This window comes from Megalopta genalis, chromosome 2 (assembly GCF_051020955.1).
Source record: "Megalopta genalis isolate 19385.01 chromosome 2, iyMegGena1_principal, whole genome shotgun sequence".
NCBI lineage: Eukaryota > Metazoa > Arthropoda > Insecta > Hymenoptera > Halictidae > Megalopta > Megalopta genalis.
In genome coordinates, this window is record NC_135014.1 from 9,565,616 (window position 1) to 10,062,247 (window position 496,632).

The following is a 496,632-nucleotide window of genomic DNA, read 5'->3' on the forward strand; positions in this document are numbered from 1 at the left end:
TGAGAAAATCGATTCGTCGACGCGTCGGGGACCACCGGGGAACCGCTTGTTTTTCTGGATCCAACGTCCTCGTCCTCGGCCGCGTCACCAGTGCGAGTTTTAATCTGGAACGTGGCGATCGTCTACGGGAAGCGCAGGCCTCATTGCACCACTGTGGAAACTAGAAACCAGCTGCAAAAACTAACCCAATATCTCTCTGTGTCCCGGTACCCTCTCTCGATCTCGCGATTCTGTTCCGTTCCGTTCCGTTCCGGTACTTGGAACCCACGCCTCGAGCATATCTAGTTCGATCTTACGCGATCCGCCGATCGAGGAAACCGGACAGGAAACGGCGACCCGAACTTCGCGCCCGGATCCGACGACGTCGCGATCTCTCGAGTCTTCGAGATTCGTCGACTTCGAACCCTTTCCAACGCGGACGCTTCTCGAACGATACAAATCGCGACGCTTCTCTTGACATTTTGATCAACATTTCGCTGCTTCAAGGTCCATTCCGACGAGATCGCGATCTCTCGAGTCTACGAGATTCCTCGACTTCGAACCCTTTCGAACCTGGACGCTTCTTGAACGACGACGAGCACAACTCGCGACGCTTCTCTTCACATATTTATCAACATTTCGCTTCTCCGAGGCTCCATTCTCCTTAAACCGATCGCATTTCCTCCGGTAAACCATAATTTCCTCGTTACAGTTTCGTCGAATAAAACGACCCTGTTACCGCGGGCTTTAATTTCAGTGGCACTGGAACGTGCCGCGTTCACGAAATTTTCGCATCGTCTTTCCAGCTTATTACCGAGCTCGCCTCTTTCGAAATCTAGCCGGAAGCTCTCGCGAGACCGGCGCGCGTCGAACGTATCCCAGGGGGTGTGGTATTTCGGCCGAAAGGAGGCCGGCTGGAGAAACTTTGGAAAGCCGCGCCGCCGCGAAGGGTTAAATCGAGGCTGGTGGAAGTTCGACGGAAGCGGCCGCGAAGTTGTTTAGACCGGTAAGCTTGTGGAAAGAAGCGAAAGAACGAAGACTCGTCGCGAGCGGGCCGAACAACCAGCGCCGGCTCTCTCTTTCCTTCTCCTTCTCCTCCTCCTGCTCTTCCCTGGCACTGCCGAGACGTCCGAATGGTACGTGAGTTCCAGAAACACACTGACGACTATTGGATTCCTCGTACCGATAGATGCAGTTTGTCGCAGAAGGCTCCCTCGTCCGCGATGCCGAACGTTTCCCGTTCCACGGAGATCGCCTGGAGCTCGCGCGGATCAACCGGAAATGGTCTCGCGCCGCGCCAAGCCGAGCCGAGCCGTGCCGAGACGCTGTCGGAAGCCGGCGCTCCGAGATCGAACCATCGAGATCCCCCTTCGCCGTTGTTCCTAACAAAGCAGAGTCGATTTGCTTCTCCTTCGGGGACTCGAAAGGGTGTCCTCGAGATCTCGAAATCCCTGCGACCGAACGAACCCTCGCGTCGAGGCGGTGGAAGGCGGACGAAGCAGCGGGATCTCGAAGAGAGAAAGATACGGTAATTGAATAAATCTCGCCAGGTTTCGAGGAATTAATCCTTTGCGCACCCTTCGCGGATCAACGTCGGCGTACAACACCTCGGTACTTGCGAGCGTATCTTTAGGCGCCACGAGAAATCCTCGTGAACGATTGATTCGAAAATCTGTTTTCCGATCCACGATACGTCGATCTAACCAGCATAGTATTTGTCGACAGTTTGTCGCAGGGGTTACTGCGACGGTTTATATAAAATAATTCGAGACAGTTTTTTTGGTTTTTATGTAACGAGAACTTTAATATAACTTGTAACAAAAAGGCGATGGGGGGGGGGTACAGTGTGTAAAAGGTAAAGGTAAGCGAGTGACGGATGAGACAGAAATACGAACACGTCGAGAGTCGGAGGAAAACTAGCTAACTAACGTCTCCCGGTCGAGAGGTCCTCGTATTTATTGGGGAGAGCGTATTGAAATCGGTAAGGGAAGGTCCTTGGGAAGGGCGAAGGCCTTTCCCGAAGATTTTCCGACCGGGGTGATCCGGATCCTAAGGTCCGAAGCTGTGTCCCAACGGTTTTATTGTTTTATGGCGGTGTGTACGCCTTGCGTCGGGAAAGCCCGAAAAAGGCATCTGCACACCCCGCTTTTGGAGGACGTGGCTTTTTATGTCCGGTCCGTCACAACAGTTTTTGAAAAGCAAGGCTCTGTGTTGTGACTCGCGGAATGCCGAACCGTGTTCGGAGTCGAAGCATGGATCGCACGGCGATAGGCGACGACGCGAGCCGCGCTGCTATGGGTCACGGAACGAGAATACGTGATGGCACGCGACGCGGCCTCTTTCAATCGTTTCGACGTTTCACCGACACCTGCTGATTCGCCTTTGTTCGCGTCCGCGCGCGCGGAAAACCGGAGCTGGAAATTCGTCCGCGAGCACCTCTCGCGCCAGAAGCTGCGGCGAGGGGGGAGGGGAGAGGAGATGCTCCGGGACGGAGCGTTCTCCGGTCGCGTTCTCCGAATCGTCGCGATGCGTCCCGCCGTTCCGGGGCTCGTGCTCGTCGGGGAAAGTGCTATGCAAATTACATCCTGCTCGGATCAGCCGAAATAATCATTCTTAGAACGTCGCCGCTTGTCGATCATGTCGTTGCGACCGAGACGCAGCCGCGAAACGAGCCATGCAATCACGTGGACTGGCATTAACCCTTCCGGTACGAGCGCGTTGTCCGCCGTGACACTCCCACTGTACGGGGTGCCGCGCCGAAAATGCGCACGTAACGCAGGGTCAGTCCACTTTTGTACGAAGATTTTCTTAACCCTTAAATGCATAGAGTCCCAAAAATGAATCAATAACTTTTTGCGCGGATACCCGACAACAGTTTTGATATCGATACATTTGGCTGAATGGCAGTGATTCCTTTGTCCATTGACTTATCAAAAATTAACTAAAATAATGACATTTGACTTCAATATTTGTATCTTTCTGACGTTATACCAATTGGCGCGCATTTTTGATAGCGGGTTCATTTACGTACTTTTGGAAGTGGATTATTTAGAAATATTTTGGTGTATTCGTTAAACAAACAATATTTTCTAAAGGTAAGGCTCTTATTTATTAATTTGCTAGTACTTTTGTCTATATTCCGTAACTATCATGTGTACGGAGGGCTTATTTCGTGTTGATGCAAAAATGGGACAACATGCACTAATGGTAATAATTACGACATGTATTTAGTACTATGCTTCCTTTATTGGTTTGTTGGTTTTGTTTTGGTGTGGTATGCATGTGGTTTATAATTTTGTTATAGATATGTCATACTAACTAAAGAATTTTTATGTCTATTTTGCATAGTGTACCAAAAATGAATCATTAATATTTTTCAATAAAAACCCTATAAGATATGACTTATAATTTTTTTTAATATTTTTCCCGATTTCCACTCATTTGAAAAATTATAACCCTATTTTTTAAATAAAATTCATTAATTCATGCATTTAAGGGTTAAGCGTTAAGTAATGACTGTGCTTAACCCCTTGGCCTACACGATATCTGCCAATTGCGCGAGCTATAGTAAACAAGAAAATCGGTCGCGCGCCGTGCCATTCAACTGTTCAGCCGTATACCTGAACTGGCGCAAAATGTGTACCTTTCAGTGCAACGAAAGGAACTGCGAAATAATAAACAATGTTTAGGTACAAATAGTAATTTTAAGACGTCTAGGGTGCAATCATAGTCAATTGATCAGTTGACAAAAATAATTTATTATTTCAAAGTAGATAATGAATCAATAGCAATTTATAAATGAATACTAACCACGAGTCTGACTCGTGGTTTTTGTTTATGGCACAAATTCTTTACCACGAGTCAGACTCGTGGTTTTCGCTTATGGCGCAAATTTTTCACCACGAGTCAGACTCGTCGTTATAGGCCAAAGGGTTAATCCGTTTCTCTAAATCTTTCTTTAAATGTTTCCTGAAAACATTCCGTAAAGGGCCTACAGAAATGTGGCTTACATGGATGCCAGATGTATTCGGCACTCGTCCATATTGATCATCAGATGGATGCCAGATATATCCGGCGCTCGGCCACACAGGTGACTAAATGGATGCCGGATATATCCGGCGCTCGTGCCGAAAGGGTTAACCCTCTATGGGCCCATGTAACTTTCAAGTCACAAGCTAATATATCCACATTTTACCAAATAGTTTTAGTCATTTTTCACAAGATGATGTATACGTCTTAATTATATAATGCCTCTGAAAAAACCAGTAACAATATTGATGACGGTTGGCTGCACCATCAACCTGAAATGTCAAAGTAAATACCTTGCAAGTTGTCTACAAATAGAAACCAAAGGGACCATCTTGTGCAATTGGGATTATTTGTGCTTTTGTCGGTGTTTACTAAATAAAAAAAAGCGTATATAATAGCTCTGGGTTCGTACATCAATAACAATTTATTTATTTGCTTTTCAATAATCATTTTGTTACTATTTGTATATGATACAGTTTTGTAACTTTCAGGTTACATTGGGATATTGTGGTAGATTCGAGTGTATTTAGGATAATAGTTGTGCTTTCTTCTATTTTCAAATTTATATATCAAATATCCCTAAAATATGGATACAAAATCGTATAAAAATAAAAGAGGAATTAGAATTAGACACATCAGCGGTAACAGATCCGAAGATTCTTTATTAGATTCTGAGTCCGATGAAGATCGTCCAGTAGCATTTACCAGACGACGCATAAATATTATTGATAGTGACGATGAATTTAGTACCGAATTATCATCGGATGAGGAAAACCCAAGACCACAAAAAACTATTTGGCAACTAGTTCCAAATGCAACGTACATCTGTGTTTAACCACAAATTCAAACTGTTTTATGGAATTTCACGCTTAAGCATTTATGCACAGAAGTGGAAACACTGTAAGCCGTTGTTACTTCAAAGTTACAAATCGAATTAATTATAATACAGTTGTTTAAACTGTTAAATATATTTTTTATTAGCATACATAGGTTTATAATAATAGATTTTCCGTTGCATAAATTTTTTTATATTTAAGAAAAAAATTCGCCCCATAGAGGGTTAATATTCGGACACCCTTCGACGCTGCGCGGACGCCGGGTCGTTTGTGACCCGGATGGAACGCGAGGTTTTCCATCGGCGGACAAAATCGTGCCGGTGCCGGATACGAGAAGAAAGTTCGGCCGGCGATTTAGTCGCCGAATGAAAGTATCGCCTCGAGTTCGGACACCGCGGTTTTGCATACAATCGATCGAGATTAGAAAGCAATTAAACGGTTCCCCGTGCCGTCGCGTCGCGTCGGCGCTTGTTTGCCGATCGCGCGTGTCCCGGCCGCTGCCCCGGCTCGCCCATGCGATTCCACGGATAAATTAACGTTTCCGCGAACAGCCGAGAGACAGCGCGTGGACGCGCTCGAAATCTCTGGGATTTATGCGGTCACCTGCTAGAAACGATCCCATGAACGTTTTGCATGCACCTATAAGCACGCCGACGAGCGTTGCTCGCGCAAACGAACCGTGTAATGCGCGGCTGGACTCGAGACGAAACGCGTCCGGTGTTTCGAACAGGTTTTAAGCATCGACGGATTCGTGACCGTCGAGAAACGCGACCCGATCTCGTCGTTTAATTAAATCGATTGAACTTTTCGTTCGTTCGTTCGATTTTATAGACGGCCGCGTCGGACGCGTTTAGAGTTGTCCCGTTTCGTATCGATCTTTATTCATCGTTCTAATAACCGGTTGTTCTAATTTTTAATGTTTCTGACTTTTTGTCAACAATCGTCGTAATTAACTTGTGGTCTCTTACAGATGGCGACGCGATGGCCTGGACTATCATCTGGACGTGTGTAACGCCGTCGACCGGAATTTCCATGCAATTAAATAGTTATTCACGATTTCCTGTGAATTCCATCGATTTCTTAATACTTACAATTTATATGACGATGTAAACATTTGGGTAAAGAATGAACAAATTGTTTCGCAATTGTGTATTGTTTATTTATAACCCCTCTCCTGTCAATCACACACGCGTAAAAATATCGCCTAGTATATCGTAATAAATAGATATTTAATAAAATAATGAAATTGGAAGGAAAAAGCGAACGGTGGCGCCATCTGTCGGTGGCGCGCGGAACCCTGATAACAAAATAGATCTTGGAAACCGATTGCCCGAACGTAATATTTCTCCTGTGAAAATATTCGCGATAACACTGCACGTCGTACTCGCATCATATGATCTCGTAATTTTTGCCAATTATGGTTTCACAACAAAATAATAATCACTCGGCGGCAGAATGCACGAACTACACAGATTTTGCGGACTTCGCATGCGAAGAATTTAATAAAAACTCATTGCTTAAAGGTTAACAAAGTACTTTTAGGTCATAAGCGACACGAAGGGGATTCTGTCCAATTCGTATCATGCAAAAACAGGCCGCACGGCTAATGCAATAAATAAATAAGATTTTCATAAATTAACTGCATTGGCGCACTCAGCGTTGGAATCAAAAAACTCGACACGGAAAGACGTCAGTATCTTCCATGGACCATAAAACTAATGTGCCACTAGTCTCAAAATACTTCAAAAGGTTCTGTGAGTCGAACGTATATCACACGTTTTCAAAATTAACTTTTGCAAAATGACCTATTCACGGTCACTGTTCATAACCACGTCGTTGTTGAATCGAGCAAACTAAAAAACATATTAAAAATATACGTGATCAGGAATAAGCACAAGCAAATACGAAAAAGTTAATAATTAATTAATCTGCGATGAATATTGTTTTAAAATATCGTGCGAGTGTGTGTTTACAGTAACCCCTAAAATTGTCACAGTGTACTACTGTGGCATAGAAATTTTTATTACGATACAACCCGTGGCGATATTGCGATGCCCAAGTGGTGCCATCTAGCGTTACGGATTTTCGAGCAAATTTCCCTATATCGCAATGAGCAAGACACGGACAGAGCTAGTGTGCGATAAGGACAGAGTGGCGCCACCAACTTTTTAGAAGCGCTTCGAATTCCCTGGTAAGAGGTAGGGACACATGAAGAGATGGAGGTATCCGACAAGGACAAACTTATGCGTTTTTCGGTACGAGAGAGAGACGCAGATAGAGCTCCTCGGCAGACCCGTGAAATCGACAAATAATTCGTTAATAACTCTCTTATCATTAACAATCGATGAATATTAACTACTGTGGAATATAGAACGAACATTCAGCTATTTTCCCATATGGTTTTTAATCGAATTATGTGCCTAATTAAATAGTTATTAACAATTATTCAGACCCGTGTCACGGAATAACCTCAAATAATTTGACAGTTACACAGTAAATAATTAATATCTACCTTCCGCGGCATAATTTATGAACTTTTAAGATTGAAGAATCTGGATCGAAGTCTTGGCTACTATTTTAGTACAGTTTTGTGCATATTTGATTTCTAATTAGTTAGTTATTAACGATTTTTAGAGGTATGACGCATCGGATACTCGAAAGTATCAGGAACCGTAACAAACAAAGTTAGTGGCACGTTTCAAGCTATTGCTGTCCTTGTCGCACCATCGTCACCTCTTTGTCTTACACATTGTAGGCATTGGGGAAATAGATATCCTGATGAAAAATTGTTAATAACTAATTATCGAGGAATAATTTATAAACATTTGCAATCGGAGAATGTAGCGCAGACTTTTAGCAACTTTCACGTATAGTTTATAGTCCGATTATTACACAACTTGGAAAGTTATTAACAATTTTCTACGACAAAGTCTAAAACATAACCTCGATAATTGCGACAGTTGGATATTGTATGATTAATATCTAACTTTCAAGGCGTAATTTGTTAACTTTTAAGATTAAAGAATGTAGATCGAAGTCTTCGCTTCAATCTGAGTACAATTTTGTGCATATTTAAATAATAATTAATTAGTTATTAACGATTTTTAGAGGAACTTCGCATCGGATAGCGAAAGTATCAGGAGCCGTAAGAAAGAAAGTTAGTGGCGCGTTTCATATATTGCTGTCCTTGTCGCACCACATCGTAACCTCTTTGTCTTACACATTGTAGGCATCGGGGAAATAGATATCCTGATGAAAAATTGTTAATAACTAATTATCGAGGAATAACTTATAAACATTTGCAATCGGAGAATGTAGCGCAGACTTTTAGCAACTTTCACGTATAGTTTACAGTTCGATTATTACATTGTTTGGAAGGTTATTAACAATTTACTACGACAATGTCTAAAATTTAACCTCAACAATTGCGACAGGTGCACAATGAATAATTAATATTCGTACATATTCAGACCACAATTTCTGCACTTTTATGATTGAAGAATATAGAATGATGTCTTAGCTACATTCCTGGGGCCGTCTTGTGCTTATCTGATTGTTAATTAAATAGTATTTCACAATTTCTCAACAAGATATCCATTTCCCTAATGCCTACAATGTGTAAGACAAAGAGGTGACGATGGTGCGACAAGAACAGCAATGGTTTGTAACGTGCCACTAACTTTGTTTGTTACGGCTCCGGATACTTTCGAATATCCGATGCGTCAAGCCTCTAAAAATCGTTAATAACTAAATAATTATTATTTAAATATGCACAAAATTGTACTCAAACTGTAGCCAAGTGTTCGATCTACATTCTTTAATCTTAAAAGTTAACAAATTACGCCTTGAAAGTTAGATATTAATCATACAATATCCAACTGTCGCAATTATCGAGGTTATGTTTTAGACTTTGTCGTAGAAAATTGTTAATAACTTTCCAAGTTGTGTAATAATCGGACTATAAACTATACGTGAAAGTTGCTAAAAGTCTGCGCTACATTCTCCGATTGCAAATGTTTATAAGTTATTCCTCGATAATTAGTTATTAACAATTTTTCATCAGGATATCTATTTCCCCAATGCCTACAATGTGTAAGACAAAGAGGTTACGATGTGGTGCGACAAGGACAGCAATATATGAAACGCGCCACTAACTTTCTTTCTTACGGCTCCTGATACTTTCGCTATCCGATGCGCAATTCCTCTAAAAATCGTTAATAACTAACTAATTATTATTTAAATATGCACAAAATTGTACTCAAATTGAAGCCAAGACTTCGATCTACATTCTTTAATCTTAAAAGTAAACAAATTACGCCTTAAAAGTTAGATATTAATCATACCATATGCAACTGTCGCAATTGTCGACATTATATTTTAAACTTTGTCCTGGAAAAATGTTAATAACTTTCCAAGTTGTGTAATAATCGGACTATAAACTATACGTGAAAGTTGCTAAAGGTCTGCACTACATTCTTCGATTGCAAATGTTTATAAATTATTCCTCGATAATTAGTTATTAACAATTTTTCATCAGGATATCTATTTCCCCAATGCCTACAATGTGTAAGACAAAGAGGTGACGATGGTGCGACAAGGACAGCAATAGCTTGAAACGTGCCACTAACTTTGTTTGTTACGGTTCCTGATACTTTCGAGTATCCGATGCGTCATACCTCTAAAAATCGTTAATAACTAACTAATTAGAAATCAAATATGCACAAAACTGTACTAAAATAGTAGCCAAGACTTCGATCTAGATTCTTCAATCTTAAAAGTTCATAAATTATGCCACGGAAAGTAGATATTAATTATTTACTGTGTAACTGTCAAATTATTTGAGGTTATTCCATGACACGGGTCTGAATAATTGTTAATAACTATTTAATTAGGCACATAATTCGATTAAAAACCATATGGGAAAATAGCTGAATGTTCGTTCTATATTCCACAGTAGTTAATATTCATCGATTGTTAATGATAAGAGAGTTATTAACGAATTATTTGTCGATTTCACGGGTCTGCCGAGGAGCTCTATCTGCGTCTCTCTCTCGTACCGAAAAACGCATAAGTTTGTCCTTGTCGGATACCTCCATCTCTTCATGTGTCCCTACCTCTTACCAGGGAATTCGAAGCGCTTCTAAAAAGTTGGTGGCGCCACTCTGTCCTTATCGCACACTAGCTCTGTCCGTGTCTTGCTCATTGCGATATAGGGAAATTTGCTCGAAAATCCGTAACGCTAGATGGCGCCACTTGTACATTAAAATCGCCACATAACACATAATAGATATTTCTGGTTTACACTGGTACACTTTGACGATTTTAAAGGTGAATTCTTACGCACACCGACATAATATAGTTTTAGACAGAATTCTTAACAAATTAATTAGTTATCAATTCTTCTTCCAGAGGTTTGTTTAGTTCCCTGATGACTGGAATGCAATTTTTAGTACGACCTTTTCACCACTGCGTGGCGATAGTATTTCAAATGCTTGTTGGTGTACTACTTTTTCAAAATCATAAATGGGGTATAAGTATGGAGTTTATGGTGTTTCATTGTTGCACGTGTTCTCTATGATCATTCTTTGACCGGAAACATAAATTTCGGATATGTAATTTCTGAGATATTAAAGTTTTTCTATTTTCGTGTTTTCATGATCCTCCACTAGATGTCGCCACCATTCATTTTTCTTAATTTGAATTGTTATTTTGTCAAATATCTCTCTATTTTGTGATTTTGTCAGATTTTTATGTGGTATAGGTGTAAGGAAGGGTATTAAATAATCTTTCGTAAAAAAGGCATATTTATTTAGTTTATTTTCTTGAACTATATTACATCGAGTTATATTAGTCATACTCTTGGCGATACAATTTTCCTCTCCTCGTCTTACGCGTTTTACTATCTCGCAAAAGAATAAATAATTTCCACGAATACGTAACTGCTTAAATCTACGCAGATTACATAAAAGACAATTGTAATATGCCTAATAAGTAACGTTTTATAATTGTTTAAACATATACTTTCAGTAGTGGAAAATGCCGACTTGACATTATTCTATCTGACTGTTTATTATACACGAATTAATTATATATATACATATATGCATATCAATTGATAAGACCGGCAGTCCAAAGAAATTTGCATATTGTCTCTGTATTTCCTGTGACGGTTGTGCTAGAAACGTATTATTCATGACGAAGTAACCAGTGTAAAAGGCGACTTGTCGGTTTGCGATGATAATTACCGAGCCGCCGATAGATATGCAAGCATTTTCGATGCAATTTTCAAGCAAACTTCAAGAAACCGGGGCCGAGATGTGCGCGCGCGCGTACATACGATAAACGCGGCCACTTTCACGTTATTTTTTGTGCGATTCATGAGCCGCCGCTCCTATTTGGCCACGTCAAAATTAACGTTCGTCGCCGTAACGTTCGGAGAGCGTCTACATAATTCCATTTCGGATAGTCTGGGCGCGGTGGTCAGGAAAAAGATGTGAAGAATGCACAAAAGCGACTGGCTACGTCAGTGCAACGAAGTCATCTGACAAGACAGATAGCAGTACTATTTTTACGACAGCTTTTAACCTGCGGCCGTGTCTAGCTCTCGAAAATGTCATTTGAAGGGAAATACAACGCCAAAAGTCCCGGTGAGCTCGCAACAATAAACCAAAATCAGTATTTGTTAGCCAGCAGAATCATATAATTCGGACGAACCGATTTTCTAGTATTCGGTTCTCTTCGTCTCTCTCTTTCGGTAGAATACCTTGTAGCCTAGCGTTATCTTTCGATACATGTCATTAAACGCGTCCTTGTCACTCGTTAAGAAATTGTCACCGTTTAATTCTAATCTGTTCGGTTCGCGACACGTTCATAACATCGAATCTATGCACGAACGTTTCCGCGGCCAAAAATGTTAATCGAACATCGTTCACCACTCGATTCTCATGCTATAATTCTCTGTTGCTAAATGCACGGTATAATGTTTTATTAATCACCTATTTGAATATTTAAATTCCAGCTGTGAAGAGACTAATGCGAGAAGCTCAAGAGCTGCACGAGGCAACGGAGGAGTATTGTGCTTCACCGTTGGAGGATAATTTGTTCGAATGGCATTTCACGGTGCAAGGACCACCGTCAACAGATTTCGAGGGTGGTGTCTACCATGGTAGAATCCTACTGCCACCAGAATACCCCATGAAACCACCGAATATTATATTATTAACAGTGGGAAATTTTAATTTCAACGAGATAATTTGTTCATCTGTAATGTCTTCACCGATGGTATTCGTTACTTTCAGCCTAACGGCCGCTTTGAAATCAACAAAAAGATATGTCTCAGTATCTCTGGACATCATCCGGAAACGTGGCAGCCCTCTTGGAGCATCAGAACGGCTCTATTGGCATTGATCGCTTTTATGCCAACACCAGGGAACGGGACAATCGGTTCTTTAGATTACAGTAACGAGGAGAGACAGAAACTCGCGAAAAAGTAATGTGTATTGTCGGAGGAGCATAAACAGCAGATTTACTATAGTATTTGCTGAGCATATTACTCTATTACAGGTCTTTGAATTGGCAATGCGAGACTTGCGGTAAGGTGGTCAATCTGCTGTCCAAAACTAAAGCTAAAACGCCTATTACGGAAGAAGAACGGACAATGTTAGATACAATTGCCTTGAAGGTGCACATACAGCAACATTGTATGAACTTTTGTAATGTTGAAGATTTTTTAAAGGACTGTGGGTTTTAGGCTGATGATTCGCCCTCGTCGGATTCGAGTTTCATGACCAACGCAGAGAGCACTCCGGAAAACGAGCTACGACAACGTAACGTCGAATCGTCTTCTACAGAAAATCAGGATCGACAGCAATCCGATGTCATAGTAAATCAACAAGTAGAGACAATGTCATCTTCTAACGATTTGTTTTGGAGCATTCTGATCGCTTCGCTAGTGTCTGCGATAATTCTCCTCGTTTTGCGGCGACTATTTCTTGTTTAAATTATTCGAAATGTAACAAACGTTATACTTGTAAGTATGTTAACGAGACGAAGTAAATTTTATATACATTTTATGGATAGCATTTTTAAACTTAGGAACATGTGACAGATTTATACATGCTAGAGATAATCTGGTTCCCATAAGAACACAGTATATGGCAGAGATACGACTACATCGATATATCCACCTTAGTACATATCTACTTTATTGCTACGAAAAATCTAAATCGAAAAATTACTTTGTTTTTGTTAGGCAATGAGATCGAAATTATCGATCGTTATTTATCTTCGAGATTCTTTTAGTATTTTGATAAATGTATATTTGGAATATTTATCGTTATAGTACTTAAAGCAGAGCTATTTTGCATTTACGCATATACATATACTTCAATTGTATATCGAAGCTTTTATAATACTCTTATATTTTGTTTCTAGAGAAAATGATTATGCTATGTTTGTAAAAAAGATTTGCCAAATATTTTTGATTGAATCGATTTTATAATGAAATTGAAATCTTTGCCAGAATATATAATTTAATCCTATGTTGCTATGATTTTTAGTTAGTTATACGCGTTTTCTTTTTCTCTTACTGTTTATATAAATGTAGATAATTTGTATGTTAGGCGAACTGTATATATAACTTCTACAAATTTAAGATAAGTTACACGAGCTATTATGTTGTATTTCACAAAACTGTGCACATGAAAAGTAAAAAAAATACACCAGTTGAAAAAATATATGTATTTGCAGTACAAATATAATACCAACAACTCTACCGTTTAAGTGTACCTCTTGTTTTCGTATAAATATTATTAATTTCTACTAAAAATTAATGACAATTTACCAAAGTAACGAAATAACGAAAATATAGCAGCAGAACTTGATTACTTAATATGGGACCATTAGTTGTACGTGCATAATTCTGTCTTTTTTAGGACTCATTTCCGGTTGTTATGCTCGTAGTTGATTAAAACTACAAAGATGTTTGGATATAAAGTAATTTTCTTCTTTTATCAGTTCTCGCGTGTACATAAAGACATAATAAAGTAATTAATTACTAAAGCATACAAATATAGTGGTTTATGACATCTATTGTTACACGTGTAATTTTGTTTCTAGCTATGAAATCAGCATATGCAAATTCCGAATATTCCATAATAAAGATAACGAATTTTATTATTACTATTCCACACGAAATCATTACGAAATAAGAGAATATTGTTACAATGGTAATATGTGTATTTAATGCACAAGCAAATGATGCATATAGTGTTACCCTTTTTTACACATTGCAAACTCACAGTGACAGTGAAATTGTTCGTACATAAAATATAAACAATATCATTTAGATTATTAATACTAGGCGCAGATAAAGATATTTTTAAAGCCAACAATGATAAATTTTGTTTACAATTTCAAGATCGACACGATAAATTTCAATAATCCTTATAATTTAATTACTTGTACAACGAGATGTAATCGTGTACTGAAATTAATTAAGAACAGTTAGCGAATCAAAGCGAAACGGTACACATAAATGCAACTCATACAGACAGTTTGGCATAAAGTAGTAGCCACGGGGAGACTTAATACTGAAAACACTTTTTGGTCCCTATTATCTTAGAGCACTTAAAATTTTGAAGAAGCAGAAACATCTATCTTGGCATGAATACTAACTACAGAAATACTACAATTAACTGAAACGTTTTGCAAATATTTTGTATGCAACTTATTTTAGGGAAAGATGCTAAAGGCGCATTTTCTCCATCCTCCTATTTTTTCTTCTAAAATAAATTTGTTAAATCACAATGCTATTTATAATACTCAATATCATCAACGTATCAACTCTAATATAAATATCGCGTTTATCGTTTTAACTTCGACACATGAAGAAACAGATTATAAGCGTTTCAATTATATATCTCCTTTTTCTGTCGTTTACACACAAACTCCTTTTTAATATTCTCGGCATTAAACAGTACGAAGTCGTTATCGCAGGGGTACATTGCATACATAATTATTAACAATTCAGATACTCAATATTAAGCCACACACATTTTGCAGAAATGATACTTCTGTGCGTTCATTATGCAGTTCAAGCAAAATGTTTCGTTCTTTCAAAGATGACAATAAATAAACTATGAGAGGCGAAATCTATCGAGTGCAAACATAGACATGGCACTGCTTCATTAATATACCGCATCACATAGTTAGTATTATTATTATTATTCCTCATTATTGTTAACGTTACTACGAACTGCGCTATTGTTGCATATATTTTGATTCGTTCGTAAATTAGTCGTAAGCTAAATATCTTAAATTTAATTATGCAATAATAACGGAGCATGCCCGCGAATATAATGCAATCAAGATTTAACGCTGCGTCTTCTGCAGTTATAAATTTTATATTTGTTTTCCTCTATTGTGTAAACAGGAATCTTAACTTTAATCCATATTAGATGAATTAAAATTCCTGATTGTAAGGCAGCCTACATTTCGGTTTTTTCTTTTAATTCATTCATCTCAATGATCGACAGTCTATCTAAGATTGTAACCTAATTAGTTTGTAATTTAACCACAGTAGAAACAGGTTTTGTACACGCAAACACGTATCAACATTAATATTTCATCAGCACCACCTTACTCCCTCCCTATATTCCAATCTTCCAGAGACTCGCGAAATTTCACTGTGACTAGACTATTTAAAAAGACTATAAGATATTCCTCGTTTTGTATAAAATATGGTTAATTTAAGATACGCTACGCTCCGAAATAAATCGTTTCCGGAATAAGCCGCTTTCAATTTCGACCGCGAAAAATATATTGCATTGATAGCACCTGATGCATTTCGATCTTTTTATATGCCTTTAATACCTTCCTTTATCCTATCTAAGCTAAATCGTGAATTACAGACTTCGTCAAATGTAAAGATTTATACCATTGCATACATGATATGCATTCTTTAATCGTTTGAAGCCTGAAGTTCTCCGATTTGTCTTTAGTACGATTTTTATAGGAAATTCGTTTGATAAAAAAGAATAAAGAAATCAAATTCTATAGATACGTGTGCTCCAAAAGATCAAAGTGATAGATTCTATGGTTACCATATGAAAACATTTGTATAAGAGAAAGATGAGATCAGTGACGCTCGCAGTGCAGAAAATTACAATTAATATGAAAGAATGTGAAAACATTTGACGGGAAGAAAGTTATTGTCCGGCGGAACTTGTACGAAATAAGAATAAAAAATATAAATTCAACCATTACACGGTAACAAAAAAGAAGAAATGAATACATAATATTCAAAATGTTCGAGCGTATAATATCTATGTACAAACGCAATAATATAAAAAACGTTTCCTTAGTTGAATCATTGGCATTGCATTTCTCGTTAATAATAAAATTCCATCTCAATTGTATCAACTTATACAAGTATGTATATGTTTCTTGAAACAATAGAAATATATTTTTATATTATTTCGGTACTGTGAAGCAGTAGAATCATCTTTTCAATCTCTAAAAATCTTTCGTATTTCGTTTTCTTTTCAATCTTAAATACCGTAATGTATCCTTTCTCTATAATACAAAAATACAAACAATCCTGTGTAATTATAATTACATTATTTATCACCTAGTGCTAGCCCATTCGCCCGTCTCTTTTAATGCTCTGTCTGTTAATCTTTCTATCTCAGTCAAAAGCTGCTCAGTCTCTATATCAACGCATACCATATCCGCTTCGATCGGATCCCATTCTAAACTATTTGGTGTAGACACTCTAGACCAAGGAGATGCCGTCAAGCTAGAGGGTTGACTATTGTGAACCGATGTTTGAGTTATGGAACCGTCGTTGCTTTCGACGTTCTCGTCCTCCATAACCGGTAGGGGCATACCTAAGGTAGTACTTTCATGTAGAAGTTCTTATTATTTGGTAGTGTTCTTTCCTTACAGAAATCGTTTTACCTTCGTGTTCCCATTCCAAGTCCAAAGACGAACCAGGAGTAGAAGAGACGCATGCTTGTTGTTTCATTAATATCCTTGCATCGAGAATTTGAAGCGGAGTATCAAGTCCAGAACTAAAAAGACAATTATCAAATAATTTGCAGCTTCTATTGCATATGTATATAGATTCTAATAAAAGTACCTTGTTGAAGCATTATTTCGTGAATGTAATCTGGCATACTTCTTACTCCCCTTGGCCCAACCCCCGTCTTCTAATAATTCCAATGTTACAGGGACTCCATGTTTTTTCTACGAATATATTATGCAGATAATTAAACAACTCTTAACAAATTAATATATAAAGTTCAAAGTTGCACCAGCTTAACTGTAGCAATGAAAAAACTCAATTAATACTAACAAAATAATTAACAGTTAAATACATGGACTTACAATGATGATAATATTACAGAAAAATGCTGATAGTCTAGTCCAATTACCTTGAATCGATTTAAGGAGAGAAACGATAACAGGCTATCCAGGAAGCATAACAATGAAGCGTACAATTAATACAATAAAAAAATGTGTCATTGCCCTACAGCTAAGCACAATTCCTTACGTTTTTGATCCTCTAGATTGATCCGCATCTCCTTTGTCATCTATAAACTATCGAAGAGGAATATTATATTAAAAAATAGAATTTTATTTAATAGGAAAATTGAAATTTTCTATCTTAACTATTTAAAATTGTTCATACCTCAACTTGTTCGTCTCCTTGGAAGGACATACTGGTGTGCCTTTGGTAAAACCTTAAATTGGAACAAGTTCTACGTCATACATATGTATAGAAGTAAACGTGAAATTTTTTAATAATTCGAAATGCAATACGGAAGCAGGTAAATATTGTTTTTCACGAAAAAAATTTTATTCAGTGATATAAAACATCCCGTATATCTAACCTGTACGATAAGGAGTCTGTAACTTCGGAGATGCAGCGGCCGAAACAGGCCCCCATGACCTGTTAACACACGGCGTATCGCCGTCATCTAACTGATATAGGCGTTCAGAGATCAGTATTTAATTCCACGTGGTAATTAAAGGATAATAGGAAAGAAGGGCGGGCCTCCGGACAGCGCTGAGCTGATATCAAACGCTCATCGCTTTCGTATTATCAGCGACTGTCAGTTGCACAGTGCATCGCGTGAATCGCGTGCACTCCTTGCTCGGTGCAGTTCATGCAGTTCAGTTTCTGCGCACACTTACGTCAAGGCACAAGTTCGCCAACGTTTGCGTCACGAAAAGAAAATCATATATACATATCGTATGTATGTATGTATACGTACATATGTATCTCTCGGTATGTACGAGAAAATATCATTTTCCTTTACTACGTTGCAATGTTGCAAATTCAATGCTATCTTCCTTTCTTTTAACTCATTAAAAAACAGTTTCCCATTTTGACGATGTTAATTATGTAGCCTAACTCTAAATCCTAGTGCCTAACATCCTCATGAGGGAACAGCTTTGTTCCCAGAAAACCAAGAAAACTTTCCAATGTTCATAATGGATATCTGCAAACATATTTTTGAACAAGGAAAAGCTTGTAGTTACAAATAATACATATATTTTACGAGAAAATAAAAAAAAAAAGTGAGATGTTAATAGTATATATACATATTTTGTGGAGATAATGAGCTACATATTTTATTAGAGGCCACGTTGGAGGCGTCATCAAATAATGTGATATAGAAAATTGCGATATTGACCTCCAATAGTGCTAGATATGTATGTAGTAGAAACTGGTTATCATTTGAGTAATTGGTCCTATCTGCTGATAAGAAAATGCGTCAACTAACAATTAAATAAATATTTCACCAAATTGTTGTCGAATTCATGCACTAGGCGCACCGCAGTTTACAATATATAACATTATACATACATACGTACACTGATTTAAGATTCGCGCACTCGAAAGTGTTGTCATTTCTCTTTAATTTTATGGTTCATGAGAAATAACTGATCACCATTTGGCAAATAGTGCTACAGAAGGATTGGCAAACGTTTCACGTTCTTGTCATGTTGGACTAACAGCTGGAAAACTGTGGCCTTTGTGGTTTGGTGAATTTTTCGAAACGTGACCGACAGAAATACATTCATGCGCGTGATTCGATAAGTTTGTTTAGGGGAACGAATTTCTGATAACCGGAAACGAATAAATTGTCTGTCAAAGTTATCACTGTCACAAACACTGTTTTATTTCGAAATATAAATGAAACGATACTCGCAAATCTTTTACAACCATAGGAAAAATCGTGCAATAACTGTTCTTTAAACAGAGCAACTTTGTTCTTCGTCGGACAACGAACATATTAGTAGAAAATTATCATCATGAATGCTGTAGTGACATTTACTTTAATATTTATTGTTTTACTTAATGCCAGATATGGATTGTTGATATCGCAACATCCAAAACTATTGGTGGTATCTTACGATGCTTTCAGGTAAGACTTTTTAAGCTCTTTATTCAATATTTTATAATAAACCCTTCTTTTTTGTTCATAGATATGACTACTTCAATAAGAATCTGACACCTTTCATGAAGAAATTGAAACATGAAAGCACCTATGCAGATTATATAATGAATATCTTTGTCACAAAAACTTTTCCCAATCATCACAGCATGGCCACAGGATTATATGCAGAAACACATGGTGTAGTAGACAGCGTGTTCTATGACCCTGTTTCTGGGAACACTACCAAATACTCTTACAATTTATATCATTATAACAACCGAGTGCTTCCTATATGGGTGTGTAAGAATAATCAAAATATTATCTTTATTTTCTGTATAAAATTATACTATGCTGTTTTTGTTAGACTGTTAACGAGAAGGCAGGAGCACAAAGGAGAAGTGGCACAATGATGTGGCCTGGTGGAATTTATGAATATCAAGGAATCTCACCCACATTTGCGCATGTATATTATTTAAAATTATTTTTTATATAATTTATCACTTTTGCTCAAACTATTTTATAATCTCCTATATCCATTCAGAATTTCAACGAGACTACACCTTGGGAAGAGAGAATAGACACTTTATTATCATGGTTCATTCATCCCAATCGTCCAATAAACTTTGGTATATTGTATATCGAAGAACCAGATTTCCATGGTCATATCTATGGGATAAATGGTCCTGTGTTTGACAACATTCTGAGGAAATTAGACAACATAACAAAGTATTTGCATCATAAAATAGAACAACATGGTTTGCATGATTTAAACGTTGTTCATTTAAGCGATCATGGTATGGCAGCTGTTAAGTTGGACAGGATAATAGATCTAACAAAGTATATAAACAGTTCTGACTATAAATTCGTGGGTACTTCGCCGGGTTTACACATTTTTCCTAATCCTGGTACGTTGATTACTTTTGTTGAACGTTACTTTAATTACTATTGGTAACGAAATAATTTTGTCTCTCAGGTAAAGCAGATGCTATTTATCAAGCATTGAAAGAAGCTGCAGAAAAAACAATGACGTTCAAGGTCTATAAGAGAGAAGAGATTCCTCAAAAGTACCATTACGGAAACAATACTCGTGTTGGTCCGATTTTTGTTATTGCAGAAGTGGGATATGCGTTCCAGAATCTACTTGAAACCATAGATTATTATAAGAAGACGTACAATATTACAGGTAATCATAAGTGGACGATACATGGCTTCGAATTATTAATACATATATTATTATATATGCAATGTTTATTTATAGTAAACAGTGAGTCAGAGTTTGGTTTGCATGGCTACGACAACGCGGCGCGAGAAATGCATCCATTCTTCTTCGCAAAAGGTCCTGCATTTATGCCTAAGTGCAAACTGAAACCTTTTAACAATATAGATCTATTCCCTCTATTTTGTAAGATACTCGATGTAGAGTGCCCTGCGGTAAATGGTACTTTATCACATATAACTAAGTGCCTTAAGAAGCATCAAGAGGATGTAACAGTAATTGCTTACAGAATGATAAGTGAGTAACGATCATAATAATTTTTGTTATTGGCTTGAGCGTTTGTACTCAATCTGTCATTATTAATTAAGCCATAGCTACTACTATCTCGATGACGTTGGTGGGAATCATAGCAGCGATAGTAATGTTTTATATAAAGAAACGTCGATTGGGTACAAGGAGTTACGGGTAAGTATGCCCTTGAAATTAATTAATGTCGCGTTTTCAATCAACGACGTAAAAAAAAGAAGACATTAATTACTCTCGATCAAAATAGTATTGATTTTTCGAAAACGATTTGTAAGAGACAGTACACTAATATAATATGGTGTTTTAATTTTTCAGGACATATTATCCAGTGGTTGGATAATATGTGAAATATAAGAGGCTGTAGATGAAATCTATATACATATTTCGTATTACACATATGATAGTTAAATCGAATGGATTAAAAAACGAATTTTAAAAAAGCTGATATACTATGAAATAGTATCACTACCAAAGAATAAATAAAGGCAATTTCGATTTTATTTCCAACAGATACAGTCTTATTTTTCCAAACTAAAAGATAGCAATATATTCAAGAATCGAGTCTTGTTTTTTAAATAAACAATAAATTATGTACTAACCCGCTAGTCGTAATAATCAAAGATAAACTTTCAAAACTCTTATAGAAGAGTGTACGATTTTGTGCTAATTTTCATTAGGAAGTTATTGATAGATATCTAAGTAAAATATACAGGCACGTTCTGAATCAATCAATTATACATTGAACTAAAAGTAATGTCTTTTAACTAGAACAAAATAAAGAAATTTCTCATTTATATGGCAAGAAATATTTTATAAAAGGGTCCTTTATAGCCTACACTTTTTCCTGTGGCATTTTTGAAACTTATTCCTCCCTAAGACTGTTAGTCAAAAAAAAAAGAAAATAACGAGACCTTTTGTTTTAGAAGAATACTGGAAGATTTGGAAGCACAGTGCCATTGGGATGAAAGTTACGATAATCAAAATCCTACTTGCAAGTAAATTTACAACAAATTTGTTCTCAAACTTTTACTTTCTGCTTGATATTATCTACGGGAGGGCTCGCTTTCTTTGCGCGCGGAAATCAAATTCTATTCTGGATTCCGAGGATTAATGATTTTTTTATTTTTCTTTACAGATTAAACCATTTCCGAGATTTATTCATTATTTCATGTCACACGAATAGTAGAGGGAGTGTTAAGTATAGAAAATCCCTTTTTCACTGTAGATGACGCATGCGTCATGCGTTTCACGGTCACACGTGACGCCTTTAAACACATATAAATGAGAAAGAGACAAAAGTAATTTCTGTGATAATGAAAGTACATAGTTAGCCTCAACGAACTTCTGAGTCCTGTGTACTTAGAACACACACACACACACACACACACACACACACACACACACACACACACACACACACACACACACAAAATCGTATTATATTGCACTATAGGATGCGCAAGTTTTTAACAATTTCCATCAATATACTTCCCACAAGCTATAATTTCGTTCCAGTATTATAATACTTGTTGATGAACTATGGATGTTCATGCATGTTCACACTTTTATCACCGAAACAAAATTATACAAACATCCACAGTTTATCTATCAGATATATCGAAAGTATTCTGTGTTAATATCAATTGAACCATTAAGATGATATCCTAGAATTAATACTCATGGTAAAATTTACAACATTGAAGGAATAAGAGGTCAATGTGCACAGTATTACTCGAAAATATAGATTGTAAAATAGTTCAGTATGTACATTGCCAGCGGAACACCTTATGGAATTCTAGACCAAGCAAATTTATCATTGAATCTGCAACAATTGTAAATTATTCGTATGTAAATATAATCAGATGTAAATAAATTGCTATTACAGCAAGTCCAACGAACGTTTCTTGAATTCTATTTTTATCATTTTTTAAATCATATAGGTATGTTAACGTTAAGATCCCAGACAATCGAACGGTTACTTGACGGTTAATTCAAAGAGGTCCGATGATTTAATCGAAGATTAAAAAGAATTGCGCGCATCGGATCGAGGTTGAGGTCGTGCACGTTTTCTTCGACGTCGAATTATGCAATCATTTAATAAGCTTTGCACCTGTTATCGCTCTGTCGTGTACAATTCCAATCTACCACATAGTTTATTTTAATCAACACGTGGACTCGGTATCACAATGGGACTCGCGAGCGAACAAACCGCTAATGAATCTAGCAAAGCAATCAATCATTGTTACAAAAGAAGAGCTATCATTTATTGTACGTTCTTACGGCGAACTTGCGATAATAATTCATCATTAGTGACAGCAACTGCAAACGCGGGTTTATGTAATTCCTCGAACCGACACACGACCGTTTGAAAACATATGAACAATTAGAAACAACCTAAACAAGCTAACAACTCGAAAGAAAATTTTCCTTTGAAGCATTTCCTAGTTTCTAATTTATTTTTTATTTAGCTCATTTAGAAGGTAATAGAGCGACCTTCGAGTGACCTTGATCAGTGTATTACCATTTTCCTTTGTTCAGGTGCTCTATTATGTCGGGTCCTCTTCTCGCTGTACCGTAACATCCTAAAATTCATTGGATTGCAAAATTAGCTTCGCGACAGTTTACACAATACCGAGTATTTAATAATTGACCCGACCTTGGACGAGATGATGGGAACTCCCAGACGTACGGGGGAAATACCGAAAAACTCATGAATCCGATTGCCCGGAATTGATAGAGAACTACGTGTACCCTAATTTTCATCGTTTCAATGTCGTGGTTAGCCGAGCAGAATACATACCTGTCGCGCGTTGATGTCTCCACGAATTTCGATGCGTGTACGCGCCATGTTTGCGCAAACGACGATCGATCGACGATCTTTATCAGCAAGATCATGCAAATCGTTTGCATTCGAACAACAACTTGTTCACGAGAAAAAATTCGTAATTACGAGAAAATCTACAAGATTCCAAGATTTGCGATTATTTAGACGCAACTCGCAGGAATTTTGTAGGACTGGCAGCAGCGAGAAACATCGATCAAATATTCTAGTATCTAATTCCGGAAACAATTAATGCAAATGCACATTTGACACATCTTGACAATTGCTTCTCGCATTTTTGCGAAAATATTTGCATATGCATGTGCTAATTGCAGACGCGATGGCTCGACAATTAATCCAATTTTGCGCTCTTATCGGCAGCTGGGGCCACATAAAGATCACTGCCCTAAATTCACGAGAAAAACAGAGATCGTTTGATAGCTGATGTTTATAATTACGTATCTATCCTCGTAATGCTGCCTGCTACTGATGCTGGGTAATTACAATTAGCGCGCGTGCGTCACACAAGTTACTCGCCAGAGTCTGTAATATTTTCTTAAAACTAAGTACCGTTGATGCGCAACTGTCAGTTGACCGCCGAACGCGACCGAAGAAGGTTCGTGAAAGTTAATTTGACAGTTCCCAGACAGTTTTACGCGTGCAGATCGGCGAGTCAACCGATCGATCGGGCTTCCGAATATCAGTGATCCATAGTAAGTGCGCGGTATCAGTAATTTTTCAGTGATGATTAATTGAATTAATATCGGCAAGTTCTGAGTCCTTGTGTGCCGTTGGCTTTCTGAACAACATTATTGAAATATTAAAAAGCGATCTCGTTGGAAGCAATTAATTATCTCGCGTCGGATCGATATAATTTTGGGATGCAACTGCGACGCGTTTCTTCGAAAACGACTGCTTGTTTTCACGGTTTCTTTCTGTTTTAGAACAGTGTGATCCAAGATGCTGTCTAGGTGTTTGGTGTTAATTGGCCTGCTGCATCCGTTGGTTCTCGTGGTCTCCGCTCAAGGTTTGCGTTTCAAATCGTCTGTTCGCCCTTCGAATGCCTAAGCACAGGCCGTCATACAACCTTCGCGCACCTTCCTACCGGAAAATGCAGGCCATTTCCCAGCGATTCGCTGAACTGTAACAGAAAAATCTGAGTTACTGGTTTGCCAATTCTTTTCGCGCCAACAGAATAGCCCGGGGAATCCATGATGGATAAATACTGTCAGCAATAGTCAATATTTCCTTACAGAGCCGGTCATTTGAGATGAGATAATAATACGTGATTTAACACCGTTACGCAACACGTCGACTGAAATATTGAGAAAGAGCATTATCGTTCGAGGAAAGTCTTCGACGAAAAAGGAAAGGTCGGACTCGGTTGAAAAGTGAAGTTGGCGAACTAGATTGCAGCTTTCGAGGTTTTAGTAACGCACTGTTGGATTATTTTTTGTTTTTAAAAAACCGGTCAGGGAAATTTTTACCGAGGCCCTTGTTCGTCTGGGTTTTTACTTGGAAGTAACTTTACCTTGAACTACTTTGGCATTCGAATAAGACCAAGGTTTGGATCTCCGTACCGAGAGATGGAACGTTCACGTTGATATGACTAATGTCAGAGGTCGATCGGAGTCAATGATTGCGTAGCACGCGTCGTGATAACACGCGTGATTCTTACGATTCGAGTTGGAAAAATTTGATTCAAGCGCTAAACTGTACTAGGGGAATTGATCGAGTTATCAATGACAAGATCATATATTGTTTTTTGTAGATTCTGCAGGATGGAAACGATGATGGCAAACATTGTAGTCGTGCAACAATTACAGCTCGTATATAATTCAAATTAATTATTGGCTATGCCTTTGCGTCATCATCCTATTTTTTCTCGTGCAGTCTCGGGATTACCTTCTCTGCTACATTGTAGTTTATTCGAATAATTTTAAAATACCGGACTTTTAGGTACCGTTTTAGTATATCTGCAATAAAAACTTGTATATCTAATAATTAACGCATGATCGATCGTATCGACTACTTATCTGAAATCGGATTCGCAACATAATCGTCAGCATCATTGCTCGCGCAATTACGTAATCCGTAAATATATTTCTCGTAACGAGCGTTTCTGGGAAACGAGTCGCTGCCTAGCATAAGTGGAATCTGGTTACCATTTCCGACCTGAAATAATGTCTATCGTTACGGTAAAATTATTCGCAACATTGAATATTCATTGATCATTATTTACAAAAAGTCGTAAAACTTCAGGAAGTTTCATTCTCAGGAAGTGATTCATCAGTTGATCATACAGTTAAATTTCTGCTAGTAATGACACGTAAATTTAAGTTAGAGGTCTCTTTTGGAAGGTTTAGGCGTGGGTCAGCAATGCAACACCCCGAATAACGAGCCAGGCCAGTGCATCGGTATCAGAAGTTGCCAGCCTCTGTTGAACTTGCTGCAGCAGCAAGGCGTCGCAGCCGGCGACTATCTGAGACAGTCGCTCTGCTTGAATGAAAATGGTAACCCGATCGTCTGTTGTCCCTACAATCCTAGAGACGGCAAAGTAGTTCCGGAGAACAATTATGGACCGTTGCTGCCGCCAAACTGCGGCTACAGCAACACCAGTCACACCAGAGTGGTCGGTGGCATCCCTGCACAGCTTGGTAAGCCTATTCTCTTTGAAACAATCAATCTATCAATCTCTGAAATTAGCTAGAACGTCTTTAAAATAAACAGCTAGTTAATAATAATAATAATTAATCTAGGTGCCTGGCCATGGATCGCAGCCTTAGGGTTTCGCAACTCTCGCAACCCTGCTCAGCCCTTATGGCGTTGCGGAGGATCCTTGATATCTTCCAGACACGTTCTGACTGCAGCCCACTGTGCAATCAGGTCGGAGCTCTACATGGTTCGTATCGGAGACTTAAATCTAGTGCGAGTGGACGACGGAGCGCAGCCGGTCGACGTCGAGATCGAGAGGAAGATCATACACCCTGGGTACAGCACCTCTGGATTCGTCAACGATATAGCTGTTCTCAGACTGGCGGCGGAAGTGCCGTTCTCCAGTGAGTTCTTTGTTGTTGTATCGATTTACCTTTGTTCCTGTTTAACACGTTCTATGGTTTCTCAGGACACGTGTACCCCATTTGCCTTCCGGTGGAGGAGCCCTTAAGGAGCAGCAATTTCCATCGAAAATATCCCTTCATTGCTGGATGGGGCGCAGTGTCGACCAGTCAGTATTGTTCGTTAACGCTTCAAGTAATCTGTAATAGCAAAGAATGGAGCTACAGATCTTTATGCTCTGGTAATGAAGTTAATTAAATTAATATGTTTCTGCGCTTTCACAGAGGGGCCGTCTTCGGAGGATCTTCTGGAGGTGCAGCTGCCGATAGTCAACAACGAAGACTGTCAACAGGCCTACTCTAAGTTCACGAATGCCGTCATCGACGACCGTGTGCTCTGTGCTGGATACATTCAGGGTGGGAAAGACGCCTGCCAGGTAGGGAAAATGTTTGTTAAATAAGATTGAATTTCATTGAGATCCACTTTAATGAGAAATGAATTTTTACCAGGGTGATAGCGGAGGACCACTAATGTTACCGAAAGTGTTCACCTTCTACCAAATTGGAGTCGTTTCTTACGGTTACAAATGCGCCGAGGCAGGATATCCTGGTGTCTACGCCAAGGTCACAGAGTTCCTCGACTTCATCATCTCGGCCCTACAATAATTTACAGATGATCAAAGTGAAGAGAACTGCATTATGTTCTTGCATTCTTCTCGTCGACTAAGTTAGCTGTAACATTATTGCGTTATTATTTCAAATTGACGACCAATGTGGATCAATTAATTCAAGTAGATTAATGATTAAATATTTGATACAGAACTACGAATTTCGTTGTTTTATTATTGCAACTTAAAAGAAGGCTTAAATAGAAGTCCTAATCGATAATCAACGACTAATATCATCGATCTTTTTAAATCAATCGTAATCCCTTCCGGTGAATTAGTCATATACATTGATAATAGCTGTATTCCAATCAGATTCAATTAACAAATCGCGCTGCATTTGTGTAATCGGTGTTCATGTGAATGAGACATGTACATTTGTTTGTGAACGTTATCGCTACTGATAACTGGCTACAGGAGATTTTTATTTTTCCGCGCGCTAGCGGGCATGTTAGTGCGCATGCTCCACGTCAGATTCAGTTAGAATGTCGCTGATACCGCTGCGCGTGTTACGTTGCCAAGGTTTAAATAAGTTGACTGTGCCGCTCAGATTGGTAGCTTCCGGTAGTATCGTTGGATCGCGATCCTGTTCAGTGTTCAAGAATTTCCTCAGAAGCATGTCGTACACGACGGTCGAACGGGGTGCTTTGAACAGCACCGACTACAGACTTTATTTTAGTGAGTAGACTATGACATAAGCTAACCTTCACCCGCGACGACCTCGTGCAAGCAGATTTCTTTGTTGGTCGTCTTCCTCTATTTCTGTTCTGCATTTATTCATCGAATTATCCGCATAATTATGCGTATTCACTCGATTGAAAGCGATCACCGTTTTGCTTTTGGACGCGTCATTTATTTTACATTTCTTTTTTTGCATAACAACTAGCCGTGTTCCCTCTCCATTTTACATACCGGGACCTTTTTCCCGCTGATTCTCTCTCGTTCTAACAGAAAGTATTCGAACGTTATAGATCTCTCTCTCTGTCTGCTTTCTGTTCTCACGTTTCACGTGGAATTAGCGTCGTGTAATGTCAGCTTGGCATTTCATTTCAGTGAAAGCTAAGTTCAGAATTTATCGATCCAAGTTTCGAACCGAATCGGTTAGATTCATGCTTGTAATTTGAAAGAATTACACCGTATGCTTTCAAAAAACTTGAATAGAAATTCGTTATAAAATCCTATTTTAATTAATTGTATGTAACTGATGATGAATATTTAATCGTTAGTTGCCATTAATTCTGTTTGATATTGTACAAATCTAGTTTCAGTGAAAATATTTGAAGGTTTTAGATGCGTCAAAAGAAAATGCCTCCTCGTACTCTATTTTCCATATATATTTACCTTTGATTTGAATATTCAGGTATTACATCTTGTTATCTCCTCTTATCTTCCATAAATTCAAATACTTTTTATCGTGAAAAATTATGGAAGAACATATGGTACAACAGCAATATTCAAAGGATTTGATTTGTTATAATTTTCTTATGTATTATAGAAAATGAATTGGGACCAATTTCACCTATGCATGATATTCCACTTTATGCTGATGAAGCCAATAAAGTAGTTAACGTAATAGTTGAGATACCAAGATGGACGAATGCAAAGATGGAGATCAATTTGAAGGAAACCTTGAATCCCATTAAACAGGACATTAAGAAAGGAAAATTAAGATACGTCGCCAATTGCTTCCCACATCATGGTTACATATGGAATTACGGTGCCTTACCACAGGTATAAAAACAATTGCTTTATAAGATAAGAATCTGCCTTATTCATCAGATCACTGATACAGTGTATATTGTTCTAACATTTTTGTTTATCACACAATGCTGTCCGAACAACCTATCTCATGATATTATTCAATATAAGAAACAATATCAGTTCCATTGTCGAAATTCATGGATTATCATGAGTAATTTCATATCCGGCTTATTGTGTAAAAAAATACTGATATGCTTATCCTGATTAAAATTCTGTGAATAATACCTTATCATATCCATTGTAAAGTTTTAATCTTAGTTCAAGGGCATTCTACTGTCTTCCTACACACATGAATTCCAAACAAAATTTACTATTGCAATTGGTACACAAGTTGAGAGATAATTTCATAACTAATTTGAATCTTTTTTCAACAGACATGGGAAAATCCAGAAGTGTTGGATGAAGCTACTGGTTATAAAGGAGACAATGATCCTATCGATGTCCTTGAGATCGGGTACAGGGTAAGCACACTATCTCCATAGTTTCTTTAGTTCTTTCTACATTTATGTTATATGTAACTAAAAATTTGTCTACTAGGTTGCCAAAAGGGGAGAAGTTTTGAAAGCGAAGGTTCTTGGTGCTGTTGCACTTATCGACGAAGGTGTGTATCAAAAACAAATGCTTCTCTGCATTACTAAAATTTATTGTAATATTGATTATTAATGGTTCCAGGCGAAACTGATTGGAAGATCATAGTTATCGATATTAACGATCCTTTGGCCGAACAGATGAATGGTAAGAGTTGTATTTAAAATGTATTCTGCCATAAAATGAGTTACGTAATTGCCTGCACGAACTGTTGAACCCAAAAAGAATGGGTCAATTATTAAATATGTCGCTGTCGTATGCAAATGTTATGGCATTACTCAATCAACTTCCGTGCACTGATAACAGCGTAATCACGTTTGTGACCTAGCAGATGACTCGTATAATTTCTAATTATCTTTGCGTAGATGAATATATTGTATATGCAAGCTATATTCTTGTAGATATATCGGACATTGAGAAACATTATCCTGGCCTGATGAAAGCAACAATCGAGTGGTTCAAAATTTACAAAATTCCGGACGGTAAACCAGAGAACCAGTTTGCATTTAACGGCGAAGCAAAGCCAAGGGACTTTGCGTTACACATAGTGGAAGAGGTGCATCAACACTGGCAGAATCTCATCAAACGGGAAACACCTGCAGGAGGAATCGCATGGTTGATAAATTTGCATTATTAAAAAAAGGTTCGCGTGTCTACACGTAGTTCTGAACAATGAATTTACTTTCAGTACAAATCTAACAGTCACGGACAGTTCGTTTAAAGTCAGTGTGGAAACTGCTGAAGAAATATTAGAAAAAGCTCCAGAACCACGAGAACCACAAACCGTGGAGCCGATTGGTGAGTTCAAACTCTAGTTACTTTAATTTTATTCTATATATGGTTTTATTTCGTTGCAGTTAATAAAAGTTACTTCATTCCGGAAATACGTAACAAATTATAATCTCGTTTTAAGATTTTAAACGATAACAGATGACTACTTTAGACTTTGTCTTTGCCGATGCTTTCGTATTAAACGTATGTAAAAACGTTAATATCTGATTTCAGTTGATAAATGGCATTACGTACATCTTAAGTGAGATTAGCAGAAGATATATCTCGCATCGATACATGTTTAGATGCCCGCGCATACTCGCATGTTGTGCTAGCACGTAACGGAATACCTCGTTTATTATTTTCACGAGGTGGTTCATTCTAAAGTTTTGATACACCCACGCTAGCTCTAATTAATATTTAAACTGCACTGCGTGCACTCTGAACACCGGAACAAGGGACGCTCAACTATACACGGTGGAACATGACAGCTTGGTTGTATGTTAGTTTATTATTTATTTGAATGTAGTACTATTAGATAAGTCTACATATACAAAGCTTCTATTTAGTTCTATTTAACAGTTTATTTTTGGGGGGTATAAGGAGAATTGTCATAGTTTGTAATACGCTTCTACCGTAAGCATCGAAGAGAGTGATATTATGGTACTACAGAATCTTTAGTTCTTAGAAGTTGTTACACTGCAAAATCATGTAATACAAATAAATCGTTTCGAGTGTAAAGAACGAAGATTCCTTTCTGGCCTTAAAATGTTCCTTTCCGAGTGTCACGAAATAAACGAAATTGTTTTCGTAGTTATTAGTAAGCCGTACCGGTATTATCTTCGATGAACGTCGACGAGATATGCTCGAAATTCTGGAACGTGTAAATTGAGGGAATAGTGAGCACGGGTTGCTAAAGGTTACTTTAACTCCAAAGAGGAGATCGTTTATAGTTCGTGATCCCGTCGAAGGTGCGTGTTTAGCTACCACATTCCGCAGGAAGCGGTCTCCGAGGAGACATTCGTGTCTGTTTGCTAGTGTGCTTAAACATACGGGCAACGAGGCGCATATATTGCGCTGTAGAACACACACATAACCGAGGAGACGAATCGGTCCTTCGGCGCAATAAATTACCAAGCGGGTCTGACTCGCGTGGGAAAAAGTTAAAAAATGAAAAAATCGCTATAAACGTCGCTGTAACATAATCCTTATTAAACAATCATGTAACCATCCAAAAGTGCTGTCTTCCAGGAAACGGTGACTTTTCGAGGTTGAATAATTTCCCGGTTAAATATTCAATTAATTCGATTGTTTTTCAATGAATCGTACCGAATAAAGATTACGAACCGGAGATTTCGCTTTATCAGGCCGTGGTTAACCAGTAGTTCCGCGGCGCAGCCATACAAACCCGGTGAGAGGTAATATTTAACAAATATGAGGTAGCTGGCGCGCGTTCTCTCCGCGTTTCTCCTCATCCTCCTTTGTCTTTCTCGCGATGCGATCTATTTTGTGGAGGAAATGTCTGCGCGACGCTGTCTTCCTGGTTTCTACTCCCCCGGGAAGTGTCCGTGCACTTCCACCGAGGAAAATAGCTGTGGGCTAAGATACAGTGTAGGAGACGCGCGGCAAGAAAATAGTAAGACAAATTGCCGCGACAACTTTCCACTCGAAATACAGGCAGGCCTGCTTTTATGTCTCTAAGTATCTTCAAAGGAAGAACGAAAGTTAAAGGAATGGTGGAAAGCCCCTAGCCCTGCTTGTGTCCCGCGCCACTAAAGTCTTCACTCGTAACTTTCAAAAGTATAGCACACGTCCCGTGTAATCGTTATCACTCTGATCCCGTAGCCACCAACTATAACATTAAATTGCCTTGGTGGCCCGATAATGGCGACGATCTCATTTGGTGGCTTCGAATTTAAATTCTCGGTCTTACCGTACTCGGTCCGTTATCCCTTTCAGGACATATGTCGTCATATTGGTCTCATCGTAGTCACGTGTCTGGCCCCAAAGATATAACTTGAATATTTCAATATTATATATTATATACTTTTAAGACTGTGCTCTCTACGATAATATTTTAAAAAGACTTTATTCGTATTTCATTTTTTGTTTATATTCGACGCGACACGACGTCACACGACTGCGCAGCTAGAACAAGAAAAAAAGGTGAGATTCCTTTTCATGTGACGTCATTTATCAGGTAGCCACTAATCCCGGATCGGGTCGCAGTTTCCCCTTACGGCGTAATATCTCGCAGAATTCCACGAATATTTTTTAGCTATCAAGAATCTGCTGTCGCGATCGAATACCCCGCGGGCCCTAGATTCGGTACGTGTCTTATCGCATCGATTCTCGGTAAATCGAAGACGTATCCGATCAAAGTCGTCTACAGTAATTGTACATCAACAATTCGATCATTGAATACGAATGACACCTCGTGGTAAAAATACGAAGCGATAGCGGTACGAGACAGCCTCCTCTAGCGTTCCAGTACGTAACTGGCTCAGGATCATTTGTCAGAGAGTCTCTAATCCGAGTCAGTCAAGAGTGAGGTATAAAAGAAGCAATGGGAAATGAATATGGAAAGAAAAGAAAAGAAAAGAGAAGCTTGCCAGGTCGGTCGGCTTTCTGTGCTGGTATCCGGTGCGAGACTGGATTCCTTCTCTTCTCCGGCGTGCCCTCCTGCCGAATTCCCCGCGCCCTTTCCTTCTCTCTCGGTCGTTCGGTGGCCGGCACCTTTCTCTCTCTTTCTCCCTCTCTCACACCTTCGTTGTCTCTCATTCTCTCTTGTCTCTTTCCTTCGTAAAGCGACTGGCAACACCGGGTAGGCGAACCGAGGCAGGTGGAGGTATTGACTGGCGCAGCGTAGCACGCGTTCGCGTTCGCGCTCGCGCTCGCCTCGGCTCGCCTCGCTACCGGAGAGAGTCGTCGAAGGTAGATGTAACCCGTGACGAAAGCAACAGACAGAGAGGGGTAGTCCAGTTTATGTACCTGGCCTAGCGTCCCTCCCCATCATTCGCCGGAATCCGACCAATGAGCGGCCAGTTGCCTGTGGTAGTGCGGCGTCGCCTAACTCCGCTCGCGCACTCACAACTGGTTCGACCGTCGAGCTGAACGTTTCCGCTCTTTCGAGGAGAAGCTGCGCCGGCTTAAGTTTACGTGCGCGCCTTCCGACGTGGTATCCGTCGCAGATATCGTCCTTTGTTCCGTTCGAGTTGATTAGACGTGGCCGGTGTTTGTCGTGCACGTGTCGTTGTTCCGCGTTTCACCCGCGTTCCTCTCCCGGTTTCAGTTTCGGTCTCGGTCTCGTCTCGGTCTCGTCTCGGTCTCGGTTCACGGTGCGTTCGTCGACGGCGCGTTCTCTGTCCCACTCGACAGACGAATAAGCCATGCGATTTTCGTGGGTGCTCGTGGCCACGGTGTTCCTCGTTCTCTTCACCGGGGCCAAGTGCAAGAGGAAGTTCGACGGGGATTTCGAGTTTGCCGAAGAGGTGAGTACTGTTCGCTATTATCACGATTCCCTATTTGCCGTTCGCATTCCCTGCGCAATCGTGCCCCCCGCGGGCTATGACAGAGAGCATTCGTTCCATCGAATCTCGCCGACGAATCTGCGACGATAGTTGATTTCGAAACGCACCGTGCACAATGGACGGTGAACAACTTGTCAGCAGGATCGCGAAAATCATTTCTACTCGAGCGTTCCTTTCGATACATTCAATTCGTGTTCGCAAGAGTGACGTTTTAACGGTTCGACGTTTTGCGTCGTGGTTGCCTGTTCCAGCAAGTTCGCGGTGATCTCGATTTCCATTTCTTACGCAATCGTGACGGTATTTAATCTCGTATTTGGTTCGTGGATCGCAATGCAGCATTCTAGACGAAGGTTGGCCACTTTTCAAACGAAGACGTGGGAAAAATCGAAATGCTTTCGATTCTCGAATCGTTTCTCGATGACAGATCGAGCGCGTGTCGAATCGGCCATAGCTGTCAGGTTGGCGGGTAAAGCAGGCGGAGCCGATAGTTTTTCAAACGGAATCCAATCGAAATTCAACCGGTTTTACAAGGGTATTCCGATAAAACTGAAAGGTTGAATGCCTCCGTCACAAACTTCCCCGATGAAAACGACACGGACCGTTTTCGATTTTATCGTTCGATCGTGTGTTTGAATGAGACCGTTATACGTAGTATCTCGACGTTCTCCGTGTTTTCCCTCGCTTTTCGAGGGCGGGGCAGCGTGCTGGTGACGAATGATTTAAATTGATTTGCGCAACACGATATGGGCCTTCTTCTGTAAAGTAAGTAAATATGTACGTACTCATCGAATGCATGCTTATGGCCGCGGTTGATTAGACAGCCAGAGAGAGAGAGAGAGAGAGAGAGAGAGAGAGAGAGAGAGAGAGAGAGAGAGAGAGAGAAAGAGAAAGAGAGAGAGAGAGCATGCAACACGGACACTTTTACTTTCACGTAACTGGATCGCAGCCGCGTCCGATGCAACTTATCGATGCGATTGTTTATTTTGTTACGATCGCGTGCTCGCTTTCTACGCGTTCGATACCTGCGCAATACCTGTTTAAACACCACGATCGGAAACGATCGCGTGCGTGTTTCATGCGTGCTCTATGTGTGACGCGCGCTGCGCTGCATCCTGCGGTGCGTCCTGCGGTGCACCATATGCTTCCGTGGCGAACGATTCAATGTCACGAAGTTATTCGAACCTCGGTCAATTATATGATTATCTTATGTTCGTTGACCCTCATTCCAAAACGTTCCCGTAAATCTTCGTCGCGTTGTATTACTAGACAAGCGGGTATTATGCATTTACGATATTACGATTTACGATACGGTATTATGCATTTTTCTGCTTTCTTTTGCATCTTGTCATTACGAACGAGTCTTGCTTCTGACAATATTCTTAGCTGTGCATAAATCAGAATTATCCAGAGAGAAAGATGTACGGAGTTCAAGATGCATTGCGAATCGTTGTCAAGACGAGTGTTGTAATGGACATCTAAATTAGAATTTTCTAAATATGAACGTTATTAATTTCTGTTGCAATAAATAGAAAATTCCTTGTCGTACTCTAGAGATTCATCAAGTACAAAGAAGTTTTAGTTAATGTAGTTGAAGTTAATGAAGTTAATGTAGCGTTTCTCGATGAAGATTCTTAGAAAAATGATAAGCGAGGCGTTCGCGATTCACGCGGCAGGGGAAGCACGTTGGTTCGACGGGTCTGCTCGGACCCTGGCGTCGGAGACGAGGGCCACTCGTGGCAAGAGGATTTAGCAGGTGTATTTCCGTTTCCTCGTCGTAGCGACGGCCGGTAAATCGGAACAAAAGAATGTGTTCGGGTCGTGTGTTCTCTTGGTAGTTAGCATTGTTTCCAAGATGCGGAAAGTCTTGGTCTTGATACACGGGTGGCACTCTAAATTCATGAAGCGGCGCTTTCAGCGGCAGCTGCCCCAATTTCGCGATTGCTGTAACGTCATAACTCCGCGCGTAGGTGCGCTACAGAACGGTGGCGGCCCGAGACTCTTGACCCTCTTATCTTTCTCCGTTTCGCGATTCTCCAGCCGCCATCTTTTCCTGTCTTTTCTCCTGTTATTTGTGCGGTACCTTATTTGTGTGAAAATATGTATACGCACGCGCGCGCGCGCGCGTTTCCCGGGCTGACCTTTTACGCCCTCCGGCAGTGGAGGGACCGCTGTTACCGTTGTTGCCGTTTTTGTTGGTTCAACCACTTACCAATAATGCTTCATTCGCTTTCACAATAATTGCGTTTTTCTTCTCTCTTTCACCCTTTCTATATTTCTCTTGCTCGTTCTTCACCGGCTCGAATTGCTCGATTCCGCAATTTTCCCATCGCGAGGAACGCGATTCTCGTTCGCGGGATTTCTGATGAAATTCCCATTCGCGCCGCGCCAGGCCGCACCCCCACCGAATAACTTTTCAAATCTTTATTCCCTGAAATTCTGTTCTCTGTTACACCCCCCTCCCCCCGGGGTAATTTGTTTCCGACGCACGTGTCCCTGTTGCGAGACACTCGGCTTTCGCCTTTCTTCCGCGCTTTCTTACCGTAGCCCGGTTGCCCTTTGACCGCGGTCCCGGCGAGAATCTGGCTCCGTAATTACCAGACCGCGAGTTCCACGGGCTCTCCGATTCCGCGAGAACTCGGTTACGATTCTCGTTGCTACCAGGGAAGACCATTTTCCATCTGCTCGCCGCATCTTTGCGAATTCTGTGTGAAGAACGGCACGCGCACACCCTGTGGATCGGTGCTTGAAAACGGGCCGAAAGTTGCAGCAGCGTTTTACACAGCCGGGATTTAAACGGGCGAATCCGTAATCGCTCCGGTTCCGCATCCGCGTCAGATCGAATATTCATGAACCCGGGGAGCTACTTAATATAGCTAATTAAATTAGCAATTCCTTTTTGCGCGACCGGTTTCGAAACGTTCCCGACTGGTCGGTCGGTCGTGAGCCGTGAGAGGAAAACTCGCGAGCCGTTCGCGGGCCGTTCGGCGCAGCTTATCGATCGTCGAACAATTTTAAACGTCGCTGGCACACGGCTAGAGAATGACAGCGCCTTGGAAACGTGTCTCGAAATCGATCGCGCGACCAGCAAGGCGGTCCGAAAACGGCAACTTTGTTCAACCGTGAACACACCTGCAGGTGGAATCCGCGCGCGCGACCACTGAGTTACGACATCATTTATTTAGGATTACCAAAGCGAATCGATCGGACGCGCGATCCGGTTACCATTATCTTACATCTGAACGTCCCCGGAGGGCGGCGGCCACCCTCTTCCGACGACAGAAAAGTCGCGAACCTCCGACGCGGTCCTCTCCGCAGTCTGCATACCGGGTGGCCCCGCGGAAACCGGTCCTCTCGAGCGTCTCGTGCAAATTATTCTTCTCTATCGGAGTCGAATTACTCCGCCGAGAACACCGTAAATATTTCTCTACATCGAGACGCATAATTAAGCCAGATCTAAAGTATTATCGTCGAGAAGCGTTTAGAACGCTTTACGTGAATTCTCATTGTTGTATGAACTGTTTTATAAAAATATAAAGATCGAAGGGTTTCATTGTACGGGGATCGGCAATCGGTAGAGAAAGGGGATGTATAGAAAAATCGGTGCAGGGCGATTAGTATGCGTAATCGCGAGTCGGTCCTTGTGTACAGGTGTTCCATTATCCGGGTAAGTTAGCGGGCGGCAGGAGTCGACCTTTACGAGCGTGCGGCGAAACGACGTTCATTACGGCGAGGTTATTGCGGATCGCGGTGCCACCGTCGTTTTGTAATTTCAATAATCGAGCCAGCAGCCTTGTGTGTCGCGAGCCACTCGGCTCGAATCGCGAGTTCGCGAGCGAGCGGCTTGCGGAATACGCGTGCCGTCTCTTTCCTTCGTTTTCCGTCCCTTTTCGTCTCCGCCCCGCCCCGCGCCGCGCCGCGCCGCTACGGAGAAAATCGATTATCCTCGACGACGTAATGGAAAAGAATTCCCTATCGATCGCCGCCGGCTAACACTCTCCTTCTGTCTCTGCATGCGCTCGGTTCGGTTCAGCTCGAAGCAACGTGACCCAGTGCCGCGAAAGTAAACGTATACCTACGCTCCGCAACCCGCTCGGTCCTTTCGCGAGAGCCATTGTTAATTTTCTTCGCCTAAATTGCTAGTCGCTCCATCGACCACGGCGATTCCACTTGTTCTCTCTTCTTCCGTCGACTCGTCCAACGGAGTTGATTAAATCGCCGTCGGACGGACCGGTCTCCGAACCGATCCTCTTACCCTCTCTTCTGTTCCATTTCCTTCCGTTTCGATCGGATCCCGGCTAATTAGACTTTTTACAACGCGTTATATTCTCGTCGTGAGAAATAGGCAAAGTCTTAGATCGGGAAGGGTCTGAATAAGATTTAGCTACGAATGGTTCCGATCCAGAGCGAATTCGGAGAAGCGGGATTCAGAGCGCAACAGTCGAAATCCTCGAAGAGCAATGAAACGGTAATAGAGTCTTCCCGCAGCACTTTCAGCTCGGCCATTTGCTTTCGCGTTGAACGTTGCAGAAAGAAAGAAAGAACGGGGAAGAAAGTTAATGGGTTCCCTGCTTAACGATCTCGCTAATTGATACGGCCCGCAAGTTTAGCACCCTTGGCGTCGATCTCCACGCCGCGTCGCGTCGCGTCGTGCAGCGCAGGTCCCGCGGCTGTATCGAGATCAAAGACAACCCATTTCCATAATTACGATTTACTGTTTCGCGAACTGCGGCTCCAGGCCGAGGAACAACAACCGGAAGCGATCCTCGGGAACCATCGATATTTTCCACCCTCGCGCTCTGTCGCGAATCAAACGTGTCGCGGGGGTACAGTGCCTCTAAAAAGTATCGGAACGTTATTTTATAGAATAAGCGATATTTAGCAGCGATATTGTTCGCGCTTGATTTTATTTCGGCATCGATGCGGACAACTTTTATCTCGCACGAAAGTCACTGCAGTCTGATTCGACTGAAACCAGCGCGAAGTCTGAATCGATGCAATCCCGTCGTTATTACAAAGCGATGCGTGCCAGTCGCGTTTAATGCACGGTGGTTGGTAGTGTTAATGGAGCATTGTGGCCAATTTACCGAGCATTGTGCAAGGGAGGATTCCTATTCGCCAGGCAGTCATTTCGTATACATTAACCGTCGGAACGGATTGCATAATTTTCTGCAATATTAAGACGTCGGTGGAATAATCGTAGGAACACATTTGTGAAAGCTAGAATAAAACCGCGTAGGAGAATGCGTAACACACGTATAACGTACTCATATTTATTAATTAATGTTGATTAAATTGAACGGGACTAACGTTGCATGCAAATTGGTTGCACGCGCGAGTCAAACAGGCGCATTTCGGCTTGAATAATGCGCCACGGGTCTAACACGTTATTCGGCACGTTAATTAGAAATACGGGGGGGGGGGTTGAAAATGGAAACCGTCGTCGGCGAATTTTCGAGTAATTTTTGCGAAACTACCGGCTGCTTTTGCGAGGCATTGTACACGGAACGCGGCTGTAGGACGCGCGGGGGTGGGTGGCCCACTCGAGATCACTCGATTATCTCCTTTGTCGCGACGCCCACTCGACTGAATATATCCTGCTTTATCCTTCGGCCTGCTCTCACCCGTTCGTAACCCTTCCCAACCCTTCCCAACCCTTGGCAACCCTTCTCCCGTTGTTCGGCATCGCGAAAGAATAAACCGTCGCGCCGCCAAAGCTCGAATATCGCGACGCGCGCGTGCCCGAACTCGAGAGAAAAACAGGGGGAGAGGGTGGGGGGAGAAAGGGAGAGAGAGAGAAAGAGCTGGCCATTGTTCGAAACGTCTTCTCAACAATTTTATAATCGGCGCGGATAAAGCACGGAATTGTATTCTCGCAGGCTTTCCTTTCTCGCGCCGCGCTGGTTACGATTACGGTTTCGTTTCGTTTCGCTTCCTCCTGGAATTCCGCGTTTCATTATCCCCCTCGGAATGGGCAAAGGCGGGGGTTGGAACTTCTTAACGCGTTCACGGCCCGGACATCCAACGGGTGCACGGCAGAACAATGGCTTCTTTAGGAGCTATAATAAGCAGTCTTCTCTTGGCCAATTTTACTCGCAACGCTTTATTATCTTTTCACCGGAGCCTCGCTCGATCCCGTTCGGGATACGTTTCCGTCGCGAGAATTCGATTCCGATATGATTCACCCCTTGATATGCAAATCGAACGCAAGCCGATGCGTTCCAAAAATAATAGTTGGTTCGGATGAACCCGACGGATAGGGAAGAAATATTTACGATTCCTGGATATCGGGAAATCGGCTGGGTATATTTTTTGTTTGAGAAATCTCTCTCGATCAACTTGGTACGGTGACGTTCTTTCCGTTCTTTCTACCGAATGCTCTTTCAACCGCACTGAATACAGTGGGAAATTTATACCTATACAAATAGCTCCTCATCACCCACGCGTGTCAAGATCTCGGCTAATTAAACGGAGAAGTTTTCCAGCGGCGTTGGGTCGCGCGGCGCGGCGCGGGGCGAAAGAAAGCGAGGGTGGCGATAAGTAGCCTTTCCTGCACGGGTTTGGTTTCCTCGATGGAAATAAGGATCGATGGAGCGCCGATGTATATTCATGACTCTTTTGCATCGCCTGTTTCCGCCGAAGAGTCGGTGGAACGCTTTTAATCGGCGATAAATTGTCCCATAATTAAAACGCGGAGAATAGAGCTAGTGTCGTCGCTTCCCGTAAACACCCACGCGTCGCTAAGATTAAATTCCCGATGGGAACGGTCCTCGCAGTAGCAACAGCGTCTTGATTAAAATAGTCGTAAAACAGAGGGGATGGAATTGACGATCGGGGTGGGGCAGAAGCTCCCTCGCGCCGAAAAATTCTTGGTTAACGTAAAAAGTTGAGGAGGTCGTCGTTCCCTGTTACATATTTCACCGGAGGGCGAAAGGTCGTAAGGGATCCACCGTAAAAAAGAAAAGAAAAAAAGAAACCGGTAACACTTTGGAGGCGGCGGTTCCGCGGTTGTTCGCGAAAGACGATTGTTTCCGTCGAACAATTACTAATCCCTGCGAGATGTAAAGTTCCGCGATCGTTGTTTCGACCTGCGGCGATAAAGCGTGGCAACCGGCGAACAGGAGTTATTCGAGGCTCTTAATTTCCGGGGGGCGGTCATTAAGAGGCGAGGCGCGCGGCTCGAACGCGCCTTTCATCATAATTTTCGAGGCATCGCATCGGCCGGTAAGCATAATCCCGGCAAGCATATTTATGGCGAGCCGCCCGCTCGCCCTTTGAAAACGCGAATTCGCCCTTTATAGGTCGCTACAAGGTGTTCATAAGCTCGAATTTATTGCGCGCAACAAACCATCTCTCTCTCTCTCTCTCTTGGTTTCTCGCTGCTCTTCGGGGAGCTTTTGTATCAGAATAGCTCTTAGCACGGAATAAAGTGGCGCGAGCACTGCGTCGAGCAAAATCTCTCGTTCCTGCTCGGCGAATTTCGTTTCTATACAATTCTTGCCGAGAACCCCTTTAATTGGCGATAGAGGAAACTTGGCGAAAGTCCCAGAGCATCCTCTTCGGACCGGCTGAATTTCAAAATTGGTCGTAGCACTCGAAAAGAGTGTCGTCTAGTCGCAATTAATTGTCGCATCCTGCTAAGGAGGATCCGCATTAAGACGAGAAGAAAGAAATCGGTAAAATGCTGAAATAGTCTAAAATAGCGGCTGAATTCTTCGGAACGTTTCACAGATATCACAATTTATCGGAAGAAGTACGATCGATCTTCGATTCGTCCAAGAATAGTGTTCCTTTTTTGCTAATCCAGTATTTGATAATTTATTTCTTCGATGCAGTTGAATGTACAGTATTATTAAAATTATTTATGCGCGTGCAATCGTGCCGACTAAGGTACATTGTTTTGACCATATTTTTCGCAGTTGGAATGCTCGGAAGTCTTTCATTCGAATAACTTCTGCAAAGTTCGTAACGCGAACAGGCTCGGAGCCCAGGAAGCTGCTGTCAACTTTATCGGACGTTTTTCCGTTTTCTCCAGAAAGCGCGTGACGTCGGGCGGTTGTTCTTCTATTTTCTGTTCGCGGAAGAATATTTTTAACTACTTTGTCGGTATAATCGTCGCGCCTGAAGCGAATCAGCTTTCCGCGGCGCTGCGGGCACTTTCACCCAATTCTCAAAGAAGATTTATAGGGCTGGCAACGCGAAGACAAAGAGAGATTGTTTCACGGTTCGCTAGGTCCGGGGGCACGCGGCGCAAGAACGTCGATTTAACTCGATTCGCTGATAAAACACTGCGGGAGAGAGAAAGAGGGAGAGAGATGAGGGAGAGAGACAAGAATTTTGCTCTAAAATCGCGGAGACACGGGTCTCGTTCTATTCCCTGGGGAATAATTCAGCCTCTTTATTTTTATATTTGCCTGAACCAGTCATCCGAAAGTATTGACACAGGGCTCCCCGATCTCCAGGGCTTTTTCCTTCCTCGTTCGTCGAAGAGACCAATCTTTTTCGAGTTAGTCGAACGCTCGGCAGTTTCGGACGTTTTATTTCTCCGCCGGTAGCTTCTTTTTTATCGCCGACAACTTGGAGGGTAGATTTCACCTTCCCTCGAACCAATTGCTTCGTTCTACGGGAACGGGGGCGAGGGCTCTCGTCGAAATCGGTTCGACCGCGATTAATCCTTTCCGGAATGCGAAATCATTTTCAGCCAGCTACGACGATCTCTGCTTGATTTATTTGACGAAATTGCTCGAGGATTAACTATCGGATTCGAAGCGATAGAATTAGGAAAGCGGGTCCTTTTTCGACTCGCAGCGAGAAGTATCTGGTGTCCCGTTTCTTGATCTTTCGAACGTAAGCAGCGGTCGCGGATCAACAATGGCAGCTTGCGAAAAAAGAAATGCAAATGTGTTGGTTCAGAAAAAAAGGAAAAGAAAATGCAGTCGCAGCTGGTTTTCGATCCACGGTCAAACGGATCCGGCTTTTCGCTGCACCGACGCATTCTCCGATGTCCCGTTCTTTGTGCTTGATTTGTTATTCCGGTCGACGAATCGATAGAACACGATGGGATCGAAGAAGTTCTCGGGCGTGGGAGTTTCCTCGAAAGAATTTGACGTTTCCCATGGCCGAGAAAGGAAACAGGTTGGCCGAGCTAACCCAGACCCGATCTCGAAGGATCGTTGGTTCGCGGGACAACGGCGTTGCGTTCTGGTTCTGGTTCTGGTTCTAGTTTCTGGTTCTGGTGCAATGCAGCGAGAGACAGGTGGAGCGAATCGCCTCGTAGATTGTAGATGCTAGGAACGCCGGGAATGCCGACCGACACCTTTGCCAACGCTTGCCAACTCTCCTCCGTGTCACATCCATTCACTTTGCGATCCGATCTCTCGTCTCCTATCGTTCTTCGCCTGACTCCAAATATTAACCGCTTCTCTCTCTCTCTCTCTCTCTCTCTCTCTCTCTCTCTCTCTCTTTTTTTCTCTCTGATGTATGTCGCGACGCCGATATTGTTTGTATAAGGCCGCAGATGAGATATCTCGCGACACGATGCCGCCTGAGCGATGGGTGCCACGGACGTGTCATCCCGCGAGGGAATGCCGTTCGAGCGGTGCCAGGAGGAGCAAACACGCTTTAATTCGAAAAAGTTTGCTTCCATTGACACAACATAGAAAAGCAAGCTAAATGGCCGTAGGCGGAGCAAAATCGGAAGCGCGTGTTTACTCGCCTGCGGGATAACGCGTCCGCGGCCATCGCACAGGCGGCGTTACGTCGCGAGATTTCTCGTCTGTGATCTTATTTACACGTGCAGTATCGGTGTCGCGACATAACACGTTCAACACGAGCGAAGCGGTTAAATCGCGAGCTTTTATTCTTCGGGACAAATCTCTCTCTGTACCTTCGAACCGATCGCGGGAACGCGGACGCGCGGATTAAGAGGAAATAAGGACGGCGCTTATTGGAACGTGTAGCATTTCAACGTGTAAGTATTTCAAGTTAGAATGATGTGGGTCACAGCAATTTTCTCGCATTTTCGCCGAAGAGATCCCCGAGATCCGTTCGAGTGGTTAGCTATCGCGAAACGATGAAAACGCATCAGGAATGTGTAGTTAATGAATCGAACGAACGGGCGCGGAAGTGGTGTAAAACGTTCGACGGGCAAAAATATGAGCGCCTCTCGCGGAAGTCGTCGCTCGTTAACGACGGAACAACTGTTATCGATGATTCTGGCCGCGCTTGTTCGTTTCATTAACTTTGTTTTTCCCGGCAGCGAAGCGCAATGAGTCACGATCGAACCGAAAGAGATTTCGCGCTTTTTTATGTAGGTCGCCGGATTTAATTCGTTCCGCGCGGTCGGCGAAAAAATACAGAAAGAGAGAGAGAGAGAGAGAGAGAGAGAGAGAGAGAGAGAGAGAGAGAGAGAGAGAGAGAGAGAGAGAAAGGGCGCGGGATGGCGGGGAGAGATTGTGGGAGGCTTTCGGACACAAGAGAGAAGGAAGAAATGCAGGGAAAAAATATTTCGAGCAATCTGCGCGAGCTATCACGGCCGGCGATTTGCATTTCTATCGCTGCATATTTATCGCGACGAGGATTTCCCAGGGTATTTTTTAAAATTAATTAGACCGGGTTACCCGAGACGCACGTACGTTCTCTCTCTCTCTCTTTCTCTCGCTCTCTCTGGTTCTCTCTGGCCTGGTATTTACATCGGACCACTTATCGTGACGCTTAAATCCTCCGCAGCGGCGCGGGCGCGGCGGTGCGCGAACCAACTCCCGGAATAAAATATTCAAGAAGGAGCTAGTCGTTTCCCTTTTTGCGAAAAATTCTAGGTATCCTGGAAAAAAGAAACCGACGGCTTGCGCCCCGGAAAAATGCAGCGAATTTCGAATGCATCCGAGAGACGTCGCCGTCGGTTGAAAAAAGCCCTGTGCTCTGGAATCGAACGCTTTGTTGCTCCCGATCAGTGTTCGAACGGGCTTTGAAATTCCATCGGTTTCGACGGACATTCGAAATCGGGAGAAGGATACGCTTCTTTTTTCGAAATGCCAGGCTATTAATAACCGCGTCTTTGTTTAAGTATGCGGTCAGGGCGTGGGCCGTTCGCCTAACGAGCGTGCAAAGTAGCCGCGCGACGATCGCCGATCGATAGATTCTCGGGATCGATACGTGGAAAAAACGTGTGGTCGGATCTATCTTGGCTCGGATTGCCGGATGATCCACGGATTCCTGAGTCACACGGCCGAGTCTACGCTCCTTTTATTCCGTTTTACTCGGTGGTCGCGCATTCCTCCGCTCCAGAATTCCAATTCGAAATTATAGAGAGGAATAATTAGCCCGACCGTGGCTGGCCGAGATCGTAGAGATCTTTTCCTCTCTCCCTCTTCTCGTTGATCAAAAAAGAATGTTGTAGCGTAAACGGGTTTCCAGACGGCTGTGCGGTGTCCCACTGCGAGTTAATTATCGCGGGTCAAAATTTGCCAGGACCGGTAGAACGATCACAGGGCTCTTCCGCGACCTGAAACCTATTTAGGGGGCTTCTAGCACTCGCGAATAATTCAGAAACGTTAGGCAGCGACGATGCCGTGTGCTGTGCCGTACCGTGCCGTCGAGAGCCGGTTACCGAATTTAGAAAGGCAGAGGCCGACCTTACTCAGCCAGTCTCGCGAAATTTACATCTTTTGTGCTCTCTCGCAGCTTCTCGCTCCTTCTCCCTTTTCGTCTTTTTTCCGCAGCGGCCTTTTCTTTCAGAAAGTCACTCGTAACGTCAGCTTTCTCGGTCGGACCTTCTCGCCTCGCCTCGCCTCGTCTCGCCGGTTCCCGCGGCGTTCCTACGTTTTATACAGATTGAATTTATGCGCCTTTGAATTCCGCACGCCTCCGCGGATACTTTCGGTCGAAAAGCCGCCTCTTTTCAGTCGTTTTTTATCCGCCGGATTTCCATCCTCGTACACGCTCCGCGAGGCCGCGAAGCCACGGACAGGAGGATACGCTCGATGGATGCGAAGCTCGTGGCTCGTGGATCCCTATCCTTGCACGATCCACAATATCGCAAATTCGTTTCTCGATCGCGGGATTCGCCGTTATTTTTGCCGGGATATGCCTCAAAGAGAGCGGCGTGCAATCGGCGAAGCTGGGCTCTGCGAGCACGTTGCGAACAAAGATGCGCCGCTCGAAATCTATCGATAGTTTCCTCGCACTTAAGTTCCCTCGAACGCAAACTTTCACGATACGGTCCATCCTTCTGCAACACGGTCGATTCGCATAATTCTTCAATTTTTGGCTATTCGATCGAATAATTTTACACGGCAAGGAAATGAAGCAATTGTTCAGGCATCGTGATTCTGCTGAAACGCGAATTGCAGGGATGTTCCCTGTTACTCGATAAGGTTAAAAGAATCGCGCTACTTGGAAACCACGTTAAATATAATGTTCCAGACTGTTGGAATTGTTCGACCGAATTTTTCCGCAAATATTCGTAAAGAGGAACGCTTCTGAAAAGGCTCCGCTCGGCGGACACGCTAATCCAGGATTCAGGGGCGAAATCTACTGTTTAACGAGCTACGGTAGGATTTATTTTTCGAGAAGGCAGAAGGGAAAACCGTCAGATCGCGGGGAAGGGTTGGAATGGTAGTTTCTTTGGGCTTAGGGAGTAGCCGGAGTTTCGCCGGCGATACATCGGCCCCCGGTGGTTCGAGAATTAACACCCGGCCTGGGCCGGGCCGGGTCGGGCCGGTTCGAAGAAATCCTCGAGATTAGGGAGCAGGTGAATCACTCCGGTCCGCAGTGAGTCCCGAAGCGAGCGTGTGTTCCCTCGTCCATCTTTCCGCGGCGCAGTTGCTCAGGACCTGACAACCTTTAAATTGCCGGAGGCCGTTTCCAGCGGCGAACTTCCCTGCGGTCCTTTGTCTTCGCGTTGATCCTGCCAAGCCTCACGGCCGATAGTTTTCCAATTTTCGAAAGACGTCCGCTGTCTCTTTCTCTCTTTCTCTGAATTTCTCTCGGCCTCGCTGCTCTCTTGGCTCCCCGTCGCGAGACGTCGATTTGTCACGAGCGCCGATGAACAAGATACGCCGCAACGATGCGCTTTATCCTGCTCGAGTGGCCGCGTCTTTTGTCCTCGCTTCCTGCTCCGACTTGCGGTGCGACGTCGCGAGTCGCGACCGCGGCGCGTGACGGCCGTCTCTCGCGAGGAAACCGGTTTCCCAGAACCCTCTGCGATCCTCGTTCCACGGGCTACCTATCGATTTCTCCTCGCCGGTTATGTCACGTCAGAAAATGTTCTCTCGGAACGAGACGCGGGCTCCGCGATTTATCGCGTAATTAGGCGAAAGACGCGCTCCGAGGATACGCTAATTACTCGGGAGATGCGGTCGCTCGAGGAATCGGGACCGATCGAAAGCGGATCGATCGTATTCTAGTGATCGCTAGGGTCCCGATATTCGCTCTTTTAAACTGTTATACAATTGGTTCCGTCTGTAACAGTTAATGTAAAGTTATATCGGTGAATTATATTGCTTTTCTCCAAAGCAATATTAGATCTTCGATCGGATCGGACGACAGTCGCCAATTTCTTGGGACTCTTTTTGGTTATTTCGGAGTTCCGCGGATCTTTAGGACCTTACTCGGGCCTTCGAAACTTCACGGGGCCTCCGAATTTCCCCCGAGACATCCGGGAAACATTCGAAATCGAACATTCATCGTCGGACACGAGCTATCCGAGGCAAAAGGATAATGGAGGGGTATCGTTTCCACCGGCACGCGAATTAGGGTTGATATTCTCGCAGCCAGCGTTTTTCTACGCGCACCCAGCCCACGATATCGTGACGAGACACGCCCGCAGAGTTTCACGAACTGCTCCACCCCCGTCGAACAAAAGGGGAACAAAAAGCAGTCGCAGCGTATACAGTTTCTCGTGGAAGATTCTTGATTCCCCGAGAGTTATGCGTCTCTCGAATGTTTTCCCTCGTTTCAGTAGAGTTTCCTTTAATGCTTTGGTTAACGTTCGACGAGGCTTCTTTTGAGAACGGAGTAAATTGTGGGTGGAGTTCCGTCCCCTTTGTGCGCGACGTCTCTTTTTGCTCATTGTGTCGAACGTCCTGCGTCATCGCTGCATTATTCCACGACCTTGTCCCGATAGGATAGGTTTGCTTCGCTCTTCTGGGAAGCTCCCGAGCGGTAAAGAATGGAGCTGTAATTATTTGTCGTTCGATCATCGATTTCGGAATCGCCGCGCGACATCTTCGCTTCGTTCGAATCGAATAAGAATGTTCTCCCGATAATCCGACGAAGAAATGCAAAAAAAAAGGAGCTGAACGGTGTGTTCGGACGTCTACGACTACAGGCACCGACATCGGAAGCGAATCGTTAAAGCGCCTATAGGCGTCGACGATAGTCCAGGATCGAATTGGAGCGCGTTCGGCGGAAAAATGGGGCGACTCGCTGGTCCCGACGCCTAAATTACGATCCGATATCCTTGAGGAGGTTCTCACCACGTGGGCGTTGGAGACAGGTGCGTGTAGAGGTGCGTGTACAGGGCCCTAGTCACGCGATCCGAGCACACAAGAAACCGCACACTTATCACGTTCTCACCGGCTGGCTGGCTGGCTGGCCGGGGGATCGTCGACGCGTCGGGCAGCTTACAATTTTATCACGGATTATATTCTCTAATGAGCAACGCGCGACCCTCGTCTGTGCCCCTTTTTACACGACGCGACCCGGTGTTCCCTCACGCGACGAAACAGCCCTTAAGAAGAAATCTGTGCGCCCCTTTCGACGAGTGTGTTTCGGAACGCGGACTTCGCCGCGGCAAATCCGGCGACGCGTCGCAAATGAACTTCCGGTGTGCGTCGATCTCGCTCGAACGTTGACGACGCGATCGCGTGTCTCCGACCGTTGAATCTTTCTCTCGTAAAAATGAATTTTACAATGATTTCCCCGAGCGTCTCCCCTTTCTTTTCGTATTAAGGATGGTAAACTTTGTGGCGGCTGACCGATTGCTTTATCGATACGTAAACTGCGTTCTCAGCCGCGAAGAAAGCCGCCGCCGTGGCGGCAGCAAGTTTCCTTGCGAAAAGTTTGCCTCCCGTGTCTCGGAACAGTTTTCGACGCAGCATCAGGTGCGCGAAAACTTTCGGGGGTAGCATCACCCTTTTAAAGTTGAGTTACCGCCGCGGCAACAAGAAACTACGTGTCCCTCGGTGCCAGCTGCTTTACACGCGCCCGGCCAACTTTCCCAGAAACTGTTTCGGTTTCAATATTCCCTGTCAAATTGATTCTTGCCGGAGAATCTCGCGCCACGGCGCCGGCTCATCGATTAACCGTGCGTCGCGATCCGAGCGATTCGAAAAGTCATTTCGTTTTAAAAATGACCGAGCGCGCGTCGATCGCAAGAGCTCGACAACCCGTTCGTCGACGAGCTTTTCCGCGAGATCGAATATTCCGGTGGCCGAAATGCTATCGCGAAGGCTCTTCGAAATGCTAAGCGTTCGAAGGCCGAGCGTTCAAGGTCTCGTTGGCTCGCAGCTGATTCTCGATGATCTCGACTCGGTCAGACGCACCGCGGGACCAGTTGATTCTGCGATGGTCAGCCAGATGTAGAGCTTACCCACGGACGGAGCTGCTTCTGCGGCTTCTGCTTCCGCTCCGCGAACTATACTAACCGAAGACAGCGGTGCAAGAGCCCCGTTCCCGAGTCCCGAGATCCGAGATTCGAGACCCGAGAGATTCACCGTCCCACGGACACGCAGATATTATTCCTTGGTTGGCGAACGTAGCGGGACGTGAACTGATTAAAGGCAAACTATGGTAACTCTCTGGGTACGCCTCTGGGCTAGGCTGCATGCTCCGCTGATATTTGGATCAGGATCAAGATTGTAATATCGCGGCTGCTTGACTCGTAGCCGGCGTATTACCGCAAACCACCCCGCGTTCCCATACACACGCCTCTACCTCCGCCTCCGTGCCGTCGCGTCGACTGAGAAATATTTCGTGTGTACGCAGGCAGATTTGCTCGGGGGACGACAGCGAAATTGCGTCGAATGGGGGATGAAATGCTAACTTGTAACGAGTATCGGGCGGATGCGATATGTCGCGGTAACAAATGACAGAGCACGCAGACGGCTGACGGCTGCCGGTCTCTCCGGTCTCTCCGGTCTCTCCGGTTGCTAACGATCACGCACGGCTATCGATTCGCTAATCATCAACGCCAAAACAATCTTCCGAGATCGTCAATCATCTCTTCTTTGAGCGTTCGCTTTCTTGAAGCTGGGGTCTAGTGAAATATAGCACTGAAAGCGCTGAAAGTACCCTAGGAGTCTTCGTCATCTGGCGAAATTCTTTACCAACGTCTTCTCTCTCGTGGAGTTAGAGTCCTCTAAAAATTGCTCTTCATGGAAGAAGCTCGTCACACAAATGGTCAGGATAGGTCGCGATCGGCAAGCTCTTCTGCAAATGACCGTTGATCTCTACGAAAGAGCATCTGCCGGACGGTTCTTGGAAAGGAGATCGTCTGTCGAGGTGAAAGACGAAGTCTGGGTGGATGCATGGCGTCCATAGCGAGCCCGGTTTCTAGGTCCCATGGCCCCGGGGCAAAAAGACTCGCCATGAAAGTTAGCTGACCGCGGCCGACGACTGGCCACGTCGCTCCGAGCCTCTCCGACCATCGCCTCGGATTCTCCTGGAAGGAAAGGAGTCTGCGGAAGATGCCGGGGGCGTTTTCATCGACCGTGGCCGAGCAGCGCGGAACCCACCCCCGTCCACCGCATTTGTATCTCCCTCCAATTTCCTCCTTTTTTCGCCTGGACCTCCATCTCGCGTCGCTGCTCTCCGCGCGCCGTTCATCCCGTTTCCTCTTTTCGCCCCCGCAGTGGCCACGCCGCCGAGAAAGAAGCGTCGAATAATGGCGACAGGGTGGCAGAGGGTGGCACGGAGAGCGAGAGAGAGAAAGAGAGAGAAAGGGAGAGGAAGAGAGAGGGTGGTGTTGGATAGTAAAATATTGGCCAGACCGGCGGGCGCCACCAACGACTTTTTCATCGGACGACTACCACGACGACTACCACCGAGGGGGATGTTCGTTCGATTCTCCTCTTCCCCGCCGTCTCGCGGACCGTTCCACCCCTTCGACCCGTTGTTCACCCCTTTTCCTGTTCCGAACCAGCCAGGCTTTTCTGCCGGGCTCTTCCGTGTCTGCCATTCCGGCGTCGACACGACGCGGCGGCGCTCCGCCGCGGTTTCCAAAGTTTCGGATCTTCCGGGGGATGCAGCCATACCCCGGCCACCCCTTCGCGTCTTTTACTCCACCCGGCCTCCGATCGAACGACCACGTTCTTCGGGGAGGGAAACTCTGTTTGCGTTTGCGGCAGATGCAGCCGCTCCGCGTAGTTTTCCTCGACGAATCCCCGATAATTAACGCTCGACGCTAAAAGTCACTCTGTGTTGATTCACAGAAAAATCTGCTCGGACTTTCTCGCCATTTTGATTACAAACGTGTTAAATAAAGAAAGGAAGAAATGTCGCATCGGATCGGAGGAGGATCGAATCGTTCGGGCACAGGTTTCGGCAACGAATCAAGGCGTCGTAAACGCAGCGAGTTTCACCGTAACGACATATGCATAAATTATGCAAATCGTGCAGTCCGAGCGAGCTGCGAGCTGCGAGATGGGAGCGACGAGAGGATCTCGCGCGAAGGACGCGCGCGGCTAATTTTATTCGTGAACCTAATGAGACGAGGCTGCGCGCTAAGAGTTGAGTCACGTGTAACTCAAAGCTACTCGTAACTCCAATTTAACTCATTAGCCGGCGACCGGAGGCGTGTACGATTACAGGTGCGGAGATTCTGTCAAAGTAACCGTGTGCCCGCGGAAATGGGCGTGTTAAGGGCCCGCCGTAAATAAACCGCGGACGACGTCGCGCCGACGAATGTTCTCCTGGAACACGATCCGCGCGACTTGCATTGTCTCTCTTCGAAAAGTTCGTTCGAAACTGTGGGACCAATTACTTCTCGAATGCTTGAATCCTCGCAAAAATCCATTCAGCTTTCGGGTCGGCATTGTTGCGAGCTTCCAACTGTCTGTCGAAGTCCAATTGTAGATTCACGATGCAGCTAAAACAGAAATTGGTTCGAAGCTTGTGCACTTGTTAGAAAGTCGAGGCACGGTCGCGCAAATCCAGGGCAAATGAATACGAGATCTCGGTGGACAATGCTTGGAAAATATTGCTGGAACTACTACTGCTCCGGTAAACTTTTACCATCGGCTTCAATTAGAAATCGCTGCGTGCTTCTAAATTAATTATACAGGCTTTCGTAGTGATTCGCGAGTGAAACAGAAATCGGTGGAACGCTTGTAACCGGTTAAATGCCGGAGTAAAATCAAAACGGCGCTTTGCGAACGTTGCAAAATCGCGTCCGTGTTACTTTTACGAAACTTTCGCCTGTGCTCGCCGAGCGCAATAATTCGCTGTCCGGAGCATTGCAGGATTTCGAATGTCCTCGACGGTTTCGGTAGTGGTAGAGAGCACGCAATAAGGCCGGTTAAATGGACACGTATCACGCAGGAGAGACGGGGCTAATGGCGTTCCAGTGCCACGAAATTGGCCGAGGAAGCGGAAGATGCTGCCATTAATTATATACGGAACACTGGTATGAAATATTGCTGGAACGCTTGGGAACCGGCTCTCTCGGCTACTCGACGATGCACTCGATATCCGCGGAATCGATAAAAATTACGAGCCCTCTTTCCCGAATATCCGTCACGCCCACGCTAAAGAGACAGTCGATAGCGAACTCCCCGTTCTGCGAGCGTGCATCGTGCCCGAGAGTTGTTTCAACGGATTACGAAATCGTCGAGTCCGAACGATCGCGATTTATCTTTCGGTATTTTTTTAACAGACCCGTGCAGCTTTTCGATAACAAAACAGTTTAGCGAAACTGTCCGGCGAATCCTTCTTCCGCTGTTTTTCCGAGAGCTTTTGGCAGTCGATAGTCGGTGGGTGGGGGCCCCTGGAGAACGATGCCCCGGAGTCTGCAGTCGTAACACTCGAGATGCAAGCTCTGGACCACCGGATGCATCCTGCAGAGACATCCTGTTTTTGTACAGATTTCCCGAGTCTTCCCGATTTTCGTGAGAAACGACAGAACGCTCCGACGATTCTTGCGAATATTTAATATAGAGCATTGATTTCGGCATCGGTTTTTTATTTCTATTTAATTCGGTCTAGCGTCTTTACTCGGTTTTGTCGGTCTTTATCGCAACTTTCGTTTGCAACTTCTAGCTTCGGCGAAGGGGAAAAATTAACGGGAAAATATATCGAAAGCAGGACAAAAGGGCGTTAATCATCGAGTGCCATTAATTCCATGGAGTTTTCGCGCTCCTCCCGTGACCGTCCACGGGACCACGTGGCGTACGAAGACGAATGCGACGAACGAACGGTCTATTAGTGGCTGCGGAGTGCATTAGCGGTGACGATACCGGTTCATGCACTCTCCCTTCGACTGCAATTTGGAATTGTTGTGGCCATTAACCACTCGGCCGAGCCTGAAACAGTGGGAGCTCCGGACGCGGTCGCCAAGTCGCGTTGCATCCGACTGCGCCAAGGCGTGACTGTCTCTGTTGCATAGCCGCGTTGCATTCTGATAAGAACGATGGAAAAACTGCGGCGACGTCGAGCTTTCTACTGAAAAATCGCCGGCTCGAAATTCGAGGCTGCAGGCGCTCGGAAGTCTTTCGTCTTCTCCGAGCGTTGTCTGTGGATTCGTTGCGTTTACGACCGCATAAGTGCAGTCGAATGCAAACTGCATAAGTGTGATAAATTATGATGATATCGTGCGTCAACTGTTCCATCGATTGGGATAAATTTGTTTATTTCGCACAAAGATCCGCTGTCCGGTAACGATTTCGATTTATTCGATTAGCCGCGTCGGAATTTCGGCACGTTTTCCCGCGTTTACGAAAGAACGTTTTTTTGCTGGAAAATCGGATTTAATTCCCGGTGTAACGAAGTTTTGCCAGTGTAACGAAGTCCCCACGAGGTTCGGCGAAGAGCGAGAAACGAAATTCATTAGAATGTTTCCGAATTGGACGCGGCCGAATGAAATTCTCGCGCGCGGGCGAGCGCAATTTAACCCGGGCAGCGTCAAAGGCTTTCGAAAAATATGAAAATTTCGCGAAACTTTCGAAATTTCCATAGGAACTCCTGGGACGGAGGCCGCGCGCAACTTCCCTCGCCGCGGGGATGAAACGGGCGATGGGCGCGCGAGGAAACGCGGCAAATGCGAATTTGAACCGTTCCGGGCTCGTTCCGCGGCCGCAAACTAGAATTACCGGGCGCATAATTTTCTGAAACTCGGGGATTAATTTACAGTAAATTCCGGGTTTTTACCCGCGGCTCGTCGGGTGCGCGGGTTCTCCGGAGTTCGAAAAAAATCCGCAACGAGATTGCCGTCTCGAAGTTGCTTGCATGTTAATCGCGCGCGCGCGCGCGATAGGACGCGGAATACACAATTATGATACGTCTGTCAAATCTTTGAAATAAAAGGGGGCGGGGGTGGGGTGCGAGCGGGAGCGCGGCTCGAGAGCGGGGGTCGGATTAAAATGCAATCGAAAATTCAACATCCGGCTGAACGACACGCGACGAAAAGCTTTGTAGGCGTCGAGTAGGCGACGAGGATCGTTTGTTGCGCAAAGCGGTCCGGCAATTACACATGTTAACGAATTCGGGGCCGGCGACCGGGAAACAGTGAATTTCGCGAATCCGGAACGACTCTGCGACTTAGAATTAGCATTTCAACCTCTGTGTTTTCCGCGGGTCGTACACTTTTTCGTTCCCGATTCGTTAACGCTCGGCAATTATTCCGTAGAAGTGTCTCTCTCGGTTAATATTCATCGCTGGCCGAGGGCTAATCAGGCTCGATTACTTATACAACCCCTGGCATTCGATCGAACGGCCCAAAGTTTGTTGCTGTAATCAGATTACAAGTTGTAACGGAAGCTAAAAATTTGCTGGCTTGGTTGTAAAAAACCGGGAGCCAGATCAAAATCGATTTCGTCGCTTCGTACAAATTACGAGAATTCATTTCGACGTTTCGTTAATAAATTTCTTCGATCGTTTCCTAGGAAAGACGCGTTTGCAATATCGAACAACGTTAAATTAGATAGAAATGTGACTGGCACGACTGGTAGGTTTGTAAAACCTGTAACGCGTTTTATGAAACCGGGTCATGTTACGACCTGCTGCATGGAGGACGGATGATTTTTCCCGCAGAATTAGAATATTTCGGGCGTTGAATGGTTCATCGAGTCGCGTAAACGCGAAATCGAATAGTTTTCGGTGGGGCAGGGATGCGTCGATCTGGAAGTAGAAAGTTCTGTTCATCGTACGCTCGGTTTCAGCCATAATAGCGGCAATTACGGGCAATCGGTAGGAATTTCACGGCGCGTAACCGGCCCGGTATCGGATTAATGGAAAACTGGTAGCTGTGGTGTATCGATAACTTCACAGTGGATTTGTCGAAAACACGGTTTCGAATTACCGGCCCGTTCGTCGCATCAGCGGAGCGGAAAAATTACACGCGTCGAATGAAAAGTGCTCTAATAAACGCGATTTATTGGACACCGGATGCCTCGCCGCGCGCACGCACGCGCTCGCTCGCACGCGTGAAACGCGCCGCGACGAAATAGAGATCGCGCGAGCTCGCGATTTTTCGCCCGCGCTCTATCGCACGCCTACGCGTGTTTCCACCCCGAGCAAACTGCACCTGGGAAAATAAGGTTTGGAAATACTGACGAATCGTCTGCCGGTGAATGATTAAATCCCATCGCTTTTCGGTTCATTACGTTTTCAAGCGGGCTCTCGCGCAGCACCGCGCTACGCCGCGACGCGACCCTGCCCGGCTTATTTAGCAACCCTCTCGCAGCTCTGCCGGAGGAACGAGGCAATTCCGTTGATATTTGTCGTGTTACTCGCCACCCTCTGGAATAGAAATGAACCATAAATTTGTAATAGGCGACAGAGAGCAACGGGGACAATCGACGCCGCCCGCGCTAGATTTTTATCGTCCCGCCGCACCGAATCAATTGCGGAGGTTCCATTAGCCGTTGCCGGACTGCGGATTTTATGCATTCGTAACAAAAATTTCGCGGACTCGGGAACAACGGAAACATTAGGCGGAAACCTTGTTAGTTTTCAATATGCTAATACGATTATCAATTGAAAACGTTTTCTGTTCTCGTTACGTGGAATTCCAGCTGTTTCTGTTTTACATACAAATCTGCAATTTAACCAAGATTCGAATTCGTTGCATATAGACCTGGGAATCTTTGTATGCAAATTACAAATTGGCGAATCGTAAGAAGCCAGTTAGTTCGTTCTTACGTTAACGATGTTAATAAGTCGAGAATAATGCATCGACATTCTTAGATATCTGCGACTTTTCTATCGTTCTATATTCCTTTTTCCAACTTTTCTTACAAAAGCAGACAATCCGCTGTCTAATTAGCGATTCCAGAAAGTCTTCTTCTTCTTCCGTCCGATCTTCGACAAATGTTCCGACATCCAAACTCTTCTCGTTTCGCGAAGCGACATCGTGCAACAATAAATCTCCTCGTTAACCTCTCGGAATAACCTGCAAAGTACGAATCTTATTCTGTTCCTTCAAGACCGAATAAAATGCTGTCATTTGAAGTCGGAATACAATCCTGTTGGTCGAAGACTCGATCAATTTCTGTTCCCTCGTCCAATAAATCTAGGCACGCAATTGATATACAGAGTGTCCCAAAAATGTCTCGTAATCCGGAAATGGAGGATTCCTTAGGTTATTTGAAGTAACTTTTTCTTTGGCGAAAATGCAAACCGCGGCTTCGTTTACGAGTTATTAATGAAAAATGCCGACCAATAAGAAGCGAGCTCTGCTGAGGCGAGGCGGCCGAGCCAACGAGCGCGCGAAGCCCAGCTCCGCCCATTGGCTCGGCCGTCACGTGTCAGCAGATCTCGCCTCTCATTGGTCACTGATTTTCGTTAATAACTCGTAAAGGAAGCCGCGGTTTGCATTTTCGCTAAGGAGAAAGTTGCTTCAAATGATCTCAGGAACCCTCCATTTCCTGATTAAGAGACATTTTTGAGACACCCTGTATATTGTCTTATTCTTCTAAGAGATCGTTAGAATTGGAAAGGTTGTAATTATTCTAACTCTTCTACACGTTCGAAAAGGCGAAAGGCGGGGGCGTAGGTATCGAAGGCACCTTGAGTGGAAAACATATCGGGACGCGAGAAAGGAGGCACGCCAAGTGCTCGATTACACGTTATTCCGCGACGCTCGTTCCTTCCGGGCAGCCGCATCTGCATAAACACGATGTCGTTCCCGAGGTTCGGCCAGAAATTCCGACTCGGTTATTTTGCCAGGGAGTGGCATGGGGCGAGTAACAGAGAGCAAGAGAGACAGAAGGAGAGAGAGGGAGAGAGAGAGAGCGAGAGAGCGAGGAGACGGAAGAGGAGGAGGTATCGATTTTACCTCTCGCGTTCCTCGCGAACAGCCGAGCGCCGTGAACGCAAAATACGGCCGGCACCTAGGAGAAATTAAAGCTCACCTTCCGACGCACTTTAAAAGGGCCTTCCACCCCCGCAGCTCGCCGCTATCATCCTGCGATTGCTAAATTGAGCTCTCCAGCGTGCAACGGTGGCGGCCCGCCGCGCCATTAACGCGCCTTTCAATCGCGAGTGCGCGAGCGAGCGAGCGAGCGAGCGAGCGAATTGACGTTACTCGTTAAAGACGTTGATGACGACGCGACTCTCTTTCTCTCTCACGCTGCAGTTCGGGAACGGGGATTAATTAGTCGGATATTAATCTCCGAACGCGCTGTTAATCCTCTCGCGGGACTCGCGCGTTCCCGTTGAAAATCTCGAACGGGAAACCGAAATTGCGAGCCAGCTCGCTTCCATGGCAACAGTTTCGGTCTTCGGCCCGACGTTGGCCCGGCTTCGTCTAGCCCGTCTCGACACATGCGACTGCGACGAGAATCCTAGCGCTGGGATGGTCTTGTAATAATTCTGCAGCAGATCCTGCAGGTCTTGAAAGAGTCGGCCGAAGGGTGCCGGCGTCGGACAAAGCGGAGTCGACGAAAAGACGCATCGCACTCGCAGGACACGTGATTCCTAAAGTTTGAATGAACGCGTCGCGACGCACGGCGTTGCCCGAAAAGTTTCTCGACGCCGTGGAGGGTCGGAAGAACCGGAAGTTGCCGGAGCTCGCCCGGACGCATTACAACGTCGTCGAAGTTTGGCGACGACGGGACAGAAAAACGGCCGGAAAGTTCGTGCATACATTCGGCCGCGGAGTCTCCTCGCCTAATTTTTACCCAATTACTTGAGTGTCTTCGTCGCGACGCGAGGCGACGCCTCGGCCAGCGTCGCGAAACCCCGTCGCGTCGCGTCGCGGCGTAGCCGACGGCGAACCGGAAGCCGTTCGCATAATTGTCCCCCTGGTTGGCTCATTAATTCTTCGCCTCTGTGCATCCACGAGCCTCGTTAAGCTCTCCTTCATTAGTCGGGGCGCGTTGATCCCCGCATGGCTCTCGGATCGATCGAGCTTTATAATTGCTGACGAGAGCAGGCGCGGGGGAGAGAAGGCCACCCTCGATCTTCCTCGTCGGCCTCTCTCCACCCCCGCAATTATTAATCGCGGGGGTTAAGGAAGGCCGTTTCGGCGCCCGCCAAATGATTAATTGCGGCCCGTGGACCCTCGATCCGTCGGCTCTGCCGAACGATGATATGGAACGAATTCTCTTGGCCCACGGAAAAGTCGGGGGTAAATTGTTCAGGCTGCAGCGAAAGCTATTCGACCATCGATCCGATAAAACCCCTCGAAACGTTTTCTTCTACTCATTTCTTCGCGATAGGCCGCGGACTTTTCCGCGAGGTGAAACGTGTCCACGTTAATTGCAATGCACGTCAACGTTTCTTTCTTTAATCGTTTGAGCGTTCTAAATCGCTCGGATCGCTTTCGGCGAGAAGGCGCCGGGTCAGAGGAAGAAAACGAGAAGAAAGGGTTTGCGTGAAAAATCGGTCCTCTCGCAAGGACGCTCGCAGCCGGAATTCAGCCGGGAAAGAGAGAAGTGGAATCCTGGGTGTCGTATAACACGCGAGAGAGAATTCTTCTGCCGTGTGCACGGCCGCGGATTATGTAGGCCAGAGCTGGTCGGTCTACTCCTTTTTCCCCCTTTCTTCTCCGCCTTTTTCTATTCTCCCTCTCTTCGCGCTCTTCGCTCTTTCTCTATACTTCTGCCGTGAAACGCGGTGAATCCGTGTCCATGCTCCCGGTACAACAATGGGGGATGCGGCACGTCCGCAAAAGTGCATCGCACCTATGCGCACAATGCGGCCGGCCTGTGTGTAAGCGCGACTCGACCCGACCCGACCCGACCCGACCCGACTTCGACCCAACGCCGGCCAGAGAGACCGTTTCGGCTCTCGCGGCGGCGATGCACAAAGCGGTCGCCGAATCCGGCTGACCCAAAGACGATCTCGTGTCCCGGTTTTTTCATTGAATTCACAAGCTGCGTCCAGTAATTAGGCGGACCTGTCCAATTTGCTTCTCCAGGTCTGCTTGCACGAGTATCTGGCCTTTGTCTGTTGCAACAGATACAGGCAATTTTTATTTCTCATAAAGATCCACGGTCTAGTCGTCAGGGTTCGCTTTAAGCCTGCTAAAGGACGCGTTAGGGTAACGCTATATCTAGATCCCGCCTTAGGATAGATCCAGGAAAGCTGTTGACTAATTAGCCACCTGCTGGCGAACGTACGCGTTAGCCACCGCAGCTGCAACGAACTCGGTCTTCACAGTGGCGAAGAAGATCGCTGCAGTTTATGCAGTTTATGCAGTTTATGCAGTTTATGCAGTTGACGCCAGTTTATGCAGTCGGTAGGATCCAGGACTCGCAACGATCCGAGATCCGAATACATCGCAGCGCAGCGCAGCGAAATCCTCGGGTCGGCGGGCCTGCGGCTCTTGGACCGCATTCGGACCGCATTTAGCGGGGGTGGGACCGCATGCGCTTGGCCCGAGGAAGAATCTCGAGACAGAGGAAGGCTTAACGACGTCGAGAGAACCGGTAACACGGGCCTGTGTTCCGCCGAGCGTACCGTTGGTAACGCGCAACAGGGGAATACCGTGTTTCAGAGGTGCAGGTGCTGGCTGCCGCGCTCCCGTTGCGGTTTTAGTTTACAATTGGCGGATCTGTAAACACATTAGCTCCCCCGGAGTCAGGGACCGCCTTAACACAACGAATTCCGGCTGTTTGTTCGACGGCTCGGCGGCCGTCGTTGCCGTGTGGCCGCGGCCGCGCGGCCTGGTGCAGCGCGTGCATCCGCGATTCTCGGCACGTTCCGCGTGCATTTGCTCCACGGCTGCATTCGCCGGCCCCCCCTCGGGCCCCCAATTATCGCGTCGGCTACGTGTGCTACGTTTCGTTCACCCTATTCTCCCCATTCTCCCCGCATTTTTCGCGATCGGAGCTAATTCTTCCGACGAGAAATCAAATTCTCGAGTTAGCAACCATTTCGACGGTTTTATTTAGGCGCGACCGTTCGGAAATGTTCCTCTACGAAGCTTATATTCGTACTAAAATCGTGGAAAGTTCGAATACACTAATAATAAGCGTTGAATTACCGTGAACGGATAATCGTGTTCGTTCGTAAGCAGCGAAGCTGGGCTAGACGCGGTTGACAATAATCTTTGGTTCGTGAATTAGCGTCGCGTAAACCAGAATCCCCGAATCTGTGCACAATGGAACCGCAATGGTCGAAACAACTGTGAAAGCTCGTTCTTTGTAGTCGAAATGGCTGCTTAATTACGTCCCGCGCGACCAACATAGTTGACCACAATCTCCGCGCGCGCATGTATAAAATTGTAGCAACGATTTTCAAAGCGCGTCTTGCAATCGTTTCACCTGGATTCTATAGCGTGATGTACGTACGAGCTGCTGCTATAGTAAACTCCGCTCTGTTTTCTTAATAGAACGGAAACTATTATCCACGTCGAAGAGTCGTCGCCGAAAGCCGAGTGTTTAGCAAAGTAACAAGTGGCTCGTTCGCGAGCAAAGAGGTTCTCGTTGATCTATGCGCGCTATTCGAAGAAGGTGCACGGATCGACGAGGCGCATCTTGTTGTCTTTGCACAACCACGACCTTGGAATCGCAATGAACCTCTTTCTTTTAATTCGCGTAGATGTTTCCCCCCGATACGAATTGGGTTACACGCGTTTCGGGAGTTCGTTATCTCGGCCGTTCGAGGCGTTCGAGCGTAATTAGTCGGCGCAGCGTCATCGGTCGACTGCGTAATTAGCACGTCGGGATTCTCCGCGAACCTCTTAACGAACCTCTCTGCCCTTCGACGATTTCTTTAACAAGTCCCGGAACGAGATTAGCCGGCGCGAAATAGTCAGCAGGGATTCCGAACTGTGCCAAACGAGTCCCTTTAATTTTCTGTTTCAGGTGAGTGCCCGACCGTCACCTTCCTCCCACCTAAATTGCTGCCCGGTGCCCGTGAGTTTCATACTTCGAATTTACTTCGCCTTTCAATTAATCTTCCGATCCATCTTCTCGTTCCCGAAACCACCGTTCTACTTTTCAATCCTCCGGTGTCGGATGTTTTTTATTTCGATTATGACAGTCGTCGCAAGATTCTTAGACTCTGGCAATTCTCAACGGTGCTTAATGCAAACATTTAATCGTTTCGACTGTTTTTGAAAAATTAGAATTTAGATAATATATTTATAATTCGAAGCGGACATCCATCATCCGAGGGGGTTAATTTGTTAGAACGTTCGTTTCGTCGAGACGATACGAAGGAAACGTCTGGGAAAATCGAGGAAAATTCCAGCGAATTCTTTTCCGAACAATGCCGCAATTGCGCGGAGACGATGACTGTGAATAAAGCAACGAAGGGATTGAAAAACGCAGCATCCCGGTGCACGGGGAGAGCACGGTTCTACATCGTTTCGACGACAAACAACGGTGTATAAATAGCGTAATGGAGGAGGCATCGGCTTCGGGGGTGGTTCCGTCGGGAATCACCGACGCGTATAAGCCGACGAGAACTTATTAAAAGTTTTATCGCGGGGGAGGCAGACTGCGGCGGAGAAGTTGCGGGCCTCGAACACGTGGGAAACATTTCGCGGGGAAATATGGCGGCGATCGAGTCTCTCATCCATTGCAAATCGCGTACGCCCCGGAAAATTTATCGATCGCCTCTCCCGTTTCCATTGAATCTTTTATTCGGGCCGCGAGGTCCGCTCCTCAAAACTGCGAAGCTATTTCGTTTCCAGAAACAAGATCTTCTTTCGTTCTTCTGTCTCTATTCGCGTCGATGCCATCTCCGCTTCTAAATAGTTGATAAGAATATATTTTTCAGTCGCAAGGTTCTCCTTTGTCCAACCCGTTTATTGCGCGGTCTGCCGGCAGACTTCTGGCAAATAAATGTTTTTAAAGACGCTTAATTTCGTAGCAAAACGTAGCTCGGCCGATTAATCAACGACGACCTTAACAAAAGGCTCAAGCGTTCCTCCACCCCGAAATTTTCCGGGAAAGTTTCCCCATGTTTGTCGCGAGTTCCAAACGGTCGGGGAAAAAGCTAAATCAAAACCGGCTCGTTAAACGTTCGGTAAACGTAGCCGAATTTCGCTAATCGCAGTCGCTGGTCACGTATCGGCGACCGGGGAACGGCTTGCCAGATGAATTCCGCGCGCGACGTTATGCGATATTGTGCAACGTTGTTCTGCAACGCGCGTATTCCGCTTTTCTCCGTGTTTATAGAAATATTCCTGTGTTCGTTCGTTAACCATTTTTGCCAAAGTTCGAATTCACCTCGATCGGATTGCCGGTAATAAACATTCCGTTGAAATCGCGTTACGAATTGGATAAGTCAATTTGCGATTATCGCCGACAAAGAACCGCGATTAATTACAATCGGCCGGACGTGACGGAGCCGCCGCGCCCCGCGTCGTTTGGACAGCGCAAAAATCTCCTCGCTGTTTTCCCGGGATAATTAGACCGCGCGTGTTCCTGCGAGCTCGCGGGCTCGTAAACGGATAGCTCGTCTGTTTGCTGTCGCCACAAAGCTTTCATTAAAATATTACCGCTGTTTTCGCGTTCCATCGAGAACCGGAGCGCCGCGTTCGTCGCGAAATGCACGATTGCCGAGAATATTTCACCCTTTCGGGGTATAAGTATCGATCTATCGATGGCGTCAAGGATACACGCGTCGATGATAAATTTAACAATGCTCCTCCGCGAAGCATCTTCGGTATCTCTCTTTCTCTCTCGAGAAAAGAGTTCACCCTTTCCCCGATGTTGGCAAAGATTTCGTCGTAACCCACACGAGTTGATCGCACGGCAGAGATCAAGAAGCGCTCCTAAATGCGACTCCTCGTCCCCGTTGCTTCAGAATCCGATTCGAGCATTGACAAGAACCGTTTGCCGGTCCGTTGGCACCCCATGTCGCTTTTCAATCGACTCGCGCAACCCTCTGCGATTCTCTTCAACCCCTATCCATCGACGAAATCGACGGTATCGCGGTCGTCGCGACGAGCATGTATCGTCGAGCGATTTGTTTCTCGGGATTCGGAGCCGAGACTGAGAAAACTCGCGTCGCGGGGGTGGAAAACATCCGAGACAAGAAGAGGGATGTGTCTTTTTTTCTTTTTTCAAGCGCTAGAAACGCGACGCTCGCGTTGGTCGTGTCGCGCTCGAGGAAATATTTATCGGGCAGGGATCCTCTCGAAGCAATAATAATCATCGTATTAATTGAGTCGACCAACAAACGACGCTCGTTTTGCGGCGGGAAAGGGACGGAATAATTAATTCGTTCTAACCGTGGGTGTGTTCGTTCATACTTTCGCGATCGAAAAACCCGTGTTACATTTAATTGGCAGATTTGTGTCGAAGGACTCGGGCGAAATGGAATTTCGAGGTAGAAAAACGGGCCGGATGGAACTGCCGAAGCTGCTTATCGGAATATTAATTAAACATAATGTATCGGCGGGACTCGATCCGTTAACAGGGGCCCCGGCTAATCGCTCCGTATAATCTCAACTTTCCAATTACACACGTATAGAACCCCGCGGATCCGGTCCCGGGCGTTATCAACGGGTTTCCCGCGATATTAACGGCGAATTTATATTTCCAGTTTCTAGATAAATTTCCGATGATTTACGGCGCCGCGCCGCCTCTCTTTTCGACGCGAGAGTGTACCCGTGTGCGTATCGCGTTGTTCCATGGTTCCGTTATAAATACGCGGCTCGATTTGATGATCGCGTTAATTAATTTGTCCATTTGCTCGTTTGTCTGCTTCGCGTCCCTTGGTTGCGCGATTAATCACGGTAATGTTTAACATAATTTGCTCGTTGTCGTCGGCGACGCGATATTCCCTTTCGCCGATCGTCGCTCTTCGAAACCATAAACGCCGCGGTCTGTTCTATGGGGGATGAATTAAACGGAAAACATCGCCGAAACAGAGGACATTAACTCGTTCTGTCGGTATCGAGTTCCGGAATTATTATTTCCTGCAAAATTTCTCTCTCTCTCTGTACAACTTTCTCTCGAAATCTCGGCAAATTGCATCGACTTGGCGCGGCGCGCGCTTCTCGTTCGGGTGCAATACTTTCGGTCGTCGCTGAAAGGGTTAAGCGACCGGAACATTCGCGAGACAACGGCGAATTTCACGGCCGCGATATTTTCGCTCGACGACGAGAAACGGACAACGGATTTATTCTCGCGTCGTAGCCGGACACACGATTAATTATCCGCTGTTGATTTTCTAGATTTTCTCGGGCAAACAGCGCGCCCGGGAAGTTCGCCGCTCGGATTACGCCGCGCCGCTCGCAAAACAGCTAGATTAACGAGACCGTATCAATCCGGTGTCGGAGAAATCGCCGGATCTCGCGACGCTCGATTTCAGTTAGTCTTCGCGAGCGTTGCCGACTTTTATCGAGTCGAGTTACGAGCCGGGAAACGACAGTCAAAGGCAATCCGGGAAGGATCGTTGCTCCGTCGTCGCTCTCGGAAATGTCAGCCCGTTTCAATCGGAGTCGCCGATCGGAACAATTCCGCGATTCTAACGCGTCGGGAGTAGTCTGGCTGTCGCGACAAGGAGATTGGACGCGAAACGGCAGAAATGAAAAAGATTTCGTTATTCTGCCGGCGCAGGCGCTCGTTAACTTCCATTGTTTCCGGCGACGCGGCGCGACTCGACGTGGGGGTGGCTGCCGGAGTTGCAGAGGGGACCTGCGAAATTCTCGCGAGCTCGCTAATTTCTTCGCAACGCGGTAGGAATATGTCTCGCCGCGGTCGATAGCCATTAAGAAAGAAACAGATTTAAAACGGAATCGTTTTATACATTGAAAATACAGTAATGTCTCCCTAACTGACGCTCAGATTGTGCAAAAAAATGGACAATTTGAGCGTCAGTTAGGGAGACGTCAATTTGAGCGTCAATTAGAGAGACATTACTGTAGTTGCGAAACTAGACTGCAGATTTCTGTGCGAAATAGAAATGTCCTAACTCGATTTTCACGAATAGAAATTAAATGAAAATGTCATAAATGTCTCTTCGTTTCTTCCAATTATAACATATGAAATTCACATTTATGAAGGAAAATGTCATTAGAGTTTGCAATTATGTCGATTCATTACTCGACAACACCGAGACAATCAGCCACGACGATTAAGCGCTGATCATATTATTTGCCAGCAAAGCAGTGCTTCGAGCGTCACCGATCTCTGTCCGAGTTTTTATCCGAATCGAGTCGCAGCGTTCGATCCGCGTAATTTCACGATCGGATCGATCGGATGTCGCAACTCCGTGCCGCGGCGTAGAATCATCGGCCGCCTCGAGCGATCGCACAGAGGCGGAGAAAAAATCCTTATTTATCGCGCGATTAACTTTTGCGCGCACAGAGACCTCTCTCTTTCTCTCTCGTCCGCGTTTTCACCGTGGGAAGTGATTGATGAACCGAGCGGTGACATTCTACTGCATTCTTCGCTTTATTGATCATCGCGACGCGTGTTTGTGTCGAGGCGCGGGTATCTGTCACCGGTGACGACAGAGTGATATCATTGAAGGATCGACGAGGCCCGCTAAAAAATCGATCAATTTCGGATTTTCGAAAGGTCCGAAGCGCCGCAGAAAGTCGCAGGGTGTTCGATCCGCGCGACGAAAGTCAAAAATTTGAAGCGCGACGAAAAATGTAAAAGCACTCTTTTCGAAAGTATTTCCCTGCCTTTTTGTTCCGCATCTAGAAAAGCGTGAAACTTTACATTGAAATGAGGTTCACTTCGTCGAAATAGTTCGAGAACTTCTTTAATTTCGCCGGAAAATCCCGTACAGGATCGGACAGTGGGTCGCTCGGTCGGAAACGGTTGCATCGGCTTCGATCGGGGTGCAACGGAACTCGCGTGCAACGGACGGTTCAAGGCTGGCGCAGCTCCGCAGAGCGTCAGAGCCGCGAAATCCTCTTTCGCGGCACGTCAGCCCTCATCTTTGTCCGAGGATTGTAACGCGTGACACAGAATGCCCGTTGGCAGAATTCGATTAAAGCCGACGGTAATGGCAACCATACGGGAGCCGGGTCCCGTGCGGCCCGTACGCCTAATCCCTTCTGTCAGCGGAGCAAGGAGGGAAGCCCCTGCAGGTATTTACTTACCTGGTTTGATGTAACCAATAACGTTGACTCTATGGATTCGTTTGGCCGCCGAGAGAGAGAGAGAGAGAGAGAGAGAGAGAGAGAGAGAGAGAGAGAGAGAGCGGGAGAGAGAAAACCTCGGACGTGCACTGTAATGCCGCTTAATTGAATTATTCGGCCGGCGAAAGCTGTCCTTGTTCCACTGCGACGCGCTGCCCGGACCGAGTCTTCGCTTTGCTCCCAGCAAATTGGACTTTGCCTGGGTCTCGTTGCCACGGCGACCAAGACGATCCGAATACAGTAATGTCTCCCTTACTGACGCTCAGATTGTGCACAAAAATGGACAATTTGAGAAGAGGAGGATTATTCGAGCCTTGCAGCTCGTTTTTATAGTCGTTGACAATCGATAGACATAAAAAACGAGCCACAAGGCTCGAACAATCGTATCTCCTTCTCTAAAATTGTCCATTCTTCTGGACAATCTGAGCATCAGTTAGAGAGACATTACTGTATTTCGATTTTATATAACAAAGTGCATTTTATGTATACGAAACTGAGTCTCGCGATTCATAGAACAGTCACGTTTATAATGATTTTCAAGAAATCTAAACTTTGATAATATAACAATGATCTTGAAACGTGTTACAACGATTTCAGCGGTGCCTCAGAGTCGCCACTCGAGTGCAAAGGGTTAATGTCTTAGACCCTAAACCCCGGTCGGTCTTGGCAGCCTGGCACTCGAAGCACCCTGTGCTCTTCGACGGATTCACCCGGACCGTTGACCGCTCGAAAATCCGAGTTCGATGTCGCAAATATCTAAGGAACGGCGAGGTCGGTTTCGGCGAGGTCGGATACGCGATAGTCTTGGAAAAATCAAAGGATGCCGAGTCACATGAATCGTCGCGGCGCGAGGCAGTGTCTCGCGGCGGAGACAAAACGCGTCTTGCTCGTCTTGTTCTCGGCGGATAAATTAATCAAGCTGCAGAAGTCGGGAACGAAGGGTTGCAGAAAAACGGGTGCGGGGTCGGAGGGGCGGGGAGCACGTTAGGCATGCATCAGCAGCGAGGTGTCGGCGGAACAACGAGGCGAGCCGGTCGCTCTCAAAAAATTGAAAAGAACCATTTGAACGCTCGCATCTTTGACGACTCTGGGCTCTCGACCTTGGAGCTCTGCCTACCCGGTTCTCGTGCTCCGCCGTTTACCGTTCCGCAGACAAGCGTCTCTATCCGACGACGACACGACTTTCCCTGCAACCCGCCCGGACAGTTTTCTGCATTCTTCTCGCGCCCTCGCAGCCGTTTTTCATCGCTGGCCGTGCCAACGTAGTCTGCCGTCTCGTTTCGCAGACGTCTTCCTGCGCCTTTCTGGCTGCCGGCCCGGCCCGGCCCGGCCCGACCCTTCGTTATCGATTCGCGGAAAAGCTTCTCCATCGTTTCATCTCGACCCTCCTTTCAGCCGTACCCCTTTCCATTTTCCTTTCCCTTTCTCTCCCTTTTCCTCGGCTGTCCGGCTTCTCTCCGTGTGTCTGCTGTGCAACCGGCCAGCAAAAATCTGTCGAGAAATTCCTCGTATACTCGAGATCCTTCGTTAAAGCCCGGCAGGATGCATAGACCTCCTTTTGCCGGCTGAAAGCAGCGGGCAAAATGCCGCGGAGAGAAGTACAGAGGCGCGAGTAATAGCCGCCCCTGTCGACTCAATGTCCAGTCTGCCTGCCAGACCGAACTCGATCCGATCGGTCATTAGGCCAGCGCTACTTCGGATCCCCCGGGATAATTGAATTAGTATCTAAACGAACGGAAGATCGGATTCGGTCCGGCCGACACGGTTCGAACGCAGCTTCCAGTCGAATCGACGAATCATCGCGAGGATCGATCTCGTCGCGAGTCTTTCTATCGGTGCAAGCGGTACAAGTCGAAAGTCTCGAACTCGAAGTGTCCGAGCATCGCCCGTGAGAAACAGAGAGGATTCTCGGGGGAGGACAGTCTGCTAGTTTTTCATTAACCTGACCGCGATTCAAAGGGCCGGGGTGAAGGCGTCGGGGGAGGGGGCTTCGGGGACGAAGACGGGATAGTCTTCTTTCAGCGAAGTTCACCGCGGTCTTTCGTGCGTGGAACAAAAGGCTTAGTGAAGAGTTTGATCGTCCGGCCATGGTGCCGGCCGGACAAAGGCCGCCTTTCAAACAGGTGGACGAATGAAAACGATACTTTCGAGAGCGAGGAAAGTGACTCGAGTCCCCGACGTGTACCGGGCCTTAGAAATTTTTCCCTTGGAATTCCGGATAATGGGATTGAAAGGGCGCCGGGACGCCATTCGGCTCGTTCGCGATGGAATCGCGGGAAAACTATTTAATATGCAGCCATTTGTCCGGCGGTGCTTCGATTCGGACGACGGACCGGCAGAAAACGTTATCGCTTCTAGCCAGACACGCAAAATCAGTCTTCTTAGAGCCAGACAAGTAGAATCGGTTGTCTAGAGCGAGGCAAGTAGAATCGGTTGTCTAGAGCCAGGCAAGTAGAATCGGTTGTCTAGAACCAGGCAAGTAGAATCGGTTGTCTAGAGCCAGGCAAGTAGAATCGGTTGTCTAGAGCGAGGCAAGTAGAATCGGTTGCCCAGAGCCAGGCAAGTAGAATCGGTTGTATAGAGCCAGACAAGTAGAATCGGTTGTCTAGTGCTAGGCAAGTAGAATCGATCCATCGTAGACGAAAGAAAGTATTCGAACCTGGATGAACAAGAAAAATCAGTCGCTCCTAGCCAGTCGAGTGAAACGATTCTACGAGAATCGGCCAAGTAAATTCAGCCGATCACGGCCGGACAAATAAAGTAATTGGATCTCGACGAACCAGTGAAACGAGTCGAGCATGGTCAGACCATCTCGAAATTGAAGAAGTCCAGTCGTACAGAGAGAACGAATGGAAGTACACGCAATGGTTTAGGTTTCGGGAATCGAGCGGCTGGTTGGTTTCCCCGAGTTAACTCTTACATTAATAGCCAGCCGCGTAATTATCGGTCCTTAATTATGCCGCGCAATTAGCGAGCAATCGAGGCGGTAACGTTTCATGGCCATTAAAACGGAATAGACAACAGAGAGAGAGAGAGAGAGAGAGAGAGAGAGAGAGAGAGAGAGAGAGAGAGAGAGAGAGCCCGGCCGCAACGCGTTCCCTGCGTTCGCTCCTCTGTCCCCTGTAAACGTCTCTTCATTATTATTTATTATCGGATCGGTACCAGCGAGCCCCGGGCCCCGCCGTCTCCCCGCAATTGCATATTAAAATTGGATTGCGCGCGCAGGCGAACAACAATGCCGGAAATTGGGTCATCTGGCCAGTTGGAAGGTTCGCGGGAGCATCCAATTCCGGCCGAAATTCACGTAGATACCTCTATTGTTATTGTTATTGTTGCTCAGTTTTAATATTGAAGCGCATTGTCCGCTTGTCGACGGTGTCGCGTTCGCAATTTTCCGCTGATTACCTATTGCAACGGCACTCGGGAATTTCAATCGTCCGATTCGAGGTGTACACATCGCTGTCCGGAGGATGATCGACGACACGTTACGAAAAATCTGTTTGCTCGTTGCGATTGCAAGATGCGTCCGCCCGCGAGTGCCGCCGTGATTTCCAAATTGTGTAACACACGGGGGCTGTTTAGCCCAGGCTGTCATAGATACGCCATAACGTTTCGAATGGCCGCAGTCGCGTAGCGCGTACCGCGCGCATCGCGACCCGCTAGTTAATCAGCGCATTAACGCGAAAGATAATCACGACTTGCGGCCGCTGCTCCGCAAACTGTTGCTAGAAACCAGCATGAATTTGCGCTCGTGGACCGGTCGTTCTGCGTCCTATCAGGGATTATAATTTACGCGGCCCATGTAAATTACCTTGTAATCGCGCGTGGAAACGACCAGTCACGCCGCGACATGCAAACGCGATTGCTATATATATACATTATGCGAGAAAAAGATACGCGGAATTTCTGAATTGAATGTAAGATGTGTATTTATTCGCGTCAATTCATTCCGTCGTCTTCGAGTCAGTTCTCTTCGAGTTCGGGCCTACGATTTTTCAATTTTTCAAAATGATTTCGCTATGCTTTCGTTATCTACGATATTCTAGCTTTTCCCAGCTTTAATTTAAGCCAAGTTGCGTTAAAATCGTCCGAGAGGTATATCCCTTAAAATCGACTTGAATTTGGTCTACCAAATCGAGCTATTTTTCATCGTGTCAAAGTCGGAATACTTTTTCTGATTTTTCGGAATGATCTCGCGATTACTTTTTAATCTCCGTTACCCCATCTTAAAATAGACACTTCCAGCTTTAATTTAAGCCAAGTTATATTAAAAATATCCTACCGAAACGCTTCTTACTTAATGCACCTAGAACAAGGAATTCGATGGGAACAGCAAGCGATATTAATTCGGCTGGCACGTTGCGTTACATCGTAACGGTGTACAGCTTAAGAGTCGTCTCTGGTTTCGCGATTTACGCTGATGATCGCGGAACGAATTAAAACCTCGCGACGCTGTAAGAAGCGGGCGTTTCGCGGCTCGGCGGATCCGCGGGCCGGTTCCGATGGAAATTTGAACGGTGCTCGGGAAGTTTCGGTGCCCGGTAATTAACCGTTTGCTCTTCGATTAGTGGATTTCCGTGGAACGGTTTGTACAGGCTGCGTCGGAAGTCGCGGCACGGCGGCGGCCCGCCTCGAAACGAATCGAACCGAAATAGGAAACGCATGCGCGGCGACGGACGCGCTCGTCCTTTTCCTACGGGAAAAATGGCGGAGAGCGATTCTCTCTTCTCGGAGAGCGACGCGATTACAATCGTTAACAACGTTTCAGCGTCCGGAGAGCATCGCACTCGGATTCCTGCGCGACCGAAGAGTGGCACCGAGCCCCGGGTCTCCGCGGTTTCCAGCAGAGTCTCCGTCGAAATAACGGCCGTTATTAATATCAGAGCGATTCCATCCACTCAGACAGCCGTTTGCTCGCTCGGCGAGCCACCCGGAGATCCTCCGGCGAATTTCGTATTCGTCTGGACGTGGAAAATTCATCTCGAATCGAAGAACCGGCGGCGTAACGGCGTCGCGGTTCGGAGACAGTCGCCGGATTAATTTCATTAGACCGCGTCGGTCGCGGTCTCGTAAAGCAGAACGATCCTCCGCAACGACGTTTCCAACCCTCTGGCCTCTTCGAGTCGAGAAAACTCGGGTCGCGTGATTTTTCCCTCTTCTCGAGTGCTCCCAGCGTGCTGGAAATCCGGTCTCGTCGCCGAGCTCGCTGGATTCTAATCCTAGCAGCCGCGGACGAGTCATTTTGAGCGAGACTATAGCTTTCGGGACACGGGAAACTGATTTACACGAAATTACGAGTGGGAATAACGCTCCCGGACGCGGCCCCAGCCCCGTGGCCCAAACAGATAACTCTGTTCAACGATCGAAATTAAATGCTGCCCGTTCCGAACTGCCTGCTAGCTATTAAATATCCTCCATGAACCGCGCGCGCTGATATTTGCTCGCCGGATAACAATGGGAACTGGTGTTTCGACGGTGCTGGCGAGCTGTAAGGTATCTGCATTGTTATCGTTCAAGATGTACGCGGTCTGGTTTGAATTTTTTGACGAGGAAAGGAAGATCCTAATTGGATGCAGTAAAATACAGAATATTCGTTGATAGATCGATCAAATAATTCGACGATGGCCGGGCAAGTAAAATTATTCGAGAATGGGCAGGCAAGTAGATTCGGTCGATTGTACACGGGCAAGTAAATTCGGTCGACAGTAATCGGACAAGTAAATTCGGTCGACAATAGACGGACAAGTAAATTCGGTCGACAATAGTCGGACAAGTAAATTTGGTCGACAATAGTCGGACAAGTAAATTTGGTCGACAATAGTCGGACAAGTAAATTCGGTCGACAGTAGTCGGACAAGTAAATTCGGTCTCTCTTAGTCGGACGAACGAAGTCGGCGCTAGCCAAACGAGTGAAGCGATTCGGCCACGGCCAGCCAAGTGAAGCGAGTCAACCATGGTCAGACAAGCGCGCCTGGTCGACCAGGATCGGACAAACGAAGTAATCCAGGCCTTGTCGGAGGAGCGAATGAAGCCGAGCATGGTCTTGCCACTAAAATAAAAGCATCCGCGTCGGATAGAAAGAACGTATAGATAATGGACCAACCAAGTGGAATACGAGCAAGCAAGATAAGACTGGTTTTCGCTTCCAGCAACCAGACTGTGGACAGTTTAAGGTCAGACGAGGTGGAACGGTGGTGCGAGGAAAGAGACGCGCAAGTGCGCAACGAGACGATTTTTGAAAAAGCGCATTGGACGATAAAGGTGGGGGTGGCGAATGGTAATCCTGAAATTCTGATCCGACAGAGTTTACGGTGCTGTATTTACGCGGACCTCGAGCAAACGGGAACCGCTAAGCCGTAAATCAAAGGCACGCTCGGAAGCTCGATCAACAAGCTTTCCAGTTCGAGACGATGAAGTTTCGGCCATTTTCCGTGGATTTTCCGTACCGCGCGGAATGCACCGTGGATTTTCCGTGGAGCCGCGCACGGTTTTGATTTCCACCGGTCGGAGTGGCCCCTCCCCAAGGAAGGGACCAAACGGGACAGCAAATATTTAGAGGGGTGTCCTCGACGCGGCCGTTTTGCGCGCGTTTGACGGCCCGTTTGGCCGTCCCTCGGCCATCCCGCTACCGATTCATGCCGGCCCGTAATTAACGGCGCCGCGGCGCCGGGGCTCGCCTTTTAATTTTCGGCCGGCCACTCGACAGAAATATTACCGCGGCTCGATGGACACGCCTGGCGAAGTCAGCCGGCTAGAACGGGGCGGCGGGGCCAGGGCCAATCAATCAGTGTCATCGGCAGAAAACGATCCTCCGCGAATATCGACTGCGATGCGACCGGATATCGACGCGTCGCGTCCCGTCACGAAGCTAAAGCCAAGGACGACGAAATCGAAGTTCCTTAGCCACTCGCCCTTCATTTCGAAGGATCATTATTTATTAATAGACCGATTTTACGGACTTATGCATAAGTGCATAGTGCAGAAAAAATGCATAAGTGCGATTCGAAACAGTGGGCGCGTAAAGAAATAATTGCAACTTGGAGGCATTGCCTGTTTAATTTTATAAAGTCTGACTCGTCGATGAACCACGCTGCGAAGCTCCAGGAAAATTCGAGAACGTGTAACAGGTTCCAAAATCCTTCTCTCTTCCCGCTTCGCGATGGAAAACGGGATCGAACGAATTAAATGAAGTATCGGAGGGAGAGTCGTTTCTCGCGAGCGCAAGAGAAGATTGAAAAGTCGAATGAAAGACAGTGGTCCGAGCAAGAAAGCGACCGGTCCGACGATGGCGGCGAAAGAAAAGTGTGCGGAGGGTGGAAGAGTGGAAAGAAGAGGAAATATCCGAAGCCCTGACACGGGAATTCTGATGAAACCGGGGCATGCCAATAGCACGGAAATCAGGAAGCTGATGGATCGCATTCGGGCCGGGCCCGAGTTCCTCGAGTTCTCGCCCGATCGCTCGAAACTGCGCTTTCGAGAGGCGAGAAAACCGAAGCCACCGATATTTCCCGTGGATTTACGAGGGATCGCAACACACCTTGCACACGTGCACGTTCCGGTTGCTTGGCCGATGCGTTCTACGGTGATTGCACCGCGGTGCAGCGCGGGGACACCGGTTCATTTTGCCAGAATCTCCGTCGCACTCGCGCTCGGCGAGCTATTTGCGAAGCTTGCCGGTTAATTGGCCCCCTGCGATTTTAATGCTAGACGTTGTTTCGGCTACATGCTTTAGGAGAACGTGTTTTAGAAATGTATATCGTACTTTGGTAGAACGTGTCGGGAAATACGCGAGTATTCGTTAGGGAACGAGAGCCTCGAGTGTTCGATTTGCGAGCTTTTTAGCCACTCGTGCTTTACGAATATGTATACTCGGACAATGCAATTTTGGGACGACGTGTTGGTAGATTGAACTAATCTTTGGCAATGTTCTGTTACATCGATCGGCATTCTTTCGTCGAATCTTCGGCGACTTCGACGCGAGAATCGGGAAACCGGTTTCGCGTTGAAACGCGCGACTAACAGCCGCGTTTAATGAATTATGCTTGAAACCACCGTGGCGATGTTCCAGCGCGTTTCGCAAAAGAGGGAGTCATCGCTGCAATTTCTTAATCGTTTTACGCGTCAAAGGCAAACGACGAAACGGTTCGCGTTACCGCAGCATAGCTGCAACGTGGAAAACATTGCGCCCGTGGGCGTGCAGGTCGGTTTGATTCAAAAGGAGGATATTTTGGACTTTGTGGAATTTTGATGAGGTCCACGGGCGACCGTGCGAAAGAGGGAAAAGCTCGTTTACCGGGCTAGATCGGATAACAAGGCCGACACGGGCCGGCAACACGGCTGCACAACAGATTATTTCTCGGCTGGAACAAGTTGGCCTTCCTTTCGCGCGGCCGCTCGGTCCGGCAGAGCCCGACCCGGCCCGGCCCGACGCGACGCGACACGACTCGGCCCGTGGCTGAATAAGTTTCGATGCAGTGGCCGGAGCCGATTGGCCGCGTCCAGCCGGGCTGATCCATTATCGGGAAAACTCTCCTTTCGGGCGCGGCCTGGTGAAAGGCCGCGATAAAACCCCTTTTTCCGGCCCGCGGGGAATAGGATCTCGCAGCTTTTGCGACTGCCAGGAAGCGGTGGCCCATCGGAGGCGAACAGCTGAATTCCATCGGAGAGGCCGCTGTCGGGATTCGATTTCGGCGTTGAAATCAGCTTTTATGGCCTGAAAGCACCTGCCTGGCCGACCTTAAAGCCGAGATACCAGATATTTTACTGTCTCTTCGCTCTTTCGGCCGCCGTCTTCTTTTTCTCTATTCTTCTCTCTTTCTCTTTCGCCCGAAATTCGGCGTCTCCGATAGTCGCACGATCTTCGAGAATTTTCGAAAGCATCGAGCAATTTCACGCTTGCCACCGTTTAATCGAGCTTTATCCGGGACGCGACTGAAAGAACAAGATCCAAACGGTCGATCTCTTCTTTGCTTAATTGCAAAGGCTGTCGCTTAATCGACTCGTAGTTGAAGTCAAGAGACGCTGGTCTCGATTACTGCTTTTTTTTTTTCTTGATCTACAGCCAAAGACCTCTTCTTCCTCTTCGTAGCAGAAACGATTTATCAAACGCTAGAAAATATATCGGAGTCTATCGCATTTCCCGATCTACATCGCGCGCCAAAAATCTCCTCTTCGTCGCAGCGGGAACAATTTGAGTGTGTTTGTGTGCGTATTCGTTAAAGGATTAACTGTACAGAGTCCCCCGGGAGGAGAGTTTTCATCTGTCGGTAAATAATTTGTTGATTACACGAGCGTAATCCGGCGAACGAATAATCAGAAACGACTAATTCCTTTGACTCCGAAGACCATTGTTGGGAGCGGCGAGGAGCGGCGTTGGGATCCCATCCGATTATGCGAAGATTAAAACAGAGTAAAGCACGTCGGCGAATCGACGCGCAACAGCGACAGCCGATTCGCGAACAGAAATGTTCAAAGACCGTTCTCTCGAGCGACCGGTGGCCATTTATCGAAAAAGGATATTCGAAAGAGGAACGGTTAGCGCGAGGATTTTTGCCAACGGATAATCCATCGGAGCGTTAAAACAGCGTTCGACCGGGGAAAGAGGACGAGCGAGTTCAGCGGGAACGGTCGAAACATCAGGGAGAAAGCGGTGTGTCGACTCGACTCGGCTCGGGCCGGGCCGGGTCGGGCCGGTCGTTATCGGTCGCGTTTAATTCTTGCAGCTTTCAGCGGGACGACTCGCCCGGAATTCTCGCATTGTGTCGTCGTTAGAGAAAAAGGAATAAACCGGCCGGTAGCCTGTAATCTACGGCGTCGATAATCAATTACAGCCCACTCGATGCTCCTCTTCGTTCGCGCTCCGACGACTCTTCGCTATTTATCCATTCGCGCGATTCGGAGAAGCACGATTTTTCAAATATTAAACGCTGCAGCATTCTCGTCGACTGTCGTAACTTCCAAAAATACCGCCCGCGAATCTTTGTCGGATTTATATCGGAATTTGACAGAAGGACGGTATTCTGAGATCGAGTTTAGTAGAATTTATTTCTGCTTCCGACACAAGAATAGTATTCGATGATCGCATTTGTCTTCTAGACTTTATTTCTAACTCGGACCCAAGGATAATACTCGAAGATCGGACGTAATAATAGGCGAGAATAAGAATAGTAGTCGATTCAACCGTCGCCTTTGCTGCCATCGAACAAAAACTGCATTCTGCGCATCCGTTGTCTTTCGCTTTGAACCAATCTTGTCTCGCGTTCGGTCTTCATCGTGTCCCAGGAGGAATTTACAAACCTGAGCGTTTGTTTAAAATTGTTCGCATTGCAACGAGGAGAATCGCAACGACTCTTTTAGGCGATTTTTTCGAGCTAACGTCGTCGCAAGAGCGGCTCGACGGTGAAGTTAGCGGGAACGGCGAGTGATTTCGACCGCGTAGAAACGAAAAATATAGATTTAGCGACGAACGACGTTGAGAACGGGAACGTGAACCACACGGGGCGCAGAGAGAACGGCAATCGGCCGGAAATTGCTGAAAGAACATCGAGCCGATTAGCAATTTATTGCTGCGGTCGGGCCGTCATCGCGACACGGAAGAAATATTATTAGCCCCGCCCGATTCGCGACCTCCAATATTCTCGGCCGTCTCGTCCGCCTACACACCGGGTGTCCTTAAACCAGCAATAACATTATCAATTTTCTTAATTTACTATAAATTTCCGACCGAACGCACTCGTCGATTTATCTCTGCTCGAAACAAATCGCGCGTCTCCGTATAGAAAACTCGCTGCTCTGTCATCCGACAGCCATAACTTTTAATCGAGCGATTACTTCCGACCGAGAAAATTCCTGTACACTCGCGAAACGACCATAAACGAGTCCGCAGAGTTCGCGGTCGTTGCGCGCAGGCGGTTTTCGCTGGGAAAATTCTCATATATCGATCGTTTGTATCGGCGACGATTCAGGGACACCCGGTGTATGTCGGCGGTTCGGAACGATCCGAAGGGCCAGGATATGGGATTGAAGGTTGGAGAACGGGTCGGCAGGACTGCGCATTGTGGGTGCGCCGCGTCGCGCCGCGGCCGGGCGCCCAACGAAGGGCCGTCGCCCGATGGAGCGATTGAAACGCTCCGGCCAGGAATTAACGAAACGACCGAACTGCGAACTGCGCGTACCTGCATTAACGAGATTAAAGCCACAAGTACCCCCCGGGCTGGCAGACGGCTGCATTTCACCGCTCCCGTTCTCGAGCACCGCAAGAAGGAGAGCTCCAGCCAGCCAGTCAGCCAGCCAGCCAGCCAGGCTGCGGGCAAAGCAAGCGAAAACGTGGCCGCCCTTAGGCGAGATCATTTACTCTCGCCGCACCGCTCAAAATTCTCTCCGACCCTTTCCCTTTCCACCGGCGTTTCGTAGACAGAGCTAGAAAAAGATTAACCGGCCCTTTGACCGGGCCCGACCGGAAAAAGCTAATTGGAAGGATAAATACGGCGCGGATATCCTCGAGAGTCGCGGTCTGGGTCTGCGGCAGTCTGCTCGCGAAATGGCGCGATAGTCCCCGGCATAAATAATCGGGGAAACTTTCGGGAACAGTTTGGCGAATTTTCTGTAAATACCACGAGAAAGAGAGTCGCCCTTTTAGCTTTGAAAATTTCGGGACAAGATGGAGGAGAGCCGGTCGGCGTGATCGAGTGCCAAACTTTCCGTGGAACAGAAGCCCGTCTTCTTTGCGACTCGGCAAGTTTGACGCGGTCTCAAAATTTCTGGCATCGTGTCTGGCTCGAAATTCACCGACCCTATTTGCGCAGCCGTCCCCCACCGTTCCTCTCCCGACGGCGGAACACGACCGAGCTTTCGAGGGATTCATTTAATATTCCATGGACCGAATCGTTTATGCCGGGTCTAATAATGATTGGCGTCTGTTTATAGAGGCTTCCTCGCAGACCCGCTAAAAGGGAAGTCGTGTAAATCGTTTCGATCGAGTTTTTACGCTGACGTTTCAGAGAGCGAGAGAGAGAGAGAGAGAGAGAGAGAGCGCTCGGACGTCGCCTTTTCCACGCAATTAGGTTGATTTCTCTCGGACGTTCGCCGACAATAACGAAAATTGGATGTTCGACGATGTCCGAGCTTCCGCCGCGCCGGCGAAGCGTGCTCGCGGAAGCTGATTGTCGCGATTCAAAAATGATTACAGAGCTTCTAGTTTCGGTGCCAGTCGTATCCGATGACGGATCGCTAGTCGATTATTCAGACATGGCTAGAAAAGCATCAGGAATCTCTCGGAAGCCTATCTCCGCGAACGAAATTCTGCGCCGGGTATAATACAGTCGCATAATTCGGCCGCAATTCGAGAGTCATTTTACCAATCGCAGTCACATTCCCTCGAACCCGATAATTCCCATCGAATATCTGTCGGATATCGGTAACGGTAGTTAACTGGCCTCGCTGTGTACACTGACGCGGCGCGGAGTGGTTCGAATCGAATTTAGTGATATTTCGGGTGAAGAGCGTTTTCGGCCGTAAAAGGCATCGGAATGAGCTACGATTGGTACACGCGGAAGATAAATGCTCGCGGAAAGACCAACGAAAATCGCGCGACTTTGTCTCCGATTCGGAAACGCGACGCGAGAAGGCGTTCATTTTCTGGCAAGACGTCCAGTCTTGGCCGCAATCGGCTCGATTATCGAGTCTTCCTCGGACAAGAGAGACCCGAAGAGATCGAGAGAATTCGGTGAAGGATGGCCTCGCTCGCGGCTAATCGTCTCCTCCTCCTCCTTTAGCTGCAGTTACCTCGAGCGTCTCGAGTATCGGCGCGGCGGACGGGAGAGGAAATCTTCCCCGACATTGTCCCCGAAGTCTGGCCTCGACCGGTCCGTCGTTCGGTAAATAACGGGACAGCCGGACGTCGTCGGCGCTGTTTGTCCACGTCCCTGCGACTTCGATCGACGTTTCTAAGCGGCATCGATCACCGAACGATCCTCCCTCGCCGAGGACCCTTACTTGTTTCGCCGCTACAGCTTCGAATCGCAGATTCGGAATCCGTTCGTCGTTCGTCGTTTCCTCGTTGCGAATCGTCCTTTCGTATTCAACATTATTTATTCCGCGTTCATTAATTTTCTAGTGACGAAGCTTCTTTTATAGCTTGTCTCGCTCAGAGCGACAAGATGTCAATTCTCAAACGAAAGCAGATTCGGCTTTTCTGTTATGAAAATCTAGGAATTAAAGTGAACGAAGACGAACAAAAATGGATGAACGATCGACGAAGCTACGAAAGAAATCGTGCGGCAAAGAGTTAATTAACCGCACCTCGTTTTGCGAAAGAACAGAAGGTTAAATAGCGGTACAGGTAATGTCTCCCTAATTGACGCTCGGATTGTCCACAAAAATGGACAATTTGGGAAGAGCAGATACGATTATTGGAGCCTTTTAGCTCGTTTTTTAATAATTGTTGATATTTCGTAATTATAAAAATGAATCGCAAGAGTCGAATAATCGTATCCCCTCTTCTCAAATTGTCCAGTTTTGTGGACAATCTGAGCGTTAATTAGGGAGACATTATTGTATCGCCTTTTCTACGAGTATTTTCGTATCTTAGAAACATCCTGAGTGCACGGTGCCGAATAAAAGTCGTGTCTCTCGGTTAGAAATTGTCGGTTGGCGTAATTGGGCTCGCATGTTTTTTTCCCAGCTGGAAACGTTGCGGGCGGGTCCCAGGAATCCTGGTGGCGAACTGGCAGAGGTAGGCGTAAAAAATGACAGAACACACGGCTCGGTGTCCCGGATATTCGCGTATGAAAAATCGGGAGCCGCGTGCGCGCGGCTTTTGCGATAATGAAAACAAATATTTGCCGTTCGCCGAGAGCCGGTGAAAAAAGCGCGGATTTCTCGCGCAGCCGTTGTCCGCATTTTTAGAATCCTTTCGCACCTAATCGCAGAACTGGTTCGGTCGGATCGGGTTCGCTGTCTCGTTAATTTTCTTTAATCGATTAATTTCGTTTTATCGTCGACGGTAATTAATGCTCGGTCGAGATCGACGGGTTTTACGATTGCCGAGCAAATAAAGTGTTCCTTGGGCAAACATACGTTCGATTGAAAATACGATGCAGTTATTGCGATGGAACTGCGCTCGATCGCAATTAAACGCGGCGGACACTGTCGCGTTAATTTAATAAAAATCGGAGGCAGAGAACATTCGCGCAGAGACCGGTTCGGTTCTTTCAAAAGCCCGAACGAGACTCGGCGCGATGAAACGGACAGCGTAAATGGGTTTGTCTGGCCGGAACTGCGGAGTTGCGGAATTGCGGGGTCAAAGGGCAGAGCGGAGAGCACGCAGGTTCCTCGACGAGACCGGTTTATCGCCGAATCGTCCGCGATTCCTCAAAGGGCGCGGCCTTCGATTGGAAAAACCGTTTGAAAGGGTCCGCCTCTAACGAGCTTCCTCCGAACGAACAGCTTCGACGATGCCGATCAAAGCCCTTCTCGGAGACAAATCTCGAGTCTTCGTCTCCGTGTCCTCCTCTACTGTCCATTCTCGCGAATTTAGTCGGCAACTGCTGAGAACGCAGAACCGTGCACCTTCGCGAGCGTATTTCTCAGCGAATACGCAAGTTATTTGAACGACTCGAAGTGCAAAATTACAGATGCATGTTGTCACCGCCTTGCATAACTTTTTGATAATTTTTGGTCAGCTGTTGAAGCAAGAGAAACACGCGATTCGTCCGAAGACCTCGTCGCTGGTACATTTCTGAGGTCGAATGGGAACTTGTAACTTCGAGACCGTTTTTCTCAGCGAATAGGTAAAATAATCGAGCGATTAAAATGGCGAACAACAGGTGCGTGCAACCGCTACTAGCTCGCGCAATTGTTTCAAAATTTTCGCTCGGTAATTAAGAGTAGATCGGTCGAAAGATCTCGACGCTGAGACTACTGCGAGGAACTCCGTCGTTTTGTCAGAAAGACCCCGCGTTTTTGGGTTCGTCGATGGCTTTTTAATCGAGTCTTTAGAGCTCGAGGTCTCTAATTGTTAGCCGCGGAATTATTGCGGAACGATTTCAGCTTGCCGACGCGGCGCGGCTAGGTTTTTCCGTGTCGCATGTTCGACGCTCGGGAACCCGGGCGGATTATAATGTCGCGCGGCACGGAGCGTCCGAATTGTTGGTAGCGCGAGTGACACGGCAATTTGTAGTTCGCGTCCAGGAGCGGGTAAGCGGATTTACCTTTATCAGAGAAAACCTCGGAGCGGCCGCGATGTTTCGCGTCTTTATTTGCCGCGTATTTCTCTCTGCGCCGAGGACGTTCCAAGGCGGAACCGTGGAACGGCTTAATTCCCCGCGAGACGCGGCAAATTTCGCATCAAATACGAACTCGCTTTTCGCGGAGAGATACCCTCTCGAATCCGGAAATTCGCGAAAATTCCGTCGACCCGACCGTCGAAGAAATACATAAAAACGCTGCCGCGCGATGGCCTCGCGGGACTTCCCGAAAAACCGCGCCGCCAAAAAGTCAACAGCTCCCTCTGAAATCCTGCTCGCGATCTCCGTCGATCTTGGAATCGATGTTCGCCGGCTCGTCGTTTTTTCCGCGGCCGGCTAATTTATTCGTTCGCGTGGAAGACCGATACGCGGCGGCGCGCCGATACGGATCGTCGAATTTCTATTTTCTTCCTTTATTCGAGGCGACCCGGGACCCGGACCGAGTTATTCGTGCGCGCGACACAATATGAAATATGAATGAAATACGAGGACCGGCCGATAAGGGTTTAAGCGCCCAGACCCAGTCGGCTAGATCTCTCGGGCACAGCCGGCTCCCAGGGTGGTGCGATCTCGCGAAAGACCGGTTCACGAGACCCTTTGCGAGACGCTCCGCAGCCGATAATAGGCGAAGGAAGTGCGGTACGCTCGCCGATAAGCTCGCCAACCGACGGAACACGCGATAAAAAGGGCCGAGAACCTGATCCCTAACCCAGGAAACCCGGAAATTCGTTCGAACGACCTCCGGTATCGGTGTTATTACCTGTCCATGCGATTTCGACCGGTCGACGAACCTTTGCACCGTTTTACGCGTTCTCTAGTGCGAAGGCGACGAATTCCGTGATCGAGGATTTTGATATTCGATCGTGAGCAGACGCCTTAGCGCGATCGGTAGATCGCGGATTTCTAGAGAAAAATAGAAATCTTTTACTCAATAACTTCACAGCGAGCCGAAAACAATGTACACAGTAATGTCTCCCTTACTGACGCTGAGATTGTGCACAATTGGGAAAGAGATACGATTCTTCGAGCCTTGTAGCTCGTTTTTATAGTCGTTGACAATCGATAGGCATAAAAAACGAGCCACAAGGCTCGAACAATCGTATCTCCTTCTCCAAAATTGTCCATTTTTGTGAACAATCTGAGCGTCAATTAGAGAGGCATTACTGTACAGTAATGTCTCCCTTACTGACGCTCCTCAGATTGTCCACTAAATTGGATAATTTGGGAAAATGAGATACGATTATTCGAGCCTTGCGGCTCGTTTTTATAATTGTGGACAATTTATAACTATAAAAATAAACCGCAAGGCTCGAATAATCGTATCTCCTCTTCAAAAATGATCCATTTTTGTGCGCAATCTCGGCGTCAATTAGAGAGACATTACTGTATATAGTTCTCCTTCAGAGTGTCCCAAGAGTTCTTAGCCGCAGGAAAATAATGAGAAGGCAATCGCAGCAGAGGCCGAAGGAACGAGAGATAGCATCCGAGGAAACGTCGTCCGCTAAGGAATCCGAGATCGCCGGCTGCGACGCTGCGAAAGAGGTCGACCGATTAGGGTCGTTCCTCGAGGAACAGGTTTCACAGTCCGATTATTCGGCTAATAGCGAAACGCGGCCATGGACAGCCGGTGAAACGCCTAGGGAGCAGAGGGAGCGCTGTTCAGCACTGTTCAGGATGGAAGTCTTTGGTAACGCGGATGGAGAACTCGTTATCATCCTCGTTCCCGTCGTCGGTTGCTTCTTATCTGGCCGGTGGAAGCTGGTCTGCCCGTTTGTTCCCGTGTAATAGGTAGTCTCGACCTCCTGCCTCGTAATACCTACTCGCTCGGCTGTCCCACTTGCGCCCTAACCTGTCCTCTCCTCTTCTCTCCTCTCTTCTCCTCTCTTCTACTCTCTCTCTCGGTTCGCCTAACCTCGCTCGCTGGCCCTCAGCCCCGGTTTCGTTTTTACCTGGAACGCGAAAGCCTGTACACACGCCGTTTCTGCGGGGCAAAAACCTATTCCCGTAATTCCGAAGGTCCGCTCTCGCTGGAGTCGTCGCGCGGCCTCGGTTTGCTCTTCTTCTTCGTTTCCAACTTGCCACTTTTGTGCCGCGATCGATTCCCGACGCTTGTCGTCTCTCTGCGAACCATCGAACCAATTCTCGATCGCCTAGCCTCTCTATACGTAGCATTTCGTGCCTTAGATCGCGATCCCAAGGATCTCGAATCCAACGAGATCCCTCGAGTTCTCTTGGTAATCGTCGGTCGCCAGTTTAGGCTTTGTTTCAGTCGAAGGATCGTTGTTAACAGCACTTCGGAGTAAACTAGATTCGAGGTTCCCTCGATCGAGGCTTCGTCCGCTTCAACAACCTCAACGATGCGGCCTCGACGTCCTAGTTTAAGGACTCGGGTATCTTGGAACTTGTCGGTTGATCCTACCGCAGTTCCTGCAGTCTTTGCAGCCTTAAATCGCATTTCGAAGGATCACCGGCGGATCTCTCCCGGGAGATCGCGGAATTCGGGACACGAGGCCAAGAAGCCGAAGATGATCGCGAGGTAGCTCGGAACGATCGGTCGCAAGTGCCGGCGTGTTATTCGGGCGTAAAGATTCTTGTTGACAGCGCTTGAAGTAGATCCTCTGCTTCAGCCTTCTCGCCGCCGCGACGGCCACGAGATTACGGATCCAAGAATCTTCGGAGTGGCGGACTCGGAGCGGACAAAGGGTCGCGAGCCAATTGATTCGGAACAATGCAGCTCCGATTTAAAACGATCGCCGCCGCGTCGAAACAATAATCGAACCGTTCCGACGAGAAGGATAATCTTCCTGGAGAGGGGTTCGCGAGCGCGCAAACGGTCTATAGCGAATTACACCGATGAAATCGTGATCTCGTCCCTGGGACGGGACCATTGTGTCAAGAACGCGGTCTCGAGAGGCGAACTTACCGATTCGTCGAATACGAGATTAACTCTTTCGGTATGAGCGCCGGATATACAGGGTGTTCAAAAATTATGAAACAGAAGATTTAGAAACGGATTAAGCACAATTATTACTTAAGAAAATCTTCGTGCAAAAGTGGACCGACCTACTGTGCTATGTGCGCATTTTCGGCGCGGCACCCCGTACAGTGGGAGTGTCACGGCTGACAGCGCGCTCGTACCGAAAGGGTTAAGCGATAGGTTGGTGTACGCGCCGCGCCGAGACGCGGCACGACGCCGTTTGAAATTTTAAGCGCCTCCGCGCCGGTTCTCCGCGAACGCATGCGTGCCGTGGATGAGTTTCGCGAGATCGATTTCGCCTCGGAGCCTGACGTTTTTCCGCGTTGGTCAGCGAAGAACGCGACAACGACGTCGACGGTAAGTCGATGCTATCGGCGGTCGAGTTTTCCATCGATCGCTGGCGAAGCTCAAGTAGGTCGTCGATGTTGACGAAATTCCGCGCCGATTCGATTATGCTCGAGCATCGCTGGATAGAATTCTCCGTCGCCCATCGTCTCGATATTCATCGATTCATGGATGAACGGAAGAGGAGTGAGAGAGTGAGAGAGTGAGAGAGAAAGAGAGAGAGAGAGAGAGAGAGAGAGAGAGAGCCGAGGATCAATGACGGTGGACAGATCGACGGGACGAGTCGGTCGGCGTTTCTCTGTTTTCCGTATTCCGTTTTCTGTTTTCCATGGCGCGTCGATGAATCGATCTGGGTCGTCTGGGTGGCCGTGCACGAGAATACAGTTTCGCGGTCTCGTGTCGGTGACCTGGGACTGTGCTGAGAGCAAACAGAGAGATAGATAGATAGAGAGAGAGAGGCTGGGGAGAGAAAGCTGGGACGCAGAGTGGAAGGAGGCATTTCCATTTGGCGGAGTGCAATCGACACGGAAAATCGCCGCGGCGAAGGTCCTCCATTTCCGGATCGGTTTAGTCCGCCGGCGACGGCTCGGCGACTATCGAAAATTGATTTGTCCGAGGAAAACACGGATTTTCGGGTGACCCGCGCCACCGCAGTCGATTCGCGAAATCGAAATTGACGGGCACCGTTCCCGGCCATTTTACGCGATACGTTTCGCCGTTTCTTTCGAGTCCCTCGCTGCTCCATTTATGCTGAAACCCTCTCTCTCTTTCGCTCTCTCTCTCTCTCTCTCTCTCTCTCTCTCTCTCTCTTTCTTTCCCATCTTTTTTTAAAATATCCCGGGACAGAGACCGTTTGATTCCTCCGCTCCGTAGCTCAGTTAATTGGAACCTGTTCGACGCGAGATTAACGTACGAAACCCCCTGGTTCTCAGTCGTGGAACGCGGAGGCGGCGTTTTAATAAATTATTAGCTAATTATCGGACCAATTAGCCTTTAATCCCTCGACGTCGTACGTACACGGTTCACGGTTGTTCGAGCCGGCTCGTTAGGCTTTCCCTCGTTTTTACCCTTGCCCGGGGAACAGATCGGTATCGGACGGGTGAACCGAACCGGCCTCTCTCTGTTCAAGAACCCGTATTATCCTCGCTCGAAGAACACGCGAAACTCTCCGCCTCGTTTCTGCCTCGCTTCTGACTAGAAAACCTTTCCCGCGCATCCTGCAACTTGACCGTTCCGCTAGTTTATACGTAACTCGCGCGAGTGCGTGCTCGCAGGCGTCCGTACGCGCAACAACGATCGCCCGTTTCCTTGTTCCAGTCGTCGAATGGCTCTGGGAGAACACTGTGCGGCAAACAATTACCCGTTTCCTTGTCCTGCTCGTTAAACGGCTTTGGAAAAACACTGGTCGCGTAAACACTGGTCGAGTATTTTTCTGCGCGAACCGATAAAACGCCGTCGCGATGATAGGTTCTGGCGAAACGAACTGATTAGGATCCGGTGCAATTAAACAGCGTTCGGATTAAAATATCTTGGTTAAATTTGGAATATCTATGTGGGACCAAATGGGAACATTTAGAGTTCAAATATCCTCGAATTAAAATATCTGGAACAGTATGGAAACTGTCCTGGATCGAATTCAAATATCTAGGGAAGAATTAAAACCGTTCTAATGAACGCGATTAAAACGTCGCGGGTTATGGATCGTCGCCGACCCGGTCGAAATCGCAGCGCAGTCTCGGTCTCCGGAAACGGATCGGATCGAAGCGAAATCGGATCGCGTGTTCTCGACCAGAGCGGTACGAGATAATTCGTCGCCGATTCGCGCCCAGTTTCGAGTTGGGTGCTGGGCGCTGGGCATTCTTTTTCCCGTTTATCGAACGCTCGCATATTTCCCGGAGTTATTGCGCCGCTAGTAAATACGGCGATAAGCTTATCGAAGTTTTCTCATCGAACGCGAGTTTCCGATCGAGCGTTATATCCGGCGTCCCGCGGACGGGTTCCGTTACGTATTTCACGATAAATATTTATTTATTGACCATTTCGACGGCGCTCGCGAACCTCTCTCTCTCTCTCTCTCTCTCTCGATAACAAAAACCTTTCACCGGCCACATGCACCCTTTATTTAGAAACGGTGTTTTCTGCCGACCTGTGCTCCGCTCCGAAACGGTCCCCGTTTCGCCGTTCCATTTCTGCCGATTCGCGATTTATCGCCGCGAACTTCTACGCCGGAAATTAGACGCGAAGAAAGTGTCCTCGTTACCGCTCTGATTTTTCTGCTTTTCCCAGCCGCGCCCTCTCTGCCACCCTCTTTTCTATCTCTTCTCTCACCTGGAAATTCGAAAAATCGGTTGGTTGACCGATAAACGTTCCGGGACACCCGGGTAAAACAAACAGCGGACTTTTCCGTCGAACAATGAATCGATTGTTCCGAGCAAACGCTTTTAACGATGTAATTCCGCCTATGACGCGCGCCGCGCAATTTCAAACCGTGCACAAAAGCACCGTCGAACGAGCACGAAAACTCGTCGACGTCGTTCGCTTCCCCCTTTTATCTTCGCGAATTTTATTTAAAAACTTCGCCGCGCCCTCGAACGTCCAGATTCGTGCGCCGAATCTCGTTCTTATCGATCGCGGATGAATTTCGAATGTTCCTTTTACGAATCTATCGATTGCAAATCGGATTTCTTACCGAGAGACCGGAGTCTCTGGTCGTCTGTCTTCGAGAATAAATTCATCCCTGTCGGCGATTCGGACACGGTTTGCGGTCGCGAACGCTCCGATGATTTTCCAAATGAGCGTTCGGAAGCTCTTCAGGTTCTCCCGTCGCCGTCGGAGAAACCACGGAACGTCGAAACGGCAGCTGTAACACGCTATCGGGAGACTATCGTCGTTTTCCGTCGGCGACGTCGACGCTGCACCTCCTCGGTGTTATTCGAGGCGAGCTGGAACCAGATACATACCGAACGTCGCGTATATCACGGCAAACCGATATTGCCTCGGAAACTCTCCGACTCGGAGCTCTAAGATCTTCGTCGGGAGCTTTTTAACGGACCGGCGAACCATCGGTGATCATTAGACTGCGGTAACTACCGCCGAAACTTCGTAGTCGAGGTCCGAACGTTAATATCTTGCACGCGATGGAACACCTGCTGCAGCTGCTGCCGCAGAATTGTCCAATGGGCTCTGCCTTGCGGAGCCAGGCTGACGTAGAATCCTCCTTTGCGAGGCCGACGATGATTTGTGTCGCAAGTTCAGAGGGCTGTCCACCGAGTTTTAGGCTCTCAGAGGGCCTTGCCAGCGCGAGTCCAGTCTCGAGAGTCCTGCTTCATCGGTACGACAGTCGATAAAAAGTTAAATGCTTGATAATCGTAGGTCCCTGGTGGCCTGAGACGCGAATCCAAGATCCCTCGAGTTCTCCACAGCGAATCAAAGAGTTCGAGAGTGCTCTATCGGAGTCCCCAGAGTCTTTACGCTGATAGATTACTTAATTGCGACAACATGCGAGGCCGACGATGATTTGTGTCGCAAGTTCAGAGGACTGTCCACCGAGTTCAAAGCTCTCAGAGGGCTTTGCCAGCTCGAGTCCAGTCCCCGGACTTCCGCTTCCTCGGTTCGACAGTCGATAAAAAGCTAAATGCTTGATAATCGAAGGTCCCTGGCGGCCTGAGACGCGAATCCAAGATCCCTCGAGTTCTCCACAGCGAATCCAAGAGTCCGAGAGTGCTGCATCGTCAGCCCCAAGGTCCACGGAATCTCCAGAGTCTTCACGCTGATAGATTACTTGTTCGCGACAACATTTTTTCTCCCGAAATCGGTTACAAATTCTAATCATATCATATCAATCAATTCGGATCATCTTCGCAGCGGCTTCACGAAAGAAACATCGATACGAAAATGTTCAGGATTAGAAGCAGAATTTTCCGCGCAGACCAAGCCCCATGGATTAATATCGCGAGGGAAGACGGTGTTGGTTATGGAGATCCGACGAGACGGCGACGCCCCGATGGAAAATGACGATACGAGAAAATCGAGATCGACTCGTCGATCGCGTTTTAACGTCCGCCGTTTAACCGGCGATATTTCCCAAGCGGAAAACCGTCGCGTCGCGTCGGCCCTCGGCTCACGTAGAAGATGAAGAGGCCTCGGTGAAATCGCATTTCGCGGCGGAGGGCTCGGAGGAAATTGAATCTCGGTCGTCTTCCTTCCCGGCGAAAACAAGGCCGGTTTTTTTCGGTCGGCATTGTTCGACGTCGAAGACTATGAGGACGGGGACGCGATTCCTCAAAGAAAACTCTGTCTACCGCGTCTTTAAACATCCGGCGCAGCCTCTCTTTATGACTTTCCCCTCTTCGGAGCGGTTTCTCCTCGAACGAGTGGACGGAGCCCTTTTATTCGTTCGCCGCGACGCGCCCTTCGAGCCGGGAATCATTTTCCCCGGCGATTTAAAAATGGCCCGAGACGGCAGAAATTGAAGGAAAACAGAGAGAAAGAGCGGGAAAAAAGAGAGAGAGAGGGAGAGAGGGAGAAGAGCTTGGAAACGAGAAGCGATCGATCCGGTCCTCGGCTTCCGAGACTTTCGTTTCAATCGAATTAATCGAATGATCGACGCCAACCGCTCGGTTTCTCGTAATTTCGGAATGATTCGTCGATGGAACACGAGCCAATAACTCGCTCCACGACTTGTTGATCTTTCGCGACGGTCGTCCGGCTGGATCGTTCTCGATCGAGGATCTCATTTCGTCCGGAAACGATGGGATCGTCCTCGATCCGGGATCTCATTTCGTCGAGAAACAGCGGGATCGTTGCCGAAACCTTATAACGTTCTTCAATTTAATCGGAAACCAGTATTTCTGGTATCGTCGATCGCGAATCTCGACTGAAAATTGTCGAGAAACGAAACCGCGAACTTGGATGACGCGTTGTAGCAAAAATTGTTTATTATACCGCCACGATCGCAAACGTTTAAAGGGGTATCTTCGATCTCGAGGACGCTTGCGAAACGGAACTTTTTGGTTGCTCCGACCTCGCGGCGCGACGAAGGAAGCCATTTTCCATTCTCGCTCGATATTTTATTTTATTACCGTGCTTCGGAATTCATTGGAATTTAATGGACCTTCGGTCCATTTTCCATCCGGCAGATCCGCGGCGTAGAACTCATTCGAATCGACTGTATTCCTATTTTATCTGCCATTCGGCGAATCCTTTCATTTTCTCCGTCGTTCGACCGATAATTCTTGCGCGCTTCATTGTCGCACGACGTACATATTACTTTCTAGTTTTATTGTTCCGGATTTTTGCTCGTCGGCTTTCATTGTATCTTCCACGGTTCGTCGTCTTAGCCTGGGCCGCGTTCCCGTTGCATTTTTCTCTCGGCCGTCGTTAATCCGGTTGGCCGAGTGAAAAACAGAAGGCAGACTGTATATATTGGGATCGCCGCCGACCGGAATGCACTTCCCTGATAACCGAGATTAGAAGGACGGATGCGCAGCGGCCGTGTGTCCGGATTACCGGCATATCCAACTTAAATAAATCTGGATTAAACGCGAACCGCTCGATGAAACATCGTCCGCGTTCGGGACCGCTTTCCGATCTTGTCCGTCCGATCGAAACGGTATTCGCAAGATCGAACGCACAGATTTCCTCGCGGAACGTCGAGGAGATCGAATCGAGACCGCGTTCATCGCGAGCTGAGAATGCGACGAACTTGCAATTACGGATTGTTCCGAATTCGGATAAAACGGGTGGGAATAATTGGAGCGCGATCGAGGGAAAAATGGCGGAACGCTGTACCGAAGGGAGAATAGAAAGAGAGAGAGAGGGGGGGAGAGAAAGAGAAAGCAGGCCGAATTAGAGCAAGCAGAGTAATAAAGAAATCGAGCTAGAAGCCGCGCAGCGCGTCGAGGGCACGGCAAAGGTAAAACGCGGATTACTCGACGAGTTAATTGCGTCGGAACGAGCTAATGTAGTGGATGTACATTATCCATAATTTACGCCCACCTCGAGCGTTGCGGAGCGTTGCGGAACGCGCTCGCTATCGCGAGGTTAACTGATGTAAATGCTTGGTTATAATTTTCGCCTCGCCACGCCTTGAAAGATCATGCTTATTTATAGGCTCGCGGCTCGCGGCGCGCCGCGGTTCTCCGTCTCTCGCTTTTCGGAGTTGCCGGATCGACGAAGAAATCGATCCTCTTGAAAAACTCTGCGCGCTGCAGTGAATCCGAAGTTCGAAGATATTTTTGGGAAGTTGGAGTAGAACTACGCGGAGCAGAATGCGTCGGACGCGTCGCGACAGAACGATCGATTAATTTACGGGTCCGTTGCGACACCGAAGATTCGCTTTTATGATAGGACGTCGCGGGTTCCTCGGACTCGTTCGAGCACAAAATTGTGGAATCGGGGCTCTCGAGGCGCCCCGGTGAATGCAGCGCGGGTCGGCTGATTGCCAATTAAGATCGAAGACGGTCGTTATTTAAGCGGGATCCTCGGGATCGAGCGTAACCGAAGAACGCCCGCATTTCGTCCTTAACGGCCCCTATGATAATAGTGTTTCCAGGTTTTCTTTCCGCGCCGAAGGAGAATCGAGGGCGACCGGGAAAGATTCGTTTTCGATAATGCTCGTCGAAGAAGTCGTTCCCTTCCGCTCTGTTCCGTTACGTTCCGTTCCGCTCGAACCAGTCACGAAACTTTACCCATCATCCATCACCGGGCAATTGCTATTCGGAATCCATTCCGCCATCGAATCATTCGATCGATGGACCCTCTAGAGTCCTAGAGTCTCGAAACTGATGGCACCGTGGATCACGGTCGCGGACTCAGCGAGCTCTAATCACTTCGAGGACTAACGATCCTAAGATCCTAACGATCCTGCCGACTCCGAGGACTCGGAAAACTAATGATTCGAATGATTCTAAAGGCTCCGTAGCCTCTGCAGACTGTTAGAAGTTCAAGGACTCTTTAGACTATCATAATGGATACTTTGGATTCTGATAAAGCACCAATGGCAGATTCTACAAGGTGTCCCAAAAATGTCCCGCAATCCGAAAGTGGCGGGTTCCTCGGGTCATTTGAAGCAACGTTTTCCTTTACAAAAATGTTCTCCGAGGCACCGTTAACGAGTTATTAAAGAAAAACAGTGACCAATGAGAGGCGAGCTCGGCTGGCGCGATGCGACCGAGCCAATGAGCGAAACTGGGCTTCGTGCGCTGGTTGGCTGGGCCGCCTCGTGTCAGCCGTACTCGATTCTTATTGGTCACTGTTTTTCGTTAATAACTCGTTAACGGTGCCTCGGAGAACATTTTTATAAAGGAAGAAGTTGCTTCGAATGATGCGAGAAACCCGCCATTTCCGGATTGCGACACATTTTTGGGACACCCTGTATAGATTTCGATTAATCGGGCTTGGAATCTCCGCTTTTTCGTGCATAATCGCGAATTCCCCGTGCCCCTATAGTCCAAGAACGGATCGTTTTGGCACAGCAACGAACCAACCAGTTATCCCCGCGGCGTAATCGGTCGGGTCAGGCAATTCCACGCTTCACGCGAGCTTTCGTAGCCGAAAACGAAGCCGGCACGCGGCGAACGGACTGGTAAGGACGTCACGCGAGCATCCGGCTCGACAATTCCTCGGTGGGTGATGGGTGTCGGGAGCGAGCGAGTCAACGAGCGAACGAGCAAACGCGCGGCGACGATTCCGCGCCGCGAGGCGCGTAATTTAGCGGCGCGCGATCAGAATGCACCTGGGCGACGCCGACGCCGACGCCGACGCCGACGCCAACACGTTATCGCGTGCCTCTTCTCGGCGACGAGGAACGTCGGCGATATTTTACGGCCGCCGCAGATCCTGCGCACACAGGCCGAGACCTCGGATACGCGATTTGATATACTGCGACGTCCTTAGACTCGCGCGATACGCTCGCGCGGGGTCCATTTTTGCTTCTTTACGACAAGCTTCTGAGACCAGCGATTCTCATCCGGAGGCTGCGGATCGAGAGTCCTTGGATTCTTGGTCACGATCGCCGAGGACGCCTGGATCCTCGATCGAAGACTTTGGGACCTTTGAATTTCGTGTACAGTAATGCCTCTCTAATTGACGCTCAGATTATCCACAAAAATGGACAATATAGGAAGAGGAGATACGATTATTCGAGTCTTGCGGCTCATTTTTATAGTTACGAAGTGTCAACAACTAGAAAAAACGAGCCAGAAGGCTCTAATAATCGTATTTTCTCTTCCTAAATTGTCCAATTTAGTGGACAATCCGAGCGTCAATTAGGGAGACATTACTGTATCGCGTAAATCATAGAATCGAGATTCGTATTTATTTTCTCTCGCCGTAACAAAGGCTTTATCCCGTCGACGAATAAGGTTAGTAATTATTGTAAGATCCGAACGTGACAGATTTTCGTATTGTTGTTTTAATACGAGAGAATGCCAGCCAGGGACGGACTCACGGAAGAACGAACAGGGCTCCAAGGGCCTCGGTTTTCCGCAGAGTCGCGACGCGACAGCCTGCGAAAGACATTAAGTCGTCGCGTTCGGGTCCGGGCAATCGGATAGAACTCCTGTCCACCCGATTGGAGGCGACTTAAGGCCTTGGCCAGGTTTCAAAATGATTTCCGTGGCCCCGGGGCTAGGGCGTTCGTCGGATCTGCAGCCGATTAATCGAAATCCAGGAGCGCGTCCGCTCCTTGGAATGCACGGCGGTCGATCGAACGTTCGCATATAGCCTCGATCGAAGTGCGATCTAGCGCGCGTTACGATACCTCGTTCCTTCGTGCCTTCTTTTATCGAAGTTTCAGCAGGCATCCCAATCTTTTCTCGGTCTCTCTTCGTTTCTTTCCATCGCGTCGACAATCGGTTATCGAGCAAATTTGAAACAAAGCGATCATGTCTTGACAGAGTTCGTAATGCAGATGCAGACGAGGTTGCATCGGTTACCGAACGAACCATTGTTCCAGCCGCCAGAGAATGCATGCTCGGTCGCGAAACGCGGCCACGAAAAATAGCGAATTAATTGTAGGAACTCGGAAGAAGGGTTGTAGCACCATGCCGCGGCAATTAGCGAATAGCCCGCTAATAGGAGCCGGACTAATTTGCCAGAAAGGGGGAATCGCGACGCCCGCGCCCACGCCCGTTCAGATCCGCCGGAAAATAAGAGCGAAATGCAGCCCGATTCTCTCTCTCTCTCTCTTTCTCCTTCCTAGTCGCTCTTTCGGTGAATAGAAGCACCGACATTGAGGGCGCAACCTTCGCGGCCTAAAATAGAGTTCAGGATTAACCGCGTAACCTTCAGCTGCTGATTGTACGCCACTTTCCATGATTAATGCCCCGTCCCGGGTTCCGAGTTCCGAGTTCCGAGTCCCGAGAGCGCCGCGTCGACGTCGAATAAAACCGTTTGTTCGCGCTCGCTCCGTCCGGGACCGATTGTCCCACTTTCGTTCTCGATCCCGGTGTGTTTCGGCAACCTCGGCGCAGTCCCTTGTTCCGCGTCTGCAGATTTTTCCGTTGCGCCAACACGCTTTTCTCCGAAAGCGCCGCAGAACTTGCTGCAATTCGTCCGCGACAGCTATCCGTCTCTGGCGCGAGTCCAAGTCTCCTAAAATCCTGAGACGCGAGTCCAATGGTCCTCTACTATGAACGTCGAGGTCCTGCAGGTCCTCCTCGACGAACGAAGAATCCGAGCGAATCGTCTGCCACGATTCCGCGGCTCTCAGAGCTATTACGAGTCTCTTAGTCCGAAAGTCGTCTATTAGAAATCTCAGAGCTCTAGAATCCTCTGTTGCAAATCTCGGCGCGCTCTGCGACGAATCTCAGGGTCCTAGAGACCTCTCCGATAGAACGAGAAGCCTTCGTCGTCGACTCCACGGATCCAAAAGTTCTTCATCGCGAGCCGAAACTTCCAACCTCGGAGCTCTAGAATCCTCTGTTGCAAATCTCGGCGCGCTCTACGACGAATCTCAGGGTCCTAGAGCCCTTTTCAATAGTACAAGAAACCTTGTACGGATCCAAAAGTTCTCCCTCGCGAGCAGAAACTTCCAAAAATGTCAGCGAAGAATCCTAGCGAATCGTCTGCCATGATTCCGCGGCTCCCAGAGTCATTACGAGCCTCTTAGTCCGAAAGTCGTCTATTAGAAATCTCGGAGCTCTAGAATCCTCTGTTACAAATCTCGGCGCGCTCTACGACGAATCTCAGGCTCCTAGAGCCTTCTCCGATAATACAAGAAACCTTCGCAACTCCACGGATCCAAAAGTTCTCCGTCGCGTGCCGAAACTTCCAAAAATGCCAGCGAAGAGAAAAGCTCGTAATATTTCATCGAACGTCAAACTTGCTATGCCGTTACAGATGAAAAATGTCTCCAGGAGGGTTCGTTCGTTCTTTCGGAACGATGGAAAACCCGGGGAAGTTGGTCGAGCCGTGAATTCGAGCGCGGAACTTGAACTCGGTAATCCGTTTAATCCGCGCGCGGCGGCCGTGTATTGTGTGCGGGTGGAAGGTCGGCCGATGCACTTTGCATACGGTGTACCGGAACAGCGTGCATAATGCATAGGGTCCGGGAAGGGTCCGCAGACCGGTCCGATCGGATTTCATTCGCGCCGATCGTTTCCTCCGGTGATCCGAGCACGGGGGAGATTAGGCGAGTTTTCCTCGAGCCGAGAACATGGAAGACCCTCCTCTCTCTCTCTCTCTCTCTCTCTCTCTCTCTCTCTCTCTCTCTCTGGTCTCTTCTCTGGGGAAAATATTTAGTCGTTAGGGCGAACGGGATCTTCGACGACCGGTTGTCGGAGCTTCGATTTTCCGGCGCCGGCGCCGATCCGGCGGCTAGGGCCGAGCCTGGAAAGCCCTTTTTCCAGCGGACAGAACATTCCCGATGGAAAATTGTAGACGGTCGATCGCGCGCATCGACGCAGAGCGCATCCTCGTAACAGGTAAACTCGCCCCGTCATCGCAGATTTTCCATGTCAGTGTTTTCCCGTGCCGGCGCGACGGGACGCGGTGCGGCGCGAATTCGGCGGACACGGTCGAATATTTTTGCGCGTACGCGGACGCGGGCAACCCGGTCGGATATGCATTTTGACGGACGCGCGTTTTCCCGGGAAAATGGATTGGCCGCGGACCGCACTCTCTCCTCGAATGCACTCGAGCCGGCAGCCCAACGCGAGTGATGGATCGTCGCGAATTATCCCGTCGCCCTTTTTCTTCTCCTTCGCCGCGACGCGACTCGAATCGCGCTCGGTCGATCGACGACCCGATGCAAATAACTGCAGCACTCGAATTGTCGTATGCGATTGCGTAACACGGCGAAACAAGAGCGTGGGATTTCCCCGACGGGATTAGAGCGAGCGTGGAAGGTGTCGGAGACACGAAAAGTTTGCTCGCGCGTTTATACGAGAGCTCGTATAAAACGTTTTGCCCTCGCAGTAGCGCGACCTCGTATTTCCACGACTGGTATCTCCGCGGCCGGTAAGCCGAGCACATTCGGAAAGATGTCTGCATGAATATGTCGGAGCGACGACGATGCTCGTCGCTGTCGAACAGGCGGAAACGAGCGCACGCCGTGCGAGCTGTAAAGACATAGAGCGGCCGCGATGGCCAACGATGCCCGCGACGAACGCGAGATATGCTCTATACTTTATACGACTGGACGACGACAACGATAGAACACGGACGACACGTCGTACGTGCGTGAAAACTGCACGTAGAACCGTCGCGCCGCCTTGGAACGTGTGCCGGCCACCCTCCGCTGTAAATAAGAACGAGCTAAAGTAAGACCGATCGGCTCTCTCGGCAACGAAATATAAAACGGCATTACGTCGTCTATGACCTACGTGATCCTCGAGGCGCCACCAGGCCTCGTATTAAATAGAAAAACCTCTTCCCTGCGGAATTTTAAAGATTCCTCTCGCTTTCCCGCTTGCCGCGGTGCTAGCCTCTTTCTCCAAGGTGGCAAACTCGTTCTTCTAGGTGGACTCTTTTCAGAGCTCGCGTTGTTGCAGCGTTAACGATAGCGCAGTCATTAGAATCAGGAGGTCTAGGATCTTCGAGGACATCGGCATCGCCCTCAAGGCCCTGAGCTTCGGGTCGAAGATTTCTCGAGCACCTTAGGCCAATTTCAAAGGTTCTAGATTCTCGTGGCCACGGATCCATGGATAACATTGTACAGTAATGTCTCCCTAACTGACGCTCAAATTGTGCACACAAATGGACAATTTGGGAAGAGAAAATACGATTATTAGAGCCTTCTAGCTCGTTTTTTATAGTTGTTGACACTTCGTAACTATAAAAATGAATCGCAAGACTCGAATAATCGTCTCTCTCCTCCCTAAATTGTCCATTTTTGTGGACAATCTGAGCGCCAATTAGAGAGATATTATTGTAATAGACTAATAGACAAGTAACAGATATCCGTGTCGCGTCAGGCAAGGGGGAAAGAAATAGCACACTTTTAGATTTAGTCGGTCAAGAGAGAAAGAGTCAGTGCACTTTTTGATTTAGTCGGTCAAGAGAGAAAGAGTTAGTACACTTAACAAGTACACTAAAGCCTCTCTAATTGACGCTCAGATTGTCCACAAAAATGGACAATTTGAGAAGAGGAGCTATAGAAACGAACCGCAAGGCTGGAACAATAGTATCTCCTCTTTCCAAATTGTCCACTTTTGTGGACAATCCGAGCGTCAATTAGGGAGACATTGACTGTAAATATACTGTTGATTGGATCGCCGTCGATGGAACCGTAATCGAACAACAGAGAATTTCGATATCTTAGACAATCGAGTCGGTATTCGGGAATCTGACGCGGCTCGAGTCAGCTCGATATTCCTAAGGCGGAATGTCTGTCGAGTTAATAAGATCATAATGCTCTCAGCGGGCCGGTGCATCAGCACTTTCCGTGGCCGACGTTTCGGTGCCTGGGGACGATCGTTCCGCCGGAGAACGGAAAAGGGAAGGAAAATAGGATGGGGAAAAGGAGAGGAAGGGAGCACGACGAGATGGAAAAGGGCGTCGGGAAAGACACACCGGGCACCGATCAGTGAATTCACGATCGCCTCGAATTCACGAGCTATCGCGCGGTCCTAGCGGAAGTTCGTGTTCCGAGGAGCAGGTGGGGTAATGCATTTTGTAGCGGTGCAGCAGAACGGCGACTGCCGTTCCTCCGCAATTCGGTCCTCGGAGATCGAGCAGAATGACCTCGGGCCGTGTGCCTTGTGCACCGTTCGCCGTTCGCCGTGGTGCCGTATCCGGTCAGCCGAGGTTGCCTTCGTCGGATCTTCGTTCGCGTTCTTCTATGGAATCGATCCGATGGAATCGCGTTACGTCGGTCATCGTGGACGTGACTCGCGACGCGGTCACGATAGCCAACTGTACAGGCTGATCCAGAGATAATGATCCTGGGACCGCGAGAGATCCCGGAATTGACTTCTATTCAGCCTCGAGCCTTCCTGCATTTTTCTTCTTGCCTCGCTTGCACGAACTCCAAACTCCTTTGAAAATGACCTCGGCCGCTTCGACCAACGATGGAAGAACTGATTCCAAAATCTGGATAAAATGTCACATTAAATGGTGCAGACGTTCTATGAGAACGCAGCGTCGCAGCCGCGAAAGACACCCAGTCTCGGTATTTGTCTCCCGAGCCGTTGTTCTTCCAGCATTTTTGTTTCCGCGATATTAATTTCATGCGCGTAGATCCGAAAGGCAATTTTTCGAACGATGGCAGGACCGTTTTTTCCTCGATTTTTCGTCGGTTGGTCGGCAACGGCGGCTGTTCCGAAGTAATATCTCTAGATACCCGGGGGTTCGGGTCGCGGTCGCGGCCGGTCGGAGCGAAGGAGGATCGAAAAAGGAGAAAGAAAAATTTCCGGTTGAATTTTGTACCGCGGCGGAGGCGAGGCGGGGCGAGGCGAGACGTTTGCGCCCTGATGGAGCAAGTTGCGACTCGGAACAAGTTCGAAACAAGTTGCTGCGGTGGCGTAAAGACGCTTAATTGCCCAAGTTCCGTGGCCCAGTTTCTTGGGGTGGCAGCGCCGCGAACGCCGGGGTTCACGACCATGGCAAAACAACCGATACCGCTTGCGGAAAAACTGCGGGAAAGCCCGCGGAGATTGACAGCGCGTGCGAGAACAACGAAATTGGCGAACCAGAAAAATGGTCTGCAGCCATTGTTCGAGCTCGAGTCGCATCGACGATCTCCACGGACCCAGAATCTTTTACCTTTTTAATGGTAATTTCGAACGAACTTGTCGCGTCACGTTAATCGAAATAATTACATGAATTATGAATGAGATTATTGTAGCTTTTTGAATAATTTTTTATAAAATTCTTGCCTGTTGGACTTCGATTTTGCAGGAACTATCAGAACACTGCCAATGCGTTAACCGTGTCTATTCGCGAAATTTATATTGTTAAAGTTTGAAATACATTGTTAAAATAGAATTTCTAGAAATGGAGGAAGGGTGAAAAATACACGTGTAAAATGGACGAAAGGAGAAGACCGGGAATCGAGGAGGGGATCGGAGAGAGGAACGAAGGGATGGATCGCGAAGACGAAAAAGAGTTGTCGGTGAGGGAGAAGCGACGTAACAGGGAGGGGGATAAGGGTGGCGAGACTAATCGAGGCCGATGTTGATGCATCGCGCGGGGAACGAGCGCTTACGGACGTTAATTGGTAAGGATCGTTGCTCCAGTTGGATGTTCCCCAATTGCAGGAGGTTCGTTGCGCCTCTGGAGGATCCCCGGTGTCGCAGGAAGTTGCTTGTTCCCGGGATCGCGTGGAACGTCTCGCGTATTAGAAACGTCTTGAGCCATTTTAATCCGGCGGAGGGTTCAATTTGCTCTTCTCTTGCGCGCGATTCGGGAAAACTCGATTTTAACGCGCTGGTACACCCTCGGCTGGCAATTAACGCGTCGCTCGACGGCCAAGTCGAATTACAAAAGGCGACACTGTTTCCCGGCACGCGGAATTCGGTGTCGACGTCGTTACCGTCGCGCTCGCTGCGAGAGAGAGAGAGAGAGAGAGAGAGAGGGAGAGAGGAGATCCTTCCGGAAAATCGTCGCGATCGCTCGCAGAGGCGAAAACAGCTGCGTAACAGAGCTGCTTCGTTGTTCCGATACCCGGCGCAGAAACAAGATAATTCGGCGCTTTTATTCGAGCTAGTTTGTGAATTATTCGACCGGTCGAAAACGGCCTTTCGAGTCCGCGAACCTACGCGAAATAACCCGTGCCGCGCCCAGGCTCGGTCTACAAACTGGGAGCCGCGTTCCTGGAAATGAATTTCCATGTTAAATAATGCACGCCCTTCCTGCTGCTCCTCGGCACGAAACGCGCTGCCATATCCGACTCTTTCTCGATGCATTAGTAACGGACAGTTGCTCTCGCGAGGACATCCACGGGTGCACGACATCGCGAGTTTACGATCCGGCGAGGTGATATCGAATTAATGCCGGATCGACCGAGTTTCGAGAGCGCGATTGATATTAGACGTTGTTGCGGAATAACGACGAGTATTTCGGCGAGCAGCATTCTAGCATTCTAGCTAGCAGAAGTTACACGATTGCTGCGATAAATCTTGTTTTCTCTGTTTCTATATCGCGATATACAGTAATGTCTCCCTAATTGACGCTCAGATTGTCCACAAAAATGGACAATTTGGGAAGAGGAGCCTTGCGAATTCGAGCCTTGCGACTCGTTTTTATAGTTACCGATTTTCAACAATTATAAAAACGAACTGCAAGGCTCGAATAATCGTATCTCTTCTTCACGAATTGTTCATTTCTGTGGACAATTTGAGCGTCAACTAGGAAGACATTACTGCAAATCGTTCTGATTTTGTACGACTTTTCTTGCACTCCATGGCGACGGTGATCCTGTTAAAAAGATGTAACGACACCGTCGAGATACGTCATTAACAACTCGTTAACGCCAGACTACCGCTTCTCCCAACGAATGCAAAGAACGTCGATCTCGCTGAAAGATTCGCGATCCACGGATAACAATGCAATTTTTGCTGCGAAATGATTACCGGAATGCTGCGCGCGTCGTAATCACGGCGGAGGATCGATCATAGAGAAATAAAATACGATCGCACGATTCGATCGGATCAGATCCGATCCGACGGATTCACAGATTTTCAGGCAGACCGAAAAAATAAGAATTACTGGCTTTCCCCCGAAACCGGCTGACGTACGAGCGAGCGAGCCAGCGACGCGTCTGTTCCCTGTGGCCGTGTCTGACTAATGGCGGGTTGTTTCCACTGTGCAGCCGGCTGCGGCCGACGCGTTTTTCATCGGTATGGAATCAGGCGTCCATCCAGACGGATGATCGGCCTGATCCGGGCAAAATCGATCGGAACGCGTGCAAAAATTCCACCGAAGCTCCCTCGCTCACCAAAGCGTCGCCGCATTTTTCTTTTGACTCGCGAACGTCTTCATCTCGAACTTTCTGCACTAGGCTGCGCCAGATCACAAGCTCCGGCGAGTGCATTCGATCTCGGTGCATCTCCGACTGCGGGACAACGGTCGGTATACTTTTTTTAACCCTTACAGTCCCAAACAGCGCGATCGCGCTATTCAGATCTTGTGTCGCGATCAAACTTTAGTGACGATGCAACCTCGAGCACGGTGTAACGTTTTAATGAACCGCGAGCTAATTTAAGTAACGCGCGAATTTCTACCGACTCCGGAGGCCCGAAACAGACCGACATCGATCGAATCGTGAACCCGGAAGACCGTTCAATGTTTCATTCGGACATAGATTTTTGCATTATTCGGTTCGCGACGAATGGTATTCGTGAAACGCGAGGCTCGCCAAAGGACCGACATATTTCCGAGGGGGCGAGACGCTTGCGCAGCGAATTCGACGCCGTTAAAACCGGCTAACTACTCGTTCCCCCGCAGGATGATAATTAGAGGCTGTCGCGAGCAGACTGCGATTCGCTGGGGCAATTTGAAAGCCCGCAAACGCCTTTCGGTGGAACGGGGCCGGTGCCGGTGCCCTCGTATCTTCGATTCGACGAAACTACACCGTCCCCCGCAGCCACCGCCGCCACCCCTCCCCCTGCCCCTAATTGCAAAACATCATTCCGTTCTAATTGTGTGTTCGTGGCGACCGGTATTTGCATTTCCAGAACAGGGGAGAGCCGGGAGTATCAAACGTTCTTCGCGTGTTCGAGGGTCTCTCGTCGCGTCGTTTGCGATGTTCGTGAGCGGGGCCCTTCTGCTGAAACGCGCTCGAACACGCTGAAACGGCGCTCGTAACGGCGCCGCAGCCTTCTTACGGCCCTGCGGGAACGAATGCGACCGAAGAATTTAACGAGAGATGCTATTAAATCGACGAGCACGAAATAATCTGCATCGTTGCGTAAATAGAATTCGAATACTTTTTTGGTACGGTAATGTCTCTCTAATTGACGCTCAGATTGTCCACAGAAATGGACAATGTGGGAAGAGGAGCCTTGCGAATTCGAGCCTTGCGGCTTGTTTTTATAGCAACAGATTGTCGATAATTGTAAAAAAGACTCGAACAATCGTGTCTCCTCTTCCCAAATTGTCCATTTTTGTGTACGATCTGAGCGTCAATTAGAGAGAGTTTACTGTAGTTCCGAACGTTTCATAGAACCGAATCACTTCGTAATCGCAATTTGCGTTCAACGAATTCCTTTTTTATAAACTAGCAATATATGTTCCGTCGCAAACGAAACAATTATCCTTTTCAGACGCAAAGAATATTTCCGATCAAACGGAGAAACGAATACCACGAATTTCTCGTTAGATAGAACAACGAAACTCTTTCGGTCGATCCGTATGAAAATGTTTCGCTCGCGGTGTCTACGAAAAAGGAAACCGTCGACGCGTCACAAAGCAACCGGTTAATTGCTCGTCGTCGATTTTTCGAGAGCGCGCAACTATTCGGCAGGTTTCGGCCGCGGAGGCGAAACGAACCGATTCTTTTCGGCTGACATCGGCTCCCCGGTAAAACGGATCCCCGAGGTCGCGGCTGCGAAAGGTGCCTGAATGGCAGGGTAATTGCAGAATTTAATTCTCCGCGAACTTGTGCCGTTCTCTACCGGTAGCTGCACCCTTCTCACCCCCGAAAAAAAACGAACGGAACGAAAAAACGCGACGGTTCCTCTGTGACCCAATTAACAACGACCTCGCCGCGCGCTCGCGAGACTCGCCGCGAACAAGGCCAGTTCTCTCCCAACGACGGAAATATTTCCGGCGACCGGCACACGGTTGCGTTTTTACCGTTCAAGGTCGTCCTCGGCACGAGATTCCCCGAACCGAGTCCACACGCCACCCCCGGAGCTTATCTCCATATTTCGGCAATTAAACCGTTGCCCTTTAGCGGCTGCGACAACAACGGTCGACCTACGTACTCACCTTTTTTTCGCAGAGCTTCTTTTCAATTTGCGTTTCCCGGTTTACTCGAAGGTTAGTCGATGCCGAAACTTCGTCGAGGTTTGTTGTGTCGAGAGGTATACATATCTATAGGTATATAAAATATTCTTTTAATATTAATATCAATTCTTTTCGTATTTTCTCGCGTAGAATCGCACCCTGTTCTACCGCGAATTTCGGCCCGCCCTAATTAACACGTACGCGTGACATCTCGTCGCGTAACATTCAGCAGCGGATCGTGAAATCGTCGTTCGTAATTGCGCGCGAAAGTGTTAATTAAATGGCGGAAAGCTCGCGTGTCCGTCGGCGGGATTAGCGGAAGATTGGACGGAACGGCGAGGGTAACGCGCGCGAATTTTGCGAAGAAGATTTTCGCGAAGTTTCGGGCAAAAGAATGGGCCGCTCGAATTCAGGGTTGCTCGCGGAAAGAGCAAAAGGCCCTTGGTGAAAGTTGAGGCCGAGGACGCGATCGCGGGGGCGGATGGGTGCTCGGCTCGCGTGATAGTTCACGTGCCAGTTCGCAACAATTCGAGGATAATATCGAAAATAGCAAAGGGGGAGGGACCGGCGAAAATCTGCCGCGCTGATATACCCGAGGAGATTGCGGGCCGACTTGCTGGTGCAAGCGTGTCGGTGCAGGTGCAGGTGCAGGTGCAGGCGCAGGGGCACGTGCACGGGACGGGAACCGTCGGCGAACCGTTGTCAGCGGATCGATCAGAAAGTTAGCAAGTTCCCTGATAAATGCCGGAGAACGATCCTATCGGGCTTGGCGAGTCAATTTCGCGAGTCCTCCATGGAAATTTTGGAATACTGCCACGCCTCCGCCCACACCGCTGATAAACCGTGGACATTTTATTTCGGCATCCTGGTCGCATGCTCGCCTCGCCCGTTAACACGATCGTTCTTCCGAAAAGCCATTTGCATCGCGACTCACCAATTTAACATCGTCACCTTATCGCCGCTTTTTTATAGCATTGTTTCAGCGCCGCCGCATAAAGCTGCCGTTTCGCGACTGTCGCGCCGATCAATTATTTTCCTTCGTTTTCGTCCGCGATGCGATCTTTCTCGCAAAATTGACGCTTTACGCGTCCATTTCGTTGGACGTTTCTTGCAACAATTTTCATAAAGTATAATTGATCGACGCGTCGGCTGCGCATATTTCCGGAATTAATCGCGACGATGACGTTTCTGTTGCAGGATGACACGCGCATGATGAAATCGGGGGACAAGAAGAGATGGATACACGATCCGAACAGTAAGTGGTCGATACGAAATTGTTTTTGTTTTTATCATCATTGTTGTCGTCGATCGGAATGTAAACCTGGAAATTTCAGATAACAGACGCGAATAATAATAATAATAATAATAAGCGACTGCGACCATAGATTTGTGGGGAAAAAACCCCGTAATGCTTGCTCGGACGTCGAGAGATCAAAAGAAAAAATCGTATACGGAGACAAGGGCAAATATTTCTGGTTCCCTTTTTATTATTCCGATCCGCGGCAGCGGAACAAAAATGTTTGCCGACAACGGCGGAGGAGGGGGAACGGTGAACGAGAGGAGGATAAAAAAAAAGGAAAATAGGAATCGCATGATGTCCAATTTCCAGGGTGGATTTAATATCCCGGCGAATTTCAGTATTCGACCGGGAAAAACCTGGCCGTAATTTAATAATCGCGGTATCAATTAATCGACGACGGTCTCCTGGCCCGTCGGAAAATATCGGTTTCGCTCGGACGGGCAATTACATGAAACAGAGAGCAGAGAATAGAGAAGAGAAGAGAAGAGGCCGCCGCCGGAGCGTGCCGGCGAGGGAGAAAAAAGCCAATGGGAAACAAAAAGGAGAATTATTCGCGGTTAGCCCGGCTCGTCCGGTCGCAAATTCCGCATCGCGACGACCACCGAGGAAAAAACGAGCAAAGGCGGAGGATTAAACTTACCTCGGCCGCGCGAGTCCGTTGGAACCTTTGCCCACGAAAATTATACGGTATTATGTTAATCGGTCGCCAAGAGGATACGCAGCTTTTCCACTTTCCTCCCGCCGCCACGGTTTGCATACACTAACCAAACTCCTTTCTCGTTAACTTTTCGCAGAGCTCTTCGCCGCGCCGCACGCGGCGAGAAAAACTCGCCGCAAAAATTGATTAATTAAGCCGCGCGGCGAATCTCGCGAAATGGAATAATCGCGCGGCCAAACGGGCTTCGCCGCGCCGAATTATCAAATCAAATTCAATCTTAACATTCTTCTAAACGTTAGTCGCTTTTAATCGCCCGGCAGATTTAGGAAAATTCCTCTTTCGACGATTGCGGCAAGTCGACGACGACGCAACAGCCTTCTCAAATTCTTGCGATCATATTTTGGCAAACTTCCGAGACTTAATTTTCGAGTCGCCGATTATCTTGGCAAATGTTCGTGTAAGATGAACTCGCTTTCGAAACTTCGGCACAGTCGGGTTTCAACCCGTTTCCCGAGAGGCGACGTTGTCGACGATTTCGCGAACGATGCCTTTGACCCGCGAACTTCGTCGAAATCCGCGCCGAATGCGATATTTATCGCGGGTCAGCGTTAAATTTCCCGGAAGAAGATCCGCGCAAACGTTGCGCGCGTCGTTAGGAAACGGAGAAAACCCGACGGCGGATCGGGAAGGCGGAGGGATGCTAGGGAGAGCGCGAGAGGAAAAAAGGGAAACCTTTCGCCGTGGGAAATCGATAAGGTCGACGCTCGCGAATTATGCTCGCTTCACGCCGTCGTCGCGTCGCCTCGCGTCGCGTCGTTTCATTGGGGAGAGCTTTTCCCGAGCCGGAACAACGGAAGTGCGCTTGGCTTTCACTCGGAGCCTACTCGATCGCTGCGGGCTTCTTTTCTGCTCTTTGGATCCGAAACTTTCGGATCCGGCGCACTTTCGAAGCTTTCGGACTCGCGGCGCGCCGAGTCCTCAGATTTCTCCGAGTGTTCGCAGCTTTCCGAGTCCTTCGCGAGCTCTTTTAGCCCCCCTTTCGACGTCCTTCGAGTTCTCCGAACTGTTTCGAGCCCTTGGTCCCCGCGAATGTCCCGAAATTCTGTGGATTTTTCGAATTCTTAAAGCTCTTCGGATCTCTGAATTTTGAGCTCTCATAGATTTCGTCGAACCTTGAAGCGCCCGATAGATTTCATTCGGTCCGATTTGGCTTCCGCGCAACCAAGGGACACCATAATTTGGCGAAAGCGTTCGGAATTTGTCCAACGAGGTGGCGGGTGTCCCGATCGGCGCGGCGGCGTTTAATTCAATCCCGGGGGCCGGCAGAAAATTTGAAAGTTTATGGACGCCGCGCCGGTGTTGCGCAGCGACAGGCGGCCGAGAAAATTAAGGTAGCTAATTACTCAGTCGGAAATATGTATCGAGCCCGGGATCGCGTTAGAACAGAAGCCGACGATTAATTAGCCAGGATCAACGGAATGAGGGGAATTTATTTATGGATCACGGTACTCGCGCGCTGGCTGCGCTCTCGGGGCCCCCTTGGGCCCTCCCATCCCCTCGGAATATTTATGGAATTGGCCGCGGCATGGTCGCGGACCAGCGTTCTCCGGGTTTCGAACGAGCGAGCAAGATCGCGAGCCGCGCATTGCCCGGAATTGCAACGAGAGGGCGCGATAAATACGCTTTTCATAGGTTTTCTCCGCGCAAATGACAAAGCCTGCTGCTATATTACCTTTTTACGGGATTTATGCCTTTTTTCGGTCGCCGATAAATCCACGGAACGTTCGATTTTGTCAGCCGTTTCGTTGCGCGATCTTCGCTTCGAAAAGATCGAAAATTTGCATAAAAATCCAGATGTTGGGAGATCGCGGCGCCGGTTCGGGCGACCGCGAAAGGGGTAATTGCAGGAATTGCCGGAGAAAAGTTTCAGGCTCGAAACTCGAACTCGATTAATCGCGCAAGGAGCGAGACGGGGTCGCGAGTCCCTCGTAAATTGCGCGCGGTTAGATCAGCTTCGGGGGCGGAAACGGCGCACAAAGGATTGATGGAATCGTGCGCACTCGTTTCGTTATTTCTACGATGACAATTGCATCGTTTTATCTTCCGCCGCGGCGCCGGCGCCGACGCGACGCGCCGTGTCCCTCCATTCTTTCTCTGTGTTTTCAGTCTCTCTCTCTCTCTCTCTCTCTCTCTCTCTATCTATCTCTTCCTCTTTTTCACTCTTCCTCCGTCTCTTTCGCGCTGGCTGCAACCCGCGCTGCTCTCGCCGGCTCTTGTTCCCCATAGCTGTATTCACGATCGCGCAAACAAGCAGCGTACAGACGCTATCGCGTGTTCAACGTGTTCCCGGTGAAGCATCAGCGGATTTTTAACTTTGTTCCAGTGAATTCTGCGAAAAAATTGGATCATCGCTGCGCCGTTGCGGCGTTCAAAGAAGCGAGAAAAATTGATAACACGGGGACCAAACTTTTTCGGGTCGTTTCGGTGAAATTCATGATGCATTCGATCGGGAATTGCGTACCTCGGACATGCGAAACGTTTAATCCGACGTGTTTCGCTCGAAAGAACAATTCTTCTCGCTCTGCACGTTGTTCTGTGCAGTTTGGTGCATCGTCTCTTATCTGCGGCGATAGGTGGTCAAGGAGCGTCCAACCAAGCTCTGCCTTCGAAGCATGTATAACAGAAATGCGAATGCTACTAGATAACGAAGATATGTGTAACAGTGATCCTGACAAAATATCTATGAATAGTTACGTCGATGTTGTATCGGGTTATTCGTGAAGTACAGTAATGTCTCTCTAATTGACGCTCAGATTGTCCACAGAAATGGACAATTTGGGAAGAGGAGATGCGATTATTCGAGCTTTGCGGTACGTTTTTATAGTCATGAATTGTCGACGATTATTAAAACGAGCTTCAAGGCTCGAATAATCGTGTCTCCTCTTCCCAAATTGTCCATTTTTCTGCACAATCTGAGCGCCAATAAGGGAGACATTACTGTAACATCGATGTTTCACGAGAGAACGGATTTTAATGTCTTAAAAAAACATCATTTACCGATTTATTTGTTCTATAACTGTACTGTACTGTACTATAACTATACTATATACTATAGTTACTGTTCTATAACAGTTCTATAACAAAAAAATGTCAAGAAAAAGAAGTTATAGAACAATAACTCGGTTCTTTACATTTTTCTGGTAGCTTTGAAATCTTATGCTGGTACAACTCTCGTTTCATATTGGCAAAACGTTTGTTCTAGCGCGTTTCTAACATTCTTCGGAGTCGAAATTACTTTCCGGACAATGCAATAGTTGGAATAGAGTCGCGTTTCGTAACAAGTAGATTCCGGTTATTCCGAAAGAAAGCGAGGAGGGTGCTGTTCGACGAGATTCGAGTAGACAGAGCGTGTGCCTTGGAATTTCGCAGACGTAGCGACGCAGGGTAATTACGTGACTGGAAGTTGAGCGACAGAGACAAGGGAGCGGAGCGTGTGCTCACGGTATCTCATCGGGCGCCTGCGACTGATGGAAACACGAAGAAATAATAAGACGGCGATAAATAGGGAAGAGAGTGTCGTATATCCCGGGCTGTCGGTGCCGGGAAGCTGCGCCAGGAACATTTCCGATTCAGAAGCGTGTCGTGTCCCGGTTCCGCGCGAAATAGGATATCTATCTCGCGACGTGAACCATCGGCGCGGCGCCTCGCCCCACCCCGCCTCTCTGCACCTCGCTCGAGAATGCATCCCACGAACCGCTCGAAAATTTTACTCCCGTTGCTGGCGCCGGCAAATCGATAAATCCGATTTTCCTTCCGTCCTCCAACGCTTTTTCTCTCTCTCCCTCTCTCTCTCTCTCTCTCTCTCTCTCTCTCTCTCTCTCTCTCTGCTGTTTCTGTCTCCCGGTTCCCTCGAACGCCACGGTCGCGGTACGTTTCACGAAAGAGTTGAATCGGTCGGTGTGTGCACGCTGGCCGCAATTACTTTGTCCCCTTTCAGCAGAAATAACCGCGGAAGCCTGTCCCGTGATTCGAGGCTGGTCATAATAATAGCCCCGTGGGTTAACCCCTTTGTGAGCCACGGGAACCGCCGTGCCGCGCCGCTCGGCGCATTCCACCCCGTCTGCGAGCCGCCGCCTGCAAGCTGCACGCTTCGCGAACTGCACGCCGATAAAAATGCACCGCGCACCGATCGCGACGTGGACGCGTGCTACGGATCGACGCTGTCGTTATTTCGCCAATCCGCCGATAATCGACGACTTCCGCGTGAAAAGTACGCTTTTCGATCGATATCCCGATTCTTCGGATGACGAAGCGTTGCGCTATCTTTTTTTCAAAAAAATGTACGACTTCTCTAGAAGAATCGTGATCGCTTTAATTCGAATGCGCGCAGATCGGGTCCATTGGAATGAGTACACATTAAAGAAATATTAGAGGAAGCTTGGTCCGACGCGCGAGGGACCAAATATTAATGCTCGCCTTGCCGCTTCCCAGCTGATCCTATTTTATCCGAGTCGGAATTCCCGCGGAGTAGACTTCCGCGAAGCTTCGCGGCGGCTGCGAGTTATATTCTTGTAAACCGCCGGGGGATTAGGTTCCCCGGAGTAGACTTCTGCGATCGTATTTTTCCGGAATAACTTACCGCCGGTTCCACTAACTCTTCCAGTTTTTCGAGTAATCTCCCGCTGTTTCCGCTTCCAATAAACCTGCGCCAGTTCCTCCCGACGCATCTTGCCTTCCAGCCTCGATTCCGGTTGCTTCGAAACAAGCCGCGGATATTTCTGCGATAAGAAGGCGCAGCGATTTCTGTCTCCGCGAATTTCATCGAGTTGATTCGTAGATTTTCTCCGATACTCGCGTCTTAAATTGCATCAATATTCTTTCCACGAATGCGTTAAATCTTCCGTAGGTCGGTTAGTATTACGATTTCCCGTACACTCTGTACAGTAATGTCTCCCTAATTGACGCTCGGATTGTGCAGAAAAATGCAGAAAAATTTGGGAAGGGGAGATACGATTATTAGAGCCTTCTAGCTCGATTTTTATAGTTGTCGACACTTTGTAACTATAAAAATGAATCGCAAGACTCGAATGATCGTATCTCCTCTGCCCAAATTGTCCATTTTTGTGGTCAATCTGGCCGTCAATTAGAGAGACATTACTGTAATCCGAGCGTCAATTAGGGAGACGTTACTGTATCTCCTCCCGAATAAATTAGGAAGAACGTATAACCTGCTCCTCGAACAACTCGGAAGTCGTGTACATTGCCGTGATAACGTTCGGCATGATCGATGCGGGATCGTAGAAGCCGAGGAACGCGTCGCAACGCGGCGCGGCGCGGCGTCGCTTGCATTATCCAGCATCTTCGGTATTAGCCTCGTCGATCATTCGATCCGATCCGTGAAACGCTCTCCGGCATGGCACCTGGGAATCCATCCCCGGTGTATCTCTATTTCGCGGGGGTCTAATACACGAGCGAGAGAAGTCTCTGCCGACCATTTCGGACCCATTGTGCGCCGCGCGCTGTAATTGTCAGTCGCGTAATATACGCTCGAATCGATATCCTATTGCCGCTTGGATGCCGCGTGAACCGAGGCCGAGGTCACCGTGTATAATCCACGCTAAGATAGACGGATAATTTACGAGGCTAATGGGCCCGGCCCGGCTCGGCCCCGCGCTCTCGAACCTGCTACGCCACTGAATTAATGCGCCGAGCTCGTTAATTCTTTAATCGATCAGCTTGTTCCACCTAGTAGGAGCCTCCTCCGATCAGAACCCTCTCTTCCTTCTACCTCCTAATCCTTCTAATGGGATTCCGTAACCTGTCCCCCAGACCTTTTACAGACGAACAGGCTCTCCTTTGAACCCACCCTTTTATCATTCCTCTTCGAATTCCTGCTGCCAAGTCAAATTTATTTGCTGCACTAGTTTTACCTCTTTTTTCTTTTCTTTTTAAGCGTACTCTTTTTTTAAGCGATGCTCCCTGCAACACTCTGTCGCTTCAGCTTAGCTTCCAGTCCAGAATTCCTGAATAAGTCGATTCCAGCGAAAGCACTGATTTTTCTTCGTTCGTTTTTGGACCCTCGAAACGTCAGTTTGTCGCTTCGGTTTAACTTCTGGTTAAATTCAGAGTTCCATGAAAAGTCAGGTGTTAGTTTAGAACGCTTTCCTAGATCGGCCCCGGTTCAGGATACCTTTCCAACAAACACCGATCACCGTTTCGTTCCGTTTCCGGCACAAATTGTCGCATCTTTGTCGCTTCGCTTTGAATCCTGATCCGCGTCAGCAGTCTTCCGCGAGTCGCTTTTTAGCCGGGAACATTTCTAAAACGACTGTATCCCATCGAACGAAATAATTCAGCTGGAAAGTCGACGCGCAATTAGATCAGACGCGCTAATCTCGGTCTTTTGAATTCGATTCCGAGAGTCTGAGAGCCATTTGGCCGATTAACGAGCCCGAAGAAACGAAACTTGCCCCCTTCGAGTTCGCTGGCCTGCGCGTTGGAAAGATTTCTCTCGCTCGGAGGAATCGCGCGTGCTTTACGAGATCCCGCGTTAACGGTGGCCCGGCAGTAATTTCATTCGATCTCGGGTCGCGAATTCGAAGGGAACCAGCGGGCCAAAGGGTTGTCCCGAATACTTGGTAAAGGCGAGGGACTTTGACGATCCCTCGCCGGACCGGCGAAACTTTGACGTTAGGGCTGCGCTCGCGAGCCGTGGGGTCGTTTATCATCGGATTTACGCCGTCGACGGCATCGAGCCGTCGCGACGGTTCGTCGACCCGGTGTTTTCCAAGAGCCCGGCATTCTCGATCCGGTATATCTCGCGGGAGAATAAATCTGCGAAACGGCTCGGAAAAGAGAGTCGCCGATCGCGTGCAGGACGAATCCGGCGCAATCCGAGAGGCCGAAACTGTATCGCAAACACCGGTCGGGTTTAGGTCCGAAATCGGTGGTCGAGGGATCCATTACGCGTCTAATTAAAAGTTGGACCGTTTGCGGCGCGGTTCGGAATTAAAGGCGGCCGTACACGAATTAAGGAGGGCCGCGGACGAGTTTCCGGCCAACGAAATTGAGACGCGGCCGACACCGTGCCGGAAACTCGTCCGCGACGGAAACCGTGGACGGGTTTCGCGCACAGAAACAGAGCGAAAATTTCTGCCGTTGTTTTCCCAACGAGAGAGAACCTGGTCGGACGTCGACGTAACCCGTCGTCCGACGCGTTGCAACAAACTGTTGGAGAAGCTACGAAATGAGGTTCGTCGTGGCGCGACTCCGTTTTCACGAAATTAGGACAGCTTTGAATATCGTAACTACGATATTCTAGAAATTGATAGCAAACACGTTTAGGAAATTGCATCGTTTTTGGCCTATCAAGGCGCAGTTCTGTCGCGCCTAATGCCAGAATTGCAATGCGAGTGGGTCGCATCGACGAGCAATATTGCAATTTGTCGAAAATCGGGAATTTAGCGTAGACTTTCCGGAGCCAGTGTATATGTATAATCCGACTTCAGGTCCGGGGGGGGGGGGGGGGGTCCTGGAATCATCGGATCCGATTCGATCGGACTCGATTCGATTCGATTCGAGGAAACTGTCGGCTCGCGTTATCATCCATCCTCCGGCCAGCCACGACTACGCAAAGTTTTACCGGGTACGAGTGATCCGTCCGAAAAGTTTAGACGATCCGTTTCCGGTCCGCTGGAAGATCAACACCGGACGTTCGAGATCGATTTCGAAAATGACACGGTCCTCGCGACGCTCTCCGTTCCTAAAGAGAAGGGAAAAATTGTTGGAACAAAGAGCAGTTCGAGCAGGCACAAATCGCGTCTGCATCGGAATTTTTGCAATTTTCTCGAGCAAAGTGCTCGCACAGAAGCTCTCTGGTGTCAACGAACCGCGCGGTCGATCGATCGCGAGAGATCGATCGCGTTTCGGATCGCGACGAGAGCACGGCGCAGCTTCGCGGCGCGGCGCGGCGTCTCGAATTCGTTTTGTTTGGCGCGAGAAGCCGGTGCGTTTGTGCAAACAATTTGACGCGAAGCTGTAGCGAGAGGTCGAGCGAGACCGTTCGATTTCTCGGCAAAGAAAATGGAATGTCGGCGGTGTTCCCGCCCGAGGCTGGCATCCTCGAGCCTCGCTTTGTGCTCGACGAGCTTGCTTTTTCTCTTTTCCACTCGCTCTCTCTCTCTCTCTCTCTCTCTTTCTCTTTGTCTCTCTCTCGCGCGCGCTCTTTTCCTCTCGTTCTCTGCCGAAGAGAGCGTTACTTCCGATTTCGAAGCAATAAGCTTGCAAGCTCCATTATGTCCCCGTTTCCCTCGGTGCACGCGGCTCGGCAAACATTTCGCGGCGCGCTACAATGCCGCCGCGCCGCGATTCTTCAACGCCACGGCGAACCTCTGCTCTACAAACTGAAATTAATGTCCTCTCACGTCCTCATCCGGCGACGAGCGATCGACCGTCGACGTTCGATCGGAAACTCGGCTCTCTTGGAAATCGAACGAGAGCCGAGAGCTGCGCCGAATATCTCGACACCTTTCCCCCAAAAATCCTGCGAAATATCGCGGAGAAGTAACAGAAATATTTAAAAAAAAACCGGTGTCATTTTTACGGAACTCATCGTCGGATTCATAGAACCTTTAATCCTTTTTCTATCGATTTTGAAATCCTATGCTCGCGACGTCCTATGCTCGTTGCCGAAAGAAGTTACCAATACAGTAATGTCTCCCTAATTGTACACAGAAAAGGACAATTTGGGAAGAAGAAATACAATTATTCGAGCCTTGCAATTCATTTTTATAGTTACGAAGTGCCAACAACCATAAAAAACGAGCTAGAAGGCTCTAATAATAATGGTATTTTCTCTTCTCAAGTTGTCCATTTTTGTGGACAATCCGAGTGTCAATTAGAGAGACATTACTGTACAGTAATGTCTCCCTACCTGACGCTGTTAGTTAGGCTTGTTGTGGCTCGTTTTTTCTGGTTATCGATTGTCAATAATTATAGGAACGAACCGCAAGGCTCGAATAATCGTATCTCTTCTTCCCAGATTGTCCATTTTTCAGCACAATTTGAGCGTCAGTAAGGGAGACATTGCTGTAATATCGCAACAGAGATTGTGTCGCATTTAACCCTTTGCTTCTCGAAAACCTAATCGAACAAGCCCAAGCGTGTTTGGATAATGGGGCAGTTGCTTCGTTCCAGCGATAGATTTCATTTCCCTCGAATAAATAGAGTTAGGCGCGGCCTATTTGCATGTTAAACGTATTCGAACAATATGGAATTCCGTGGGTGGTTCCGCGTACTTTCAATTTGGCCGATTATTCGGCACCGTGGCCCGTCGCCGCGAGACGGAATAATCGCGGGTCGTTTATGTTTCTCGAATAGACCGAATTTGCATGTCCATTATAGCGACGGGTGGGGGGGGGGGGGGGGGAGAAGGGCGAAGGGAAAGGCGAACGGGGGAGCCGATATTAAAACGAGAAGAATGGCTCGGGGGCCGTTTCTCTCGCGGGCAAATTAAACTATAGCGTTCGCGGTCACGATCGACGACGTGGAGAAATTCACCGGTTTCCTCGACGTCGTCCGTTCTTCTTCGTCGCGATCCAGGAGCGTGTCTCGACGTGTCCCGACGTCCTGGGACGTCCGTCTTATTCGATTCGAAGACCGCTCGCCGCGATATTATTACTAGACCACGAATCCCCGGGAAAAATTCTCTGCGAGAATTCGCCTGAGAATTCTTCGATTATTTTAATGTATCTTTCAACCCGCGTCCGATTCGATTAACGGAGCTGCTCTCATTTCAGGTGAACTGTGTCGTCCTCTGAACTGCAAGAAGAAGGAGCTGTGTCTGCTGGAAGACACGTTTACGGCTGTCTGCGTGTCGAAGAAGGAACTGCACAAATCCGGGTGAGATTTTACATTTTTCGTAGAGAACAATCGGTGTAGCATTAGATCGTTCGATCGTCCTTGAAACGCTAATAATTCCTGTTCCATCGCGCTTCAAGCTTTAGCAGTTTACTAAAAACAGAAGAAATTTTAGCAGCGCACAAATCGTTCGAAATTACAGTAAATTCGATCGTCGGTGCTCGATAGTCGCCATTCGACTGCAAAAAGTGTTAATCCCGCGACCAAAGTCAGAGATCGTCGATCTCCAAGCGTACTTTATCGACAGTAGTCTGCCTGGAATCCATCTTGGAACCGTGTGCGAGCGATGTCGAACGATCTCCGCGGGAAATTAACGCGAGCTCCCGACTCGCGCCTGGAAATATTCGTCCGGTGACAGCGGGAATTTGATAGAAGAATCACTTTGCTCGAGCCCTCTGGCAAGTTGAGCCCGCTAATTCAATGAATTTATAGAAAGAGAATCCAGCCTTTAGAAATCCGGGAGCATTTGGACCGAGCATGGATCCCTGGATCACGGGGCCATAGATTAAAACGGCGCGGCGGAACTATTGAATCCGAGAGAAAACACGAGGCTTTCGCAGACACTCGACACGCCGCGCCACGCCGGTTATCAGTTCCGCGATAATCCCGCAATCTTCCAGCGAATTGTAACTCGAATGAGAAATTTTTCTCTTTCTCGTTCTCTCTCGTCGATCGTAATTCCAGCCGCGAAACGCACGATAATCCCGCGCGCGCGCGCGCTACCTTTGCTCAGCTGATATCCAGGCCAGAATTTCTCGCGAAATTATCGTTCCGCCGAGATACGATGATCTCGATCGTGTTTTAATCCGGATCCGCGCGGCCACGCCCGTTTCCACTTGAAAGAATTTCGCCGGCACGCCGCGGCAGATCGCGACCGGAAACACCGGATCGCTGTAATCCCGCGAAACTCGAGCCCCGACGCCTCCTCTCGAGCCTTCCGCGGTTTCATTTTCCTTCTGGTGTAGAATTTCTCCCAGAGAAAATGTTGAACCACCTCGCGCAACCTTATACCCCGAGTCCTACCACTCTCCCGTTCGATGCCGGCCCATTAAATTTGATTTCGAGAAGGCTAAATAAGATACAGTAATGTCTCCCTAACTGACGTTCTAATGTCTCCCTAATTGACGCTCGGATTATGCACAAAAATGGACAATTTGGGAAAAGAAAATGCGATTATTCTAATAAGAGAGGGAGAGAGAGAGAGAGAGAGAGAGAGAAAACGGGAGAGCGAGAGAGAGAGAGAGAGAAAACGAGAGAGCGAGAAGGCTCTAGCCTTCTTCCCAAATTGTTCATTTCTGTGAACAATCCGAGCGTCAATTAGGAAGACATTACTGTACTAGTTTTCGGGCGGAGTCCTATACCTGTCATACATCTTGGGCGACTTTACACCCGCGTCTCTTGCCTCTTGGCCAGTTCAAGGCTATAACTTTAACGACGGTAAAGTAACTCGAAAGGTTTCTACACGATGCTAATCGCTTGGGAATAACTTTATATTCGCCGTTGCCGCCTTTCGATATCGTTGCAAGGCTGTGGAATTTCTCAGAGTCCGATTACTCGTTGATACGCGCTACTGCGGCGACATTGAATCGGCTCGTACTACTTGTTATCGGGTGACAACTTGCTCGGCGTTTTTCTATACCGTTCTAATCCCTCTCGGTCGACTTCTCGCATCGATACTTATTACTTTCTGGTTCGATAGCAAGGTTGCGGAATTTTTTTAGTCCGTCCCCTATACTTTCACTCGTACCACTGGCCAAGTCTACTTTGAAATCAATTGAAAGATTTTGCATCGCAAGTTGATCCTTCTCGGACAACTTCGCGTCAATTTTTATTACCTTCCGGTACGATTTGAAGGTTGTAGAATTTTTCTAATCTCGTAAAACGTCGACACTTGCCACCGAGTCGAATCATTTAATAGTTTCCGTAGGATGCGTTGCTACTTTCCGGTTCAATTCGGAAGCTTTACAAATTCTAAGAGGCTGATTACGCAACGTTCCGCTATTAAATCGTTTCGACCCACTTATTTCGCCGTTTCGCGAACGTTCCTCCAATGTCCGACCATACGCAGGTCCATTCTCCTTGCCAGAGACCCCGCTCTGCAAAGCCGCGGCAGCATCGCGTCGAGCCGGCAGTTTGAATTACAAAGCGAGACTTGGCAATTCGCAGATTACGTCCGACTACACTCGGGGCCATTCCACTTTGACAGGATTATGTCAGTTTGTACTACTTAAGAGACCCACAGCCGGCGAAATGTCTTGCGGAAACGGGGTTACGTCGAATTCATAACATAATTTGCGAAGGTCCGACCGCGCGCACACGGCCCTCCGATCGTTACCTCGAACGTTATGTCCCTCGCAACGGTCCGAGACGCTTGTAATCTCGATCTGCTCGTTGCACCCTCGTCTCTCTTTATCGGCGGAAAGCCGAAGCTTCCTCTCGAACGCCTCGAAGGCTGCGAGCTCGAAAACGAGCTCGATTCTCGAGCGCGAAAAAATTGAACCGAAGCTCGATTGCTTTCGGAAAAAAAGCAGAATTCTGGAAATAGTCCTATCTGTAAATAGGACTGTTGCACGCTGCGCAAACGAGACGCGTATCAGACGAGGCCAGCCGGTCGTATTCGTCGCTTCGGACGGTTCCGGACGAATGCTCGGTGTTTCGCGAACGAGATCGAGATACGACTGGTTCAATTGTCTCGCGAAATGTCGCCCAGTCTTCCCGTGAAAATGCCGGGACATTCTCCAGGCTCGTTCACCGACTCGCTTTTAACTTATTCCATTTCCGAGCAACGTGTGTCGGCGCGACGCGGCGTCTTGACACGAGAGATCTGGTGAAGTTTTGAAATTCGAGGTCTCCCGGGCTCCACGGGGACCATCGGAGCTTTCCCAGCTTCTCCGCTGCGGAATCGTCGTTGTCGAGCGGATCGAACATTTTCTCTGCGGAATTAATCCCGCGATTTTAGGAATCGAGCCGGAAGAATTGGCGTCCGAAAAATATTTCGCTTTCTATCGGGAAAAATTGCTCCGCGTGAACCGTTCGAATGCTTCCGTGGAAATGTCGGTGATCCGGCCGCGGAGAACTCGTCGCGACCGGTTCTCTACACTCGTCGATCTGATTTTTCCAGGGACATCGTGATCCCGAAGTCACGGATGACCCAGCAGAGCCGACGAATGCGGACCGAAACTTCGGTCGACTCCGAGGACGACGACGCTTTCTTCGATTCCGAGGACGACGACGAGGATCAGGACGAGTCCAAGTAAGTGTCCCTTTCATCCGGCGGGCTGCTCTCATCGGCTCGAATAATAATATTGACTCGAGAACGCCCCGTGGGAAATCGACGAATAGACGAACTCGCGATATTTGCTTTTTCGCTGATTTTCTCGTGCGATCCGCGTCCCGAGAACGAGCCTCGTTAGTTCGAGGAATATTTCTACGGAGTTAGCGCTTCTAGACCGGGATAAATATACTCCAGTTATCGCGTTCACGTGTTTTCCCGAATGCACCGAATCCGTGGCGCAGCGATTAAACTCGAAAGTAGACCGTCTCGAGTAGAAGCAGCCCGCGTAATCTCTGGCACCGTGTAATCGGCAAAGAACGCCTTGTGTCCCCGACGATATTAATCCGAACGAAGATCTCGGGGCGATAAAAACTAGCAGAATCTGGGACAAGTAGAACAGACTCTGTCTGCTCGGACAATGCGGTTTTCTACGAGCTCGCGTTAGACCGTGCAGCGGTGCGAATAAATACAATCTCGGCCGAGTAGAATCAGCAAACGGTGTTTCCTTTTCTCGAAAAGATGGACAACAATGGAATTTTCGAGGCATGTCGAGCTAGCAAAGAGCTCTCTTAATACGTACTTTTTGCACATATCGAATGCCGTTTCGAATGATCAATTATCGCGTATGGTTACGGAGATATATGTAGATCGCGTCGAAGTAGACGAATTCTCGTTCCACGCGATACCTTAACCCTTCGACAGAATTATTTGTTCGAGAATCAATTTGTACGAATTTGTATCGTCAAAACGATAGGGTCTAACGTCCCGTTTCGAGTTTTGCATTTTGGGGGAAGCGTGAACGAGTGCACGTACGAGTTCCGCGGCGAATTTTTTGGGCGAAGGAGACACCGCGCGTCGTCGACAGCCGTCGGTCGTCGACGGGCCCCGCAATTAGACTGTTTCACGTTCGACGGCGGCCCTTGCGACAACATTCAGAAGAATTTTCAAAGGACCACACGCTTGGGACGGAAGAGTGTGCAACGGGAGGGAAACAAGCGAAGGAGAAAGAGCAGAGCGGAGCGGAGCTGGGCGGATGGAAAACCCTCTTTGCTCTGCTCGCTCGTGCAAATTTAAGTAGGAAGAAATGTTTCGCCGGCAACGCTTCCCCTCTCGCTCCTCCTCTCGCTCGTCTTCCGTCTGAGCTGGTTTCCCCGTGGAATTTTCTCCAGCCGACGACCAGAAGCTCGACTCCCTGTGCCCTTGCCGGTGCGAGCAACTGCTGTTTGACGGAGCGCCGCGCTAAAGTAAACGCGCGGCCCCCTTCGGCCTAACCCGCTTTTCCCCGCGGAATCCTTCGAAATTCATTTTTTAGATCTCCGACTTATCGTCTCCGTGATCCGCGGCCGCGGATTTGTTCAGCCTCTGGCCGGTCGGCAGTCGCGCCGATAATATTCGGTTCCGGGACGAGTCGAAACGGCGGATCGAATCTCGACGGATCGCGTTTTGTCGCGCGATATTTCCAAGGGTTTTGTGATCGCGAGATCGCGACGCGAGGTATGCATCCGCGGAAACGTGACCCATAAAGCCGATCTTTTATTCGATCTCCCCCGGGGGGAGCAACCGTTCGACAGCCAGAGAACGGCGAAACCAATAATTCCAGGTTAATGTCTCGTGAAAAACAAAACATAGGTACTGGGATCCACTTTCCCCAGTGGCACCACCCAGGCTCTCTCTCTCTCTCTCTCTCTCTCTCTCTCTCTCTCTCTCTCTCTCTCTCTCTCTCTCTCTCTTCGATATTTCCCTGTTATTTCCGAGACGCTGTTCCCGCCGCTATACAGCTCACAAACGAGAAGTAATATGATAATCCGCCATTCCTCTTCCGATAAAGCGTCCCCAGCCGTTCGAACACGCGGAAACCATTCCGCCCGCGTTCTCTCCGGATTCGCCGCTCTGGACCTGGCAAAATATTTAAACCGATTTCTCTCGGCTCCGATCTCTCTCCCAAGCTGAAATCGACCGTGAAGACGCGCTGTGTGTTCCCACTTTTCGCGAGAAATGACGCCAACTTGTTCCGCGGGACGATCAGTTTTTGTCACGAAGATGTGAAAAATATATCGGATCGTTCTTTCGAGTATTTAAGATCCGACGCGTAATCTAGTCCCGTTGGTCGAACGACGAGATATTCTTCGGAGATATGAAATACTTTCGTTCGACCGCAGAGTTCAATTTCAGCAGTCTAATTCCGCCGCGCTCGTCGACGTTCTTCGGCATTTAGACCGCGTCTCCTCACTTCCTCTCGACAACCTCGTGCTCTCGAATGGGTTCCACCTCGCAATTTAATTACCGAACACTGCGAGTTCCATAAAAGGAACCTACGACGTCGCGGAGGACATCCTAACGTGCACACGGGATTACGGCCGCTGTCGGCGAGGAATCCAAACTTGTTTCGCATCGGCATTCGCCGGGAAAAAGCGTGCAGGAATTTACGATTCGGCGTGCGGAAACGACGCGCGACGGCTCGGAAACGGAAAACGAAATTTCGATGGTACCCGCGATAAAGAGAAAAATTTGTCCCGTTAACCTAAATTCCCGGGATTCGTAGCTTTGGACACCCCCGAGGGTGTCTTCGGTATGCTGGGAGAATCTCGCGAGATTCGCGAATCCTTCGTGAAACGCCGCGTTCGCTTTTTCCTGTTTAGCGGATCAACGGCCGGGAAGAAGTGCTCCGGGGGCCGATCTTACAATTTTATCGGGACATTATTTTCGCGGGAATTGGATTGTTCGACGAGCGGTCGTCGCGACGAGACGCGACGCGAGAGCTTTATTACACTGTCCCCGAAGTTTCAGGGGAGAGCTCGTGCTAGCTAGCAAGGCCCCCTTTCCCGGCGAAATCTCGTTACTTCGGCTCAAGATTGCCTTCAATAATTAAGATGACGCCGGGGCCGGGTCATCGATTAATTAATTACTTAGAGAAATGGAGTTTGAGGCGCGAGGATGCAATACGGTGGAACGGCTTCGTTTCTTATGCATAGATAACGAACTTCGCCGTTAATGAAACCTTTGTACCGACGAAATCCGGCCGCGTTCTCTTCCGCCAGCTAATTTCGAGCCGCGATCTTTTCGCGTAAAACTTCTCCGAGAGATTCTTATTTCGATGAAAATTCATCCGTCCCCGGCAAATTGCAAACAATTTTTATTTTACACGGACGGTTTCCGCGGACGATGCTGTCCGACCAGTTTCCAATAAACGGTGCAGTATGCCGCATATATGCGGCGCTCGGCGCGAAAGGGTTAAAGAACCAGAATAGAATTCACGCTTTTAACGGGTTGTCACTGGATAGTTCAATCGCGCGAGCGAGAATCGTTAAAATACGTCCGAAAGGCTTAATAGTCTTCGGTGCAACGTGTTCGAGAACGGAAAAATTGGCGAAACGTGCTGCAATTTATTTATGTAAACGAAAGAGAGCCGTCGTTTTCCGTGGCATCGGCGCGAGCGGGTCGTGACCGAGAGAGGATGGAGCACGAAAATATTTCAAGAAGGGAGACTGCTTGAAGAAATTGCGGTTCTCCGGGCGAGGAACCGAGGAACCGGGAAAAGAGTATCAGTCTGGCGGGGATCTCCAGTCGATAACCAGCGAGATAATGCGATGATGGACGAGCTCGCAGACTCCGATGAGCATTTTGTCGCCGCTTCGACTTTTTTGCCAGCGGAAAGTGGGAAACGCTCCTTTCTTTCCACTCGTTCCTCCTCTTTATTGCCGAGTAAGCTCCGCGCGCGCTCTCTATTTTTCCCGGTCCTCTCTCTCTCTCTCTCTCTCTCTCTCTCTCTCTCTCTTCCAGCTATGGTCGGTATTCTTAGCTCGTGTTTCCGGTGTTCGCGATCGAGCGCGTCGCTCCTCTTCATCGTCGCTGAATTGGCGGATCGTTGAAACAAACGGCATGTAAAATTGCACTCGGCATTCCGAAGAGCCGCGCCAACCGACGCGGTCCGACGCGACGCGACGCGGCGTCATTGATTTAAAAGGGGTCGCGAAACCGGTTATATCCGACGTCGTTTTCTCCCTTTTTACCTTTTTCCCCGTTTTACTCGGTCGTCCCTGGTGCTTCTCAGGACCGAAGAATCGATCGCGGTCTATCCCGGGGTCCTCTCGAAGTCGGCGCGACGCTTCGTTTCGGGGACTCGAACGCGTGCGCGCCGACTATCTCCGTTCGCTCGCGGACCGGACGAAGGCTTCCTGGAATTCTCGTGGCGTTAAATACATTTCTGAAGGCTCCTCGAAGCAAAGCAGAGAGAAGGAACGAGAAGAAGCGAGAAGAGGCGGTTCCGAAAAGCAGAGGCGGCGCGATAATTTGAGAGAGGGCCGCTTGTAAATTTGTCGGAAGGAGGCGGCCGGGCTTCTTTCGATACACTCGTTCCCTCGGGAACGGGCGCCGAGGCGGTGAAAAATTGCGGGAGACACTCCTCCGGTGTACGTGCACGGTTCGGAGCGGCATTACACGCCGCCGTAAATCTCGTCGGCTCGCGGAAATTAATTTCCAACTGTCCTAGGCTCGACCGCGGGAAAATTTAGGTCGGCCGAAGCGCCGAGCCAGCCGCCGCCGCCGCTTTTAAACAGGAATTTATTTAAAGAATAATCCGCTGAAACGAAGTGCTACAGCCGCTTGAGACACGGCATGTGCGCGACCGTGTGTCCCCGCTGAAACGGGAAACAAAAAGAAAAAAAAGAACAAGCCCGGGACACGCGGAATTTATCGCGGACCTGGAAACTTCCAGTTACGAACTGATACTCGGTTTTCAACGGAACATCGATTTCAAGCACACAGTTTTGGCTCGGCTTCTACCGCGCGCGTTTTCCGCGCGTTCCCTGATAAGCCGCTGCGTAGACTCGCTCCACCGAAACAATACCTGTCGGCCCGTATATCCTGCTTGCCCGAACATTTTATGCAGCACCCTTCCCTGAGTCTACTCTCGAAACACTTGGCACGCCGCGCCAAGCGGACCACGCGACGATGGCACGCTGCTACAGTAATGTCTCCCTTACTGACGCTCGGATTGTCTCCCTTACTGACGCTCAGATTGTCCACGAAAATGGACAATTTGGGAAGAAGAGATACGATTGTCCGAGCTTTTCGGTCTGTTTTTATAGTTACAAATTGTCAACAATTGTAAAACCGAGCCGCAAGGCTTGGATAATTACTGTACATATTTTGTTTCGTTCGCGGCAACCGGCGTTATCCTCGTCTCCGTCTACTCGCGCGTCGACTCGTACTACTCGCTGTCTCGCCCAATCGGCTCTTCCAACTTATACCGGCAAATTTTCCGATCTACTCTCCGTCCGATCTGATCAGGCACCGGGATATACTACTGCTCCCCTGCCCGACCCCACGCTAATATATACTACTTAGTCTCCCGTCCGGCTGTCCCCTGTCGGACCGCACACCAACGCGTACCACTTGTCTTTCTGTTCCCCAGCAGGCGATACATTACTCTTCTCTCGGCTGACTAGGTATACAGATTTACTACTCTTCCTCTCCTGTCGGATCGAACGTTGAAGTTCGCTTCTTTTTCTTTCTCCTTTTTTTCTTCTTGCTCTTCTTCTTCTTCTTCTCCTCCTGTTTCCGTCCCTCGAGATCCACCGCTGATCTGTTTGCAATCTGTCTGAAACATCAAGCTACTCTATTACACCTTCCCTGTCTAGCAAAACGTTCGGATGTGCCATTTGTTTCTCCTCTGTTTGATCAAGTATCGAGATCCGGTACCATTCTCCTTTTTATCTCGCTGAACATTCAGTTGCGCCACTTGTCGCTGTCCTGCCTGACAAAATATCGAGATCCGTCGCTTCGTTCTCTTTTGTCTGACCGTAGAGTGAGGTCTATTACTTGTTACTCTATTAGTCTATTACAGTAATGTCTCTCTAATTTTTTCGTTTTTATAGTTACGAATTAGAAGAGGCTCGAATAATCGTATCTCCTCTTCCAAAATTGTCCATTTTTCTGCACGATCCAAGCGTCAGTTAGGGAGACATTACTGTACTGCCCCTGTGCGCCGTAAAAAGAGATCTCCGAAAGACGGTGGAGAAGTCGATCGAACCAGGAAGCTGGTTCTTGACGCGGGATCGCGTTTCCAGACGGACAGGAACAGCCCGTTGCGCATCGAACAGTCGACGGTGCATTAACCGGCGCGGTTCGGCGCCGCGACGGGACGAGGACGGCCGCAAAATACGCTGGAAACCGCAGTCTATTGCAGCCGGAATTGTACGGGGGCGGCGCACATTCATTCTGCCGTTCGGTTAGGGGACAAGGTTCGGGTCCCGGGACCCGGACTGCGGCAGCCTAATTCTGCAAAGGCCGGCTCGGCAAGGAGGTCCGATATCGGATCGACTAATTCGCCCGTCGCATCGGCCGCGTTACCGCGACGCAAATACACGGGGAAATGAGGTGGAGGTTGATTCTGTCCGATGCCCCGCGTTGCTGGCCGAGCGATTCGTAATTTCCATGGAAATTGCACTTGCCGCGGCGTCGAGTAGACGGGGACTGCGCGACAACCCCCAGAGCTTCGTTCGTCTCCCTTCTACTTCGATTCCCCCATGGTCGTCCTCGTTTTTCGGTCGGGCGACCGATATCGATCCTTTCAAGGCGGAACGGGATCAAGATTCCGCTAATCCGAGCGCGGTCGAGTCGGGGATTAGGCTTGCGAGGCTGATGGAAGTCAATGGTCGATCGACGGGACGCGAACCCCGTAGTTCACGGTTGGGTGAACTCACGGCCAAGTGGTAGGAACCGGGCAAAGTAGCGGCGAGTGTCGGTGCCTCGTTGGGCGAGAGAGAAATTAATAGTAGTGGTAGTAGTAGATATCCGTGTTGCGTCAGGCAAGGGAGGAAGAAATAGCACACTTTTAGATTTAGTCGGTCAAGAGAGAAAGAATTAGTACGCTTGTGACAAGTACAGTAAAGTCTCTATAATTGTCCATTTCTGTGGACAATCTATGATAATCGAATAATCGTATCTCTTCTTCCCAAATTGTCCATTTTTGTGGACAATCCGAGCGTCAATTAGGGAGATATTACTGTAATTACAAATATTCAAGTCGACAAGACTCGACATCCGAGAGTTCAAGGGTTAACGAGTCAAAAGTGACCGCGAACTTTAAATTGTCTTTCAGACAGTGTCTCTCGCGGACGATTATTCTGCTCGGCGACGAGTCGAAACGCGCATCGACGAAAGAAGAAAGCTCGTTCTCTCGGTCGGAATAGAAGAATGCAACCGGCCCGCCGCCACGCCGGGGGGTTTGTTTTTCAGCGTCGATTTTCGCCGGTGAAAAGCGAGTTCCGTCGAGGGACGCCCGCCGACGATTTTCGGCGGGACAGAGCCGCGCGCGAGCGTGCAACACTCAAGAATGCGAGGGCTCGTAACAATTCCGCTCGAAATCAGGCTAACAGCGTTTAAACTTTACACGAGGCCCGGCCATTAACCACTCGACGCCGCGCCGCGCCTCGCCTCGCCTCGTCGCGGCGGTGGTGGTTCCCTCGCTTTTCTCCGGTAATCACGGCGCGCGAACAAAACATCGTTTCGCTGCTTTCTTCTGAAATACGGCTGACGAAATTGAGAGAGAGAGAGAGAGAGAGAGAGAGAGAGAGGCCGTGTGCGGCTGGCCAGACGGCCACGGCCCGGGAAAGAGGACAATTTTCCCCGGTCTCGGGTTTTTCCGAATCTCTGGAAACACGACCTCGTAACCGTAAACGAAGACTCCAGTGGACGGTGGTTAAAGGAGCTGCTCAAGTTTTTCGTGTCGTGGCGATCTTTTCCCCGCATCGTCCGCTAATGAAATTGTCCTACAGAACGCGCTTCTTCCTCCGGACGCGCCATTTTGTCGGCTCCGATCGCGAGGATTGCTCCTTTCCTCGTGCCGAGAAAGTCTCTAAAAAAAGCTGTTTAATTATTAAATTCACCCTGTTGCACAATGGAGCATTCGATCCGACAATGATCCGGCCAAGATGATTTGTATCGTATCGGTAAAATAAAAAGAAAGGCATTCGAATATTGATCTCGACGCGTTCTTCGGCTTTCGGCCAGATTTCGAAGGCCAATACAGTAATGTCTCTCTAATTGACGCATAGATTGTCCACTAAAATGGACAATTTAGGGAGAAGAGAGACGATTATTTCATCCTTGCGGTTCATTTTTATAGTCACGAATTGTCGACGACTATAAAAACTAGCTGCAAGGCTCGGACAATCGTATCTCCTCTTCCGAAATTGTCCATTTTTGTGCACACTCTGAGCGTCAGTTAGGGAGACATTGCCGTACAACTATAGCGAAGTTCTAAAACAGTTCAACGCTCCCAGAACCGGCTCGCAAACAAAGCTGGAAAAATTCGTTCGATAAAGACGTTGCTCGCGTGCAGCGTAACAAAGACATTTTTGTATCGCGAAGTACCGGCGTGCATTTCATTCGAAGCCCGTTTCCAATAAGACAAAGCATAGAAAGCCAGTCGGCAAAATTCCCCCGGCAAAGGACAATGCAGCTTTCCCTGCGGTCCGACCAAAGGCCGACCTGTTCCACTGTGCCGCGAGAAGCACGATTCGAGGCGTTCTCGGTCTGTATCGTTCGCGATCGGGGAGTTGGGGGAGGAGGGGGGGGCGAGAGGCAGTCGGGAATTTCTTATTCAACGATCGTATTAGAAATTCCTCGAACAAGGATCCTCGATTATCGAGAGTCCCGGCGCCGGATGCATTCTTGTTGTTTCGCCGAAGCTTTTGTGCCGGGAATTTCCAATTTTTCGGAAAACCAGAACCGCGGCGAGCGAAACGAGGATGCCACGCGGGGGCCAGGGGTGGATAGCGCTGAAGAGGGGGGAGTTATTACTCCGGTGGAAAATTAAAAGTCGAGTTCAATCCACTCCATATTCATCACGCGCGCGCGCGCGCTCGCTCGCTCGCTCGCTGGATATAGCGCGACGAAAAAGAAACACCGAACGACGGTGTAATTATGATTCGAACAAAATCAAGCGCGAAACACGGCGCAAGAACGAGCGACCGCGCAAAGGGAGAGAGAGGGAGAGAGTCAGGTTCACAGGGAAGAATTTAATTACTCTTTCACCGGAAAGAGAACGGAAGCTGGGGCCGGGTTTCCGGTGGTCAGCTCGCCGGCCCTTGCACCGGCAAATCAAGTTTCCTTGAAATTTTGCGTCTCGCGGGAACGAGATACTCTGTTTCTTGATACTTGAATGCTGCTCGCGTCGCCGTTACTTCCGTCGCGTGTTCGAAACGCGACTAATTAGAAAAATTACGCGGTGTCCCGGCTTTGTAGCCGTTATCTTCCGACAACGCGACGTTTTTACAGCGGAGACGCGACGTTTTTACAGATCGGAGGAATCTTCGCGTCTGCCCGGGAATCCGAGTTCGTTGGCTTCCTGCGTTCTCCGCGTCGGCAAAAATGATCCCGCATATACATTTTCAAAATTAGCTCGCTGCGTAATCAATTTCCGAGCCGGCGAAAACCGATTCGCGAATTTTTCACGCGACGAACACAAGCCGCACACGTTCGAAGCCTTCGCGTACGCGCCCGGGGACGTCCGAAGCGTCGTTTCGAATTTTTATGGCTGCGATTTACGGGGGAATCGATGGAATATAGAAACACTCGGCCCCCGAGAAATGGAGAATTTCGTCGGGATGGTCCGCGAATCGATAAAATTCCCCGTAAAATCCGAAAACCCCTGACCGAGGTTTCTCGGTCGCTCTTCAATTTCTCGAAGCTCTACGCTTCTCGGAACACAATGCGGGCCTCGTGAAAACGAAACCCGCGGTTTCCGGTCCGCGGGGACGTTCCTCCGGCGGCCCCCGATCGCGGCCGAATTAAATATGCCGGCGGAAACGGCGATGAAACGACGCGAGACGTTCTCCATTACTTTCCCGCCGGTTTTTACTCTTATTATTTTCCCCCGGTTCCGGGTAATTTCCCGCTTTAATATGCATTGGACGGTTATAAAATCGCAACGGCCGGTGGAGGGGCAACAATGGCGAGACTACATTGGTTATTTCGCTGGCATTCGTATTCCGCTTGGCCGGCACTAAACGCACCGGAAACACCGTTCCGCGGAGTTCGTTCGTCCGCAAAACGGCCACCTTTGTGTACCGTTTACGTTTATACCTTATCGAGGCGGCGCTCCGCCCACGCGGCCGAGCTCGTAAAAATTTATTTCGAACCGATACGAAACGGGTCCTTCCATTCGACTTCGAGCTTTTGTTCATCGATCGACCGTTGCTCGATAATTTTACGCCCAAAGGTCCGTTTATGCTCGTCGACGAGCCGATAGCTGTCTTATCATTATTTCCGATCGTACATTAACCCTTTCGCTACGGCAGCTCTATCCACGAGCAGCCTCGTGCGAGCCTCGTGCAAGCCTCGTGCAAGCCTCGTGCGAGCCTCGTGTTACAACATTTTTATCGACAACGATTTCTCGACGAGCTCGTTCAATCGACGTCCAGCTATCCGTCGCGTCGTCGCAGACGTCTGAATCGTCGGCAAACAGAAGAGAACGGCCAGAATCTTTTAATTGATCGCGGTCCCCGCCGGACGTCCTCTTATCAAACAAGGATAAATGTCCTCGTAAAACAGCCCTTGGAGCACGCGCCCGTGCACACGGAGAGGAATGGAGAGGAGAAGAGAAGCCGAGCTAATGCTATCGAACGGCGACCGTGTAACGGAGACTCGTATTTCTCCATAAGCAGGTGGGACGTGTGTTGTTTGTTGCCGTGGAGCGTGGGTCGATTGAAAACCGAAGTTTCCGCGAGTTACCGGAAATACGGGGGCGGCGGAGGAGGATGGAGGAAGAGGCTGGCCCGAAGGGGAGGACGAGCAAAGTGGCAGGGCGGCGGGGATTGCATTTCGCATTCATGGAATTCCATCGGGCCGCGCGCCCCCGTAAATCAAAAGTTCTACCGGTTCCACGTCGAACCGGCCGAATAAAAGAAGCAAGAGTCGAAAAATAGAGCCGTCCGATTCGAAAAAATCGGGGCCGCAACCCCGGATCGTGGGCGTCTCCGCAATTTCATTAGCGGCGCGGTCGATTGATTTCGTTGCCCGATCAGAATTATATCAGAATATTAAACAGCGAATACGTCGGAAGAATTTTTAACGTTGAACCTAACCGAACCTAAAACGACCGATTCCGAATTCTCCGTTTCAAAGTTGCCGGAATCGCAAAGACTTTCTCGTAGAAGATCCGAGCGCGCGTTCTAATAAAAATGGCGACACGACGTGTACATGCAGCGGTGCAAGCATTTCAACCCTTCGCGCTCGAAGCTATTTTATCTGTAAATGTAAAATAATATTTCTGACTTATAGCATTTTCATTTTACACGGCAAAATGTATTTTATGCATGAGTTTTGTAGCTCGCACAACAGTTTTTTAAATCTAAACTTTGTTAATATAAAAATTACCTTAGAACGTGACATAACGAGTGCAAAGGATTAATATTTTCAATTAGAGCACGGTAAATAAATGCGATCGCCGTTCGAGGGCAAATATTCGCGAAGACCGCGACGTCTCGAAAGGATCGAACCGCGAATCCGCGAACGAGGAAACTGGAAGTTCAGGAAAGGGGAAGACGCGTGGAAACTGCGATGGACCGTGAATTTCGAATCGAAAAGCGTTCTTTGAGAGGAAGCGGCTCGTGGGAAAGAGCGGGGAATTAGTCGAAACGAATACGGAACGTCGAAAGGGATCGTTTTAAGTAAAAGATAAAAGGGAAGGCCAATAAACGCGGCGGAATTGATAGGGGTTGCGGAGGAAGGTTCGACGGAGGTCCGCGAGGGTCGAAAACTTTCTTTTCTGTTTTCCTCTCTCTCCCTCTCTCTCTCTCTCTCTCTCTCTCTCTCTCTCTCTCTCTCTCTTTCTTTCTCTCTTCTTCTCCGAACGGGCGATAACACCTGGCCAAAGTTTGAAGCTTCTCACGGGCCACGGGCAGATGGGCCGATATAAAAAGAGCGAGATTAAAGGCGGATTGGCACGTACATTATCAACCACGCCCTCCCGTTTCTCGCGTTACACCCTCTGTCGCCCCCTTTCAACCCCTTTCAACCCGTTTCAGCCCCTTTCACAACCTCTTTCGCCTTGCTGCCGCGCTTCCACGGGGATGAAACTCGAGCCTCCGCGAAAATCTGCGAGGAAATCTCGCTGTTCGCGGCTGGTGAAACGCCTCTCTATATCCGCTCGATCCGTCGAGCTTCGTCGCGATCCATCGAGCTTCGTCGCGATCTCGAGCCGATTTATCGCAAGCCGGAACGCGTCTGCCCGATGTCGCGGAAGAGAAAACGCGGCCTCGAAACGCCGGGCGCGGGCGCGGCCAGCCAGCCTCTCCTCTCTGCGTCTTGATAAAGGAGTTTGAACTAGCTTAATTACCGCGTTACTCGGTTTAAACTAATTACACGTTCGCCGACGACCACAAATTCTCGAAGCGCAAGCTACCGACTCGACGCCGGCGCTGCGGCCGAATCGGGATTATACTGCGGAGAACGCTATGCAGGCTTCTTTATTAACGAGGACGCGCCTTCCCGACTGTTCGCATAATTAACCGTTTTCGTGCTAATGTTCTTTTTAAATCGTCCCGGAGCCTCCGAGCGAGTTACATGTCGCTCGCTGAATCTTAGATCATTTTCTTCTCGTTTTCGTGAAAGAAAAAGCGACTCTTACGAATTTTTCTCGGACCAAATCGCTGAAGTTTTTCATTAAACGACTATACCGGTTCGAAGGTGCACGCGTCGCGCTACGCGTAGCAATTTTTTCGACCGAGATAGTCTTAAAAAATGACAGAGTTATGGTTTTTCTCTTATAAGCTGTTTTATATCGAAGTCGCGGCGATCTCGCGAAGCTGGACCTTCGGAAACGAACGATTCGCGTGCATTCGGTTAGCATTAATCGGATGCAATGATGCCGATCGATGTTTACAATGATACGGTTCTTTTTTACCTAGCTTTTCCCGCGTTGCTCGCGTTTGACACCCCTGTCGACGAGCAATTTCACAGGTTCCCCGGTGCAATTCGTCCGAAACGAACCGGCCGGCTCGAATTATTAACTATCAATTATTCGGCCGGCGTGTCGATACCATCGGAGTCGATTGGCTACGTAATCTCGACGCTCGGAAATGAATTAATTCGCGCGCGGATTCGATTATTCTGTCGAGCAATTCCGACGGCCGATAAAACCCGGCGCCCCGACGTACATACGCGTCCGACGCGTTCGTCGGCCGAAATTGGCCCGATCGGCGCGTCCGATAAAACGAGAGGAACCCTAAGAACAAGATCCGGTTACATCAAGGTCTCTTAGAATTTCACGAAATTGCAATTAACGGGGCAGCTTGGCGGCCGCTTTACGGCGGCGCTTAAGTCGGCGAGACACGTCCTCCGGACCCCGCGCGGAACGCGCGTTGCGAACGTTGCCGCGACGGCCCCTTGCAATTCTCCGTTACGACGATGCAGTGCTTAACGGTTATGAAGCCGTGCGTTACGGGAATTCCGAAATTTTTCACCGGGAAACACCGGCGAATTTAGAAACCGGACGGGCTGCGCCTGTGTGTGCATGCATGCATGCGCGCGCTGTGTGCACGCGATAAAACAGTACGCCCGGAGTGGATAATGTAACGCGGCCCCGAGAATAATAAACTGGTCGGGCAAAAATGCTTCTCGCCGGCTCGAATAAATACGAGAGAGAGAGCGCGCGAGAGAGAGCGCGAACAGAGCGAGAGCGAGTAGAGAGAGAGAGAGAGAGCAGAGCGAGAGAGAGAGAGCAGAGCGAGAGAGAAAGAGAGAACGAGCAGAGAGAGAGAGAGAGAGAAAGAGAGAACGAGCAGAGAGAGAGAGAGAGCGAGCAGAGTGAGAGCGAGAAAGAGCGAGAGAAAGGGCGAGAGCGCGCGCAATCTCTCGCGATACGTTCCCGAAAATTCCGGGAATACACGAACCCCAGTGGAAAGGGTTAGCCAAAAGCACAACCGGCGTTCCATCGAGTCGCAACAATATCGCCGATTAGCAAAAAATCGCACCGCGTTCGGCGCGTAGTAAATGCGTGGTAAATACGTGTCGATCAATGGGCCACGATTTTGTATGCATTCGGGGATTTTACGACGTCGATATAAACAGCGTGCCGACGAGTAAAATAACAATAGGGCGCTCGGTCATACGCGATTATGGCAACGGTCTCTGTCTCGAAGGTATACCGTGTTTACCCCGGGGGTCGGCAGGGTGGGTGAAGAGACGCGGGGCGATATCAAAACACAGTGCAGGCTGGAACGGCTTCGTGTAACGACGCGTGTCTTCCCTTTTGTTCCAGATGTCAAGAATGTCCTGTGGTGAAGCCGACGTTCCTATGCGGAAGCGATAATCGCACGTACAGCTCGCCGTGCCGGCTCGACTACCACAATTGCATCCACCATACGTCGGTTCGCATCGCCTGCAAGGGATTCTGCCCCTGCAAAGGTAACCATCATCGAGTTTCTTCGTTTCGAAACAGTTTCATCGAGTTTCTCGATTCCACCTACAAGCTACCCTTCCGCCCCTTGCACCCTTATTAACCCCCTAAACTCGATACGTTTCCCGACATTCGATCTTCCTGTTACGGTTTAAAGGATCTGCCTTGAACGTCTTGTCTCTGTTCGAGCTCGGTTATCGCGTAAAGTGCGAAAGAACTAACTGCTAGAAATATTCATTGTTTTTTCTGTTTCGAAATATTCTGCTCTATGCTAAAGTATTTTTAACGTCGATTTCGTGTGCTTTGCTGGCGATTGAGCGCAGTTTGCTGCAGTTCTACTCGGTTCTGCTACTTGTTCCTTAACCCTTTGTCGTAGTTCGACGAGTCCGACTGTTCAAGATTAAATTTCTAGTAATATCTTATCGAGTATAGACGTTGTTCCGTGCGTTAAAATTGGAATAAAAGTCTTGTCATCGATATTTAAGCATTCGAGCAAATTTAGGCACGCGATGAGCATCGATTCTCTTTCCCTTCTAAGAAATTATTGCAATCGAAAGATCACGAATCGCAGTAACTGCGAAGAAAATGGCATCTCAAGAGCTTAGTACTCGAGTCTTAGATCGTGTTAAATTCGAAAAATTCTGCTGTAAAACACACTTATCTCGATCCGACGCGATAATAGCAGCTTCCAGTTAACCTTTTCGTCCGACACGCATTCGCTTGCTACTTCGAACGCGGTATTATCGAGACGAACCGTTTCGCGACAATGATTTCCCTCTTCGATCAGAATTCAATGTAATCGTTGGTAATTCGAAGGATCGGCAATCTCCCGGAAAGACCGTACCGGAACGAAATGCTCCCAGAAATTCAGGAAAGTCGAGAAACTATTTCCGAAAAACTATTTCTCATCCGATCCGAGCCGTCGTCTTTCTCCTCGTCCGATCGAACGACATGTTCCGCCACTTAACGGTTGAACTCCGGGTGAAAAATGGCGGAAGAGGTCTGCCATTGATCGAAATCGAAGATTCGTCCGCGTAATTAAAGGTCGACGTCGCGGAACGGTGGCGGAGAATATACGTATATAAAATATAGAAAGAAAGAGAGAGAGAGAGAGTAGATCGTTGTCCGACGAAAGCATAGGAAAAAAAGGTGTCGGACAAACGACGGGCGGAGAATCCCGGGACGTACGTTTGTTTCGGTGTCGATGGTTTTCACGTGAATCCGGGATACGAAGGAGACTAGCCCGGCCGGGGAGCCATTAATTCGGGTCTCAAAAGCTGTCGGTGATAAATCAAACCGGCTTCCCGGATAATAAATCAAGTTTGCCTGGCCTACATCCATGTTCTTCGCTCCTCCTCCCCCCGGCCTCCCCCCGAAGAAATGGCTCGAGCGAAAGCTTATCAATATGTTTCTTTCGTCGATGAAACGTATCGCGGGTACGGCTGTCGATAATTTATCGACTCTATCCGGCCAGCCTTCTTTCTTACTAATAGATCGTCTGTTTCATGCTACCGCGCCAGAGAAATTAATCCCGTAATATCGCCGGGGACGTTAGTCAAACTCAACGCGCGTCCGCGATTCTCGATGCATGGAATTCCTGCGACTAGTATGAACAAAGCTTGCTCTCGATCGGCCGAAGATACACCGCGGATCCTCGCGCATCAATGGCGTCTTCGAGGATCCATAAAAAGATCCGCGACCGACATTCGGCAATTGCGATCGCCGTGGCCGAGCAATAAATGTAGATTTCGCGTGGAAACTTCGTAACGACAAAGAAGTGCTAATCAACGTGGCTGCGCAAGAGGTCTTTTGCATAAGAAAGTCGAGCGGAAAGTCGAGCTTGCGTTTAGTCGGACGACCGCGTTGAGAGACCGCCTCGTTCCAGAAATTCGAAGGAAGTGTATTAAGTGGAAGAGCGTTTGGAGTATTTTGAAAGGAGATTCCCCCCTGGAAAAGCGAAAACGAAGCCAGCTAATTTTTCCGGCCGTCGTTAATTCTATCGGCGCATCCTCCGATTTACCGCGCGAAATTCATTAGTTAGTTTATTCATACGCGGCCACGTGTAGTCTGTTTAACAATGGTGTCCTGTTTGCGCCTCCCCGGGCCACGGGACAGAGAGCCGCGCACCATGAATATTCATAATTGCCTGTTGGAACAATAATGCCGGTGTTCGGGCGCCCAGAGTTCCGCGATCTCCTGCCGCGGCGGCGCCCGTTTTCGGCCCCGGACAAAACGATCGAAGCTCTTGGCAATCGTTGATCCTTGGAGCGGGGATTCTACACACGGCGTTCGAGAACTCGCGAAAAATAGCCTGACGAATTTTCGGGGCTAATAACCGCTCGAATTATCGGGAACCGCGTTTGAAGAATCGCGTTTGAACGGCGAATTCACCGTTTCGATTCAATTTTTTCGCCCCACCCTTTCGTTCCGATTGTCGGCGAACGAGGCGGAAACAAATCGAACAACAGGACGACGATCGGAAGGCAAGTCAAACACGCTGGAATCAGCCGTTGATTTTTCACCTGGCCAGTCGAAATTTCGAGCTCGTTAACCGTTCGGATAAACACTCGAAGGATTTCATCGCGTCGACTCGAAGAATCGGCAAATATTAATTCACGGACGGTTCGTTTGCTTGATTCGCGGTTAACGAGCTGTCTCGCCGCCTTGATCCTTGCAATCTTCTTTTTTTAACACGGGGTAACTTGGGTTCGAAAATAATAGCCATATTATTGCGGAAAATCGAAAAACCTCCGATACTTTGTCACGATGACGAATGCCTCGATTTTGAAGGGTGACTTTTAGATGATAGTAGGTTGCGTTTCCGTGAGACTTTTTTAATGGCGCATAGCTTAAATCAAAGGCGAAAGTGTCCGCTTCAAAAAGACGTCGCTTAGGTTTAGAAATAATCGCGGTATAATTTTGAGATATCGAAGAAACGCACGACCCTTCTTCCGAAGCAAAATGCCTGAACGTTAAAAAAGCAATTTTCAAGTAGATTTTACGTTGCGTTCCCGTGGGACTTTTTTAATGCCGAGTAGCTCGAATCGAAGGCGAAAGTGTCCGCTTCAAAACGACGTCCCTTAGGTTTAGAAAAATAATCGGGGTATCGTTCTGAAATATCGAAGAAACGCGACCCTTTTTCCGAAGCAAAATGCCTGGACGTTAAAGAAGCAATTTTCAAGCAGTAATCGAGTCGTATTTTATCAGACAAATCCCGGACAACCGATCCAAGACAACGTCTGAATTAAAATCGAATATAAATTTCATATTCACCGAATATAAATTGATTCGTGTTTCGGATGGTTGCAGGAGCGGATCTGCGAGCGCACAGCAAGAAGATGCAGATGCAACGGCAGAAATCGCTGGGCAAGATGACGCGGAACCGCGACATCACGCTGACGCCGCGGGACTTCAACTACGACAATCATCATTACCAGTACCTGAAGTACACTAAGCGCGCCAAGGTGAGCCTCTAACGTCTAATTGCACGCGCGCGCGTAGAAGCCGAAAACGTTGCGGAGCGTTTTCTCTCTCTCTCTCTCCGGCAACGCCGTTAACGGCCGACGGCGAACTTTAATCAATTTTTGGCGGTTCGCAGTCTAATAACCAGCGTCAGAAGTTTAATTAAAACAATGCCGGGGCGGCGGGGTGGCGCCGGGACGATGAAAAGTGGTCGTCGTGGTTATAACGGGACCCGGGGATCAAGTATCTCGTTCGAGAGGACGCGCAATAACGCGATAATGCAAATAAACAGCCATAATAATGATCGTTTCGGGATCGTTATCGCCCGGGATACTCCGCGGCCGGGAATATTAGTCAATTAGCCCGGCGAATTATGATCTATAATCGTCTCGGAGGGCGAGAACCTGGCCGGGCCCTGAAGGAGGAGGGCACGCCGGGTTCGGCGAGCCTGCGAACTGGATCCCCGTGTCGGATAAAACCGCGATAGACCGCAGAGAAACAGGATACAGGCTCGCCCCGCACCCCTCCGCACCACCCCCGCGCCGCGTCGGTCAGCAGTTCGCGAATTCTGCTGATTCTCGTCCCTGGGAAACGGGGCTTTCGCACGCTTTGGACACCCTTCTGCCCCACGCTACCCCCCCCCCCCCCCCTCACCGAACAGTATTTTCGGGATCGTTTCGATCAGACTGCAAACTTTGCGCCGCGTCGGATATAAATTTACGTATTTGCCTGTGCGTTTACGTCCGGCTGCAGCATCGATTTACAAGTGGTGCGGGCCGCCGATGGTCAGACGTGCGCCGCGTGCCGTTCCTCCGATTGATTTGTTTTCGCTCGGCGTTTAAACGCGATCACGAGAGGAGAAACGCATCGAAGTCGCATCGAAATCGCGGACTTTCGTATCGCGATATTGATAATACAGTAATGTCTCCCTTACTGACGCTCAGATTGTCCACTAAAATGGACAATTTGGGAAGAGGAGCCTTGCGAATTCGAGCCTCGCTACTCGTTTTTATAGTTATATTAATATAATATAATCTATATTAATGTAATAAACGCATCTCCTCTTCCCAAATTGTCCACTTTTGTGATCAATCTGGGCGTCAATTAGAGAGACATTACTGTATTACATGAACGAATGTGATAAGATTAACAGAGAATAAATAGATCTCTCTGTGCGAAGCAAATGCTGTTTATCGCCGTTGTGTAAAATTCTTTTAATCGTTTTAATTCAACGAACTCTGCTACCTCGATTCGGCTTCCAACTTCGTGAACTCACCGCGGTAGGATAATAAGTAACGGAGCGCGATTTCTCTAAATAAAACAGACGGATGATTGGACACGCCGGATACATTCAATTTATTCGACCACATTTTCCATCTCGATATGAGCAATCTCGTTACGTCCGAAACGGGATGCAAACTAACTAGTTGTCCGATAGTTGTATCGTCGAGTCGTGTAGAAATAAATTTACGGGGCCATAAGTATTCCAGGCACCGCGATACACGTCGGTGTCCAGAATTACCTGAGCCGGATCGATACGGTCGGACACGTCACATATTCGAAGCTCCTATTTAATAATGAAAGTGGAAGAAGCCAGATTTTGTCAGCCGGAGTCGCGTTGCGCGGTATCAATATTAAACGGTATAGATCAGTGTCATCCAGCGCCAAGAACTCCGTAAATCTCGCGCGTTTTATTAAGATAGGGTGGCTTAGGTTTAAAAAGGATCGCGAGATCATTTCGAAAGATCGAAAAATCTTGATCCCCGACGGGAAGAGAAATGCCGTCGTTTTAACGGGCAAACTTCGAGTCGCTTTCAAGTTGCATTCTCGTAGGACCTTTTTCATGTAACATAGCTTAAATTAAAGCTGGAAGAGTCTACTTTTAAAACTCGGTATAGTAGATTAAAAGACAATAGCGAGATCGCTTTGAAAAATTGGAAGAACGCAACCCTTAAGTCGAGGTTAAATGCCTCGCCTTTATCAGGATAATTCGAGTCGATGTCAAGTTGCATTCTCGTAGGACCTTCTTCATGCAGCTTAGCTTCAATTAAAGCCGGAAGAGTCCACTTTAAAACGAGGTATCGTAGATTAAAAAATAATAGCGAGGTCGCTTTGAAGAATTAGAGAAACGCAACCCTTAAGTCGAGGTTAAATGTCTCGCTTTTATTGGGATAATTCGAGTCGATTTCAAGTTGCATTCCCGTAGGATCTTTTTCGTATAACTTAGCTTAAATTAAAGCCGGAAGAGTCCACTTTAAGTCGAGGTACCGTAGATTAAAAAACAATAGCGAGGTCGCTTTGAAAAATTGGAAAAACGCACCCCTTAGTACGAAGAGAAATGCCACGAGTTTAAAAAGAAAGTTCAAGTCGATTATAAATTGCATTCCCGTGGAACATTTTTAAAATAACCCAGCTCGAATTAAACACGGAAGTGTTCGCTTCAAGAAATCCACGAATAACACGCGGATCGAATAGAATTTTTCTCGTTGGAGTCCTGGAGATTTTTCCATCGATTCTCCGCGACTCGCGAAATCGAGCAGAAATTGCGCTCGGGGCGCGGCCAGCGAAACATCGTTACCGACTTGTTGTTGATGGTATTAATTACGTTATTGACGGGGGAACGAGGGGCCGCATTAAAGCCGTGTCAAAATTTATAAATTGTTGATATTCAATCGTCATGCGCACTCGCTCGTTCGGCCGAGGCTCGGCGGTGAATATTTCAGCGTTGCCCGGTTTTAAACGACGCCATTGCTATTCGTATTAGGGGCTATGAATTATTTAAGTTGGAATCACGGATTCGCGAGATGAACAGCATACTGTCAGGCTAAATTGCAAAATAAATCTGAGCCGACGCGACGCGGCTTGCAGAGAGAGAGAGAGAGAGAGAGAGAGAGAGAGAGAGAGAGAGAGAGAGAGAAGGAGGTTGAATCGCTTTCCATTTAACCGTTCGCGGTTTCCACCCCTCGCCCCGCGCGTCCCCGAACCCCGAAACGGTCTCGTTATCGTATTTCATCCGACGAAATTCTGTAAATTCCGCTCGGCGTAAGATTTCATCGCCACCTGTACGCCGGAAGCCTCGCGACACGGGTTCCTCGTCGAAACAGAAAATATCTGCACGGTCCTCGCGATCTCTTCGCGTCCCGACGTTTGCACACCGTAGTCCAAAACCCTCGAATCCCTGACATTCAAAGCCGCAAATTTTCCAAGCACCCAATTTTCAAAGCTGGAGATTCTTGGAGCCCCAATTTCGAGATCTCCAAATTCTCGGAGTCCTCGAAGACTCAAAGTTCCCGTAGTTGCCAGAGCTCCTTCGAAACCCTCGGAACTCGGGACACGAAGCTCTCAGAACTCGCCACCTCTTCGAAACCGAAAACAATGATACGGCCCTGGATCCCATTAGCTCTCTCTCTCTCCCTCTCTCTCTCTCTCTCTCTCTCTCTCTCTCTCTCGGTCGACGTCGCTTAGCGAACGACGCTCTCTCTTTCCCTCTCTTTCCTTTCGCGAGCAAGAAACGAACATCGGAACAATATTATCTCGCGAAATGACTATCGCCGACCGCGTAACGATGCTCGAAAGTTCAAATTGAGATTTCGAGAGTTAATAGTTCGCGGAAAAGTTGCGTTAGCGGTTCACCGCCGCTCGAAACGGAGATTAATGTTATATTCGGTCGAGGCGGAGAGAGAGCAAAGAGCGCGGAGAGCGCGGCCACCTTTAAGCGACGTTTCAAGGAACCAGAATTAATTAGAAGTACAGACTGGCTCGGGTGGGTGGTGGCCCGGTTCGAACGGGGACCGGATTAGCCGAGGTAAAAAGAATCGGGGGGAAAGAAAAGCCGTCGTTTACTTCCGGTTAAGCCGGCGAACTATGCTCGCGATGGAACGACGCGCGCCGTCTTCTCTTCCTGTCCGGAAGTACGGCGGTGTCCTTAATATGCTCGGAATTATGGGAGTTACAGAAAATTGCGCTGTAAAGTCCGAAAGTTCGGGATCCTTAATGCCGCGCCGGATCCTTGCAATCTGGAATCTTAGATTCTGGGAAATGCCCCGTGGCCCCCGCTGAATTTTATGGTTTCCCGTTGTCGAGTCGCGCGCCACTGCGAACTGTACTAAAGTTCACGGTCGTAACTTACCGAATTCATCGGCGAATTTCCAGTGAAACTTTCAAGTGGCCGATTTTCGGCTTCTTTTTCTCTTCCTTTTTTTTTACTGTCTCCGCGTCGCGAACCATCTACGGCACCGTGCCGCTTCTGTACTTGCACTCTCGTAGACCAAAAGCTTGCGGGGATCCATCGTTTCTGGATCAGCCTGTAGATCCCTTCCGGACGTCTACTTCCACATTTTTAAAGCACCGAACGTTGGTCGAACGCCTGCTCTACTTTCAAGCATTTTAATTCATTAATCGATATGGTAGAATATTGCACAAAACATAATATATAATATTATATATATAATATATTATGTTATTATATTATATTATAATATTATATACATAATATATTATGTTATTATATTATATTATAATATTATATATTAGGTTTTGCAATATTCTACTATTAATTCATTAATCGATATAGTAGAATATTGCAAAACATAATATATAATATTATAATATATTATATATAATATTATATAGGATATAATAATATATACAATATAAAATATTGCAAAACTTGTAAATCGCTGCATCAAATACAAAATTCTTTCTTCCTTTAATAATTGCAATAAGCTGAACGTCGTATCCTATCAATATTCTCATAATCGTTTCTCTCCACTGTTCTAGATTTCTTCTCCTCGTTTCCTTCACAAATTCGTCACACATCGCTCGTCCAATCATCCACAGCACCCTCTGCTCCCAAACGTCTCAACTCTCCAGTCGATAAAATATTCTCAGAAAGACCACCGCTTCTGGATCGTCCTCCACGACTATTGGAAACATTGCGAACACTTATATCCACAATCCCAACAATTCAAAACAGTCGTAAATAATTCGGAACTGTGTTGTCGTAAAAGTAATTTCGGTTTTTCCAAATATACAGCTTACGAGAACCGAAGTTATACTTTCGCGACAACTCAATTTCTATCGAGTCGCTTTTCCAAGCGTCGTGATCGTTGGATCAACCTGTAGATCGCTGTAGGCACTCCGCGGCAATGGAACGATAGCGTTCGGAGTAGCTAAGTCGCCTGTTCGTCCCTGACACAACGACTCAGCCGAGATACCTGTGCAGTGCGGGCCCGCTATAGTCGGCGACCTTGTAATTTAAGGTTGAAGGTGGGCTGCGCCGCACAAGGAGAGAGAGAGAGAGAGAGAGAGAGCCGCTCGATAAAACACCGGCAGTGATAGAAGTCTCGCGTGTCGAAGAGGTTTCAAACCCCTCCGCTTCTTCTTGCCCTTCGTCCTCCGAGCCGAAGCTCCGCGGAACTTCGATCGGGCGCTCGTTAATTGGTTTCGTCCGCCAGGATCAGCGGAATCGTTTGTTCCCGCGAATAAACAGTGAAATAACAGAGTAAGCGGCATAATTGTGTACAGCAACGTGCGATAAGAAATTCATGTTCCGTGTCAAAGGCGGGAAAAACCGATGCAGAATTAGCGCGGCGTCAACGCCTCGATCATTCTGAAAATGATCTTCGACCTCTCAGTTTCGATTCGATGAGATACATCGGCTGGATTCGATGAAATCGTCGAGATCGTTGGCCATGAAAGCGTCGTTAACACGAGCACGGAGGCGCTCGGAGTGCGGTCGAACGTCCGTTGCATTAGGTTCGTTCGGGAGACGGGAGACCGAAGACAGGAACGCGTTGGAAATCGGACGTTTATTCGGCCGGGAATCGAGTAAACACACGGGGACCGGGGATCAGAGCCGGGAGAGGGTGACTCGATAATTTGTTTTTATTCAGCCCTCCGGCCGAGGACAAAAGGGGTACGGTATCAAGTTCGCGGATCGGGGCCGAGGGGAGACGCGTTTATTGTGCTTTGGGATTGAAATCGTGTTCCAGGGAGAGAGAGAGAGAGAGAGAGAGAGAGAGAGAGCGACCGAGATGTTTGGACGAGGGATGAAAGGGAGTCTCGGACGAGGGCGGGTCGTCCGAGGGCTGTCGGGACGACAATGCCGCAAACAGTCCGTAAACAATATCGCCGGGAAGGAAAAGCAAGTCGAATTCGCGAGAGAACCCGGGCATTCGAGATCGACGCGACGTCGGAGATCGATCGTGCGAGACACTCGGATTTTCCGGTGAATTGTTTTTCCTTCGGAACTGTTGCTGTTGTTCGATCGCGGAGCTTGTATCTTAGATATTTGCGACATCGAACTCGGATTTTCGAGCGGACAACGGTCCGGGTGAATCTGTCGAAGAGCACAGGGTGCTTCGAGTGCCAGGGTGTCAAGACCGACCGGGGTCTAGGGTCCAAGACATTAAGTGACGACTCTAAGGCACCGCTGAGATTGTTGTGTCACGTTCCAAGATCATTTTTATAGCATCAAAGCTTAGATTTTTGAAAATCATTATAAACGCGACTGTTCTATGAATCGCGAGACTCGGTTTCGTACACATAAAATGCACTTTGTTATATAAAATGGAAATACAGATTTAAATGCAAATGTGCAGAATGCAAATTGTGCAGAAAAATGAATAATTCGGGAAGAGAAAATACGATTATTAGAGCCTTCTAGCTCGCTTTTTATAGTTGTTGACACTTCGTAACTATAAAAATGAATCGCAAGACTCGAATAATCGTATCTCCTCTTCCCAAATTGTCCAGTTTTGTGGACAATCTGAGCGTCAATTAGGGAGACATTACTGTACCGTAAAGCAGAACAATTGTTTTAGATTCACAGTTGAAACGGCTTCGAGTGCAGCTCCTTGCACTTCGATTTCTCTTATACTATGTTGATAAGCTACGTTGATCGGTTGTTCGTCCTCAGTCCTTTCTCTGATAAAACCAGACAATTTCTTCTCCATGCATGGATTTTCTTCCGCGAAGAACCGAACCAAAAGTCCGACTCATTGTCACAGTTCAAGAGATCGACGGATCACGCTTTTAACGAATTCGCGTTGCAGGAATCGCGTGTGAACAATACATTTCGTTTCCTAGTCGAACAACAAAATTGGAGAGAAACGCTTCTGTATCGTCGATCGTTTGTCCGGGTCGTTCAAAAGCTACGATCGCGGATGCGCACCGGAATTCTCGGCGGTCCTCGTAAAGAAGGCTTGCTACGAGCAGTGGTCGAGCAGAGCGGAGCGGAGCGGAGCGTAGCGTAGCCAATGGAATATTCGATTTTAATAAATAAAACGGGTTGTTCGAAGAGATTTCGGTTGAAATTCGATTGCCCCCGGCTTCGATATTCACGGCTCGGGTTCGAGATACGTAGAAACGAGCGAGGAATTCGATGGACCAGCTTCGACGAGCCACAGTCGCGAAAGAAATCGCGGAGAACGCGGATTAAACGCGAGCTGCCCGGAATTCTTATCGGCGAAAGGAGCACCGGAAACGGTCAGGAGTATTTGTTCTATGGAGCTGCGAGAGCTTTAATCATGCAAAAGGTCGACTCTCCTCTCTCTCCTATCTCCTCGTCACGTCTCGTTTCGTCTCGACGGAGGAATCGTCAGCTTTTGCGCAGGCCTGTACAAACACGACGCGCTCACCCTTCGGAACTCGTTGACAAGGGAACGGCCCTCCCGTTCTCGCCTCGCTCGTCGGAATTGAAATATCGTCGATAAATCGCAGCCTCCTTCGGCCGTGCGTGTTACACGGCAAATTGTATTACTTTCACGGACCCGGGACCAACGCGTTTCAACGCGGCCGACGATCCTCCTCGTCGTTGAATTTTTACCGGAAAATTCCCTTCCCTCTCTGTTCCCTCCCCGTAATTGATAGAGCGAAGCTTTCAGAAACGAAGCTACTCTCTCTCTCTCCGAGCCTCTTCGAAAGCGCGTTCCCTCGGCTCCGAGGTTCCCTCGACGATGCTCCAGGGTTCTCGATACTCGAATTTTCGAACCTCCGATATGACGAAGCCCGGGACTCGTCGGAGCTTCGAATTCTCGAGGCCGCAAGCGTGCTCGCGGCTCGAAATTTTCGAAGGTCCGGAGTTCGAGCTTCGAGCTTCCTCGAACTTCTCGGACACCCAAAACCGGGGAGATTCAAAATTCTCATCGCTTTGAAGTTGCAAGCTTTCCCAGAGACCCCGAGAAACTCGAAACTCGGCACTCGAAACCGGTAGGAGCCGAATAATTCGCGAAGCTCCGTCGAAACTCTCGAAACGAAATTTTTTCTCGGAACTTTTTCGAACCGGATAAATCAACGGCGTCGATTGTCGCCGACGCGAAGTTTCGCCGGTTGACAACGATCTATAAAAATCGACACCGATCCGTCGATCGACGAGACCGCGAGCGCGCGGCCCGGCTAATTGGCAACAAAGCGGACAAACAATAGCCGTCGCGCGAGAACCGTCTGGGTGCTGCGGTTCGCGTCGAGTCGCGTCGCGGCCGTAAAATCGAGGGCTGAATAATCGAGCGTTCCCCTTTGATCGATGACAATCGGGTTCGATTCGATCGCGTGTGTCCCGTTGAATGGGCTTCTTTGTCACGACGGGATAATCATTCCGCGCGGCGAGCTTTTCCTGCGGAGAACGAACAGAGAGAGAGAGAGAGAGAGAGAGAGAGAGAAGGGCGCGGCTGCGCTGCTTCGAAAATTGATCAGCTCTCGCGGTAATTGCTCTCGCAGCGGCCACGGCCGCGATCGTTCAATTAGAAATCAAAACGGTCGCATCCGCGGTGCGCGGCGCACTGCACGTTGCACTCATCATCGCGCAGACATTAAATGTTGCTGCGTCGAGCAAAGTTTTCGAACAGTCGATCGACGATTCTCTCGGCCAGAACGGCGACGGGATTTCTCATTCGAGAGTGGAAAAAGACTGCGTTTTCGCCGTTGTCTTCGCGGTACAGTAATGTCTCCCTAATTGACGCTCAGATTGTCCACAAAAATGGACAATTTGGGAAGAGGGGATACGATTAGTCGAGTCTTGCGATTCATTTTTATAGTTACGAAGTGTCAACAACTATAAAAAAAACGAGCTGGAAGGCTCCAATAATCGTATTTTCGCTTCACAAATTGTCCATTTTTGTGCACAATCCGAGCGTCAATTAGGAAGACATTAGAGCGTCAGTTAGGGAGACAGTACTGTATCTTATTTATCCGGAATTCGTTACGGACGGGAAAGCGGTCTATAAAGAATAACACCTCGATTTTACAGGGATACTTTCGATAGATTTGAACGCATCGTTGAAAACAATCGCGAGATCGTAAAAGTCGAACTTTGCAGAAGAAATTGTCGCCCTCCCTTTAACGTCAGAAAAGCGTTTTGAAAACTGCCGGAATCGCGGCGAAACGCGCATCTCGGACAGAACTTACTCGAGAAAGGCGGCTAAATCAGTTTCGACGGCTGAACAAGTGGCTTCCATTTTATTTCGAAATTCCGGATACTTTGGCGCACAATGCGGAACACGTTGTTCGCGTGTTTTCTTTGCGCCCGTGGCTCTCGGGCAGAGACCCGGTTGTTACCGATGGCAATTCGCAGGAAGTTCCGCGTTTAAAATTCATTCGCGATATTCGCGAAAGCGCTGGCTCCCTCTCCTCCTCTCCTCTCGCCACCGGTACGCCTCCACGCGAAGAAAGTTAGGCCGTTGTTTGGCCGTTTTGTCGCGGAAATTCGAGCACCGGAGCTGTTCGCGAGGATCTTGAACGGAACAAAGGCGGGACTCGAGAAGCTGCCGGCTTTTCGGAATAACAAATCGTGGCCGGAAGCGAAAGATAGAGAGAGAGAGAGAGAGAGAGAGAGAGCGAGAGCCGAGGCGAAGCTTCTTCGCGAGCGATTCCGGTAAATAAATACCCGTTGGCTGCGACGAGGAACCGGTTAGTAGCTGCTCTCTCGCAGCTAGAGAATCGTTTTCGCGGGATCGATCGACGCGGGAAGAAGCGTCGTCGAGGGAGAAACGATTCACAGCTGGAGAAATCGGCGGAATTGCTTTTTCTAGCCGAAGGACGATCGTTAATCGACTGGCGGAAGCCGGCGGATCCAGGAGCCGGTGATCCGTGGAACGAGTTTTCAGGAGCGGAGGATAATTGGGTCCGGCGGGGGTACCGATAGAAATAAATTAGCGTGTCCCGGGCTTTCCGGGCCCGCGCACGATCGTTCGAACGACGCGGTCACGCGGTCGAGAAACGCGCTTCGCGATCAATCTCCTCTCTCTCGCTCTCTCTTTCTCTCTCTCTTGCTCTCTCTTACTTCTCGATCTCTCGCTCTCTCTCTTACTCTCTCGATCTCTCGCTCTCTCTTACTCTCTCGATCTCTCGCTCTCTCTTCTGCTCTCTCTCTCTCTCTCTCTTGCTCTCTCTTACTCTCTCTTACTCTCGCTCTCTCTTCTGCTCTCTCTCTCTTGCTCTCTCTTATTTTTTCGCTCTATCCCGCTCTCTCTCGCTCTCTTTCGCTCCCTCTTGCTCTCTCTCATTCTCTCCTGCTCTCACTCTTGTTCTCTCTCTCTTTCTCTCTCTCTCTCTCTCTTGCTCTCTCGCTTCCTCTCCCGCTCTCTTTCTCGCTCCCTCTTTCTCACTGCCACTTTCTCGCTGCCTCTTGCTCGCTCTCTCTCCTTCTCTCTCTCCTGCTCTCTCTTTCACTCTCTCTCTCTTGCTCTCTCTTTCACTCTCTCTCTCTTGCTCTCTCTTTCACTCTCTCTCTCTTGCTCTCTCTTACTCTTTCGCTCTCTCTCTTGCTTTCTCTCTTGCTCTCTCGCTCCCTCTCCCGCTTCTCTCTCGCTCTCTCTCTCTCTTGCTCTCTCTTTCACTCTCTCTCTTGCTCTCTCTTACGCTTTCGCTCTCTCTCTTGCTCTCTCTCTTGCTCTCTCGCTCCCTCTCCCGCTTCTCTCTCGCTCTCTCTTTTTCTCTCTCTCCTGCTCTCTCTTTCACTCTCTCTCTCTCTTGCTCTCTCTTTCACTCTCTCTCTCTCTCTTGCTCTCTCTTACGCTTTCGCTCTCTCTCTTGCTCTCTCTCTTGCTCTCTCGCTCCCTCTCCCGCTTCTCTCTCGCTCTCTCTTTTTCTCGTTCGATCGCTCTCTCTCTCTCTCTCTCTCTTCGAGCCGATGGAACGGTAAGCAACGCCCCGACAAATCTCCGACCGACTGTTAAATATTAACGATTCGAGAGCATATTCGGAACCGACGAGTTTACCGTATTCGCGTCACTGGGTAACCGGGACTGCTGTCGCGCGATTCCACGATCGATTTTGCAATCGCGCGCGCGAGAGACGGGACCACGGTTTTTAAGCGGAAGGACCCACGGGAGCGAACGGGGACGACGAAATGTGCCGCTTGCGACAGCCATGGGGAAATTGATTTTTCGCTCTATAATTTCGCGTCGTTTCGTTTCTCTGTGCACGGTCCGCGGCGTTTCTAATAGCTCTAACCCCCCTCCCCCCCTTACACCCCGAAAAACCTTAAAACGGTTCGAGCACAAATATATCGCCGCGACGTTCCTCGTCGTTCGGTCAAATATATTTTAATCGTTCCGTGTCATATTTTTTCATCGTTCACAGCGTTCACACCGGCCGCCCCGTTGTTCCCACTCGACGACAGAGTCGTTATTTAAAGTTATATTTTTATCATATATACATATTACGTATATAGTTATCGTCGCGAGATTTACGCGATTGTGGTATTCGTTTAAGAAATAGATGCCACATTTGTATGTCGACGCGTACAATGTAGCGGCATTGTGCAGCAACGGCGCAGCATGTTCCAGGCTGTAAACGTGCACGCTTTTTTCCAATGTTCGCATTAAAGTTCGCGCGAGTTTTCGAAATATTCGCCGCGTGGATCGCGATAATGAAAGGACGCCGGTTTAACAACGATATTCGACGCGCATCCCGGTATTATATTCGATCGGATTCCGATCCATATTGCGCAACCGTGTTTGTTTCGCGGGTACCTGGATACGCGTTTAATTACGCCGACGCCAATCGTCGATGCAGCGAGGGTGTCCCGTGGATCCCGACGATCATAAACAGGGTCGAAACACCATGAACGAAATGTCGCGACTCGGCGCTGCTCGCAGAGGATCCCTGCCAGCCTGAAGCCACCGTGAAGCGCAGTTACATCGTTGTAAAGCTGTGTCAAGCTCGTCGAGTGTCACAAAGGCGGAGGAATTTTTTACGAAAAGATCGTTTCTTCTATGATCCTTCTTCCACGACTTCAACATCCAGAGGTGAACATCCACGTCGGAATAACTTCAACAGCATAGCAACTTCGGATCATCGCAACGCAACTGATTTTAACCATCGTCGCTAATTACTTTTAAGTCTACGTGTATTAATCAAATGTAACATTTTATTAATAAATTGCCTGTGTTACCAGAATAAGTTCTCGATCTAATTCTTATTATTTCCCTTCCTTTCCCTTCCCTCACCTGACTCATCGTTGACTTATACTACTTGCAGAATCATTTCTGCCGCAATTTACACATTTTTATCTGCATTTTATTTTGTCCGACTTTCGATTGACTTGTACTACTGAATGTCGAGTATCAGGAGAACATAATCTCGAGGAGGTATCCTTATAAATTCCATTGTCTTGCCTGTTATTGATTTGCACTACTGAGATCTCGAAATTTTCCGAAATTTTTCGGAAAAAGTAGAACCAGTCAACGTCAGGCCAGACGTTCGAAAAGTATACCTCCTCGCATATCATGTGCTCCTGATACAATTTTCGAAATTTTTCCGAAAATTTTCGGAATTCGATGTCTGGCCTGACGTTGACTTGTACTACTTGCGGGACAAATTTCGAAAATTTTCGGGAAAATTTCGAATTTTGGTATCAGGAGCACATGATGTGCGAGGAGGTATTCTTTAAAATGTCTGACCTGACGTTGACTTGTACTACTTGCGGGACAAATTTCGAAAATTTTCGGGAAAATTTCGAATTTTGGTATCAGGAGCACATGATGTGCGAGGAGGTATTCTTTAAAATGTCTGGCATGACGTTGACTTGTACTACTTGCGGGACAAATTTCGAAAATTTTCGGGAAAATTTCGGATTTTGGTATCAGGAGCACATGATGTGCGAGGAGGTATTCTTTAAAATGTCTGGCATGACGTTGACTTGTACTACTTGCGGGACAAATTTCGAAAATTTTCGGGAAAATTTCGAATTTTGGTATCAGGAGCACATGATGTGCGAGGAGGTATTCTTTAAAATGTCTGGCCTGACGTTGACTCGAACTACTTCTTCCGAAAAATTCCCCATTTTCGAAATTTCAGTAGTACAAGTCAATCATAATTGCGAATAGTTTCGGAGACATTTTTGGACTTAGGAGGGGTGTATGGGTAAAATAAATAGACGGTGATGTCGGAATACATATATTTATTCATAATTAAGAATATACATTGATACAACATTTTACAATAATTATATTGCTTATTCTACGTGTATGTATCGTTCTTATGGTTTTAACTGACGAACGCAGCCGCTGTACTATTCTGCACCTTATCTGCTGTGATTTGCAGTGCCCCTCTGACTAACGATGGACCTGTATACTTGCAACCGGTGCTTGTCCGACTAATTACCGAGCTGTCCTACGCCGTTGCACTAACATACATATCCTTTCATGCGCTGTCCCGATATTGGAGACGATTGATCTTCACGTGCGAAGGGTTCTCGTGCGTGCCTATCACGTGCACTCGTGCGTGTCTGGAACAGTACCGAGGACGAGCTGTCTTGTCCTCAAGTACTCGCGATCGAACGGATAAACTATCGGAAGAACGAACTGACGAATAGACGAAGACGCGATCGAAGAAACGAACGAAGGAACGAATAAAGGAACGAATGAACGAACGAACGAATGAATGAACAAGCGAACGAATAAACAATCGAATGAACGAACGAATGAACGAGCGGACGAATGAACGATCGAATGAACGAGCGAACGAAGGAACGATCGAAGGAACGAATGAACAAACGAAAGAAGGAATGAATGAACGAATGAACGAACGAACGAACGAGCGCCGAAAGTGAAAAGCGCGACTGACGAAGCAAAACTACGCCGGGCCGAGAAAGAAGAATCCGGCAAAGGTTGAGGCTGGGGCGCGAGTGGAAAAAAAGGGATTTAAGAGCGACAAAGTGACGGATTCCGAATTTAAAAGGCATTCACCGACAAAAGCTTTTGTTCGATAACTCTTCCGGCGCTCGGCGCTGTCATTTGAATGGAGTAGTCGATTCAATGAACATTTCATCGCCCGTTTCGTTCCGGTGTGTCTCCCGTTCTCGATTATTCGACGGCATTCGTCGCTTTTGTCTCAGCGACCGGATCCATCGTGTTCTCTCCGCCGTCTCGCTCCCGCCCATTGTCCTTTTAAAAAAAACTACCCCGCCGTGCGTCGTCCCCCCTTGCCGTTTCTTCGCGCGGCCCTCCGCGCGTCTGCGAACTTCGTTCCGCGTTGATCTTCAGAGAAAACAAAACGACGGTGCAACGATTAAACCCCCGACGACGATGGACGTGTTCTCTCCGCGGCACGAGGTCCTCCGCGCGTCTCGTTAAAAGTTCTCTTCGTTCGGCGGCCGAGAAAGCGTCGAACAAACCCACCCTCGAGGACGTCTCGCCGATTTTTCCTGCCTCCTCCGGACATCTGTACTCGGCAAGCCGTACGACGCAATTAGCCGGCCAATCGATTATCGAACCATGGAACCCTCGTAGAAATCCTCGGGCAGCTCCTCCTCGTCGAGGATGGAGCACAACGCGAAAGACTAATTAAAATTCCGACGATTTCTACTCGAATCCCTGGAACCCTTGTTCGCGGCGCGACGTTCCTTCTCCCGCTCGTCGGTTTCTCCGATTCGGGTATCGGCCCGACGCTGGTTGCCTCGCCAAAAATCCCATCGTCGAGAGAAGCCCCGAGTAATTAAACGTCCGCGCGTGCGAACTCCGCGATCCCGTGCTCGATCGGTGGATCGCGAGGGAAAACCGGGGACGCGAACGCGGACACGGATTTGGAAACGAAGCGATAAGGATTACTCGCTGCATCAATTATTGCTCATAAGCCGGATTTCCATGAGAGAGAGAGAGAGAGAGAGAGAGCACGCGCGCGCAGGATCGAGGAAAATTATCGACCGACACACCGCTATCGTTCGCGGCAATTATCGGGCTAATTTTACATCGTCGGCCGCCGGGATTATTAAATGCGGATCCCTGTACGGTTTCGCTTAATCGTGCGCGCGAATCCGATGCCGACTAATTGAAATATTACACGAGAATATTGCCCTAAACCAATCCTCTGTAGCGGCAGAGGAAAAGAGAAGAGATCTCGACCAATCGCGGAGCAGACTTTTCCGAACGATCTTTATTCGACAACAGAGATCTTGATGGAAATCAATCGAATCTGCCCCGGAGAGTGGATCGAGCAAATCCTCTGGGTCATCGCTCTCGGATCGTGGGACGATGCCGAGCATCCCCCTCGGTCCGCAGATTATTTTCGAACGGCGAAAACAATAATAGCCGGCGAGTTACGATTCCGGTGATACGCGGCAGACGCTTCGCCGAGGAATCGGGAGTCGGCTCCTTTACGAGGACGTCGAAGAGCATCCCTCGTACGGTTCCCATTGGTCCACTAGAACTCCCAGCGTTCTCGATGGCTCGTATTTTCGAGGAGGCGAGACGAGACGAGGCGAGGCGTCCTCGCCATCGATCCGAAGGAGCACGTCGCCAGACGACGGGGAGCCGTAATATCGTTACGCTCCGATGCTGCGTCCCGCGTAGACGACGACGACGACGCGTCTCCGACCAGCCGTCGACCGAATCTGCAACATTTGCATCGTCAGTGCTCGATAAATACAAAATTCGTACCGAAGAATCGCGATCGTTTCGCGAAAACCCTTTCGTCGCCCTCTTTTTCCAGGGGACGAGAGAATAAATAAATAAATAAGCTAGCGAATGTTCGCGGCACTGCGGCACTCTCTATATATTTATTCTACAGAGAAATTGTTCCGAAATGCGATGAATTGTGTATTATTTTGTCGCGTTAACGCTAGATTTACGGAGCACGAAAAACAGCTGTTTTATATTTAACGCTTAGTCAATCGAATGGAAAGATCTTGCCGTTTTTAATTCAGTAGATTAATGACCGAATGGATGATGTGATTGAAGAAATAATTGAGAAGTAACTGATGCTATATATACGCTTGCTTCGCAATCTTTGCTCAATATCGAATGAAGTATTTTAATTTTATAAAAATCCTTCAGGTTTCTAGCGCGGTCGCGGAAGCGTTAATTTGTAAAAATAACAATACAAGACATTTTATTCCTATCTCTCGAGCAAGCGTTATTGTAATATTTGCCGCAAGCAACATATAAATTGAATAAATAACTCACAAATGTATCTATCGTATCGTAATACGAATGATTGTAAATTAAAAGATTAGTGACCCGTCGTTTCGACGGGTTCCGTAAATCCAGCGTTAAAGAAAGACTATAGTTGTCGCATTATAAGAAGATCCTGCTGTGCCCCGCGCAGAGATTATTAAAAAAAAGGTCTCCGAACGCGCCGTTACTTTGGAGATAATTGCTCCGGTCACAGGCGTCTTTAAATCACAAGCTTCTCGCGTGCAGAAATATCGGTCATATTTTCGACCAATTAATTATAGACGAAAGGCTGGTTCCATCCAATTAGGGTAGCCGTCGGTCGTTCACCGGAGTTCCTCTGGGTTTTTCCAGGCGCTGGCGGCCGAGAGCAAATACGACGACAAGCATCTGATGAGCAACGAAGTTATGGAGAAGACGCCGTCCCCGTTGAAGTCGACTTACAACTCCCAGTTGTCCCGGAACGCTGATTGTCCGCCGTCGTTCAAGCCGGCGATGGCGAACCGACTGTTGGACTGGTTCTCCGTCGTGATGTCCGACTCGAAGCACCGTCGTCCGCATCCTAAACCAAAAGGTCGGTGTCGGGGTTATTTGCATAACAAACTCTCGCTCTCCCGGAGAGAGCGAAACGATCGCTCCGCTCGGGCTTTCGACGCGAATCGCGACCGATACACCGGGGAAACGAAGAGAATAGGACGAAGAGATCGCGGTGTCCTTCCCCCTCGCGATCGTTTATTAGCGATTAGTGCTCGCGTTAACCCTTCGCACTCGAACCCATTTAATCTGTAAATCTAAACTAATTTTTCCGACTTCTATTATCTTCATTTTACACGGCGAAGTGTATTTTACGCGTACGAAATCAAGCGTTCCGATTCACGCAACAGCTACGCTTTCGGTAACGTTTCAAATCTAAGCTTTGATTAATATAAAAATTATCTTAGAACGTGATATAACAATTTAGCGGTGCCTCGGAATCACCGCTCGAGCGCAAAGGGTTAATTCTCGCATCGAAGAAAAAGTATGCGCGAACGGGTCTCGCCGAGGGCGAAGGGTTGAAGACAGCCCTGGCGCGGAGAGACAACCCTTGCGATACGAATTGGAAAGCCGGCGCGGTGTTCGCGGCGATTATAGCGGAGACGCCGTGCCGCCGTGAACCGAGGATCGCGGCCGAATATGTACAAGAGACTAATTGCTCCGCGCGAGACGGAACGGGTTCCTGGACGTTACAGTTTCGAACTGCCACACGTCGCCGCACGGCATTCGACTTCGGTACAATCGCTTTCGTACCAGTTCGGAATTGTCCCGTTGCGATGAATCGCTTCCCGTCGGGATCCGGCGCGCGATTACTTTGCCGTGTCTCCCGCGATATTGTTCTCCGGGCCTGTACCTTCCTCCCCGATCCTCTCCCTTCGACGTCTCTGTCCCTGTGATCTTGCGACCCTTCAGCCCCGAGTTACGGTAGTTGCGGGGCCGGTCGATCGGTCGAATTCGAACAACAGTTACGCGCGTCCCTCGTTTACATTTCACTCGAACCTCCGTCTGCCTCCGTCTCCAATTTCGATAATTCCGGTCGAAGCCTGTAAATCCCTTGGAAGACGGTCGCCTCCGCCGGTTTCAAAGGAACTGGAAAGCCGTCCGACGTTCTACGGAAACGGTAAACAATTATTTGTACTTTCGAAATATTTGTACAATTAAACAATTATTAAACAATTATTTGTACTTTGAAATCGCGATTCGATTCGCTACAATTCGATTCGATTCGGCGCAGTTCGTCGCGTAGATGTGGCCATTGTAATTCATATTTCGCGGACGACGTTTTCCAGGTCACCTCCCCATCGGCTGCCAGAGCGAGGTCAGGTGGATGTTCGGACATTTGGACAGCGACAACGACGGCCGGCTCTCCCTTTCCGAGTTGTACGGGCTGGAACACGATCAGAACGAGCCGTGTCTGAAGCCGTTCTTGGACGGCTGCGACACAGACGGGTGAGTGTCCGCGCCGCGTGTCTCTCCGAGAGGGAACAGAGAGAGAGAGAGAGAGAGAGAGAGAGAGAGAGAGAGAGAGAGAGAGAGAGAGAGAGAGAGAGAGAGAGAGAGAGAGAAAGGCTAAGAGGGAATGGACCAACCCCTTTCGTAGCTCGGCGAGATTCCGAGCACGTAGAGAGACGCGTCCCAGTCCTTCTAACCCGTTTTTTCGTGTTCCTGCCGGCGAACGAGTATTAAAATTCGCCTATCCTCTGTCTCGGCTCGCGCAGACAATGTGTAAGCTCGTTCGAATCCGAGGTCTTCCGGAATCCGCCAGATAAGAAGGTCGAAGACCCGTCGGTCTCTAGCGGCCGCTACCGTTTAAAATCCGTCGAGAGCTTCGGCCGTGGCACCCGGCTCGATTCTCGGACGGTCGCGACGTCGATAAGCGGCATTGGAAACGCTAAGAGGGCGTGACAACCCCTTCGATTCCGTTCACGTAGCGAGAGACACGTCCTGCTCGCGTTGTAATCCGCTTGTCGCATCGCGGATTCTTCCCCCTTTACGTAACCCCGTCCCACTGCTTGTAAATCATTAAACTCGCGGGACACGTGACCCGGAAAGGGAACGAGAAACCCTTTCAGTTTTTAATACCGTCGCCATCCCGCAACGGTGAGAGGGTTGTGGACGTCGTCGTCGTGTCGTGTCGTGTCGTGCCGCGCCGCGCCGGACGCTCGAGTGTAATAGGTCTCGAGCGTACGTGCCTCCCGACCAAGTAGCCGACTGATTGTTAGGGAGAGGATGATTGCACGGATACGTGTGAAAAGCAAGTCGAACGGATGCATTCGTTGTCGCGAATGAAACAGCTGAACGCGGAATAACGAAAAGATGCGAGTCGAGAAGTTGCCTGGAGAGACTCCGCGATCGCGTAAGCTTGTCTCAACTACCCCCTTCGTCCCCTCTCCCGAACGCATACGCGAGTCACTTTGCTACTTTACTATGCCGTTTATTTCTCGCTTTACGAGGTCTTCGTTGCCGTGTGGTGGTTTGCTCCGCCGAGATAGGCCAATGGCGACGCCCAATGGCATTGTCCCGTCGTTGTCCTTCGACGTGTGTCCGAATGCAACGCAGATTGCTCGAATTGATCCTTCGATATCGAGACTTGTACCCCTTTCAACCTATTAATTGTTTTACCGGTTAGATAGATGACGGGGTACGGATGTTGGATAGTCAATAAGAATGATACTTTCAGAGACATCTTCGTGAACGGACCCGAATGGTGCGGCTGCTTCTCAAAAGCTGAACGTCCCTGCGCCGCCGTGCGCAAGCGATCGTCACCGGACGTTGCACCCGCCTGCGATTCTCGAGGGTACTACCGAAGTACCCAGTGTCATCGTGGTCTTGGTCTCTGCTGGTGTGTCGACCCCCACGGCGTCGAGTTCGCCGGTACCAGAACACGTGGCAGCAAACCAGACTGCGGTAGGTTCGAACGTTGGTTGACGATAAAACCTTGGAAAGTTGCACGCGTCGCACTTTAACATCGTGCGTAGTTGAATGTCTGGCTAGTCCCTGAAACAAAGCATGGGAAAGGATTAGAGTCTGTTCTGAAACGTATCACAGCATTAGATGTATTCTGATGGATTCAATTGGAAAAAGAATCTTCAACTATTTAAGTAGTTATTAACGATTTTTCAAACATCAATTCTACGCAAGCAAATATAACCTCAATAAAATCGTTTATCGCAAACATTTTACGGCATAAGAGAAAGAAATAAAAACATGAAAAATCGTTAATAACTAACTAATCAATTACCACATCAATTGCCAAATTTCATAGAGAAATGGTAAGATTCTTTCTACCTCTCTTAAAGAGAGAAAGCTGCGTCCAATTGATTGCCCTTTCAACGAAGGAAGTGGCATCGTATTTACATTTCGACATCTGTTGTAATCCGCTCTCCCTCCAATGATCCTAGACAGTGATTGATATTGGTCGTTGTCCTTTCTCACCGCCGTCGACCAATAGAAAATAAACTATTTTTCTATTGGCTGAACACTGAAACATAGGCGGCGCCATCCGTGGCGGAGCGCTGAAACTACTAGCCGAGCATTGGTGGCGCCATCCGTGGCGGAATGCTGAAACTACTAGCCGAGCATTGGTGGCGCCATCCGTGGTGGAATGCTGAAATTACTAGCCGAGCATTGGTGGCGCCATCCGTGGCGGAGCGCTGAAACTACTCGCCGAGCACTGGTGGCGCCATCCGTGGCGGAATGCTGAAACTACTAGCCGAGCATTGGTGGCGCCATCCGTGGTGGAATGCTGAAATTACTAACCGAGCATTGGTGGCGCCATCCGTGCCGGAACGCTGAAACTACTAGCCGAGCACTTGTGGCGCCATCCGTGGAGGAACGCTGAAACTACTAGCCGAGTATTGGTGGCGCCATCCGTGGCGGAGCGCTGTAACTACTCGCCGAGCACTGGTGGTACCCTCTGTGGCGGAACGCTGAAACTGGTAGCCAAATATTTCGCTACCAGTTTCAGCAACTTACCGTGAATGGCGCCACCAGATATCGCTATTCTTGTCGCACAATCGGCTATCCTTGTCTTGCACATAGTATGACATGGAGAAAAAAATACGCCCGTGAAAAATCATAAATAACTTATTAACGCAAACTAAATTTTGATTCAAATTATTATCAGAAAATCTGTAAAGCTTCATACTATGTTTCTTCATTGCAAAAGTATACTGATTGATCTTATAATGGATGGTATTAGCTTATGATATTAATAGTATTTCCACCAACACAAACTGTGCCTTCTTAGAAAAATCATTAATAACTAACTAATTAGAACTCAAATATGTACATAACTACAGTAGATTTGTAGCTAAGACTTCAATCTACATTCTTTAATGATAAAAGTACATATATTATTATCTACCTTATTGGTGAAAAATATAATTAGTTATTCATGTCGTTCTGAAGGCTTCCCAGGTGGTTATGGCCACCTACATATCATCCAATTAATAGCAATTATTAATACGTATTAACCATTATTAATGTATCGTTAACATTTCAGATATGATAGTGAACAAGATAAGCAGCGGAGGTCTGAAGACCAACAGCGTGGATCTGGATGACGACGAGGACGGAGGTACAGATGTGACTCAGGATCTTGAAGGGTCTGCTGATCAACCGTTAGACTTCTAAACCTCCATAGGATCAGCCAACCGACACAGAGAATACAGCAGCAGCTAACCGGGAGCAGTACCTTGACGTGATATCGTACGGTCGGACGACGAGGTTCCCTTTTCCAACGGCGAGAGACGGGGGAAGCTCGTCCGGTCGTCCGGTCGTATCGATCATCGCCGTTGTGATTGGAGGTGTCTTCGGTGAATCAGGGCGGAGGAGGCTGTATGCGGCGAGCCTAAAAAATGCCAGTTCGTAGAGCAACGAAACAAAAAGAACGCTAATAAATGTAAAGGAAGAGCTCCGCTTCGATAAGAAGCCACGGCTATTACTTCTAATCTAAGAAGTCCTCTTCAGAAGCTATCAGGAGTTATGAAAAGATCAACGGTTGATCGTTCTTAACCCGCGATCGAGTTGAATCCTCGAGTGCTGATCTTGGCACAACTTCGATCCAACTGAAAACAGAGAATCAACAATTAAATCAACGCTAAAAATCTGGTCGATTTGGGATGACAAAGACACAAGTGCCAAACGGGTTAAGAAGGAAACTAAACAGTGCAATAAAATTACACAGACACACTCTATACACAGACACATGTATACAAAACAGTCGTGCAATAGCGAAGAACCCGTGCAATGTTTAATATTCTGACTGGATTGCATTTTACCTTTGATGGAAATTGGCGCAGAATGCAGTAAGAAAGATATGGAAATAACCTTTAGCCTGTGTGTGCCCCTCGAGGTACCTCCATGCACAACTCGTCTATAAATAATACAGTTATACACTATTTATGCATATAGAATGGTAGGAAAAGATAAAGCGAGCGAGAGAGAGAGAGAGAGAGACACTTACAAGGTGTTGAAGAAACGGTAAGATCGATCATTCTCCATTGGGTAGAATTCATGTCCACGCCACACCGATGCATAGAAGTTAATGATACCTGTAACGAGAGAAGATGCAACAGAGATAAAGTTTAACAAAGAAACAAAAAAAAAATAATGAGAGAAAGAGAGAGCGAGAGAGAGAGAAAGAAAGAGAATGCTCTATATAATTATGATTTCTAACCGCGTTAGATTAACGACATCTCGAATTGTAATGTCTAAGCATAATATATATATATATATATAAAAAATATATATATAAATATAAATATATAAATAAATAATACATTATACTGTCTATGACTAACGATAATACGGCGGAAGAAGAACAAGCTGGCTGAGAGAGAAAACCAGGCCGATCGTCAGCAATTCAACACGCACTTAGAAAGTTGCACGCTTGAAGACGTAGAGGTCAGATGTACTTGATTGCTATAATTCCGCTCACAAAAGTATAGATTCGACCCAATCCCGTTGGTGGACACCTTCGTTGATCTACAAGAAAATAAAGCATACAGGGTGTTGTAGAAAATGTTGCTGTTCATTCAGAGGGTTCAAAACTAATTCAACATTCAACATCCCTTATGAAATGATGACACTTGTTGGAGAGGTGAATAGAATTTTTTTGGGGGCACTTACCGACGGAGGATATTTTCTAAAACGTCCTGTATATAAGACCAGAGATTTCCGTCGCTTATTTATTTTCTTCTTCTTCTTCTTCTTCTTCTGCCTCGAGCTTTCATTCTTTTCTCTCGTAGCCATCTTGCGTTGCGAGTTCTAGTGTAAGATAATACTTGCATAAAAGGATGACCTATTTCATACTCGCTAACTACTAAGCAGCAGCTCAATCACGACGACGAGGGAGGGCGAGGAGAATTCTATGAACTCGTGATGCATTCCTTACATGAATAGAAAGAAAAGAAAAAAAAAAGAAAAAAAATATTTTAAGATACACGATACGTTCTTCATCCCTTTCAACAAACGTTTTGTCTTTCTCCTTCGACGATTGTCACACATGCAATTTTAAAAGTTAAAGAAGAAGAAGAGTAACCTCTATAAAGAGATCCCCTCTCGATCCCCCGAGGAAAAGAATCGAGGGAACGCGGGGGAACGCGTTTTTAATATTTGATAATGAGCACGTCGTGATTCGTCTGCGTTTACTTGTAATTATAAGCATTTTTACTTACGACTTTTACTTAACGAGTGTGTGGTACACCGTAGGTACTAGAGGTATAACATTGTAATCTGTAGAACAAACGAAAAAGAAATGAAAAATGATCGGTGTGACTATGTGAATATGCCCTAGCGCGATTAGGTGGCAATTTACGTAGAGGATTAGCCAGTGCAAATTATTACACGTAATCTGCATTATAGAGAACCGAAACGTGTCCAGATATGTTTCAGTTTCTAGTGTCTATTTCGAGCATTGACATGCGTTCTTTAACTATTATTACTTATTGTTATCAATTAGCGGCAATACTGTACTATGGATTTCGGTACTTATTCTTATATGCGATCGCTACATTTATTCTACTCTTCTGTGAGCAACTTAATCGACCGTATAACGAACTACGAGGAAGAAAGAACCGAAGAAACTGTCCAAGAAATAATAAAACCGCGTTTCAACGAGCACCAGAAAACACCGCGTCATTCTCAAACATCGGAACAACAAATAGGCTGCAGATGTTTACGCGAATTAACATTGTCTAAAGAGTAATTAACAGTAACTGTTACCTTGCTAATTTATCCTTACAGTTATTATTTGAAATTTGAACGCGAACCGATTAACCCCGTTGAGATCATTTTTATGCAGATGTGTTTGTTAATATTATCTAAAAATTCTACTTCATTTTATGGTGTTTTGTGGTAATCGTTACGTAAACCTCGGCAGTCTAGCGATAAATTAAGGATTCATAGAAATGTCTACTTGACGCCACAATGAATCGGCGAATATCACCATGCACTCGTTCGAGCGCAATTTCTATTTCCAGCCTGAATTTATTGCCGTACTGTCAACATTATAGATTAACCAAACATAACTCGGGAAACCGCAAACCATACGATAGTTTCACCGAGAACATCGTCTTGCATGTTGTATATACATAATTATATACAATGGGGAAAATCATCGTCTATGATCTTCGTAAACATGATGATTTTTGTAAGGTATGCACCTGGTCGAAGCGTAAAGAATTTTTACTTCATCCCGAAGCTACTATTGATATTTCACCAGTTTGGTATTGTACATGTGGCTGTAAGAATTCTTTATGAATAAAGATTGTTGTAGAAAACTGGTTTGCAGATGTCTCTTACTTTCAATCACACCAACTCGCCTCTATAAATTACATATTCCTTTTATTTCAAAATTATTACAAAAAATAGATGTTTTAATCGTATCTCAGAAGAAATGTGCATCCTCACTTAATATTTGAGCACTGTTCTCAAACTAAAAGAAAAACGAAGCAGAATTATAATTTATGTTAATCGGTAAGTGTGTTCAGTATTGGATAAATAATTTACCATGATCCTGAGTGTAATGTTTCGAATCCTTCATTGATTTTCTCGAATGGAAGAGTATGTGTAACAAATTCATCGAGCATGAGCGACTTCGACATGTAATCTTGTACCAATTTAGGTACACTTTCTTTGGATTTCCAACCACCGAAAGCAGTTCCTTTCCAAACTCGTCCTGTTACCAGTTGGAAAGGACGAGTGCTGATTTCCTGTCCTGCTGCAGCTACACCCACGATAACAGATGTTCCCCATCCCTTATGGCAGGACTCTAGAGCAGCTCTCTGCACACAAATTTATTATTTACTAACTGCTGTGTGTAATTAAGCAAGTTATTGAAATGATGAAATGACTTTCTACCATGGTGTTAACATTGCCAACACATTCAAAAGTATAATCTAATCCTCCATCTGTTAATTCTATCAGAACTTCCTGAATTGGTCTTTCATAATCCTTGGGATTGATGAATTCAGTGAATCCAAAGGTTTTAGCTGTATAATAGTTAAATTTTTTAATTTAGAACTTCTTTTTGAAAAGATATTACAAATAGATAAATTTCTCTTGTCTTACCAAGCTCGAATTTACTTGGATTCACGTCTATACCAATAATACGCTGTGCCCCAGCTTTTTTACAACCAAGTGCAACTGCCATCCCAACTGCACCTAATCCCCATATAGCACACGAACTTCCAGGTTCTACCTTAGCTGTGTTAAGGGCAGCACCATAACCAGTAGGTACTCCACAACCCAACAAGCAGATCTTCTCAAGTGGTGCATTAGGATCAACCTAAAACAAAAAGATTGCACTTTAATTAAGTATAAGTTAATATATTTTAAATGAACTCATAACTTGTAAACAAAAAATACCTTAGCAAGAGAAACATCAGCTACTACAGTGTATTCTGAGAAAGTGGAGCAACCCATGAAATGGGCAAGAGTCTGGTTCTTGCAAGTGAAACGAGAAGTTCCATCAGGCATCACACCCTTCCCTTGTGTGTTACGTATCTTGCTGCACAAATTAGTTTTTGGAGACTTGCAGAACTTACAATCGTTGCATTGAGGGATATACAATGGAACCACATGATCACCTTGAAATGTAATATGGGAAACCATTTAGTATGATGTAAACAATCTAAAAATGGTGCAAAATTTGTTTAATGAAATAGTTATACCTGGTTGGAATTCTGTCACTCCTTCACCAACACTCTCTACTATACCACTGCCTTCATGGCCAAGAATGCATGGGAAAATTCCTTCCGGATCCAATCCACCTAGAGTATAGGCATCCGTATGACACAGAGCCACAGCTACAATTTTGATTCTGACTTCATGAGCTTTTGGAGGAGCTACTTCTACCTCTTCTATCGAAAGAGGTTGTGCCTCTTTCCATGCTACTGCGGCTTTACACTTAATTACCTATCATTCACAAAGAACAAAATGCACTCTCATTTAGTCATGTAATCGAAGAATTTATTTATACGTTTACGAGAAGAATAAATACCTTTCCAACGGTGTCCGACATAATTGATTCAAATTACTGGTCAATAATTCGAAAGACTATGTGAAATCAATTGAATAACACAAGGAACTTTCTCGACTGTTCTCAACGTGCTCAGATTACGACCTCGATGGACCTCGACCTCAACACCGGCAGCCGGCAACGATAACGTAGTCGTGGTTGTGCGTGTGAATCGTAAGTAATTTGCATGCGCGCAGGGGCAGTGTTAGGCAAGTCCGTTAGCACGTGATACTAATATAATACTACCGACATCTAGTGTTTGCAACTCTTATGATAAACAACATTATGTTCACAAATGAATAAATAATTGACTCGAAATAAAATAAAGGTTTTTATTTAATATTCTAATTTAATTATTCTAATTTATAATATTCTGGAATTAATAATTAAAGCTAGATACCTATTTCATTTTTTTTTAAAGACCTATGGTCATCAAATGTTAAAGATATTAAATTCTAATATTACTGGTTATCATACATTTGGCCTGATATGACACTTTAAATAGATAAATCTTATTATATAATTCTCAAATAGCATAGCGTTCAATTGACTAATAATTTCATAACCATTTTGTTCTCATCTTTTTATTATTTCTAAATTTAGTATTCCAAAACAAAAGATTGATTACTTGAATGGTATTTTAATATCTAAATGCACTTGTTCTTGTACAAACTATTATATTTACCATACTATTTAGATAATTTAGAATTATTCATCTATGAATTTTCTTGCCTAATCTTAATAGAGGTAACGTCTTTACAAGAGTAATAAAATGTGCAATCATATAGCCAAGTAAAGCCCCCATTACACAGGGGATTGGCCAAGCTTGCCATGGACGGTCCCAATCTAATGGAATTACAATAGCACCTAACCAAGTGCCCAGAAAGGTTGCTTGTATGTTGGTCTTCATAGCATTCACCAAAACATTTTCCTTTTGAGACTGTACTCCTGTTATGATTTCTAATGCACCATCTACTCCTAAATGAAGACTAGCAGGAACAAATGTAAGAGTAGTCAGTGTAACTGTGAGCATAGTAGTTTCCTCATGATGCATGAATACGGGTGCACCAAACAGTATAATTATAATATAAAACACAACAGACAAAAGGAAAGCAACTAATAAAAATTTAAAGATTTCCCTCAAATGTCTAGACCAAGATCTCCTAGATTTTGAAGATGTCCTTAAGTCACTTTTACCTATTATAGCCGATTCATTGTGAAACATGGGAAAAAGAAGTTTCATAACTTCTGCAAACAGAAGTATCAATAATACTGGAATAAACTTGTACTTGCCCACATTGTACAAGTTATCGTTCAACTTGAGTAATATCAGAATGCCAGGGAAATAAATGCAAGTGAAAGAGCAATATGATAAGAGCAATCTCTGGGCTACTTTGTTTCCTATGCTCATGTTTATTACTCTTCTAACCTACAACAAATAGTAACTCTTATAATGGAGAAAATGTAAAGATAAAATTGATTCGTAGATTTGATAATTTCTTACTTGATATGATATTAAATGATTTTTGTCTTGGTGCTTGATATACTACTGTATTTGCATAGTATACCATAAAGTTTTATTATGTCATTTTGCTCTAAAACATACGAGACAAATCCCATGCATGTTATACTTTAAAACTTTGACAAAGACAAATATTTTTGTTCCACACTCTACTGTATATATATAGGTTAGGAAACGTGTTGTGGAAACTGTCAGATATCAAATCAACTGTTGCAAAACATGTGCTACCATAAAATATACTTTTAATATAAATGTGTTTCTATCTCTTTGTATCTCTAGGTCTAATTATAATTCCAATAAAATTTCATTATTGCATCTTAGTTGATCTTTAAATTTCGCTAACTTATCGATAGGTAATGTGATCCTTCCCATGCAATGTATGCATGTAGCTATGTTCTCAATAGTGCATACAGATGTCACTGTACTGTTGCATACATTGTACTGTACGTACATTCACTCAGATCCATTCACTCTGATATATTCACGCTGAAAGTTTGTTTTCGAGGGACGCTTGTGACGCTTGTGACATTTGGGACGTTTGGGACGCTTAGTTGGACGTCCATTTTGGTGTTATTCATAGTACAAAATTTATTTGTGATCACAGGACCCATCATTTCCTATAGTTTCTCTATTAATTACCATGGGAAGGAATAAACAAGCACAACGAACGAAAAACAATGCAAGAGTAAGTAAAACTTTGTCATAACAATATCGTAGGTTAAGTTTTGTTATCAGAAACATTTTCCTTGTTTTAAAATGATTTTCATATTATTTCTATAAACAATTAAATCGTGGTTAACAAATTGAAATAAGAAAACAAGAAGCAATGTGAAATAATATGCAATAATAATATATAATGCGATTTGTTGAAATAAAGATAACCTATATCACTTTGATTGAGTCTAATTAATAAGTATTTCAATAGGAAAAAAATATTGTATCGTTAATACATGTATTTGCGTTTTCAGCCATCAAATAGTAGCAGAAGTGCGGAATTTCTGGGTACTGCTGTGCCCAAATTTGTTGGTTTCTCAGCAGTGAACGATGGTGGTTATGTACCTATATTGCCGGGTTTATCCTTGTGTAGTAAAAATGAGATTGAAATGAATAATGTGGATAATAACTTTCAAATAGTATTAAAAAAAATGAATAAGAAAGATGCAACAACAAAGTGTAAGGTAAGATCATAGAGATATGTTACTATTCTAAACTAGGACACCCTATGCATTAATAATATTGTGTTTAATAGGCATTGCAGCAGTTTGCGATCCTGTGTAAAGAGTTTGAATTGTCAGTTGTGGAAGGAATGTTACCATTCTGGCCTAGATTGTATTGTGTTTTAGCTATAGATGTTGAACACAGAGTAAGAGAAGCTACACAGCTAGCTCATGCTGCAGTGGTAAAGCGCGTAGGCAGAAATATAGCCATGTATTTAAAACAATTGGCAGGAGCTTGGTTTACTTCACAATACGATACTTATGCTCCAGCTGCTTCAGCTGCTACCAATTCATTCAATGTAAGTATTATAATTCATTAGTAATAAGAGTTTTAAAATGATTGACTAATTAAAATTTTTTCTGCAGGACACATTTCCTCCAAAGAAAATTGTTGATGCTATTGTACACTGCCAACATGAAATTCTGCTATATATCTGTGATAATATTACTGTTCATACAGCACAGTCTTTATCCCTACAAAAGTATGTATTGTGTTTGTAAAAAATAGGAAACATTACTGGTAATAAGATTATTAATAATGCATTATGTTACCAGGAATCTTGCGATAGAGGAAATGGAAGCAAAGTATCAAAGGGTGCTTGTAGCTAGTTTACAGGGTTACAGTTCTTACTTGAGGAAGGTTCCCAAAGAAGAAATTGATAAGACGTTAGATATTCATTATAAAATTATAAGAAACAACAAATTCTGGAAGCTGATCAAGTACGACGCACTACCCGTAAAGACAGCATTCTTCAATGTGTTAACATCACTAATCGATAACGCTAATATACTGCTACAAGAAGAAAAGAAACGAACTGTAACTACAATTATGAACAACTTAGATGAAACAGAACCTTCACTTGTGTCTGCTGTTTGGGAATCCATGCTTGTTGCCATAAATAAAATAGAGGACTGGTATATGGTTATAAGCATAGAGAAGCTGGTTTTACCAAAATTGTGGCGAGTTCTACGAGGTGGAGGACAATATTCGGCCAGCATTGTGTACCCAAATCTGCTGCCACTTATGAGCCAGTTCCCCAAGTTCAATATCGACGTTCAGAACTTGTACTCGAACTTCTTCAATAATATGCGACAGGGACTTTCCGCAAAAAGCGTGCAAACGAGCCGATCAGAAATGTTTGCTGTGATAACATCGTTCATAGAATGTCTACGATATTCGATTCTGCTAAACGTTCAGAATAGAGCATTGTCTGTGATGCTTCTCAAAGAACAGCTGATCCCAGTGATAGGAACATGTTTGAAGGAGAACAGCCCGATGAAACAGATTCTTTTCTGCGAAATTGCACAGCTAGTGCGCTATTGGAGCAAGAACCGACAAAATGAGAATCTCAAATCCTACATCTACTTGATGGAACAATTTTGGTCTGAATTAAACTCGTTGTTCGACTTACTGATAGACATGTCTCAAAATTCGGAGACTTTTAATGTTCCAGACACAAACAATTCTCAGATCGAATTCTTAATTGCACTGAAAGAAGTGCCCACGCACAGTCGTAAGAATCTGAAAGTGAAATTTCCTGATCCAGAAGAGGGCATCAAATTAGAACTTCGAGCACCGACGATGGACGTTAATGCGGAGGATCCAGAATTATTAAAAGAACTGAATAATTTTGTCACGTATCTTTGTATCAAATACTTCGATAAAATCACGGAACAACGTACTCAGAAATACGTTACGTATTTAAACAAACTTATCACGTGTTTCGAGAATGAGAAATTATTCACAAGTTTGTCAGAATCATTGAAAACGCAAATCAACTTCCTCAGTTTCTACGATCAAGTTTTGAGGGTTTGGCTGTTGGAGCAATCGATAGAGACTGTGCACATTGTAGAATTAATATTCAATTTTGTTACTTATATGAACGACTCTGAGAAAGATGAAGTTTTGAAGTCGCTTACAGAGGTAAGACGTCTTGCTCCTCTCTTGACATGGAAAATTCTCATATTTAATCATTTTATATCTATTTCTAGTTTGAGGACATTGCAACTACAAGAAGCGTGATACATTGCGCTTTATCGAAGAAGCATAGGAATGATACAATAATACGGAAATGGTGTTCGCAATCGAAAATAACTGGTTTATTGATAGACATAGCGAAGGAGATTGCTGCAGGAAACTATTCTGATCTCGAGCAAAATAGGAATTTTATTTTACTGGCCTTCGAATCTTCCAATAATGACAGTAAGAATTTTAATATTTAATGATTTCTTTTTAATTGTTGATTATTTTTTCTGATATACAATTTTTCTGTGATACCTAGATTTGCTGATCGAAGAATGCCGAATCAACGAAGTTGTGTCCATTCTTTGTGACTCAATTAACAGTGTAGATGAAACCCGTTTAATAGATTTCGCGCAACTAATTTCTAGCATTGTTTCATTGATATGGACTCACGAGGAAGCAAAATTAGGAGCTGTACGAGTGTTAGAGACACTGTTCGAATTATGCACTCGGGACTATTTTACTGCTGATTCTACTTGCATCGATGAAATGAGGGATGTGTGGAAAGATGGTTTGATGGAAGCCATTCAAAAGCTCTCTGAACTGGAATTTATTCAGCTTACTAAGAAATTTGCAGCCATAATGTGGAGAAAGATATACAACTCGTAAAATAATTTCTTTCCTCTCTCTAAAATATCATTATCTTCTGATCTACACGTTTAAAATGTTTTGCAGGAATGAAGAACAAACTAATGAGATATTGTTAGACATTGCAATGGATTTCCTTGAAATTATTTTTAAAATTAATGATCAGCCTCACGTGGATAAGAGTTATATAGAAAAAATTATTTTAACATTCTTCTATGATTCTGACATATACACGTGGATGGCTGCAGTGTCGCAAATCGTTGTCTATGGAGAAGTAATTACTGGAAGTTTTATGAATGGACGGCTTGATGTTCAGAATATGTTAACTAGTGATATAGTAACAGACAACACCGAAGGGGTCTTGAAATGGGCATTGTTTACTACGAATTTTTGGAAAAATATATGCTTAATTAAAGAGGAATCACTAATACAAAATGTTAATTTGCCAGGAATTATAAATATATTAACGGATGTTATATATTCAATTTATTTAGGAGAAACATATACAAAACATTATAAATCTGTACGTATAAGAGTTTAATATGCTTTGTCAGTCTCCTAATTTTATCGAATGCTTTTAACGAATGCTCTTTTAATCGATTGATTTCAGACGAAATGTTATAGTAATGTTAACAAGATGTTAACTATAGTTGGAAGCAGCTTTAAGCAGTTGGAAGTATATATTAATGAAGACACCCGCAAGAAGATTCGGTCATTCTATTTGAGTGAAAAATCCGACAGAGTATTTGGAGCTCACCAGGTCATTATAATACTTGAAAATTTAGAAATGAGTTGTTGAAGATTTCACATAGCGAAATATTGTGTGTGATTATTATTATTCTTCATTTAGATTCCAGATAGATTGAAAACCAGTGAAGACACGGACACAGAAAAAGACGACGACATTAACAAAGTAGTGCTAGCTTCTTACAAAGTAAGAAATATGCTTCCTAATCAAGATGAAAATTCAAGCTACTCAAGCATTTTGGAAAAGATAATGTCCTACGAGAAAGACAATCCTGCTTTGTTGCTTTTCAATTGGTATTTGAATTTCTTACAAATTTTTCAATTAATTTTAATTTATTATATATGTTAATATATATATATATATATATATATATATATATACCGGGTGTTCCACAATTACTTTAACAGCCGAAAATGATGGGTAGCTGAGGTCATTTGAAGTAACTTTTTCCTTTGCGAAAATGCAATCCGCGGCTTTGTTTACGAGTTATTAACGAAAAACACTGGCCAATGAGAGGTGACGGTGTGAGAGAGAGAGAGAGAGAGAGAGAGAGAGAGAGAGTACGCAGCACGAGGCTTTGACAGATGGTCGGGACGGACTCGAGCCGCGTTCGAAGTATTGAACAAATCACGAAGCGAGAACTTTCCGGATTTTTTTTTTTACTACGTGACAGTGATATTTTGAAGAAAAACGCTGTTCACCTTTACTTTAGAATGTCTGAAGAATATTTACTAATTTTTCGGACCCGAAATAATAAGTAATTTAACCGTGACGGCCGTTTTAATTTTCTAGTGTGCATGACACCTCGTGGGTAACATATGAAATTTTTAAGCAAGGTGTAGAGTGAAGATTAACAAAGTACGTAAATGATATTTTACGTTAATGATATTTTTTTAAATAATTCCGTGTCCGAACACAGTTCAACGAATGATTCGCAAAGCTAATTTAATAAATAATAATCATGTTAAAGGACGTAAGGGATATGTTTGTTAGAGAAATATGAAGAATATTATCAATAACCTTGACATAACCTTGATATGACATTACATGACCTTGAGATAACTTTGAGATGTCCTTGACATGAACTTTACATGACCTTGACACGACCTTTAAATCATTCGTTGAACTGTATTCGGACACGGAATTATTTAAATTAAAATATCATTTACGTACTTTGTTAATCTTCACTCTACACCTTGCTTAAAAATTTCATATGTTACCCACGAGGTGTCATGCACACTAGAAAATTAAAACGGCCGTCACGGTTAAATTACTTATTATTTCGGGTCCGAAAAATTAGTAAATATTCTTCAGACATTCTAAAGTAAAGGTGAACAGCGTTTTTCTTCAAAATATCACTGTCACGTAGTAAAAAAAAAATCCGGAAAATTCTCGCTTCGTGATTTGTTCAATACTTCGAACGCGGCTCGAGTCCGTCCCGACCATCTGTCAAAGTCTCGTGCTGCGTACTCTCTCGCGGACTCTCTCTCTCTCTCGCACCGTCACCTCTCATTGGCCAGTGTTTTTCGTTAATAACTCGTAAACAAAGCCGCGGATTGCATTTTCGCAAAGGAAAAAGTTACTTCAAATGACCTCAGCTACCCGTCATTTTCGGCTGTTAAAATAATTGTGGAACACCCTGTATATTAATTTATGTATTCTTTTTTCAGCGACATTTCGAAAACCTCGTGGGAGTCGTTAGTGCTACCGTTGGAAGTTATTTCACTGTTGACAAAATTAGTAACAATAGTACCGTCCGAATTAACCAACGAACAATGGAACTTTATTTTAATATCATTAGCCCTGTGGCAACTTTCCATTGGCAAATCGAAGTCGCACATTAGTGATATTAAGGTTTTAATCAAATAATTCAAACTAGTAAAAAATTTCTGTACACAAATTTCTAATATACATAAATTGTCCTTCTTTTAGGTAGATGCGCTGACAGTCTATACTTGTCAGCTGTATCATGCTGTGCAAAATGCAATTAACAATCACGATCAAGTACCTTCAACGTTACTGGACGAGTGGAATAATGTACTCGCAGGCGATATCCAAAGTGCAATTGCTCAAACCTGGATGTCTTATGCAGGTAATATACAACTAATAAACGTTAGCAATACGAACTTTCTAATCGTAAAATTACCCACAGAATGGCATAATGAAAGAAAAACAGATTTGAGATGCGTCGTAGTGCTGGATCGCATAGGAAAAGCGGTAACTGCTTTGAATGGAAACGTACTGCTAAAAAATCAGGCAATCACGTCCCCAGCCATCGCTGTCGATTTAAAGAAAACAGTACAACTATGTCTGAAATTGTTACAGTCACCTATAACCAGTATTCAATTAGGTGCATACCATTTACTGAAACATACTGTCTCAGAATTGGTGGAACAGGACAAAGTTACTGTCGAGTTAGAAAATTTTGATGTAAATAACCTAAATATTAAGAAAATGGAGGAAGTGCTTAGGAATACGCAGAATATTGTCAATACCATCTTAATGGAGTTCAAGTAAGCATTGCCTGATAAGCTATTAAATTATCCTATTCCCTGATACTAATTTCTTCTATTTGCAGATTATGTGACACAGTCAGCTGTACTATACAACCTTATACAGACTCTTATACGTACACTGTGGGCTATTTACTGTTGTGGGCAATTATTTTGGACATGTGTGCTAATGCTCATGGGGATCTACTTTATCAGTACGCTGAAGCTCTCAAGTAAATACTATTTAACTATTCCTGAATTATTATTATTATTATTATTATTACATGGCTGGCTGACTTTATTAATTTTTATTCCTTTCAGAGATAATTATTTCCCTAGTTTGTTAAATAATATCTTCAGGCTAATGCCAGTGGAAGTGCTTCAGGACAACAAGAATAAAGGTGCAAAGCTAACTGAGATCTTTTCCTTGGAACCATCCCTTGAATTTGGAGGTAACTGTCAGATGATTCTTTCAATTCTAATTAAAAAGGTTTCTGTTACCGACTACAATATGGTTTCTTTACAGAAAGTTGGACAGAATGGAGACTGGATCACATAGTCTGTTGGTTATATAGAAATAGTTTGAGACATTTACCAGTGTTAGTGAGACAGTGGTGGAGCGCGTCCGACAGCAGAGTCAGCGCGGCTGTTGACAAGATTACGACTCACTATGTTAGCCCCATGCTGTGTCATGAACTTCTCAGCAACAAACCACAGAACATAGAGAACATACAAGTGAAGGTGCACCCGGTTTTCCGTGAAGTGATAGCGCTGTATCAAATGAGCGATACTAAATTGGAACTGAACATCACGCTGCCACCGAATCATCCTTTGGAACCGGTCACAGTGGAGCCTGGCCAACACGCGGGTGGCACTGCCAATTGGAGAAACTGTCACATGCAGCTAGCAATATTCCTCACGCATCAAGTATATACATACTTATTTATTAAAAGCTGTAAACGTATTAGTATTTCATTCTCTAACGCGGTATGCTTCTTTTTGTACATAGAATGGATCCGTGTGGGACGGTCTAGCGTTATGGAAGAAAAATTTGGACAAGAAGTTCGCCGGGGTCGAAGAATGCTACATATGCTTCAGTATTTTCCACTCAAGCTCCTACCAAATACCGAAATTATCCTGTCACACGTGCCGCAAGAAGTTTCACACTGCTTGTCTGGTAAGTATTTATATTTTCTTTTAAATTCAATTCACTCTGTAAAATTAACATCCAAAATTAACATTAATCTTTTTGTTACAGTACAAATGGTTTAGTACCAGTCAGAAGGCAACCTGTCCAATATGCAGGAACGTGTTTTAGTTAGCTTGAATTATTTAAAGAAGAAACTTTGTACATTTGTTGAAGTCGTTGTTAGATTGCGGATCCTTGAGCATCGATTAATTTAGAAAATAGAAAAATAAGTCGTTACCGATATTACTTATTTGATTCCGGTTATTATAAAATTATTTGCACAGAGATCCGCAGTCTAGCTACCAGACTTGTGTCTATAAGTAAAGAGAACCGGCAGTTGGTACTCCGTACGCAAATTTTGCATCGTGTAGATTATATATAATGTAAATTATGTGAAATATAATATATTAATAAACGGGTATTTACAACTTCCTTGCTGTACTTTACATCATTTTGTGTACGTTATTATAAATATCTAACATATTGAACATTTGACTAATCGGGTCGACGCTTTCAACATACCGACGTAAGAATTATTCGAAAAAATGATGTTATTGACGATCGCTATCTTTCTGGGCGTACACCGCATCAGTTTAAAGAGAAAGTAAACATTACAAAGAATAGATAAGATTAGGACAGCTTTTAATGTGGAGTTCGAACCAGATAAGCAACATTTCTGTCTGTAGAACAGGTACCACAGGTCGCAACATGCCAGGTGAGTTTTAAAACACGTCACCTATCCAATAATCGAGTAAATTAGAAACGCAGTACTGCCTCTTGACATTAACTTTGAAACTTGAGCAAACGTCTTCGAACACTATCAATTTTATTCAAACGGTCCAACTGGACATAACTAATCTGTTCTTTTATTACAATCGATATAATTGTTAAAATCCGGCATTGTTAATTACATTTCTGAGAATTAAGAAAGCTAGCGCGATGTCCGATTTCACAATCCGTATCTTGTGCCGGATATTAAGTAAACTATACTTTATTCGACAGTAATTCTCGAGCTTCATTGTAGGATAACAAGACTGCTAATGGATGTCTTCGATAGAATTTGATTAAAAATCAGTATCAACTCTGACCAAACTTTAGCAACTGAAAAGGCTATCATACCATAATTTGAAGCAGAAAGGAGGAAGAAAGAAATTTACGACTTTTTATACCGACATAGAATTTCGATGCTAGGGTCTCTGAACGAATCGGTCGATTTTTCCCAAGGTTACAGATGGATCCCCAGAACAAAATCGGACGGTGTGCCCGATAAAGCCGTTGTCGGAGGTCGTGACTGCGATGGAACTACAATCTACGTTGGCAGAGCCTATCACGAAGGTGACATGCTGCCAGCGAAAGTGATCCCCGAGAAGAACGTCGCTTATGTTTGTTACAACGGAGAGGAGCACGCCAAATACGACTACGAAGTAAGCATACCGAAAAATAACCAGACCTTTAAGATCTGTGAAAAAACAGTATCGAAGACAAGGATTTCGATGGGACATTAGCCAGCATTGTTTCGAATACCGCACAGATAGATTGTCATTAGAGTAGATTGCGAGCCTGTGCCTAAGGTCCTTCCTGTTGCGTTTTAATCCCCGATATCCAAGCCGTCTCTCGAGTCGATGGAAAGGGAAACCGATTAAGTTCAAGGCGGACTTGCGGGTAAACTGGCCGGTCCATTGATTTTTCGCAAATAATCGATGCTTGCCCGGTTGGCCAAGCTTGGTCTCGCGGATTTCGTGTCAAGGCAACGGATTTCCATCGCGAAACCGGAAGAACCGCATTAACCCTAGCGGATCCGTTCTCTCAGGCAATTTCTGAACGTCTCGGAGATCGATCGAATGGAAGCAAAGAGGAAGTGTCTAGACAAGAGAAGATCGCCCGAGCCAATTTCAATTGTCGGTTTATTAATAATTCTAAAGTTCCCCGAACGTTATCTCTGTATCGCGAGAGCCCCGCCGTTCTATCGATTCATCGGCGCGATTACCCGGTTGTTGATCAGACACGTCGATAAACGCCTAATCCACAAGCAAATACTGTACTCACTTCTCACGGATATGCTGTTATTTCAATCCGTCGATAGCGATGCGTCGAGATTACAATTTTTCACGAGACTGATTTTTCTGTAGTAAGAAATAAAAGCGGGGAACGTGTGGCATTAGCATGACGATTAGGTGCCGCGGAGAACAATTGTGTACGCACACCGGTGTTCATCCTGATTTATCGGCATCGAGGAATCTCTATTTCCGAGCTGCATAAATTGTCGATTCATTTGCATTCGACAATTTTTCTAACAGTTCTTGCGATGACTCGCGAATTCGTTATCCCCAACACGTTCGTGACGGTAATTGACTGTAAAAGCTGCCGCGTTATCCACGGTTCCCATCGATCGCTCAGAGTCGTCTTTCGGTTCCCACGGATTCTAGATCGCGGGAGGCGAAAAGATGATTACGCCGAATCGGAGACGACCGCGGTAACAGCCGCTGCGGTACCAAAATGGCCGACTTCCGCCTCACGCCCGTTTCGAATTCCTCGATCGCATTTGCAAGATATTCGCGCAGGATTCCGCGAAATTTTCGCGCGCGTGTTCCAATCAAGGATAATGAATGATTTCGTTCGTCTAGGTGTTGCTTCCTACAGAGTTCGGATGGGAATTCGCCAGCAATGGAGACGTGCCCGGTAACGCTGTACAGGCAGGCTATACCGACAGCGGAGAAACGCTATACGTCGGTCGCACTTTCCACAATGGATCGCAAACGATCGGCAAGGTGAGACTTCGATCAATTTTGAAAATTAACATACCGTTCTCGCAGTCAGCCGAAGTCCCACTCCGTCGGGCTGCTTCTGCCACCGCTTTTCATCGGAGGAACGATTTTCTTTGCAGATCCAACCGAGCCACAACTGTCTCTATATTCCCTTCGATGGTGAAGAGCTGTCCTTCCGAGACTACGAGGTCCTGGTCGTCGTCTAACTCCGAGGCACAGCAACTTTACGCATCGACGCACAAGCGAGAACGTTTTCGATACGCGGCACCCTTGAAGCTCGCACGAGCGCTTCACCGATACTGACACGAAATCGGAAACACGTTCGATGGAATCGCAAAACAAACCCGTTTCTTATCTTTGCCGATTAAGTGAAAACAATGTGGCTCGACGCGAAGGCTGAACGTGCCTGCCCGAAAAAGGTCGCGGGTCACGTCTTGATTTATTGTAGGCCATTTCAACGAATAAAGTATCATTGGAACAAAAAAAAAGAGAAGGTATCTGTCATTCAAAAGCCCCACGTAAATACCTGTGGAACGCAATATCCTACGACGTGTTTACTACTTCTCCTATTACCTACGACTACCGTTATTAACCGCCCCTTTATATTTTTCTTTTTTTTTTTGCGGTTCGTGAGAATCGGACAGTCACCACTTTTGTCGACGGTGCACGCAATTCTTACGAAACCGTTCGCGGGAAATTGCGATGTAGCCGGTCGATCGTTAAATAATGTTACCCGTGAACGAAAATCTACGATTAAATTGAATATCTAGTCGATCTGCCACGATTACGGGAGTTCGCGTTCGATCGTAATCTCGGCAGATGATTCGAAGAAGGAGATGGTTCCTCCTCGATTCTCGAGGTTTGCAATCGCGACAATTCCAGGGAGCGCGATGAAGAGCTAGGTTGTTCGGTGAAGAAGACCGGTACCAGGTCGAGAATTATACCAGCGTGTCGTGCTCGAACCGGTGTGTTCCGAGTCGGAGATCGAGCGGATGCTTGAGGGAAACATCAAAACAACGGGTCTACCGCGCGGCTCCGGGTCGAATATTTTATAGCGACACTCGAATTGCGAGCATTACTCACTTGACGACGTCATACGATCAACTCGAGAGTCAGGGCCGTAATCGACTGCCACGGATTCCACGGTAGCAGTCCATGGTATCCCCTGAACTCGTCCACTGTCTAGCCCATTTTCGAAAAATGCGGGAACGCGGTTCAAGGACGACGGGAGATTCGAGAACGTCGAAGGGTTCGACGATGTCGAACGGTTCAAGGACAGCGAAATCAGTCGAATGCGAACGAAAACGATGACTCTGAGCAGCGACGATTTTCGCGGAATGCCGGCTCGGCTGGATGATCCAGAGGGAATTCGAAAAAATCCTACGGCGATTGACGATGGTACGAGCCACGGTAATTGGCAATTCGTCGCAATTGGTCCAGCAAACGTTACCAGGCCAGAAAGGTCCGAGCAATCGTCGCTGCCACTTGATGGAATCTTTGATTCGTCGTTCTAGGTGGCCGAGAGTCTGCTCGAGCACACGGCCCTGCCTGAAATAGGCTCCCGGACCGTAGAAGACAAGACGACGGCCGTTGTGATTATTTTATCAACAAATTGCCACATTTAACGCGGCACCTCCGCCAGCCTCTAGCCTACCAGCCTGCCCGTTTCAACGGTGCTGCATGTTTACCCTCGGCACTCGGATCTTCCAGCGACCATTTTTCCGTCCAAATCCTGACCGGAAGTCCGAATCAGCTTCCTCGAAGAAGCAGTCAGCCGGTGCAACTGCTTCTTCGATCGATCCTGCTCTGCTTCTCGTAAAGAACGTCGCGCAGATCGGCCTTAGAATTCGATAGGAAATTCTCTGCCATCTTCGCAGCAAAGTTCTAACCGGAAGTTCGCGTCGAGTTTCTTGAAGAGGCTTCTGGCTATATGTCGCACTTGTTGCAACTGCTTCGTGCTTCGTTCTTCCACGAATGGTTCGTCTGTTCGGTTATCTTATTCGCTGGCGTGCGTCTTCAGCGACGCCGAGTCCTCGGCGATGGCGCGCAGGTTGACCTTGACCCGAAAAGCGTCGTCGAACAGAGCGGAATCGGAAGCTGCTCGCGCGTGGTTGGGCACGGTGACGAGGCGTCTCCCGATTCGGCGACGTTTGCGCCGATCTCGTCCGAGCTGGGTGGTTGTACCCGACGAGAGGGTACGAAGCACGTGGAGAGGGCCCCGAAAGAGGACCAGAGGGGACACGAGCCAGCAGCAAGCAGGGAGCAGGGAGCTGGATGACGGTGGAGGCAGGCAGAAGGCAGGAGGCAGGAGGCAGCAGGCCTGGAGGTGGCGAGGAAGAGGAAGGGAAGGAGGCAACACGCGTCTCGTAATGCACAATGGTGCATTAGCCAGGAGTAGACGGTCAGACGGTCTCTCCCGCGGACCGGCTGAAACGGAACCAAGCGGTTCCAGCACAGTAGACCAGATCCGAAAGGACCGAGCCGAACATCGTACAGCCGAAACAGTTCTAAGGGAACAAATCCCGACATCTCCGAGCGTTCTTCCGCATTGGTCCGCATGAGTCGTGGTTTGATGAGTCTCGAACAGGCTCGGGAACCAGCACGAGACCTCTCAGAGCTACCGAAGAGATCGTCCGAGCCACCGATGCCACAGTGACGGAGACGGGACCGCCTGCAACAGAAAATCTGCGTCAAAAATCGAAAGTTAGCGGTATCGGGGGTGCGAAGGAAGGTAGCGAAGGGAGTATGGCTGACGCGGCAGCAAACAACCAGGTAGTAGCAGCCACGAAGAAGAAGGAGGAATTGATCGTGGAACAATCGGTGGTATGGAAGTCGATGACGGTGCGGCAAAAGTGGGCCTACTTCACCAGCAGCATCACCGTGGAGCCGGTGATGGCCTGCTACGTGATCCCCTGCATGCTGGCGTCCCTGGCCACCCAGAATCTCAGCCTGGAGAAGGCCTGCAGAGTGAACCTTGCCTACTCGGACGAAGTCTGCAACGCCCTGGCCAACAGAAACACCACCGGCTACGAAGCCGAAGAGACGGCGGTCCAGCAGCTGGTCGCCGGCATGCAGACCTGGAAGATGGCCCTGACCAGCGGTCTGCCGACCATCCTGATCCTCTTCATGGGCGCCTGGAGCGACCGGACCGGCCTTCGGAAGCCGTGCATGCTGCTGCCGATCGTCGGCGAGTTCCTCAGCAGCGTCAGCATGCTGCTCTGCACGTACTTCTTCTACGAGGTACCCATGGAGGTCACCGCCATCTTCGAGGCTCTCTGGCCGGCTCTGACCGGCGGCTGGTTCACCATGTTCATGGGCGTCTTCAGCTACATCGCGGACATCACCACCGTCGAGTCCAGAACTCTGAGGATCGGCGCAGCGAACGTGTTCATCTCGCTCGGCATCCCGATCGGCATGGCTCTCAGCGGTATACTGTACATGAAGCTCGGGTTCTACGGTGTCTTCAGCATCTCCACCGTGTGCTACATGCTCAGCTTCATCTACGGCCTGGTGGTGATCAAGGAGCCGCCCAAACTTCACCTGAAACAGAAGAAGCCCGGTCAGAAGAAGATGTCCGTTTGCAAGTCGATCCTCAACTTCTTCGCGTTCAAACACATCGAGGAGACGTTCAAGGTCGCGTTCAAGAAGGGCAAGCACAACAGGCAGAAGAGGGTGCTTGTGCTCATGATGATCGTCATGGTCGTCATCGGTCCCGTGTACGGTGAGTCTGTGACCGCTTCTCGAGCCGGTGAACCTCGAGAAATCGATCGATCGAACGATTTTTGGTTGGAACGAACGCGTCAGCATTTGCCACCCGGGTGAGAATAAAATCGAACGAGCAAAGTGAGACGAGCAGAGAATCCTCGCCGCTTCGGCATTGTTTTTTCGCGCGTGTGATACACGTCGAATGGCGAGAGGTTCCGGCCGAAACTTTCTTCTAGAACAGCCGTCCGCTGTTAGATAAACGAGGAGAGCGCCGCGTCAGACTTTCAATGAACTTTGAGAAGCAAGTTCGTGTTTCACTCCCGGCCGAATGAAAGTGGGAAGAGTTTCACGTAACTCTTGTTGATCGTGCTGCTTCTATTGCGGTAACCGCGAGCATTTCACGAAGTAATTGCAGTAATTCGGCCGCGACCGACTGTCGAAGGGAAAGTGGTATAGGAAAACTGGTATACCGGTCTAACGAAAATAATATTGCATTAACCGCACGGAAGCCCGCGTTGCATCGTATCATAGCTCGCAAACTTCTCGTTAAAAGGAGACCGAACGAACGAATAATCGGCGCCGTTCGAAAATTCGCGATCCACGCGAAAACTCGCGATCGAGGGCCGGGGCTAGTTACAGCTTCGGTTTGTCCCCATTCCGACGAACCAGCGGCATGTTAATGCGAGATGACAATACCGCGACCGATTGCATCGTCAATTACGGATTATTAGCGCATCGTCGGTTGGTATTGCGGCGGGGAATTCAAGGCAACTTCGTCGTAATTTCATTAGGCCGATAATGCACCGGGAACATTATAATGTTCCGCTACGTGCCCGTTGGTTCATAAAGTCGTCCGATCCCGTGGAACCAGCGTAATCTTTCCGCGAGGCGACCCCACGGTGCATCGCGGTGCATCGCGGTGCACCCCGGCGCACCTCGGAGAACAGGAGAAAGTTTCGCATCTCGTGGCGCAACGAGATACGCGCGAGCTTTCCGAACATTCTCCGCACCCCGATTGCACCGTTTCGCGGCCGGGGCTAATTGATAATTCGACGAAGCGAGCCAGTTAATTCGTCAATACACGGCAGCCACGCGAGATAGGCATGTTAATACCAATCGTCGGAGACATTGTGTAATTGGACCGTGGAATTGCCGGACGCTAATTAAATCAAGCGTCACCATTAATTCGATCAAGCTGAGGACTCCCTTTCGACGGTGGTTCGCGCGTGGCCTGATGCCCCGCGCGCTTCTCAATCAGTGAAAGTTTCTCAGCCGAGTCTCCGGCTTCCTTTTTCCATTTCCGGAGTCTCGTCTGAAAATAGATCAACGGAAACGGCTTTCGACCCAGTTTCTTATCGCCGCGATCGAATCGCAATTAGGATCGCGACGGTGCGAGCGCGTGTCCGGCGAGCACACGCGGGATGGTTGCCCGACGATCCCGTTGCAACCCGTTCTCTCGCATCTTTTTCGTCGCGCACACCGTCGAAGAACGTTCTACGCCTCGATGGAATTCATCCTTCTCTCCGGGAACTAATCAATCTTACCGCCGAGTCCTTGATACAAACTTTCTGCTTTGCACAATTTTTTCGCAGAGCCCCTCGATTACACGTTTCGTCGAGCAGAGCGCGCGTTCGCACGTGTTGCGAGAGCGAATGGAAAGTATCGTCGATCGATCACTCCGGCGACGTCCCCGTCGCTCGTAGCTCGAGAAGCGAACGAGTCGGAACAGCTCCGTTGTTCGGGATCGTTTAAGGAATAAAAAGCACGGGCGCTTCTGTTCGCGGTAGTACCTACGCGCGAAGTCAACATACCTATTAGAACTATATTCTGCGCGTACGAATGCTAATACGGTCTGATGACTTAAGTACTCTGATGTAATTTCAGATCTTTGACCGTCGGAAATAAGCCTAGTCTTGGCCGAAGGGTCCGCGTTCGTATTGCCGCTTTCGTTCTCCCGCGCGAATCGCCGTGATCCCACGATCGATTCTATGAAATAGATCTCGCGAGTAGACCGACGGATCCATCCCCGGCGTCTCCTCTTCTCGGAGCTAGACTGGAAACACGGGGAATAGAACGAGCGAGCGAAGCTCGAAAGCTGATTGGATTCTGGTTTAATGAAACAAACTGGATCGCACGGGTCGGTAAATGCTCCTCGAGCGTCCGACGTTGACGTTGACGTTCGCGTTGACGTTGACAGACGTCTCAAATGAATCGCAAAGAAGCGAACGCGTGGGACGATTCAATCTAGAAATTCTTCACGGTTGTAGCCTCTAAGCAAGACGTGATCTAACCGTCCCGGACGTGTTTTTCGACTGCGGCCGGTTGCTTACCCGTCACGAAACCTGCCACGAATTATCGCATGGATCCGTGTTAAGGGCAGATTATTCTCAATTGAGTCAACTCGAAAATTAGGTTCTTCGTTTGAATTCTCTGAATCGGCACGGGGATTCTTGGTCATTACGAGCCGTGTGAACGCGAGCCGTCTGGAGCCACGGTTCCGGTTAAAACATGGCCATCGACGATCCATCGATCGCGATCTCTCTCCCGCGAACGATCTGCGGCATTTTCATTCGCAGACCGTCCCGCGAGGAAGCCTCCGGAAAATATGGTAAAAAAACGCGCGAAGAAACGGGAGCCGATCTAATTGGCTAGTAACAATTAGTCGACGCGCATCACCGTGCAACATCAAAAGCCAAGGCGTTATGCTAATTAATTATTACTCATTGCATCGCGTAGCATCGCATGGCATCGCGTTCGAGTCTGGATTTTCCTTTCCTGTCAGATTCAACGGCAGATTAATGCCGGCGGCGTTAGGATTACCAGATTTTTCCGCGGGGCCGAAACGATCGCAAAGAAAACAAGACAATGATGTGATAACGACCGAAACTCGACGGAAACGATTAAACGGAGACCGGTGATGAACGAACTTGTTGTGTAACACGCCGGCGCATTCTTATGTAATGCTAGGATAATAACGCGTCGAAAATGACTCGGGATCAAGTTGATCACGATGCGGAATTTCGTGGTCGATCGCTCGATCGCTCGCTCGCTCTTTTAGGATCCGTCGATCCATCCTAATAGATGCTTCTAGGTGAAACGCAGAGATCGAGGCCGTCGCGTGATTCGCGAGCAGCGTCTGTTCTCCGGTGGCCTTGGACTTTCGAGGAACGTTGAAACGCTGGACGAAAAAATTCTCCATGGCTAAGCGCGCGAGCGCGATCTTCCGCGTGTAATTTGCAATTGAACTTTTCGAATCAGCTACGCGCCGTTTCGCCGATAGCGCAGCAACATTGCAGATGCAACGTTGAACGTTCAGCTGCAATTCTGAAAAACGTTTTGACCATGATCTTTCATGCCGTACGAGCGGAACCGTCCCACCCACATAGGATTGTCCGGTGGTTTGCAAAACTACCGTCGATTCTCGCGTGTGCGAAAATGCTCGTCCTTTGCAACAATGGCCCGATGAACTGCGGCCCATCCGATTAACATTCGTGTTTCGGTGCGCGGATCGGCGTACACTGACGACATGCTCTCTTGATTCCAGGTGAAATGGTGGTGATGTATCTTTACATGAGGTACAGGTACCACTGGAACGAGGTGAAGTTCAGCATGTTCACCACGTTCGCGATGGTAACCAATCTGATCGGTGAGTGAACCAATTAAAAATCAATTGTCGTTAACGGTGCCGGCGAAACAAAAGCCGCAATTACAGTCGCGCAGAAATAATTACCCGTGCAATCGGCCGAACGTGTAATTCGTGCACCAACAAAGTAGCCGCGGCGGCGATTGTCATCGGGAACAGGCAGAGAAAATTGCTGACTGAAGACGCTTCCGCGACAGATTTCCCTGATGACATTTAATTTCTGCATCGTTCGCATTGTTTGCCGCGAAGGTTTTCTTTCTTTTACGCGGAACCGCGATATCTTCGTTTTGATTACGTCGAACACGTGAGGGAATTATACACGGTGGAGCGACGGAGCGTGCTCGCACGTGAGGTTGCATCCGCCATTTATCCGCCGCGATGCAGCGAGACGCATCTTCGTGCGTGGTGCAGCGTTGCACGCCAGCTGTACCCTTGTCCTCACTCTCCTTCTCTCTCGAGCTCCATCTCCTACAAACATAAAAATGTCATATTTCCATAAAAATGTCAAACTAAACACTGAAATCCGCGGTAGCCATTTTCAACGACACCAGCCTTCGAACACCAAAGTGCATCAAACTTGTATAATTTATTGTGCGGATGCATTTTAACATTTACGGCTCGAAACGCAAGAGTTACTGCCGATTTAAATGAGAAACACTTGCCGCAGGCACCGCGGTTTCGGTCGGCGTGTTCAGCCACATCCTGAAGATCGACGACGCGATCGTTGGGATCATGAGCTCGATGAGCAAGATCCTCGCTGGTTTCGTCTACGCGTTCGCCACCACCGACTGGATGATCTATTTAGGTAAAAGGGAGCTCTACTGTACGATCGTCGACAGGCTAATTGCGGATCGTTTTTTCTTTGAATTCCAGGGGCAATCGTGGAAATCGTGAACGGGACATCCTTCATCGCGATGAGATCGATAGTGTCGAAGCTGGTGTCCGCGAACGAGCTCGGTGAGTGATCCATGGATCGACGAAATAAGAAACCAATGTACGCTTCTACCGTTGCGCGCGCGTCCGGTGCAATTAGCGATGCATGCGAACGCGATTAGCGCGTACGGTGGCAAAAGTCAACGCGCGATCCGTAAACACGAGGACAGAAACACCTGCGTTGAGTTTGCGGATAGTTGGGCGACGCGTCAGAGATAGATCGATCGGCTAGAAGGAAAATTACACGGATGACAACGTTGTTCGATGCTTCCTGAGACTAACGTTTAACATTAAACCTAACGAACTCTGAAAGTAACTAACGTGTGTCGCTTTATAATGACGAAAAGACTGTATTTACTTCCGGCATTTTTATTTAAACGCGCGCTTGGATGAAGAGATCGATTCGTCTTTGTAATTTCAAAATTTTCCGACAACGTTTATAAAATGAATTTGGCAAAGTTAGGCGAACACGCGAGATCGGTGCAGCTTCCCGATGACGTTACAAGGAAGAATGTGTAACTCGCAAAGTTGTAAGTCGGGTTTTTGGGGAACGACGCCTTGGAAACACGATATCATTAACAAATGACTTTGTGCCGGTGTAACGTGGCAATTTGCCAGGAATTATGGGAATTGTACCCGTTCGAAAATGGCGCGGTAACCTTCGCAGTAATCGGACTGTTTGCTGGCGTTTCACCTTCGTCCCCGCTCGCCGTTACCACGGAACCGTGTAAATAGAATAATTTTATTTGATCTTATCCTCGAGCCAATTTCCCACGGACTTTTCTCTTAAGCGGCGGCGGCCTAACGAGGTTTTCCTGTCCTAAGTGGTTAAACAGTCGAACGGAGGCCTTAGAAATTCTACCAGCAATTTGTGAATGGTTCCGCAGGCAAAATGAACTCCTTGTTCGGTGTCTGCGAGTCGCTGATGCCGCTCGTCTACGGGCCAATGTACAGCTCCATTTACGGCGCAACCATGAAGAGTTTCCCGGGGACGTTCTTCATCGTCGGCGCCTGCATGACCATGCCCGCGGTCTTCGCCTTCTTGTGAGTCCCTTCTCGGCCGACGCAGCTTTTTTATTAATCCTTTCAGGACGAACGTCGACGTCTCCTTCCGGAAGTTGCAAATCTATAATTTAAATTAGCGTTAGTACTTTGAAAAATTCTTGTCCGCGAAGATTTGATTCTGAATAGGATTCGCGTTGTCTATTCGCGAGAAGAACCCCGGTTTCGGGTCGTGTTCTCCGACGAAACTGACCGAACGTTTTCGAACAGCTGGCTGTACACGGAGCACCGAGGGGATCGCCAGCTCCTGGAGCAGGAGAACAAGTCGAGCAACAAAGTGGACGGGCAGGAAGTCGAGGGCGATTCTAAACAGAACAAGTGGCAGATCTCCGGCGATAAGAAAACCGATGTTCCTACGATGAACGGGGTGACCAACGCGGCCTTCGAGGCCGACCGTTAGCCGAACTTAAGCTCGAGACGCGCAATTTGATCGGAAATTCATTCGGGAAAGTGTAATTCTCGAGTGGATGAGAGAAAGACAGAAAAACGGTGGGTCAATGAGAGGGAAGAGAGCGAGAGAGACAGAGAAAGAATGCGAGAGAGACAGCACACCCAGAAACTCTGTCGAGCGATCGCGAAACGAACAGGTTTAACGTACTATTTTTTTCCGGTTCTTAAGTTGCGTTGCGAACGAACTCTTTTTTTTTTCTTTATATTTTTCCTTATCTCGAAACTCAAATAAAGGATAACTACTTGGGCAACGGTGTTTTGCGAACGAGATTCGAAAGCGTCGGAACAGAAATCGTCGATCGATCGGTCGATCGTCCGCGAAATTGGATCACGTTTTATTCTTCTCTCCTTCTGTGTATTCCGTTCTGGAAAAGAATGCGACGACCTGACGAAGCTATCCTTTATTTCCAGTTCTAGTACAAGCAGTCTCCGGTACTTAAGCGAATTGTGACAATAGACGAAACACGAAACAGAGGTATTATCTGTTCGAGCGTATCAGTATTACGAACGCATACATCTCCCCCGCTTAGCTGCTAACTAATTCACGGACAGTTTCATCCTGCGCTCGATGTATTTCTTTCGGCGCCTTGGCTGCCAGGCATACGGGTGCCATGATCTTTTTAGAAATTCAAATTCCAAATCGGATTAGAGACCGTCGTCGACTCGAGAAACGGGAAAACTTCGAAATTGTTTCGCACGATTGCGTGGCAGTCAACGTGCAGAATGACGGAGAGATTTTCCATTTCCCAGGGGAGTCTCGCACGCGAGCCAGATATCGATTGTACATTTTTATTGAATAGTATTTATATTAAGAAGCCGCATCATTTCCGTACGTGTATTATAGCTTCTTGTGATATAGTACAATAGTTTTGTATTTAGGAGATAAATAGTGTTACGGAAATAAAAAGTTTTCATTGACCATTGCACGCGACGATCTATTACCGAAAGATTCATCGAACTCCGGGGATCTACCTCGCCGACAATCCCCTAGATCCCTGCCTTGCCGTCGTCCGTACGAAAAGTTTTCCAAACGGTTGCGTCATCGTTGCCACAGCTTGGCAACTCTCCCGAACGATTATCAATCTCTTGAAAGTGCTGCAACATGCACAAATTTAATTACCGCATGTACAAATGTTGCACAACGAATTTCGAAAGATATCCAAGGAGAATCATCGAGCGTAAACAGCCGGCGATAACGAGTCAGGAAGCTAAACAAGCTATATCTTATCTACATAAAAAAGAAAGACAAATTTTTCCTCCAAAGATAATCGGAATTTCTGTACTATCGATCCTCGTCCCCTTCTTGTTTACACGTGTAATTGAAAAACTGAAACATTCGATGGAAATGAGAGCTATATACGAAATAAAATGGTTGCGGCGATTTGAAAATTTGAAAAGCGCGTGGCACGCGCATCGATCGTTGCGTCGGTAAAATCGATGCGGGTTATCATCGAAGATCGATTATCCGACACGCCATATTATGCAGACCGCGGTAACGCGATCGTTTGCAGGTAAATAGGCATTAGAATTCACGAGTAGTAATTTGAAAATTTGAATGTCGCGTGGCGCGCGCATCGATCGCTGGTCGGTAAGATCGCTGCGGATTATCAGCGGAGGTCGAATCGCTGGCAAGGTGCACGATCAGTGTGCAATCGTGTTCCCGATGACTGTGCGTCACGTCACGTCACGCTGGCCAAGCCACAGTAACGCACCGCCGTCGAAGCGAGGTGGCATGATGTGAAGGAATTTGGATCGTGCGAACTTTGTACAAATAGTCATAGAGTTGACGCGCGGTTCGTCGTATGTGCCGCCTCGTATCGCCGATAAAGCCGAACACAGTTGAATCGCGATCGCTATCCCGAGCACCTACGAAAGAGTTCGCGGCTACCCTCGTGCGTTTTACCTCGTGTTCGACACGAGGTCGACGGAAATCGGGACACGGACGACGGGGTCAGGTTTTCTCCGAAAAAGTTACGTCGGCCGCAGAGAAACGACACTCTCCTTTTCGTTCTCTATCTCTCTCGCTCGTTCCCTATCTCTCTCTCTCTCTCTCTCTCTCTCCCTCTCCCTGTCGATCTTGCACGCGGAGACGGCGTTCTTTTATCTCCGTTGTTAGCGCACACGGACGGACAGAGGCATAAATAAGTGAAAACGTGAACGTCGAGCGAAACGACGCTCGGCCAGCAAAGGTGAGCGAGATTCGGGGAAACTAGACTGAATCCATTTTCTTGACAACGGTCCAATTGCAAGCTGTTGCCGTTGCCTTGAATTCTTCGACCAGATGAACACACGTCGTCCGAGAGACTTATGGCACGCCGATCTTTCAGGCTACAGTTCGTCGTAACGTATATGTGCTTGGATCTTTTTTTGGCGGCTTCGTGATTAGGGGCTGAAAGAACCCTCGCAAGTTCTGGATGAAGATTTTATATTCATTGCGTAACAAGAACAGAATTATTTTGATCGCCTAGTTGCAGCAAGATTTCCTTGGAGTAACTTCTTCTTGTAGTTCTTATTTTATTTTATTTTCATTGTAATATTGAATCGTTGCAACGTTTCAAAGTTGCTCGCGGGTCTTCCAACTCTTTCGAGGATTTTCACGCTTGCACAAGCAAGCATTAACGTTCGAGCTAGTTTTATACGCTTTTTGCAAATACTACTATCGGGTAACGTCGTGGAATTGCAGCATGTGGTTCTACTGGGCCGGAATTATGCACTCTTCTGTAAATATGTAACGATTTCCGAAGGAAAGTTATCGGTTACGATAAATACTCAGGCGATACCACACAAACTTATCGGGATCGCGTAGTATCGATATTGCAGCTGGTTTGCTAATAATATAGTTATCGATGACGATAAACTACAAGTTACTTTGAAAAAGCCGATCCGAATCGTTGGTTGTTCGTTCTCACGCAAATTTTGTTCGATAAAAAGCTGCCTTCCTTTCGCAAACGCTCGAGGTGGTCGCAAAGTCTTTATTATCGTTAAAAACCATACCGTTCTCGCTTTATCTACCCGGAGCGACAGGCATACAAATTATGAGTTCATAACAATGAATGCAAGACCGGTTTCCGCACAAAATAGCTTATTTTATGTTCACGGTAGAACGATGTTGAAAAGGTTCTGAGTATCGGTATAGGCTTCGTGGAACGGTCGAATGATTCGTCCCCAGGATTGCTGTCGTGCCGGTTGGTTGTTGCCGGCGAGAATCATTCGAGAACACTGTGCACGCGTTTTGAAAGTTTATCGGATCCAGGAAACAGCTGAGCGAGAGCTTTATCAGAACCAGCATGGATGATTAATTCGTCCCGTGTGGTATAATATCATCGCATTACATTATCGACGCTTGGTTGACCCTTGTACAGATGCTCGGAACGCATTGCGTTTATCCACGGCCACGTAATCGGTTCGTTCATCATTGTTTTTCAGTGAATATCCTCGTTTCGCGTGCATTTTAAACGCCCGGCGTGGTGGTAGCGTCATCAAACGTTTCGAATTACCAATTCCAATGATTGATAGTGACTTAATCACGTATCCACTCGATTGCGTAAACAATAACTGTGCGATGCATATCGACGACGCTATCATAATCGGATACCGCGGATGTCCGCGTTTCAATTCGCATTTTTATAATCCGGATTTCGTTTTTTTTTAAATGACCGATATACGAGACTTCAATAATTGACATCATTTTGCTGGCGCGCACGTTGCAGACGCGTAAACATCTGTAGTCTGTCCGCGACAATTCCCGCGATTTCTATGGAGCTCGTGCATGTCGCCTTTTATGTACACGGCTGACTTATCCAGTAAAACGATCTGATTCTGCGAAAAATTTGCGTTTCTTACCGACGTAAGTTTAAGAGAACAGTCTCGCAACTGTTCCTTATTAATAACGGTGAACTATCGCCTGATGCAAACCCTTGATTATTACTGCCGAAGGCAACAGAGCGTTCATTCGGCCATTTCTTTACGTCATAAAAAACGAATGAGAGGTCGTGGTAATCTTCGATGATCAATTTAACGTGTCAATAGAATCTGCCGACGGGCTCGACGGTCTCGATCGTTTGCTTGGGCGCAACCATTTGCCAAATTAGTAACAATTAAATCCGTCGCAGTGGTGTGACTATGACCAATCGGCTGTCTGAGGATCAACGAGCCTTGATTACCAATACTCTAGTTTACGTTGTCTTCTCTGTACATCAACTCCCGCGTTGGTAGCCAGTTGGCCGGTATCATCGCGCGAGAAAACAAGCACTAGACTACGCATAATCGTAATTAAAGGTCGGGGAACATATCCTTCAAATGTCGAATGACAAATAAAAACAGTAAATCGCTTTCATAATTGCTTTTGCCGAGGAAGATGAGCTAACACGCTTTCATCTTCCTCCAGGTGTATATTTCTGATTTGTCCGCACCGAGCTTCTTAAGATTCCAACATATTCGCTTTTAACCGAGGGCAAAACTAGTAACACAAAGACCAAATGTTGAGTCATCACAATGAGGAACAACAATGATGGAATGATTTAATACGACGATGACTAAGTATATCTAGTTTCTTTGCCGCGAAACCGTAAAATCCTTCGGCAACGGAAAAGTTGAATATTCATGATAACCAGATGGTCAACCAATATTTGAAAGTTTTCAAAACGAGTTTCCTGTTCTCTCTTTTTTGTCTTGTGGAACTGACTTTCATGATTCTTCTCTGTTGCAGCTTAAAGGGATGCCATCAAAATGGGCTTGGATCATTTTTAATCTCGTGATCTGCGCGACTGCGTCCTTTGAACATGACTCATGGAAGGCTTTCATACAGTTAACAGAATTCGATTACGAGGATACCTGTTTCTCTACCGCTGAAGCTGAATGGGCGTTTGTTAATTCTCCGTCTAACAAGACACTGTCCATATGGGTGAGTCTCAGATAACGTATTAACTTATTTACATTCGTAAATATTTATGTATTCGTTTTGTTTTACTGAATTTATGGCAAAATCAAATAGAAAATTGTATACGTTTGTAAACTTGAACTGTTCTTGTTTTGTAATTATTTTGTCGGTTTACAGGAAGAGAAACTGGTAGATTATGCTAATTTCAAACACATACAACAAATCGAGGTTGTTAATAGTCCCAGGGATAATAATATTAGCGATTCCTCCTCGCAATATAAATATGATGTTGCTGTAAACATAGGAGATGCTCTATTGAACAGTAGTGATTTTAGAACAGTAAGATGCATTTTGTTAAACCAAATGTTTAAAGCACACCGTCATAGAAAATTTGAAATGATCTTACTTTGCAGCTTGTTCACTTTGCTGGGATAGCAGAGTTTAAAAGATTATCTGCAGTGTGTAAGGTATCCTTGACCAACTACACACATAGAGGTACAGATATTAGATAACTAATACGAATGTATCAGCTAAGTATTAAAACTGTCGACATTTTCAGATGTAGAACGCGTGCTGCACTTCAGCAACAGTGCTGAAGAGAAGAAAAATGTCTGGATAGCATGGCACCATGAGTTATCTGGCTTAGCTAAAAATATTACAACTGTCCTCCCAATTGTTGAACAAGCTGCCAAAGAGAATGGTCAGTGTTTGAAAGAGAATAATTTAATTTTATATCTGCTCAACGACAATATAGCTAGCAGTATATTGTTTTAGGTGCCCCAGATTTTATACAATACTGGGAATCGTTGAGTGGATACAAAAACGGCTACGAGAATATTAAATACGAATGGAGCAAAATCACTAATCTTCATAAAAAGATACTACGACATGTATTGAACAATTTGTCTCATAAGTATAATTTCCATGCAAATGAGACAATCCCAGCCTATCTGCTTGGTGAGTTAATATTGCGGGACAATTGAATTAATAAAAGAAGAAGTTTCTTATAAACTTTACCTCATCGTTGTCTACTTAGGATCGTTGCAAGGAAACGACTGGACCCCGGTTGCAGTGGATGTGTCTCCTCATCCAGACCTAGTGCATAAAATAAAAAAGAATCTTTGGAAAAGAGTATGCAATGATTACTTTAATAATAGATGAACGTAGATTAAAACATTAATTAAACATCGTTTCAGAAACTTCTTGGTAAATCGTTGTACGAAATTGCATCTCATATGGGCGCACAATTATTAAATAATGTCCCACAATATGAATTTTGGAGAAACAGTAATTTTAACGGGCATTGTCCATCGAAACTAATTCATTTTTGCAAGGATAGTAACGTGAGGTGTGTACTGTAGGCTAATAATGAACTACACCTGCATATTTTGCATAATATTGAAACTAAATATCCTTATAGGGTATCTACTTGCTACCAACCTACATTGAGCAATTTTCTTTCGGCTCACAAGAATATAGGCAAGGTGTTATTCAATCAAATGTCTGCGGATAATGTTCCAGTACTTACTATAGCCAATAGATACTCCGGTAAGATTAGAATGTTCAAAAATATTATATTTGTTGTAATAATGGAAATTAACATCTATGCAACTTTGTAGTTTTAGAAGAAGGTGTAGCAGAACTGTTCGGTATCCTAGCAGCCAGTCCGGCTTGGCTAAACCACTCTCGCATTATAGATAATTCAGTCGACAATGATCAGCTTTTAATGGTATCTCTAATGATAACTGCATTGGACGTACTACCTCGACTAGCTTATTATATGTCGGCGGACATGTGGAGAATCAAGGTTATTGAAACCGGCATGAAGCCTGAGAATCTAACGTTATCATGGTGGCAGCACAGGTATCAATTTGCTAAGTATTAACGCGACATAGGAATACATTTTATTAGATATTGATTTTGAACGTTCGTTCAAGGCAAGAATACGAAGGTCTGAACAACAATGGTACGGAAATACCCACGTTCCTAAATGACGATTATATCACCAGCAATAAACCATATCTCTCGTAAGTAGCAGTAATGATTAAACATATAATTGTTCTGATTGATACTTCCACGTTATTGACGTAAGCGTTAATTTTGCAGTAAGATAACAGGAACAATTCTTGCCTTCCAATTCTATGAATATCTTATGGAATCCACGGAAGTCAGATACGACACCATCGTAGGAAGACAATCGAAAGCTGATATTATGTGAGTATCAACAAAAATTAATAACACTTTTGTCAATGACAGAAATTTTTCGATCGAAATAGGAAATTAACGATTATTTTTTTTCTCACTGACAGAAAAGTAATTCAAAGCGGAGGAAGCAACGAGTGGTCAGAAATAATCAAGAAATTCTTAGAAATAACAGAAATATCCGTTAATCCAATTCTATCGTTTTTCTCTCCTTTGGAAGATTTGATCGACGAGTTGGATGAGGATTTCAAGTATAAACCAATCACCGTTAAGGAGTCAGAGTTGCAAGAATTAGAAAAGAAGATAGTTGCAGAAGTTAATGCCCCTACAACGACCACTGTCACGCCAAGAACGGTAATCAGGAGAAAAGGAATAGTAACCCCAACGCCTTACAACAAAGAAAATAGTCTAAGGGCCAATGCGAATGCCGTATCTAACAACAACAAGAGCTTAGCGTTGAAAACATCCGTACACGCGACGGAGCAGAAGTCTGAGAACCATAATTTATCGGGATCAGAAGTGTCAACTAAAGTTCCTTTCGATGAGTCATTAGACAATAGTATAGACCCTGACCAAGACACGAAACCAAAGATGAATACTAGTAAAGCGGTGTGGGCGGTAGGAGCGGTGCTCCTGGCGACGATAGTGATTTGCGTAATAGCGATCTTCGGTCGGCAACGATGCCGCAAAACGCCGAAAAATAGACGATACGTTTAACCAGCAGGTCAGGCGGAAAAGCATATATTTATTGTTCTTTGTATTTAGATTGTAAGATCTCCTTTTTTAACCGAATAATTTATCGTCATTCAAAGAAAGACATTATATAACTGATTGGCAATATCGTGAGAGATCGTACATTCCTTAGGCTGCTCTTTGCGGAACGAAAACCGAGGCTACACACTCAATATACAGTTCTTTCGCCCAATGAGCAGCACGCACAACAGAGAGAATGTCCAAGAAAGGGAATCAGACCTCCGATGCAAGAAAAAGTATTAATCATTTGCGTTCTTTTTGAGTACGGAATAAAATTTATTTAATTTAAACCGCGATATGTAAATACATATACCTTAATCACTTGCCTTGCGACGTTGTTCTGTGCTTCCTGAAGTTTGAAAATTCAAATATTTGGCGCGCCGAAAGCAGTATTGCGCGCGCTCTGTCACGTGACCAGCCATGCCGCCATTATTGTGTCTCCATTGAATCTGCAACGAACGAAATAATATTGAAATTCTATTGTGAGGCAAGGGGTTGATATTGTTTTCAGAAAGAAAATTTTATATATATTATATACACACTGTTTTTTTTTTGTTGTATTTCATACCGAATTATGCACAAATAGATCACGAATTGTAGTATAAAAGTTGATCGTGTATGCCAAGTACAACAGTGTTCCTCTACAAGTATGCCAAACCGTAGTGAAAACAAAAAAAATGAAAATCGAATTGAACAAGATTTTCGAATATTTTCCGCCTTCTATTTTCTGTAGATCCTCTAGAGAATTATGCGTCAGAAAAGTCTTCGTAAATTCAAGTCTATAGTGAAGGAGTCTATCCTTAAAACGTGTACATAATCATTGAACAAATAGTAGAATAAAAAAATGACGAGAACGTATTTATTCGAACGTGTCAAAACTTCACAGATCGTACAACATTTTTCTACCATTCATACGAAACGTGCACGTCATTTGTAACGAATTGTATGGAAGATTTATATTTTTTATAAAAGTATATTTATTTTGTACCTAACGAGAGATAATAAAAACCTTGTTTCGGTACAAACATCGAACTCTCTATTATTGCTATTTCTTTAAAAATGCTCTGTACATAACTTAAAGTACAGAAAATTGAAATTATTAGTTTATTACATACCTTGGTCATTGTTTCTAAAGCCCTCGCAACAGTATAGAATTATTTCCATAGCGGTTCCCACTTTCAACAAGAAATTTCGGGTGTCCTGTGATAACACTGCTCAATATTGGAATACTTATTTAACAAATTTAACCAATTCAATAGTAAATATTTAACTTCTACGCTTCACCTTGACAGCGAAAGTACGGTTTAAACGACGCGTGGTGACTGACTGAACTCATATTTCACATTTGCTACCTGATTGGACCCGTTTTCAAAATGCTGAGCGCTGATTAGCTGAGCGTATAAGCAATCTCATTGGCTAATCACCCAAATCAAGAAGCGCTACTTATGAATCATCTCTATGCGCTCATTAAACTATGGATATATTATACATTGATTTTTTGAAGTAAATATTATTGTATATGGTTTTTTAAACACAGAAACTATTTAAAAAGCGTGTGCACTATTTTTCCATGGTATATATAATAATCTTTTTACTAGTACAAAAAGTTAAATAAAATAGTAGAAACTTAGTTCTTGAAGCAAACATTATTTTTAATCGTTTTTTAAATACATAAACTACTACATAAACGTATGCTGAGTTTTTTCACGTGAAACCTGAACGTTTAACTAAATTTAGAAATAAATAAAATAAAATACTCTACGCTTATTCTTTAATGAAAATATGATTATCAGGTGCTCTTTAGAGACAAAAGATGTTTAACAAACGCGGTCTAATTAAATTTTGTCTCTAAAAAGAAAAGAAAAGAACATTTTTGATAATTGAACTCTAGTTTCTACAGGGTGTATTGCAACGCATTTTCAGTGCACATTCATCGAACAACGATTAGTGTTTACACGGAACGTTCGTTGCTATCGTCCTCGTCATTAGTCAGAACTCCTAGGCACCCAGGTACGGGTCATGCGAGGAAGTATAACAACCTTTCCAGCGGGGGCTATCGAAGTCGGAGAAAATCAATATAATGCGAAGAGTAGGTTCGCAATCGTGGCACGATCGTTCGCCTTGAGGAGTAGAATCGTATCGCCAGCTAAGAATGCCGTTCCATTGTTCCACCGTTATCGTTTGTTAGCGGTTACTCATAGGCGCGTTCTGTCATTGGCAGAGGGACACGAGGAAGGGCCCGACAACAAAAAGAGATAACGGGGCAACGAATTCGTGGTAGAGCTCGGAAAGGAGGAAGGGAGCAAATTGTGGATCAGTTGTTCGATCATAGACGTCCGTGGAGGGTGTCGAGTCGAGACATGCGCGCGTGGTAGCGGTAACGCTAAGGGTTGCCCGGATCACCAACAGTTCCTTATCGTCGCGCCCTTCGCATGGATACCAGCTGTAACTACTGGCGGGGGTGTTCGTGCTTGAAACTTACCAGCGCCCTAAGGGAAACCGAGTCAGCTTAGACAAGGGCCGAAGGGGAATATCATCCCCTTTCGTCGTGCTGCGAGCCGCGTTCAGTGAAGAGCATGCGCGTCTAGCATACAGGGGTTGTGTGTTGCAGTCAGGGAGGGGCTGGCTTTCTCTTCGACGGAGTGACTCAGAATATGCATTCCTGAAAGTACATCTTTCGTGATTTTTATCCGTGTGACATGCGTATACCGCTGACCGATCGTTCTATCGTGTACCACGTCTGCGATATTCATCCCGCGATGTCATAATTGGTGGCAGTGTCGAGTGTGTTGCGTGGATCGACTGTCAGCTGTCCCTTCACCATGAACGTGAGTACTTGCTGCCTCCGACTATCGACTCGGTTTCTAGCTCGCGTGGGCGTTCCTCTCGTCCCAACATGACAAACTCTCTCTCTCTCCGACTGGAACCTGAAAAGAGGATTGCTGTTAGTATATTGCCCCCATAGTCGCAATCGTAGGACCTAATACGTCATTGACCTCCGTGCCGTGGATAAAATCGATGCGAAGGTTACTTATAATCCAGAAAGCTCTGCTGTACGATCGTTCCTTCGGTCTCGTTGGTCTCGATAAAACAGCGTAGTCCTTGGGTCTCCTTAGGAATAATCATCTTCGCTGACTGCGTTGGTCAATCATCTTCGCTGGTCTGCTATCTCCTGTAATAAATTTTAAAGATAAAAATCAGTCGATCGATCTTCGTGATTGATAATTAACACGCTATTCATCGGGCTATTGTCTCACGAAGTTTAGAAACCTATGATTCATAACTAACAGTGTCACATAGAACTAAGATTTTCTTTCGAGATTATCATTTGACAAAAAACGTAGATAACGCGGAGACTGTGCTCTCCGGGACAGTATCTTTTCGGTGACCCAGGGATTATGCCCTATAAGGGGTTAAACAAGACAATACCGATCGATTCCTCGGACCACGGCAAGCGGAAGATAAAGTGTACCAAGAAACGATTCCTATAGCTCTCCTCTCTCTATCTCTCTGTCTTTTCCAGACGTGATCTCTCGTTGGGATCGGGTGACCTTGTTCCCCCAAGCACTCTTCGGGTTTTGTTAGCCGAGAATCGCCTGCCGGTTGTTGTTCAGTGAGTTAATTACGATTCCGATGTCTTTATTCTCTCTTTCTCTCTCTCTCTCTCTCGGATTTTTTTATGCACCGTCCAAAAAGGAGAGAACGAAACAAAGCCATGTGGGACGCAGAAAGAAACATGCTACGGAATTGCAAACCCCACGTATCCGGACAAGCCTTATCTCGGTTACTGCGATTCCTTAACCTTTTGCGGTTCCGAGTAGTCCTTATCTTTGGTCCCAGAAACGTTGTCTCTAATTTGCTGGCAACTGACTGGAATAGAAAATAAATGACTAAAGTTGCTGTTGTATACAACCGAGATTAAATCAGTAAAATAAATTGCTACGAGTTAAAGAAACTTCAGGAAAGAGTTAAGGGAACGATTCCATGAAAGATCAGCCACGCGAAATTCGTAAATTGATCGGAGCAATCGCAATAACGGGTCGGAGAGCTCGATGACTCGGGTTCCAGTCGTTCCTTGCGTTCATTCCGTATCGAATTCCAAAATGATTGTGCCCTCGCCCGCACGGCACAGGAACGAGAAGTATTTTTCCTTTAACGATACTCGTCTTGGTCCTCGGCAAAGGGAAATGCACCGGAGAGTCTTTCGGGAGTACACTCCTTCGTTGCACTTGTGAAGGTTTAAAAATAGCGTCGCGTTTTATAACGCGTGAAACACGAAACAGCTCGAGAATGTGGATTTCTTCTCTAAGTACCTAAAACCGAAAAGAAAGAAAGTTATCGTCCGGTGACTATCGAAATCCATTGTGAAATACCGTCGCAATGTTCCCAATATATTTCGGTTCGGACAAGAAAATATTTTGGAACGTTGTACGGGTAGGCTAATTAATAAGTCGATAATATTTTTCAGGCCTTGGCGACAGATATTGTCTGCGGCAACGGAGACCACGTTGGTGAGTTCGGATGCGCATACGTTCCCGTGATTTATACTTCTCACGACCTATTTACAATGCAGATCAATCTTCAAACAGTCGAAGCAAGCTATTTTTCGTAGCGCTTTGTAGCTAGAACATTTTTATTTTCATGCTGCGCAACCTCTTCAACATGCTCCTCCGTTGCATTCGATTTTAATGGTATTCAAGCTTGTTTTTCACCCTGCGCACGAGTAGTCGATAGACTGCGGACATACGCTTGTGCATCTCACGTTGCAATTAAACGAACCCACCGAGATTCATTAAAGGAATCACCGAGATTCTCGGAATCGACGTTACATCGGCTTCAAGGCATCAAAGTTTAGCAACGCGAAAATCGTTCGATGTTGTCGAGGATCGTTGATTTTTCAACGATCCACATTGCCAATCCGCATTGTTCGGCTAACCGCATTGTGGTTCCCCGGAATATCCTTTGTCCGAAGTCATTTCGAGTACACTAGGCGCAAAGGGAACCTTATAATGCGATTGTGGCAAACGGGATTATTTCGGCGCGTCCCGCTTCTTCTTTCTATCTGTCCGCCACAACAGCGTCCATCAACCGAATCGATCTCGCATCGATTTCCCGTTCCGTTTTACCGATTTCCCGGCAATTACGCAATCATTAGCTAAAATAACCTTCCCGAGAACTTTGCGAATCCCGTAACCTTTCCGCGAGGGTTCACGGTGATCTCCCCGCGATGCCATGAAATCGAAATCGCTCGACGATACAAGACGTGTCGGCCCAAGCTTAACAACTCGTAAACTTGGGGTGCCTAACGATTAGCGGCTAATTATCGGAGCGAACGTTGCTCGATGCCTCGAAATATTTCAAACGTGATAGCACGAGAGGGACAGGCCTCGCCCCGATGCACAAATTGTGCAGCGCGTCAAATATTCGCCCAGCTCCGGCAGTATCCGCGGAGAGGCTAGCAGAGCCCGGGTCAAAATCAACCCGAGAGATTCGAGAAAGGGTCAGAGGGTGGAAAGGGCCCTCGATACGAAACACGAGCGCGTTATATGCGTTGAATGAGCGAGCGGAATAGAGCTGCTCTCTATTCCGGCCGAGGCGGAGCGGGTATTTATTAATAGAGATTAAACTCCGCGTCGTGTCGTGCCGTGTGCAAACGCTCTCCCGCGCGGGACGCGTGCTGTTAGGGCAGTCTGAGTCAGACTGCGGTCCAGAAAGCGATTCCGCCAAAATAAACGCGAAGGAAAAATTCAGTTGCGCGTGTGTCCGCTATCATCGGTCGAACGCGGTGTGCTCGTAATCATCGGAGCGGATTAACTCATCGGAAACCACTTTGCCACAGTGCATTCTAGCGATCGTGGTGTGTCAAGTGTGTGTTCCTGTACGAATGGCTCTCGATGGGATCGTCGCGATAAGTCGGTGGAATCGTTCGCTGAACCAACCGATTGGACAGTGACCAGTTTTCGTTCATGTTCGATGCAGCCAGTGCTGGACTGCGATTTTTCTTTGTGTTTTCGTGCGTTACTCTGTGTGTTCTCTGTAGACGTAAGGTCTCTCCTTTGTGAGGAACCGCTGCATACAGGTTCGCCCTCTCTCTTTCACCACCGATCGATCCAATTGCATCGCGTGTCCCCGACGCGCGGCAACGTATGCATCGAGGAAGAGGGGAGTGATGTTTGTCCCGTTTTTTGAATGCCACTCGATATACATTCGATCATAGGTCGACGTTCATTTACCGGCCAGGGGAAATTAATTCCGATTCAACGAGTCGTTACGCCTCGCACATCCTCTATCGCAGCGGCGGCCGCGTACTTACTCTAATGAGTGCCCCTGAAGTATTGTTTACCGCCGGCACGGCCGAAATAAATCGCACGAGCTTACCGATATACTCGTCGTTAACGATTCACCATCATCGGTCAATTGCATTCTTCCTTTTCGCACACGACTTTTCTTTCTAGGAAAGTGAAACTTTCGCGGAATATTTTATACAGTCTGTTGTTCTCATCCGCGATAAATATAGAGTTTCGCGAAATCATCCGCAGACCCGATTAACGCAATTATAGAACGTGTGACTCAACGTTCCGACAGTTTTTATCGTCTCCGCCCGTACTCGAACGTATTAATCGCTCGGTCGAATATCCCCCGTTATCTTAACGTTCGATTAACTCGAAACAATTGCCTCGCCACTTGTTGCAATTTAGGCGGTTGAACGCGTCTGCTGACGTAACAACTATTATTACTATTCGTCGTACAGCTCGACACCGAAAAACATGTTTCGACATTGTTTCCTAACAGATTGTAACCGACACTTCCTATCACTACTTCCGGGTAATATCTGAATCATTCTCGATAAAGCTCGTCTCGTTGATGTCGGTTTAACAATCTCCGATTTGCAGAGCGTTTGCAGATTATAACGTCCAAGTCCGAAATCTTCGATACAATTGCGCAAAATGTTCTTGTTATCTTGTTGCGAAACGGCAAACTCGTATCCAAGAGGGAAGATATTCTGCAGTCTTCCCCCTTTTAACCGCGTGTAAATTTTTCAAAGACCGTTAATAAATCATTGCCGACAGATAAAGTGTTAAGGATTTCGGGCTGAGTGGGTTCGACGAACTCGCTGCATCGAAGTCCTCGGGTTAAAGGGCTAAAAACATAGTTCTGTGGACCTAGAAAACACGGGACGGTCCTCCGGTCGGTAAAAAGCAACGAGATGGGTGCAGTCGCAACGGTGGGCCTCGCTATTGGAGGCGTAAGCCGTGTGCGAGCTGCACCGCTGCCTTCGTGCCTTGTCCGGTAAACAAAGGGATCTTTTGAAAGGTGTCATCGGCTGGCTCGCAGAGGAGTAAATCGACAGTGGTTCCGCCGGTGTGTTTCTATTCGTCAAAGGTGCAACGCATCTTTCATGTTGGAGAGCGTGCCGGGCAAAGACGACGTGTCGAGTGCAGCGGGAAACACTTGCGAGTCCGTGATGTAACTCTTTCGAGTGGTAAATGTACACCGCCGCGGCTGGAATAATGAAAAGTGAACAATCTCAAACGATGGACCAGCGAGATTCGTTGTCTTCGCGACCGGACGATTGGTAAACAGAGGCAACTCTGCCTTCTCGTCTTTTGTACTGTTACTCTTTGTTTTCTGTTCGCTGATTTTACAAACTGTGCGGTGATTGTTAATCGGACACGATAACAGTGAGAATAACTATTGATCGTTATCCAATCGTGAAAGCGTTACTATGTTGTAACACGACCGGATAACGAAATTATTAAACATTGACAAATGATGATAGTGCTGCTGCTGTGCATCATCATGAAAATAGCCGAATTTTCTGTAGGCCGGGTGAGCCCGCCATTGCAATCGCCGCCGAGACCGCCGATCTTTTATCGCAAACGGAAGGGACAGGAAACTAAATATCGGAGGAAGACCGGTCAAAGATGCAACTGTTTCCTGTACAATCGTAAGAGCATTGACATCATTATCGTAGCATGGCAAACTAATCTCTAACTTGGAACACAAGGTCGTAAGTCGGCTGATATCCGGTAGCATCTGTCCGATTAACGCTTTAAGATGAAAAAGCATATGATCCCAGGTTAATCTAATTTTTATTGGATCTTCTTCCAAGGGTTCTGCGTCTTATGTTTTCCAATGTCCTCGGGACAACATCAGTCGTGAGTCCTTGACTTGTTGCTGAAAATTAATGCACAAGTTATTACTAGCGCTCTATATATTGTTAAAGAACTGCCGCCAAGTATCCGAGAATATTCGCAAAACTTCTGTAGCATACTTCTCACCTGTGTGTGCAATCACTCCCACGCATCCACCACTACTGACATAGAAACGACAACATCGTCGACGTTCAAGTTCAGCTAAAAAGACATAACGAACGGAACAAGATTATTAAGTCCGCGTTTAATATCGTTGGAATGTTTAACAGCGTAAAAATCCACGATATACCTGTAACCGTTTAAGCCCGGCTGTGTCACTTCTACGTGTTCGCGATGCTCGCATTACATCACACTTATCCTCATCCAGTGGTGTTAATTTACCAGCAAGCATTGGCGTATCGCGAGCACGAGATCATCGATCAAATGTCTTAACGGAGAACAGTTTTGTTACGAAGCTCTCATGGAAAATTAGTTACTAGATAATTGGTCATCGAGACTATTTACAAAGAAAGGTATCTTTCTCGTTTCATTCCAAGTGGTGGAACACTTCAGGTTTCCTAGAGACAAACAAAGCTACTGTATTGAAGACCCCTTGTATAATCCCTCAGAGGCGTAGAAAGTAATTTACGACTACCTAAGAATGTGTCAGCCGTTTCCTTCTCGTTTAGGGACGAAAAGAGTCGGTTAACCCAAAGTTAAAAAACTTCTCTCCCACAGCCTTGCGTGAGAAATGGCGTCGCATCATACTATTTCCAGTAGCAAACTCTGTGGGAGTCTTCTACACCATTTCCAGAGGCTTTTGCCACGCTGCTGCTTCTTCTGCGCGCTCTCTCTCTCTCTCTCTCTCTCTCTCTCTCTCTCTCTCTCTATCTCTTTCTCTCAGTGTCACTGCTTTTAAATATTCGCACATTTGCTATCTGGCAAAGCGGGATGGCTATATGTGCGTCGTACAAAAGCATATATGTCTTGCTTTCAAAATGTAAGCTCGGACAAGCTCCCTGAAAAAAACGCAGATAAATAGAAACGTATGTTCCACGAAGACAACAGACACTGATTTCCGAATAAAGTCTGGCTAACTCACCTCACCAGAAAATCGCGAAACATAAACACGAGCCAACGAAACGAACCGTTTCCCCTGGCAAAAGTATTCCCGGATTATATTTCGCACGCGTAAAATTTTCGTCGGCTTGCGAATTTCGGCTCCTCAATTTCATTCCCCCGCCTTCCCTCGTAGCTCGTTCAACGCCTCGCTAAAATTAACTCGTGCCCTCGACACTGCCAGAGAACTAACCAACAAGAATCATTTTTCTACCAAGGTGAAAAAACCGAATTCGCTAACCTGTTGACTGCGAACTACGAGACAACTCATTCACTCTTTTATTTTCGTCTTTAAACGATTGAAAATCTCTTGCTTTCAACTGCTTCTGCATTTTATTTCATATTACTGCTATAAACATTTGGATAGAGAAACTTAAATATTCAAATTTAACTACTCGTATTCCAATATTCAAATTGAAACATTCGAATTCAAATTAAAGTTTCATACGCACTTTTATTGCCAATCAATCGATCGATTAACAGTTTGGAACCATCGAACATGCGGCAGCTTCCTCCAGCGTCGAATTGTCATTTGTAATGCGAGTCACGTTGACTTTCTTCGGAATTAAAATTAATCGAAGCTTGCAACAAGACGTTGAATAAACGATGTCAAAAGTCCTCTTTCTTTTAGTGTTTTATTCCGCGAAAATTTAAAATTCCTTGTGCAAACGACAGTCCCACCAAAATTTCTAATACATTACTAAAAAATTCAGATATGCCATAAACAAAATTTCGTAGCTTGTTTAGATACATTTTTTGATATTCACAGGTAGATTGAATACTGTCTTTGAATTTTAGCGACTAAATATCTTTTCAATGAATCGCATTGTAACCTTAATTCAAACATTGTATTCGATTTCCTTTTGCCCACCCTTTGCGCTTGATCGGTAATGCTCATGCGCCGCGCCAAGCAAACCGTGCGCTCCGTAGGCGCAGTTAAAATGAATTTCTAACATACTACATATACTATACTATGAGTAACGGGCGGGTTGTCGCCATATGGTCGTGGGCATCAGTGTTTTCGGTTAACATTTATCTGGTGTAAATATTTTCCGTAGAACCAGAGTCCAGCGACCGTGGCGATGCGGTGGAAACGAATTATTCGAGGTACGGTTGTTGGTTTACGTTGAAACTACGCTCTTTTCTCATCTTTTCTGGGTCACAACATCTACAAAAACCTACTACCTATCATCGTAGCAATTTATCACTCTTTCATCTACTAACTATAAATGATAGTACATGAGTTACAACACCGTTACCGCGACAATGCAAAGATGGTTAAATAATTACCTGACAGTGGGCGAGTAAAGTATTCTTACACCATGTTCTCGATAAGACCTAACCTACTGTACGTTTACGATTTATCGCGATAAACAGAGGCATTCAATCGAATCACAAGACGACAATGTTCTCTCTCGACTGATTTCATCGATCAATGGAAAATTTGAATCGATTATACTTTGCCTTGATCGCACATATCTGCAATGTTTTTGACATGACATATCGATTCGTTGGCCGATCATTGTGCGGTTAAAAGCTCTTATCGTGGTTATCGCATTATGCATGCTTCAAAACAACGCATGACTTATTTTAAGTTTCCTTAAGATGTAAGTTGTCGCTCAAAGAAAAGAGTTTCGAGACCGATTTCTGTGCATGCGCATTCGAAGACGTTGCCGATTGCCTAATCTAAAAGTACCATGCTCCAGTCGATCGATTAATTATTTATTACGTGACAGCTAACCTTAAAACACGCCCTCTTAAGAACACCACAATGACGCGCAGCCTTGATCATCCCCGATACGGAGCACGAACGCGCTCGCTCCAATACGTCCGCCATAACCTTAGCCTGACGTCATTGGCTGACAATTCTACTTTATCCTGAACGTTCGACGGGTGGACAGCGGATGAGGAAAATACTTACATCCTTATCAGTGCGTCGTCGGTGGTTTTATCGGGACTAATTCACCGATTCCCACTCTTCCAGCACCGTAGAAATGGTGTAGTTGACGGTTATCGTGAATCCGTGTTCGCTCTGTGCGCGTTACACATATAATGAATCAGTTGTTAGGTAGAGTGACCTCCTCCTCTCGATAATGCGACGATGCGTCTTAAAATTTGGCTGTGTTTGTTTACCCACGTGACCCATTTTACGCATAGACCAGGAGATGCGACTCAGTCTTATACCTGCGGAGACTTGTCACCGATCGTAAACAATGGGATTACGGCCGACCCAATCGCGTAATTGTTGACATTACAATGCTTTAGGAAATACGACGTTTGCAATGTACCAGAAAAGGCAAACATGCTTAAAGAATTTCAATACTTTGTGTATGTGACTTATGCCCTATTGTTGTGTTGTTGTTACTGCTGCAGCTGTATTTTTTAAATTTAACATCATTTGCTTTGTTGTCATTAATTTATGCAACATTATGTGTTACAGGTGTAGGCAAAGGGGCTGCAGTGATGGAAGATCCACAAACACCAGGCTCCGATTGCAATTCTAATCCTGCCACAGATTCTATACAACACGACTTGATTAGTTCTGAATTTGTACAGGATAATGTAGATTATCAGTGGTTTGTCGATTATGGGTATGTACAGAATGTTTGTATATCAATTGTTTTCAGTAGAGCTTTTGTAATTGCGTGTAAAATTTTAGCTTCAGAGATGGAGGGCTTCATATTCATCCTAGTGTATTGTCCTCGCTCTCTGCTTCGTACACTCGAGAGGATTTGGGTTACTACGATGACCTGGCCCGCAATCTGGATGCTAACTTGGCAGAAATCGATATGGAAAGTTTTCGTACTGCAGACATTCATACTTTGCTTACAGCTCTGCCTGTTATGTGCACCGATCCAGTTCAGCATTCGGAGGTAAATATAATGGAGATCATTGGGTCAGTAGCATAATGCTATCAATAGCAGAATCTATCATTCTCGATGTTATGTTGCAATTGAAGTTGCTCTACTGCTCAAATGGAGATAAATGGTTGTTTCACAAAATGTCTTGTCTATATAGAAAAGATCTTACATGATATTTATGTAAATCACAGTTAGTTTGTTCTAAACATATTGTGTATTCCAATTTCGTGGCAGTTTAACTATCAAAGGGAACGATATGCCAGTATATCTGGATCTGTTATGGAAAAGCTTGACATCGGTTCATCTATCAGCCCTCATACCAGCAGCCAGGTATGACAATGGCTGCAAACGTTCAGTTTCTTTTACCCTATGTTCACAATGAAGACTGAGATTTAAACTGACTTGAGTTATGCTTATTACAAGAGTAAAGTGCAAGTTTGGTTGCAGTTCCTCTGCATGGCCACTGAAAAAAAATGAGTATAAGCTGATTTGTTCATGAACGTAATAAACGAGGAAGATGTTAAAAGATTGTTCAACTAATAGAACGAGTTGCGCCATTTAACATACGATGCATGAAAATCAGCTCTGCTAGTTATGCAAAATGCATGATGAATCATTGATAGGCATGTAAAATATAATAACGATATGATTTGATTTTAAGGGAGAAGATTCAGCCTGTTCGACGACGGACACGATTTCCATTTGCAAATCGTCGTTGCTATTTTCCCCTCTGAAAGAGACACCCGTGCTACCACCGGGTGGTAGCTACAGCGTCGACTCTCTGGACTGCGAGGATATGTTGCTAACATGCCAAGTGAACAACAAAGACAACTACACTATCGCCTTTGAGGGTAGTATCACAATGTATTCAGATGGCTCTCAAGATTTTGAAAATCAAGGTAAACTATTCTCGAGTATACAGTAATAACAGATTAATCTAATCGCATTGGTTCGTTTTACAGAGAAGCAGGAAAATGACGAGACGCCAGAAAGATTTTACAATAGGAATTCCGACTTAAAGAACGTGTTAGATTTATCAATGGCATGTTCTGATTCAAAAATTTATACTACATGGAGCAACTTGAAACATTCTTCCATGAACAAAATCATGACTCGTCATCCCTCAGGCAATAATAATACAAATTCCGAATTTTTACAAGGCGTTGGAACTATTCTACCCGGTACGAATAAAAGGAGTCAAAGCTTACCGGATCTTACTCAAGCTACTCAACTACAGCACATTAATGTACCTCTCAATTTCTCTGTAAGTCTGGAAGAATAATCAAATTAAATTTGCATAATGAGATACAATTGTTTCAATTGAAATAATTCTTAACAGGTCAACTCCGCGGAATCAAATAATCATGCACAACAGTCACATAGCTCAGGGTCCGTAATGAGCCGATCAACTAACGAAGAATGCTCCGACAGCGGGGAACACGCTTCATCTGGGAAGAAGCTGCAGAACTTGAGCCTTGTCAAATTATTTATGAAACAGAAGAGTATGAGTGCAGACGGCATGAGCCTTACTTTCGACCAGTCGGACTCTGCCAGCGATAACGGATGGCCTACAAGCAATAGCGCTAGTGATAGTGGTACTAATACAAATACGCAAATACAACGGAAAAATCTAAACAATACCTCAAAATGCCAACTACCGGAAAGCGACTTCTCTATTAATTGGGTGAAAGGAGAGATCCACAACAATCAGGAAATAGAGAAGGAGAAAGATATTTCTAACGACATTCCAAAGCATTCGTGGATAATTGCTGGACAAAAGGACGATATGGTGTCGTCGGCATCTGTCGAAGAACTATCTGAAAATATGACGAAGTCAGATTTAACGCATGATAACGAGAACATCCAAAACAGTTTCGATGTAATTTCAAATGGATTCGACCAACAAAAGAAAACAGCATGGATCCGATCCTTGGAGAAGAAGTATTCGGTTTGTAAAACTACGGGCATTCAGGCGATAGCCGAGACGGAGGATAATGCGGTTCAGACGTCGTTATTGTTCCCAGAACCACCAGCGGAGAAAGAGAATCCGTCTGTGAGGGAGACAATTGTTAATAAGAAACCAGTATACGTTGTTTACCCAAATTACGCGTTACCTGATTTATCGTTTCTTAATATCAAAGACACCCGGATGGAAAACGTAGCTTTGAAGCCGCAGTGTTATGGGAAAAACAGGGTCAGTTGGAGACAGCATACGAGTAGATCCGGTAGACCGTTTTCGTGCAACGACATAGACGCCCTGCGTCAACGCGGGTTCTCGCATGTTAAAGACTGGGAGTCGTTGACATTCCTTCTGCCTATCGAGTACAAGAAGATTCTACACGATGTGCCCGAAGTGTCCAAGCACATCAATATCAATGAAGAGACGAAGAAGCCGCTGTTCTGTTTGTCACCGCCGATGCGTCACAAATCTCGACCCATCAGTGAAATTATACCAAATAATTCGTCGTCTACTAGCAGCACTGCAACTCAACCATCCTCTGGGTACCGGGGATCTTCTACGATTCTGACCGACTCCTCAACGAATCAGCAGATGTCGAACAACGCGGCAAACCCGTTGTATCTTTACCGTTACGATAGTATTAGTTCCGAGGCCAGTTTAGTGAGTAACGATAAGAAGGCGTACAAACAAGTCAGCAAATCTAAGACGATCTGCCCGTCTCTCCCAAAGAGATCCATTTCTTTACCGCATGGAGATCGCGAAGCTGACTTCTCTAATGGGAAAGTGCCACCGAGACCACCTTTACCTAGAAGTATTTTAAGAAAAAACAAGGTTCCTGCGAGCAAGAGGTACAGCATGTTCGAGATGGTGGATGTGGAAGAGATAGAGGATCAACAGCCTCCAGAGGCGAACAAGAGAATGTCCTTACAAGAACCATATTACATGAACAATGACTTACAGTTGTATCGTGGAAGAATCATCGACTCTGAGAAGGATGTCGACGAGATGGAAGAGAAATGCCACGAAAGGATGAATGATTTAAACAACGCTGGAGATATAGAGACTGAAGCTTCAGAGAATAGCGAGGACGACGTGAAACAGCTGGAGGAATACTTGAAACGCAGCGGATTCAGCTCGCAGAGCAGCGATGGAGACACCGAAGACCCTGATGTTAAATTAAGATCATATGTAAGAAAGTTCTTAGCTCTTCGAATGAACAAGGATGTTACCAAAACTACCGATATGCTAGAATCTCAGAAAAAGACTGTCAGCTTCGCTGTAAACCAAAGGAAGAAATACTTAGACAATAAGGTAGCTTATTAGGCTTAATGCTTTATCTTTAAAAACATTCAAAATTAACCTGATTTCTTTTCGTTCCAGACCAATAATTTAAATACGGTTCCAAACGAACAGACTAAAGATTGTACGCTTGCAGAAGAGAGGAGGGACACGAGTCCTGAAAATAGATCATTAGATTTAGACGACAAGAAAAGTAAATTATATGTTGACCATATTTACATTTACTGTTAGCGAAGTCATCAACTAATGTAGAGAATTTTTCAGAAATGATATTATCGGTGAACAAGGCGGTGGATTTATTGTTGAAATATTGGAATGGAGAGTCTATTCACAGTAGACAGAATTACGGTGATAAGAGCGAGTGTGCACAAATCTGTCTTAGTCACTTGTGCCCTGCTTTGTACGCCATCATGTCGGACGGACTGAAGCCACACTTAAATTCTACATTTGGACCAATAACGAATAGTGTTTGGCAGGTCGTCGAAGCATCTTCTCAGCAGGGACCAGTCACTAAAACGTTGAACGAACTAGTACAAAAAATTAACGGTGAGGACGTTATCACCGAGGGAATGTTAAAGTTTCATGCATTTGTATTTGGTTTATTAAAGTAAGTGAATGTGCTAGACGAGTACGATCACGACCACTAGATTAATTAACGTTTTCTCATGTCATCAGTTTAAGAGCTCTAGACGCGTGGTTCGCGTACCTGTGCACGAGGGAATCAATCTTGAGGAAGCATTACAACAATAATAGCTTATTCGTAAGCGCTTTGGCAAATGCAAACGCGCGCGAGGTCGTCGACACTCTTCTGCACCGTCTAAACCCCCTAGCTTTCTGCCCATTTCAGTTGGACCTTCTGTATCAGTATCGTCAGCTTCACAATAGCTTTGGCAATTTAAATAATCATAATATAAGCGTAAGTACCGCGGCCAAATATTTCTTTATTACTTATATATCTTTAGCTAAAGCTTCGAACAACACATTTGCAGGCCGTAAACTTTAGGAACGTGGACATCAGTTCGAAGGACCACCATTTTGATAAGACAGACGTTTGCACAGTAGTTTCTAGTCCTAGGAAAGTACGTCCGAAATCCTGCGTCGCCTACAACAATTACGACGACAAATCTGGCCAGCATAAGTCAGATATGGAAACAGTTAAGAAACGTTTAAGCAATCCCATAGGTACGAAAGCGTTCCGGGCTCTAGACAAGCTGACTTCCGAGGATTCCGAGGACTACACCGACAGTTTGGAGCATTCACCATTGAATAGAGCGTCGAGCAAACACAATCACCCTGTGACTCGCACGAAATCTCGTAGTCCAGAGAATAATAGGGACGACGAGGACAACATGATCGGAGAAGCAAAATTCAGAAAGATTCAGGAGAAGTGGGAGTCGATGGTCGGAAAGGAGGAGGGTAAGAGCCAGCCCGTCACAACGTCGCCATCGTCGCCAACACGAACACCGACTAGTTTGGGGAAATCGAAAATCCCGAGGCTACTGACCTCCCCAGTAAAGCAATCGAATACAGTGCTCGCTAAAAATACAAAGTCCCCGGTCTCGGGTATCCCGTCGTTGAAGAAACCTGTAATGTTGACGACGCCGAAAACTGCACCAAAAAAGCCTATAGAGTTAAGAAACAAAGAGACAACAAAACGTACCAGTAGGGTGGACGAGGAGCATGTGGGAACAGCGCGGACCCACTTGGCGCGTCCCAGTTCTCTACCATACAAATCTTACGGTTTAGCGTCTAAGGAGAAGAACATGGTGTCCCCGCAAAGACGGGCAGCGTCTACGTCTTTGCCAAGACCAACCAGCACTGCTGCTGCTGCTGCGAGAAATCCTCCAGCAAAGAAGGCTATCAAGTAAGTATAACATTGAATTTCTACGTAAAATTATGAACAAGGTTTATTTTATACCTATTTTCAGTTTCATGAAAGTCTGAATTGTTCATGATTTTAGTTGCAGTCGCTGCGAACCACACCCCTTTCAGTTTCCAGATTGGTTTCTTAATCTTTTCGTTTCTTTCTCTGTTTTCGTTTTGTAGATATGTTAAATAACAGCTTGCGCATCTCGATTCCAGAGAGGTGCGCACTATCACACACAGAAACTCGTCGGACGACAAAATACTCCTCGCGTTCGGAGAAGGCGAGAAGCTCAGAGTGCTTCTAGAGGTGGATAGCAAGTGGTTATTATGCGCGAAAGGCGATCGGAAAGGTCTGGTTCCGCGGAGGTGTGTGTACAATATTCAGACTTAGCCCCACACCTAATGTCTGTGCCGGGGTAACGTTTAGTGCGACAAAAGTTTCAAAGACTTAAACGCAACCGCGGAGATAATATATTCAATGAGGCGAAGAATAAGGAGAAGAAATCGTGTACAGTGTATCAAAGGAAAGGCATAGAATTGTTTCTAAAGATATCATATAGTAATTGTTATTACTAGACCGCGGACTTTCATGTCAGCTCAGTATACTTTCAATGTTTTATTTCTTTTTATCAGAACGATTTTATTTCTTCATCAGAACGAATACGTGTTTAGAATTTTATTTTCCTGTCCTGCACAGTTACATTGAAGAGGCTTATGTCTTCGTTCGACTGCATTTCAATGAATCAATAATAGACGCTGCAGACGCATAAATTTCCGCAGTCTAGTTATTACTCATAATTGTTTGAATCGCTTCGACTTTATATCGGAAACTGCGAATAGTATTATATCACTCACAGAAACATCATCAGAGTATGAAAGAGAAAATAGGTATCGCTAGTCATAGGCTTTCAAACCAGATTATATTTAATGAAATTGAACATACACCTATTTATAACCAGAAATGTACATATATACAGTAAAAATATATGATAATAATTACGGTTGATAAAGACGGTAATGACATGTAATAACTTACGATTATTATGAATGTAACTGTGATCATAGTGTATAGGCGAGTAAGGTTTATCAACTGCGATCGTGCGGAGTGTAAAACGTCGAATTTTTTATTTTTACCGTTGTGACTTATATTTTTAGTCGAGTATCGATTCCGTACGTCGCATTGTGTTGTTTAACGACCGTCTCTCATTTTTTAATTTTATCTGGTGTATAAATTATTATCGTCGCGCGCTTGTGGTTTGCTAAAATCACATTTTTTTACTTGCTTCATGTATTCTTTCGTATGCGGAATAGCATACACAGTATAATCAAATAAAGTCTACAATTGTAATTGTAAATCGTTTTTGTATACTTCCTCTGCATCATAGTATACTTCCTGTAAGGCATCCTGTTTCTTTAGAATATAACAGTATTACGAATACACGTAGTGTGCAAAATAAATCACGTTGCAACTATATTGCCTGAACTCAAACTGAATCTCGATTGTTTTCGATATTTTCATTATTTTTTATCTCCTATTTTTCTTTAATTCCAACAGGTTCTTTGCTGACCTGCTCTTCAAAAAAATTCACTAGTTCCTTTATTATGCTGTTATCATACCCGAAATTCGTCTAAACGATAAAGTAGATTATATTACGTTTTTGCAAGCACCGCTATTTTCTTTTCTCTTTTATACTACGTAAAAGCCTACGATCGCCGCATTGATGATTTTTTACTATGAGGAACTTTCTTTCTTTACTCGGCATACCCTCTATACGAGCTATGAGAAAAAGAATTACGGGCTAAAATTAATACATTTTATTCAATTGCTTCTCTTAAAGTAACGATCTCGTACACCTGCGCCATATAAAACTTGTCAGGCCATCGTTACAAAAATTTTGAAAACGGTTACATCCAATGTGCGTAGGAACATTCTATTGCTATGATTCATATTTAACTATTAAACGATAATCGAGAAAATTCTGTTAATTTCTTTCTTTAATGCTCTTATCCGCTAAATTACATCTTACTAAAGTTTATGTACAATCTCTTTTTATTCCTGTTAGACTGGATGCAGACAGATATGTCTCATCAGTCTGCATTATAATACGGTACAATTAATTAAAAGAGGGTCCACTGTTGAACAAATAGTCTCATGAAAACAGTTACCATCTAATGAACTGCTAAGATTAACAACAGTGTCAGAAAGTAGATGTTGATACCAAATTATGCGTTATGTTATGCTTGTTATGAAACTGATCGTAGCATTGGAAGTATTTCATCACTTTAATGCTAAATTACAAAAAAGACATTCACCGTTTTTACAAACACGATTTTAACAAATTGTTGATCCTCCTATTATATAAAACAAAGCCAATTAGTACAATTAATTGCGGCGGAAAAATCAGTATGATTATTTGAGATGACAGAAGATGATGAAGAGCGTATCGTAATTTCTATTTTTTAATCAAAATCTTTAATTATATCTGCACCGACGATACCGATAAGAATTTTCATATGCTAAAAGTCACAAGTTACAATATTGATTTACATTAATATACAGTATATTATAAGTGACTGGAATGCCATTATGGTACTGTCAATATTAAAACCTAACTTTCATATTATACTGATGGGATATGATTCCTTTAAGAGACAAGCAATGTGGCATGATACGTTGTACGCATTGTCTATGATTTGTATATCTACCTATTTACAAGGAGTTTCAAAATACAGAATACCTCACCATTGCACTCTATGTGAATTTTATGATAGTATTAGTCTATACACTACTGATCATAAAATTGAAAAGCTGCTTTTTTTGTCCTCGTTTTATTACAAACAAACGTTTTATTTGTATCATCAGCCTCCGTTTCGACAGACTGACATTTTTCGTCAAATGCATCGTTTCCCTAACTTTTTACACAAAGACTTTTCTTTTTCTTTTTTCTTGTTTGCAACAATTAGCAATGATGAGATTAGGCTATCCTTATTACATGATTTTTACAAATAAAATTCTCAACATATACATCATATATATTTATATATAGTAGGAAATTAAAAAAGAAGAGAGATTTATAATGGAATTTCTTTAAAGAATGCAGCTGCCTGCCTTTTCGATATGTAAAAGTCCAAAAATCTGTTTTAAATCTAGATAATAGAAGGAGTTAACCCATGGTCGATTCAAATGTACAGAATCATCGTATGGTCGACTGTCTCGTTAAGGTAACTGTGTTAAATAAACTCTGTGCTCTATGATATCCCCGATCGCTTAACATTATTACAATTACGCTGTACCGTACGGTTGAATATTATACATAAAGATCTGTATCCTCTATAAAATAAACATAATACTATACAATCACCCATGGGTTAATCAACCATTCGTAACATCGTGTACTTTAAGATTAATAGTTACACGTTACCGATCCCAACGTGTCTTACGCAACTAGAAACGAACATATAAAGACGAAGAAGCTCTATTGTGTGCATGTACTTGTTACCCTTTTGGCACTGTTAAAGCCCATCATGTCAAAGACACAACAATCACCATCCTCTACTTGCTCCGATTACGATCGAGAGTCGAAATGTAATTAGGCCTCGTTTACGTTAATACAACATTTAATCCGCACAATTATTATCACAGCTTGTAGTGCAATTACACCGTTCTGAATGACGTTCAACTAATTTAGAGTCGTGAAGTTATTTTATGAAGCGTTCGCATAGGAAAAAGAAACGGGAGGGAGCTCCTTATACATTTTTACTATGGCAGTCCTAATTGAAACAACTTGGAGCAAGTAGAAGATATATGTTTGAAAATTGACTCGGTAACACGATAATTTAAATAAACCTGGGTTATTTGAAACGTGCATCTTGAACGGCTATTGCTTTTCCTTCGTATCATTAAGATTCAACACAGAGTAAAGTGTTCTATCACATAGTTCCGAGTATTATTACCACAGGTTGACAATCGATTGAGATATTATTAAATACTTTGTAAACTTATCCAGTCTGGTTATGCAGTCTTTAATAGAAAAGAGTTGGAAGGACATTGAAAGTAAAGACAATGTATTATAAAATCTTGAATGTCCAAAAGGAGTATTGTCTGAATTGAAACCATTAGATTCGTCAACTCTTCAGCGAATATTCATTGGGATTTATATTATAAATAAATAAATGAAAGTGTGTTAGATCAAATGAACGTGAACGCGCGTTTCGAATCAAGAGCTTGGCGATTGTTTAGAGACGTTTATGTGAACTGTAGAACGTTGGTTCAAGCAAGATGCTCCGTTTCGTTAAATATTAATACATAAATAATATACAATAATTACGTATTCAAGGCCTTCCGTATCCAATGTATGTACACTGGATACAAGACTCGCTTCTCGTACGAACTAGAGAATTAGCATGTTCGAGAAAAACTGTGTACTTTCACAAATAAACTAGCATAATCGAAGCAAAATGTTAACAGGAAGACTGTTACTTCGCTCGATCAAATTTAATCCATGAACGTGAACGTGGCGTTAATTTTGATTATTTAATGCGTCTAACGTATGTATGTACAGGCTGATGCAATGACTATTACCACTTGAATGACTTAGAGGCAGTAAGAGTAGAAAAACAGACATAATTCAATAAAGATGTATCGTCCTCGGAAATTGTTTGAGCAAAGTATTCAATGAAGTTAAGTTCATGGAGAAAATCTTGTTCCGTGAAGTAAGCTAGTCGTCTTAAATATAGTATGTTACAAAAATGCAAAATAATCAGAGTTAGCTCATTTATTTCGTGCAAAGTCCTAATAAATTCCTCATGGCTTCCAATCAGTTAACTCGTCTGTTCCTACCAGGTACTTTGTATAAGGTTGTCAAGACATCTTTTTTATAACAATTCACATACGATACCACTCTACAGAATTATTGAAATTCACTTGGCTAGTGTTTCCATTTTTTTTTTCTTTGTTCATCTTGTTATCTCTGAACAATCATTGCATGGCTGCCTTACATCAATGAGGAATGTGATCGGCTCGTATTAAAAGAAGCTACTTTTAGATCCAAATGTACTAGTAACAAATAAAAATCGTGATAGCGATTCGATAGCTGCATAAGATTCATGTGTGTGAAACATATATATTTTAAAAGATTATGAAAGCTAGGAACCTTTGGCAATAAATTGTTTCTCACACCATTAATCCATAATTCACCTTATGATTCGATTCTCCGTTAATGAAGACAGCTATGAACATATAATAGCAACAAACTAAATACTTCGTACATAACACTGGTCACAAAACGTGATGTTAATGATTCTTATGATAGCATTCTAAATCTGAATGATATATGTTAAACGAAACAAGTTCTTAAATTTAATTTTACATATAAAATTCTTATCAAGAAAGGTAGAAGTCGATAGAAAAGCAGAGAAAAATGATCACAAAACCACACGCAAATATTTGAACATTCCTCATTGATGTGATACGTAAAAATATTTTATGATACAGAAAATGGTTGTGCAATGTAACTAAAGCTATAATACACATAGATCGACTACATACTAGATTCCTTAGTGGTGATAGTCTCGTTGGTATTATCAACTCTTATTAACGTCGACGAATTTAAAACAAGCGTCCTACTCAATGTAGCAACTCTTTCCATTACACAAGAAGCTGAAAGACGCGCTTCAGCATCGTGATCCCAACACTCTTCCATTGTATCACATATTGATTGAAGTCCCTAAGATAGTGTATTTATACACTTTGATTAATTTTGCCTTCAAACAATATAATGTATTGTATCATAGAATGTTATATGAAAGAATTTACTTACAGCATGTTTGCGCCACGTTTCTAAAATAAGTGGCCTTTCTTTCTTGTGCACAACACTTTCTTGCATGTCCTCTAACGTTGGATGAAGCCCCACTTCATCCTCGAATGGTAATCTATACTCTCCAATTGGTCCCTAATGAACAAACGAACAAATAATGTAACAAATTAATGGTATAAATATAATGAATAAAAGGAATTTGATAAACAAAAATTTACATCTTGTACGGTGCATCGAGAAGCTAATTCCCAGAGCACAAGACCGCAAGCATACATATCGATCCGTAAAAATGAGTCCCTCGTAAAATTAATTGCACCTTCCAATACTTCTGGTGCCATGTACCTCCTTGTTCCAACCTGCAGGCGATAATAACAAGTATATTAACAAAAATATTAAGATTCAACTATCAGATTCATTCACATACCTGTCCATGTGTATCGCCACAGGGCTTTCCAGGATGGAATATCAGTGCCAGGCCAAAATCTGCTATGCAGGCACTCATATTGGCTTTCAGCAAAACGTTCTTCGACTTAAAATCTCTATGAGCCACAGCAGGTTTATAACCGTTTGCTTTGTTGGCTGGTATCTCTTCGTGTAGGTGCATCAGACCTCTGGTACAAACAAAATCCTCGGGATAGCAGATATTCGTAAAGCATTCATGATATACATATATTCGATAATAAATACCTTGCCATAGATTCTGCTATTCTACACATTTCAGGCCACGTGACGACATTTGCTTTCAAATAGTCGCACAGCGAACCTTTCTCATGATAGGCAGTGATCAACCAGAATTCCGTTTGCAAATTGTCCCCCCTCTTCTCGACGCCTATAAAACGTAATATATCTTCGTGATCCATGTGCGCAAGCTTGAAGATCTCTTGCTCGGTTTGCCAAGACTGTTTGTCCTGTATAGGGAACACCTTGACAGCAACAATCTCGTTTTTCAATTGTGCCTTCCAGACTGCTCCGAAACGGCCGCGAGCTTTGATCTCCAGAAGTTGGATCGGCCGCAATCCTAAGTTGGGAGATGGCTGTGGCAGCGGAAGAGGTTCCAACGTCGGTACCTGTTAAATCAATTTTGTGTTAGTATTATATACTAATCGAAGTTGGTAGTACCACACCAAAACAAAACAATAACGTTTAGTAATTTGATATTATGTACATATGTCTTCCAAACCTCGTTGAAATATCCCAACTTCCTACGTCGGTAGCACCAATACAAAAATGGTAAAATAATAGCAAGAAGGAACATGGGTATGGATACTGATAAGACAAGTGTAATTATTTGTTGTTCTGTGTTTGGAACGGGTTCTGATTCTGAAACATAATCATATTTAACAATCAAGAATACACAGTACAATTTATTCTAGAAGAACTCTATTTATCTTATTACTAACAAACTATTATTTCAACACGGACGGATGCAATTGATTTCACTTATTCAAATAAGATCCGTCTTCTTTCACAATAAATTTGGATAAATAGAGTTCTATGATTCTCAAAGCAGATGCATACCATGAATAACATAAGGTTGGATAGGTTTGGAGGAGGATGTGGGGTGGGGATCCCATGTAAAATTCTGGTTACACATATTGCCATCGCAACAACAGAAAAATAACTCCTTTTTCCTCTCTGCACTGTTCTCGATACAGTGTGGCCTGTCATAGCAGTCATTACTATCCAGAAAACATCCCTGCAATATGTAATAGTATTAGTCCCAATTTCAGAGCAATTAAAAACAAAATAAACATTATTGTACCTTTAATTTAATTATAGATTTTTTCGTGACATTATCAATTTGCCACAATACATAACAATGATTTCTTTTTCCTGGGTCATGTGGACCACACTCCTCCCTTCCCGAACACTCCTGCTGGGACTCCGTGCATAGTGTTTCATTATAAAATTCACATACCGAAGAACCTTTGACATCATGCCCTAAAGTAGGTCCTAAAAATTATAATTCCTTATCAAGAATGTTGGAAAACAACAAGTGTATACATTTTAAACGGACTGTAGACGTTTATACAAATACAGATCTCTACAAATTAATTTATGAAAATTACAAATAAGAACAAATTTGTTCCCTCCGTTCAGGGTTCTATAATGTTCCAAAAAACCTGCAAGTGCAATTTACGAAGCAGTTTAAACAAATATTTTTCAAGTTTCTCTGCCCACTATATACATCTCGTCTCTTAAATAAACAAATAAATTCCAAAAGACATGTTACTATTATTCGAGCAATGCAAACAAGACGCGTTATTTCGATCGCAATGGTTCCCGTTTGATTACAAAACAAACTGTCACTTCGGCAGAAAATCGACTTTCGTCGTTGCGTTTGTAAACAGAGAGATACTTGAGTGATCGGTCCACGAAGTGGCAGAGATTCAACGATGGTTTGCAACATATTCGACGAGGAAACAGCATACCGCGATCACCGAGACAGGATTTCGCGTCGGAGCGTGTAATTTGCGTCGCGGATACGAACGTTCAACAGGGGAGATAATGGTGCATACGATTACCTAACAATCCTAGGATGAGATATGGCAGTATGGTCGCATATGCGGGCATCGTGAACAGCTCGCGAAAAGCATACCAGACGAATTATTTTTCAAAGTTTAGGCGCACAGTGCTCGCAGAGAAATGTGGCTAGAGCGCCGGACTTTGGTGCGCAAGGTCCGGGGTCCCCGTTTAGCCGTCACATCTGGCTTATTTTCTACGTGATCCGCACCATCGCGTGTTCCTGCTCTGCTTCTCTTCACGGCCCCGTGTTCCTCGAACACAGACCGCCCAGCCAGAAATCAACACCAGAACGCTAACAGAGGAAAAAATCGAATCGCGAACAGTCTATTAGCTATTAAGCAAATTGTAGTAATTCATCCACCGACACATCTCTCTTCCTCTCCCCCTCCCACGTATCTGCATGAACGCGGACACCATGGATTTATGACATTTCTCACTATTCGATCGTTACGATTACGATCACTTTGAAACAGCCACGAGTACGTAGACGAACGATCGATCGAGTACGTACACAAGCACGATAAGACGAGTCACGATCGGATTGATAAAAGTCTGCGAAATTCCGCGGATTCACGAATGTACGTGCCAGACGCACGGCAAGATGGATCATAAACTAATGGATCATGATAGAACGACCGCGAACATGCGTAACTGATAACGTCACGTTTGCACCTCGCGATGCTCGAAGGTGGCGTAAACTGTCGAATAACGTTGGATTTCTCTATCATGTATTCTGCTCATCTATTTATAGGAGCACTAAAATAAAAAAAGAACAAACAAAATTGTATATGTAGAGCTTTTCTAAGTGAATATTTAGTAATCTAGACATCCTTCTGGCGCGTTTAGTTTCGATCATGCCGTTAGGGGTGTTGCGAAACGATCTATTAAAATTATTAGAGATGCTAATCTATCTACTGTAAATCAGAATTCTTTTTTTAGTGACATGTAAGGACGTTTTTATTAACTGTGTCATGTTTACGGACTAAACGCCAGAGGATAGATCACGATTTCTATTCGAACAGTTCAAGGATGAATACGCACTGAAAACGAGTTTTTGAAGACTGCTAGAATTTCGTTTTTGGGGTGTCTGATGGCGTCTGAAGTCTGAACATTCATCTTATCGACTCTATTCTGCTTCGTAATTTGACCACTTGTAGATAGAGCGCGCGCAAGTAGTAGAACTGTGGCGGTTAATTTGAATCGAATTACTTCAAAGTTCTAACTCTAGAAATTGCAGCTGGTTTCATCGGTAAGGTTATATTAACATACCTTGCAGCATATGCTGCATTACTTGCATCTTTGAGTTATTTCTCATATATTGTAATCGCTGGCGGATCAAGAATTCGCAAAAAATTATCTTCCGTTTATGTATCTTAATTCGCCCTCTTGCGGGGACTGCCATTAACATTTGAACCACACATTTACCGATGCGGACACATGGACAGAAGATCCTATTACACAATGTACACATAGGTCAATACATATATGAATGGATTATGACAGTGTAAAGCCTACACCTTTGCACCATACCCTGAGCAGAGTGGCAGTGAAAAGCACTACATGAACTGAACAAATCGATCAGTTGTGATTGTGATTCCATTCCATGTTCAGCGGTGATTCTTCGTAATTTGTTGGTTAGTGGTTATCGCGAGATTCGTGCTGCATTTGAATTGCATTCGGGAGAGTGGTGTGGTTGGTGAATAGCGAACGGTACCGCGAGAGGCTATCTTCTTTTAACCACAGACAGCCAAAAAGTGACCACGACGTCGATGACTCTGTCGAGAGGAAAAAGGCCGTGGTAACACGTTCCTCCTCGCGTCCAGGTTTTGAGGTTAGTCGAGGGAAAGTGGTGGTATTCAGATAACATTGTTGCGGCCGGTCCGTTTCATTTGCGGGAAGTGTCACCACGGCTGTGAGATTCTGTTTCTCTTCGTTAGAGGTTTCTTTAAATGACAAGCAGTCATGGCAACGTGTGGGTCCGATAGAAAACCGAGAGTCGTAGTTTTAGGAGGTGAGTATGGTTTCATTCGTTGTACGATAGCATGACGGAAGCGATAAACAGAAATGTGAAGAAAAGTATTATTATCGTTGGAACAGGATGCGGTTTCATAGGGCGTAATCTTGTCGAGTATCTGTTGGATAATGATCTCGCTTCGTTCGTCCGTGTCGTGGACAAAGTGCCGCCGCAGACTGCTTGGCTCAATGCTAAACACCAGCTAATATTCGAGCATCCTTCGCTCGAGTTCAAGAGCGCCAACTTAATTAACGCAGGTAACAGAGAATGAAAGATGTCCCCGAATTGTCAAGCGGAATAGTTTCTCTTGAATAGAAAGATCCACGGTATTTTTATTTAATTCCGTAAGATCCCGGCGTCGTTGTCTGAACGCGTATTTATCATGTATTTTCGAATTGTTTACAGCGTCTTGTCAAAATGCATTCGCATCCGACGATCGGTTCGATTATGTGATTAATTGCGCTGGGGAGACAAAGAGCGGTCAGACGGATCCCGTCTACAAAGAGGGGATCTATAAGCTTAGCATGAACTGTGCTCAGCAAGCAGCCAAATTGCAAGTTGATCGATACATAGAGATATCTTCTGGTAATTTTAACGCTTCCGAGAAGGTATGCAATTTTTTAGTTTGAATCTGATTATTGAAACATAAAATGTATAAATCTACAGAAATGTTCTTTTTTTTTAGAATCCTCATAAGGAAGATGAAATTGGTGAGCCTTGGACGTATGTTGCAAAATACAAGTTGCAAGTAGAAAATGATTTAAAGAACATACCAAATTTAAAGTATACAGTACTTAGACCAGCTATTGTGTACGGTTGTGGAGACAAAACTGGTTTAGGTAATAGAATATCTAGTTTTTCTATTAAAATTATGATATTTTAAGCTTATGGTACATCTTTCTTTTTAGCACCACGTTTGGTAGTGGGGGCAGTTTACAAACATTTAGGAGAGATGATGAAATTACTTTGGGGACCAGATCTTCACATGAACACAGTTCATGTAAGAGATGTAGCTAGAGCTATCTGGCATATAGCAAACAGACCAGATACATTGGGTCAAACATACAATGTTGTTGATGAAGGTGATTCTACTCAGGGATCGATCAGCGCTATTGTTTCCGAGTTGTTTAACATCAATCATGATTATTGGGGTACTACATTGTCTACATTAGCCAAAGTAAGAATGAAACTCTACTGTTTCGAGTGTTAAAGATGTCTTGTTGTTAATACAATTAACCTTCGTTTCTTTTATTATGAATTCTAGACTGATATGAGCTCTGTAGTGGAGGAAGTGAATGACAAACATATGGGACCTTGGGCAGAAGCTTGCAATAAGGATGGCGTGGAAAATAGTCCACTGTCCCCATACATAGATCAAGAACTTCTCTACAACAAACATTTGTATCTACAGCCAGGAAAGCTGTTAAACACTGGGTTTACTTATATGTATCCCAAACTCACAAAGAATGCTTTGAAAGAGGTACACAATTGTAATTTCATAATTTCTGAAGATTTGGTTACATTAATTTATTTTTCTTTAGGTTCTTGAAGATTACGTGAACATGAAGATATTTCCACATTCATTGGTCTTATGAAATGTAGCAATGCAGACTGCCAAGATCAATTATTGAAACAGCTTACAATGACTTGTATAAAGAACTTTTTGGAGCGTTTCACCTTGTGCCTAGTAATCTATGCAAGTTACGTACTTTATTGTATGTTATACATTTTACTCATATTTTACCCGCTAACGAATACTGTTAGTCAAGTTTATATAGAGTATACAAGATGGAATACGAAGATTTCATATAATAAGCCTATCTGCAAATGTGATAAACTAGGAATTAATGTACTTAATTTTATCATAGTTTGAGCTATGAAATTTTTGCACGTTAAGGTTGCTAGTCAAGTTTTGACACGAATATAAAGAGTAACGTGAAGTTGAAAAAATGCTGAAGAGCGGACAAGATACTAGAGATATTTACATGCCTAAACTTAATGTATTATAGCATGTAGAAATTGTTTGGATAAATATTTTAGAGAATTATGTACATCGTAAAAAATGCTTTTTATATTGCATTTCTCCAAGACTGGCAAAATAATTATAATTGTTAAAAAAAAGAGGGAGAAACTAATGAGATTCATGTAGAAAGTTAGGAGGGAATTTTTTGTTTTTACATCCACTGCATTCCAATATAGATCTTCCATTGAGCTGTGACTCGAGACTTCAGAAATCTTTTTATTCCAAGCAAATAACGGTTTCGTAAGTTTAGAAATATTAGATACATTCGAATTATATAATGTATTAAATCAAGTACAAATAATATTACTTAAGCTAGAAAAATATTTCTAAAACGCCAAACGTACGAAAATTGAGTGGGTTTATTACACGAAAAGGTAAACCTAATTTTGCATCAGATTGTATAACAAAATAAATGCATAGGCTAACGGCACTAACTGCCAATTAAGATTAATAGTATTACTCTTTTGAAACAATTGTTATTAATCCTTTGATAATAAAGTTATTCATTTATGCAATTTAATCTTGCCTTTTCATTGTACCTCTTATCTAATTCCGAGAATTGTATTTATTAGGAATAGGAGATTATCTCTTGTCTTTTCTTTTTGTAAGACAAGTAACATCGATACACTATCTTAATTTTATTCAATCATTGGTTACAACAAGATACTGCGCTCAGAAGGGTCAACAATATCATTAAATATTTCGTGTATCGTTTTAATTCAAATACTTTAAACAATAAGATTATAATTTGATGTAGTTCATTATACATAATATATTAAAATATATACTTTTAATATTTTCTGCGGATAATATATATACAGTCGTAGAGTAAAAATATTTACAAAGTAGCTGCACCCTAAAAAACAGTATAATTGTCGCAGTACGCTAATTACGTAGGTGTCAGTAAAAAAAAAAACAGATAGAGAAAAAAAATGGTAAGGATTCGCGAAAAATAAATTAATAAAGTTTCCTTAATACATATTAATTACTACTACAATTAACGGTAGTAATACAAACATCAATTTTACCGTGTTTCTTCGTTTTCTTTTCTTTTTCATATATATCTCGTCGTATAAAATAAAATATTAATGTCTTGGCTATATCTATCCACTGTCACGCGACAAATATATTTTCTGAGGTAAATCGTGTAAATCTAAATTATAGTGTTGTGTAATAGGTACTGAGGTTAAGTTAAAATTAAGTAATATAATGTTCCCACCCCGTACAAGCGTGGTGGCAATTATGGAGGTATATTTACTTGACTAGAGTCGCCGTACGATCTATAATTAATACTTTATGTCCATGTACTATTGGGTCGTTTCATCTTGAAACGCTATTGCAAATGAAATGAAATAATGACTACGCTCTCCCTTTGCTATCTCTGGTAAAGCTGTGAAGAGATTTTGTATGCAAATATTAAAAAATTTGTATGCACAAATGAGAAATGCTAGACGGTACCTCTAACGCGCTTAATTGAAATATTGCTTAGTGTGATAGAATGTAGAAGTAGATATGCATCATGAGAACCTACTAATAAAATACTTTATTTCTTTTCTATAAAGACCTCACACATAACAAATGAATATTTTCTATAAAAAAGAAGAAAAAAATCTATTGTTGAAATAGCCTCAATTCCAAGTATGTATGTATTTCTCTTTTATACAAATCGTTCTACTCTAAACATGACATTTACAATACTTGTTCCTGCTATCTGCAGTTTACAGATAAGATGTTTATTGCTTTGTACTTCAATACTGCAATTATTAATTCGTTCATTTAGAAGTTAATTGAACACTTAGCACGGCGACTCTATTTTCTGCTTTTCCTTTTTTCGTCGTTTTCTACGAAGTCTACAACTTATCACATCCACACAGTTAGTTGAAAAACGTTTACAGTACCACGAACTGTTTCATTGATATACATAATTATTGGTTTCTTATAAATTCGATAAACGGTTTATCAAAATGGAAGATTTTTATGCAAAGTACAAAAGAATGAAAAAATTTCCGGTAAAAAAGTATTAATGGCAGTTGAAATGTTGCTGCACTTAAATATACCTAGTACATCATTATGTTACTAAGAATAAAATGATCAAAAGTGTTTATAAACCTATATTCATTCACTTCCCTTACAAAATCTATAAAATCAATCGTTAAAATTCGTATACAGTAAAAAAACCACGTCATTTTTTTTTTCTTTAATGAGATAGAGCATAATATTCGCCGCAAGCATTCGTCGCTATATTAATTATCTTTTTCTCCATCATCTATCAACGCTTTTGAACTATCATTTTCTTTTCTTTTCTTTTATCCATAAAAACAATAATACCTTTCTCCTTAGAATTATTAAAATTCCGTCAATATTATAAAATTGTACAAGCTTAATAATTAACATATACATACAGTGCGAAAGATATATCGAAATATTTGAAGAGAGTTCAATGCAAAAGGAAAACAAATTTATAAGCGATCGAAGTTAATTAATTGCCTACCGATTATATTATCAATTCTCGTGTCCTCCATTCAACTCTAAGAAGAGTAACAAATACTTTCAACAAATATAAAAGTATACCACTATATGTCAGTAACGTAAAATGTAACAGGTTCATGTTAAATACGATAACAAATGGAAAACAAATTGTTTAAATAAAAAAATCACAGAACAAGCAAATTCTGTCTGTGAAATGTATGCTTGCAACAAATCAGATTTGTTGTGTTTTAATGTAAAGAATAAATAGCTACTGCGTTGTATGAAATGAGATTCTGATAAAAAATGTGATCGTATAATATCTAACAAATGTTATTACACAATGTGCAAGTAAAATTATCTTCTATTTTTTCTTTTCTTTTTCTTTCTCTCTCTTTTCTAAATCAATCAGATCTTGTAACTATTTCACTCTCGAAGTCTTGTTATAGTCTATTAATATTGAGTTTGAATAAAACATAAGTAAATCATATTTTACACCTAGAAATGTATAGCTGCAGAGTGTGTTCTATATAAAAAATCTGTATTAATAGTAACATGTCTTTAACGTAAGGCAGAATTATTCTTTTTCTTTTGTAGAACTGATATCAAATTATAATATTTAACAAATTATTTCGTATAAAGATGTAGAAATCTGTACAATAAATATAATATGGTAAAAATCTCTAGCATGTGCAGATTGATTTAATTCTATATGTTCTATTTCAGGATACACCATTTCAAAAGTTGCTTGTAAAGTGTTGAACATGTTTGGAACAGCTATGCTCAGCACTTTCTAAACATCTAATAAAAAGGTCCATCTTGAAACGGAACACTATCTTTACATGATTTCTCATACTGTGCTTGTAGTGACTACGTTATTGCATGATTCAGTGTAATGTGATCATTTTGGGTACTACTGAACGTGTAAAATGTAATAAATAACAATTAATGGAGGTACAATAATAACATGACATATCTACGTCTCACTCTAAAAGATATAGCTTATTTCTATCAGGTACTGTGTTGGGTTTCATCTCTGTCATGGTAACATGCACCAGTCTGGAATATGTTTTGTAGTTTTGTTTCGTTCTTCCCTTTGTATGATGTAGTTAACTTTAAATGTCTTGTACAACGTAAGATTTGTCTTTGTCATACGTAAACTGACGACGTGAACAGGAAAAAATATTTAGAATATAACTGTGCTGATATTATCCAATTACTATGTACGCGTTTTAATATATCTTTTAAAACTACATGGTATTTACGACGAAGTTTTGTACATGGTGCTAAAAAATTTAGAATTTCTTTTTTTAAAAACTGTAATCGTATTTTTTCCTGCTCCTTCTATATGCTGCAGTAGTCTATAATACAGTGATTAGACGTATAATATAAACAAGACTTTGTTAAATTAATACCAACGTCTCGAGTGTCTCCTTTTTAAAAAAGTGTTTGATAACATTCGACTCTTTGATAGAATAAATATCCGCCAAAGTTTAATAAATGCTATACATTCGGCTTGATAGCACTGACATAAAAAAGCAAATCTAAGTTCTAGCTCTATTTTGAATAGATTAAGATCTGATTAGTTTTCTCTTTTTAATTGCTTAATTAAAAAACTTTTTCTTGACAATTTCCATGTGGCTAATGGAAAACTTAAGAGTGTGGAATGATCAATACTATTGCTCTTTTCAGAAGCAACACATATCATGAATTAATTTAGGCCATACCTGTACCTGAATATTATCAATAATTTTGTCCTCCCTAGCATAAAAGGAATGCATTATTTACCTATCTTTCGCTATCATTGAGAAACATGATACTCCTATCTTATAAACATATTCACAGATTAATAGTTAAATCTATTTACAGAAGCATCAAGAATCCTCTTCCCGTCCCACTATCTCATTCTTAATTTCATAGTCAACCCTTTCATGGGCATCTATCTACTCGCGTGTATGAGCAAGTTAGCTAATGAATATTAAGTATCATTCGCATGATTTATCCGTAGCACAGTACTTTTCAACAGAACACGAAATCTAAGAATCATTATTAGATTTCTTACCAAATCATTAATACAGGAATACTTCTCAGTGTTTTTCAATAGACGTAACTTGCTTGAAAATGTTATTTACAATAGTCTGTGTGTTCAGATTCGACGCACTTATTTGTACGACACTATTATTTACATTACTTACCAGAATGTTTCAGTATTTTCATTTACAAACTGTACCATACTCAATTCGTAAAGTGTAGTAACTTGCATTGCTTCCTACTACTTCGAGAATTTCATTCTTGTTACTTTTTAACCCACGCGTACACATGTGTGTTCGCATACACCTTGTGTACACGTTGATTCAAACCACGGGAAAAATTTTTTGTATCCTACCTGTTGCACAGTAACAGAGGAAGAAAATGTGAATACTGAATCGTATCGACCACAGCTTTCATCCGTTTGGTCCCAGCGCTGGAACAGATATACACATAGACTTCGACAAGGATGTATCTCCATCCGGGCATCCCGAGTTGTTGTTTAAACTGCTACTGCTACTGCCTAAAGTACAATTGACCATCGTGAGCTGTGTGCCCTCCAAATCTGGCTCCAGTTCGTGCTCTGACGTCTGTTTCACGAAGACAGCGCTGTCCTTTGTTTTGTACTGCAAACATACGAATACAACTGCATTTAATAAAACTGTTCTCTTGCCGATACTTTCTTGCCATTACTATCCGCACCTGTGAACTTTTAGTTACTTCGATATCCTTAGGATCGCCATTCACATCCCATGACGTTAGCAAAGGTTCCTTTGCGCAGGATTCCAGGATCCCATTAGACTTCCCACCCTGTAGCAACAAATGAATGAGTTGTTTATCCTTGGACAGAGAAATGTCATTGATTTCCACGTACCTTTGTATCCAAATGTGGGTTCGTTGCAACCGGAGACGATGGGCAAAGAACAGCAAGTTCGATTTCATTGGGTGTTACCCTAGTATTCATTTGTTGGCTCACCGATGTAGAGGACTCGTCCACGCAACATCTATTACCATTACGTACCAATGAACGTCCTTTCATTGCCTGCGTATTGTCTCTCAAAATACGAGCATTTTCCCATTTCCTCCGACAATACATGCTACACAAGCAGATCGTAATAAATCCGATGCTTATACTTGCACCAAGAATCACTCCTAAACACAATTTGTATCATATTATTATTGTTAATGTTGAGTAACATTAAATAAGAGTGCTGTATAGAATCTATCGCTTACCAAGGCTTTGATCTGGTTTTATGTTTTGCGGCGGTTTTTGTTCATCCGGTGGATTAGGTACCTTCGATGGACCGCCACTGGTGATGATATCGATAGGCACGGAAGGTTTACCATAACCGGCTTTTGTGGATGCCCGGACCATAACGAAATATCGTTTCCCCGGTGTCAACTCTAGTAAGATCGCCGATGTTTTGTTACCAGGTACCGTCATGTTTTTCCACGTAGTCTTCGAATCCATTAAATCCGTGGTGTACATAACAAAATAATTTTGTATTATGCCATTTATATTGCTTGTTTCTTTCCACGCGATTCGAACTTTTGTATTGTTCACCAAAAACCATTGTACCTCCTCTACTTTTCCAGGAACTAAAAGCATTGAATTATCAAACTTCTACCGATTTTCAAAATTAAATCTACACATCCTTACTTACTGTCTTCATTTGTATAACATTCAATAGCTTCACTATAGAAACTGCTTTGGCTAGGGTTGTTTCGAATGGCTCTTACTTTAAATTGATATAGCGTAAATGGTTTAAGTTTATCAACGCTCGCTTTCGTAAAGTTTCTAGAAATATAATAGTCATTTAACGATTAAATAGTATCAATGTAGACTGAAGCAGTATGAAGTTCTTATTATTCTACGTACAATATGATACATTTGGGACCATCGGAATTTGTAGTATGAATCGTCTGGTAGCATAGTTCGAAAGAATCGACTTTATGCGCGTCACTCAATGACCATGTTACATTTATGGAAGTAGGTGAAACAGGAATAGCTTCCAAGGCCATTGGAATATTATCTAAATTGAAGATTAATAGATTAATTGTGTCAATAACAATTCTGCTGTTCTCCATAATATGTACAACTTACTTGCATCTGGTGGGACAGTTTCTATCTTCTTTGTTAGGCAGCTGGTCGCTTCGTCAGAGCTTATCATACACAAACCCACTGTATATGAAACATTTACATCTAAACAGAAATATAAATAATTAAATTCTCGACAAAGTACAAGATAAAATTGTACCGTAACTGGTACTTACCAAGATTAGTAAATACATGTTCAGTAATATTTTGTGGTAAAAAAATACTTGTGATTTTCTGTCCATTTTGATTTTCACAATATATTTGCCAACGATCAAATTCTGATTTAATTTTATTATTTTCTTTAATATTAATTTTCCATTCCACCTAAAAACCGGAATTTTACGTAAGAACGAATGGTACAATGAATATCGAATAATTTGGAAAATCTGTACAAACCTTCACAATCGAAGAATTTATAAGCCATACTTGCATATCCACGACGTTTTTGATAACAATTGATTCTGCAAATGGCATAGTCACAGTCGTCCATTCTAACTGCGACTCGCTCATATTAGGCCAGCCTACAGTTGTTTTTGCTTGTACTCGTAGATCATATTGTGCACCAGGTATTAAATCTACCCAATATGAATAATTGAAATCAGTTCGTCATGCATTATTCAATCTGTATTTCTGAACAATTAAAGAAGTAAAATATATACCAGAAAGTACATAAGATTCAACGCTAGCAGGTAAAGAAAGAACACGAGATGATGGATGTTCGTGTCTTCTGCACTGTAATTTGTATTGTTCGATGATACCACGAGCCTCCTTTTTAGTGAGTGGTTCCCATGATACATTTAATTTTGTACTACTAATTATATTCACTTTTACTTTTGGTACACTTATAGGAACTGTGTAAAGAGACAAGACTTTTAATATTCTTTTCACCTGAGAAAATTGTGGAACAAAGAAAATTAACTTACCACTTGGAGCTGTAGAACACAAAATGGTGGCTGACTGGTCACTGGGACCATTATTGTTCCACACTCGTATGTAGAAAGAGTAATTAGTAAACGGTTCGAGAAGCTTCGTCACTTCCACCTCCGTAGAATTACCGGGTTCTGGCGGTGAAACTTCTTCCTTTCCTCCTTCTGTATTAAATACAATATATGGGAATTCATTATACAATATCTGGTTGCGATGAATATTCTTATTCCTTTGATTAATTCTTTGTGAATTCACTCACCTACGGGACTGTAATGGACGGTATAAGCTGTAATACTGGTGTATGGTAGAGACTTTGGTGGAGCCCAGGAAATAAAAATTTTAACTGGTGATACAGCTTTACATTTCAGAGAGGTAGGTGCAGCAGGACTATTACGAGACGTGTTCACTTGAAGCCGACCTGCGGCCCAAATTTCACCAGCTGAGTTCACAGCAACGCATTGATAAATACCAGAATCTGAAGGAACCGTTGCTGATATTGCTAACTCCGTTTTATTATGTTCTTTTATATATGTAGTCCTACGTCCTGTAAACAGTTTATATATTAGATCACAGGCCCGACTTAAAAAATTCTATACTTATGTACCGTTTTGTTGACGTAGTAATTACCGTTCATTGTAATATTTAGTGAGTCTTTTAACCAATATATTTTAGGCATAGGCAACCCCTGTGCTTGACACTCAAATCGTGCGGTTCTTCCATTTGGACATACTTGGCTTTTAGGCGTTTTCAAAAACGTTGGTGGTACCAAAATGTCCACTGTAATATTCTAAAAGAAGTTTTCGTACGATGTTATTATAGTTACAAAAATTGATGACTTTTGCAATAAGCTTCCACGACGAACCTGAATCTCCAAATTGTTTGTAACAATGGTTTTTGTAGAACATAGATAAATTCCTGCATCGGGCACACTCACGTTTACCAATGACAATATACTAATTCCAATACTAGAATTAAGCAAAATGCGAGGTTGTGCAACATTTTGAGTATCTGAAAAATTGTTATGGAATAGTCTTTAATTCGTAAAAGTATTTGAATGTAACGTGAATGTAAATAAGTTACCAGTATAGCGAGGAATAAATGTCCACGTCATAAGTGGAGATGGATATCCAGATGCAGCACATGCTAAACTAAGACTTGTTCCATTTAGCAACCAATGATTATACGAAACTTGCGGAAACAAGAATGGTAGCGTATGCGATCCATTACCCTCTAGCCGAGCGATAACGGTTAATTTTGCCTCTTTACTTTTTTTGGTTTTCTTTAGGAATTCATTATTTACTATGCATCTAGAAATATAAGTGCATGTTTTTCTTTATATTCTCTATTGTAATTTGCAACTTAATCTATAACTTATACATCTAAATATGCACATACCTATATGAACCAGCATCTGATAACTTCGTTGCTTTTATGTACAGAACACCTGGTGGTACCATAAAATACCTACTACTGAAAAACAAGTATATTAATATGTAACAAAAATTATAGAATTTAACGTTGGATATTCGTAAGTCTTTCTTACTTTGAGTTATTATGGTTGGGCAACAATTTTTCTCCATTATGCTGCCATGTGATATTAGGAGGAAAAGGAACACTATCTATTAAGCAAGACAGTCTTGCTACTTCACCTTCGTATACAGTTATATTTTCAGGTGATTCTTTAAATATATGGGCAAGTTCTGGAAAGTAGAAATATAATTATAATTATGAAATGTGTTGTTATACGATCCAATAATAAAACAGTTAACAAGGAATCTACCAGCTATTTGTATAAATGTAGGAGATGATCGTAAAAGTCCTAAATTAGTATGTGCTACACAACGGTACTCGTCTTTGATATAATCCCTAAAATTAACTGTGGTATTGTTTTTTTCTTTAAATTTCTGCACCATCTACAATAAGAATAATATCAATAATAATAATGAAAATTAAATCTCTTAGGTAAACACACTGATTAATTATTACTCCGAGAAACATACCTTGTGTAAGTGAAGAGAGCCATTTCGTAGAAGAGTACAGCGTGCAATACCACACGGCGGTGCTGATACCCCATTGTGTAGCCAAGATACATTCTGATTTGAACCAGCTATACAACTAAGTATAATCCCTTTTTTCCCTAATATCACATGACCACTGGGTTGAATTTCTAACGTTACACCAGAACCTTTGGTTGGACTAGTATTGAAGCTTTCTGGTTTTGAAATGTTTATGTTGTGTAAACCAGCTCCAATTTCTTTGACACCTGAAATCAAAAAATCACGATTTTGTACATGCGTTAAGCAATTAAACATCCATGTTCTTAATACGCCTGTACACAGATTAGGAAGTTACCAAGCTGATGTCTGACGTTTTCTTCTTTCGCAAATACAAACGTGAATTTAAATACACGTGTAATAGGAATGTACGGGTACCGGTAAAACAGAAATATACGGGTAATCGTGTATTAAAAAATTACAAGAATTTAAATCCGGATTAGTTTACCACACACGTACTTACATACGTATGATCTAGGGACCTCTACTTGAAATACGCATAAAACTGTAAAAGCGCATCGACCGATGGTTGCGCGAACAATCATTCACAATCATTCAAAATCATTCAATACAGACACATCGTGCGCGTTTAACGGTTTGCGTATCCGGCAAGAGATGAATTTTCAAATGAATCATCGGTGAAAGTATGTAATAGGAAAAAGTCACGAGAGAAACGTTAGCGCGTGGTCCAGCATGTATCAGTTTGGTTTGGCGAACATAAACAGATTAGATAGGAGGAGAGGAGGGAGACGCACCTGCGACACAAGCGGGCTTTAGCACTTCTGTAAACAAGATGCTCAGTAAAAGTACTCGCGCCGCCATATATTCACGCTCATTGGCACTGGTTTCACTGATAAATCTCAACCGAAACACGCCGTCGATTCGGTAGACTTTTCCGCGAAATTGGTCGCCGCATGTTTGACATCGGCTGCAAGAGTTTTCGGCCGTTCCGTTCGCCGAACTCTTACCCCCCTTCGATGTTCGTCTCGGCTTCTCACATCATCTCTATGCGAAACAGTATATCGTCACCGAGATCTCGAGGACGTCGACAATACCGAGAACTGCACGGCCGTCGCGAATGATACTCGATTAGCTTCGTTCGCATTAGCACGCGATTCGTTCGTTTCTTGCCATCTTTTACCACTGCTACCACCACGTTTTGTGACAGGGTATGGCCACTCGATAGAATGTTTTGTTAAAAGGAACGCGAACGCCCTCCACCGAGATGCCACGATACTAAATCTCAAGCTTATAAAACCTGTCATGCACGCCGCTAGATGGACACTACTGGGCCATAGACAAAGAGCATACTCATAGAAGTGAAACTCGCCAACTTTCCGATAACCAATTTTTCTCTGCCCATTTGTCAATCGAATATTGTTTCTTGATTTATTTCTTAAAACTGTAAATATTTCAGTTAAATGATTATCATGTAATGTAGATAAATAAATGTAACCTGAATTATTTCTATGTAACTTCCATGAAAACGCACAGAAATCAAACTCAAACGTATTTAAAATACACATTATTCCATCTATAGTAACAGAGCATTCGACGCTGTTAAAGACTGTCAGTGAACGTAAACAGTAAACACTGCGATAGAACAGAATGAAAAAGAACTTGGAGGTTATTTGATATTTATAATTGTTTATCGCAGATATTGTTATTAAATATCAGCAGAAAAATATACCATAATTAAGTCCGAAACTAGAAATAGGAGTAAACATGACGTCGTTTTTAACTGACGTGCTAATCACAGCAGGTGCGTTTATAAAGTAGCGTAACGCATACAACTTTGCACGATGTATAAAATTTCCCGCTGAAATATTTAAAGATAGTCTACTTTTCGCATTTCCATATTTAATATAACGTAATTTACGTACTTAAGTAGTTCAAATTTTAACGTATCGTTTTGTCAAGCAGGTAAATTAGAAACAATGAATTTGAATGAAAAGATAACCGAAATACAAAAAGAAGTAACGAAATTGAAGTACAGTGTCCAGGATTTTATGAACGACAATTACGTTGAATTTACATCGAAACTTACGAGGGATCAGCATTTAGTTTTGAAAGGGGAGACACTTCTTGAAGAATTTAACGAATTACAGAAAAGAATAGATGATCAGGTACAAGAATATAGTACGCACAAAATTCTTAAAGGTGAATTATTATAAATTAATATTAATATTTCTTTACTTAAGGTGAAAATAGAGCTCTCAGGATCTACAAAAGAACTGAAGACTCTCTCGCAGGCATTGAAGGAGTCGAACATGATGCTACAACTTTCTAATCAGCTGTTAACTTTGCATAAATGCATAAAGTCTATAAAGAATTATGAAGAGGAGAAATCTTATATCAACGCGGCCAAGAAGCTATGTGAAATGCAGACAATATTGTACAATTCTCAAAGCGATCTCCGTGATCTCGACATATTTACAGCAATCGAGGAAGAATATTTAAGTCTGTATACTTCTTTTCTACCTAACACATCCTCGTTGTTGCACGAACGGATCTGCTGGACGGGCATCGAAGACAAAGACTCAAATATTATCACGTTAAGCGTCAAAGATGAATTAAATGATATGCAGCAATTGATTCAAGGGCTGCATTGCATCGATAATCTCTCCAGCCACCTACATAAATTCGCGACCACCCTCATGGACCATGTAATCAACCCTATTATCAACGACGATTGTTCAGTCTACGTGACTAACACCAAAATATTCACAATTAAGATCTTGGACAAGAAAAAATCGCCTAGCTACAAAAGCGTGCTGTACAATCTAGAATTGTTGTTCAAATTTCTTTATCAACACTTCAATATAATCACGCACGACAAGGAAACGTTCCTGAATGAGATAAAGCCACACCTGCTGGACAGATTGTCGGCGTCTCTAACGACTAATTGCATCTCGCGAATTGTTCCTACGTCCAGCGCTGATTTAAAGAACTTTACACCTATTGTCCAGACAATATTCGATTTTCAAAACTTTTTAGTAGACATCGGTACGATTGCGACACTAATGTTCAGTACTAGACCGTTTCCGAATACGTAATTATTTATATTATTGCAGGCTTTCTGACGCCGGAAGAACTGTTTCTATCGGAATATACAAAGAATATCGATAAACTTTTCATCGAAAGAATTTGCCAGGATTTATTAGCAAAGGCACGGAACATTATGAAGAAAGATTTGCACGATTGTATCACGTATGAACCACAGGCAAGTTTTTTTAAATTGAAAATCAATTATTTGAATTATATAAATTATTAATAGACATTCAATATTACAGGAACCGCTGGAGTTTTCTGGAGAGGCGTATGATTATAATGATATGAAAATAGATTTAAAATTAAATGATAAAACGTTTCAACTTCCTAAATGTCAGATAAGGTATAAAAATAGTTAACGTAAACCGTGGTCAATGTACTCGTTAATATTTAAATTAATAAGTAATATTTGCCTCAGTAAAAGTGCAAAGGAGACACTAGATATTGCGAGAAGTATCCTAGACGAAGCATGTAACAGTTCAGATACCTGTGCACTTAGATTATTCTATACGTGCCGAAATGTTTTCGAAATGTACTCAGGATTAGTACCGGAACATCATAGAAAATTTTTGGAAACGATACCTCAACAAGTCGGTGAGAATTTAATTATTTTGTACATACTAATAAGTTTTTAATACTTTAATTAATCACTTGTATATCTTTTAATCAGCTGTATTCCATAATAATTGTATGTATCTCGCTCATAATCTTCTCACACTGGGACATGAATACAGGGACAAGCTACCAGAGTCTCTAAAAGATTACAATCTAGCTTTCGCTGATCAAATACTAATACTAAGGGACGTTGGATCAGCGTATTTCTTAGAACATATGAAATATCAACGAAATATTATCTTTGATATTCTCAAAGAATCGGGTTAGTGAAAATCAAATAGCAATTATCGATTGCTACAATAACGTCTAATGAAAATGTTTTTAACTAGGTTTGTCAGCGTTAGGTCAAACTGCGGAGCTGCAACCGAACACCGAACGTGCACTCAGACAGTGCATTCGACAATTGGAGTTACTGAAAACAGTTTGGCTAGACGTTTTACCTATAAACATATATTGTAGAGCTGTAGGTCAGTCTTTGTTCCTCAATGAAATTCGAACAAATGTTACGATGCATTCTTTCGATTATTTTGATTAATTATCATTTCAGGATGCATCACGAATTCTATGATTGAAGATCTTACAATTAGAGTTGTATCCGTTGAAGACATTCCTGCAGATGTTGCGACCGATTTGGGAACATTATTCAGTATGATAGTTAAACGTGCACCAATAATATTTCCGGTGTGTTTATGAATTATAAGAAAAATGAGCAAGTCCACTCAAAGTTTTTATTAAAAATTACAATGAGAATGTAATTATTAATATTTTGGCCTCGAAACAAATCCCACCAGCTGATCCTGTAAAATTAAACTGGAACAATATTATTCCTTTTTAATAACATTTTTAACAGAAGTTATTCTGTGTTTCAGGACCCTCAGAAAATTCATCAATACGTAAGGAAATGGGAAAAGTTTCTAGAACTAATCAAAGTGCTTGGTGCTTCATTGAAAGAAATTGAAATTAGATGGGGAGGCGGTAAAGGACCGCTAGCACGGGAATTTACAGCGTTTCAAGTGAAACAATTAATTAGAGCGTTATTCCAAAATACTGAACGCCGATCTAATTTGTTAGCTTCTATAAAATAATATTAAGTAATTTACGTTCTATTGTAAAAAATTAATTTTATGCATTTATTACTATAATGAACTGCAATTATTATGTTTTACAATGCAGTACTGAAAATACACTACTATCCCTTTTACTTACGATTTTTTTTTACCTTTCATTCGACTAATTTTAGATTGTAATACTCACGTAGCAATTCCATGCTATACCGAAGATTGCCAAATAATTATTTATAACGAGATACAAAAATTGTTATAAGTTTCTGATATACAATGATATAAATTTTGGATACCATCGTAGCGATTACGTTTTGTACTTATGCGAAAAAGACCGTCAGAACTTTGTCTATTCGTCGAAGAAAGAAACCAGTAAGTAGTGTAAACTTTAAGAAAGTAGACAAGCAGGCAGGCAGGGTGGCGGGCAGTAGTGAGAGCAAATCATTTAATAGATTTCCAATTCCACATCATTTACAGCAATGGCAAACATTATTACCATAATTTCAATTAGTTTTCATTTGAGAATCCACAGTGACAAATGCTCAAAATTTCCAAATGCAATACTATCTCTGCACATATATTTCAAGGCCATACTTTAGATCATATGCAGCGAATTAATTTTGCAGCTCTTTAATCCTGTTTTGACGTATAAAAATCCTTTAAGGCAAAGCTGCACAATTAAGTATTATATACGAGCATGTAGTGTGCATTTGGCTAAAATTGCGCAAATTCTCTTTGCTTTACCTCACCTTATTAAACGTTAAGTACATCTATGATAGATGATGTAAAAGTATCGACCATTATATTAGAACCCCCTTAAAGAATATGAAAATTCCAAAGAAAAAAGAAGAAACAGAAAGGGCTAAGTTACAGAAGAATCTTATTGCATACTTTCTTCTTACAAAAAAAAAAGAAAAAAAGAGAAACACAAAAGAAGTATAAAAAAATACATATAAAAAACTTATGAAAGATTACAGAATATATAATATTCCTTTTCAAATTGAAAGAATGCAAAACACTATAAAATAAGTTTAGTCTACGATCGTATGGCTTGCTGATTCAAATCCTTTTTCATAATTTGTTTCATCTTTCTTTCATTCATTGTATATAAAGTTCGTAATAACACGTCTCTATGATTAATGAGTAATGTTCTGAAAATGATTACAAACTGTGGAACTAAAATTATACTATATAAATGGTATTGCACAACTTAATTCTGCAATGGTAGTTCTTGTCTATATACAGGTCGCTGCGTAGATTGGATAGAAATGTAGTCATCAGGGCGGGTAGCTGATTGGCCCGCGGTTCAGATTGGCAATGCAGTGTAGATCTTTTATGTGCATTCACGAAGATGACGATGACTGTGAACATGGAAGTGCAAAACAGGATGTCACATTACTTTCGCCCTTATCTGGCGGTTAACTCTCATTGATTGAGAGCCTATTTATAATTGCATAATACATCTGTACATGCAATAAATTCGTTCAGCTAAATTGCTGACTCTAGTGTCATGCAACAAATGATTTTTTTTTTATTTGTCTGTATTTCGCACACTGATTACCATATATAGTGAATGTAAATATATGTATATATATAATCAAGTGAATGTAAAAAAATATATATATGTATATTATAACATATGTATAAATATATATATATATATGTTAAATTACTTTTACTATTAAGAAGATTCCATAATGTAATTATTTATTTTTGTATCTGCTTGCAATATCTATCTGCCAAACAATGTCAATGGAATAAATTACCTATTTCAAACTAAAACCTTTGCATTTTTGAAAAATATATTCAGGTGAGTTTTAAATACATTTCTGTCTGGTTTAATATCAACAAAAGAAACAGATTACTTGATGCCTGTTACCAATAATAGAAGCAAATTAATGGTTGCTTTTTTGTTTAGTTTTAGTCTTTGTTTGCCAAGTAAAACAGTTTCACTAAGCTTGTGTACGTATAGCATATAATGTAAAATCATTTTACAAGGACTGGTATCAGTAGTACCTGCCACGACCAGCCGGAGAACGACTTCGATACCTCGATGTGCCAGTGCCTTTGTTGGTATAATAATCAGCATTGGTTTCTCCGCTATTATAGACATCTTGTGCATATCCTTCTCGCGTGACATACCCACTGGCACGATTGGTCATATAATCTTCGCCGTAGTAGTCTCTACCTCTACTTCCACCACCCTTGCCTGCATAATAATTCCCGTAATCTGCATATGCATTATTGCCTCTGTAACTGAGTGCAGTGGAGACCGCAGACCCATAGCCCCTATTAGCGGCACCTCGATTTCCTCTGAATCCTCCCATACCACCCCTGCTTCCACCGCGACCTCTACCTCGTGAGATTTCGACTCTCAATTTGGCACCCATAATTTCTGTGCCATTCATACTGCTACACGCGAGTTCCGCCTCATTCATATTTAAAAATTCGATAAAGGCAAACCCTGGCGGATTGAACGCAACCCAAACTTTATTCAGCTTGCCATATTTCTCAAACTCTGTCTGGAGGTCCTCCTTTTTGATGCTCTCATTCAGGCCGCCGACATACACTCGTGTGTATCCTTCTGGTGTCATTTTTCCTTCCCTAAAAAATTGCACTCAAATATTATACAAATAAGGATGCACTTCGAGATAAATCGGAGACGCAAATAAACTGGGGACGACACGAAAGTTCGACGCAACGGTCCTATAGTTATTTTCACATGAACATGATTGGCAGAACAACGGCGCGATAAAATAATCACTTTTTTTTTGCTATGCTTCGCAAATTGAACAATAGACCTGGAAACGCAGGAAAATCAAGCACTTGCGCGCCAATGATTTCGAGAACAGTTACTGCTCGCAGAACGATTTACTTACTCGTATTTTACTTCTTGTTTAAAATATCCCGTTCCTAACTGAAGTATTTCAGAGATTTTCAAAGAAAAACGATATCCAGTGCACCGTCAGTGCGACAGAATCGATAGGTGAGGATCAACCGGGGTTCACACTGCACAGAACTACATCCGACGACTTGGCGTCTCCAACCCAGACGCCAAAAGCTCGTACGGTTTGCTCGAACTAAGTTTTTCGTGTTCGGAAAATATTACAAGCGAAAGACTTTTTTCTATTTGAAATATTGTTCAACTAATTATTCGATGACCACTAAGAAAGAAGAATAATAAAGAATATTGAAATGTAGAATTGAAGAGAAAATATTTAATTCCCGCCCGATATATCGGTCTCACCCTACAGATCCATTTTACTCGAGTAGACTATACTTGCGGTTTTGTTTATCTTCGGAAGTCAAATTTATCAAAACCAATATACATCTGATAAATTGAACAATGAACAAGCCAAATCGCTCGAAAATACTTTGTTATTTAGAACATTTTTTTTAGGAATAAATGCTACAGCTTAAAATGATAAAAATTTAAGTATTGCGTCAATTTGATCGCCGGTTCTAATCGATATGTTACTTATGAACAGATTGTATTACGTGTAAAAATTACTTTAGGTACACAACCTAACAAATATGATGAGTAACTTTTTCAGTTGCAAATTATTTTGAAACTATGATGACCACTGAATCCTCTTTATCGTACTATCATTCTACGTAATTGCATTAAGTTCGTGTACAGAATGATAGTGATTGTTTTTAAAACGACACACATAATTCTAACTGGCAACTGAAATCTATGTAGATATACATATGTACAAATATCGTAACAGATATATTTGAGTCTAGTAATTTCAATAATTTTTAATCCTATGGAATCCGTCGTACAATAAACCACTTTGTACCGTTAAATTGGACAGTTCACTGACCGCCGGAAAGTGACACACGACATAAGCGACACTTCAACGTGGTAGACAATGTAGTTTCGCGGAAGATGGCAGTTCAAACGAATGATGCTGACGACTGACACTGTCATTCGGACAATTGTTCTAATGACAGAAACGTTCTAGCAAAATTTGTAGGCTTAGCTTATTCTGTTGACACAACATGTAATTGCACAACAAATCGATATTACTCGACCTTGATAAATTTGAGGGTGTTCCATCAACTTTATCAATTTCGTTGACGCCTCTTCGTTTTATCGCACTAGAGTTTCCTTAGCATCTAATTAGAATGCAACGATACGATATTCTTATTCAAGAAATCGAGGGCATAGACGATTATTTGGGCCCAACTTTTCGGTATGTAAACCTATGAGAAAATTATGTATTTCTTGTCGGTATTTTGGTCAAAAGACGCGCCCCCGGAACAACCCCTTCACGCAGATGCGACCGTTTATCCTGCATATGCGCACTGGAGGGGTGGAAAACGGGGGTGGTTGTCCCTGTTGTAAAATAAAGACAAATCGAATTAGGGTTGTACCATGTCAAGGTTGTCAACTAACCAAGTTGACAATCTATTGTCAAATATGGTACCCAAACACGAGTACCTGCTGTATGAAATAGAATCTACAGATACTAACAGTATAGGGCTTGTTTTCAGGTACCATTGTCGTCAATAATCTCCACAGAGACAAAAAATTTAAAAGACAAAAAAGCAGGAACAATTTATTGTCTATTGTCTATAATTCTTCTCTTTTTAGGGCTATTTACGATGGCCACGAACATCAAAAGTTTATGGAAAAGCTTGATGAGCGTATCAAGGCTCATGACAAGGATATCGAACGAATGTGCAACCATCACTATCAAGGTTTCATTGATTCGATAAGAGAACTTCTGCAAGTTCGTTCTCAAGCGCAACAACTCAATGTTAGTGTTAGTTTCAGACATTCTAACATTTCAAAATAGCAACACTATATTTCTAATTGCTTTTTGTAGGCTGAGATATTGGAGCTTGACAAGCGCATCACTGCTACCTCCACCAAAGTGATAGAAAAGGGAGAAGAGCTTGTTAGAGCCCGTAAAGTAGAAAGTAACATGGCTGCAGCAGTAGACAGTCTTACCATGTGTCTTCCTGTTTTAGCTGCATATGCAAAGTTGCAGAAACAATTGAAAGATAAACGTTATTATCCAGCTCTAAAGACACTGGAGCAGTTGGAACACCATGATTTACCAAAAGTAACAAATTATAGATTTTCTTCACAAATTACTCAGCAAATACCACAGTGAGTAATGTCACAAGATAAAGCAACATTTGTTTTTACAGCAGAATGTAACTAACCAGTAATTTACACAGAAATGTGTAAGTGAGATTAAGCGACTGATAGATTGCACTGATTTTAGACTACGTGAGAATATAAAGGATGCTTCCATGTCTGATTTAAGAGACTTTTTAGAAAATATTAGAAAATACTCACCTAAAATTGGCGATGTTGCTATGAGACACGTAAGTATAGCATACAGGATTTGTTTATAAATAAATCCTCATGTATCTGATGGAACATACGATTTTCAAAACAGACGCAAGAACAATTAACTATCGAGGCCGAGATCATTGGTCGGAAGAAGAAGAGATCGCAGACTAGAACATCTGTGCCGAATGACGGTGAAGAAGAATTAAGTGCTCAGGACTTAATGGATTTTAGTCCGGTGTATCGTTGTATGCATATTTATACAGTACTACGCGAAGGAGAAACGTTTAAAGCGTATTACAGACAACAAAGAAAACAACAAGCTAGATTAGTTTTACAGTCTCCCATTAATATGGTAAATATCATTATTATCTTTCATTTGCAGAAGCAGTTTCCTCGTACGTATACTCAATTTTTATTTTACATTTCCAGCATGAGAGTATAACAGGCTATCAGACTTACCTACAAGGAATTGTGGGATTCTTTGTAGTGGAAGATCATATTTTGAATACAGGCAATGGTTTAGCAACGAGAGTTTACTTGGATGAACTGTGGTCCATGGCATTGTCCCAGATAGTCAATGCACTTCGTACTCATTCTGTAAGCAATAAATTATTATTAAAATTATCCACAAAAACTACTAAGTTATTAACTACAATACTATTTTAGGCTTACTGCACAGATGCAAGACTTATTCTGAGAATCAAAAATCTGATAATGCTGTTCAATACAACTTTAAGAGTAAGTGATGGCCTGTCGCATTATTAACTAATTACACTGGATAAAAATATTTATTATCTATCTTTTCCTCTTATATAGAATTATGGGTATTCTGTAGGACAACTCTGGGATTTGTTACAAGAAATTCGTGTACATTACAACGAGGTTTTGATGCAGCATTGGGTTCAAGTGTTCAGAGACATTTTAGATGAAGATAGTTTCTTACCAATTCAGGTACGTATTTGTGTGACATATTTTATGCATTATAAAAATTACATATATATTAAAACTTATAGGTCACAACACAAGAGGAATATGATAATATTCTGGATTTATTTCCCTATCACGACGAAGAATTAGAAAAAACGGAATTTCCGAAGAAGTTCCCATTCTCGGATATGGTACCAAAAGTTTACCAGCAAGTGAAGGAATTCATCTATGCCTGTCTCAAGTTTTCGGAGGACTTAAATTTCACACAGACCGAGATAGATGAAATGATCTGCAAATCAACCAACTTGTTATTAACGAGAACATTTAGTGGTTGTCTATCTTCTTTATTTCAGAAGCCATCGTTGGCTCTCTTACAAGTAGTTCAGATTATTATAAACACAGGGTACCTTGAGAAATCTACAAAGTATTTGGAAGAGTTTGTAACTAATATCACGGGGTAAAAATTAAACTATCATTAAAGTATGAATAATATCTCTAAAATTAAATTATTACTAATTAACATACAAACAATTGCAGAACACCGCATGAAGGACAGCTAAGCTGCATGGGTGTCGAATCAGCTATGTTTAGAGTAGCAAGAGACGATGCTGAGAAACAAATTTGCAACAAATTAACGAATAAGCTAGACGAATTTTTGGAATTAGAAAATTATGACTGGAATCTAGCAGAACCTCAAGGACATGCATCCGGTTTTATCACTGATCTCATAGCATTCTTGCAAAGTACTTTCACCTGTTTCACCAATTTACCTGTATGTGTTTCACGTGAGGTAGCACAATAATAAAATTTCAAGCAATTGTAAATAATAAATATTTATCTTTTTTAGGAAGAAGTTGCTCAAGTTGCTTGCAAAGCTGCTTGTTCTCACATAGCGAAGGCTATACTAGCCATTCTAGTTAGCGAGGACGTAAAACAAATATCTATGGGTGCTCTTCAACAAGTCAATTTAGATACAATACAGTGTGAACGTACGTGTTCGTTTTATTTTCTTCATTAAGATGTACAATATCTGGTTACAGAATATTCGTAGCTGTACCGAGCCGACTGGCATGTAACTTAAAAAGATACGAAAACTTTTAGAATTCGCCGCTTCGGAACCCGTGGTCGGCTTGCCTGAAGGAACCTTGCTTCAAAATTTCGCACAATTAAGACAATTACTAGATTTATTCATGAGTTTGGACTGGCCTACTTATTTCCACGACTACGGCCACGAATCGAGTAAATATCACCTGGTAACTCCGAACATGGCTGTACTGTTGTTAGAGAAGTATGTAACCATATCATAACCGTGATATCATATATCGTTTGGTGCAACATTTCACCAGTATCTACATATCAAAATATACGTTTGCAGATTAAAAGAGTCTGATAAGAAAACAGTATTCGCTGTACTGAAAAAGAGCGAAAGAGATAAGAAAAAATTATTAGAAACCGTATTAAAACAGCTACGCCAATTAGCGCAGACCACTCAGCAGTAAACGAAACCGAAGTCAATATGTATATACCTCAAGAAAGATTGTAAATACATAATTTTTAATATATACGTCTCCAAGCATAATTCTTCGAAACTTACTGTTATTATGATAAAATGACTATAAAAGATTTCTTATCGATCAGTCCACGTTTTAGTTTCAAGATATTGTGTGTCACGATTGTTAACAATTCAATGTGACGACGTAACACACAGATGCATAATAGATTGCGTTCATGTTGGATGTAACATTTCGATGTTCAAATGCAATTACCTATACATTTCTGTTCATTAAATCTTGCGTGATATCGAATTCTAGGCACTTGAATATAATACATCGCTCAAGTTCCCATACACTTATCATTTTAATCGTTCCCTCCTAAATTGGCATTGTTATATTACATGTAAATGAGTTATACATCGTAAAATAACTGTACAGTAGATAAAGTATGACGTACAAAGTCCCAATTCCTAAGTCTTACAGATGCAATTATTTTTAGAATTAAATATTAAAAAAAAAGAGAGAAAAATACATCAATATAACTCCACCATTCTAATATTATCAGATTTCGCACATCGATTTAATGGTATTGAATGTTCGTTGCCAAAATATAAAGTAAATACATATGTAGACAGATAATTATATTATGAATAATAAAATAGATTAAATACAAATCAACAATAATTCCTGTAAAGTAATAGCAAGAGCTTAGTATTTGATTCAAGAATCAATTCGATAAGTATCTTTTAATAGAGATAAAACAAATTAATAATATGCATATATAGACCAATTTATGATGCGTGTGGCACAATTTCATTGATGACATACAATGATCAGAATTAATCATCAATATTGTCGGGGTCCACATCATCATGTAGCATGGAATACTTGTTGGAAGCTACGAAATTCTGTAATAAACAAAGTTATGTATAATCATTACCATAAATATTTGTTCATATATATTTTTCGACTTACTGGAGCTTGATCATCTTTTGTCTTTGACATTCTGCTGACATCATCTTTTTCTCTGTCTTTTCGGTCTCTACAAGTGCACATTAAAAAGAATTACATACTGATTTTTTAAAATAAAAATGTCCCATATAAGAATGAGAAAAAAAAACGAATTACCTATCTGAACCACGAGTATCGTTTGATCTTTGGGGTCCCTTCGGTGGGGGTCCACTGCGAAAGGGAAGTGAACCTCTAGAGTCCGCATATTGATCTAAATAAAAAGAAACTCACATTAAGAACTATATCAATAAATTTGTTTGGAAATGATCTTAATATAAATTACCAGAATGAGCGGGCTGACTTTGTGGTGCCGGTCTTTCACTTCGTCGACCTCTGTCGTCATCATTTCGCCAAGTTAGTCGACCACCTCTATCCTTTTCTCTATCTTCACGACCTTCCTAGAAAAGTTCATAAAAATTTGGTCAAATATGGAAATGGCGGTATAAGTTGCGAAATCCTGTACATATTGGACCCTTACTCCGTTACGCCTGCCCCAAGTGCTATCTTTACTACGTTTCTCTGGATCACTGAAATATAAAAGATTAACACCAATTTTATTTCCATATTTCGATAGTATCACTAGTTAGCTAATTCAATTTACCCTTCATCCCTGAATTTCGGTTCTGAATACAATTTAGCCAGACGTTCTTCTATCTCTCTGTCCCTGGCTGTAGTATCCACTGGTTTTGCTGCACCGAATATATTGGTTGACGGAGTAGATGCAGGAGCAGGAGCAGGAGCAGGAGCAGGAGCAGGAGCAGGAGCAGGAGCAGAAGCTGGAGCAGGAGTAGAAGTAGGTGTAGCTGCAGGAGAATGTGTAGAAGCCTGAGTGGTAGCCGGAGCAGGAGTAGATGAAGAACCCTCTCTTATAGGTTGATCTTCTTTTGCAGCACCAGCTTCTACAGGTTTTGTACGGGGTTGTAATTGCAGTTTCGGCCTACTTCTTGAATCAGCTAAAACAGAAATATTTCTGTAGCGAAAAGTTTTGGAAGATATAGAATAACATCCATCAAATTCTGTGACTCGAACGATATAAATATTAATTACGTTTACTGTCCATAGGCGGTGGTAATTTTGTTTGCTTACGCTGACCATCTCGATCATATTCGGCATCGCCATAATTACGACGGGATCCAAAACCGCCCCTTCTGTCTCCATCTCTATCTCTGTCTTTGTCATCGTCTCTGAAACCACCTCTGTCACGCATTGGCGGTCTTCCTCTATCGTTGTTTTCACGCCACCCACCGGGTTTGTTATCATAATCGGAGCCTAGATGATGTAGATTTTATTAGTCTTTTTATAACTTGTAATTGCGATTATGCATTAAAGATTGATTGTAATACCGTCACGATCATCTCTTCTGTCTCTGTCCCTGTTATCGTACCGGCTTCTATACGAATCTCCATCAGCGGGTACACTGTCTCTTGGACCGCTCCTCCAATCTCCAGACGTACGCTCGGGATCATCATAAGTATCTCTACGATTATCTCTACCCATACGTCCGCCGCGACGATCATCGTTAGAGCTATTTAAAACATCGATCCGTACTCTTCTTGTTTTCATAGACTGTGAACGATACAAAATATATACTATACATATTCAATAATACTGTTTTGTCGCATTTCAAAACACTAGACTTACGGTATTGGGTAAATTAAGAGCATCAATTAAACTCTGACGATCTTCAAATTCAATATATCCATATCCTTTGAGTTTAGTTGAATCTTTTGGTAGACGTATATTAGCGATCTAGAAAACAAAAATAATATAAATTGTTCTGACAAATGAAATATCTTGTGAATAAATAAAGAAGATAATCTGACCTTCATATCCGAAAAAAATTCTGCTAGATATGCTTCATCCACTTCATAAGGAAGATTAGAAAGTGATGCTACATAAGGAGGATTGGTTGGGACATCGTCATCAAGACCTCTTGGATCTCTTGCTGCTCTTGGAGCAGTGGGTAGGACTACAGGTTCTTTGCTGCTTCTCGATGTATATCCTTCTATCACAAAGGAATAGTTTTAAGGACAACTTACTGATTTATAATTTATTAAACAATTCTAAATGAATTATCTTTGATTTCTAAAGTATTATTAAGTTACTACCTTAGATATCGGTTGAAGAGAAATTTTTTATATTTCTATTCATGTTTTAGAATATACTGCTGATGAATATTCATAATTCTATGCTTGATGACCATTCGTAAAATTTTCTTTTTTTTTTCAAATTATTTTTATATACATACTATACAATAACCATGTACAATTATCATTTAAAATGATTGCAAAGGTAACAAAATAAAACGATAATAGTCGATGTATTTGTGAATTTGTTTTACCATGTTCCTCTTCTGTATCATCTGCCCAATTGGTCAATGGTTTTATTGGCACAGTGGGTGTTGTACCCCCATCAGCCAAAAATGCCATTAAATCTAGGGTTTTGCACTTCTTCTTCTTTCCTTTTTTGCCTGAAACGAAAAAAGGCGGGCGTCAGCCGACATTATTCAAAGAGATCTTTAATACATAGTACTCCAATATTGAAAGCATGCTGGATTTGGCAAGAAGTTTGGTTATGTCGTAATAAAATGGTAAAAGCATATCAACACCATCGATTTCATTGCTCGTAATATGAATCAATCAGTGAAACGCGTAGCACTGTTCTGTATTTTTTGAGAAAAATTTACCTGTAGACATGATTGCTGCTCGAATTTAACTGAATGTAAATCAAATCCGCGTTTCGATAGAGCACAGGACCAACCTCAGGATCCATAAGGCATGAAACACGTTTTAGAAGGACGCATGTCGGCCAACATTGGACGTTGCGATATTCGATGGGACAGTAAAACGTGCTGCATACATGTGTACATTTATTTTTCGAAAACTTTACACCAAAAAAAAAAGAAACGATAGAAATAAATTTGTATACGGTTTTCGAAGTTGTCGATTAAAAATAATTTTTTATTCATGCTGTTGCGCATTGAATATCTGAAACAATCAATCGATATTTTCGAACGATCATACATACATTGTATCATTAATGGCAAACTATTTTGGAAGCAAACTTGGTAGTACCGTAAAACGATATTATATATAACTTATTCAACGACACCAAAATTTTGACCCTATGAAAATATCGGTAGTTACGGAAATAAAATGATCGAAACATAATGTACATATGGGGGAGCTTTGTCTTTGGTTTCGATACATACTGACGATGACCATCTATAGAAAGTTTCGGAACACACGATTCAGATTCAGGATTCAGTTCAAGACGGTCAGTAGCGCCGACTGTTACACGCTCTGTGCTGTGCAGAAGCAACTGCAAAGAAGGTTCGTAGTCACGTGATTGTAACATAGTGTGCTGAAGACATGGCGGACAAAGACGAGAATGAGAAGACCATTGCTGAAGACATCGTTGTCACCAAGTATAAAATGGCCGGCGGGATCGTGAATCGTAAGGAAATGACTTAATGCTGTGCAATGAACCGCAGAATCCAAAAGTGGTACCGTCCCGTAAAACCACGAGCCCCGTAATGTTCTATTTTCCGGTTGGCCATATGGAATGTGGCGCGCTAATGCCGGGCCCGCTTACCATGTGGGATAGACCAGCATTGACCATTACATTTTGATAACTTGGCGATAACCAACGTTATATTTCCATATTTCCGTGAATGCTTGATCGAATAGAAAATTATTCACGATTTTCCACTCGATTCAAGAACTTGTCTGTTTAATCCTTTCTCAATTAGAACTTTCCGTTTTTACTTGTGGACCATGATTTGCTTGTCCCACCGCCGTCTTTCCATTTTCGTACAAATTATGGAACATTCTTTTCATTGTTTTTACGTTACCAAATTTATACTTTGTTCATTCTAATTTTGATTGTAGAAGTACCACTGATGTATTGCTCGCATGTTGACTAACATTTACTTATATTTATCTTTTTTTAATTATGCACAAAACAATTATCTATAAAATGTTGCTTCTTACTATATGTAATAAGTAATTATTGTTTCTTGTAGGAGTACTAAGGGAAGTTTTAGATAAATGTGTTGTTGGAGCATCTGTGAGAGAGATATGCGAGTATGGAGACAAATTGTTACTAGAAGAAACTAGCAGGGTTTTTAAAAAGGAGAAAGAACTGAAGAAAGGAATTGCTTTTCCTACGTGCATATCGGTTAATAATTGTATTTGTCACTTCTCACCAATTGCAAATGAACCAGATCTTATTCTTAAAGATGAGGACATGGTAAAAGTGTAAGTTCACCATTTGAGAATTTGTTGTTGTAGCCTTATAAGAAAATAATACACCACATTTATTATTATATTTTTTTCAAAATTTTAGAGATCTTGGAGCACATATCGATGGCTTCATAGCAGTTGTTGCACATACTATTGTTATAGGTTCATCGTCAGAAAAAAAAGTTACTGGTAGAAGGGCAGATGTAGTATTAGCTGCACATTATGCGTCTCAAGCTGCATTAAGGCTTTTGAAGCCAGGTACAGAGGTAAGGCTCAAGTTTGATACGAAATAAATATTGCATCGATAGCTGTAACAATTATTTATGTAATTATTGTTCTTTTAGACTTATACAATAACAGGCACAGTAGAAAAAATTTGCGAGGCATACAAATGTAAACCTATAGAAGGGATGTTGAGCCATCAATTGAAACAGTTCAAAATTGATGGTGAGAAAACTATTATTCAAAATCCCAATGATGCACAGAAGAAGGAACACGAGAAATATACCCTTGAAACTCACGAGGTGCTTAATACTATCAAATGCTTTACTGTAGCGAGGAATATATCCATATGACGAGATTGTATGTGTATATTTTTATCAGGTATATGCTATGGATGTCGTGGTGAGTAGCGGCGAAGGTGTAGGCAGAGAACAAGATACGCGTGTGACGATATTTAAGAAAACAGAGGAAACATATCTGCTGAAATTGAAAGCATCACGCATGTTTTACAGTGAACTCACTCATAAACACGGCTTGATGCCATTTAATTTACGTACTTTTGAAGATGAGAAGAAAGCAAAAATGGCGGTGGTGGAATGCGTGAGTCATAGGCTGATCGAACCATTCCATGTATGTATCAATTACAACAAAGTTTCTTTTTCTCATTATATTGTGGACTTAATATACATATATGTATATTTTTCTTTAATTAGGTACTATATGAGAAGCCAAATGAATTTGCTGCGCAATTCAAATTCACGGTACTACTAATGCCAAACGGGCCACATAAGATAACAGGACTTCCCTTCGACCTCGATAATTATCAGTCCGATTGCGTTGTCGAAGATCCAGAATTGAAGGTATAGATCAAATATTTGATTTGCTTAAATTACCGAGCAACTTCTCTTTTATTAATCGATTTTCCTATAGACTCTTTTATACACATCTGCAAACCCGAAATCGGCAAAGAAGAAGAAAAAGAAGGCTGAGAAGTCTGTAGGTGAAGTGGCAATGGAAGTCGACGCCAAGGCCTAACACAACCATTTTAGCGTTCATCATAACGTTTTGACATCGTGCACTTTATGTTACTTTTCGTTTATTGGCTTCAGAGCAGAAACTGGACACTATTCGACGTCATGGACCCTTTGTACCTGTTCCATCATAGGAACGCAACACTTAAAAATTGTGTACCTTCACATTGTTCTGCCTGTATAACGCCAGAAAAATCATTGTTACTCGTGTAATACACACATATTTTTATCATTTGATGAAAGTGTCGAGATTTCTGCCCTGTAAGAATTCGACCTTACAAACACATTATGCCGCCACTTATTGACACTTACGTTTTTATAGCGAAATATCTTTTAATGGACCATGGTATTATATACTGAACGACGATTATTCATAAGACATTTTGCAGCTGACCTGTATTACATTTCGAATATATGGAACTTGTTTCGCAGAATAATGGTCGATTTTGTGACTGTATTGTGCGAGCTAGATCAACCGAGCCAGAAAGAGGAATCGCACGTGCATTCATATTGTTTCTTTTTTAGAAGAAACAACAATAAAGTACGATTTTTATTTCGTAAATATTCTTGCATTATAACGAAAGTATATTAGATTAAACGATGTCCGTTTGAAATTTTAATTAAACTAATAGAATTTACTAATTTCTTCAGAATCACTACTAATCACAGTTATTGAATGCACTGCCAATGATCGTCACGATTCACTTTGACACCGTTATTGGTTTTGCAGTAGTTAATTTTTGGATCTCGTGTCTAGTAAATGAGAATCACCATTAAAGAAAGAGGAAAGAAAAAAAAATAACATCTAATGTTAAATTGTACAATTGGAATGGAAATGTTCATATTCGAATTCCGTATAAACAATGAAATACCAATGGACTCACGGATTATTTCGTTGCAAAGCTATATCCCAACCGTCAGAAAACATTTTAATCTATTGAATTCCACACTTACAGCGAAAGTTCTGGAAATTTAATAATTACAGGTACACCTCGTGTTATTCACGTTCGAGCGAAACAAAAAGTAAAACGAAAAAATGATTCGAAGAACAAAATATTCTTTGAGGATGCTCGTCTTGCCGTGATGAAAGGCGAAAATTATAAAATATTATAACAATGTAATGATAGTTTTGTATGAGGAGGATAGATAATGTATCTGTTATAGATATTTTTTCTACTCAAGTTGTGCATATGTCGAATGTTACCGAGTGTGCTTGTAAAACAAAAGATGTCTTAGGCCATCGTGCACTGTCCTTCATTTGCCCTGATTCGAATACCTTCTTTTCTTTACATTTCACACATTAGTTAACGTAGACATATTTATTGAATACTGGAAAAGTTTTTAAGATAACACTTGCAATCACCAGTGAGAGTTAACAATTAAATACTTTTATTGCACGGAGGTCAATGATTGAAATCTCTACGATGCAAAAGAGGACTGTGCACAAAGTTCATACTGAACATAAAACTGAAAATGGTGATATGAAATTGTTATTAAAAAAATTTAATAACAAGCTGATAACTATAGATTTTGACAAGTGCATATTTCTTTTTTTCTCATTCAAGATAGTGGCATATTAATGCATAATCTGTAAGATACTGTCTACTTCTGAAGTTACACAACTCTTAGATTATAAATTGCTATCGAACATGATAGAATTTTATGGATTATGACTTACTAAGTTTTCTATACTATAAGAACTCTGATGAAAGTAAGAACTAAACATCAGAAATATAGAAACGTATTCGCAGTCGTGTCTTTATTGTTAATGTAACAGCTGTGTCGTATAAATTAACATAGTTTTAATATTCGCTTCTGTTACATCTAAGGATAGGCAAAGAAAATTAGTGCTACTACAAGAGAACATAGCAATACCAATTTATTACTGAAATTTAGAGTGAACTAATATTAAAATGATGTTACCGTGTGATACTTATTTTATAGATTCGTTGAAAACGATACTACATCGAAGATGTTCTGATTTTGCCGATAAAATTTTTGTCTTCCTAACATTTCTAAAACCGATTAAAGGTTGATATAAATACTGTAAATACACGATGACGATTGTAGCCATAAAATCGTGAACCAAATGAAGAAGTTTTATGATTAGAGCTTAAGATATCTATATCTTAGACTATACAAATTTTAATTTTAACACAACTGCATTAGGGGTGGTGATATCGGCAACATTGATCTCATTACCGTTTTTCAATCCAAGATCGACTAATGTTTTCATTAAGTTTTCACGTGTTTTCTCTTCGATGCTTGGAACAGTTTGCATATACAAAGTTTTATTTTTACCATCAATGTTGGCAGTAAGACCCGGATTTTTCATTTGCAAGTCGGGTCTTTCGCAAAGAAGCTCTATCAGGTCACTTAGTTTGAATTTAGAATTAGGAATCTCGATTTCTTTTGGAATCTGGCTACATGCTACGCAATCTTCTTTTTTTTCTGCCTCGTAAGTGTATGTATATATTCCATCTAAATCGTTCAGCACCTTTCAAAGAAAATGATTTATTAACTAGATTAAAAAATCCATGTTTGGTAAATATTACAGTCGCATAATTACCATGTAATTATTCAACGAGGCACTGCAACTACTAGCAAGCTTGAATGCTTCTGTAGCACAAGTTGCAGCAATTACAGCATTTGTTGATGCTACAGCAGGTATAATATTTTTAACTACACCCTGAACCAGTCTGTACGTTAAACCCTGTATACCGAATTGCGTTGCTCTCTCAATAGACTTTTCATAGATCCAGTTAATATGCTGAGGATCATCGCCGTCTATTGGACAATTAAATGGATTTTCCTTTGGCCACTGAACTACTTTTACATACTCTATACAATGTTCTGGTAAACGTGGAGTGTTTGCTATTGTACATAATGGATACGTGACCTATATTTGGAGGTAATTGCAATTAAAATAAATATAGCTATCATACAGATTACGGTCTATAGGTAAAAAACAAGTAGACTGTTCACCTGAGGGGGATATAGATCTAAAGTGCATTCGACGCAAGCAGTTAGTCCAGGCAAAATCACCCTCACATTTCCTTTAAAACCCTCTGTGCCACCATCGATCATTGGTATGATACTAGACTTATCTAACTCTCCATTTTCATAGATCAAAAGGGAGAGAAGCATACCATTGATCCATCTCCTCGCAACAATCGAATCTAAGCCGCAAACTATTATATGGAATTGTCTGTAAAACTCCTCGTCTTTGTCCTGTATTTTGCAACAGTGTGGTACAACATTGCTGCCCGGAATTCGAGCGTTCACAAATCGTGCGGCTACTTCCGCTTTCGACAAGCCAATATCTTTGTGACGAAACAGAAACTGTCTGCAATTTTAATGAATTCAATTACTATACTCTGAAAAATCTGTGTTCGTCCGTTTAGGTAGTTTATCATACCGGTTCAAGTTAGACAATTCAATCGTGTCCATATCGATTATGTGAATGTGTCTGAACCCCATCAAGGCTAAATCTTTTAGCAATTCGCATCCTAAACCGCCAGCACCGATAACCAAGATCTTGCAATTTTCTAATAAAAATTGCAAGGTCTCCGACGACGGCTCAAAATCCGGCCTACAAAAAGGACCGGATCTTTCTAATACTTTTCGCAAATTGCTCCATCGCCTGTGTGTATGGTCGGATCCCATCATTGAAACAAATGTAATCTCGCACGACCAAGATCACTGTGGAAATTCTAATAAATAAATAAACTTCAACAGAACATGTTCTACACTCTACCTCTAATGTAAATATAACCTATTCATTCAATGCGCGAAAGTTAGAGCACTGCATAGGCAACCCGTAATACAGCAACGACATCGAACTGCCGTCTGGCGGCACAAAGCTGCAACAAGATAGTGCAACGTCGGTACAAACAAGTGTAAAGCAGCAGTAGGTAGGTTTGCGATTATTTGTCTATCATCTCACAGCTGTTTCGATTCCCCAAAAGGAACTTCAATCAACGCGCGATTCGCTTCACCATTCTATTTACGAAAATATTCTGACAAAATTCATCGTTCGATCATTTATTTATTCTCTTTCTGGTATTCAATACGAATCGTTTAACGCTGCGAAACGGAGCATTTTAAATGGAGAGTTTTCCATGAAATCAGTTCGTCAAATTCTTTTTCTCGGTCCAGTGAGCAACGATCGCGTACCGTTTCTCGAGCAGACCGCCTCCCATCACGGCGTGTCAACGCCTCGTCTGCGTTCAAATCGATATGTAAATCGGTGTTGCACGGACATAAGCGGTGAGTGTCGACTGCCAGTGTTCCCATCGGATTAAAACAATTGAGTAGTTATGACAGGAATACGTCGTTTTCGTACATTGACCGCGAACTTTTCAAGCCGTTCTCGTGACACCGTTCGTGACGCTTCCTGCGAAACGGGAATTCATCCTTCGGAAATTCGCTGATGGACAATCGTGTCACGCGTTATTTCGCGGCGCGGGCACACACACACACACACAATACAGGGTGTTCGCAAATATTTGTAGAAAAAGTCACGAATCTCTAGGTCCATTCAAACTCAAACTTTGCAACCTTTCATTCAATTGTCCATTGGGGTTCAATAGTAAAACGCCGCGTAGCGTAGCGTTCATTGATCCGCAAGGACTACAACACTGTTTGTAAACATTATTGTTTGCATACAAAGTGTGTTAGTGCTAGCCTACTCTGACAGACGTCTATGTGCATACTGTAGCTTCTAAAAATTCGGAGTGCAATTTTTTGAATTGACAAATTCCATAGTAAATGAAGAAAATTAGTCCTCACGCTGGATATTTCTATTGTTGCCGAAGCCGACACCGAACCTTTCGAATATTTTCGATAACACTCTATATCCACCGATATGGATATTTAAACATTTTTCAAACTCCATTAGGTGTATATCTTATAGCTGCGTATTCGTATCGTATCGCTATGGCGTATTATACTTGTGTACGTGTCCGTTTACATGTATATGCATCGATGCAGCGCTTGATACGCCAGTGCAATACGACACGATGCGAAACAATTGTGGATACGCAGTTTATGATTCATAGGTTTGCCGGTATCGCGCTTACAAAATAGCATTCCCGTACTTTCGGGTTGTATAATTTTGGAGCACCCTGTATGCGCTCATCCCCCTTCACGGGCAACCGGGGAGGAGGACGAGCGATACAAGCCAGACAGCTGGCGAACGAAAATGTCGCGCTTTCTGCTTACAACGAGCGAATAAGTTGTTACTCGGCGGCTGGTTGCCGGCGTTGTGTGCCGCGTCGCGGTTCAACGCGGACGTAGAGCGGGTTTGCAGGCATCAGGGGGGATCCACGGCATGGTGGAATGGAAGCGCGGGACGCTCGTTCGATTCGAAGCGACTTTACACTCTTTATAGCAGAATATCGCCACACTGGCTCTCGGGGCCGACGTGCTCTTCGTGTGTTTACGTGTTGCGCGCACGACGAGCAATCGATACGCGGCGCGACGCCGTGTCCATGTGCCGGGTTCAGTGAGTAGATTACGAAATCGGGTGGGCAGAGCGGTGGCACGTTCGCACGTGGCCCTTTTGTCCACGATTTTCCGAATCGCGAGCAACCCGTTCTTCTCTGACCAGTGTAGGATACGTGATCGACGAGGTTTCACGATCGCCGAACAACTGCTAAACCGTTTTTAACAACTGAAACGAACGCCGAGTCGTACAGACGAACACAACAGGCTCTGGGCTGAGCTGGTGACGTGGGAACGAACGCGCGTGCACAGTAATTATTGGAGTATCAAAGAGATCCTATGGGATATAATATCGCAAACTGGGAAATGATACGCTCGAGGGAGGAATTTGCGGAGAAACTAGGCCTGGACGCCACGGATGACACTCATTCCCTGTTGAACAATATGGTAGACGTCAGAGCGTGCTACAAGCCCAGCGGAAAAGTAAGATTTCATCCTCTCTGATCGTTGCATCTTCCGTCTGGTTCTTCGAGTGATCGCTTCTATTTATTTACTTTTCCTCAGCAAGTTTTTGATCCTTGGTTTGCCAATTCACCCCAGTCAGCGGAGATGGACACTTGATTTGCTTGTTGTGTTTTCATGATCGATACCGCCTTTGACGATGAGACGATGTTTTCGACTTGCCTCTTGCGTGGTTCCTTTTCACTGCCTTTTTTTTTAGCTTAAAGAATGCATTGTTGTTACGTGTGCTTATTATCGATCCGATCGATTGTGTAGCGTACCGGTTGCTTGTAACCGTTACAGTGTGTCGTTAGCCTTTGTTTTCGAATCAGGCTGCATTAGAGCGTTCCACTTTGCGAGCGTTCGGCTTGATTTAAGGAAATTGGTATTGATTGACGACCGCGATGGGGGAGGGCAGCCAGTTCCACTTTTTCTTTTTATCCGTTTCTCCAAGGAAGTATTCGTTAAGTTTATAATCATCGGTTAATCGAGGGACCGGAAAGTCCTTCAGCAGAACCATCCAAGTACCTCGAGTGCACTTCCGGAATTTCCATTCCTCCCTCCCGCGAATGTAAATATTTGAAACGCAAATTAAGCAACGAGAACACGAGTTTACACAAAACCTGCCTCAGACGGCAATCGTTAACTTCTTCGAGATATTTTCAGCAGAAAAGAAACGAACCCCTCTCACGCGGTAATACGTAGACTGTCAACGTGATCCAGTGGCGACCACAAGCTACTATAAAACATTTTAAGAGAAAGAGAGAACCGATAATTCAAGAATCATAAAATTTAAATGCAGTTTCAAATACAAAGTCGAAGTTGTCTTTAAGCATGCGGCCGTCACTGTAGATATCTTCTCGGGATCCGTCCGCGGGCACAGAGAACCGCGCGCGAATTACGCGTCATTCGCACAAGAAGATCAGGCGCGCGCGTTTCTATAAAAGCGTCACGCTCGCGTGTTAAACACGCAGCGAGGAGCGTGCACCACGTGACGCGCGGCTGGCGGTGTATACTCGTCTACATAGAGCTGGATAGCGGCTAACTGGCAGTGCTTGCTCGACGACTTTCGCGATCTAACGCGCGCGTCTGAGACTGGCCGATCGTAAACGTAAGCGCGCGGTACTTTGCGCTGGCTGTTCGCGCCGGCCCTTCTTCTTTTCTCTGAATGAAACGCCGCGTTGCGTGACCACGTTCTTCGGCGTTCGTTGGTGCTGAATATCGCGCGGACGGAGCACAACAGTGCTCGCCGTTGTTGTTCGGCTCTCGTTCTTCGGCGCTATCGCGTGTACACGTTTCGCCGGGGAACCTTATTGTGCGGCTACGGGGGAACCCGTGCTTCCCACGGAAGTCGTTCGAGAACTTCTTAACACGGGTCTTGTTCCGCCTGCGAGCCCAACGAACGTGGAAGACGTTCCACGGTGCCGTTCGCCGTCCCATGGACAAACAGGTACACTTTGTTTTGATATGCGCGTACAGTGCCTTGGAAAAGTATCCGTTTCTCTCGCGTACAGTCCGACAACCGACCGGGGCAACCAAGTCCCGATTAATGAGACTCAACGAGGTTAATAATGCGCAAACAGAAAAGAAACACGGAGACCTTTTCCGGCCCGCTGTACACGCTCTCGGGTAGCCGTTTCTGCGGTAAACGCGATTAGCGCGAGTACGAGGGCGGTTATTAACGCTCCGAGAAACGGTCGAAAGAATCGTCGAAGCGAACAATCATCATAATAATCCGGACGAGACAAAGAGAGAGCTTAACTCGAAATCATCCGATAACGGGAACGACCCGCTGGAACGCCTAATATCGATCCTCTTATCTGATAGCGATCTTGATCGAGCACAATACTGGGAACATCTGGTTTCTCATGGACGTTTCTGCTAAAATACAGAGGATAGAAACGTTAGGCCATGTTACACCACGCAAGGAGAGCTGAATAATTGATAGTTGAAGAGAATAGAAAGAACCGCCTAGCTAATGACCACTGGTTCCTTCCTGCTCGTCTACGGGACGTAGAGTCGGTCTTGCGACGAATACCTGAGCTCATCGTTCCCCTCTTCCTGGTCCACGGACGACATTGATTTCGAGACGTGACGTAAGCGTACGCGTAACTCGGTGTAGAAATAAAAAAGGATTGCCGTACAACCGAAGAATTTCCGGACACGTGGGTGGAGTATCTTTGCCTCCGCCCGAAGAGCGTTGGCTGATCCTTACGAGATACAGCTGTTGAGAACGATACATAGCGTGGCAGTTAAGTGGATCCTACTTTGCAAAGAGAACTGGCCATGAGCTTACCTGCTGAACGCGGGAGCTTCCTGTCGAGTCGAATTTAAAAATTGGTAGCATCTTCTCGGCGGCTTGAAACCTGCAAAAATGACACTAGATTAGAAAAGAAGGGTGTCATTACAGTGCCAGGGGATTCGCCGGTGGTCCTTGGGAAAATCCTAGCTCTTCCAGGTCTTCCGACGTCTCTGTCAGAGTTGCCTCCTCCCGAACCACCTTGTCTCGAAGACGGTGATAGCGGTAATAAAATTGCGAGTTGTCGTCACGCGTCGAAACGATGTTCGCGGCCAATCGAGGCGTTTCGCGGGTCGATCAAAGGGGGAAGGGAAGAGCCGCGAGCCGATAGGTAACCGGTGGTCGCGGATCGATGCACTTGTAATTCGGCCTCGATCCGGCGAGCAGTCGCCTAAATAAATCGGTCGGTCAACCTCGTATTCCCTCTTCTGTTTCGATTTCTTCCAGTAAAGAAGGAAGCGATACCGGAGCTAGAATCGAAATTCTCCTAATCGTTCGCATGCATGGGTCCTGGCTTGTACGAATTGCGACGCGCACAATCGCACACGCATACACACCTGTACGTACCTGTTCTGCACTGGCGACCAACGTATCACAGCGCACGTGTACCCGGCCGGCCGAGTCCGATTGGTATCAGACATGACCAATGATAAACAGGTGAGTGGTTTCGGTGTTCGGGTGACTTTTCGACCAGTCGGGCGAGTGTTCTCTACAGTCCGTTGGCTATCGTTCTTGTTGCCAGTCGCTACTGGTATTTCCACTTAGGATTTTATCGGTGCCGACGTTTCGGGTACGCGGAGAACAGTACCGATCGCTGGAAAACGTGGTCAGGATCTCCGCATCGCTATCCTACAAAAGTGCATTGATTCGAGTCATTCCGTTGAAAAAGCAAATTGCCAGACTTAACATATACATTACCGGATCGTTAGAGCCTGACGAATCATTGGAGTCGCGCGATTCCTAATGACACGGTCGAGTAGAAACTCACCGTGTTCATGCCACGATTGTTAACGTCGATGGCGGATCATTGAAATTCTACCTGTCGAGGACAGTCGCCCGATCGATCCCATATAAAATTGATACGATTCCCCGCAAGTCCGAGTGAAACGGACCCTGCCTTTCGTCTCGAGGTATGTCGAGGAGAAATGGCAAGAATAGTTTCAATATTAATTACCGAAGACTTTCCGCACGAAGCACGACGTTATATATCTGCGTTTACCGTATCGTTAGAACGACTTGTTTCGTTTGCATGGTTCGACAAGTTTTCTTTTGTATATAGAAAAAGCTATTATATTTGTCTCCGACCAGGGACCGTGTTCCGACGATTAACGAGGCGAGCAGGTTCTTCTATGATCGACCACCGTGCCGCGATAATGAATAACTTTCTGCAGTTCGAACTCCAACGGTTCATGTAGCATTTCAAGAGACTGCTAAACCGAAAGTTCTGTGCTACACACATACAGACACACATACATATCCGTGACCCTAATTGCAGGCCGCGTGGCACGCGATGATTATTACGTCGGGTTACTCGCGGAACGCGATCGATTCGATGGTATTGTCCGATCGACAGGAATGCAACGAAAGAATAACAAAAACGATCTCTCGAATTACAATCGGATCGGATCGGATCGGATCGAACGCTGAAAATTGCTGTAACAGATCTCGAGGAATCGGGATCACCGAATCTGGGACTCGGCTTATCGGATCGGTGTTACCGAGCCCGCAGTCTCTGCAAGCGCTAGGACTAATCGGATCTAATCTGGCACGGATTCGCGATCGTCCGATAGCCGCTTTCGATTTTTTCCTTCTCGAAATTGTCCGAGCCGCGTGGGTAGCGTTCTCGTGCAATTATGTATTACATCTAGAAATTACAAACAATTCTTGCTCGTCGATCACGCTCGTTTTTGATCGCGATCGCCTCCGGCGCGCTGGCAGCACACAGCCTTCCCCGACCGCCAGACGGCCGCACTTTTCGCGAGAAAAAGTCGCATAATTTGATCTGTCTCGCCGCGCATAGCTGCACTCGGCTCGGCTCCTATGCACCACGCGCGACCAACGCCGAAAGATTTCACATCGGCGCCGATTACCGCTCGTTTTCCGCGCGCGTTCCCTGCCAATGGCCGCTCGGACGTACAACACTAGGATCGTTGACCAGGATTCTTCTCGTACCGCGGACGATGGCCGAACGGTAATAATAACAATTGATAAACCGCGGCGGGATCGAAGGATCGCGCGCGCTTTCGGCAGCTCCGTTCCAGAGAACTTTCTTCTTCACGGTTTCTGAGCCCGGTGAGAGTCCCAGAAACGCATAAATACTTTCCGTTCGTGTTGTTGGCCCGTCTCTAGTTAGGAACATCAACGAAATAAGTCGATTAACACTCATTTTATACACCCGGTGAAGCAACGATCTCTGATCATCTCACCTCGTTAGTGGTCGCTTCGCTGAGACGTGGAGCAATCGCCGATGCGTGTCTTCGGGCTGAAAAATATCGGAACGGTTCAACGATGGATCAAAGCGAATAGGAGGAACGGCTAAAGAACGTTTGCATGTTTCTAGTCCTGGTTCCGCGGTGTCCGCAGCAGCAAGTTCCGGCACGTCTACGGCGTGCCAGCGAAGCGGGAGAAATGCTACGACAACGTGAAGATCACGAAGAACGCCCACGACTCGCAGTTCTGCGCCGTGAACCCGAAGTTCTTGGCCGTGGTGACCGAAGTCGCGGGCGGAGGAGCGTTCCTGGTCTTGCCTCTGGATCGCGTGAGTAATCTAGATTCTAGATGGATCGATTCGACATTCGTTACAGTGTGCGCGATCGTCGAAGCGAACACCGCGTTTACAAAGTAAACGTACCTCTCTTATCGAACGTCGTCGGTGTTATCGTAACACCCCGGGGTATCGAATTGTACATCGACGCAAATAGCTCGTAATCGCGGATGTTGTTACAAGCCGTCCTGCAATTTTTAGTCCGGCTTCTAACGTCATAGCACGCGTCCATCTTTCAGACCGGGAGGCTAGACTTCAACGCCAGCAGGGTCACCGGGCACACAGGGCCAGTCCTCGACATTAAGTGGAACCCTTTCAACGACAACGTCATCGCCTCCTGCTCCGACGACTGCACTGTAGGATCAGCTTTTTTCTTTTTGAAACTGCTGGAACCAATTGGACTGGGTGCTTATTCGAAACCATCGTCCAAGTGTTTCCAAACAGCGTGTCACTTCCTGATCGTTCCAGAGTCGTTTCTGATGGCTTTTCCCGGGTTCTAGATCAAGCTCTGGCATATCCCCGACGGTGGCCTGTCCCGAAACCTGACCGATTGGCTGGTGGAGCTCCAAGGGCACAAACGCCGGGTCGCCTACATAGAATGGCACCCGGTAGCCGAGAACGTGCTCTTCAGCGCCGGCTTCGATCACCTGGTGATCGTTTGGGACATAAACCGGGGTGAGGCGGTCAGTGTGATCGACAGACATCCGGATGTGATCTATAGCATATCGTTGAACCGTGACGGCAGCTTGCTGGCGACCACATGCAAAGACAAAAAGTTGAGGGTGTTCGAGCCGAGATCCGGCATCGTAGTCTCGGTAGGTGTCTACTTAATTGCTTCATAGACCGCGGAGGCTTTGATAAAACCGCTCTCGATTACCGCTTGGGCAGGAAGGAGTCTGTCACGCTGGGACCAAAGCTAGCAAGGTGGTGTTCCTCGGTGGTTCGGGGAGGCTTCTGACTACAGGCTTCAGCAGACACTCGGACAGGCAGTACGCTATCTGGAGCCAGCACGATCTGACCGTTCCGCTGGTCTGCGAGACCATCGATTCCTCTAGCGGGGTCGTCTTTCCGTACTACGATAACGACACCAACATGGTGTACCTAGCGGGAAAGGTAGGCTCGAGCCTCTTCTATAGATCCCTTGCGATCGTAATCTCAAAGCGTTCTACGATTTCGTTCTGACCTAGGGTGACGGCAACATCAGGTACTACGAGGTAGTGAACGAAGCTCCCTGGATGCACTACCTCAGCCAGTTCATCTCCGGCAACCCTCAGAGAGGGCTGGGTGTGATGCCAAAAAGAGGGGTGAGCACCTCGATCTGCGAGGTGTTCAGGTTCTACAAGCTGCACGCGACTCGCGGGCTCTGCGAACCGATCGCGATGATAGTCCCGCGAAAGGTGATATATTATCCCGTTGACCTATCAATTAGCAATTCCGACCGGCTGATCGTCGACTTTCACTTTCGCAGAGCGACCAATTCCAGGAGGACCTGTACCCGGACACGGTGGGCACCTGTCCTGCTCTATCGGCCAGGGACTGGATCAGCGGCATGAACAGCCCGCCGATTCTGATATCGCTGAAAACCGGTAGGGTCAAGTTTTACTCGTTTGATTTCGTCAACGATTTTCGTTTCAATCGCACAAGACTAATTACCTTACTCATATATTAACCAGGGGGTAGTATCACCACGCACAAGCCGCGGATTTACAAGCCACCCCAGCAGCCGCCCGCGACGGACCTGAACAACAAGAAAAAGTTCGCCTTCTTATCCACCGAGACTGTGCCGGACTACAGGCCGATAGAGTTCCACGAGATCTCGGAGAAGAGCCAGAAGACCTCCAGCAACCAGAGCACCAAGTTCCAGCAGCTGCAGCAGAAGTTTGGCACCACGGTGCTGCAGGTAGTTTGTTGGCTAACGCTAACTAAAGCCTGTTTAGAATATCTCTAACTGTGGTTCTGGCTCGTAGAAGAACATCATCGCTCCTCCTGCGGACAACAAGGTCCTGGAGACCGTGGACATTCCGAACAACGAGGCCGAGCTGAGACTGGCGTTCGCTCGTCAAACCGACGAACTGAGACTGGTGCGACGGCAGCTAGCCAACAGCCAGTTACGGGTCAAGGAGCTGGAGGATCAAATACGCAAACTTCAGCGCCAATAAACTTCCCCTGCAAGTCCCCTGGCCGCGTGTCCGCTCTCCGAACCTCTCACTTTCACTTTCGAAAGTAGATCTCCTTAGCTAGGATCGCCTCTCTGTAATGGAACCCCGCTGGTCGAGCGGACACGAGGCCTAAAGGATCCTGCGGACCTAACGAGACAGCGAACGTAGTAGACAGCGATTAGTCTGTAGCGATTAGCGGAGTATCGTCTTACGAACGTTGGTCCGTACTGGGATCCTTTGATCCTCGCTTCAAGAAAATATCTGCCCTGTAGCTTTGTTGCTAGTTGCACGAGAGACACCCAACGGTACTTATGAGCGATACCGGATATATTTATGCGAATTCACGCGGCTCGTTGCTCGAGTTTAGACAGTTTTCCGGTGACATTCTCGTCTTCAGCCTCATTCCTATCTATGTACGGTCTTGCTACAACCACTTTTGTGAGCGCAACGATCGAGCAACAATAATTTAGTCAATTTCCGTCTCTGAACACGTTCGACGTAGAGATGCTGGAACACAGATGAGATGATTGTGATTCAAAACGCTATTGCCTTCGCTATACAGACGAGCTTTTTGTCTCTGTGTGTTGGCTTGATACTTCTCTGTTCGTTCTTTTTGCTGGCACCCGATTCTACACGCCTCGATGCTATTCTAACCGGTCCTCTCTACGCGTAGATCGTTAGTTACCGTGCTCCTCGTTCCGCCGAATCCTCGAACGCGTGTTCCCTGCTTCGTCCTCCTATGCCCGACGCAAAATCGTGAGCTTTAAGAGAATGATCAATCTGATATATGGACGCAAAACCTCGAGGAAGTATTAGTTGTTCAGTACACGGAGAATTGTACCTGTCTTGTGCGGTATGCACGTTTATCGTACGAGAGGTTTGACCTGTACAGGACCTTTGGAAAACGTAGCTGCAAACTGTAGACTGCAACGACAGCGCGGACACATTGCATGCATCCTGAGATAGAATAGAAAATACCGTTTCGAAATTCCTAGCATTGATTTTCTGGACTAACGAATTCCTGACAAAAGGAAAGGAGAGCGTTATAAATACTGATTTATTCGAATGGATCATGGTAGGGAGCGATACTTACTTTGACGGAAACATTAACTTTAATGTTTAGGATCCTAAACTTTAGGATGCATTCAACCGGTCGGTACAGCTTGCGACTGTGTTTTCTTGAAGCGCTGCACAGCATCCCCCTTATGTAGAGTGATAGATAAATGCAGAACGTCTAGAAGTCGCGGGAAGGATTATTTAAACGAAAATGCAATAAACATCATTCGGGAAGAGAGAGAGAGAGAGAGAAATGTGAAAGCACAAGATACGATTAAACGATCGGCAACGTACAATATAAGATGCCCCGCGCAAACTTATCTGCAACCTCGATGCAATAACTCTCGATGCATTTATGCAATATCTAATATTAACTGATTCTTCTAACGATCGCTTTTAAGTTTGTCGATCGGTTGGCGAAAAGATTTTATTTATTACACAAGATTTACTTTTACACGAGTCGACGATGATCAACTTTTACCTGCGATAGTCGATATCGCGGTGACACCGGTCCTTGTGGACAACCACGGAGGAACAGAGTACCGCGCATTACTATCGCCAGTGGCTGTACATTAATTTATCTATTATTTAATTTAATTACTAATTCTTTTTACGTGTAAGATAGAGAATTTCGTTGGAGAGCCAATGATCGAGCGTGTTTATCACTGCCACGCACACTGCCATGATCCAAGTGGCAATACAATTAGTCTTTTTCATTTAGGGAACGCATGGCAGTGACGATATTTATTGTACGTACGCTATAATTAATTTCGTACTATAGATTAGCGAGTGCAATACATGCACAGTGTAAATACGCACTGTGATCGATGAAAAAGAAAATAAGGAGGTATTTTATTTTCCATTTCGGAGGCTAAGAAACAACAATTGGTCGTTTGCTTTAAGAAACTGTGAAACATTTTTATCACTTTCATTTTGTAATTTCCTTTGAACATATGCTCGAGGAAGACCCGTGAATTTTTATGTAAACAAATGTTCTAATTTAACGAAGATCGAGAAGCATGAAAAAAAAGAAAGGTCAAGGCTCGTCTTTTCAACGTTTTTAAATACGAGATAATGTATATAAAAGTTCACGAATCTTCGTTAAGAGAAAAGTGCTACACCAAGAAGTAACACCGATACATGTGTGTGAGTGTGTGTCAAATTAAACTTTATCTAGGACCAACAAACGTAAGATTGTTAGTCACAAGAAAATTCTATTACCGCTTGATAGTGATCAAATTAAGTAATGGTTTATACACTGTTTATATATACATATATATATGTATTTTTCATACGACATATATAATTGTAATTTCAACCGATATAAATATATATATATATATAAAATTCGAGCAGAATTCCTCACCAATTAATATTGTATACGTGTAACGCGTGCTTCGAGTTAGTCGTTCTCGGATAGAAAAGAAACAGAAAGGAATAATTACATTCATTTAATTTGTCAATGTGTATTCATTTTCGTTTCTATTACCGCTTACAGTATATGATGGAAGTGTGTTTGAACGTTCGAATTTCAAAAATGCACATGATTCTATCATGACTGCCGCGCTTCAGCGAAACGAACATTTGGTTTGGTCTGCCAACACGTGTGCGTAGTATGTACGTCTTGTCGAAGAGAGAGTGCTAGCTAACCCTATGTACCGTTCGCTGTATAATATAACGATATACATACATATAATACACCAAAGAACGTCAACGTGCGAGTACCTTGCGAATTCGTCGTGAAAAGAAATTTGTTACTAGCAGTTAATCGACTATCACATTATATTTATATGCAGAGGAAACGAAATCGACGAGTTAAGACTAACGGGGATATCTTGTTCGTGAATAAAGAACAATGCATTCATTTCGAGTTTCGTTGTTTTATGGTCCACACGAAAAAAAGATACAATTGTTTTCAGTTTTTAATCTACACTCGCACACCACTCGTGTTTCCGTGTTTAACACGTTGACTGTCGTTAAAATTTTATTTTTCCGTTACCATTCAAATACGCAAGAATCAACGGAGCAGTTAATATAATAAATCTTAATGCTAATAATCTTATTGCTTCGATTTGATCGAGTTTCTGTGGTCACTGAGCGAGCGATCAACGTGTTAAAAAAAAGAAAACCGAGTATTGATATGTCATAATCTGTGTACAGTGACACGTACTTTGTACAAAATGATACACAAAAGTGAACGATATAAGTCTCTGTTCGTCGTATGTATATATATAAAATATGAAAAATGAAAAAATACAAGTAAAAAATAGATCTATAAAAGTTCTCGAAAATTAACGGTTCTACACGACACGTAACTTATACTAATTCGGCTTTGAGAACACACACGCTCGTGTTTTAACCTATACATTAATTAAGCACTGTTAAATTGTTGAAGCTCTTAACAAATAAGTTCTCTTAGTTGATCTTACAATTAGTATTTACCTTCTTTCGGAAAAATACAATTTCTAACTTGTTGCTTCAAGTAAGGCACAATGGCGACGGATTTCATGTGCAAGAGAAAATATTCGTTTATCGTATCGATACAGTATGGACGGATTAGAATTATATTAAAATTAAATTTCTAGCTAACCTTCAGTCGCGTCAGGGTAATAATGGTCTCGTCTGATTAATTCGAGGAAGAGATTGTGATACGAAAATATCACGAAGTCGGTAGAACATACTGCACGCTTTTTTGTCAACGACTGAACGTTACCTGAGAAATTTCGCGGGAATATTCAATTGGTCCCATAGACATTTTGCACCCCAAGTGTCTACCTCTGACGGAGTAATTTGCAAGTCACTAGCACACCTATCGGTAACAACCACGCTGCAGTCGGTCCCAAAGAGGTCGCTGAGTTGCAGCCGTCTCCGGTGCAAGTAAAAATGCAGGTACGATACGTCAACTTGTCTCCTTGTCGATTCACGTAATCGCAATAGTTTCCCAGGTCCTTAGCCGAACAGAACCGTTTCGTACCTATTCCACCTATCGTAACAGACACAGGAAATATTGTTTCTTTTTCTGACAATTGGTATTTGATTATTGTCGAAGAACAAACGTGTACGTAAGTTGCGAAAGCCGAAAGAAGCGTGTGCAAAAAAGAAATAACGTGCAATAATTCGACCGTCCTCTACAACAACCATGGAGTATGAAATAAAACGATAGATTCGATTAACAAACTATTTACGAGAGAACAAGCAACTATTAGAACCGAATTGCCAGATAAGGTTACTCTCAATTTACTTCGTTTCAAAAAAGAATGAGATGCGTTACAGTAAAAAAACAGAAACGACATCGAGAAATGTCAAAACTACGCAATAAACACCTCCGTATCGTCCGATCGACTTGATGCAATATCGTGCATCATAAACGTGACTGCAGTTTGCTGGTGTCAAAGTACCAGAAACCAATTTGTCGTCTCCGCAGATCAGTTCTTCCGCCGACGTGCACTGATAGCAATCCAGACTTGTCGCTTAATTAATTCGGAAAAAAGTTACTGCAGATTAGTATGCGCTGAAGAAAAAGAAAAAGAGGAAACAGTAACAAAATGTTGACAACTCGCTGGCGCTCGTATCGTATACGTGAGTGGTAAAGAAATTTGAACGTTAGTTCCCAGTTTTCCCGCCAAAATCACCATAGCGAAATGTGTACATATAGATAGTAGTAGCTCTACGCAGGCACGATTTAAAGTGTGTTAGGCACGTTGTAATTAAATTAAATTGAGATGATCTATCGAGCATGCTTTGATGAACGCATGAATCAGAACTATCGTAAAATCTAGGGTTAGTCTTCGTTCTCAAGTGTTAGATTCCCCCATGCCCGTAACAAGTAATTTGATCTGCCGATATTGTTTTACCCTCGAATCGGCCAGTGTGTTTCACACAGTACTGCGCCCCGAAAACACCATCGCATGGCACTGGTTCGATATCGATGTCGCTCGAAAGAAATTCGTTGCATTGGAATGGATGCGTGTTGTTCGTACTGATGCACTGATAACATCGTAAACTGTCGGCTGAACGAAAACAACGCGTCAAAACACAGAATCTCAAATTCATTTCTTCTACATTATCGCACCAACACTACGATTAGTCATCGAAAGAAAAACGCTTGAAATATACGTCACGACGTACGTTCTACTGGAAATGGAACGATCGAAGTTTACCAGGCGCTAAATGTAAATACTACGCGTGAACATGTCATGACAAGCACGATAACATCCGACGTAATTGCAAATGCCGAAACAATTTATTACCCTCGAGGAGGGTTATCTTTGCATTTTCCATTACTCATTTGTCCATATTACTAAGATCTTCTCCAACGGTATAATTTTTAAATCTCGTAACGCAATATTTTCCACGCGTTCAAATAATTATAATAATAATATTCGGCACACGTTCGAATATAAAGTAAAGAATTACAAATGCCCCGCCCAAGGAACGCCACGATATTCATGTCGTTTAGCTACGTGCGTTAACCTTACCACTTTCGACGAAAAGCAGGAATGCCGCGAAAACTGCGAAGCTCCAGACATCACTTTTGGCGCCCATTTGGAAAGATTTTGTTCGACTGGGCTCACCGGCGAGAGATTTTATATTACGGATAGAACGCGAACGTTTGAATATAATACCTAACAATACTAAGCGATCACAACACTGCACGAAGCTAACCTAGTCAGCAATTGCAACGGAAACGAAAGTAACGCCACGGCGACGCGAGTATGACTGACCGCGGCGGGAGAAGGGGATATGGAATGGAAATACACGAGCAGCAGTCGTGTTTCTCCGACCGCGAACGGAAACGCCCGAAGAGTGATTCAAAATGATAGATAGTCGATGCGCGCCATTAGTCCACATTAGTCTGTCCGATAACAATCTTGTGTTTCCGACGTAGAAGTTCGCCTCCGGATAGTAATCAACATCTCCTGAGGTCAGCTATTATATATTATCATTTATTCATCTCCATTTTACATAAACAATATAGCAGCGTGTACGTACGCATATCCTATGCGTACACAATAGAGAACAATGTATACTGCGATTCAAAATGAATAAAAAAATATACATAAATACATCAATCGCGTAACACAAATTCAATAAATCTTTTCAAAATGGAAAAACCAACAAAAACAAAAAATTTATCTCACTCTTTTCAACATTGCACTAGATTTCTCAATACAGTCGCGTCGGGCATGCTAATCGAATAGTTTTAATGGCAATTTTCACGCACAGCGTAAATTATTTCGCTTAATATAATCATCTAAAAAGAAATCATAAAATCGCTACGTATGTAGTACATTATATGCTTACGAGTTAGTTTCGTTTAGAATTTAGTTTGGACACTCGTTGCTAATTAAGTTCTCTATCACTATGGTGCCTTTGCTCGTATCATTCGACTTGGAAGACCTTAATTTCTTTTGCTCTACACTCCGACAGTACTTTTTAATGGGTTTCGAAGTTTCCTTCGCGTTTTGTTTGTCACGTAAACAGAACGATTTCGACGGCGGCTTCGTAGCATCCGGTGCATTGCTGGACGATTCGCCGACCTCCGGTCGGGCTTTGCACATTCTTGCAGAAACGACTTTTAATCTCTTTGCACCGTGCTTTATCATTGCCGTTTCCTCGGAAGACAGGGCCATTTTCGACAGCTTGTTTGTTGCCGTATGCTTTTTACTCGAACATTCCCTTCCCAGAGAATCGTTGACAGAGCCAAAATTCGAATTCTTTAATCGACCCTCGGCGCTCTTTAAAAACGGCTTTATCATGCCCTCTGATCTAATCGTAGGGATTTTAGAGTTATTCTCGACGTTATTCACGCATTGATTTTTCAGCGGTCTACGAGTTACAGTTTGCCGACATTTCTTGTTGCTTTTTATTCGTTTAACTGCACTGTAAAACGATGTGGTGCGTCGAATGATACATGGCTTTTTCGCTAGGTTTGGCTCGCTCTTCATGGAACTCTTTGTCCCTACCGAAGAATCGTTTGCCTGACACTCGATTCCCTTTAAATTGTAAGAATCTTGGGATATAATACCATTATCATCCTGTGAATAAAATTGGGGTTTAGCTTTTTGTTAACAGAAATAATATTTATCAAGAACGAAATCAAATGCAATGCAATGATCGTTGCAGAATTTCGTGTGTATATATCATTTGTGAGAGAGAGATTAATTTTCTTTTTCTATTCATTTATAGATACATAATTTGGCTTGCTCTGTAAATCATTTATGGAAACGATGTTTAATACTGTTAGAAACATATAAATGGTATTACACGTATTGCGACAATGGGACCAAGGATCAAGGGGGAATAAAATAAAAATAGGGGAAATAAATTATCGCTAAAAATACTGTACATTTATTAAAACAACGGGACGTGTATGTGTGTTCGTATTTGTGTGCACTTGTACAAGTGTATGTTATAACAAGATACATTGCAAAGATTCTATACATGAATTTGTACATAATATTATTTTTCAATTAACAACGTTTACATATATATATATATATCTATATATATCTATATATAGAATGAACAACATGATAATACTCTTATTACTCCGTGGCTATGATTTTTAAAGAATTATTTATGCATTCATTGTTCTTATTCTAATAATGATTCTATGTAATGGTAGAACACACATTCGTACTTTGTTTGCAATGGACACATATGATATATTTCTCTTAAACAGTCCGTAAATATATATATATAAAACATTTCATTTCGTTATTTTGTATGAAAGATCTATAAAATCCACAATTATTGTCATTCGTTTGATTAACGACGAATTAAAGAGAAAATTCAATGAAACTCTGATTTGAAAATCTGCATATCATTTGTGAAAACACTCCACCATCCAGAGATTTATGGTTCAATCGTCTAAACCGCTATTTTTTGCTTTTCGCTAAAGAAATAGACATCATTAATTACACATGTGTGTATTTCTCATTGTCACTCGCAACCATGAAATAATTTGTGCATGTGACACTAGTTTAAGTGCACTTATAGTCAATAAAATTATAGTGCGTTAAAATCGATTACTAACAATTAAAAAACGGAAGAGTACAGTTTCCATTAAAATTGTAAGCATTAGCACAGAGTATTTAATACTCGATTAGTCCTAGTGCAAAAATATATAAAATTTCACAGTCTTCGTAGTTACATAATAATATTGCATTGTAAAAGAAATTATGCAATAAAAACATTGCATATGCTTGATATAGTTTTGTTAATGTATAATAAATATAGCTCAGCTTTGCATTTGTTTACACAGTTTCTAATTAAAATTAAATTATTTAACAGCTCTACCAAAAACGAGTAGACAAACAGTTTTTTCACAAACCTTTATGTAAAAATATATTAAATATTATTTTCATGCATACAATTATTAGAGATGGAAGACCCATTAGCTCGATGTATTAAAAATTTTACAAGATCCACGATAATTGTATGTTTAAAAACAATGTATACTGGATCAGTTGTCAAATCGAACACGAATTCATTTACGGCAGTGTTATAAAATAATAATATATCTTCTCTCTAATAACAAATATATAATTTAGTATGTATAATTTAAAATAAAATAATATACAATTTACATGTATACGAAATCTCTCTCCCACATGTTTTGATTAAGAGAATGAAGTGCAACTACTCAGGCACTAATGTGTCTTGATAATTAATATACAAAAGCATACCAATTTAGTGGTATTATAAGTTACGAGAGTACACACTGTCTGATATCAACAGTTGAAATTTCACTCTCATTATTGACATTGAAATTTACCTTATGCAGAGGCTTGCCGAATGGCGTCGACACATTGTTCACGTACGCTAATTTTAAATAAGATCTTACGCCCCTTAAAGAACGATACTGACTATTTGGCAGTCGACTATTAGGATTATTACTTGTAAGGTCGAGAATCGAAGGACCCAATGCTGCTCCGACCTGCGAGCATATATATTTAAGTATCAATATACATTTGATTACCTAAACCATTATCTTTGCAATCAAATCAAATATTTTACCGCTTCGAAAACTGCTGGTGTATACTTTGGCGGAACAAAAATTGGAGGCACATTTTTGTTAACCCCATCGCGAACTCTTGTAGGTACTGTGTTCACTAAACGACCAGAATTATAGTTGCACTCAAGAGTATAGCTACGTATGAGACCAGTTAATTTATATACAGCCACCCGCCCAGACCCTTCCCTCGACATTCCATCCCTTTTGTCTCTGTAGAAATGAAACATTATTATTAGAAGAATTAAAAGTTCAAATTGTCTCTTCTTCGATTCCACTTACATAATGTACATATTTCTTTCTGTAAAATTGCACGATGTGAAATGGAAGTTTGGATTGTTTAGCGACATTAATTTTGGCAAAAGCATACACGATATCGTGTCCTCCGAATTGTCAAAATAGTTCCCATACATAAATACTCCTTTCTTCGAAGCATGACCATGAAGATCAATGTATAAATATAATCCGGAATCCTCTTTCGGTAATTGTCCTACGCCAACGGCGGAATACGTTGTTTTATCTGATTTAAGTTCTACAGAATCACTGTCGTCTGTACTATTGCATAGGCTTTCTCCCCTACCTTCACATAATTTTGCATAAATAAGTTATAGAATTTTGATACCACGTTCAATAATACTATTTGAAAATTCATACCCTGTGGCATGTCATCCAAGCTGTGTGCTCTAGACAATGTGCGTTCCTGAAAAATGTCCGGTTTGTCTTTATGACGTTTTTCGTCTAATGTCATTAGTGTTACCTAGCATTAAGATTATTTGTTAGTGTAGATTATTCCTTCACCATATCGGAAACAAGTGTGAATTAATATATGTTAGTATCTACATATATAGAAGTACAGTCACAGAATAACATATTTTTTTCTTAATCATAATTACCTGCTGTAACAATCTAGTTGTTGTATCACGTACTATACTTGCAATTCCACAAGTAGAGTCAATAATATTCTCTCCATTTTCGAAACTTACGCTCGAAATATCGTCTTCCTTTGGCAATTGGTATGTGTAATGGTAATACCTGAAATACGTATTTTGTTTGAAAGTTTCTACAAAAAATGGTTTTATGTAATTTAGAATATTGCCTTTGCTACCTTATTAAATTTCTCGCGGCATATATTGTTGGATGATCTTTTACAGAAGGATTCAAATAAACTCTGTTAAGATTAACTCCTCTGGTGTCCATTCGATAATGACCTCTTGCAACTCCGTCAGGATTGAGCATCGGTATTAATTTGAACACATACAAGCGGCGGAGATTGATTGCCATTTGGTCATCGCGATTCAAAAGAAAATTAAGAAACCCATTAAAGACGAAGCTAGATGGTGTTTCTCCTGGATGGACCCTTGCACTAACAAAAATCACCTAAAAAACGCGTCTTCGTTTAAAAATACACAGCAATTTTAATGATTATTTTTGTACCAAAAGATTTTACTTTTTTATTCCAAAATTTGAAAGGTCTCTCCTCGTGTTTCTCTGGAAACATGTTAATCAGTCTATCTTCTCTCTCTGTTGATATGTAATGAAATGAGCTAATCGTAATAACATCTAGCCTTCGTCCTTCCAGCGATTTTATTGCACATTCCCTGTGGTAGTAAACGTCGTCCGCACATGTTACATTTCTCTTTGCTATTCTAGCTTCGACCCTTCTCAAATAATTTTGGAGATCGGTGTAAGAGAAAGGATAGGTGAATGCCAAGTATGTAATGGCTTTCATGTTTTCGGGAGTACAATAAACAAAGGACAATGTAAAATCACTGCCTTTCTGATCCACCTGTAATATTTAAGGTTTATACATTATCTGTATGCTAAGAGGCGATGGATATTAAATTAAATTAAAATTTACAGTGTACGTGGGTCTGTCACGAATCCGTTCCCAATGCAGATGACCAGGTAGAACTTTAAAAACTGGACACATTCCTTGGCTGAACATTTTCACTTGCTTGTTTAGGTTGACTATGTTAAATTTCACATATGCTCCTGAGGTACAGGCTTTGAAGCCAAAGTAAAACCATGTCCTATTGCTATTTTGAAATTGTGTCCCATGGCAATCGTGTTTCGTCCATATGTTGAATTCATAATCGACAGAATCGTCAGAGGTTGAACTTTTGCATGATTTGTTTTCAGCTTCGTTACCATCTAGGGACACGGTAAATATACAGAAGGAACACGCACACATATACGTATGCACAATGAAAAATGTAGGTCAGGGGAAAAATATGAGATTACCCTTTTCAGATTGTTCTGGCACTTTGACCAATTCGACTCTATCTAAATTTGATGAGTCGAAGTTATTGTAAAAGACAAAGCCTCCACAAGTGACAGGATCAGCTGTATTTTCCATGATGTGTCAAAGGTTATAAGGTCGTCTGGAAAATACTGGTATGAAATGCTTTCACGCGTGCCGGAAGAACATGATATTTTTGAAAGTAGGAAAATTCGTATTGTTCATATTCTCACTTTCTCCGATATCAAGCTCAATTTTCTTCGTTCGTAGCGTTACTCTCATATTAAAAAGGTCATGGTTTTGACAGTTATCTTGAAATCGAGATGATTTCTAGTTAGCCTGCGGGTTCACGCTACGGAACGAACAAATGCACCTCGGAATTGGCAAATGTGACTTTCCACGGTCAATCTCACTCAAATAATACACGATAAATTCAATCCTCCAAATATTTCCACTAGCACCATTGTTACCGCTAATGCAAACATGTTTGCGAATTCATCGTAACTATCGGACCGATCGACGACGATTATGACAGAACAACGAGTGTCACCATTTGTCAACTGTTTGAAAGTTTTTTCAGTGTTTAGTGGAATCGTATATTAATAGAATGTTTAAACAGGGCGTCGTTTTTTACATGTTGATCGAGAACTACATACCACGAAACGTTAAACTTTCCAAACAGTTACATTTTCGTACGAGATTCAACATCAACTATTTTGACGCACGTTATATAACTTATTTACACAGCTACTTGTTTTACATTTTTCGAAATGTTATTTATGTATACCTGAATCGCATGCAAAAATTACCGGGTGTTTTTTAAGTAACACAGACACCCACTAATTTATATGTATATTGGACCGATTATTTTATCTCACGCCAGACTGCAACACTTTAATACGGTGTGATACTATTTGAAATCAAACTGTGCCATTGCGCCAATATATAGGCACGTCTACTAGAACAAATTATTAGCGTAAGCATAATTTGGCACAATACACCGATTATTACGTGCTCTCCCAAGACCATTGAAATTGGCGCGAACAGAAATGTCCAATGAAACGACGTCATTGACCATCCCATAAACAAATACGAATGATGTTTCATATTTAAAGAATTCGTTCAATACGTTCAATAATTCTGCCATATTTTATGCTGCGAGGCAAAACGCCACAACATTATTCTATGAAAATTGGAAAAAATATTAAACGTTGTACCCAGTCTAACCTAAATTATCGACACGAAGCAACGCGACAGCTGGCGCCCTCTGCCTCGACCGCAGACAGTGTGGGTAAGAATTAAGTCAACAAGAGTCGATACGAAAAATTTCGGTGCGGTTTGAAATACGCGGTAGTTTGTTTAATTGTTACAGATTTATAGGGGTTAGATTTCTGAAAAATACGCTAATGAAAACAAGAGTATCGATGGTCGACGAACATCGTGTAATGTCAAATTGATATCATGGGAGGCACTACGCGAGTCGTAAGCCCACAACGTATCAACATTTATCCGCGATATGCGTCGTTCTTAATGCACATTTAATCGAGAGAACGTATTGTATTCGTTGCATAGTGTATTCTGTGTACATCGAACAAGCAGACTCGTTGACATTCGTTCCGTTGTCAAAAGATACAATCTCCTTGCTTATGCTGCACGTCGTCGTGCAGGTGATGCGGCCTACTGTCAATGGCACGGCTCGATCGTCGCATACGCATTCACATCGGTATCCGGTAAATGTGACCGTACCCACACTCATGTGAATACTGCTATCATAAGAACCACGGCTACGGTGTTGTGCGGCTCAGACAGGCTCAGATTGTGCTTTGCTGTGGGCCAGACACCGTCACGAAGTCGAACCGGTGACATTCAGACTGCCTTTCGCCTCTCGCGTATTCTACTACGTACCAACTGTACTTACGTGGCGGGTATTCAACATTAAGACAACATGTGCGGTAAGTCAAAAATTTTACTTGCAAACCGCGCGAACGTTCCGCGAGATTTTCTCGTCGAATCGATCGATTTATTCCGGGATAAAATTTCGAGAGAAAATGCTCGAGTTTTCGATCTCGAGGAAATCTCGATTCTGACAGCTCGATCGAGCGCATATATCATCGATACGGTGACAGGCTGCCAGCATGATTGTTTTTTCGTCGTCTCTTTCTAACACGTTCGTTAGTCGCGTGGTCGTGCAAACGTCGTTGACAGCTGGACGAGTATTTATAACACTCTGACGTTAATTCTGTCGCCAATTATGAGTCGTTAACGTGGCGAAAGTGAATAGGATTCGTTGCTGTTCGTACAAAGCCAGTTTGATTGTTCGGATGCTACGCCGCTAGATTCAGAGTTGCTATTGCTGTTACAAGGTATGCTAATTTATTCGAGAGAACATCTTTCTTTTTATATTATACGGTCACACAATTTTGAGCCGTGCGATCGAATTGTTTTGCGATGTTAAAATAATATATTGTTATTTAATCCGATGCAGACGAATACATATATGTATATATATATATATATTGAATTACGTTCTATGTTTTTTCCCGCCTAACGGAAAAATCGATTTAGATCGAACTGCGTTGCGCGCCTTTTCGAATTTTCTGTTTCTAACGAAATTACGCAGAGGGCGGTAACTTCCCGCTGCAAATCCAGTTCCCTTGACGCAGTTATTGTTTTCGATCGGAGATTCAATAATTTGAACGTTTGAAATGTTAACTGGCTGAAGAATACCTAAGAATATGGACTGAAAGATAAGACCCACGTTTCATTAACATCGGTTTACCAGGTTAGTTAAAAAATGTCATGATAAGACGCAACCGGTAGAACGATAACATGTTAATCTATCGGCTTTACGTTGTAGGTTACGGATGTTCCATCAATTAGCGCGTATGCTAGAGCACTTGCCGATAACAAAAGAATAGTGTAATTCTCCAACAATGCACGCTTCTATATCTGATAAGAAATAGAACTTTCGATAACGTTGATCAGAACGTCAGTTTCCTTTTTCCGGCGTTCAACGTCAATTTATTCTTTTACTCTTCGACGTTCGGTCAATTTGCGAAAATGCAAGCCACATCGAGCACAATTGTACGTAGTTAATTATATAGATAGAAGGGGTAGAAGGGGATAGAAGGAGTCGGGTGATGAGTTTTACGACTTGACGTCGCGTCCCTGGAATTTATGCGACGTACCCAAAATTTGGGATGGATCGAAATTCTAAGAAACATGACGAAAACATCGATTGCCGTGATTACGAAAGCATTTTGCGTCACTCGTTCACGGTGTAATACGTTGTTTTTGATCGGTTGCGGCGAAAGTTAGGCTCCGGCGCGCGGCCGGTTCGATTCGAAGAAAGGGAATTCGACGTGGCTCGTAACACTCTCCCCCTCTGCTAAGCATCGGTCAAGACCGTGTAATTGGAAATTACCGGTTACGCGGTTTCGTGCAAAATGCTGAATTCTACCCAGCGAGGAATCCAGTCGAATGGTGCCATCCGTGGCCGAACTTTCGTCGCCGCGAGAGTTCGACAACGTTTCCGCAAATAATCGTGTAAACATGCCAAAACGGGACGAGACAAAATACAATCGCTCATGTAAAAGCTCTCGTGTGATTATCAGCGCGAACATTTCCATTTACCGGATAAATATTTGCAGCAGATCATGCACAGTTGTGCAATCACTAGCCCGATAATTTCACCTGTTTCGTTACATTCTACGTCATCGGTATTTTTCGAATTACAATCTCTCGCGTTAATTCCCGCAAAAAATTACGCGTCGGTGATACCGGCGATCGATCGACCGCATAATCCTCCTAGGTCAAGAATCGTAGGTATCAGCATGATCGATCGCGTCTTATCGCGCGCGTTAAAAGACTCTCGTGAACTTTTCGCGAATCGATTTAATTAACAAGCACGCGGATCGCCGACCGCGTGTGTTCTCTGGTTTTGTTAATTAGGTCACGCGTATCCGTTGACGTATAACGAGCATTTCGTGCCCGGCGATTCCAGGCACGAAGACGTTTTCCGGACACGCGCACCCATTTCCATTTTCCGAACTGGGCTGGGTCGACGACCTTTATGTTTACGTTTCACGACTACAGAAACGCACGGTAGCGTTCACACCGGAATTAATATGTAAGAAAAGCTACTAAATTTATTAATTTACTCTCGTCGTCTAGAAGTATCGTCGAACCGAACAATTCATTAATTTCCTATCGCCGTGTCTTCACAGTTATTTCATTGTTTATTTCCAAATTGTAGAAATTACAAAGACCCCTTTTTTTTACAGAAACGGTTGCACAAATTCCTTTATAGAAGATATAGAAAATGAAAAGCCTAAATAAACACAGTCCTCCTCCCATGGTTACAAGGCAGCGCGCAGGACGAGCTCGAAAGCGTTAAAAGATTATACCGTACATCCGCATTGTGCACATTGGAACCGAACGAATTCACGGGACAACCGAATAGAATGTTATCGAGTGGCGAAGGAATCCTTTCACCGTGGCCCCTAATCTTCGATAGGATTCCATCGGTCTTTTAGCTCGCTGGAATCCGTGTAAACAAAAATAAGCGGGTTGCAACGGTCGGGGGGGGGAGGTCCGGTCGTCTCGATTTCGTGGATAAGGTAAAGGTGAACTGGTGCGCCGCCGGGGAAAGGATTCGTCCTGCGAGTCGAGGATAAAACACGGGGCCCGGTGCGTGCGTGTGCAGCGCACGGGGCCACGTCTAAATGTCACGTGTAACCGGTGTAACTGTCCCGTGGTCTGGCTGCACCCTGTCGGGTTCGCCACGAGGAAACTTTCACTCGTCGGCGGTCGCGGCGGTCCCGGCGCGCCGGTCCCAGCGGTCCCGGCATGGCTCGTTGCCGACACGCGTCGCGTCTCTCGATCCTCCGGCCCGATTAGAATGCCCATTGTAAGCCGGTTGCCATGCGCGTCGATTAGAAAACAAGCGCCGAAACAAGATAAACCGAGCGAACAAAGCTGAACTTTGCAGAACGCGCGTTGCCGCGGCCGGTTGAGTCAGCCGCTTGCAACACGCTGCAGCCAGGCCGCAGTTCATTACATCGCTAGCCAGCTCCTACGCTCCCGTAATTCGACGGTATGCGCCTATGCCGTTCCGAAATCGCGTTGCCCGCCGCTCTTCCATCTAGGAAATGCGTTTCGTTACTTTCCGACGGCTCCTTTCACTCTTCGTTTGCTCTCCTCGTTTTGCTCCTGTTCCGGAATCCCAACAGCCGGTGACAATTCGCGCAAGAATTCGCTGACCCCAAGGCCACGGCTGGCGGCAACCCGTTCGAACAAGAAATCCTTGCGTCGAGGATCCTCCTCCGCGAGTTTTCGGCTCGCCTCTCTCACCGGCGAACCCCCCGCGATCGTTGCGTCGATTGTTTATTAGCCTTCGGACACGGGAAAAAATAGCATAATCTTCGATATTACAGATTAAGCTGACCTCGATCGTCCGACAATTACAAAAGAAAGCCGGGGAATACGCGGAATCAGCGGTCGTACGAATAAAAATCAAGATAGACTGCGCAACAACGTTTCAACACCGTATCTCTTCACATCCGCGATAGATCGTCCAGATTATCGCGTCTTATTATCGGCACTCGATCAATGGTAACACAAGTTCCGGGCAACGTTCAATTACAATTAGCGCGTTCCTTCCGCGAAAAATCGCTATCATTTGCCAGCCGTAATCGTATTTAATCGATTTACAAGATATGTAGACCACGAGCGCGTTCATTAATTGATCCCGAGTTCTACGTTTTTCAAAGGATATCTGCGTAGGGCACTCCGTTCAGCGATTACGAGAGACCTTGCGATAGACCTGGCTGTCGGGATAAACGATATCTGAAATTGTCTCTACGCGGCTGACGTCATTAATATGTCCGAGATCTTCGTACCCTCTCCTCGGTCGCGATTTCTATGAATCCCAGGACGCCCCTCGCGAACGTCGCGCGATCCATCACTGTGGCATCCGTCAGCGATTCGATCGACGACACCTGGGATCCACGGCCCTCAGGTCGGAGTCGAATTGTAAACGTTCGCGATCGTTTCTCCGCGACTCATCGTCGAGTGGCTCTCTCTCGTCTCGACGGCTTTCCGATCAGCTGGCTTCGAGTTCGTTCCATTTGCGATGGGCGGTAGGTTACACCTTCGGACTTTTCCTCCGTAACCCCTTCGGACTCGGAAGATCTGGCCATAACGATCCTAGGCTCGCCCGAACGCGTAACGTACTCGCCTGTTTCGATTCGTAAGATCTCTCGCTCATCGCCCTCGTTGAGGGGGCGATTCCTCGATTTTTCGACTTTAAAGTCATTCTCGTCTCCCTGGGCACCCTCTTTAGGTACTTCGGAGAATTTTTAGACTTTTTAGACCGGGGTTTATTCAACGTTTTCAACGGATGAGTCCGTTGAACGTCGCAGTCCGATAACCCGGTGTCCACAGATCAAAGTACTTTAGAGATCCTCTCTTCGCCTTCTCAGAACGAACTGCCTTCGATTCGTAAGATCTCTCGCTCATCGCCCTCGTTGAGGGGGCGATTCCTCGATTTTTCGACTTTAAAGTCATCCTCATCTCCCTGGGCACCCTCTTTAGGTACTTCGGGGAGTTTTTAGACTTTTTAGACCAGGGTTTATTCAACGGATGAGTTCGTTGAACGTCGCAGTCCAATAACCCAGTGTCCACAGATCAGAGTACTTTAGAGATCCTCTCTTCGCCTTCTCAGAACGAACTGCAAGGTCTATCAGACGTGTTCGCGGTGAACAGACGTTCGATTCATCGGTCGAGTAACCCCCAAACCACCCCGCACTCGACCAGAGTGCTTCAGAGACCTCGGAAATGGTTTCCGGCTTTGCGAGGACTTCCTCGCAGTCCAAGAAGATCCTGTCCCAATCAATGTTCCCGAAGTTAGGTGTATCGTCGACAGGGCGTCGAAGACGGTTCCACCTGAAAATCGCGTGCGGCGCGCAGAATATCGGCGGGGTCGCGATCGTGCGACCGTGCGATGACCTCCCCGGGCTTTCTAAGCCGAGGACGTCGCCTCGAATCCGATCCTCTTGGATTCCATCGGCTAAACACTATCCGCGACAGGGTATCCGATCGACTGCGTCCGAAACCTGTTGCGCCGGGAATAATAACGTAACGATACACGCCGGGTTCCAGTCGCTTATGGTAGCCGTGCCGCGGAAAATTGATACGCTATTGACGGCTAAAACACCGGGGTGTACGGGCTGGAGAGAAAAGGGGCCCGGCTTTTGCAGCCTACGCGTTCTAACGACCGTTTCGTCCGATTCAGCGCTTTCCCTTTCACTCGTGAGCCTGCGTCGCGGATCCCAGACGACACGCCGGATCCTGTTCGCTCACCGGCGAAGACAGTCTCTATTTTTGCATTTTTTCCGCTGGATCTCGTGTCGATGATTCTTCGCCGGTGTCAACGAATTCTTGGAGGACGGTAGACCTAGAACGAACCGATCGATAATTAGACTGTAAATAGCGGCTGATAGATTTGAGTAACACAGGTAGCTAAACTAGGCCAAAGAATGATTGCACAATCGTAGTAAAGCACATGGATTGCATAGAAGAATTGCGGTATGCATCCGGTGCATAGTGGGTGTCGGTCAGGGTGAGAAAAAGTGGCCCCGGTATGTCGATAAATCGAAAGCTTCCGGGTTTTATATCGTTGACCTTCAACGTCGAGAAGGAAAAGTCCCGTCGTATAGGAGAAACGTCGAAGGTCTCTACGCGTTTTCTATCCGTTTTCTATTGACCGATTAATGGATCGTCGAAACCATTAGCCGGTGGTAGACGACCCTTCGAAATGAACGAGCTTCGCGAGACTGATGCGTTCTCTCTGTTCCGCAGGAATTTTCGCATATCTGAACTATCTGACACCGAAGACTAGAAAGGAGATCTTGGAGCTGTTGGTCGGCGGCCTGAAGAGGCTCGAGTATCGAGGATATGATTCAGCAGGTGAGAATTACTTGGAGGCGTTTCGTTTTCCCATCGGAGAACATCTTCGGCGAAGATTACTCTCGCGGGAAGCCTGATAGAAAGCAGAGCGAGATTTCTTCAAGACACGTTTTGTTGCAGGAGTCGCCCTTGATATCGCCGATGGCAAGGATATCGCGATTATCAAGAAGCAGGGAAAAGTCAAGGCGCTCGAGGAGGAAATCTTTAGCCGTAAGCGACACACACCTTGAACTTTCCAGCTCGAACACTGTCGCCGGCCATGGATGATTAATGAATTTTCCCCGGCAGGTTTTAACATCGATTTCGAGTCGAAGACGAACAGCCACGTGGGAATCGCGCACACGCGTTGGGCGACCCATGGTGTTCCATCGGAGGTGAACTCGCATCCTCAGAGGTCCGATAGCGAGCACTCGTTCGTCGTCGTTCACAATGGTAAAACTTGTTGCCTTCGTGGCTTATTATTGTCCCCGTTTTACATACCGGCTAAAGAGATTAGAATAGAGAATAGAATCTAGCCGGAATCTCTTTCCTTCTTGTTACATGAACACATAAAATTGAAATGAAATTTCACTCAGGTATCGTGACCAATTACAAGGAGCTGAAGACGCTGCTCCAACAGAGGGGCTACGTCTTTGAAAGCGACACCGACACGGAAGTCATTGCGAAACTCATTCACCATCTCTGGGTACAGCATCCGGCTTACTCGTTCCGCGAACTCGTCGAGCAAGTTGTACAGCAATTGGTGAGCGAACAACAATGGCACAGGGCCGAGGGAGACGAATATCCGACGTTGGAACAGCTGTGAGACACGGTCGTCGCTGTTCCAGACTTTCAAACAACCGGAACGTCGTTTGTCTAGAACTTCGCAATGTCTAGATGCATTTGAACGCTTCATCTACTGTTCGACGCGTTCTCTATAGAACTAACATGCTAAAGGATTTCAAAAGTAATTAATGTAGATACTTCTGATCAATTGTTCGATGACCGGAACAGTCTAGTATAGTAGCTGAAGCGTTAAGAATATTGGATACTGGTTCAAAGCTTTCTAATCAATCATTGAATAGCCGGAGAAACATAATCTGGCAGTTAAATTGTTAAAAAATGTAGGAACTGTTTCAAGATGTAACTAGGCACTGCGGTCCGAGGGTTAAGATGTGTTTGTGAGAACAAATCGAGGTATTGCATAGAATGCAACGATTTTTAACGAGACGATTGCATTTACAGGAAGGTGCGTCCGCCCTCTGTTTCAAGAGCAAGCACTTCCCAGGCGAGTGCGTGGCCACGAGGAGAGGCTCGCCTTTGTTGGTCGGCATCAAAACAAAAACGAGACTGGCCACCGATCACGTGCCAATCCTTTACGGTAAAGGTAAGTCGGTCAACTCGTGCGCCGTTCGATACGGTATCGTTAGAGCCTGCCTAGCATATCGAGGAGAAAGGTATAAATTAGTCAGACTTTCGGAGAGATCACAAGGCTATTTCTGGTGACTCGGGTAGCCGCCGAGGACTGTCGTTCGGCTGCGACACGAAAAAAAGACGCTTCCCAACATGTTCTCTAAGAAGCCCGATCATTGTTGTTCTACCCACGCTCTCTGTCTCCTTGCGAGGAGGTTGGTATCGCAGTTCGGTGGAAATCTGTGGACCCGAAGTTCTCATGTGGTTTTTTTCGTGTGCCAATCGTGTAGGAACTAATTTTATCCATTATTAATAGCACGCATCTGTCCCGATTCGGATCTCTACTGGCTCACTTGTGAAGTAACCTATGGTTGTGAATGTTTCCAGGAACACTCAAATGGTATCATTTCATCGCTACCATACTTTTGTATCCGTTCGACGACCCTGGAAAGATCGAAGCTATCAATAATTCGTATTTTCTTCTCGTTAAATTTCCATTTTACACTGTAACGATCGAACCAAATTGATCAATTTTGTTGCATTATATTGAAAATTGTCAATCGTGCACAGTTTAGATTCAAGAATTCGGAGGTGCTCGATCTTTCCAGGGGTCAGTGTCTACTAGACGATCGAAGAGACATAACTATGTAACAGAGATCTGTGTTTATTAATTACGACTAATGAACGAATGCTAACGGAGTATTTTGTTCACGCTGGGTGTATCTTCTAAAGATATGTATGTACATTTTCACTGGAATCATATTTAGAATGGGTGACCTCTGCATCATCTATCGTGCGAGACAGTGACGTCTGGTTTAGTTTAAGTTATACATTCGTTGTTTGTTCTCTGGATATGCATGCGAACTTTCTTGGTGATTTAGTTTCAAGTCGATACTATATGATGTTTCTTTTGCATGAACACCTTCCGGTTATGTTCTCCAACTTTTCGTCTCGACAGATGAACATCCACTCGTAGACAAAGGTATATACACTACTCTACACTACTCTACACTTATTTCTACCTACGGCGTTCGACCTTCGTCGTTTTCAAACGATAAGATTAGCCGCTTATCGAGCGCGCATCCTGAATTCGTCGCGTTCCGAAGGTCCAGCGTTCGGAGGAATGCATGCAGAATCAAATTGCTTGATACTTCCGATAAAGTGTCTTAAAACGATCGATGTGCTATGTTTCTTAAACAAACAGAATCGTCCAAACGAGCGTCCTACTTTTTATGTTTCATCCCCTCTTTTCGAAATTACTGTCTCTCTCTCTCTCTCTCTCTCTCTCTCTCTGTCTGTCTATCTATCATTGTCCGTCTTGTCTTTGTGTAACAAAGTAACAAAGTAACATTGGCTTTTCTTCGTCCACCTGAATCGTTCAAATTATTATTCAATCGTCAAAGTGATCGCTTTGGAACACAACTTGATTGTTCATACATATATATATTTGTTTATCGAAACGTACACACCACAAACACATTCATCGGTATTTATCGAAAGAAAAATCCATCGAGTATTCGTCTCGGCAAATTGCTTATGCGTTCGTAGCTTTTGTCAAATAGTATGCGGCGGCAGGAACAGCAACAAACACATACATCGTATCTGCCGCCGAGTATGTCTCGTTCCGTTACTTGTTGTTTGTTAATCATTTTGTTTTCTTTTTCATCTCTCCCCCTCCCCCCACATCGAAAATTTGAGCAGAAGGCGAAGCGCCGACAAAAGGTAATGCTTTACGTTCATGTACGCTTCCGACTGCTTTGGGTTCCGCTAGCTTTTCGCCGCTCTTTCTCTCCACGTCTTTGTCTCCGTCTCTCTCTCTCCGCACAATCGTTTCCTTCGTGTGGTCTCGATGGACCTCGAGGAGTTGGTGTTGGTGTTGGTGTCGGTGTCCATGGCCGTACGTATCTGTAACGCGTTTATCTTTCAGTAAGGAGAAAGGAAATTAACGCAAATTCTTCTTGGGGACCACGGCTTTCTCTGATCACTATATAGCTTTTGAACAGGTGCACCCACCGAGGATCGCTTTCGTTTAAGGACCACGAGGTCGTTCGACCATCCCAATTGCCACACGCCTTAACGACATCGCATCACGGTCGTTGAACTGTTAACCGATAGTAGTCTGCCGATTGTTAACACCTTTTCCAACGTCCGAAAGAGGTGGACAAACTATACACACAGTTTGAGCTGTCGATCTTAATGCAACTACGGATCTTTTGTGCTACTGATGAAACTTTATTGCATAGAGGATTTGCAGCCTAGCGAGCCAGTTAGGATGAATAACGGGAAACAGATTAACAGGACCTATGGAACGCTTTGTTATTACAATGATAATTCGGTGTGGGGCTTGCAAAACTAGGGAAACGGCACGATGCGCGATCACGTAGAGGTTTCTCGTTGCATCGTTGTCCTAGCTGACCAACGTCGTGCTGTTTCGGTGCACTGGCCATGCCTTTGTCCAAGAAGCCTATATATTTGTATATTAATTCGTATACGAGATAAATGTTGCCGACGAATCCTCTGTGTCGTCGTCTCTTCTTTCCCGCAAATTAAGATTTCTCAGGCTGACATTGGTCAGTTTGCTTATCGTTTCTCCAGAAATTTCGGGACAGGAGCGATAGGAGGACACACTGAATTCGCGAATTTGTAATATACATGAAATGTCCATTCTCACGACGGTCAGCCAAAGGGGATAGTGAACGTTTCTTTGTCGGTAGATCATCGTCCTCATGGCCGGAATCCGGAACTTCCGGTGATTCCTCGCAGCGAGAGCACCTCCGAGTTTCAACCACTGGAAGACAAAGAGGTCGAGTACTTCTTCGCGTCCGACGCCAGCTCCGTGATCGAGCACACGAACCGTGTGATATTCCTGGAGGTAAATCGTCGCTAACAAACCGAGGAGAATCCTCTAAGACCTTCGGCGGCGATAAATTTTTCAATGAGATCGGTGGACAAATGTTCTCTGGTCACCCACCCCCTAAGTCGCAGAGTTTGTCCACGCTTCCATTGCAAAAGTTTCTTCCCCGGCTTGAGACGGTTTGGAAGTTTGACCACCGATTCTATTGAAAACTTTTTGGCCGGCCGCAACTTTGCCACCCCTAACTTACAGCCTCTTGGAGAGTAACTCGGAGAAGTTGGATGCATTTCTATCGGGAAGTTTCCAGCTCCTCCTGTAGCTTTGGGAAATCTGTTCACGTTTCTGTTTAACGTCTCGTCTTTCTCTCGACAATTTGCCCGCCATTGAATGGAGCCACGATTTTAATCATGCTCGTTTCAACCGGCTCTGTCTTCTCAGGACGACGATGTAGCGGCGGTGAAAGAGGGTGCGCTCAGCATCCACCGTCTACGGCGTTGCATGGACGATCCCCATGCGAGAGAGATCACCACGCTGAAGTTCGAGATCCAGCAGATCATGAAGGGCAACTACGAGTACTTCATGCAGAAAGAAATCTTCGAGCAATCGGAATCGGTGGTGAACACGATGAGAGGTCGCCTGAACTTCAGGGACAACTCGGTCACGCTGGGAGGTATCAAGGTACAGTGAAATGCAATATTTGATTGGTATATTGGAATTAGCGGGAAAGGAAAAATTGCTAAATGATCTTCACTTTTAGGACTACATTCCTGAGATCAAAAGGTGTAGACGTCTGATGCTCATCGGCTGTGGAACTAGCTACCATTCCGCAGTTGCTACCAGACAGCTACTGGAGGAGCTGACAGAGTTACCAGTCATGGTGGAGTTGGCTTCCGATTTCCTAGACAGAAACACTCCTGTGTTCAGGGACGATGTTTGCTTTTTCATCTCTCAGTCAGGTAGAGTTTATATAATATACATATAATATATACATATACAAGTTTATATATGTTACTAGTGTGAATAAGTGTAATAGGTATTTTATTCTGAATGTTTTCTTGGCGCAGGTGAAACAGCAGACACCCTGATGGCTTTGCGGTACTGCAAAGGACGCGGGGCGTTGATCGTCGGGATTACCAACACCGTAGGCAGCAGCATCTGTCGCGAATCCCATTGCGGTGTTCACATAAACGCTGGCCCAGAGATTGGTGTAGCCAGCACGAAGGCATACACCTCTCAGTTCATCTCGCTCGTGATGTTTGCTTTGGTAATGAGCGAGGACAGGATCTCGCTCGGCGCTAGACGTCAGGAGGTATGGTTTAATTAATCAATCGTTATATTAATCAATTCAAACGTATGTATTTGCATCGATAGATCATCGAAGGACTGAAGAACCTGGACAAGCAGATTAACGAAGTTTTGGAGCTGGACGACAAAGTGAAAGAGCTGGCTCAATCTCTATTCCAACACAAGTCTCTGTTAATTATGGGAAGAGGATACAACTTTGCCACTTGCATGGAAGGTGCTCTGGTGAGTCTTCGTAGTCTATAATTCCTAATTCCCACTCGGTCGACCAACGTATTAACAAGATCCAATTATTTGCAGAAAGTGAAAGAGTTGACGTACATGCACAGCGAAGGAATCATGGCGGGTGAGCTGAAACACGGGCCCCTTGCACTGGTCGACGACTCCATGCCGGTCATCATGATCGTTATGAGGGACCCGGTTTACGTGGTCAGTAAGATTACAAAGAAAAAACAGATTATCGGTCGAATAGTAGCCTAATCTCTCACGATTTCTTGCAGAAATGTATGAACGCGCTGCAGCAGGTGACGGCTCGGGACGGTAAGCCGATTGTTATTTGCGAGAAGGGTGATAAAGAAACGAAAACGTTCGCGGACAGAGTCCTAGAGATACCCAAGACAGTCGACTGTCTGCAGGGAATTCTCACGGTGATTCCAATGCAATTATTGTCTTTCCACATCGCGGTGCTGCGCGGTTGCAACGTCGACTGTCCTAGGAATTTGGCGAAATCGGTAACCGTTGAATAAATCCCTATCATCTCGGACAATCTATCCGGAAAATTCCACGTTGTTATCGAATACTAGGATCAAAGATCCATCATACAGACAGACTGTCTCTTTGTCTTGTCCCAAGAGACAAAGAACAATATAACATCGAGTACGGTGTTTCCGCGATAGTCTAAAATACTGTGTAACTCGTGATCAAAGATTGATCCGCTTTCTAAGTACTTAACGATCATAGATTGTCGTTCGTATTAGGATTACGATCTAACAGGTGCGGATATTCCTTATGCTCGCGCGCGTATGATGCGACTTTTAGAATCGACGCGTGTTTGGACCAGCCTTTACATCTAAATAGTTAGCGACGATGGTGGACGAGATGCATTTTTCGTTCAAGAAAGTTTCAAGGGAAACTGTTACAGTGCATTTACGGCTGTTGGTATTCATATCAGGTCGATGGAAACGTTGCATTTTCAGTTCAGTTGTGATCATTATTCCACTTCTTTAACGAAGCTCCCACGAAGACTGGTACGTTTGTTCTCGTATATTGTAATCTGGAAGATTTTGCATCGTGTATCCTACTAGAGAGACTTGTGTGCATGCAGGTATGCTAAAGGTTGCGAGTGGGTATCATAAATTTTCATTCGAATCGGAAAATTGAATCGAACGGAGATTATAACGATCAACAGTATCGATTATCTATCGATACGTATGGCCGCCATTATCCTGTGTTCGCGGGGAAGAATGGCGGTCGCGGAGTGCATTAGGGTAGTCGTATTTTGTACAGTATTTAAGAGAAACCGGTGAAATTTGATACGTCCCCTTTCGTGTGCCTCGTAAGGTACGTATTGTTACAGACAGAAATGTAATCGTGTTTTAGTTTAAGCTCATTATATAAACAAAAACTTTACCTACAGAAACGGGTTTTCGAATTCTACGACCTAACCCTATTACGATAAATCTGATCGTTACTCTCCTCCTTCTCTTTTCCATCCAATTTATTCGAGGAGTTATCAACAAGTAGAAATTTATAGAAACTAATAAGTTATTCGGAGCTAGACATTTAATCCGAGGAAATTCAGCAAGGTCGTTTCGAATATTTCCGTTTTCGCGAGCAGCCAATGGACGCGCGGGAAAAGCGTGACGCGTCGTGTCGCGTCGCGGTACCGAAAAATTGATATTCCTAGAACACCGTTCGTCTAATAATTTCTCAAGATCTATGCCCGTTGTATCGTTCTAATTGGACGTGCGCCAAAAAGCCGATCGAAGCAATATACCGGGGGCCTTCGTCGGGTGGTTCGGTTGGCGTATGCGCCAGTAGTAAATCTCGTGTTTATGTCGGACATGCGGAATCGAGTCAGTGCGCGTTATCCCTTCTGACCAGGGACGGTACGCAGCTCCTTTCAGTGCGTTTCAGTGATCGTAACCGCGAGACCGCGCAGGCTTCTATCGTTCCGTAGTTTCGGCATTCACGATTTCGCAGCGGTTCAGCCACGAAACGACAATTTCCTCGTGTTACCCGGAGACCTGCGAAAATACGATCCGACTCGAGAGAGTGACATCTTCGAGAGACGAGAGCTAGTCGAGAGATCAGGCTCGGTGCGAACCGGAGGAAACGAAAATCGTACAACGAACGGTGAATTGTGATCGCGTAGATCCAGCGGATTCTCAGAACCGTCGAGAATTCGTTCGTGAAATTTAAATGGTACCTCCACCCCCTTGGGTTATTTCGCCTAGGTTGGCTACATTAGGACCATCGACGACATCGGTCGGTGGGTGGTACCACTGGTAACATTCGCGTAACCAGGGTACCGTAGACAGGGTTATTAGAAGAGGCCGAATTTCCGTCGTATCGAAATACCGATCTCTCGAAAAATCTATGGTCCCGTCACGCCCTCTGCGTCTCGGGACTCGGACAGTGACGCGGGCGCAACGTCTTTCGTCCGAGCCGTTCGAATCGGTCGTGAAACGCGTCGGGCGACCCTGGTAGCAGGATACAATTTCGATCGAGTATCCAGTAAAGCGAAGACCAAGCACTCGAACGGAAGTTGCGCGTCGTATATGGTAATTGATTCCGCGAGTCTTTCCGTTACCTAAACAGCTCCGATATTCGACGACGACGACTCGGTGGATCGAACACCTTTTCGAGCGTTCGCGATATTCGAATGTATCGGGTGACGTCGTAACGGTCGCGATTAACACCGAGCTACAGTAAATCGATCGGTAAATGCCAGGCGTGTTTCACGTGTTTCGGTTTCATCGGTCACGTGTCCCGTTTCCGCGTACATAACCGTTCCGGCGTATCCGTCGCCTCGAAACGGGTTCTTCTTAACCGACGCGATTCAACCCGTCCGCGACAGTCGGTAAAGGGACCGCGAAGAAACTGTGGCGTCGCGGCGCGGTGCGCCGGGTCCTCCTCTATACGTCTGGTTTGTGCAGGTATATATGGTTAGTGGTTGTGTCGCCATTGCCGGCGGTGTGCAGTGAGGGAAGCACATCGTGTACCGAGCAGTACCGAGAGCGAGCGCGTACACCGCCTGCGCCATTGCTCGGGAGCTACCGAATCCAGCGGGGGGCAGCACTACGCGAGTCAGTCGACGGTCTGCCGGCGAGCAGTGCGGACGCGTCGTGGAAAAGAGAAGCGGTCTGCGAAACACGGATAGAGAAAGCGAGAGAGAGAGAGAACGGGGCCAGAGGGGGAGAGAAAGAGAGCGAGAGAGATAGAGACAGAGACGGTTTGTCGTCGTCGGTTGCCCGCAAATATTTGCTGGCACGGCCGCGATTTCGCCCCACCGTCGGTGGCCAACGTTAAACGCGTCTCCCGCGGACACAGAAAGCGATCTCGTCTCCCCTCTCGCCCGTGGTGTCCGGCCCGGCCCGGCCCGATCCGACGAACGAACGAACGAACACCCTCCCCATCCCTCGGCCGCGCGGACCGAGCGTTACCCGCTGTTCTAGCAGCGCCGCGGCGGTTCCCCTCTATTGATCGAATTCGACCAGCGAAGTTTCCCCTAGCGTGTGCGGTAGTGGCGGCCGGCAGTGGCTCTCGCGCTTACGTTCCTCGGTTGGTGCGGTAAATAATCGCGATACCTCGGCATGGCTACTCCGACCGCTTGCACGCGGTTCAGTGACAACTACGACCTGAAGGAGGAGCTGGGCAAGTAAGTGGCAGACCATTCTTTACTGCGTGCATGTTTGTATATCGAGGCGAACCGACAGGGAAAACGGCGGCTCCTCTCCGTGCTGTCCCCGAGAGCGTGACAAAGATAGAGAGAGAGAGAGAGAGAGAGAGAGAGAGAGAGAGAAAGAGCGAGGGGGACGACACGGAGAGTACACCGAGGCGTCAATCGGTTAATGTTGCACCGCGAGTGTGTCGCGTCGTGTGTTACATCGTTCGACGATATATCTCTTTCCGTTTCTGTTGGCTCTGCCGTACGCGTATTGCCACCGCGCTCCGTTCCCGTCTTGCTTTTTCGTTCGGCCGCCTGTCCCTGTATCGCGTTCGCCTCGCTATTCGCGGCTGTTGTTGTTTTTCGTACTCGTGCCACCGCTTGCACGAGTCGCGCAATGTCATCGCATTGTATCGCGCGGATTCTCGGCGTTCGCGACGACGGGTCGCGGGCACCACCGTTCGAACGGTTCCCGTTCGATGGCTAGCAGACGACGCGGTGTCGCGTCGGCCATGATTATTCCCTGCGTACTTACACGGGGGCCTCTGTTCTCCGGCCGTGCCGTGTGCCCCACTCCCACGGTTTATCGGGTCGCTTTTACATCCGCGTTTACACGGCCGTGATCTTGCACCGCGAGTTTATCGGGCAGGCCGGTTTACCTCGCGTAGACACCGCCGAAATTCACCGTACGCGAATCTTAGTGGAAACGGTCTCTCGTACGAATATTCGAACCGGGTGGCGGAAGAGGGGTTAGCCGAGGTTGTTCCGGTCTCCGAGATCCGTCGCTGGCAAAGTCGCCGCGATGCTGGCAGCCTCGGAGAGGCGGCGGTTTGTTGATACCCGGTTCGCGAAGATTGTTTTCGTTCGCCGCCGGGAGATAACGCGTGTCTAGTGGAAAATCGGGTCTGTCGGCCATGAGCGGATTTAGGTTAACCGACACGGTGTGTGCCACTAGGGGAATCCGCCGGTGCGACGCGACACGTCGAGAGGGTCGGTCCAGCCCCGGATTCTTGACCCGTCCGCGGGCTGACATTGAGCACCCGCCGGTGTGACACCCTTATCTCTCTCTTTCTCTCGGTACCCGCTGCATTTAACCGAGGCCGTCGTCTCCCTCTCGGAAACCACGGGAGACACCCCGTTGCATTTCGTCTATATTTAAGCGGCACGGCCTGTCTGCTCGTGGCTCAGCCTCTATATATAAAGCGTCAGGGCCTGTGGAGGCTTTCGGCAGCACCGCGTTTCAACGAGCCTCGAAAATCGAGGCATCCGCATCGTACGCGGATCTGTCACCGAATCAATACGATGTCGTCGCGCCGCTTTTTACCTTCCGCCCCCACCGACCTTCCTGTTCGAGCGTTTCCTCTCCGCGGTCTCTTTCGAGCGTTTCCGCTCCGGGGCCAACGGCGTATTTCCCGATTCGATCGTCTCTCCTCTCTCGGCCAATCTTTTTCTTCTCGCGGACCTCGCATTCCTCTCCGCTCGCCGGCAGGTGGTTGAAAGGCTCGAGAGACACCTTGTCCCTAAAAGTCACTAGATTCCCGCGCTCCCCTCGCGCCTCGGAATCCATCGATTCCAACGTCCTCGCTTTCTTTCCTCGGAATTTGCAACTTTTCGAATTCGTACTCTGACGTTCCAAAAAACGCTTCGCGGACTCGCGGTCGTTTCGACAACGTTGAAACTCGTCGAACGGAGCGCGCTCGATCGAACACGGTTAACCGTGTTCCGCAATCGCTTCTCTCGCTAGCTACCTTCCACGGCGAAATGTTTGATCGAATGCGGCTTAGCCGACTTACGGAATACACATGCTCGCAGGTGCAACCGCGCGAATACCAATTAACGTTCACCGAATGCGACCGCGCTCGAGCCAGCGGGCTCTGTCTTCAGGTAAAACGTTTATTATCGTCGCGGAACGAGCGCGATGGACAGGAGTAGGTCGCCGGGACACGCGGCGGGTTTCCTATTTGGGTTTCGAGGCTCCTCGCGAGGTTCGTCGCCGGCACAGGTATCGGTCTCGTGTCATCCGTGACCCCGAGTGACCTCGACTCCGGAACCGGCGAAGTTGTTAGGCCGCGGCACGCCGGCGAACAAGGAACATTTCTGACCACACCCCCGCGTCTTTTTGGCCGAGTTTCCACCACGGTCGATAAACAGCCAGCCGTCGTGCACACACACACATACACACACACACACACACACACACATACGTACACCACATGCGTTTACACGCGGCGTCACCTGTCCGTTCCGCCGCGATCGCGTCGCGTTTTCAATCCGACCCCCCCCCCCTCCCCCGGGTGCCCTCGAAATTCTCCCTCGGGTACGACCCAGTTTTTTCGACCGGGTCTGACCATGAACGGACGTTTCCACTTCTCCCGTGGCCGCCGTTGTTCTCTCTCCGCCGCTTTTCGGTCGATCGCGCCCCTCTACAGATTCGGCAACCGCCGTATAATTTGTCGTTGCGTTTTTAATCGGTTTCGAACCGACCACCAGCACCCTCCTTCCCGTCGAATACAGAGGGTGGCGGCCTATTTCATATCGCGCGGCCATCGAGAGCGTGTGCTGAGCAGAAAGTTGTCACGGTTGGTCGCGCCTAATTGATTTCGAACCGCGAGTTCGTCGGAACGCGTCCTGTACGAATAACGTGTTCAGGGTTGATTCCGCAAATAGAGAACGGCAACGCTAAAGCGAGGGTAATCGTCTCTCTCTCTGGGCGGCGCGCGCGAACGCGGGCTCGAAACCGGGGGAATCTAATTCGAGCCACGGACTCGCAATTAGGTTCGGCTGATTTAGAATATTGTCCGCGCTGGTAAACACGACCGAGCTCTCTCTCTCCTCTCTCGTTCCGATTGTTTTCGCGAGCCGCGAGAACGCTATCGCCGCTTTCAATGCCGAATTATTTGCGCCTGCTTCGTTATTTGCTCTCGAACACCCTTTCGCCTGGAAATTTGTACGATGGGTGAGGCACGAACCAACGGAGGGAGGGAGGAAGGGAGGGTCCGATAGGGCGATAAGGCGCGGAAACGGTCGCACGGTATTTTCGCGAGTTATTCGAACGGTTCGCATCCGCGCGCGTGCTGTGCTCTCTTCGTCTGCCATAATCAAAACACCTCGCCCGCCCCCGCGTTGAATTATTCAGCCGGGTCGGCCGAACGGAAGCCTTTCCTTTCCTATCGATTTCGCGCCGACCGTGAAGATACGACGAAGAAAAGCGACCCATCAACGGAACTATCCGCTCGAGCGTCGTCGACGACTCGCGGCTTTTCCGGATCGAGCGATTAGGCTGTAGATCCTTCGGGAATCCGGATCCCTCTCTTGCAACCAGCGCGATCGATAGAACGCGGTGTTCTTGGTTTATGGCGATTTATTAGCCGCCGATTTCTTGCTTCTCTTTTAACGACGATCTATCGCGCTGTGTGTTTTGTCGCGGATGCGCAAGTGTTTCCGCTGCGGCACGCCGCGAAATACAGTAATGTCTCTCTAATTGACGCTCAGATTGTCCACAGAAATGGACAACAGTATAATTATACTTATTCACCGTCCGCGCGAAAAGTTTCAGAACACATTAATTAATTGTTTTGCGCGAGATTAAAGCGTGCTTGATCTGAGAGCTGTTACAACCACCGAGTTCTTTGGTCAACGATTATTGTTTCTTGTGTGTCTTTATTTATAGTTTTATTCCTTGACTTTGGTAGCACGCAGATCAGATTTCGTTTCGTTGCGCTCAGATTGCGCAGAAAAATGGACACTTTGAGATTACTCGAGCCTTGGTGCTCGTTCTTATAATTACCGATTGTCAACAGCTATAAAAACGATCCGCAATGCAATCCTCTTCCCAAGTTGTTCATTTTTCTGCGCAATTCGTGCGCGAATTAGGGAGACACTCCTGCAACGCGGTGTTTCGAGCGGCTCCGTAAAAAAGCGAAAGCGTAGATCGACGAGAAACAGCGTTCGAATGGTCGCACGATCCAAAAGAATCGGCGAGAGAAGGTGTTCGCCGTAAAGAGAGTAGATCGAAACATACAGGGTGTCTCAAAAATGTCTCGCAATCCGGAAATAGCGGGTTTCTTAGATCATTTGAAGCGACTGAAGCAATTTGAAGAAGTTGCTTCAAATGACCCGAGGAACCCGCCACTTTCCGATTGCGAGACATTTTTGGGACACTCTGTATATTCGCACAAGTTAGAGCGTGCCGTTTGCATCGATCATAGAATCAGCGTTCCGCGGTTCTCGGATTACGGTTATCCGTCAGCAAACAAGTCCGCTCGTCGCGTCGCGTCGGTTCGACACCGATACTTCGTCGACTGATTACAATTAACGCCCCCTCTCCTCTCGCGTTCGCGCGAACGCGCGCGCACGAACCATTCCGCGAGGATTCCGCGCCTTTCAATCCGGATCACTCGCGGAGAATTCATCAATCATCCGCCGTTGCAGCCTCGTTTCCCGTCCCGATGTCTCCGCTCCCGTTTGAAATAACCGCGGGGGCGTCACCGGGTAGAAAGAACGGGCGAAACGCAGTTTATTCGGGCCAACGATGGGAGAAACCAGAGACAGAGACAATCGGGTCATTCCTCGAGCACCGATGGTGTGCGGATCATTCCGGTGGCGATCCGGGCCCCGCGATTCTACTCTCTTCCCCCCTCGCGATTTTTTTTCCTTTCGCCGATCTTTCTCTTCGCCGATTCGGCATCCCGTTCTATACTCCCGCGTTGACCATTCTACTTTGGATTATTGTTTCCCCGAAGTCTCGTTGCTGAATCCGCAACGTTTAAACCAGCGACTTCCGCCGAAATGGAAATAACCGATCTTCCTATTCCATTTCCGAGGTAAAAAGAAGCACGGATTTAGAACCGCGATGCAGTGATATCGGTAGACCACGAATCTTTATGCGAAATAAGTGTTGCCCTCGTTAATTTCATGCTTGTTAAGGATGCTGGAACTCTGCGTAGACTTTTATTTCCTTCTTTGGTCATTCTCATGATTTGACGTCGATAGAAGAATATTTTCAAATCGTTTAATCATTTATTCTATTTTTAATTCGATCTAGTCCAGTTTCTAGTTTCGGCTCTACTAGTAACGGTTTTGAATCTCTGGTTTAAATATCGGAAATATTTTTAGTGAAACTCCAAAACAACGACGTCGAAATATTACTGGTTCGATTCCGCTCTTCCTCGTGACATTTTCCCCGTCGACCCGATTCTACTCGCAGGTCTGCCTATCGCAGGCGGTTCTACCGCAGATTATTGTTTCCTTGAATCATCCTCACCGCATCCGCTCTTTTCGAACGATGGGAAAAACCGTTTTCCGCGAGATTCCCGGACGAAAAATCAGCCGTTCCAGCGTGAATTCCGAACGGCACACGAGAATCCCGGAGAGCAATTTTGTCAGCGATCGACGCGGCGGCCGATCTATATCCGTACGCCGATCCAATTCGATCGGCGATTCGCGGCGGTGCTTACGGTCGAACCGATTCGTATGTTAGTTTTGGCAACGACCCGCGCTGACATTAAGACCGTAGGTAAATATTGGCTCTATCGGAAGCCACGAGGGAAATGCCAATTCCCGGTACGAAGTAGCGCGTTCGACACATTTCCGAAATCAATTTTCTCGAAACCGGCGGAGCATGCCGGCGAATTTTTGTCCAATTTATTCCGCCGCTTCGCCTCATCTCGTCTCGTATTGTTCGCGACGTTTTGGTTCGCGGTGCTTTGATTCGCGATGCGAAGGTTCGCGACGCTTCGATTCGCGGTGCTTCGGTTCGCGGTGCTTCGGTTCGCGAAGCTTCGATTCGCGATGCTTCGATTCGCGGTGCTTCGGTTCGCGACGCTTCGAATCGCGGTGCTTCGGTTCGTGAAGCTTCGATTCGCGATGCTTCGATTCGCGATGTTCGATTCGCGATGCTTCGGTTCGCGATACATCGATTCGCGGTGCTTCGGTTCGCGAAGCTTCGGTTCGCGGTGCTTCGGTCCGCATTCCTCCTCGTATTCCTTCGCGAATAAATTGGAAAGCATTTTGCAATCGTCCTAGCGCATCGATCGAATAAATTCTCGTTTCCACGCAATCGGCGGCGAAATTCGCCGAATTCTATTCGATCTTCGGTGGCTGTATTCGACCATAAATAATATCCGTCGGCCGTGTGTGCATGCTGTCGCATGGCAATTTGAAAGGAGGACGGTGACGGTCGTCGAATCGTTGTCCGAGAAGCTTCCTGGTAGAAATAAAAAAACGCGCGCAGGAGTTTTACCGGAAAGGTGTGTCGCGCGATTGAAAATCGGCGCGGCGTGAAGCAGCGGCGCCCGATGGCCCGATAGAGTCCGTCGTTAATTACGGCATGTTCCAGCGAAATTTTACGAGGCGTGTAAACGCCGCGGCTCAACGAGGCAAAAATTACGCGCCACGTCCTCATTCGGTATCCTGATTACGACGCGTCCGCGATCGACCGTGTTTGCCCGTACCTCCAATTATTCGCGACTACTTAAGCCCTTCGTTCCGCGACTTCCGCTCGCCGCGGCCGCGTCGTTCTTTTCCAATTTGTTTGTTGTGATTTTTGCGACCGTTCTCCCTGCGTCGCGACAAAGCGCTTCATGGCGATCCGAAGCTCTTAGGAAGGCTTTCGCTCTTTCTTTTAGAAAAAGGCGAAACGATGGATGCGTTCTAAAAATTCGCCGACGATATATTTTACGATTATTTTTATACCGTGTCTCTCAACGGAGTACGATGAATTCAACGCGATAGACAGAATAAATAGAACTACGCACACTGATAGAGAACGCGTTAATCGTTGGAATTTATAATAGAAGCGAAGCGATGAATGTAATAGCAAAATTTGCTAGTTCGTCGACGACGCTTGAACTATGATCCTCGAACCGCTGTTTTCTGCTCCTTTTCTGGTCGCTATGGATCGCGAAGGAGCTAGGGCGTCGTTAGACGGACGCTATCAGCGTCGCATTATGAATTCCGCTTGTTCTTTATCCGCGGCTCGGTGCGGAGCGGCGCGGCGCGGCGTTTCCTCGCGCGCCGCGTTTCGTCCGCGGATAGCGTCGAAATTGCCTCGTAAAGCCGGGGAGCCCGGCGAGCGGCAACGGCTGCTAAAAATGTCGTCTTTAAAGATCGTAAAAACTAAGGACGCCTCGTAATTCCCGCGACCGTTCCCCGGAGAGCCGTGGCCGTGGGGTCGCCGTCGAGACGGAACCGGATTATCTCGGCTTCCACGGGAAAAGTCGGGGGCTTTGTGCTCGAATTCGCGGCCCGAATTCTTGGCCAACCGGTGCGCCGTCCTTCTGTATTGTCATCGCGCGTCGCTGCGAGCACGATTGGAATTGTTTCGGAGGGTCCCGGCTCTCGGCGGAGCTCGCCCAAGCACCCTAAACTCGAGAATCGATCGATGGGAATCGCGGGCGAACCGCCCCGAGGATTTCCGACGGGCTTTCGTCAAATTCGATACCGAAGAAATGGAGATTTTCTGGGAAATGTTGGGCGACGCCGACGAATTTTAGGCTACCATCTGGAAATTCTTCACAACTTTTTTTCTTCAGCTTGAAAATGGACAATCTTGGAAGAGGAAATACAATTAATTCTCGCGGCTTTTATAATTATAGTCGACAATTATAGAAACGAGGCGCGAGGCTCGAACGATTCGCGCACAAGCCGAAGGAAAATTAGGGTGAATTTAGCGTACATCTCTTTTAATTTCCAAAGCTCTCGGCGCCTCGGTCTTGGTCAACGACTCCGGACCAATAAACAAGCGACCGAATTAGTATTCATGGATCGGCGCCGGCTCAATCTTCCTTGGCTTCGGCTTCCACGTTCTTTATGGTCGCACGCGCGATTGGGGACCGGCGCGGCGCATCGCGCAGCGCCGCACCGCGCGGATAAATCGATATCAAGGAGGAGTTATCGAGTCGGAGTTTACGGTGTTTTTATTGCCGGTGCCGTATCCCGAACTTCCGAGATAAAACGCGCCTCTCTTTCTCTATTCCGCTTTCCCCACCCTTCTTCTATCTTCCTCTTTCTCTCTCTTTCTATCTCTATCTCACAGTCGATCGATCCTCGCTTTCCCGAAGCGGTACCGCTCTTTCCCCCCGTTACGGCCCCCTGGCGAGTTTCCGCGACAAATTTACAAGCCTGCGAAACACCGACCTCGCTCTGCGGTAATTTTTAGCTTGAATTTTTCTACCGTGCTGCAGTCTGCACGCTCGATTCGGCTGGTCGAAATTTAGGGTACCTGCGAATTCACTTTTTCCGACGGAATGTCGTAATGTCTAATAATCGTTATCATTCTTTGTAAGATATAATATTATTCTTTATAAGATATAATATTGTTCTTTATAAGATATAATATTATTCTTTATAAGATATAATATTGTTCTTTATAAGATATAATATTATTCTTTGTAATATACATACGGTATACAGTAATGTCTCTCTAATTGACGCTCAGATTGTCCACAAAAATGGACAATTTGGGAAGAGGAGATACGATTATTCCAGCCTTCTTTATTAATTCTTATAACAACTATACGAACGAGCTGCAGGGCTCGAACAATCGCATCTCCTCTTCCCAAATTGTCCATTTTTGTGCACAATCTGAGCGTCAGTAAGGGAGACATAACTGTAATCGGAGAACAATAATCAGAGAAGCAAGTCGAACTTAATTTTTGAAATGTAGAATATGTGCGAAGAAAATTGAAGAGCCCAGCCAGCAATGATTCGCAATGTTTCACATGAGCATGTACATTCAAAATACAGTAATGTCTCTCCAATTGACGCTCAGATTGTCCACAAAAATGGACAATTTGGGAAGAGGAGATACGATTATTCGAGCCTTACGGTTCGTTTTTATAGTAGGTTCGATAAGCCGGCAGATACAAAATCGATCGCGGGGGAACGCGATTTTTCCCTTTGACCTTCGAGTGGCCGAATATTAGGATGTTTCGGGCTCGGGAAAATTCAATGCCGGATTCGTTCGTAATATCTGAACCAGGGAATTCTGGCGGGGTGGCGCGGGGGTGTAGGCCGACGGCGAGGAAGCAAGGGCTCGATTCGACCGGTCGCCCATTTAATGAGATTTCACGGACCGGTCGTTGACCGCGCCGCGCCGAGCCGAGCCGCGCCGCGCCGAGCCGTTCGCACGATTAATTAACGCGCTCGTTAATGCCTCCTAATTATTATGCGTCGCGGCGCATACTTAGCCCCCGCCGTCGCAGCCGATCGGATTCCCGGCGCCCCCCGACCTCAGTCCACCCTTGGCTCGCTCAGCCAAATAATGGAAAGCGAAAACCACCCCGGCTCGGCGGGGAACGCAGCTGTGAAGCGCGAATCGTCTCCGAATGATCGGCGAAAGCGTTCTCCGGGACACCGGCTAGCCCCTATGAATCAGCCTGTAATCCGCAAACATTGACTCTGCGACCGCAAATATCGGCGAGCCTGCGAAGCAAATGTCTCGTTTGCCTCGCCTTTCGAGGCCCACGGAAACCGAGCCTAATCCGAATCCGTTCGCCCGTTTCGAGAAACCTGCCATCGCCCGCAGCACTCTGAACGATAGGTTCGAATTATAATCGATTATAATCGACTTCGTGGATTAGAAAAATAACGTAAATTTAGGTATCTTGTAGAAGTAACGTCTAAACGCTATAATTTCGGGAGACGAATTTTAATTCTGAATATTTTATATCCTAGACATCGAATTTCTATCGTTTCTGCATACTTGTATCGATGTATGAGGAATAATGCCCTAAATTTTCTTAATACAGTAATGTCTCTCTAACTGACGCTCGTAATGTCTCTCTAATTGACGCCCAGATTGTCCACTAAAATGGATAATTTGGGAAGAGGAGATACGATTATTCGAGCCTTGCGGCTCGTTTTTATAATTGTGGACAATGTATAACTATAATAATCGTATCTCCTCTTCCCAAATTGTCCATTTTTTGGTGAATCCGGGCGTCAATTACAGAGACATTACTGTAATTCGTTCCAAAGCGTTGTGAAACAACGTTGGTCGGCTCACGAAGCGCGATGCCGCATCGCTCGACGTCGAGAAGACAAAGAGCCCGAGAGCTTCCGGTGACAGGTATCTCGCGGAAAATAGCGGTTCTTCGGGCAGGATGCGACAGGAGCGTGCGGGAAGAATTCCCGGAGGATAGCCGGGGACTCGGGTCTCGTTACAGAAATTTCTGTTAGCGGATCCATAGGGCTAATGTGGCTGGTCTAGGGTTCGGCATGTCCCGGCTCGGCTCGGATCCACTCGGTCTAAGAGGGTAACTCACGTGTCCTGCGGGTTCCTCCCTGGAGATATTCCCGAGGCGGCTGCCGATCGATAACTCGGCACTCTCTCTCTCTCTCTCTCTCTCTCTCTCTCTCTCGCTCCCTTCCTACCCCTTTCTCTCCATTTCTCCGGCCTCTGCCGTCGCGAACACGCTCGCCGCCAATGCTAGAAAGTGTCCCGGAGAGGACCCCGGCTCTTTGTCGGCGGCCTGACCCCTTTGAATCGGACCTAACGATCCGTCGGGACGTCGGAAACTTGAACTTTCATCCCCTAATTTCGATTCGCGTTCCTGCCGCGCCGTCGACCACGGATATTTTCGAGAGCGATCGATCGCGCGGGCTGCTATTAACCCTTCGCGCTCGAGTCGGCACTCCCGGGGCACTCCGTCGAGATCATTTTTACATCGCCGGATCCGTTTACATTGAACGCGGAACACCGAGAGCACCCGAAACGATCGTTCCGCGGGAACTTGTTCAGACGTCTCGATACCCTTTCACATTTTCGACCGGAGTCGGGCGTTATTCGAATCGTTTCGTCCGAGCTAATTAGCCGAATGAGTTCCTTCGAAGTCGAATATTTCGTTGCAACAACGATTATTCAATGTTCAGGAATATATTATCAGGAATATTAATAAGTGGTAATATATTCGAAGCAAACAGAATTTTTCCAGGACGTTTCGCTAATTAGCCCTTTGCAGTCGAAGCTATTTTAATTCAGAAATCCAAAAGATGCTTTCTGATCTGCAGTATTTTTATTTTACACGATTCAGTGCAGTTTATGCATCTGAAATTGTGCCTATTCGCGGCAAGTACAATAATTGAAATTTTAATTTAATTACTGAATGAAAGATGGTATAACAATTTTTAGTGGCGCCTCAGACTCGCCGCTCGACTGGAAAGGATTAAATGTCTTTAATGTCACGGGAATTTTAGGGTTCGATTTTCGGCACTCGGTCGTCCACATCTCGTTGGATCTCGTGCTCCGTTAAATTGTATCTACGTCTTCGATCTTTCTAGCCCCCTCCCCTCTCCCTTGGTAGAACAGCAAGGAGGAGGAATTGTTTCCGTCTATTTTTGCTAGCCGCGTCCCCGAAGGGGTTGATTCCGTCGCTTACGCGGTCGGTTCGATCAAACAGTTTTTCACTGGCGGCGCATGCGAGCTGCCACCGTGGAATTGTCGCGTGTTCTCTTGGATACGCGTCGTTAAAACGTCGCCGGGGATCGTGAAGATAAGCTAGCCCCGATTCGCATTCCACGCGTACGCGTTCCAGTTACCTTCTCCACGTGGTTCTCGCCGGCGCGGCCCGCCCGCGGCTCGCCCGCGGCCCGACCGCGGTCGCGGCGCTATCGATCTCGCGTTCTCCAAACGACCCGAGCCGCGTATCCCCCGACCCTCTGTCTCCGGTTTTTCCTTGAAATCTCTTCCCGGTTCCCTGCTGCAGAGCCGCGCGGTTCCCAGCGTCGAGCCACGAAGATTTACCGCCGCACGTACACGGTCTCGGCTCGGCTTGGCTCGGCTCGGCTCGGCTCGGCTCGCCTCGCCTCGCCTCGGCTCGACTCGGCGGTTCGGCTCGATCCGCGATAAATCAATCCTGATAATGGGATTTTCAGGGAGGTGCACGCAACTCCCTCGGGTACGCGATAAGGGTTTGCATGTTTATTAAACGACTCGTTGTTCGGGCTATGCAAAATATGCGTAGCCCCTAGTTTATTATACTTTTACACGGGTCGATAGCGGGGCCGAGCGGCCAGGAACGTTTCTTCGGCTAACTGGGCCGCGAAACGGTTCTCGTTTTAGCGCTGTTTCCGAATTTATGCTGTCGAGATAGGTTCTTTTGTAATGTCTGCTTGTTATCGGGTTCTCTTGAGGGTTAAATTGCGTCTCTGCGATCGATTGATTCGGCTGGACTTCTATTAACGCTAGAATCACCGAGAATCAAACGCGATTAATTCATTCGTAAAAATGCCAGGGATTCATTTAAACTGCGTTCGATTTATATTATAATTATATGCACAGCAAATTCTCCGCAATTTTTCTCAGCTTGCAAAACGAAGACGGACAATTTGGGTAGGGGAGATTAGATTGTTCGAGCTTCGGGGCTCGCATTTTTATGCGATTTTTTGCCGATTGTCACCTTGATCTCTTCTTCTCAAATTCTCCATTTCCGTTCACAAGCTGAAGCAAAAATTACGGAGAATTTACTGCACTTCGATCAAGAGGCGCACCTACAAATTTCTTCTTTGTATATTTTTAAAATATGAGGAACTGTAGAAGAAAAAAAATGTCGGAAATCTGTCATCGTTTAAAGCGAACATCTTACAATGAAATCCGAAGAATTTCTCAGCGATCATCGAGATCTCTCTCGGTCGTTTTCAGATCGCCTCGACCGAAAAGATCTCCGTAGCGTAGGGTGTTTGAACCGGTGAGCTATAGTGTCGCGAACATCGAAGAAGAGGAAAGAGGAGGACGCGGTCCGCTCGAAGACCGGAGGCTCGAAATAAGACGGTGCATGATATTCGATCTGTAGGTGGCTGTTCGGGTTCGGGGTTAAGGATCGCGTCCGGTTTCATGCGTTTTCACGATCGTTGGACAAATTCGGCGGCCACGTGCTCGGCTGTTAAAGGGGTGTTGCGTGAGCAGCCGGTCCTCTCTCTCTCTCTCTCGCTCTCTCTCTCGCTCTCTCGCTCTCTCGTTCTCTCGGTCTCCTTCGCTCTCTTCTCCATTTCTCTCGGGCCGCGTCCGCCTCTTTCTCTTGTTTGCCTGGCTCTTCCGCCCTTCTCGCGGCAGCTCTCCTAATAATAGCAAGCGGCACAGGACGAAAATAGGCCTGCAGAACTATGCAACACGCGGTTCAGGAATTTCATCGTCTGCTGACCTCGCACGGCCGTTTCCCTCTTCCTAATGAGACGGCCGCGGCGGCGTGGAGCGCGGGAAAACTGCTCGCACGCGGCCTCTCGCCGCGTCTGCCGCACTCGATCTCTATAAATAAGGATCGAGAACCGGCGGGACCGACGTTTCCGACCGATTTAGACGCTGGTCGATCCGCGATCTCCGGCCGATCGGGGTGGCACGCTCCTAGAACTCTCCTAGATCTCCCTGTCTCTCTCTTTCTCTGTTTTCTTCGCTCTTTCTTCAGCGGTTAAGAGCTCCTATTTCAACTCGTTAACCCTCAACCCTCCGCTGTCAAAATGACCCTCTTTATCGAAGAAGCAATGGTAACAATTAATTCAACACACTTGGAAATAAAATATCGAGTTCTAATAAAGCAAACGAAGTTCCAAAGTCTTCAAATTATATTCTCAAATTTTTGGGTCTCGATAAATACGATCGATTAACCTCTTCACACACCATTTTCTTCGCAGTTACTGCGATTAGAAACTTCTCGATTGCAAGAATTTCTTAGAAGGGAAGGAAAATTGATGCTTATCGTGTGCCTAAATTGACTCGAATGCTTAAATATCGATGACAAGAGATTAGAATTCTATTCCAATTTTAAACTCGTCAAAGTACGGCAAGGCGTTAAATTAAACTTAGGCGCGTTCTTTTGATAGAAAATGAAACGGAAACGCGATGAATCCAGGATATATTAAGGATCAACCCTTTGCACTCGAAGCCATTTGAACTGTAAATTAAAACTGATTTCTCTGATTTATAGTATTTCCATTTTATATTAAATCGAGTCTCGTGGTACAACAGTCACGGCAATTTACGGCAATAAACAATTCAGCAATTTCTTAAATCTAAACTTCGTTAATATAAAAATCATCTTGGAACGTGCTATAACAATTTCAGTGGTGCCTGAGAGTCACCACTCGAATGCAAAGGGTTAAATTAGTAGGATATACGTGACTCCAGAGGCGAGGACCGTTTTCATCGCCGCAGGCGTAGGATAATCGCCTAGAAAGTCCATGTTTCAGCGGCTCTTATTTACCAAAGCCTCTCGCCGGCATAACTCATATCCGAAGAGATTATCGCGAGCGATCGGGAGCTAGTGCGGGGGTGAATAGAGCGCTCGCGCGCGCGCAAGGGAGCAAGAGAAAGAGGGTGGAGGCCTCGAGAATTCCGAGTGTCTTCCCTGCCGGTAAATCCCGAGGCCTTAAAAGTTGCCTGCTCCATCGTTTGCCAGTCTCCGCCTCCGAGGAAGCGTCCTGGAAGTCTTCTAATCCTAACGGGGTCTCTCGCTCGGCTCTGGCCACGGGGGATGAAGAGGGGTGTCGGAGGGCTAGGAGAGGGTGCGGGCAGGGGTCTCGAAGTTTAATCGATAGCCCGCCGCAATTTCTCGGGGGCCGGAATTAAAATTGCATGCGCATGATACATACGTCCCGGGGGAGGCAGGCGCCTTGAATAATTGAACGGGACAACTCGGTACAATTGCACGTGAAATCGGGAATTAGGTTGCCGGATCGGGAACAGGGAGCAGCCTCGTTCCGCGAACGTTATTCCCGCGGAACAATCCGTCGACGAGGGGAACGTCGCCGAAACCTTCGCGTCTCAAACCTTCGCCGTAACTCTTCATTCGCTGTTTTTTCGCCGATCTTTTCTCGCAGCCATGACTATGAATCTATTTTACGTCATCGTGCGTTCGCTTATTCGAGACATTTCGGCTACTTCGAGTCCAAGGTTGAGGCGCGATGATCGTTCCTTTAACACGTTCAGCGCCGAGTGAATCCCGCGAAGTCGAAGCAATTTAATTAATTAAACTGAAACTAGTAAGTTAAAATTTAACATGGCGGATGATATCAGAACTCTTTAGGATCCGAAACGTCCTAGTTAAGGTTAATTTGTTCGAATATATTTTAGTGAAAATGTATTTTCGATGAAAAATCAGCATCACCCAAGTGCGACCGACGGGGTGCTGAAGGTGCTAAGCGTTTCTTTTTCTTCGAGCCGCGATGGTCGTTCCTTTAACATGTTCAGCGCCGACTGAATCCCGCGAAGTCGAAGCAATTTAATTAATTAAAACTAGAAAGTTAAAATTTATCATGGCGGCCGATGTTAAAACTCTTTCGGACCCGAAACATCCTAGTCAAAAACATCAAAGTCTGCTCGAATATATTTCAATGAAAATGTATTTTCACGATGAAAAATCAGCGTCACCCAAGTGCGACCGACGGGGCGCTCAAGGTGTCAAGCGTTTCCTTCGCCGTTGTTCGACCTCTCGCGATCCAAAAGCATCAGAATTTCTCGTAAAAATCTCGAAAAAATTCGATCTAGCGATCGAGCGAATGCGTTGCATAGTGTTCGAGTCCGCTCGAAACGCGAGAACGATCCGCGAAACGACAGAAAAATCGCCGAATCGACCGATTTTTCCGGAACTAATCAACGAGAGTGCGAATCTGCCGGAAGATCCGCGGACCGTATAAGAGGACACCGGAGGGGAAACTGGATTAGAATGATAGTTAATTGAACGGAGGAGAGAGGAGGAGGGCGGGTGACCAGTATCGGCGGTGGGCGTCGAACAGTTCTCGATAACAACGGGACGTGTCCGAGCTCTATCGGAGGTTCCCCAGTGATCGATTACGCGGAATCAAAGGTAACAGGTTTCCTCTTGGTCCCGGGAATTAATGAAAATTTCAGAGCCCGAGAGTTCTGTTTCAATCAGTCGATCCTCTCCGGCATTCCCGTTCTTCCCGTGTCCGCGAAAGAGGACAAACTCGATCAGAAGGTATAGATATCCAGGATTATTCCCGGATAGTTCGCTCGATCGGCGATCGCCGCGTCGAGATCGCGAGAGGTCGCGATATCCGGCGCGTGCATTCTGATCCGGAGAAACGCGAAACGAACGGGGAATCGCCGACCCCGGTGGCTTCTCTTCACCACACTGATATTATTTTTGGGCGTTCGGATCGAAGGCAGACTTATTTCGAGCGACGCGGCACGACGGCTCGCGTTTATATCGAAGCCGCTTCTTTTTAATCTTTCGATCGGGACGTTCGCGACCGACGCGCGTCGCAATCGGAACCCGTTTACGAGCGTCCCAGCTCTATATTAGGGTCGTCTCAGGGCTCGAGATGTAAACCGATGGCTCACCGGTACACACTTTTTTCCCGACGTTTCGCTTGTTTTAATCGCCTACCGATTGATCGATCGCCGGGAACGATCGCGGATGTTTGGGTATTTCGGAACTCTGAGACTTCGGGGCCTCAGAAATTTGGGTATCTAGAAATCTAAAAATCTGGAAATCTAGCAACCTAGAAATCCTGGGACTCTAAAATCCGAGGGTCCTACGCATCTAGGAATCCAGGAATCTAGAGAGAGAGAAATCTGGAAATCTAGAAACCTAGAAATCCTAGAACTATAAATTCCGAGGGTCCTATGAATCTGGGAATCTAGAAATCCTAAGACTCTAAAATCTGAGGGCCCTACGAATCTACGAATTAAAAAATCTAGAAAGATTTTACCTCCGAGAATCGCGTTCGAAGCTCCCAGAACTCAACGCCTCCGCTCGCACATTTTTTCCACGGAGAACGAAAAATCCGCGTTACCGAATTTGCGCAGCCTTTCTGCGGAGAGAGATGGCCGCGTTAGGGTTGTTTACATATGAGAGGAACTTGGCTGAGACGGCGTTTGACTAATTCGACCGCGGGCAGATCGAGCGAAACGGGAACCTCGGCCGAGGAGCGGGAAGATCGCACGAAAATAATCCCAATGGGCAGTTCGATTTTACAGTTTCTGGTGTCGGCGCTAGCCAGCAAGCTAGCTAGCTAGCTAGCTCGCTCGCTCGCTCGCTCGCTCGCCTGTAGGGACAGTTTCTAATTCAACAGCCCGGCCCGCGTATGTTTAGACGGGCTATAAATAATCGACGGCGCCAGAATTTCGCTACAACGCGGAGAAATGTCACAGTCGCTCGGCGTGCCGCGTGGTTCGGATATCAAGGTGCAGGCTTCTTCTACAGATCGATCTTCTTCGAGAGATCCAACGATTTCGTTCGTCTCGGCTGGATTAACGTCGGCGCGATTCGTCGGTGGTTTTTCGATCTGGATTCCGATCGCCAGTGCGGAGATCTCGAAATTATGCGGAGGATCGGAAACAACTGTCGATTCTTTACGAAGGAGCCAATCTCGAATCGGCCGGCTGGATTTCGGAGAAATTTTTGTAGAATCGATAATTAGGCAGAACACGAAGAGGAGAGAATGTATTCTCTCGATAGATTGTGAATCTGTGACGAATGTTCGCGACGAATCGAATCCAGTAATTTATAATTATTTGCAATAATATTCACATTATCTTCGAAAACCGAGTAACTTGGGAAGAGGAGATACGATTATTCGAGCCTCGCGGTTCGTTCTTATAGTTACGAATTCTTATAACAACTATAAGAAGGAGCTGCACAACGCTTTTCGTGGACAATCTGAGCGTCAATTAGAGAGACATTACTGTATAAGGAAAAGGAAGGGAAAGGAAGGAAAAATAAGTGATAAATAAAGAAATATAGGGATATGTAAGAAAAAGAAAAGGAAAGGAAGGGAAAGGAAGGAAATGTAAGGTGCAAATAAAGAAATAAAGTCGTTTCGATGGTCGAAAAGTTGCGTACGAGAAGTGCGAAAAAATGAGTACGATGCACCAAAGGATCAATTGCTGAAACGCGGAACCGGTTCTAGCGATTCGCTGAAACGCAGCGAACGCTGCTCGGTAGACAGACGAGGAGGAGGCTGATGAGGAGATCTAGGATGTTCGATTGGTTTCGATCCCGCAGCGTATCGCGGAATTTCCGTCGGCAAACAGAAGCCGGAGACCTTGCCCCGCGATCGATCCGACCCGCTGACACAATGAGACCGTGGTGCCGGATTGCACACAGGCACTCCCGTGTTCCCAGTTAACTTTCCTTGTTGCCGAAGTGCAGCGAAATCTCGTTAGTCCCGGAATAATTAAAGCGCGAAACGTCCGGGGTTTGGTCTCTCTCTCTCGCGCGCGCGCTCGGATTAACCGGGTTTTATTGTTCGCGTAAAAACGTCTTCGAGGATCGTCGGCCGACGCAATCAGCTTGTTGGATTCGCGAGAGACGAACGGGTTATCGCCGGAGCGAATTCGAACAAAGACTGGCGAGAATGTTTCGAGGGAACGTTAACTGCCACGCCGCTGGATCTTATCGTCACGGAACGGAGCGGAGAGAGAAGCGGCGGTCTCGTCGACGACGTTGCTAGCTTCGCTCCTGGAAACTGCGACTCGTAATCCTGCCTCGGGATCGCATCTCCGGTGCTTCGTGAAAGAACTCGGGCAAACGTTTCGCAGCCGATGCGCCGTTGTAATTGTTAGAACGACGATTATTAACGGAACGGGCTCGTTAACGCCGGAACTACCGGCCGCTGAAAGCGACTCGGGATAAGCAGACATTTTTGGTAACTGGACTTTTGCGGATCTTTCTGCAAATTCGCGTTTCGCCCCGTAATTTCGCGGGCATTAGTATCGACGCCAATGCGATAGATTTCTTATTTTATGCGATGCTTGTTTCTTGTTTTATTCCGCGCGAACTTACAAGAGTCCCTTTTATGGGAGACGATCGGGCATCTTCGCGCGGAATAAATATTCACCGAGAACCGGAGACATTTGTCATAAATGCATGAAAACCGGTGTCTCGAAATGATCGAATAGAGAGAGAGAGAGAGAGAGAGAGAGAGAGAGAGAGAGAGAGAGAGAGAGAGAGAGAGAGTGCTCTTTGGCGGAGAAAGTTTTATAATAGAAACTTTGAAAGGTCTAAACGAATTCGATTTTCGAACTTACGTGAGGCAACGCACACCGGTCAATCGGTCGGTCGGTATTACTTAGGTTTAGCCATCGAAGAAAAGTTTTCCTCGTCGACTGAAAGATTGCTCGCTGCGAGATGTCTATCCGCGGTCTATCGATAACTCTTTTCTTACGAGCTATGTACACCCGGTCGGATTATTCGATTAGACATACGGTGGAACAGTTACTTGGTTGCGGTGCCAGAGTAAATCTTCATTGATTTAGAAAATCGATGCGAGTAGATCGAGATTGCGAAACCTGAAAAAATAATTTCATTTATATTAAGTCGATTTAATATAATTAAGCCCAATTTGATTAAATTTCGTTTAATTTAAATTGAGTTAATTTGATTTAATTTAAATTGAGTTAATTCGATTAAAAACGAGTTAATTCGATTCAATTTAAATTGCGTTAATTTGATTTGAGATTAAGTTAATTCAATTTAATTGACACTCAGTTAATTCGATTTAATTTAATTTAATTTAATGTATTTCGACATACGGGCAAGCGCCGATTTTTACAATAACAGCTATCAACGTATGCAATAATCGCGGTATATCCACTAATTGCCGGGAGAAGCATCTCGCAATCTCAACAACGGTTTGTCCCGTTAATGGCAAAGGTCCCGAAACCGCAGTTCGCCAGACATTTCCGACAAATAAATTGGTTCCGGACAGAGCGCGATCGTCGCCGGAGGAGACTATCCGTTCCGCGGGGTGGCTGCCGCTTTCATCTCTCCCCGAGCGACGTCACTGACATTTAGCCAAATGTCAGACTGGATTTGGTTCGATACGCGAACGCACGGCGCCCTGACACCTAGGCGACTTTTGCCTCGGGCGTGTCGTACGCGAAGCGGAATCGCATTTATTTCCATAAACGAAGCGGCGACGTTCGCTCTCCTAGTGGAAGAAACAGCTCGGTGACCTCCTCGGGGTCACGGGGAGGAAGAGAGCCGATGCTCTTTCGCTTAGGGTCGTTGTTTCCGGTTTCTTTGACGGCCGAGCCACCCCTCGGTCTTCGATTAAAGAGGCTGCTCTCGACCTTCTCGGCTCCCAGCGAACGGCAGCCAGCGCGTTTCGCGATCGCTTCGATCGATTTAACTCAATTATTTACTAATAACCTAATTATGCCGCACAAGGGACCGCCGTCGATACGAGGGCTTCCGACCGAGCCCTTTATCCGACGGCTTTCCGTGAAATTAGACCGGAACCGCGCGGATGTCTACGCGCGTGCTGGCATTCGACTCCGGATACCGTTTCGACTGATCGACTGTTCGATGCCGCGAGTCTCGAGGGCCGATGATGTCGCGTGTTTTCGGTCGCCGCTATTTTCGAGATAAATTCGACGATTTTACGAAATCGAAGCAATATGTATGCTGCGATCACGAAACGACGCGAATTTGCAAATATAACTTGAATGCTGCGAGTAATTGTATATTGTAAAGAATTCCGAAATTGACAATTTACAAAATTGCGAACTTCTTTTTATTAAGGAAGTATATTGCAGAGAATTCCTCGGCTGCGAAGGAATACTTCCAGGCTACAACACTTCGGAATTATCGGAATTACCGGTGGAATTATCGGTGTTTATCGGTCTTCATTATCTAATTATCTATCTAATTATCTATCTTTTTTGCTCGTATTTCCGTTGACCAGTTGCGGCCGATTTCGTCGGACGAAACGAGTCCTCTCGCGACGTCAGGCGCGCTTTCTCAAAAGAAATACAGTAATGTCTCCCTAATTGACACACAGATTGTCTACAGAAATGGACAATTTAGGGAGAAGAGATACGATTATTCGAGTCTTGCGGTTTATTGTTATAGTTATAAATTGTTCATAATTATAAAAACGAGCCGCAAGGCTCGAATAATCTCCTCTTCCCAAATTGTCCATTTTAGTGGACAATCTCTGCGTCAGTAAGGGAGACATTTCTGTATCGCGCAGGAAATGTCTCGGAATAAGCAACGTGAACGGAACGCGGCAATTTTCTCCGGTTTGTCGCGAACGAAAACAGCGTCCCGATTCCTCCTTATTTATCAGATAGCCACGTTCCTCTTTATTTATCAGACAGCAGTAGAACCTGTTCCGCGTCGTTTAGAAATCGCGAAAAATTCGTTCTCTCGGCGCACAAGTGCAGCAGATTTTCAAAGCGGTTCCGCGGACGTGATCTTCGAACATTTTCGGGCCCTCCCCGTCCCCGCAGAGGGTCGATTCTTGCGATTCGTCCTTCGATCACTGATAACAAGCGGCCCGCCTTATACTACGTCATCCGGTTTCCTGTCGCGTCGCGTTCCGACACGTTTCGACGCAGTTTCGTCTCGTCCGTCGATGGGTTTGCAACGACAAGCGTCGGAACGTCTCGCAATGGTTCGGAATTGTTTCACGTCCGATCGACGTCGTTCTCACTCCTTCCTCGTCCTAATTCGCCTCCTATCTTTCATCTGAAGCAACGCGAACTTTCCTCAATTCGTCGATCAAGATCGCCGTTTGCTTGCTTCGAAAGCAGGTACTCTTTGTTCTATTTTTTCAAGCAGAACTCTTAGACGCCGATATTCAATCAAGTTCTTTTCGCGATTCGTTATGGAACACGTTGGCCTCCGTTGCGAGTTTCTAGGCGAAAGGAACGCGTCTTAATTCTCTCCGGTCTTAATTTTTCGCCTATTGTTCTTTCCCTTCTCGGCCGTGAAAAGCGTCGTTCGCTCGCTACGCAGCTCGAATTCTTGGAACAGAAGGCGCGCACCTGTTCCGAATTCCTCGACCGCTTATCGGCGTTGTTTCCTCGCCCCGGCGCGAAACCCGTTATCGTCGCCGACGAAAACAGCTGTGTCGTTGTGTGCAAGATGTCGGCCGATCTCTTTTCTCCCCCGCCGGCTTTTTATTGTCGCGGCAGATTGGCGAACGCGCGAGGAGGCGGACACGCGTTGCGTGCTCTCGTGAGTCAGAACTCGCGAGCGCGAGGGGAATAGGGGTGCGATTAGATAAGAACGAAAGCGACGGTGCAATTCTACAGCGCGGCGCGGGCTTTCTAATCGAGATGAATGATTGAAGGGGTGGCCGGGCTTTTTCTTGGCAGGGCTCGGTAACGATCCCGCGATAGCCGTGTCACCGGCGACACACGCGCCGACTTGGACAGTTGTTCCCGAAGTATGCTACGCTGTTGACAGAACACCTGCATAATTGACGCGGATCGCGAGCGGCCGAAGTTTCCGCCGCGTCGAAATCGCTATAAGATAATCATTCGAGCGTCGCGAGTTTACCCGAGTCCGCGCGGACGCGTCAAACTTGACCGTTTATTTATTATTGCGCGGGGTCGTTGCTCTCGCACGCAGCCGCGCCGGTCGCGATGCGACCGCTGTTAATTATTAATACAGGGGCGTCGATGACGAATCACGCGTACCCTTGCGCTGACTAAACAATGATTACCCTGACTAAATCCACGATTACATCTTATGGACGTTTATGCCGCTTTGAATCGATTACTCCGATCGATTTCTTATCTTTTCTTGTTTCTTGTTTTTCATCCCCCGAGTTATCGTTGCGACTTGCAAGTTCTCTCTATACTTCGGTTTCCCTATTTGCGTTTTTAATACTTTAACTGCCACGCTGAAAACTTGAAAATCTAAGTTAAGTTTCAGAGTTTTTTTCAATCGATTTGAAATTGAGAGAATATTTAAGTTGGACGACGTTAACCCTTTGCACTCGAGTGGTGACTCTGAGGCACCACTAAAATTGTTAGTTCACTTTCCAAGATAATTTTTATATTAACAAAGTTTAATTTTAAAACATCGTAATTCATAAAATGCACTTTGTCATATAAAATGGAAATACCATAAGTCAGAAAAATTATTTTAGATTTACGGTTAAAATGGCTTCGAGTGCAAAGGGTTAATTATTTTCTCAGCACTCTTACTTTTCGCGGTTACCAACGAACTTAGCAAGATATATAATACATTGGCATATAAATTAATTTACGAACCTGATTAAATAATACTGTCGTAATACTGTCATGGGTGACGCGGCGGTCAAAGACTTAAACACTAATTGGGAGTACGCTTCGACTTAAAGAGACGAAAATTCGATCTGATTTTCTTCAATATTCCACGACACGAAACGTCTGAACTTTATTAATTTTTCCGAACATATTTTCGTAGATATTTCTTGCGTTGATCTTAGTGCAACACCCATTTATTTGATCTGATTTCCGAAAATTGACTAATTTGGCGACGATTTAGACACACTGGGTCAAAACGACCCGGTAACCGCAGACTAGGGGGTTGAGGAAGAAAACAAACTACAATTTCCCTTCAGTCGCAATCGAGGTGCGATTTCACACAATTTCTATTTCGCACAAAGCTCTAGCGATTTAACGAGGGCCGAATTGACAAGTGATTTAATAGACCCGTCGTTTCGTGGTTTCGTCATCTTCTTCTACCAGCGATATCAACCCTTTATTCCCGGAAACGATGTTCCAATCGTCCCTGAAAATATTCACTGGCTCGGATATTCTGGAAAGCCGATTGTTTACCGAAACGGCCTTCGAGTTTGAATCGCAGACCGGTTCCTTTTGTTTGCTCCGGTGGTCCTCGAGGGTGGCAATTTTCCGCGAATGCGTCCACCCTCGCCGCTCGCACCCTCCCACGGCAACGGAAGGAGCAGTTCCAGCCCTCTCTCGCAAGGACCAACGCGTTATTCGGCGATCGATCGTCCCAAGACACAGGGAACCCGTGTCCAGAGGGAAAAATCCATCGGCCGGCCTTTGTCCGAGTGATTAAGGGACCTCGGCCGGGCGGGACAAAGGGGGTGAATTTCGGGCAGAGCATTTCATCTGGCACGCGCGCGGGGCGCTCTCTGTCAGGGTTCGAAAGGCATTGTCGGGGAAGGCCGGAATGCCGGTGATATTCTTGGAAACTGGGACGGGGAAACTTTATTCCTGCCAGAGCGAGAAACTGGCTTCTCTCCCCTGTACCCTCTCCCTGTGTGTTCCGTTCCCCGTTCGACGTGCCTTATTCATCGGCGTGTTGTACACGTCGATCTCTCGAGCGGGTTCGAGAGTTTCGCAGACGCCGGATCGCGTCGCGCCACGCCGCGAGACGTCGATAAGTCGGCCTGATTCGCCGCTCCGTTTCCACTCCGCTTCGTTCCGCTTACACTCCGCTCCACTCCGCTCCGCTTCGCGGCCGCAGCCGTTTGCCCGACTTAATTGTCACCGCGTTCCAGTTGCTCCCAGCGAGCGACTCGCTCGACGACAACTCGACTTTATCGCGACATCGCCTATTATTTCGAGCATTTTTACACCCCCTGTTCCTTGCCACCGCGAGCAGCGGAACAAATAATAATGATAAACCATGACAATAAACTTGACTGTCCACGAAATCGAGCCGAGAGTGCAGCAAATGTGCAGCAAATGGACACGATTATTCGAGCCGTAAAAATAATCCGCGAAGACTCGAGTGATCGTATCTCCTCCTTCGGATCGTCAATTTCCGTTTACAAGCTGAGGAACAATTTCAGAGAATTCGCCGTGATCGCGGAAGCTCTGGCTAAACGGAAAAAAAATGGAGAACGGAGGAAAATGGTGGACGAGCCGCGTCTGCGAAGGGTCGTCGACGATTAGCACCCTCGAGGCGCATTCGGCTACGGACAATTGCCCGCGAATTGCGTTCCCGAAGAGCGCACGAGTGGACAAAGAATCGCGTACGAATACCTGAAGGGTGCTCGGGTAAACAGAGGGTGGTCTGAGGGGGCGGTTGAGTATAGAAAGGTGATTGTCTATGAACGAAGAAAGCTGAAAAGGGTGTGTAACTACCGAAAGAACTGTCCGCGGCGCAGCGAGCGTCCTCGAAAGATCGCCGAGGTGCGCGAAACGTTCGAGTAGATAAAGAACACGTTGGACGGCGAGGTGCAAAGAATTCGTCGGAGCGAATTAACGGAAGAAAAAGGAAGCGGCGGCGGAGAAACAGGGGGGATGCCCTTTTGACCCGCGTCGCCGAGGCTGGATTACAAACGGTCGTGGAAGACAAAGGAGGGAGGCGCCTTTCCCTTTTCGGCCAGCTTCTTAGGAGCTGGATCCGCGTTTTTTTTCAGGGCCATCCAGCGAATGCGACGCAATGCCAGCGGCTAATTAGTCACGTGTCAGCGAGACATCGTCTCCGCTCTGACTAAGGGTATGCGAACCTTGACAACGGGGAACAGCTACTCAACGCGTGACACGGTTAGTTATGGCTCCTTGGCACGACGACGAGATAAGTCATGCTCGGGGCCTTCCTGAAAGCCGCGCACTGCGGCCGGATCGAAGCGTTTTCCGCAGAAATCGAAATATTTCCGAGGCAATTCGCGGAAATTTCGCTTTGCATTCGCAACGCGGAAAATCAACCCTTTGGGCGCACTCGACGCATCCGAATCGTCGTAGGAATCGAAATAATATTTAATTGCGCGATAGAATAAGTAATAATAAATAAAAAATAAAATTTAACTCGTTTCCTTAATCGCGCGTTGCTGTTTCGTGCCTCGCACGCCACCGAATTTCTGAATTATTGCATAGAATCTGCAGTTTTCACGGGTGACATGCTACAGAGTAGACAAAAGAATCGAATGCGATCCATTCGTAATTCTTTTTTAAGATTAAATTAAACCACCCAAAGTGGTTGATAGTCGTCCTAGCCGTTTTCAACGAGCGTACCGATCGCAATTGCATTTTTAATCGATTAATTATCCCGAAGAATAGTTTCCTCGCGGTTCCATTTGCACCCTCTGCAAAGATTGTATAATGCAAGCAAATCTCTCCCCCTCTAAATCCATAAATCTACACGACTCGTCACAGCTCTTGTAGTTCCTCGATATAAATATTAATTGCAACGCGTGTCTTCGTGTCGCAATCGTGGCGGTAATCCGAGGGCGCATCGTCCCGATTTCGGGCGCAAAAGGGGTTAATTGCACCGCGTTCTCCGCGATCGTTCCGGAACGATCGCGTACCGGCCGGCTGCCTTGGAATAATCCTCGGGTTTTTTTCGTTTTGGCAGCTCGCCGACGGCTTCCGTCAGCAATATTCCCCGTGCGATCGTTCCGGCCAAGGTGAGCGATTTTTCGGGGATTTTTACGAGCGCCGGAGCAGGTGTCGTGATCTCGAAATCCCCGAATAAGGGTTGTACGCTAAAACCCAGCGACATAACCTTCCGTTCGAGTTAATACGCTTTACGAGGGGATCGCGTGCCGGGCCAGGTGTAAGCAACCCGGTCTTGTCCGGGTCTGCGCGAAGGGTGCGCGGGGGTGGTTCGGTCGCTCGGTTCGGTTCCTCCTCATCGATTCGGGCCGCGAGGCTGCAGGGGTCGACCGGTTAGATATAACACGGATTCACCAATAATAGGAGGTAACTGGGTAACGCTGGCCAAACCGGCGCGGTATTACTGTACACAGCGTCTAAATTATGCCTTAGCTCGGCTATTTAAGCACGGAACGATGGGACCGTCTCTCTGCAAGCCTCGAACCACCCGCGCCACCTCCGTCGCCTCTTCGTTCGTCCTTCGATAATCGTGAACGAAACCCTCGTCGTGACGAACTCGCCTTTCGACAGGACGCAGGAGACCTCCCTTAGCCGCGACGAACTCTCCTTTCGACAGAGCGCAGGAAACCACCCTTAGTCGCGACGAACTCGCTCTTCGACTGGGCGCAGGAGACTTCCCTTAGTCGCGACGAATTCGCCTCTCGACAGGGCGCAGGAGACCACTCTTAGTCGTGACGAACTCGCCCTTCGACTGGGCGCAGGAGACCACCCTTAGTCGCGACGAACTCGCCTTTCGACAGGGCGCAGGAGACCACCCTCGCTTCGCGAGAAATAATCGCGGCTCAAGTCGCAGCAAATATATTTATTCGTTTATTTATCTACGGATGCAAAATCCTTTGGTATAAAATACTCGATTGCCGGGTCTGGTTCAAGGTAAACAAGAATTTCATCAACGAATACGATCGGCCAGGGACACGCCGCTGCGACAAACATTCTGTCGGCACTCGGTTCGCTCTCGAGGCAGCATCCTTCTCGATTTTATTATGCAACGGATCCGCTCGAATTATTATTTACTCTGACTGTATTTCCTTCGTTCGACATTTAGGGACATCGATTGTTTTCGTCACCGGGGACAGGTACAGTAATGTCTCCCTTAGTCTCCACAAAAATGGACAATCCGAGCGTCAGTAAGGGAGACATTTTTGTGGACAATCTCGGCGTCAATTAGAGAGACGTTACTGTATTCCGCGGGGGTGTTTTTTCGGGGGTTACGTTTTGACGAGGTTACGAGGGAGCGGACGCGTGGAGCGTGACGCTCACGAGAGTGACGGAACGAGACCCGTCGAACATTATTTTAGAGACGTCGCGAAGAGCTTGCCCTTCGATTCCATGCATTTTTAAAACCGGCCCCCTTCCCCGGCCCGCGAATCGCATCGAATCGAGGCGCGGCGTCGCCTAGCGAGATTGGAAACGCTCGGAAGCGTTGACTTTTCCGATCGATTCGCCGCGCGGCGCGGCACGGAACGGAGCGGAGCGGAGCGTAGCCGCGCCGCGCCGGCTGAACTTTAATCCTTCCGAGTGCTTTCGGATGAAACATCTCGTGACGTTTAATTACGGGACGTCGACGCGACTCATTTCCGGCCGGTGGTTCTCTCTTGGACTCGTCGATGATTCGACGAGCCCTGGACGAGCACCTGCTCGGCATCGTCGCGGACGACGTCGAACGACTATCGCATTTCCCGTCGAGGGACCGACGATAACGCTCCCGAGGAAACATAAATTCTGGTAAAGCGGCGAGCTTTTACGTAAGATAGGGTTACGCGAGCATAGACGAAGAGCACGGAGAAAGAGAGAGAACGAGGGAGAGAGAGAGAGGGTTAACAGGGGAAGGCGGGAGATCGGATAGAGCTCGTCGAGAAATTTCATTCAAGATTAATTGATTCAATTTGCCCGGCCGTTTCGTGTGCCCGCTGAAATATTCAAGGGCCGAGAGACTACATCTCGTGCCGCGATCACAGGCAAAAAATTCCTTTCATCGAACGAGGTTCGAGGCTCGAACGAGGCTTTGCGAGCTCCTCGAGATTGACCGCGCGCGCGCGCGCGCGTCTCTTCTCGTCTCGGCTGGTCTCCGCTCGTCTCGTCGCGAGGGGTGAACGTTCCAGAAAACAGCATCCGTCTTAGCATTCTTCCGAGATTATACGGCTGGCTGGCGAACGTCGATGTCCAGCCAGCAGGATCAGCGCTGTGCGACGAGACCGTTTCCACCACTACGAGCCGCGAGGAACGCGGAGAACCAAAGTATCGACCCGGCTAAAGCCATCCCCGCCCGGCCAGACCGGCCAACCCTCGCCCTGACACCACCCTCCCACCACGGCCTACTCGCCTTTCCCGTATTCTCCGTCTCCGTCTCCGTCATCCTTCATCCTTCCCCGTCTCCGCGCGCCCTCGGGTTCGTTCCGCACCCCCTCGCGATCCGAGTTCCCTCGTTTCCTCGTTTTATGGGCCGATAGAACCGCGGGGGCAGCGGATCCGCCGTGTTTCCTCCGCGTTTCATATACGCGCTTCCTTTCCACGGGGATCCGAAACCCGAGGGAAACTAGTCTACGCGGAAGCCGGATCCCATGGGGAGGCTTCCGAGTCATTAGGCCGCCGGAACGCCTTATGGCGTTCTGTTTTCTATGGCAACCCTTCGGAACACTGTTTCTCGCGATCTACTAGGAAGAGGCTGGAAGAGATCGTATTAGAAAGCGTCTGCGGAACATCGTCCACGCTGTTAACCCTTTGCAGTCGAGTGGCGACTCTGGGGTGCCACTAAAAATTGTTAAACTATTTTTCAAAATACAGTAATATCTCCCGACTTCGAGCCTTGCGGCTCGTTTTTATAATTGTGGACAATTTATAACTATAACAATAAACCGCAAGGCTCGAATAACCGTATCTCTTTTTCCCAAATTGTTCATTTTTATGCGCAACCTGGGCGTCAATTAGGGAGACATTACTGTATAAGCAACCGTATATAATAAAATCGGTAAAATAAAGACGGTATTCGAATAGCGCGAACGATACGAAAAACAGTTAAAAGACTGCAGGAAAATGAAGAAAAGAACAGTTAAGAAGGGGAAGAAATAAGCGAAGAAGAAACACGTGGAAGACGATGCACCAGTTTCCAACGGTGGAGATCATAATTAAGAAAACGCCGGTAGAACACACACATGCGACGGGAACACCGCTTTTGGCAATTCCGGGCCCGCGGATCTTCCCCGGGCCCCGCCCACGCGAGCACAACTTCCCCACGGACACAATGACTTTCCGTTCCACGGGTTCTCGCGAGTACCATTAAAACTTTTCTTCGGCTCGTCCGCGTTCGGCCTTTCTCGCGCGAGCACTTCGCGAAGGCTGTATCGATAAACCTCCGAGGGTTGTTTGCCGCGCGAATTCCACATAAATCGCGAGGCGGGGCGAACGAGCCCCGAAAGAGCCGCACCTGGCCGACCATCGACATTAAACCGAATTTCCGGGTGTTCGCCGAAACGGCCGCGATATCGCGCGTTGTGTAACGGTCTGTCGGGGAACGTTGGAACCTGCCGGCTCCAGGGAAATCATGCTGCGAGCGCCGCGGATAGCCGCGGATGGCGAACCGCGAGCCATCTTCTTATCCGTGCCGGGTCCGCTAATTACGAAGACGAGGCAACGATTCTCTGCGATCGTCGGTCCATTCGATCGACGGAAAGCGCCATCCGGCGCAAGGAACGCGAAGGAAGGGAAGGGTTGTGAAACGAAGTTTAGAGCAAGAGGGTGACTCGTGGCGCAATTGAGTCGTCGGAGGGTGTCGCCGATCACTGGGTCGCGGGTCACTCGTTCCACGCTGACCCCTCGGCATTTTCAGCCGGCCGTTCTTGGCCACAAAGCTCTCCGCGGACCCCTCGCCCCTTCGCTTTCTTTACCTTTCGCTGCGTCCGCGCTTCAAAGCTTTCTTTTTCTGTTTCGCCTTTTCCTGAGGACAGTCCTCTATCTCTCTCTCTCTCTCTCTCTCTCTGTTTCTTGCTCTCTCTTGATCTCTCTTACTTTCTCTTACTTTCTCTCTCTGGCTCTCGCTCGCGTGTATCCTTGTGTCGCGCTATTCCGTGTCAACTGTCTGCCGGTGCAGTATGTAGAACAATGGAGCGGCGAGCCGAGACTCGCTGCAATAGTTCTGCCGACGTTTCGCATTCATCCGCGGCCGCGATGCAAAAAGAAGAGCTGCCGCGTGGTGCAGCAACAAAAAAATGTACGGAGTGACGCACCGAGCGAGTGCAAGAGAGTGCAAAAGAGTTAGAGAGAGGCAGAGAGAGAGAGAGAGAGAGAGAGAGAGAGAGAGAGAGAGAAAGAGACAGAGAGATGGAAAGAGAGAGAGAGAGAGAGAGAGAGAGAGAGAGAGAGAGAGACGGAAAGGACAGAGGGACGGCGGTGGAAGAAATAAAAACGAGGGAGAGGAGGAATGAATCGCTGGTATGCGAGCTTTGACGGGCCGGGGCCCGAGACAGCCCGAGTGCATCGCTACATTAACGATTCCATTCGCCGAGTCGACGACCCACATCCTCCTGAAAAAACTGTTACCATTTTTCCTACCATTTCTCTCGTCTAATGGCCAATCGATGCCCTCTCCCGCGTTCCAATTGCGCGAACGTTATAAGTTGCGAGATTCCATATCGCTACTTCTTGATACCCTAATTCGATCGATCACGATACGAAAACGCTGTGCATCGACAGTGACCCTGAAACAGTTAATGTTTCATCAATGTCGAAATCCAAAAGATGTTTTCTGATCCGCAGTATTTCCGTTTTACATGATTCAGTGCAGTTTACGCATCTGAAATTGTGCCTATTGGCAAGTTCAATAATTGCAATTTTAACAGTTTTTTTAAATAAAACAAATCTGATATTGTTACAATTATTCCATTGAAAAATGGTAGAACAATTTTTAGTGGCACCTCAGACTCGCCGTTCGAGTGCAAAGGATTAATCATGGAAGGCGCGTTTTCTCTTTACGAACACGTCCGCGCTAATTGACACGATCAAACAACAATTATAGAACAGATAAACTATTCGGCAGATTGATTTTCGCGTTGAATCAATGTCGTAGAAATACGACAAAAATGTACTCGATCGACGGAAAAAAGACCCCGCGTTGCGACAGCGCTCGCAAGCAGCGCACCGAAAGGAAGCAACGAGAATAGAAAAAGGATTCTCTCTCGGTTCGCATAAAAATCCGCAGTCTATCGATTGCATTCTCGAAACGGTTGACTCGTTGCCGGTAATCCTACGGCGAGCGGTGTTTACCCGAACGGTGAACTCGGTCGCAAGTGCCTCGAGTAGAACGAGAACCCCTCGCCGCGACCCGTTCGCAATCAGTATAGAACGCCGGCACGGTGATTCGATTTCGCGCGGCGTCTCGAAGGTGTATCGAAGTGCGATCCCGTTAATTGGCGGCGATAATGGTTTGCGGATAATTCTCGAGAGATCCGGTCGAGACCGCGTCCGCCGTGGATCACCGATTATTCGGAGGGCGGTGATCGCCGCCGCGTTTACCACCCGTGAATTCCCCGGAACAATGGGCCTCCGATAAGGGCGGCGCACTCGAGAACCGTGTCGCGCAATCTGCGCGCCCGCGCGCGGCCCGACACAACCCGACACGGCTTACAAGCGCGACGAAACACCGATTTTCTCGGTTCGATCTCTCGGTCGATCGTCGATGTTTTATACCGCAGCTTCGTTGCATGATCATTCATGTCTTTGTTACTTTACCGGGTCTTTTGTGACCCGATGCGTTCAAGTCGTCAGTTAACACCGATCCGTCTCGCTATAAAACCGTGGGCTAGGATTCTGCGGGGAAATGCACGCGCAATCGATCTTTGCTCGCGGTGTCGGTCTTTCGCCGGTCTTCGCGGGGACTGTTCGATCTCCGAGCTGAAAAGCTCCGGATAATTACCGGTTAGAGCGTCGGTCGCGAATTGATACCCCCTGGGCTACCATTCGACCGTTTCTCCGAGCCCTGAAGTCTCGTCTCTCGCCTCGACTCTCGGTCCCTGGCGTCGTTTACACCGGAGAACGCGGGTATCCCGTGAAACGCTCGCGAAGAGGCGTGGCTTGCCGCGAGTAGGCGTGGCTTGGTTGCCCTCGGAGGAGCTAGCGGCGTGCCCCTGGCCTAGCGCGACCCGACCCAGGCTTGCAGAGCGTTCCCCGACGGAAATATTCGCTCCGCGAGGAGAGCAATCTGCCGAAAGATCGCGCGGTGGGGCGCGGGCGCGGAGCGGGCGCGCGGAGCATCCCGTTTCCTTTTCGAAGCTTCTGCTCTGTCCACGCGTACACCACGCGTCGTAAAGTCGCTGGATGCTCTGGTAGACGGTCGGCGGGGAGCTGTGGGGCGGAGCGGCGCGATTCGATGGAAGCAAACAAATTGAGATCTAACAGAGAACCGTCAACTTTGTAAATAAACGGGGTCTCTTACGAGCGCAGCTTCCCAGCTTCCGTCGTATATTCAGCCGGCTCCGTGGATCCAAGGATCTCCGGGTTCATAAAACAGAAATATACCGGCGCGATACGTAACGCCTATCCGGCAGCAGCTAGCTTTTAGCTAGATGCTAGCGAGACGCTAGCGAGATGCTCGCTAACCGGCTTGCTCGCCATTCCAGTTCGCCGGCGAGCCGCGTGGGGAATCGATCAGCGATAAAACGGGTCGTACTGGGACGCGTTTATAGCCGGAGAGAGAGAGAGAGAGAGAGAGAGAGAGAGAGAGAGAGAGAGAGAGAAAGAGAGAGAGACGGTGCACTTACGGTCGCAGGATCCGTGCATGGGAACGTGCACCAAAGCCGACCGCCGTGTATTTAAAGGTATCGACATTGCGCTTGTCGCCGACGCGGCTGCAAAAGACGCAACGGCGTCGTCGCCCCTAGCTGCCAGCAGTGAGAGAGATACACGCGCGTTGCCTCGCCTCGCCTCGCCTCGCCTCGCCTCGCCTCGCCTCGGCTCCGCTCCGCTCCGCTCTGCTCCGCTCTTTGAAGAAGGCGGCGCATCCCGTCGCTCTCTTGCACGCCCTAGTTGCGCGTCGTCGAGCGAGTGGCTCGATTCAAGGCCGACACTGTCGCTCGACCACCGTTTCTGCGTCGGTGGGCTTCTCCGCACACCTTTCCAACCCCCCGCAGCCCCACGCGCTCCACTTCTCTTTTTATATCTTCGTTATAGATCCCCTTGAATTGTCCGTGGTTGGCCTCGTCGAGCCGCACCGCGCCGCACCGCATCGCGTCGCATCGCTTTGCAAGCATCCCCATTAGAACCCCGGCGAAAATAGTCGGATTCGTACTCTTCCAGTTCGTAGGGTTGTTCGAACTCCTTTGGGGCGCATCCGCGATCGCCATAACACACCGTGGCTTTGATTTTATTGTCGTGGTTAACTTTCGATTTATCGAGTAAGACGCGCGCAGTCATTTGTTATTTTATTCGAAGATGAACGAAGTAAAAGAGTAGAACAATTTCATACATCGTATTCGGTAACGTTTATTATGGATAAAGTTTATTATATCTGGGAACAAACCGAAGCCGCGGGAAAATTAGAGCAACGAGGCGATAGTGCAACTTCGGGCCAAGAGCGGGCTCCGAGTCCTCTTCTGCGCGATAACTCGCGAATCGTGATTCGCGTTCGATGGATTCTAACTTCAAATGCGCCGCGTTGAATCTTGATTCGCGAATCGCCGCGTGGAAGAACGATGGAACTGCACGCGCGAAGGAGGCCCGTGGGCAACTTCGGGCCGAGAGCGGGCTTCGAGTCCTCTTCCGCGCGACGATTCGCGAATTGCCGCGTGGGGAAGACCGATGGGACCGCACGCGCGAGTCGCAGATGACCTTCTGAAGGATGCCCGAAGGTCCGCGGACCTCGGAGATCCTCGCCCGGACGACAATTACCGATCGAATCGAGCAGAAAGAATCGCGCGATCGAGCTGTTCCGGTGAATCGCGGGTTAGGTCGCCGTGCAATCTCCGGTAATGATTGGTCTCCATGGAGACCGGGTAAGCGGCCGCCTCGCCCTTTTTGATCGCGCGGGTAGCTCGGTTCGTAGACAGATGGGACAGCAGGAGCGTAACGCAGGTGCGGGTGCAGGCGCAGGTTGAGAGGGAGAGAGAGAGAGAGCAGGGGCTGCCCTCCGGGCTGCGGCGACGCCGATGACGCCGACGACGCCCGCAGGATGAAACATTAAAGCCGCGTTTGCGCCGATGCGGTCTGCCTTGAACTACTTTCGGGAAGGATACAGGCGTCGGGCCTCCGCAACACGTCGTCCGCGAGGCTTGACCTTTCGTCCTACCGCGTTTCCGTCAGCCTTCGAGCTCCGCGGCTCGTTTTTTACCCTCGAGCCGGATCACGGACGAGAGCCGCTCTCGAACACAGCCGGCTGGAAGCGGAACTACGAGTCCCTTGGCTTCGATCTTCTTCGGAGAAGAAGAAGAATACTCGTCTTCGGCTCGGCTCGCGGCGTCTTTGAATTCCGTCTTCGAAATCGTTCCTCGGTTTTGAAATCGTCCGACGACGCGTCGTCGTCCTGCGACCCGCTCGAACGAGGACCCGAGAACTTCCGACTAGCCAATCCCGCCCTCGACGACGCAATCGCATCATCGACGCCCCGTTGACGAACTTTCGACTTTGCCTCGGCCCGCCTCGTCGCGCGCCGCTGGATTTACACCCGGCGCGGACCGACGCCGTGCTAATCGAGAAAGTTTGCCCCTCGAACAGCTCTCGAGTCGCGGCACCGTTTAAGAGACCAAACATATAGTATCGCCAAGTTTACAGGTACCCTGGTCGGCTCGATTAATCCGGCGGACGCCGTTCGTAGTTGCTGCAACCACCGAAAACGAACTTCCCCTTTTGGTACGACCGTACCGAACTGTCGATCCCATCTTTTCGCGTAATTTAAGTGACTTGTTGCTCAGTCAAATTGTACGTATTTTGTTTTCGTAGAAGTGAAATTAACGATTAAGTCGATTAATTCGGTGTATAGTAAAGTCTCTCGAATTTTCTATCGGATTGCAAACGAAGATGGACGACTTGTGATGGGGAGGATAAATTAGAAATGAATGTGTTCATAATCAATAATTTACGATCTCAATATTTATTACAATTATAATCTTCTTTTCTCAAATTGTCCATTTTCGTTTGCAAGCTCAAGGAAAATTACAGAGAATTTATTGTACTTTGATGCGATGTACAGTAATGTCTCCCTAATTGACGCTCAGATGGTGCACGAAACTGGACAATTTGGGGAGAGGAGACGTCACAAGCTGAGCGTCAATTAGAGAGACATTACTATATCGAGTTCTAATGAAGGAAACGATGCCCCAGATCGTTCAAACGACAACATCCTCGAATTTTCGAGGTCCCGAAAGCATGCCAGTTTTTGAACTACATCAGTCGAGGGTTAACCCTTTGCACTCGAAGCCATTTTAATCGCAAATCTAAATTAACTTTTCTAACTCATAGTATTTCCATTTTATACGATAAAGTCCATTTCATGCGTATGAAATTGAGTCTTACGGCTCATACGACACTTAGACTTTTAACAATCTTTTATATCTAAGCTTAGAGTCGCCACTCGAGTGCAAAGGGTTAATAATCGACCGAAATTGTTCACCGTTTTTTCGTCGTTCTGACGCGCGTCTGTTTTCTGTTTCAGAGGTGCCTTCTCGGTGGTGCGACGATGCGTTCAAAAGAGCACCGGCCACGAGTTCGCGGCGAAAATCATAAATACCAAAAAGCTCACGGCCAGAGGTAAGCGTTTGTTTATTCCCTTTACACCGGAGACCGTAATTCGCGATATACTCGAGACTCCGGTAACGGGCGAGGACATCGATGCGACTGCAGCGAGATCCGCCCCGCTGCATATTTCATCGACGGAGACTCGCGACACCGTGCACCAGCGTCAGAATTGCTCTTCGATTCTCTTTGAAACATTCAGGATCGAGAAAAGGGACCGATCTCCCGTGTTTTCTTTGCAAATTGTTCTGATTATGAAGGCGCTTCGACGGGAAACAATTGGACGAATTTCTGAATTCGTGCGTTACGATTACAGTAATGTCTCTCTAATTGACGCGCGGATTGTCCCCAGGAATGGACAAATTGGAAAGAGGAGATACGATTAATTCGAGTCTTGCGCCTCGTTTTTATAATTACCGATTCTCAACAACTGTAAAAACGAGGCGCGAGGCTCGAATAATCGTGTCTCCTTTTCCCAAATTGTCCATTTTTGTGGACAATCTAAGCGTCAGTTAGGGAGACATTACTGTACGTCTATTTTGTCGCTGTTGTTAATAAGTCGAAGCGTGCCGTAAAAAGAGTCGATCGCGCTAAATCTCGTCGAATGGAACGAAGCAGCGTCGACCTAGGAAATCGAGGAGCATAGAAGTTGACGAGCCGTTTCCTCTGTTCCTCGAGGCACTCGCTAATTATTTCTGTCCCGCGAGGCATTGTATTCGCGCTTTTCCCGCGATTCGACGCGGAAATCGGGAAAAGAGAGCCGGACCTCTTCTCGAGAGCCGAAGACTCGCCGCGCCGACTAAAAACAACGAGCGACGCCGTTGTAAGCCTGCCAACAAACATTCCATCCCGACCGACACGGCAAGCACGGTCGCCAAATCGCGGCAGGACACCACGGTGGTTCCTGTTTTATTATTCATTGTTAAACAGCAGAAGACGGTTCCGGATGGCGCTCGCGAATTTCGAGAAAACTCGCGACCGAACGTCCTACGCCGTTGTCCGCCACGCGAAACGATCCTCCACTGGCGTAGCGAACGCCGGTCGGCCTCCGATCGATCAATATTCATGAGACCGCGGTAGCGTAACGTTCGCGAAATCTCGTGTACACGTTAATTAACCGATATCACCCGCGGTATCGATGATCGATCCTGTTTCTCATCGCCCGTGGCGGAAGCGGAGCTGGCCAACATTTTACGCGGTTCGCGGATAAGAGATAAAGACTAACGAATCAAAATTTAGCCGGATGAGAATTTATTCGTATCGAATTCTATTCGACAGCGTCGGATAAATGTTTAATGTAAAAATTTATGTAGATCGTTTGTCCGAATCAAATTTTAGACGAATGAGAATTCGTTCGAAGAAGAATTTGTTTGAATAAGAGTTCGTTCGAATAAGCATTGGTTCGAATAAAAATTCGTTCGAATAGAATTCGTTCGAATAAGAATTCGTTCGAATAAGAATTCGTTCGAATAAGCATTCATTCGAATAAGAATTCATTCGAATAAGGATTCATTAGAATAAGGATCATTAGAATAAGAATTCGTTCGAATAAAAATTCATTCGAATAAGAATTCGTTTGAATAAGTATTCGTTCGAATAAAAATTCGTTCGAATAAGAATTCGTTCGAATAAGAATTCATTGGAATAAGAATTCATTCGAATAAGAATTCATTCGAATAAGAATTCATTCGAATAAAAATTCGTTCGAATGCGACGCACGATCATCTCGACGAATCCATCGATCTCGTCGGTCGTCTTTGTCTTCTCTAGGATTCGGCGATCGATAAATTTAGTATCGGCCCGGGGTCCGTCACCCGAGCAGCTGTACCGCCAGTTTTATTATCGCTATCAATCGATTCGTTGGCCGCTGTCCTAATGCCTCCACTGACTCATCTGAGATTACTGGGATGCTGGGGAGCGCTCGCTATACAGAGGCGACGAGGATGATTCAGCTGGAATATTAAGATACAAGCAGAGATCGCCCTCTGGGGCACTGTCCTGCAGAAGCCACGCCCCGCCGGGACAATCTCCATAGAACAGGCTAGATAAATTTGTAGAAAATTTAGAAGTACTTAATTTAGCTTATTTGTCGTGGGTGGGCACTTTGTTACGGACAGAGTAATAATAGCGAGTAGGCAAGTACGAGTGTATAATAATAGTAAGGAGAAGAATGAGGTTATAATTGGAGCACTAATGACAGTGAAACTAGAATTAAGGGTAATGATAGTAGTGATAGAATGGTAGGATAGTGACAAAGCTAATTAACAGTACAAACAAAATTCTACAATAATACAAAAAAAAAAGAAATTGTCCAACAGTAAAAATTTGACAAAGGGCCGAAGCCAGTTCAATCCGTGATTCCGCCGTCATTCGCCGCAATTTCTTGACCCAAAGTTCGAGTCACGTCCTCTAAAGCGGACCCAAGACGGTCTTCCAATTTCATGGTCGGCGATTTCTCTAAAACAGATCGGTCTAAAAATGGCGAACGTGCCTCTGTAACGGGAAAACAGGTGCGCTAACAGTGACCGACGAGGGCGGAGAAGCCAAGGTGTCGCTCGCCTAGACGGTTTCCAGCAACAAGTCGACAGGCTGGCTGGGAAGCTGTCGGAAGCTTACCCCGACTGTGTCGTCTTCGATCGGGATCGAGCCGGGGAATCCGAGCGTCGAGAGGAATTTTCGAGGGTCGCGCGCAGAATGCGGGGGCAAGAATCCACTCGGGGTAGAAAAAGAATGGGTGCTGATCGTTTCTCTTCTTGCGGCTTGAGAGCCTGTCCCTTCTCGGCGATCTTTCTCTTCTAATCGGAACGATCAACAAGGGGCAGCCGGTTTCTTCCAGGGAGCAGTTTTCCTCCAGGCTGATGTCTGCTCGCGATCTTTTTCTTAACAGCAACGTATCTTCGTATTTTTCATATCGATCTCCGATGTCGAAGTCAAGGTTTCGACCAGCACGTTTCGACAGTTTTCCGTCTCCTCGTCGATAGAAAATTATTTGTTTTATACATGATTATAATGATTTATTCTGTAGTATACGCGTTCAATTACTAAATCAGTTGAAATTGTATCTGATTTTTTCTTTCGCAATTTCGGAAGTTGTAAACATTTCTCTGCGAGACATTTTTAGATAAACTTTATTATAGTAGAAACTGTACATATACGAATATTTTATATATTCAATTTAGTCGAGTTCGGTTGTTGTAGCGTTAAAAATCGTCGTAACATTGCTTTTTAATCGATCCCTTTTAGTTAACCCTTTAACCGCAGCAATTTAATCAACTGTCTTAACGCGTCCTACGAATTGAATTAAGAAGAATACAAAGAGAGGAAGAAAAATTGAAAACGTATAAGAATTCCTGTGAATGTCGTGTTAAATCCTCGGGAAGACGCGGCGATTGCATTTTACAAGAAGCAGAAAAAGAAAAGACAAATTTCGCGAAATATTTGAAACCCGAATCGTGTTCCAAAAAAATTGGCTTACGGAAGGGAGAAGGCTCGAATCCTAAACACTTGCAGAAGAAAACGCGAGCAGCCGGACCGGAGGTCCAGCTCGGAAGAAAGGAGCAACGGTCGCCGTGACTTCCGGCCCGGAATAATTAATCGAGCACTCGGCAGTTTCGCCGGCCATTTGAAATTCTGATTCGCGGCGGATATCAAAGGGGCTGCTGTGGGGGAGTGGCCCATCGATCCTTCACCCTCCGTTTGTCGGCGTCTTCGACCAATTTCACCGGAAATTCCGATACCGCGGGTCGAGCACCGATTTTTCGGGACCTTCGACCTCGCTAAGCATAGCAGCCTTATTCCGAATGATTTTAGTATGATCACTGCTCGTTCCAGCGATCGTTCATCCTTCCATTTTTTTCTTCTGTTCGCGTTAATATGTATTTTCTTATATCCATCGCGGTACACTGAATCAGCGTTGGGCATCGAGCGATTAAAATTTGTTATTTAAGAGTCGTCTATTGAATTAATCGATCGATGATTGCAATCGTCGATCGTCGATTAAAGGCATTAATCGCCGAAAAGTCGTCTATTGAATTAATCGATCGATGATTGCAATGGTTGATCGTCGATTAAAGGTATTAAATCGTCGAAAAGTCGTCCGGTGAATTAAGCGATCGTTGATCGTAATCGTCAGTCGTTGATTAAAATCGTCGAAAAATCGACGATGGAATTAATCGACGGAATTAATTGTTCGATTGGAAGAGACAGGCAAAAATTCTCGGTTTTCGAATTAATAATGCCATCAGCATCAACTTTACCGTATTCATCCCTTTTCCGTTACACCGTTCGATCTTCACCGACGTCTCATTTCTGCCTCTCGAAATCCTTTTCTCTCGGGCACACGACAGTCCGCGAATTATTACCGACCCGGTTCTCGCGCGACGCTGATCAGATTTTCCGAGAACCGCCTCGATAGGTCAAAGTTTCCCTCTGCGAGATGCGTTCTTTGACATTTCAGTCGCCCCGATCCACGCGTGGGCGTCGAGTTGGCCATCGAAGTTGACCGACGTCTCGCGTTCGGGAGACAATTTCTCGTACTAATTCGCCCTGGCGAGTCGACAATCGATCCCCGAAGCTTTCTCCCTTGTCCGTTATCTTCCGTTATCTGTTCAATCGATGTTCCGTTGTCGAGCTTTAGCAATGAAAGCAGATCGCCCTAATTTAACCCTGATAAAACGAGACAATTTTCATTTCTCGAGCGTTCTCCGTTTACAGTAAATTCTCCCTAATTGTCTTTCAGTTTGTGCACGAAAATGAACAATTTGGGAAGAGGAGATACGATTATTCAAGCCTTGCAGTTTGTTTTTATAGTTACGAATTGTCAACAATTATAAAAATGAGCCACAAGGCTGTCCATTTTTATGGACAATCTGAGCGTCAGTAAGGGAGACATTTTTGTGGACAATCTCGGCGTCAATTAAAGAGACATTACTGTAATCCGAGTGTCAATCACTCTGAATTACGACCACGCGAGAAATAAAAATCGTCTCGCTCCCTCAGGAAAAATAACAAAATTATTAGAAGCGCGAATCGATACGGGTTGCAAGAGAGAAATCGCGGCGCGCAGGGGGTTGAAGCATTCGCTGGAATATCCGTGGCATTAGCGGCAGGTTCCCGGGAATTGCCACGGTCTCGCAGGGGATTCAGGAAGCTGGAAGTCGGCAGGAAATGGCGTCGAGGACGGGTCTCGGCCACGGGGAATCGCGCATTTCGTCCCGCGTCTCTCGCGTCTCGCATCACCTGCGTGCGTCCCGGTCGGGCTGATTCAAGGTGAGCCCGAGGATGCACCACCGATCGGCTCTTCCCTGCGCTTTATTCGTTGCAGAAGCGTAGAGTCGAACGGCGGCCGTGGCGGTAGGTCAAGAGGTTACTGGAGCAAGGTCGCGGCCGGTGGAAGAGGGTGCAGCCGTGGCATCCCACGGCCCGCGAAACACGCCGAGAGAAAGAGAGGCGGCTGCGGACAGCCGGGGAGAGGGAGGGAGACGAAGAGAGAGAGAGAGAGAGAGAGAGAGACGAAGGCTCATCTTGCCTGCTTACTGCAACCTTTTTTCTTGCTCTTCAACCCTCGTTACCTTTCGCCTCTGCAGAGAAACTGGAACCGATGCCAAAGATAGAACCAGTGGCTGCCACGCCAGCCGGTCCTAGACAAGTCGCCGCGAGCGGAGTCGAGCGGAACCGAGCGAATCCGAGCCGTGGATTAATTCCCTTAACGGCGAAACAATCGCTTCGGCATCGCTGAATCTTTCAGCGGCACCCCGGTCGTCTCGCTGACCGAATTCCCTTCTCTTTCGGAACTTTATGAGGTACTTAATTATTTTAGCTCGGCCGACGGAACTACTACTTCTTCTTCTTGTTCTTCTTCTTCGAACTTCTCCTTGTTAAAGAATCAGAGTAGACCGTAGAACCGCTCTTGCGTTTTAGTTGCCTTCGCGATCTTACTTCACGATGAACCGTGAAATTTTCATTCTACTCGGAAGCGCGCAGTCGCGGAAAAATCGACGGCTGTCGAGCGATCGAATTACAGTAAAGTCTCTCTAATTGACGCTCGGATTGTGCATAAAAGTAGACAATTTGGGAAGAGGAGACACGATTATTCGAGCCCTGCGTACTCGTTTTTATAATTGTTGAGAATCAGTAATTACAACAACGAGGCGCAAGACTCGAATTAATCGTATCTCCTCTTTCCAATTTGTCCATTTCTGGAGACAATCTGTGCGTCAATTAGAGAGACATTACTGTTTTATTCGATGCTCGATTCTTTAAAAACCCTTCGCCAGGAAAGAATTAAATCGCGGATGTTCTGATTTAGCCACGATCGCGTGGAATCCGTGATCTGCCGATCTACGGATCGGTCAAAGACAAGTAGATCGCCGTCTCGAATTCGTTTCGTCTAGAAACGAGCGCCGAAAACAGACGTTTTCGTCCGGTTTTGGAGAAGAGAGCGGAGTCTTCCCGGGGGTGTAATCGAGCCGCGTCTCCGGATCGATGATCGGCGATCGCGTTTTCCCGTCCTTGGTCCCCAGGCTACCCCCTCCGCGGCCGGATAAAAATACGATCTTCCTTGTTCGCACGCGTGCATCGTTGACGGACGTTGCCGGCTTTGTGAGCCGAGCTGTGCCGCGATGTGTCCTTTCGCATTTGCAAGGCCGTTGCTTACTTTGCGTCCGACGGAGCACGAATGTCACGAAACTCTCGGCGAATATTCTCCGTCAATCTTTCTCGCTCTCTCTCTCTCTCTCTCTCTCTCTCTCTCTCTCTCTCTCTCTCTTTCTCTCGATCTCGTTCTTGTTTGCTGCACCTTGATCGTTCTTCGTCCCTAGTCGCCGTTGCGAACGCAACCGAGAGGGTTGAGAACGATAGGACGACGCGAAGGCCGTTCGATCTGCAGCCCTTGATCTCTCGGGCGTGAGAAGAATGTCGCGGACTCTCGTGCACCCTGCGTTCTCCGATGCTATCGGTCGAGGGGACGAGCCTCTTCGCCTCTTCGTCCTCTGCGCCCTCTTCTTCTCCCTTCTTCGCCCTTGTCTTTCTATCTCGACGAGTCCACGTGGCGAGAAAATGCCGGTCGAGTGGCTGCACCGTGGACTTCTGGAGAGCTTAAAGAGTTTCGATAGACCCTTTGCATATTCCGTACGCGATTCAGACAATTGCAAATTCCTTTTCAGGTCCTCCTGCATTTCGTTTCCTCCGAATGTGTAAAAATTGGTCTGCTAATCGACGGATGCCATTCGATGCTTCATTTAACTCGCGTCGCGATCGCTGGACTGCGGATATGATGCTTTTATCACGGAAATTAGTGCTACGATTTTAAACGGTGCAAAAGAAAGACCAAAAGACACTGAAAGAATCGACGACTGATGTTGGAAGTCCTGGTCTCTTCTAGTTGAAACGACTTCGAGTGCAAAGAGGTTAACGTTAGCAAATTACAATAAGAAATGTTCTAGCGAGGAACGTTCTTCTCTCGGGAGCCTCGCGAGGCTAATGAAAATTAGCGCGAAGCTAATGAAAATTAGGGGGAAGCACCGGAGCCTAGCAATATCTAGCAACATCTAGCAATATCCAGCAATATCTCGAATAAAACGAGATTACGTCGATCGGTCCCGGCGCTGGATAGGTGCTCGAGCAGCCGGTGTTTCCTCGCATATAATTAAATCTCGTTGTATCTCGACGATCTTGGCCCTGTCCCCCGCCCTGCCCCCCGCCCTGCTCGGCCCTGCCCCCGCCGCATTAAACAACCAGAATTAACGAGCACCTACGACGAGACGAGGGTCCGCGAAGAACACTGGAACCCGACGAGGAGAAGCAAATTGGAGGACGGACCACTCGACGAAAGGGGGAAAAAAGAAAGAGGAAAGACGCGCGCGGCGCGAGGAAGAAGAGGGTTCGAGAGAGGGAAAACTGGGTTACTCGATTCGAATCGCGCGGTCCTTATCGGCGAAAAATGGCGGACAACTCGGAATGCGCGTACCGTATCGCGGCGAGAACTTTCTTCCGTAATTTCACTTAATGGACGCTGGTTCCTCGCCGCATTTCGATCGATTGTCCCCGTCGAACTTACTCTTGTCGACCGAAACGAGATGCGATTCGAGCCGAAACGAGGCGGTACGTAGACTTTGAGAGACGTTTCCCCTCGAAGTTCGTGCTACGCGACGCTACGGAGGACTATTTATTTATTAGGAACTCTCATGGTCAACTAGCGTAATTTTGTTGTTGTTAAAACGCATGTGCTTGACGGTTGTTGCTATGGGGGACCTCGTCGTGGCGCATTACAGTGATGTCTCCCTAACTGACGCTTAGATTGTCCACAAAAGTGGACAATTTGGAAAAAGGAGACACGATTATTCGAGCCTTGCGCCTCGTTTTTATAATTGTTGAGAATCGGTAATTATAAAAACGAGGCTTTCAAAATCCTCGAAATTGGCAAAATCTCCTCTTTCCAATTTGTCCATTTCTGGGGACAATCTGTGCGTCAATTAGAGAGACATTACTGCACTCGCTTCTGTCACGAATGCACAAAATCCGCGGTCTGTTTATAAGTTCCATTTTTTTAGCATTTTCCTGCCTTTCTCGATTTGTGCATCGATGCATCGAATCGACCAGAAATTTACCTCGCTACATTGTAATTTCTGCGGACGCGAATTTAGCAGCGCCGTAACACCGACACGTAAATCCGCGCGCGTTTCGTAAAATCGCGACGGATATTGGTCCGATCGGGGAAAGAATTTTCCGCGAAATGAACGATCGTTAGGGGAAGGTCCCCGGACGAGGGACGGATCATCGATTGGCGATACTCGAAGGAGCATCGGCTTGTTCCTACAGAAAGCTCCTGTACAGAAAGGAAACAGGAAATCGTCCTCGAAACGACTCGGCCATCGACAAATCCAATTTTATCGCGGTCCTTGGTGGATTACCCACGGGGAAACTGGTCGGGGGGAGCTCGTTGGGAAATTCGATTTCGCGGTAATGATTATACCCGGCATTGGCTGTCGTTACCGCGGAACTTTCGCGATAAAGCTCGCCCGCACGCGCGCGCGCGAGAGAGAGCAACCCCCGGAACGTTCTCGATGCGACACGCCGCGCCGTTGCTAGATCGCGGCCATCCTGCTCGATATCAAACGGATTTCCGATTTACCTGCTGATGAGCAAACTTTCGTCTCCCTTCGGCCGGCAAAAATTTAAAGGCGAGCGCGTGCCGAACAGCCTCTGCTCTGCGATCGACTGAAAAATTCTTCGCGCTCCGGCCTCTTATCTTCCGGTTTCTATCGAACTTTCTATCGCACACTCGCTATCGTTTCGTTTCGACGATCTCTTGGTCGACGGATTAATCGACGAAAGCGTAGCGTACACGACGAGTGGACTTTTTATCATTATAGAAAATAAAAATAGCACGTATCGATCGCAAGACGGAGTCGCATACGCGCGCGTTTCATTTCCGAATGGCTTCTGGATAAATTGGAAATAATAGAACAATGCTTTTAACCAGTTTCGTTGTTTTGCGCTCGGTAAAATGCGCAGTCTAATAATAAATGAAACTGTATAAAACGGAAGGTTGGTAAGATTCTGCTCGTGTTCGAAGGGCTCACGATTAATCCGTCGATTAACGAACGATAAATTGAACACGCGGTGCCTAATTAGCCGAATCGCTGGAAGGACGAAACTGTTTGCGTTCGCGGTAAAAATAGGCCGAAGAAGGCCAGAAGAGAAAACGTGTAATTGGAAAAGAAAGTTTTTATAACGAGGCGGAGATCGGTCGCGGTGTAAGTAGCTATTAAAAGGGCTGCGTTCTCCATGCAGAGCATGGAAAACACTCTATAAATATTCTACGAAGCCTTGGTCGATACCGCGAATTATTCCCGCTGTTAGAAAAGACAAAGTCGCGGCGCCCATCGACTGCATTCGCAACGATCGCGATCTGCGAACCGTTGCGATTACCGCTGATCCTGCGATATCTATTTCTGTTTCAGACTTTCAGAAACTCGAACGTGAGGCGCGGATATGCAGGAAGCTGCAACACCAGAATATCGGTGAGTGTGATCCTAATTAACGAGCGCGAACGACATTGTCGAGAGAGAGAGAGAGAGAGAGAGAGAGAGAGAGAGAGAGAGAGAAAGAAAGAGATTGTCCTCTCTCTCTCTCTCTCTCTCTCTCTCTCTCTTTAGATGTTTCCACGACCGTCTGACAAATGGCACACGTGTTGCGTCCTGCGTCTTGCGTCGCGTCGCATCGCGTCGCGTCGGGCCAGTGCATACGGTCGATTTTACACGGACACGCAGGCGCCTGCGTTTCTTGGCCCAGCGGATTTCTTTCTTCCCCGAAGAATCGGCCGATACCTTCTTGCGAAACGTCCACCGTAAGTGACGCGTTTCCGGACTCGCGGCGCAAATGGTCCCCGGTAATTCGTTGCTAAAAATCGGAGCATAGTAAATTCTCCTTAATTCTCCCTAATTGATAGTAAATTCTCCCTAATATTTTTTGTAGGCAAAAGTGGACAATTTGGGAAAAGGAGATTCGATTATATGCCGATTGTCGACGAATAATCGAAGCCTCCTCTTCCCAAATGATCCATTTTTGTCTCCCAGTTGAGGGTTAACCCTTTGCACTCGAGTGGTGACTCTGAGCCACCACTAAAATTGTTGCATCACGTTCCAAGATAATTTTTCTATTAACAAAGTTTATATTTAAAAGATGGTCAAAAGCGTAACTGTTGCACGAGTCATTGCAACACTAAATTTCATATGCACAAAATGCACTTCGTCGTATAAAATGGAAATACTATAAGTCAGAAAAATTGCTTTAGATTTACAGTTAAAATGCAAAGTTAAAATTCGAATGCAAAAGGTTAATTTTCGGGAGAATTTGCTCTGTAATACGTGACCGCTAATTTTACAAAATAACATAGAAAATAACTGCGTTCGGTGGCCCCGCGTTATTACTTTTCGCCGAGTTTATTTCGGTCGCCTGTACTACGAGTTTGGAAACAGAGGCCTATCGCGCGGTTCCGGTTCAATTGTTCCGTCTTAATAGTTCGAGACGGTGCCCGAGAGCCGAGAAAATACTTGGAAATCGGAGCGAACAAGGGCGAGAAAAGGGGTAGGCAAGCAGGCAGGCCCGACTGTCGAAGCTGGACAAGTGTAAAAGCGAATTCGCCGGTCGCCTCCCTATTTCCATTCGCGCGTTTATTCACTTTCCTTGCTTTATTGGATTCCAATATCGCCCACTGGTTATTTCCTCGCTTATAATTTCCATCGTTAGCGCGGTGCGGTGCGGCGCGGCGCGGCGCGGCGCAGTGACGTCGGGTCGATAGAGAGAGCTTCCACGTGCCCTTTGCCACGCTCCGCGGAATATGTTCCCACCATCACCAGAAAACCACCCTTTTGACGCTACCTGTGCCTGCCTGTTTGCCTCGGTCCAAGCCAATTTCGTAGCCAGCGAAGGGAACGAGCCCTGCGAACCCGGTTCCGCGCCGAATTCTCGATCTTTCAAAGCAAACTGGTCTTCTCGGTCTTCAAAGAGCCGGCCCGGAAACTGCTGTGCTCTATGCTTCTCTTCTAGGTTTCCGTTCTATCGAGGTCGAAGCGACCGATTTCTTGTTTTTTAATTCCGCAAAATTTAGATTTAAAAAATTTCATGGAAAATGCTCGAATTAATTACGTTATTCGAGCAAGAGTTATGGTAAAGACTCTGCGAGACTTAAATAAAATATATTGCTGCTTAGGTGTTCAAATTATAAAGACATGTTTAGGGGACTTCGTATATTATATAAATGCATTAATAGTGACAATAATGTATTGTAATAGGAGCATAATAGTAATAATAATAATAATAATAATAACAATAATCATAATAATAATAATGATAATGATAATGATAATAATACTAATAATATTACTACTACTACTACTACTACTACTGCTAATAATAATAATAATAATACTGATAATATTACTACTATTACCACTCTGCTACTACTACTACTACTAATAATAATAGTAATACTGGTAATAATATTATTACTACTACTAATAATAATACTAATAATATTACTACCACTACTACTACTAATAATAATAATACTGATAATAATATTACTAATAGTAATAGTAATAACGACTTGAGTAGACGGAGAAGCAGTCTGCAGAGGAATCGGGTTTCCTTTGGTCGGGTCAGCCCTGGGCTCGCCACGGTTCGTTCCAACGGGAAATTAGCATAGGTCGGAGTCGCCGTATATTCTCGGTTTACTTGTTCACGCCGCGCCGCATCGCGTCGCGCCGCGGAAACTATACCCAGAGACCGGCTGCGAAGTTGGTCCCGGGGCCGAACCGCGAAACTTTCCGCGCGACACACGTCGGCCCAGCCTCGTTTACGACTACTATAAATCTGACATATGCACGCCGCCGTCTCTCCCGCTTGCCAACGATATTTTTGCGAGGCTCTTGAAACTGCCTGCCTGAAAAATACGACGGCTGCGTATTGTCCTTAGATGGGGGCGCGTTCGCTACCCCGTTACGCTACGTTACGTTACGTTACGTGACGTTTACCTTACCTTACCTTATGTCGCGTTACGTTACGTTAGCTTGTGTGTAGCGTTACGTTTGTTTCGCGTTCTATTCCGTCTAGGTCTAACTGTGCTGCGGAATTCTCGCTGCGAAAAGAAATATCTCTGCGAAAGTACCTACTTACTCTCCCTTTCTCTCTCTCTCTCTCTCGCTCTCTCTCCCTCTCTCTCTCTCTCTCTCTCTCTCTCTCTCTTTCTCTGCAGTTTGGCGAGCGAGGCTGATAAAAAGTGAAGCGTTCCGCTCAACAAATAAAACTGCGTCTGCGAATTATGTCCCGGACGCGCTGAGCACATTTTACAACCGGTTTCTTTCCCCGTTTCTCGCCGGTTTTCCGACTGTTGCGACGATTTTTCACCGGCGCTCCTCGCAGCCTTCGTGCAAAATATTTTTCCAAGTAATCTCGAGCTTATCGAGAATAAAATACGAGTCGACCCTCGCCGCGTGCTCGTCAAATCGTCGCCCTTCGTTCTCACGAAACTCGCGACGATCGTCGAAGCGTCAGCCGACGACGTTTAACCGCGACGCTCGTGTTCCTTAATTTCTCAAAGGCGCAGCGCGGCCACTTTGCCGGCCCGGCCACCATGAACAACCTATTAAATCACCGTTCGGATGATTCCAATTAATCCGAGGCTACCGGGACCAGGATTCCTCCCTGGGGACCGGTCGATCCGGGATCTACGGGGTGGCTCGCGTGCGCAAAGGTATCCTCGGTGAATCAGTCGTGCACGCGAGCTGTCCTGGAAACAGCGAAACCGTTCGATAATTATTGCTACCGTTGGATCGCTTTATCCGTCCTCGTCGGGAGACTTTTATGCACGGAAAGAACCTCGATCGTTTCGTGTTCCGACCGTTTCGCAGGATTAGGAAATGCGAAGCCGGTTTCTCGGACGATTTCTGCCGGGTTTCGATCTGGAATAAATGATCGAATTTATTAGAATAGGGGTGAAAGAAAGGGCCATATTTATTCGAAATTATTTTTCACTTTATTTATGCTAGATTATTTAATAATAGATAATTTATTGCTAGTGAAACAGGGGGCTATATTTATTCGAAATTATCTTTTATTTTATTTATGCTAGATTAGTTATTACTAGATTATTTATCGCTAGTGAAACAGGGGCCATATTTATTCGAAATTATTTATTTTATTTGTGCTAGATTAGTTGTTACTAGATTATTTATTGCTAGAACTATCGGACCCCAAATATACGTATACCAACGTATACGTATTGTTTTACGAAAATGACAAAATTGGCTCGATTTAATCTTGTACAAAGAGGGTGGTACAAAAAATGTCTGAGAAAAGGATTTTCATAGTGCAGGGAATTGTAAAGCGAAAAATGAGAAACCAGTTATTTCGATCGGTTCGATAGTTCTAGCGTCGGACGGTCGAAATACCATTTAGACACTCTTTGGATAGAAATAACGTCGGCTATAAAATAGCTTAGCCGTTCGGCGCGCGCGTCGAGCGTGGTCGTAAAACGCGTCCGACGGTCCGCGGGGGTCGGGCGCGGAGATCTAGAAAATCTTTCGATGGTGGATTCCGCAGGAATCAGGAAAAACGCGTACGCGGAACAAACGGAACGAAATTCGGCGGAACCGCACGTGCGCTTTGATTAGCGGAACTGCAACCTTGAACCGATGGCGGGCGGTGTTCGTTTGCAATACTGCGCCGAAACCTGCGCTGGCCGCGAGCCAATCGCCGACGTCGCCAGGGCTAGAGAAATTTCTCGGCCGTGCCAAGTAAGGCTAGACGGAATTTTTCTCTTTTGCCTCGGCTTTCGTCTCTCTTCTCCTTTTTCTTTTCTTTTTTTTTCGTCGAATCCGCGAATCTCCTCCGGAGAAACGTCGATCGTGCATTGATTCCGGCGAGATAACAGGTGCACGCCTCGCTCTCCTCGTCCTCGAAATAGAATCGATCAGCGCGCGCCGGATAGAGTCTGAAGAGACTCGAGTTTCGCAGACCTTTCAATCGCTCGCGAGCCGGATCCTCCCTCTCGATAACAAATTCGTCGCGAATAAACGAACGAACCCGGTCGCGGCCGCGGTAATCGCGTCGCGGAAGCTCGCCGATGTTCCGGAGGCGATGCGGCTTTAACCCTTTGCGGAGAGGAGTCGACAAAAGTCGCCTTTCGTTTCATTTGTTCGCGCGAACGCGACTTTCCAGAAATAATTTCGAATATCAAAAGTATTTGAAATCACGCAATCGCGCTAAAGTGACAAAACACTTGGACAGAATCGTCGTAAGATTCGAAATAAATGTGCGAAAATAGATGAGAGATCCGCGTAAGCGTAATTAAATACTTCAATCTCTTAATTCCCCTTTTGGAAACAATTTACTGCACTTAGAATCCGCGGGGATGGAAAAACGGTGGGGAAAATCGGGGGGCGAGGATAGATCCGGCGGCACGGCAATTAATGTTTTTATTAATTGATCGAATGGAACGGAAATCGGTGGACGAGCATTCGGCGAAACGCGTCCGTGAAAGGACACGCTCGGCCGAGTATCCGCCGTCCAGGCTGGTCCAGGTCTTTTATTCGTTTGTGAACGAATTTCATTGAACCGACGACCTGTCACGAATCCTTTCTCGCGGCCAGCGCCGAGCCAATCGAAACTGTCACGCTGTCCGCCATCCTCTCGCTCTTTTTCGCTCTCTTTCGCTCTCTCGCGCTCTCTTTCGCTCTCTCGCGCTCTCTTCCTCTTTTCTTCGTCATCTTCTTCCTCTCTCGTTTCTGTTTAGAGGCTATTAATTTGGCTTCTCGGCGTCTCTTGTCCCGTAGAAACATCTGGCGAGCCTCCTCGACGCAATCGACGGCCGCGATTTGCGATTCCGCTTTGTCCGATGACAAATGTCGCGCGCGGTGTCCGCACCGTTGGGTGCTCTTTCGCGTTTTCACTCGCGCTCGGGTGCCATTCCTTCGCTCCGCCTCTTTAGATGCTCGCGATCGCCCAACGACGAGTTAACAAAGTGTATCTTGCGACCTGAATCGAAAAAAAAACGCCTTATCATCACCCTTATATGCTAACATAAAAAACAGCTGCTTCAAGCGCTCCGTAAATCTAGCGTCGATCGACGATCCGTCAAAAATTTCCGACTTCGTTGCGTCCGCCTCTGTGGATGGTACGCCAATGGTACGCCAATGGTCCCGAAGATCGCGCGAGCAAAGAGGCGGACTAAAACCGAGCTGCCGACGGTTGCCGTTTTTCCGCGAAGCTCTGCCGGTCGGTTAAACATCGATCGAAGCGTTCGCGAGAGGAGAGGCCGTTCGCGGTGATCGCGTCCGCATAAAGAGCGTCGAATCGCCGGCGATCCATCGATCCTTTTATCGCGGCTCGTTCGTCTCCCGGCGATGCTCGTCGCCTCGTCTAGCGTCTTGGAATCTGGCGAGGGTCGAGAGCGTGCCGGAAAGACGGTAGATCAATACTCGGGCATCCAGTTTCCGCGTTCCTCCGTCGCATCGGTGGCCCAGGATCCCTTTCGCGGCTCGTATTTTCATTCCGTGATCAGCCTCGCCCCCCTCTCTCTCTCTCTCTCTCTCTCTATCTATCTATCTATCTATCTACCTATCTCTCGCGCTGAAAGAGCGAGAAACGCTCGCCCTGTCAAAATAGAACGAGGATCGATGCATAGGCGCCTTCTTCCCTCTTCTCGTTCCCGCAAACTTGCCGTGAGATTGATCGACGTCGATCGTTTCGCTTTCCTCCGAGAGAATCATCTGTTCCCGACAAGGCCGGAGGAATCGATTGACGGATGACGAAGGGTTCGGCGAACTCTGGACACCCGGTGACCCGGCTACAGGAATTTCTCCCGCATTGTCCTTCTGCTTGAGCATGAGAACGTACAATTTAGGGAGAGGTGACGCGATTGTTCAAGTCTCGCATTTTTATTGTTGTTCAGCGCAAGCTGTTAGGCTTTGCAAGTTGTCCACTTTCGTCTCCAAGCTGAGGAACTGAGAGAAATAACCGCGTTCTCTCTGTCTCGCAGTTTCTTCTCTGTTATCGGAATCAGAGGCGCCTCGTATCGCCGACTTTCGGCCGAGGACTCGCGAACGGCGCTGCAGGAATTAGACGGCTGATATCCGACGACAAAAGCCAGCCCCGGCTTGCCGAACCGTCGCTGCTCGGCCGACTCCATAATTCATAAGGGTGGAGAGACGGGGCCGGGGTTTCTTTTATTCATCGCGGAGTCCTATCGCGTCGACTGGACGTGACCGATGAGTTACCGTGTCCTCCTGCCATCCGCGACCCGTTTCCATCATGCCGTGCACCGGCTTACGCTCGTACCAGTCAACAAGTGATACCTATCGATCCTTCTCGACCGTTTCTCACTGCTAACCCCCTTTCCGCGGCCTCCTAGGCCTCTCCGCCGCACCCTTTGCCCTCGAGCCGCGCTCCGCGGAACTCGGAAGTCTCTTCTTCCAGGAGATACTCTTCCTGGAAAATCTGCTCTCAAACGTCTCCCAGCGGCCGATCTTCGCGGCGTTCGATCTTCGCAACGTCTGATTTATAACCTTGACCCTTCTCGGATCGGCGAAGGGTGTCGAGGAGCCGGCACCCTCCGCGAAAGGGCGAAAGTATCCGGCAGGCAGTGCTTCGAGTGCCGAACAGTCGATGCGGTTCGAAGTTCGCCGAATCGACGGCGTTCGATAATCGCGGGGGTTCGATAAACGTGACTCGACGGTGCCGGCTTCCGGAAACCGAGAGAGCAAGAGAGAGAGAGAGAGAGAGAGAGAGAGAGAGAGAGGCGAGAGTAACCGGCGTAAGTATCGATCCAGGAAGCCACACCTCGACGCAGCGCGACTCGGTGACCCCGCAGTCACGCGTTTTCGCGATTATGCTCGCGTTCCTCGTGGCCCGGGTTCTCTCAGACGGGCCCCGCGTCGATGATCGCGTTCGTCTCTACCTAGAAACGATCGAGAATTGTTAGCAAAACGTTTGCGCGAGGAACAACGGAACCCTTCGGACCGGGATCGAGGCTGCGAGGAAGATTCTCTTCGTCGTCCAGAACAGCTTCGCTGGAACGACGAGGCTCGCCTCTTCGCGCAGATTCGGCCCGCGGCCCCACTTGACATTAATTAAGGCCGGATCGTTGAATTGTATCGCGGTAGATGTCTCTTCGTTGACCTTAATGAACGATCGAGAAGAAGTGTCGCCGCGATCGAAAAGCTTCCGTCCACGCGGACGTCTTCGCGAAATATTCTCGATACGTTCTTCCAAGAGCCTCAAGCACCCTCTAGAGCACACCATAGCACACCATAGCAAATGGTCGGTTGTAACAGCTTGCCGTGCTTCGGCGAGTGCGACTCGTGATAGGGATTCCCAGTAATTACCTGCCGGACAAAGGGTTAAGCGTTCGAGCAAGGTAAATACACACAGTAAATATAAATAGAGTAAATTCTCCGTAATTTTTCTTCAGCTTGTAAATAAAACTGGACAATTTAGAAAGGGGAGAGGCGATTATTCGAGCCTCGCGACTCATTTTTATAGTCACCGATGCTCAACAATTATAAAAACGAATCGCAAGGCTCGAATAATCGCGCCTCCTCTTCCAAAATTGTCCACTTTCGTTTGCAAGCTGAAGAAAAATTATGAAAAATTTACCGTGCTCCTTTTCTCCCAAGAAACGATTAGAAGAAACTGCAATCACGGTATCCGCGGCGAAAATGGTGCGGCAGGGGGGGGAGGGGGTTGACGGAAGCCTCGAACGTCTCGCGTTCTTTGGCCCCTTTTTCGGCGCTGGTTGGTTAATTGAAAAATGAATGACGCACGTACGGACGCGGCGCGAGGTAAAAAAGTGGAGTTAACAAAGGAGCGGTCCTTCGGATGGGTAATTGGTCCCCGCACAGCTCGGAGCACATTCGGACAAAAATCCGCGCCCCTAATGGCGTCGTTCGTATGCGCCGCGCCGGCCACGGCCACGGCTCGAGCGCAATTTGTTCAACGACCGTGAAGATCGTTTGCAGGATACCGCGACAATTTTCCATCCCCGTCTTCGTTCCGCGACATTCTACCCTGTCGCGTTCGCGTATCCGCCACTTTGCTCCCTACGGAGCAAACACTCGGCCCGCGCGCGATGAAAAACGGCCGGTCGTTAGGGGACGGTCGTTCGCCTCGATGCCGCGTTACGCGAACATCGTCCACGTTTCCGTTTGCGGAAACCGCGGCTCTTGAGCGAGCGAGCCTCCGAAAACTGGGCCTCCGTAGTCTGTGCCTCCGAGAACTGGGCATCCGTAGACTGGTCCTCCGAAAACTGGGCCTGCGAAAATTGGTCCTCCGCGACGCTTTCATTCGAACGCGATCGAATCGGGCCGCGTCGATCGGCCGCGAATCCTTTGCAAGATCTTCGACGGTCGACGCGATTATTCGCGAAAATTGCGAAGCGAATTGCGAACGTAAAAGAAAACTGCGGCATACTTTGACCCTTCCGAGCAGGCTGTAACGTTACAAATGGCAAGAATTACGGCGAATGCGAAAATAGAAGCCGGGACGCGCTCCGGACCGCTAAAGGTTCAATTAGACGCGCGGCTGTAATTATAAGAGAGTGGGATTCATTGACTCTTACCACTTGACGCGATCACCGCCGCGCGAGCATTAATTGGCCGCGGAAATGAATCGCTGGTGTGCGAACTAATAAATAGAACAGAATCACGGTGATACCTCGATCATGCTCGCGCCGAGATAGAGCGCTGATTTTTTCAATAAATATCGTTGCAGCTGGATCGTTATAGATCAAGCTATTTTTTTACGCGAACTCGTTACTTTGTCTTTTCATGACTTTGCATTGTATTCGTGCGACACAAATGCCATTTGTATGATCTTCTAATAGCATTTGCATCATAAATGCACGAAAAATCCGCTGTCTATCAAGAAGCGACACAATTTAAACGAGATAAAGAGATTAGTTTCGCGCTCGAAAAGCGCGGCTTGCGCGATGCTCTCGACTAACAGTTTCCCGTTGCTTTCTGTTCCAGTGAGATTACACGACAGCATACAGGAGGAAAACTGCCATTACCTCGTGTTTGACCTGTAAGTAGAGCCGACGCGTAACATTAATCATCGCTAGGATCGAAAGTTCGTAATCGAGTCGAACCGGGCTCTCCGCGGGTCGGTCCGCCCGGCCCCACAGGTCCCCGCAGGCCCGATGCGAGTCATTCAGGGGAGTCAGTGGCGGTCGGGAGCCAACTTTAATCTAATTCCTATCGGAATTGGCCCGCCAACCTGCCTCCTTCCGATCGGAGAATCCCGGTGGTTAAAATTCGCGTTGGCTCGAATGATCGAAGCCCCGGGCTACGTCGGGCCCGCCGGCCCTCCCGAAAGCCCGAAAAACCACCGCGAGCGAGTCTCCAGTCTCCTTTTGTCCGCTCCCCGGAGATTAACTTGCTATTGCAAGCTCGCTACCAATTTTCGCGATTTTATTCGGCCGGAGCGACCGGCGATTTCCGGATCCTTTGTTTATCAAACGCGCTTTATCTCCGCGTTTATCTCCGCTGTCCCGAACAAACTGTCCACGAACCCGCGTTAATTTATCAATGACAGACTTTCGATCCTAACAGCTGACCCTTGCTCGTTGACCCTTGACCGCAAAGATGGCGGTTGATCCGAGCGCAAGGATCGGGTCTGGCCATTCGCGCGTCGTTCCACTGAATTCAGAAGAACGCCCGGCCATTTTGTCGCACTTTTCTGAATGCCGTGGAACGAGTTCTGTTTTTTTTCTCGATCGATGTGTCCACAACGTGGACAGAGATACATCACCTGGTCCGGTTTTGCAGAGTTACCGGCGGAGAACTGTTCGAGGATATCGTCGCGCGGGAGTTCTACAGCGAAGCGGACGCCTCGCATTGTATCCAACAAATCCTGGAGAGCGTACACCACTGCCACCACAACGGAGTCGTGCACAGGGACCTGAAAGTACGTAAAAAGGGACGAAAAGGGCAACGAATTGTGCCGTGTTTAGGCCGATCGTGTCGGCCGAAAGGAATAGCTCTCGGCGCCGCGACGCCTCGCGTCGAGCCGTTCGAACGGGTCGATGATCGTTTCCAGATGTTTTGGCCGATTGATGACGTACAGGTCGCTTCAACGACGATCGAACCTTCGTTCTAGGTGTAGAGATCGCGATCGGGGCAATCCGGGGTCGGAGATCGTCATCGATCGCCATTAATCTTCGATCATCGTAATTAACGCGTTCGCTGCCAGAGATAGAGTTATTGTATTTATTCGCGCATTAAATATGTCGTATCTTCTGATCAAATGTGAGAGAAATGCCGTCAAAAAGAAGCTGTAAATTCTCTAAATATCGTGCTATGCGTTGCAAATTTTAAATAATTTTATTCGCAAGATTCATTATATTACACTGGACGCTGCCACCGGGCTTGTTAATTTCTATAATTACTTGCTTCGATCGTCGTAACCGGCTCGCGGATTTTGCGCACCTATTGCAGGAATTAGTACATCAAATTTCAAACGTCAGAGAAATTAAAACAATTAATATCGAATATTATTTGCAACTTATTGAAATAATTGAAGCTGAAGCTATTGATAAAGCTAATCTTTATTTTGCCAGCGAGCTTTAAAATTGAATCGAGCACAGTTCGCATAAACGACGACACCTGTATTTCGAATGTTCGCGTAATAGCAACAACATTGTTCGAACGAAAAAAATGTGGAACACGGTGGATTTAGCGTCGAGAGATCGTCCGCTTTGAAGCGTCCGGTACTCCCTTCCGTGGAATTCAAATTGCTGGAAATTCAGTTGAGAGAGTCGTCAAGAAAACGCGGGTGGCAGTCGAAACGAGGGGAAAATTAATCCGTCTTTCGACGAAGGAAAAATAAGAGAGAGAGAGAGAGAGAGAGAGAGTGCGCGAAGGGGTGAAGAGAGGAGAAAGAGCAAAAGGGGCGCAGGAAAAGTGGCGTTTCATGAAAAACTGAAAAAGTCGCGCAGATGTTGGGCCAACGATGTGTGTCAAGCATCTCGCGTGTACAAAGCGGTCCAAAAACCGTGCTCGGCTTTTCATTTAGCGAAACCTTTGGAAAATGAAGCAAAGGGGAGAGACGCCGACGCGTATATTTCCCTTTTGGAGGAGTTGCGACACGATTTTCGGAGCACCCTGTACTCGCGCGGCGCCGCGAATTGATCCGCGGCAGGCTCGCGTAAATCCGTGGACGTAAGGCGAGCCGCATATTTCCCGCTTCCAGATATCGTGCTTTACAGTTTCAAGCGTCGATATCTGCTCAGTAAATCGCGGCGCGACGTCCCTAAGCTCGTATTTTCCATCGGAAACTTCTTCTCCGCCCGAATACGATTTGCGCCCTTATTCCGACGCATTGTCGACTCCGCCGAAAGACAGCCCTTCGTTTTCGATCGCGCGCGCTTTCTCGACGAAACGCGCGTTCCAGTTTAATTCCTTAAGCGACTAAACGGTGGCTTAATAATCGCGTTGCTCGATAATAGAGTACATTCAAGACCAAATCGTGTCCGAATCAAATGTTCGGTACCAATTAACCTATTTACCATTTTTCCGTTAAACAAAAGAACTGTTTAGTGAACCACTTAATAATAGAAAAATATGATTTACAATTCTCGCATAGATTCTCGAATATGCAAAATATTTGATACATTGGCAATAATTTGGCAATAATTATCGATGTGTTATTAATGTATCGATAGAATATCATATCGAGTAGGCAAGCGAACATTAGCCAATCGAACGACACGCGTAAACGCGACGCGATCCGTGCGGAAGCGAAGCCGACATATAGATCGCCGACGAGTCCCCATTTCCTGTTTCAGCCCGAGAATCTGCTGCTGGCGAGTAAGGCGAAAGGCGCGGCTGTGAAATTAGCGGACTTCGGTTTGGCGATCGAGGTGCAGGGCGACGCACAGGCATGGTTCGGTAAGTGGACGTTCGTAAACTACAGGCGTCGGACGCGTTTGCACGTTATCGCGATGGAAATTTGACCGGCGGCGAATTTTCCGTCGGTCCGGCCACCCCCGCGCAATTTTTCCGCATCGTTTAACGCGTCGCGACGTCGGCACCCTTTATGGCTCGGTCTCGTTCTCCCGTCTCCCTACCGTCGCGGAACGCTCCCTTCCTCTCCCGAAGTCCTGAGTGATTTTTTTCACGTCGCCGAATCCGCGACCCCGAATATGGCGAATTCATGGCGATTCGCTGGCGAGTCCGCGGCTAAAGAACGCCGCGAGTCGCAACTTGCAGAAAAATGTCTAATTAATGCATTGATTCGACACTTTGAACGCGTTCTATGGACCGAAGGGAATTTAAGGCGATTCGAAAGATTTAGGATCGCAAGCATTAGCGATCCTAGGTTCGAGCGATCACGTCTCGGAGTTGAAAGGTCGCGAGCTGCGGCGTTCTTCCGCGAGCCGCGGAAGCGTTCGGTGACCTCTCGCGGTGCCGCGGAAATGTTCGGTGACCTCTCGCGGCGCCACCACGGGGTCAACTCGACCGCGGGGATCGATAGGATAGCGTAGATCGTCGCGCTAAGAGTGCGGCTCACGTAAGAATGAACCTGTGAAATGATCTATGGGAAAGGTTTCGCCGGGACGCCCGGTTACCTCAGCCCGGAAGTGCTCAAGAAAGAGCCCTACGGCAAGCCGGTGGACATTTGGGCATGCGGTGTCATCCTCTACATCCTCCTGGTCGGTTATCCGCCGTTCTGGGACGAGGACCAGCACCGGTTGTACGCGCAGATCAAGGCTGGATCCTACGACGTAAGGCACCCATCCATCCCTCCACAGCAAAAAAAAAAAACATTGTTCGACGCGCCCGTCGTTCCCTCTTCCTCGCGAACCCTGTCCCCTGTTTCTCGAAAGCGGAACGGCGGTGCTTCCGTCGTTCTTTCTCGCGAGAAACAGAGCGCGCGGTTCACACGCTGCTCTCTGATCGTCTCTCGTTGGTGTTGAAACCGATAGTATCCCAGTCCAGAATGGGACACCGTCACGCCGGAAGCCAAGAACCTGATCAATCAGATGCTGACGGTGAACCCGAGCAAAAGGATCACCGCCAGCGAGGCACTCAAGCACCCATGGATCTGCGTAAGTCGACCCTCAAGTCAACCTATTATCATTATTATGATTATTATTGTTTGTTGTACACGGCTGAGAGAATGCATTAGCCTCGACAGAAGCGCATTCGCCTTAAAATTCGGTTAAATCGGGACTTCACGGATCAGCTGCAAGCAAATATCGCTGCGATGTCGCCGTTGATAACGCCGAATACAATTTTTATTGCAGTCAAATTTAGTAAAAGCGATCGATATTAACCCTTTGCACTCTGAGGCACTGCTAAAATTGGTTATATCACGTTCCAAGGTAATTCTTACATTAACAAAGTTCAGATTTAAGGAAATTGTTAAAAGTGTAACCGTTGTGTAAGTCGCGAGACTCAATTTCGCGTGCATAAAATGCACTTTGTATAAAATGAAAATACTGTAAGTCAGAAAAATTATTTCAGATTTACAATTAAAATAGCTTCGAGTGCAAAGGGTTGATACCTAATTCTTGTACACCATTTTTACTCGTCTTCGCAATGTTTCTTTGCACTTTGTTCAGAGATACGAGCTTCTATCTATCTAAGAGTTCGACTACGCGTTGATTCATCGATCGAAAGATCCCGTTAAAAATCCTGATAAAAATGCGCGGTCCGAAAGGAGTAGGAGCGCCGTTTTTTTTGTCGGGTTCTCGGTGACGACAGGTTGTTTTCTCGTGTTGCAGCAACGGGAGCGTGTCGCCTCGGTCGTCCACAGGCAAGAGACCGTGGAATGTTTGAAGAAATTCAACGCAAGGCGCAAATTAAAGGTGAGTGGCTGCCGAAAAGCTGTTCTAATTAAACGATCCGCCGATCGGGCTCCGCCGGGGCTCGTAATTAGTGGACGGTCACGGGGCCGAGGGTTCCTCGATTAATGAATTTCAAGGGGAAGAGACCCAGCCGCGTCACGGTTCCGCGACTCCGGCAGAAACTACCCGGCGAAACTATAACGATTACACGCGCGAGTTTCGACGCTCGAGATGTTGCGACGCTTCGGGGCTTGTTAATTAAGAATTATTTCGATGCGGAGCGTCGTCGAAATTCTTGGCCGGGACGTTCTTCTCGTTGCGGACGCGGAAATCGTAATGTCGTCGCACTTGATGTTAAACGCTTGTTTAATAGCACGGTTTATTGTAAAATCTCTGTTTGTTATCACTTCCTCCGTAACAATGGCGTCGATCGTCTTTTTCCGAAGGCGTCGCTCCGAGACCGACGGAAAACGCGAGAATAAGTTGCGATAGTTCCACGTCGACTTCGAATCACTGGACGTCCGATCTAACAATCTTCGTTGACCTCTCTGCTGAAGGGTTGAGCGTCCATCGCGACGCAACAATGGATCGTTTGCCGAAGATTCGAGCGGATCCATGGATCGCGCGCCGAAGCCTCCGGCATTGAGCGATGGCCGTCGGTTCGTTTGCGTATCATTTCGATGATGTTTGGCCTTGTTAATCAATCGCGAAGCACAACGGAGCTCGTCCGGTGCAATAACGAAACCAGGAAGAGTCCAGCCGGCCGATTAACTGCCGAATAAACGGAATCGATTCCGCGTCGCTGCGCCCGTCCCCGTGGCGCCCCTCGGTGCCCCTCGGCGCCCATCGCACTCCCCTCATGGTCGCACCGGGATCGACAAACTCTAGAAACTCGCAGTTTACAGTGCACAAAATGTTCCGACACTCTTCCGCCGTCACTCGATTACAGCCAGAAGAGTTAAATGAAATTTCCGGCGCCGCTGGGACCGTCGATCGACCCGACAAAATGGCGGACGGACAAAAGCGAATTCGATTTCGAGTTTCGGGAACGGGTTGCCCGGGCTCGCCGAGCGATCTCGAAAACTCTCATCTCGATGAGAGAATTCTTCCTTTCGATTTATACAGATTTTTTTTGTTTAATTGTCGAGCAGTGACCATCGGCGTTCCATGTAAACAATAGCTATAACTGCGTTGCTGCGTAAGAACGGAAAGACGGAATTTATTTCCACGAATTTATTATCGCAACGAATGCTCCTATCAACAAACCGAGCGAATCAGTTTTTTACGAGAATGTTTTTCTAAGCAAAGTTGACGCTAAGATCGTCGCATATTAAATTTCATAATATTCTGTCATCATTTTATACGCGGTCGACAGATCGCGAGACACGATCAAAAGGGTTCCACGGTCTCAATAATTCGAAAATAAAAGACAGGAAACCGGTGGTTCGACCAGCAACGGTTCAGCGTTAAAAACAATGGTCGCCGATCTCTCCGTCGGCGGCAGAGGAGCCTCTTTCATCGCGAATTCGTGGATCCCCGCTCGCCCGTCTGCTCCCGATCTCCTCGACGCCTGTTGCAATTGTGTGTGCACGAGCTCGAATTGCCGTCGGAATCGCGCGACACTCGATCCAGTGAGTGCAACAGTCGAGGTTGCGAGTGCCGGGAAGTCGCGGGAGTGGCTCGCGGTGTCTGAACGAGTTCGTTTGCCGGTGTCCGCTCGCGTCGAAGATCGCGTCGATTCCGCGCGATCCCGTGCTCTCCAGTGATTACCCAGGCGAGATCACGAAACAGCGGTCGGTTCGTCGAATCGCGACGGATCGCCGGAGAATAAACGAAGAAAAGATCGCAGCGCGGAACAGAGCAGTTTCCATGTTCCGCGAGGGCGCGGAGAGAGTTTCGAGTGCCTCGAAGTGCCGAAGCGGCGGCGACGGCGACGAGCCGTAATGCGATTCATTGGCTTCTGAACGAAGAACGAAACGGGCTGCTGGGTCTATTCGTTCCCTCGAGTGTCGTCGAGCTTAAGTCGCGAGGCGGAGGATTACAGTCGCGCGGCGCGACGCGATTCGGCTCCGGACGGGTTTCATTTTCGAGCCCGAGGAATTTCGATGCGGCCGCCCGCCCGCCTGTCCGCCGCCTCCTCGTTCCGCTAATTAAATATCGAATTTTAAAGCGCAATTCATTAGCCGGCTTCCGCGAGGGAGATCAACAACGGCTTATCGGCCGCCGTCCGTCGGAACGGTCCGCTTCGCCGCCGAGCCTATCGCGCCCTAAATCATTTATTTTAGACCTCCCGGCCGTTCGATCGCAACGTATGCTGAAATCGAGCGATTTATTCGATTATTTTCTATCAAAGAGGATTTCTTTTCGTACCGAAAAGAGATACAGGGAGCTGGTCGGAAGAACCTAGATCGGATTTGTAATTAAATTGGCTTCGATTGACCCTCGGTTTCCGGTGACCCGGTCCACGTCGTAGCGAAAGAGATAGGATTTTTTCGGGTCGATTGCGTCATTCGATTCGGTCGTTAGACGCGTAATATTATTCACGGGCGCGTGATGTCGGTCGCCCCATTAATAATAGAGCTGACAATAGGCACGGTCATTTAGGGGACGAAGCCGATAAGGCGACGCTATCGGCTACCTGCAGAGCCTCGTCCGTCTTCTACGTGGCAGTGATTAAGCGAGCCTTGTAATAGGCATTCGCATAAATAACAGTCGCGTCCTCGTCTTCCCCTCCCTCGATCGGGTAAACAGAGTTTTTCGCGTTTTCGTGCGAGATCGATGTCGTCCGCAGTCGAACGCGGTCGGCCGTACGGTACGCTCTCGGAACACGCGATCGTTCCATTAGGAACGAATGTGATTAGTATTTGCGGTTAATGCCGGCTTCTTCGACGCCGTGCGGGGACCGGCACGCGCGCTGCTCGATGCGTTTCCTCTTAATTAATTCGCGCTGGGAATTGCGCTTCGATCGCGCGGCGCTCGTTCCTCGCCGCTCCGCGCGGCACGCTCGCTCGTTTTTGCGCGGCTAAATACTTCGAAAAATCGGCGATGCTGTGCGGGATTTTTTATCTCGAGTCCGAATTAACGGAGATCGGGGCCTCGGCTCGCAATTTTGATTTATGACGAACGGACGCAGTCGCTCGATCGAAACGCTCCGCCGCGAGAAGGTGCGCGTCGCGACGGTGAGACTCGTCGTCGTTAAAGTGAACAGTGCGAAGCAACTGCGACGGAAACTCGGCCGACGGAAGCAGCGGCGACGACGCCGACGACATGAAGGGCTTGAAGAGTAGATTCTCGTTGCGCAGGCAACACCAGCAACCAGTCGTTCCAGAGGTATTTCCAGTCTCTCTCTCGTCGCGTCCCATTAATAATCAACGAATCATTGAGCAATTCTTGGCGTCGCGTCGCGTCGCGTCGCGCTCGCTATCCTCCGACCATTAACGAGAATAAATAAATAAACGGACCGGAAACCGGAAAGAAATATCGACGACTCGAACAATCCGTGGCTGGCCTTCTCTCGCGATTTTTCTTAGGAAATATTATGCAATCGGAGCTCTTCCGATGCTCTTGAATCGTTTTGGATTCTCTTGATTCCTCTTGAATCGTTCCGAATTGTTCCGACTCGTCTTCACTTATTCCGAATCGCCTGAAATCTGTTTGACTCGTCTTGAATCGTTAAGGATTGTCCTGACTCGCCTTCACTGGTCTTGAACCATCTTGAATAGCCTTGAATCGCTTTGAATCGTCTTGAATTATCTTGAATCGCCTTGAATCGTCTTGAATTATCTTGAATTGTCTTGAACTGTCTTGAATCGCCTTGAATCGCTTTGACTCGTCCCGACTCGTCTTCATTTATTCTTGAATCGTTAAGAATCGTCCTGACTCGTCTTCGCTCGTCTTGATTCTATTTTATATGCTTTATTTCATCGTACGCGATGTATAAAGAGATGGACCGCTGGTATAATCCGTAAGAAAATCGATCAAGTTCACGCGATGATAACCTGCATAAAATCGAGAACGGTATAATCGCTGAAAGGTTTCGACAGACCGATCGATCGATCGAGAATCGCGGTCTCGGACGGACGTTGCACCAGTTTTGAGTCGTCCTGTAGGAATCGAGCGAGCAGCGGAACCCCGCAGCGGGCCGCAATGCATCAAATGCAACGGGAACAAGAAGCAGCCTGCGTTCAGAAACCCGAGTAGAGGCCGTAAATATCAATCAAGAAACACGAGACGCGAATGCGACGCGACGCGGCGGTCGGGTGACGAGAACAGCGGAAAATAAAAAAATAATAATAATAGCAGCGGACGGTTTCGCGAAAACCGAACGAGAAAGCGAGAAAGCTGTAGAGAGAGAGCGAGTAGGAGGGAGACGGAAGAGGGAAATTGAGAGAGAAAGAAGTGGGGTAACTCGAGCTTTGTTATTCATTCGAGTCGACGAATGGCGCAATAACGCCGCGTAACAGGTTAAGTATCGCGGCTCTAATTAACTCGACTTTCGATCGCGGCTGATGAAAACTCCGGCCAGCAGAAGGCCGAGAACAGACGCAGGCAAAGGGGTGGGGGGGATGGAAGCTATCAAACTAGTTTAATTGCAATTTTATTTAGTCCGGTACACGTTCTGGAACGGGTTAATTTCCCGCGGCGACGGAGATCCAAAGACGTCGCGCGACGCGATGCGATCTTCAACGTCATTTTTACGGAGCCGATCGCCTGACAACCCCTCTTCCGAAATTCTATTCGTTCGTTGCATATTTATTCGTGAATTTCAGAACATAATTCCGCAGGTCTCGCGTATCCAGAAACTATCGTCTTTGTCAACAATTCGCAAACGACGTACGGAATTCGCGCGAGAAAGAATCGCCGAGTTCAGCTCTATTCGAAAGCGATCTGTCAAAGAAAAGGAAAGAAAAGGGAAGAAAAGAAACGATCGCCGCGTGGTTGCGAGAAACGTCGTAAATTACCGAATAAATTATAGCGTACGCTAGGAAACGGAGAGAAACGGCGTTTATCCAGCCTCGATGAAAGGATCGACGGGGCAGGGCCGCGTGAAAGAACTTTGCGAAACAGGGGTAAAAGAGGCGAAAACACTTTCGGTCTTTTCGAGGAGAGGGTTCGAATGAATAAAACATCGGTTTCCTTCGTTCCCGAGACCGTGGGATGCAAAGGATGCGGCTCGGACGCGATAACGTCGCGTGCCCCGCGCGCGAGATCCCAATGGAGGACACTCGTCATGCAAATTAACCGAGTCGATCTATCGATCGTTTCTTTGGCCGGACTCACGCGTCCGCTTCTGAAAAGCTCCGACGATTCTGGACGATTCTTAACGATTCGAGGCGATTCGAGGCGAGCCGAAGCGATTTCTGGTGATTCAAGGCGATTCAAGGCGATTCAAGGCGAATCAAGACGAGTCAAGGCGAGTCAGGACGATTCTTAACGATTCAAGAATAAGTGAAGACAAGTCGGGACGATTCAAAGTTACGTCAAGGCGATTCAAGGATATCAAACAGAATCGAATGAAATATAAATTAAAATTAAACTCGTATGAAGTACAATAATTTTAATTTTAATATTCTCGAGTGCCGGGTATTAACGAATCTTCCGAAGCCAAAAAACTCAGCTGCCTTCGACAGCGAGATTTCCGAGGAGACGTACGAGTTACGTTGTCGTTTCGTCCTCGATTCCACCGATTTCGTCGCGAATTAAACAGAGTCGCGGCGACAATTAAGATCGAGAAGCTGCGATTTTAATCGCATTCAATTTTAGACGATTTCTTCCGGTAACCAAGACGAACGAGAGGGGGAAGATCGGACGAGTCCCGTAGGTGGCGGGGTTCCCTCGGCGAGACAAACCGTCGTAACATTAATATCAATGGAGTCCGGTTGGATCGGGACAAACGGAACACCGTGTAGATTGATACGAATGAGTTTTTCGCGCCGGTTAAATTGGTAACGAAGACGAATGGAACACGTTGTGTACAGCCTGTTCTCTGTTGTTTGTCCGCAGGTCGCTATTCTGACGACCATGTTGGCGACGAGGAACTTTTCCAGTAAGTATGATGCACAGGGTAAGTACCTCCGGCCCTCTTCAGCGCTTCATGGACCACGACAGACAGTACTTTTATCATATATCTCCCATTAAATTTTACGCCCCCGCCGCCAACCCTTGTCTCTCTCTCTCTCTCTCTCTTTCTTTCTGTCGTTCTATTTCTGTATCTTCTTTCTCCTTCGCCCGACGTTTCTCTCTCTCTCTCTCTTACTCTCACTCTCTCTCTGTCTCTTTATACATTCCTGAATTCATATAACCCATAAAACCCAGCCCACGTTGTTCGTCCGTCTTGCACAGACACGCATACATACGTAAACATCCCTCATTTTCCCCTCCCTGTCTCTTTCTCTCTGTTTCTCAGTCTCTTTCTCTCTGTCTCTCTGTTTCTCTCTCTCTCTCTCTCTCTTTCTTTCTCCATTTCGCTCTGTATATACGTATATACATGAATAGGTGTGTGTAGATACATATATACCGAGGATAGTTGTTCATCAGCCCTTTCGTTCTTTTGAAGAGGTGCTTCAAGACGTGGCCGCGCACGCAGCTTTGCTCCCCTTATTAAGACGTTAGCAGCGTCCTCCGGCGCAGAGGGTGGCTCTACTCGGCTCGGCTCCGCTCGGCTCGGCTCGGAGAGGGTGGCTCGCGTGCACCCATCACCCTGCCGGCACGGGCACACCCGGAGAAGGATTAAGTAGAACGAAGATAGGCGTTCGCCAGCCGAGTAAACGAATTTCCCTCCGAGTTCCGCGGGATCCGGTTAACGGGCCGCCTCGAGGGCGACCCGGCGAAATTCATTTTCCGAGTCCTCTTCTTCTTCTTCTTCTTCTTCGCGGGCTTCTACCCTCGGCCTCGACAAATTCCGCGGGACCACGGCAACGCGCCGAAATCTCTTCGAAACGCAACGATTGGACGCGACGCAATCGCGTTCGTAATTGGCATGAGTTCTCGAGGAAGGGTTGGAGTCGCGGGACAAATTATCGGCTGGTTTTAAAAGCGATGCTATAGAGAGCGAACGGAATTTGGCTAAAGAAAGCGGTATTTTAATTTAAAAAAGAACAAATTGTCGAAGTAGCAATGAATTTGGCTTCGAGGACATTGAATCGGATTTCGAGTCGGGAATCAATTAGATTCTAACGGTGCGGATCCTAGTCTCTAATTAGGACAAAATTTAGCTACAATTACGCAGAATTGGACGTGAAAAAATGTAACTATAACGGCGCGAATTCAGATTTTTAATTAGGAAAGAATTCATGTATTGAGCGCGAAATCAGATTTTCAATTAGGAAAGAATTGGGCAACGAAGTTCGAGACGACGGTCTACAAAAAGAACAAAATAGAACGATGGAGAAAGAGCGTGGCCACGTGACGAAGCACCGAGATCATTCCTGCTCGTGCACCGAACGATTTAGACTACCCGTTGATCCCACAGATCCATTCGATCGCGGAGCAGCGAGGTGAAATTTTCCCTGAGATTCGGCCTCGGTCGTGACTCGAATGAAAAGCGTCCTCTCGATTTTCCTGTTTGGAGAAATCCTCCCGAATTTCGGCCTCGCTGGCTCCGAGCGTCATTCTAGTCGTTCTCACACGCATATACTACATATCTACATAATATGTATACATATATATGTGTGTAGCACGCGTGTATATACATATCGTGTACTATCGTATGCATATACATGTCTATACATATATATATACCTATATATATACATATATATTATATATACCCGGTGTACCTCATAGTCGATGCACTTGGCTCGCACACCTCATATCCTGCAAGGACTGTGCTACGTTACCCAGAAACTCTGTTCAGTTGTCTTCTCTCTTCTCTGTGTCCCTGAATGATTCTACTCTTGGAATTTCTTTGGATCCTCTGAATGCGCCTGCTGCGTCACGATTTATATAGATTCACGTACCTATATTCTACAGGGCGTCCCAAAAATGTCTCGCAATCTGGAAATGGCGGGTTTCTCGAATCATTTGAAGCAACTTCTTCCTTTACAAAAATGTTCTCCGAGGCACCGTTAACGAGTTACTAACGAAAAAACAGTGACCAATAAGAATCGAGTACGGCTGACGCAAGGCGGCCCAGCCAACCAGCGCACGAAGCTCAGTTCCGCCCATTGGCTCGGTCGCCTCGCGCCAGTCGAGCTCGCCTCTCATTGGTCACTGTTTTTCGTTAATAAGTCGTTAACGGTGCCTCGGAGAATATTTTTGTAAAGGAAAAAGTTGCTTCAAATGACCTGAGGAACCCGCCATGTTCGGATTGCGAGACATTTTTGGGACACCCTGTATTATATATACATATGTAATCTCCATTATCGACACCAATGTATTCTGGGTAACGCGAATCGTCATCGCAGTGGACTCAAGCAGTTCTCTCAATCTCCTCATTTCATGCTCATCGGTCGACGAGCAACCGAGCATCACATGCGTCGGCTCATGCTTCGTGTCATGCTTCGTCGCTTTTCTCCGGGCATATACATCGCGTTCGCCAGAAAATAGACAAAAGGGAATTCGATTCATTCGATCCAAGCGCCGATCTCTCGGCCGTTTCGTTTCGTTTTTCCGAATTTCGGGCGATCCGAGAGCATCGATCTCTCGATTCTTGGGGCTGGGAATTACACTCCACGGCAAGATTGCAGCGTCGGCTATTTTTTACCTTAGAAATCTTCGATCTTTGAACAGTCTTGAAAGCTGTCGCGGGATCGCAATCCTTTAAAAAATTGAATCTCGAAGTTCCTGCGTCACGAATCGGAGGGGATGTTCGTGGTACCAAAAGAGCGCGAAGTTCAACGTTCTCTGTAGAGTTGCGAAAATTTTTCTCGATCGTGCTGTTGATGTCGTTGCAAAGCTCGGACCTTCCTCTTTAATTTGAGAGTAGAATGAAGTCGCTACGATTTTTTCTCGCGAAATTATGGCACTTTAACGTAGCCCCTACATTTTTACGACGACGTCGGCGAATATTCAGGCAGCATCGAGTTACAGCCGATCAATGATTACCGATGCTTTAATCTTGCTGTCGAGTGTATCAGAATTGTGGTCGACGAGGATCATAATAAATCTCGACTCGTTTTAAAGCTCGAAGCCTCCACCTTCGCAGTTCGTCGATGCTTTCGCAAACTCATAGCAAACGGAGAACCGAAGACTCGCTCGAAAACGTGACGATTTGAAACGCCTCCGACCCCGCTGAAAAACATGTTCGACGAATAAATCGCCCACGGGTTTGAAGATCGAAGCTTCCTCTTTACAACGACACCTCAAAACTTGGCGCACTACTTCTTCCAATCGTTTCACGAAACAGAAACGAGGAGCAAGTTCGCTCGCGTAACGCAGCGATACAGCATCGTTCGAAGTTTAATAAAGCGGCTGAAAAAAAATCGTACATCAAAGTTTGAGGAGTTGTTGCAAAGGGGAGACTTCGCTGTTGAAATCTGTATCAGACTCGGTCATGAAAAAAAATTGTCCAGCGTATCTGCAGACGTTCGAATCCGCAACGTTCTCCAGAAAGAGCGCGGTTTTCCATCTTCTGTTTTCCATCTGTTACACGATGCGAAAACACGTTACAGGAGAAATGAACGATGCTCAGCGCAAGTAGAAGCTCCGAGCTTTGAAACGAGCCCCGGGGATTGATCATCGAACGACGCGCTTTCGCGAAACGACGACAGTTCGATCACGAGAATTCGCGAGAAATCAGAAATAAAGCGTGACGCTTTTCGCATCGACCGCATCTTGTCTTGAGCACCGAAAACGCAACTGTTTCGGTCCACTAGCGAGAAAATTGCCCAAGAACCGTCTTGGCTGTGCTACCTGTGCGTTCGACATTCGGTTTCGCTGGAACACGAGGACGCATCGGTGTCCCAGACTTCCGTTTTCCCGCGGTGTTCCTGTCGCGATCTCGTCGCGTTTGCGATCCGAAATCATTACCATCGTTTGCTCATTCGTCATTTGCTTAATTTGTTTAATTCGCGAGAACCGTCGCGGCCATTTTAAAACGAATTTTATAACTTGTAATCTCGCGATCGCACTCGTTTAAATCTTTTTACCGGGGACACGCAACGTTCGCGCGAGATCGCATACGAATATCGAGGAGAGCGGTTCACGTCCTCTGTGTTTGTCGTGTTGTTCTCTGTGTACGTTTGTATATAGATACACACAGACGCACACACACACACAAACACACACGGAGGAGACACGCGCACGCAGCAGCAGACAGACACGGAAATATGCATACGTACACACAAGCAAAAACCCACTTGTTAGTTCACACAGCGTCCGTCCTGCCCCCCCCCCCTGTCACCCCTGTACCATAGATGCTCGAACGAAACAGTATTATAATGTATTCTGTGTATCCGTATGCAGCTGCCGCGCTCTCCTGCACTTGCCGCACTTGTGCGTGTACCTGTTATACATACGTCCTCGGCAAAGTGTACGAGCACTGCGGAAGCAGCGTGTAACCCTTTAGAACGCTCTAGCCCCGTACGTTTGGTCGTGTAGAGAAGCATCTTGCATCCGTAGAACGGAGTCGGGGCTTCGTTTCGATCGACCGACCGATTTTATTCGCTTTTTTTTCGCAATTTTATTCGGTTCTCGCGGAAGTCGTTTCGTTTTGCCGAATAGACAGCTTGCGAACGAACCGGAATCGCGCTTTCGCGATAACCCGATAGATCGCTTGGAAGAACATCGATTTCTAGAGAACGATCACATTTTTCTAGACGATCGGGAAGAAACTAGCGAATGCTAACTTCCGTGATAACTGATAGTATAACTTCTGTGAACTGCGCGCGCGAAAGGCGAACGAAACGTGGAAAAAACACAGTTCTCGCGATCGTACGACTCGTTTTTTAACCGACTTGAATCCGATCGAGGAAGCCCGACTCCGCGTTTGAAACACCATAAACCCGGTACACACGGCAAACCGACACTGTCAACCAACCCATCGTCACCCCGATTAGGCGACTTGACTGCGATTTATATATCTCTATATATGTATTTATTTACGTTCGTCACCGTTAAGTTTGCCAGCCGCTTAATTTTACGACGACGCCTCTCGATCGACTGGATCGCCGTTCACGAATCGATCGTCTCGATCGTGATGGATCGATCCGCTTGATCGAGGTGTGTCAAATATGCGCGCGATACATAGTTATATAATGCATTCGTGCTCGAGACACGATCAAGGTAGGAGCCGACAATTACTGTACAGTAATGTCTCTCTAATTGACGCCCAGATTGAGCACAAAAATGAACAATTTGGAAAGAAGCGATACGATTATTCGGACCTTGTGGTTTATTGTTATAGTTATAAATTGTCCATAATTATAAAAATGAGCCGCAAGGCTCGAATAATCGTATCTCCTGTTCCCAAATTATCCATTTTAGTGGACAATCTGAGCGTCAGTAAGGGAGACATTACTGTATACCGAGGAAATCGATTTCTATCGAGAAGAACGCTTTATATCGAGGGAAACGATAAACATCGAGGGTATCGATTCGCATCGCCGGTTAACGTTGTTCGACCGAGACGGAAGAATCGCTCGAATTTTCGCGGGAACTTTGCATAAACAGCGACAGTTAGGCGAGATAACGATCGAACGGGGACAGGAGTTTTCGTGCCGGAGGATCCATCGGTTTCCGAACACGGGATACCGATCTCTCTCTCTCTCTCTCTCGCTCTCGCGAAAGTTCCGAAAGAAACGTAATTTCCTGGAGGAAATACAGCGAGTCGGCCGATGCTCGCGTGCGACTCGCTATCGCTCCCATCAAATAGTTTCGTTGCCGTGTAACAATTTCCGTGCGAAATCCGCTGTGCAAACACGAGCGGCCTTTCGTCGGCAATTTGTTTCACTTACGGGCTCGAAAACAGCCATCGATCCTCGTTCGCATCGAGTCTCCACGCGCGTTCCCGAAATTTTTCACTCTCGAGCGCGCCGTTTTTATGCCAGTTCCTGCGGAAGAACGTCGTCTTCTAAGTGAAACGAAGTAGCATAGTTCGCGCGACGAGACTAATCGCGAGACGAATCACGAAACGACGATCCAAGCAGTCGGAGAGAGCGTTAAGTTGACCAACGGTTGCAGTCATTGGCGCTGATTAGGCGAATATGCCTGCGTCGTTCTCCGTTCACTGATTCGTTTCGTTGGACGCACCGCGGCCGAGCTTAGACCGGTGATCTCCATTTCACGTGTATATAAAATACACTAATTGCACGCGTGCATCGAAATACGCGGATCCTAATTGCACGCGTGCACTGAAAGTCAAGGGTGCGCGACGCTCGCTGAACGTGCACTGAAATACTTTCACGTGTATTATATTATATGCACGTCTCGTTATATTTCTACCTTATTTTTCAATTGAACGTCCGAACGCGTGAATTCGATCTATTATTATTTATAGAATTATCTGCTATTATTATCGTCACTATTAAAACAAAAGCATTTACAGAAAATGTCACAATTAGTCTTCGTAGATCGAAGCAATCGATCAACATATTACACGTTATCAACGAAGATCATGATGTTTCGTATCTCAACCCAGTAAATTCTGGGTAATTCTGGTAATATCTGCGTACAATGCTTCGGCGAGTTGATTAAAAAATAAGATACAGATGTACCGAGACGTTGCCACTCGTGAAAGCGTATATTTCGTTGCACTCGCGAAAGCGTGCATTTCGTTGCACTCGCGATTTTCTACGCGTCCGTACACGTAAATCGCGATGGATTTCGATACCTTCGTGCCTGAGCTTTGAAGAGTAGCATATTAAGGCACGCATATGTCAACTGACCCCAATTTAACTGTACACGTGTAGTTCGAGTCAGGAACTTAGGACACTTACTCTCGCGCGGAGACGCGGCTCGACGTCGAATCGGGCGATCGCTGATCGCCGATCGATCGACAGGCGATCATTTTCCGAAGAGACCGTGTCTCCCAGTGGATGATAGCTCGCTAGTGGATGCAGACTCGAAGCAGAGAGTCTGCTTTTTAACGGGGAAGCGGGGAAACGGGGAAATGGGAACAGGGGATGGAGAAAATGGCCCATGTGGACGGAGACAAGAAGGGCCCGACGAGAACTGCAAAAGCATTTTCGCGAAAAACAGAAGTCGGCCGATTCATAACTCGCTCTCGAGCTTCTCGCACGCCCCGCCGCTTATCAGAATCACTTATCAGATCGTTCCCCGGTCATCTATGTTAATCGTACCAATTATCCCGCTGATCCAGGCTCATCTCTCCACGACTCGAGCGCGACCATCGCCGCTAATCTTTCGTTCATTAGCCGGATCGTTGTTGCTTCTCACGATTTTCAGACTCCCACGAATATCAACGCTCAAGCTCCCGATAGATCTCGACATCTCCCTTCAGACGCCGAACTCTCGCACGTCATCGACGATCCAGCGATCGCTGCTCGATCGTTATCGCGGCACCGAGACAGGCTCGTCGTTCTCTCGCCTCGAAAGCTCGATCAACCGACGATCGCGAAACTGTCGATCGCGACTGCTCTTCCGTTCGGTCCGCTTTCCGCGACTGGAATTGTTCCAATTTTTCCAATTTTTTCAATCTCTCTATCGCGCAACACCGCGATCCAGCGGATCCGCCTCGATCGTTGCGCGAGCAACGAGCCCCATAAATCTCGGACCGTTCTCGGTAATTTATTCTTCGAGCCTGGATCTCGTAGACGCATCGCGCGTACGGACGAATCGAATCGAATCGAATCGAATAGATCGCGTCGATCAATTTTTGAGGAGCTGTGTCAGGTGGGAGAGAGGGGAGTCGCCGTTGGATCGGAATAAAGCAAGCCGGATACCCCGCGAATCCCGGAGAACGGATTCGGTTTTTCCAGCCGAGAGAACGCGAGCCAACGATCAATCGTTCTCTCTATCCGTCTGTCTCTACTGTCTCTCTCTCTTCTCTGTTTCTCTCTCTATCTATCTATCACATACGAACATACGTCGACGAGCCAAGAAATCAAATCTCTCTGTCTATGTGTCAAGTGTACAGGGTGTCCCGCGTTTCTCCACTCGCAACTGGGCGGCGCGTTCTTTTCAAGCAAGAATAAGTCAACGTGAAAGTCCATAAAGCTTCATTGAAATTAAATTGATTACGCGGAGATCAACGTCGCCTGCGAAGAAATTAGACGAAGCTTGCGAAATTAGACAAAATTGACGATAAATTCGTCGACGGAGTCGACGTGAAATTTTGCACGAACAAAGGCGCCAATTTTTCTCCTATATTTTTTTTCGAAATCTTATCGCTCCGCGAAACATGCTATACAAGTTTAGGTCATCGCTCGAAGATTAGCAAAGCGTTTATAAATTTTTTGCGATACAAAATGTTCGTGGTATGCGATATTTTTGATATTTTTGATATTTTTGACATTTATCGTACTCGCGACATATTTCCTGGGCGAAATATGTCACGGAGAACTGCGGGACACACGGTATATATCGAAAACGATCTACATTTTCACCGAGAAGATCTATATGATCCTCCAATAACGACTGATATGATATCGATTCTGACGAAAAGGTACGCAACTTGTACGCGAAGTGGGTCGGAGGTGCAACGAAAACACCCTCCATAACATCTCCGAATTCTTTCTCTTTCTCTCTATCTCTCTGTCTCTCTCTCTCTCTCTCTCTCTCTCTCTCTATCGGATCCTGAACGATATCGGGAATCCATCCGACCGATAAACGATAAGCCACACGACGACACACACGATACACGATCCCGGACAATCTTCTATCCCGGACCGGTTCGTTCCACGGCGGTTTCCCGTTAATTCACGGTATTAGACGAACCAGATTCTCTCTGTTGCGGCCACGAGCTCCTACGGAGGTCGCCTCTGCTTTCGGTCACAGGACGTTCCGACGTTTCTTTCTTCGCTGTTCGATCGTTCGAAAGAGAGCGGTCGCCTCTCCGTCGAATAAGAACCAACGCGAAGCATCTTCTTCCTTTTCTAGAATCTCGTTGATTCGGGCTCTCTTCTCCGTCGGAATTCTCCGACATACAAATTCGTTTTAACGCTTTGACTGCCCCGCCAATGGGGATGCTAAACGTTTCTTCAAATTACAGTGTTTCACCCGACCCCTTGCGACGCGATTTCTTTCGCAACTACGTCGACTAATCCTCCTTTCGTCGTTAACAATCTTCTCCTAATGGAACGAGACAATTTTCGTTCCTTGCGCGCCTTCGTTTATTCTTATTCCTAGACTTTGACGGAAGAAGAATCGAATTATACGGTAATGTCTCCCTAATTGACGCTCAGGTTGTACCACGAAGATGGACAATTTGGGAAGAGGCGATACGATTAGCCTTGCAGCTCGTTTTTATAGTCGTCGACAATTTTGTAATTATAAAACTAAACCGCAAGCCTCGAATAATTGTCCAATAATTGTCGAAAAATTGTCCATTTTCGTGGACAATCTGAGCGTCGATTAGGGAGACATTACTGTATATCGTTTCGGGAAACACGAATAATATTCATATTTAGTTGATCACGTATGAAATTGTTTCTCTCGGGTCGTTGCAACTGTAAGGGGTTGTTAGGTTTCGAGCAACAGTGGTTTGAACACTGAGCTGGCTCCGACTGTCTTAACGCGACACAGAAGATGACCTAATACCATGACACAGGAAGTGCGAGAACGGAAAGACATTCGTCGGCGAGACACGTTCGCGTAATCGTCGTTTCGACGGTAGTCGAAAATGATCGGATCGATACTATAATTAAGGCAATGCTAATCAAGGTAGGGAAACCGCCGCGACAGAATGGTCCGGACGGACAGTTGGCATGCCTTCGCTTTTCCGCCTCGCTTTTTTCTCCGACTCAGTCTATCCTTCTCGCCGGCATTTATCGAGCAGGCGACCGGTCACGCTGCAAGCAAGCAAAAAGAATGCAAGCAAACACACTTGGGCCTAGAACGGGTAGAACGCGGGCCTCGGCGGGCCTCGCAGCATGCTATGAATGGCCGTGTTTTCAAGAGCTGGTCGAACCCGAGAATTCCTGAACGAGATAGAGACGCATCTGCTTGACCAGAGAGTGTCCGGCATAGCGATCGCGAGCACAGAGACACACGCAGAGACATGCACACAGAGTCTCGAGTTTTCGTTTGGAGCAATGCGAGAGCAGCCTGGCCTAAACCGTCGCGATTCTCTCGAACTTTCCTCTCGAATCTCGAGAACCAGAGAGAGAACAATCACACATGATTGCATACACACGCACGCAAGCTCGCACGCACGCACGCACGACGAACGAGAGCGCACCAAAGACACGCACACTTTCTTTCTGAAAACCACCCGCGCAAGCTGTCCCCGAAGATGTTGCAAAAAAACGGCTGATTCCTGAGACGATTCGAAGTGATTTGCCCCTTTACGAAAATGTTCTGCGCGGCTTCGACAGCGAGTACAGTAATGTATCTCTAATTGACGCTCAGTTTGTCCACAAAAATGGACAATTTAGGGAGAGGAGGTACGATTATTCGAGACTTGCGGTTCGTTTTTATAGTTACGAATTGTCAACGACTATAAAAATGAGCTCGCAGGGCTTGAATAATCCTGTCTCCTCTTCCTAAATTGTACATTATTGTGGACAATCTGGGAAGAATTCTTAGCGTCAGTTAGGGAGTCATTACTGTAGATCGCGGATCTTTACGCGAAATGAACGTTTTCTTCGTCGATTGCGAGGAAAATTCATTCTTGAATCATTTTGTCGAGCTGAAAATAATGCATTCTTTTAAATATAATATATTCTTGAATACTTTTTCGATCTTCCGGCTGCTTTCTTGTTTTTATTGTTTTTCTTGTTCAACAAGTCGCGGGGAATATTTTTGCCAAGGGAAAATCGACTCGACGCCGATCTTCGGGATCGCCACTGGAAACAGAAGAGATCGGTCTCAACGTTTTCGAAACAGCCTGCATATATCGGACACACATTCGCACACCGCTGAAGCATGCAGTTTAACAGTGTTTCTCTTTTGCGATTCGTTCACGACGCTTCTGGCACGGATACACGCCAAGCCGAGCTCTCGAGAAGGAGCCATCAGAAAGGTAAACACACCGAGGACCATTTTTCTCCTGGCACCAACGTACAATCTCGTCTTGAGAGCATCGGCGGAACACGCTCGCGGGTTTATTCACTGATTGATTGATTGACTGATTAATCACGATTGTCTCGCATGCTGAACACATGCACTAGAGTGCTCTCCCACTTAGAACCTATGGAATCCATGTCCTCGATCCACTCTGTCTTCTGTCTTTTGTCTTACGTCTTCTGTCTTCTGTCTTAAGTCTTAAGTCTTCTGTCTTCTGTCTTCTGTCTTAAGTCTCCTGTCTTTTGTCTTACGACTTCTGTCTTCTGTCTTTTGTCTTGAGACTTCTGTCTTCTGTCTTGAGACTTCTGTCTTTTGTCTTTTGTCTTGAGACTTCTGTCTTCTGTCTTCTGTCTTTTGTCATAAGTCTTCTGTCTTTTGTCTTAAGTCTTCTGTCTTTTGTCTTACGTCTTCTGTCTTAAGTCTTCTGTCTTAAGTCTTCTGTCTTAAGTCTTCTGTCTTAAGTCTTCTGTCTTAAGTCTTTAGTCTTCTGTCTTTTGTCTTAAGTCTTCTGTCTTTTGTCTTAAGTATTTTGTCTTAAGTCTTCTGTCTTTTGTGTTTTGTCTTTTGTCTTACCTTCTGTCTTCTGTCTTACCTTCTGTCTTCTGTCTTTTGTCTTACGTCTTCTGTCTTCTGCCTTCTGCCTTCTGTCTTATGTCTTCTGTCTTATGTCTTCTGCCTTCTGTCTTCTGTCTTCTGTCTTCTGTCTTCTGTCTTCCGTTTCTGTCTCCTGTCTTCTGCCTACACTTTCTTCTGTGTTATTCCGATTTTTGTTACTTCGTCTCTCTCTTTCTCTCCAACTTCTCTACCTATCTGTCTCTCTTCTCCGTTTTTGTCACACGTCAAGACACGTGTCCTCGAGCTCCTCCTCGATCTACACCCTGTCTCTTGATCTTCAGTCTCGCCGGGAAGATGCGCGGATCTTCCCGAGCCTCCTCCAGAAGACTATAGCGACTATAGTCGGCGACGTGGTACGACCGGGTCGACGCAGCGGGAACCTCGTCGACGGTAACGGTGATTAAACAGGCGTCGCGTCGCCTAATTGGAGCGAACCTCGCGCTCGTTTAATCGCCGCGCTAACGATCCGTTCCCCGCCCTGCCAAATACAGTAAACGAGCATGACTTTCACTCGACGTTTTCGGAGAATCGTTGCGTCGATCCCGGTCGATCCGTAGATCCGTAGATCCGTAGATCCGTAGATCCGTAGATCCGTAGATCCGTAGATCCGCGACCAACTGGAAGCTCAAGGTCTCCGACAAGCCCCGATAGACGTTTCCACAGCGATCTTTAAACCTCGGTCGGTTAGATTGCATTTCTAGTTATAGTCTTGTCGTAGAAGCTGTCATAGTGCACTGCGGTCTGCAGTTCCAGAAGATCTTCGCATCCTGTTTATAAAGGATCTTCGATGCCGCGTAGAAGCGAATAGCGAAGTTTGAGAACCGATCGGGGATTAATTAGCTGGCAGATCTTGGGTGATCCAAACTCTCGATCGAGATGCGTCTCGCTGCTCCGGCGGTGCCTTCGAGCCGCCGAATTTCGAGCAGTGTCTGTCTACTTCTTCTACTTCTACTTTATCTTCTTCTTCTTGTACTTCTTCGTCTTGTTCTTCTTGTTGTTGAAGCTTCTGTCTCCTTGTGACTCGCACGAGCGCTTCTCTAGCACGAACTCTCTCGTACCCTGTGTCTCGTCCGAAATCCCAGTCGATGACCTCGAACGAGAGATTCTCCGGAATCCTCGGCAGTTCCTGAAACTTACCGGAGCCTCGTTCAAGATCACGACACACCGTCAAGAATCCCTCGGGATCCTCGAACGCATCTCGATCGGCGCGTCTCGATCGCGAGACGATCCCTGGCTCTCGAGTATGGGTCGATCGACCAAGCTCTCTTCTCTCGACGTCCCTCGATCCCACATCCCCTGTCGTTCGTCGTCTTTTTGTGTGCTCTAATCCAGCTGCGAGCTCTGTCGCGTGCAATCTCCGTCCCAATATAACCTTAATATAACCCGTTATCATCCCGATCCCTCGTTTTGTCTCGTGATCCAACCACAAAATAACCTTGACAAACAGCAAGCCCCGTTTCTCCCACTTCTCTCTCTCTCTTTCTCTCTCTGTCTCTCTCCGTTTGTCTGTCTGAGAATTACACAATTTTGCGTATGCCGCCCCATAATTGTCTGCGCCGATCTCACTGAAAAACGCTCTGCGTGCTCCAGGTCGGAGCACGAAGAAGGGCGACGGCTCTCAGGTGAAGGAATCGACCGACAGCAGCACAACGATCGAGGACGATGACGTTAAAGGTAGGACACCCAAACCTCCTCACTCTCTCTATCTATCTCTCTCTCTGTCTTTCTCTCTCTCACTCTCTCTCTCTTTCTCTCTCTCTCTCTCTCTCTCTCTCTCTCTCTCTGCCTCTATCTGTCTCTTAGATGATTCTAGCATCCTTTCCCCTTAGGGGAACGATCCCCGGATCCCGGGGATTTCCGCGAAACGACGCGCACGATTTTTCTTTATTACTACTTTTTTTAATCGACGACCAACTCAACCACCCAAGAATCACGAACTTTTAGGCTCTGGCTGCACCGAGAAGGTGCGTTTTATGCGGATCGGATCTTGCCGGTCGTTCTCGGAACCCGAGATCATCGCGTTCCACGTGGATCGTCCTCTGCGGATTTTTCTCTGTAATTTAACCCTTTCGCGATCATCGATCGTTTCGAGGCATCGTGACGAATGGAAGAATTTCAATTTCGTAGCAGTTGCTTCGAATTCGATTCGATTGAATTGAATCTAATGAAAATTCAATTTAAATTCAATTTAAATTCAATCGATATTAAATTGATATTAAATTAAAATCACGCATTTTACAATAGCGATGTAACAGTGCACCGATCGGTCGTTCCCGTAGATCGTAACGAATATTGTCCCGAAAAATCCGCAGTCGACGCGACACTCTGCTTCTCGAAAGAAGACCGCTCCGACTTCGATAGGACCTAGTCTTTGCAGCAAAGTGGTTCTAGTCTTCGCAGCAAGTCAACCCTCGAGCCGATATTCAAATCTCCGAGGCTTCGATTATATTTCTTTTGCATCACATTTCTATCGTGTTACATTCATATTGATCGCGAAAGTAACTTCGCTTTTCCATAAATGAATAGCTTACGAAGATTTGCCTGTGCAACAACTCGACGCGGTACGACATTTTTATGTATACACGGTGACCGATGCGACGTCGACGTACGCGTGCACGTGGAAAACCGGCTGGAAGGGTTAAGGCCGAAACGAAGAGCTACAGCGAAGTTATTTCGAGCGGTGTTCGTTGGAGAAGCAGAGCCTGGAAGACGAAGTCGTGTCCGAGAAGAGTAAGAAGACCTTTTAGGTCCGGCCGCGGCCTAATGGCCGCTGCAATGGCCGCTCCAATGGCCGCCATAAGCGAGAACAGCAGTTTCTCGCGTGCTTGCGCCCTAGTCCCCACTTTCGGCCTGATCGGAGCCCACAAACGGCCATGTTTTCGGTCCCCGCAGACCGAAGGCGCGACTATGTCGCGGGCAGAGCACTGCGCACGCATATCGGCCTATTATTAGAGAGATAGAACACCCGGCTCACACGCAAATCGATCGTCGGACGATAGCTCCGAGCAGCTAAGTATCTACCCGATTGCTTTTTGCCCTTTCCTTGCGAACCCTTAGCCTCGCGAGCCCTTAGCCTCGCGAGCCCTTAGCCTCGCGTGTTCACGCGGTCCTATTATCCTCTGACCCAATCCCGATCCCGAAACCGTCGCGTCGGTCCCCGGAACTGCGCAGGCTGCTCTCTCGGATCACCGGAGATCCCTCGAAAGATCACCACCGGCGAAGATCTCTCTCTCTCTCTCTCTCTCTCTCTCTCTCTCTCTCTCTCTCTCTCTCTCTCTCTCTCGGAAGAAGGATCGCGAGGGCAGCCCGGCGAAACTGTTTGACGGAGGTTCGTTGACGGAGACGTTGAGACGGCGGACGGCTTTTCCGCGCGTGGACACGCGGCTAAAAATACGGGGACCGTGTGTGTTTGCTCTCGCGCGCGCGCCACGATCTTCCTCCGTGTTTTTATGGCGGACAGGTGCGATGAAACGAACTGCCGAGGACCAATCGATAGCGACATAAACATCCAGCCGGTTGTGACGCGGTAATTCCCGTCGCTTTGTGAGACCCGTCAGGCGAACCGAGCCACGGTTCTTTTTTCAGAGTAAAAAAACCCACCCTCCGCAGCTTCGGATACTAATCGAATCATCCGTCGCGCGACGCGGCCTCGGTAATCGCGGCCGCGTCTCGAACGGTCCCGAACACGTTTCAGCTGCCTCGGAAACGCGGGGGCAGAGGAAACTCGTGCAAAATTGCCGATCGTGCAGCCGGCTTTCTGAGAGGAACGCCGCTGACTCGAAAAGGCCTATGTTTTTTTTATTCATTCGATGAAACGAAGTTGAGAATTTAATGCACTAGGAAGCGAGATACAGTAATGTCTCCCTTACTGACGCTCAGATTGTCCACTAAAATGGATAATTTGGGAAGAGGAAATACGATTATTTGAGCCTTGTTGCTCGGTTTTTATGGTTATCGGTTGTCAACAACTATAAAAACGAGTCGCGAGATTCTAATAATCGTATCTCCTCTTCCCAAATCGTCCATTTCTGTATACAACCTGAGCGTCAGTAAGGGAGACATTACTGTACAACCTGAGCGTCAGTAAGGGAGACATTACTGTATCGAGTCCCGGCGAAGAAAATTATGTTCTAGACTTGTATTTTGACTTGTATTCTGAAATTTTTCGGTCTCAACAGCCAGCTTGCTTCTACAACGAGCTCGAACGAACCTCCGTGACAAAGTTCCCGTTTCTCAGTTCCCGTTTTTCAGTCCGCAACGTAGAGCTTCGCTCACCGAATTCGCTAAAAAACCTCCTGTGGGCCTCTGTAGTCGTTGGATGGTGTACCTTCGTTCACTCTGTCTGTCTCTCTTTCGCTCTATCTGTCTCTCTTTCTCTATGTCTCTAATCTTTCTCTCTCTCTCTTTCTCTGCCTGAACGGATAAATCCATCGGTGAATCTTACAATCGGGGACCAGCGTTGGGCACCACGAACGATAACCGAAACAAAGACTGCCTCGCGAGAGGCTCTCGTCACTGTCACAGTACCACGATTCGCGAAGACACGGTGCAAATATAGAAAACGATCCGTCGATGCGACGACACTGTATATATATATTTTGTGTACCACCCGCTATATCGTTCACCGAACGGAAATAGTCTACGACGAAACACAGAGACAGACACACACGCAGCAAAGCACGCGCGCGAATCCAGTCCCAGCTGATTGTACAGTAATGTCTCTTCAATTGACGCTCGGATTGTCCAGAAAAATGGACAATTTTGGAAGAGGAGATACGATTGTTCGAGCCTTGTGGCTCTTTTGTTATGGTTATCGATTCTTAAAAACTATAAAAACGAACTGCATGGCCCGAATAATCGTATCTCCTCTTCCCAAATTGTCCATTTTTGTGGACAGTCTGAGCGTCAGTAAGGGAGACATTACTGTACTCTGTGTTAGAAAGAACTTCGTAGAGCAGCTGCGCTAATCAACGAGACCAAAGCAAAATCGCTGATTTCTGTCCAGCAACGATGCTCACAAATCCATAACACGTAGCCCGTCGTGTCTTAGGAACGCACGCGTCGATCGTGGCACCAATTAACGCATATACGAGAACTCGTTCCGGGTCACACTGTCGCCGGCAATTGGTCCCTTTCGGGCCCGGTTGCGGTCCCCGGTGTCGGGGTCTTCTCGAATCCTCGGAGAATTCGTTGTTTCGTTTTATTCGATTGCTGATCAGTCGTACATAAAACGAAAATTAAAGTTCGAATCGTGCAAACAAAAGAATTTAATGATATCGAGTTCTACGATTAATTTAGCAAAGCCTCGGAGAGATCGTGCGAAGAATACCGTTGATTCGAGTGGGCCAGCGGCCAGGCCCCGACATCACGGGGCCCCGTACAACTCACACAATCATACTCCAGTAAGCCACATCCCCTTCAAAGCCACACTCCATCGAGAGCGATTAGGATCGTGCGGTTCGTCTTCTGGGCGTCTGGGTGCTCGCGACCATTGTTTCTCCGGATTCGCGGACGAGATAATAGCGTAGATTCGCGGACGAGATAACGATCGGGCGATTTCGCGAGGGTGAAAGGTCGCTGCATGGGGGAACGTGGGAGCAAGTAGTACGAGCTCGAATTGGTCAGGCACGCAGGCCTCAGGACAGCGGGCGGCGACCACCACCGTCTCTCTCTATCTCTCTCTATCTATCTCTTTGTTTCTCTATCGTCTCGCACGCATCTACGTTCGCTGTCTTCGTAGCAGCACTATATAGAGTCTACTACAGTAATGTCTCTCTAATTGACGCTCAGATTGTGCAGAAAAATGGACAATCTGGGATGAGGAGATACGATTATTCGAGCCTTGCGGTTCGATTTTATAGTAACCGATCGTCAACAACTGTGAAAACGAGACGCAAGGCTCGAACAATCGTACCTTTTTTTCTTAAATTGTTCATTTTTCTACACAATCTGAGCGTCAATTAGGGAGACATTACCGTATAGAGTCGGCGCTGTGGAGAGAAGAAGGAATCTTTAAATTAGCTTTAATTCGATCTCGTCTGCCAAGCGTAGACCTTTAACCCCTCGGCGTATAGCTAAGCTTGCGACAATTGGAACATTCCTGGGAATAAAAACAAGTATTATAGTTATTTCGAGATTTTGATTTCGAAGTGCAATTAAAGAAAAATCGGTCTACCATCGCTCGCGACGCTGCGCGTCAAGGGATTAATTAGGTCAGGGACGTGTACACGGTGGTCCGGAAGAAGCTGGGAACTGTTTTCTCGGAATCTATACAGTGTTATCGAGCAAATCGAGTCTACGGTTCGCAAGGAGACAGCTCTCTATGCCGCCGCGGCCTTAGTGTACGTTTCCCAATGAAAACAGGCGAGAGACGTGTGTCCGTTGAACAAACGAACGAACGAGAGCTCGGTCAAGGGTCGAATCGCGCGAATTCATCGGGAAAGTATTAGGACCGGCTTCGATTGGATCAGGGAGGGTAAGGTTCAACGAGGCCGCAGACCGTGGAGAGTAACTACAGAGAGTGATCGCGAGAGCAACGTAATCGATCGCGGGAACACGTTCGAGATAAGACAGATCCCCCCTCCCCCCTCAGAGGGATCCGTGCGGATTCTTTTTCGATAGGTTTACCACTTTCGCAGGCTCGATCGACTTTGCAACGATCCCGCGGCAAATTGCGAATCGTCGTAGACGCTGCGCTTCACTCGCAGGAAAAACGATCGAGTCGCGCGACGAATCAGGATCGAGATCGATCGATTGTTGCCAGACGATTCGCCTAGCTTTCGCTTTTCTTCTTACAGAGCGATCATCGCTGATCATCGCTGATCATCGCTGCGATCTTTCCTCCTTTCTTCTTTGTATCGATCTTCGGCCTGCCAGCCGAATCCGTCGATCGACGGATCAAAGATCAATCGATCGAAGATCGATGCGCCGTTGTCGCGTTCGCTTGCGATTGGAAGCGTTCCTGGCGCGCGGCTGGCAGGCCCGATCGCTTCGAGATCCTTGTGTCCTCGATCTCTTCTTCTTCTAATAATAATAATTATTATTTATTTATTTATTTGCACGTACGTGTAGAAAAATCGTCACAGAAGAATCGATGAAAAGAACGAGCTTTCGCATAGCAATCGCGCGATTACGAATAAAGAGAACAAGATCTTTCGTCTTGCGTCTTCGATATCTCGTTTATTTTCTTTTTTTCGGTGAGATCTCTGGATCCATAGATCGGAGGACGCAAGGACACTCGCGTTTCTTTCACTCGCGTCTCGCGTTTCTCATCTGTTTGCGCTCTAGCGAACCGATATAGAACGCGTTTATAGATTAGCTTACGAGCGATCGCCGCGCATCGGCGAGCAAGAAGCTGTTGTCTCCATGTTTTCTATTGATTGTTCTTAGAACCCTTTCAGTTGATGTCTCTCGGTTAAACTCGCCCTCCGTCGCGACACGGTCGTTCACTGTGCACCAGACACTCGTTACGAAGATATGTTCCCTAGCACGCTGCTCGTGCCTTGGAAATGTTAGCCAAAGTTTCTCCTTGTACGTCTCTCACTCTCTCTCTCTCTCTCACACATACATATACTATCACGCTCTCTCTCACTGTCTCACTCTCTCACTCTCTGTTTCTTTCTGTTTTCCGTTCCCATTTACGCATCGACTGCGCTGTCTAGCCACACGGGAACGAAGCCAGTATTCCCTCTCAGTCCCTTAGGTCTGTACACCAGTGCGCACCGAGCCACACACACACACACACACACACACACACACACACACACACACACACACACACACACGAGCACTCTCTCTATATCTCTCACCAATTTCACCGGCACCAACCACGTCGATCTGCCGTCACATACCGGTGTTATGGATTTATGAACACCACCCTTCATCTTTTCTTCCTTTTTTTTCTTGCTCTGTCACCCTCTCTCACTCTCTCTCTCTCTTTCTCTCTCTCATTCTCTCTGTATCTCTTTCTCTCTCGTTGTTTGGAAGCTTCTGCTAGAAACCCTCGAACACTCCGCTTCGCATCGCGCGGCTCCCTCGTCGAGCTGACGTGTCCCGCTTGCAGCTAGAGCCCGAAACCGCATGCCGCCTGCATCGGTCCCCGCTCGCTTCTGCATGCCGGTGCATCGACGATTCCCTCGAATTCCGAGTCGAGCGTTCAACATCGCGGAAATACTCGGGACGCGGTTTCCCGGACTGCCGGACTTTCCCGCTGTCGGTTCTTCCGTTTTCCACGATTGCGAGAAAATCCATGTTCCGTCTGCGAACCATCGAATTAGCCGCGTTTTTTAGAGGCTTTCAGACCTGTCGAAGGACCCCACAAACTTCGGTAAACGCGCAGCTTTCGAAAGCCTCGGTAGACTTTTGCAGCGACCTTCGCAGCTTCGCAGACCCGCGGCAACGATTTCCAAAGCTCGGTGGACGTTTCTGAAAGCTTTCGAAGCTTGAGAGACGCGAAGCAAGATATTCCGAATTTAGTAGATCTCCGTGAACGTCTACGGAGCTTGGAGAACCTTAGAATCATCTCCGATGCTAAACGAACGCGAAGGGATCTAGATCTTGGCAAGACTCTTCGAGAGGATCTTTAAGAGGATCGATCTGCTTCGTGGATCAATCGGAGAACCGACAGCGCGAGAAATCCCGGATGAAACCGAACAGGACGCGTTCCTTGACGTAACCCGAGCACCAATCCCCAGTCCTGCATCCTCTGTTTGTCCGGGAAACTTGGACGCAGCCTCGAAGACGCTGGCAGAACGCCCGATCGAACGTCCGCCGTTGAAACTGCACCCTCCAGCACTCGGTGCCTTGGCCTGTTACCCCGATCGTTCCCCCTTTCGCCCCCCCTTTCGTTCCTTCTTTCGTTCCTTCTTTCGTCCCTTTCTTTCTGTTCTCCTTGGTTCTTTTTTTCTTTTTTAATTGGAACCGGCTGATATCAGGGTGATTATCGCAGCCTCGGCTCTCTCTCTCTTTCGCTCTTTTTCTATCTCTCTCTGTTTCTTTCTCTTTCTTTCTTCCTTTCGGAGCGATCGATACGGCCCACCGGCAGCAATAATATCGTCTCTTTGTTGCGCAAAACAAGCCGGAATAATTGCTCGGCTGGAATCCTTTATCCGGGACAACGGAGCGAGAAACGAAACGGTTGCGCGTCGGTGGCCGAGATAAAGGAAAACGGGAGCAGAGCGGACGCGGCCGATATATCATTAATTTTTCGAAGAGTTTTCTCTTCTTTGTTTTAATGAAGCAGCCGATGGGAGCAGCCGGCGGACCGTGTAACGCGCGAAAATCATCTTCGCGGAAGCGATTTTCCGCGGCCAGGCGTATCGATCGTCCGGAAACCGGAAGCCGAGGCGTCGCTCTCTCGTCCTACCGAGAGGAGTCTTCTATTGTTTAACTTGTTCGCCTTCTTCTTCTTCTTCTTCCTCTCTCTCTATCTTTCTTTCTCTCTCTTATTTCCCGCGCCCCGAACGATCAATGTCCACTCTCCCGTTGCCCTTCCCTCCCGTTCTTCACCCCGCGTTTCTCTTATTTTCCTTTATTACTTCTTCCTCCGCGAAGGGGAAGAAAATCGACGGACCACTTTGGAACTTTAATTTTAGATACGTCGGGAGACTAGGCTACAAAGAAAGCCGCGCTTGCTCCCCCCCCCCCCTATCTGTCTGTCTCTCTATCTATCCATCTATCTACTTGTCCGTCTGTACATATATGTACAGGCTGGTGGTCGTTAATCGGCGGAAGACGGGACACTCCGCGCGCGAAAATAATTCGAGTGGAGGAACAACTAGTTTCTGCGTTTGAATTCACTTTGCGTTCTCGAGGCGAATTGAGCGCTGTCGGACAGGGTTAAAAGCGACGCGTCCGACCATGGCTTACCGATTCTACTTCGCGGCGTTACTGTACGAGCGAACTTGACGCGTCCGACCATGGCTTACCGATTCTACTTCGCGGCGTTTCTGTACGAGCGAACTTGACGCGTCCGACCATGGCTTACCGATTCTACTTCGCGGCGTTTCTGTACGAGCCGCGCGAACTTGATGCGTCCGACCATGGCTTACCGATTCTACTTCGCGGCGTTACTGTACGAGCCGCGCCATCATGACGCGTCCGACCATGGCTTACCGATTCTACTTCGCGGCGTTACTGTACGAGCCGCGCCACCATGACGCGTCCGACCATGGCTAACCGATTCTACTTCGCGACGTTACTGTACGAGCCGCGCCACCTTGACGCATCCGATCATGGCTTGCCGATCCTACTTCGCGGCGTTACGCCGCGCGAACTTGTCGCATCCTTCGACACGTTTCTCTCGAGAACGCAAGCGAGAACGAAAAAGTTGCAAGTCCTTCTTCGACTTGTTTAAGCGCGCGAAATGTCTCTTGCTCCGAATATACCAGCAGTTACCGACCACCCTGCATAAACGTGTATATCTATATCTATATATATACATTCTGCCGTTTACGTTAGAGATTAACGAAACACGTTGCGGTTAACGTTGACGCAGCCAGAGTGTCGTCTCTGTGGATTAGCTGGAACTCCGTTGGCGATTTCGAGAACGAGAGGATTGAATTGACCGGGATTCAACTTAATACATTAGTCGGTGTGTTCCCGTGCTTTCGGTGTCCGCTTCGGTGTTAACCGAATACTATTGCCGCTGCGAATTTATCTTGGTTCGCGCAGTCACCACTCTCTCTCTCTCTCTCTCTCTCTCTCTCTCTCTCTCTCTCTCTCTCTTTCTGTCTTTCTCTGTCTTTCTTCTATCTCTCTTCTCTCTGTATTTCTCACGCTCCGTCTTTGTCGATTTTGTGATTGTCCCATCGCCGGTGGCTGCTTTCTCGAAGAAAGTTGCGACGCCTATGTGTGGGCGGAGTCCAGCTACTTTACATTGAAATGAAACGCGCGATCTACGAACGCGTCGCGCGGCACGTTCGCGAGATAGCTTTTAACGTTTCTATCGCGGATCGATGGAAACGAAACGTGCGCGCACATTGCTGCTGCTCGTTGTTTAAAAATCCCGCGTTGCAAACGATCGCGTTATCGGCAGACCGGTGGATCTTTGCGCGAAATAAATCTCAATAAATTGTCGCGACAGACGAGTCTAATCAAAATTTCTTTCCTTCTAGAATAATTTCGGCAAGTTGAAAATAATTGTCTTCGAATGGTTTCAGTAATTCCAAATTTCTAGCAATCGAGAAATAACAGCTGCAAAATTGACCCTTTGCACTCGAAGCTATTTCAACCGTAAAGCTAACATAATTTTTCCGACTTATAGTATTTCCATTTTATGCATATGAAATTGAGTCTTGCGATGACTTCTACAACAGTTACACTGTTAACAATTTCTCAAGTGTAAACTTTGTTAATTTAAAAATTATCTCGGAATATGCTGTAACAATTTTAGCGGTGCCTCAGAGTCGCCACTCGAGTGCAAAGGGTTAATACATCTTTATCGACGGTAGCATATAATAATTACCATTGTAGTATATACATAATTAGTGTAACAATGCAAACGAGCGTCCCGCAGGTGGTTTTCGGAAATAGAAGTCCTGTAAAATATTCACCAGCATCCGGAATGTCGCAAGAGCCTTGCAGCAATCTGCACGCACGCTCGGCGAAGCCAATCGAATCTAACCTAAAAATAAGAAACCGAACACTGTCGCATATCCGTATACGTGATGTGTATGTGTGTATGTTGTACAGAGGATAAGAAGGGCGGCGTCGACCGGAGCAGCACGGTCATTGCCAAAGAACCCGAAGGTAAACTAGCACATATCGGGGGCGGAGGAACGCGTTGCACACCGCGCGCGCGTTTCGACGCCTCCTCTTCCATGTGTGATATATACATATGTAAAACCACCATATACTATATACATATATATATCTATATATCTGTATCCCCCCGTCTATACGTGTACACTTTACGCGTACCTCTACATGTGTGTTTACGTGTAAACGTCCTCCGATCGGGCTTCTCCCATTCGGCGACGCGCGACCGGAAGTCCTCCGGCTCGATTTTCGCTCTCGATTACACCATCGAGGCGAGATCACGAAGCGTCTTTCACGCGGCCACGGAATCGCAGAAGCGAGTTTTCCAAGCGGGGACGGGTTCGATCGATGGGAAATCGCGCGCACACGAATGGGAGAAGTCGGCTCCGCGAGGGGCTCAGTGACGAGCTTTTTCGAGCCGAGCTTTTGCACCCTGTCTGTTTCAGCTTCCGCTAACTCGTACCTAGGATTTACCGTCTCTCTCCAGCCTCCTCTCGATCCGCGCTAACCAATCGGTCCGCGATCAACGGGATCCGATCCAGAATCCCCAAGGATCGATCAGCCTCGCGCGAATCCCTGCCGAAACAACTACCCCCGTGCATCGATGTTTTAACGCTGTAACCTATGCCGAGGCTGTGCGAACCACCAGAAATTGCAAAGTTGCTGCTCGTGAAAACGCGTCGGAAATCCCGCGTAGAACTGCGATGCCGTTTACTGTGCGCTCATTCTTTTAGCTTGGTTATTTTTTAACGAGGACGTTCGATGTCTCTTATTCGATAAATAATTATATAAAGAGAATTATTATTATTATTTATTTATTTTCTGGCTACTGGACGCTTTGAAATTATGCTGATGGCATGTGCATAATCCGGAACAATGTGAACGTTAAAAAAAACAGATTTAGTAGAATTTAGTAGAATTGTTCTTGTGTCCCATGAATATAAAATCTTGTTAGCTCTTGCTCCACGAATATAAAATGTGAATTATGCCCTAAAGCAAAGGAGGCACAGTAACCGGTCCTACCAGCCTATATTCCCCCTAATAACACCCCAACGAGTTCGAATGGCTCGGTAAATTCGGTATTAATAAGAATCTTCGGGGAAAGCGAAGGAGCTCGCGCGATATTTCGCGAAGAAGATATCGCGACGAGCCTACCCGCGTTTCGAGAAGAGACGAATTAAGGGTAGGGGCGATCAGGTGAGCAGTTGGCATAACGAGTATTCCCGTTCGAGCGTAGCGATGGCGGCGCGCGTGGACGCTGGCTGTCAACGGAAATACCTGGCCGTTTGGCACCGCTTGGAAATAGATTGGCAGCAGTTCGCGACGAGCGGCCCGCTCGACAAACGGTCGCTTGATCTTCGATTTTTCCTTCCCGTTTTTTCTTCCCCTCTGACTTTCCGTCTTTCCGTTGCCCGGGAAGGCGGAGGGGTCGCGGAAGTTCTTTCTTCTCCCGCCCGACTTCCTTTTTGTCACCCTTCGTCACCCGGCGGCGCGGCGAAGGGCGCGAGCGGGCACTCGCGGTAGTGATAAACGCGATCCAGAGAAGATCTAGTGGTCATAGTTCTCGAAATGTCGGCCGCTGCCAGTCTGCCCGGCTCCTCGAAGCAGCCTGATCATCACGGTGAGCCTCCGTGCGACGGGAACTCGAATTTGCCTCGAGTCGGCGATCAAACGGTGATCGAGGAGTGAAAATGTTGCTAGATCGTGTGGATTTCGAGCCGGTCGCGAGTGCTGTCCGCCTCCGGGAGCTTCCGCTCCAAGGAGCAACTCTGTTCGAAGCAAGAGACATTCTAGACCTTCTCGATTCTGTACGTAGACTGCCCCGCGTGGGCGTGGCCTCGGCGCTCCCACGTTTCGCGGAGCTTCGGCATCCCGTTTGCGTCAAGGGAGATTGGTGCGATTCAAAGAAAAAGGCTCTCCGCTTTTCTAATTCGTCGAAAAGGTCGTCCGGTTTAGTCTTCTGTGCGTAAATTACGTCAACAGAGACGATTTCGATTCGGACGAAGGGGGATCTCGACCTTTTTCATTCGAACAGTTGTTCTTTGTTCGTAGGTTGATCCGCGTAGGCGTGGCTTTGCTGCGCCCACGTTTTTCGGAACCGCGACATCCTCTGTCCCTCGAATAAGGGGAAATCGAAGCTTAGGAATAAGATTCTCGGTTCGATAAGAAGCTAGCTTCGAAGGTGTTTGCTTTCTGTCTCCGAATAGCCTTGCGTAGGCGTAGCCTTGCTGCTCTGGCAGCAGAAAAGCGAGACCCTCTAGGGCCACCTAGTTCTCCGTTGCACAAGAAGACAATTTTGTCAAACTGTTCATACTTAATTAAAGTTTTAGAACGAAGAAGCCGCACCGACGGTGTTCCATAACACTGCGAATCGCTTTATATTTGCTTTCCAAACGATATAAAATCATACGAACTTGTCTCCAGGTGACGTAAATATTTTATATAAAAATGTCGAAGCATTTTCTTCCATTTCGCTTCAGTTATTATCGATGTACAGATGTCCGTATCTGTCTCGAGTGTCCGACTTCCGCGACTCGCTTCCACTCGCGCTTGACCGCGAGTGGGCGTGGCCTCGCCGCTCCGGAGCCGGAACAGCTGGTTCCAGGGCCACCGGCGATCCCGTCGGAGAACCGAGAACGGGAACATTGTTTGGTTTGCCGACCACGAGTGCAGCTCCCGCCTGTTTAAACACGGCCGTGAGCGAGCGCGCGCGACCATGAATCGCTCGACAATTTATGTCTGTAGCCGAGCTCTCACGGCCTCTGTCGTGTGAATGGAGAGCCGGCCGGCTGAACGTGCTAACGTTACGAATTCATTAGTTCATCCGATTATAGTCCTCTCGCGTGTGCTTACTGGCGTAACGCGCTTACCTTGGCGCGGACGAAAATGAACGGTGAGTCGGTCGTTCGTCGTTTCTCTCGGCCAGAAATATCTTCCTCGATGTAATCTCGGCTCGCTGTCGGCTAAATTCCCGAAAGATTGCTCTAAGAAAAGACGCTTCTCGCTCCTCCTCGATCTCGTCGGTTCGCCGGATCGCCGGGCGCGATTCGTTCAAGACGGCTAGCAAGTTCGACGAGAAATCGTGTTGGAAGTCACGATCTTCGATCGGAAGAAAACATCGCCGTCGGTCGGGTGTCAGGATCGCGGGCCAGCGAATTGCGATCTATTTCCGGAGCTTAATCGTGTCTATGTCGGCGGCGGCGGCGGCCGCTGTGAAAACCTATCGCGGGTAACTATTCTCGTTCGACGTAGGAGAGAGGTCGGCCAAACGCGAGCGTTTCCGCTTCGGTTCTCGATTCTCGACGACGTCATCGCGAGCTCTCGAGGCGGACCCGCGCGTCAAGTTTCCTCGTTTGCTCTCGGCTCGTGCCGCGCACGCCGACAGATCGGCCCGAACGGGGCCAGCTTTAACGCGCGTGTACAAAGTGTGATCGGTTCGTTCGATCAATCGAGACACGGTTTCGTTCTACGAACCGAGCGTGACTCGAGTCGATGCACCCGGGTCCGGTGCTGGTAAACGATCCTCGTGGCAGGAGGACGAACAACGAGCGTCCGTGATCGTCGAGGTCGACTCGGGATGCCTTTCGCCGATCGACAACCCGAGGTTCTGGATCGAGGTACGGTAGCGCACACTCCACGCTTTAAACCAGCTTTAAACGTGTGTGGCCGACGTGTGTGTATGTGTTGCTTTATTCATCGGATTTATTCTGCAGCGAATTTATTCCGAACTTTTCGATTACTTGAACCGAGAAGTTTATCCAATCGTTTTCTGCGAGACAGTTCTAATTAATCTAAAATGAAAAATCGCGAGACATTCGTCTAATTGTGCTTGAGTGTGCACTACCGAACCCTCGCGAAGCCTTTCGCGGGCCACTTGCGACCCGGTCTTCCAAAATGCAATCCCGAGCGTCGATCTTTCCGAGAGTCGCACGAGTCGAGGCACATTCCCCTTTGAAGCTTCAGGATTGCTCTTAACCCACCCCGATTGTCTAACGATCAAGATAGCAGACTCCGGTTGGACTCGCATCCTCCGATCGGCTAGCGATTGTATCATCTCCGATCTAAAACCGCCCCTTCCTTCGTAACAGTTTCAAGACCCGAAACCCGCATCGTAACCGTTTTCAATGAGAAGGAACTAACACGGCATAGACCCGATCAGGACACGGTCTAGGTGATCATCGTCTCTCTCCAGTGTTAACAAGCTCTGATTTAAAGCCCGAACTAACCACGTTCTCGTTGCTAATCCCTCTCGGTGTCTAAATTTAACCAATGGCATTGTTAATCTCGAGATGGGCCCAACTTACGACTCGGTCTAGTTTCGTCAGCGAGAGTGTTCTGTGGACTCTGTTGCGTTTGGAGAGAGCCCCCCCATTCGCTGACTCTTCTAATCGGTGACTATTCGAAATCTTCGGGAAAGGCCCCGCCTCGCAGGGCACACCCCCGAACAGCCCCGGCGGCGTGTCCGCGTTCGCCAGAGTGGTCGGCGCGGCGAGCCAAACCAACAACCCGAACAAGCAACCCCAAAACCAGGTTCAGGGAAGCCCCCTTGGATTAGCCGCGGTCCTCCTACAGGGAGCGCAAGGTAATTCGGCCCTGCCGATCAGGATCAGCCTCGGGGAGGGAGACCCGCGCTCGAAACTCGCGCAGCGAGTCCTCTCTCCGCCGAGAGACGGTCGGTTCCTCCTTCAGCTCCGCCCACCGGCCACGCCGCGAGCCTTCGGCTCCGCCTGCCGGCCACGCCCGAGCCTTCCGATTCGACGGGGCCGCTGGCGGGAGAGACCGTGGGCGGGCTCGAGGGCGGCGCCGAACGCGACGCCGAAGGATGAACCGGTCGTCTCCGCACGGGAGACCTACTCTTGTCACTTCCGCCTACGCCAGCGTCGCCAACAATGTTCGCAAGTTCTCTTGTCCCCACCAATGCGTTGACGAAGGGCGCGATAGGGCCTCTAGGAAAAGGCGAGTCGCGATAACGCCTAGCGCAGGCTGTAGGGAAACGAAGGGACGATCTACGAAGTCTGTCCTCTCGGCGAGAGTGTTCTCGCGAAATCCGCTCGCGAAGGGCGACGAAGGAAGCTCCGATAAACGAACGCGCGACGATTGAGAATCGACGACGACGACGACGATTACGATTACGACGACGACGACGACGATTAACGTCCAGCGATATCGCGTGGACCGGTTTTGTATTGTTCGCATTTGTGAAACGTCCAGTTTCACGAGACCGCGGGCCTAGAAGACTAATGCAGCGTGCGAGTTGCGTTAGATAGACGATGATCGACTATCGTTTCGCTCTCGAACCGTAGAAACGAGGCCGAAGAGCGAGTCGGTGGCCGGAAACCGGTGAGTCTGACTGTTTACTTAGAGTCGAAGCATGACTTGGATTTACTTTTGTTTCCTCCTCTGTACGAAAACTCTACACCCCGTTCACGACCGAGACACTCGCTTCTCGAACGATCTCTGTCTCACGCTTCTCGATATACTATGCCGAATTCACCCTGTCTTGCTTTTTGGACACCCTGTCGTCACTCTCCGAATCACCCTCACGCCATTATTTCGATCGCTATCACCCGTCGACTGTGTCCGCTGCCAATTTTCATTCTTGCACATGGACGACACTTTCTCTCTTTCTCTGTCTTTCTTTCTTTCACCGAAAAATTGACGCGTTTCCTAGTACTGTCTGTGATCTGGATTAACATCGATCTATAGCTCTGTCACACGCTCTATCTTATCTTGGACGGCCTTTTTGTCTCTCTCTATCTCTATCTCTATCTCTGTTTCTCTCTTTCTCCCTCTCTTTCTCTATCTATCTCTATCTATCTCTGTCGAGCGGCCAGGGAACGCCTCTGCATTTTACCGATTCGCTTTAAATGCTCTTTCTATTTTGATTCTCTCTCTCTCTCTTTCTTTTCGAGCTTCCGAACCGCCGCACTGTCGATCGAACAGCATCTCCGCGGAGCTTCTCGACGATTTATTAACACTTTCGCGACGGGAGAAAACTCGATAGAAATTTTGGAACTTTAAACGTGCTACAAATACTCGTGGAACACGTATTTCCTTAACACCGAGTACACGGAATTCCTGAAAGTATCAAAAATGTACCGGTACAATTTATTCGACGGACTTCCCGTCAATTTATTCAATAAGTCAACTACCCGTCAGTTTTTTACATCTTCAACATCTTTAAAATTGAAATATTTCCCGTTTTCCGTCACGAGATCGTTAATCTCGATCTCGGCGATCGTCGAGAGCTACGCCAATGACGGCTCCTGCGGTAGAGGGCCGTCGATGCGCGCGAGGCGAGAGTGTTGCGGCTCGCAGTGGCTCGAGGGGAGTCACGCCGGTCGGGAATAGAAACCCAGAAGAGAGCACGGGGACGAAGCTGTTCTCGGTGGCTGACGGTAGCTCGTGTTTTGGTTTGCTTGGTTGCATGACTAGCTGGCATCGCAGGGAGCGGTAGCAGCAGCGGTAGCAGCAGCAACAGCCAGAACAGCCAGACAGGCGCCTCGCCGTCATCCCCCGCAGCTGTCTTCATCGGAAACAACCACGCGACGACGCCCACGGCATCGTCGCGACGCTACGACTCCGCGAGCAACGGTCTGTAATCTACGCCTCTCTCCGAATCTCTCTCTGCTGTCATGGAGGAATCGGGAATTTTCTCTTCGCGAATCCAACCTCTTGAGCCACCCACGAAATTCGAGGGTGCGGGCCCTAAAATCGTCTGTCGTTTTTTTTCGGTGACGCTAATTTTTAATCTTGAAATTCATTTTCATTCGGAATTACGAATAACCAGCTGAATTTTACTAGGATTTTTGGAACACTAAAGAGTTCGGCTAATACGGTAATATCTCCCTAACTGACGCTAAGAATTCTTCCCAGATTGTCCACAAAAATGGACAATTTGGAAAGAGGAGACAGGATTATTCGAGCCCTGCGAGCTCGTTTTTATAGTTGTGGACAATTTATAACTATAAAAATAAACCGCAAGGCTCGAATAATCGTATCTTCTCTCCCTAAATTGTCTATCTTCGTGGACAAACTGAGCGTCAATTAGAGAGATATTACTGTATTCACTTCGATATTCTACTGTATTCTATTCGAAATTCTACGGAATTTTTCGGCAATTAATTTGTCGAGTGATCTACTGCGTACCGTGATTCCCTGGAAAATATTTAAATTTGACGAATTTTCACGATTGATTCGATCACGACCGGCTAAGGAGTCGCCTAAGGGGTTGATCTTCTCAAATCGATTTCTGCTTCGACAAGATGCCACGCATCGAGACCATTATGGTTCTCGAAACGTTCTCGAAGAATCCGATTTTTCTGACCGCCACAGTAGAGAGAATTCGTCGATCTCTATCGATCCCTGCCCACGCGAGATTCGGCTTGCGGACAGGGTGCACACGATTTCTGCACATACTTTTTGAGTTCCTTGGAGCTTCGGTGTCAAGGCAATAATTATACCATTGCGGTCGCAAAGGATGTAGTTTCTTTAACGAAAAAAAGCGTCGTTCCTTGAACGAGCGGCGCGCGAAAGCTTCCAGAACAATTTCCAGAAGCGAGGAACGATTTTCGGTGTCGAAACTTTAGCGAATTACCGGAAATCGACGCCGCGTGTGCACCCGTCCGCCCGCGGCCATTTTGAAATCTCGGTGGCGCTCTGTTTGACCAGTCCTGTGTGTTTCTGCATGTTCCGGTTGTGCACGCATCGCTGGCATGACGCATCGATTACCGAACAATTGCATGCGACCGCAAACGAAACCGAATATCGAACCCGAACCGAACCGAACGAGACCCGTTCAGAACCGGAAGTTCGACGAGTCGGGACGGCTGGACACGTGCAGCATGGCCAGGCCGAGGGTGGTCACACGGAAGACGGTAAGAAGAAGAGCACCGCCGGCACCGGTAAGGTCGCAGGGAACGGGAAAATTAAGGGCACGAAGGACGAGGACGTGTGCCCGAAGCATAAACGGTGTTGCTTGTCCTGAGAGACGCGACCTCGAACTCCGATCGATAGATCTCCGCTGCGATATCACTTTTTCTCTTGTCCAAGTAGCTTCGACGCATTTCCGTCGAAACAATGCACTTTCTCGCATGCACACATTCCAGAATCGTAGGAATCTAAGCCAACTATTTATTATTTCGAGGAAAACTTTCGGATCCGCGTTGCGCGATACGAAGTATTTGGTCCTCGAAAACTGGGCGAACGTCGATCGAAAAGATCTTTTGGAAGGGTTGTCCGAGATACTGTTTCTCTCTTGATTAGTTTCCTGATTAATTATTGTTAATTAATTATTAATTACGTCGCCGAGAAATCGTGTCAGCTTCGTTCTTTACAGAGGTCTTTTAGCGATATTAATTTCTCAACCCTTTACACTCGAAACCGTTTTAACTGTAAATTGAAAATAATTTGCCTGACTCGCAGTATTTCCATTGTATACTGCATTTTATACGGCATTTTATGCATACGAAATCGAGTCTCGTGATTCATACAACAGTTACGCTTTTAATAATGTTCAAAATCTAAACTTCGACGATATCAAAATGCTCTTAGAACGTGACATAACAATTTTAGTGCCTCGGAGTCACCACTCGAGTGCAAAGGGTTAATATACAATTTATATCGAATTTCATTGCATCAATTAAAAAATCAGCCCGGTTTTCAGCACGATTGCGAGACCAATGGCGACAGTGACACGGCAGACGACTCGGAAACGGATGATTTCGATCGATTATTAATCTCTTAAATCCATAGCTTCGACAGAAAATTCTAAAAGAACATTCGCTAATTAATTCGTACATTTCGGCCAAACGATTTAGAGCAAACTACTGCACGTCGCGCGACGTCGAGACCGAACCGTTCGTTCAGCACCAATCCGCAACAGAGAATTGATCTAGATTTAGAGGATTTCGAGGTCGTTGAAGCGCCACGAAGAGGCCCGTCCGCGCATCTCTCTCTTTCAGGGACGGTCGGCGCACGCCTGCTCAGAGGGTGTCCCGTTTGTTTTGGACACCCGGTATTTTTGGTGCACCTGGTATTTTTCTTTGTCTCTTGGTAGACGGTGCGTCGCCGCGACCGCCTCGCCGAACGATCTTCCGCCATCATTCTTCTCGGATCGGCAGCCTCTTTCGAGAGGCTTCTCGATCGTCTTTCGATCGTCTTTCGATCTCTTGGATCGCGATCGAAGCTCGGCGACACTCGTTCTGCGAGACGGCTCGCGGCGCGGCTCCCCGCAGCAGAGGTAGTCACGGTTTTAATTTCGGCGGACGGTGAACCGTAAGTAGTAAGTATCGATCACGTGCCAGACAATGAATCCAGGAACACAGGAAAACACAGGCGCCGGGTCTTCCGTGGCGGTTCCAGGACTCTCTCGCCAACTCGCACGAAACCTACCGCGCACCGTTTCTCTCCGCGGACGATTTTCCCGCGTCCGTTTCACGCTTTCTTTTCTTTTCGTTTCTTTTCTCTCTCGGTGTTAGAGACACGTGGGCGCCACAGACGCGTGCGTGGGCCGCACGCACAAACGATTTCGTCGCGCGGAACGCGCACACCTTGCCGTTTCTCCCGCATTTCCGTATGCCGCAGAGATCCGCCGCGCTCGTCGACCGTCGCGCGCGCCGTCACCGTTTCCTCGAGCCGCGGTAAATCTTTCGATCGCGTTCTCGTAGAAGCGACGACAACGATTCGGCGACGGGGTAGTAGTAGCTTCTCCAATTTAACCGGAAACGGAGCCAGCGAGACGGTCGACGAGCCCGCGTGCGCCGCGTAGGATGATCGAATTAGGCGCTGGTCCACGCAGAACGCTACAGATCCACGTGTATAACAACCCATTGTTGTGTAGGCGCAAACTGTGAACGTATTTACCAATAAAACTTGTGAAATCCAATACCGTTGTGTTGTGTGAACCACAGAGGGGCGTCGAAAGAATTCTCCGGACAGGCTTCGTAGCTAAACGAGATCGGAGATCAGAGATCGGATCGCTAAATCTCAGATCAGAGAGATCGGATCACTAAATCCGAGCGCCTTTCCGAGCCGCGAGATGCTCTCGAAATCGTCGCGACGCGCGATTCCGCCTAGCCGATTCGCGATCGGATCCGGTACGCCTCGCACGCGCCATCTTGGAACGATCTCTCGTGGCAGCTGCGGACCGACTTGGAAGAAGAGCAAGGATAATTAACGAGAAAACGATGAGGACGAGATGGAACCGGAGGAGACGGTCGATCCTCTTGCGATATATTCGCGGGGATTAAGCTCCGCGCGGCGCTTCCGCTCGCGACAGTTTTCCCTCGTTAACGCGTGTCCTTTCGGTTCATCCCCTCGCCCCCCCCCCCCCCTGAGTCGTCGCATATCCAATAGAGCACTCCCGTTTGTCTTCGTCGTTAGAACCGATTCCGTTTAGAGCCAATAGGAAAGAGTGCCTGCTACTCTCGATTGCGTCGCGGCTGTGTTCCCCGGAATCGCGCCGGCGAGGGAAAACTCGAGCGGAATTTTCGAAATTGCAATCCTTCGAGCGACAATCTCGCCCCCCGGGGAGGGAGAGCGCCGCTTCGATTTCTCGGAGAGGATAGCGGTGAAATAACAATAATATCGGGCTTAATAACATTGGTTAATAATAATAATATTGATTTCCGAACCGCGGATCTTAATCCCACGCTACAGAGACAGCTTCAGTCACGCAGAATGATCCTCCCGGCTTCGCAGAAACGTTCATTGAATATCGAGAACGGTATCTATACATATATATGTGTATGTATTTATATATATGTATATATATTATATATATTGCTTGTAGAAATAAGAATCGTGTGTCCTATCAAGACCTGCAGCCAGCTCTCGACCAACTCCCAGTGCTCAGGTAACGAAAAAATAACCAAACACCTCAGAAAAAAATCGTCTGAACAACCGGAGACTCTACTCCGAGCCGAGAAAACGACGGATCACCGCGATCCGGATGAACTCTTCCTCGTGAATCAGCTCGGTGAATCTCCGCGATCCCGTTCGCGAGTCGACGAGAAAAAAAAGAAAAAGAAATAAAAGATCGATAGGACTGCAAGAGCATTGCACGATGGTGGTGGTGGTCGCAGAAGTATTATAGTTTGCGAGAAAACGAACCCTCGCGCCTCGCGGATCTCTTTCTCATTTTATTTTGTCGTTCGCGCGACTCTCGAATTCCGCGGGTAGGAGCACGACCTTCCTTTCATTTTTTTATCGTTCTTCTTCTCGACCGTGAATCGATCCGACGAACGGCGGAGCTTTTGCGTTTAATTAGGCTAATCGACGGATCCGGAGAACGTTTCACAGCTGCGTCGCGACGAATCTTTTGGGGGAAGAAAATAGCGGGCGAAGCGTCGGAGTCGTTTCGGCCGTTCTTCGACGAGAGCCCTGAAGAAGGAGCGACACGAAACGTCTTTTGGTGGCACTCGGACGGCCATTTTGTTGTCCGGCCAGAGGGAACCTCGAGTTCCTCAGGCTCGTCGATGCCTGGCCCGCAGTCCGAATTAATCGGACGACCGGAAAAATCGGCGAGATCGAGGCCGAGAAAAGCCGACGGACTCGCGGCGAGCATCGGCGAGCGTATTCGGTTCTCGCGATCGCTTCCGATCGCTTCCGGTTCGCCGGAACTGCGTCGGCGGCCATTTTGCACTCGCCCCGATCCCGGATGTGCCCCCCTGGGTCTCTCCCACTCTCTGCCGGGGATCGGCGCAGGTCCGGCGAACCCGGAAGGAGAAACCATTGCGTGGGAAAAAGAATCTTGGAACGATCGCGGCGAGGTCTCTCGCCGAGAAGCGTCTCGGTTCATGAACGAGCCGCGATCGTTCGAGGATCCAGGCATTGGAGTCTGCGCTTGTTCGCCGAGAATATGTATTTTGATTAGACGTTCTCACGAGTTTTTCATCCTCGAAGAAACTAAAGAAGCTTTCGAAAATTTTCTTTTCGAGACTCCAATGGCCAGGTTTTTGTTTCTTTTTTTGGGTATAATCTTTGGCGTAGGACGTAGAAGTTGATAAAGATTCGTGTATGTAACTGTTGTGCCGTACTCTACGATGTGTCGGCATGAGCCCGGATCAAATCTGTTCGTCGATCGGGCCCGCCGATCCCCCGTGTACCGACTGATCGATAATCTGTTGACGATTGCAGCACGCCGTCAGGAGATCATCAAGATGACCGAGCAGCTGATCGAGAGCATCAACACCGGCGACTTCGAGGCGTACACGTAAGTCCCGTATAACTAAATCGACGCCGAACCTGCTGCACTCGATTTAGAGACTCTCTCTCTCTCTCTCTCTCTCTCTCTCTCTGTGCTTTCAACAATTTTTTAATAAAATAAATTAGTTATATGCCAGTCGTATCGAGACCGGCACAGCAGCGGGTTCGGCGTTACAAAGGTCGTCGATTTAATCGAACCGTCGGATCCTAGCTTCCGTAGGAGCTAGAAAGCACTTTCTTTCTCTTCGAGAGATGCGAAGAAGCCCTTCTAACCGTTGTAAATCGCTTTCAGGAAAATCTGTGATCCACACCTGACCGCGTTCGAGCCGGAGGCTCTAGGTAATTTAGTCGAGGGAATGGATTTCCACAAATTTTACTTTGATAATGGTAATTATGACTCGTTTGCATTCACCGCTATCTCGTCGACACCGCGTCGGCAAGCCGCTGTGCACCGTTTCTCTGCGTGAAAAAAAAAAGAAAAAGGATCCCCTTTCGTTTCTCGTTCTCCCTTCGTGTCTCCGCAGCCGCCATCTTGTCGCGCGGTCGTTGAAGTCTCCGGGCCGATCGGCGCGCGCCCGCTGCGGACTCGCACTCAGCTTCTTATTGCACCTTTTGCCTTCGTTTCTTTCACTCTGTACAAAGCGTGCATCCCCTCTCCCACCCCCTCCGAGAGATCTGGACCCGAGAACATTGTGTACAGTTACCTGCACGATCTGCTCGCAGAAGTCTTTTACATCCGACCGATCTTTCCTACGGAGTACAGTAATGTCTCCCTAACTGACGCTCAGATTGTGCAGAAAAATGGCCTTCGGCCTTCTAGCTCGTTTTTTATAGTTGTTGGCACTTCGTAACTATAAAAACGAATCGCAAGGCTCGAACAATCGTATCCCCTCTTCCCAAATTGTCCAGTTTTGTGGACAATCTTAGCGTCAGTTAGGGAGACATTACTGTAATCTGAGCGTCAATTAGGGAGACGTTACTGTATAGTATTATACAAAACGGTCGCGCATGGTACATCTTGCTCGTTCAGTAAAAACGAAACAGCATCTTCTCGCTGTCTTCTTAGTTAGTCGAAATCCGAGAGCCTGCTCCACGTTATCTTTCTTTCGCTACCCGTTTACTTCTCTCCGAGTTTTCAAGCTGTAAATTTTCCGGTTCTCTATGTCGGTGCACCGGTGCAACGGCAGACCCTCGAATAACGAGTACTTCCTGTTTCAAATCACCAAGCAGTCCTGGGGAAGAACTGCAAGGCCGTGAACACGACGATCCTGAATCCCCACGTGCACCTGCTGGGCGAGGACGCCGCGTGCATCGCGTACGTCAGGCTGACTCAATACATGGACAAGTAAGAGCGGCGACGATTCTCGAGGATCATTCAAAACTATCTTGTTTTTATATTATTTATATTTATATATATTTATTATTTATTATTTATATATATTCACGGTGCAACCGTTAGTGAAACGTCTCGACGTCTTTCAGACAAGGTGTCGCACACACTCAACAGAGCGAGGAGAGCCGCGTGTGGCACAAGAGGGACAACAAATGGCAGAACGTGCATTTCCATCGGAGCGCGGTGACCGGACCGTCGCCGTTCTCCTTCAGCCACAAGTAAATCGGCGAGCAGCCGCGCGGGGGAGGAAGAGTAGAAGCGGATGTTGAGGTCGGAGAGGATGGAAGCAGAAGCAGAGGAAGAGAAGAGTTAGCGGATGAAAAAGGAAACGAGGGAAGGAAGAGGAAGAAGAGAAGAAGAAGAAGAGCCGACGTGTCGGTGGACGCTCGTCGCCTCGACGCGTGGACCGAACGAGCCGTGCGAGAACCTGAAAAGCCACAACACGATTCTACACGAGGAACTCTCTTTCTCACACACGAACATACCGCAGAAACAGATACACGCGAGAAACGCAGTAGATGCGCGACGAACGAACCTCGTACCGGTTTCTCCGTAGATCGATAAATATATATACAGTGAACGCGCGGGTTTGCGCGTAGATTTATTGGATTCGTCGATCGACAAGACTCCTACGCACGCTTCGGCGTCGAAGGGAAATTGCCGAAACGATCGTTCGACGCCGGAAATCCTCCGCGAACATTCGACAAGCTTAGAAGCCAATCTCTCGCCGTCGATCGCAGAAACCGTGGCTGTAATTATCGCGTCGAGAAGAGACACGCTGGTTAGAAGGATCCTGGATGATCAAAGAACTCGAGAGAGAGAGAGAGAAAGATAACGGCTGCGTCGATAACACGAGGAAGGGGTAAAGGACAGCCATGGAACAGAGGTACAAGAGCAGAGAAAAGGTGCGATCGATCGACAGAGAAAACAGGGCCATAAACGACAAGCCATACCAAAAAAAGGGATTAGAAACGGTCGCTGCGGTCGGATAATAAGAAACAAGCTCGGGGAGCAAGAGTGGTGGCATGTCGTAGGGGTGAGGACCGGCAAACCGAGCGGGAAGGTGTTCCAGTCGAGTCGGTGCTGGGTACCGACGCGGAAGTAGGACCGGGATAGTCCGTGGCAGAGGTTCGCGATCGACGAGATTGCGCCGGCATGTCGGCATCCACGTATAATTTAGTTCGTACGATAGTCGCTGTACAGAACAATCTTCCATGTAACACTTTTCTTCGAATTTTCGTTCTCGTCTCTCGTTACGACGGTACCAAGTTATTCATGTATTATCGAGCACGCGCGACATACACACACGTACACACACGTACACACGTACAGACGCAGAGACACATAGGTACACGCGTCTAGCGACTCGAAGACCGTTAGTGCATTGTCGCGGGCATTGTTGGTGAATTGTGCGCGGACGGTGGAGTTCTGTTGGAGTTCGTCGTTGACAGCTGCTGTGTGCAGACTTCTTCGCGGTATATAATTTATTGGAAGTCTCCGGATCTTTGAAAACCTTGGTCGTGCTTGGAATCGTTTTAATCGTGCATGATATTACTAAATTTCTATTGTCTAGATCAAGTTAGTCGGATATATCGCGTTTTTCAGTCGTATAAAAATTGCTTGATTCAATTAGAACATACAGATTCGACGCTTAAAATTGAGGCAAAGCAGTCCATTAAATTCGTTGAATCATTTTTACAATCTGCTTGCAAGGTAGAGCGAAGAACCTCAACGCGATGTCACGGCATTAGAAGCGTAATTCAAATCCTATTTAAGCAACCTTGTCGATCGGTAGCCATTTTAGCATTGATCACAAGGTTCGCCAAAGCCCCGCACGATCTTCTAGCCGCGAAAGGGTTGAAAGTAGAGGTCGAGATTTCCGCATACAAAGACACGATCCACAGACAAACACATATACACACCACACACACACACACAAAGATAGAAAACGCGCGATCGTCCGAGAGATGGAAGAGCGATCTTTAAACGTTGTTACCTCATTGTGAGACGGTCTCGCGGCTGCAGTGACGCGCGGCAGAAGCCATAAAGCTAAAGAAACGTAGAACGCAGTCGACAGGCAGACGCAAAAAGAGAGAGAGAGAAACCCGAGGTTGATAATTAGAAGGTAGAGGTGTTCGCGAAGCAACGAACAGATAGAACGAAGAAGAAGCGAGACGTCGAGGAGGGGAAAGAAAAGATGTCTAAAGGGAAAATACAAGAGAGAGAGAGAGAGAGGAGAGAGGAGAGAATAGAGAGCGTGGTTCTAAATACTAATGCCTGTCTTCGGAGGAAGATATCAACGATCCACGAAGAATCGTGGAACAAAGTCGTGACTTCCCCCCATTCGCGTTGACACTCGACGTTGACGCGCGTACGCCGCGCGCGTATACATGTATAGATACATCTATATATATATACACACACATCGATCCGCTTCCGGTCGTTGGTCAGGACCGACGAGGGACGAAACTCGCGAGAAAGAGAGAAAAATCGTCGAATCTCTCGGCCTTTGGACCGGCGGAATCCGGCTGGTGATCGAACAGTTTTTTTGTCGAATTTACCTTCATTAAACACGAGAATAATGAATCTTTCTACACGTTCGTACATCCTCTATTACTAAATAATATTTACTTACCGGGAGTTACACGTTTGCGATTTGAACGGAGACCGCGCACGGCACGGGCTAATGTTTCTCGGTCGTAGGATGCAAAAGGGAGGCACGATTCGGAAAAAGCACCGGAAAGAAGTCTCCGTATAAAGAAGTCTCCGTAAACGAGACCAGTCGAAGGAACATTTTTGCCATCTTGTTATATAAATATTTATATTTATATATATATATATATATACACCACACGAAGAAAATATATATATATAGATATACGTATACGTTATGAACAATGTATAAGAAGGGTGCGCGCGCGTCTGCGGCCGCGACGAAAGGGTGCACGCGCGTGTCTCGCGCGTTCTGTCACGCTGGTGCATTCTAGTCCACATTTCGGGTCGGATCCCAGTCCCCGGTTCCCCAGGGATCCCTCTTTGTTCCTGCTTCCGGCACAGAGCAGTCGCTCAATTGCAGCGGAATATACACTGAATTTTAGAAATTAACAAAACCGTGTAATGTGCTCGATAATTGGAGAACATTTAAGTATCGCCGGGCACGAAAATATTGAAAAATTGGAGAGAAACTCGAAGAGAGAACCGAGGATCGGAAACAGGATGAAGGGAGACAGGGAATCGGGGTTGAGAAGATTTCCGGTTTTTCGTAGGCGTGAACGAGGCTCTCCGCTTCCAGGAACGCGCGTTGTACGTACGCGCGCGCGCGCTCGCTCGCTAGCGCATCGCGACCTACCGCGTATGTATATTGATACGGATACAGAGAGAAAAAGAGACAGAGAGAGCGAGAGAGAGAGTGCAAACGTGAGCAAGAATGAGTGAGTGAGTGACGGAGAGACTGAGAGAGAGAAAGAGAGAGAGAGAAAGGGGGAGAGCGAAGGAGCGAGAAAAGGGAAAAGAAAGAAAACGATTTAATATATTGCAGATACTATATTATAAATATAAATATAAACATAAAGAATTAAAGATTAAGGGAAAAAACAGTTATTTCTACTACTCTAATTCGTCGCTTCTACGTGTGATTGTTGTATAAAAAACAAAAAAAACGATTACTGATTTATTATCATTGTTATTACACGATTATCATTACACGTTACGACTACTACTATTACTATATTATTATTATTAATTATTATAAAACGAGAAAATACAAACGGAGAAAAGAGGAGAGAACGAAGGGAGAGAAACGAAGACGAGAGAACCCGAAGTGATAGCAGAGTACGCCGTAGATCAAATATGTCGGGTTTGTTGAGAGTGCGTAAAGCACGGGAAAGTGTTCACACCGCGAGAGCGAATTGTTTCGAAGCGGAAAAAAAAACGGGAGATGTACGCGCGGATTTGTTGCCGAGACAAAAACGAGAAAGTAAGGCGTAGAGAGAGAGAGAGAGAGAGAGAGAGAGAGAGAGAGAGAGAAAGCGTGAGAATGTGCGAGAGTGTGAGAGAGAATGCGGAAGAGAAAGAAGGAGATAGGGAAAAGGCGCTAGAAAAAAATTGTAATCGCGCGTTGTGTAAGGGCTACACGAAAATTGTACGACCTTTCTTTTTCCTACGATAGAAGAAAAAAAAGATTATTCTTAATCGAGTGTGCGAACGTATGCGACAAAGGAAGAACAACGGACAACCAAGGTGACCGATGATCCATGTCAACGCAGGGAAAAGGACGACAAAAGGAAAATACTACGACGATAGAACGCGATGAACGGTCGTCGATTGCACACGCGTTCCTGAGCACGCTCGTGCTCGTGCGTCGTGCTCGTGCGTGCACGCAGGAAACGGTGTACCATTTTAGAATACCCTAATAATCGATTATCGCGAGATTAAACCAGGAGTGACAGACGGTTAGGGGGATTCTCGCGGAAGCACTCGTTCGCTCGCGTTATTATTATACGTACGTGTTGTTTCTTATCGAATGAAAGGCGCAGGTCGACCGGAACCGAGAGAATGCTCGTCGGAAAGAGAGGAAAAGATGTAGAGAGAGAGAGAGAGAGAGTGAGAGAGAGAGCAACAGAGAAAGAGGGAATTCGAAATGATTTTTATACGCGGAGGGAACGTGTCTCACTAGCCCGCATCTGATGTTGCTGAAAGTCGTTGTATTACTAATAGATTACGGGAGAAACCCCGTTCTCCAGTTGTGTCTCTTCGAGCATAATCGTAAGCTTACGCGTACCGTTATTGTATAGTAGCGTTAATTGTTCTACAGTCTCCGAGGTTTTCTCACATTCCGTACAAGTCTACCGGGATTTACTATAGTTGTCGGCTCGGCTCGGCTCGTCGGTTCGGCGAACAAGGCCGACCCTCCCCGTCCCCAGAGATCGTTAATCATCCGTTTTACAATTGCCGTTTTACAATTGGAGGCTGTGTTCCATCGTGTTCAGTCGGGACCAGCCGAAAATATATATATATATATATATATATATATATTCCTGTTCTCCGTCTCCGCGGTTCACGAACCGTCGATCCGAGGCGATTCGATAGAAAGCAAGATTTTAGCACGAACACCGACCGTGGTGCAGTTCCGACGATGCACCGAACGCAGTTTCCGTTTGCACCAGATCACGAGATCGCGTTCCCACCGGCTACTTTCAGCAAGATCTCTGCTCCAGTACGAAGTCGCGAAACCCGCGAGCTGGATACATACGCGATCTGTGTAGGGCTTCGAGAGGAAATGAGAGAGAAAGGAAGAGAGAAAGAGAGAGAGAGAGAGAGAAAACAATGGAAAAGAAACCAAAAAAAATACGGGGTAGGAGGAGTAACGAAGTATTTTTATCGTTCGCTTTTATTCTTCGATATACTCGATCGTTCCCAGTGGTTCTCAAGCTATTGTTAGATAGAAGAAAAACGAGATCATACTAATTTCTACGAGCTATTATCGTTCGACATACAATTCTTTGGGTGCCGCGCGCGAGTTTCTATACTTTCCCCGCTGACGGTCCGCGACTCTCTTCTTCACTTAAAAAAAAAAACACTTCTTCGAACGCGTCTCGTCGTAATTGTATATAAGCGCGAGGATCGAGACGATCTATAGAGTTCGTTTCGATCGTCGCGTTGCGAGTAGCGAGTCATACAATCAGCGGAACGAAACCCGGAGGAGGTCGGAGGCGCGCACGCTGCTACAACTCGCCCGAGATCCCTGTTCAAGGTTGTAAATCGTCAGCCTCTCTCGCTTCCAACTTTTCGTGCTCGAAGCAAATCTTCCGGAGAAATTTATCCGTCGCCGCTTAGCATTCTTCTCCCCCTGTATTCCCAGCGATCTCTGTCGACCTACCATCCGTCGTCGCTTCGATCTCTCCGTGAGCCGACAAAATGGCCGCTCCCTCGATCGCGAAGAGGAAGCGTGCGTGCGCGCCGCCGCCGCTTCGCATACCGAATTACCGAGTTCAATCGACAGCCTAGAGACTAAATAGCGAGTACCGTTTAACAAAGAAAAAAAAACTACCTAGCGCGAATCGTTCAGGGTGAAACAAGAGAATCGTCTTCTTTCGCGGACGTTGCTCGTCGCGCTCGAATTACTCGCTGACTTTACAAAACCACGTGTATACAGAGAGATCTTATACTATGTATATCGTGTAGGTATTATACGTACATATGTAATACCGTCGACGAGCTGGCGTACGCACGGTTTATCGATTATCGAGCCCCGGAGAGACGATCATGCTCGTCTCTCTCTCGGTGTCGCGATCCAGATAATTTAGCAGAGTCTCGATATCGAAAAAAAAGCGGCTTCCTTCGCGAGGATCGGCGACACCGCGACCCCCGCGTACAAGAATAATCAAGTTCCTCCGCCGAGAGTTTCCTGGAGCCGCGGCGCGGCGATCGTGATCTGGAGCCGCGTACACGAAGTTTCGATCGCTCGGAGATCCTCGAGAGTACCGATCTGCGAGATAAATACACCGAGACTTCGACAACCTAATTAAACAGTTCTAATCGGCGTCGCCGTCCGAGGAGTGATCGCGCCCCGGTTTCCGAACCAACGTCGAACCGCGTCGATCCGCGACACACGCGTAGAGGATTCTGTGGACATTTCTTTCTTCCATTTAGCGTTTCGTTAGCTTAAGGACTAAACCTAAGATATCTTCGTTAAACGTAATTCAAGCTTTCGCCCTTCATCCGACTGATCGGACCGCGTTCGGCCCGCGACCATTCCTCGACGGTCCTTTCGTTGATCCGTCGGAGAACCTAGAGAGTAGAGGCGAGCTGAATTCTCGTGTGATTTTTTGTTCGTCTCGCGTAGATTCACTGGCACCCCTTGCACTGTACCAACGAGTCGGATCCGCGACGTCGAGTGGATACGCGACGATTCGAAAATATTGTAATCGCTTCTTCCGACTTGTGCTGAAATTATCGAAGGTAGAACGAGAAGTCATCGTCGTCTCATCCAATTACTCTTCTCTTCCAATTACTGAAACGATTTATTTTCACAAAGATCTCCGGTCTGTCTTCTGAATCCGAACAAAATTGTCTCGAAAAAAACCGAATTTGTCTCGGTAAGATTTCTCTCTCGAATGCAGAGTTTTCTGAACAATGTTTCGAACAACGCGATGCATAAAAATTGCAGACGGGAAAGAGCGAACGTCTTTGAACGAGGGTATGCGAGAAAGAAAGCAGTCGCGACCGATTAGGAACATTATTGGTAGCGCAAGGGGTGAACTCGGAGGCTTAACCATTCTGTAATTGTTTCGGAGCTTTTGTTCCGTGAAGCAACATCGAGAGGACAGTGGATCGAATTTCCAGCGAACTTCCGATTGTCCTTTGATCAGGGAGATGATCGTTCCCCGATCGGTACTCTCGATCCCGCCCTCTTTTAGCTTGGAGAATCAGAGACCAGAGAAAGAGAGAGAGAGAGAGAGAGAGAGAGAGAGAGGTCCTCTTTCGACTTCTAAAAACCGACCGCGGAGAAACTAGGGAGAGGGAGAGGGTGAGAGAGAGAGAGAGAGAGAGAGAGAAGAAAAGCTAAACCTTCGTGTAAAAGCTAAACCCCTCTCGATCTCGTCTCCACGCGACTTCGAGCCCGCGTCGATGAATTTTTTATCGTTCCGTACCTTTTTGCGAACTCCACTTGTACTAACGCATAGTTGATAATTAATTGTATCTAAGCGCGCGCGTCCGTTCGGCGGGCGCGCGCGCCTCCGCGCGTAATCAGTATCTTTGAGGTACAGCTCGGTTAATTTTGCACGATGCCCCAGGGGGGGACCGTCGATCGACGATCCATGGATCGGCGGCTCTCCATCGACCCTCACTCGACGATCAAGCGTGCGCGGGAGCGCGCGCGCGCTCGCGACGAAACAAAAAAAGCCGCGAGAGAAGAGAAGAGAAGTCGGGAAAATACCATTGTTCAACCGGATTAAACGAGCGTCGATAACTCTTTACACATATCCCTCTTCGAGACCCGAGACACGAAGCATTAGAGAAACGCCGAAGTGATTAGCAACCCCCGTCGCCTCCCCCTTCCCCCCCAACCACCACCGATCGTTCTCGGGACAATTGTTTTAAACGAACGAGCGCGCGCGCGCGACTGTCGAGACGGTCGACCGTCGTCGAAACGAAAAAGAAAACAGAAAAACCTAGAAAAAAAACACGCGCGCGAAGAGAGACAAACGCGGTGTTTGTAACCAAAAAAAAAGTATCCTTTCGAGCTTAATGACAAAAGGAGGAGAAAAGTAATTAACAGAGCAGAGTAAGAGAAAGAGAGGAAGCAAGAGAGAGAGAGAAGAGAGGAACGAGTACCGCAGAAAGAAGAGAAAACCAGAGACTAAAGTTTTTCGCGTCCCCTAAAGGTAGCAAGAGAGATAGAGGGAGAGAAAGGTAGATAGAGCGAGAGTGTGGACGAGAGAGAGAGAAAGAGCGTGTGTGAAAGAGAGAGAGAGAGAGAGAAATGAGATTTGATCAGCGGACGTGCGATCCAACTGTGCCTCGAAACAATCTGAGCGACGTCCCCTCCGAGATCTAAATATTGTAATAGATTGTAAACGTTCACTAACTATTCTTATTGATATTATTGTCATGATTATTACTGTCATCATTATTGATTGTCATTGTTATTGTTACTATGATTACCGTCACCGCGCGTTTAGAGGATTATTAATATTATCCGCGTGGTATTCGCGACCACGATTCGTGTTTTTACTTCTTGAGCGTTGCGATGCTAGCTAATTATGGTCGGCCACCGAGACGGTAGAGAAAGAGAACGATGGTGCAATTCGTGGACACCCGCTGTATTGTTACGGAAAAAGAGAGAGAGAGAGAGATAACGATCTTATAGACAACGATCGCTAGAAAATATATACGCTTATCTCGGCCGAGGAGATGCTCTCTCGCTTGCACGGATCGCGAACCAATCTACGAAACATCGCGATCCAATTCGAGTTGTTGTTTCTCGACGATCTAGAACTAGATTCTAACTCCTCGATAATCTAAATTCATCGTCGTCCATCCTATAAACACCCAAACGAGATCTTTCGGTAACTTGCTTCGTTTTACAACAAAAATTTCGTTCTGTAAGGGCGTTAAAAAAGTACTCAATTCAATATTATCGATCATAAAATAAGACGTCTATGAGAGCATAAGAGTTCGAAGTTACCGGAAAAATGTCAAACAGTTTCATTTACTCTGGACATTAAAAAATCGTCTTTCATTTTCTCGCGAAAGAACGAAACAACTTTCCGAACGATCCAATAGATCCCTTCTCTGTCCTTCCTCCGTTTATGCCGGTCGTGAAGAATCGTGTTAGCGATCCTCAAGAAACGAGCTCGATCGTTTGCGTCGGCAACGCAATTGTTGCCGGGCCTGGTTCTCCGAAATGTTCGCGCGCGTGATCGACGACCTTCGACGCCGGATCTAGACGCTGGATCTCGACGATGGACACTCGAGCGGGTCTCGGAATTCCCTGAACTCTCGACGGGGCAACGCTCGCCTCGATAACAGAACTCGTCGTCGTCGTCGTCGTCAATGTCGTCGGGACTCCTCTTGCCGAGCAGAGCGAGTGTCGCGCGCGTGTTCGCGATAACGATAGGGAATCGTTACGAGACGTCCTCGATCCTCCATCTTCGAAGTTCGATCCGGCGAGCAGCGTCCGCGACCTTGGACGATATCTAGTCGTTTATCGATCGCGATCAAGATCGCTGCTGCACGAACTTCTCGGTCGACGCGATCGAACGATACGCGTGGATCCGCGATCCACGCGGCCCTTAACGCGTCGAGCGACGAGAATCGATCCCGAGAACTTGCATGAAACCAAAGCAATTCGATCGATGATAAATCGAAGGTTGATCGCCGGTCAAAGTGCGGCGATCTCTCGCATTTTTTGAAGATCATTCGTTTAATTGTATCGAGTCTTTTATCTAATAATTTAATGGTAATTTTTATCGATACTTAGCAAGATATTCTGAACGGATAAACCTCAAATTCCGTGGTCCTCTCGATTGTACGCTTTTCGCATAAATTCCGTTGTTAATATTCGTTAATAAAAAGAAGCTTAAAAATCGGCGTCATCGACGAGACGCTCGACGCGTTAACGTAGCGTAGCTCTCATCGGCCCCGATTTCCGATGTCCGGTTTTTTCAGCGGGTGTCGAGGTCCGAAACGACGGGGATCTCCGCCCGAGATCCTGGATCCCTCGATCCGGGGATCCATCGCCGTCGATTTTGCCGATTCTGTAGAGACCGTGAAAGGGAGCGCGTGCGTGTTTGCCTGAGAGAAAGACCGTGTGCGAAAGAGAGAGAGTGAGAGAGAGCATGCGCGAGAGAGAGAGAGAGAATGCGCGAGCTTGCGAGAGACGAGAGAGAGAGATCGAGTGAGAGAAAGTGTGCGATTATTAAAAGAATAAACAAAAAAAAAATCTCTCATCGGTACATTTAATATAACGCTAATTCATTATTACAGACATTATTGGATTTACGGTAAACGGATAAGCGATTGATTACAATTTTGTCCTAATGTTCAGAGAAATAAAACAAGGAAATACACACGTCTCCGTTCTCACACTTCCGGCGACCATTTTTCCTACGAGTCAGCGTCGTTCGTCGTTCCAATTTCGATGATTTCGGGTGAAATGAAAATCAGGCTTTGGAAAATCTCTCTGGCTGGAATTCTCTTTATTTTGCAATTTTCATCGTGTCTACATTTTTAATTATACTTACTCGATTGCGTTCTCCCTTCCTGCTCCGTGGCGGAAGACGTTCGCGATTCACCTGCACCCCCATTCTTCGTCGATCCGTCGATCCTTGGTCACGATCTCTTGTAAAACGCGAGAACGGAGGTCGTCGCTTCGGCGACCGGAAGTCTCGACGATCTCCGCGAGGATCACTTTCTTCACGGCTGCAAATATAATATCACGAAAGATCGTCGAGAGTCGCGTCCTCCGGTAGCCGAAGCGTCGACCGAGAAAAAAAAAGAGGACAGCACCTTCGAATACGGTTCGTTGATTATTGTCGCGGTTGCAATTACAATGAGTTCCTTTATTGGCGGGCCGCGGATCTTTATGGAACTTTATGTTACACGTGTAAGAGAAAAAAAAACCGTCGTTCCACGTATATAAATAGGGAGAAACCTAACTAGGGAGCTTGCGAGAGGAATTCGAAGTTGCATAAGAGATCCGTGGCCCAGTTGTTAATTACTACGAGCGTTGATACTTTGTTATTAAATTCGATTCTGTTGTCGAACGAACCACTTTCGTTTTATTTGTCGTTTCCGTAGTGCGATTACAACCCACGTCCCTCCCAGTGTCTGATCTTCTCTCTCTTTGGAGAACAGCGAGCACATACTTACCCGGACGATGGACGCGGTTCCACGGTGGCTTTCGAGCGTGTTCGCTCCACGGTTTTTTCAAAATTTGTTTCGCAGATTCGATCGAGAGTAATGTATGTAGTCCGCTGGGCGGATTAGGGCGACTCGCGACTAGTAAATGTATCTACAAGTACAGATCGTTTTAGCTTATTTCTTCTTTGAGAAGAATCGATCAGGCGTAGTGTTATAACAACGGTAATCTTACAAAAGTAACAACCCAACAAATTTGCACAAACTCCCACAGACTAGCGTCGAAGACAGCGCGCGCGGCGCACGCTCTCCCCGCTCCGCGTCGTTCGAGACGGATTTACAAAGAGGAGAGACGGCGCGCACGCCTGCTCCGCGTGCTCGGCACACGTACAATTTTTACACTCGCAAAACAGCTCTCTCGCTATAAACATTCTATGTCGTCTCGAGACCGATCGCGAAGGGTCGAGGACGAACGACACGCGACGCTTCGATTCGGCTATCTAGTCGTTTTCGTGGTGGATGTCCCGAGCGGTCACCCGGTATATAAGAGATCATACAAAATTACGAATATCCTACGCTCGCGTTTTTCTATTTTTCTTTCTTTTTTTTTTTAATCACCGTCGACGTGTCGGCGCACTTCTCGATCGGCCGATCGACGCATCCTTGAACGTATACCGTTATCTAACAACTGTTATCTATATCCGTTCCTCGGTACTATCGTTAGAACAGCGTTATTGCTAGCGCAACCTATATCCTAGGGGATGTGTCCAGCCGTAAATCGCCGCGCGGCGCGTACTTGGACGACGATTCGCTGTGTCGATCGCAGTTATTCGAGCCGGTTGCACATCGCTCGATCGCTCGATCGCCTCGTGGAGAATCGTTCTCGATCCGCGCGTGTTGTCCGGCTATCGAACAATAGCTTACAATAGTTTTTTCTTTCGGTGTTCGACGATCCGCGACGCGCAACCAGCCGGTACCGCGGAACGCCGCTCTGTCGTCGGTTATATTCGTCAGGAACTATAGCACGAGGGCGTAATAACATAGGACATAGAGGATCGGTAACAACGCAGAGAACTTCAGTACAGTAATGTCTCCCTAACTGACGCTCAGATTGTGTACAGAAAAATGGACAATTTGGGAAAAGCAGATTATTCGAACCTTGCGCCTCGTTTATTATAGTTGCTGAGAATCGGTGATTATAAAAACGAGGCGCAAGACTTAACATTAATCGTATCTTCACTTCACAAATTGCCCCTTTTTCTGGACAATCTGAGCGCGTCAATTAGAGAGACATTACTGTATTTTCCTTAAAATAAAGAATAGAGAAAACATTAAGAGACTATTGTTGAAGGCAATTGCACGCACAACTCGAAATAAAAATGATCAGTCCAAACTCGATTCGGTGGTGTCTACAGCGACAAATCGAAGAAAAAAAACAGTACGGAGATACATTGCGACGCGTTTGCTCCCACGCGGCCGGATCAAAAAGGCGAGTGTCACGCGGAGATAAGACGGGAGGGAGGTTGATACAGCTTGTTTCTCTCAAGGTACAAAAAGCACCTAATCTCTCTACACACCCGGCCGTTCAATATGTATTTAGAACGTGTTACCAACCGGCGATCACTCGAGACGATTACTTAATTATTTCCGTGTTTCTATTATTATTATCTAAAAGACTTTTTTAAAGCACAGCCTATGAACAGATCATCCGGCAGGTAACACTGTTTCTCTCGAAATTCTTTGGACGACGGAACAACATTGTACTTTATCGTACTTTTCATCGAGCTATCGACTATTAGATTACAAAAATTGATTGATCGAGGAACGTATCAACTCTCGCCCCCGGTCACGTAAAACGGACAGAGAGAGAGAGAGAGAGAGAGAGAGAGAGAGAGAGAGAGATAAAGAGATAAAGAGAGAGAAAGAGAGAGAAGTTAAAGCAAGAGGAAGGGAAATAAACGAACGGCTTATCTATCGCCGATAAATGGTACAGAGATACGGAAGCTTATCGTGATTAAATATACCTACGGGATAATCGAGAATTACGATTGCGTCGGTGAATCATAAATATACGTTGAACTCTCTGTTTCCCTTCTATATATATTTTTTTTGTTTCCGTTTTTTCCTGGATCCATATTCCCTGCGAACTCGACTAATCGGTGTTGGGCGATCGACGTGATATGTCGTCCGATCGGAACAGTCCTCCCACGCTAAAACCGGCGGCAGTTCCTTTGAAAATCGTTTAGCGACTTCATAATGCGGTGGAGTCGTATCCGCTTCGTCCCCTGATCCGACCGCGTCCTACAAAACAACCGCAAACATGTAATATCCTTGTTTGAAGTGTGCAACAAAAAACAACGAGTCTAATTTTAATTAGTCAAGCATGCTACTCTCTGTGTTCTCGATTCGTTTCGTTTCTTTTCTTTTCTTTTCTTTATCGTCCAACCGTGTCGATTCTCAATCTCGGCGTCTCTCGGCTGGTGAATCCGTTCTTCGTTTTCGTTAATAAACACTGCCAATTGTCGCGACTCCACGGAGAGTCGGTCTTCGAGAGCAGTTCGCAGCGATTATTTTAACACTTTGACTGCAGCGTGTTCGACTTTGGATTTTTGAAAAATAAATTGCACGCTAAAATCTGTTTATATCAGCCTGGTTTCAAGAATATACAACTTAACTGTTCAAGTTTCGTTGGACTTAAATTTAATCTTGCAAAACTTGTCGGTTTATTGGCCTGCCAGTCAAAGTGTTAAGCGCGTCGCATTTGTTATTCAATGGGGAATGAGAGGCGCGATTAAGGAGAGAGAGAGAGAGACAGCAAAAGGTGATGAAGAACGTCGAGCGACGCTGTGTTTATTAATGGCTTGTGAACAAACACTTAGTTAGCTCTCGAAGACTATAATCCCCGCGCCAGCTACCGTAGCGATGGAATCTTTACACGCGGAAGAACAAAAGTTACTCTCGTTCGCGGTGTTATATAAATAGACGAGGAAAATAAAAAAAAATCCAGCAAGATAGGCGCGAATCGAATCGGTCGTGTTAATTAATAATATCTTTGGAGACAATGGTGGTGGTGCGTGCGAACGCGAGAGCTCTCGAAGCTGTGTGTGCGCGCACGGCAAACAGGTTTTAATCGGAGCGAAAAAGAAAAATGACTGTGTTATCGGTTGCGTTTGTGAAAGACTTCAATAACGAGAGATCTTGTTAGATAAATCTTGCTGATCCGGAGGGGATCTATGCGAACGTACAATTTTCGTTGGAACATTGTCACGTGCTATGTATGGTATTCGTTAAAAAAGAAAAAAACCGGTCGAGTTCGTATCTTTCTATTCTTTTTTTTTCTTTTTTATTTGCGTCTGTCTGTGGCCACCGGAAAACACGCATTTTCCGTTTGGTGTATTAAAGACGTTTCGCTTGAAGTTTTCATTAAAAACTTTATTATCATCGGTACAACAGTTCTTGTTTTGTTTTTCGTTTGTTTCTCCTTTTGTAATCATTAAAAATACCGACGTGACATTACATGCGCACTGCTTAATTAATCAATAATATCCTCTCTTTCTCTCCTCGAATATACAAATGCGAAAAATTTGTCGTTTATTCTCGGTCTATCGACGTATCAAAATTACAAAAAGTTTTCTTCTACTTTTTTGTTTTTGTTCTTTCGTTATTTCACTGTATGGCTAGCGCGTATAATGTAATCCTTCTACGTTTCAATACTTGGCCTCTGTGTGGCTTAGGAATGACAAAAAAAAACGAACAGCCGCGAGACTTTATTTTTGTACGTTGCATGCACCGCGCTCGTTTCTCACAGACATTGTTTTTTCCAGCGATTCGACGATGAAACCGGGCGCGGCGATCTTTCTTTCGAACGTGTTAAATGTTCTCTTTTCTCTTTTTCTATTATTCGTCGGGTCGCGCGAATGAACGTGTGTACAAGCTTGTATAAAAATGCTTCGCCTATAATAATTCTCGAAAATAAAATAAAATAAAATAAAATAAAAAAAAGCGAAAAGTCAAGGAAAAGAAAAATGAAGTTTTATAAAAAAAAGAACAGAGAAATACAGGATGAACGATGTTCTCTCGGGATGAATAGAAAAAGAAAATGATGTCGCGAAAGTTAGACGAAGACAAAGAACACTGTGTACACCGTTTTCGTGCAGGCGTGTGTGTGGATGTGTAAGCGCGCGCGTGTGTGTGTGTGTGGGTGGTGTGCTTGAATACCTGCGCGTCACAGGAAAAGCCGCCAAACTCTTCGGTACATTAATTTTTCTTAACTATGTGTCGCCGATCATACTACTACCGTAGTCACAACTATCGATTAGAAGTCTTGGGGAGTATTATAAATTTTCACTACCTCTGCGTATGTGATTGAGACACGCCAGCAATCTGATCATAAAACTAGCAGGTACGGTCATAGTGTCTCTGGTTTGTTCCAGCATGATCGCGTTCCTCTTTTTCAGCTGTAAAAGGTGGCCAGAACGATTGTACATGCATAATATATAACAATGGGAGCAATAAAAGAGAATTATTGTTTGACCCCTTTTTGGGGGGTCGATCGTTTCCCCTAGGGGACTTACATCTTCAGCAAATTTCTCGTCGAAGCCGGACTCCTCGTTTGTGGGAGCCCACAGTTTGACGTCGTGGTCTGTACCAGCGGTGACCAATAAGGGTAGATAGGGATGGGGCTGCAGACAATTGACGACATGATGGTCGGCCTCCAGTAGCATGCACAGTTTGGCGGTCGCTTTTTCCCAGACGAACACGTGGCCGCAGTCGCTACCCGACATGACGAAATCGTTTCCCCAGAAGTTCGCTTCTTTAATCATGGTCCTAAAGAAACTAGAGTCAACCGGGGGAAAGGCCAACTGATCAGATAATATATGGCGGCTCCCGTGTACAAACGGCCCAGTCCGCTCGAAGGTTTTTTCGGAACTTAACTAGTCAATGGCTTGGCTTCCGATTCATTCTCAAAAAGAGGTGGAAAAATAAGACAACGGCATGGCACGGCACGGCACGGCACGGCACGGCACATTCAAGCCGAATGCTCGGCGATTCGACGATCTGTGATTTTAGTGATTATACGAGAACAGAACAGCAAGGTAGTTCCAAAACCGGGGGGAGAGTGCTGAACTAGCCGAACGGTTTTGGTTCCACCGGGCGGAGCAAAAGAAATCAGCCCACTAATCGCCTACGAAAGTCCTCGCTCATCCCAGCAACACCCTTGTGTTAATCTTTTAGTCACAAAATCGAATGCGATGGTACACGTTGAGCCGTTTCATCGATTGGAAACTTGTCGCGCGTTAACAAAAGAAATCACCAACAATATCGTTATAGTCCTAGGCGAAAGGACGGGGGGAGTAGTATACCTTGCGTTGCGGTGGCCCATATACTTCTGTTTCACGAAATCAGAGTCGTAGGACTCGCTGTAATCCTCGGACTCCTTGCTCGACTGAGCCTCGTCCGAGCCTTCGTCGGTTCCACCGTCGATTCCGACGTCGGTCCCCACGTCCGTCACCGTATCCGTCACCGCGTCGGCCCCTCGATTGGTCCCTTCGTCCATGCCCTCGTCGGTCCCCTCGTCGTCCATTTCGTCCACCAATCTATTCGTTTCCCGAGTACTCTGCACGGTAGCGGTCTCGCCACCTTCCGCTTCTTCGCTTTGTCTCTCCTCGCTGTTCTCCGCCGCGTTGTCGTTGCTGTTTTGAGTATTCTCTTGATTCAAGACCACACCCTCCAAACCGTCCTCGCCCCCGCCGCATAACGCGGCTCTAGTCACCGGGTCGTTCAACATTCGGCTCAGAACATCGGTCATTCTCTGCATCAACGACGTGTGAAGCACCGGTCTGGCTTGGGCTATTTCTGGAAGATGCGAAGGCGGGTTAATGCGCTGTTGACAGAGTAACCGGACATCGTCAACGATCACGGTTCAGTGGCAAACGTACGTCTCCTACTGCGGCGAGCTCCCTCGCGTTCGGGTCTCGAATCCGGCCCGGTGTCGGACCAATCTCCTCTGAGTCTCAATCTGCGAACCGGCAACGGTGACCGCAGCTTCTTCACCTCTTTCTTTTCCACCGGAACGTCTTTCTTCAACTGAATGTTGCCTTGGTCCTGAATAGAGTCATTTCATAAGTTGTAAAAGACTGTGAAGTCGAGCGGATCTTTCGGTACCTTTATGTTGAACAAATAAATATGGTCGCTGCAGTAGCTGGCGAGAATGTCTTGCCCGTCGGGACTGTAAGTCAACGATGTCATCCTGTGAGAACTTCCTTCGAATTCGGGAACGGTAAACGTGCATATGGCATCCATCGCGCTCGCTTCTGTCAGTCCTAGGAGAATATCGATTGCATTCCGAATGAGTTTTTTAGCTATAGAAGCAATGAAGGGAACGCGCAAGTATTTACCGGTGGCCGGAGTTCCTAGCGTTCTTCTGTCATATATTCGTACTGTTCCGTCCGAACAACCGATTGCTACTTGATGTGGCATGGTGAGGTTTATAGACAGGGTTGTTATAGCTCTCTCGCAAGAAATAAGCACATCCTGCAAAGTTATACGTAAGAGATCCGTTACTGATTACAATCGTTTTTGCGATTCCTGCGGTTTCTATCCTATTACCTCTTTACATTTTTGCGTATTGCATTTGTCCTTTATTCTGAGATCAAAGAATCTCACTGTTCCGTCCTCGCCGCAACTTAGAAAACTATGCGGTTCACCGGGTATCGTGACTACTTCGTAGGTAGTGCCGCTGTGACAATTGAATCGATTGGAAAATGTTTCTACTTTTCTCATTAAATCTGAAAGTGTTGCAAGAATGATGTTACTATTATTACAAATTCTAAAGGTCGCGGGGTCGCATTTCAAAGGTCGCGAAGCTTCACCTGTGTACAAAATAATGCCGTCGCCGCTACAGGAAACTATCCGGTGGTCTCCGCTATTTGGAAGAAACTTCGCGCTAAATATGTTTGCTCTGTGGCTGGTTTTATACTTTGACAACACCTGTAATAGAAAAACAATGGCATGAGGAATAATAGTTGACGTATGGGCGTTTTTACAATATTACTTATTTTTCTTTTTTTCTGTTTCGTTGCAATGACATTGACTAACATAGAGCTCTTAATCCTGCTTAATTACCGATACAGCTCTAGATTGATGGTTCTAGATGACAAAATTAGCACCGCACGCACTACACGCAGAGGTTTTTGTTCATTTGGCAGAGCTTCTACATTTCTATCTATGTCAATGTTAGACCTTGGCTAGAATTAACTATCTATGATATTTCCTTGAAAAGGTTTATTGCCAATGCAACTTCCTTGAACATGCTTCCTTTTGCTAGAATTTGTTGCCATACAATTGCATTTAATATTCAGCATTGTATATACGGTGCCAAAAATAAATTCACGGATGAGATATAGCTTATTACTCGTGAAACAACTTTAATCTATAGAGTATACTTATCATAGCAGTATTAATACCTTTGTACTCAGTGCACGTAACTATAGAGCATATGTATATATATATTTTCAGTGAAATAGGAGTAAGTATAGTATGTTTAAACAATATATTGTACAGCATGCACACGTTTAGATTTAAACACGTTTTGCAGATAGCGAAATATATAAATAATCTTGGCACAAAATTTTACAAAACACGCAAATATACCACAAATTAATGCACAGGACAAAATAATAAATTCTTCCATGATAAATTGCGTCAGCAAAAGTTGCTTCACCTATAATTCCAACCGTGGAGCACACGAGTTAATAATAAACGCTTCTGACTGAAGCAAGCTAAGATTACAATCGTGTAGGAGCACGACGATGCTTGTTTTCTTTGTATTCGTCGAGGACTCACCTCGTAGGTATAAGGGTTCGTAAGTACAAGATGTTGATCGTCGCTACCAGACAATATTAGATCACCGGTAGCATTCCAACAGACAGAATTGATGCAACCATTGTGCACTTTCAGTCTCTTTAACAGAGTCATACGCTGCATCATTTGAAGGCTCGCTGGAACATATCGGATGGGACATGAATAAACAAACGTTTTGTGCGTAGGAAAGAATGATTTCTATTCGATTAAATTTCGAAAGCGTCGTGGAGCGGTTTGTCTGGCTTCGCTAGTGCGTCGTTTAATTGGATGATTGCGTCGATTTGAGTGAGGTCACAAAGATTGTTCTGTCGTAGTCGCCGTTCAGCATGGTAACGTTATCAAATTTTCCGCTGAAAAACATATGGCTGGAAATACCTTTGCTGCTGCCGTAAAGATTCATCCTGGTGCAGTCATTGTATGGCTGATAGTAGATGTCACGGAAAATATTCGGACGTGACTTCTTCATGATTCTGGCTGGCTCGTTACGGTCGGGGTTCGGTATCAATTTGCGGAACGCATCGATCACGGATTAACGTCAAATTATATCCAGAACGAGAACACAGGCCGAGGAGAGTGGCGTGAACACGCTAGTCTTTCTCCCGATCAACGAGAAAACAGAACGTCGTGTATCGACCGAATCAGAAACAACGTAGCCTGCTGTTACGCAGCAAAAATCCACGAGGATCGTTCCGAAACGACATGGCACCTTTGTACTAAAAATAAACCACAGAGCTTCGAAAATTTGTGCAATCAGATGAGCCGAGTGATCACTTCTGACCAGAACAGCTGAGCGAATGTATACACACACAGCGCTGAAAAGAAAGTGCGCGAGAGTTCGACCATTCCTCTTTGTACTATAATCGATGCCGACGGTAGCGTAACGAGTGTCTAGAGAGCCCCACTCCCGTGAAACGTCATATGTAATATCGGAGGATAATTTGCGAGAGACTGTGATTTCGTAATGCTATCCAGTGTAATATAAGAAACCACGAATGATCATTCATTAAAACCATTTTATCCTCTATTCCCGCTCAAATATTGTCGATCTGCGTGAGTGCTTAATCTACGCTTATCGATTTATCAATTCCATAATTAAGAAACAGCTATAGAGAAACATAGCTGAAATCAGAAGTCGTGTCATTGTCATTAAGCACTAATTCAGGAAACATAGATATAAGAAAATTAGTTTTTTTATGTATCCTGCATACAAATTCCTTTATCGTTGAGAAAATACTGTTCAGATTTGTTCATTATTGTGTGAAGAAACATCAAATGATCCCGTCCGTATTTATCATAAGATAATACATGTAAATTTCGGAGAAAAACCATTCGTTCTCTACATTCATATAAGCGCCATTAAACGTAGCGGTAAAACGCTCAAACTGATAGCCAAATATTTGGCTACTAGTTTCAGTATTTCGCCACTACTAGTTATCGACGAGTAGTTTCAATGTTTCGCCACGGATGGCGCCATCAGTTCTCGGTATGTAGTTCCAGCGTTTCACCACAGATGGCACTACAAGTTCTTGGCGACTAGTTTCAGCGTTTCACCACGGATGGCACTACAACTTCTTGGCGACTAGTTCCAGCGTTTCGCCACGGATGGAGCCACATATTCTCGGCGAGAAGTTTCACCGATCGGCCACGGATGGCGCCACAAGTTTACGGCGAGTAGTTTCCGCATTCTACCACGGATGGCGCCATTAGTTCTCGGCAAATAGTTTCAGCGTCTCGCCACGAATGTAGCCACATATTCTCGGCTTGAAGTTTCACCGTTCTGCCACGGATGACGCCACTAGAGAATGGCTCGTCTACGGACCAAGTGCCGCATTTTATCCAGTGTTTGCATGCGAGCATTTTATTGTGAGAAGGGGAACAACAACAAATAGTAACTTCGTTCCAACTCTGTTTCGTTATTATAAAATGGTTGTAAAATAGAAAAAGAACTGTAATGCGTGAAAATAAGAATACTATTAAACACAAACGAAACGTCTTTTCACTTTAGTTAGTTCCCTCTCACTGATCCTTCCTCCTTTGCTCTCTGTTTCCCCCGTTCTTCCACAATCAGCCTCTCTCTACTTCCCTCATTTTCTCCCCTCATCTCTTTTCTTTTCTTCATCTATCTTCTGTTCTCTTTTCTTCCTCATCTCTGTCATCCTCATTTAATTTATTCTTTCATTTCATCGAACTTTCTTTAACACTTCTCCTCTCGCTCTTTCATCTCACCTTTTTTCTCCTTATTCATCTCGCTTCTTTCTCATCCCTTTTCATCCCATTCCCCTACACTTTCACTCTCTCTCTTTCTCTCTCTCTCTCTCCCTCTCTGGCTCTCTCATTATCTCTCACCACTCTTTCGCATTCTCTCTCTCTCTCTCTCTCTCTCTCTCTCTCTCTCACTATCAGTCTATCTCTCTCTCTTCCCTCTCTCGCCCTTCTTTAAAATCGCTCCATCGTTCACGTACTCCTTTCTCTTGCTCTCTCCTTTTGACAGCTTCGACTACCTTTCCATTGACTTAAACTACTTGCTAATTGTATCAGGAGTACATACGAGAGGTATTCTCGAATTTCTTTGCCTGGCTTGTGATTGACTTGTACTAGTGAAATTTCGAGTATCAGCAGCACAATTTCTCGAGGAGGTATCTTAAAATTCTTTTTCTGGCTTGTTATTGACTTGTACCACTAAAATTGGGAAAATTTTCGAGTTTTCGAAATTTTTGCCCTGCCTGTTATAGACTTGTATTACTGAAATCTCGAAAATTTGGAATTTTTCCGAAACTTTTCGGAAAAAGTAGTACAAGTCAACGTCAGGCCAGACATCGAATTTCGAAAATTTCCGGAAAAAATTTAAAAATTGTATCAGGAGAATATGATATGCGAGGAGGTATAATTTTCGATCGTCTGGCCTGACGTTGACATGTACTACTAAAATTGGGAAAATTTTCGAGTTTTCGAAATTTTTGCCCTGCCTGTTATAGACTTGTATTACTGAAATCTCGAAAATTTGGAATTTTTCCGAAACTTTTCGGAAAAAGTAGTACAAGTCAACGTCAGGCCAGAAATAGAATATCGAAAATTTCCGGAAAAAATTTAAAAATTGTATCAGGAGAATATGACATGCGAGGAGGTATAATTTTCGATCGTCTGGCCTGACGTTGACATGTACTACTAAAATTGGGAAAATTTTCGAGTTTTCGAAATTTTTGCCCTGCCTGTTATAGACTTGTATTACTGAAATCTCGAAAATTTGGAATTTTTCCGAAACTTTTCGGAAAAAGTAGTACATGTCAACGTCAGGCCAGACGATCGAAAATTATACCTCCTCGCATATCATATTCTCCTGATACAATTTTTAAATTTTTTCCAGAAATTTTCGAAATTCGATATCTGGCCTGACGTTGACTTGTACTACTTTTTCCGAAAAGTTTCGGAAAAATTCCAAATTTTCGAGATTTCAGTAATACAAGTCTATAACAGGCAGGGCAAAAATTTCGAAAACTCGAAAATTTTCCCAATTTTAGTAGTACATGTCAACGTCAGGCCAGACGATCGAAAATTATACCTCCTCGCATATCATATTCTCCTGATACAATTTTTAAATTTTTTCCGGAAATTTTCGAAATTCGATGTCTGGCCTGACGTTGACTTGTACTACTTTTTCCGAAAAGTTTCGGAAAAATTCCAAATTTTCGAGATTTCAGTAATACAAGTCTATAACAGGCAGGGCAAAAATTTCGAAAACTCGAAAATTTTCCCAATTTTAGTGGTACAAGTCAATAACAAGCCAGAAAAAGAATTTTAAGATACCTCCTCGAGAAATTGTGCTGCTGATACTCGAAATTTCACTAGTACAAGTCAATCACAAGCCAGGCAAAGAAATTCGAGAATACCTCTCGTATGTACTCCTGATACAATTAGCAAGTAGTTTAAGTCAATGGAAAGGTAGTCGAAGCTGTCAAAAGGAGAGAGCAAGAGAAAGGAGTACGTGAACGATGGAGCGATTTTAAAGAAGGGCGAGAGAGGGAAGAGAGAGAGATAGACTGATAGTGAGAGAGAGAGAGAGAGAGAGAGAGAAAGTATGAGAGAGATAGTGAGGAAATGTGAGAGAGATAGTGGAAGAGAGAGAGAGATAGTGAGAGAAAGAGAGAGAGAGAGAGTGAGAGAGAAAGTATGAGAGAGATAGTGAGGAAATGTGAGAGAGATAGTGGAAGAGAGAGAGAGATAGTGAGAGAAAGAGAGAGAGAGAGAGAAAGAGAGAAAGTGTGTGTGAGAGAGTGTAAGAAAGAGAGAGAGAGAGAGAGAGAGAGAAAGTGTGAGAGAGATAGTGAGAGAGTACAAGGAGAAAAAACACAAACGTGTGAACACATGTTACAGTGGTACAGGGAGGAGAAAGGAATGGTGGAAAGAATTTGAGAAAAGATTAATAATATATTAAATGACTATGATAGAGGAGAGGAATAGAGTGAGAGGGGTGAGGAACAAAATAAAACTACCTGAAATGAAAAGACGTTTGGATTGAGTTTTATAGTACTTTTATTTTCAAACATTACAGTTCTTTTTCTATTTTACAACCATTTTATAATAACGAAATAGAGTCGGAACGAAGTTACTATTCGTTGTTGTTCCCCTTCTCACAATAAAATGCTCGCATGCAAACACTGGGTAAAATGCGGCACTTGGTCCGTAGACGAGCCATGCTCTAGTGGCGTCATCCGTGGCAGTACAGTGAAACTTCTCGCCGAGAATATGTGGCTCCATCCGTGGCGAGACGCTGAAACTAGTCGCCATGAACTTGTAGTGCCATCCGTGGTGAAACGCTGAAACTACTCACCGAGGATATGTGGCTCCATCCGTGGCGAGACGCTGAAACTAGTTGCCAAGAACTTGTAGTGCCATCCGTGGTGAAACGCTGAAACTACTCACCGAGAATATGTGGCTCCATCCGTGGCGAGACGCTGAAACTAGTTGCCAAGAACTTGTAGTGCCATCCGTGGTGAAACGCTGAAACTAATGGCAGAAAGCGGAAACTATTCACCAGGAACTTGTGGCGCCATCTGTGGCAGAAAGCTGAAACTACTCGCCGAGAACTTGTGGCGCCATCCGTGGCGAAATATTGAAACTGGTGGTCAAATATTTCGCTACTAGTTTCAGTGTTTCGACACGGATGGCAGCACTAGTTCTCGACGAGTAGTTTCAGTGTTTCGTCACGGATGGCGACACTAGTTATCGACGAGTAGTTTCAGTGTTTTTTCATGGATGGCGCTGCAAGTCTTCTATCGCTATCCTTGTCGCACAGTCAGCTATTCTTATCTTACACATTGTACAGGATAGAGAAAGAAATATGGCCACGAAAAATCGTTGGAAGTTAAAATTTACTTTGCGAGCGGTTTTGTTAATTGTAACAGGGTCAACAAGACATTCTAATTCCTAAAAATGGGTGTGTCAAGTTATTTGATTTATGAAACCTGATAGTGCATGTGTATCTTGAATTATTACATGTAATATTCTGGTAATGAAATGCGCTAGAGTTTCTAAACGACGAGTTCGATGATAGGAGGGGCAGGACGTAAACACTGTGCGATGTGAAAGAAAGTAAGATTTAATAGAATTTCGAATTATTTTGCGTACTAAATTTTTGTTACTTTCCGTACGATTATTGACGAGACCAATTATTGTAAAAAATAATGGAAACCTCTCAGCCGTTGTATCTTAACCTCTTCAGCGAAGATAAGGTTCATGTTTTAAAGGAGGTAAGTACAAGATGGTTTTTAATGTCGCGAGTGTATTATTTTTAGTGACAAATAACAAATGATGGCTGACGAATGTAATACAGTTGTTGCATGCATGCGTGGATGAAATATGTGGTAGATCAGGCCCATCCTATCACCGATTTGCAAGTAGCATAGATTGGAGCAGAGAAGAGTACGATGAGACTTACAAATTAATATCGACTCTGTTACACAATCCTGCTTGTCTGTATCTATCGGAAGAGAAGGTATAATTCTACGTTTTTATAAATGTAAAAGTATTTTATTAAATGTTTTTCGTTCTTATTTAGATGCCTCAAGAATACCATGAACTACCCGAGCACATTCAGCAAAGCATACTAACTTGTTTGAGAGTGAGAAGGGAGCAGCTAACGGATGCTTTATTAAAGGAATATTCCAAAGAAAAATATGAAACATTGATAGATTTTGATTGGAAATTAAAGGTAATAATAACAATTCAGTTAGTCTCTAATACAACGCTTCCACAGAAAATATCATCGTTGTTAATTGTTTGCAGCTCATAATGGGATCCAGTAAGTTGGCTTCTTTGAGGGAACCTCTTCTTCAGCTGGATCTTATAGTTGAAAATAAGGGAGGACGACGTGTTTTGGGATTGGAATTGAATAAAGATGAACTGGAGACTTTCATAAGCACCATAGAGTCGACAGTGAAATGATTCTACTGTACAGAAGAAACAAAATATTGTTAAATAAGTTAATAAAGGGTTTTCAAGACAAAAATGAATATATCCAATCGTTTTACACTTGTTTCACAGTTTATTATAGGTTATAGATAAATGTAGAATAGTTTAATTACTATTATAACTGCTCATCGAAGATACTGAAGACTGTTATTCTCTGTCTGAGGCGTCTTCGACTCAAAAGTCTCATTTATAATTTTGTAGTACTTTTTCATTTCTTTCCGGAGCGCAAAATAAATAAACGAGGAAGCTTGCGTCGGCGACGCCTCAGGATTTCAACGATCGATAGTTTTTGCGAGTGTACAGATAATCAGTCGGGTGTTTCAAGGATTATTTTTTCTTTTTTCATCTTCTTTTTTCTCTCTTCGTTTAAATAAAAAAAGTTCGCTCTCGTCGCCAAAACTTGTCTCGAAAAAACGATGTAATTTCGTTGTAAAGATCATTTTACGGACAATATATTTAATGAAAATGGTTTACTATACAACTTTTAATTTTACCTCTTTCTCCTTACTCATTAATAATAATAATATATATCGTTTAAAAATCAATGCCGGTCGCGGCCACATTGAAAACGCTCGCTCCATCTTTTATCCTTTTTCGTTTCTTTTCTCCTTTTTTTAACACTTACAAGTTATTCTGAGATTTTGGAGCATTTACATGTAATGCGCATCTTCGTTTTGTTCTTTTCTGTGTTTTTAACTTTACGATCTACACTACGGTTCTTAATAAAAAAGAAAGCTTCTCGTAGGTAATTATCATTTATACTCGATGGGCGCGTGTGATCCGTACGCGAACGAATCCGTTGTTTTCTTTTTTTTCTCTCTTTCTTTCCCCCTCGGCTGGTAAAATTGTGCAATGTTTTGTAAATCGTAGTTAGGCGATACCTTTTTTTTTTGTTGTAGTTAATGATTATTATAAAATTACGAATAGGCTTCCTCGTAAGTAGTTTCTCATATGGAGAAGTAGCATTTCGAACGAACGCCGAATTTACACAAACGCTTCCTCTATGTCTAGATTATATATCACTTACATTCTTGTCTCGGCTTACTGTGTATGCTTTCCTCGTGTGTAATTTTTGTGTTTCCTTTTTTTTCCTTTTTCAATTATTATTATTATTATTATTAATTATTAATTAATATTATTCATACCATTCTTTTTTGCTTTCTTATCTCGCGTGTATGATTGTTGTGTGTCTGTGTATCTCTCGCTCTCGCTTTCTCTCGCTCTCTCTCTCTCTCTCTCTCTCTCTCTCTCTCTTTCGCTCTCTTCTACCTGTGAAAATCGTCTTGGAATTATACCTTGTGTACGTGTTTACCTCTCGTTCTCTCTCGTGTGTCTCGTGTACTAAGAGTCATACCTAGAAAGTGTGTGTGTGCAGTTCCTCGTTACAACGTAAAAACCTCTTTCGATTGTACAATTACCCAAAGAAAAAGAAAAGAAAAGAACCAAGGACCGCGAATGAAATACGAGCAAAATAATCGTCGACCGTCCTTGAGAATCGCGATCCGAGTGTTTCATTACTCGTGCGCTTCGACATATTCTTTAATTCATCTGTTTGCCTCTCCCCTCGTCCCTCGCTATCCGATCCTGCCCCTCTCTCTTCAACGACCACACATCATGGCGAAGATAACGTACCAAATTCTCCATTCCCTCCTCTCTCTCTCTCTTTCTCTCTCTCGTGCGCGCGCGCGTTATACGACGACTCTCTCCCACACGCATGCTTAGCAACTTCGATTTCCGATCTTTAATTACACTTCTCTCGTTAGCACTCTCTTCCCAACCAGTCTTACTTCCTCCCCCCTCTCTCTTTCATTCACACACATACGATAGCAAGCGTTATCGCAACAGGAGGACGCGATCCGACGAGTACTTCTTCCTCGAACAATGTTCTTCTCGTGTTTCCTTCGGCTTGTTCTTCATGATGGTTGCACGTGATTCGACTTAGCTTAGTTAACAATGGCAGATTTGTTGTTTCGATTCGCCTCGAGCGCAGAGACCGACCCCATGGAAAATACACGGGGGACCGTCGCTGCGATCGCTCGCGAAAATTTATTGTTCCCTCGGAGGATAAGTCGCGTTGGAAAAATTGTATAATTAGTAAAAAATCACTCGGCTAGGGACCAAATTGCCCGCACCACCGGCGAAAGACAACACTCGGTGTTCTCGGAAGCGACCGTTCCATTCGTTTCGTCCTACGTGAAACCTCGTACTCTCTCTCTCTCTCTCTCTCTCTCTCTCTCTCTCTCTCTCTCTCTCTCTCTCTCTCTCTCCTTTCTCTCTCTCTCTCTCTCCTCGACGATATACACGACCGTAGCCATTCGTGGACATTCCTCGTTCGCCCAGCCGTCGAACTGCAGTCTAATAATTATTATTAATAGGCCTACTATAAACTGTCTACAATGCTCTCGCGATGTCGCGGCAACATCGTCGTCCGTTCCGTTTCATTCTCTATGTTTTTTCGATTACGTTTGCTGTTTTTCCGTGTTTCGTTTTCCCATTGATCGTTATGTCCCTCTTTTTTACTTATTCTGTGTGCTGTGACTCCCTCCTCTTTTTCTCCTCACTTTCCGTGTTATTTTTGCGTTAACTTTTTGCGTCGTTTTGCTTTTTCCATCATTTATTTATTTTTTTTTTGTTGTTGCTGCTCGTAACGAAAGAACGTTCATTTCAGTTTTGCTTTTTCTTTTTTTTTTTATCTGTTTAGTTTGCAGGAATGGTCCAAATATACATATCTATATAATATACTTTTTTGGTTTTAACGAGAGAAAAGAACTTTCTTCTTCCCAAAAATTACAATTCGGTTAGGCGGGGCGTTTATTCGTTCACGTTGTTCTCGTAGGGCGCGTCCGCGATTATTTCCTGCGAACAAAGCCGAGTTTAGAATCCAAAAATCATGTTCAACTTGAGAAGATTAAGGATTAAGAAGAAGACAACTTACGGTCGTGGTGCACTCAATTGTTGCTGCCGCGATAGCCTTAGCACTTATTTCGATCTCCTCAACGGCCTGCGAACATAGAAGCAAACAGGGTCTCTCGTTAATGTCAACGTCACGATCCACACGATCCACGGAACCAGCGATCGAAGCTACGATCAGATGGCCCCTCGCTCTATTTCTCTCGTCGGACATTAACAGAGAATCTCTAATGGCCTCGGAAATTTACTTGGCGATCATCATGTTAAACTACCGTACATTTTTTTACTTTGCTAATCCTCTGTTCTAAATTCTCTGTTCACACTGAATGAGCGAATTGTAACGTTTCTGGACAGAATAATTGAATCGTTACTTCTTTATTTCAAACCAATGAAATGGCACTCTACAATTCTTGATCTACTGTGCAGTATAGCATTAGTATACTGTGCTATACTAATCACTAATAGTGACTCGGTGCTGCAAATGTTTCCACTATTCTGTTAAGGCGCTTCTACCAGGTGTTGGCAGTGCTCAGAGGATTAACACCGATCAAGGAGGATAATTACTTTGGCCACAGAGGCAACGTCTTCGGTGATGGCTGGCGCGGATGGCGGAGGAGCAGGAGTCTCGATCGGGACGGCTACAGGCGTGACCTTCTCTTCCGAGCTCTCTGTCGTACTGTCCTGGATCAGCTTATTTTCGACCGGGGCCTCGGACTCGGGAGTGGTCTGAAAAACACAGGTCTGCTCATTAAAAAAAGGCGCGTATCGAGCAACGTGGAACGCGACGATCGCGGCAAGTCCAATCCCAGCATGCTACAAGGACAAAAGACGTAAAGGTCGATTCCGTCGGGCTACTCGAAAATGCGGGGTCGACACCCTGTGCCCCCCCCCCCCCTGGTCTGTTCACAATTTCGCTGCGAGGGTGGACACCGGTTCGAGGCACGATACGCCCACCGTTTTGATCCTTGTGTAGGTAAACTGTTATTCATTCGAATACCATTGTGGTACAGGATTGTATCTTTGGAGCCTTTCAGCTGGCCGATAAGAATGTAAAATTTCTTTTGCTGGTTTCTGACGAGCTATTGTAATTGTGACTTCTATAATTTTTGAAAGGGCTGTTAACACTAAACTTAAGAAGAGCTCTAAAAGTGACTACGATTGTGATACAGAATTGTATTTTTGGAGCATTTCAGTTGACCGATAAGAATGTAAAATTTCTTTTGCTGGTTCTTGTCGGGCTATTGTAATTGTGGCTTCTATAATTTTTGAAAGGATTGTTAACACCAAACCTAAAAAAGAGTTCTAATGCGTGTGTTGATTCATAACGATAGAACCGAATGTATTAATCCCTTGCAATTTTATTTACATCGTACGATTGGATCGACTGTTTCGCATGAAAGAGTCTTTTTATAATTTGAGTAATTTTAACGATAGGTCTACCGTTGAAGGAAAGTTTAACTCCATCGAGCTCTGGTGTACAGATCAGCTCAAGTATACAGATGAGCCCGGCAGATAGGTCACAGATTGTCTACACAAGGGTCGATAAGGGCGGCACGGCGCACGACGAGTGAATGCTTGCAGAAAAATCGAACAGTAAATTAACGAGAAACCGGACGGAATCGTTCCTCATGCTTCGGTCAGCCCAAAGAATCGGAGAAACCCTCTGCTCGCGTACACCCCGCGTGTAAGAAAACTCTGCATGCGCAATACAAGATGCTGACGACACAAGGGATGCAAATTACGGAAAGAGCATGATAATTTATCGACGACTAAATGCGCGCCGAATGGAGCGTGCCGACGTGAACCGGCCAAACGTTTCCCCGTTTATTCATGGTCGTCGATACAATTGGAAAACGAGTATACAAATTTTGATACGAGAACGTTCTTACAACCATGAGCATCGGTGGACAATTTTGGATCGCGTCGGAGCGCTGCACTCTGCGCGTACAAAGTTATTTCACTAAAATAAATGCCGTATTATTCGGATTAATATCGGTAAATCGTGAACGTGTCTAATACACGGGCACGTTTACAGAGAGAAGCGTTTTTATTATTACGTCTATCAATGAGATTCACGCTAAGAGAGATTATTATTCGTTTCTAAGGTTTCGAGCGGGTTCTAAACAAGGATACTTCGGTGTTATTAGTGACAGACAGCGGTTTTCCGGCGGTTAGAGAGAACGTGAGAGAGAATCTTCTCTATATACGGAAAAACTGGTCTCCTCTAGATATTCTCGACTAGTGCAAAAACAACACACAGCGATACACAATTATATCCGCTCCGTGGTATTTTTGATATACATGTCAATGTGAGTCGAGCTCTACTATATTATTATATATCATCAACAATCAAATTCAAAAAATAAAACAGAAACTGGTACGCTCTACTTTCCAGCGCCTCGATTCGAATAACAAGTCGTGGTTAATCATGATCGTCAAGAAAACCAAGAGGCAAACAACACAGGTGATATATGGCAGTAATGGTTCGATACTTGGTGGTGGTCGATGGGAACGGATAAAGGATAAAGAGAGAGATCTTTGTTAAATGAATGATACACGTGTGCTTACGTACGCGGGTGTGTAATGTGTGTGCGTGTGTGCATGTGTGTGTGAGTAAAGAGGTTTCAATTGTTAATCACGGTTTACAGAAGGAGACGCATTCGACGAGAGACCCATTGGACGACGGTGGGATGTGTTGCGAAGAACTATAGGGGGAGAGACGATGATACCCTTTCAGGTTTTAGGAGGATGACATGTACACGGTATTTCGATACACGTTTTCGGTATATCAAAAAGACATATATACGTATGTATACATATATATGTATGTTCTCCCTTCGGTCGTGCATGGAACTGGCCAGAGTAGCAACGTGCTAGTGTACTGATTGACTCTCATGGATGAAATTCGTGCAAAAACCCCACAGACGTCGATGTCAGTCTCAGTGTCTCGTTCTCGGGGCCGAGAACGGTTCGTTCTTTTGCGATTCTCTGGATCATTGCGCGACGATCTTTTTCTGTTTCGGCGAAGGAGGACACACAGAGTTGTATCCGGGGGTGTTGGTTGTAGTCGGACCAGGATTCAGATAGACAGAGAGAAAGAGGGGTTGCTGTTGTTGTTGTTGTTGGGGGGCGGGTTGTAGGACCGGGAGAGCCGACACTCTCTCCAGAGGCGAGATATGCCAGAGAGAGACACGGTGGTGGTGTTGGTATTACATATCTGTGCGGACCGTAACGACGAGATACTTGGAACGAGGCGCCACCAAAGATTGACCGATTGCTTTTTTTTTTGCTTTGCTTTTCGACTCGGCCGCCTGAATTCATGCCAGGAGGTTGTGTTACATGTTAGTCACCTGATGGGTCTCCTGGACAGTGGTTGACGACGTGGTGTTGTTCGACAACTGACACGAGATCGAGCTCTCTTCCTGGTTCTCAGTCTCCGCCGGAGACTTGGCTACTGTCTTCCTTAACTGACTGTCCTCGTACCCGTACTCGTGTACGATAGTACAGGCCGAACGGTCGTTCTCGTCGCTGTGATGTTGGTCTCGGTCTTGGTCGCGGTATTGGTCTTGGTCTTGGTTGTGGTCTTGGTAGTCTGAGTGTGTTTGCGAGGAGTCTATCGTGGACGTTGTCACCACGGTCGCGCCGGTCACGGTGGACTGGGGACTGGGACTTCTGGGCGGTGTCAGAAGTAGCGTCTCTGTCGGGTTTCTCAGGCTGGGCGTGTCGTCCGCGTCGGGAACCGGAAACTCGCTCTTCGTCTCGGGTACGATACTATAACTATTCGTCGCTAGCGGGCAAGAGAGCTCTTCCGGTGGTAAGGGATACTCGAACGAGTCTGTGTTGGGTACGGTGTCCTGGGGCGCCGGGGGAAGCTCGTTCGACTCGATCGAAACGGGCTCAAGCCTGCTGATCTCCGTTCGTGATTCATCCTTGACGATCTCTTCGTTTTCTTCCTGATTCTTGCTGTCCGAGACTCGCGATTTCGAGGGAGAGACTGGGAGAACGTTCTCCTCTCGTTCCTTCGGCGACGAGGGTCTTTTCTCCGCGTCCTGAGACCGCTCCGCGGTCCATGGTTCAAGATCAACGATGGGGCAAGGCACTACGGTGGCGTCGATATCGAGATTCTCTGGAACACAGGCCTCGGGGGAGCCTGGCGCGGGTAGAGGAGGCAAGGAATCCTCTTCTGGAACTAGGTTGACCTGCTCCGGAACGGTCACGACGACCTCGTCGACTACGAAAGCTGTAGGCGTTATCTCAGGCACGACCTGCATCCCTTCCGTTCTAGGAGGCTCGACCTGCATCCCTTCCATTCCAGGAGGCTCGACCTGCATCCCTTCCATTCCAGGAGGCTCGACTTGCATTTCTTCCATTCTAGGAGGCTCGACCTGCGTCTCTTCAATTTTAGAAGGCTCGACCTGCATCGCTTCCATCCTAGGAGGCTCTACCTGCATCTCTTTCATCCTAGGAGGCTCTACTTGCATCCGTTCAATTCTAGGAGGCTCTACTTGCATCCCTTCAATTCTAGGAGGCTCTACCTGCATCGCATCCATTCTAGGAGGGTCTACTTGCATCCCTTCAATTCTAGGAGGCTCTACCTGCATCGCATCCATTCTAGGAGGCTCTACTTGCATCCCTTCAATTATAGGAGGCTCTACCTGCATCGCATCCATTCTAGGAGGCTTGACTTGCATCTCTTTCATCCTAGGAGGCTCTACTTGCATCGCTTCTATGCTAAGAGGCTCGTCCTGCATCCCTTCAATACTAGGAGGCTTGACCTGCATCCCTTCAATTCTAGGAGGCTCTACCTGCATGCCTTCCATCCTAGGAGGCTCTACCTGCATCGCTTCCATGCTAGGAGGCTCGACCTCCGGTTCAACCACCTTCGTCGTCGGTTCCAGCTTCTCTTCCACGTCGGGAATCACTTCGACGGACTGCGTGTCCACTTCTGGGACTTTGGCAACGGTGTCCATGGTCTCCTCCTCCTCCTCCTCCTCTTCCTCCGGGATGACTACCGCAGGCTTAGCCTCGACCAGCGTCTCCTCGGACAGAGGCATCGGTCCCTCTTCCGTATTTACCACAGAATCGCGGATCAAGAGCGACGGTTCCTTAGCTAACACCTCCTTCTCCTTCTTTATCGCGATCTCTTCTTCAACGACTTTCGGAGCCTCCTCTTTGGGCACTTCTTGTTCGCTGGACGCGGCGCTACCAATATCGCGAACTGTTTTCGACTCTACCGACTGCTCGACGACTTCCTTCGGTTCTTCCTGCGGTCCCTCGGAGGCTAGTTCCATCACGCACACGAGACTCTCTTCTCGATCCTCCGGTTTCTCTGGAAGCGGAGGCGGCGCCTCTGCCACCGCAACCGGCGCATCCTCTTTCGGTTCGCTCGGACTCTCTTGTTCGATCGGCGGAGGAGCTCTGGTCTTCACCTCCGGCGACTCCGGCTGTTCGACCGCGGTCACCGGCTTAGTCGCGACGACGTTGACGTCTGCGTCGACGTCAACGACGGTATCTACCACCGGCAGAGCCTCTAGCTGCGGGGGAGGAGTCGGGGCCTGTTCTGTTCGGGATTCGTCTGGGGGTGAAACGTGTGGTCTCTGGGGGACATCGCGAGATTCCGATGGTGTCGGGGGTGGTTCGTCTGTGACCGGGTCTGTGACGGGGTCTGCGACAGGGTCTGCAACGGGGTCTGCGACGGGATCTGTGACGGGATCGGTGAGGGGATCGGTGACGGGATCTGAGAGCGGATCTTCGTCGGCAGCAGCCTCGGCAGGCAATTTCAAGGCCACCGCGAGCAGGCTCGCGGTAGCCGCGGCCTGCTGAGCCTGCTGCAACGGCGACGGATCTATGGGCGTCGGTGGCGGACTGGACGGAGGCAGGGAAGGAATATCCTCACTGGTTTTCCTCTCAATGATAGACGACGGCGTAGCGACTGTCTGGACTCGGAAAACGGAGACTTCTACCGGGTCCGGTACGAACTGACCACCGGCTGGACTGACCTCGACTACTTTTTTCTCGGCCTCGAGTTTTTCGACCTCCTCTTTCTTTTCCTCGACAGGGACGGGAGTGGGGGCAGAGGGAGTGGGTTCCTCTTGCTTTTCGTCGGCTGGGCTACTAGCCGCCGTTGCTGTTGTCGCTGCTGCGGACGGCGAGGACGCCTCCTCCTTCGACTCGGTGGACGCCACCGCGGACGCCGCCGACGCCGGCGCCGCCTCGGTCTCCACCGATGGACTACTTACTGCCGACTTCTCCTCCACCGGGCTGCCCGCTGTTGCCGAGCCGTTCTCCGCCTCTTCCCCACCCTGAAAACGGTATTCGAACGTTAATAAGTTGTCTCCAGGCGTTGTAAAAACTTCGGATTGGATTTTCAACCCTTTCGAGCTAAGAGTCTCCTCCCCTTTGCAACGACCCCTGAACTTGCAATAAGCATTCTAATCGCTCTGCTCAGGCTTCTTCGATCGATTTAAAATATGAAACTGCTGCAAAGAATCCTGAGCCGAGTCTTTTCGAGGGGTTGTTGCAAAGGGGATGCTCCAGTTTTTGAATTTAAGGCGGATTCGTTGCGGAATAAGATTGTACAGGATTTTATTGCGAAGAAAACACAGTGTGATATTGAAAAATGTTAACCCTTTGCACTCGAAGTCATTTGAACCGTAAATCTAAGTTAATTTTTCTGACTTATGGTGTTTCCATTTTATATGACAAAATGCATTTTATGCACACGAAATTTATAGTCTTGCAACTCGTACGACAATTAGACTATTAACAATTTTTTTACGTCTGGACATCTATAATATAAAAGTTATCTTGGAACGTGATGTAATCATTTTAATGGTGCCTCAGAGTCACCGCTCGAGTGCGAAGGGTTAATAAAGAGTTTTAAGGACGAAATAAATATATTCAATCGTTTTACACAGTTCATTATTATAAACGGAAAGCACGAATCTCTGAATCTACGATAGCTTCGTTAATGAATGAAATTGTCGATACTATTACCGCAAGGGTTGCCCTAATATCGACGAACCACCCTCAGGGGGCTCGAAACGTTCGATCGCGCGAAGACTTAAAAATTCGAAAATTCCGAATTCGCTTGGAATTTTCCCGACGAAAGCTCGCGGCAAGTTCATTAGAGATTCGAGACAAGTCCCAGACTAGTTTCCGGGCCCGCCGTTGTAACCTGGTGCCGGCGGTCCGTTCGAGCGCGACACGATTTTTTTGTTCGTCACGAAGGGTGAGAGCAAGTTGACAGTTGTCGCCGGGGCTTTCTGGTCGAGCCGAGGGTAGAGTAGCAGAGGAGTGCGATTCAGAATAGAAGAAGGAGGGTGAAAACGGTGCAGCCTAGCGACACGTAGACAAGAGGGGCGGCTCTGCTCGCTGGAGGGTGGATATGCCCCTGGCACAGGCGTACACGTGGAAATGGGACGGGGGTACAAAAACGAGAGAGAGAGAGAAAGAGAGAGAGAGAGAGAGAGAGAGAGAGAGAGAAAGAGAGATACCCCATGGGGTGCTGTGGACCGTCGACGTCGCCCTTTCAGGGGTGGCCAATCGTGTCACTGTGTCAGCGATCGCTTTCCCCGTGTTAAAACTCCCGATTGATTTTCATTCGACGATTGATAATCAGCGGAGAGACGAGCGGAGTGCGAAGCGGAGACGAACGAGAATCGAAAGGGGTGCAAGTTGTTCGTGCAAATCGAACCCACCCCCGAGGTTTCCCAACTCGGTTGGGCGTGCGAAGAGACCGAAGGGACACCGAGATCAATTCTTGAAACCGAAGAGGGAAACGGAAACCGGACGCGCGGAACACGGTCGCGTGCTTTATCGTCCCCAGACCGTCGCATATCGATCGCCGAGCTAAGTGAAACAACCCTTCCTCCGTTTTCCTAAGGGGTAAGCTTAAAGAATTACGGCCGCTCAAGGGGCCGAACCAGGACCTGCGACGAAACCTGCGGATCCTCTCGTTTCCGAGATTTTCGGATCGTTTAACGAACTTGTGCGAACATCGACGTTCGTGCCACCCCTACTCCCCTAATTTCTGCTTTCGCTCTTGCTTGCGACGAGAGTGCAAAGGATTAACCCTTTGCAGTCGAACCTATTTTAATTCGAAATGCGAAACATATTTTCTGATCTACAGTATTTCGATTTTACATGATTTAATACGATTTATTCGTATGAAATTGAGCATATCGACAAGTACATTATTTGTAATTTTAATAGTTTTTTAAAATATAAACGAATCCGACACTCTTACAATTATTTAGAAAAGTAGTACAGCAATTTTTAGTGGCGCCTCACAGTCGCCATTCGAAGAATCTACAAGTTCAAACGTTTCGCGTGCGAGCACAGGAGATCGCACAGGGTGATCGCATCGTGCATCGAAGATCAGGAAAAGATCTATCCGTGGACGGTCGTAATTCATCGGCGTAGGTTGACAGTAGCGTAGCGTTACAAATTTGGCGAAAGTTGGCGCGGCGAAACCGGGGGCCAAAAGGGCAACGGGCTGGCTGGCCGGTGGCCAGACGGTGGCCAGACGAGGAGGAGGATCAGTGTCTCGGGCCATTGTCCGGCTCTGTTCGAGGTCGGTGGAAGAAAGAAAGTTGCCGCGACGTAGTAATAAACTTCCGATTAGTCGGGGCTTTTAACCGCGAGGCGAGACGAGGCGAGACGAGTCGAGACGAGGCAAGGCGAGGAAATCGATCGCGGGCTCCGTTGCCAGTCGACCAGCTCCGACTGGGTTACCAAGGGAGCTCTCGGTTCCTCCTCTCGCGTCCTCCTCGCGAAAGAGAGGAAGAAAGAGACATGCACCGCGTGTTCTCGTTTCAAGGCTCGGCGCCGAGTATATTTAAACGAGAATCGCGGATTTCGCCGCTTGATGGTTGGCCGATCGACGCGAGAAACTTCGCCGGTTTCGGAGAGATCGCGAGAAACGACCCCGACCTTTTTTCTTCGTCGGTTCTTGGTCGGTTCGCGAAGGATACTCGCGCGACGCGTCGCACCTAACAGGCGGATCAATGGGTGCCCCATTGTCGGCCCACGTCCGGCTGGACGGCTAGACGAGTCCTCGAGGGAGACCACGCGATCGCCCACGCCAAGGTGCGCGACACGTGGGCTCCGTTCCGATTATCGATCTTCGAGAAATTCCTGTTAAAACGTGCAAATGTCTCTACTCTTATTTTCCACTTTCGCATATCGATATCCTCTCGAGAGTCGCAAAAACGTTGCCGCGCGCACCCAGCGAAGACGCGCGCGCGCGTATTTTTCTCAACACTGTCGGTGTAACACGTTTCCCGGACACCGTAGGAGGGTTGAAATGCGAAAGAAGCGAGGTATTACGAGACGCGTAGGCAGCTCGGATCGAAACCGAGCGACGACGACCAGTTTCTTATCCGGCGATCGAGCACAGTTTTTCGCCGAGCAACGAGTTCGCCCATCGCAGTCATCCGTGAGCGAATTATCCTCCGCGTGGCAGCTGGCGGCCGGCCGCGTCGGAGCTGATACAGGAATCAATTTTCTGTTCCGAGAGAGAGAGAGAGAGAGAGAGAGAGAGAGAGAGAGACCGGCGAAAAAAGCCGGCGCGTGCAACAACTGTCGTCCGGTGAACACGCGCGGAAATTCGAAGGGGGTCGATAACGATCGGGAACGGTTCGGGAATGGTTCCGAGGCGGTCTCGAGACTGTCAGCCCGCGCGTTTCCGGCGTATCGGTTTACTAATTGCATCTGCCTATTCATCGCGGATCATTCGGGAAGAAAATGCTTTTCGTCTCATTCGTTGTTCCCCGAGCCGAGTCGCCGACAGTTTCTCGCCACTCTGTCTCGTTGCCGCGCGCGTTCTCTTTTATTTCCTAGGTCGCCGTGCTGTTTGCCCAGCTTCCCCGGAATCGAATTACGACAGCTGCATTTATTCGGTTCACCGGAGCGTGCACGGCGACGGCAATATCGGTCTCCGACGCGTAAACGGAGCGAGAAGTCGCGTTCTAATGCGCCGATAGAGCTTACGAGACTCCGCGAATCGGATCTGCTAACCCTTTATCGTCCAACCAGAGTCGCTTCCGCAGACGCGCGACGACTTCATCGTCGACGAGCTTCGTCAATTCACTCGACGCTACTTCGAAGCACGGTTCCACCCCCTTTTCCAATAGTTTGGGGGTTCCCATTGCTTCGCATTCGAGCCTCGTTGCGTTCGAATGCATCAATCTTCGATACAACGTTGATCGATACCTTGCAAATCGAACGTAATTAACGTACTTTAATCGATCAGCTTCCTGTCTAGATGGAAAAACACCGATTCGTTCGAATCTACCGGCAAGGGTTTGCTTCAAAGTGCTGTAATTTTGCGAAAAAAAATCGTAGCCGCGTTCCCTCTTTTTTAAATCGAAGGGTGAAGATCGAGCAACGTTCCACTGCAAGCGGGATCCTCGGAAAAAAATTTGCGAGGTCTGTGCGTTACGTCGAACTTGGCAATATTCAATATGACGGACATGGTGACAGAGTGTCTGAAAATCCAGAAAATCCTGAAACACTGTCTTAAAGTAGAGATCTCAGGCTTTGATGTAAAAAAAATTTCATCGATCTGCGACGATTTTTTGCGAAGTTATCATCGGTCGAATTCGTGCGGACAACCGCGCTCTCGAGCGTAATGGACGCGACACAAGGCACGGCTGAACTCGTTGGTTGTTAATCGACGCGGAACCCCGCGCACGCCGGCCCTGGCCAATGGAAATTAATACCAGCGTAAATTGGTCGCGCCGCCGGCCACGGGAAATTTAATCGTTCCGGCACCGGGAATCGAATCGGATTCGCGGCAGTTCCGCGGCCCGTCCCGTCCCCCGCCGACGATTTTCCCCGCTTTCGACGATCGAGATCTCTATCGCGATTATTAACGATCCCGAAAACCGCGGCGGAGCTCGCGAGGAAATCGTCGAGTCGCGGCCGCGCCGAAACCATCGATCACTCGCGTGCTGCATTAATCTGCCGCGCGGGATAAACGCCGATTTACCGGCCTCCGTCTCCGACACGTTCTCCACGCGACGCGGTTTCGTCAGATATTTTCTCGAGCCAGACGAGAGGAGCCCGACGTCAAGGGTTTTCGCAGGTGCGCGATCATTCTTCCGTGAACGCCGCGCCGATACAAAGAACGCGGTTGTCCAGCCAGTTAACAACCTTTCTGCTCGAGGAACTTTCGACGCTGACTGTATCCCACCGTGTAGCAAAATTAAAAAGAGACTATACAAATAGTTAAGCATTTGGCTCACAATTAATTGTGATTTTTTTGACATTTTTCTTTGTTATTGTCACGGCTACGCTTTTCTTAATTTAATTGCTGATGATATTGGGCAAACTTTGTTTTGTTAATATTAATTTTTGTTGACATATATGCCAATTAATAGTTCCATTTTCATTCTTGATTTGTAATGCATATTTAATGGAATTTAGTAATTTGATTGCCATTTATATAGGGTAACGTCTTGCCTGCTACAGTAATGTCTCTCTAATTGACGCTCAGATTGTCCACTAAAATGGATAATGTGGGAAGAGGAGATACGATTATTCGAGCCTTGCAGCTCATTTTTATAATCGTCGACAATTCGTGACTATAAAAACAAACCGCAAAGCTCAAATAATCGAGCTTAAAGATAAAAAATATCTCCTCTTCCCAAATTGTCCATTTTTGTGCACAATCTGAGCGTCAATTAGAGAGACATTACTGTACTTGGCTCGCTGCGTTCGTATTTTATACAGAAGGTGTTCTTCTAAATGTAATAATTGCATCTCGCTTTATTTCCATAAAAATCGTACGAATCGTGGCCGACATTATCGTAAAATGTATCGTTGCACGTAGCGAACGAAACGGAACGAGACGATACGACGTTCGAGACCGGCGTCGATTCGCCTGCTATTTTCATCCCGCGGCTCGCTCGTAGTCGCGCGACTATTTTTGCGCGCCGTGCCGCTCGGAGCCGAGTGTCGGTTTACCTTTGTTTCCGCTCTGGAACGCGTTTTCGATCCGCCGAACAATGAACGGTTACGCAAAACTATCTCTCTTTCTCTCTACGCGTGTTTTTTGACGCAACGAATGCTCTCTCGGCGCAACAAATTTCCTAAATACGAGGAAACGGTAGCGGCTGCTCGATAACCGTTCGAGTTCGGGGCTCTGGCCGCGCGGGCCGCCGGAGTGGGAGCTGTGGGCGTGCCGGCGTCTGACCAATCGGAGACGCGGACGCGTCGGGGGCGTGTGACTCGACCCTCGCGCGTCAAGGGCCGAGATTCGTACCACTGGAGATCCAGGCTCCTCGGCTTCCGGTGGGTCCGCAGCTACGCCGAGAAGCGGCACGTAAGACAGAACTCTCCTGGCACCGCGTGCAAAAGCGCCGGCCACACGGTAGACACCGTTGCCGACGCTTCGGCCCGCCCTCGACATGGACTCCATCTTCTCAATGGCTCTCGATGAAGCACCGTTCGGCGAACGTCCTTGAAAGAACACTTTGTAATCACGGTCGCGATAAAAGTCCCGGCGTCGGTTCAGCAACCGGGATCAAGCGGGGTTATCGCCGAAATTCCGTCGCGGCTCATTTCTTTGCACTCCGTTCACGCTCGGCACACGTTTTATTCTCGGCTGATATGCTCGTCAATGACGAATCTTTCGCGCGATAACGGTGCACGAAAATAGAAAACTAGAAAGTGCGCGTTTATCGTGGTCGACGGGGCATTTTAAAACTGCTTTGCATGCTAAACAGCCGTGCGCGACATTCAGCTCGGTCGAGCATAATTCAACGAATACGAGTTTTGGAAGCTAGACAAAAATTCGCGGGTCGCACGTGTATGTGTGCGACGTCGCGACAATTTTCCAAAGGTTTCCAAGTGTTATATTAATGTCTCCCTAATTGACGCGCGGATTGTGCATAAAAGTGGACAATTTGGGAAGAGTAGATACGATTGTTCGAGAGCCTTGCGGTTCGTTTTAAAGTTACCGATCGTCAACAATTATGAAAACGAGCCGCAAGGCTCGAACATCGTATTTCCTCTTCCCGAATTGTCCATTTTTCTGCACTATTTGGATGACAATTAGGGAGACATTACTGTATCTACCGACGGTGATTTTATAATTTTCGAAAGTCTATATTTTAGAGTTCTATCGGAGTAATTTGGACAACGTTGTTCTTTCTTTCGGTCAACAAATTTTTAGGAAAGCTACAACGAAGAAGACCGAAGTCGCCGATGGAAAGAAGATGGCAGCGAATAATAGCCGGAGTGCAAAGGTGCAACGTAGACTCTAACGAATTGTTAACATTCGAAGTCCTACACGGTGGAGTAAAAAATCGGAATCGAGTTCTCTGGGTCTCTTTTATAGGGACTCTGACGTCAGCTTTCAGGGCACAGTGAAATCGAAATCGACCAACCGGGGGCTAGAAAAAATGCTCCTCGTGCACAGGATGATTTACTCGCAGTTATAATTTATTATTATAATTTACTATTATAATTTACTCGCAATGGAAAGACTTTAACGCGCCGATGAAACAAATCAAACGATATTAAAATGAATTAAAATGATCTCGTACTGCATTATTCTCTATTATTTCCGCCATATTTTCACAGCGATCAATATTCCTAATCTCTTGCCTTCTCTTCCGTCGCGTCTTTTTATTGCATCAGCTTTCTTCATTCTTTCCGATACGCAACTTGTGCGAAATATTGTCGTATCATCGGAACACAGGGATTTTTCTCTCGCTGATCGAACAAAGCTCGTTATTATTAACGATTACCGATTATCATCATCGTTATTGTTATTATTAAATGGTTCGCGCGTTTCGAGCAATCGCTCCATTCCTTTGTCGCGTCGTCGCAAAAGGCAGGCAATTGCGAACCACCCTGTACATGAGGAGACTGGAAGGAGCCCTGCAAAGCCGAAGCTATTCGTCGGGCGACTATTAATAGAGCGAGTGCGTCGCGGCTGACACCACGCGAAAAACCCGACCGCGACTGGTATATCCGCGAGAGAGAAAACGAACTGGGTCACCGATGGCCCGGCAAGTCTATCGCGCACCTAAAAGGACGAGGCGCCTTTCGAAACGTTCTTGGAGGCTGAAAAATTCACGGCGGTCGAAATCGTTGCACTGGCCGCAGGCTTTCTTATCGGAGATGCACCGAGGATGCACCGTTTCCGATTTCCCGCAGATATCCCGGTTGCGACCGACTTTCTTCGCTCTCTCGTTCTTCTTTATCATCTCCTCTCTCTCTCTTTCTCTCTCTCTCTCCTGGTACCTTTATCGCGCACGCACTGGCTCGCACGATCACTGACGCGTCGAGTGAACACAGAGAATGATCCGCACGGGCTCAGTTCGCCGTTGGCGAACTACTCGGGCCAGACTGCGAGTTCACGGTGGTTTATATAGAGTCGCACGAGAGAGGAGAGGATCGTCCCACGTCCCGCCGAGAGAGAGAGAGCGAGAGAGAGCGAGAGAGGAGAAGAGAGAGGAGAGGAGCGAGCAGAGCCGGCAGCAGGGACACGTGGACAGGCTCGCGGAGGGAAGAGGGAAGCTTCTAGTCGCGGCGAGGAGCCTCCAGCAGGAATAGGAGAAGAAAACGCGTCGCGAGCGAGCGGAATTCCTGCGCGGCTTCCCCTCGCTTTCCTCGTTTTATCATCCTGTTTCTGTTCGTCGCTGGTCCCGCCGGCGGAAATTTCGCGGAACCAGAGAGTCGAGCCGAGTCGAGTCTAGTTTTCGAAAACGGGCGCACAGCACCCAATGTACTCGAGACACCCACGCCGGACACGGCGGAACCCAACCGGGAAGAGAGCGAGAGAGACGAGCGGAGAGACGAGCGAAGGGCGGCGTGGAGGGAAGAGTGGAAAGCGGGAGAAGAAAGAAGCTGAGCGGATTACAGGCTGCAGGCTTTGCGCTTTCGAGGGGTCCCTGGCGCGTCCGCGCTCGTTCCCGGTCGCGTTTCATCTTCGAGACGCGAGAGGAGAGATAGCCGGCGTCTCGCGGGTGAACGTTCTCTCGGAACGAGAGACAACGCGTGTGTGCGCGCCGTCGGGCATGTATTCGAATTCGATCCCCGACGAGAGAGCTGAGCGAGAGAGGAGAATAATAGAGGAGACGAGAGACGGGAGACGAGAGGCGAGAAGAAACGAGCGCGCGGGCGCGGTTCACGCGCCGCGGCCGCCGGAAAAATCCACGCCGCAAAACCACCGTGCGTTTCTATTCTTAGACGATCGAAAGAGAAAGGCGCTACCCGCCAGAAGGAAAAAGGGTGGCCGCGGCGCGGCGACAAGGAACATAACTATTAACAAAGCTTAGAAGGGACACCGCCGAGACACCCCGAGAGGAGCGTAAGAGACGGGATGATCCCGGGGGAAGAAGACAACGAAAACATTTTTGAGCCCGTTCCAAACTTTGAACGCTGCGCACGCTTGACCTTTACGCCGAGAGTTAGTCACGGAGTGAGTCAAGTGGGAATTCGAGCCGGCCTCGCTCGAATTACACACCATCGGAACTAACAATCGAACTGTACTTACCGGTGCAAACTGGTCAACCTACTTGCTCTATTAAAGAATGATTTTGTCACTTGGATAGTCGGGAGTCTTTGTCTACGCAACGCGATTCGAAGCAGATTTCACGGAGTGGAGCATTTCTATCGTCAAACTCGATGAACACTATGCCGTCTGGTGGCACCGCGTTGGTGCCATGCAAAAACTATCGGGCAAGCGCCGGTGGCACCATGTTGGTGCCATATAAATAATTAAATATATACAGTAATATCTTTCTAATTGACGCTCAGGTTGTCCACAAAAATTGTCAATTTAGGGAAAGGAGATACGATTATTCGATTCTGCAAGGCTCGAAAAATCGTATCTCCTCTTCCCAAATTGTCCATTTTAGTGGACAATCTGAGCGTCAGTAAGGGAGACATTACTGTATAGCGTTTTTGCCAGTAGCTAGCAACTTAGCCCATTGCCCTCCGCAATTAAAAAAATCCCGCCCCAAAAATCAACTGTAATATAACTTTTTTGCCTTATAGTATGTCCATTTGACGTGACATATGCATTTCATGCATATGAAATTGAGTCTTATGACTCTCATACAGCAGTTAGACTTTTAACAACTTTTTATATCTAAGCTTTGATAGTACAAAAATTATCTTGGAACGTGATGTAACAGTTTTTTTTTCAATGGTGCCTCAGAGTCACCATTCGAGCGCAAAGGGTTAAAATTTGTAAATTGATGTCACTAGTTTTACCCTGAAGTTTACGATGATTTCAAACAAAATAGCGGAAATTCTTAATACTTTCATGGAGCACGTGTATTTTATTTATTTAGAAGTTGCAATTTCCAAAAGAATAGAATTTAAAAGTGTCCCAAAAATGGGACAATGGCGGCTAATGGGTTAATATCCCATCGAGTAGCCCATCAAGTTGGATACTTATTAACTCGAATGCTCTATCAACTTGAGTGTCCCGCCTAAACAAACGATTCCGTTTATTAATTCGAGTCAGGATTTTCGCAAAGGGCCCAAACGGGTGGTCCGAAGCCGGTCGCGTTCAACTTGCGAGGCGAGTGCCGAGTTCTGTGACCGATCGCCGGTGGCAGCATCGACCACGAGGCTGTATCTTGGAATTATTCTTGGACCTGGCGAGTCAGAGGACGTGTTACCAACCGAGAGAGAGACCATCGTCGCGCGTACCGGATGTGGATACAGATGGAGACGGGTTCCACCGTGTAGGCCGGAAACGGAGCTCTCGTTACGACCGACGTATTAATTGGCGTTAACTATGGAAAGTATGCGTGCCGCTAATCTCTTTCTCTCTCTCTCTCTCTCTCTAATCTCTCTCCCTTTCTCTCTAATACTCTCACAACCGGCTTCGAATTCACCGGGGAGTGTTCGGCTGAATTCGAGCTCGGGTCGAAGAATGATCGATCGTCGAACGCGGATGAATTAGAAGGGGTGGCGGCTTGTAAATCCGGCGGCGAGGGTGGCGCGACAAATATGCCGTTATCGGTTCGTAAATCACGGTTATCGTCGATCGACGTGGGTCGCAACGACGTTCAAACTGATTTCGGAATTTGCCGTGGTGCGACGAGAGAGATCCGGGGGGGGGGGATATGCAGGCGCGCGAGAAATATTCAGAAGCCTCGTAAACGAAAGGGCGACGAGAACGGTCGTAAAGAGAACTCGCCGTGGAAAGAAGAGGCAGGCAACGAACGGTGCAGAGCTTTGCAGTTTCGCAGGTTTGCGGTTTGCAACCGGCGAAAGAAGGTCCCGGATCGGCGGATCGTAAAATTGATTATTTTTAAAGCGGTCTGGAGGACCTCCGGTTCGGGGGGGGGGGGAAGCCCCGTTGTTTCGTGCAACAGGAACGAGCCGGTGTAGACGGCGCGGCGGCGAGGGCGAGGGCGCAGGGCGACGTCGACGACACGCTCTGAGGAGCACGCAACGCACTCTCGTATATTCACCCTCTTGTCCGCTCTCTTCACCCTTTCAAGAGGGTCGCGAAACGCAAGGAGGGTGGTGCGTGGCCATGGAGAGAGAGAGAGAGAGAGAGAGAGAGAGAGAGAGAGAGAGAGAGAGAGCGAGATAGAGAGACAGAGAAAGAGAGACAGAGGCGATTGTATCGATTTTATCATTCGCGTACGCGGATTCAAACGCACGAAAGCCGAACGCAGGAAGGTTCATGGGGAACGGTCAGCGATAATGATCGCTCGGACGCGGTGCACCAGGCTAAAAAAGGTCGAAAAAGTCGCGGATTCGTATCGATTCGAAGCCACGTTGAAACGTAGGTTTTCTCATACAGTGTCCCAAAAATGTCTCGCAATCCGAAACTAGGGGATTCCTGAGGTGATTTGAAGCATCTTTTTTCTTAGTGAAAATGCAATCCAAGACTTCGTTTACGAGTTATTAATGAAAAACAGTGACCAATCAGAGGCGAGATCATTTGGCGCGAGACGACCAAGCCAATGAGCGGAACTGGGCTCCTTGCACTCGTTGGCTGGGCCGCTGCGCGCTAGCCGAGCTCGCCTCTCATTGGTCAGTGTTTTTCGTTAATAACTCGTAAACGAAGCCTCGGATTGCATTTTCGCTAAGGAAAAAGTTACTTCAAATAACCTCGGGAACCTCCCATTTCCGGATTGCGAGACATTTTCGGGAAACCTTGTATAATGGGAATCCGCTGAATAACTACTCGCGACTTCGCGTTCAAATAACCGCACAGTTCAGGTAAGTAGGATGTTGGCGTTGATTTCGATTTCGCGCGAGAAGGAATCTCAGACTCTTGAACGACGAGTCGTCTCTCGTCGTTCGCCTCCCCCACCCCGGCAAGCTGCATAATTGAAGAGAACCGTGGCCGCGATATGCCGGCGAATCTCTCGACGGCGCCGTAACTACGGTAAACTACTCGGCCCACTCCCTCACCCCCGATAAATATTGAAACATCCACTCGTCCTAGCCCGTCCTTAGGGCCGAGGGCGTTGCCTCGTCGGCTGACGGGGCTCGATCGGCCTCCCGTTAGAGGCTAGACCGCCTCTTAACCCAATTGCCGCGGAATATGTTAGCCCGAGTCCCCGACTTCATCGCTGCAAATCGCGGAAGCGATACTTCCGCCCGCCATTTTGTCGCAAACCCGCGGTGACGGTTCGCCGCGAAGGATGAGACAGTTCCGACGTTTTCGACGCGGCGAGAGTTTCGAGGTCTAACAGTAATAATCGATGTCTAAAAGTCTACAGTAATGTCTCCCTAATTGTCACCCAAATTGTGCGGAAAAATGGATAATTTGGGGAGAGGAGATACTATTGTTCGAGAGCCTTGCGGTTCGTTCTTATAGTTGCTGACAATCGGTAACTATAAACTGCAAGGCTCGAACAATCGTATCTACTCTTCCCAAATTGTCCACTTTTATGGACAATCTGTGCGTCAATTAGAGAGACATTACTGTACTCGTCACGACAAGTATACTCGTCGCGCGTAAAAAGTAGCGATCCTTGGGGGCTTCCTAAATTGTAATTTTAGTGAAAACAAAACCATATTGTTACGGCTACTTGTCCAAATCACGTCGCTGTAATGTGAAGCTGCCCTGTTGTGAACGACTCCTTAGAAAATAATGGAAAATAGGGGTTGCCACAGAATAGTTGTACGAACAGACAGTCGAGCCTCGATTAGGGAGACTTTACTCTACTAAATTTCCCAAAGATTTTCCAATTATCGAATTCGCAAATAGCTGTACTCGAAAATAAGCACTCGTTGCGTTTTCTCGTCGACGGACTGTTTCGAACGAAAAAAATCTGAGAATCGCGGCCGAAGTGTAATGCTTCGCGGTAATTCCGATCGACCGGAAGGGTAGACGAGGAGAGCGACGGGCCCACCGGGAATTGGAATTCGGCGGGAATGGAATCGCTTCGCCGATACCGCCGAATAATAAATATGCTCGGTCTGTTTCGGGGCACGTAAGAATTCCATTTGCCAGCGAAGGATTCACGAACGTCGAGATCGGTTCACGGAAATCCTCCCTCTCGCTCTCTCTTTCTCTGCCCCGCAGCACCGTCGTTCCGGAATGCGAACACGTTTGGAATATTTCGCGTATCGGCGAGAGGATTTCCGGTTACAAATTGTGCTCGGCGATCCGCGTGCTGCCCCCGGAATCGCGCCACTCGGCCCGGCGAGGGGAGTGCGGGGGTCCCGCGCGAATCGAAAGGTGCATCGGAAACCATGGCGAATGCTATCGAGTACGAAGAATAATGGCCACACCGAGGCATTCGTTCGAACAGATTTCCCCCTCGTCGACCAGCGAATGCGTTCTCGGTGCCGCCGACTTCGACAAGTGTGACGAAAGAAGCACTCAAATTTCAAGTTAAATTGTCGCAGATCAATTTGGTGTATACTGAAAATACTTGATACAATTATATCATATATTTGACCACGTTATAAAATATCTTGTCGAAGCAAATAATCGACGGGGGATAAGCAAAACGAGCGAAAGTTAATTCCCCGGTGAAAGGGTTAACTGTCTACTGCAGTCTAAAAATTCCCGCGACGTTATTTTTAAATAAATTACAATAAAAATGAATTTCAAACTAGTTGATAAACTTGCTAGTTGATAAAGTCGAAGGTTGTTCTCACAGAGATTTGGTTCGCGCGACTGTCGAGAGCTCTGTCGCAAACGGTGCTTTTCCGAGTCGAACGGAGCGAATGAATTCCGTTCTGTCGGACGACGGAAACACGGTGGAAATTAGAGCCGGACTTGGTCGACGGAGTGTGGAAAAAGGGGGCAACGGACACCGGCGGGGTGAGAGAGATAATGGACGGAAAAACTCGTTATCGAGCGTCTTGTCGTGTTTGGTCGGCGCGGCGTGGCGCGGCGTCCCACCGGTTAGGCCGCGCGCCGGACAGGAAATTCCACCTGGGAAATCACGCGATGCGTCGGCCGCAGCTTCGTCCGATGATTCTCAATTAACGGCCGGAGCCTTTGCAACGAGACTAAACGGCGCCGCCGTCGCGGCGTCACGCGACGACTCGGATCGCTGGGTTTCCCCTTTTGCCGCGCGCAAGCTTTCAGCCGTGAGAGAGAGAGAGAGAAAGAGCTTGCAGCTCGGAAATTTCTTTGACCCTAGCCCTTCATTTAGCGGGAGAATCGATGGGGAACGAGGTTTTCGAAGGGACGCGTGAGCTGCCGATTGAAAAGAGTTCGACACAATTCGAACGGTCCCGCGTTCCTATTTCTGTCGATTTTATTGCGATCCCTGGAAACCCTTCCGCCTCCTCCTCCTTCTCCGCCCGCGCGCTTACACGACTTCCGCTTTTCCCGGATCAACCGGAACGCTGCTATCAATAAAACGGTAGCCAACGCGGCCGGGCTTGCTTTTATCGTTCTCGAATCCCTCGTCCCTCGCAGACGTCTCGAGCCGCGGGAAAAGCCGACTGGCGGACCTTTCTTGATCCGCTTTTCGCATTCCCCGAGATTCTCGGTGTCTCCCCAGGAAAACCGAGCCCCGTTCGACAACCGTTTCCCATGAAATTTAACTGCCAATTCCTGCAGAAACTATCTGTCGTTTGCTCGATACAGCCCAGGGAAAGGTTAACTTCGAGCTACCAGAGTTCGATCAAGAAAATCGGGAAGGTACGATATGGCGATGTTCGTCCTAACTGACGCTCAGATTGGGAAGAGAAGATACGATTATAAAAACGAGGTGCTAGGCTCAAATAACAGTACCTCCGCTTTCCCAAATTTTCTATTTTTGTTTCCAAGCCGAGCGTCAATTAGGGAGCTATTTTGCTTGGACTTTTGCGGTAGAAATGGGAAAGCTTTGGCAGGACCGCTGAAAATTCAGCCAGAACGTCGAGCACGGCGAATATTTCTAACCAGAAAAATTACCACGTGTTCTCGAAAGATCGCGGTTCCAAACGCGAGCACGTTTTTCCAACGGAACCTCGCGGTTTCTGAGAAAAAAAATTCCCAAAGATCGCAATCTTCGAAACTGCTGTCTCGGCAGAATTGTTCGAGTCGCGTGATCTTTCTCCGAAGAGAATGCTCTAGGGCCGAGTGACACGATCCCATGGGGAATCGGAAACGACGAGGCGGAGTTCCTTGATCTTGTTCGCGAGTCGCGCGAGTCTTTCGCGCAGTGGCAGGCCTGGTGAATGCGAAAAGCCCTGGTAGCCCCGTCGGTCGGCATGGCAACAGCTCCGCGCGTCCCGGCGTCGGGACGCTCGATACTAGACGACGACGACGACGACGCCCAAATCCAAATGGGGCGGGGAGAGAGCAGAGAGGAAAGAGAGAGAAAGCGAGGGAGAGAAAGAGAGAGAGAGAGAGAGAGAGAGAGAGAGAAAATCCGCGTCGGATACCGCGCGCGGAAACTCGAGGCTCGCACACGCTCGGATCGGATCTGATCGCGATCGATCGATCGATCGCGCCGACTTATCTGATAGACCGATACATCCTGGCCGGGCCGAGGTTGAAGCCCTTCGATCTCCTCTCGAGAGTCGTTCGCTCTGTTCGAGCCCGCCTCTGTTCGAGGGTTCGATTGGTTCTCGAACGGCCGTTCGAATGTTTCCGTGCGGATATCGTAATATCTCGCGCCTAGAAATATTCCACCGAGTACCTAGGAGTGTCTCGAAGCACTTACGAGTGTCTCGAGATGCCTCGAGATACTAGCGAGTAGCACGAGATACGAGATACTTCGGCGTCACCTTGCGACCATGGTGATCCCAGTAATTGCAGGTCATCCGAAGGACTTGTAAACACCTGGAAGCATCTCGAAGTACCTAAAGTTGTCTATGGATGATTGCTGATGCGTGCGAGTTGTGGCAGGTATTTCAAATTGCCGGAAGGAGTACCAGAGTGTAGCAGACAATTGAAAGTGTACCAGGGAGTACCAAAGAATACCAACGAGTACTAGAGAGTACCAAAGTATACCAGAGAATATCAGAGTGTACCAAAGAGTACTAAAGAGTACTAAAGAGTACCAAAGAGTACTAAAGAGATCCAGAGAGTACCAAAGAGTACCAAAGAGTACTAAAGAGTTTCAGAGAGTTTCAAAGAGTTCTAGAGAGTTCCAAAGAGTACCAAAGAGTACCAAAGAGTACCAGAGAGTTGCCACAAGTGGTCCAGAGTATAAGTATTCCGGAGCATGCGCGACAGCAAGATGGAGTTGTCCTCGGTGTAAAAAAAACGCCGAGATATCGCGGTTCACTGATAATTCCGCGCGCGGAAATTTCGATAAATGCGTGACAGTCGCGAGCGTCGCGGTTTATATTTAGCCTCGTCATTTTTATCTGCGATTCGTGTTTTCAATACACGCTTATCCGAAGTGTGTCAGCTCCGATACCGGAATTTATAAATACAAAAAAGGGACAATGAAGACGAAGTCGAAGACGAAGACGCGGACAGAGAAAGAGGAAGACGAAGCCGAAGACGAAGACGAAGTAGGAGGAAGACGAAGGCGAGGACGAAAACGTATTCGCCGGTCGTATTTTTAATACAATGGCATCCCGATGACGTCAAGTGATAAATAGGCAGAGAGATCCGCGGCCCCGAGGTCTTTCAACCGGCACACTTTGTGTTTCGACCGGTGTGCGCCGACATCGAGAGCCTCGGCCGAACCGAAGAGGAAACAACACCTCGGGAGCACGAGAGGCGACACACGCTCGCGTGACATTTCCAGGCATTTCCCACGGAAAAGTCCGAAGGGACAGCGACCTCCAGAGGTGGCCCGGGGGGTCCAGAAGTCGGCGAACCGATTGCGACGGGATCGATGACAGAGGCTGCTCCGAGTAATCCGTTTTAATCCGGACAGGCTCCCGGACACGTCCGAGAGTGGCGGCGAGCGCTCAACAGTTCTGGCCGGCGGCCAACAGCAGTTTCGCCCGACGGTTGATTAGCTTGTAATTGCGTATTGTTTTCACCGGGAAACGGAGCAAGACGGCCGCCGTGAAAGAAGAACGGCCACGAGGATCTTTTCTCTTCCAGCGCGCGCGGAGAAGACAGACACGTCGATCCAATTTATGCGTCAAATAGACCGTTCCCGATCGAACGAAATAGCCTCGGTGGCACCGGGTTGACATAGGCTGACGGTAAACAAGATAAAGGGTTCGCCCGAGGCCGTTTTCGCCGTCTTCATTTCTGTCTCCAGACAACGGAAACGTCTGCCGAGCGCGCACGTGACCCGATATTTCATCGAGCGGGAAAGCTAGTCGATAATCGCGAGACCAGCCGACCAGATATTGGAACAGATTGCCCTCCGGGGCGTTTACGAGAGTCGCGGAACCACGCCTACTCGGCTCCGTAATTCGGAAGACGTCTCCTCGGAGCTAAGATCGCTCCGTAGCACCTTCGGGAGCCACAAGACCGCGCCTAGTCGAATCCAAGATCGAAAAAACTGTGCTCAAGAGCAACGATTGCCCGCCGGGGCGTTTACGTGAGTCGCGAAGCCACGCCCACTCGGGTCTACGATACGGGCGATTCGAGGCAGAACAATCGAGAACCGGCTGCACTCCGAAAACCGACGCTCGAGAGAGATTTAGCATAAGCGGCTCGCGATTCGAGGATGAAAGGGGGAAGGAGAGATCGAGAGGATCGCGCTAGTTGCGGGAAAACCGCTTCGACGGCGTCCTTTATCCGGCCGCGGGTCTCTCGAGGCGGCTCTAACTGAATTTAAATCGAAGACGACAGACGCCGCGGCGAGCTAGCCTCGAAGGCTTTTCAGGCGATTGTTGAGAGGCCCTTCGGCTCGTTAACTTTCCATCTTTCGCGACTCGTTAGGAGAGAGACCCTCGAGACTCGCGGTCCGACACGTGCACGCTCACGCACGCCTCTATCGATTGTTTTCCCGCGTTTCCGACTCGTTTCCGAGACGCCGCGTCGAAAAGCTGCTGCGGGGCCATCCGTTGCTCCCGTTCCCACGATCTCTGTCTCTATTTCCTCGAGGATAAAGAGCCGGCGAGTAATCCGTCTGAGAAGATTTAGAAGAAGATTTAGAAGAATTAGCAAATGCCCCCTGGCGCAGCTCCAGAGGAGACCGGAGCCGCGAGGCCACGCCTATCGAGCGCGGCCACGCCTCCCACGCGAAACCAGACGAAAACGAGCACGGTTCCGTGCTCGCCGCTTCGGTGAAGCTCGAAGCGACCGTCGACTTTTTCGTCCGAAAACCGAGAGTCAGAACATATCGATCCGAGGGACGTCGAGAGAGTCTTTATATTCGACGGTCGTCGAACCTCGAGCATCGAGCGACGCGCGCAACGATCCTCGTGGTGCTTTTTATTCGCGTTCCACCTGTCGCGTTCTCCGTTCCTGGCGAGGACGGACACTTGTCTGCTAGGGAACGAGGAGCATTCTCTCGCTCCATCTCGACGTTCGAGCCAATAGAGAGAACCTAGACGAAAGACGGACAAAGGGAAAAGGGGGCGAAGAGTGGCACGCGGTCCGAGCGCGGCAGCTTTCATCGCGGACCGAATATCAAAGTGGCTTTTCCGAGAACTTCCGAAGCAACGCGGAAATTCGATTCTCATCTGTCCCACAAACCTGCCGGATAATCTGGCATGAGCGAACCTCGATCCAGCTGCTGTTCCGTTTCGTTTCCCAATTAAACGTAGCAATAAAAATGGCGAAATTAGGTTCTAGCGTCGAAGAGACGGAAAGACGCGTATCTGCCTCGCGATTCGATTCTCAATCGCGATCGATTCGTGTGTCTCGGATCGATCGGAGGTTCTAGGGGAACGAGCACGCAATCGCTCAGAAAGATAGAGTCGCGGGATGAATTTCATCGGGGCCATTAGGAATGAAATCGAAGCCAGTAGAAACTACCGAGGCGCCTTCCGCGACGAATCAAACCGGTTTGCCAACCGGCTGGTCGTCCGGTCCGATCTCTTGCCACTGTTGCGACGTATTCTGCACATGCACGGGTACCGTTGCATGTGCAACCCCGCCGACTGCGACATATTTTAAGAGCCCGCCGAGAGAGAACCCGCCGTATCTCGTCACGTGTCACATAAATTTGTAGCATCGCGGCGCGCCTCGAACAAATCGTCCCGTCTTCTTCCGCCGATACTCGTCCCGAACCTGTTCCGGTCTATTTGCTAGCGTATCCCGGACAATCGGTACTCTACCTCGTCGTTGTCGCTCGCACGAGTTCCGAATGTCCCACTGTCCTAAAGCGGTTCGAGCTTTCGAACGATCCAGTTCAAAGGTTGTTCGCCTGCCACTTTCCTTATCATTTATGGTCATAGCGAAGGCCTGGCTTTTAAGCTTGAGCTAATGGAGGAACGATGATTACCCAGACCAAGGATCTTTATACAAAATAAAAATCGCCTGAGTCGATTATAAGAAACCCAAGCTCGACGAAAGCGTGTTCTCCTCTCTCAACCCTTTGCACTCGAGTAGTGACTCTGAGACACCGCTAAAATTGTTACGCCACGTTCCAAGATGATTTTTATAATATCAAAGCTTAGGTATAAAGAATTATTAAAAGTCTAACCGTTGTACGAGTCACAAGACTCGATTTCGTACGCATAAAATGCACTTTGTCGCTAAGCGAAAAAAGTTAATTTAAATTTTCCAGTTAATACGGCTTCGAGTGCAAAGGGTTAACGATCTTATTTTACAGTTAGAGTGATTTTTGTCCGAAACGCATCGAGTTCATGTCGTCTAGCGACGGCAGAGAATTTTCCTGTTGCTCGAAAAGTTCGACGGGGTAACGGACGAGCGCCGTGCCAAAAAGGAAGGAGACCACGCGGCTCGTGGCCGTGAAAACGGAACAAAGGAACTAGTGAAAGTCTTTCTCGCTCGTTGACTTCGACTCTCTCGCCGGCGGCACCCTTAACGCTCCACCCCCGCGGCTGCATTTGTTTCTCATTTAGGCGAGGGGTCGTGTCACGCGACGGCAACCTTCGATCTGCGCGGCTGGCCACCCTCGTCAATTAATAACAGCCTTGCCCCGCGAGACGCTCACTGCATGAATTAATTCCTCGAGATTAGCATTCTGTAGATCAACGAGATCTACGACGGCTTCCTATTCGATCGAATTTCGTCTTCTCGGCGGAGCAAGATGGAATCGCTAGAATTAGTCTGCGATCTCTGAAGCGCGAAACGAAGCGAGTCTCGCGGAGAGCACGAGGGGACAAAGGACTCGCGACCACACCCCATCCCACTAGCTACTCGCGCGAGGGTGGGTGCTTGGAAACAATGTGACGCGTTCGCGTAGGTGCGAAACCGGGAATACAAGAAGAGAGACACTCTCGCCATCCCTCTCTTTCTCTCTCTCTCTCTCTCTCTCCCTCTCTCTCTCTCTCGAGCCGCGATCCTTCTCTCGATTGTCCTCCGCGTCTCGTTCCGCGACAAAGACTCTTCTGCCTCGTCGATGGGGGAATCTCTCTCTCTCTCTCTCTCTCTCTCTCTCTCTCTCTCTCTCTCTCTCTCTCGATTCCACGCTAACGGGGTGAATTCGCGCGAAAAAGTAACCCTTAGTACGCGCGGTTACGGCTCTCGAGGACTCCGCGCGAGCCGGGAGGGTAGATATGGTTTAAGTAGAAACGGTCGGCCGTGGGCAGACACGTGTCTCCGATAAGATTGACACGATATGTCACTGAATTAAAGAACTGTTACTTTAGAAACTATTTACTCGAATCGCTGATTCCACGCCATTCAACCTAAGTACAGTAATGTCTCTCTAATTGACGGTCAGGTTGTCCACAGAAATTATTCGAGCCTTGCGACTCGTTTTTATAATCACCGATTTTCAACAATTACAAAAACGAGCCGCAAGTATTATTATTATGTTCGAGCCTCGAATAATCGTATCTCCTCTTCCCAAATTGTCCATTCTTGAGCACAATCCAGTAGCTGTTATCCGAGCTAGCAGAAGAATTAAAATAATTTAAGGCCACCAGCATAACATTTGCAACCAGTGAACATTATCAAAGATTAAAAAGACAGAGATTCTCAAATGTTTGCTGTTTATTGCAACAAATGCGGACAATTTCGAATAAAAATCCGGAGTCTAACCCTGAATTATGCTTTCGTTTCTGCTGCTGTAAAAGTGGCTATCTACTCGCATATATAAATAAGTAAATAAATAAATAAATACAGATATATATTAAAAATTCTGCTCAATCGACGCTCTTTTTAGCGATAACAACGGCGACGATCGCAAGCGACCGAGGACTCTAACGGAGCGAACTTCGCGCGGAGAAGTTTCGCGACCGACAGTTGGGCACCTTAAACGAAATTCTTGTCGCGAAATACCAATACGGTCGGGCATGTTCGATGCGAATAACGCGGCGGCGTTATAGGTAAGCGTATCCGGGAAGTTTGGGCCATTGAACCTGGTTCGCCAGTCGGCACAATGAGCGCGCGCGCGCGGGCAGAAGCGACGACCGGTAGTATATATCGACTGTTGCCGATTTCTCGACCAGATACGTCTCATTTCCCGTAGGAAATCGAGTCGATGCTCGCGCGACCGGTGGGAACGCCAACGCGGCCTTCTAATTGCCCTCTTCCTCCCTCGTTTACCGAGCCCACCGAAATCGTCCGAAGATACCGCCGCGAACTTCTACCTTCGATCGAGCATCCATAGAACTGCAATAGCCCCGTCTTCCGCTCTGGATGGTCGTTGGGACGAAGAATTTTGTATCTGGCCCGACTCGACCCGACATTGGGATATCACTTTTTATTCGTTTTATATTATTTACTCGTTTTATATTATACAAATTTCATTTCTCCACGAAAATTGAATAGTTTATTATAATACAGGGTATCCCAAAAGTGTCTCGCAATCCGGAAATGGCATGTTCCTCGGATCATTTGAAGCAACTTCTTCCTTTAGAAAAATTTTCTCCGAGGCACCGTTAACGAGTTATTAACGAAAAACAGTGACCAATAAGAATCGAGTACGGCTGTCGCGAGGCGGCCCAGCCAACCAGCGCACGAAACCCAGTTCCGCTCATTGGCTCGGTCGCCTCGTGCCAGCTGACCTCGCCTCTCATTGTTCACTATTTTTCGTTAATAACTCGTTAACGGCGCCTCGGAGAAAATTTTTGTAAAGGAAGAAGCTGCTTCAAATGACCTGAGGAAACATTCTTGGGACACCCTGTATATACAATGATATATCATAATTAGACTGACATAGAATCAGCAAATTATGTAATAATATAATAATGTATGTATGTATTATATGTATGTAATACATATAATAATGTATATATGTATTATATGTATGTAATACATATAATAATGTATATATGTATTATATGTATGTAATACATATAATAATGAATGTAATAATATGATAATAATAATAATGATGATGATGATGATGATATTAATGATAAATTTAACTGAACCTTGAAATAAATTTTCGTCAAGGGATAGACCTAATTCTCGAATTTCGGCGGCGGACCGACCAGGCCCGATTCAGCGCGGAGACTGTGTTCGCAAAGCGACGCGATTCCAAGATGAATCGTTCGACCCGGTCCGCTCCGACCCGAGGTTTTCGGGATCCCTCGAGTCCGGTGGTAACGGAACCCGAAGCCGAGAGAGGGAGAAAGGCTGGTTCTAAAGAGGCGGGGAGCAATAAGTCATTCCTCCTGACGTCCTGCCGGTGTCATAACACCTTGGCATAACAGAGAATCGCATCGCGGTGTTACGATGCTCGTGCACTCTCTCTCTCTCTCTCTCTCTCTCTCTCTCTCTCTCTCTCTCTCTCTCTTTCTCTCGTCTCGCGCCTCCGTGCTCTCGAGCTCTTTAATGACTCGGAATGCCGGCTGCTCGAAGGGAGAGAGTGAAAGTCGCGAATCGAGCAGCCTCGAGGACGCGTTATGATAGCGATAGCGAACGCGTTCGCCGCGTGCCGTGTGCCGCCCGGGAAAATTTCAAGAGACGACCCCTTTCGTCTCGCGAACCACACCGCTGGCTTGCAGAACTGGGTGCGGAACGGGGGGGAAGGAGACGACGAGACGACGCGTCGCAGCCCCGAAGCGACCACGAAGGGAGAAAGAGGGTGGTCGAAGGGGATAATTCAGCGACTCGGAGCCGGTTTTCCATGGCAGCCTATCACGAAACTCGCGAGCTACGAGGAACCAGAAGGATGAGTCACTGCCAGCCTGCCTCTGCCAGCTTGTTCGGCCTTCCCACTCTTCGAGGCGAGGCGAGGCGAGGCGAGGCTGCGAGCTTGCTGAAAAAGAAAGGGAGTCTGCGGCTGGCAGAACGCGACGGTAAGAGGCGAGGAAGAAGAAGAAGATGAACAAGGTGGTAAAGAAACGAGAGGATTAGTCGAGCCTGCGGATCGCCTACACGCGGCTAGGCTCCGAGGAGTCTCGCGAAGGAACGGCCGAGATTATGCTACTTATTCTGCGATCGCGACGTTGCCGAAACCCTGCCATCTCGTTCCCTGATCTCTCTACCGAGTACAAGGCGAATGGAGACTGTTAAGCGATTTCTAGCTCTTCGGATGTGAAACTTTCTTTATGCTTGCTGGACCATTATCCGTTCTCTTATATATTGGTTCTCTGGACTACACAGGCTGCGTTCGTTCGTTCGTCTGAATTTAATTTAATTTATTTATATATATTTTGGTAAACTCTTATTTTTACTGTACACAATAGAAGAGCGTATCATATTTGGTCTGACAGGGAATCAGCGAAATCAGCGATCAATCGCTTATAATGCTCGCTGCACGTTTAGCGTTCATTCGAGAGCAAATTTAATTGTTCTGTTATCGAGATCTCGGAACGAAAGTACGAACGAAGACACGCAGGAAACAAGAATAATATCGTTCCATCGGGGCAATGATTAAGTAGGATGAAGTACTAATTAACCCAGCTATGAAAGAAATAATTGCGCTATAACAACGAATTAAGATGTAAGATTTCATAAATAATCTGCTGAAAACATTGGTTCTTCCGCTACCAAGGTATAGAAATACGAGAAAACGATTAAAAACAAGTGATGGTCAACGGAGTTCCGAAATAAATCGCGGTTAAAGCGCGGCGAAGAAATCGATCGGAGATCTCGAAGATCCGCGCGCGTATCGATCGCAAGCGGCCAGGAAAACTCGGTCTCCCGAGTCGTTCGAATCGACTTTTGTCGCGGTCGGATCCGTTCCGGTGTTCGCTTATCATTTTTCTCGAATAAATCTCTGATAATCAGCGGAGGCCGCGGAGGATTTATTGGACGTCTCGAGGCCAATTAAACACCGGCGCGCGGCTCTCGGCTTCTCGATCCGTGACGGTTATCGCGCGGCCAGTTCTCGATTATATACCGCTATAGGCCGATTGCTTCGGATCGAGTCGAGCACAAATCACCGGCTGCCTTCCTCGTCCTCTCCGACTTCCATTATTCGTCGAGACTCCGGTGCCAGCCTGTTCCGCCGTTCCGTGCCGTTCTCCTCGGTGAGAGGGAGAGACACTGCTATGATCTACGATCGTTCGAGAGATCATACTTCCTTCGACAGTCGCCGCATGTGCTCGCGAATCGCGGAGATTTTGAAAAATTTGATAGATATATTTTCGAAAATTCGAAGGAGATTTTAGAAAATTCGGAGGACATTTATAATATTCGGAGGAGATTTTACAATATTCAGAAAAGATTTTATAATATTCGGAGAAGATTTTAAAATTTTAAAGAGATTTTACAAACATCGGAAGAGATTTTATAAATATCGGAAGAGGTTTTACGAACATCGGACAAGATTTAAGAATGGCCGGTTCGTATCGATGTACCGGATGTCAGAGTACGTAGTTGGATAGGTCGGAGCGAAGTAAAATTCCAGCAGCAGAGTCCGTAGAGTGCAAGGGTGAATCGACCGAGAGAAGTTTTATGGGTTCCTCGCGGGTCACGCGATGCATGAACGAGACGCGGAGAGCTTGGAGCAACAGTTGGATCATTTCTGCGTGTTCGAAACGCGACTCGCGATTCAATTGTACACGCGCGATCCACGTGCTGTCCCTCGAGATAATCCAGGCGCGTTTTCTTGACCCTGGCTTGGCCGATTAGCGGCGACTGCGGAACAGCTGAGCAACGACTGAGCAAACGGCTGAGTAAACGACTGAGCAAACGACTGAGCAGACGACTGAGCAAATGACTGAGCAAATGACTGAGCAAATGACTGAGCAAATGACTGAGCAACGGCTGAGCAACAGTTGAGCAATAGCTAAGCAACGGCTGAGCAACAGTTGAGCAATAGCTAAGCAACGGCTGAGCAACAGTTGAGCAATAGCTAAGCAACGGCTATCAAAGGCTGAGCAACAATTGCGAAATGACTGAGCAACGGCTCAGCTACGGCTCAGCTACGGCTCAGCAACGGCTCGGAAAAGGTTGAGCAACGACTGCGAAACAAATAAGAAGAAACGACTGTGAATCGACGGAGCAACGACTGCAGAACGACCGAGAGGATCGCGAGGATAGAGATCTAGATCATCCGCCGCAGCGCCAGGGGAATCCGCTGGCAAAAGAAGGCAGGCGACGGGCAATTAACGGGATATGTGTTCGATTTTCTCGAGGTACGAGGTACGACACGCGTCCGCGGTCACCCCGATAAGGTAAGAGGGTACTCCTGACTCACCTCTGCGAGAATTTCCTCCTTGGTGACGTCTCCATTCTTGGGTGCTTCGTCGCGAGCCGGCTTATTCTTGTCCTTCTTGCTGAAGCTGATCGACCTGAAGGACCACTTTTTCTTCATCTATGAACGAGGAAACGGTATCGATAATGATCGGTAAGGAACTCTCTCGTTACGAGCGACTACTCGCGTCAGGTCTTATTCTCCTACACTTCTATAAAGGTCTCTCTTACGAGCACAGTAGGACACGGTTTAATCCTTTGTACTCGGATGTCGTCGGCAATGCGACGCTGTATACGTGGATAGAAGGAAAAACGCCGCGAGCAGGATTTACGTGTTTATCGAAAAGAACATCGTAGAAGGAGATTCTATAGACAGGAAAAAATTATGCAATTCGATACGCTGCTGATACGAAGCCTTAGATATCGAATTAAATCATTATATATTTTCTATTCTGTAATTTAAAAGACATGTTTGCCCGTTAAATTAATAAATAATAATATTTTTATTTTTATTGTACTCGAGTCGCGGCTATACGAAATCTTGTTTTTTGTAACAAAGGGTTGTCATCCGTATATATGAATAAGATTAATGAAATTAATAGCGATGAATAATGAATAATGATTAGTGATTGGTTCTTAAAGCGTTGCGGCGTTCTTCCTTGCAACCACAGATACATTCATCTCAAAGTAGCATTTCTTTTCAATTATTATTTTCTTTCACATATAAATGTACGAATATATATTAAAAATATATAATGAATATATTATGAATCTCGCTATCAATATTACAAAAATTAATATCAAAAACCTTCTACTTACTTATCTCAATAAAATTTCACAGCGCTACAATGGCTTCGATTTTAACCGAACTGTCTCTAATAGCAAGATCACGATTTTTACCTAAATTCGTCGGAGAAATCTTCCGACTGTCAAAGGATAAATTAGCGTTAAGTCACGTGCGGTCTAAATCGATGGATCTCCGCTGATTTTTCCGCACCGTGCGTCGACGTCTATGTCGTTATAAAAATGTTCATGCGTTCAAGACGGAATAATACGGGTGTTTCGTCTCTCTTACCTTGTCCTTCTTTTTGGGCTCCTTGCTGTCTGGAGAGGTTGCAGCGTTTGGACTGGCGGGGGTGGTAGCATCTGTGGGTGTCGTGGCCTCCGCCGATTCCGCGGGCGACTCTCCGGCAGACTCTTGCTTGGTCTCCTCGGCTTTTACCTCCTCTTGCTGAAACAAGCAGGCGACACCGTTTCAATTCCCATTCGAAGGACAATAATTATCGATGCAAGAAATAATAGCAAATTAATAAGAATGAATTAAAAATTCAAGAAAATATTCAGAGAGATTATTTATAGATTGGAGCTTCAGGGTGGCGGTCCTTTAAATTTCAACGTCCATAGGAATTCACGACATCCTTGGGAATTCCTAAAGACTTTGAGAGAACAGTGCTTGTTACTTTTATCCCGGATACCGTGGAACGATGCCTGTTTTACGATCTCAGGATCTTCAGGATCGTCCACTACGGTCCGAATACTCTGAGGAATCGCTACCCTACCCAGTCTCTGCGCGACCTTCGAATTGTCATAGCGATTTACAACCCCTCATGACCCTTGCATTACGGTACCCGATTGCAGTGACCTCGTGTCTCAACCATATAATTGTCTGTCCACTATACTGTCATATTATATCAAATAAATATTATTATTATTATTATATTATTATTATATTATTATTATTATTATGTCCACCATACTGTCACATTATATCAAATAAATATTATTATTATCATTACTACTATTATTAATGGCTTTAATAGGTACCGGTCATCGCGCTGCACCGTCATAGTATTTTCGGATGGTCGACAGATAGAAAAATTCGAGAGCTCCGTCGCGTCACGACGTAGAAGGGACGTCAAACCGTGAAACGCAATTGGGATTCCAGTCGACGACGTGTTTCCCTCGACTCGTTGGCCGTCGGTTCGCGTCGCGTTGCGTCGTAAACCGCGGATCGACGGTTGGGAAACTTCTTCTCCGAACGAGGCGTTTGTTTCTTTTTATTGTTCTTTTATTGTGCGAGACTACGCTCCGGCCGGCCTTCTCTCGGTTTCTGTTATTCAGCGAAATGAGCGTCCGCGAGCGTACGCGAAGCGCGACCGTCGTGGAAGCGGCGTTTTTAACCGGACAGTCGAGATAAAGAAAAAGAAATAAAGAAATAGAAAGAGAGAGCAGCAGGACAATTTTCCGGGTGAAAACGCTCGCGGCTCTCCTCCTCGCCCGCGGAAGAAGGGCCACCGTCTCGTTTCGCACGGCTCGAAAGAATCGCGAATTCGACGGGGAAAAATGGCCGGAGAGAACCGCTCGATGACGATGATAACACCGAGACGGGACATTATGCGAACGGGACACAACACCGATGACGAGCACGTACGAGAGGAAACCGCGAGGCTCTTGGATTACAGAGGACGAACAGTGGTTCTCCGAACGATTGTTACACGTCGTGCGAGTCGCCGCGACACACTCTACCCCTCCCCACTGCAAAAAAAGAGCATCGTCGTCTTCGTCGTCGTTAACAATCTGCGCCGAAACCTCTGTCGATCATCTTCCGTCGCATCCTCGCTAGACTGCGAATTACTGCGCAAAATCCGGCGTGTTTACGATCAAAATTAACGAATCGAATTACAGCGAGGAAAAAGAATTTAACGCTAGATTTTTACGGTGCTCTAAACGCAGCTGTTTTATATTAACCCTTTGCGGACGAGTGTCGGCAAATATAGCCGCCCAAGTCTTTTTACCGCTTTTTTTTTTATATTAATTTATTAACACTATGTCATTCGGTGGCACCACGCTGGCACCATGCAAGAACTATCTGTTGTATGCCGGTGGTACCACTTTGGTGCCATTTTAAAAATCTGACAACATTTGAACTATATTTCTTGGGTGTTAACCCTTTGCACTCGAAGCCATATAAACTGTAAATTTTAATTAACCTTCCCGACTTATGGTATTACCATTTGAATGACAAAGTGCATTTTATGCATATGAAATTGAGTCTTGCGACTCATACAACAGTCAGACTTTTAACAATACTTTATACGTAAGCTTTGTTATTATAAAAATTATCTTGGAACGTGGTGTAACAATTTTCGTGGTGTCTCGGTGTCACCACTCGAGTGCAAAGGGTTAAAAGGCAGCAAATTAACTATAGCATTGTGCTTATTTAACTAAGAATTAAGAATAAAAATTCTTGGATGATATATCTTAATTTTAGGAATTTGTATTACCGCCATCTTCGAAATTTTGTTTAAAATCTAAAATTTCCGAACTATTATGCCGGCGTCAAACAAAAGAATCATATCTAAGATCTGCGGACGGCGTAGTGTTAATTATTATAATATAAATTTATTAATTTAACCGTAGGTTCAGAACGAACTTCAGATTGACGAGTCGGTCTTTCTGCGTCACTACCAGAGAAACCAGCAACAAAGTTTTCCACATATTTATGATCTTATAATAATATAATTATATTTTATAACATTTTTATTTTATATCCAATACCTGTCGTCCACCAGCGACGTAATACCCGTCGAGCGGCTTCGTCCGCAAGGGGTTAATTTATAACGATAACAATAACACATTCAATCCGATTTTACTTCGCGTGTTTTCCGGAAAGTATGGAAATTTCGTAGGTCTCTGGCATCGCCGACGCGTCCTCCTCGATTGCCTGTTCAATACTGACTGACTGGTGTGTGCGTGTTTTCGGTCGGCCATTAGTCCTCGTCGAAGCACGTTCGGGTTTTTTTCGCACCCCGAGCTCGAGGCCCGCCCCGACCGTTTGACACCCGATACAGTCTGCCGTGTATTTACGTTAGAGCAACGACGCAACAAATGGAGAAACTAATGTAGATGTAATGTAAATGGTAATATTAACCCTTTGCAGTCGAAGCTATTTGAATTCGAACTCCAAAACATGATTTCTGATCTACGGTATTTTCTATTTTATATAATTTATCGCAATTTATGCGTATGAAATTGAGCCTATTGGCAAATACAACGCAATTTTAATAGTTTTTTTTTAAAGTATAAACGAGTCCGATGTTCTTGGAATGATTTTGAAAAATAGTATAGCAATTTCTAGTGACGCCTCAGAAACGCCGTTCGAGTGCAAAGGGTTAACAGTAATAATAATAACAGCAATAATAACAGTAATAATTATAATAATAATAATGACCGGTACAGTGTGGATTAATTCGATGGATCGCGTACTCGCTATTATTTCGTGTATTGCGCAACAAAGGGTCCATACCGTTAAAGAATTAGTGGTATATGTTATTAATTATTCATTATTATTATTGTTATTATTATCTCGATGCCCGACTTCGTAATTCTTTTCCTGTAAACTTTCTTCTCTATCGAACAGCTGTCTTTCTATGTTATCTACCAATGAGCGTTCCGCTCGAAGCAATACATTGAAATGACATAATAAGCGACACAGAAAAACAATAATTACATGGCACGGGACTAATAAAATGACCCCTCGGCAGCTGCGAACCTCGCAACATCAGGTGATCTCTCCGGGCAAATGCGATTCCATGCAGTTGGTCGAAGAATCGACGAGCCGGATCGCGCTCGAGATTCGCCGATTTTCCGGGGCCGCGTAATCGATAAAGAAGCATGGACGAATGGAACGGGGTTACAGCTGCGACACGCTGCTTTCTTTTTCGTCTGGACACGCGAGGGTGTCGAGTCGCCGAGAACGCGCATTATATTATGTAAATATCCGGTTATTTTCGTTCTGGCCGGCCGGCCAGACAAGACGTCCGCTCGTCCGTTCGTCTTGGATATCGCGGTATCGCGGCCGATACCGGCTAGAAAGAGAGAACGAGAGCGAGAGAACAAAAGAGAGAGAGAGACAGACAGACAGACAGAGAGAGAGAGAGAAAGGGAGAGACGGCGCAAGAGCGAGAGAGTCATGGCGAAACGAAGAGAACAGGATTGTTCGGACTCGCGACAGCTTCGGGGAACCGAGGCGGCTGTCCAGTCGGGTTACTTGTCCTTCTTAGTTTCGAATCAATCGGTTAGAGCAGCCGGACCCGTCTCCGGGTCACTCGTGACCCGTGGCAGAGAGCAACAGCTGCCGCGAACGCGGCTCAATCGCTGCGCCGTTTTTCGTGATGTTCGACGTCGATTCTCCATCTGCATCGCATCGTTGTTCATATATTATTTTTCTAATATATTCAACAACGTTCGTCGCATGATTTCCAAAGGATCTTTCTCCTTCGATCGTTGCAAAATTTTCGCAATAATTTTTCAACATTTTTCTGCACCGACCGCAGAACGCAGAAAGAACCGGCCATCGACCACAGAGACGACAGCTCGCGGAAGATCGATTTCAGCTTCGTTTTATCCGGCATCCTCGATTAACCCGTGATCGATAGGTCGCAGCTGTTCCCGCGATCCTCCTCCTCCTCCTAGCTTCGGTCTCTCGATCACGCTATGCAATAGCGCGCGGATTTTTCTATTTTATAGAACTCCAGAGGCTGCAGAAGAACCGGCGGCACTCGGCCGCGTAAATATTCATGGGAGCTGGTTTTCTCTGGCTCGCCAAACGAATAAAACCGAGCCCCCACCCCCCCGTACGATGATACAGCGTCGATCGACAATGATTTATCTCGAGTTTGATATGCGCCGGCAGACCCCGCTGCAAAAATCTCTCTCTGTTCGCCTATCGGACGATATCGGAATACCAAGAAATTCGCGGCTCTCGAGGACACGTTGCTCGAAGGACGAACTTACGAGCGTGCGAGCAAGCGAGATATCCTCGTTCGCAGGTGCAGCTGCGATTCCGCCGCGAATTCTCCAGGCTTGAATCAGCCGGACAGCTGCGAAGCGTGCTCGAATTCGGACCTGCGCGCAGTCGTTTTGACGAGCTATGATTTTCCATTCGCCTCGGTTGAATCCGTTTTCGGAATTAAATTATATTCATTCAATATATTACAATAAAAATGATTACCAAAAAGCTAGTTAAAAATTAGTGTCACTCATACACGTGACTCGCGCGGCGCTGGAAGTATTAACCCTTTGCACTCGAAGCCATTTTAACCCTTTGCACTCGAGCGGTGACTCCGAGGCACCGCTAACATTTGTTATATCGCGTTCTAAGATAATTTTCACATTAACAAATATTATTACATCACGTTCCAAGATAACCTTTATATTATCAAAGCTTAGATATAAAAAGAAATTGTCGAAAGTCTAACTGTCGTACGAGTTGCAAGACTATAAATTTCGCATGCATAAAATGCACTTTGTCGTATAAAATGAAGATACCGTAAGTCAGAAAAATTATTTTAGATTTGTAGTTAAAGTAGCTTCGAGAGTGTAAAGGGTTATATTATATATATATAATATAACCTCGACAGGAAAATTGCATCGATTTTCAAGCTTGATAAGAAAGGCTTGTCTGGAAAGATGACTGTCGTTCGGACATTCTCTAAGATTTTGCTATGAAAAAATTCGTACAGAATGCACAATGTGTGCACTTTCGAATCAGGTACTCGTTTAAGAAAAATGTGCAGCAGTTTTTTCAGGAAAAAATTCGAGACGCGACCAACATCGCGAATTTTCAAAGGCGTCGAAGTGAGACGATTGGCAATTGGACTTTCTTGGAGATTTTTCTGTGAAGAAATTCCTGCAGGTTACACAATATAGGTTACACTATGAAACGAGCTGTACTAGTTTAAGAAAAGGATTCGTCGATCTTTCCAGAAAAAAATTCCAAATGACACGTAAATTCGAAGTTCTGATCTCGAAGCGTTGGCATGCCGAAGAAGACAAGGCGCGTTTTCGCTGGATTTTCGAGCGAGGCAAAACCGTCGAAACGGGCCGGGAGTGCCGGGACAAGGACGCGGTTTCGTGCGGATAATCGCGGCGGAGCGTTCCGTGATCGATTCCGTTCCCGCGAGCGGATAGCCTTCGTTTCCTCCGCGTCCGAGACCGGCCAGCCTTTCGAGAACCGTGCCATTAACAGCATTTCTGCTCGCTTTCGTTTCGTCGAGAGATATCGCGCCAGAGAGAGAGAGAGAGAGAGAGAGAGAGAGAGAGAGAGAGAGAGAGAGAGAGAGAGAGAGAGAGAGAGAGCGTCTCGAAGCAAAATCGATCACAGGGCGGAAAGAGACTCTTCAGCTCGGGAAAGCTTCGGCGCTGGAATTCGGGCGGCAGCCAGCTTTAATTAGCGGAGGCAAACAGACGACTCGTGCCTCGTATTAATTAATAAACCGACTCGATCGCGTCCCTCCCATTCGTCGCGCGCGCGCGATGATTCACGCGGAAACAACTCGTCTTTTCTTTATCCGTCTCTCTCCCTCTCTCCATCGCTGCTCCTCGATAAAAAGAGAGACAGAGTGAAAGAGAAAGGGAGAGGGAGAGAGGGAGAGAAGAACACTTACGCCGCGGAGACGTGTTTAACACTTTGACCAGCGACGTAGGTCGTTCGCCTGCAGGATCCTTTGTCTACGCTTGGAAGCCGTTTTTATTGCGATCTAAAGACCCGACGACGGTCTCCTACGACGCGATAATGTTTGCAAAGAGAACGCTCGATTGTCCTACGTGATCAGGATTTCATTGTGCCGGAGCGGAGCAGTCGATTACTTCTCTGTAAATTAACTCGAAATTATCTTAATGACGCGTTCGATCGGTAAACAATACACGCGTTAGCAAACAATTGTGCTCGTTGTTTCTCGCAGCGATGAAAACGCGACTTACACCGGCGTCGTTCTAACTCAATCATTTGACTAATGTTCCTCGTTATTATCGCGGACAATTTCCATGCGACGATCGAAGGGTGCTCACGATCGAAAGTTGATGACGATCCAAGAGTGTCGAGGATCGAAGGGTGCTGAGGATCGAAGGGCGCTGAGGATCGAAGGGTGCTGAATCAAGGAATGTCCGAGGAGGCTTCGATTCTGCGACGAGCATCGGTGCCGATGAAAAGGACAGACTCTCTTTCTTTTTTCTGCCGAAGAGATACGGTTTATCGTCGAGGCGTTCGTTCACTCACGATTGTTGACAATAAGCTTGGACAGCAAAGTCCACGTGGCAGAAGGCTGCAGTGACATCTCATCGGAAACGCGGAAACCGCGCGTAGATCAACTCTTTTCGACTGTCAATCAGAGCGAATTTATTAACATAAAACGACAAAATCAACGTCGATCCGATCATTTTCCTACAAATTTAACCATTGTCCACAGGAAAAAGGGAACCGTCCGGACACTTTCGACCGATAGAAACCGCATTGTCCAAGAAAAAAATGAAGCGTCCGGACGGTTTTGAGCGGTCGCGTGTACATCTCCGTCTCGCGATTAGGCGAGCTCGAATGATCGCGTGTGCGCTGCAGGTCCGAAACAAGAGAACAAGAGAGCTGTCTATCGGCGGGTTCCTCCTCGGAATTCAGGTCACTCGGCTAGATGCATCTCCGCGATGGCCCGATTATTCGCAGGATCGCGCTCGTAAAAAGAAAAAGCTCGCGGAAAAGCCGTGGAAAAAAAGAAAACGGACGACGTTTACGACTTCGGGATAGCGTTTTAATTGAAGCAGGCCCGACCTCGCACGCGATGCACTCTCTCGAGCTCGCGCGCGCGTGCATCGGCATCGTTAAATCGCACGGTCAAGGCTACGAAGGTGAGGCCCCGCTCTCTCCATCTGCACCTGGCTAAATTCTCGATTATCCCGCGAGAACCCGCGAACGGATCCTCTGCAATTTTCCTGCGCCGAGAAATCAACCTGCTCGAAAGAGCTTCCTTAATTGTACGCTGTGGAGAACGATCGCTTTCCTGTGGCAACGAAAAATCATCCTTTGGGAAATAAGCGTTCTTTGGAAAATCGACCTTTTTCTTGACTTTTTTCTGCGGTTATAGCACAGGTAGAGGCGAGGTAAGAGGAAGTAATAAAGTGATATCAGCACAAGCACAAAGATAAGATTGCTGAAGTACTGACAAATCACCGAGGAAGTGCAATCGTGAAGGAAGGCTTTGAAAAGTCATCCATCGAAGTGCAATTTCGATGGAAGGCTTTGGAAAATCATCTATTGTGGTATAATCTCGAAAGAAGGCTTTGAAAAATCATCCATTGTGGTATAATCTCGAAAAAAGGCTTTGAAAAATCATCCTTCGAAGTGCAATCTCGAAGGAAGGCTTTGAAAAATCATCCTTCGAGGTGCAATCTCGAAGGAAGGCTTTGAAAAATCATCCTTCGAAGTGCAATCGCAAAAGAAAACTTTGAAAAATCATCTTTCGAAGTACAATCTCGAAAGAAGGTATTGAAAAATCACCCTTCCAGGTACAATCTCGAAAGAAGACTTTGAAAAACCATGCTTTGAAATGCAATCTCGAAGGAGGGCATTGAAAAATCATCCATCGAATTGCGATCGCGAAAGAAAGGCTTTGAAAGATAATCCTGAGAAGGACAATGTCGAAGCGAGCCGCTGAAAAATCGATTCTCCTTTGGTCGATGAATAGCAGAGAGCGCACATTCCTGATGATATTGGCGAAGGCATCGAGGGCAGGTGTTCGGTCGAGGAGCGAGAAGACCCGCAAGTGGCTTGCGCGCACCTGCTGCCTCGAGATTTTGCAAGATCGCAGACGCGGGATCTCTCTCTGCCTCTTTCTCTCTCTCTCTCTCTCTCTCTCTCTCTCTCTCTCTCTTCGATCTCTTCGATCCCCGGAGCCGGACAAATGAAATCGTCTGGGACAGTTAGGTATGAGGAAAGCGCAAGAACAGACGCGATTACAGTTAGCCGCCGCGGTAGAGCGACCGGCACACGCGTTCTCTTACCTGTGCAAACTCGCGGCGAACGGTACACTAGATTTTTCTCTACCGGAAAAAGAAAGCGCTGCCGAATCTTTCAGGTTCTACAGGGTGACTAAAAAATGTCTCACAATCCGGAAATGGTGGATTCCTTAGGTTATTTCAGGTAACTTTCTCCTTAGCGAAAATGCAATCCACGGCTTCGTTTACGAGTTATTAACGAAAAACGGTGACCAATGAAAGACGAGCGCGGCCGGCGCTCCGCCATCGCGGCCAATGCCGCGTCGCGCTGACTACCTAACGAAGCGGCAGTGCTCGCGTGGGCGGAGCGCCGGCCGTGCCTCTCATTGATCACTAAATTTCGTAAACGAAGCCGCGGTTTGCATTTTCGCTAAGAAGAAAGTTGCTTCAAATGACCCGAGGAACACTCCTCACCCGTTTCCGGGTTGCGAGACATTTTCGAGATACCCTGTACAGCCATTTCGTATTCTCCGAACAGTGGAAACTCTTTGCAATTTCCTGGTTCAATGAAACTTCGGACCGAATGGTTAAATAAAAAGAATTCTAACTATCGAATCGTTCAATCGATTCGATTTTAACAATGAAAATAATTCGAGCAGCGATTGCAGGAACCTCTAGATCCACGACGGAAAGATCGTCGACTCGATCGATCCGTTAAAAGCGGCTTAAAAGTCTCGCGTTCGCGGTTTCGGGGAAGATCTTAATCGCGTTGCCGGCAAAGTGGTACGACTCGCGTAATGCTCGCGTAAAAATACCTTTTTTCCAGGAAACAAAGTGCGCGCCGCCTTCGCCGCTCTAGAAACGCGAGCGGCGATCGATAGTCCGCGGGCGATAAGCGGTGTAGATCTTGCGGGCGGGTTCGCGATAGCTTGTCTCGATCGAAAGGAGACCCCGGCCACCGTGGAAAAAGTCTGCGCTCTTTCTTCGTTTCTCTGTTTCTCTTTCTGGTCGATTCCATGAAACGGAAACGAAAGGGAAGAGGACCTCCTCCTCCTCTCCGAGCACCGGTGATCCTTCTCTTGGTCTCTCCAGTCCGCTGTTTTCTCTCCCTCGCGTGCTACCGTGTCGGCGTATCTGGTGCATGACAGCTGCCGGGGTTGCTCAATCGAGGAAATATCAAGTTTCGTCTAGCTCGCAGCATTTCCACGATAATACGCTGACACGATTACGCGACTCGTCGAGAGCGACAGTTCGAACTTTCGATCCTCGAGACCGGCTGCTACCGTTCCAGACGCCACGCGAGAGGCTCGGCTGCCGTGATCTTTGATCGATAGAGATTTTCGGCCGGGAGATTTCGACGCTGGGATTACGTTAAATTGACGTATTTGTTTTATTTTATTTTTTGAAGTCAATTTTTGGTTGTTGCAATTTCTTATAGTCTAAATAAGAGAGATTTTGAACTTAAAGAGATCTCTAAACAGCAGAGATGATGAATCGAGAGAGAAATTTAAATCCAGAGAGAAATTGAACCGAAAGATATCTTCAACCAAGAGAATTTGAACCAGGAGAGATGGAGAACCAACAAAGACCTTAAAGAGAGAGTTTTTGATCCGAGAGAGATTTTGAATTTTAACCGATAGAGATCTTGAACCGAGAAAAGTTTTGAACCTAGAACAACTTTGAACCATGATGGTTCCAGATCATGATCTCCGGAACCATCCGCTTCTTCTCCCTCTCTCTCTCTCTCTCTCTCTCTCTCTCTCTCTCTCTCTCTCTGCCCCGTTCCTCTTCGCCAGTTCAATTTTTCTACCGGTTGAGTCGAGGCAGCTCGAACACGTAGCATATCTCCTAGGTCAGGCTCAGAATAGTACGCGCACGTGCACTATTGTGCAACGCTGGGAACAGGCCTCGTGCCTCTTCTGCACTCCTTGCACCATTATGCCAGTTCCACAGGCCAATGGAAAAATCGATATCTTGGAACTACATACTTGGGAATTACTACATAGTACCACGCCAAGCCCTCTCACTCTCTCTCTCTCTCTCTCTCTCTCCCTCTCTCTCTCTCTCCCTCTCTCTCTCTCACTCTCTCATTCTCTCTTATCTCCATTAAGGCATTAGTTGTTGGGAACACTAATATGTTACGTAAACGATCATGTCAATGTTTTAGCTTTGTGCTAGAAAAGCTGTGCTCGAGTTTAACGAACTGCATATTTCATTCAATGCTTCTCGTTCGTGCTTGCTGTAAATCGCGAGCGAATCTTTTGTTTGTGTGAACCGCATTTGTACGAAGTGCACTTTCATGAATTGTAATTTTTGTGTATTTATACGAATCGCATCTATGTAACTGCATTTATATGATTTTTGCATTCGTGTGAACTATGTGTGCATTAAATGCATTGTTATGAATCGCATTGTTATGAATTGCAATTTATATGAACAGCATTGTTACGAATTGCATTGTTATGAATTGCATTTATATGAACTGCGTCTATACGTGTGCTAAACAGAATCCGCTCAAATAAAAGTAAACTTCTACTAAAACTATAATTCTCTAAAACTATAATTTAGAATCGCTTATAATCGTCTTCATCAACTTTTTTTCTCCAAATATAGTGGCCATTATTTTATCCAAAAACCTTAACGGAAGCATGGAAAAAATTTCATTAATTTTCAGACACCAGCTAGTAAAACAACAATGCTATGAATTCAAATGGACCCACAACCCTTTAGCGTTAAATGAACGCAAAATCATAGCCGATGCAGCGAGAGAAGCTACTAGATGATGCAACTCTTTTCCCGCGAATTCGCATAGACGCATAAGTTCTCCGTTACAGCAATGTCTCCCTTACTGACGCTCAGATTGTCCACTAAAATGGACAATTTGGGGAGAGGAGACACGATTATTCGAGCCGTGCAGCTCATTTTTATAATCGTCGACAATACGTGACTATAAAAACAAACCGCAAAGCTCGAATAACAGCATCTCTTCTTCCCGAATTGTCCATTTCTGTGAACAATCCAAGCGTCGATTAGAGAGACATTACTGTAATTTGTAATTGACCGATAGAACGGTACAGACGGATACGAGGATGTCTTTGGTGTCTCACCTTCTCCTTTTCCGTGGCCTCGTCCTTATCCTTCTCCTTATCCTCGGCGACGTCCGTGTGCGGCGCTATGCCGTTGGTGGTGGGCTTCGTGTCGGTCTCCTCGATCCTCTCCAGCTTGCCGTCGCCAGGTGCTGCGGCGTCCCCGACACTCCCATCGGCCGGTATCCCCTCCTTCTTCGGCGTCGTCGTTATGTCCACGGACCTTCTGCTTTGTCTACCTCCCATCTTGCTCCGTTTGCCTCTCTATCCTTCCTCGGTCTCTCACCTGTCCCTCTCTCGTTCCCGCGCTTTCCGGATGCTGCGTCGATCAGGTGTGCTCGCGCGCCCAACAAAACTGACCTGCAATCACACCGTTCGCCGCCGATCAGACAGATTATCCCACCTATATGCGACTAGTCTACGGATTATCCATTTACGATAGCAATGGAATGAAGTACAAGTATACACGATCTGACTGGCATACGCGCAATGCAGGGTGACCCAAAAATGTCTCGCAATCCGGAAACGGGAGAGGAGTGTTCCTCGGGTCATTTGAAGCAACTTTCTCCCTAGCGAAAATGCAATCCACGGCTTCGTTTACGAGTTATCAAGGAAAAACAGTGGCCAATGAGGGGCGAGTGCGGCCGGCGCTCCGCCCACGCGGCCAATGCCGCGTCGCGCTGACTACCTGACGCAGCGGCAGAGCTCGCGAGGCGGAGCGCCGGCCGTGCCTCTCATTGATCACTGTTTTTCATTAATATTTCGTAAACCAAGCCGCGGATTGCATTTTCGCTAAGGAAAAAGTTGCTTCAAATCACCTCAGGAACCCCCATTTTCGAGACACCCTTTATATTAACCGCTTCGCAACCACGGACGTGCGATGGGATATCTCGCGTCATAATACCGCTTGTGCGGTGCCGCACCAACGGTATCGCGTCGCGAAATGACGCGTTCGAGAGAGCGAAACGATTAAAAGTCAAATCGAGTCAACTGTTTCATATATTACAATTACTTTTAGGATAAGTATAAAAGAGGCAGAAATAAATCTGAATGTACATATCAAAGAAATGTAAGCCAGAAATCATCGCGAAGCGATCGACTACTAGGATGGTCTCGCGGACACTTGTCGACCACCGATAAGATTGTAATATCGCAAACAACACTGGAAGTCGGCGTTGCAGTTTGCAGTTTGCACCTATAATGAATGACGTTTTCGTTGATTCGCACGCAGGTACGTTCTCGAGGTCGCGCAGTAAACGCCGGATCTAACTTCGAACTGGAACACACCGTCGTTTCCGACGCCGACTCTCTTGCCGTGACCGAAATGGGCGCATGGGGATCGATTCGAACGAACCGGCATCGTTCGCGTCGACACCGTGGAGACCGTTCGCAATCGGTGATAACAGGGAGCGATTTTTATGAAGCGTCATCGACTTCCGAGCGTTCGTTTCAACCGAATCAGCGACTTTCGTTTGCGAACGTCGCGAAATGGATATGTAGAAAATAGCGTTTCCTTTTAGTATAATTTATCGATTACTTCCACATTTATTTTCTCAAGTGTTGACAGTCGAAGTTGACCAGTTTTTAAGCAACATTTTCTCTTTCCAAGCAGTACAATATATTCTTGTAAAATTACGTTTTTCACATTATTATCCCAATACTCGAATAAAGAATCATTCGAGTAAATAGACGGAATAATCGACGACGAACAGCGAATAATCGTTGTTCGAATAAAATATTCCGCTAAGAAGAACCATTTGCATAACAATCCTAGATAAATATTGATGCGAAACGGAGGGAACAATGCCGAACTCTGGGAGAAACGATAAATAGAAGCAAGGTCCGTTTCGCGGTGCATCGTCAACAACGCGTTAAACGTCGGCTGGAACGGAGTTAGCATAATCTACGACTGTTTGGTCGCGCGTCAGAAATTTTCCTATACGGTCGCGTGCTCGTTCCGAGCGGAAGTCGCGGTTGCCCGTTGCTCGGAGTTGCGTCACACCAGGAGAGAAATCGGTCTTCGAAGAGAAGACAAACGGGCGGAGGACAAAAATCAGATAAAGGGAAGCCTTCACGGGGCATGGGCTTCTCCAATTATCGCCGAGAAAATGGTCCGCAAACCGTTTAGCGGACGTGAACCGATGGCTAACGGTTCCGAGGTCGGTCCCCGATGCTTCTCTCTCACGAACAGAGGAAGCGGGGTCCGTTGTTCGAGCGGCCTGCGAAAACCGGTGCCTAGGCGACCGCCTCGTATTCTCGAGAGTTTCCGCAATTTTCGAACGACAAAATTGACGGAGGTAGGGCAAACGTTGCGAAATCGAATGCAGAAAATTGCATAAGGACAGCTTCTCTATTCTCTGCGGGAAAAAATCGCAAACGCTGCGGTGAAGATGGATTCGTTCGGATTCGAAAATCCAAGGAGACTTTGACGCTTCGTATCTTCAATCATTCTTGCAATTTCTTGACAAAAAAAATTGTTGTATCAAGGACAAATATTGCGCGATCGAACGCAAAAATGGACACTGGGAGAGCCGCCTTTCGCTTCGCCGGAAAAAACACAAACGTTGCGGTTTAGGTGGTGGCAGGTCCTTCCTGATTTGCAAAAGGAAGTTGACAACGATACTATATATATATATCTTCTACAACGTTACGAATTTCGGGACGGAAAAATTGGAGGAAGGAGGTCGAACGTTGTGTAATCGAATGAAAAATACTGCATCGGGATAAATTTCTTCGTTTCCGCAGAAAAAAATAGCAAAGATCGCGGTGCAGGCGATGGCAGATTTTGTGATCCCGAAAAAGGGAAGTAAAACTCGATGCTACGCAACATTCAAAATTTCCATGATATTCCTATAAGAAAATTCTGTGATAGAGAACAAAGATTACGTAACAGAATGCAAAAGACTCGAAGAGAATATCTATTCCCGTTTCCGTGGAAGAAAATATCAAAGATCGCAACGCGGCCGGCAATTTCCGATCGCAACACGTTTGTTAATTAATCCGCGGCCAGGGGGTGCGACAGAGAAACCGCGGCTTCCGACAGCTAGCCCCCTCCTCCCCGGTTTCCCGAAAGAGAAGTTCGCGCTGCTCGGACCGTGTGTATCACTGTCGCCGAATAATAGCGTTCGTCTCTGTCAGCCTATTCACGGTGCATTGCACTTTCGCGTCGGCGGCGCGCAACAGCTTCGCAACGCCGCGCCGGCGTTAATGCGTTCGACGCGACGCGCGGCGGTCTGCGTGTCGCTTGTGTACCGGGTGTGCTCGTGTAACAGGGTGCTCGGTTCGAAGACCCCCGCCGCGAATCGATACCGGCGGAGATTCATTTGATTTGGTAAAGAGCCGTCAGACACGAGGGCCAGACAATTTCCCATTTTCCGCGGGAGGTTTCCGTCGACGAGCGGCCCGGACGACACCGGAACGTACTTTCCACTTCGGCGTCCATTATCCGTATCGGAACGGTACAATGGAAACGTCTCCGCCGTCGCCGCCATTATTCTTACGCGAGGTAATATAACGGGACGCGGCGGCGGTGCACTCGGAAACCACCCCGGTCCTGCCCGGCGCCCCCGCCACCCTTGCGAACCGAATTTCCCGAGCAAATTGGACCGCGGCCCGCACAAAGGATCGTCCGCGGAGGGCGCGCACGCCGCTCAAATTGTTCCGCTTCGTTTCCAACCCCACGAATTTCTCGAATTAAGACGAGCCATTATCGAGATCGTGGTCAATTTGCCCGGAACCCTGGACAGCCTTCGCGTCGCCGTTCATTATGGTCGTTAAATACAGATGCAGAAAATCAGAATCTCGCTGCCGCGTTTATGTTGCCGCGGAGAATTATCCTCCTCGATGCTTCGAGAGCACCGAATTTCATTTTAGAGAAATCTGATTACCCTTCGTCCTCGAAGATGGACACAAAACGAGGAAGGAACACAAAACGCCCTGAAATAATAATTCTACCGCAAAGAGACGAAAGCAGATAACACGACTAAAATTCTACCGAGCGAATTGAATCGTTTTGAAACGTTGAAAGTACTATAGTTCAGTGAACAACGTGTACCTGAATCGATATCTGCTAAAATATCCGATCAAAAATTATTTTATTATCATTATTTCTTCATTTTTCCTGTCACCCCAATTGCAATGCGAGCAAAAATGTGTCGACATGTATTTGTCCGTGATCAAAGCTCGCTGCGCTTGCAACCGCGTTCACATTTTTTGGGGGGCCATCGGAGAAAACTGTTTTCCCCTCGCAACGGGGGGAAAGGAAGCGTATAATTAGAGTACGGGCCGTATATTAGACAGCGGAAAGGGCCTCGGCAAATATTTTTGTTATTCCATATTCCCCGAGAGGGTGCGCGACGGGACGGTGCTACCGTAAAAAAAATAGATGCGTGTTCGACACGCCGCGCTAAGTGGCGAGGAGGGCCCGGACGCACGTGTCGAACCACCTCGCGAGGCTCGTGGGAAGCGTGGAAGCGCGTCAACCCGCGGAGAAAGTAGCCCTTTCCTGTCGTAACTCACTGGCACCTACGATTTATCTCGTGGTTCCTATATTTAGCCGATCGACGAGACGAACGCGAGCTTCTCCGGACGAAACGCTCTGCTCTCTCCGTTCCTTCGGGAGCCGCGGAACCACGCCCGCTCGGCTCAGGCCACGCCTACCGAGGCCGAAGCACTTCGGAATTCGATCTTTTTCGCTTCGATCTTGGTTTTAGGATTCATTCCGGAGATGTTATGACTGTGGAACAATAAAAGTGCGCTGCTTCGCAGGAGCGACAAGATCGCGTTTATTTAGGTTTGTCAACATTTCAATAGGAATGCATTATTATTTTATGTTAAAATCTGAATTAGAGATTCTAGATTATTAAAATTCTTTTTTAAGAATATATAAAAAAAAGAAAATATAAAAGAAAAGAACGCTGTACAATAGATTCGAATAAAAGCGTTTAACGAGTCTGAACAAATGCGATTCTGTCATTCATGAAAAATACTGTTATTCGTTAATAACTTGTTAATGGTGCCTCGGAGAAAATTTTTGTAAAGGAAAAAGTTGCTTCAAATGACCTAAGGACCCCTTCACTTTCGGATTGCGAGACATTTTTGGGACACTCTGTATTATATATACCGATTTTTCATTCTTTCAATCATACGATCGTTTCAAATCTCAGCCACTCGATTTTTTACACAAACGCGCAGAAATCCGCGGCCTAGTTATCGTTTCCTTTTTAATTGTTTCCTCCATCGTGCATCCAGCATTGCTCGACTGTCGCCAGTGACTCACGTATGATGCACGGTCGCCGTGTTTAACGACAGTTCCCAGCGATCAACGATTTTCTGGAAACTTCGAGTCGAATCGCGCTGATTCACGGAACGATCGGTTGCCCTGATTAGATAAGTGGCCGATCGGTGGCCGGCACGGGAACAATCAGCGATTAACCGGAACGGTGTATGTAGCTGTTGCGAAACGCGGCGCCGTAAAAGCGAGCGAACGAAACGCGAAAAGAACGCGGATTATCTGCGGCGAGAGTCGTCGAGCGTTCGCCGCTCGAGTATCGAAACTCGAAAGCTCGGTATCGATCTCGATCTCGGGGATCGCTCGCAGGCCGAACTTAATTATCTATTCGCATCGCAGTCGTAGAAACGAGACGCGCAGCCGGCGACAAACAGCCGGATCAGCCGGCCCGCAGCCACATTTCTTTCTGCAGATCCGCTCAATAGATTAATAAGCGCATTCAGGGGTCACTGCCGTCGAAGACTATTAAGGGCTTAACGACGGTGTCGCGGCGAGATCTCGCCTCGACGGCGGCCTATGGGAACCGAATTCGCAGAGAGACGCGAGGTCGCTCGAAATCTCTCGGTCGACGCGGAAACCATTCGCGCCTTTTAATCCGCTCGAAATCGTAGCTTCGTTCGCAACGGCTGTATCATTTGCAAGTCGTCGTTTCGCAATCGACACGGACAGTTTATAATTCCCCGTTCGGCGTCGGAATCGCGGAAACTCGTTTCGGCAACGATCGTACCGGAAAATCTGCGGATGAATCACGAGAATTCGAATAGAAAAATGGCCGATCGGTTCGTCGAAACGCAACGAGAGTTCGGCGTCGGGTTTACGATTGTTTAACGATGTCGAAACGACGTGGCCGCGAGCGATCGTTGTCGAAACGACCGAATTCTCGGAGGCCGATAACGCGGCTAACGCGATTTCCACGGCGACGGCGATTATCTGCGCGCGTGAGTCAGAAAATTCCGGCGACGATCGCGAGAGGCGGCCTTCTCTCTCTCTCTCGAGAGAGAGAGAGAGATTTTCGCAGGGTTCGAGCAGCTCGATATTTTCGAGGAGCGCGGAGAACCGGTCGGTTTTAGTGCTCGGCCGAGCTCCGGCGTGAAATCAAGGCCGTCCCGGCGCGATCGCTCGGCGTCTGAAACGCGCAGGAACGTCGACCACCGTGGCACTGGGTCAACACACGCGATCATGTGTGTGCGATAGCGTTGCACAAACATATACACACTTAGGTAGACACACACACACACACGCATGCTGCAGGCACACAGAGAGACGCGCGCGCGTAGACGAGGAACGCGTAGAAGAACACGTTCGCGCGAACTCCGTTCCGTCCCATTCGGTCATTAACGGCCGAGGTCCAAGGAAACGTATCTCTATGAAAGGGGGATAAAACTCTCTCGGTTCCCCCTTTTTTTACGGTGGTGTGAGAAAGAACGGTGTGTACCGCTCGATTCCCACGCGACAGGGCCGGCGGCGCACAATGTACACAGAGAATCAATCGTCCATTATTTTCACGGGGCCGGCATCGCGTCTAATTCGAGGCGACGGCATGAAAGAGAGCGGGGGCCAGGGCCTAGGCCAATAATTCGGCCGCGAGAAAAGGACATCTGCTTCCCACTGTTCTCCAAATTGAGAGTTACGAGCTGGGCCCGCATGCGGCCGCGCGTGCTGCCTCGAGAGCCGAGTGCCAGTCCCTGTCGGCCTCGGAAAAGCCCCCGACGAACGGGACACGCTGACAGGATCTGTTCATCGTCGAACGGTTTTCTACACCGTTCTCTTTTTTTTTAGGAACAATGTTCGCTGTTCAAAACGTTTTTATCAACGTTGTTCTACCGAAATGAAACTTGACGCTATGATACGGCGGCCGAAACACAGCTGCCTTATATTTGTTTATAAAAGCAACAATGAGACATTTATTTTGATTTTGTTCCAAACGTTATTGTAACATTTGCCGCGAGTAACATATAAGTTGAATAAATATCTCGTAAATGCATCTTTACGGTATGAACGATCGTAAATTAAAAAATCAGAAACCCGCCATTTTGACGGATTCCGTAGTACAGTAATGTCTCTCTAATTGACGCTCAGATTGTCCCCAAAAGTGGACAATTTGGGAAGAGGGCGATGCGATCATTCGAGTCTTGCGGTTTGTTTTTATAATTACGAATTGTCAACAACTATAAAAAAAACCAGCTACAAGGCTCGAATAATTGTATCTCCTCTTCCCAAATTATCCATTTTTGTGCACAATCTGAGCGTCAATTAGAGAGACATTATTGTAGTCGCGTTTGACGCGGAACGATCGAGCACCGAAGGCCGCTGCTAGATCGATAAGGGGTTGAATCGTCGATCGAAGCCTCTCAGCCAATGAAGTCTCAAATTAGAAGAGCAAGCGATTAGGATTTCGAGCCGAAAGCCGGTACATCGTGAGGGCCTCGGAGAGTTTTCCCGTCCGAGTCGTACGCGGAAGTTTGCTCGAGCTGATCCCGCGTTTGCCGTGGTTCTCTCGTTCCCCGTTCCCTATCTCCAACTGTTTACACGAGTCTTTAGACGGGCAAGGTCCGTTCCCCTGTTTACACGGGCCTTCGAAGGGTGCACGCGTGCTGCTCAGAATAGATCTTGCGCTACGAATATGCCAACAGGCTCCGGGCCCCTCGGCCTTTCGAACTTCGCCCCCCGCTTTTTTCTCCCTCGATTGACCACCTCGAGCTCTTCCCGAATTTTCCGCTCGCGTTTCCATTCGTTCCCGAGGACGGAGGCTCGATTTACCTAATAATCTAATTGCTAGCCTAATTATTCCACTTTTTTCGGTTAATTCGTCTATCGTATTTCTTTTTCAGGACGGAACGGAATAGAATAGAATGGAATGGAATGGAACGGAACGGAACGGGACGGTTCTTTTCTTGGTCGTCGTAAACGAGAGAAAGGCAGATGTGGGCAAGTTAACGACCCGTTATCGCGTGGATGCCGCGTACCCGTCGCTGCTGAAACTGGTTGCCGCCGATATTGCGGCGAACGAGGGGAAAACGAGGAGGGAAGCGATGCGCGGCGAATCGCGAAACCTCGGCGAAACGCACGTTGACCAATATGCCAACGCAGGTGCACACGAGAGGAGAGCCTGCCGAGGGAAGACCGGGGCCTCTCTCAGCGAGCTCGCAGACTCTTCATCTCCCCTCCCACGAGCCGGAGAAACTCGAATTCGCTGTTAGCGAAGACGCAGCTGCCTTGCTTATTCGTTCCTGATACCGAGCGAACCTCGATCCTCGCAGGAGACGATCTTGATCAACATTTATAGAGGGTGTCCCGAAAATGTCTTGCAATCCGGAAATGGGAGGTTTCTGAGGTCATTCGGAGCAACTTTTTCCTTTTCGAAAATTTTCTCCGTGGCTTCGTTTACGAGTTATTAACGAAAAACACTGACCAATCAGAGGCGAGCTCGGCCGACGCGCGGCGGCCCAGCCAACCAGTGCACGGAGCCCAGTTCCGCTCATTGGGGAATGCATTTTCGCTAAGGAACCCCCTACTTTCGGATTGGGAGACATTTACGGGACATCCTGTATATTTGTGCTTCGGCTTCTTTCATTTTTCCTCCCATCTCGTTTTCAATTTCTCCTTTATTTTCTTCCCATATAATAACTACTAATTACCGTATAAACCGTTCAAATCTCATCGATGCCAATCGTTATATCGCCGTTCTCTCGATTATTTTTTATTTCAATTCCACTGCTTCGCTCAAACGCTCCGCTGATATTCACCATTGTACGCGAGCATCTCAATTCTTACTGTCATTACCGGTTACTGTAATTACCGTCGTTATTATTCCTACGTTATCGTTATTATACAATTTACTATTCCCGCTTTGTAACGACGCGAATAAAAGATCGAACAAAAAGAATCGGAAACGAATCTCCTGAAAATCGATGCCTCGAACCAAGATTAAACCTCGTAGCTACCCGAAGAGTCCGTCAGCGGCGAAGCCGAGAGCGCCGTTCCGAGAGAATTTCCTGCGGAATTTCGCGATCCACGTTGGAAAATCATCTGGTCGAAGAAGCTAGGAAAAGAGCGGACGAGTGAAAGAGCGGACCCGAGGTGCCTGCGAGCCGGTGAGCGAGTCGGAGCGAGTCAGAGAGCCCAGCCAAGCCAGCATTTTCTTGGCCTTTCTCCACCGGTTGCCATTCCCCAAGCGACAACAATCGCTTCCGTGGAAGCCTTGACTGCGTTTTAAATGCGCGGCAGGTAGAGGCCTGCTATGCAAAATCGGCACAAAGGAGAGAGAAAGAGGCGAGACGGATAAAAAGAGAGAGCAAGAGAGAGAGGGAGTGAGAGTGAGAGAGAGAGAGAGAGAGAGAGACCGTAGGCAGGCAGGCAGGCAGGCAGAAACGTCGCCTCTGTTTAAGGCACCCGGGCTGGCAAGAACGTATCTCCTTTCTATCCCTCTCTCCTCTCTTTTGCCATGGTAACAAGGGAACGCCGGTAAATCTGCGAGCGGACAAAGCCTCGCTCCGCGAGTTTTCGATCCCCTAAGACGCGACGTCGGTCCTCCCGATCCTCCGGAAGAGATCGCCGGCCGATCGAGGGGAGGACAGGGATCGCTGGACCCTCTAAGGGTAGAAAAGACGACCGGGGATTTCGCTTTCGACCAGAAAGAAGCTCCTCGCGAAGAAAGAAAGAAGGTTCTCGCGAGGAGGAAAGGTCACCGGTCGCGGGTCTGAAAATCGTGTGCGCGCCCGGTCGATCGTTCGGGGGTTAATACCGGCAACTGGTGGGGGAACGGGGAATCAAGATGGCGTAACCGGCCGCTCTCGACGATCCTCGGCGATCCTCGAAGATCCTACGATCGCGACGAGAGAGCAACCTTTCCGCAGGAGCAACAAGGATCGATCGCGGCTACCGAGAGAACCGATCCGAGCAGGCCGAGTCCAGTCGATTCGACTCGACTCGAGTCGAATCGAGTCGGGTCTCCATGGGCGAGCAGCTCGAGCGAAAGCCGGCTGTGCCCGCTCGCCGGCTGCTATATCGATTGCCGGTGGTGGTGGTGTGCCCATCTTCAAAATGGCGCGGGGATACACGCTCGAAAATCCCGCCTGCGGCGCGCTCCCGGAGCCTCTGGCCCAGCGATTATCGAACGGCTCGCCGAAAAACTGGTCGAAATACGACAGATCGACGCGTTTTGACGACTCGGGACGCGGGTTTCGCAGCTCGCCGAGGGTTCGCATGGCCACCGGAAGTTCCACCGACGTAGAATTCGTTGGCCAGAGGGTTCAGGGACGCGGAGGGCACCCTCCGAAGGGCCTAACCGGACCACGAGGCGCGAGGGGACGGACGTTGACTGTCTTTTGCAGAAGCAGAGAATTTCGGAGCATTTGGGAGCCTTTCGCGGATTTTCAGAGCATTTGGGAGCAGAACAGAGTAGAGCGACCAATATCGGAGCACAGAATAGCACCTCGAAGAATTTCCGAGAATTCCGGAGCATTTGGGAGCCTTTCGCGGATTTTCGAAGCATTCGCGAGCAGAATGGAGAATTTCAGAGCGGAACAGAGTAGAACGACCGATTTCGGAGCATTTCGAAGCATTTCAGAGCACTTGAGAGCAGGAGACCCTGAATGATTTCGTAGGGCACGAAGCCCGGCACTTCTCGGGGGGGTGTCTGTCGGTACTCACCTCGCTGGTCGAGGGCGTCGTGAGTAGCTCGTCGAGGCGGAATCTTTCCCTTGTAGAGCGTCCCTCGCCGCGGCTCGCCACAAGAAACACACTGGGTATATTATTCCGAGAGGGTTTTCGAGGAGCGGCGGGCAATCACCGAAGACGCCGTAGACGAGGACGGCGAAGACAAAGAGGAGGACGACGAAGACAGGTCGCGCAGCGTCTAGACACACGGCAGAAGAGAGCGACGATGTGATATTTTTCCCCGCTGGTCCGCTGGCCAGGCCGGCAAACACACGCGCACGAGGTTGGCGGTCGCGTGGGCGCGGATATCGATATTTATTTTCACCGTCGAAAAACTCGGTGGCTCGAGAGCTCTTGGACGATTCGAGTCGCGGCAGCAACGGAAACAGAAACGACAACGAAAACGACAGCGGCAGCTTCGAAGCGAGAGCGCGTTCGCGAACTCATCCACCAGGCTCGGTAACGCGCGACCGACTGAACAGAGAGAAGCGGAGGGGAAGCGGCGTCCGTCTGTCGGTCCGTCTGTCCGTCCGGCCGTCTTTCTGTCACCAGTATTGCTCTCTCTCTCTCTCTCTCTGCCTCGTTCCTTTCTTTCTTTTTTCCTTCCTTCCTTCTCTCTCTCTCTCTCTCTCTCTCTCTCTCTCTCTCTCGAGCCCTCCGCCTCTCTCTCCTTCTTTCTTTCCACCTCGTCCTTTCCTCTTCGCTGCTGCTGCCGCCCTCGGACTCTCTCGCTCGCTCGTTATCTCTCACTCCCTCAAGCACACACACACACGCACGCACATTCTCGTTCGTTCCTCCTTTCTCGCTCGATTTTTCCTCGCACACACACACACATTCAACAGAGCCTCGTCCTCCTCTCTCGACTACCGGTCGTCTCGCGGATAATCGTGGTCCCGCGACAAAGTACGTAATCACCAACAGGTACACGAGGGCGATTTACACGAACGAGGCACGACGAACCACCAACCGTAGAACCAAACGATTGCACATTACGAGATCGAAGATCCAAGGAAACTCACCCCCGAGCTGGCGAGCCCGAGACTCGATCGATCAATCGGCGAAGAGGCGCACCACCGGCCCGAACAACCACGCCATGCGTGCCGAAAGAGGGAGAAAGAGAAAGAGAGACCGATCGATCGGTTCCCGAGAGAAGACTGTGTGCGACTCTCTCTCTCTCTCTCTCCTTCCTTTGTTCCCGCCGTCCGTCGAGGAGAGAGTTTCGGCTGCGTACCCGCCGAATCCTCTTTGTCCGGTCGATGCAACGCGCGCACCGAGACTGCCCCGAACAGATTCTACCCTCGTGGACCCGAAATCTGCTTCCGATTCGACGATCTTTCTCTCTCTCTCTCTCTCTCTCTGTCTCTCGCGCGCTCTTTCTTTATCTCGAACCGTCGAGCTTTCGAATATCTGCGAGTGTGGTCGGCGTGCTCCGAGAACCGGGAAGAGAGATCGCGTCGTTCTACGGCGACCGCGTTCTGCACTGCTCGACGGTCGGTGAAAGAATGAGCTCCGGGATAGACGGGACAGCGAGGCAGGAACGTACCGGCCAAGCCCGGCACCCCGGGACTCGGTCCGGATGGTGGCAGCCCTGCCGCTCCTCGCCATAGGACCGACGTGTCGCGACAGAGGGGCTCGGAGGGGCTCGAGACTCCAGGGCGGGGTCCCGAGTCCCGAGACTCGACCAGGCCTCCTCCCTGTGCACGAACAACACCGCGACGCGACCGGTCGCCTCGCGAAGAAAGTACACGGATTTTCAGGGTCGGAGATTTTTCCGAGCACCCCGGGGCCCGACATCGGTGCCCCGAAGTCCCGGCGATCGCCTTTACGAACGTTCGACTCTCCGAACTCGAGTCTCCTCCGACCACCCTCCCCACGGCCCACCCGCTGTCGAGTGATGTTTTGTTGGTACGTGTCGGAGTCTTCCCGAGCTGTTCGATTTCGATTTGTCGCTTTGCTCCGAACGAACGGACCGCGGTCAATGAAAAGATTTGCGCATAAAAATCGTCCACATAAAAATGAACGATTCGGGGAAGAGGGGATTATTCGAGCATCGCACCCCCGTTTTTGTAATTTTCGGCAATCGGTGATTGTAAAAATGAGTCGCGAGGATAATCGAGCGTCTTCTCTTCTCTAAGTGTCCAGTTTTGTTTATAAGTTCGAGGAAAATTGGGGAGAGTTTACCGAGAGAAATTTATCTAGAGAAAATTGATCTAAAAGGCATTGGTTAACCCCTTGAACCCCATTAACCCCATCGCTGACTCGCGATGGAGTAATATGAATGTGAAATGATGATTTCTATAATAGTAATGTCCTGTTTACGCGTTCAGTGGCATTCGCTAATTTCACATGGCACGCTCCTTCAATGAGTAATACGAACTTTTGATTGTGTTACGGCATTGTGTGTAAAGTGCTTAATTATTCTTATATGTTCCATGTTGCATTAATAACCTCTCTTGCATTACCGATTCGCGACTACGTTGATTAATGCCTCTCTGTCACGGGTAAATTTCTCAGTGAAATTTTGATTTCAATGTTTAAATACAGCCAATGAAATGTTACAATTTTCTATGAATTTAAAAGACTCCGATTAGCATCCATATTTAGTAGACTATATAAACATGATCGTTGCTGAAACAGTTCTCGTCATTGTAACCGCCGACGAAAAATGGTGCATTCGTAGAGAAATTGATCTGAAGTTGTCTCGTTAGATTCGATTCTGGAGGCGATGATCCATGCGCGAAGCGGAGTGGAGCGGAAGCGGTTCCTCGAAGCGTTTGGGTTCAGGGCAGAACGTATCGGCGAGTAACAATAATAATGATAATAATAACAATAATAATTCGCGGGATTGGTACGCAGGACCAGGGAGATTCGCGAGCTCGGTGAACGACCTACCGTAACACGGGCTCGCGAGAAGCGGGAGGGGAGCAAATCGATTCGCGAAAGTCATCCGCGGCTGCAAGTATCGAGAGCAGCCGGCCCCGAAGAAGCTGTACACGCGGACACGGTGCAACGAGACACCTATTTTCGTGGACATCGTCGGCCGATCGTTCACATTTCCCGCTACGGCTTCGTTAAAAATCTTTGATTCGCGATCGCGGCACGAGAGAACACGAAAACTTGTTAAAAATCAGGATAAATGTCAGCAATAATCAGAATATAATAAAATAATTAATAATAATATACTGTTACTACTACTACTACTACTAATAATAATAATAATAATAGTAATAATAATAATAATAATATAATAATAATAATAGTAATAATAATAATAGTAATAATATAATAATAATAATAATATAATAATAATAAAAATCAGAATAAATAATCCACTATAAAACAGCTGTTTCCCGAGCTCCGTAAATCCAGCGTTAACCCGGCGTAAAATTCCTTTCATCGCGTTTTCTCGTGCAACGAGATCGCTGGTTCGAGATTCCGTAATAGAAAGCCGCGGTAGAAAATTTCGGCGATCGATTTTATCCGACGATGTCCAAGAAAATAGACGTCTGGTTGCGCGGTGCGCGCCGGTGTGCAGCAGCAGCGGTTGCCGGCGAGTATCGGAGTCACGAGGCGATTATCCGGTGGCCGTTGTCGTCAAGTAATCTCCGGCGATTGCTACTACGCAAGCAAGCAAGCAAGCGTTCTACCTGGAAATCGTTGGTTCTTTAAGCAACGGCGAACGCGACGACGACGACGACGGTGGTGGTCGCTCAAGCGGAACAAAATACGCGCGTATATACCTGCCGGTGCGGCGCGGCGCGGCGTGGCGCGGAGCGGAGCGGTGCGCCTACAACTGGTCTACGAGCAGTCGCCTTTCGCCTTTCCTGTCTCCTGTCTCCTGTCCTGTCCCTGTCCCGACCGGTGACTAATGCGAAAACCGGCGGGTGCACGCCGAGAGGAACGACGCTGCTACGTGCCCGCCGAGCCAGACGCGACGGGTTAGATAACAGTTCGGCGCGTCCGGAATTTCGGAATTTCGACCGTCCACCGGCGGACGCTCACGTTCAACTCCCTCTCTCTCTCTCCAGCGCGAGCGCGATGTCTCTGCTATCCGTCTCGCTTTCAAGAGACTTCGATGCGTCGCGACGCCTCGCTTTTCATCGGCGTGCAACGTGTACAGCCGCTCCGCAATATACATCGTATCGATTGCCAACCGCGTCACCCAACTCCGCACCTTGGCCGGCCAGGGCCATCGGCTCCAGCCTGGGGGCCAATAGGCCACGCCCCCAGGCCGCCTCAACAAGTCTGAGCAAAGCCCGAGTCTGTGTATTTTTGGCAAAAATTGCCAAGAGACGCGCCGAACGACGGAAAACTTCTCGGGAAATATCAAACAATTACGGGCCGCTGACTTTGAGCCGGGGCCAGCAAGCCACGCCCCCATTCCAAGTAAAAGAACGTCCTCACAGCTGTTCGCATTTGGAAAACGCGATGCTTACAATAATGCTATAACATGCCACAGATTTCGCGGCACATTATAACGCGGACTAAGCGGACAATAAAAGACGAAACGTGCGCTTGGCGTGTCAAGAGGAGGCGTGGCTTCGTTGCTCGCGAGTTCAGGAAACCGAGAATCCCATTATCTCGCGCAACAGTTCGATTTCTGCTGGAACATTCTCAGGTTCGCGCGTTCGCAGAAAGGCAACCGGAGACAAACACCGCGAGAAACGCGCGCGCCCCGTTAATCGGCGTGGAATGCACGCTCGCGATCGTGTCTCGATTGTCGCGGATCGATAGAAGTATCGGGGGGGCCCTCCGCTCGCCGGAAATCGTTTATCGGTTTCGAGCGTAGGCATTGTCGCCGACGGACTGCTCGTAACGCTTGCATACCGTGCCGAGGACGCTTTTGTGTTCGCGAGACAATGCCCGGATAAGAGTTTTCCACGAAACAGAAGCAGATTATGTTCTTCCGGTCCGGGCGACCTCGACCTTCTGCGTCATTCGACGCTCTCTCTCTCTCTCTCTCTCTCTCTCTCTCTCTCTCTCTCTCTCGTTCGTCGAGTTTGCGCGCTACCGAGAAGAATTCGGCGGGCTATCTCTTCAAGATAGCGTTATCGCCGGGGGATACCACGGCGGTCTGGTTCTTCGAATATGTATGCATGTATATCGACGCGAGAAATTCGATATTTCTACCGCGAAGAGGGCTTTGATCGGTGGCCGAAGACGGACGCGCATGGTGTGGGTTCGACGCGATGGAACAGGTGGAGGAGCGGCGGCGGAATAGGCTGAATCGCTCTCGTAAAACGAGCCGTAGAATTCTCGGAGCGTAGTTACTCACTCGCAACGACGAAGAAACCGTAACGAGCGACGCTTCCACCGTTGTTCCTGTTGCCCGCAAGAGTTAACAGGCGACAAGCTTCATCACGCGGACAACGGAATACATCGCGGAGAGGCTCTTAGATTGCGATGCGCGTAGTACAATCATCGCAGAACGATGCGGAGAGATGGTTCCGCGTGCTTCCAGGCACCGGGACACGATTTTTCCACGAAATGATCCTTCGAATGGCGGAATTCACCGCTGTGCCGTTCGCGATGTTCGGAACAATTCCGAGCTTTCTTCTGTCATTACGTGAACACATTTTTCCAAAGATATTTCTCGTCCATTTAACGCTAGATTCGCGGAGCATAAAAAACAGCTGTTTCATATTCTAATTTATAAAAGTAAGGGTGAGACGTTTATTCTGATTTTGAACAAGTGTTATTGCAACGTTAATAATTCATAGATGTATCTTTACGATGTGAACAATCGTAAATTAAGGAATTTAACCGGCCATTTTGATGGATTCCGTGAATCTAGTGTTAACCCTTTGCACTCGAGTGGTTAGTCCGAGGCACCACTGAAATTATCGTTGTTCTAATATCATTCTTCTATTTTTTATCGAAGTTTAGATTATAAATATTATTAAAAGCATGAATCAGAAGACTCAATTTCGTATCCATAAAATGCACTTTGTCATATAAAATGGAATTACTGTACGTCAGAAAAATTATTTTAGATTTAAAGTAATGTCTCCCTTACTGACGCTCAGGATTGTCCACTAAATTGGATACAGTAATGTCTCTCTAATTGACGCTCGGATTATCCAGAAAAATGGACAATTTAGGGAGAGGAGATACGATTATTCGATCCTTGCGGTTCATATTTATAGTCACCAATTGTCAACAACTATAAAAACGAGCTGCAAGGCACGAATAAACGTATCTCCCCTTCTGAAATTGTCCATTTTTGTGGTCAATCTGGGCATCAATTAGAGAGACATTACTGTACCGTTGAAATGGCTTCGAGTGCAAAGGGTTAATAGCCTTTCCGTTGTTCCTGTTCTAACAGCAATTTAGCCGATTCGACGCTTTCTGTGCGAAGCACGCGCGTCGTGCAAGTTTCTAGCGAAAACTAGCTGTATTATCGAGACCTAAAAATTTGAGAATGTAACTTAAACATCGTAGAACATCGTCGGTCAAATGTTCGCATCTCGCCGCGTCGACGACCGTCAGGAAAAAGGCATCGCGGCGGCTGATTGGATTAACCCAGACCCCGCGCAGCCGGAAAAGGAGACTCTCTCGGCCAGAGAATAAAGGAAAGGGGGCGGGGGGGGGGGGGGGGGGCAAAGTGGTAATAGAAGAAGAAGAGTCTTTCGAACTGCTTAACGTCAATTATCTCGGAATCGCGTTGCTCGGTCGGCTCGTGCGGCGACGAAGCAATCGCGGCGTGACAATCGGCGATATCCGTCGCCGCGAGAACAGGGAATCGTCGTAATCCAATTAGAGACGGCAGGGTGACGAATGGGTGTTCCCAAGGAGCGATATCGTCATCATGAAACACGTACCGGTCGGTGGGGAACGTCCATGCGATCGCTTCGGACTGCCGCGACCTCCGGCGTCGCGGTCTCTCCGCGAACAAGGACCGCTAGTTCCTTTTCATTTCTCTGGAACACTTCGCGGCAGACGTTATTACCGCAACCGTTTCCGCTCTGAAAAGTAAGCGACCCGGCCGCGGCCGACTCGTGACCGATTAACACGTTTCGCTGATCAAGCTGCCGCTGCCGCCGCCGCCGCGGCCGAGAGAATCGCGAAGGCGATCGATCGCATGCTCGCTTCGCGGAAAGAACTCGCGCGCGAGCTTCTCGCGGAAATTAAAGGACGACTTGTAAGATCCACTGGAAGCCTCGTCGATTCTATGATAGTCTAGGTTCGAAAAGGAATACGGAATTTCTCGCCTTTTTGGCAATTTTCGTGGCTCGATTTTCAAAGATTCTCGAATCCCTGCCTTCGAAGATACAGCAATTTCTTGCCAATTCGCGCTCAGATTGCGCACAGAAATGGACGACTTGGGAATAGGAGATGCGATTATTCAAGCCTCGCAGCAACAACTGTAAAAACGAGACTCAAATAACCGTGTCTCCGTCTCCCGAATTGTCCATTTTGAGGACATACTGAGCGGCGAAATACGGAGAAATCGCGACTGCGCCGCGGAAAGTGCCTCGGAACGGACACGTTCGAGGAACAGACGCTTTCGAAGGTGGCGATAGACAGCGCCGATTCTCGAATACGGCACGTCCGTTGCCGGAAACGGAAACTCCGCACCTTCGCCGCTGACTACGACAACGTTCCCGTGTGCGAACGTACTCGAAGAATGTCGCGCGATCGTACACCGGCGCACTTGAGAACCCGATCGAGCGTCCACCAGCGTAGAAACAGATACAGACAGACAGACAGACAGACAGACAGACATACAGAGAGAAAGAGCGAGCGAGCCAGAGAGAGAGAGAAAGAGCGAGCGAGCCAGAGAGAGAGAGAAAGAGCGAGCGAGCCAGAGAGAGAGAGAAAGAGCGAGCGAGCCAGAGAGAGAGAGAGAGAGAGAGAGAGAGAGAGAGAGAGAGAGAGAGAGAGAGAGAGAGAGAGGAACGCGTGCTAACAGTTTGCTCGGTGAACGGGCCGTATCAATCGCCGCAGTTTGCGCCAATTAACCACTAATAGGAAACTAGACTACAATCGATCCGATTCAACGGTGGACAAACCACTCGACAGGTATCGCGCGAAACCTCGGGACGTTCGCCATTCACGGACCCTTACGCTAATTTCTGCTATTGTTGCCGCCACAGAGGTCCCCCGAATCGAAACGTCCTTTAACGCAACTCTTTAAGCGTTTACGCAATAATTAAATGGGCAACTATAGCAACATCCTGCTACGATTTCTTTTTGTGGTCGAAGTTTCATTTCCCGTCCTCCTAACATTTTATACCGCACATATACTATACATATATAATATACATACACTATTTTATTTAATGCATTATTAGTCCAAGATTAAATTAACACACCATTTTCGTACCGTTTGTTCGCTGTCGCGATCCCAGTATGGTGAAATAAATTTTCGACAGTTTTCCTTCGGCTTCTAGACAAAAATGGACAATTTGAGAAGAAGAGGTGCGATCATTCGAGCTTCGCGGCAGTTTCCGATTCGGTCAACGATTATAAAAGCGAGATCCAAAGATGAAATAATCGCATCTCCTCTTCCCAAATATGTACAATCTGAAGAAAAATTAGGCAGAATTTATTTTACTTTTACGATCATCTTCATAAAAATCATAGTCGTAGTTAACGATTAACCTTCTGCACTCGAGCGGTAACTCTGAGGCACCGTTAAAATTGTTATAGCATATTCCAAGATAATTTTTATATTAACGAAGTTTACATTGAAGAAATTGTTAAAAGTGTAACTGTTGTACAAGTCACCGCGAGACTCAATTTCATATGCATAAAATGCACTTTGTCATATAAAATGGAAATATACTATAAGTCAGAAAAATTATTTTAAGTTTACGGTTAAAACAGCTTCGAGTGCAAAGGGTTAATTCGAAGAGCATCTAAACATTTAATTACCGAAGATCGATCAATTAGGCGACGATTTGGAAACAGCGGATCAAAATGATGCGGCGACCGCGGTGCGAGGGTTGACAAGAAAGGGTCGACAGAACCGCGAGAATTGCATAAAGGAAGTGGTCGGGACGAGGACGCGAGACCGTCCAGCGATAGAAAGGTCCCAGTGGAGCTCGATAAAACCTGGGACAGATCGATCGGCGCCGATCGAACATGTTCTGGCGCGTGACAACGCCGCTCGGACACGTACGCAGCCGCTTTCTTGGCCAATGAATGGACGCCCACGCATTTCGATGCGGACCGTCTAACAAGGGCAACGACCGGATGCACGGAATATATCCCGCGAATCGTAATTCGACGAAAATGCAATCGGGCACAAGGCCGCGACGCGCGCGCGCACGCGCGAATGCTCTGAGCCAGTGCCAACTGCACACGATAGCCCGCCGTTCATCCGCGATCCTCCTTCTCCTCCTCCTCTCCTCATTCTGTTTCTGTCCGAGGTGGCCGAGGAGCTCCCCGCGAGCATCTCCGTGGCCGACACGCGAGGCGATCCGCGATCGCACACGACTGCTTCGCGGCGGGATCTCTTGATCTTCTGCCGCTCGAATCATTTGGAACTCTCAAGCTATCGAAAATCTACAGGGTGTCCCAAAAATGTCTCTTAATCCGAAAGTGGCGAGTTCCTCAGGTCATTTGAAGCAACTTTTTCCTTTACAAAAATTTTCTCCGAGGCACCGTTAACGAGTTATTAACGAAAAACAGTGATCAATGAGAGGCACGGTCAGCGCGAGCACTGCCGCTGCGTCAGGCAGTCGGCGCGACGCGGCATTGGCCACGAGGGCGAAGCGTCGGCCGCGCTCGCCTCTCATTGGTCACCGTTTTTTATTAATAACTCGTAAAAAAAGCCACGGATTGCATTTTCGCTAAGGAAGAAGTTGCTTCAAATGATCCGAGGAACCCGCCATTTCCGAATTGCGAGACATTTTTTGAACACTCTGTATACTTCTACCGCGCGTAGATCAGGGTCGGACAATTTGGTTCATTTCGATCACGGATCAAATAAAAATGTATTCGAGTCGAATTTTATTCGACAGCGTCGAATAAATATTAATTTAAAAGCCGATTACATTTCGACCGTAGCAGGTTTAGCGTTAATAATATTCCCGGGTCTCGAATCTCGGGAAGCTCCGATCGATCCGCGCGTCGTCCGATAAAACGGCGCGATCATTATCATTGTTGTTATTTAAAACTGCCGGCACGGAACGGTCGGTGCACCGTGAAGAGCGACAGCGCGACGCGCACCGGCGACCAGCCGGCGGCTTTCGAATCGGTGGTGCGCCAGCCTTGCACGCTACAACACAACACGTAGAGAGAGAGAGAGAGAGAGAGAGAGAGAGAGAGAGAGAGAGAGAGAGGGGAGAATGAGAGAGAGAGAGAGAGTGGGAGAATGAGAGAGAGAGAGAGAGAGGGAGAATGAGAGAGAGACAGAGAGAGGGGGGGAGAATGAGAGAGAGAGAGAGAGAGAGAGAGAGAGAGAGAGAGGCCGCCGTCGGCCTGCTAGAAATTCGCCGGGCATTTTCTGTTCTGCAAAGCTCTCTCGCGACGATCGGCCATTCCAGTTGCAAATATTTACTCGTGTCACGGCAAGCCGAGCGTGAATGCTATTTGTCCGGGCTGCTTTGACGCGCGCAACCCGAAACTCTGCGACTTCGGGGGCACATCCTTCGATTTTCGGACTAGCGAACGGGTTTAAAGTGGCCCGATCGGCGAAACCGCATTTCGATTTTTAGAACTTTTTACGACTTGGTCTGAAGTATGTAGATAATTAATTGTGCGAAAAACTGTGAGACTTCCTTATTTTCTTAACGCACCCTAAGCAATATTAAAACCCATAGCAAAATTAAAAAAAGAAGGCATTTCAACTAAAAAAAAAAATTCAAGAAATTTAATTGAATTTTAAAAAAGTTTTCACGTTTCAAAAGGAGTACGAATACTTTTTTGGGTCACTGTACATATTGTACACCGAGACGAGTCATTTCGACTGCAAACGCGTCCCTATCAGTTTCGAACAGTTCAAATACACTTTTAGAAAACTAAGTATACTTAACATTGCAGAAAAATTAGCACAAGGTGCACACGCGCTACGTTTGTCTTCGTTCGTGCACGAAATCACAGCGAATTGGCGTGTATCGGGCAAAGAGGAAACGGAACACAGCGGCATAATTATCCATATCCCAATCCCGGCCGATCCGGAGAATCGTTCCATTGAGTCGGCCCGAGTAAATTACGGATCGGTCGGACCGGCCCGGCCCGGTCCGAGGAGGACCTTCGTGACTTCAAAGCGGCCTTACACACGCTGATATTATATTATTCGACGCGTCGGTTCCGGCGACCTTAAACGCGATCACGGTCCACGCACCCACCGAATCGTGGTCGCCCCGTCTGCGTTGCCCGGCAGGACCTGCCGCATGCCGTTTCAATAAGGTTAAACCTCCACTTCCGAATAAGAGTCGGCCGGCTCGGAAGCCCTCGCATCCGTCGGAAGGAACTCCGGACGACTGGCGCCCCAAATCATTTTCGCGTGCAGGAAAAATCAGTGAAACGGGTGAAAAATAAAAATAAAAAATCAGTGAAATCAAATTCGCGGGTCGCATGTGTATGTGTGCGACGTCGCGACAATTTTCCAAAGGTTTCCAAGTGTTATATTAATGTCTCCCTAATTGACGCTCGGATTGTACATAAAAGTGGACAATTTGGGAAGAGTAGATACAATTGTTCGAGCCTTGCGGTTAGTTTTTATAGTTACCGATTGACGACAATTATTAAAACGAGCCGCAAGGCTCGAACAATCGTATCGCCTCATTGTATACGCGATACTGGGATCGCTAACGGTCAGAGCACCATGTGCTCTAAGGACACCGGCGATGATGTATCGCGGTATCTATGATATACAGTTTATATCACCATCGGTGCGCGCTGACGGAACCAGCGGAAATGTAAACTGATATTTTCGAATCTCAGTCCTAAGTAAACTATAGATTAATTTTTTTCCGAGGCTAAAAAAAGTTTCTTTTTCAACAGATCACGTTCACCCGTTCGGCAACCCTTTGGTCCTGAAAACCGAACCTTCGAACCGCGGTGCTCGGCGTTTCCGGCGTTTTTAACGCGGTGATAACGATAATAATAACAACTTTATTTATTTGTCGTAAGCAAAGTTGCGAGAAGAAGCTTCCAAATTTCGCTATCGAACGTTGATAACGAACGTTTCTCGCAAATGAAGTCATTGTTACGTACAAGAACTCCGCTCGAGAACGGAAGCTGGCGCCCAGAAAGCTGGAGATTCGATTGATTAGTCAGAGGATTACGTCGCCGGCGAACACGCCTTACTTCCCCTTTTTTCTGCTAGATAAAAGCTCGCGAACGTATCTGTCGCTAGGTAGACGTTGCCCGGACGGTGGCCGGGCCGGATGTCGCGGAGCGATTCCGCGATAAACGATCGCCGTTTGAAGGACAAGCCGCGGTCCGCTCGTTTATTGCAGTTGGAACGAGGCCGCGGGGCAAAGTAAACTAACTCCGCGCATTCGTCTTCTCTCACCCGTCGAGACGAGAATCGACGGGAACGCGTATGCGTTTCAAGGCTTCCGTTTTCGACGTCTGCGACGATGTACTACTGGCTGTCCCAAAATACATAAGCGGGAAACGAGGGGTTCCTCAGGTCATTCGAAGCAACTTTTTCCTTAGCGAAAATGCGATCCGCGGCTTCGTTCACGAGATATTAACGAAAAACGGTGATCGATGAGAAGCACGGCCGGCGCTCCGCCCCCGCGAGCACTGCCGCTGCGTCAGGCAGTCAGCGCGATGCGGCATTGGCCGCGAGGGCGGAGCGCCGGCCGCGCTCGCCTCTCATTGGCCACAGTTTTCCGTTAATAACTCGTAAACGAAGCCGTGGATTGCATTTTCGTTGAGGAAAAAGTTACTTCAAATGACCTCAGGAATCCTTCATTTCCCGCTTGTAAGATAATTTTGGAACATCCTGTACGTTTCTCGCTGCGAATATTCCCCGACACGGCTCGCCCCAACGAAAGTGCATTTCTCCCGAAGGTTCGGCCTCGATTCCAGTCGGGTTTCTTGTTGGGATCTGATCGGTATTCCAACCTCGTCGGTCCAACGGCCCGTTAACGAGTCCCTGCCGCGGGTAAAAGTGGCGAACGGTCGCGCGCTTCCGCCTAGAGATCGGTGTTCATCCAGCTCGTCCGCCAAGTACGGCCGGCTAATCGGTCCGAGATTGACGTAGAATGGATTAAACGACCCGACAAAACGTAATTCCGACCGGCATTCAGTTTCACTTACGTGCCAAGATGCCGCGCGCCGCTGCTCACTCCTCTCACGAATAGTTCCGATAGGGCCGACGCGATCGCGAGCGCGATCCGTCAACGCGCGCGCGTCTTCTTTGCACTGAATTCCGCTCTCGGCGAGCGCTGCTCGCGGGAGCCGCGAAGCCACGCCCACTCTCCGCGCGCAGAGCAAGAAGTAGACTTCTATCCGATCTCTCTCTCTCTCTTCCTGATTAATTTTGGTTAGGTAGACACGATAATTGCTAAAGAAAGATAACGTACGATATTTGAAAAGGAAAGCTCTCTCCTCTCTCGCGTGTCGGCGTCGCGAAGCCGAACTCGCGGCGATAATTGCTCGCGACAAAGAGGGCGCGGGGTGAAAGTTACGTTTCCGGGTTTCCGAAACGGTTCCCTTTCACGCGACGCACGCCCGCCTTTCAGAACATAATCGAGTCGTCGCACGTGAACCCTGGCGACCGGCGGGTCGCCAGGTCGACTTTCGGGCGACGCTTACGCGTGTCCAGCGTAATTAAGGAAAACGACAGTTTTTTCTCGGCGACGAATTACGACGGGCTTGTTAAAAGCGGAGCCGTCCGGCTTAGAACTCATATTTCCGAGTTTAACGTGCAATCAGCATGGCCGGCAAGAGAGCAGCTAAGCGGGTCCCACGGTGTTTCACCTTCGGGGTTCCGTTAAATGTCCAGGTTCCTCGCGGACCGTTACAAGAAAACGCCGGATCTCGCGGTTCCTCGTTCCCTCGGTTTCGAGCCGCGACTCCCTCGCAGTCAGCGCGTTGGACGCGCGGACTTTATGCTGATATATGTATAAGCAGGCGATTTTCAGTCGCCGACTCTTAGTTGAATTTGTTCGCTCAGTCATTTCGTACATATATACCTTCTCTCGAATAAAAGTATAAAAATGAAACTTTTAAGAAAAAGAATTAATATCATATTCATTCGAGAAATAATCCAAGCCATAATCCCAATATGATCCATGCGAGGAATCGCGGTTAGGCGGCTCTCGCGGGAAAGTCGATCGAAAGATTTCCGCGCGAGGGTAACGGGAGAAATAGGTGAAGTTTCGACGAGTCTGGTGACTCTGGCCGTTAATGAGTCAGCCTGGGGCCATTGTTCGAGGGGGGTGGCTCTCTCTATCGTGCTGCCTTCGTCTTGCCTGTCTAGTATCTCCCCTTGAAAGCCGGCGTCGTGTCGAGCTCTCTCGTGGCCGCGCCGAGCCGAGCCGCGTGTCCCTCTGCTTCTGCGAGGCGCGGCGCGCGCGTGCAGGGATAGAAGCTCGGAGGCATGGGGTTGTGTCTGTCGGCTTAGAATATCGCGGGGGTGGCCACCGGTTCGAGAGAGACAGTCGGATCACGAGAGAGAGAGAGAGAGAGAGAGAGAGAGAGAGAGAGAGAGAGAGAGAGAGAGAGAGAGAAAGGCACCCATGAATCATCCGACGGTGTACAATCAATACGAAAGCGGCGACGACCGACCCTCTCTCGTCGAGTGCCACCGTCGAAGCGGTTGGAAGCGTAGTTCGCCTGCGAATCAGTCAGCGCGAGGGTGGACGACGTCGCACAGTCTACGCTCCTTGCAGCGCCGTTCCACGCAAAACACCCACAACTTTTGTACCGATGAATTTCCAGCACGAGCGTATTAACAATTTTGTAAAAGAAATCCATCGATCGTAGATCACGCCGATTAGAAGAAACATGTACAGTAATGTCTCCAAAACTGGACAATTTGGGAAGAGGAGATACGATTAATCGATCCTTGCAGCTCATTTTTATAATTACGAATTATCAACAACTGTAAAAACCGAGCGCAAGGCTCGAATAATCGCGTCTCGTCTCTCCATTTCTGTGCACAATCTGAGGGTCAATTAGAGGGACATTGCTGTACATCGGTTGGTGCGAAAAATATACAATAATATAATAAAATATCGTTCTCATTAGGTCGATAACTTTTTTGCAAATATTCATTATTGCATTCCTCTCGAAGCTACAAGAACCGATTAACTTTTGTGCAACAAAATGTTACAAGCATTTGTCTTCGTATAACGTTCTAGAACGGAATTATGAATTAACCCTTTGAGCGTTGAATTTGTCGAGAATGTCGACGTAGCGACGACACTGGGACTATGCACTTTTTCCCAGAAGTTGCAAGCGCGTAATTCGATGTTGCACACGACGGTAGATCAATATACATGTATCATTCATTTTTCCCATTATTTAACCCTTTGCAGTCGAGTGATGACCCTGCGACACCACTAAAATTGTTACATCACGTTCTAAAATCATTTTTATATTATAAAAGTCTTTCGTTCACGTTTTAAGTTACAAGAATATCCGGCTTTCCCGGTCAATGCGAATTTTCGAGTTTCGTGGAAGCGGATCGTTACTTCGATCGCAGACGTCGGCGCGACGTTGTACCATC

At 46.3% G+C, this 496,632-nt stretch overlaps 31 protein-coding genes and 6 long non-coding RNA genes across 124 annotated transcripts; 19 read left to right on the top strand and 18 right to left on the bottom strand.

The window, feature by feature from the left end:
* Positions 1–3,211: 3,211 nt before the first annotated feature.
* On the top strand, positions 3,212–4,639 carry LOC143258762 (uncharacterized). The gene is made up of 2 exons (XR_013032585.1): positions 3,212–4,412; positions 4,500–4,639. It is a non-coding gene; the product is annotated as an uncharacterized LOC143258762 (long non-coding RNA).
* A 6,232-nt stretch (positions 4,640–10,871) lies between these two features.
* Positions 10,872–13,579, top strand: LOC117226496 (ubiquitin-conjugating enzyme E2 J1). The gene is made up of 5 exons (XM_033480869.2): positions 10,872–11,491; positions 11,863–12,068; positions 12,143–12,333; positions 12,408–12,525; positions 12,595–13,579. Exons 1-5 carry the CDS (start codon positions 11,455–11,457, stop codon positions 12,841–12,843), a joined length of 801 nt encoding a protein of 266 aa, XP_033336760.1. The 5' UTR covers positions 10,872–11,454; the 3' UTR covers positions 12,844–13,579.
* Positions 13,580–13,826: 247 nt separating this feature from the next.
* On the bottom strand, positions 13,827–17,875 carry LOC117226497 (uncharacterized). The gene is made up of 7 exons (XM_076518292.1): positions 17,738–17,875; positions 17,536–17,587; positions 17,398–17,444; positions 17,279–17,312; positions 16,984–17,090; positions 16,803–16,915; positions 13,827–16,732 (listed from the first exon to the last, which is right to left on the bottom strand). The coding sequence occupies exons 1-7, from the start codon at positions 17,791–17,793 to the stop codon at positions 16,470–16,472; spliced, it is 672 nt and encodes a 223-aa protein (XP_076374407.1). The 5' UTR covers positions 17,794–17,875; the 3' UTR covers positions 13,827–16,469.
* A 1,264-nt stretch (positions 17,876–19,139) lies between these two features.
* LOC117226490 (bis(5'-adenosyl)-triphosphatase enpp4) lies at positions 19,140–22,711 on the top strand. Of its 3 annotated transcripts, none has more exons than XM_033480862.2 (9): positions 19,140–19,279; positions 19,341–19,587; positions 19,656–19,754; positions 19,833–20,196; positions 20,265–20,474; positions 20,550–20,804; positions 20,876–20,972; positions 21,737–21,808; positions 21,949–22,711. In XM_033480862.2, exons 1-9 carry the CDS (start codon positions 19,167–19,169, stop codon positions 22,040–22,042), a joined length of 1,551 nt encoding a protein of 516 aa, XP_033336753.2. In that variant the 5' UTR covers positions 19,140–19,166; the 3' UTR covers positions 22,043–22,711. The 3 variants fall into 3 exon arrangements, with proteins under 3 accessions (XP_033336753.2, XP_076374405.1, XP_033336754.2); XM_076518290.1 differs by having other exon boundaries at positions 21,737–21,804; XM_033480863.2 differs by having other exon boundaries at positions 21,129–22,711.
* On the bottom strand, positions 21,912–26,862 carry LOC117226500 (uncharacterized). Of its 2 annotated transcripts, none has more exons than XR_004491791.2 (2): positions 26,723–26,862; positions 21,912–24,775 (listed from the first exon to the last, which is right to left on the bottom strand). It is a non-coding gene; the product is annotated as an uncharacterized LOC117226500 (long non-coding RNA). The 2 variants fall into 2 exon arrangements; XR_004491792.2 differs by having other exon boundaries at positions 21,912–25,809; positions 26,723–26,853.
* LOC117226493 (venom serine protease Bi-VSP) lies at positions 24,292–27,519 on the top strand. Of its 2 annotated transcripts, none has more exons than XM_033480867.2 (7): positions 24,292–24,347; positions 24,579–24,661; positions 26,001–26,291; positions 26,394–26,693; positions 26,759–26,860; positions 26,976–27,127; positions 27,201–27,519. In XM_033480867.2, the coding sequence occupies exons 2-7, from the start codon at positions 24,595–24,597 to the stop codon at positions 27,354–27,356; spliced, it is 1,068 nt and encodes a 355-aa protein (XP_033336758.2). In that variant the 5' UTR covers positions 24,292–24,347; positions 24,579–24,594; the 3' UTR covers positions 27,357–27,519. The 2 variants fall into 2 exon arrangements, with proteins under 2 accessions (XP_033336758.2, XP_033336757.2); XM_033480866.2 differs by having other exon boundaries at positions 24,293–24,347; positions 25,995–26,291.
* A 306-nt stretch (positions 27,520–27,825) lies between these two features.
* Nurf-38 (Inorganic pyrophosphatase Nurf-38) lies at positions 27,826–31,219 on the top strand. Of its 2 annotated transcripts, none has more exons than XM_033480868.2 (8): positions 27,826–28,033; positions 28,851–29,086; positions 29,491–29,577; positions 29,654–29,717; positions 29,789–29,851; positions 30,106–30,319; positions 30,393–30,502; positions 30,710–31,219. In XM_033480868.2, the coding sequence occupies exons 1-8, from the start codon at positions 27,841–27,843 to the stop codon at positions 30,739–30,741; spliced, it is 999 nt and encodes a 332-aa protein (XP_033336759.2). In that variant the 5' UTR covers positions 27,826–27,840; the 3' UTR covers positions 30,742–31,219. The 2 variants fall into 2 exon arrangements, with proteins under 2 accessions (XP_033336759.2, XP_076374406.1); XM_076518291.1 differs by lacking the exon at positions 30,710–31,219 and adding an exon at positions 30,562–30,696.
* Positions 31,220–33,548: 2,329 nt separating this feature from the next.
* Positions 33,549–161,397, top strand: Cow (Proteoglycan Cow). The gene is made up of 10 exons (XM_033480864.2): positions 33,549–33,966; positions 104,870–104,927; positions 115,428–115,530; positions 118,670–118,801; positions 133,089–133,234; positions 136,536–136,690; positions 153,434–153,653; positions 154,903–155,062; positions 156,294–156,520; positions 158,118–161,397. The coding sequence occupies exons 1-10, from the start codon at positions 33,865–33,867 to the stop codon at positions 158,246–158,248; spliced, it is 1,434 nt and encodes a 477-aa protein (XP_033336755.1). The 5' UTR covers positions 33,549–33,864; the 3' UTR covers positions 158,249–161,397.
* Positions 150,076–153,438, bottom strand: LOC143258761 (uncharacterized). Its single transcript, XR_013032584.1, has 2 exons — positions 153,271–153,438; positions 150,076–152,520 (listed from the first exon to the last, which is right to left on the bottom strand). It is a non-coding gene; the product is annotated as an uncharacterized LOC143258761 (long non-coding RNA).
* On the bottom strand, positions 158,057–159,212 carry LOC117226499 (uncharacterized). Of its 2 annotated transcripts, XR_013032569.1 has the most exons (4): positions 159,081–159,212; positions 158,896–158,990; positions 158,560–158,682; positions 158,057–158,465 (listed from the first exon to the last, which is right to left on the bottom strand). It is a non-coding gene; the product is annotated as an uncharacterized LOC117226499 (long non-coding RNA). The 2 variants fall into 2 exon arrangements; XR_013032568.1 differs by having other exon boundaries at positions 158,057–158,682.
* A 45-nt stretch (positions 161,398–161,442) lies between the features above and the next one.
* Positions 161,443–163,306, bottom strand: Fdh (alcohol dehydrogenase class-3 Fdh). Its single transcript, XM_033480865.2, has 7 exons — positions 163,119–163,306; positions 162,790–163,033; positions 162,485–162,705; positions 162,188–162,404; positions 161,978–162,108; positions 161,627–161,901; positions 161,443–161,552 (listed from the first exon to the last, which is right to left on the bottom strand). Exons 1-7 carry the CDS (start codon positions 163,137–163,139, stop codon positions 161,528–161,530), a joined length of 1,134 nt encoding a protein of 377 aa, XP_033336756.1. The 5' UTR covers positions 163,140–163,306; the 3' UTR covers positions 161,443–161,527.
* A 148-nt stretch (positions 163,307–163,454) lies between these two features.
* Positions 163,455–165,050, bottom strand: PIG-F (phosphatidylinositol glycan anchor biosynthesis class F). The gene is made up of 2 exons (XM_033480977.2): positions 164,641–165,050; positions 163,455–164,565 (listed from the first exon to the last, which is right to left on the bottom strand). The coding sequence occupies exon 2, from the start codon at positions 164,545–164,547 to the stop codon at positions 163,849–163,851; it is 699 nt and encodes a 232-aa protein (XP_033336868.2). The 5' UTR covers positions 164,548–164,565; positions 164,641–165,050; the 3' UTR covers positions 163,455–163,848.
* Positions 165,051–165,144: 94 nt separating this feature from the next.
* Ltn1 (E3 ubiquitin-protein ligase listerin) lies at positions 165,145–173,347 on the top strand. The gene is made up of 18 exons (XM_033480876.2): positions 165,145–165,343; positions 165,627–165,836; positions 165,908–166,174; positions 166,242–166,357; positions 166,431–167,799; positions 167,868–168,078; positions 168,158–168,503; positions 168,574–169,009; positions 169,097–169,246; positions 169,337–169,527; positions 170,905–171,088; positions 171,167–171,326; positions 171,387–171,747; positions 171,813–171,959; positions 172,048–172,178; positions 172,253–172,653; positions 172,736–172,903; positions 172,985–173,347. The coding sequence occupies exons 1-18, from the start codon at positions 165,299–165,301 to the stop codon at positions 173,042–173,044; spliced, it is 4,953 nt and encodes a 1,650-aa protein (XP_033336767.2). The 5' UTR covers positions 165,145–165,298; the 3' UTR covers positions 173,045–173,347.
* Positions 173,348–173,561: 214 nt separating this feature from the next.
* On the top strand, positions 173,562–176,173 carry LOC117226527 (natterin-4). Its single transcript, XM_033480979.2, has 4 exons — positions 173,562–173,630; positions 174,140–174,339; positions 175,540–175,683; positions 175,800–176,173. The coding sequence occupies exons 1-4, from the start codon at positions 173,624–173,626 to the stop codon at positions 175,884–175,886; spliced, it is 438 nt and encodes a 145-aa protein (XP_033336870.1). The 5' UTR covers positions 173,562–173,623; the 3' UTR covers positions 175,887–176,173.
* Positions 176,174–178,036: 1,863 nt separating this feature from the next.
* Positions 178,037–186,399, top strand: LOC117226518 (putative peptidoglycan muropeptide transporter SLC46). Its single transcript, XM_033480965.2, has 6 exons — positions 178,037–179,401; positions 182,930–183,031; positions 183,696–183,833; positions 183,902–183,985; positions 184,849–185,005; positions 185,234–186,399. The coding sequence occupies exons 1-6, from the start codon at positions 178,426–178,428 to the stop codon at positions 185,421–185,423; spliced, it is 1,647 nt and encodes a 548-aa protein (XP_033336856.1). The 5' UTR covers positions 178,037–178,425; the 3' UTR covers positions 185,424–186,399.
* On the bottom strand, positions 184,315–191,449 carry LOC143258760 (uncharacterized). The gene is made up of 2 exons (XR_013032583.1): positions 191,370–191,449; positions 184,315–185,087 (listed from the first exon to the last, which is right to left on the bottom strand). It is a non-coding gene; the product is annotated as an uncharacterized LOC143258760 (long non-coding RNA).
* On the top strand, positions 187,158–194,165 carry LOC117226508 (angiotensin-converting enzyme). Of its 5 annotated transcripts, none has more exons than XM_033480898.2 (13): positions 187,158–187,662; positions 190,182–190,376; positions 190,530–190,691; positions 190,766–190,847; positions 190,912–191,052; positions 191,127–191,309; positions 191,389–191,483; positions 191,549–191,700; positions 191,773–191,900; positions 191,972–192,215; positions 192,290–192,379; positions 192,459–192,566; positions 192,662–194,165. In XM_033480898.2, exons 2-13 carry the CDS (start codon positions 190,191–190,193, stop codon positions 193,269–193,271), a joined length of 2,181 nt encoding a protein of 726 aa, XP_033336789.2. In that variant the 5' UTR covers positions 187,158–187,662; positions 190,182–190,190; the 3' UTR covers positions 193,272–194,165. The 5 variants fall into 5 exon arrangements, with proteins under 5 accessions (XP_033336789.2, XP_033336787.2, XP_033336788.2 ...); XM_033480896.2 differs by lacking the exon at positions 187,158–187,662 and adding an exon at positions 187,766–187,813; XM_033480897.2 differs by lacking the exon at positions 187,158–187,662 and adding an exon at positions 187,877–188,785.
* Positions 194,166–194,467: 302 nt separating this feature from the next.
* On the bottom strand, positions 194,468–204,608 carry LOC117226530 (uncharacterized). 14 transcript variants are annotated; one of them, XR_013032577.1, is made up of 9 exons: positions 202,545–202,685; positions 202,098–202,461; positions 201,753–202,020; positions 201,590–201,664; positions 199,686–201,485; positions 196,737–197,620; positions 196,043–196,479; positions 195,790–195,969; positions 194,468–194,482 (listed from the first exon to the last, which is right to left on the bottom strand). It is a non-coding gene; the product is annotated as an uncharacterized LOC117226530 (long non-coding RNA). The 14 variants fall into 14 exon arrangements; XR_013032575.1 differs by lacking the exon at positions 194,468–194,482 and adding an exon at positions 194,493–194,507; XR_013032576.1 differs by lacking the exon at positions 194,468–194,482 and adding an exon at positions 194,504–194,518.
* On the top strand, positions 195,997–211,902 carry LOC117226503 (uncharacterized). 9 transcript variants are annotated; one of them, XM_033480879.2, is made up of 13 exons: positions 195,997–196,135; positions 197,776–197,818; positions 205,002–205,152; positions 205,221–205,434; positions 205,657–205,752; positions 206,084–206,321; positions 206,385–206,686; positions 206,762–208,693; positions 208,763–208,874; positions 208,946–209,288; positions 209,357–209,597; positions 209,671–210,545; positions 210,764–211,902. In XM_033480879.2, the coding sequence occupies exons 1-13, from the start codon at positions 196,130–196,132 to the stop codon at positions 210,936–210,938; spliced, it is 4,728 nt and encodes a 1,575-aa protein (XP_033336770.2). In that variant the 5' UTR covers positions 195,997–196,129; the 3' UTR covers positions 210,939–211,902. The 9 variants fall into 9 exon arrangements, with proteins under 9 accessions (XP_033336770.2, XP_033336777.2, XP_033336768.2 ...); XM_033480886.2 differs by lacking the exon at positions 197,776–197,818 and having other exon boundaries at positions 195,998–196,135; XM_033480877.2 differs by lacking the exons at positions 195,997–196,135; positions 197,776–197,818 and adding an exon at positions 201,078–201,255.
* A 445-nt stretch (positions 211,903–212,347) lies between these two features.
* put (activin A receptor type 2 punt) lies at positions 212,348–219,507 on the bottom strand. 2 transcript variants are annotated; one of them, XM_033480970.2, is made up of 9 exons: positions 218,889–219,507; positions 218,126–218,316; positions 217,882–218,059; positions 217,544–217,683; positions 217,051–217,430; positions 216,788–216,974; positions 216,582–216,719; positions 216,367–216,498; positions 212,348–216,273 (listed from the first exon to the last, which is right to left on the bottom strand). In XM_033480970.2, exons 1-9 carry the CDS (start codon positions 218,935–218,937, stop codon positions 216,088–216,090), a joined length of 1,581 nt encoding a protein of 526 aa, XP_033336861.1. In that variant the 5' UTR covers positions 218,938–219,507; the 3' UTR covers positions 212,348–216,087. The 2 variants fall into 2 exon arrangements, with proteins under 2 accessions (XP_033336861.1, XP_033336860.1); XM_033480969.2 differs by having other exon boundaries at positions 217,529–217,683.
* An 879-nt stretch (positions 219,508–220,386) lies between these two features.
* Positions 220,387–223,446, top strand: LOC117226524 (uncharacterized). 2 transcript variants are annotated; one of them, XM_033480976.2, is made up of 8 exons: positions 220,387–220,720; positions 220,827–220,900; positions 220,987–221,160; positions 221,309–221,511; positions 221,589–221,742; positions 221,812–222,080; positions 222,168–222,383; positions 222,445–223,446. In XM_033480976.2, the coding sequence occupies exons 2-8, from the start codon at positions 220,852–220,854 to the stop codon at positions 222,496–222,498; spliced, it is 1,119 nt and encodes a 372-aa protein (XP_033336867.1). In that variant the 5' UTR covers positions 220,387–220,720; positions 220,827–220,851; the 3' UTR covers positions 222,499–223,446. The 2 variants fall into 2 exon arrangements, with proteins under 2 accessions (XP_033336867.1, XP_033336866.1); XM_033480975.2 differs by having other exon boundaries at positions 220,390–220,900.
* LOC117226505 (protogenin B) lies at positions 223,111–233,697 on the bottom strand. Of its 2 annotated transcripts, none has more exons than XM_076518245.1 (20): positions 233,255–233,697; positions 232,446–232,708; positions 232,226–232,358; positions 231,989–232,145; positions 231,841–231,912; positions 231,526–231,752; positions 231,308–231,453; positions 231,073–231,232; positions 230,705–230,989; positions 230,442–230,609; positions 230,178–230,369; positions 229,915–230,093; positions 229,695–229,842; positions 229,525–229,623; positions 229,300–229,453; positions 229,085–229,218; positions 228,654–229,019; positions 228,295–228,572; positions 228,123–228,230; positions 223,111–228,046 (listed from the first exon to the last, which is right to left on the bottom strand). In XM_076518245.1, exons 1-20 carry the CDS (start codon positions 233,319–233,321, stop codon positions 227,837–227,839), a joined length of 3,546 nt encoding a protein of 1,181 aa, XP_076374360.1. In that variant the 5' UTR covers positions 233,322–233,697; the 3' UTR covers positions 223,111–227,836. The 2 variants fall into 2 exon arrangements, with proteins under 2 accessions (XP_076374360.1, XP_033336778.2); XM_033480887.2 differs by having other exon boundaries at positions 231,841–231,915.
* Positions 233,698–234,050: 353 nt separating this feature from the next.
* Positions 234,051–237,366, top strand: Zw10 (Zeste-white 10 kinetochore protein). Its single transcript, XM_033480901.1, has 10 exons — positions 234,051–234,261; positions 234,423–234,625; positions 234,701–235,505; positions 235,574–235,722; positions 235,793–235,893; positions 235,969–236,144; positions 236,221–236,427; positions 236,495–236,632; positions 236,713–236,846; positions 237,035–237,366. Exons 1-10 carry the CDS (start codon positions 234,225–234,227, stop codon positions 237,248–237,250), a joined length of 2,166 nt encoding a protein of 721 aa, XP_033336792.1. The 5' UTR covers positions 234,051–234,224; the 3' UTR covers positions 237,251–237,366.
* Positions 237,367–237,657: 291 nt separating this feature from the next.
* Positions 237,658–240,769, bottom strand: Rsf1 (Repressor splicing factor 1). Its single transcript, XM_033480978.2, has 3 exons — positions 240,106–240,769; positions 239,243–239,830; positions 237,658–238,587 (listed from the first exon to the last, which is right to left on the bottom strand). Exons 2-3 carry the CDS (start codon positions 239,818–239,820, stop codon positions 238,560–238,562), a joined length of 606 nt encoding a protein of 201 aa, XP_033336869.1. The 5' UTR covers positions 239,821–239,830; positions 240,106–240,769; the 3' UTR covers positions 237,658–238,559.
* Positions 240,770–241,115: 346 nt separating this feature from the next.
* Positions 241,116–245,043, top strand: Sec15 (exocyst complex component Sec15). Of its 2 annotated transcripts, none has more exons than XM_033480895.2 (13): positions 241,116–241,425; positions 241,827–241,992; positions 242,062–242,348; positions 242,467–242,569; positions 242,644–242,889; positions 242,967–243,134; positions 243,204–243,275; positions 243,354–243,488; positions 243,551–243,921; positions 244,002–244,236; positions 244,312–244,453; positions 244,566–244,752; positions 244,840–245,043. In XM_033480895.2, the coding sequence occupies exons 1-13, from the start codon at positions 241,358–241,360 to the stop codon at positions 244,961–244,963; spliced, it is 2,304 nt and encodes a 767-aa protein (XP_033336786.1). In that variant the 5' UTR covers positions 241,116–241,357; the 3' UTR covers positions 244,964–245,043. The 2 variants fall into 2 exon arrangements, with proteins under 2 accessions (XP_033336786.1, XP_033336785.1); XM_033480894.2 differs by lacking the exon at positions 241,116–241,425 and adding an exon at positions 241,558–241,726.
* Positions 245,044–245,581: 538 nt separating this feature from the next.
* eIF4B (eukaryotic translation initiation factor 4B) lies at positions 245,582–248,797 on the bottom strand. Of its 3 annotated transcripts, none has more exons than XM_033480968.2 (12): positions 248,655–248,797; positions 248,310–248,438; positions 247,792–247,973; positions 247,610–247,717; positions 247,312–247,534; positions 247,055–247,237; positions 246,570–246,921; positions 246,447–246,495; positions 246,252–246,366; positions 246,086–246,179; positions 245,933–245,999; positions 245,582–245,865 (listed from the first exon to the last, which is right to left on the bottom strand). In XM_033480968.2, exons 1-12 carry the CDS (start codon positions 248,662–248,664, stop codon positions 245,797–245,799), a joined length of 1,581 nt encoding a protein of 526 aa, XP_033336859.2. In that variant the 5' UTR covers positions 248,665–248,797; the 3' UTR covers positions 245,582–245,796. The 3 variants fall into 3 exon arrangements, with proteins under 3 accessions (XP_033336859.2, XP_033336858.2, XP_033336857.2); XM_033480967.2 differs by having other exon boundaries at positions 247,016–247,237; positions 247,792–247,970; positions 248,655–248,796; XM_033480966.2 differs by having other exon boundaries at positions 247,016–247,237; positions 248,655–248,796.
* Positions 248,798–249,227: 430 nt separating this feature from the next.
* LOC117226523 (proliferation-associated protein 2G4) lies at positions 249,228–252,344 on the top strand. Its single transcript, XM_033480974.2, has 7 exons — positions 249,228–249,424; positions 249,993–250,227; positions 250,316–250,478; positions 250,557–250,736; positions 250,816–251,064; positions 251,148–251,294; positions 251,365–252,344. Exons 1-7 carry the CDS (start codon positions 249,340–249,342, stop codon positions 251,467–251,469), a joined length of 1,164 nt encoding a protein of 387 aa, XP_033336865.1. The 5' UTR covers positions 249,228–249,339; the 3' UTR covers positions 251,470–252,344.
* An 853-nt stretch (positions 252,345–253,197) lies between these two features.
* On the bottom strand, positions 253,198–255,393 carry Uba3 (Ubiquitin-like activating enzyme 3). The gene is made up of 4 exons (XM_033480971.2): positions 254,884–255,393; positions 254,451–254,811; positions 254,035–254,364; positions 253,198–253,962 (listed from the first exon to the last, which is right to left on the bottom strand). The coding sequence occupies exons 1-4, from the start codon at positions 255,132–255,134 to the stop codon at positions 253,600–253,602; spliced, it is 1,305 nt and encodes a 434-aa protein (XP_033336862.2). The 5' UTR covers positions 255,135–255,393; the 3' UTR covers positions 253,198–253,599.
* A 100-nt stretch (positions 255,394–255,493) lies between these two features.
* On the bottom strand, positions 255,494–262,729 carry LOC117226531 (uncharacterized). The gene is made up of 3 exons (XM_076518293.1): positions 262,562–262,729; positions 262,137–262,192; positions 255,494–262,055 (listed from the first exon to the last, which is right to left on the bottom strand). Exons 1-3 carry the CDS (start codon positions 262,704–262,706, stop codon positions 261,852–261,854), a joined length of 405 nt encoding a protein of 134 aa, XP_076374408.1. The 5' UTR covers positions 262,707–262,729; the 3' UTR covers positions 255,494–261,851.
* Positions 257,250–267,553, top strand: LOC117226517 (coronin-2B). 4 transcript variants are annotated; one of them, XM_033480954.2, is made up of 9 exons: positions 257,250–257,393; positions 262,271–262,468; positions 262,714–262,830; positions 262,975–263,289; positions 263,363–263,587; positions 263,662–263,871; positions 263,943–264,060; positions 264,148–264,374; positions 264,442–267,553. In XM_033480954.2, exons 1-9 carry the CDS (start codon positions 257,250–257,252, stop codon positions 264,631–264,633), a joined length of 1,746 nt encoding a protein of 581 aa, XP_033336845.2. In that variant the 3' UTR covers positions 264,634–267,553. The 4 variants fall into 4 exon arrangements, with proteins under 4 accessions (XP_033336845.2, XP_033336855.2, XP_076374404.1 ...); XM_033480964.2 differs by lacking the exon at positions 257,250–257,393 and adding an exon at positions 258,726–258,861; XM_076518289.1 differs by lacking the exon at positions 257,250–257,393 and adding an exon at positions 260,232–260,367.
* bou (glycosylphosphatidylinositol anchored membrane protein boudin) lies at positions 267,550–270,576 on the bottom strand. Its single transcript, XM_033480980.2, has 4 exons — positions 270,168–270,576; positions 269,544–269,699; positions 269,013–269,159; positions 267,550–268,672 (listed from the first exon to the last, which is right to left on the bottom strand). Exons 1-4 carry the CDS (start codon positions 270,232–270,234, stop codon positions 268,461–268,463), a joined length of 582 nt encoding a protein of 193 aa, XP_033336871.1. The 5' UTR covers positions 270,235–270,576; the 3' UTR covers positions 267,550–268,460.
* Positions 270,577–270,614: 38 nt separating this feature from the next.
* On the bottom strand, positions 270,615–277,185 carry LOC117226506 (cytosolic carboxypeptidase-like protein 5). 7 transcript variants are annotated; one of them, XM_033480888.2, is made up of 12 exons: positions 276,602–276,741; positions 276,179–276,505; positions 275,948–276,087; positions 275,565–275,857; positions 275,154–275,492; positions 274,812–275,083; positions 274,600–274,738; positions 274,361–274,463; positions 273,989–274,286; positions 273,712–273,919; positions 273,470–273,631; positions 270,615–271,727 (listed from the first exon to the last, which is right to left on the bottom strand). In XM_033480888.2, exons 3-12 carry the CDS (start codon positions 276,060–276,062, stop codon positions 271,014–271,016), a joined length of 2,643 nt encoding a protein of 880 aa, XP_033336779.1. In that variant the 5' UTR covers positions 276,063–276,087; positions 276,179–276,505; positions 276,602–276,741; the 3' UTR covers positions 270,615–271,013. The 7 variants fall into 7 exon arrangements, with proteins under 7 accessions (XP_033336779.1, XP_076374362.1, XP_033336781.1 ...); XM_076518247.1 differs by lacking the exons at positions 276,179–276,505; positions 276,602–276,741 and adding an exon at positions 276,755–277,185; XM_033480890.2 differs by lacking the exon at positions 276,179–276,505 and having other exon boundaries at positions 276,733–277,185.
* Positions 277,186–277,246: 61 nt separating this feature from the next.
* On the top strand, positions 277,247–291,100 carry Gfat2 (glucosamine-fructose-6-phosphate aminotransferase 2). 4 transcript variants are annotated; one of them, XM_033480904.2, is made up of 15 exons: positions 277,247–277,897; positions 283,806–283,913; positions 284,034–284,123; positions 284,202–284,345; positions 284,489–284,655; positions 285,138–285,279; positions 286,264–286,287; positions 287,007–287,027; positions 288,020–288,177; positions 288,598–288,837; positions 288,917–289,115; positions 289,224–289,468; positions 289,531–289,686; positions 289,762–289,890; positions 289,962–291,100. In XM_033480904.2, exons 1-15 carry the CDS (start codon positions 277,891–277,893, stop codon positions 290,205–290,207), a joined length of 2,076 nt encoding a protein of 691 aa, XP_033336795.1. In that variant the 5' UTR covers positions 277,247–277,890; the 3' UTR covers positions 290,208–291,100. The 4 variants fall into 4 exon arrangements, with proteins under 4 accessions (XP_033336795.1, XP_033336796.1, XP_076374364.1 ...); XM_033480905.2 differs by lacking the exon at positions 287,007–287,027; XM_076518249.1 differs by lacking the exon at positions 286,264–286,287.
* A 355-nt stretch (positions 291,101–291,455) lies between these two features.
* CaMKII (Calcium/calmodulin-dependent protein kinase II) lies at positions 291,456–407,132 on the top strand. 38 transcript variants are annotated; one of them, XM_076518253.1, is made up of 19 exons: positions 291,456–291,885; positions 292,620–293,341; positions 329,035–329,129; positions 339,077–339,136; positions 348,641–348,695; positions 349,439–349,577; positions 351,457–351,559; positions 352,217–352,395; positions 352,597–352,719; positions 353,398–353,481; positions 359,464–359,524; positions 372,790–372,873; positions 382,891–382,947; positions 387,374–387,538; positions 393,749–393,811; positions 395,095–395,170; positions 395,456–395,550; positions 396,391–396,508; positions 396,646–407,132. In XM_076518253.1, exons 2-19 carry the CDS (start codon positions 293,277–293,279, stop codon positions 396,776–396,778), a joined length of 1,755 nt encoding a protein of 584 aa, XP_076374368.1. In that variant the 5' UTR covers positions 291,456–291,885; positions 292,620–293,276; the 3' UTR covers positions 396,779–407,132. The 38 variants fall into 38 exon arrangements, with proteins under 38 accessions (XP_076374368.1, XP_076374365.1, XP_076374367.1 ...); XM_076518250.1 differs by lacking the exons at positions 387,374–387,538; positions 393,749–393,811 and adding exons at positions 389,392–389,550; positions 390,759–390,833; XM_076518252.1 differs by lacking the exons at positions 387,374–387,538; positions 393,749–393,811 and adding exons at positions 389,392–389,550; positions 390,759–390,833 and having other exon boundaries at positions 291,457–291,885; positions 396,394–396,508.
* A 681-nt stretch (positions 407,133–407,813) lies between these two features.
* On the bottom strand, positions 407,814–416,649 carry LOC117226511 (DDB1- and CUL4-associated factor 6). Of its 2 annotated transcripts, none has more exons than XR_004491795.2 (11): positions 416,159–416,649; positions 415,766–415,920; positions 414,793–414,910; positions 414,530–414,708; positions 414,319–414,454; positions 414,086–414,243; positions 413,860–414,025; positions 413,284–413,776; positions 412,495–412,747; positions 412,139–412,377; positions 407,814–410,221 (listed from the first exon to the last, which is right to left on the bottom strand). XR_004491795.2 is itself a non-coding variant. In XM_033480908.2 (11 exons), the coding sequence occupies exons 1-11, from the start codon at positions 416,247–416,249 to the stop codon at positions 410,172–410,174; spliced, it is 1,905 nt and encodes a 634-aa protein (XP_033336799.1). In that variant the 5' UTR covers positions 416,250–416,649; the 3' UTR covers positions 407,814–410,171. The 2 variants fall into 2 exon arrangements, 1 of the variants encoding a protein (XP_033336799.1); XM_033480908.2 differs by having other exon boundaries at positions 412,272–412,377.
* A 4,444-nt stretch (positions 416,650–421,093) lies between these two features.
* Positions 421,094–422,292, top strand: LOC117226562 (COMM domain-containing protein 8). The gene is made up of 4 exons (XM_033481025.2): positions 421,094–421,530; positions 421,614–421,775; positions 421,839–421,991; positions 422,066–422,292. Exons 1-4 carry the CDS (start codon positions 421,465–421,467, stop codon positions 422,222–422,224), a joined length of 540 nt encoding a protein of 179 aa, XP_033336916.2. The 5' UTR covers positions 421,094–421,464; the 3' UTR covers positions 422,225–422,292.
* A 12-nt stretch (positions 422,293–422,304) lies between these two features.
* LOC117226563 (uncharacterized) lies at positions 422,305–481,535 on the bottom strand. The gene is made up of 8 exons (XM_033481026.2): positions 480,987–481,535; positions 470,066–470,404; positions 458,269–458,424; positions 457,198–457,314; positions 428,512–431,463; positions 425,726–425,887; positions 425,187–425,252; positions 422,305–425,107 (listed from the first exon to the last, which is right to left on the bottom strand). Exons 2-8 carry the CDS (start codon positions 470,288–470,290, stop codon positions 425,063–425,065), a joined length of 3,723 nt encoding a protein of 1,240 aa, XP_033336917.2. The 5' UTR covers positions 470,291–470,404; positions 480,987–481,535; the 3' UTR covers positions 422,305–425,062.
* Positions 481,536–496,632: the final 15,097 nt, after the last annotated feature.

What these genes read in the sequence shown, in the direction of transcription:
- LOC117226503 (XM_033480877.2), top strand. Translation starts at nt 201,078, where the DNA reads ATGATGATAGTGCTGCTGCTGTGCATCATCATGAAAATAGCCGAATTT. An exon ending in CAGTGGTTTGTCGATTATGG is followed by an intron (nt 205,153 to 205,220) that starts GTATGTACAGAA and finishes GTAAAATTTTAG; the next exon opens with CTTCAGAGATGGAGGGCTTC. An exon ending in ATCCAGTTCAGCATTCGGAG is followed by an intron (nt 205,435 to 205,656) that starts GTAAATATAATG and finishes ATTTCGTGGCAG; the next exon opens with TTTAACTATCAAAGGGAACG.
- LOC117226524 (XM_033480976.2), top strand. Translation starts at nt 220,852, where the DNA reads ATGGCAACGTGTGGGTCCGATAGAAAACCGAGAGTCGTAGTTTTAGGA. An exon ending in GAGAGTCGTAGTTTTAGGAG is followed by an intron (nt 220,901 to 220,986) that starts GTGAGTATGGTT and finishes TCGTTGGAACAG; the next exon opens with GATGCGGTTTCATAGGGCGT. An exon ending in ATTTTAACGCTTCCGAGAAG is followed by an intron (nt 221,512 to 221,588) that starts GTATGCAATTTT and finishes CTTTTTTTTTAG; the next exon opens with AATCCTCATAAGGAAGATGA.
- Gfat2 (XM_033480904.2), top strand. An exon ending in TCGGCGCTAGACGTCAGGAG is followed by an intron (nt 289,469 to 289,530) that starts GTATGGTTTAAT and finishes TTGCATCGATAG; the next exon opens with ATCATCGAAGGACTGAAGAA. An exon ending in TGAGGGACCCGGTTTACGTG is followed by an intron (nt 289,891 to 289,961) that starts GTCAGTAAGATT and finishes GATTTCTTGCAG; the next exon opens with AAATGTATGAACGCGCTGCA.
- eIF4B (XM_033480966.2), bottom strand. An exon ending in AATTTTTTTCGGATATGAAG is followed by an intron (nt 247,718 to 247,791) that starts GTCAGATTATCT and finishes TTTGTTTTCTAG; the next exon opens with ATCGCTAATATACGTCTACC. An exon ending in CAGAAGAGATGATCGTGACG is followed by an intron (nt 247,238 to 247,311) that starts GTATTACAATCA and finishes TACATCATCTAG; the next exon opens with GCTCCGATTATGATAACAAA.
- Uba3 (XM_033480971.2), bottom strand. Translation starts at nt 255,134, where the DNA reads ATGATGGGATCCGACCATACACACAGGCGATGGAGCAATTTGCGAAAA. An exon ending in TAGATCTATATCCCCCTCAG is followed by an intron (nt 254,365 to 254,450) that starts GTGAACAGTCTA and finishes CTCCAAATATAG; the next exon opens with GTCACGTATCCATTATGTAC. An exon ending in CCTCGTTGAATAATTACATG is followed by an intron (nt 253,963 to 254,034) that starts GTAATTATGCGA and finishes TTTCTTTGAAAG; the next exon opens with GTGCTGAACGATTTAGATGG.
- LOC117226505 (XM_033480887.2), bottom strand. Translation starts at nt 233,321, where the DNA reads ATGGCGGCGCGAGTACTTTTACTGAGCATCTTGTTTACAGAAGTGCTA. An exon ending in GTGTTCTACAGCTCCAAGTG is followed by an intron (nt 230,370 to 230,441) that starts GTAAGTTAATTT and finishes CTCTTTACACAG; the next exon opens with TTCCTATAAGTGTACCAAAA. An exon ending in TAAATTCTTCGATTGTGAAG is followed by an intron (nt 229,843 to 229,914) that starts GTTTGTACAGAT and finishes TCCGGTTTTTAG; the next exon opens with GTGGAATGGAAAATTAATAT.
- LOC117226518 (XM_033480965.2), top strand. Translation starts at nt 178,426, where the DNA reads ATGGCTGACGCGGCAGCAAACAACCAGGTAGTAGCAGCCACGAAGAAG. An exon ending in CGACTGGATGATCTATTTAG is followed by an intron (nt 183,834 to 183,901) that starts GTAAAAGGGAGC and finishes TTTGAATTCCAG; the next exon opens with GGGCAATCGTGGAAATCGTG. An exon ending in CCCGCGGTCTTCGCCTTCTT is followed by an intron (nt 185,006 to 185,233) that starts GTGAGTCCCTTC and finishes GTTTTCGAACAG; the next exon opens with CTGGCTGTACACGGAGCACC.
- Zw10 (XM_033480901.1), top strand. Translation starts at nt 234,225, where the DNA reads ATGACGTCGTTTTTAACTGACGTGCTAATCACAGCAG. An exon ending in AGAAAAGAATAGATGATCAG is followed by an intron (nt 234,626 to 234,700) that starts GTACAAGAATAT and finishes TCTTTACTTAAG; the next exon opens with GTGAAAATAGAGCTCTCAGG. An exon ending in AAACTTTTTAGTAGACATCG is followed by an intron (nt 235,506 to 235,573) that starts GTACGATTGCGA and finishes ATATTATTGCAG; the next exon opens with GCTTTCTGACGCCGGAAGAA.
- LOC117226563 (XM_033481026.2), bottom strand. Translation starts at nt 470,290, where the DNA reads ATGGGAGGTAGACAAAGCAGAAGGTCCGTGGACATAACGACGACGCCG. An exon ending in AGGCCACGGAAAAGGAGAAG is followed by an intron (nt 458,425 to 470,065) that starts GTGAGACACCAA and finishes TGCTTGTTTCAG; the next exon opens with CAAGAGGAGGTAAAAGCCGA. An exon ending in AGGAGGAAATTCTCGCAGAG is followed by an intron (nt 431,464 to 457,197) that starts GTGAGTCAGGAG and finishes TACCGTTTTCAG; the next exon opens with GGTGGGGAAGAGGCGGAGAA.
- CaMKII (XM_076518250.1), top strand. Translation starts at nt 293,277, where the DNA reads ATGGCTACTCCGACCGCTTGCACGCGGTTCAGTGACAACTACGACCTG. An exon ending in GGCGACTTCGAGGCGTACAC is followed by an intron (nt 395,171 to 395,455) that starts GTAAGTCCCGTA and finishes AATCGCTTTCAG; the next exon opens with GAAAATCTGTGATCCACACC. An exon ending in CAAATTTTACTTTGATAATG is followed by an intron (nt 395,551 to 396,390) that starts GTAATTATGACT and finishes CAAATCACCAAG; the next exon opens with CAGTCCTGGGGAAGAACTGC.
- Rsf1 (XM_033480978.2), bottom strand. Translation starts at nt 239,820, where the DNA reads ATGACACCAGAAGGATACACACGAGTGTATGTCGGCGGCCTGAATGAG. An exon ending in TCTCCGGCTGGTCGTGGCAG is followed by an intron (nt 238,588 to 239,242) that starts GTACTACTGATA and finishes CCATGTTCACAG; the next exon opens with TCATCGTCATCTTCGTGAAT.
- Fdh (XM_033480865.2), bottom strand. Translation starts at nt 163,139, where the DNA reads ATGTCGGACACCGTTGGAAAG. An exon ending in TCCAAGTAAATTCGAGCTTG is followed by an intron (nt 162,109 to 162,187) that starts GTAAGACAAGAG and finishes ACTATTATACAG; the next exon opens with CTAAAACCTTTGGATTCACT. An exon ending in ACATTACACTCAGGATCATG is followed by an intron (nt 161,553 to 161,626) that starts GTAAATTATTTA and finishes TTTTTCTTTTAG; the next exon opens with TTTGAGAACAGTGCTCAAAT.
- PIG-F (XM_033480977.2), bottom strand. Translation starts at nt 164,547, where the DNA reads ATGAGCATAGGAAACAAAGTAGCCCAGAGATTGCTCTTATCATATTGC.
- LOC117226506 (XM_076518247.1), bottom strand. Translation starts at nt 276,062, where the DNA reads ATGGAAAATACAGCTGATCCTGTCACTTGTGGAGGCTTTGTCTTTTAC. An exon ending in GTGACAGACCCACGTACACT is followed by an intron (nt 275,493 to 275,564) that starts GTAAATTTTAAT and finishes TAAATATTACAG; the next exon opens with GTGGATCAGAAAGGCAGTGA. An exon ending in GCCGCGAGAAATTTAATAAG is followed by an intron (nt 274,739 to 274,811) that starts GTAGCAAAGGCA and finishes TACGTATTTCAG; the next exon opens with GTATTACCATTACACATACC.
- bou (XM_033480980.2), bottom strand. Translation starts at nt 270,234, where the DNA reads ATGGGCGCCAAAAGTGATGTCTGGAGCTTCGCAGTTTTCGCGGCATTC. An exon ending in CCTGCTTTTCGTCGAAAGTG is followed by an intron (nt 269,700 to 270,167) that starts GTAAGGTTAACG and finishes GTTTTCGTTCAG; the next exon opens with CCGACAGTTTACGATGTTAT. An exon ending in GTCGATCGGACGATACGGAG is followed by an intron (nt 268,673 to 269,012) that starts GTGTTTATTGCG and finishes CTGTTACGATAG; the next exon opens with GTGGAATAGGTACGAAACGG.
- LOC117226523 (XM_033480974.2), top strand. Translation starts at nt 249,340, where the DNA reads ATGGCGGACAAAGACGAGAATGAGAAGACCATTGCTGAAGACATCGTT. An exon ending in ATACCCTTGAAACTCACGAG is followed by an intron (nt 250,737 to 250,815) that starts GTGCTTAATACT and finishes TATTTTTATCAG; the next exon opens with GTATATGCTATGGATGTCGT. An exon ending in GGCTGATCGAACCATTCCAT is followed by an intron (nt 251,065 to 251,147) that starts GTATGTATCAAT and finishes TTCTTTAATTAG; the next exon opens with GTACTATATGAGAAGCCAAA.
- LOC117226496 (XM_033480869.2), top strand. Translation starts at nt 11,455, where the DNA reads ATGTCATTTGAAGGGAAATACAACGCCAAAAGTCCCG. An exon ending in ATACAACGCCAAAAGTCCCG is followed by an intron (nt 11,492 to 11,862) that starts GTGAGCTCGCAA and finishes TTTAAATTCCAG; the next exon opens with CTGTGAAGAGACTAATGCGA. An exon ending in AGACAGAAACTCGCGAAAAA is followed by an intron (nt 12,334 to 12,407) that starts GTAATGTGTATT and finishes ACTCTATTACAG; the next exon opens with GTCTTTGAATTGGCAATGCG.
- LOC117226527 (XM_033480979.2), top strand. An exon ending in ACGCCAAATACGACTACGAA is followed by an intron (nt 174,340 to 175,539) that starts GTAAGCATACCG and finishes TCGTTCGTCTAG; the next exon opens with GTGTTGCTTCCTACAGAGTT. An exon ending in GATCGCAAACGATCGGCAAG is followed by an intron (nt 175,684 to 175,799) that starts GTGAGACTTCGA and finishes TTTTCTTTGCAG; the next exon opens with ATCCAACCGAGCCACAACTG.
- Nurf-38 (XM_076518291.1), top strand. Translation starts at nt 27,841, where the DNA reads ATGTCGCTGATACCGCTGCGCGTGTTACGTTGCCAAGGTTTAAATAAG. An exon ending in ATTACGGTGCCTTACCACAG is followed by an intron (nt 29,087 to 29,490) that starts GTATAAAAACAA and finishes TTTTTTCAACAG; the next exon opens with ACATGGGAAAATCCAGAAGT. An exon ending in TCCTTGAGATCGGGTACAGG is followed by an intron (nt 29,578 to 29,653) that starts GTAAGCACACTA and finishes TTTGTCTACTAG; the next exon opens with GTTGCCAAAAGGGGAGAAGT.
- LOC117226508 (XM_033480896.2), top strand. Translation starts at nt 187,781, where the DNA reads ATGGCACGCCGATCTTTCAGGCTACAGTTCGTC. An exon ending in TATAGCCAATAGATACTCCG is followed by an intron (nt 191,901 to 191,971) that starts GTAAGATTAGAA and finishes GCAACTTTGTAG; the next exon opens with TTTTAGAAGAAGGTGTAGCA. An exon ending in TTATCATGGTGGCAGCACAG is followed by an intron (nt 192,216 to 192,289) that starts GTATCAATTTGC and finishes CGTTCGTTCAAG; the next exon opens with GCAAGAATACGAAGGTCTGA.
- LOC117226490 (XM_033480862.2), top strand. Translation starts at nt 19,167, where the DNA reads ATGAATGCTGTAGTGACATTTACTTTAATATTTATTGTTTTACTTAAT. An exon ending in TCTCACCCACATTTGCGCAT is followed by an intron (nt 19,755 to 19,832) that starts GTATATTATTTA and finishes ATATCCATTCAG; the next exon opens with AATTTCAACGAGACTACACC. An exon ending in ACACATTTTTCCTAATCCTG is followed by an intron (nt 20,197 to 20,264) that starts GTACGTTGATTA and finishes TTTGTCTCTCAG; the next exon opens with GTAAAGCAGATGCTATTTAT.
- LOC117226531 (XM_076518293.1), bottom strand. Translation starts at nt 262,706, where the DNA reads ATGGACGCGTGCTATGACGTTAGAAGCCGGACTAAAAATTGCAGGACG. An exon ending in GACGACGTTCGATAAGAGAG is followed by an intron (nt 262,193 to 262,561) that starts GTACGTTTACTT and finishes GATATTTTTCAG; the next exon opens with CCCGAAGACACGCATCGGCG. An exon ending in GCGAAGCGACCACTAACGAG is followed by an intron (nt 262,056 to 262,136) that starts GTGAGATGATCA and finishes GTTCCTAACTAG; the next exon opens with AGACGGGCCAACAACACGAA.
- LOC117226493 (XM_033480866.2), top strand. Translation starts at nt 24,595, where the DNA reads ATGCTGTCTAGGTGTTTGGTGTTAATTGGCCTGCTGCATCCGTTGGTT. An exon ending in TCTCGTGGTCTCCGCTCAAG is followed by an intron (nt 24,662 to 25,994) that starts GTTTGCGTTTCA and finishes CTCTTTTGGAAG; the next exon opens with GTTTAGGCGTGGGTCAGCAA. An exon ending in ATGGGGCGCAGTGTCGACCA is followed by an intron (nt 26,861 to 26,975) that starts GTCAGTATTGTT and finishes GCGCTTTCACAG; the next exon opens with AGGGGCCGTCTTCGGAGGAT.
- LOC117226562 (XM_033481025.2), top strand. Translation starts at nt 421,465, where the DNA reads ATGGAAACCTCTCAGCCGTTGTATCTTAACCTCTTCAGCGAAGATAAG. An exon ending in AGGTTCATGTTTTAAAGGAG is followed by an intron (nt 421,531 to 421,613) that starts GTAAGTACAAGA and finishes AATGTAATACAG; the next exon opens with TTGTTGCATGCATGCGTGGA. An exon ending in ATTTTGATTGGAAATTAAAG is followed by an intron (nt 421,992 to 422,065) that starts GTAATAATAACA and finishes AATTGTTTGCAG; the next exon opens with CTCATAATGGGATCCAGTAA.
- Cow (XM_033480864.2), top strand. Translation starts at nt 33,865, where the DNA reads ATGCGATTTTCGTGGGTGCTCGTGGCCACGGTGTTCCTCGTTCTCTTC. An exon ending in ATTTCGAGTTTGCCGAAGAG is followed by an intron (nt 33,967 to 104,869) that starts GTGAGTACTGTT and finishes TTTCTGTTGCAG; the next exon opens with GATGACACGCGCATGATGAA. An exon ending in ATGGATACACGATCCGAACA is followed by an intron (nt 104,928 to 115,427) that starts GTAAGTGGTCGA and finishes CTCTCATTTCAG; the next exon opens with GTGAACTGTGTCGTCCTCTG.
- LOC117226517 (XM_033480954.2), top strand. Translation starts at nt 257,250, where the DNA reads ATGGGATATAATATCGCAAACTGGGAAATGATACGCTCGAGGGAGGAA. An exon ending in TGGTCTTGCCTCTGGATCGC is followed by an intron (nt 262,469 to 262,713) that starts GTGAGTAATCTA and finishes TCCATCTTTCAG; the next exon opens with ACCGGGAGGCTAGACTTCAA. An exon ending in CCTGCTCCGACGACTGCACT is followed by an intron (nt 262,831 to 262,974) that starts GTAGGATCAGCT and finishes CCCGGGTTCTAG; the next exon opens with ATCAAGCTCTGGCATATCCC.
- put (XM_033480969.2), bottom strand. Translation starts at nt 218,937, where the DNA reads ATGCCCGCATATGCGACCATACTGCCATATCTCATCCTAGGATTGTTA. An exon ending in AATCTATAATTAAATTAAAG is followed by an intron (nt 218,060 to 218,125) that starts GTACAATAATGT and finishes TACATATTGCAG; the next exon opens with GGATGTTTTCTGGATAGTAA. An exon ending in CTCGATGCACCGTACAAGAT is followed by an intron (nt 216,499 to 216,581) that starts GTAAATTTTTGT and finishes TTTGTTCATTAG; the next exon opens with GGACCAATTGGAGAGTATAG.
- LOC117226511 (XM_033480908.2), bottom strand. Translation starts at nt 416,249, where the DNA reads ATGAAGAAGTCACGTCCGAATATTTTCCGTGACATCTACTATCAGCCA. An exon ending in GCTAGGAACTCCGGCCACCG is followed by an intron (nt 414,244 to 414,318) that starts GTAAATACTTGC and finishes ATATTCTCCTAG; the next exon opens with GACTGACAGAAGCGAGCGCG. An exon ending in AGCTCGCCGCAGTAGGAGAC is followed by an intron (nt 413,777 to 413,859) that starts GTACGTTTGCCA and finishes CGCATCTTCCAG; the next exon opens with AAATAGCCCAAGCCAGACCG.
- Ltn1 (XM_033480876.2), top strand. Translation starts at nt 165,299, where the DNA reads ATGGGAAGGAATAAACAAGCACAACGAACGAAAAACAATGCAAGA. An exon ending in TTTTGAAGTCGCTTACAGAG is followed by an intron (nt 167,800 to 167,867) that starts GTAAGACGTCTT and finishes ATCTATTTCTAG; the next exon opens with TTTGAGGACATTGCAACTAC. An exon ending in CAGTACGCTGAAGCTCTCAA is followed by an intron (nt 171,960 to 172,047) that starts GTAAATACTATT and finishes TATTCCTTTCAG; the next exon opens with AGATAATTATTTCCCTAGTT.
- LOC117226497 (XM_076518292.1), bottom strand. Translation starts at nt 17,793, where the DNA reads ATGGGGGCCTGTTTCGGCCGCTGCATCTCCGAAGTTACAGACTCCTTA. An exon ending in AAGGAGACGAACAAGTTGAG is followed by an intron (nt 17,445 to 17,535) that starts GTATGAACAATT and finishes CCTCTTCGATAG; the next exon opens with TTTATAGATGACAAAGGAGA. An exon ending in TCTCCTTAAATCGATTCAAG is followed by an intron (nt 17,091 to 17,278) that starts GTAATTGGACTA and finishes ATATATTCGTAG; the next exon opens with AAAAAACATGGAGTCCCTGT.
- Sec15 (XM_033480894.2), top strand. Translation starts at nt 241,608, where the DNA reads ATGTCAAGGTTGTCAACTAACCAAGTTGACAATCTATTGTCAAATATG. An exon ending in CTCAAGCGCAACAACTCAAT is followed by an intron (nt 241,993 to 242,061) that starts GTTAGTGTTAGT and finishes TGCTTTTTGTAG; the next exon opens with GCTGAGATATTGGAGCTTGA. An exon ending in TACAGTCTCCCATTAATATG is followed by an intron (nt 242,890 to 242,966) that starts GTAAATATCATT and finishes TTACATTTCCAG; the next exon opens with CATGAGAGTATAACAGGCTA.